We start from the raw sequence: 453852 nt of genomic DNA, 5'->3' as shown, positions 1-453852 counted from the left end.
ATCTATTTTCGCTATGGTTAATAGTTTTCTACATTACCCACAATGCCATTCAACTACCTGCTCATAGTGCTGCCAGTATCATTAAGCCCTCACATCATCTCTACCTGAAGAGAGTGATGCAGCAGCGCTTTAGTGCTTTAATCTGTCGAGCTCTCTCACCTCCTTATCTGTACACGCCACTCAAACATGCTACTTTCAGGCTAATACTGTCATCAATGCCATCTCGTAGATCACTAACTAGCCGAGCCGAGTCTCCGCCGTTACTTAGTGTGTACTGTGTCTTAGAGCTGCATTGCATTCTGGAACTTTGAGTCCAGCATTTGCACTAATGTCTCCACTACTTCTACACTGGATTTCCCATTATTATGACATTGGATGTCACTGGAAAATGGTGAGTGACAGAAAAGATCTTGCTTTTTTCTTTTCAGCCCTTAATTTTGGAGAATGTTTTTGCAATGCCCTCCATGACATCACCACAGTACGCAATCATTAACGTCTCACAGGAATAATGAAAATACAGCACCAACCACAAAAATTCAACACATCACAAATATTTCAGTATAAACATATTTAATGTGCTTCAGGGTGGAGCTGTCCTTTAATAGTAAAAAAAAAAAAATATCAGCATGAAAGTTTCCCTTTATGGATGTTTTCTAATAACTTATATGTTATATATCTTATATGTGGCGTGTACTTATATGTTTTATAATAACTTATCTTTGTCTTTTTAACTATCTGCAAGCTCTTTTGTATTTTTTGGATCTCTCAGTTGTAATTTCAATTGTGTCTGTTATGAATCTGGCATATACTTCCTTCTTCAAATCAGCTCTGGTGATCAAGACTGTGAGACAAATCTTTGAAAAAAATTTTTTTTGCTCTATTTTTCAGCTGATTTTGCCATATGTCTTGGGCTCTTCTCTTGTGGCCAGGTACACACATTTTATTAGTAAGTTGGAGGTACATTTTCCCCTTATAAGTCATGGGGGTTGCAAACTTTTGCACTCAACCGTATACATGCTACTAAAATGAAAAACTTTGCTACTTCCAGCTTGCTGTTGGATGTTGTTATGACCGACATTGGTACCTTTGTGCTGCTATCTGAAGGAGGAAAGACTGCAGTCCTCTCTGACCTTGGCCAATCAAACAGCTTAGTGATGCTCCTAAACGGGCCTGATCCCAGGAGAGGCCAGCGAGATGAAAGGCAGTGTGCATAAAGGCAGAGATTAAACCCGATCTGATGGGTCGAGCGCAGCAGCTCCCTTTGGTAACTCCTGCGCATAGAGGCGGTTTGACAGGGGCACCAGGCAAAGCAAAAGCCCCAGGGCACCTCGTTTAAAGACAGCCATGCCGAGATGTGCCGAGGCGTTGCTTTTTTTAATGTAAATCTTTAACTTTTCAGCCTCCTGATCAATGGTGTATAACAATGACTTACTGTGAAGCGCAGTCGCAGGCCAACATCAAAAATGAAGCAGACCTTTCATTTTGCATCACACAGACGAGGTGCAGGTTATAAATGATACATTATGAAGAACATGTCCTTCCTATGCAGCTTTATCTCTTCAAAAGCTTTTCCCTACACCCTTACTCAGAGCTAGTCTTAAATTCAACTTGTCTGAGCTGTATGAGAAAGCTACGTAAAGTAGCACCAGCAGATAATAAATATAAAATTATAGCACTAAATTGATAGTAAAACGTGTTTCTAAATGCACAGGGAGATCAATTTCCAGTCCATAGCATTGCAGAGATTAGCATCATTACATCATTAACTCAAGTATTATAGAGTAAAAATAAAATAAAATAAAATAAAATAAAATCATGTATTTAACCCCAGAAGACTGTAAGCCAGTTAAAACACAGTATGTGCAAATTTTAAATTATTCAATTTCAAGACCAAATCAATATAAAGCAGTTTCCAGCCAAAACTCTACATTCAAGCTCCAAATGTTTAGTCAGCAGCAGCAGTGTCTGAGAGAGAGGAGACAGATTAGCATCCCTGGCCCAATTCATCATCTACCTTAATTATTAAAGGTTTCAAAGGTAACAGTGTGACAGTGATCTGTAAATTATGTGAGCCAAAACCTGTGGAGATATATGCTACAGCATATAGGTAAGCATATAGGTTAAAAAAAAAGCATATAGGTTAGCATATTTAAGCATATAGGTTCAATAGAAAGTCACATGTAAAGTAGTTCATGACTTATTTTACTCTTACTGGAGTGATTTTCTTGATTACTGTTTACTTTTTGTTAAGTGAATTATTATTACAGCAGCAGTACTTTTTTACTTACATCACTATGTTTTGTACTCATTCCACCACTGCTAATATGATAGTATGATATTGTTATGTCACCATTATGTACATTTTTCTGAGAGTATAACAGTAAGTCATTCCTTCTGCTGAACAATTATTATTATTATTATTATTATTATTATTACTACTACTGCTACTACTACTACTAATAATAATAATGATAAAATTTATATAGCTCCTCTCAAACCCAGTAGCACTTTTTATAAAAAATGAATAAATGAATGAATGAATGAAAAAAACACTGATATACACACACCTTACTTTATCATATAATTAACCAAAAATCCTACCAAAGTAATTTTGAAACACAGGGAAACAGGTATTATTAACATTGAATAAAATTTGTTTGTTTGTTTGTTTGTTTGTTTTTGAGAACAGCATTGCTCAGACTTTTTTATTTTAGATTTTTTTCAGTGTGTATACGCTTTATGTGTTTTTTGTTTGTTTTTGAGAACAGCAATGCTCAGATTTTTTTTATTTTAGATTTTTTTTGTCAGTGTGTATAAGCTTTATTTGTTTGTTTTTTGTTTGTCTGTTTGCTTGTTTATTTGTTTGTTTTTGAGAATGGCATTGCTTAGAATTGATTTATTGTAATTTTTTTAAATTGTAAATTTATTTATTGAAATTTTAGTTATTTATTTGTTAATTAGTTAGTTTGTTTGTTTTTGAAACAGCTTTGTTTATGGAAAATGGATTCTACATCACATGTATGGTTGAGTGCAAAAGTTTGCGCACCCAAGACAAAATGAGGGGGAGAAAAGACCAAAAAAATTCCAAAACGACCAAAAGGTTTTCCAGACGATCCTTCATTAGCACAAGTAACAAAAATGTTCAAGCAGTGTATGTTAAGTTATCAGTAGTGAAAACAACAACCTCTGATATAACGTTGTTTAATTATACACAAGACACTGATTGTATATTGAAATCAATTAATTTTTAGAAAATGTCAAATTTTTTTCCTCCTTTTTTTTTTTTGAAAATGCTTTGGTATGTTCCTGCAACATTAGTTAAACTAAATATTATGACACATTGCCAAAAAAGCGTGATTTTGCAGTATATCCCAGACTGAAGTGTATATAAGAAGAAAGAAAACATGTCTTCATACAGTTTCAGGGCTGAGATGTGTTCCTAGCCTACATTTAGATTGTTCTGCTATCATACAGGTTAATTCCAGATTATTTCCATTGCCCCATGATCGATGTGTGTGTAATTGCCACTTGTGAAATAAAACATAAATTTCACTGTTGGCATAAAACACATTTCATCTGCTTTTGAAGTACCAGCTCATCTGTTTGAAGGTTTCAGGCAGTGAAGTGTAAAAGTGCACTAGGGGGCACTGCAATAACTACTTTGCCCAAGATGATCTGCTACTTTTGGCTGGACTGGTATGATTGATGGATTCAGAACAACACATATATCAATTTTCTCAATTAAAAAGGTAAGCCAGGAGCAAACATTACACTCATACTGTTTGCCAACGTATTGTTGTTACACTCGCCTGCCTATGTGAGGATGGTTTACTAATATGTTTCGTGAGGTGGGGGAAGTATAAAGGAATAAATGATGCAGAAATCACAAGAATAGACTCACACATGGACATAGATTCAGGTCCAAAACGCCTACACTCTCACATTCATCTCCTGGAGTTTAAAGCCACTTTTCAGGGACTGTGTGGGTGGCAGTCTCAGATCACAACGTGCTCCTCTCCAAAGCCATGTTTAGGAGGCCCACCAAGTTCATTCGCACTTTCTTTTCTAGCCGCCTGTACGGCATTAATTCTTCCTAACTGCAGAAACTATACACGCTGCTATATTTCTGAAAAATGGATATGGCTTGAAAGATATTCAAATCCATTTTGCATCAAAAGGAATGAGCAATGCTTGCTCCTCATCTGAATGCTCTCTCTGGTGCAAAGCCTTCACTCTCTTTTACTTATGCATTTACGATGAGACAGGAGGCGCAACGCAGTCATAGTAATGAGCAGAGGAGAGATTTCACACTGAAGCTGAAGCAGCATTTTAAGGCTTCTGATGGACTCGTGTGCAAATGAACATCCTGTACAACCTGGGCCTGGTGCACTGAACAAAATAAACAGGCCTTGTGTTTTGACAGTCTTATAGCACAGTGCTGTTGAATACTTGATTCTGATTGGTCAGAAGGTGTTGGTCAGTTTACTATAACAGCAGCTCGGACAGTAGTCCCGGCTATAATTCAAACCACAGGTTTATATTGATGCACTTGTTCTTATGTGTTATCAGTTCCATAGTAACAACTTACACAGGGACTTGTGTGGCACAGGCTCTACATAAACCTAGACATGGTGAAGTTTTCTGTGAGGAGATGTTTAGCATTTTTGGAAGGAGTCTCCAGTATCGGTGCTCTGTAACAGTCTGAGCTAAAGTGGTAACTTTAGGGTTTCAGACACAGGAAAGTCTTTTTTGTCTTATTAATTGCAAGAGAGAGAGAGAATAAAGAGAATGGTGAGGAAAAAACTGTTTCTAGCTGTTAGAAGATACTGTGAGTGGTAACAGGAATTGTTACACTAAATTGTTTCATGGACGTTCCACAACATTAAATGTAACTATAAATGTATTAAACATATGATGTCATTCTTTATTTAAAAAAAAAAATTACCAAATTTCTGGGGTATAAGAGGAATAAAACATCTTAGCGTGTGCTGTTATAGAAAAATAATCAACGTTGTATGAGATCAGCCCTTCATTTATTATTTTCCTGTAACAGTACACTCTGTCATGTTTCATTCCACTCAAAATTGTTAACACAGCGCTGAATTCTTCTGTATTATACTGAGCTCAGTTTCACCTGTAATGAAATAGGTTTGATGACAGTACTTGAATTAATAAAGTACACTTTTAGCTAAGATGAGCTACCTAGTTATGTTAGCTAATGTTAATCAACAAAATCCTAAATGGTATAATATACTATATATATACTATACATATAAAACATTATATATACTGTATAATATATATATAATAACAGTTTGATTGCCAATAAATAAATCACTCTTACACAAATTGAGCCTCAGATACTACGATCTCACTCATATTCAGTGAGAAATGCAGGCTAGTTTACTAGTGAACAGTGAACTAGCCAGCTAGCTGAAATGGCTGGAGGAGAGTGGGAATATTGAACATTCACGAATTCTGTCATTTCTACTGAGGGTAAAAATGTCCCGAGGTCATTTCTTAAAAAAAAATGTTTAACAACTTATTAATTTACATATATTATCTTAGTGTAGTGTTTTAAGTCGTACACATTGGAGTACATCACTTTTTTCGTACCTGAGGCAAACTTAAAAACTATGGAAAGCGTTACATCATCATCTCTACATCCTCATAACGTATTCCTCGTATTAAAACTTGCTTGCAAACTTATATGCTGCACTTGTAGGCAAAAACATTGCAGCAAAGGCCACCGTAGCAGCATGTGGTTAACGTATATGCACAGTGGCAGGTTGAAGGCAGTGATGTCACTTCAGTCTCCTCTGATTGACTTCCTGCATGGAAAAAGTGCTGATTCGTCAAATCCCACCGGCCTGATTGCTTTAATGGTCTGCTCTCACTCAGTCCCTGATTCTGAATCCCAAACGGCTCCCTTCTGCCTATATAAGTGCACTAGATAGGGTATGAAATAATGGCTTCTCCACCAGAGGCAGTGCACCTTATGTGCAATATGGAGCCATTTGGGATTCAGTTAGGGCTTTTTTGGGATACAGATTAGTGTATAAAAGAAAGTGACTGCCACTCTCTTCTACTCTTAGCACACTGAAAATTAAATTCAACAGAACTCTGTGATTTGATTTCAAGGGAAGAAAGGCATATGGTAAAATATTGCCTGGCACCGAGAGGTTATCTCCTAGCTGTTTTTTTCCCCCAAACATTAATTTATTGCTTTTCTTTTCCAAGTCTGCCAGGCCAAGGTTTGGTCTATGGTCTTTTTTTTTTTTTTTTTTTTTTTTTTTAATAATATGCACTTTTCTACATGGGTGACCATGCATCTTTCTAGGAACCTTTATGAAATAGTTAATGCATAGCTGTAAATCTGTCAATGAACTTTATTTGTAGGAGAGTTGAATTAAGGTCAGTCTATAAAATATATCTCCAAAGCTGTATGTTAAGTTCTAGGCACATTAGAAGGGCACAAAGGACAATACGGAAGTCAACATGATTGCATATACAGATCAGACATACCATTAAAACCACCTGCCTAATATTATGTAGGTCCCCCTTGTGCTGCCAAAACAGCTCTGATTTATCGAGGCATGGACTCCACAAGACCTCTGAAGGTGTGCTGTGGTATCTGGCATCAAGAACTTAGCAGCAGATCCTTTAAGATCTGTAAGTTGAGAGGTGGGGCCTCCATGGATTGGTCTTGTTTGTCCAGCACATCCCACAGATGTTCGATTGGATTGAGATCTGAGGAATTTGGAGGCCAAGTCAACACCTTGAACTATTTGTCATGTTCCTCAAACCATTCCTGAACAATTTTTGCAGTCTGGCAGGGTGCATTATCCTGCTGAAAGATGCCGCTGCCATAAGAGAATACCGTTGCCATGAAGGGGTGTACTTGGTCTGCAACAATGTTTAGGTAGGTGGTTCGTGTCAAAGTAACATACAAATGAATGCCAGGACCCAAAGCTTCCCAGCAGAACATTGCCCAGAGCAACACACTGCCTCCGCCAGCATGCCTTCTTCCAATAGTGCATCCTGGTGCCATCTCTTCTCCATACAAGCAACAGACTTGGTCTGTTGGTCTGGACCCATGGTCCAGTTCTGATGCTCAATTGCCCATTGTAGGTGCTTTCGGCAGTGGACAGGGGTCAGCATGGGCACTCTGACCGGTCTGTGGCTATGCAGCCCCATACACAGCAAGCCATTGGCTGTTTGTTCTGACACCTTTCTATCATAGCCAACATTAACGTTTTCAGCAATTTGTGCTACAGTACCTCTTTTGTGAGATCAGACCAGACGGGCTAGTCTTTGCTCCCCACATGCATCAGTGAGCCTTGGGTGCCCATGACCCTATCACCAGTTCACCAGTTGTCCTTCCTTGGACCACTTTTGGTAGGTACTAACCACTGCATCCTGGGAGATGCTTTGACCGAGTTGTCTAGCCATCACAATTTGACCCTTGTCAAAGTCGCTCAGATCCTTACACTTGCCCATTTTTCCTGCTTCCAACACATCAACTCACTTGGTGCCTAATATATCCCACCCTTTGACAGGTGCCACTGTAATGAGAGAATCAATGTTATTCACTTCACCTGTCAGCGGTTTTAATGTTTTGGCTGATCGATGTATATTTAAAAGGTTAACAGAATGGAATGAAAAAATGGAAGTAAACTATCTACAAATTCAGTTTATGCCCAAAGGCACTATTCTGCATTCAAAGCAGCGTTCCACACCAAAAAGCAAAGCTAATATGCTCCCATGTTTTAAGCCCTTGTATTTGGGTCTACATTCTGTAACCAACCAGGAGGCTGAGTAGGAAAACCTTGAGTTTCCATTACCCAGGTGCGGAGACAGGAGTATAGAAAATAACAAGCCAGGTTTAAATGGAGGGCAGGAAGTCTCTCAGTTTCTCACGGCACAGATAGCTGGCCTGCTGCAGTCGCCATTGATTGGCTGATAAAGCACAAATTGATCAGTGCACGCTCATTAGCATCCTATTAGCCATGACCTATACCTACCAAGACACAAAACGTTCCACCTCAAATGGATTAACAAATGCAACAATTCAACCTGAGACAGAAAATCTGTGAGCACTCATGCGAAGCCAGAAATCGATTGAATCTGATCATTTACCCCCAGGGGACAAGCAACACACTGTCATATTGTGACCTTCATTTTTCATATTCCATTTTTTTCACTTAGAAATTTAGTTACAGTAAGGACCGAGGTCTTGTGTCTGGTGTCCTCTGTAGAAATGGTTTATACCATATACAGTACTGTGCAAAAGTCTTAGGCACCCTATTTTTTTTTTAGTACAAACTTGGTTATAGATTTTTATTTTATGACTTCTACATTATTGATTCAAACATTTTAGATTTCCGAACATTAGTTTTCCAGCGCAAAATTAAATGTTACAGAAAAATGTTTGTATGTCAGTAAAGAAAGCAGCAGATTACATAAGAGACACTTTTCAGACAAAAAACATAATGAAGGCTGCTGGGTGACAGTCAAAGTCTCCAGAAGAACTGTGGCTGCTTCTGCAAGATGCTCAGTAACACTTACAGCTCATTTCCTTATAAAACTGCACACACTGTACCTGAGACTACTATTTTTTTTTTAAAGCGAAGGATCGTCATGCCAAATATTAACTTTGTTTCATTTAGTACTGTTTACTGCTCTTTATAGAATTTTCTAAATGTAGAAACATTTAATTTCATTATTTTTGAAGGCATCACCCCAACACTCTAAGACACTGGTAGCTCTTTTATCCCATGTATTACACATATTACTCCCAGAGAAGAATGAGATAAATTAAACTAAAACTCATTCTAAGCACTAGCTTTTCCAAAATCACTAAATTCACGTAAGCGATATATGCAGTCGCTTAGGGCCCCTGAGCCACTGGGGGCCCCATAAGAATGCAGTATTTAAAAAATAACAAACAAACAAACAAACAAATAAATGAATAATTTTGGGCCATAGTAATATTGGTAACAGAATCAGATTACCCTGAGTTATAATTTTTATTCATTTATAGTTACATTTAAAGTTGTGGAGCATCTGCAAGATAAGTTATTTATCACTTATATCACCTGGCACTAATTTCAGAGCTGCTGCTTTAGAAATTTAATCAGAGCTTTAATCACATTCAAATATAGGGTAGGGAGTAAGTAGAATAATTACCCCCCAAAAGTTTGGAAACAGCCCTGTTTGTACCTTTGTGCTTTATACAAGTTTAACACTTTATTCATGCTGATTTGTTGATGCATGGTATCTGTAGAGATGCTTAGAGCTTAAAAAAAAAAAAAAAAAGCATTGCATAATCGAAGGCTTGCACTAAATAAGACTGCATAATGTACGTTTTAAGACATTTGTTGCATTTTAATCATTTGACATTTTCAGCACACTTTTTGCCCACTAATATCATGCTTTCTGAAAGAGTGATGACATCGAGGCAGCTTGATATGTTTGACCTGATATTGTAGGTCACAGCCCACACAGCTTTCTTCAAAATAATGTTCAAGGACATTTTCTCCTTGTTTGTCCCACTTCTAATCTTGTTTGACACTAGATAAATGATCTGCCTGTGCATTTCAACCTCTGGCTGACTCTTTTGTTTGGAAGATAATCTGGATTGTATTCTGTTGCTTCACCCAAATTAAGTCTTGATGGGTTGAAGACCTTGCTCACCCCATGTGTGCTCCTGCATGTGTCCTGAATTTTCTGTGTCCCATAGTGCTATAAATTGATTGATGATATAACTCATATGCCTGGTACACTTTTTTTAATAGAAAGGGATTAGAAAGTAATCTTATTTGAATGTGTCTAATACAAACAAATCATCTGAAGAACAAAGAACCAGAGCTGATATTCACTGTTGTAATGAATTCTAATATGCTGTGGTTCAACAGGTTAGTCACTCTTAGCCTGTTTTATTGTCTGTGATAATCCTCTTAAATAACACTGACCTTCCATGATTAATTTTACAATCATGAACTTATCTCTAAGATAGTCACGTTCCTCTTTAATTGAGAATGCCACTGTTTGTAATAAAATATTTATAGGTATAGGGTGTGTGGAGGGAGGTGATGGTGTATCAGTGTAATAATCTTAGGAGTTCTTGGAAGCCAAGAAATCAATCATGTAATATGATTATTGAAATAAATATTTCTTTCAAAACTCCCTTGAACCTTTCCAAATTTTGTAGCGTCCCAACGTGGACCTAAAATGGACTCAGTAGTTGATTGGCAGAACATATCAACATATTGCAAAATATTTTTTTTATTGTGACACAAAGCATAATTATGCAGAAAAGCAGACATTATTTTATGGTTGCATAAGTATTCATTTACCATGGGTCAGTATTAATAGATCCAAGTACTGGCTTTGGTCACAATTACAGCTGTCTTCTGGGATGTCTCTATCAGCTTTGCACTTTTGGATCCTGATATTTATGCCCGTTCTTCTTAGTAAAATTGCTTCTGTCAGATAGAGACCTTGAACAGCAATTTTCAAGTTTGTCACAGATTCTCAATTCTCAAAAGGTCTTGGGACTGACTTGGCCAATTTTAACACATTCAGGTTCTTGATTATGAACCACTCGTTTGGAGCATTGGCAGTGGGCTTAGAATTGTTGTCATGTTGGAAGGTGAACTTCCATCCCATTCACAAGTTCCTTCTAGGATTGATCTGTTTGGATTTCTTCTAGGATTTCATCTATTTCGTCCTACTCATCTTGCCCTCCACCCTGACTAGTTTCCCCATAGCTGCTAATGAAAAGCGTTGCCAAACCATGATACTACCACCACCATGCTTCCCTGTGGTTAATGTGTTCTCAGAATAAAGAGCAGCAGTGTAGTTCCCCAAAATGTAGTGCTTTAAGTTTAATTTTGGTCTCATCAGACCAGAAAACCTTTTTCCACATGTTTGCTGAGTTTCAGACATAAGATTTCATGTGGCTTGTTCTTTTTTTTTTTCTTTTTTTTTCTTTTTAAATAATGGTTTCCTTGTCACTTTACTTATTTTCCATAAAGCACATTATGTGTCAGGGTTATGGTTGTCCTGTAAACATCTTCTCTTATCTGAGCTGTGGATCTTTCCATCTCCTTCATAGTTACCCTTGGCCTCCCAAAGTTAATTAATATTCATTTGCTAGACTTCTCAAGGAAGGGAGAAGCATTTTGCACATAATACATTGGGCTTAACATTGTTTTGCTGGGGATAAGATTGGTAAAAACAAACAAACAAACAAGCAAACGAACAAAAAAAAAAGCATTTCCAAAGCATTTTAGTCCTCTGTATCAGGCATATCCTACATAAAAGATAATGTTTCCAGCAATCCAGCTTTCTAAGACTCTACTAACAGAACAAAGGATGGTTTGGATGGCTTTAAATTTTTGTTGTTATCTTTTATGTCACCATTGAGGGCAGGCGACATGAATAACAACGTACCTTTAGACAATATTAAGTCGAGAGGCTATCACCTTTGACTTATTCTATAGGCTACTATCTAGTGAATTTTTATGAGTAACCTCATAATTGGCAGTTAAGAGACAACAACATGTAATCATGCAGCACACAGTCTATCGGCTCGTTTTGAGTGGTTTTAGGCATACCTTTGTTCAACTGTGTTCAATACAGCTGGTGTGTTTGACAGGTTTCAGTAAAATTTTCAGCCCAACTACATCTCAAAAACCACACAATGACCTGAAACTAGCCCAGAAAATTGGACATCTGTAAACTGAGACACATTCTTCTTCTTTTTCTCATTCTGTATATGAGAGAAATGGTTCTGTTCATCATAGTCACACTGTCTGCACTTACACTTTGTCTTTGTGTAAAATTCTGCAGAATATTTTTACAGTACACAATTTGGCAACCCTGTCATTAACTGTCTTGTCTGCTACACCTTCCCTGAGCATGGGGCAGCGTGATTCATGCCCTACTGGGGCTCTATTAGTGCTTGTTGTAGTTCCTATTTTTGACCACTAGGTGTAATAATAACTCTGTGGAAGTAAATGGGACAGTGCACACTTGTAAACATTTGTTGTGTGGCTGATATATATGATGCCCCACCTGCCCCAAGGAGCTGCCACTAGGGACATTGTTAGAAGACAAGCGCAAATACTGAGTGTGACTTTTCTTTTACTAAACCATGGCTGAAAAGTTCATTTTGAACATATGACAGATAAACTTAAAAATCAGAAACTATAAAAGCCAATCATGTGCCAATATACAAATGAAGGGCACATATCACTGGTTCACCAGGGGAAAGAGGCGGTCATATAAAGGTTTTGAGGTGTTTACCCATTTGTATATTCATAAAGTCTACATTTCTTGATGCCATTTTCTGTTCTCAACATAACATATAATCTATTATTTAATTTTGAGGATATAAAAAAAACAAATTTTAGCTGATTTCAATCCACAAAATAAGTTCTTCATGCCTCCTCTTTAGGTCAAAAGATGGATAGATTTAGAAGCAATGCTCACACTCCTAAATGTTTTACAAATCCGGTTTCTGACTAACAATGTGACTCACACTATTCCGACTCTGTCTGAAGTCTGCACTCAACTTTAGTTCATGAGAAAGTTGTTACCATCTGCGATGAGCTGTTAAAAATTCTGCTTCCTTGTGTCCAAGAGCCTCTGAGAGCCTCTGATGCATAGTGGGTTTTGTCACTAGCTCTAGCGGTTGGTGATTCAACGTGCCAAGAGGATGAGCTCCATAATTTCAGACTGAAGCGCGAATCTCGGCTCCCCGCACAGATCAGATGACACATCGGCGCAAGGCAGTGTCTCCATGCCAGAGACGTTCAAAAATGGAGGGAATCATTTATCCTAATATCATACCATCACTGTTGTCTTTAACAAAATCACCACTACAATATTTCTTTACCACATACGAACCCTGGCAGGACTCTCCATGTTTTGTGTGTGTGAGATCGCACTAGTATACATATGTCCTCTCTGTGTGTGTATTTATGTATTTAGATTTAGTTTAAGCAGGAGCATGGGTCACCCATTGCGGCATTGCCGTTAATGCAGTACTCAGCATGCATGAAGGATAGTGCCCTCTAGGATGCCCTTAGGTGTGCGTTCAGTCAGGAGCAGTGTACGCAGCAGCTAGCGGAGAGGTGCAGGGAACAGATGGAACGTGGATGCGGCCTGCGTCTGAACACGGTGCTGATGTACACACCTCCCACGTACTCCCGGGCCGCTTAGCATGGAGAGCTTCCAGACCAAGGCTGGCACCGAGGAGGATCTTGTCACCATCTGTCTCCCAGGACGACCTCCTAACACAGAGCCGTTGGCCCCCCCTTGCCACCCCGTACATGCTGGTGTAAGAGACTGAGAACCATGTCACTTAGCTACATGAGAGGCAGTAGTGCATGACTATTGGCAGCAAGCACCACCATTAGACAATTCTATTTGTATCCCCTGTGTGCACCACCTGCTGAGTCTACGAAAACAGATGATGGAACGTTTATTGTTGGGACAAGACTTCTTAGCCAGATTCTTGGACTCAATAATAAAATTTTGGATCTTGGTCTAGTTGAGATAAACAGCAGTTGGCTGTAACTATAAATGTGGCTTTATACAGTATGCAACTGAAGGCCAAAATCTGGTGTGTGAATGTGTGCTTTGTAAGATTATTGCCCTGTTTTTTACGGATGCTTGCTTTATGAGTTCCACAAATGGACAGTTAATATCAAACCTATTTTATTTTATTGTGCTATGAGATCTTGCACTTGTAATACCTATTGATGTTGATGCATCACCATGAGGGACGCTTGTAATATGGCAGGTAAACTCTGCAATAACAATACTCAAGACTGAAAGATGAAGACCAGCTTGGAGTTATCACTCTTCGACAAAAAGTTCCACTTAAAATAGTAGTAGTAGTAATAGAAGTGGGAATATACCCTGGATGTGACGCCAATCTGTCACAGGTATTCTTTATAATCTGTCCTTATTTATATTTGTTTATTTACCTAAACTTTAGGGTATCTAGAACCCTCGGGGGAACCCTTAACAGTTCTCTGTTGAAGATTAATGGCAAAACATCACATATTTTAAAAACAAGCATCCTATTACAGTCTTATCTAGCATCCTAATATAAGGTTCTTTGTTTTGTCCCTCTGGGGAAACTCTTAAAAATTCTACACAGAACCATACAACAAGGGCTTTTTTCTTATGAAAAGGTTCCAAATGGAATCCCTTTAGGAAACTAGAATGCTTAGACATTTAAACAACCCTTGAGGAATAGTGGGTATTGTTGCCACCTCACAGCTCCAGGGTCTGTGGTTTGATCCCGAACTCAGGTTACTGTCTGTACAGAGTTTCTGTGGAGTTTCCATGATCTCTCCATGTCCTTATAGGTTTCCTCTGGGTTCTCCATTTTCCCCGCACCTCACGATAACGTCAGTATGTGGATTGACTAAGATAAATGGAGTATTTTTACGAATCCCTGCCTCACACCCAGTGACCCCATATTAGACTCCGGATCCACACAACCCTGACCAGGATAAAGCTCATACTGAATATGCACCATTTTAGATGCCATTTTGTTTCACAAGCTCCTGTCCCATTCATTTCTAATATTTAGGACAAAATAGTTTTATGGATACATGTAAACATCTCAAAAGCCTGTTCTAAAGTCCAGCTGGATTTGACCACTGCCATCAGGTGTGTGTTGTTGGAGGGGTCAGGAATCCAGTTGAAAGAATAAAGCAAGGGAGTGATATCAGTAATGTGAGATCACCTAAGATTGGTGAAATGAGACAAATGGCAATACAAGGTGGGAATAGGGTCTAATGTTGTAGAGCACATAATCATTTTCATTAGCATATCTAAGAACATATTCCATCCATAACCTTATTCTTTTAAGAATCCGAAGGCCAGAGGTATTCAGGTTGAGGCGAGGCAGAAGCCAGACTATTACCACAGAGCAAAAATCGAAGAAGAAGGCTGGGAGACAATGATTATTCAAAATTTTCCATTATTTTGTGAAAAAAAAAAAAATTAAATGTCCATTTCCCTACTTCACTATCAGGACATTAAATCCAGCACAATTCAAACATTCGATTCACTACCAATCTCTTTACAGCATCCCATCTTTCATCTTCAGCAGATTTTGATAGACCAGAGAAAGGACAACGAGAGCGTGAGGCACTGGGACTCGACACCGATCATTAACACGGGTCGGGATCAGTAATTACGCGTTCAGAGGGGAGGCTGTGGAAAGAGCTGGAGAACGGAGGCTAATGAGGCCACAGTTTCAGGGGCGGATGAGCAACGGGCACAGAAAAAAGCATCTCACACACACGCACACACTGGGGGAGGACGAATAAACAACTATAATAAGGCACAAACGTATAACTCACGGCTGAAGAAACCAGTGTAGAAAACAAAGCTAGAAGATCAGTGAAAACAAAAATGCGTGCAAAATAAATTCGTTACTCAAAACAGGGCCAGTCTAAGACTAGATGGAGGAAATGCTGACTTGAGTTGCATGTATAAACCACTGTATTTAATGTGTAAAGAGTAAAACACTTCGGGATGTGCTGTTATAGGCAGTTGGTAATGCATTACATCAACCCGCGGTTGATTGTTTTCTTATAACAGCATGTCCCAAAGTGTTTTACTCCTTTGTACTTTCTACCTTTTATCCACGATTTAATGTAGTGAAACATCCACAAAACAAGTAAGTCCCTGTTATCACTTACTTATAGCAGCTGTAAACATGTCGTTCCTTCACCAGCTTTTTTTCCTCTTTTTTCTGTCTTGAAGTTAATAAGACGAAAATCACAGATTTTCAGGTTACTGAGAAACCGTAAGTGCTCTGTCCCGGAAGACTGACCCTTGGCGGATAACTTGCTGACTGTTACAAAGCACTGGCACTGGAGACTCCTTCCATAAATATTAAATTAACATCTCCTCACAGAAATGTCACCATAACAACAATTGTATGTTTTTGCTAAATAACAAGGTTTTTAAAATTAAGTGAAACATCCACCAGACAAGTCTTTGTGAATCGGTTGTTACTATAGAAAAAATAATGTATTAGAACAAGCACATTTACATAAACGTGATTTAAATCTATATCAGAGCTGCTGCTATAGAAAATTAATAAACTCCTTCTGACCAGTCGGATTTGAGAATTCAACTATGCTGTGGGATAAATAGAGGATAAAGCGCACTAAGTACACAAAGGCAGAGTTTTAAACCAAATTTTCAGAAAGCAAAGACAATGATGCTACTACAAATGTTGCAGTAATTGGTATCTGTTAATCACAGTAAAGCTGCTTAAAATACTAAAGCACTGGAGAGGTGAAGAGATATTACATTCCTGTGCAGAAGCAGGTGCGTGGCTGGTGGCTCTGGGACGTAGGTGAAGCCTCTAGATCTCACCTCCTGCTTCCAGTCACAGCTGCAGGCAGTCTGCGAACAGAGCGACTCCGACGCTGCCGTGTTAAAAGAGTATTTGAGAGGGGCTTCTTCTCCCCCTCCATCTCCACTCTTTAAGTTTGTCAGCGCAAGTCTCCTCATGTCACCTTGCGTAGGATGGGAACTGAAGTCACTTTCAGATAGCTCACAAAGTCACATAGAGCTCTTTTATTCAGGCTCTTGGAGCTGCAGTGCAGGGTACTGTAGTACACACACTGAGAACAACCTCTTATTAGTGGGAGTAACCTACACGCGACCCACATCTACAGCAAAGTTAAAGGAAGTTTGAAAGCCTTATTGTCAATCGTATAACAACTGATGCGCTGCCTTAGGGAACATTAAAGGAAAGTTTCAGTGTTTTTGTCAACCTAATCTCTATGCACTATATCTGTAGTGTATGCGTGTTCACCAAATGAAAATTTTGACACATTTCCCTGTACTGAAACCGACTTCGAATAGAAGCCTAAGGACAGTTTTTGGTGCAGTCGATCAATGTTTTTGCAAAACTGTTACACTTGTATGTTTGCACAAATTCTTCACTCAAATCTATTTGTAAATTAAACTCAAAATCTGCATTATTGAAGTCCCCATGAAATGTCTCAGGAGCCATGATTTGATTCCGTATGTCAATAAACTTCCTTTTGAAACAGTATGTACAGAATAAAATAATCAATGACAGGGTGGCGCGAAACAGCAACACATGTACATCCCGAAGTGTTTTATTCCTTCTATACAACAGCAATTTGCCAATGATAATTTTTAATATAATATATGACATATGAAACTTTTTAACCATTTATTGTTTCATTTAATGTCGTGGAATGTCTACAAGACAAGTTATTTCCTGTTATCACTTACTGTTATAGCAGCAATAAACAGTCATCCTACAATTCAACCTTTCTTTTTTCTCTCTCTTGAAGTTAAGATTAAAAAAAAAAGCTTGTCTTGTTACAGAGAAAACATCCTCCATCCTGAAGACTTTCCCACGAAGGAAACTTACTGACTCACAACGTGCTGAAACTGGAGACTCCTTCAACAAATGTTAAATAAATGTCTCCTAATAGAAAGCTGTAACATATCAATAATTCTTATTATCATGTTTTTTCTTTGTTTTTATGATGGAATATAGATCAGATACTGTTGTTTGTACTAAAATGAACAGTTAAATAAATATATAATGTACATACACTTGAAATCCTGCATTATACAGTGCAATCTTAGAACGTTTCTATTATTTCTGTGGAGGGCAGTAGTCAAATTCAGGTAATTTGACTAATTAATATTTAATTTATTAGGTTACTAGTGTTCAAAAAGTTGCACTAGGAGTGGCAATGATGGTTTTATTGGACCAAGACTAACAACACTGTGTGCACAGATAGTCCACATGTTCACCTCATCATGGTTAAGAATACAGTACATCTGAGAGCCAAGAAGGCAATCAAAAATATTCTCTCTGCACCACGGCCATTAAACTTTGAAAACATGCACACACAACTTGATCTGTGGACCAGACATTCTTCTTCATATCGTAATAGAAAAATCAAATGAAAAACGAATTTTCTATGAAGGCATTATTAGACAAAAGGTTTAAGCTTTATGCTTTTGAAGTTTCCTCTAATGCAGATATGCCGACCCTTATACATTGAAACGAAAACACAGTAAATAATTCAGTTCTTGGCATACAGCAAGATCACATACGTTACAACCAACCAAGATACCATGCCAGCCCGGCTTATTAAACTATCTCCAAGTTCTGTTTGCTGCCTGCACAAATCCTGCTTTACTTTTCCACCTTTAGTTAAATTATGTATGATTTGAGAACTAAGGGTGTAATTTCTAGGTCACAGTAGTGTAAAAATGCACTTAACTCCTGAGATGCAGGCTTGAGGCGCCCTGCATTCATGCGCTGAGACTGTTTGTGTGGACGTTTGTTGTTTCCTCACGCACATTTTAGAGTAACATACAAAGCAACCTGCTATGGGAACGCTTGAGTTTAACACTAAAAATTTCAATACCAGCAAAAATAATGGCACCAACATGTATGGCAAAGATATATTTTTAAATTTTCCTATTAGCAGAACTGCTTTTATAAATAAGGACAAGAATAGAATGGGGAAAAAAAGGTTTTATTACATCAAAACTGGAATACAAAAGGGAAAAAAACACCCAACAAGCAATTCCTGTCCAATCACAAAACATGTTGTGTTCATAGAATAGGCTACATGTGAAGTTATGACCTAGTTGTAGCAGTTGACTGTTTTATTTAAAAAAAAAAAAAAAAAAAAAAAAAGAAGAAGAAAAAACATTCCTGCTTTGAGTGACTCATGAAATATTGAACATTTTCTCTTTATAAACGAGACTACAAAAAAGCTCACAAACAATAACAACAAAAACCGGTGCTGCATGACTTTTGCTTTGGAGTGCTTCACCGAAGCATTTTTTTTTTAAGGTAAAAAAAAGCTAAGCGAAAACTAAGTAGGACACAAGTTTATGGAAGTTTGAAACACTAGATATGAGCACAGGAAGTTAATGTTTACTGGCAATAGCAAGCATCTCAGCTGACTTTTCTCCAGTGAAACCTGGGACTGGACAGCTACTGGGACAAAACTGCAATTAAACAAAAAATAAAAATAAAAAAAAAGTCTTTCACAAAATGTTTAGAATACAGATCTGCCTTTACTATCCAGAGCCTGCATACAAGTGTGTCGTTGGCATACCTATGTACATCTAACCTGTTGGTCATGACCAGCCCTGACTATTGAAGTCTTTCCATTTGGCCCATTAGATGCAACTTGTGGTTTCAAAAGTCTTTCAATACAAGCAGGGTCATAGACACACATGCTTGGTATTTGTTCATCCCTCGTCCAGTGGGTGTCATGACTCCTCTAGAATTTGTAGATTCACTGCCTGCAGGTATCATGGAAGGCCTCGAGGGTACGGAAATCTCTCCAGGTGGGAGGCAAGCCGTCTTGTAGAAACTTACCACAGCGCTGACATGGTGTCTGGAAAAGCTTGATGTAACTCCTGAGCCAGGTCTGCAGGAAAGAGAAATTAAAAGTAAGACAGGTTCCCAATACAAACTCGGAAAAGGAAAGCAATAGATATAATAATTGAGGACAACCTCAAACTTTCTACTAAGTGCTGTTGCTCAGCAAGTGCTTTCTATACACAGGATGATGTATAAAGATTGAGCAAGTTATCTTTCTTTTTCACACCATGTTTACCTCCCAATATTGTCTTTAGTTGCCTTTAAATCCTAGCCACTACTTGCTTCTCTACTATCTCACATGTGAGACACGAGAAGCCAATGCATCATCTCAAACTACTGCTCATGTATTGATATAATGCAGATGAATGCACTTGTAGGACAGTGCTAACAGCCCTCCTCCATATGAGCTAACAAATGCTAACAATTGGATGATGTTGCTCTGATTGACAGGGGAGAGAAAAATGCCACCCTCCCCACCCAAGAGACCGACACCAATTACGCTCTCCCAGACTCCTGGCCATGTATTACCTTGTGGCATTACCTTGATTAAACCTCGTGCTTGTGACTTTAATGTCACTTGCTTATTATAAATGACAAACTATTTGTAGGGCAGTATTTCAGCTCAATATGTGAGAGTTCAAGATAGGAGCCATGTTCCAAGTATCTCACAGGACACCTAGGGCCTGCACATAAGCCCGGAAAGAAAAATTCTTGATTTGCTGAAAAGAAGCTTACACCTGACTGACTGGCCTAATTGCATTGGCATAAGCAGCATGACCATGTTATGGGGCCAGGATTCCTCACAGCAGGCATTGGCACATACATGTACACCGCAATGATCTGAAGCTGGTTCACCTCTATGTCCCAACTCAACTGACCCAGCCCAGGCCAGTGTCTGTTTACTGCCCCCTCTCAAAGCCCACTGACAATTCAAGACCCCCCACTGGCCTCAAACCTGACATCACTGCACAATGAGATTTCCCATCATCCCATACAGTATTGTATATATTTGTTATTATGTCTAGTCAAATAATGACCAATTAAATCAAACTTATAGTGTGCATTTAGTTGAGTCTGTAAAATTATAGGATTAGGAGATGTGGTTCTACAGATACCCACAGGATCATCCAGATGTTTTCAGTCTGAATTCTGCACCTTCTCCCATGTACTACACATTTTTGTTCTCCCAGCTCTAGCTCATTCAGCTCAAGTGGTATTTATCACAACTGTCATGAGCCAAGAGAAGAACTGAGAGGTGTGAGACTGAGAAACAAATTGGTCCTAAACTGCGCTTAGTCATGATCTCTGTTGAAAAGATGCTGAAAACCTTCTCAGAACAGCTGACGTATACTTGAAGTGCCCACATTCCTGACTCAGAAACACGACTTTTTCTTTTTACCACATACAGTTGGACAAAACAGATACAGGAACAGAAGAGCTTTCCACTAATGTGATGGGCGGTGGCAGTAATCAGTTTTGTTCTGCCATTAGTGCTCCAGTCAGAACGCTGTGTACTACTGGCCAGATACAATTATTGGCATCACATTCATTAAAAAAAAAAGGCCATCTCAAGACTCAAGGCATTACAAATAAAAGGAAGGCCTTTGATACACTTAAGTGTGGGAGGGTTCTCCAGCTAATGGGAAAAATACAGAACAGAGAACCCTCGAGAGTGGGGTAACTAACATTTCAGCTGTGTTTCAAACTTTCAGAAATGATACTCTGAGAGATGTTCTTTACATTTATGCATCTAGATAACACACTGCTTATTTCATGTTCTCTTTATGAACACATATGGCATGTTAGACAAGCATTGATTCAACATAGTAGTCCACCAAAAAGAACTCATGATGTGGGATACCAGGAATTGTTGGTCATCAACCTGGGCCTAGACAAAAGGTGACACTCACCGCAGGGGGCCATACATCCATTTCTGGCTTACCAGCTGGCCCTTCCATGTTCTCCCTGGGTCAGTCCTGTGTCCTGTCACAGGTCACGCCTGTGTTTACCCTAATGGCATCTGCCCAACTGGCCAGCTTTGTGCTGTTCCTATTTGTATTGTTGCATGTGGTCCTGTCCTAGTAGACAGGACAATGATTTTGGGTCCTTTCGTGACAAATCCTGGAACTTTAATTGTGAACATCTGGGATGTCCTAGGCTGCCTGGGGTCAGTTATGGAGGACAGGCTACTGTCATGTATCCCATTTCCGGTTTCCAGATAATAGAAGCAAGATAAGCAAAGGATATCCATGAAAGCAATTTTACTCCATGTCCAGGACCACTGATGAACCTACCCTGGGTGTTGTCCTCACTGCCTATTTATGTGCTGTATTTTACCAACTTAAGACAGCTCAAACTTTGGTGTTTTTGTGATGCAACTAGCTGCTCCACTTGTGGAGGTTAATTTTCATTTAATGGTTGACCTCCAGCTAGTCTCCTGTGACACTTTGCTACTATGCTGACTTTATGGATCATTACACCCTATCAGACCACTGGCTTTACAAATGCAACTCACATATGGTTAACAGTGTTTACACTTGTATTATGATGAAACATTTCTATACTGATGGGAGTGGCCTCATTCAATATGACCCTGCTCCAATCCTTGATGACATGAGGGCTCACTGAATGGTTTGGTGACTTTTAAAATGATGTAAATCATACACTATGGCCTTTACAATCACCAGATTTCAACCCAACTGAACACTTATGGAAGATATTGAGATTTTGTATTATCCAACACCATCATCAAAACACTAACTGAATATCTTTTGGAAGAATGCAGTGCAGTCCCAGAGACTTGCAGAATCCATGGTATGTGTGTATTAGTGGCACAAGGTGGCCCAACACCTTACTAAGACACTTTATGTTGTTTTTTTCCCCTCTTTAATTTGTCACCTATCTGTATGATATGTCAAAAGTGAGAAGAGCCTGTGCAGGAGCACAGCAGCATGGCAGGGACAGAAGGGTGGAGTGTAATTAAAAAAACACCAGGAAGAACTCACCATGAAGGAGCGCACCACCACATCTGGCATCTGGGGCAGCTGGTAGTGCAGCAGGGCTGTGGTGGCATGGTCCGTCACCTGGGCAAAACAAACATCAGAAAATGTTATAAGCAAGGGAGTTATGTTTCAGTGCATTAAGCAAAGTCATATAATTGCAGTCAAATTCTCTTTTGTCAGACTGGCTTTCACTTTAACTGGATTTTAGAACTGTGATTGATAATGTTTGTCATTTCAAGTCACTCACTGATGATCACAGTGTGTATTTCTGGGCACAGATTTGTAATTTAAACCCACCCCCCTCTGTAAAGGATCTATAAATATAGATTTGTAATAGCTTATCTGGCTCCAAACATCAAGACAAAGTGTTATGAGTGTGGTTCAACACGAACAGTCATTAATGTATCCTGGCTCTTAATTGAAGTTATACGAAAATATATGACCTTGAGAAGATTTTTTTGATCCTGTCTTACTTGCTCAACATAGTGTACAAGTCATCTCAGCAGATATGATCTCAAAGTGCTCAAAGCAGCACAGATCAAATAAAAGTTGGCAATTTTCATGTTTCATTGTTATGCCTACTACTTAATAACTGTATGCACAGGAGAAGCAGTTTGATTTCAACCATTATAAAAATCAACCATATCACAGAACACCTGAAAAAGGGCATGGAGCCATTTGCTGAAACGTTAAACCCATTTCCAATCTATATCTCAGACACTGAGATTAATGTTATTGTTTCATTTCCCAAAAGCTCCCCATCTCCTTATTACTTTCTCCATCACTAATGTAACTGTCGTGAGGTACTACAAATCTCATTCTTCCAGATCGTCTGCACTCTGTCATCATTCACTGAGTAAAAGCTGGGAGACAAGTCATTCTGAATACCAATTTCACTTATGTTTTCGATGCATGAGACTGTATACCATGCACTCTGAACTATTCAATAAATTATAGGGATGCAGCGAAACTGATACTGGTATTAGCTATCAGTCTGATACCATGCTCATTTACTCATACTCATTTACTTATAAAAAAAATGTTCCAATATCAACATAGCAGACCTCTGTGAAAATATCAAGAGCAGCATATTCATGTTTTATCAGGCTACTTGTATTGTATTCCTACAAGTACAAGTATTTTCTATTGTATTCCTACAATACAAGTAGCCTGATAAAACATCTTATGGCATTTAAACAGTATCTTTAACAGACAGTGTGAGAGTGGCCGTCCCGAGCACTATGAACAACAGGGTCGTTAAAACTCATGAACATGAAACAGCAGAGAAACTCTAGTATGCAAGAGCAGTTCAGTTCTGCGAGCACTGAGCAGTGAGACACAATCCATTCCCCTTGCTTGCCAGTGTCTACACTTTGCTTGTAAGTGCAAGTGCAATTCATGGCAAGCTGCTCTCATTTTTAATAAGCATGCTCGCTGATACAGCTGCGCAAGTTCAGGTCAGCCACTCTCATAATCTCTATTACAGATTTGGTTTAAACGCTATAACATCTTGAACATAACTTAGCATGAGGAGTTCACTGCAAGCAACCAGCATAGACAGAGCTAAATAAAATTTTCTATGATGCCCCTGATTGCTTCATACTAAATACTCTATATGGCCAAAAGGTTGTGGACACCTGACCATCACATCCATATATGGGGTCTTCCCCAGACTGTACCCACAAAGTTAGAAGCACATAATTGTCAAGAATGTCTCTATAGCATTACAATTTCCTTTCATTGGATCTAAGCAGCCCAAACCTGTTGACAATGCTCCTGTGCACAAAGTGAGCTCTGTGAAGACATGATTTGCCAAAGTTGGAGTGGAAGATCTTGGAGTGGAAGGTTGAGGTGGAAGATCTGTCCTGCACAGAGCCCTGACTTCAGCCCCCCTGAACACCTTCGGGATGAACTGGAACACTGACTGCACACCAGGCCTTCCCACCCAAAATCAATGCCTGACCTCACTAATGCTCTTGTAGCTGGATGGATAAATCCCCACAGCCACGCTCCGAAATCTAGTGGAAAGCCTTCGCAGAAGTGTGGAGGTTATTATAATAGTAAAGAGAGACTAAGTCTGGAATGGGATGTTCAAAAAGAACAAATGAGTGTGATGGTCAGGTGTCCACAAACTTTTGGCCATAGTGTATGTTACTCATTTTGGTATCACTATCGGTATGAACAAGTACCAAAAGCATTTACTCATACTCAGTCTGGGAAAAAAATGGTATTGTTGCATCCCTAAATGACAACATAAAAGGTACATGTGGAACTGGATGGAAGCTGGATGGAGCTGAACTAAAGTGAACTAATTTTGTGAGCAAGGAGAGCCTCAAGGCAGAAGTAACAGCAGCGAGGAGAACATTACAGGGGTTCCTGCCCTACCATTTCAAGTGGCTTGAATAATCATGCGCAGTAAGAGAAACAAACAGGCCGCGCCTCGGATCAGCCCATCCAGATGAACCGCAACCGCTTTCTCGGGTAAAACTTCTCCCTGCCTTTCCACTGTAAGCTGCAGTGAGCCATACTGGCTCTCTCTACATCTCTTTCTTGTGCTCTCATTCTCTCATTCCCACTGTAAGCTGCAGTGAGCCATATTGGCTCTCTCTACATCTCTGTCTTGTGCTCTCATTCCCACTGTAAGCTGCAGTTACTCTCTCTCTGTCAATCTCTTACACGATCTCTCACTCTCTGAAAAGATGTAAGCAGAGAGCCAGGCACAGGAGCTCCATCTGGCCAGAGGCTTCCTAGGCTTTAATTCCAGTCTAATGAGATTCAGAGAAAGAGGAACATAAAAGGAAGAAAGCAGCGGACTCAAACCCAGGGTGGGGGTGTACTGAAGGATGCAGGGAAAGTGGTTTGGAGTAAAACAAAAAAAAATCAAAAAATCAAAACCACAAATCCAAATGATGGCTGAGGGATAAAAGAAGGCCTGGGCATTGGTGAGGAAGAAGGAAACGTGACTGCCATCAGGATGAAAGATGGAGATCTAATTAGGACCTACTGTAAGATTCTACTGATGAATGATTCAAGCTTTTCGCACCAGCAATGAAGTCAGACTATGGCAGGAGGAGAGGCCAAGATAGTGTTGCTCTCATAGGCATACACATCGCCTTTCTCTCACTGTGTGCCCATCAGAGCTGACTTTAAAATGCATTACAGCTTGAAATATGGTCCTTCACATGCTTGCTGTAATTAAAGACCACACTCAGGCTGAAGTGGGGATTAGTGCAGCATCCCACCAGCAAAATTGGCTTTTTCCTCTTGTTATATATTACACATAATTAGGCTCTGTGTAGACTCTGTATGCACACTGGTTCACTCACCTTTTGAAATACTTGATAGTTGGACTTTGACCAGATATCCAGCTGAAAAGAAAAAAAAAATTAATTTCCTTGTCTTAATCTGTATTAATCTATCACACAAAGAAACTCACAGGTTTTATTTAAAAATGTAGATGTGGAAGGGAACAGAGGCTGTTAGATTGTTCTCACACACAGATTCTGCACAGTCAGACTTATCAGGCCTTTTCCTCTTGCAGGCTGAAGCAGCTAAATCTGCTCTAAATCTGCTCTCAAACTTCATCTTTTATCCCCAATCACCTGCAGTAGCTCTTTTATGTATGGAAATATGAAAGTATGGAAATATATCACCAGCATGGGTTTCAAATGCACACTGCCAGCCCAGAAGCAGATCCATTCTCAAGAGGGGACGAAGAAACAGGCAGGCTGATTTACTGATTTTACAATTTGAAGAACCCAAGCAAAAGAAAGTTTTACTTGGAGGAGCTATAGGTAAAATACATAAGAGCAAGATATTACCCATACAAAGTGTGGAACAATAAGTCTAGTTATGAGATCAGTAAAAGGTTTGTGACATTATTCAGGCTGTATAGATGGAGTATAACCATAGTGAAACTCGTCAGCAATTTGCAAGCAAGTGTTATGACACTTTGGCAGTTGCCAGCTACCAGGTTCTGGATCAGTACAAGGATGTAGGACGGTTGGTACTGGCAGAGAATGGGGCTGAGATGGTTAGCAAGCCCGCTCCTGTTTCCTGTTGGTGGAGGTGCTGGTGCAGCACTGAAGAACCATCAAACTTAGTTTCTATTTCTCTTTACTTACGCAAGCTGTAGATAGCAGAGATCTTCAAATAGATACATGAATTTTTGTACTTTTGTCCATGTTTCAAGCAAATGACTGGCCACCATGCTATAGACTGCTGTGTGTGAAAAATACAGGAGATCAGCACCTTCTCAAATATTCAAACCAGCCCGTCTGGCACCAATAACCATTCCACAGTCAAAGGAGATCATAGTTTTCCACATTCTGATGTTTGATGTGAATATTAAATGAAGCCCTTCACCTTTTATCTTGCGCTGCTGCCACATGATTGGCTGACTGGATAAGTGTTCCTATTAAAGTGGCCGGTGAGTGTATATAGGTTAGGGTAGGTTTCAAGGGAAGAGTTGATAAGAGTTACTGTCTGTCTCTTATGCCGACCGAGTTTTATGGTGAGGACCAAAAAAAAAACTTTCTCCTCATCAGCCTGTTGTGTTAAGGTCATCAGAACAGGTTCAAAGGCGATAACAAATCAAAATGTTCCCTGAATCTAATATCAAACAGGGTCGGTGTCAGCGTTTATTAGAGAAATCAGATGCCATCTCCCCACTGTCCCCCGACCCACTCAGACACGCTGATGCCCTTTGAAGTAGGAAGAATGCCCGATCGCAAATTACCCAAGAGATGTCAGAGAAAGTCTTTGAAGCCCCACTTTGATAGTGCAGTTTTCCTTCTCCTATCTAACTCACTCACTCATCCACGCACCCTCTTCCTGTCTTTCTGCCTCCCTCACTCCCTCCCTCCTCCAATCTCTCTCTCTCCTCTCCTGTGAGGCTGCCTCATCAACCTCTTCTGGGAGTCTTGCGTCGGGGATTAATGGCCTGTGTGGTAAAACCTGATCCCAGGGCTTAAGGTGGTACGAGGGTGAGGTGCCGGCAGAAGGCAGTCAATAAGCACAGCTGACTCCTGAAGCTTGTGTTCCCTCGGCCCAGGTCACCTCTGAGTCACCTGCAGCTTCAAACAGCGAGCCGGATTACAAGCTCTTCTCCAAAGCTTTCTCAAAGCGTCTGCTTTGTATAGAGACATCTTGTGTAGTTACGTTCAATCTGCACTGTGTGAAGAACTATTCGCCTCAAAGACTGCTTTTTGTGCAAGATAAAAATATTAAGTGAAACCTGGTGAGAGGATAAAGCCTCTGACTACTCTTAATCCAGAAGAGAGACAATATAAAGTGTACGACTCTCAAATAAATAACTGCTCATGGCACACTGTGGATGTTTCTCTGCCTCCACTGTGCTCTACAGTGAATACACTCAGACCAAGTTGTGCTCTGATTCTCTCTTTACAACACTGATTCATTTTCAGTAAACACTTGAGCCTGGTCATGGTGGATCCGGAGCCTATCCCAGGATCACAAGGTACGAGTCGGGAGTACAACCTGGACGGAATGCCAGTCCATCGCAAGACACACACACTCACACACATTCACACACTCATTCACACCTAGGGGCAATTTAGAGCAGGAGCTCTCAAACTTTTTACAGCCTTCCGTTTATTGATCATAACAAAGAGTCAACTTTAAGAACAACAGGCAAATACACTATAGGGCCAAAAGTATGTGGACACCTGACCATCACACCTATACGTGCGTTTTGATCAGACCATTTCAGATTTAGTCAACTCTTTGCTGTCCACTCTTCTGGGAAGGCTTTCCCCTAGATTTTGGAGCGTGGCTATGGGGATTTGGCCATTCAGCCACAAAAGTATCTAGATGGTAGACTATTTAGGCGGATTTTTTATTTCAATGGACACATGCTAACATGGCTAACTGTAAGATAACTGTAGGATGTAGGATCCTAGGATATAGGATATCTAGCTGATTGACTAAGTGAAATGTGTAATTATAGAAATCCAATCACACATCCAATCACAAGACTATCTGAGTGTGGCTGCACCAATATTAAAAAACATTAAAAAAAAACATTAAAAACTAAACATTAAAAATCTGAAACAGTTAAAATTCCAGATGTTATATAATCTAATATACTATAACTAATCTAATATACTAATATACTATAATATTATGATAGTAAAAGTATCTAGTTTGAGTTTATCAAAAAGTGAAAATGATGTAGTTTTGTAAATTTTAAAAATGCATCGAAACTATTGACTTTACAGATCATAAAATTGACAGATCAATAATTGACATAATTTTTAATGTACTAATAAATTTGGCTTTAGCCCTAACCAATACCTGAGCTTGATTTGCTCAATCTATTCTGACACCAAGAAGGAAAAAAAATCCTGATTTGATCATTTCCTTTTGCTGTTTGAGGATTTAAGTGTTCTGTTTCGAAAACAAAACTTAAAAATGAGATGTAACGATTACTAAAATACCTGCAGTGATTCCATGGAATAAAAACAAACACCTCTGCTTTCAGTTTTAGCTTCCAGAAATCCTTAATCTTTCTCTAAAGGCACAGAAAGCCCTAAGGGTTTCCCCATGACTCCTAATGTTCCACGTCTTCTTAAATAAGATGTAATTATATGTCAAATTTAAGCACTGAAACTGAGTACGAAGCATAAAACAAAGACATTTTTCTTTCCATAGATAAGTAGAACACTGCAAATGAGTCAACTGCATTTGTAATGCCTTAACCATGTGAATAAATTAGTTTCTGCACTTTATGCAACACCAAAACAAAGGTATTACTTTTTTCTGACACCTACAATCTTAGGAATCAAGTCTCGGTGGGGTTTAAACAGTCACGCGCCACCAGAAACAAAGAAATAAACAGTTGTTTGTAGAAGTTTGTAGAAGGATAAAGGTGAGCTGCGTATGGCGCCACTGGCAGTGCGAGTAGCCGTCTCCGCCAGCAGAGGTTAATCATTATTGCTCACCACACACACACGATGGCCTAGCAGCCCAGGGCAAAGCAGCATCCTGACAGCGAGTTCACACGCTTCATACTCGCTGCCGTAATTAACGCTGATCAAGGCTGCGCACGGCTTTGATGGCCGCCTCATATTAGTGTCACCTCGACGTGTTCAAACGGCTCGGCTCGCTGAGATTGTAAGAGACGCACATCACCGTGTTCAAAATGAACGAGCCAGTAATGTTGAAAGTGATGTGTGGGGGTAGAAACGATAAATAGTGGACGACGTCTCACATCATTTACGCTCTTTCTATAGCAAAGGGAGAGCTCTGAACACGTCTGAATTATTAAAACGTACCATAGAGACTAGTGTCAATTTAAAAAAAAAAAACCTTCGGATTTCATATTGTTACCTAAGCCACAAGAGCCAGTGCCCTTACAAAAATATCAAAAGACTCCAGTATGTCAGTATGACCTTGCACAAAAAAAACCCAGAGAACATGCAGGAAGTGGGGAACCATAATAAGTAGCTTTAAAAAAAAGTTACAATAAGGTAGAGATTAGCACAGCAGCAGGTGTTGCTTTTGCAAACTGCTTTAAAGGGTGCTATGACATCACAACCTGTGACATCACAACAATCAGAAAAATACTACTGAATTCATAGAACCGTATTCTTCTGCACAGTTTGGCCTTCAACTCTACTACACAGCTTTTAAAGGTTTCTTTCTGTAGCAAGGAAAGGAAGATTTTTTTTTGTGTGAGTTGTAACAAGGGAAGGCAAAAAATATAACATTTTAGAAGGAACTATACACACTACAAGGAGGTGTGTATAGTGTGTCAAACAGGAAATGTCTGTCTTGGTATGAGATCCTTCTTGAATTTGATATTTTAGAATTTTATAGTTTTTATAGTTTTATTTTAATAGTCATACATCAAAAATAGGAGGCTGCATGTTGGTGGTGGTTTGTTATAGAGATAAAAAAAACTTGAATATTATAAAATGAAGGGAAAGATGCTTGATTGTACTATTCCTATTTAAGACTGCAGTGGTTTTGATATCAGCTGATCACTGACGTGGTCTGTGGACATCGTTTTGAGAGCTGAGCCATTAAGTAATGATAATGACAATAATTAGACAGGATTTTACTATTTGAGAAGACACCACACACACACACACACACTGCCACATACCTCAGGGTACCTCATTTAGCTTAGCCAATACACCTAACAGCATGACTTGGGGAGGTGGGAGGAAACCGGAGAACCCAGAGGAAACCCATGTGCACACGTATGAAACTTGCAAAGCCACACATAGAGAAACCCAAGCTCAGATTCGAACCAGAGACCTTTGAGCTGTGGGGTGGCAACGCTACACGCTGTTGCCTCATAAATCCCTGCACTGATGATGTCTTAATTTAACAGCGCTCATGAAAACAGCTTCGCTTGCAGGCAGCCAAGCACCTCTCCACTGGTTCTTGGTTCAAGACCAGCAGTATTTTGGAGCTGGAACTGAGCTGAACTGAAAACTGGCTCTGTTGTTGTGAAAAAGTGTGGAACCTTGCGGGTGGAAAATAAGGGTTATCAATATACTGAATGATATCACTGATTGTGTATCACTGGAGCACCTACAGTGTCCAGAGCCAAGCTAATCTTGCCTCAAGAAAATACAACACATCTAATGTTATGCTGATGCTAATAGCAAGGATACAAATGGATGGTGATTTTAGTCACAAAACATGAGTATTCTGGATGCTCTCTGACTGGAGCAGTGGTTCCACTGTTACCTTGCCGTCCTCGGAATACACGTTCTCGTGGTATCCTCTGACGATGGTGCGGTCGATGAACAGGCTCCTCATCACCACAATGGCTTTAAGCACCTTTCCCAGGGTCACCTGCACACAAACACAAAAACAATAGATCTGTGATCAGCACCGTTTTCATAAAAGATGTGGATGACTCCCAAAAACCTTCACCAAAAACAACTTCCGAAAACGTCCTACAGCAAAGTGTTAAAAAAGCTTCAATCAGTGTCAAAAAGTGTCAATCAGACCTAAAAGATAAGCGAAAGACTTGAAATATACTAGAAATCTATTAGACCTTGCCCTGTATGTGTATGTGAGAGAAAGAAAGATGGGCAGGTTGGAGCTCTGTTCTCATCACAAAGGTGTTTAAACAGAAGCCCAGGTTGCATGAACAAAACAGCGGAGATCTCTCTGAATTATTAACGTGGTTCTCTCAATAGCACCATTCAACGGTGTTTAAGGAAGAGGGGACCTTTCAAATCATGGCCACCCCAACCCCTGACTGAGAGAGGCTGAGAGACAGAAGCGCAGCGGTGGTGAGATGGACCAGAAAGGATTGTGGGTAGAAGGGGGTCAGGGACCTCCTTGAGGAGGTTGAAAAGGAGAAGCACAATGAGGAGCAGTGGGATAAAGTTCAGCTCAAATAATCTGAGGAGTTATAGAGAGAGTGGCTTACACACAAACACATCCACATAAGAAACTGAGCGACACACAATAGTTTCCATAAGGTCCCCAAAAAAGTTGGCCAAAGTTTGTACCCCCATTGGTTTCGCAGTCAAAGGGGGAAAAAGAAGTACCATTTTTTTCTTTTACAGTTTATCAACTTTTATCTACAGACTTCTAGAACTGCACTTGAACAAGTATGGAGCTTGGAAGCTGACAAAAGTATCTGAAAGTGAATTGTGTATATTTGAATTCTATACACATCACATTAAAAATGTTTTTTTTCTATGGTGTATTTAATAAATTTCCATTTTTGCCAAAGTTTTTTCTTTGTTTTGAACTTGCTAGTGGTAAGATCTCTTTAAAACATATAATTTTAAATGATGTATGTTTATAAGTAGAACCATAAATACAAATCTCAACATTTCAAAGCTCAAAATAAGAGATTTTAGGTAAAATTAAGCCGAAGGTGAAGTATCCGGCATTCCAAGCTCCTTAAGCAAGATCCTTAACCCTCAACTGCTCAGCTATATTCCTGGATTATGTCCTCTCGCTTAAATTAAAAGCAGGACCCAGATAACTAAATGTAAACATACTGTACATTTTCAGGAAAATGGTCAAATCTGCAGATTGCTTAGTGTAAAGGCAGCAATTCTCTCAGCTAAAAAAAAAAAAGGCTTGTCCATCCTGTCCATCCCCTTTGGAGTAACCTTAGTATACAATATCAATATTACTGACATTTTATATTTACTCGCCATGCTTACAACTTGTGATTTCTTCACGCCAAACATCGTTTGAAATGTAAAGCACGTGCAGATGCATCCCCAACTGTCTACAAACATCTGGCCAAATTATATCTATCAGTACTATAGATATAATTTCATCAGTATTATTTGTTCCTAGACCAATAGTATTAAGAATATCTCAACTTGTAAGATACAACCTGGCAACCATGATAGAAATACAAATATGTAGTTTACGTTTTCAGAACACAATGTTCTGCTGCCTTTCTTTGAAAAAAATTTAAGATTTAATTGTGCTCTTTCACATTAATTAGGCTTAAAAAAAACAAAAAAAAAAAAAACAATGAACACAGTATGTTACTTACAGGTCAGCTTTACCATCCTGACACTTTTTTCAAGCTGTTTTCTCTGATTATTATTATTATTATTATTATTATTATTTTTATTATTATTATTATTATTATTATTAGGCTTCCTGGCACGATATTAAAGGCCCAACCTAGTAGTCCTTATAACAGCACAATCAGTTAACAGTAGTGTTAATCACCGTGTATGATCGGGTAGTTCATTTTTCAATATATAGATTAAAGTGCATTTACATCTATAATTTTTTTTTTATGTTTTACCCAATCATATTCCTTGCTCCAGTTATTCTCATGCCTTTTGTGGTCCATCGGCAATTTCCCAGAAATGTAGGTTGGATGACGCAACCTCCTCCCTCTGGACTCCCCCTAAATCATACTACAGCAACCCTTGTTTCTCGGCACAAGGGTCTGACTGCACCGAAGCCCTTTGGCTTTGTAATCTGCTACTGTTAAAAACATATTACATTGCTACCTCTGCTGCCACGCTTACACTCTATGGCCAAAAGTTTGTGGACACCTGACCATCATTCCATTCCAGATTTAATCCCCTTTCGCTCTTATAATAACCTCCACTCTTCTGGGAAGGCTTTCCACTAGATTTTGGAGAGTGGCTGTGGGGATTTGTCCTCATTCAGCCACAAGCACATTAGTGAAGTCAGGCACTGATGTAGGGCGAAGAGGTCTGGGGCGCAGTCAGTGTTCCACTTCATCCCAAAGGTGTTCAGTGGGGTTGAGGTCAGGGCTCTGTGCAGGCCATTTGAGTTCTTCCACTCTAACCTTGGCAAACCATGTCTTCATGGAGCTCGCTTTGTGCACAGGAGCATTGTGATGCTGGAACAGGTTTGGGCCTCTTAGTTCCAGTGAAGACAAATTGTAATGCTACAGCATACAAAGACATTCTACATATTTGTGTGCTTCCAACAGTTTGGGGAAGACCTACATATGGGCGTGATGGTCAGGTGTCCACAAACTTTACGCCATGTAGTGCAGAATGTTCGACAAATATCAAACAAAACAACGTGGCATTGCTGACCAGAACCAAATGAAACAAGCTGCCTGTCCTCACAATTACTCTCTCTTTCAGCTTATAACAACAACTTGATAAATACTGACAGTGTTATAGATTTTATGGAAGCAATTCTCAAAAATATCTTTCTAAGAAAGAACAATTAGGGGATTTGATCTTTTTCGTCGTCATTTGTTTTTTGCAGTATGTACAAGGATGTGCAAAGATATTCCCTTTAATTTTTACCAACTGTGTTTTTAAAATGATCGATTAATGATTATGCCACTAGGTAATAAAGGCATTATATCCTCAGGTCTGTCTGTCCATCCAAGATTTTTGTAAGTGCAACATCTTAAGAATGATTACTATCTATGTCTATCCATCTATAAATCTATAAATTAATCTATAATAAATCTAAAAATAAATGTCAGATTTATAAATAGATAGATAGATAGATAGATAGATAGATAGAACTACATCTATATCTATCTATCTATAAATCCTGCAAGCCTTCAACCACTCATTCTTAAGATACTGCGTTAACAAGAATCTCAAACAGATAGATTTATTTGGAGATATCATTGTAATCAGCAGATATACTGATTAGATTCGGAAAATGATTCAAGGTCACAGCAAGGTCAAATGTCTGAAATAGTTTTCTTCAACAGCTTTCTTCCAGTTTCTAGTAAACTTTAAGGGAATTTCAGGCATACAAAAGGGACATAACAAGGCGGACTAGATTTGCTGGCAGTGAAGGCATCCCTGTCAATGACTACTTGTTATTAATTAGACTAAGTTATCAGACTGTGAAGCCTGATAACTTATAACAAACCTCAACACTCCTACTTAACACGTATATTATACATTCATGCCTGATTCTTCACAGTATTCGGTCATCTTAAGAGGGAAGAAGGTAAAAGAAACCATGCAGAAAATCCTGGTACTATATGCTGAGACCTTGTTCCATGTGTCTTCTCTTCTGTAAGGTTTGCTTATTAAATTTGTGGTCGTCAGAACAGCTTGGACTGTGGCCTCTGCTCTTCTCAGGCGGCTGACGGTGGCATTCTAAAGCTTCCATCCATTACCACCTACAGCCTCCGATGGGAGAGATCTGCCCCATGTAAATTGAAGTATTATTTTTCACAGCAGCCATGAAGCCTACAGGGCAGGAAAAAGTGATACCAACACCTACGAGATGTTTCTTATCATTTACTGTGGCCACCATGCAGCAAAGAAAGGTTGGAACTGCTTGCCCAAGATTTGAAAGAACAGATCCACAAGAGTTATTTTAAGACATGCTGTATTTTGTCAAATTCTAAAGCAGGCAGTTCCCCCATCCCCTACACACACACTCCAGACATCGATAGGCTCAAAATGGCCCGGCGAGGGATAGCAAGTCTTCCCTGGACAGCAAGGTTTAAATGACGCATACTGATGTCCATGCACTGACTTAAAATTCAAACTGTCCTGTGTCTGTTACATGTAGGTACATGTGGATATCCCCATTGATCTGTTTTTCAATGCATTCTAAAGAGAATGAAAGTCCCTGAGGGGGCACATCAAATCTCTTCAATCTCCAGAACAAATATGATACATCTGGGTAAGCTTCAGTTGTACCCTTGAGCTCCATTTTGGAAAACAGATCAGATTAAGTGTTGCTTGTACTGACCTGCAATAACCCCTCTGTGGCTGCGAGGGCGTGGTGAGAGGAGGCGGGTTGTAACATGATGATTCTCACCTACGCCTTATTACTGATAGGATGCTTCTATGTGTTTCTCTGTGCTTTCAGTGACTGCCGTAGCCAGAGGGAGCGAGAGTGGCATAGCTGATTGATTTGCTGTTGATTTTTTTATAACCATATGGATTTTTTTAATATATATTTTTTATAAACCTTTTGAAGATTGAAGTTTATTTACGCAAATGATATCTCATCTAATTAAATATGCATACAACTGCAAAAAACAATTTCGATCCTGTTTGTTGGACTATCATTTAATTTTAATCAAGAGTCACCATGCACAAAAAATAACAAAAAATAATTAGAAAAAATATTTTATTTCAGTTTAAAATAACTTAAATTCTAAATCTAACAAAAGCTACATGTAATAACAAAAATCAACATTTGGGGAAATTCCTGTGTAATATCCTTTTAATTAGGCATATGGTTAAACATTTAATTAGGCATATGTTTACATTAACATGTAAAAGTTAATGAGTACATCTAGTTAAAGTTAATGAATCATCTAGAAACATCTAAAAAATGATGTGGAGGAAAATGGTTTAGAAAATACAATGTGGTTTATTGTTTTCACCAGGTTTATAAGGTTTCTATATAAGGCTGACTATATCATATGTATATCATAATGAAGTATATCATAATATCATAATATATCAGGAAACAGGCTTTTCAGGGAAATATGACGATGTGATTGGGAAGTGGGCAGAGCTTAAAGCCTTCGCAATGTTGCATATAATGCAGTGGTCACGTGTTTCTGTTGAGTTTTTTTTTCTAACATCTATACCATGTCTGCTCTTAAACTCAGTTTAAGAGCAGATATGGTATAGATGCAACCTATCCCAAAAAAGTAAATTGCCAATGATTGACGTGACCAAAATTCACACAACATATCAACCTGTAGAGTCTTGCCTTAACAGCGAACTTGGTGTTTGTATACTCTTATTGTAAGGCTAATTGAAGCCATGCTGTGTGCTGTCACTTGGCAGGGGAGACACGGCCAACTTCAGAGAGCATTTTTTTCCCTTTTCCCTCTGATGCTGAATCCTTTTACTTTGTCTTGTTGCTTCACCCGCAAAAGATTCCAGCAAGAAATTGGCTCGTGCAGAACAAATAGCAGCTAAACTACAGCCATCTGTTTGGAGATCTGAGCACTGTGCATGCACATGAACACACAAATTATGGAAACACACATGAATGCTGTGTTGAATCTGCTCAGACACACAAATTTAAGATCATATGCAAGTGCAGACATGGGAATCCCATAAAACGCCTACACACACATATAGAGACTACATTAGATCCATGATAAAGGACTGCAGATTGTTAGTAACATCTGAATTGAGGTTGTAGAGAAACCATCCAAAACACGCCTGCAGGCTTTAAAGTGAAGCCGATCTGCAATTCAATTCTTAATTTAAAAGCCAGTTCAGGATTTAATCCTGTGTGATGAGGCATACTACACAAAATCAACTTCTAAACCAAAATCCCAAATGGAGGCATGCAACCTTGGCAAATAGCATGTTTCTAAAACAACAGGATTTCCTGAATATATTAGACTGGATGTTAGCGTGAGTTGAGGATTGATCAAAGGCCTCTGAGCTTTATGAAGAGTCACGTTTTAAATATCCCTCCCCTTTAAAAGAGGCCACTACAGTCACTGCTTTGGCACAAACACACAGGGAATAACTAATGCCTGAATTTTTGTAGGGGATTACTCAATACACGCCCATTACAAACACCTCCAAAACATAATGATATCAAAAAGGTTTAAATATAGAAATAATCACCCTTACAAAAATAATTATCCAAAAAACTATATTAACGCAATCACCCACAAACATTAATTACGCGGTTTCACCACAATCCCCCAAAAACCTCACTGCAAAAGCTCATAATCACACAGGAGTGACTCAAAAACCTCCTACATAAACACTAAACCCATCACCGATTAGACGTCACTCACTTCAAAACTCAAAATCCCTCCAAAAATGCTATACATATATAATATCTATGTACGTTCTGTACGTGTGAAGCCAATTTTTAATGTCAACAGCTATTCTAGGAATGCTTTTCTTCAGCTCTCCTCCGAAAGGCTGGGCTGAAAGCGAGGCGCTGGCGCGGGGCCTGGCGCGAGCTCAGTGCCGAGGACAATAGAAGTTCGTTAAACTTCGAGGCGTCCTGGAGCGGCTCGCTCACCGAGAGAAAAAGCACACTCCCAGGAGGAACAGAGCGCCACAGTGGCAGATGGTGCTTTTTATTTGGAGCGAGAGTGGGCAGAAAGAGAAGCAATGGAGAGAGCGTGGCAGAGAAAAAAAAACGGCAAGGACGGGAAAAAAGAAAGAAAGCGTTTCTAAGCAACAAGTGAGTGCTGCCGCCAAAATCAGCTGCGAAACAGGAAGCGAGAGGTGCCAAAGTGGGAATGTGGTGAGGCGTCCTGCATTAGCTGACCTCACAGGGCTTCGCAGAAGCTGCAGGCCTGCACGATGTGTTTGTCATGACTAACACCAGTTCCTTTCTGCTATGGATGATGGCATTCAGGATGGAAAGCTTGGAAAGGCTTCCTGTTGAGTGCTGATGTGCCGGGTCTTCTGGGAGTTCGATGCTTTGAGGTGAATCTCAGGAAGCCGGCATCCTGCTAAACCAGCTGGCTCAAACCTCTTCAACCACTCAGCATTAATCGGACTATCTGCACACTCTCACTGCCAACACTGGCATCACCTCCATAGCCACCTCATCAACTTTTATATCAGCGCTCCATCCAGCGCTGAGGTAGACAAAGGTGCTGCTTTGGACTGGCACTAAACAGACAGTGCTTTCTGAAGCTCTGATCATACAGTGACCTCTGTATCCTCGTGGCTCAGCACGATCTGGCTTTCTGAGGACGTTCCAGAAATCTATGTCGATATTCCAGAGCCGGAAGCCGACCATGTGTTCGTGTGCCCTGAGCCATGCCCCTGAGGAGGGCGAAATATTCTTGATGGAGATCAATAGCAGCGCAAGGTCACTTTTAGACACAATTAAAAAGGCAGGGCTCTAAAAGCACCAAAGAGAGACGGTGTGAGAGCGAGCAAAACACAGAGAAGGGCATGACAGAGAGAGCATGAGAAACACCTCCTCTCTCTCACTCATTCACTCTTTACAATACAGTCTGTTCTGCTCTATATAGAGCACTATAGGACTGCAGTGGGGGTGACCCCAGACCAAATACAGAGACCAAATACAGAGAATCACTGTGAGCTGCCATTACATAAACTATCAGAACATCAAGAATATTAAGTAGGGCACAGGTTCACCAAAACTGGGCATTTGATGATTGGAAAAACACTGTCTTTTTCCTGTTTTCAACTGTCCAGCTTCTGTGAACCTGTGCCCACTGTAGCTTCAGATTCCTGTTCTTGGTTCTTGACGTGGTCTTCTGCTCTTTTAGCCTATTTGTCTCAAAGGTTTTAGGATGTGGTGTATTCCGAGATGTTTTTCTGCTCACCAAAGCTCGAAACCAGTCTGGCCTTTCTCCTCTGACCTCTCTCATCAACAAGGCTTCTCCAAGTGGTGTTCATAAGGATGTGGACAGTGACAGTATCAAAGTAAGACCGCTTAACAACGTTTTCACATATGCAAACTCAAACCCTGAAAATACACAAGTGCTAAATCTGATTTTTTTCCAAATTGAATACAATAATAACAACTGTCTATTGGGTTTAGCAGTTGTTGAAGTGCCCAGGGTTGCCAGGTATGTGATAAAAGCATCCCAATGGTTAATAAAACCATCCACAAACCAAAACTCCACACTCTATACACAGCGTTTAAAATCAAACGTCATTGCAAAATGTATTGCAATGTAAGTCCTGTTACATAATACATTTATAAACGAGCAATATTTCTATAAATAGCATTTTCTGTAAATAGTTCTTCAGCCAGGTTTCAAATTCATCATATTACATATTCATTCATTGATTTCAGTAACTGCTTTACCCTGGTCAGGTATCGGTGGATCCGGAGCTTATCCCAGTAACACTGCGTGCAACGCAGGAACACACCCTCAGGAGTGGACAAATACGTAGCCCAGGACAAGCACATTTTGTGTCCGGGATATAACTTTTTTTTGTTTTGTTTTTTAATTCATAGTTGATCTGCGGACAAGACCATGGTTCAGTTCGTTACACGTGGGAACAGTTTTACAAAGGGACCAAGTGGTTGTATCTCTAATAATATTTGGCTCTAATAACATTTAAACAGACTGTAGAACCTACCACTTCACACTGCATTTGTTTGTGGGTTGCTTATTACACAGTCATCTCACAATTAAACATGTCAAGAGAAAATATAGACGCTAGCCAGGGTCATATAAAACTTTCGGCCATATAGTGTATCTTTAAGGTGCGATGTGAGGACAGAACATCTCATAGCCAAAACACTGGCCAACAACTTGCTGACTTTTTGTGAAGCACACAAAAATGATGTGCTACATTAGAAACTTGGTGAGAAGACGATAGTAATCGTAAACTTATTAATTTCCTATAGGCTGCATTAATGTACTCAACTAGCTAGTCACTTTTTAGCCTAGTCAGTTAGGTTTCTGGGCAACCGAAACATGGGACTGGGCATCACACTGGAGGTTTTACTTGCCCAACAGGCTAGCTAATCAATTTATCACTTGTCTACCTCTGACCCTGGACCAGGCCACCACTCCATTACAGGGCACACACACAAACGTTCAGACTTTGTTGTACACAAGGTTTATGGTATATTATAGGTAATAATACAGTAAACTATCCACTCCAGGACTTGGACCACACTACAGAAATAGCACACTAAGTATGACTAACTCAGACAAGGCTAGAGTGATTAATTAAAGAAAATTAACATGCAAGATTTAAGTTTACATCTACAAATTCTCTTACAGTGATCTCTGTTTAACATGCATGCAAGTTTCTGTGAAGCTACATCTCTAACTCCTACTGTGTGAAGCTTTGTAGTGGCTCTGCGTTTGTGCATCTTTTGATGCACGCTGCCAAACGAGTGACAGGATGTAGTCAGTGGCAGCACTTGAAACGGCTTCAGATCGCACTTAAAAACACTCCGCTCATCAGGAGAAAGGAGCTCAAGACATATACGTTCCAAACTCAGCATGCAAGAAACCTAACATATTGGTGGGGGTGGTGAAGCTGATGGTATCAAATGGGTGAGGAAAATGAGGAGAGGGCCTGAGGAGGAGGCATTTGTCACTCTCATTAGCATCCTCTAATTATGGTCGGGCAGACTCGCTTGTAAAGAATCCAGAGCCTGCAGAGGACCGGCTCTTTCCTTTGCCCTCAATCTCACGCCCTAGTTAACGCTGCACCACTGCCATGAATGCACATCTGAGACTCGAGTCTAGTTGAGAAGTAAAGAGGTAAGGAGGATGTTTAAGTTATTGCAGGCAGCATGGTGTAGACACAACATCTTTGCATATTTGTTTTTATGTCATGTCTCTTACCAGGCAGTCCCCTAGGACCCTATTTACATCTGGCCATTTTGTGCCATTTTCATCCTGATAGGATTTTAACCACATGCATTTATACAAACGTGTTTGTACAACCTTACTTATGAATCACTGCTCTTCCACGCATTGACCCCCCTTTTTTAACAACACAAAGGAAGTGTTTGTGAAATCATATCTAAGCTGAAATATCAAGTATCTCTTGGTCCATGTTCTGTGTGGTCACTTTGTCTGTTGTGATTGCTGTGTACATCTCATTAGCCAGCACCTTGGCATCAGCTTCACACACAACACATACAAAAAGGAATCAACAGCCAACAAGCTACAAGCAAATGGACAGCTTCCCAACACATCTCATGCTAAATATATAACGCGCAGTTCTGGAAGTAGCCTGGGAATTGTTGGCAAAATTGTTAGCCTGCCTATGAAATGTATAGGATTATTATTATTATTATAATCCTATAGGAAATGTATAGGATTATAACCATCAGTATTGTGTACAGTCGCAAAAGCCCTTATGGGAGTAAAATATAGAAGTGTACCTATCCACTTTTCCCATTTCCAATACTTCTTTTTCCATTTTCAATATTTTTGCTGCCAAGTTATGAAAAACATAAGAGGTGCAATGGATCTGAGTGGAAAATATCTCAAATATGATCAGATATCGATCCAGCATTTCAAGCCAATACTGGCCCTGATATTCAGTATCAGCTCCCTAGACCCCTAGAAAATAAGATGTTTCTTTTATTTTCCATGCACATTTTTGATTCTGGTTATTGTTTGTAGAGCTGATGGATATCTTAAGGCAGTGCTTATTTTAAACCGGAGAGGCCATGCAGTCTCAGCGGTGGAACATGAGCCCATGTCCTGACTTCAAAGCAGTGCTATGTGAAGGAACAGCAGCAAACACTTGAGAACACTCGAGGAGGAGCTCCCTCTGAACATACTGAAGAAGTCTGCTAAAATTATCCTTCAATTTCATCTTCAAAATGATTACATGTAATGAAGTGTGGCAATGGCCCATGAGCGGATTTTGTATGGTGCCAAAAAAAAGTCTTTGTACAAGCACTGTAACATACACTTTAGGAGAAATGCTGTGAGGAGCAGTGCGGGTTAGGCTTTAGCCTGGGCTAACTGTATTTTGTATTTAGGCTAGTTTTTCGTTTTGTATTTTGTCTAATTCTGCTGTCATGAACATACTGTATCATTTTACGAGCAGCATGGTGGCATACACACTGTTCTAAATTGCCCATAGGTGTGAATGAGTGTGCGAATGTGTGTATCAGTGTCTGCTTATTGCTCCAAATATTCATATTTGTATCTGTATTTGGATTTAAACCTGAAGTGGGTGTGGCCTAAACCCGAAGGTTTTTTTTTTTTTTTTTTTTTAAACAGAGATGTACGTGGAACAAAAACTTATTTTTGTTGTTTGTACCTGCCTGTGAAATTTTGTAACAAATATTTCCCAAAATGTAAACAATTTAGTAGCCTAATTTAAACCACCATGACCCTGACCAGGCAGTTACTAAGGATGAATGAATGAATGAATGAATGAATGAATGAATGCTGTAAATGCATTGTTCATGTTAATGAATGTGGTCTTTCTTTGCCCTACAAGCTTCAAATGGGACCACTCGCTCATGCCCACAAGCTTCATATCTGACGGCTTGCTGCATTACACTATTGCTCCCGCTTGCGTGACTTTTTTGTCCAATTTTAACCTGATGCCATGTGAACCTTTCTGACAAGCTTCTAAAAAAAAAATAAAAATAAAGAACTGGTGTGCCTCCTATTCATATCTGTATTAGTATCCTTTTGCAACACATTATCTATTCATTTCAAATAATGTATTCGTATATGGTTACATCCCTAGTGTGTGTGTGATGCCCTGTGATGGACTGGCATCCCATTCAGGGTGTATCAATGATCCTGGGATAGGTGTCTGATCCATCGCGACATTACTGAAGATGAATGAATGAATAAATAATCATTCATTTTCATACAAGCACTTATTTTGTGTTATTATAGGTAAGCTATAAATATAATCTGGAGAATCTTTAGAAAACAGACATAGCCCACCCATCCTGTCACACTGAGGGGATTTAGCCAACAAGACCAGCAAGTCCACTTCAAATGAGAAAAAGTAGGTCAGAAAAGCACAGGAACTCAAAATTAAACACCAATTTTGGGTAAGCGCGCATTATGTTTTTTAAAACACGCTAATTAGGGAGCACAAAGCGATGCAGATGAGCGAGGAGGGGATGTTCATGTTCAAGCTTTGTAGTGATCTGTGGCATGGCCCCTGCAGTGGGGAAGCTGACACTCGAGCGACCCCCCGTGTGGCCAAGTGTGCCAGCCTGCCAACTGGGCCATCTGGCAGAGTATGTCCTGTAGGCGTGAGCTGCTGAGGTCCCATAGCTGGGGAAGGGGTATTTGTAGTCTTTCTGGCACTTCTGCCAAGATTTCTCACTCTCTTTCTTTCACTCATCTCTTCTTTCTCTTGCCATCTCTGTGCCAAAAACACGATCTTATTGCTAAAAGACAGAGACTGCGCTTTAGGAGATGATCCCAAAGATAAAGCAGATGATAGATGTTGATTTGAGAGTCTTGGCTCACAGTGTTGCTTGATCAGATTAGCTTAAAAAAATGGTGTACAAAAGCAAAGACAATGAGACATTGTAAAACCATGACAGATTTTAAAGCAATGCCTCCAGGTTATGGTGATTCTTTGCTTGTCTTTGGTGTTTGCTGTTACTATTAAATTCAATTTTATCTGTCATAGCAGAAAAAAACACCTTTCTTCAGGAGTCAAAAGGGAGCACTTGTTGAGGCAGATATTGATGACTGTTTTTTTTATCACTCACCTGTTCCAAAACATTTACCAAGGGACAAGAAATAATCATCCCAGAACGTTTTTTTTCTGCCAGGCCATAAATCTCAAATAACAACCTGTCTGACGTGCAAAGGTTTGTGGACACCTGACCATGACACTCATGTTCTTTTTGAACATCCTATTCCAGATTTAGTCCCCCCTTTGCTGTTATAATAATGTCCACTCTTCCGGGAAGGCTAGATTTTGGAGTGTGCCTGAGGGGATTTGCCATTCAGCCACAAGAGCCTTAGTGAGGACAGGCACTGATGTTGGGCAAGGAGGCCTGGGGTGCAGTCAGTATTTCAGGTCATCCCAAAGGTGTTCCATGGGGATGAGGTCAGGGATCTGTGCAGGCCACTTGAGTTCTTCCACTCCAACATTGGCAAACCATGTCTTCATGGAGATCGCCTTTTTGCACGGGGCACTGTCATGCTGGAACATGTTTGGGTCCCTTAGTTCCAGTGAAGGGAAACTGTAATGCTACAGCATGTAAAGCCATTCTATACTATTGTGTGCTTCCAACTTTCTGGCAACAGTTGGAGGAAGAACCACATATGGGTGTGATGGTCAGATGTTCACAAACTTTTGTCCAAATAGTGTAGCTGTCCTGAACACAGTTACATCATGGCGCTTATCTGGACAGTCAAGTTAATAATTGGAGAGAAATTTGGATTTAGGAGGTGGAGGAGCCCTACTTCTTTCATGGGTGTCAACAATATGGGAACATTACTATGGGAATCAATTTCCATTTGATATTTTTGTTGATAGTTAACATTTGGATGATGCTTTTATCCAAGGACACAATACAATTCAAAATTCAAAATTATCAAAATTCAAAAGATTTTTGTTGGAAAACAATATTTTCCAATATTTTTTTCATTATTTAATTCTGTATTTTTTTCCTTTTAGTTTTGTCCATGGCACTATTAGTAGTTAAACTGTCTTATACCACAGCACTGTTGAATTCTCATTCAGATTGGTCAGAAGGTGTTGACTAATATTCTACAACAGCAGCATTGAGAGAGACGAGAAGAGACAAAAGAGGAGCTAGTAAGTGAATGACTGCTATAATGTAAGTGATAACAGGAAGTAACAAGACTGTTTTGCAGATGTTCCACAACATAATATACAGTAACTATAAGTGTTAGAAAGTATGTGTCATAATTTAATAAATGAAAAGAAAAAAAAAAATTAGAAAAATGTTGTGGTGTGAGAAGAAAAAAAAAAACACTTTGGAACATACTGTTATAGGAAAATGATCAATTTTGGGGAGGAAATGGGTCACCCCACCTGGTCGGTGATTATTTTACCACAACAGCCTGCCATGTCATGTTGTATTCTTTACATAAAACACTTATGTAAAGTGTCCTTAAACTTTTGATTGCCAGTGCAAGTCTGCTACTTTAAAAGGTGAAAGTCATTAGCAAAATTTGGATGTCTTGACTGCCTGCGGTTTGAATAAAGTGCACATCACTAGAGGCAGGACCATTTTACTAAGGTGGAAGAACAGATTTCTAACAGAAACTCACCAGAAGCACAGCTGATGTCCCGTTGGGCCGGAAGAGCTCAATAGACATGTCTGGAAACATACGGCCAATCCTAGAGATCACGTCATCCACGTACCTGTCAAGGAAGGCCACAAAGGCAATTCATATTCACATCCACGTTTATAAACCTGCTGAAGATTCAGCGAGTGCTAAAAAAAGGCCATGATTGCTGCCGTTAGCAGGTCGATGCCTTTTTTATTAAGGTAACAATATTGAAAAAGCCGTGCTTTGTTGAATTCAATACTATTGACATGTTTGTGTCAAACTGGTAATGTATTCCTGGGCCCCGCCCTGAGTCATCACATTTATCTACAGCCTGAGACTTTGACTAATTCTCTCTTTACACTTTGGTAACTTACAGTAGAAGACACTGATTAATCTATGTGGGAACGTGAGGATGTTGTTTAACACAGACCTTCTGCATGGGGAATAAATGTCCACTCAGATGCATGAAAGTGTAATTTGTGTAGACATCAGCAAGCACAGATTCTGTAATAAATGAATGCTCTAACGGTGGGTGAAACAAGCAGGAATCACTGTACTAAAACGCTTTTGAATTCTCAACTCTGATTGGTCAGAAAGTATTGATTATTATTATTATTATTATTATTATTATTATTATTATTATTTTTATATCAGCAGCTCAGGGAGTAGTTCTGGCTGCAAGGCATATCGTAGGTTTTTATTAACGCACTCATTCTAATGTGTTATTGTTTTTATAATAACCTGTACGGCGGACGCTCCACATAAACAGATATACATATAAAATGTATATAATTGTTGATATGGTGAGGTTTTCTGTGAGGGAAGGAGTCTCCAGTGTCAGCACTTTGTAAGTCTCAGATTTAAAGCTGTAACTTTACGTTTTCCTACATGGGAAAGTCTTCAGGACAGAGGACTTTGCACTTTATAATTTCTCTGTAACATAACAAGCTATGTTTTTTGTCTGCTGAAGAAACAACTGTTTATGGCTGCTACAACGTATTTTGGAAAAGGGATACAGTTTTTGGGAAACGTAAGAAAGCCAGAAAGAATTGACCTCTCATTTTTCAGTGATATTTATTTTCATCTTTAAGGAAATACAGTATTTGTAGCATTCTGTTGTGGTCATGTTACAACACTTTATTTTGATCGCTTAATAAAACCGTTTAATTCACTACAAACATGCGTCAATGGGATTTTCCCACCACGAAGACAGAGAGAGAGCCTCGCCACAACCACTTAGTAGGAAGTGATAGTAGGAACTAATTTGCTTCACAGTCATTCCACAACATTAAATGTAACTATAAATGGATAAGAAATATGACATCATTTTTTTAACTATTAAAAAATGATTAGTGTTGGCAAACTGAAGAATAAAATGCATGCTGTTATAAGAAAATAAACCAATTTCAGGGTGGTAAATTTTTACCACCACCAATATTTTCCTATAACAACACTATGTTTTATTCCTTACTTAAGATAAGGCTTAGCTGTTTACTCTAAAGAAATTATATCTCCTCTGAATACAAACAACTTTTTCATTTATGCTTGAACATGATGCCAGCAAGCAAAAGTTTAATAACACAGCAGACTTTACCACTGAGAGAAACAAGCAGGAGATCTTGTAATAAAAAAGCCTCAGTTCAGCAGTGGACTGTAATGCAGGGATTTTCGCTCTGAATGCCTGGCTCACCTTCACTGTTTAGAGGAGAATATGCATTATTTGAAACCCCTGCCAGAGACGTTGAGCTCGCTCGTTAGACATCAGAACGCTTGGGGTTGGACAGCCGAAGCCTTGAGCCATCCCTCGAGTCAGCAGGACCGCAACTGAGAACAGTCGCCCTCCTTGTATTGGCGGGTCAATGCTAATAAGGGTTTAATGAAAATCTCCTTTGCCATCAGCTATCAATAGACTTGAGGGACTGGCCTCATGCACGAAAAGGGAAAAAAAAAATTCATTACAGAAGTGCCGGAGAGAGGTTGGCTGGGGTATGAGGATTAGTTGCAGAAGTCATTTGAAAGTTATGGGGACAAAAGTGCATGCTGTCTGTATTCCAGATAAAAATCTAAGTCCTGATGGTATGAGAATATGAGGTAGGAAGTCTCCATGACTGCTCTGTTGTGTTTTCTTGAGTATTCCCTTTATATCAGCATCAAAAGCAGGCATCAAATGGCACAGCTGAGTGCAAAAGTTTGTATCCCCTATGGTTATTTTTTGAAAGCCCTGTTACACCATAGAGGCCAAACGCTCGGAAGTAACTTTTGAAAAATAAACACCGTTTTTTTCAGGCAGCAAGGTGGCACAGGTGCTAGCTTTGCCACCTGATAGCGCCAGGGTCCCTGGTTCAATCCTGAGCTCAGGTTACAGCCTGTGTAGGGTTTCGCATGGTCTTCCTGTGTTCGTGATGGTTTCCACTGGGTTCTCCATGTCCCTCACACCTCCCAAAAACATGCTAGCAGATGGACTCTAAATTATCCCTAGGTGTGAATGTGTGTGTGTGTGTGTGTGTGTGTGTGTGTGTGTGTGTGGTGATTTGCATTTGACTTCTGCCCCATCTAGGGTGCCTCACACCCAGTGTTCCCATGATAGACTCCAGATCCACCACAACGCTGATTTAACTTTTTCTTTTTTTTCCCTAGAGATAACAGATTAATTTGTTTATTACACTCCTAAAAAGTTTCCTCAGAGTTTCCTCAACAAAGTCTGGTGTCACATTTTTACCTTGTAGGGAGCTAGTTTTTATGATTATTTTAAAAGTGTGTAGAGGGTTTTTTGGTGGAGATTCCCTCCACCATTTTCTCCCTAATTTGGTGGACACTTCCACCCACCAGCCAGCTCTCCCCTATCATCCTCTAACAGCTACAACCAGGAAGGGGAAAGGCTAAGATATGCTTCATCCAAGACATCCACAATGTGAAGCCAGACAACCACAATGTTCTCTTGGACATCTTAGAATTGCTGGGACTCAAACTTGCGATCTCCGTACGACAGGGAAAATACTTTTTGGCACGCCACTCCAGAGCCAAAAGAGTGTAGAGTTATTTATTAGTTAGAATTAGTTAGTTATTTGTCTAACATTTGCTATAGATTCTTTTTAACCGGTGGTTCTTTTCTCACCAACTTGGATGACCTTGACCACTTGATTGGTGTGGCCTGAGCATTTTCTATACTACACCTTGTGTTGGTTGTTGACTTAATTCTAAAATTGGATTTTTAATTATATTCTGCTTTGGAAATGTACTGCACATCTGCAACCAGTCTTTCAATATGAGCCGAGCTGTTAATATTCTGCACTACTGGCAGATTATTGGCAATAGCGGAGCTTAAAGGTAATCGAATGGGGTGTGCAATTACATCTCAATTGGCAACGCAGAAGGGAGCCAAGCCAGTTACAAGACAAGACATGCTTTAATATCCCACTGCTTCATCAGTCTCAGGTGTGAAATCTACTCAATCTCCATGCATCTTTGGTTCATTTGAAGCATATTGGAGGAGGGGGTATGTATGTCGCTTGTGAACTGTAGTAGACTGAACCACTCAAAAGCAGCCTCATCTTTTTTTTTGCAAAGCTGTTTTTCTGTTTAGCACCTCATGTCCATCCCTCTCCTTCAGGCTCTGCCATAGGCCTTTTAATTAGCATTATTTTAATTACCTGCTAATTGCCAGCCGATTCTTTGAATCATTACACACACATGCACACACTTAGAGGCCGGGTTCAACTTGAGAGCAAAAGCCACACAGGAACATGATGCATAGAAGATGCAGACTTGTAGCTGCTGCCCCGTGAATAAGCAAATGAAGGACAACAATTAAAACCAGTAACGCAAGCAGAAGCAAATCACGCAAAACAGTCAGCTAAGCTTTGCTAAACTGTGGCTGGATCTGAAATTCCAGCAAGTTATGGCTTGGCTCATATACACAAGATCTTTCCAGTTCACATCCCAGTCCCTGTCTTTATCTGGTGCTGAAGTAACACTTTCAAATGCCCCATACACAATAACTCTGAGTACACTGATGCACAAAAAGTTAATTTTTTGCCACATCAGCAAGTGGCAAAGTGATGGGTGACCATTCATTTTCTTTGTACATGCATGACACGGAGTTGCAATCTCAGCAACAGCAGCGAGAGACATTTAAATTGATATTCTCTCAATTCTATGCAAATTAGATATGACGTTGCAATACTTTAAATCCCAGTCACTGGCTTGAATTCCTCAGACCAATCCTATTGAGTGTGTTTAGTTCCTAGCTGCAATTAGCGCCTATTTACTGTTTGAAGCACAAAACTTGAAGAAAAACTTATAACCACGGTTTCGTTTTATACATCCTGTCACTAAATGTGCATAGAGACATTACTAAGAAGGAAGGAAGCAGCAGATACCGGTGCTGACTCAGTGAGTGTATATAGTTAGCTTGCTTTGCTAATCTGCTAACTAAGTTAATACATAGTCTAGCATGTAACATGTGAATCAAACCAATTTTTTGATTAGTGCATTGTTTAAGGATGGGCAATATGATAATATAATATTCATATTGTGATAAATTGCGTCATAATGCATAATGTCGTGGACATGGCGTATCTGTGACAAACTCTGACTGGATGCAGCTGATCCTATATTAAAATGTTGTACTAAATTTTAAAATTGTAAATTTAAATTTTTCTTTTCCGTCCTTTCAGAGTTAAACCATTTCATCTTGTCGTTGTTAAATAAAAGCATGACACGGGGCGGGGTGTTGTGGGGTTTGACGACAGTAGTGACTGCTACACACCCACAAATGGCAAACTACAAGCGACACAAGCCAATTGCCGCCTACTAGTGTGAAATATGATATTACACTGACACATATACAGTGACCAAAGAGAGACCAGAGAGGTATTTATGTATTCTTATTCACCTTTCTGTGCCAAAAAAAACCAATATGTGTCAAGATCTTGTCATCTCCCTGAAGAACTCTATGATCTAACCATCTGACAACATGTGAAACCTTGGCGTAATTCTCATTGTTGCTAACTCGGTTATGAAGGTTTCATCTTTACAACATCGGGAGGATCTTCCCATTTCTCTCCACAGAGGCAAATCAGGTGCTTGTTCAGTCTCTTGTCATCCCAAGATACGACTACTGCAACTCTTCCCACTGAATGCCATCCAACCCCTATAGCTGATCCAGCATGCAGCTACACGGCTTGTTTTCAATCTCCCCAGGTTCTCCCACATCTCACCCCATTGCTGTATTCGCTCCACTTCCTATAGCTGCCCACATCAACACAAAATGGACCAGCATCCACCTACCTGAAGACAGTAATCAAACCCTGCACAAGCACGACTTGAACCACCATCCCTCAAGACATGCGTCAAGACTTTCTCTTCCCTGCCTGTCTGAACAGCTGAGTCACTGGCTGTCTTTAAAAGAAGACTGAAGACCCACCTCTGCAAAATGCTTAAGCTACCACTAAATCTGCATCATTGATAAAACAACCATCATGACTACCATTGCCAAGTATGTAAGGAATAAAGCACGTTGGGGCATGCTGTTATAGCAAATAATCAACAAGAGCAATAGTCTTATACCACAGCTAACTGCCAGCGATTTTTTTATTTACCAAAGAATGACACGTCATACTTTTTAACCATTTATTTTCTGTTATAATAACCTCCACTCCTCTGGGAACGCTTTCCACTAGATTTTGGAAAATCAGGATTTGCTAACATACTAACTATGAACCTAGCAGTTCAAATCTGAGAAAGATCAGATTGTTTAAAGACAATGGGGAAATTAAATTTATCATCTCAAGGAGTTGTGTATTTTTGGAAGAAATTACCAACTGTTCAGAGGGTTACTTCCCTGTTTGGAGAATCGGCCCAGACCGGCAAAGGTAAAAGATAACTGAAGAAGTTAACTGAAAAAAAAATGAGATAAGATGGGGATATGTGATGGGAAGATGATGATGATGGTGAGGAAGATAGAAGGTAGCATTATGTTAAAGTATGATCATCAATGTATCAAGTATGATCATCACTGTCATCAAACAGGATGTTGATTTCTTTGTCTTTTACTAAATGAATAATAAAAACAAAACGAATAATTCATGAATGTAACCATATATACTCCTATCTTCTGTCTCAACCCTTGTAGCACTCTGAGGTAAAGTATGGTTGCTAAGGTAAGAGTGGATATTCGGGCTCGTGAGCAATTGCTGATTGAATAAAATATTTACTTGAGCACATTAAATTGTTGGTAGTGATTTCTCATTTTGCATGTGAATTTCCACCACATGTGGCTGTGGGGATTTGCTCATTCGGCCTCAAGAGCATTAGTGAAATCAGGCACTGATGTTGGGCGAGGAGGTCTGGGGTGCAGTCGGTGTTCCAGTTCATCCCAAAGGTGCTCAGTGGGGTTGAGGTCAGGGTTCTGTGCAGGCCACTCGCATTCTTCCACTCCAGTCTTCTCAAACCATGTCTACATGGAGCTCGCTTTGTGCACAGAAACGCTATTATGCTAGAACAGGTTTGGGCCTCTTAGTTCCAGTGAAGGGAAATTTTAATACAAAAGCGTACAACGACATTCTATACAACTGTGTGATTCCAACTTTGTGGCAAAAGTTTGGGGAAGAACCACATATGGGTGTGATGGTCAGTGTATTTTTAATCTCTGCTCAGGATATACAGCCCAAGATATTAGTGTGCTTATTGCTAGATGTCAACCTTTGCTAACATATTTTAGACATGACTTTGGGAAATTAGCTAGCTAGCTATATACAGTCAAGTTGAATTTGGCTTAAATTTGTGCCTGCTTCACTTTCAGTTGCTTCAAATGATGAAATCACGAACCTGAAATATGATCATTCAACCATTAGGCTACTGAGGTTTGAACTCAGATAATTAATGTTTCAACCACCTGAGCGGGGATTGTTTTTAAAGGCAACAGACTGCTGTCTGCTAGTAACAACAAGCTAGCGACTTAATATGTGGTAGCCTAACTTATTACTCAAGATACTAGCTAACTAGCTAGTTAGCCACTGATTTTTTTCCATTTTAATTACATCAGCAAGTGGAGGCGAGAACATGTACAAATTGACTAAATCTAATTAAATAGCATTAATGTCTTACACGTCTTACTGGTTATTTGAGACCATTTCTCATCCTTTTTCTTGTTTTTTCTGTTCCAGATAGATACGAATGGTTCATGATCACTGCTTCTTTGTGATATTCTGACATTAGGTACCTAATTTAGTTACATAAATTGCAGTTTCTATTCTTTTCACACCACAATGGGAGGCTCCCGGCGACTGCCTAATACATAAATCTTTTCCCAAATTATAGTAAGGTGTGCTTTTTTTTTTTTTTTTGGATATACATTTAAAAAAAAAAAAAAAAAAAAAAAAATCAAGAGGCCCCCTGGTGATCTGGGGGCCCTTAACTGCGCAAACGGTCCTGAACATAACCTGTCCTTAATACAGAGCTGTGTGAAACACTGAGACTGTGCAGGTTTCAGTGCATGGATTGGAACAAAATCACTGCAGTCAATAAGTTGATATGAAGCTGACGAGTAAGGTGCGCTGATGAGAGCCGGAGAAGACAGAACGAGCCGGAAGGAACAAGGCGTCTCTCTGACCATCAGCCTAAGGCTTTTCTTTTAACCAACATGTAATCTAAATGCAAAGTTAATGAGAACTCTGCGGAGATGGACATCGGGGAGGTTCTGTTAGGCAGTTTAAAAGAATCCACTATGAACAGAGTCCCGAATGTTAATGCTCCAGATGATCTTTTCTGGCCGCCAGGATGATGAAACCTTTTCCATAAAATTACAATCGCATGCGGTGTTTAAATTATACAAAAATCAATAATTAAAAAAAAAGGCTTTGGGCTGATATTCTGGTACCAAAACAGTCGTCTGGTAAAAAACATTCCAGACTTCGCACTTTGTTCTCCTTCATATAACAGGGCAACATATTCCGCACAGTATGATTAATGCTACAAAGTGATCAAATAGCCCTTTCTTGTGCCTGTGCGAGAGGCTGCGATGAATGCTGATGGATGGGGGGTGGCATGTGGAGGGGGGTACTGCCTTCATCTCTCACTCTAATCAGAGATCACCAGCAACTGAAATTTTCATATCGCTCCAGCTGTGGATATTCTGCTGCAATGCAGCACTGAAATTAGACCCCTGTTTCATCACAAGACTGGTAAACAAATTCTTATTAGGTTTCCCTTAAATACATAGAGTAGCTTGTGTCATAACTTGCCTTTGTAGAGCTGATTACACTTAATGGAACGCACAATTTGGATTTGTATTTCCAAATAAACCATTAGGCTAGATCAGCACACTTGTACATATATTGTCTCTAAAGCATTTCACATTATACCGTATTTGGAGTATGTACAGATGGGTAACAAATTAAAGGGAAAAATGGTGGCTTTGTTATGCAGTGGAGGCGTTTATTTTGCTGGCATGGTTTAAGTCTCCTTAGAGGAAAGCGCCAGTGCAAATCAATACAAACTTTTTCTGACTGATCACCTTTGTCCTATGATGAAACATTTCTATCCTGATGGGAGTGGTCTCTTCCAGGATGATGGAAATGGGAAGAACTTAAGTGACAACTCTGCTCTGCTGCGGATTCGACCAACACATGTATGTTCTTAGCACATTCTGCGCCAAGGTCACCAGATACTGCAGTCATTTAAATAAATAAATAAATAAATAAAATTCCTTAATATGTTAACTCGACATGGTGTGCTATAGGAAAATAATCAACAACACGGCGGTGTGATGTAGCCTGACCCTAAGTGAAGTTACTGTTTCCACCTGGAAGTTGATCATTTTCCAAGAGCAGGCACATCTTGAAATGTTGTATTATTCATTAAAGAATTAAAGAACAACATACACTTCTTATCCGTTTATAGCTACATTTAATGTTGCGAATCGTTCTTGAGACATGTTAGTTCTTATTATTACTTATGTTATAGCAGCTATAAACAATCCTTCTCTTACCAACCTCTCTTTTGTTCCTCTCTTTATAAACAAATAAAACAAACAAAAAAAACCCACAGCTTGTCATGTTACTGAGAAACCGTAAAGCCCTCCGTCCTGAAGTAGGAAAAGCTCTGACACTGGAGACTCCTTCCCAAAATGTTAAACATCTCCTCATACAAAAATTTATCATATGAATTTTTTTTTTTTTTTTTTTTTTTTTTTTTTAAATCAGGAGGTTCTACCACACAAGTCTCAGTGTAAGCTGTTACTATAGAAACCCATTAATACAAACATGCGACGTTCCTTTCAGTCAGAACTATTTCTGACCAATCAGAATTGCGTATTCAGCACTGGTCTAACAAAGTTTCAGTGTGATTCCTTGGATATTCTGGCTAATTACTCTTACACAAACCTTGTGCCATTAAATATGCTGAGTGGATTTACTGGTACAAGTAGAATCGTGCATATTTATTTATCCCATTATAAACTATAACTGCTGTCCAAATAGCTGCTGGGAGTCTGTCTGCGTGCGAGGCTTGGCTCCCTCTGTGCCAGATTAGCTGATTAAATGCTGCCCAATTCTGTTCAGAGGATTAATAACTACACAGAAGGAAAACACAGCCGTATATAATCACTCAGTGCTTCCTCGGGACCTGAATTACATGAGCATGCTGGTGTAATAAGATTCAGTCATTCTGTAAGTTTATACTTTATAACACAGCAATTCCATCCTCGGGAGCCACAACGCTGCTGCTGCAACACATCAGAGTTGAATTTTAATTACTAACTGCTGAGGTTTTTTTCTTTTTTTTATGAGATGAACAGGGAAATCACTATTCTGAACTAAATCCAACTAATATTGCCAAGGATTTTTAAGATTTCAAATAACCACTGTTTCATCCCTTTGCTTTGTAAGCACACTTTTACAACAGACACTGTGGAATGGAATGGCAACAAAAACGATTCATACGCTGCTCAAGTCCATTTTAAATATGAAAATGTACACTGTCAACAATATATGGTTTTTTAAGTGTCTCATTTCTGATATTTTGGATGCTCCCCATTAAAAATAATTTTTTCCATGCTCTTTTTGGATTTTTACACTTTCATTAGACAATAAGGAAAAGCAATTCGAGTTTTCTGGATGTTGTTCCATGGTGATGATATTTCCAAAATCCTCATGTTAACAGCAAACACTAACAACAATATTAACAATGGAGGAGCTTCAATGTCTGAGGTACACTTTCCGGTTTTTCCATTGTAATTAATCAGACAATACTACTTAGGATTTGCTGCTGTATGGTTTGTTGTTTGACATGTTCGACATGATACTTCTGTGATGATTGTGGTTGACCAGTTAATGGTCTGCACTAGCAGTGGATGGTATAACAGATGATCAGGGACATTGGTGTATTTGAGATAAGATACAGATTTTGAACACAAACATGAGGAAAAAAACATATAACACCAAATGCACAGAGGGTCCCTGGAGGACTAGTGGTTAGGCCACAGCGCTCTCACCACTGTGGCCCAGGTTCGATTCCCGGCCAGGGAACCGACCCCAGCCACTGGTGTTGCATGCAACAGTGAGCCCTCAGTGCCGGTCCCAAGCCCGGAAAAAATTAGGGAGGGATGCGTCAGGAAAGGCTGAAAACTGTGCCAAATCAAATACGCGGACCGACGATCCGCAGTGGAGACCCCTAACTGAAGCAGCTGAAAGAGAAACACCACCAAATGCACAGAGAACACAATGAAACAAGAAGAAATGACTAAACATAAAAAAAAAAATTAAAAAAATGAAAACGTGAATTTCTATGCCACATTTTTACTGGATGCAAAGTCGCTCATTCTGCCTCTATTTCAGTGAGCAAGGCTTTGAATATCCTGGGTTAGATCTCAGAATTCAGTGCTTTGACAGTTTATTTTTGATGGTCAGTGAAGTTTGATAATAAGTGGATTTTATCCACAGTCTCGTGTGTTCAGTGTTATCTGGATTTCAGTACTCTCTTTGGGGTGCTTTCTTAGTGGTTAAACAAATTCGGCATGTTTCCTCGACATGTCAATCTTGGCTTTAGAAATTTTGCGAACAGCCAAATCTGTTGTGCAAAATCCACAGTTCCACAAAACCGATGTTGAAGTTTTAGGCACCGACTTCTCCGTCTTGTCAGCCCATGCTACCGTGTTGCTAAACAAATTGAGGAGGAAGCGTAATCTAAGGAACTGCCTACTTATAGTTATTTTTGGTCTATTCGTGTGTCTGTCAGAGAAAGCCTGAGCTGGACTACTTACTGGTTCATAAAACATCACGGGATGCCACGTGTAAGCGTTTTTCACACAACTGACAAAACGTGTTTAATATCACCACACATGCGATCTCTCTTTAAAAACAGATTATTGAGATACGGTATTTTAATCATTCATGATCTGAGATATCTCCCACCCCTACAGTGGAGTGCAAAAGTTTGCATCCCTTTATTTATAAAATCATCTGAATTTACAGATTATTTATCAGCACAGGTCACAAAAATAGACGAAAAGCTTGTTTTTAGATATTTCTAATGAAGCAAATAAAATTATAATTCAGAATGATATAAATGTGGACTTTTATTTCACTCACCTCTAAGCACATTTTCATATCTCTTGAATTTTTGTGAATATCTCTGGCTGTGGTTTTTTTTTTTCACTTAATTTTCTTCCGCTCCTTGGATGTACCTTTGTGCTGCTTCTCCCATTTCTGAGCTACCTTTATTCGCTGTTTGTAATTCTATTTCTAAAAACTCTTTTTTGTGATGGCTGTTTTCCTGACTGCTCACAGCAAACTACTTGAAGGGTTGAGTCTGTTTTCATGCCTTGCATAATACTTAAAATAAGTCTTTAGACACCTTAAACAACGGGGTGTGATGTTACAGGAAAATAATCCACACCGGGGTGGTGTGATACAACCCAACGTGAGGTGGAGTTAGGGTTATTACTCCAGTGTGGATTATTTTCCTGTAACACCATGGCCCAAAGTGTGTTATTCATCTTATTCCACAACGATTTTATAGAAAATTAACTTTTATAGAAAATTCATCCAAACAGTCGAGAATTTAACAACGATGTGGTATAATAAGTTAATAACTGCTAACTTTAGACTCAGCTGGTGGAATGTAAAGGCAATGTTGTAACAGGTTTTCATTCAGGTTTCATTAATTAAAGATGTAATTCAGTCTTGTTGATCAGTTTTACAACAGAGGACTTTTCTGTTTTCCATCCAAAAACCAAAGACGTTGCAAAGTTTTGCGCACAATAAGTTTTATATTCTGAAACTTATTGCTCCATCTGTTTATGTAAAAATCTTGAGTGCTTGAAGACCTTACTTGCTCCATGTGTCCTTGTACCTGGTAGTGCAATCTAATCACTAGTGTATAGGACATTCATTTTTATTTAAAAAAAAACAAAACAAAAAGGAGGTACAAAATAAAAACAAAGCATTATAATCACAAATGTGCAATTATCACCCTCACTCAGAGCATTGACATTTCACTTGTAGCTTCAGAAAACTAGCTGGCGATGCAGAATGGAAATGTTTGATAGGGAAAGAAAAAAAAATACATAAGAGCAAACCAGCATGAAGGCTATGCTGCATAATTCATGCGCTACTCCTTTTAGAAATGGCAAATTCATCAGGACAATAGCACCTGACAGAGGAACGCTCGGTCTCCGTTCACCTTCCCGAACTCGCCCTTTCCACGCCTTAAACATCAGCATGCCTCCATCAGAGACCCACGATGCACTGCAGCATGGCAACTACGGCAGGAGTGAATGCACTTCGAGCAGATTTATCATGACAACTTGACTTTATTGTGACCTTTAATGATATGTTCTTGCCAGGCCAGAGAAAATACAGCCGGGGAGAGACGAGCAAGCCGATTCTGACATTTAGAGCGATTCTCTGTTCTGACATTAGGCCCAATCAGAAGTAAGGGGTCAGAGGGCAGATACCTTTAGATTTTACTTGTTTTTTTTTTTTTTAATTATTATTGCATGGAGATTTCCAAGCTTTATTAAGAATGGGATATTATAGTTAGGGTCATAAGCAAGATAAACATGTTAGTGGAGGTCCATGCTGCAGAAATGTGACCCACATGTCCACGACTACAGCACACAGACACCCACAGCAACATCCTAACCAAATGCATCACGTCCATGCAACTGAAACACCCAAACACAGAGCATTATGAAGGTTATTTCCATGAGGCCACTCATTCTTGAGTGCTTCCTTGTTGTGTGGCCTTCACATACAGCTCTGTATATGGTTAAAAAAAACAAAAAAACAAAAAAAAAGCAGCACCTGGCCATGACTGCTCTCTCTTTCCCATTTCTCCATCTTCTCTTCATTTGCTTCCTGCTTTCATCTCCAGCTGGAGAACTATGCTTTCTCTCCTCTCATCCTCCTTGTTCCCACTCTTACGAGCCTCTTATCAAAGCACAACATCTATGACCCCTCCAGCACACACCAGAAACAATGAAGTATTTTTCTCCACTGCCATATGCACATCAGCAACGGAAGCAGCGGTGACTGTGTAGAGCAGAAACCGCCGGTTGTTCACGGTCAGATTATCGACCAATAACTTACCTTTTTCTTATTAAGAAGTGAGATTCATAGTACAAAGGAAATGTTTCACTTTAAAAATGTTCTTTGGTTGACATTGGGGTAAGATTTAATGCATTCCAGAGTTTGCATTTTGCTCAGTCTGAGCATTTCTCTTCACTTGAGCCAAGCGTGAGAATGGGAGAATTTTGAAACTTGTAATGCAAATGCAATATTTATAAGGCATCAAATCCTCATCCACGAAGTTGTCTGTTTATCCTGATTAAGGAATTTCATAACCAGCACTATGGCCACACATCTAAATCAGGTTTGCAGAAGAAGTAGCACAATGAGTGCATGTCAGTCTGCAAAAACTTGTTGAATGTCCCTGTGGCTGAATTCTAGAAAATGAAAAATCAGATTTTGACCAAAATTGGGATTTGCTGCCTTTAACATACTTCGACACCTCAACTAACCGAAAACAAATATATTGTATCAAAATGGCATGGATTTTATTATTTTATTTGTTTAAATTTTAGGCTAATTTCTAATCTTGCCTTGACTGTCTGACTGCAAAGATCATGTTGTGTAATGAGCCAGTTTAATAAATGCGGTGGTAAAAACAGTCAGTCTGCCTCAAGATGTCTCAAACCTGGCTAGCTAAGTGTGATTTCCTCACACAGCGAATGTCACGCTCTGATCAAGTTGTTAGATAGCTCTGTGCCATAGCAAAATGGACATAAGCCTAATCGATTCAGTTGTGATCAGATACCAGCTGTCCAAATGTTCGAGATGCTCATGAGCCACAATCAGAATGGAAACTTTAAATGCAAAAACTTTCCCCTTTTTAACTCCTGGAGGTATCCAGTATAGTTTTCACAAGTATATATAGTTTAAAAAAAAAAAAAAAAAAAAAGATTTCACCATATGAAGGGCTGCCACACATACAGTATATACATGATGTAAATCTGTAAATTACACTATATGGCCAATAGGTTTGTGGACACCTGACTATCACACTCATATGCGGACCTTTTCCCAAACTGTTGCCACACCAAAGTTTGGGTGGTCTGCCACCAAAGGTGCCATATTCTAAGTTGTTTAACACATCTATATATAAACACCAGGAAATGAAAGTTGAAATTCTGATCTATCGTCTCAAATGTCTCCAGTGTACAGCAAAAGCAAAAGCATTGGCCTTTCTGTTCTAATACTTTCGGAAGGGGACTGTAGACACAAATCCAAGATTTCTGTAAATCTGCTTTGTGACAAAGTCAAAGCCTAAAAGCATTATAGAAATAAAATGGAATAACTCAGCATTAGATTTGTTAGTGCTATGCGTAGGCCTAAACGTTTCAGAGAACTTTTATTATGATATTTTTTGGTTTAAATTGAATGTGTCCTTTGTTGAATTGTTGAAGTGTTGTTTTATGTGTTATGTGCCTGAATGTTGCTAGCAGTAACTGGTGTGCTAACCTCTTGCCTAGAACTCACTAGAAAAAGAGATCTCGTTTCAATGTGATTGCTCTGATTAATGAAAAACATAAAAACAAAATTAACCTTTAAAAAAAAAAAAAAAGTCATTTTGGTATTACCAGATTAGCAATATTATGTTAAAGTTGAAGAACATTCAAAGCAGTAAACACTGTTTTCCGTCCTGCGAGCATGCGAGCAACAGTGAGTGTGAAGGTGGCGTAGTTGGGACTCACTGAATGGGCAGTACGAGGGTGCTGGGCTGGACCTTCGGCCTCCTCTTCGCTGATGCCCCAATCTGATTGGCTGAGCGCTTGAGGGACTGCTGGTTTAAGAGGCTGGACGCCAAGCCTGCGTGATACTGTAACTGAAAGAGCCAAAGACAACAGATTCAGTTTTACATTCCTAACCAATGAGATCGTGAACAACCATTTAAATCAAAGAACACGGCTCTGGCACAAAGTGGTAATACTACTACATTTACATTTACATTTACACAATGGCATTTGACAACTCAAAGGTTGGAAGGTCATAGTAGTTAGCAGAAGAAATGTTCAAACGCAAGAACGAATCCCGACGATGCCACAACCATCCAGAGGAGTCAAGAGAACATAATTAAGAGTGTAATAATAAGCTCATGTATGAGGAAGAGGGCAGACAGCGCTTTCCTCTGAGTGTGTTCAGCTGCGCTGGGACAGCATGAGCAGCAGTTTGAAAAGATGCACATGCCAGACTTCAGCCTCTCCGCTTAGTAGCTGTCATGTGATAGGCGAGAAACTAGCTGGTGATGACAAAATTGGGAGGAAATGGGATGTTTGGCTGGATGTACATAATACTATTATACGTAACAGGCATGTGCTAAATCGGTTATATTATTATGGTGGGTGTGTCAAAATATTGGCGAGGTGACATGACGTGTACCTTACACTGAGAGTGTTGCGGGAGAGGAATTTTTGTTTATTTGTTTTTAAAAAGAGCCATGTTATTCTGTTATGCAAAGAAACAAGAAATGATGTACAGCATAATAAAGTAATAGCAAGGTTTTTTTAAATACTATAATGTGATCAGCGAGCAGTGAGAAGTGCTGTCGGCTCAAAGCTCCGGGATTCTCTGGCTCGATCCTGAGCTCGGGTTACTCCTTGTGTGTTTCACGTGTTCTCTCTCTCTCGCGTGAATGTGAGTGTGTGAATGGTTCCTGGTGATGGACTGGCTTCCTATCCAGGGCATATTGCTGTTTTGTGACCAGAATTCCCAGAATAAGCTGCGGATTTACCGTAAACGTGACCGGGATAAAGTGTTTACTGAAGATGAATGAATGAAGAATGTGACAATGCTGTAAATCTCAATACAATGACTTGAAGATTAGTATAATATGGAGTAGTACAAACTATGAGTCTATTACTACCACTACTGGCCCACTTCTTCCCTTTCTGTTTCTTTCTCTACCTCTTTCTATCCCTCTTCCAGACAAGTCTAACAGGTTGATCACAGCGTCTTTGGCTTTGATGTTGCGTCCGCTCTCCGAAGCCCGTCAGCAGCGTTCTTGCTCATGTGACGAAACAGTGTGAAAGCTATCAGCTCTCCAGAACGCACAGGTGTAACGCTGTGTCACTCCGCTGTCAGGAGCGGTGCAGATGGATGTGACAGGACACTGGACGCCAACCATCTGTCAGTCCAGGCTCTCAATCAGATATTGGTGTTGATATCTTGCAGTGGAATGGTAACCAGCCTCTGGATTCTCACCAGGAAAAAAAAAAAAGAGGCAGGGGAAAAAACCCTAAGTACGTTGTGTACATGGTGCAATTGAAACCAAGAACTGGCAAACGTTTACTGATGAAATAAATACTACAAATTGAGCGAAGAAAACACGTAGTCTCATGTTGTGGGGGAAGCGAGTGAGGTTTTGATCAAATCTCCCCTTTAGGGATTCGTCACATTAGAACTCACGTAGACCAACAGCTCATTAATCGCTATTAAAATATTCCTCCTATTGAGATAATTAGCCATGTTCGGAGGCTGTGGAGTGACGTTCTGTGAGGGAGAAGCAGACGGCGCAGCACTCCCCCTCTTTTAATTTGGTGCACCAAAGCAGCTGTGTTAACGGGATATTGTTTTAATTATGTACACCCTGTTTTCACAGCTAATGAGGCCTGTTTGTAAAGACCCAGATCCTGCAAAATTGCATGCGGCAGGTAAGAAGGTAGACAGTGTGCAAAAAGAAATTAAATAAATAAGCATAAATACATATTTCGAAATCAGTGCAAAATGCTGTCATGGTGTGCAATATTTATTGGATGGAAAAAAATATTACATATAATGTAATATAATATTTACATACTATATATATATATATATATATATATATATATATATATATATATATATATATATATATATATAGTATGTAAATATATTACATTATACGTAATATTTTTTTCCATCCAATATATATATATATATACACACACACACACACACACACACACTATATATATATATATATATATATATATATATATATATATATATATATATATATATATACACATATATATACATATACACATATACATACATATACTTCTTTTCCTTCTCTTTGTCTTTAACATTTGTTCAAATTAAAATGAAGATAATTTACATCTCACTGGGAACAGCTTGTCACTAATTAAATATCTATCCTTGTCTCTGTGGAAAGCAAACTGGAAAATGACAGCCCACGACTGGACAGCGGCCAGCCACATCTGTCATTAGCTTGCCTCTGTTGTGTTGTGTTGTCTTTGGCACGTGTTCCAGTCTCCTGCTACGTTGTTACATTCAATTAGAGTCACATCTCTTTCTTCAGAGCTCAGACGCTCTCTTCATACCACAAAGTGTTCAAAGATATAGATTTATCCAGCTGAGCCTGATCCCCATCACAAGCTCAGAAGACGAAACATCTGCCTGAACATGAGCTACAAGATGAAGACTTTGTCTTTCGAAAAAAAAGTGAACGAGTTGGCAGAAATCAGAGACGGTGACAAGGAGAGAAGGAATAGAGAAAAACAGGGAGAGAAGAATGGAAGTGGACGAGGGAGGAGGATGGAGAGATGAGGGATTACAGAAAAGAAAAGGAACAGTGAGTTGGAGGATAAAAAGGTGTGAGTGAGGTGGAGGAAAAAAAAGGATGATAGGAGGAAAACGAGAAAGGAAGATAAAGAGAAAAATGATAGCAAGAGAAAGAAAAAAAATGTGTAAAACAGAGAATCTACACAATCATGACATCAGAGAGAGAGAGAGAGAGAGAGAGAGAGAGAGAGAGAGAGAGAGAGAGAGTGAAAGAGAGTAAGTACACATGTTTTTATGTCTTGCTGGGGACCAATTGTTTCCATAAGGATAGGAATAACACAGTTTTGTCCTTGAGGGGACATTTGACTGTTTTTCCTTCTCTTTCTTTTTTTTTTTAAACAAAAACTACAGCTTTGATTCAAATAAAAACTGAAAGAACCAAAATGTTTCCATTTGTTACTGAGCTTAAGGTTAGGGATATAGTTAGGTGTGGCATAGCATTAATTATCTGCATTAATAATTATGCCAATGGAACATTCTCACAAGAACAGTAGGACAAACGTGTGTGTGTGTGTGTGTGTGTGTGTGTGTGTGTGTGTGTGGTTGAGTGTGTGTCAGGTAGAGAGAGGGGAGAAAGCGAAGGTGAAAGGAGATTGTGTGTAGATCCAGCAGATCAGGTCAGAGGAGTGAGACACCCTGGACACCATGACACACACACACACACACACACACACACAAACGAGACAATGCTTAAAATCAGATTAACATTAGTTTATGAAAGAAAAGAAATATTAATATTGTAAAAATATTAAGCCTTGCATTAAGTGACTATTTTGTTGTTTTTGTACACACGTAAATAGGAAAATTCAGCTCCAATAGATATTAGTTTTTATGATAGCTGGAAATGCTAATATGTTATGTGGTCATATTGAAAAATGTTATAATACATCTAAATCTATATTTCTACATAATATAAAATATAAAATATGAAATAAGGGGGAAACAGGCCGCAGCTGGCCATGAAACAGCTTATCAGTCAGTTTGTCCAATTACTTTTTGAGCCTGTGAAAATGGAGGGACTCTGTAAAAACGGCTGTTTGAACAGTTAATGCAATATTTTTGTAAAACCCCTTGAATTAAAGCTGAAAGTTTACACTTCAATCACATCTTAATTACCAAAACTGTGTCACTGTCCAAATACTTATGGACCTGACTGTATATCTGAAATATATTATGAAATATTATTACTGAAATATATTATGAATTTTAAAAAATATATGTATTTATAACTATAATCATGAACTCCCTATTACTAGCAAACAAAAAAAAAAAAAGTGTACATCACAAATAAAAACAAATAAAAATGCCCCTTCTATAGCTGGCTTGGGTGACCAACCATCAATACTACTAGGAATCTCTGTCTCTCTTTTTTTTTTTTTTTAAACTCTGCCTCTATTTTTATTGGTTGCTACACCTGTAAGTGTTACAATAAGTGTTGAAGATTAGCAATGGAGCTGCTGTGAAACCGTCAACATTATTGAATGAATATAATAATAATAATAATTTTACAAAATTAGGCATATATTAGGCAATGTTTTAAGCTATTATAGGTGGTTTCAGTCCAGTTTTTCAGATCTCTTCTGACATGCCAAATCTACTTATATTTCTGGGGGTCCTATGTGCAGTGGGCTGCTAGAAGGCTTATATAATTCGATTCAATTTTCTGGTTTCCGATTCATACGAGTCATACTCAGGTTGTTCAGGTATTTACTGTAACTAATTTGTAATCTACAAATAAATCTTTAAAAAATTGATCATGCTTGCTATATATATTGGTAATGAGAGAAATTTTATTTGAAAATTTTTAAACTCAACCAATTTTAACACCAGATTGTCTACATAGATATTAAGAATTAGAACCACATGTTCCCATGGCAACAATTCCCAATTTGTATGAAAAGATCAATTCTATGGTCAGGTTGGCACTTGTACCATTTAAGTCGTATGAAATCGAACAAAATGCAACCACATGACACTTGTACAAGTATAACTGTCTAAGAATTTCTTACAGTTTCTGATGCATGTCACTATAAATCTGCCACAAAATGCTTTAAATATCTATATGTCAAATTTGATCATAACTAAAAACGCAAGCTGTATGTTATGTATTATCGTAAAATATAGTCAAGTTAAACTATAATATTTAAACTATATCACTTAGATACAGTTCCTTAGATATTCTCATTTTTAGTAAATGCTCTCGCTGTAGTTTCTCAAGAGAAAAACCCGTATTACTAAAGTATGTTGGTAAATTTAATGCTGACAGGAGCATGCCTTCCACTCACGTTATAAAACCACCTCTGCAGTTTTCTTATACAGTATGCAACTAATTGCACACTCCCCTCATAACCAATATTTGTTTGTTAGGAGCCTGGAGCGCACCTAACGAATACTAACGGCGTGTTGCTACAACTCTCATTGATCTTTTAGTAGTTAACATTCAGCTCACGGAAACGCTACAATAATTGTGCATGAGGGTTTCTTTATGTTGAAAAAAAAAATGAACTGGGGGCAGTGGGGTTGCGGGGGGGGATCTGGCTAGATTTGTACAAATCAGACCTGGCTGGTTTGGAGCGGAACAAGTACAACTAAAGCAGAAACGCGAGACCCGTCTAATTAGTTGAAAGCATGAAAAGGATGAAAATATGACGTCTTTACAAAGCTGCAAACATTAACACAAGCCGAGTTTCATCTCCCACGATGCGAAAAGCACTGTGCCATGTCTCTAGAACTCTTTTGAAAAGCAGATAAGTAAGTTGAGGTTTCAAACAGACTAAAAGCAGTGAACCTTACCGCAAGAGCGGCGCAGAGCAAAGTGTAACGTTTCAAAAGCTGGATCAAAAACTGCACCAGAACAAGAAATAACTTAAGAGTGGGATATAAATACTGTGACTTTCCCTCACAAAGTCACAGCAATAAAATCGGTGGTTTATTTGCTGTAAGTGGTATTTTAGTAGTAATTTAGAATGATTTCTTTAGTAATGCAATAAAAAATGTCAAACCAGTGCTAAAGATGAGAAGATGAAAAGAGTAAAAGACAGAGGAAGATTGACGGGCAGCAGGGAAAAGAACTAGCAGTGGTGTGCTCAGGGGGTTAATTAATTTTTAAATATCAAGCAAGGATCTTGGGGTCCAGGGTGTTTTCACCACCTGATTCTCATAAATCAGGGATATGGGAAACCCAAATGACATCCGGCATATACCACGGCAGAAACTCATTTGGATTTAAACAAGTTTGCAGCAGCCGTGATTGAACAAGGCGACCGAGGTGTGTGACAGTGCAGCAGTGTTTTAATAAGATCCGAACCCAGCGCTGGCCGCTGATGAAATTACGGCGAGAAGGCCCCCCCCTTCTCTAATATCAGCTTAGTTCTTACCATAAACCAGTGGCCAGAATTTAAACACAATATGAATAAAAACAAAACAAGAGATGGCAAACAAATCTGCTTAGACCGTTAACTAAGCTTTGGGAAAATGAAGCAGTAATTAAATGTAAAATGCTGTGCAGGACTCTGGGTGGTCATTAGCTGATCAAGCAGACAATAAACACATGAAAACATTTTCAATTCTCTGTTTCTGGCACACAAAATAACATTTAACAAAAAATAACTAATTATCTTTAACATATGTAGAGTATCTCAAATGTTTTTTGAAAAATGCATTTTACAAAAAATAACTGTAAGGTAGGAGTGTAACACAATGCCACTATTTGTATCTATATCCGTTTAGTGCTCAATAATTTCTTATTCATATCTGCATTTGAATTTAAACTGGAAGTGGGTCCCTGAGGGCTGCTGGAAAAAGAAGCTATTATTCATTCATAAATTATAACAACAAACACAAAATTGCAAAATCTACCTTGATTCAACTTGTGAACAGTTCTACAGTTCCTCAACCTCAGCTACTTCACTCAAGCTCATAACTGGTCTCAAACAGATCCCCTGTAGACCCTTCTGGAAAGCTTTCTACTTCACGTGACTGAGTAAGCTAGGGAACTTTCAAAACATGATTGCGTTTCCCAGATCAACAGCTGAGAACAGTAGCCACCTCGTAAGATTTTATTCTTACTGTTCTTTCAGAAAAGATCAGAAAAGATCTCTGGACACACGATCAGAATCTACCATAAAGGTGGGACGCAGTGCTGCTGTCAGTCAAAACGGGGTCCTTTAAGCAGCACTTCACTATAATGCCTGTCAGAGAATCAGAGAAGATTGTCTTTTAATAACAATAGAGAACATTCATTTAAGAATGATGAAAAACAAGCAAAGAATGTTAATATATTTAAAATTATAATATAATATATAATATATTTAAAATTAAAGTGATTATTTTTTGGAATGTGAACACCTCCCAAAACATGAAAATGAATTTTTTTTTGTTGCATTCTGTGGGATCCTATTCATGATGCACTTTATTCTCAACCAGATGCCCTGTGAAGCTACATCACAATGCCTTGTGCATCTAAAAAAAATAAAAAATTTAAATAATTTCTCTCTCTATCCATTTAGAATTATCTGTGCAATCTGAATAATGTATTCGTATTCAATCAAAGGTTTGGCTTGGTCCCTTGCTCCTTTAATGAGGAATTAACAGGCCAGGGCAAACAGAGCGTGCTCTTCTTTAAACTTTGTCTTTCTTTCTTGGTGAACTAATAAGGGATCCAAGCTTGCAACATTACACCATCAAACATTTTTCTCCAAGCAGCACATTTTCAAAAGGTCACTGTTTTTTTTTTCTTCTTGCTCTCTTTGTGTTACCCCCTCCCAATCCTCCTTCCCTTGCGCCAAACTGATCTTAAGGCTGGCCGACCTATTAGTCCAGCCTGGCACAGCGATCGACGGCTATGTGCTCCATCATTAACTACATAGTTGAAACATGTTGTGATGGGTTTGCTGCTCTCTGATCTGGACGTGGGCGCTGGACTCCACGCTCACCATTTATTTCTTCTGACAGCTACATTCAACACATGATTAAAGCTTACAACTAGCCATATGAGTTGAAATTTTACAGTGGTGGTGGTGGTGGTGGTGGTAGTGGGATGTTTGTGGGGACTATTAGCTTGCAGTCCACTTAGCCTTAAAAATGACAAAAAGCAGCAGTAGTAATTTATATAAATGATTACCTATTACTGGTGGAAAAATCTTTATTTTCTATTTATAATGTCCACTTGTTGGTATAAATGATAAGGATGTAAGACCTGGTGGAAGTTCTTAAGCTGTTAAACATTTTACAATGAACTGATTGTAGACTCTAATTCTCATTAATAACCCTGTTACTTACAGAGGAACTACAATGAACATGCATATTGAATAGACTAACACGCTGATGCTATATAAATGCCTATATGAAATAATGAGCTAAAGTACAACGTTTGAAAAGATGCCTTTCCTCCCATGCTTGAGTAAATTTCCACCTTACTGATTCTGCAAGGTCTTAATGTGCACACTCATTAGATGTGTGCCTGTGCAGGCCAGTTGGCTCTGATATGGAAACATGTACACCGCCTTCGGCAATGTGACCTTGTGAAGGTAAATCAAGACCAGAGGGTTCTGGTGGAAAAGAGCAGCACTCAATAATATTTTAGTTACATTCTGTAACAAACAGAACATGCAGCTGAGCTGTATTTTCGAAGAAAAAGAAAAAAAACCCTGCTAAGCAGTTACCTAAAAACCAAATGTTTAGACCATCTGTTCTGTTTTATGAATATGCAAGAACAGACAGGGGAACATCAAGCAAGCCAGTGTACTATAATTAAGATTCTGATGTACAACACTTGAAATGTCTCATTTAAGACCTAGATAGACTAAGTAGGTTTTCAGAACAATGGTCTTATAGTTAATGGATATCTTAAAGCTTGAAAAGGCATTTTTGGCTAATTTCACAGTATAGTGCTGAAGATAGACAAATACTATTTAAATGATGCGTAGAAAGGAGCTGGGACCATTTAGAGTAGAAAGTATTTGAGCCCACCCAATCCCTGGAAGAAGAGAAAAGAGCTAATGCCACTAAAAGGAAAAAAGGAGCTGAGACCAGAAAGAGGGGAGGGGGGGAAAAAAAAAAAAAAAAAAAAAAAAACAACTCCAGAGGAGGTGAAAGGAGAAGAGTACAGAATAAGGAGAAATGAGCACAGGCTAGAAATAGGAGAAGGGAACTGATGGCACAAACAGGGGAAAGGAGGCGACTTCAGGAAGCTCAGAAAGAAGCCTTGGTCTGGAAGAGACCAAGAGCCAAGACCAGGAAAAGTGAAAGGGAGCTGAGTCCTGGAGGAGGAGAAAGGAGCCGAGTCCCGGGATAGGAGTAAGTAGCTGAGGCATGAAAGAGATGATAGAAGTAGAGCACTGGCAGAGGAGAAAGCCAAGCCCACGAAGAGGGCAAAAGAGCTGAGCTCTGGAAGAAGACAAAGGAGCCAATCACTGTTAGAGAAGAAAGGAGTCTGAGTCCTGAGAGAAAACAAAGGAGCCAAGCCCTGGAACAGGAGAAAGGAGATTAGCACTGGAAGAGTACAAAAGAACAGAGCCCTGGAACAGAAGAAAGGAGCCAAGCCCTGGAATTGGGCAAAAATGCTGAGCTCTGGAAGAAATGTAAGAAACAGGGCCTTGGAAGAGGAGAAAGAGGTTGAGTCCTGGAAGAGGAGCAAGTAGCCAAATCATGGAAAAGGAGAAAGCAGCCAAGTCCTGGGACAGGAGAAAGAAGCTGGGTCCCAAAACAGAAGAAAGAACTCTTCTGTGGAAGAAGAGAAAGGAGTCTAACATGAGGCAAGAATATGAGTCAGGCATAGCAGAAAGAAGCTGAGGTCAGAAAAGGGTAAAAGGAGCTGGGGCCATGAAGGGTAGAAAGGAATCAGAGCCTGGAAGAGGAGAAATGAGCCAAGGTTTGGAAGAGAAAAAAGGAGCCAAGCCCTGAAAAAGGAGAAAAAAGCCAAGCCCTGCAAGATAGTAAAGGATCCAAGTCCTGGAAGATAGTAGAGTAGCTGAGTCCTGGAAGAGGAGAAATGAGCCAAAGCTAAAACAAAAGAAAAAAGGAGTCAAGCCCTGAACGAAGAGAAAAGAAGCTGAGCCCCAGAACAGGAGAAAGTAGCCATGTTCTGGAAAAGAGGGAGAGTCTGGTAATCATTATGAGACATCCCTATGAGATTGTAGCTAACTGCACTCTCCTGGAACTCTAGCTACAGATGATGAATGAACACACAGTCAATGTTGGTCTCCAAATCAGGACCCCTTGGAATACTAGATTTGACCAAACTGAACAACAATTAAGATTTGGCCACTGCATTATATGTACACATTATTTTACAGAGTACAGCTTTGTTGGAAAGATGACTGAGCTGACTGGTCAGGCATTTGTTATGTACATGCCCCTACTGGCAATGACGGAAAAGGTTACCAAGCTAAAACACACACATTCCAAACCAGGAGACTCGCAAATTTTCCCACGCTTGACAGGCTGTTAGAGAAGTAGCCTGGCTTGTCTCATAATTCACCTGAGTGTGGCAGCACCTGCCAAAGCAGCCAGCAGGAGCCTGCTGGCAGTAATGGCTGAGGCTAACTATCTAATGTCATACCTGTGCACAAAAGCAGAGATAAGCAGGCTCTTAACTGGCTCAGTGTTACCCGATGTCTGTGGTCCTCAGTCAGCCGGGAGCTGTGAGCGTTAATCACAGCGTTAGATGCCATTAAGCATCCCTCCCTCCCTCCCAACAGCCCCGCTGTAATTGACAATGATACAGTGGCTTCCCTGTCACGCGCTACAGACGTGCACAAAAACACTGATAAAAAGACAGAGGGAGATTTTTATCGGGAAGGAAGCTATTATTACCATACAGGAAAAGGAAATCTAATCTGTTGGCTGCATTTACTAAGCCCATCTGTTTTTCAAGATGGTGCACGATTTGGAAAACAAAACCCAAATCATAAAGAAAACATTTCAATCAGCTTTTAAATCAAGTAGTTTTTTTTTCTCCTAAGGAATAGAAATAGTGTCATTAACATAAATTTTCGAAGACTATTTCCTAAAACCTAGAAAACATGGTCAGGAGGTAGGTATTATCTTGAGAAACCCATAATCACATTACATTAGAGAAAGTGGAGGAAAATAACATCCCTGTTTAATAAAACAGGGGCCTCAGGTAGGAATAGACCTTGAGAGTTCTCCCACCAAACCAACCTGGCGCAGTGTGATGTTGAGTGGCAGCAGGCAGCTGAGGGCTGAACAAGCTTCTCTTTAATGAAACCCTTACTCGCTTACACACATAACAAATCAATTCATACAGTCAGGCCGTAATTCTTGAAAGATTATTTATCCTTCACTTTAGAAAAATGCAGCCTCGGATTTTGATAGTCATCAGGACAGCTGACAGATTTTCGAGTCCTAAAGGAGTTCCTTTAATATGGTCAAGGTAATTTGGGGTGAAGGAAAGAAAACAGATCTGGCCAAGAAACTCAATCAAAAAATTTCTTTAAAAACCAAGCAGATATAGACCTATTACAGTTCTTACCTCTTGTTTGAGGTTATTCTGTAAATTCCAGAACCTCAATTTTAACTGAACAGGTCTGCCACAAACAGGTGACGTATCCCATCTTGAAGCAAAAAGCTCCTCCTGTGCATTAATCTGGCCCTTATTGGCATGTCAGGAGCATCTCAAATCGATTGTGTTTACATTAGTGTGTGTGTATATGGGGGAATTGTGCTGCTGCAGTAAGAGGCAGTTGAGGGAGCATCGATAATCCTGCAGAGCATCTCTGCTTCATGCCTACGTCCTCCTTGAATGGGTCAAGCAGAGCTGCTCCTAATCCTGCAACTGTGGGGCCTGATCCCAGCTTGGGATGATGTGGAGAGAGGAAAGTGGAGGGGAGAAGCAGGGAGAGGAAGAGTCTTTTACGCTCAGTAATTATTCCAATGCACATACCAAATCCAATGCACAAATGTGCAGCATGAACAGAAGTAGGTTACAGAGCAAGAGCCTCTTCTACATTACAACTCAGTGAAACCAGCATGGCAGATCAAGGCCAACAAATTCCTCTAATGTATACAAGGCCTGCCTCTGCAACTTTTTGGCCTACTGGCAGAGCCTCTGGATGTTCAGAATGCTGCACGGGGTAGTCCATCAAGTGGAGGTAGGACAGTATGAAAAAAGCCAGCAGCACATTTTTAAGTACATCACTGCATTTTAAAGTTCAGATACTATGAGTAGGAAACAGTGTATATGTATTCCGCCATGTTACGTTGAATAGCCTCCCATTCAAAATCAAATGACACATCTAAAAGGGTCAATTTGCTTTGGTGGTTAACAAGCAAGCGAGTGTGGAAGGGAAACATCTAAAGAAGAACTAACTACACTCGTCAGTGCGCAGACTGATCAATGTATTGACAAGTGGCATTGATCCAACACTTTCATCCCAGTCACTCCATATCAGCTCAATGAAAGCATCGCATGCAGAGGAAGAGCATTGAGTTGATCTGGATGCACCATAGATTCACCACACTAGGGCTCCAACTAATTATTTATTATTTAATTAGTTAACTATTTAATATGAGTGGAAATAGGCAGAGGCCTCCTAATCAGATACAAGAGATATATTTGGCAGCTGATTCAACACACATTGTGGATTTTAAAGTATTGAGGTCCGATATTGCGATTATTTTGTGATTTTATTTCTTAAAAGCGGTTTAGTATAATCACTGAAGTTTGTGAGTGCCTCCCAAGCTGTACCATTTACCTTATCATTGCTAAACCACAGGATTTCCAATTACTAGATACAAACCAATAGAAACCCCTAGAAATTCTACCTTGGATGCCCTGCATTTGCATATGTTACAAATGAGCAAACTCTTAAAAAGATCTAGTAAAATTGACTTTTTTTTTTTTTTTTTGGGAAGAATTGTTACCACTCCATTATTCCAACGTGAAACAACTGACTCTCACAGGAACACTGAAGTTTTCTTCAAAGTAAGAGTCCATATTTACTCCCAGTCGTTCTTTCTAACAATGTTTGGTGGATGAGGATATCATTTAGAAGACATTCTTAGAAGGTTTTAAGATGCATGTTCACAGGTGTAGCCACTATGTTTTGAATATTTTCCTACGTAGCAAAATGGTGCTGAATAAGAAATGTGCGGCCCACAGTTATTGAAGAAAAATTAAGCAAAGAAAAATAGTATTTCATATCTCAGAGGTGCCAACATTATTAACAGAGAGCAAAAAATTTAGAGAGTCAAAATTCTAGCACAAAATCACTAACGTATGTCAGTAGACGAGGAAGCGAGGCAAAAGTCCAGCGTGACAGCTACTTAATAATTAACAGCTCCTTCTTTTTTTTTTTTTAACCAATCAGAGTCACATCCACTTGGTTTCTATTGACTGACAAGACTGAAGCTTGTGTTATTTTTCAAAGATCAAGTTGACAGAAAGTGAAAATAACCTCTATCAGAACCAAATGTGTGTCTTTCACATCCAGCATCCTTTCCCCTTCAGTGAATTCGCTTTTTGCACCAAGCAAATTTTATTTGCATTTGGTCAGACTGTTGTTTTAGCTGAAAAAGCAGAAAAGCGATTTCAGGTGTATCCCATATCACTATAGCAAGGGGTCAGAAATCTTAGATGTTACGACTAAACCGTAGACTTCGGCACCTCTGACAACAAAAGACAACTACAAATTTGTAGTTACTTGTTTATCTTTTATAATCTAGCCAGAAAATCACAGTCCAGAGAAGATTTAATTACAAAACACATCTAATGATCAATCAGGCATGTCAAGCGAAGCAGGCTCACTCCACTGAGCATCCAACAGCAACTTGCAAATATCAGTCATCACGAGATCAATCAAGATGCCTGTGTATCCACCTGAGCACATCAAAGAGGAGTGGAATAAAAGGGAAGTGTCCTTTAAGAAAATTTAGTGAATCCTGTTGAGAAGCACTCAGCGCACAAAAGTACTGATCATCAAAGGAGTCGAGGCACTTGGCTGTAATGGATATTGGGAAAACGTTGAGACTGTGTTAAAAAGGTCCGCATCTGTTGAGTCTCGAGTGTGTGCTCTCAGGGGTAGGTGCCATCTGCAGACAATCAAGAGGATTGTCTGAAGGACCTAATATTAATCCAGACACTTAGAATGCTACTTTGGTGGATTTCTGAGCTATTCACTTGGCCTTCTGAGGGTCCAAGTGCACACATTGGAGTAAAAAGTTTTTTTTAATGGCAAGGAGAAACATGGACATATAAAAAAGCAAGAAAAAAAGAGTGCAATGGAAAGCTTGTGTGATTTAGGATTATGAGGTTGAGTATTGTTTATGCATACTAAATGATGAGTCTGCAAAATTCAACTCATCCCAGTGAATATTTCAAAAAGAATAATGAGCAACTCACCTGAAATACTGCTCAGACATCTTCCGTCCATTGATGTTGGATAAATTATTGATAATATTCTATTGATTGAAGACTTAAGCTCCATTAAACACCACTTCAGCATCCTTATGACCGCATTTAAACCATCGAGCTGAAGTGACCAGCTGTGCGTTGTTTTTTAAAAAGTGAAATGCAGTTGGGAAACTTCTTCTCAGCAGTTTGAACAGTAGCAAAGGAGTGAGCTGAGTAAATTTATTACACAAGTAATCTGAATAATGTGGCCTTACTGGCACAACTCTAAAAAGTCTCAAAAGTATAGCACTGGGAAAGTGATGATTCAGCAGTTCAAATGGTCAGTAAATAAGGTGGTTTAGGGAGAAACTCTTCAGAAGGTGTAATATGTTATTCTTTCTATAGTCACAACTCATTCACTGGGACATGCGTGACTGATGTGTTGATAATTTAAAAAAAAAAAAACCATATAATTACTGATGTGAGGTTTTCTGTGAAAAGACTATTTGTTTATTCGGCATTTTTTTTGGAAGGAGTCTCCAATTTGTCCAGTCTCCTTTGTAACAGTCAGAGGTAAAGCTGTAACTTTAGGGTTTGAGCGATGAGAAGGTCAGAGGACTTTGTGCTTTCTCTGTAATAATATTTTTCCCCCCTCATTATCTTCAAGAGTAAGTGAGGGAACAACTGGTTACAGCTGCTATAATGTAAGAGATAACAGGAACTAACTTGTGTTGCAGAATTTCAACAAATGTAACTATAAATGGATAAAACATACAAAGTGCCGTTCTGTAATTAACAAAACATTGTAATCATTGGAATTTGCTGTGGTATAAAAGGACTTTTGGATGTTCTGTGACAGGAAAATAATCCCCTTCAGTGAAGGATAAGTCATGATCTCTTCAGAATGATCTCACCACTCTAAAACGAATAATCTCATCACTCACAAAGGGTTTCAGAAGTTGCACTGAAACCGGGATGCAATGAACACGCCAAAAACACACATATTTCTTAGACCATTCTAAATAAATGAACACAAAAAAGTGAAATATCTATATTTAATTTGATGATGACGTTGGGAAATGGCTCCTCACTGACTAAGTTCCTTATAATCTATATTAGCATTTATCTTTGTCATTATCTGTATCATTTAGCTTTTTCATCTGTTGTTACCAAGAGGAGAGTTTGGTTCCTTTCAAGGTTTCTGCCATAGTGACCTGCTACCCTGCTTGGGCCCAATGGAGCTTTACAAAAATTACTGAACTTTTAATTCAGTTGAGTTGGTTTGTTTTCTAAAACAGATATATATAGAGTGGGTTTAGTGGTCGAATTTGACAGGATCAGTGGAGATCAGTCAGATTGTTTTTTTTAATTATTATTTCTTTGGGATTTTCCCCAATGTTCTCCATAATTTAGTCTTGGCTCTCCCCCATCATACGACAGCCAGGGAGAGCGAAGGCTAACACACGCTTCCTCTGAGGCACATGAAGCCAGCCAACTGCATCTTTTCAAACTGATGCTCATGCAACATCAGGGTGTGGCGTAACACCCTATCCGCCTACTTCTGCATACATGAGCTTACACAATCCCCATGACTGCCTAGTATTCTTGTGATTGATAGGGGAGACAGAGTATGCTAAGAGCATGGCCAATTCTGCTCTCTTGGACTTCGGGCCCATAGGGTGAAGGCTTTTGTGTTGCACCACTCAGGAGCCCAGTCAGACTGGGTATTAAGGTCTTGGCCACAGGTTAGACTTCAGGTTAAATGCCCATGGAGACTTCTACACGATTGACCACAGTGAAATTTCAATGATGTAAAACATGTTTAATACAGCTATATCAACATGTAGGCCACATTCTTTCTCCCTAATACACACAGAACACTCTGGAGCACTTAGCTTACCTTGTTGGACCATTTGTAAGCCTGTAGAAGCTGGCTGTACAGAGGGGTTTTGTCCTGAACCGGGTCTAAGCTCAGAAGGCCGCTGTTGTGTAACGGGTGACTCTCTGACGGCCTGCCGACCAGATTGCTCAGACGCTCCAACTCACTGAAAACACACGCACAATCACAGAAAGCTCTTAATCATAATGCTTTCCTGCATACTGACTATATTCAAAAACATAAATAGGACCAAAGACACTGCATGGTGCCGGAAAAAGTGCAAAACATGAAATGTGACATGTATTTGGGAGACTGCAGAATGTTGACAGATAAGAAGCTTAGTGTCATAAATATATTGTCCAAAACATTTTCTCAATTTCACAAACTGCAAATGCTAAACTGTTAAAAACTACAGCTATGACCCATGATCAATAAAGGCAGACCACTCTGCAGTGGCTTGCATAAGTATTCACACCTGAAATGGATTTAATTGGATTATATGTCATGACCTACACAAAATAACCCGTAGTAATGAAGTGGGGGAACAAATCAAAATAGTAATTTTTTTTAAGAAATAAATAAATAAAATAAATAAAATTTGTGATTGCATAAGTATTCACCCCCATTGTTGTGAGCCCACCTGAGATATGGATCTCTTATTAGTTATTCAGTTTCCTTTAATCTCTTGGTTGCGTCTCTGACACTTCGCCTCTATACCTGGTCAGTAAATGAGCAGAGTTGCAGTTGGGCCGTATTCTTTCCATTTGTTAACAATGGATTTAATGCTGATCCAGACAATATACAAAGTTGGGAATTACTTTTTTTCCTAACAAACCCTTATTAATACTTTTCCAGAACTCTGCCCTGGACCTTTAGCTCCTTGGTTTTCATGATGCCATGTGTTTAGGTATATTCCCTAACACACTCGAGGGTCTTTCAGGAACAGGTCTATCTATAATGAGACCATATGACACTTATGCACATTTCAACTCCATTCAACTTATCATATGACTTCTGACAGCATCAAAACTAATTTATGGGCTTCACAGTGACAGGGATGAATACTTAATGCATTCATAATTCATTTCCACTCCTACAGTTCAGTAGTAAGGACTATTTTGTGTAGATTCATGACAATAATCCCAATTAGATTCATTTCCAGTTCCAATACAAAATGAACAGTTCAAGGGGGTGTGGGTTCAGGGTTGGGGGTGAATACTTATGCACAGCACTGTACATAGATCCACCCAAAAATCACACTTTTCATCTCGGTATGATTTAAAAATAGATCAATCTGGCAACCCATGAGACATTAGACATTAAAATTGTATATTTTCATTGGAAAATGTAGGTTGTTAAGCAGGTTGTTTAAAAATCCAGTAGGGCTGCTGATTCGTACATAAAAATATTCAGAATTAAACTGGAACTGGATGTTTTAGCCAATTATGTGTTTAGTTATTTCTCCAGTTCAGGATTGTGCAGTGATCCTGTCTAATAATACAACACAGTGAAGCATGGAGCTCCTCAAAGACCTACACTGAGGGTTCTGCTTTACTTATAGAGCAACAAGTCACATTTATGGCTATAACAACAACTCAAACATAAATCTTAAAAACATAACTCAAAAATACTTTAAAACAACGTTGTAGGCTGCAATAAAGTTTTTAGACTAGAGCTGTGATGAACTCACGTCAAGTCACGATTCACCGCCTGCAGGTTGTCCTGAAATTCCGTAATAAACACCTTTTCTCGTCCTTCAAGCGTTTCCTTATTCTTCATTCCATCCTTCAGTGAGTCAAACACTCTGGTTACACTCGATCTAAGCGCCTGGATGGCGTTGATCGCTTGAGAAAAAGCTTCTAAATTCACACCGACATTCATAACATCCGCCATGGCTGTTGTTTCCCCAGAAAACCCGTCGCACAAATGACGTCAGCGTTGCGCCGACTAACTTGGGAGTTGTAGTTTTAAAGCGAGTTGCACTTTTTTTTCCCCCTCCTTGTCCATGTAAACATGTGATTTGTTACAATCCGCTCTGCGTACATAGCATTAGTGCATTCAGCATTTTCCTTCAACAATCAGTATCAACAACGACAACAACAACAACAACAACAACAACAACAACAAACTCTGTTATAAAAATCAAATACCTGATTCATGAAATCCCACATTAAGCTTCACACTTCAGCATGTTAGTGTCCACAGCTCCAGGATTCCCAGTCTATTCTGAGCTTGGGTTACAGTCTGTGTGGGGTTTTTGTGCATGGCTCTTTTCTTCCCTTGTCCATGTAGGTTTCCTCCAGGTTCTCTGGTTTCCTCCCACCTCTCAATGTTGTTGTTGTTCTTCTTCTTCTTCTTTCAGCTGCTCCTGTTAGGGATCTCCATAGTGGATCATCGGGCTGCATGTTTGATATGGGATCGTTTTTACACCGGATGCCCTTCCTGACACAACCCTGCCCAATTTTATCCTGGGACCGGCACTGGTAGTGCACTGTCGCGTGCAACTCCAGTGACTTGGGTTGGTTCCCTGGCCGAAAATCGAACCCGGACCACGGCAATGACAGACTAATCACTAGTCCTCCAGGGAGCCTTCCTTCCACCTCTCAATAACATGGTGAATTGCCCCCAGGTGTGAAGCGCTTTATGTTGGTCAGGGAGATCCGAAGCCAACACAGGGCACAGGGTGGGAATACACCCTGGATGGATCACAAGCCCATCACAGAGCACCACGCACACACATTCATACCTAGCACTGGTTATAGTTATTAACTCACCATATCAGCATGTTTTTGATACTAAACAATCTGGAGGAAACACATACAAGGAGAACATGTGAAACACGGCACAGGCCGAGTGAACACGAGCTCAGGATCAAACCAGAGACCCTGGAGCTGTGAGACAGCAACAATACCCACTGCACCACCATGCCAGCAGGAAGTGAATGTACACTTTAAGAAAATGTAGAATCCTCAACAGTTTCTTTGGTTTTCCCTACAGGGAACCCTTAAATGTTCTTTGTAGAACCCTACAACAGATGGTTTCCCTATATGAATGGGTTCCAAGTAGAACTCTTTTTTGGAAGCTAATTATCCAATGAACCCTTAAAGAACCCTTTTGTAAGAAGAACCACTTTGTAAGGGTGTATTGTACCTTTATTAAATGAATTGAGATTATGCAATTGGCCCTTATGGAAAATGTTTATATCCTCATATCTATATGTCACCTTCCTAAATGTTATTCTTTTTACATATGAAAATGTCATATGATATAAAAGAAACAGGTTTTACATCTACTAATTTAAATACACATGAAAACTAACTTTGCTTTTTTCCCCCTGTAAGAGTCTTTATTTAAAATCAATAGGGTACAACTCTGCTGCAAGTCAATAACAGCTCTTAATGGTCTCTTACAGCATTGCAAATGCTCCACTATAATACTGAATAATGTTTTACTTAGTAATTTATCTAGCATGGAAGTGTGCAATTATATTTTTGTTATTATCATGTATTATTAATTTAAAAATGATTGTTAGCCTCATATCTGAGAGTCTGTTGCAGCATGCCCTACATGTGAAAAATGTGTGAAATAATCACAGTTAAAATCATGTGTAAAAATAAATGAATCATATGCAAAAATAAATCATGTGTATCAATCACATGTGAAAAATAATTAATCATATGTAAAGTCACATAGAAATTAATCATATGCAAGAATCATGTGAAAAACAAATCATATGTAAATATCATGTGAAAAAATGAATCATGTGTAAGAATCACATGTGAAAAATCAATGAATCATATGTAAAAAATCATGTGAAAACCATTTTATCATATGTAAAGATCAAGTAAAAATGAATCATATGCAAGAATCATGTGAAAATAAACAAATCATATGTAAATATCATGTGAAAAAATGAATCGTGTGTAAGAATCACATGTGAAAAATCAATGGATCATATGTAAAAAGTCACGTGAAAAAATGAATCATGTTTAAGAATCACATGTGAAAATAAATGAATCACGTGAGAATAAACAAATCACATGCAAACATCATGTGAAAACATGAATCATGTGTAAGAATCACATGTGCAAATAATAAATCATATATAAAAATCACATGGAAAATGAATCATGTGTAAGAATCTCATGTGCAAACAATAAATCATAAATAGAATCACATGGAAAATGAATCATGTGTAAGAATCACATGTGCAAACAATAAATCATAAATAGAATCACATGGAAAATGAATCATGTGTAAGAATCACATGTGAAAACAATAAATCATAAATAGAATCACATGGAAAATGAATCATGTGTAAGAATCACATGTGCAAACAATAAATCATAAATAGAATCACATGGAAAATGAATCATGTGTAAGAATCACATGTGCAAATAATAAATCATATATAAAAATCACATGGAAAATGAATCATGTGTAAGAATCTCATGTGCAAACAATAAATCATAAATAGAATCACATGGAAAATGAATCATGTGTAAGAATCACATGTGCAAACAATAAATCATAAATAGAATCACATGGAAAATGAATCATGTGTAAGAATCTCATGTTCAAACAATAAATCATATATAAAAATCACATGGAAAATGAATCATGTGTAAGAATCACATGTGCAAACAATAAATCATAAATAGAATCACATGGAAAATGAATCATGTGTAAGAATCACATGTGCAAATAATAAATCATGTATAAAGATCACATGGAAAATGAATCATGTGTAAGAATCACATGTGCAAACAATAAATCATAAATAGAATCACATGGAAAATGAATCGTGTAAGAATCACATGTGCAAACAATAAATCATAAATAGAATCACATGGAAAATGAATCATGTGTAAGAATCACATGTAAAAACACATGAATCAAATGAAACAGTTATGAAAATAAAAACACATGCACTAGTTGTGGGGGGGAAAAAAAGGGTTTCAATACCCAAATGTGTAAATCTCCCATGTGATTATTCCTATGTGAAGCTCATGAGATGTTTCTCTCAGGGTGTGCATGCTTACTGTACATATAAAAATAGAGAAATCTTTGACAGAGAGGGCTGTGTTCTCTTCTTTCAGCTGTTTTCAGAGCACTGATGTGAGGTTTGTCTGTGGCCCTTTAAGCAGGGCGGGATGCCTGATCTTCCACTGGGACGCTTCCAGGCTTCCAGCCGGCAGATAAACTTTGAGTACTGAGCCAGGAAGGCTAGACTGTAAGGTAGAGAACACACGGAAGTGGACTTACTTTCTAAGCCCTCCAAAAAAAAAAAAAAAAAAAAAAAAAAGAGAAAGAAAGGCATGTGAAACTTCGAACCAGCCTTCAGAGGAAGAGCGTTTGATTAGATTGCAGGATTGAGCAGCATAAGATGCAGTGAGAGAGAGAAAGGGGGCAGAAGAAGAAGAAGAAGAAGAAGAAGAAGAGGAGGAGTAGGAGGAGGATGAGGAGGATGGAGAGATCAGAAGCGGGTGGGATGCTCCTGCGTAACGCGAGCGCTGTCCGTCCTTGAGCGCGCATGCAGGACGGAAACTAACCCGAAACACTACAGCTGAACAATATTTAACACACACACACACGCACACGCACACATATACACATATATTACATGGAAGAGGATTTGTGCTGCAGATTTGCGCAGAGAATTGCACAGCGTCGTGTTGAAGTGCTCCTGGGAAAGGATTACGCATTATCTGAAGTTCATCCCGATGGAAGAAAAGGAGATGTCTTGGTTTCAGTATGAGCTGAAATCGTGGTACAGAGCACGCATGTCCGGACAGATCTTCTTACAAGGTAAGTTTGGGGATTTGAGGTTACAAAGTGCGGGCTGAAGTGCTGCAGCTTTTTATTACCTTCTCCAACTTTTTTTTTTTTTTCTTCCCTAAAGCCGCCTCCATACACCGCGTCCCTTTTACGCACGGTTAAAAGGTGCGTTTTATTTCAGCTAGACCTTCATCAAAATCTAGTGGGACTCTTTGTAAAGTTTCAGCACGGGTAATCGCTTTGACAGCTTATTGCATATCAGTGAAGATCATCTAAAAAAAAAAAAAAAAAAAAAAAAAAAAAAAAAGGCATACAGCTGTTCAACTTGCACACTCAGAAATGCAAAGGAAAGGGAAGGTACCAAAGTGCACTTTTCCTTGTCGATGAGTTGGCCATCAAAGATGCATGTTTTGTATCTTTAGTATGTATTTTTGAACTGGAACTGTAAATATTGTCAATTATTCATTCATTCATTCATTCATCTTCAGTAAGATCAGAGTTGTGTTGGATTCAGAGTCTATCCCGGGAAGACTGGGCACGAGCTGGGAATAATGGTTGTACAGGGCAACATCAATAACTTGCACCTTTTAAAATAATTCAAGATCCATAATTGGACCACTGATGTTGCTAATTAAAGGTGCCTCAAATGTACCTTCTCAGGTAAAAGATCCATACTGAAGGTACAAAAGATGTACCACTGATGGTACCATGCCAGCGACAAGGAAAAGTAGAGTCTGGTACCTTTATTTCTGAGAGTGAAAGATATTTAGCTAAATTATGAAACACTTTAGTCATGCCGCATGTCATCCAGGCTGTTAAACCTTCTGTTTCTTAAACACTGTTACATTATAGTAAAAACGCCCGATTATATTAAACAAGTTTTCCCCTCATTGCTTACCTTTTTGCATATTGTATAGGCTTTTAATTATGATTTTGCATTTTGTCACTTTTTTCATCAAGGGATCACATCTAGTGTCCCTTTACCCTGAGCACCCAGTAAATCACTTTGCTCCTGTTTAACCATGGGTCACAGATGAATATGACCTGAAGACCCCTTTAATACAGCTTAATGCATTTAAAATGTACTTAAATAGTGTGGAATGTGAAAATGATGCACTATAGTGATATAGTAGGCTAGGTAGTATATGTTATTAAGTGCAGTTTGAGACACAGACAGTGTGCTCCCTCGGAGCGGCGTGAACTTTGTGCACTTTGGAGTGGTTTGGGATTTGGAACGTTCTCAGAAACAAAAATGGTGTTAAACTGTACCTTTTTGTCCTTGTTGTTGGGGTAGCTTTATTTTTTGTGCCTTTGTACCTTTATATTATGTAATTGCACCTTTTAGAATCATCCTTTAAAGTTAATGCATGCACCTAGATTAAAATATACATACTAAAGAGACAAAAGGTGTAGCATAAAGGAATGATATAGTTTCATACATTTTTTTTTCGGAGCGTGTAGACTGTATCTAATTTTGCTGTTCTTTTTTTAAAAATCATTTCCCAGAAAGAAAATGGAAATGAAGCAGATCAAGCGCTGCTCGGAAATCTGACAGACATCAACATCGGAAATTTTACAGTGTGTGCATCAAAAACCATATGGACTGTGAAGATGATTCCTGATTCCTGGCAATATTCCCATTAGTAGGCTACAGCAAACCTTTCAAAGTAAATGGACCTGCCTCACATCCAGTTTCCATCAATGGGACACCTTGTTCAGAGACGAGAAAATTGATGAGAGATGAGATCCTGAGTTAGGAAAGCACGGAACATTTTTTAATGACATTAAATATTTCATATTTATTCTGGCCTCTGAATAAAGCATGAATAAAGAAAACCATATGGACTTTAAACAGGTGAAGAGATGTCTTCACCAGCTGTCGGATTTCTGAGGCAAATTTTGAGGTTTATAAATTCAGAAGTAAACTTTTTAGAAGTGACTTTTAGACCCTGAACCAGAAGGGAGTCCACACCCATTCCCTCCCCACCCAGGTTTCTTAAATGATAGACCTTGCTTAGAAAGGAGAAAATTGAATACGCAGTGGATGATTGACTGGCTAATGAACTATGAAAGCGTCCTGGTGTCGATGCTGACAGGCTCCACCCCTTTCACCCGCTCGCCCCGCCCCGAAATCCCGGTCCTGGTTCATCCTAGCACGGCACATCATGCTCCTCCCGGTCTGCCTGTTCTTGCACTGTGTGCTCATCACTCTGGGCCAGTATGACATCTGTAAGTCGCTGGTGAGCACGGATGATGGGCCCACGTGGGAGCATTATGCGTGTCAGCCCCGACCTGCTGCCATGAAGGACTTCATGCAGATCCGAGTAGAGCCGCCAGACATCACGTGCGGAGACCCACCTGAGCGCTTCTGCACCCTGGTATACATACACACACACACACACATGGACGCACACACAAACACATGCTTGTCATGGTCGTGGAGGGAATAGTGGCTAAGAGCAAATGACCTGAACTAAAAAAATGAGGGGTTCACAGAGGCCACTGCACAATGTGAGAATAGGGATGTGGTGATATTTTCAAAAACATCATATCGCAATACTTTCATGCTACACTATTCATGTATCACAATATTTAGCCTACCTTTGCTAACAAAACTAGCACCAAAACCCCATCAGTGGCACATTTAATGCAAACCCTTCAGGTATATAATTATTTGATATTTATGGAGTGTGTGAATGTGTGTGTATATTGTCTTGTGATGGCCTGTCATCCCATCCAGGGTGTATTTCCATATTCCCAGATTTATAGCAACACTGACCAGGATAAAGGTTACTGATAAATAAGAGTAGATTTTAATAAGCAATCATCTGCATATCACGGTGAATAATAATAGTTATAAATGTACAAACGATACCTGCGATACTCTCAGAAAAGTATATAGTGATAAAATTGATCATGATACTGATATGATTTGATCATATTACCCAGCCCTGTGTGACCTGCAGTCTTGAATGAACACATTCAGTGCTGAACTCAGGCCTACGCTTGTTTTACATCTTTACATAAATGCTGTAGGTATTTGCATAAAATAGAATTACTGATAAACCTGAAAAAAAAGAAGAAGCGATTTTCTGGTTAAAAAGTGCTTGCATTAAACAAACAAACAAAAAAAGGAATATAATCCATTGATTTTGGATGCACACACAGGAGGATCGTCGACTGATATAATTATTAATGCGTAACCCTAAACGTAACCCTAACCTTAACCTCAGTAACCAAAAGGAAACCTTTTGACTGTTTTTTTTTAAACAAACGCTGTGTTTAAAAAAAAAAAAAGAAAAGAAAAAAAAAAAAAACAGTTTTCCTCATGTGGACCAGCGAAATGTCCCCACAAGGTCAAAACTGTCAGATATTCCTATCTTTGGTGCACCACAGAAAAAAAATCATGACCACACACACAAACACACACACACACACACACACACGCACACACAGAGATCAGTACATTCACATGACACCCACTGCCCTAAGTATATTCTATGAAAATAATTCAACCTGCCTGAAAAATTCAAGTGTATTTAAGGAATGTAAATGAAGCGCTGGTTTGCACACAGGAGATGTGAAAAAAAGTGTGCTTGAAAAGTCCTTGAATACTCTGGAACTTCATTTTGAAGCATTTGTATGATTCTGTTTCACTAAAATCATAGAAAAAAGGGTTGCTTAAAGATTCTTTGGATAAAACCCTCTGTTGTGGGGTTAGGGACAAACTGGAGAACCCTGAAGGCTGTTAAATGGAATATAGAGTATGGAATAGCGCATGCACAGACACACACACACACACACACACACACACACACACATGCACGCAAACCACATACTATCGTAATGACGTTAATGTTTTCACTGATGAGAACAGGGTCCATACGGATGTTCAAACTAAATACCAGGACATTGCAAGGACCTTTTAGACACGTGGATATGCAAAATCATGTGTTTTACTCAATCAACCCTGTTTAATGCCCTATATTTAATGTGTAGAGTTAGAATTCCCTCATGGGCTGTAATTGTGCTGTCTTATTGAAGGTGATTATGAGAATGTAGCAATGGCAGGTATCTGCTACAGCCATCATCAGTGTCCTGTAATCTCTTTTCCTTCCTGAGAAATGGATTATAAATCACGAATGCGCTTAATGGAAAAGCCGTGTTCACTGCAGCACCATGTGTGATATTGTGACAGCTTTGGTGCTGTGCCATGTATATGCACTGAAAGGGAATTATACACAAGAGGCTGTTTATTAGGGAGGCACAATACGGACGAAAAAATCATCTATGCCTTGCAATATATTAAGTAGGGAATAAAACTGGACGGGGTGGTGTACTGTTAAAGGCAATGGGGTAGTGATGGGGTAGTGCGATGTGCGTCTGACGTGAGGTGGTGTTAGTGTTAACATCCCAAAGTTGATTATCTTCAAATAACATCATGTTCTGAAGTGTTTTATTCCACTTATACCATGGCAATTTACCAACGATATACATTTTTAATTTACTTCTGAATGAAACAACATGCTTTTTTATCAGTTTATAGTTACATTTAATGTTGCGGAATGGCCTTGAGACAAGTTAGTTCCTGTAATCACGTACATTATAGCAGATATAAACAGTCGTCCCCTACCAGCATCTCTTTTGAAGTTAATAAGACGAAAAAACTCAGCTTTTCATGTTACCAAAAAAACACAAATTCCTCTGTCCTGAAAATTTCCGGTGGCAGAAAACCTGCAGACTGTTTCAAAGCACAAACACTGGAAACTCCTTCCATAAATGAGACCGAAACCTTCACCATTATCAATGATTATACATTTTTCTTTGTTAATTAAAAACACACATTTTTCTGTTTATTATTATCCTTAGATTACGGAGGTCATCTTCCATACAAGTCCCTGTGAATTAATTGTCACTATAGAATTATTGTCAGAGCTGCCGTTATAGAAAAGTAATCAGCACCTAAGACATAAGTGGAAATGTGAGACTGCTCACAGAATTCAATAAAACATGGTTCATTAGAGCTCTATGCATTTTGCAGGCTTCTGTAATTATCAGTATTGCAAAGGCTATGATCTGAGCTATCGATTAACAAACAATACATTATACATCCTTGCTCACTGTATGCATAATTATGAATACTGGTACGCTAGGCACATATTGTGAAATTATCTTCTAGTTTGTGTTTACAGATATTTTTTGAAATTCTGTATTTATGAGCTACTTTGTGGACCTCCCTGCTTTATTAATGCCACTAAACCACCAGCTTTTGGTAACATGTCCTGAGGCAAAAAAATGTGAAGTGTAAAGTCTCCGTTGCGCCCGGGGCGTTTTGCGGGACTTGAATAACTTACTAAACATAATTCCTGAGGCTAGGATTTACTCAGACAGAACACCTACACTGGATAGCTATTATTTATATTTATACACTGACTTACTGTGATATACTACATAGAAGCCCTGCGAATGGGGGTGGGACATCGCTGTGGGGTTAACATGCTCACTGTGTTCGTGTAACAGCTTCACATACCATGCACATTCAGAAAAAAAAAGCATACTAAACTGTATCTTTCCTTGTTACTCTTGTGGTAACCTGAAGAATATATATATATATATATATATATATATATATATATATATATATATATATATATATATGTACCTTTCGTGTTTCTCTATTACAAGGTAGTGTGAATGTACTGTCGTGTACCTTTAAATATTTAAATATGATTGGAGAGTAATACTTTCAAAGTAAACAACATGCACCCTTCCTGGTAATAGATACACACTGAAGGTACAAAAGGCGTACCCTTGAGGACTGACTAGTAAAGGTACAGTGTAGTATCTGTTTTTTCTGTGAGTGTATGATTTGAGTGCAGAACTCACGCAACGTCAGCGTTTACTGTTGGTAGTTTGTTGATGTCTGCGTCTGAACTAGTGCAGGTTGGTAAAAGACAGCCACGCTGGTTAATCCCCCTCAGTGACTCTACCGACTGATGGTTTGGGCACTCAGCCAGGGGTTTGATTACACAATAATCGGATGGAGGATTTGTCCAGCTGGGCTGCTACTACGTGGTGAGCTGCAGACAGAGCGCTTTCGGAGACGGGGTGCTAATTCACATGTTTAGCACATAGGGATAAAAGGAAGAAGTGCATTGGGGTTGGTCTGGGCAGCGTTCACTAGGCGACGTCATTCTCTCGCCGGGTACCATGTGGCACGTGGGCTGGGAAGCACTGACTAACTGGACTGTTACAGGCCACTGAAACTGATTTTTTTTTTTAAAGCATGTGCATTTGATTTTTTCCAGGAAAAAATAAAAAGTATCTCTAGAGACTCTTTGAAGAAGAACTTTGGACTTTTGGATATGAAAGTGTGCTGGTGAGGTCTCAGTGTTAAAAAGTCACAGTGCTACTGCATTCATGCTTCAGTTCACTGGACAGCAGTGACATACCAGAACATTCAGAAGATGGGAATTATATTCTATGTGTCTAGACTCATCTCCAATTCCAAACCATCTCCAAACCAAGTTATTACCTTAAAGGAAAAAATCCACCCTGAATGACTTGCATATATTAATCTTTATAATTAGTATGTGATTTTCCAAGATGTATTTTCACACTTTCATGGAAATGTTGGTCTGTTTTCACTTCGGTTAATGGGTTCCTACATTACCCACAATGCACATTTGACTCCCCGCTGATAGTGATGCCAGTGGGATCTAGCTCTCGCTTCATCTCTACCTAAAGACAGCATTGCAGCAGTGCTTTACTATTTTGGTCTACTCAGATATATCTTACCTCCTCATCTATACACTCTGCTCAAACAGATCGGCTTCCGAAATTTCAAATTTTTATGCAAATACATCAATGACATCATGCTTGTCAGCTTGTAGATCTCTACCAAGCTGAGCCGAGCCTCTGCTGTATCTCAGTGCAACAACGTGCAACTAAACTGTATAGTTGCAAAGCATTCCTGAACCTAGAGTCCAGTGTGTACTGTCTCCACTAAGTCTACGTTGGATTTCTCATTATTATGACAGTGAATGTCGCTGAAAAATGGTAAGTCGCTGAAAAAAAAGAAGCTCTTGCTTGTTTGTTTTTGGAGCTAACGGCAAAACCTGTCTGTTATCACTTTTGTTAGAGATGAAAACTGAAAATGAAATTTTTTCTCTTATTAAACTCCATTGTAACTGAGCTAGCAATGTCCTCATGACATCAGAGCAGCAGACAACAGTTAAAAGGAATGATGAAAATACGGCAACCAACAAAATATTTCAATATACCCACATTTAATGGAATTAAATGTAATGTAATGTAATTCAGTTTTACTTTAAGGTTTGAAAATGTTCATGAATGTAGACTTTTTTTGGTAGTTTGCAAGTTTGGTAGCTTCCTTTCACCCTGATCACGCTATCAAATTTCCACATTAATCGAGATTTTGATGCCATTCACTCAGTCAATCTATAGACACTTAGTCATCACGCATACTAATACACCATGTTAACTCGAGATGGCTTTGTGAGCTAAATACACAGGAGAGGGCTTTTAAGAGAGGGGAGGAGACATGTGTGTGTGTGTGTGTGTTTGTGTGTGCGTCAGCACTTTTCAGCCCGAATCAATAAAAGCTGACTGATCATCAGACCACTCTGTGTTCAGACATTTGGGGGCCAAGCACTTTTAAACAGCACAGACCTTCTGGCACTTCTGTACCTTTCCCACTTTATGCAATATCCATGAATTATTATTTTACACACTGTATATTATAGAGTGCTGTCGCAATTTAGTCTCGGGCAAGGACTGAGGATGATGGTAATTACAGCAAAACCTTTGATATGAGAAAAATCTAAAAAGACTTGAAAGACATAAAATACTGTAGTCAGTAATTGATGAATATTGACAGAAGGCTCTAATTTTGATACCTCATGTAGTTTTAATAATTGTGCTGAAGTTATGAGAAGCGAGAATCTTGTGCGCATACTTAATCAGACACTCGACAAGTCAGGCTCACTCAAGGACGCCCGCTAGGGCACAGCTTTCACCTGCTGCTTGACTAGTAACGCAAGCCATATATCGGATATAGTATGGCTGCTACTCCATTAAGCCGCTATTAAAGTGTGTACACTTGACGTGCTTCCCTCTCCCTCCTCCTCACTGAAAGCAAGTTAATTGATCAGCAGAAGCCCTCCAGATTCAGTAACTTCGCTTTCTTTGGAGAAGCTTTCCGGCTCATTAAAGATTTAGAGGAAATTTCAGTCACTCAGCGCCCACAGGAGATGCCGTTGCATTTTTACTCAGCGCCTTTGCTCTTTCCTGAACGTGATGTTAGCTCCTGCTGGAAGCTTGCTCTGTATGTACGGCTAATGAGAGAGAGAGAGAGAGAGAGAGAGAGAGAGAGCGAGATGTGAGAGGAATGTGAAGGCAGGATCTCAGCTTAGCTAAGCAGAAAGATGAATCCTGACCCTTTGCTGCATACAGATCTGATCATCTGAGCACATGCAGAAAGCGTTCGTGTGTGCGCATCTGTTTTTGAAGTGATTCCCAAACTTCCACTGTTCGAGCTTCTTACTGGAATAAAGCTATGTTTTTTTTTCGGTAGCAGTGCCATCTGAGATGTAATCCTGCCCCATATTGAAGTTGCTTATTTCAAATGCGCTAACAGAACAAACTAAAAATAGCGACGGGAGAGGATCTACAGAGCAATGCATAAGGGAAACATTTGGTCCAGATTTTATGAGATTTCAGTCAAGAACAAACACACTGGCGCTCACTTAAACAGAGAAGTGTGATATGTTTTAAGAGAACCTTTGTAGTGGAACATCTCAGGTCCGGTTCAGCTTGGTGTGTAATTTTGTGTTTTTTTTTCCCATGAATTTTGCATGAGGCCGGACTGCTTCTTTGCTATCCCATGGTCCCGCAGGAGAACAGGCCCATCCTGTTCTGTTTGTGTCAGTGCGCTATAATCCCCAGCTGCCTGTTTTTTGTGCCTCCTCAGGTCTTCTGGGATTCTTCAAATTACTGCCGATTCATATGCTAATCCGTTGTCCAGTCAGGGGAAGGACCTGGTCGCTTTGTTTTTTCTCATTACTGGGGGATTTTTCAGTCTGGATGAATGAATTATTAAAGCGGTTGACATTACCATAACAGCTCTAACTATTTATATAGCAGAAGTCTGACTATACAGACAAATATTGAAATTTCTATGTTTACAATTGTAAATGACCTTTAGTTTGGTTTATACATTGTTCATATGAAATTTGTCACATAATGGTCACATGACCAGAGCCATTTGTATCTTCTTGCACCTTATAAAGATTTCCTAGTCAGATTTATATAAAAGGAAATAGGTAAAACATTATAATACAGATACACTCACCATATGTGATACATGCAGTATAATATTTAAAGAATCTGTTCATGATATATTAAGTATGTTTTTTCCCCACATTTTTATCATGCTCACAGGAGCAACATGTCAGTGTTCACTGTGATAATATAGTGCTTCCTCCATAATGTATATATTTTGTTGTCACAGTTATTTTTGCACTGCTTTTTTCTTGCTAATGTGAAATTACATTAAACTTAATTTCTGATTTTAAATATGCAACCTTTGGCTGTAGATTCCCACTATTTACAATTGTGACCAAAAAGAAAACATATATTTTCACCAACTTGTCCAGAAGATTTTTAAAAGAGGCATGTTGTAATTGTCATGGGGATATCCAAAGAGTTAAAGCGCACTCATACACTGAAGCTGGGACAGTACAGACAGTACAGTACACTACAGTATTGCTCTCACTTTATTTATATACGTATACTACTGGTTCAATTCTGGACACACTTGCCTGTAGAAGGTCTTCCTTTTTCCTATTTTCTGTTATTTTAGGATAATAGTGAAGATAGTAACACTATGGAATTAGGCAGTGACCAAGAAAAGATTTAAACAAATCAAAACTATATTATTTTAAAAATTTGTAACAATATTCCTGATGAAGCTTTGCACACTCTTGGCTTCATGATGAAGCTTCACCCAGGAGGTTTTTCTTAAATTTGCCAAATAGACTGAGCTCCTCATTGCTTCTGCTAGATGAAAACTGCTTGTTTAGGGAAACAGTTTACCTTTATATAAAACTACTTGTTTACATACTCTTAAAAGCTACTTATTAATAAATGCGCTATGATCCAGAAATAAATGTATACATCGTCATTAACTCTACTATTTACATGTTTTTCAAAATGTCTATAAGGCAACATATATATATACATATATATATATTGTATGTGTGCATATGTGTGTGTGTGTGTGTGTGTATATATATATATATAGAGTATAACATATCTAAACTTTTGGTATTGTAACTCTTCAGAGGCTGAGTTTGTGACATTATGTACATCCTGTATAATTTTCAGCCACAGGCATGATTTTGAAATATGTATTACTGCAATTGAATTGCATTTATACATTTCATTAACATTCCTATGTTTTACACTTTATATATTTCATGGTTTCAGTCATGACATACACAAAGTGTAAAATATACGAAGTGTAAAATCTGCACAAAATGTGGCTTTGTCTTTCCTTCTAGATCTTTCAGTAGTAGAGGAATTTACAGGCAAAGTTAGTGATTACCCTTCAGTCTGTAAAGCTTTTTATTAAATGCACATTTATTTTTAATTAAACGATTCAATGACTCGTTTTTACAGCCCACATATGTTGTTTTCTGCAATTTAGAGCAAACCTGGTAGTCTTTATTATATGAATTTGAATGCATTTACTGGTTTTTATGCTTTGGAGAAACACTATATCATTGCCACCATGAGTCATGAAGTGTACATTAAGCAGCTTAACACCTGCATCCAGGGTTCTACAGAATTCCCTGAATTCCCCTGACCACAGGAACTGCTGAAACAGCATCCTGGTTGCCACTGCACCAGCGCTGTGGTTACTAGCAGGGATGGTTGCGTTGCATACTAGTGTATTTGGAAGTGTCTGTTGCTGCTCTAATTCATTCCAGTCCATTTCAGTTTTATTTATATAGTGTTTTAACTATACACATCGTATACCTACACAGTCACAAAGCAGCTTTACAGAAATCCGGCTGTAGATTATGTCACTTTCACATTTGTGTTTTTCCCAGACTTGGGGGCCATGGGAGTTGTCCTCCTCTTCATGACACCGGATAGTGTGATTATAAATCATTATTCTTCTACAGCTGTATACTATAAAGTCAAACAGTACTAAGCATGTTGATGATATGTGAATAAGAGTCCTGGGATGAGCACAGGACAGTCTTTATGATTACAGCAGTTGAGACTGCTGTGAATTCTCCAGACAGTGAAGTTTTAACTCTCATTAAATAATTAATTACATAAATAAATGTATCCCATTGTTGACTAGAATGAGCATTATCGTTAATATCCAGTTTTTGGTGCTTATTGATGATGGGAGGCTCGTGGTGTGTTTCTCAGGTGGGTATAATTAGATCGCTGTATCGCTCTGACGTTGCATGCTGGGAGATGCTGCCTGACTGCTGGCCCTGAGGGAGGTGGCGTTACTGTAATTAACTCACATGGCAGGAGAAAAGAGGTCTACCTCACCAGGTAGAGGAGTAACGTTACGCAGCCAGCAAATACACTGCCAACGTCCCAGTCTTTCAGACTGCATGCTGATTACACTTTATAGATCATGTCTAAGAGTTGTAAAACTTAAAGACTGCTGTAAAAGTCGACTTAGACGTGACGTACAGATGTACTAGGGTGTGTATGAGCGAATACCCAGAAAATTAAATTCATTATGAAAATACTATTGACAGTAATATTAGGTGATATTGCCTAATCACATTGCTGTAAATCTTCCTCTGTCGCTTGATGTATTCCATTTTTAACAGATTTATGATTCTGAAACTGTATAACATGCTGAAGGGTTCACTGAAGTTCAGGAATTCCCTCTAGAAGGTGTGTGTAGCTAATGAATCTGCTAATAATTAGGCTAATTTTATCAGAGCATATGTGACAAAAGTGACATATTGCCAAGAGACACCTAGATATAAACAGTGTAGCAGATGCTGGACATGTTACACAACTCAGAGGGTGTGGAGGATTTGGCAAATGCAATCTACTGTAGTTAAAATTGCAAATTAATTTGGTCAGATATTAGTGGTAAATAGAGCAGCTTTCCTGCCATGGGAGTTTATGGGTATCAACTTGTTTATGGTAAAGTCTTTTGGTGCATTTGTCTTATTCTGCTCAGAATTTGGATTTATTGTAACCGAAATCTCTACACTCTTAAAAATAAAGGGGCCCAAAAAGCTTCTTTAGAGCAATGCCATAGAAGAATCACTTTCGATTCCCAGAAGAGCCATTTTGATTTCCTGAAAAACCTTCCTTCTTTATTTTATTTTTTTTTGTTAGAGTCACACTGAATGGAATAATTATTTTCCACCACAAAGATCCTTCTACATAATGGCAACATTTATAGTGGATTTTTTTTTATTTCCTGTGGCACCAACAAAATGGTTAAACTTCCATCAATCCAAAGATTCTTTGGAAAACAAACAAACAAACAAACAAAAACAAAAAGGTTCTTCTATGGCATCACTCTAAAGACACCAATTTAGGCACTTTTATTTTTATGTGTAGATTAACATGACTGTCATGGTTTTAAAACAGTGGTTCAGGGGAAAAATAATTTACACAGTGTCCCAATCCAATTTGCTATCGAGTAATAGAAGCTTACATTTCTATTCATCATCCTAAATGGTTTTTCAGTTTGCCCCTTTGGGCGAACCCTTAAAATTCCCCTGTAGCACCCTACAACAGAGGGATCTAGAAGCAACCTTTCAGCAAAGATTCCAAGTAGAACCCATTTAAAACTTTATTAACACACTAAAGGTGCTACTAAGAAATGCTATGTTTCAGAGACGTCTATTCAACAAATGGATTCAGGCTGTCATGGGAATAATTCAGGATTTTGAAAAACCATTTTGAGGTGCAAAGAAAAAAAAAACTTTGAAAAGGTTTTAATATATAACCTTTAAGAGCTTGTCTCTGTGGGGGAACCCTTAAAGCTTCTATGTAGAAACTTACAATAGAGCTCTTAACTATTCAAAGAATCCTTAATAAACGTTTTTCCTAATAGCAAAAAGATTTCTTTAACTACAAATAGTTCTTCTTAGAACTATTTAGCTCTCTTGGAACCTTTGAGGAATGGCCACCAATTAGCATTAGACAAACTACATGGCAAAATGATCACACACTTGCATTGTACATGCTGAGCAGAAGGTCATCTAGACTTCCATATGTTGTTTTTTGAGACTATAAATATTAACACAGGTACATCCCACAGCTCCAGGGTTCCCAGGGTGTGATCTTGAACTTGGGTTACTGTCTGTACGGAGTTTTGCATGTACTCCTCATATCTGTGTGGGTTCCCTCTGGGTCTTCATCCCACTTCCCAAAAGCTTGATTGGCTTTGTGTGTGTGTGATGTACTGGCGGCACGACCAGGCTGTACTCCCACCTCTGTATTCCGACCTCTCCCCCAGTGTTCCTGGGATAGGGCCTGGATTCACCAGGATAAATTGGTTACTGATGATGAATGCATGAACATTTCTCCAGTCATTTCTTCATCAGACAGTCACCAGTCATTGCTAAAAAACACTATGCAGAGGATTCAGTGAAAATCTGATAATAAGAAAAACAAGAAGGAAAGGCTCAGTGTAATTAGAGCTATATTACTGAGGTGTGACCTTGTATCCGGCTGTGTACTTAATGCAAGTCACCGGCATATGATTTAAATAGCATTGTAGGCTGCAAGGTGAGCATCGGTTGTGAGGTGAATTTCAGCTTATCGGCTAAACTGGCTGAAATAAAATTGGACTAAATGAACTGAAATAAAGTTAACCCTAACTTTCATTTACACGTCAAATGGGAATATAAACTGTTAAGCTATTAGAAGTGTATGTAAAACATAAAGCATGAATAGATGGACCATTAATGTCCAGGCTGGAAGTCAGACTAGCTTCATGTACAACGCATTGATTGTTGCTTATTAAGTCTATGTTATCTAGTTCTGTGTTTTGACATCCGTAGCCGCAGACTCTGTGTGTGTGTGTGTGTGTTTGTATGTGTGTGTATGTATAGACCACCAGAGTGCAAATGAATGTATTGTCAAACACTCTACTTTGCACCTTGTTAGCAGTGACAGGATTCCTGTCAGGCTGGTGGCTGTGGGGGTTTAGCACAAGAGCCACCTGGAGTAGCAGCTGGCCTGGATTTAGCATACTGGGTAAAGGATTGAGAAGCAAAGGTAACCTAAGGTTTGCTGTGCTAAGATTAGATTTATGACTTGGTCAGGATTAAGCTTTAACGGTGTCTTGGAAGTATTGCCCATTATGTAAAAGCATACTGCATTGCTTTTATAAGCAATATTACTGATCTGGCATTTAAATCTTTCAGTATTGTCTAAAATTAAATACAACAGCGAGTTAAGAGTGTACAGTATATTTCTGTGTTTCTGTCATTAATACATGAATACAGTCTTGATTATGATTGGTCAGAAGCTCTGACAGCAGCTCTGCCAGGAGGTCCAGCTGTAACTTAAATCACAGGTTCATATTAATGCGCTTGTTTTATTGTTTCTATAGTAACAACTCATTCACAATGACCTGTTTGTTAGATGCTCTGCATAATTTAAGCCTTACAATAAGAGAATTGAAAAAAAAAAACTTGTTGCTATTTAACAAAGAAAAATGGATACGTTGCTCTGGTGAAGCTTCCTGTAAAAAGACATTAAATATTTATGAAAGAAGACTTTAGTCAGTGTCAGCACATTAATGTAACCATTAAGTTTTCTGCCATGAGAAAACTCTTCACTTTGTGTTTTTTTCAGTACCATGACAAGCTGAATTTTTGTTTTATTCTTAGTTTCAAGAGAGGGGAAAACAGAGAAGCTGGTGAGGGGACCATCTGTATATAGCTATTATAATGACAGTGATAACAGGAACTAACTTGTTTCATGGATGTGCCGCAACCTTAAATGTATTTTATAATTTATATTTATATTTTATTTATTTGATATGGATAGTGCTCATTAATCAACAGTCAGATACTGTAAATAAGCCAGTGTTTGCCCAACAGGCTAATTTTCATGTTATCCCTTGCCAGGTTTTAAGGTGGCAGCCTAAGATTAAAATCTAATAAATTATCACAATTAACAAACATGTATCAATACAATAAAAGTAGACAATTGAAACATATCCTTGATTAAGTAATGATACAGCAAAAAAAAAGATTTAAAAATACATCAAAACACTACTAAAGATGATAATGGGAGTGTCAGAGAAAAGATGGTTTATTTACACATGATTACAAGTTTGAATTGCTTTTAGCCATATCTTTATTTTATTTTTAAATATTAGATAATTTGTACTCTCTCTTAACTCAAGTGGTAGAGTATTTCAATAATGAATGTCTCTAACTGAAAAGACTGATTGTCCAAATGTAGTACATCTAAACTGTACAAATGTAACTATAAATGGATAAAACGTATGATATGTTGTTCATTAATACACTAAAAAACAGCAAATTGGTATGGTATAAGAGGAATAAAATATTTCAGGACATGCTGTTATTGGAAAATAATCAACCTTGGTAACAGTAACTCGGTCCGCATCACAGCACCACATCATTGATTATTTTCCTATAACAGCACACCACATTGTATTTTATCCTTTATTATCTTTCAGTTTAAAAACTGAAATGTCCTAATGTTTAACCACAACATGTCCTAATGTTTAACCACAACATACACTATGTTATGTCTATATTAGGTCATTTTAGATGTTACTGTTAACTCCATAGATCTCTAGTACAAATGTATTAAGGGGTCGGGGTGACCACATGGCTGTCCCTCGGCTAATCCCTTCTGTTTCTATGTCACTAGAACACTGGAGCAAATGTGTCCAGGCTTCACAACTGTATGAATGACAGGGACTTTAAAAATGGGACAGTGTTAATCTAGTGTTAAGCAGTATAAGCCAACGATCCACTAAATGTCATGAAAGACAGGCATGTTCTTAAAGCAGGGTGGCATATTTAGGAGAACGTTTACAGTATGTTCACAATCATTCCAGGTATGCTCAGTTGACCAAAAAATAAACTATCCAGTTTATTTTCATCTAAACTATTTGCAGTATGACTATAAGTATATAACTAAACCTATTTAATAAATAGCCAAAAAAAAAAACTTTGGCACATTTGAGGACCCTCCTGATGGTAGGTTTTATGCTTTTCTTTCGTATTTACAGAAGTGAGACAAAAGACAAAAGTGAGATTTCAGTACCTGAATCTTGTTTACAATTGCCAAATTCTCAGCAAACCTGAAAAGATAAAATGACAATCAAAAGCATTGTAGATTACTAACATTAATACTAACATTAGAGATATTAGCTGGCAAGTGGCTAAGAGGTTCCATGTTAGCTTCTGATGTTAATTTGTTTAGTCCAAAGCCATGGAGCTTGTTTAGTAGAACGTGACTACCTGACCTGAAATGTCACCCTACCCTTATCAGTTTTATATAGAAAGTCTGTGTTTAAAATAGAAAACAGTGGCTTTTCCACTGTTACATATATGGCCCAAACACCATAAACAAATCTAATATAATCAGAATCAGCCTTCCATCAGGACCATTAAAACATCACATTTTTGAGTTCCTTAGTTGTAAATTTGTACAACGCAATCTTACTGGTGTCTTCTTGCATTATTTGGATCACAGTGTTGATCGATGTTGTCTTTGTGTTCCTGGTTTAGGAAAATCCGTACCTGTGTAGCGATGAATGTGACGCATCCACTCCGGACCTGGCCCACCCGCCACAGCTGATGCAGGACCGTGAGCGCACTGGCCTCATCACCTACTGGCAAACAGTCACATGGAGCCGCTTCCCAGAGCCGCTGCTGGCCAACATCACGCTGTCATGGAACAAGAGCCTGGAGGTGACGGACGACATCGAGATCACCTTCGAGTATGGCCGACCCACCATCATGGTGCTAGAGAAGTCGATGGACAAAGGGCGAACCTGGCAGCCATACCAGTTCTACGCTGACGACTGCATGGAAGCGTTTGGTATGCCACCCAAGAGGGTGGAGACTCTTTCAGCAACCAACGTGACTCGGGTCATCTGCACTGAACAGTACTCACGCTGGGTGGGCTCCAAGAATGAGAAGATTGTGCGCTTTGAGGTTCGGGACCGCTTTGCCATTTTTGCAGGGCCCAGGTTGCTCAACATGGACAGTTTGTACACACGTATGGAGAGCTTGAAAGGTTTGAGAGATTTCTTCACGTTCACTGACTTGAAGCTACGGCTGCTGAGACCTGCGCTTGGAGGAACGTACGTGCAGAGGGACAACCTGCTCAAGTACTTCTACGCCATCTCTAATATTGAGGTCCTTGCCAGGTAAGATCTCATGTCATCGTATGTTCGGCACAATCATTGTTTTTCCGTTTTCCTCCATTTGGTAAGCTGCTAATTCTCACCCACCAGCCAGCTCTCCCCTATCATATAAAAACTACCAACTGGTAAGTGTGCAGGCTAACACGTGTTTCTTCCAAGACACATGAAGCCATCCACATGTGTACTGTGTAACATACTTGCAGGAGAGTGCTATCTGCCCTCTTCCACATACATAACCTCACAGGCACACATGATTGGCTAGTGTCACTGTGATGACACAGGGGAGAGACAGTGTGAAATCCCTCCCACCCAGAAAGCACAGCCAATTTTGCTGCCTTGGCTCCCGGCCATGGATGGCTGTGGCACTGTCAGGATTTGAGCTCTTGATATCCTAGGATAGGGCAAACGCTTTTCTATTTGGCCTCAAGGAGCCACAGATTTACAAATTTAGCCCTCAGAAATCTTGGGGGTTGGGTTCACCACTGTTATTGACATCGATATAATTAGACTTAATGGAATACTCCAGTGTTTTTAGCACGTGCAGTTGTGCATGTAGCTGAATTTTGATTCATATCTCTTTACTGAAGAAAGAACATAAAACCTGTTTATGTGAAACTCACTTAAAAAGGGCAGTTGCTGGGGCAGTCAATAACCATTTTTTTTTTTTTTTTTTTTTTTGTAGAACACTTTTCCTAATTTCTCAATCAAATGTCTTTATAAGTCAAGCTCTAAATATGCGTAATTCCTTCTTTCAGAGATGGGACTACTTTTTAGAGGGAAGAATTTGTGGTGTAGATTTGCTTCGATTTCTGCCTGGTCGTGCATAGACACCACAATTTTTACATGTTTTATTGTTACAATGTTTGAAAGATGAAAGTATATAAGTACACCTCTCTCATGTTTGCCTTATCCTAATCCCTTCAAAATATAAAGGTTGTAGTATGGAATTTGTGTCAAATAGTCACTTTAAAAAAAAAAAAAAAATGCTTAGTAACAGAATTCAACAACTGCCCTTAGACCGCCATTATAAGGGAACTTTAAGTCAACTTTAAGTCGTTCTTTTCTCAATACAGGAAAAATGTGTCAAAATCGATTTCTGTGATAACTGCACTTACACTACTGATGCCATGAATGGATTTAATATTAATTTAATATTATGTCTATAGCCACTGATTAAGACTTTTTGGAAAATTTAAAGTGTGTGCTCAGAAGGGAAACACATCTATTATAGTCGAACCTGCTTTGTCCTCGATATAGCTGTTGGAAAACATATACATGATAAAAATATTCGGGATGAGGGCGTCGATGCACAGCACAAACCTCCGGTAATACAAGCCTTCAATCAATAGTTATTCTAGTATGTCAAACAGGAAATTGTTTTAACGGCGACAGCGAGAGGGCTGGCTTAAAGCAGACAAATGGACCTCACTGAAGCCTGACTGATGCTGCTTCAGTTCCATAATGACCAAGTCAGGCATTGAAAATGCTAAGCTAATACGCCGCTGGAAAATTGTTCCTGGATATTTTATTCATCCGAGAATATTGGGAAGCGTTTTAGCAGCGCTGAATAATGAAAATGTCTTGGCCTCCCTGATGGGCCGGACGGTGAGCACAGCTCTAAATAGACTGCACGGAGCACCGTGGGGTGGCGGAGCGGGGAGCGGGGAGCGGGGAGCGGGGAGCGGGAGGGGGGCACAGGGACGTTTCTGACATGCCGCTTGAATCAGCAGAGGCCCAGCCATACTTTCTCTGTCATGCTTCATTTCCGCTTGTCATCGAGTGTGTAGTTATAATCGCTGGTAATTACGTTAAATGGGGTATAACAACAAGGGCTAAGCATCCCTAATTGAGTAAGATGTAGTGCTACTTGTTAAAAGGGATTCAGGCTTGCTGGTAATTTTTACCGCTGTGGTTTGTGTCTTGTTTCCAAGATTAGATTATGTGTTCCCTGATAAGAAAGCTTGTCTAGTTAGCCAGACTAGCCTTGGTGGTGTGCTTCTATAAATATAAAAACCAGAGGCTGGCTTAAAAAAAAAAGAGTGGTTTCTGTGTTTTTTTTTTCCTGCTGCTTTTGATGACATTTATGAGTGCTGTTGTAGAGCTGCCTCTTTCAGAAGTGAAGCGTAACTTTCACAAAGCATCATGCAGTACAGTGCCGCATATGTCAAGCGGCATAATGAGGCACTGTCACTCTCCGCGCGTGTGTGTGTGTGTGTGTGTAGCTCGCTCTTCACATCTCCATTTTTGCTTCAGTATTGCAGAAGAGAGCAGACTTGTGTTTCATCCCCCCGCTCTCCTGCACGCTGCCGCGCCGCAGTCTGACATGTGATCCAGGCATAAGAGACTCAGTTCACAAACAGGAGTCCCACTGGATCAGGCCCGATTTGGAAATGCTGGAATAGCACAGGGAGCTCTTCCTCAGGCAGGCAGATATCCCTGAGACGTTGTGTGAACCTGATTAAACCTGGTATGTGAGGAAATTAATTAGGGAAGCATTATTCCCAAGGATTGTGTCGATTTATGCAAAGACTTCAGCTCATTAGCTAGTTGCTTTACCATGGGAGGATCTACACATCTCAATGTCTCTTTTTCTACACGTCCCACGTCTCCCTTTCTCACTCTGTCTTTCACTCTGCTGCTGCGTAAACCCCATCTTGAGCTTTGTGGTGCAGCTGTAGTCTGTCTAATGCTACACATCAGAATCAGCAGTGGGAATACGCTGCTGGTGTTGGGAGGAGTGCACAGCAGCCAGTAATGCTATCTTGTCAATATGCTGAGAACTCAAAAGGCTGAGAACTCAAAAGGGTAGAGGTTAAACGGAAGCTGTCGGGGTACTGGGTTCAGCAGTCTTTGCGCTTGAGCTGGCTAGCAAACAGAGGACAGGTGGATAAGTTGAGGAGGGTTGCTGGGAACATTACTGGTATGTAGGTTTGAACCTTTTAGGTACAAGGTGACTCACCTTTTAAGCATAAAACTTCATTTTTATAATGGCAGAGTAAAGCATTACAGGGGTACTTCATTGTTTTTCCAGTTGTGCAGTTTCCACAATCAAGAATTTCGACACATTTCTCTGTACTGAGAAAAGAACTTCAAACTGTGTGGTCCGACAGTTCTTCAGATGCCCATTGACAACTTTAGTTTCTACATGCAATTAGTTCCCATTTACTGTTTGACACAGAAAAACGGAAGAAAAACTTCATATACGATCACTCATCAAATATGTATAAAGACACTGTGAAGAAAAATAAAGCTTTCGAAAGGAATTAGCAGAGCTTGTTGCTGCTGATACTGCTGCTGCTGGTGAAAATACAAAACTAGCACATGTATGTAAACCATTTTCACCCAGAAGCATCAAAATTAGCAGCCTGTATTACAAGTACACATTAGTAAGTAAAATTACAAGGGACATGAGAACGTAGTGTGAACGCAGGGTTAGACTTCCATTATGAGTGAACAAGTTGTATGTTCTTATGTACGGTATGTAAGCTAACTTGTTGAAATGATCAGAGATGTGCTACAAATGTACAAAAACACAACTCAGAAGCATTCAGTGCCAGGTAAACTCAGGTTGGAAATTTCAAATGATTTGCTGCAAACACGCTGGACTATAAATAGCTGAAACAGAGCTGTTGTCAGTTAAGCAGTGATCCTATATCGGAGGTCTGATGTAGACAGCAGCCGTGCAGTCTGCGTTAAGACAGATGAATCAGCTGGAAGCGCCCGTTCTGTCTGCGAGCTGGACAGAACCATTATCCTCTCTGACCCCCTCAGTCACTTCCTCCTTCAGAATGATTTTGGAAATGTCAGACTGTCAGCACAGCAGCCCGCGGATCAGGAGTTAGTCTGAGGCTTCTGACGGAAGCCGCACCACCGTGCCTGTCTTGAGTTTCGGTTTTAATTTGCCCTGTGTGTATGGGAGCGATCTGGGCCTGCGCCTGTGATGAGCTCCTGGCAGAGGAAGCAGCGCTGAGATTGGTATGTGTTGGTAAATACGTTCGTGAACAAAGTGACAGAAAAGGCCACTCTCAACTCGTCAACTTTTGAATGGCCCAGTGTGGGTGTTGGAGAAACTTCTTTTTTGAAGAACATCAAGCCAGTGTAAACCACGCATAAACCTGCCTGCACTAAATTCGTTCAATTCTTGCAACGTGGGCTGCTTATCGATTTGCTCTAATTCTACTGTATGTGTGTGGGTATTATTTATCTCACACCTCTGCTGCCACGTGGGGAATTTCCTTTGTCATCTCCTGCACAAATCATGTGTGAATTCAAATCTACCTGCACACCACAATATTATATTTAAATGAGAGAATTTCTCCACTAATCAGTGCACCAAGCTCTCTGTCTCCCCGTCTCTTTTTCACATTAACCTCCTTCCCATCTGTCTCTTGCTCTACTCTCTGGCAAGACAGGCCCATGCGAGATGCTTAACGGCAGACGCTAAGCTCTCTCAGTAGAGGTAAGTGGATTAGCTGATGACTGAGTGAGCACTGAGAAGAACCCAGTGCGGATGAGTGGGGGAAAAAGCTGTTCTACTGCACTGCTCCACTGTTCAGAATCTTCCGAGCAGGACCGGTTAGCTCAGATCAGCTCATTCTGCCCAAACCACCATGTTGTTTAAGATGTAAAAGCTGGAGCAGATCCTAGATTTAGTATACTTACTTTAGGGAGGTTGGTAGGTGTATTCTTTGGGTCGGCGTTCTTAAAATATCTCAGGCACAATCCAGGATCAGCGATTGTGACTAAGAACAACCTACGATCAATAGAGAAACACTTTGATACAAGATTAGTGTCTCAAAAACCTTTCATATTGTAAAATTTTTACACTTTATACTATATATAATTATGAAAACTACAAACCTTCCTCTTTTACACATATCTCAAATGCAAGTAAAGTAAAGTTATAGCATTTTAAAATGGGGTTACTAACAAAAGTGAAAATGGAGAAAATTGCTTTTAAAGATTTCATTCTGACTACAGTGCAGGAGCATCACAGACATTTTGACAGCCGGTTTCTGATGACAAACTGAATTAATTATCCTTGTAATCTGTTTTGCTGCAGTACATAACTATGCAGGAACTTGAGCAAAGCCTGACATTCACTGTATGAGGAAATCACACTTAGCTAGCAACATTGTAGATGGAGTGTTTTTACTACGTGTTAAACTGGCTCCTTACCCAAGATGATTGTTGTGAGATAGCCAAGGCATGACTAAAAAGTAAAAATAAAATAAAATGAAATAAAATAAAATAAAATAAAATAAAATAAAATAAAATAAAATAAAATAAAATAAAAAATTCCATGTCATTTTGTTGAAATATATTCATGGTTCCTTAAAATTTAGACTACAATCTGATATTTTCTGCTGAAAGAATTTTTTTTCTACCAATTTCTATGTTGATGTCAAAGGAACATTAATGGCAATCAGTTGTTCTAAAAGGTGGCTGTTAGCTTTCATTCATAGCTAGTCAAGTTATCATGACTGGTCAAGCCATTCCTTTAAATAAAAGTATCCTATTTTTTCATAGTTTTCCATTTTGCTGGTATCAGGTATTGTCTTGAAGTCAAGTGATCTCATATTTAATCCATATTGCACATCCCAATTTTGTCTAACCTCTAGTGTGTGCACACAGTGTAATTAAACAGCAAATGAGCTATTAGCACACACTGCGCTACCAGACATGGCATGAATGGCTTGATTCAACTGAAGACAAAGCAATCAGAACACTTCCTGCACCACTTTCCAGTGCTCTCAGAATGCACCCTAAGTGTGTCACATGTCATTACGGGTGAATCCAAGGGCTGTTGCTGCTCCTTTTTTTCCTCTTGGGTGTCTTGGTGATGTGGAGAGCAGGCATGCGTGAAGGAGACCCAGCACACACGCACACACAGCTGGGTTAGCAGATCAGAAATCCTCCTCCACCTCAGACTCTCTCCGGAGCCTTTCACAATCTGAGAGAGCGGGGGCTCCATCATCAGCCTGTCCTCCGAGAACTGTTACGCCAACACCTAAAGTTTTCATCCAAAGAGTGACAGAATGGATAGAGATCAGAAGCTTCCAGTCCCAATCCTCAGAGTGCGGTGCAGTACACATGATATTGGGTTTAATTAATTAGTTGGCACCTCACTTGGTTATTAAGCATTTTGGAGTTGAATCAAATGCAATGGAAAAATACAAAACCAATCATTAAACTAGTGCTGATCAAATGCATGCCTTGATTTACAGGGATGTTAGAGTCATTCATTCAGTCATTCTTCAGTAATAAATCCAGGATTTATCCTGGTCAGGACTGTGGCAGATCCAGACTCTATCCTGGGGACACTGGTCTTTAGGCGGGAATACCCCCTGGATGGGATGCCAGTCCATAGCTGGGCACCATGTACACTCATTCACACACTTAATCATATCTAGGGGCAATTTACAGCCACCAATCACACCTTTAAGAGCTCGATTTGGAATGAACCATACCTAACATCTCCATAATATTCCATCATTTGAAGAACTATAGTGCAGCTTATGAAGCCATTACACTAATGTCAGTATGTGGCCATTCATTTTGCACAAGGAAGGAACAAACCAGATATTCTGCAAATGCAAATGCTCAGTATATAATTAACTGTTGCCACCCATTAGTGTTCTGTGCCATCTCATATCTAAAAAGCTAGACATGCCACTGATACAACACACCTAATGTAAACATTCACTCACTTTCAGTAACCACTCTATCAGGGTCGCAGTGGATGTGGAGTCTATAACGGGAACACTGGGCATGAGGTGGGAATACACCCAGGATGGGACCCCAGTTCATTGCAGGGCACTATGCACACACACATTCACAGGTAGGGGCAATTTAAAGTTGCCAGTCCTGCTACGAGCATGTTTTTGGGAACCTGGAGGAAACCCACACAGGGAGAACATATGAAACTCCACACAGACAGTAACCCAAGCTCAGGGTGGAACTGAGAGCCCTGGAGCTGTTCAGTTCCACCAGGCCTGGCAATGAGAGCAGTCCGAAATGTGCTTTTAAAAGTATGCTATTTATCTCTTATACCACAAATAATTGATTTCTTTATGCTTTTTTTTTAAGTGCTGCCACTTTTTTGGCTCTTAGCATTCCGTAACCAAGGCTCATGTTGAAACATTCTGAATGTGCTTATTTTTGAAGCCTTTCATTGAAGCAGTGTTGGTTACAGAGGGTCACTGGCTACAAAAGTAGCAGAGCTTGAATGCTAGGGCATAGAAATCAATCATCCATGCTTACCATCTCACAGAGTGAGAAGAACCACTCATTTTATTTGAAATATTGAATTAACTGACTGAAAAAACATTTTCTGAGCACGACTGTCAGAGGTGACCTATTTACGTCTTTAGCCAAGCAGCATGCTGAAATGTTGCGGGGGATACAATTTTGCCACCTTTGCATGTGCAGCTGTGAATTTTTGTAAGACTTGTGTGTATTTTTTTTTTTTTTTTTTTTGCTTTTGTCTGCAGTTGCTTGAGCATGATGTAATACTTGGCCTAGTTTAAGGAGGAGCTTGGTGCTGTTGGTACAGTAGTATGGTGGCGAGTAGAAAGGGGAATGTATTATGGATGGAAGGGTCTAGGACTGAACAGCACTTAACGCAACCTCTGGGGAATGGTGCGAGTGTGCTGCTAAAAAGCCCTGCACCATCAGAGCTGACCATCAAACGTTAGTCCTTGGCCTCGGTTACTCTTCCGCTAAGGTTACATAGCGGACAGCTCTCAATGCGGCTTCGGCGAGAGCGCTCTCAACACATTCATTACACTGGCATATGATGAGATACATAATTCAATAAAGTCGAGCAAGTGTGGAGACAAGTGTTCTTGGTTATTGCCGGTGTAAAGGAGTTGCTGGCAATCTCTGAAATGGCCTTTCTCTTGGCTGCTCAGATATATCTGTTCCCCCGGCCCAAAAGCCACAGAACACTTATATACACATACAATTAGATTGATCTGTACACATAAACTGTATGCACATGGGCATGCATGCCTGCAAAGTGCAAACACACACACACACACACACATCTCTGAATCTATAAACATATGTAAGAACATGCACAAAACACATGAACTACACAGAATTAACATACTGCGCTCAAACCATGATACTTCATATATGTGTTTTACAGTTTGATATTCCAATGTGTGTGGTGTTCTGGGAAAATATATCTGGGAAAATATTATATTGCATCAAAAAAACCTTACTTTATAACTACAGTAACAATGTCATGACTTCATTTCAATAAAACTTGATGCAATATCATCAGTGTAACAGCAAAATGGAGCTAGAAGCAATAAAGCAGCAGGGGATTGTTTCAACTGGCTTTTCCTTTTTTTTTCATCTTGCATTATTTTCCCCCCTAACTTTTGAACAAAACAGCAAACCCAGTGTAAAGCTATACAGGAGCCTGACCTGTTAGCTTCTGGTTAGCTACCTAACATGCTGCTGGGGGTGGCCCCATATGGACTGCCTGAAGAACTGTTTGGATTGCTGGGGATGGTGCCACCTGGGGGCTGTGGAGATGGCTTGGGGATCACATATGGGGAGCTGTACTGTAATGGCTTGGGACTGCGATTGCTGTAGTGGCTTTGGGGCTGCAGTTGCCACGAGCAGCTTCGTACTCAGGACTCCATCAGTGGACAGTGGATAGATTTTAACCAGCCGGACCTCTTGCAAATACTGTGATGAATTTATTGGTTGCACAATTGCACTATTTGTCCATATAGTACACAATAGAAGGGATTTATTTATAATTGCACTATCCGTTGCACCCAGATGAGGATGGGTTCCCTTTTGAGCCTGGTTCCTCTCAAGGTTTCTTCCTCATATCATCTCGGGGAGTTTTTCCTTGCCACCGTCGCCACTGGCTTGCTCATTAGGGATAAATTCACAGTGATAAATTTAAATATTTACAATATATTTTTGTGAATCCATTTATTTCTGTAAAGCTGCTTTGTGACAATGTCCATTGTTAAAAGCGCTATACAAATAAAATTGAATTGAATTGAATTGAATTAACATATAAATCAGAAATACAAATTACAACCAGATTTCCATTGAAATATAGACTGTAATCACAGGCAGCAGCTAACATGTGAGGTATGGTTAATGTGGTTAGCAAATTGCTAGCATCTGTCAACACAAAACATTCTAATACTTACCAACCAAAGTTAGCTAGCTACTCATAAAGCTAAAGAAATGAAATAATTGCTTGAATAAACACATTTTATTAGATTCTTTTGTTAGTATTTTTGACTCTATCAATGGATTAAAACACAATGGGGTGCTGTTATAGGAAAATAATGAATGATGTGGTGGTGTGCTATTGTTAATTATGTTCCAAGAACAGCACATCCAGAAGTGTGGAAGTGTTCAATTACATTTAACGACATATCATGCTTTTTTTTTTATTCATGTATAGTTACCTCTTAATGTTGTGTTACATCCGTGAAACAAGTTAATTCCTGTTATGACTTACATAAGAGCAGCTTTTCTCACCAGCCTGTTTTTTCTCTGTTGAAGATAATAAGACAAAAAATGCAGCTTGTGGTTAGCACGTTGACACATTTGCCTCGCACCTCCGGGGTTGGGGGTTCAAAACCCGCCTCCGCCCTGTGTGTGCAGAGTTTGCTCGCTCTCCCCGTGCTTTGGGGGTTTCCTCCCCAGTCCAAAGACATGCGCTGTAGGCTGATTGGCATCCTAATGTAGGCTGCTTGGCCCTAATTGTCCATAGTGTGTGAATGTGTGTGTGATTGTCCCCTGCAATGGGTTGGCACCCCATCCCGGGTGTATCCTGCCTTGTACCCCGAGTTTCCTGGGATAGTCTCCAGGCTTCCTGCGACCCTGTGTAGGATAAGTGGCATGGATGGATGGATGGATGGATGGATGCAGCTTGTCATGTTACGTAGAAATTAGAAAGCACAAAGCCCATGAAGAGTTCATGAAGATTTTTTAGTGCTGGAAAACTTGAAGGTGCAGCTTGAAGTTGTTCTTTCTTTCTTTCTTAGATTTAGATGGATTTCATATTTGAGGATATGAGTATTTCTGAAACAATTAAATATATTGGAAACGTTTTACATTAATGATCACATGCATTTCTAGAAACGCTAATTTACCACCCACAATATAAAGCAAGCATATGGAAAATAAAAAATAAATCACTAATGGGTTGCTAATGTTGCAGGTAACTGCTGGATTCACTGTTTATATCATGTATCATGCATGCCACACTAGAAATGGATCTACAGTACATTTTACACTATTTGTTTTACACCAAAATATTTCATCACTTTCAAAGTCAAGATAACCTCAAATCCAGCCTAAATGACAGATGTAAAGTATACTTGCTTAGAAACAGCCAAAACTGTCTAAGCTAGAACAATCTCTTGGATCTGTGCCTGCACTTTTGTTTTACATTATACATTCTTAGTCTGTGAAAATGGGCAGTGAACCATCTTCATATTAGGTGAAAGTTGGACTGGATCCATGGATGAAAATGAGGTTCAATCTTGCAAGATTCAGGATGGTTTTATTTCCAGCTTAGTTTTCTTACTCTCAAATATCCTCAGCTCTCTCTATATCCTGAGAATAAAGTGTAATAGACTAATGATGTCCTCATCATTAGTATAATAGAATTAACCCGTGCTATTAACCCAAAACCCTGCTATCACCCCAAATGATTAATGAGAAACTGATGTCCTTGTAAAACCCTGCTGCCTGTCTACACTCTGAACTCAGATAATGCAATTAGCACTTGAGGGAGTCATAATTGCGAGTACAGTGATACTGTGGAGTCTCCACATCTTAAGAACGATGAAATGGGAGATGCTGATCCTCCATTATGTTATGATTCAGCACCCAGCTGGAATCCGATCTGAATTTTACAGCCTAAGATAGCACACGTTGCAGTGCTTTTCAAAGTTTCCGAGGGTGCAATCCAATCCCACAGACGATATCATAATCCCTCCTTAATTGTGCGACATCTCTTGTTCTGCACTGCTTGACATTGTGTGAATTTGAGCCACCGCTCCCTCTTGAAAAACGGTCAGTAATGATGTAATGGTCATTATGAAAAGAGATGAGACTGTTGTCCAACAAGCGCAGTACTGTGATTAAAAAAGGAAAAAAAAACAGAAAGAACAAAGCACAGCGTAAAGTAATGCCATGTTGCATGTAATTCAAGTCTTTAATCATTCCTGCTTTCTATACTGCACCTCAGTTACAGTTCACAAGGATGATATCAGTTTTAATTATGTTGTACGTGCAAACAACAAAATGCTTGCACAGGTTTCTTTAAGGCACATGCAAGGAAAAAGGGGAAAACAGCCTGGAGGGCTTTGCTGTGATTTGTGCCAACGTTTTCAAAAGGTTATCAAGCAGACAGGAATCACAAGTAGGAGGAAACGCAGGAATAACTCAGAACTGTCCTCCCACATCTTTCTCTGAGCAAGGGGATCTTTGAAATTTGATTAAGGGACATTCGCCTCCCTGAAATCCGGCACCGCAGGGGTAAATATCTCCGCTGCCCGGATCTGCGCCCCGGGGGCTGGAATAAAAGCGGGTGTCCTGGGAAGGCAAACAGAATTTTTCATCAGAACGCCGTCCCTCATCAAACTTTCATCTGCCCATTCTTTATGGTGTACTATTTCCTGCGCAAACGCCACCTCGGTAGGAGATTCCTGCTCAGCCGTTTCGTGCCCGTCCTCCTGCACAAAAGCATATGGTGCATTAAATGCCGCCGTGCTCTGCCCACTCGCAAAACCAGCCTAAACACCACGACTGAGACGTGCAGGGTGGATGCATCAGACTGAGGAGGACTGCGTGGCTCCTCCATCCGGCTCCGTGCTTAGGAGGTGTGAATCACACATACTGGCCAGGGATATTGTAAATAGGACAAGAAAATAAAAAAAAAATGGTGACATTTACTTAACCCTGAAACAAGTCTTGAAGTCTTTTATAATGTACATATATATGAGGTTATCCACATACAAAAAAAGATCAGTGACTGATAGCTTTGTGTACTTCCTACCCAGATAGGACTTTTTTTTTTTTTTAATTATTATTATTTTGTTTTATAGACAGTGATAATATCAAGACAAATCTACTGATTAGTGACAAATTAAAGGAAAAACAGCTAATGGTAACTGCAGGTAACAAATGAAATAACACCATTAAACATCATTAATTATCCACTGCCTCTGCATTGAGTGTTGTGTGTGTATGTGTGTGGGGGCTTGTTTTTCTGTTGTGGTGGGGACCAAGTCTCCCCATAAGGATAGGAATTTTTTCTTTCTTTCTTTCTTTCTTTCTTTCTTTCTTAAACAAAACCTACGAGGGTGAGTCAAATGAATAACGTAAAAGTGTGACATAATTTAAAATTGAATAAAAATTGCTTTTTTAAAAATTGAATTATTTGCTGGCACACTTGCATTGAATAAAATGGAAATTATGTACACTTTTGTGACACCTACTTGCAATAAACACTGCAAAAAAAAATTGATATATCTATATCAATACATATATATATATATATATATATATATATATATATATATATATATATATATATATATATATATATATATATATATATTATATTTATATATGTATATGTGTGCGTGTGTGTGTCTAAGAGATTAAGGTTTTGGTGTAGCATAGTATTAATTAGCTGCATTAATAATTATGTCAGTGGAAGGTCCTCACAAAGAAACATGTGTGTAAAAGAAATGTGTGTATGTGTGTGTGTGTGTATGTATGTGTGCAGATCCTGATATGTAGAGAATAGTGTCCTGCAGGTTCCTGCTGAGGACAGTAGCGCAGCAGGTGATAGAGACACGTTTAGGCAATAATTGGCAGAACCCCACTGTGATGCTTCAATAGGGGGCTGAAATGAATTATGGAGGGCCTTTATCCCATCGCCTTTTCACTCTCCACTAAGTACAGCTCATGTGCTGAGGAAAATTAAGATGCCACTTCCTACCTTTTCTTTCTTTCTTTCTTTCTTTCTTTCTTTCTTTCTTTCTTTTCAAAGAGAGTCTTTACTACTTTGGAGATGTGGCATAGGTATTTCCTTGTCTATGTATGATATAACATACAGTTTGAAGCCTTTCTTTCTTTCTTTCTTTCTTTTGGGATTTCTTGCAGACACTGACTGTAAAATACAGCAACTGGAGTGAAAGAAATAGACATGCAGGAGCAGTAGGAGAGTTTTTCTCTTTCCACTCTCTGTACTGCGTAGTGGTCCAGATTAGTTACCGATGCGCTTGTTGCCGTATCCCACACCTGGTCCTGGCCATCCTCAACTTGCTCTCCACTGTTCTCCAGAGGTCAGGCTTCAGCAGTGGTATGCTGGAGCGATGTGTTGCTAATGCAGTCATTGATAGAACTCGGGCTACTAGCTTTGGGTTCTTGTTATGTCTTTTTTAGTAAATCCAGGAGGCTTGTGGTACTTGCTCCTGCTCTATTTTTAAATTTCCTGTGTAACTAGCTATAAATATTAACACCAAAGCTTCAGTAATGTTAGTAAAAATTTGTAGTAAATTGTAAATCATCCCGCAACTGCTGACAGATCTGTTCTTCTTCTTGTTGGAGTAGAGAATATCACACCAATGACTCTTTCAGAGTTTATGCACTTCTTTTATTTCTCCTGTATTTTTCTTTAAAGTTTTAAAAGTAGAAATACAGTATATTCTGTATAAGAAAAGAATAGTCAATGACTTATTACTCCCCACAACCCTAATATTTTGTTGCATTCAGGAGCTCAGATTTCTTTCTTGTATTTCAAACCAAAACATCCTCCCTCAAGTATTTTTCTTTCTTTCTTTCTTTTTCAATACGAGATTGTCGCTAGTCCGATATCTCAAGAACGAGTGGATGAATGTTTGTAGGATTAATATGGTATTATCAATATAACCAGCAGATGAACTGATTAGATTTTGGGATTGATCCACACAAGGTCAAGGTTACAGCAAGGTCAAATGTCTGAAATAGTTTTTCTTCTATAGCTTCCTTCCTGTTTGTCATACAGAGATGTTAAGTATACGTTCATGATTCTTGGCTAGCTAAAATTTTTGCCACCAGTCCATCCATGTGTCTGCCCTAGTGCCCATCCCCCGCTGACGCCATTGGCATCGAGTTCTACTTCTTTTCTTTCCTTTTTCTCTTTCTTCTATTTTTAATCATTTCTTCCTTACTATCTTCATTTCTTTCTTTCTTTTGTTTCCTTTTCTCTCACTGTTTCTTTCCCTCTGACCACCTCTGAGCCACTAATGCTCCATATGTGAAGCCACAGCAGGTGATGCTTTACATTTACTTTCCGCCCTGTTGGCACTGCGATTGCTGTAGATGTCCTCTCCATTCCTGCATCCTGTCTGAATAATTTACCGGGGCCACCGGTGCCAAAGCTTTCAAGGTTCCAGTCAACTCTGAGGGAAGCGCTCTGCAGCCTCAGTGCAGGAAAGGCCTCCAGTTTCACGGTGACCGCCCACTTTCTCTCTCTCACTCTCTGTCTCTTTCTCTCTTTCTCACGTCTATAGAACCTTTCAACTTTTCAGATACTGCTGTAGGAGGTGGAGGGGAAAGGCTACTGAGGCAAGTCTCTTGTGTGCTCCCCTGTTAGCATTGGCTTTTGTGTGAGAAGCTCTTTTTTTACTTCCATGTGTGCAGCAGGAAAAAAAGATTCGGCACCGAGCTCCTTGTGAGTGCCTTTTCACACGCTGCTTGAAAATTCAAGGGACATTTTTTAAGCAGCTGCGATTCAAAACGCCATGATAATGGACAAATATGAAAAAAGTGGCTCTTTCTTACTGGGAGTAGGTCTTTTTGGCGGAGCACCGCTGGAGAACAGACATCATTAGCTGAGTACAGAGCTTTCATTGCTCAAGCGATGGATTAAGAGTAGGGAAAAAATAGAATTCGAAGCCAATTATACTTCTCGGTCTGAGTAATACCCCGGGCACTACCGTTCCTTACAAATCAATATTCTCTTCCTTACCACATGTAAACTCAATAAAATCCTATTGTCAGGGAGCTGTCATGTTCAATTTGCTCCTTGTAGTCTGAAGACACACTTACACACACTGTATTTCACATGCAAAAGTAGTACTATTGAAACCAGGAACTTTGTGCTCATTAACAAGATACACTGATATCCATCTCTCTTACAGTCAACTGGTGCTGATTTAAAATCCCCAGGTATCATAAGCATTAATGGATGTGGAATCTCAGCCTGTTTCCGCCCTTGGTTCTCTTAAGCCGCAGCCATTTGGAAGTAATAAGTAAGACGTGCTGCGGTAATCATGACGGATCTCTGTGTGCCCAGGGTGACTCTTGGGGCACCATTTGTTCCCATCCTACCTCTGCACGTTTTGCTATGCGGAAGTGCCTCATGATCAGCCTGGCAGCACTTCTGTTCAAATGAGAATAAATGGCACATTTGGACGGCGAAGGCTCGCAAAGGGAGAGGAATAGGGGGCCAATAAATATGGGTCCCATTAGCAGCAGTCTCCAGCTGCTTCAGATGAGCCCAGTGTTTCAGCAGTGGCCTTTTATCTGCCTTTCCACATTCGTTTATTCACTTCGGCTGTTTATTCGTCTGAACATTCTGTTCGCTTCATTTGCGCCCATCTCCAACTTTACGTCTTGAAAGGAGTTCAGCTCTTTTGTTAGGAGCCATAAAAGCATAAATGAATGCACTTCCTGTTGTGTTGTTTGCCGAGACCCCAGCTGTGCTGTGTTTAAATACTGCAGCTAACACGTACACACACTCCCACATAGATGTGTCAGTTCAATTCAAGCCTTCATTACCAACAGCAGAGCTTAACCAGGGGTTATGACTACAAAAGCTCTTAGATTAAATGCTAATATTCAGATGGTTTATTTGTTTCTTGAGAAATAATATATAGTGGATATAAAAAAAATCTACACACCTCTGTTACAATTGCACGTTTTTATGAAATAAAATGTAAAATCATGTCAGATATTTTTCCACCTTTAATGTAATATAGTAATCAACAAAATTCAAGTGAAATAAAAAAGCTGCAGGAATATCTGACAAGTACTGGTCACTCCCTGCTTGTGACAACAATCTCTCGTATTGATCACATGTCTGGGTTATGGGTTAGGGTGGCTAGACGGAAGCCCTTTCTCATGAAAAAAAAAAATCCAATCTTGCCTAAATTACTCCAAACCATGTATCAAAATGTGTTATGGCCTGATGAGACCAAAGGTAGAACTTGTGGGGAAAAATTTTAAGATGTTTGGCGAAAAAACAAGACAGCTTATCACTCAAAGAAAACCATACCCACAGTGAAACATGGTGTTGGCAGCATCATGCTCCTGATTTGCCAGATTTTTCTTTAGTAGAAGCAATGAGGTTTTTCAGTAGTGTCTAGCAACACTTTTTAACACCAGCATCTGTATTTAAACCTGAAAAAAAAAAATCAGGGATAGAAAATGCAGGCTTTGTTTTTTTTGAAGGATAAGCTGACCAAGTAGTCACCTGCTATGATTACAGCTGCTTTTCATAATTTTAGACATAAAAATTAAAAACAATCTCTGATTAAGGTGCTGTCTCTTCTGATATCCTATGTGCAAAAAGAAGAGTGCACTTTAAAGAGATGATACAATTAATTAAATAAAAATGTCTTATTTATATATTTAATATCGACCTCAAATGGCATTCAAATGATTTTTTGGATGTATTTGTAGCCCAAAACACTCGCACTGGACTGCTCGTCCCTTGAACCAATATCATGCAAGAAAAATGAGCTTAAGTTCATGTTCAGAGCCTCCATATTCAGAACATCAAATTCAGAACATCAAATTCAGAACATCCATATTCCTCCACTTTCAGATAGACCAGAAAGACTGGACTGTAATTAGGTTTTAAAAACATGACCAAACTCTTGTTAAAAACTGTCTCATGGGCTCTATAAATGTGGCTTCTGTTGCCTTGATTGATGAGTAAACCATGCTTGGTTAATTCAAATAAATTGAATTGAATTATCCAGTGCTACCTGCCACGTTTTAAGTGGTGAGACATACGTTATAGACTGACTGTGAATTAATTACACTGGTTACAGATTAAAGAGCCAAATGAACATGAGCTTGGTGAGGTGAGTTAGTAAGAGCGCCCTGTAGCCTGCCTGTGGATTGAGAAATGAGTAGAATAGGCCCCATAGTGCTGGATCAATGCTTCATTTTCCCTATAGTCCATATGTATCAAAGAGAACTGATGCTGGATCAGCTTCCTGTGGATCAATGTAATTGAGTTCAGTATGATCTGAACTCGAACGAAAAAAAAGAGACTGGATATAGCATGCTTCTCAAGATATTTGCTCTACCCCCTGTTGGGTTTGACTCTGGTCTAAGCAAGATGTGTGGAACTTACTCTCCTGATCCTCCAGTCACAGATGGTTAGAGAGGGGTTCGAGCTCTTGGTTCTGGCACCGGGTTCGTTCATGAGTTCTTTTCCTGTGGCAGTCAGTGGGGTGTCCACACTGTGGCCTCGATATAGCTGCCCTGGATCTCTGAGCACACCATGTTTATGCAGAACTTGTTAAACCTCAGTTCACACTCCAGAATCAGGAGCTGCAGCCGTGGCAACCCTTTTAGGCTCCCTGCTGTGTGTGTGTGTATGTGTGTGTGTAAAAGTATATCCATGCACAATGCCCTCTCACACCTAGTTAGAGCAGGACAGTGCAGGATAGTGTAAAGCTCTACAAGCAACAGAACATCCTCAGCCTTACTGCCCTTTACAGTGAAGCAAATGATGTATTCTGTCCTTGGTTTTTAATCAAGCGCCTATAGTGTCCACTTCGCACTTTTTTTATGAGGTGTCAATAACTTCGAATATTCATGACGCCGACGGTGCATAACAATCTCGTCACTGGTACGCATTCTGCATGTGCTTTCGCACCCACTAGCCAAGCAAATTTACAAAATGCCAGCAGGCATTTATTCAACTGTCAGAGCAGACAGATTTCTTTTTTCCAGGGCTTTTTCCCTCCTGTCTAAACAGTGATTGAATCATTTACAGCGTGGTCCCTTCCCGGGATGGAGGTGGGGTTAGGTGACACAAGACGCATCAAGAATATTTGCAGCTTTTTAGGAACAGAATGTTTTCGTGGACTGTCCATGCGTCAGTGGATGTGCATTTTTGGTGCTTCTTATAGCAATCGCTGCCTCGGATTTATCACATTTTTCAGTGCGGATGACTCATCGAATATATACATATGAATCATTTCTTGATTTCATATCTGTCTGTTGTTTAGAAATTCAGTAAACCAACTTGCACCTAATACATACATGTTGTCTTTAAAACTGGAAATACTTTCACTAAAGGTGAAGAATGCCTACACAAAAAAAGTTCATTCAAGCAACTAAAGGTTTATCCAAGACTCCTGCAGGTATGCTAGAAGTAACAAGTGTCACTTAAAGCTTATTTTTAGTATACTAGCATGTCTAAGTATACTTGAACAGATCTACACTAGTCCCGAATACACTATTATCATATGTTAATGTATTAGTAATAATATGGTTATAAAACATATTTCTGAGTATATCTTTTCAGATCTACATATACTGGGACCAACAATTATGCACAGGATGCCCAGTAAAAAGGAAAAATCCATTACTGGTCTATTTTTGGTTTGTCTTGATTTGGACTCTAAATATATATATATATATATATATATATATATATATATATATTTGGGTCCATATTAAGGTTTAAATCTTTTATATATTATCATTATAATCATCCTTTTTGTATAATTGAAAAGATGTCTTTCACTCTAGCCATTATTCCACTAATGTCACCAAAGACACCCATGTCTTTTAAATACCTTTGCTAGTAATAGTATCTTTAAAATATCCTTTAGAGTAAACACATATACCTTAGAGTAATACATATACTTACAATTAGGCTTTTTGTCCAAATCGCTTTCTCCCCATAGCAAGAGAACTAGAACATGGATAATACAAAAAAATAAATAAATAGTAAACATGAATTCCACTTTAAGGGTATTTTCAGACATGACATGCAGTTATAGATAAATAGTCAAACTTGGGGTGCTGTGATTCAACCCAGATGTAAAACACAGTTAATTTTATCACTACAAAGGAAATTATTTTCCCATAACTGCATGCCATTGGGTGTTTTATTCCACTGATACCCTTTTTTTTTTGGGTAAAGAACTTCACATTGTAATTTTTATCAGTTTGTAGTTAATGTGGAATATCAGTGAAAGACTTACAACCGCTATAAACATTGGACCCGCTTGGATCAACTTATCAACCTTATCAATTCTCTTTTTAAGACTTTCCTTAAGTCTTAAGGAAACCTAAAAAAAGAAGTCATTTTACTAGTACAAAACACTGACACTGGAGACTCCTTCCATACATGATAGACAAACATTCTTCTCACATTAATCATGACCATTTACATTTATTATATTTTTCTTTGTTAAAAATAATAGTCTTTAAAAAATCTGTTTAGTGTTAGGCTACATTAAATGCTGATGCACGTCCTTCAGACAAATTCCTGTTATTTTCTACTGTTTATAACAATATAAATGATAATGTATAAGAGTAAGTGCATTAATAAATACCATTTACCTTGCAGCTGGAATTACTGCCAGAGCTGCTGTTACACAAGACTGATCAACACCTTCTGACCAATCAGATTCAGGAATTCAACAGCACTGTAGTATAAGTGTACTTTTCTTTTAGGTTTTACAGACAGAATATGCAGATATGTCTAGTGAAAGATGTCATCAGATCCCAAAGAGCTCGGAATTTTAATATCTTTTCTGCTTAATAGAATTGTGGCAGCCCCCCACTGTAGATTAGGTCAGAAATTGGTAAGGGCCCGCAGCTTTCTGTAATTGATTAATGCCTTGCTGAAGTCGGGAACCGTCCGGTCACTCTCGGTTGTCCCAGAAGACGCGGTTGTGTGAAACGGTGGGAGCTGCCACTGATTAATTTGTCGTGATAGAGACTTGATGGGCATGAGCTCTTGGAAAAATCCCTGAATGAAAGACACTGTGATTGACATCAAGTTTTAATTATGGCTCCGGGGTCTCTGGAGGGTGGCGTTGGTTTGGCTCTAGAGGCCTTTGAGAAAAAAAAAAAAAAGACAGACTTAATTAAAGTAAATGAAGTGGAATAAAATCCCATTCTGTCAATTATCCAGCGTTATCTGCCATGTTGTGAGTGTCTGGACATGAGAAGATGCAGTAAGGATGGGATACAGATGGAACGTGGACACCAGCCCCATGAGAGGGTTCTGTAGCTGTTAAGTCATCAGTAAAGTCTGAGTAAAAGTTAATTTACATAAAAAGAAAGTTACAGATTGAATTGAGTCATCTTTGCTAAATACATGACAAATATATTTCATTCCTGGATAGCCGTGCTGTTTCCCGAGAGCATACCAAATTGGGGATGAATATAAATACATTATTCGGAACGACCAGATAATTAAGAAATATCGCACAAGCAACAGTGCGGTTATGCTGAATATCGGCCGCAGGCACGCAGGGCCCACAGGGCGAGTTCTGTAGCTAATCACAGCCGTGCTGATATTTAGTGTAACCGCATGATTGCAAGTGCGATATTGCTTTTATATAGCAGTTCTATAAACACGAAATTAATATAAAGTAAGTGACATTTCGGACACAATATGGCCAAATGTTCTGTTTATATTTGCTCCGCTAGCAGAAATAGATCTCGCTACAGAAGCTACACTCACTTTACAGTTCGTCGGCATGCTGGCAAGCCAGCTCACATTGATTTCTACATTCCTGTTAAAGGAGCTTCCAGTAAAATTGGCATCCCTTCTTCCTTTTCATCTGACGAACTTTCATATTTTAAGTTAAAAGTTTTATTCCTGAAAATATATGTCTGTTGATGATGTTGCTAACGCTACTGTAGTAAGCGTTTTGAACTAGGAAGTAGAATTTTACTTGGTGAACACAGATGAGTGGAGTGATATACACAGTGAACGTCCCAGTGCGGTTATAGGAAATATAAGCACTCTTGGAACGCCGCTTGACCAGTCAAAGTAGTGCAACTAACTGTTGTATAATCTGTTCTAAACAGATACAAATGCAGATACAAACAGGAGGTGCAGTGTTTTTCATTTATTTATTTTTATTTTTGGAAAGCTTGCCAGAAAGGTTTAGAGGGCATCTGGTAGAGATGTTCATCAGCCTGGGATTCTGTAGGACATAACGAATAATTCACGTGATTGGGAGGTTTTTAGTTTCAAGTGAATGAACAGTCACATATGAAGCTTCCGGGACAAAGAAAAAACATAACCTGAACCTGAATGACGCATTTACATCAATACACTGACGGCGTTAATTCACTCATTCTTTGCAATTGCCTGGTCAGGAGCATGCTGGTTTAAATTAGGCGGCTAATTTGTTTATAATTTGGGAAATAGAGCCAACTAAATTTATTATAAAATGTAACAGGTAGGTACAAACAAAAATAATAACTGCACGTGGGATTACAGAAATATTTCTCAATTTAAAAAAAACCTTCAGGGATTAGCCATGCCTATGTAAGGTTTAAATCCGAATACAGATATTTGGAGCAATAAAATAGATACAGAAATGGAGTTAAGATGATCTTAACTGGTACAGAACGTGTTCAATGTGATCCTCGCTGTACCATTTAACCATGATCTCTGGTCTGTGAGCTGTGCCCTGTGAACTTAGATTAACATTCATTCTAGTTAATGTCATTTTAATTTTGATTAAACCCAAAAGCACAAGCGCCTAAGTGCACACCAAGTGAGGGTTTCACTTAACAAGCAAAGGAGGCAAAAGTTATCCAATTATTCAGGAATGATGTACTTTCCAGCGGCATCACCTTTTTCATTTCACTTTATAGATGGCAAATGTGAGCTATAATCTTATTATACAGCAATATACCATCTAGGTAAGGTTTAGTTACCGGGTGTTGTCATGGAAAAAATATAGGTCAGCTTTATAAATATTTCATGCAAATGGTTAGTTGCTCATACCATCTTTCATGCAAATGGACAGTGGAGTTGCTCCCTCCAGTGGGAAGAAAAGCATCAGGATTCACTCATTTATTTGATTACGTAGACTGTAATTCTGAAAGTCATCATTTCCATACAAACACACTTTACTCTCTGCACCTATTTAATCTCAACTATGAGAGGGTGTATGCGTGAGCACTGGTCATAAGCTGGGGGTCCAGATGCTTAGTTTTGTGCCACTTTGCAGTTTTTTTCCCCTATAACACTGAGCAAGTACAATAAGATGAAAAAAGAAGAAAAAAAATCCTACTTGACAGCAGATGCCACCTCAGTAACTCCCATTTATTTTAATTAGGTCTGAAATCATCTCTCTTTCCTGCACTGTCTCTCTGTCTCTCTTATTTTCCTGTGTATTTCCCCCTGCAGCATAGCAGTTGCATGCCATTTACTTCAGTATTTGTCTTCAGATTTTTGGTTCTTGCTGCAGTGAGCTTTCACATAAGAACAAAGCCAGATCAAGTCTCTTCTAACTGATGTGCTGTGTGGAGATTTTTCTTCTCCGACTTGTGCAGCTTACTCGCATCTGTCTTGCTTTTGGTCATTTAGTCTAAAACCTGGTTTACACATAGGCTATGGTGTTATGTCAGGTATAACATTGCAGACCTTAAACCAGTACTTTCGATCTCATCTTATCTCAATCTACTGCATCTGGAGTGAATTACTACAGACAATAATTTTGGTATATTGTTCTGCACTTGGAAAAGAACAGGAAGCCTTTTGACCTAAAACACATTTATAAGGGAAGCCTAAAGGCATCAGCATACTTAATGTAGAGATGCATTTTTACTAAAAGAAAAGGAAAATAAAGTAAGAGGCAGGTAGTACGTGAGACCAATTTCAAACCATTTGTTAGGCTTTGTAATCCCTTGTCAAAGAGTCATAAAGGTGTTGGTATCTTTGACACTCCTCAAATTCATCCATCTTGGAATGAAAAAGCTTGGGCACGCCTCTTTTGTAACAACCAATCATAGGCTTGGTCGCGGAGAAGCTGCCTTGTGCATACGCAATTACATCATATTGTTCATGGAAACCAGCCAAACATCATCATCTACAAGAGGTATGCTGAGGACTTTAGGGTTTTAATTTTGCCAGTAATTGTTTATGCATCTATTTGTGTGTTTTGTTTGCCGGAAGTGGGGGTGCTAAGGGTGCTGCAGCATCCCCGACTTTCAGGATTAACTGCAACTGCTAAAATACTACTACTACTACTACTAATAATAATATACAGTAGTAAATAGTACATGTACATATACAGTATATATATATATATATATATATATATATATATATATATATATATATATATATATATATATAGTAGTAAATAATAAATGTACAATATATGGCCAAAAGTATGTGGACACCTGAACATCACACCCATATGTGGGTCTTCCCCAAACTGTAGCCACAAAGTTGGACTGTCAAGAATGTCTTTGGATGCTGCAGTATTAAGATTTCCATTCACTGGATCTAATGGGCCCCAAACATGTTCCAGCATGACAATGCCCCCGTGTCTATGAAAACATGGTTTGCCATGTTTGCCAAAACAAGTGGCCTGGACACCTTTGGGATAAATTGGAACATCAGCTGTGTGCCAGGCCTTCTTGTCCAATATCAGTGCCCAACTTCACTAATGCTCTTATGCCTGCATGGGCAGATCGCCACAGCAACGTATCCAAATGCTAGTGAAAAGGCTTCCCAGAAGAGTGGGGGCTGTTATAGCAGCAAAGGAGGGATCAAGTCCATATTAATGCCCATGGTTTTGGAAAGGGATGTTCAACAGTCACATCTGGTTATGATGGTAACGTGTCCACATACTTTTGGCCATATAGTGTATGTTGCTTAAAATTAAAGCACCTCCAAGGTGAAACGCCTTCCTGCGTCCCTGTCTATGACTAAAGACATTAATTGACTGACCCAACAACTACCCTTAGACCTTCTATGAAAGTGAGAATCTGTTCTGTTATTTAGGGAAGTGTGGTAATCACACATAGTTGGCAAACAGTGATGAGGTAATCTGCCATGTTAAAACACAAGCCTTTTTAGCATAGCATGCTTTAAAATAACACATTAGTACCCAATAACCACTGTTTCTGACTCTCTTCACTGCTTTAGCTTCGGGGCGTCTCATGATAAACTAGGGATTCGGAGTGGTTTCACCCCTGTGGATTATTCATTTTCATGCATAACCGCTACACCTCCTGGAGCTCCCTGCCCGAACTTTCACAACCATATCCGATTCAGCTAATTAGCACGAAGCTTCATCCACACAGGCGAGCTAATGAGATCTCTCAGGGGGCAGGAGTGAATACCCAGGGCAGGGTTTCCTCAGTAGGGTAGTCCTTGCCCTTGGCTGTACAGCAGGAATGCTGTGGCCAGAGAGTTAATTGGCTTGCCTCTTTCTTTTGCTCTAAGTGTGTGTGTGTGTGTCTGTGTGTGTGTGTGTGTGTGTGTATGCGCATGCAGGTGTAAGTGTAACCTTCACGCAGGACAGTGCACGTTCCGCGACGGCAGCCTCCAGTGTGACTGCGAGCACAACACCACGGGGCAGGACTGCGCTCGCTGCGAACGAGGCTTCAAGGCAAAGTCGTGGAAGCCTGGCTCGTACCTGCCCACTCCCAATGGATCACCCAACACCTGTAAGCACTGTGTGTCATGTCTTACAAACACACACACACACACACACACACACACACACGAGAAAGAGGTGACAGTGAAAGAATATGGAATATAACTAGCACACCTGCATGAGAGCACAAGCTGTATCAGCTATAATGTAGGAGCTGGTCATGTCACTGTAAAATTAGGCAGGCAGGAAGAAAACAAAAGACGTACACACACACGCACACACACACACACACAAGCACGCACACATGCACACGCTCTCAATCTCACTTCACAGTGCAATCAGTGAGGGCAGTGATTCAACGCTGGCTTGTCGTTTTCACTCTGAGGAAATTGCTGGCACATCTTAGCGTCAGATGTAGAGATAAAGATGCGACTTTGTTTCTAAAAAATAAAAGTAAATCTGTCATTTGTTCTCGCTCCCTTGTTACACGGCCTTACTGTTTCTCTTCAAGTGCTGTTCTCTCTCTCCCTCTTGCCCATTTCCTCTCTCTGTAACTCTCTCTGATGCTCTCTTGCACCTTTGATGTCTTGTCAGCTGTTCATTTTTTTTCTCTGATCAGTATAATTAGATGTCTACAGCCCATATCTTTCATTTTCTTATATGAATTGCATAAGAACTTTAATAAAGGTTAGCTTGGTTTAGTAAAGCTTAACTTGCTTGTCTTTCATATGAGCAAAATAGCATGTCTTGTCCCTTTTGCGTGTTTGCTTTCTTGAATAAGTTTTACCAGAAATTATGACTTGGTTTTATGGCTTTATATTAGATTATCGTCACACATTTGCACATCAAATATCAATAGCATACATTTATCTTATATACAGACATACAGTCATGTCTACACTCTTTTATTTCAGGTTCATAATGTTTTTTTTTTATGTCCCGCAAATAAAGCTACATGATTGTCAATAAAATAGGTAGTGTCTTTTGCTATCTGAGTATGACATGGCTACCAAGTAAAGAATAAAGCACAACAGGGTGTGCTGTTACAGGAAAAAAAAATTACGAGGTTGTGTGATGCTTATTTACCTATAACAGCAATTCCTGAAAAAGTATTGTTCTTAAAAAAAAATAATAATAATAAATAATTGTCAAATTGGCACAATATAAGTGGAATAAAACACATATTCCTCTTATAGCACAGCAGTTTGCCGATTATTTATTATTTGTTATTTTTTAACGAACAACTCTTTATTAAAATTATCTGTTTATACAGATTTATATCTAATTAGATTTATACTGAGTTAGTTTCTGTTATCATTTACATTCCAGCGCTCTCTTATAGCCACCAAAGACGCAAAAGCACAACGTCCTCCGTTCTGAAGACTTTCCCATGGTGGAAATCTTAAGGTTACAGCTTTACCTCTGACTGTTACAAAGTGCTGACACTGGAGACTCCTTCCATAAATGTTAAATAAACTCTCCTTACAGAAAGCTTCATCATATCAACAGTTATAGTTATAGTTTTTCTTTATTAAATAACAACAACACTTTAAATCCATTTATTTATTATTATTATTATTATTATTAGATTATTTGGGCGTCCTATGTACAGGTCCCTTTAAATGAGCTGTTACTATAGAAACAATAATGTTGTGATTTGAATTATAGCTGGAACTACCATCAGAGCTGCTGTTATAGAAAATTAACACCTTCTGATCAGAGTCAAGTGTTCAGAAGCACAATTAACAGATTCAATAAATATAAAATATAAATATTAATACAGATAAATATAAATACAGATAAATATTGCGTGATATCATTTAAGCATCACGTAAAATCACTCTCAACATGTCCACTAACTGCACACACAATTAATAAGATTACACATGCAAATTAGTACTCCTTATATGGGATCTTACTGAATTAGGGCTACAGCATAAAAAGGACAAAAAATCAAACAAAACGCAGTCTGTTTTATTTTAGAGCATACACAAGTGTCTGGTTGTTATATCAGGATGCGAAAAGCAGGTCAGACCTGTGTTGTCAGTTTTTAACGGATTGCTGTGAGTGCAGATATTGCTGCACAAGCAAATTTTCGAGTTCAGTGGGAAACCCTGTGGGCTTTGAGAGGGCGTTGGATTACACTGGAGCACTTTTCACTCTTAATAATGGTGAACAAATCTTTGCTAATAGCATCAGCAAATCGTGAAAGCGTTATTCTCAGTTGTTATATCTGACTACATTATGTTCGCAATAAGAGAATTTTACTTAGTACTCATAAAACCTTTGCTCTTGTCTTGCAGGTGAGGCGGCAGGTACTCTCGGCAGTAAGTAAAATGCTGATCTGGCTTTTGATCCATCGTGCTTGTGTTTGCTTTCTTCTAGTGTTTCTGTATGATTATTTCCTGTTTCATTTTCATCTCTACCATTAAGTGGAATTCACCTAGTGTACATTTTCCCACAGTTTCTTTGTCTTACATAGTAGAAGTCTAGGATTACTGAGGGAATGTGTAATATATCTGGTAGAAAGGCTTCTCAAGGGGAATAAATGGACTCTAGCACTTTCATCACTTTTCATTCATTCAATTTAATTTGGATTTTAAGCTAATTTGGGTTTAGTTTTAGAATTTTGACAAAAATAAATAAAAGTTGGTTGTTACTGACTTTAGTCTTCTAATCTAGTTGACAAAAGGGTCCCTGGAGGACTAGTGGTTAGGCCACGGCGCTATCACTGCTGTAGCCCGGGTTCGATTCCCGGACAGGGAACCAACCCCAGCCACTGGGATTGCACAAGACAGTGCTCTTTCAATGCTGGTTCCAAGGCCGGTTAATGTAGGGGAGGGTTGGGTCAGGAGGGTCATCCCATGTAAAAACTGTGCCAAATCAAATATGCAGACCAATGATTTGCTGTGGTGACCCCTAACGGGAGCAGCCGAAAGAAAAACACCTGCAACATCAATCTAGTTGACAAAAAAACTACAGCAAATTAATTGGCATAATTATTATGTGGCAAATTAAGTAAATTTATAAATAAATAAATAACCTATAACGGAACAGTTTTAATAAATGAACTTAATGTTTTTCTATTTTTCCCTTCAAATTTCCCCAGTGGTTTCTTTTTACATGTCCAAAACACAAATTTAATCATTTTGTAAGATTTAATTCCTTCTTAAATGAAACATCTGACTGTTTTACAAATGTAAATTACCATTATGGACTTAGCTAAAGCCTTTCTCTTTCTTTAACATGAGTTAGCTAACATGCAACAGCTGCTTCATAAGGAATTGGGTGCATTTAATAACATTAATCTAGTAAGAACAAGAACATTAATTCTGCTGCGTAGGCTTGATGAAAGTAAAGATGTGTCACTGCTCGTGACATTTTCATCTCGTTATGTTTTCTTTAAGGAACTTGTCATTAACAGTAACAGCTGGTTATGATATGGAAGGGAGGCTGAAATCTAATGTCTATCAATATCTCGCCAATGAAAATATTAGGGCGATTATATCATGAGGTCTCATTGAAGAACAATGTGGGTCAAACTGTTTTACACACACACTCACACACACACACACACACACACACTGTAAATGTACATGGTAAACTGGAAAAAAAACCCTTCTCCACTAAACTTTCGCTTCTGTCTTTTATGTAATTTGTACTTTGATTGGATGATATATGCTATCTTCATTTAGTTCCTCCTCCAAAGGCATTTTGAGGGAAAATGAAGATGATAAAGTGAATAATCCACCTCGTTTACGTTCATTGCTCCTGTGACTTTATTTCACGTGCATCTTCTCCGTCACTGCTGATAACGTGTTACTGATGTGTCAGAGAAGCAGGCTGAAAAATATTAGCCCAAATGGTGATCAAAGCTAGGGGCGTGTTACTCTGTGCAAGCAGCTGACATGATGGTCAGTGATATGCTGCATGAATCTACAGTCTGGGCTAGAAAGATTCAGCACCCATCTCACTTCTTCATGCCATTCTGTGTAGTTTTCTTTGGTAGTGCTTTTGTTTTGGTTCCACAAAAGTCCAAAGGCTATTGTTCACAGTAAATAATGTCATGTGAACCCCAAAACTTCATCAGCCACTTTATTAAGAATGTCTGTACACCTGCACATTCAAGCTATTATCCAGCCAATCACGTGGCAGCAGTGCAATGACTAAAATTATACAGATATAGGTCAAGAGCTTCAGTTAAAGTTCACATCAAACTTCAGAATGGGGGAAAATGTGGTCTCTGTGACTCCGACCGTGGAATGGTTGTTGGTGCCAGACGGGCTGGTTTGAGTATTTCAGAAACTGTTAATCTCATGAAATTTTCATGCACAACAGACTGGTGCGAAAAACATCTAGTAAGCAGCAGTTCTGCGGGCGAAAAACACCTTGTTCATGAGAGAGGTCAGAGAGAGAGAGAAAATGGCGAGGCTAGTTCTAGCTGACAAGAAGGCTACAGTAACTTAAATAACCACTTCTTACAACCATGATGAGCAGAAAAGCATCTCAGAACACATCAAACCTTGAGGTGGATGGGCTATAACAGCAGGAGATCACATTGGGATCCAGTCCTGTCAGCCAAGAACAGGAATCTGAGGCTACATTGGGTGCAGGCTCACCAAATCTGGACAGTTGAAGACTGGTCTTTTTATTTGTCCTGTATCTGCTTGATTTTATACATTGTGCTGCCGCCACATGATTGGCTGATTTACCAATCATATGTTTTGATGATTTACAAATTCTGGGATACATGTGTTCCTATTAAAGTTGCTGGTGAGTGTATGTATTTTAATCTTTGAAATTCTGCAGCAGTATTTAATTTTTGTTAATGACTTATAAAGGTTTATGTGTGTTGTTGCCTGTTAGGACATTGAAAATTTACAGAAGGGGTGGCACAATTGTGTTTAATCAAGAGCGTTATAATGGTATGTGCCAACCCTGCTGTCACTATCACCATGATTACACAGGCAGCTAAAACCCACAGTAGTTCAGGATAGGCCATGTCGCTCTCTGTTCAGCTTATAAAAATCTCGGGCCTGGGAATCACAGCTCCTATTCAACACTGCGAGCCACCTCTGAAACCGCAGTCACAGGTTAGAGATGAATGCTGCTCGGACTGTTATTAGACATGTGCTTGCTGACATCACGTGTAGTTTTCTGTGGATAGTGTTATAAAGCAGAGGTGTAGAGGTGTAGAAGCTGTAGAAGCAGTCTGTACTGTGTAGGCATGTATGTTGTAGGTGTGAGTGTGAGAGTGGGAGACAGAGAGAGAGAGAGAGAGAGAGAGAGAGAGAGACAAGGGACCTTTTATTTGTCCGTTTCAGTGGCTCAGCTACTGCACTGGTATATACGACAGAAGTGCATCAAAATGTGAGTGTGAGCAGTTTCTCTTGCTGACCCCTGACCTCTGACAGATGAGAGAAGCTCAGCAGTGGAAGCACTTTATTACAGCTGTGTGTACTGCTGTGGCCTCCCACAATCCCCTGAGCCACCGAGCTTCAACCACTTACGGTTACTGCAGCAGTGCATTAGCAAGACACACATGCTGCACTTTACTCAAGGTGATAAAACAAAAAGAATCAAACACTGAAAGTCAGCAAAAAAAAAATAACATCAATCTGAGAGAAGAGACTTTGAGAGTAGTTTAATGGTTTAGCATTGGTGTATTGATAATTGGGTTAGGGGTCATTTTTCCAGTTATCTCCATTCATGCTCAGAAATGAATGCACCAGAATTCTTTGGTGCAATAATTTGTAATCCACTTTGGTCCAATTTTGCACTAATGCTACTGTCCAATGCTAATGCTACAGTACCCCTTTTAAAATGATATCCTCCTGACCTTTTAGTTGAAGCCTTAGAAGTTTTTACAACCAGGTTTTATGACTGTAGATGATTTATGTCATCCCAACTACTAACTAAATAACCATCGCTGTTACTCTGTAACTCTGCTCATCAAATATACTGTAATTCTGTGGTCTGAATACTGCTGTGTGGAATTTTGGTATTAACTTCTCACTGCACACTCGACCCTGAATACAACTTGTGCACAAACTTAAGAATAAGTTTGATTGGGAATAAGAAGATTTGATTTACATTTACAAGTGCGCCTATGCCTGTCGTCACGAGAATACTGTATATCTGACACAAACACACATGAACCTATGCCATGTTCTCATGAATTATTTTTGTGCTTGAGCTATTACAGTCAGGGCTTTAAGAAATAGGATAGCAAATGCAGCATCATGAAAGTGATGTTTGCAGCATTCTGAGTGTGTGTGTTGTGTGTGCGTGTGTGTGTGTATGTGTAGCACACTTGTTTTAGCTTCCCGTTTTTCAATGCCACAATGATTTTCCACATGAGGCATCTTGACTGGATGCATGCAAGAAGGCCACTGCATGCTTAAAGTTTCATGATGGCTCCAAATATTTTTAAACCCCAAGGTGAGAGCGGTTCTTTTTCATTTTGTCTTGCGTGAACTATTGAACAATGGCACGTCACTCACCTCATTTGTCCTTATAAATTATGGAACAGTCCGATGCCGATTCTATACTAGAGAGGTGACCGGATCAAGATAAGACCAATCAGAGCTGAGTTTCTTAGATCAGGTTAGCTTCTAGTGCAAGAGAGCGGTTCAAAGAGCTTGCTGTAGGGAATCGACTCAGTCTTGTAGAGTTTTTGATTTGCTTTCAGACAGAACTATAACAGGACCGATCAGATTTCATACATTATTTCACCCTCCAGAATGCTGGATATCAAAGATACAAAAGTGAGGGTTTAGTCAGTCCACCAGTATTCAAACTAGAAGTGATTCTTAGATTCTTGATACGCTTTTTAAACAATTCTGCAGTTGAATACAATTCACAAATCTCCATAAGCTGATTTTTAAAATTATTTATATTTTCGTATTTGGCCGCAAGCTTAGGCTAGTGAAACGTACGTTAGATGTATGTATGTTAGCAACTATCTAAACTAGGTAGTTAGCAGATTTGTTGATGGAAAACTCTGACTTGTGTCACCGCTTTGCAAGCAACTATGTGGGCACATTTTGGATTAAATGAATTAGAAGGACAAATAGAACTAGACCTGTGGTGTGTGAGCTGTGTCCTACAGAGTTTGGAAAGTATTCTGGTAAAACAATGACTGTTCAAAGTCCAGAGTTGGAGGAACAGTTTTCTGATGTTTCTTGCTCAACAGAGAACCCTCAAGTGACAAATAATTTGGAAGGGCAAAGCTAATTACCGGGCAAATTGAAAGCTTCATCACAAAAGAAACTTTTTTGCTATTTTTGAAACTTGGGTTTTCACTCAGCATTGCACATTGTGGAGCCAAGGTACAACATCTTTTCAACATTATACTGTAAAAAAAAAAAAGTGCGTATAGATGTAATCATGTATAGAAATCACACTGAATCATTTGTGATCTAAAGTTTCATCATTGATTCATTCATTCGTCTGTAGTAAACGCTTTATCCTGGTTAGGGTCACAGTGGATCCAGAGCCTATCCCAGTAACACAAGGCTTAAAATGGGAATACACCCTGGATGGGATGGCAGTCCATTGTAGGACAGCATGCACACACTCATTCATACCTGGGAGGTGGAAAGAAACCTGAGAACCTGATGGAAACCAACACAGACATTGGTAGAACATGAGAAATTCCACACAGTAACCTGAGCTCAAGGTCAAACTAAAGACTTTGGAGATATGAGGTGGCAGCGCTACCCACTGCATCAACCTAACTTCAAACTGCAGTGTGTTGGGCTTCTTCAAAGTCATGTTTCGTCTAATGTAAACACAACACCTGGAAGTCAGCCCTCCCATTTCATTGCACTAACACCTCAAACAGTGATGGTATTTCTCTGATTTATTCTGTCATGTTTGACAGACAGTCTGACTCTCAGCTCCACTGAATCACTTTTACGAATCTAGATATCACTGCAGAACTCAATATGGACTGCCAAATGCCAGTCTACAGACAAAAGTATTAGAGGACATAAGTTTTTGAATCAATGATTTCCAGTGAGACATCCATCATTTTCTAGTTTTTATGGAAGTTTAAGCAACGCAGTATAGAGTATAATCTCATCCATCATTCATACCTCTGGATTGTGGATTGAGGCTCTCCAAGGTGAGCTGTGACACACACATACTCAATCCTTACTCCTAAAGGAAAGAGAGAGAGAGAGAGAGAGAGAGAGAGAGAGAGAGACAGGATGAGGAAGATTTGGAGTTGGGATGATGAATGTTTATTAATCTTGTGGGCCTCTTATCAGACCCAGAATAACTCATACATCTACTGAGCAAGGGCGCTGGTGGCGCCCTGAGATCTTGTCTTTGGGAATTAGAGAAGTGTGATCCCCCTGTGCAGAAATACTGCTTGTATTTCTACAAAAGCAACATTTAGTGATATGGGATCAACATCAAATTTGAGTTAGAAATTGAGGAATGGCTTCAATATACAGTACTTTATATTTGAGATGAGAAATGGTCGATGCATGAAAAAAACCAGTAGTGGTTCATGTAGTTCATCAGGTATTCAATATAATATGAGTAGCTTAACTCAAGCAAAGAAAGATTTTTATTCAAGGGAAGCAATGTCTGTATTTTGACAGATTTAATAGTAAACATATTGTAAGTACCCATCTAAAGGCTTGTGTTCATCACCACAAGCTTTTCATCTATAATTCCAGGAACATTTTTAGTTCCTGCTCTAAAGTGGGTACTTTTATGTAAACCAGGAATCACTTGGCTGGAGCTTATAAAAACCTGCTTTTAGCTAAAACAAATTTCAATTATATTTTATTTGTATAGCACTTTTAACAATAGACATTGTTATAAAGCAGCTTCACAGAATTCAGGTATATGTATATCTAGATCCCTAAAGAGCAAATGTGACAGTGGCAAGAAAAACTCCCTGGGAAGACATGAGGAAGAGGCTTTGAGAGGACACAGAAGGGAACCCTGTCCTCTTCAGGGTGACAGTGGAATTATAAATCGCTACAGTATACAGGTGAAGAAGAGTAAAGGCAAACAGTACTCAGTGTGTTGAAGGGATGTTCAGAAAGAATAGACTAAGTAAGTAAGTAAGTAAGTACATAAGTAAATAAGTAAATAAATAAATAAATAAGAGTCCTGGGATGAGCACAAGACAGTCTTTATGATTCACAGTGATAAATTCAAATATTTACAATATATTTTTGTGAATCCATTTATTTCTGTAAAGCTGCTTTGTGACAATGTCCATTGTTAAAAGCGCTATACAAATAAAATTTAATTGAATTGAATTACAGCATCAGTTTTTAGATACAAATCTACAGTATCCATGTGTGATTATCCAATTAAGCAAGGGTGAGTCTTGGGGATCAACTGTTTTTTATGCTGAACCGTCCATTGTGCTCTGTGAATCTGTGAATCCTTTCGGTCATGACCGATATTCACACTTCTCACTTATTAGCTATTTTTACATTGCTCAAGCTGTTTGTTTTCTGCCATGACTGCGGACTGTGCAACTGAATGGTAGACTGAAAAGATTCAAATTTCAACTCAACATCATAAAAAATCAGGCATACCTGCAGACACACACACACACACATTCTCTCATTCACACAGTCAGAGTGTGCGAATGCCTTGTTCAGAGTGTTTTGTTTGTTGTGGTGGGAAACACGGAGAGGCCGGAAGAGCTGCGGATGGCAGAGCCTATCTTTTTTGTCACTATTCTAGCATAGTGGCAGATGGTGGTGGTTGTTAGGACGAGGGGGGAGCTGAAGTGTGCCAGTACTCACGTTACACACTCCTGCTGGCCATATGCTTGCCCTCCTGATGCTCCGCAGGCAAATCTCCGCTCTACAGAACACCAAGGCCAGGACAGGACTTGCAATGTATTCTCTCTTTTTCTATTTCTCTCTCTTTCACACACACACACACACACACACGCATCATGCCAGCATCCCTGCACTCAAGTATGGATTTATATACAGTATATATAGACTAAAGATGTAACCGAATACAAATACATCATGCAATAATGTCTTGTAAACAGATACAACTACAAATATGAATGTGAGGTGCACTATTAACATTATTTTTAGAAAGCTCATATGGCATCTGGTTGAAACTAAAGGTGTGCAGCAGGACTGGGATTCGCACAGGATACAGCACAAAAGACAGGTGAGCTGAAGGTTTTGTCAGCGAGCAGTTAGATATGAATCTTGCGGGACAATGAAAGATTACATTTGTTAAGGTAAACGTGAGCAATGCATTTACAATATTCATTCATTCTTAGTAACTGCCTGGACAGGGTTGCAGTGGCTTATATTTCTACGACTGCTACTAGTCTCTTTATATTTTGAGAAATAGAATCAACTAAATTCATTAGAAAATGTTACAGGTAGGTACGAACAAATATAATCACTGTTCAAGCAGAATAAAAAAACCCACAATGTTAGTATTTCTAATTCCAAAAACAGAAAAAACCCTTTAGCTTTAAATTCAAATACAGATACAGGTATGAATATTTGGAGCTCTAAACAGAGGCAGATACACATAGTGGCATTGCATTACACCCCTAATACAGACCTAAAGACTCAACTTATGCATGCATGTAGACAGAAACACAGACACACACTAATAGCATAATGACTGCTGTGAGTTGAAAGTTAATTTGATTAGTAGTGTTTAAAAGGCGGATGCACATGGTGAAAGCCTTTACTTTAGTTCTATAGCAGCTGACTGAAAGGCATAAGCTATCATAAGCTCTTCTTTCTTCCTTCCTTCCTTCCTTTCTTCCGTCCGTCCATTTGCACTTTTCCTCCATGAAGTACTAGCAAATACTGTGAATAAAGGCTTTGGACATGTTGTCTAATTTATTTGCTAATAAACATTTGCTAATTTCTTTTTAAATACTTTACACAACTGGTTGCCATTTGAACAGATGCACAATAGAACATTGCTTCTCAGTATAAAAAGCTTCTCTGTAATTAATCTAGTAGATCACTACATGAGCAAATCTTTTCTTACACAGCACAGCATTTGGTAAACAAAGCAACGGCATAATGAGAGGGCTTTGCTATTAGCTAACAGCACATGCGGTAATTTATGGGAGTTAGATGAGTGGGCGGGTTTGTAATGCACAATTGGCAGTCTGTGGCTTGAGCCATGGTTTAATTATGAAGCCCTGGGGTGGGGCGCGGCTTTAATAAAACATCAGTATGCCTGGGCACAGGAAGTGGCGGGAGGCGATGGGCACACTGCGGGTTGCGCTTTTCGAATCCCAATGTACTGCTTAACAACGGTACTCCCTTGAACGCAAGGGAGACACCAGGATTCGTTAGAGTCCTAAACCAGCTTTGGTTTGTGTATAACATGATCTCATCCCTACCCATGTAGACTCAAAATATTGTCTTTGTCCTTAGTGCCCTTTGTCTATCATGAATAGCTGAGGTCAGGCTAAAATGCCCCTGATGGGAAAATGGTCTTGCTATTTGATCTACGTGTTTAAAATCTCACAACCTTCTTTGCTGACTAGACATCAAACCCTCCAGAGACACGCTGACTGCTGCTCCCGTCCCTGCAGTCAGCTCTTCAGTCCCGGACCTGCTGTCCAACAATCCAGGTGGGAGCTGCAGAGACCGCATTAGCATCCTGAGTTGCTCCGCTAGATGGATTAGTGTTGATTTAATGTGGCCTATTGAATAAAAATAGCTTCAGGCTGGTGCTTTCAATTAAAGGAGCTTTCTTTAGGGTGACATTTTCAATAATAGTAACTTTCCGATGGTGTTTTTAATATACTAGCTCTGCTTATAGAAGTAGTGCTTTAGGCAGTTTTGAGTTAGTATTTTGCATTAGCTTAGTTTCTGTGATGACAGATGTTTATTGCTCCTGTCCTGCAAGACACTCATAATTGAATTCTGAAGTTTGTTGTGTTTGTTTCTTTCTTTCTTTCTTCATGTGTTTTTCTTGCATAAACTGAAATGTGCCAGTGCACACTGTCTTTATGTGGTCTAGCTAAGCAACAAAACAGCTATGATGACTGTTAGGTAATTCTTGATTATGGAAATACTGTATATTATTTTTTAAGTGGAAAAAAAACAATAGCAGAATGAATATGGACAGTATCACTAAACTACAATAAACCAAAGCTTCCCTGCACATTTGATTGATAACCTAAGGATACACAACATACTGAAAATGTGCACTGTATAATTATTTACTGCAAATCACTGGCAGTAAGAACCTGTAAAATGTCAAACTGTAACAAGCAGTATGCTACTGTAAGTGAACAGTAGCTTTCTGGCTTTTGCATACATAAAAATTCTTAAAATTATTTATTCTTAACAAACAAACAAACAAATAAATAAAATTCATAAAAAATGATATATAATTGTGCGCTTTGATTTTAAGCGACAAGGCTTGTACTACCATTTTAATTTAATGTTAATTTTTTTAATGGAAAATAGCATTCCAATAAATAATAATGACCATTTCGCCGTAAGCGTTACTGACACTTTGGACCTGAATCCGAAACTTGCTCATTTACGCATTTCTTTAATTGCAGCTACTCATTTCCTTTCCTCATTTCTCTTCCTCGCATCTAAGCTCCTCCTTCTGATGAAGCAAGGATGCATATGAGGATGCAAGGAAAGGAAACGAGGACAGGAGAAATTGAGGGCAAATGTATTTACAAAATGAGATGTCCTTGCTCACCGAAGCATCACTTTAGAGTGACTTAAATTATTTTTGCCTTCTATTTATACTGTAGGCTTACATCATGCACTACAATAAAAACTTCCGCCTAGGAAGCACCTGTGTATCCTTGATCTAGATGCCTGCCTGTTTCTTTATACTTCTGAGTGCATTCTAAGAATTGGTACGTCCTTAAAGATGTTGTGCTTCAATTCATTTTCACATCATGGGCTGAAGGACATAGACTGAGAAATCACTGAGGCATTGATTAGAGTTTTGTAATGCACTTTTTTAGATTTGATGCTGAAATTTAACTATTCAGGCAAGTGAGAGGACACACAGTGGTCCTGAGACCTATCATTAGCTCAAAAGATTTTCAGGTAGGAGCCAATTAGCAGAATTAGCTAATACCATTTTTAGCTAACTAAATACCTAACAGCAATTCAAGGTAAAAACAGAAACTCACCAGTTTATCAGCTGAGCTTGCTAACTCTGGAAAATATTACTTAATATGAGCATTTTGTAGGCAAACCTACACTGAAGCCAGTACTGATGAGTCAAAGAAAGCTAGCTAGCTAAATCATTATAAATTATTAAAGGTTAACTTTTGAAGTAAACATCTGATTACAAATTTCTAGATTTTAGTCATATATACAGTAGCTAATTAGATTCAACAACTAACTTACTGCCAGGTGCAAAGAGGGTCATGAGAGCATTGCTAAACTGTTTCTGACTGAAAAGAAAGCTAGCTAGCTCTGTAAAATATCAGTTATTAAAAATACTTTGTGGGAGAATGACTCAAAACTGTTATTACGCAAGAAGCTAGCTAGCTAAGTTAGCTAAATGATTTGGAGGTTCAAATTATAAAGACTAAACTTAGTAGTAGATACCTAATTAGGTTCAACAGCTAAATTACTGAAAACACTTTAAAGGTGCAAGGAGAGTCATCGTTGCTTAACTGCTTCTGACTGAAATGCCATGCTAGCTGTAGCTAAACAACTGTAGTTTTCTAGTAATTTCCCTCAAAGCATAGTGTTAGGCAGTAAAGTAAGGAAATAAAAATTGCAGTGAGGTTTCTATAGTGAAGTTCTAGTACAGATTCTCTTGCCATATTTAAGCAATGCTCTGTCACTGTCCTTCTTAAATAATGCCCACAGCAATTACCCAGCCCACTAAGCCACTTTCCTCTCCAAGTGCACCCACACTGACACCAATGCCCTCAGATCCTGACCTGACACTTAAGAGGTGCCACCTAAAATCTCCACACTTTCTTTCTGCAAGAACAAAGACATCAGGCACTATATAGTGTAAGTGTGAGAGCACTCCAGCAACATCTAGGTCATCTCAACTTTAGGACATACCTTAAGACCACTGTTTTTGTTTTTTTTTTTTTGTTTTTTTTTTTTTTTTAAAACCTTGTTGAACTTATAGGAAGCAGGTCTGCGAGCAGTTATTTGGGTTAGAGATTCTTCATGAGCTTGTGTTAATAATTGAAGAGCGTAATATTCAACAGAGGTGATGTTTATAGTCGTACCTTCACGCTGACATCTTGTCCTCCAGAGCATGTGAGTGTGCATACATTAGAACTGTTCCTTCAGAAGCTTCACCTTCACATCTGCATGCAGTCTGCTCATAGAACGTGACTGGAAATATTGTACTTTATGATAGTGCATGGTGCTAGAAAAAAATATTATATATATAATACTTACCTGAACTCATGGATAATATGAGTCAAATCTTCAGGCCCCAGACCATTTGGGACAACAAAGGACTAGAATATTGTGTTATGTTTTCTTTTCTTCTCCAGGCTTTAGAAGGAAGCAGAAACTGCTTAACTCTAATTCCACAGATGATTGATGGTGGTAATAGTTTGCCATATTCTCTCCTGAGGTGGCATGAGGCGTTGGGATTAAACCTGATTACCGCTGTGCTAAACAGGTCATTAACGTATATGGGCCAAGATGCCAAGCTTACAGCGCCATAGTGCTGAGCTTCTTTCACTTCATTTCCCGTAACTCATGAGGCCAGGTTGTCTCACAGCCTGTGGAAACACCTCAGACACGTTACTTAAGTACTAGTCTGTAATGATTATGATGGAATCGCATGGGATAAGCAATGTCTGTATAAATCACAGAGATATTAGAGGCTTCAAGATGTATGCCTGCTCATCACACAAAAAATTCCATGTGCACTACATACAAACTGGTTGATATGATCTTTATTATAACTGCTTTTTGTAAGGTGCATGACTATACAAGTTGCTTTTGAACATTAGTGGGTCACAAGATGATAACATGTATGTAGGCTGTGCCTATGCTAGAAACTCAATAACCTACCTAAATCCCCCAGAAGCGCTGCTTCTCTGACAAGCCCTTTTAAATGTCGTTTAGATTTTATTGTTCTGCATTTTAGATGCAGCTGATACTTGGTTTCATTTTAGATTTGGCAGGAGATGATACAAATGAGCACATCTTGGAGTGTTTTTATGCAGAAGAAAAGTGTACATGATATTATATTCCACAGGATATAATGGAATCTTTACCAGCGTGTCAATTTGGATGGGATATTCGGTATACCTGTATACAGTATTACCTGGGGTTATCTCTACTGGCCACTTTATATAAGGTCAAATACGGCATAATTGTTCCAGCCACACGCACAGACAGTCTGTGAAAAATTGTCACTGACATGGCAGATCTGGATGGGACTAAAATGTCAGAGATACTCCTGTGAAAATTAGATTATCTCATCTCCCCACATAAAACTAATCCTATCCAAATAGGGCTTTAGTCACACTGCAGTTCCAATCAAGTCTCAGATACTCTTTGTGCATTACGTAAGTAGGCACAAGTAGTACAAGTAGAATTGAATATTTTGAAGCATCTCTATACCATCTGGTGTTGTTTTTTTCCCATGCATTTAGTTAGTTATGGGAAGTCATCAGCATATGAATCATACACTGTGGATATTTATTGAATGCAATGATAAACAAGATAACCACTAAAAATAGTCAGTTAATTACCTTAAAGCAAGCTCCTCTGTTGCTTATACCGCACCCCTGTGACCCTGCAGGTGTAGAAAAGAAAAGAATGTTGACTCCAACGAAGTGCCATAATATTTATTTGGCCTGTCCTAAAACCAGTTCACCATCATGCTTTGCCACTGGATCAGCCATTTTTTCTCTTACACCCAGGTGTTTATCAGCATCCACCTGTGTGTTTCACAGCCATCGTACTGCTTCAGAACACAATCAGCCACCGTGGGCGATAAATCATTAAATACTCTATTATTGTGAAACACAATGACTTCTAAGAGCTTGCTGTGTGGCAGGTGGGGCTCAGCTGAAAGGCCAAAGCTAAATCGTTTCAGATCTATTTTTGAATAGCGATTGAATGAACTGCTGCTAAATATTTCATAAGAGAAAAGAGGCCAGGTCATGGTGAGGGACACCAAAAAAAAAGGGCCAATTTATTGAACCCATGGAGTGAGATAGATACATGAAACCATAACAGGAAGGAGCGGTAAGACCTGTCCTTGAGTAGGATGGGGTTGTGTGTGCATGGAGGGAAGGGGTAGGGGGGTTGGTGTAGTGATGCTATCAGGGCACGTGTATCCCATTTCTGCTGAAGTAGAAATGGCAAAGGTTGAACCAGTGCAATTTCATCCATTACGTCGAATATATACACCCTAAAGGCAGCACTGTCGGACCATGGGTTTCTATAGTGACAGTAGCTAGGCAGAAATATTAGCTCTTTGACTATCTGTGGTTTGTACAATGTTACAGCTACCTCAGCATCGGATGTGGTCACTGCAGTATCTGACACGGCTGTCAATGCGACAGATGATGTCACAGCAACAACTGCAGTGTTGAACCGAGAAACGACTACCTCACGAAATCAAGCAAGTGACCCAAGCTCTCGGTTGCTCAGTACACTTGCTGCTGGAGTATCTCATGGAGTTTCTCAGATAACAACCGCAGTCACACCAACAGATGCAGCTTCGTCAACACCAAATGCAGTCATCCAACTGTCCTTTATTGCAGCTACAGTCACTGATGTCCAAACACCGACTGTGGAAGCAGATCCAATTGTTTCTGATCGTGGTGCAGCTCTGGTGGTAACAGATGGAACTGTTCCAGCAACTGATACAGTAACGGCAGTTATAAATAAAGTTTCTCCTTCAACTCGCGCAGTGTCCTTGATGACAGAAGCTGTTGCTCGAGCAAATGATGTGCTCACTCCAGCAGATGATGTGATTGCCTCAGCAATGGATGCTGCTGTTCCCACAACTATTTCTGCCTCTCTGGCAACTGATGAAGTTGCACAAACAACGAATGAGATGAATGGCACAATTATTCCAGCAACTGGTGGGATTGCCCTTGTAACTGAAATTGTCTCTTTATCGACAGATGCAATAACATTGGCTCGTGATGATGTCATTCAGGGACCTAGTGCCGCCTCAACAACCAAAGCAGTGGCCCCTGCTAAAAATACGCCTTCACCTGCTCCTCGTACAGTACCTCCAATAGGTTTGCCTGTAATTCCTGCACCGGAATCTGCTGAGACTGTTCCTCTTGATGCTTCTTCCCCAAAGGCATCTTCACCTGATGGTCTCACTTTGGAAGCCCTTGCACCTGAACCTAAAGCTCCTGAAGTTGCTGTACCTGAAGCTTCTCCTCCTGATATGACTCTACCTGAAGCTTCTGCACCTGAATCTCCTCCTGAAGTTGCTGCACCTGAAGGGCCTCCTCAAATTCCTGTATCTAAATCTAATTCTCGTGAACCTGCTCCTCCCCCTGAAGCTCTTCCTCCGGATGCACCTTCTCTGGAGGCCTCTGCGCCTGAATCTCCTCCACTTGATTCTGTAGGTCCCACATCTAAAGCTGTTTCCCTTCCTGATGCACTTCTTCCTGATGCACTTCTTCCTAAGGCTAAACAAGGGAAGAGTGATATGCCACCTATTGATGAAAAAGAGAAGTCAGAAACTGCTAAAACAGGAAACCAAGGCAAAGAGAAAAAGAAGCCAGGTACATTCCCTTATTGCAATTACACTGACCCCAGATACTCTTAGAATGTTTGTGGCTAAAGCTCAAAATAAATGTAAAGCATTTTGGCAGAACATCTTGTACAGTATCTTTAGGCATATTGTATTTTTGTCAACCTAGTTGGTATGCATACCCATTCAGTACTGAATAAAATAAAGTGAAATACATGAAATTTGATGTGTTGTCTGTGCTGTGGTGATCTTTCTGGTGCAAACAGTATCTGCAAATACTAAGGAGGACACTGAGACTCACAAAGTGGGAAAGAGCAAGCATTCCAAAGAGGAAAAGAAAGAGATGGAAAAAAATAAGGAAAAAGATTATGAGAGGAAAGAGCATGGGAAAAAAGGTATCCAAAAACAGACAGTGTATCATCTGTGGCAGTGTGTGTACTACGTGTCTACGGCTATAGATTTGTAATTAGAAATGTCGTACTCTTAAGTTACACAAGCTAACTGTGTTACACAGATATTCCACTCATTTTAGAGCTAATTTTCGGCAATAATTGAAGAGTTAAAAAAAAGAAAAAAAAAGCAGTAGCCAGATGTCTAAATTTAAGGAGCTGAATGATATTAGGTACTAATTCTGCATACCTTGAAACAATGCTAGCTAGTCAGCTAGTGTTATGCTATCAGTCACTTTATGTGATTAACACTGCAATATAGTAAAGAAAAACCTGACTAGTTAAAAAATTATGAAACCATGGAATGTTTCCTACTAATCATTATTTAGTTCACATATAAAAGAAAAATAAAGCTTTTTCTAGTTATTTATTCCAAATTAAGCATAAGTATGGATAAAGCATCTGTACAAACTATAGAAACTGCAAATAAACTGCACATGTGCTGGAATATCTGTGATTCTTAGAAGTAGATTTAGTAAAGCTAAAGCATTGGGTAAGATTAGACATAACTAGATCTGTATATAGAAATCCTACACCATGATTTTCTGTGTAGCTTGTGTTTGGAGCACCAATATTGTTTTGGATTTCACCCTCTTAGTGCATTTGTGCCAACAATATTTATCTTTATAGTTTTAGTCGATTCCCTGAAGGGAGTCAATTTAATGGTACTTGATTTCATTCCAAAGTCATTCAAAGGCTTTTGATACCTGGTGGGCCAAGAACTCAGTTGACGAGGATAGCATATGTCAGATTTGAAGGTAAGACAATATCTCAAGATAAAGAGAATCGAATCCTTGCTTTGTTTGACAACATCTTTGAGACATTTGGTGATAAAGTCCGGTGCCTTCAAGTTAATGGGACACAGTGATATTGGAAACTGTGGAAAAAAGTGCCTTTCTTTATTAAATTCTTCATCTTCACAATTTTTTCTTTTCATTTCTGTACTGCATGCTCTGGTTTGTCTGATAAGGTGAGCTGACTTAGATGTATTGGATGTATTGGTGTCTTGTGTAAGATAACGCAAGGATTTCCCTGCAGCTGTATGAAAAGTGTTTTCCGTGCGAAAGCGCTTTAGCCTGCCTGTCTTGCTAAAGATCGTGAAACATTGTTTGGTCCCTTTGCCGATCTACGGAGTAATTGAGCATTTATATTTCATTACTTGCTGTTGCCATCACCCCACAGCTGGGTGGACTGCGCCACAGCAGGTCCTCATGTCGCCAGCATCTTTAAAACATCATATCAATTATTCATAGTCCCTGAGCACCAAAACACTAAAAAAGTGGAAATCTTGGCTTAGTAAATCACCAAACTTTCCACTAAAAAGAGCTGTAAATTGGCTTTTGAAATTTATTTAAAAATGCATTTGCATGCCTTGATGTGCACTTTTGAAATAAAACTGATTACTGATTAAAATTATTACAAACAGTTTTGTGTAGCTGTAGCAGTATAATAATGTCACACTGTTGAATACGCAAATAAGTTTTTTTTTCTTTCTCACTATAATAGGACCCCAGTGATAACCATGATCTCCTACTACACTGCCCGCTGTCTTTTCCTCCATATCACTCTCCTTTCCTTGTACTAACACCTCTCTCCTCTCTACTCTACCAGACTGTGAGTGCTACGGTCACTCAAACCGCTGCAGCTATATTGACTTTATCAACATTGTAACTTGTGTAAGCTGCAAACACAACACTAGAGGGCAGAACTGCCAGCACTGTCGCCTTGGATACTTCAGGAACGCTTCAGCCGAGCTGGATGATGAGAATGTTTGTATAGGTCAGTGCTTGACCACTTAAAGTTTATTTTTTTTATTTAAAATCCTCTTATTATTTGTTTAACTGCAGTGAAACCGAGGAATGTAAATCTGTACTCACTGATGGGTCTTTGGAAGTTCAAGAGGTTAATCTCTAAAGTCTGTTGTCCAAGTGTGAGCTGAAATATTAAATTAACCAGCTGTTAGAGAAATGTCTGGAGAGTACCTCCTTTCCCTCTTTCACTTAAACCAGAGTAATCAGGGGAGAAAATGGTTCTGCATCAGTGACTTACCAAATTACTACCATTCCTTTTCCATCTTCCTTAGTCTTCCTTTTGGCTGTCCACATTATTTCAGTGAAGCCAATTTAAAACTAATTTTAACTTACGATTAAATAAGGAACAAAACACAACACCACATGCTGTTATTGGAAAATAATCAATAATCACGGTAGTGTCAGTGTCAAAGCGAAGTTAATGTTTAGCACCATGAAGTTGATTATTTTTCAATAAATGCACATCCTGAAGTGTTTTTTCCTTTCATGCCACTGCAATGTGCCAATGATTACAACTGTTTATTTGGTAAAGAACGACATACCCTACAATTAATTAATTGCTTATAGTTGTGTTTAATGTTGTGGAACGTCCACAAAGCAAGTTAGTTCCTGTTATCATTTATGTTATAGCACCTATAAGCAGTCCTTTCTTCACCTTTTCTCCCCCTCTTTCTCTCCCATAAAGCCTCTCTCTGGAAGATTTTCCCTGCCGTGGAAACTTTTACCTCAGCTTTACCTGAAAGCACTAACAGTGACTGAAATTTTCTTTCATAAATGTCTTTTTACAGATAGCCTCAGCAGAGCTGTTAAATAACAATCTATTTATTATTGGCTTTAGATTATGTGGGATGTCTGCCGTACAAGTCCCTGTGAATGAGTTTTTACTATATAAATGATAAAATTACAATGAGCGTATTGATATAAACCTGTGATTTGAATTGCAGCTGTTATAGAAAATTAATCAACACCTTCTGACCAATCAGATTCAATAATTCAAGAGTGCTGTGCTATAAATTGCAGAGCCATCCAGTAAAAATAAAAAAATCCAGTACGGAGTATAAATCTAACTTCCTAGTCATATTTCTGTGATCAGTTAAGTGAAATTGTGAAAATTACTATGTTTTATGAATGACTGATATTCTTAATGCTGGCCATGATGTTGGTGATGTTGGTCCTGGGTACAGAAGTGCTGCTCTAGCTTATTGTTCAACTGTCAGAGATATTGAATGGCACAATGACAGACTGACCTCTGCTGGAGAGAATAAACCCACATACTAACAATCCAATAAAATGGACAGGCCTTTATACACATTACAGCTCCTGTACACAAGACAGTTTGTTCACTGGCACTCTGTCACTGCCAGACTAACAAGCCTCGCCTAGGAATCAGAGCACAAAGGCTAAACAAACCTAAATCTTTTTAAAAACCCAAGACTAAAACAAAAAGATGTCACCTTGATAGATGAAATAGTTGTACAAAATACAGCAGCATGCTCTGAGATAATGCTGTGTGAATCTGGAGACTTTGTACATCCATCAGCATATTGCTTCAGGGTGTTGTGCTAAATCCAGCTTTCTCATCCTGCACATTAGTTAAAACTAAGTAGGGCTTCTTGTGCACCTGTTTAAATTCATCTGCTGATCAAGAGGGAATAAAGTCAGGTGTTCCAGGGCATGCATGTAGGCTAAAGAACAATAAGACACCACTAAAACTAACATGTAAGCTGCACGTGCAATCTTTAAACAGATCTACATAACAGTTACAGCTGACAGACTTCCATATTCATTCTAACAATTTTTGCTAAACTCACCAATATGGAAGTTGATTATGTTTAACCTCTTAAGGTCACAGTTTATTTTTCAGTTATTCAGTAACAACTTGGAATTATTTAATAACTTCAGTAGAACTAATAGAAAAAATGTGTAGTTATGAGAGCGAGGAATTTAATGTAATGTAAAAATGGAATTTCAAATGGTTCTGTTAGTTTAAGGGGTTTAATTAACAAAGAAAGACAAAATTTGTGATTAAGATTAACCCATTAATCTCCCAGGATGCATCAGTGGGTTCAGACTTACATTCAACACTCATAACTGTGAAGCTTTTCCCATTCACTGTAGATAAAGAACAATTTGTACTAGTTGAATAATATGTTTTAATTGAAAAACTGGAGGTATAAAAGGATAAAATATGATAAATTGTGCAGCGCTATTGAGGACAAACTCGTTTTAAATTGAATTGAGCTAACGTTGGCTTACTCTTCCATAGAGTGTAACTGCAATCAGCTGGGCTCCTTACATGCTCGCTGCAATGAAACAGGTTTCTGTCAGTGTCGAGAAGGCACCACAGGCCAGAAGTGTGAAGACTGCCTGCCTGGATACAACTGGAAACAAGGCTGTGTCCGTAAGTCAGAGCGACTTGCATAATGATTTAAAATAAGCAATGGTTTAGTGGGCATTTAGGAAGGTAGGAAGCTGAAGATGAATTTAGTTGGGATGAGTAACTTGTCTTGTCCTAAAAACACAATTTTTCCAAAAAGCTTATCTGATGGTAGGATAAGAATCCATTTCTGTGCATGTAATGGGCTAAAATTGGACATGTAAAACCTAACAACTTCTCTGTCATTAATCGCCTCTTTCCTCCTTCCTCCTTCCTCCTTCTTTAGAAAACGTCTGCGATGACGAGCTTCTGCTCTGTCTGAATGGTGGGACTTGTTTTCAGAACCAGAAGTGCATTTGTCCGCCTGACTTCAAGGGTGTCCTGTGTGAGCAGGCGCGCTGCGATGGTGAGAAAGGCTGCAATGGCAGTCCTGCCTGCTACCTCAGCCTCCTGACTGTGCTGCTCTGCTTCCTCGTCAACAGCGTGCTCAAAGCCAGTGCCTAGTGCTCTAGTGCTCGCCTCGGTCCTAAACCTCGGCCCTAAGCCTCAGTCCCGCTCTGTCAGCCTGCCTCGGACTGAACCATGCGGACAGAGGAGGGGTCGCTGCAGCCCCTGCAGCCCTGAGCGGGCCTCACGGTGCTGAGATCTTCTGGGCCGGAGTATGTTTTTAGGGCAGTGTGCAGTCCCAGGTTATAGTCGCCTTCACACAGATGAGAAGCTGCTTGCTCATCTCCTTGCATCCCTGAACGCCTGAGCAGAGAGAAGTATGAACTATGAAACAAAACGAAATAAGAAAGAGAAAATCACTCTAAAGAAAAGTGTATATATATATATGTATATATATATAGAAGATGCGTATAGAATTATTGTTTTTTTCTTTGTTTGTCACTCTTGTAGTTGTGAGTTGTCACTAAGCTCACTGAGATTCAGGCACTGCACTTATCTGGGGTTTCTGAACAGCGGCGTTTATTATACAAGCCTTCTCAGGCCAAGGTTATTTACACTTCTTCTGAAAATTTCTTTATAAAATATTTTTCGCATTTCCTTTGGTGTCTGTTTTCATGCAGTTGACCTGAATAGACATGATGAAAAGGTGTTAAGTGTCTGTGCTGCTAAAGGAGAGAATATCGGTGTAGTTTGTGTTCGAGATTATGTTTATGTATGGAATCCAGAAGGAGGTAAGTATTAATATATATAATATGCCCAAATTTGAAAATCTTTATCTATCTACCTGAAAGAGAAAGTTTAAATTATTGTAAATGAATTAAATGTTCATTTATTATTTTTTTGTAGAAATTATTTTTGTTCCGAGTAAATGTTATAAAGATATAACAAAGCCTTTTATTGCAGTTCAAACTGAAATAATCACATCAGTACATTTATTTCATATCATGATACTTCTGATGCTTTGGAATGTTCCTCCACTTATACCGTTCTAGCATATAAAGGAAAATAAAAGCTAAATGGATCAACAAGGTACCCAGCTTTAGCTCCATTTAAGCCTCACACATGGATGCCAGCATGCATAGATCATGTACACTTGGTCCTGATAAACTTTCAAGGGCCTCATTCAGTCCAGCCGTCATTGTTTGATTGGTGACATCACTGCTGTAACCAAAGCTCAAAAGCCAAAAAACATAACCAACTACATTAGATTATCTGACAAATTAATAACAGACAACAGCACAATGATAACATACAGTAAATGATGTGCTGTGAGAAAAGCGATGACACTGTTGGTTGGTCGGTTGAGTAAAGGCCCTCATTCTGTTGCCATGTTTTTAACATGACATTATAAACAGGAAGTGTGATACAGTTTTCATCCCAGTCAATGTCGGTCTAGATCACTGTGGTAACAAAGTGGATTAGAGTATTACAATGTGTTAGTGGCACGTGCACCAAGTTCGGCTGCTGTAAATGAAGGTAAACAGACGTTGTTGTATTTTCACACCTTTACAGGCTTTGCTTTTGGGCTTTCCTGATCATGATGGAACAACTAGCTGACTGAAAGTGTACTGTCAGCATTCCAAAGAATAAAATCTTGACAATCAGAAAGCACACATCAAGTGGTGAATGTCCTTTATTTTAAACCCTGACACATTACAAACAGATGATCCACCTATATGTCATTTAAGTGGCAGTGTGATGCTTTTTATGTGTTTATAGTAACATTTAATGTTGTGAAACGTACATTTCAAGTTATGTTATACCAGTCTCTCATTTTTCTCTCTTTCTTGAAGTTAATAATTTTGTTAAAAAATGTAGTTTGTCATATTACAGAGAAACTGCAAGACACAAATACTTTACTTACTCTCACAAAGCGCTGACACTGGAGACTCTGTCCATAAATGGTAAATAAGCATCTCCTTACAGAAATCTTCACAATATCAATGATTTATGATTAATGATTATTCAATCTTTGTTAAATAATTTGTTTATTATTAGAATTAGATTATGTGGTGCATCCAGCATACAAGTCCCTGTCATTTAGCTGTTACTATGGAATCAATAACTTATCAGAAAGAATGCCTTATATACCATTATAAATATAAACCTGTGATTTGCCTTACAGCCTGCACTCTTGTCAGAGCTGCTTTTATAGGGGAAAAAAAAATCAACAGCTTCTGACCAATCAGATTTGAAATTCAACAGTGTTGTGATATAAAATAATTTAATCTACACTGTATGGCTGAAAGAATGTGAACACCTGACCCTCACACCTACAGTATATGAGCTTGTTGGACATCCCATTCCAAAACCATGGCCAGTAAGACCAAAAAAGACCAGTTTTTCATTGACCTTAGTGCTGTTTGTAAAAAAGCTAAGAATTTTCAGTCCTGTCTCTCCTCTATTAGCAATGCTGGCATAGCCCTGGTTTGGGCTACATCATATATCACTGATATACAGTAATTACAATTGGAAACCATTTATTTTCAGTCCCTGTTACTCAAGGAGTGCCTCAGGGATCAACTCTTGGTCCTCTTCTTGTTGTAACATACATGTATTCACACACCTATAGTCAGTTTTTTCCCTAGCATGATCTCAGCTTTGACTACGCTGATAATATATGTATATGCTAGCAATAAAACTCACCACTGGTTTGTTACTCTACACCAGGACAGCATGTAATTTCTCTTTTAAAGAACTGGAGGAATGATCATTTTCTCAAATGAAATACTTGAGAAGAGACACAGAAAAGGAGTGACTGTTTTTTTTTTTATTTTAAACTTACAATATTTTGGAATAAATATCCTTTCTGTATACACTAGCATTAAATAACTGCCATGCTTAACTTTGTGTTGCTCTTGACCACTACCTTAGGCCAACAAATGGCCCTTTGAAGTAGACCAGTGGCAGTGCCATGTATATTTTAACTTAAAAAAAAGTTTAAATTCTTTTTTTATATTATTTTTAAAAATTTGCAAATTTCGATAACATGGTTACATAGAGTGTGCTCATCTGTAGTCATCACCCACAACCTCCAAAACTCTAAAAGTAGCTGCTGAAGTTACTCCATTAGTGTCCATAAGCGTTTTTTTTTTTTCCACGTGATTTGTTATAGTTTCTTCTTGGTTTTCTGTGAAGCGACCTTGAGTTTCAGAAAGGTGCTTCGCAAACATATTATTAAATGCTGAAAGCTGCATTAGAAGTGTTGATTAATGTTAGATTCCTGGCTTTGCTTTGCAATGAACAATTACTGGGGTATGATGACCACAGACTCAGACATGCTGAGCATGATAAAATGCATAAAGCCACCTGCACAGAGAGAAAGTGACACTTTTTAGTCAGCACTGCTAATCCCAGGTGAAGGGTTCTGCTGGTCCTAAAAAAAGAGAGCAGCATCATAATATGCAACAGAGAACTGAACTGTATGCTATAATAGAAACAGAATATACATAAATTATATTGCATGAAAGACAAGATAAAGGCTTACAACTGCATTTGATCTAGCACGCTAAATGGTTCTTGGGAGGGTTGTGGGAGAACCTGTAGGTCCTCACAAAAGATGGTGCTCGTTTTTTCCTTCTTCTTCTTTGTTTTTTTAATTATTATTATTATTTTTTTTTTTAGAATTCTTTCCAGGTGGAACCTTTAACCAGACAAAGTGGGGGTTTTCTAAGGGTGTGTACAGCAATTCTGATTACACGCGTTTAACAGATGTGATGTGAGATAACTGATTGTTTTTCAGTAACATTCAACAATAACCCCCAAGGTTTACTGACTATAATATTTTAATATATTGAAATTGAATCTTTGGTTTTGGTTTCTTTTCTATGAAAATTTATATTACAGTGTTATAAGACTGTGATTTTAGAATTAGCAATGTGGGCCTACTGATCCGATAGCAGGTATCATGGTGGGCACAGGCCTGAAAACTCTACATATCACATTGGATTCGACATATTTTCTGAATATTCTGAATATTCCCATGTTCTTCTTCCTGTGTCTGTATGGGTTTCCCGCGGGTTCTCTGGTTTCCCATAGAACTGGTCTCCCAAAAACCTGCCAGTATGTGGACTGGCTACTCTAAATTTCCACTAGGTGTGAATGAGTGTGTGCATCATGTCCTGCGATTGACTGGCTTCCCACTCAGGGTGTATTCCTGCCTCATGCTCAGTGCTCCTGGGATTGCTTCCAGATCCTCTGTGACCCTGACCAGGATAAAGCACTTACTGAAGCAGAATGAGTGAATTTTCTGATCAGACCAATGAATTTTATGCCATGTTATATTGATGGGCACACATTTTAGAACTCGTTCATCTTGTTCACATTGCTTTAAAGCTTGCAGAGAGTCTACTCAGTTAAAAAAAAAAAAAAAGACTGGCACCAGGTATGGGCCGGTACCCAAAGCTCTGACATCAGTACTGTACAGAAAATTGGAAATGTCTGATCAGTACACAGTTACCACAAATCAGTACATAATTACCACTAATAATATCAAACAGATTATTACAACACGTTTATATACAGTTCAAAAACATAACCATAAAGAAAACATTCCCTGTACATCCATGGACATACTTCTGTAGTGTTTTTGAGTGGTAATTTATTATTTTCAGGGAAAACGTTCAAGTAGTTGTACCACTTTAAGAAATGGCATGACGTCATAAGCCTGCGACCAAACTCGAAGAGGTTAACCGGCTTAATGTATCTGCTGTTGGACGCACGTTGAATTTAAGCGAAGAGATAGCGAACTGGTTAAAATGAGTTTATAGATAAGATTAAAACAGTAATAATAATAATAATAATAATAATAATAATAATAATAATAACAACTCTTAAGGCACTTTATTGTAGTAAACAGGCTGCAGGTTGTAAAGGTGAACGATGCAGCGCCTGTTTTGTTCGCGGTGGGTCATTTCCGGAGTGTCCTTGGCAGTCGGCGCCGGTGTCGGTGTCGGTGTCGCTCTGAGCAGCGCTTCAAACCGCCTTCGCCCTGAAGATGGCCTCCTCCAGAGAATCCCCGTCATCCCGATGCCAAGCGTGAACGCAGCGTCTGAAATAATCCCGTATCAGCATGGTCAGTTAACCCCGAGCAAGTCCACGGCGGCGGTTAAATACGGCTTCCCGTCTCTGTCGCACATCAGATCGCGGGAGTCTTATGTCACCTGTTACGATCCGCGGAGCAGGACGCCGGCCTGGGTGATCGAGCAGCTCAGCGCGGACACTCTGAGCGGAACATCCGACCGGAAGCTGTGCGACTTTAAGGAGGATGATTCGGTGCATGTGTACCACCGAGCGACGAACAGCGACTACAAGGGGAGTGGCTTTGACAGGGGACATCTGGCCGCCGCTGCGAATCATAAATGGAGCCAGAAGGCCATGGATGACACTTTCTACCTCAGCAACGTGGCACCGCAGGTCCTGCCTCATCCACTCACTGACTAGCGCAATGGTGACCAGCTCTGACCCTGGACTACCCCATGTCCTGCACAGTTTAGTGTTGTCCCTGCTCCCAGCACACCTAACATTATCATTATAACTAATCAGCTAATTAACAGCTCTTCCTAAGTGGAGGTGGGTGTGTTAGAGCAGGGAAAACTTTAAAATGTGAAGGACAGAGGTACTCCAGGAGCAGGGTTGAGAACCTGTGGACTAGAGCAATGCTGACCAGCTCTGATCCTGGAGTGTCCCCTGTCCTGCTCAGTGTAGTGTTTTTCCTGCTCTCTCTCTCTCTCTCTCTCTCTCTCTCTCACACACACACTTCTGCTCAGAGGGTTGATAATAAGCTGATTAGTTGAATCTAATGAATATTGTAGAATGAATATAGTTGACGGTGTTTTGAGAAAACACTAAGGGCGTGTTTACACTTGGCCCAAACATTTGAGTCTTCACCCAGTACAGATTCAAGTCTCGTGTGGAGGAGGAGCTTATAACTGCAGGTTTTTTATTTCAGATAGAAGAATTGGGAATCGATTGCACAATTCTATATGTCACTTTTGTGCACGCAGATTTTCAAAAAAATTTCATCCATTTCCTTTTATAAATTTACCTTCGGTACCAGCACTCAGGTTGTAAAGAGCACTTTTGGATCCAAACAGTGAGCCTTTCTCCTACTAGATTTTTTTTTTTTTTAGCCTTGCATGCTGACATGAGACATGCTTTTGTTGCGGTGCTCTCAGTGCAAACACCTGCACAGCAAAGGTGAGCTAATTACAGTGCTCTAATCCTATAAAGGTCTGGTTTTATATGTCAGTAAGACCTTCTGTCCTCCTCTCTGATCATAACAACCCTTTCCATACCATCACAAATCACATTACTCAGCGAGCAGTATTGAGAACAAAGAGCTCCCACTCCTGATACAGACTGCACCATGGTTCAGTGGTTGCGATCCACAGATCACCCTTTTCAAGAAAACCAGGGTTCTCAAGTCCACTCCCAGGCTTCAAAACAGCTTTCACACACCAATCGTACTGAATTTTCAGAGCAAATGGCACAGAGTTTGGGGAAAAAAAGACACGCAAGTGTGAAAATGACCTATAACCTGCAGGACAGGAGGTACTCCAGGACCATAGCTGCGAGTCTGCATTATTATAAGCCCACTTTTCAATGTTCACATTGTTGTTTTGTGCACTGTGATTACACTGTACATTCTCAGAAACAACAAATATGTGTTTCTGTGGATCTGTTAATGAATTATCGCATTCTCCTGACCCGAAAAATGGACAGAATTTTGGTTTTTTTAAAAAAATAATGCTGTACAATTTGTTAACCATATCGCATCAAAGATTCTCTCGCTTGGCTTCTGGAAATTCACTGTAGTGTTGTTACCTTTGAAAAGCAGTTTATATGTATACTGTTAAAGACATTTTGGAAAAACAGGTTTGAGTTCCAATTTGGATTCAGCGCCTCACAACATGAGATTTTTTTTAACACTATTTTTGTTTAAAATATGAGCTCAAGACTGAAAGGAAATGTAGGAGATGTAGGATGTAATATACAGGGTGTCCCAAAAGTCTCCATACATAGGGGAAATGAACACTTTTTAGCAAAATGTCTTCCAAAATTTTTCATACTTATATAGTTTATATTATATATATATTATATATATATTCTTTTTCAGATAGCCTTTAAGAACGCCTTTGACAAAAGAAGAATGTATTGAAATCATTCTCATGGCTGGATTGGGAAGTTGTCACAAGATTGCGTTGGACTTTAACAGGAAACATGGCAAGCACATCACACACGCCACTGTTGTCAGTCTTATTAACAAATTAAAATGACTGGAAGTGTTGCAGACCAACTGAGGAGTGGAGATCCACTAACATCAACTGATGAAGGCACAACGGACATGGTGCTGGCATACATCGTCCCCTGTGTATGGAGACTTTTGAGACACCCTGTATTGTAGTGTCAGGAATACAAACAATTCAGTAATATTAAAACCTATTTTTATTACAAACATTTATTTTAATTCCTGATTCTGAACGTTTAATCAACTAGATTTTTGCTCACACGACACTTTGTCCATATTGTTCAGTCTTTGTTTATGCACTTGTATTGTGATGGATTTCGCAATAGCAATTTGCTTTAGAGTTGAAAATAAAAGCTTAAGGGCTAGATGTTATATATTCCAGATTTTGATATTTGTCTGATCTTTCCACAGAATCCTCACCTAAACCAGAATGCGTGGAACAATTTGGAGAAGTACTGCCGCTCTCTCACTAAACACTACGAGAACGTGTACGTGTGCTCAGGGCCGCTTTATCTGCCCAGGTATGCGACAGTTACTGCCACTAACCTCAAGCCATCATCACTGCTTGTAGTTTAATTATAGGAAAATGCAAATGTGCCAACATTTTAGGAGATGGACTGAGACTTATAATATTTGGAAAGATAGGAAGTCAGGGTAATCACGTCTAGTATGCTTCACACTACTAGTAATTGACTCATGCTCAGATATGAGTGACGACTAAAATGATGCACTCAAAATCCATGTTTATAATTGTTTAGAAAGTTTATAAAAGTTTAGAATTGACTGATTTAAACTGAACTTATAGATACACATAAAAGAATAGAGCTTCCTCACGGTAAAAAAAAAAAAAGAAAAGAAGCAAAACTATTGAATAAGAAGCATACTGGATTTTGTCTGCATGCTTTCTTACTTATTTTTTTAATATACATATTTATTTTGCAACATAGTTTTTTAAGTATATATTATTTTGCAGACATATTTACTTTTAGCATACCTATTTATTTTGCACACTTGTTTAAGTATGCATACTTATTTTGCATTCTCATCGTAAGTGTGTATACTATCTATTTATATAAATGTATAATTATTATATGCATTTTAAGTGTATGTAATTATTTAGCCTATATTTTTAGTATGCATCCTCGTTTTGTATACTTATATTTTGTGTATGTATGGGTATTTTGTATCATTATTTTAAGGGAGCTACACATTTAAGATGCTCCACAAGCATACATATACTTGTACACTTGGATGCTATGACTTTTAGAATTTTGCACATTTTACAAACTTCTATCCGCTTGTTTTGAACATTGACACAATGAGAGCAAGATATAGTGACACGATTGAATAAACTTATCAAAAGTTACTTCTCAGGTGTTAAAGGGCTTTAAAAATGACAAACTGCTCCTTTAAATGAATACTTCTTCCTCATGTGTTCATGCTTCTATTAATAAACGTGAGAAAATAGATGCAGGTTGTGCAGCATTGTGGCATTAATCCAGACTTTGTGCTTTTCTCAGGCAGGAGCCTGATGGGAAGATGTATGTAAAGTATCAGGTGATCGGGAAGAACCATGTGGCAGTTCCCACGCATTTCTTTAAGGTTGTGATTCTGGAGAAGAAGCGTGGCGAGGTGGAACTGCGATCCTACGTGATGCCCAACACACCCGTCGATGAGAAGATCCCACTCGAGCGCTTCCTGGTGCCCATTGACAGCATCGAGAGAGCATCAGGTCTGCTGTTCGTCCCCAACATCCTAAAGAGGACCAGCAGCCTGCAGGCCATTACTGCCAGGGTGTGATCATCTCTCCACACACACACACACACACACACACACACACACACAACACACAACGCTGAATGTATGGTCTGAAAGAAATATAAGGTACATTTACTTGAACAATTGAGAATTATGAATATTCATTGTTTAAGATTTAAGTTCAGGGAAAAAAATCCTGTTGCTACAAAATTCGTGATTAGTCACTGATAGCTACTGAAAAAAGCTTAAGCTACTGTACGAGATTTTTAAGCATAAACATCAAAGATTAATATATTTTATTCTAAAATTGTCAATTGTCAATTGTATTGAATGTTCTAATAAAATTTTTTTTAACAACTTGTGTATGTTAGTTCTCTAACAGTTTTAAACTTAACTGCACTGAGACTTTGTTGTTTTTTTTTTTTTTTTTTTATTAATTGTTTCTACAGCACTAGTCTGAATCTGTATTTTTGTGTAGTGTATCTTAATCCTGTTTCAGACTCAGGGGTTATTATACATTTTAAGGTACAGTTAAGCTGAAGAGCAGAAGTACCATGGATACATGACACGATTTAAAGAAAAAAATTTTATACCCTTCTGCAAAAATTAATATCTTAGCAAGTAAAAACATGAATATAGGCAACTAATAGTTCTCTTTATTTGACAAGTATAAATATGTTATGAATATAAATATAAGATTATGAAGCCTATTTCTAGACATTTGAACTCATTTCAAATTTGAAGTGTTTATTTCTGGAAAGAAACAAAATTATCTGCCAATAGAGTAAGAGATTTTTAAGCTTGTAATTGGTAAATAAGTCTATAAATGGGTTTAATTTCTTATATTTATGTCATGATAATCTCATGATGAGAAATATTAGAGAACCTATCTTTCGTTCAAGTTACCTTCACTTGCGCAGATATTATTTTTGTAGTGAATGCTTCATACCCAAGGAGTGGTGAAACAAGCTCCATTAACCAGTCATAACTGAAAGGACATTTTTTGTGTTATTACCTTGTATAAAATGATTATCTTTTCTTTCAGAATTAAATAAGCAGCGTTTTAACAGATTGAAGAAAAACTTGATTGAAGCATTGTGCCTGAGCTTTTGGACAGTTTTACTGACCAGTTTATGAAAATGCTGATAATGATGATGGAATAAAGTTTCATGCTGCTTTATAGAGAAAAATAAAAAAAATTGTAAGTAAAAAAAATGTTTTGCTTCAGTTTGTGTTTTAAAATACGTGTTCATTACGTCTATAATGTATCTGCAGAAAATGACGAAGAAATTTCTGTTATTTTGATGCATAAAAACTTTTGATAAACAATAAATCCTGAAAACTGGGCAGTTACTGTTCAACTAGAACAGAAACAGAAATATTGAAAATTATTTTAAATTTTGTTTACATGACTGATAACTGCATATAAAAACACATACAAGAAAATTCATATTTATTTTTTGCTGCATGTTTATTTTAAAGAATACATGCTTTATTTAAAGAAGTGTCTTGCTGTTGATGCTTTCTTTGAGTAGAGAACATACTTCATTCATTCAGTCATCTTCAGGTAACCTCTTTATCGTGATTGTTTGGTGTTTGGTATGTTGCTTTTACATATAATATCAACACAAATCATTTCCTCACCTCCTTAAGGCCAGGTTGACCTCTGAAACTAAGGAGACAAAACCTCCTCAAAACTCAGGAGAAAGTAGCATACTGGATGCTGCATGCCTGCTTATTTTGCACATTTCTGTGCATTCCAATATATATGAGAATAGCAAGATAATAATTTAATTAAAAATTAAAAACTAAAAACAAAAGTATGCATACTCAAAAAAAAAGTATGCATACTCAAAGAAATAGTATGCACACTCAAAAATTAAGTATGCATACATATTTTTTGAGTATGCATACTTATTTATTTTAGGTATGTATACTTTTTTGACTACTTTCACTTCCTCACGTCCTTCTGCCCAGGTTGACCTTTGTCACTAACGTGGATCAAAACTAAGGAGAAAGTAGCATGGTGGATTCTGCATGCCTGCTTATTTTGTATATTTTTGTGCATTATTTTATATGCATATGATAATAGCAAGATAATAATTTAATGAAAACATGTATGTATGCATACCTAAAAAATAAGTATGCATACTTAAAAAATTAGTATGCATAGTATGCATACTTAAAAAACTAGTATGCATACTCAAAAATTAAGTATGCATACTTATTTTTTGAGTATGCATACTCAAAAAATAAGTATGCATACTAAAAAAATAAGTATTTATTATTATTATTTTGGGTATGTATACTTTTGGACTATGCATATTTTAATTGAATTAATATCTTGCCATTTGTGCTTCCTTTGAGGAGAGAGCTTTATTGTGTAAACTTTCATTCAGTCATCTTTAGCATCCTCTTTGTATTGATCACAGTGTTGTTGAATCTGACAAGCGTGGAAGCAGCAAGTGTGTTTGTGTGTACTGATTGCACAATTTTGTGTATATTTATTTTCCGAGTATACATATCTACATTCTTGTCTTTTAACCATGCACTCTAATTCTATATGCTTATTTTTAGAATGCATATTTATTTCTTTGTCGTTTTGTGTATTAAATTTATATGGCACCTTAGAAACACCCATGTCACAAACAAACAAATACCAGATAAGTAACAAAAAATATATATTTTCAAAATAAAAAAAGATAATGAAACTGATTTGATCTCAAACTTTCATGCAGACTTCATTTTTAGTAGGCATACATTTTTTAACACTTTCTGACTATGCATAGTTTTTTTTTAGCATGTTTTTTGTTTTTGTGTTTATTTGTTCTTTCTTTCATTAATACTATTTTTTGGTTTGTTTGTTTGTGGTACTAACACCCAAATTCGCTTAAAAATGTATATGATACAACGCAACAAAAATACTTATAATACATTGATAAATAAAAGAAAAAGAAATCGAAAACTGCTGACAAACCATGAATCCTGACAACTGTAAAAATTGCTGTTCTAATAGACAGTAACATAAATACTGAAATTAGTTTTCATCGCTTTTACATGATTGAGGTCTATGTATAATAGCAAAAATCACTTCCTCACGTCCTTCTGCCCAGGCTGACCTTTGTCACGAACGTGGATCAAAACTAAGGAGAAAGTAGCATGGTGGATTCTGCATGCCTGCTTATTTTGTATATTTTTGTGCATTATTTTATATGAATATGAGAATAGCAAGATAATAATTTAATGAAAACTTTAAAACAACAAAAAAATGTATGCATACTTAAAAAATGAGTATGGATACTCAAAAAATTAGTATGCATAGTATGCATACTTAAAAAACTAGTATGCATACTCAAAAATTAAGTATGCATACTTATTTTTTGAGTATGCATGCTTATTTATTTTGGGTATGTATACTTTTGGACTATGCATATTTTAATTGAATTAATATCTTGCCATTTGTGCTTCCTTTGAGGAGAGAGCTTTATTGTGTAAACTTTCATTCAGTCATCTTTAGCATCCTCTTTGTATTGATCACAGTGTTGTTGAATCTGACAAGTGTGGAAGCAGCAAGTGTGTTTGTGTGTACTGATTGCACAATTTTGTGTATATTTATTTTCCGTGTATACATATCTACATTCTTGTCTTTTAACCATGCATATTTCCCACACTTCTTTTGTGTGTGCACACTTACTGTGTAGTATGCATAATTATTTTGCATTCCTTGTCTATTAAGTTGATTAATTATTCTGCACACAATTTTTATGCTGCATTTTGTTTCAAATGAACTCTAATTCTATATTTTGGCATTTTGTGTGTTAAATATATATGGGACCTTACAAACACCCATGTCACTTTACAATGTATGTAACAAAATATATATTTTTAAAATAAAAAAGATGATGAAACTGTTTTGATATCATACTTTCATGCAGCCTTAATTTTAGTAGGCATACTTTTTTTCACACTTTCTCACTACGCATACTTGTTTTAGCATATTTTTTTGTTTTGGGGTTTATTTGTTATTTCAATCATAATATGATTTTTTTGGTTTGTTTGTATTAGTAACACCCAGATTATCTTAACAATGTATAAAGAACAAAGCAATAAAAAATAAAAAGATAAATAATAAAATAAAATCTACAATTGCTGTCAAACCATAAATCCTGAAACTGGAGAAATTACTGTTTTATTAGAACACTAAGAGAAATATTGAAATTTAAAAAGGAAAAAAGACACTGAAATTGCTTGGAGTGCATACTTTAATGCGCACCTTTTTTAGTATGCATATTCTTACATTCTTGTAATGGTCCCTGGACGACTAGTGGTTAGGTCACAGCGCTCATACCGCTGCGGCCTGGCTTCAATTCTGCATTTTAGTTGTGCATTGCAATGAAAAAAATGACACTGGCAGAACTTTGAAATAGCTAAATAAACTTTAATAATTCTAGTGGCAATTGTACATTAATTGCACTGAACATTCTCTTTAACACAAATGACTCTTCATATACTAGTATGTTTATTTTTTCTCGATGTATTTACATGGAGCAAATTTTACTCTTAAACATACATATAAAAGGCTTTGTGAGATGTTAGAAAAAAAAACCACAAAGTTGAGCTTTTTTGCATGCCAGAAACGAGAAAATAGATGAAGAAAGTTGTTATGGCTGCTTTACCTTGTAAATGAAGACACCGTGCACAAGGTGGCAGAACAGGATCATTGAAATACGTTATGCTGCGTGTGTGTGTGTGTGTGTGTGCGTGTGTGTTTGTAGCACTATTGCCTTCAACAGGGAATTAGGACAGAGGAAGCTTATGTGCAATGTTTTTTTTTTATATATATTATATTATAATATTTTATATATAACACAATTTCTAATCTCTGTAAACAAAATATCTGAGTATCAAGCTTAGTAGTTAAGGGATGGAGGGGTGTTTAATGTAAGAGAAGGGGCACATTAAGACCACTTATCAGAACAGTGAAATTCCTGCAATACTGAGAATCCAGTGTCTGTGATCTCAGCTACTTGACATCCATCATATCATTCACACCTCAATAAACAGGAATGCTCTAAAACGTTTGGGGCCACTCGAACCAAACGCACATAGAAATAAATAGAATACATGACCTTGGCGATAAATTAAATCATAAATTAAACACAAATTCATAACTACAAGTCAGGTGGGTAATTTTAAGGAATCCATAAAAACTGTGGGAGTTCAAGAAACCACAATTTGTGATTTTTTTTATTTATTTCCCCATAATTTTGTTCATTCTCTCCCTAAAACAGTCATATAAATACCACTACGAAACCGTCAGAAATCCTAGTTCCCTTGGCTAAAAACTCGACGCAGTAAAATTGGTATTTTTCTGCAGAAGAGACAGAGCACTCCTCAGCAGGGTGGAGAGCCTGCAGATTTAATGTCATGCTGCGTTCAAATAAACTGTGAGAACAGGTGCTATTAAGACTGGAAGAACACAAGCTGGACCTGAGGGGGGCCGAATAATATGTACGGCCTTCTTCATTTCCTCTCTCGCCTTCAATGCTACACGTTTATTTGTGTGTCCATGGATAGTCTCTATTACAATATGTTGTGTTTTTTTTGTTTGTTTTTTAGGGTTTTTTTGGTTAAGGAGCATATCCCTACTGCTAGAAAGTGCATAATGGTTAAACACTGATGCATTAAATCAAGGGGAAATGATTTCTGTTTTCTCCCTACACAAGAACAACATTGCTAAGCGTATTTTTATGTCTACCCACGCCACAGCACAGCCACAGCTCGAGAGTAACGTTATGAGTGAGGAATGCGTGCGCAAAGTTTCTCAGAGCTCTGCTGTTTCTAGAAGCGGCACCTGAATTTACAGCCGAAGCCTGACACGTTTAACGCAAAACTGAGGAATTTAACACAGGAATAGGAACAGGAATATACACTGTACAAAATATCCCTCTGCTCTGCTAAAAAAAAAAAAAGTCATAGTGTATGTTTTATGTACATCAACAATACAAACCAACTCAAATTAAACTATGTACAAAAATTGGCAAAAAAACCCCCCAAAAAACAAGGAATTAAAGATCTCTCCTTAGCAACACAAACAAACAAAAAAAACAACAAGATGTTTTTGTGCTACTGCTAGCTCTGGTAGCTTTGAGACATGCAAAAAAAGGTCGTAGGTAAGAAAAGAAAACACATGAACATGTACAAATGTATCAAAAAGGAACCATTTGGCCTACCAGAAATCATATAAATCAAAAACACTTAAATAAAGTGCTTCAACAAATAATAATAATAATAATAATAATAATAATAATAATAATATACATTTGTATTATTAGCGTGCTGCAAACTTTCAAATTAAAAGCACACTTTCACAACCAAGTTCAGTCTTCAGGCATCCAGTTTGTCGTCTTTGCTTGTCTTGTTCATATAAAAACACACGAGTCAGCGAAGCATACAACAGACGTTATGTCTACTAAGAAAGCTCTGATCTGATCACTAGGTTTCATACACCTGGTTTTCTGGTTATTTTGTACTACTAACAAATGTAAGACTGATTAAACTTGTCCATCATTCATTCTGAAATCTAAAGCCAAAAATGTTACATTTCCCACAACAAGTTCTGCCATCAGATTTAAGAGCGAGTGTTTTAGTTGAAGTCCAGAGAGTCCAGATTGTTTTCCACTGTGTGTGTGTGTGTGTGTGTGTGTTGTTTATTCATTTATTTTACCCGTAGCCCTTGTACCCAACAGGGTGTTGTGTCGTTGCTAGCAGTTGCTGCTGTTGCGGAACTCGCCGTTCTCGGTGATCTGCAGTTTGCTGGGGTTGGTGGGCGAGATGCCGTTGCGTGTCTGCATGCTGTAGCGTTCCTTCAGCTGAGACAGAGCACTCATCAACCGAGCATTAGCCGCATCCAGAGATGCTATCCGCTTCTCCTACAGACAGAGAAAGAGAAAGAAAGATTGAAGAAGTAAACAAGTGGAGAAAGTCTAGAGCTTCACATTTAATATTAATGAATAAGGCAAACACCAAATGAGACAGAATACAATCTAAGATTATCAGCTAGAAAGAGATGATCAACCTAATATCTGGGCTGATATCTGCCTGAAACTCTGGATTGGATTTGTCAGATTTTCTAATACAGTGTATTAATGTATATTTCACCACAAGACACAAAATTGCGTATTCCAGCTTCTTGGTAACATGAAAGCGTGTGTTTTTTGTCTTATTAAAAAAGAAGAAAAAAAAAGACAGAGGCTAGTGAGGGAACAACTGGTTATAGCTGCTATAAGGTTAAATGACAATAGGAACTAACTTGTCTCTGAGACGTTCCCCAACATTAAAGATAACTATGGATAAAAAGTATGATATGTCATTCATTAATAAATGAAAAATAGTAATCACTGGCAATTTGCTGTGGGTATAAGAGGAATAAATCATATTGGGACATTCTGTTATGGGAAAATAATCAGCTTTAGAGTACAGTAACTTTGCTTTGAATCATGCTGCATCACAACACCCTGTTGTTGATTATTTTCCTGTAACATTACACCCCACCATAGTTTATTCCTACATACTGTATATTATATACTGTATAGGCTATAACAGGTTGCAGCTCTCTAAACTAACTAAAAAAAAATACAGGTGGTTGAGAAAAAAAAACCCTTTTTTTTGGTTGATATTCAGAGCTTTGATATCAGTATTTTTGTCAAAAAAGGCTAAAATGGAATAGTCCCAAATAATAATCACAAAGATCGTGGGTCACTGATCATCTCACCAGGTAACAGCACTTTCTTGAGCTGAGCTGCTAGAGATCAGACTTTTCTAAGATCATTATTATGCATATGTTCTGAAATGAACTGTATTTTTATATGGGTGGAAAATAATAGGTCCAGGTGTAGCAAAAGATGCTCCCGTAGCTGATATTAGCTACAATAAATAAGCAATAATCATAACTGATACTAAGCATGTACAAGCAGAATTTGCAATGCAACTGAAGAAATATGTTAAATCCATTAAATGGTGAAAATACAGTAAATCCTGCATACTTCTGTGCCTACGCCTTGCTTTGTCATCTTTTCCTAAGGCATTAAGGGAGCTGCTTCTCCTTGAAGTGATTTTCTTATGAGCACCAGGGGGTGCTGCTGTCATACACAAGTGATTTCTTATCAGCCATAAAATGCTTGGGCTCGCTGCATTCCACTGAACACAGAGCTCAGGGAGAAAGAAAACTTTCCGTCTGGGATCTGTATAGCCCAATCGGGAATTTCCAGGCGAAGAGTTTTCCAAACTAAACACACTTGACATCACAGTCAAAATGGTGGCGGCTGTGTGGTGAACACTAAGCAGTACTCATTTTGGATCAGTTTTTACTTTATAAAATGATTTGCAGTTTTCTGTAATTATAACGTTTCAGCTTTTAACAGAATTTGGATGATTTGGGCATAACAATAATAGACAGAAGTATTATTTTCCCATGCAGTAAGTAGCTTTACATGAACATTACTAAAGATGGTTAAAGGTGGTGTGTTAACAAATGAATTTCTAGGGCACTTTGTCGATCAAGATGCACTGATATATACATGATTTAAGGAAAATGAAAATACTTGCGATATTCCTTGTAGTGCTGCAGTAATTAGATCTTATGATGCTGACAAATGCAGTAATTAGATCTTATGATGCTTGTCAAATTCCATACACAAGGGACGTGAATCTCCCTCTTTCAGATGATATGATACACATTTCGATACGTATTATATGATATAATATACTTAAACAAGTAACAATTTAAATCAGTTCAGTATTATTTGGTCCAGTGCCATTACGAGTCGATTCAGGCCCAATCCAATATGATTCAGGGTAGTTAAATTTAAGTTCTACACTGTGTCGTACTGTAATCCCACCACTCCATCTATTATCATTCAATTTAGCTATATGATTAGATACAGACCTGATCCAAAATGATTCAGTTTAGCAATTTATGTTTTACACCACTTTAATCCCACCAACCTGTCTGTAGGTGATGAGAACATTTGAATTTTGGAGAAATTTTAAATTTTATGTATTAAGAATTGAGAAAATTTAGAATTTTGGGGGTCGTCTCTTGCCTTCAAGAGCTGAAAGAAATTCAAAGTTTTGCTTTCTCTCTCTCTCTCTCTCTCTCTCTCTCACACACACACACAAATGTTTTGATAGCAGTATCATTTTCCTTTTCAATTTGAACCGGATGTTGGCTTGTAAATGCAGCAGTATCATAGACTGCAGGACTGATTTTCCGATTCAAATCTTCTTTAATCCCCTATCATACACCTTACTAGGCTGTAGACATTCATTTGGAGTAAAAATAACTGCCTTCCAAATCCACTGAACACAAACTCTATCCAAGTAGCATCTAAAATCCAGTGTGTGGAACTGCACACTGAGGCTGTTTGGTGTTTGGTGCTCACCTGGGCTTCAATGATCTTCTGTTTGGAGTCAACAATGGCCTGCATATCTGCATGGTCTTTTTTCAGCTCCTCCTCGACCGACATTAACCTGCAATTCAAAAGCCCCAGAGAAGAAGGTGTTAAAAAAAAGGGTCCGAAAGACATCCAACATCCAGTTATCTGATCAAACTTTAATAGGCTGATCCTCGGACATGCTGGTTACATTTATAATGACATAAGTCGACATGAATAAAAAATCCACATATTAAACCCATTCAAGGCCCTGAGCAAACTCAAGGATGTAACTACAATAATGAGATCTTTGGAGAAATTTGAAACTTGTGTTTAAATTATTAAAAAAGGGACAAAAAAGTGGACACAGACCTAGAAGCTGAAACAAATCACATGATCATGAGAGCTCTGTGTTCCTCTGTGTTCACCTGGTGATGATGCTTTTCATCTGCAGTTCTTTGTCTTCCTGCTGCCTGCGTAGTCGCTCCTCAGCATCCTCCAGCCGAGCCTGGTACTCCAGCAGCATCTTCTGCGTTTGCTCATCCTGAGCCTGTAGACGCGACTCGTACTCCTCGAGCTTCTTCAAGGCCAGCCGGAGACGCTCTTGTAGCATGCTGATCTCCTGCTGATACTGGAGGAAATGGGGGGAAAGAGAAAGGGAATTACACTTTTTTTGTATTTGAGGTTGTACGGTTGCTGGGCGTAACAATTGTCACTGTTGGAAAAGTTAAACCAATACTAGTGTTGCATACAAAACAAAAAAAATGCACAGTGGCAATTTTTTTAAAAATGTAACAAAGGGTTCAGATCTTATTTTGAGTCTAGATGTTGCTTTATTTCAGACAGTGGCACTTGGAAGAATACCTATTCCCAATATCAGTTGTACACATATGCACTGTTTAATATGTCAGGTTTCCTAATCTTTTTAGTAAACAGACTTGACAGCAATTGCTCAGGGAGGCTCTCAGCTGTAAAATTTGATAAAAGAGGCTGATGGAGAGCAAAGAAAAGAGCAGTGAGGGACAAACATCATGTGAAGCATTCTGTAAGGTGACTTTATTTAATATTTATGGAAGGAGTCTCTAGTGTCGGTGTTGGTTTTCTGTCACCGGAAAGTCTTCAGGACAGAATTTTGTGCTTTGTGGTTTCTGTGTAACATGACAGTCTTAAAGAGAGCCTGGTGAGGGAATGGCTGTTTATATCTGCTATGAGGTGATAAAGAGGAGCTTCGTGCACTTTCTTAAACAAAAAATGTAACTATAAACAGATCAAATGTATGACGGTATTCTTTATTTAATAAAAAATTGGCAAATTTCTGTAGTAAACAAAGCAATAAAACAATTTGGGATGTGCTGTTATAGAAAAAAAAATCAATTTCCGGGTGGTAACAGTTACTCCGTGTCATTCTATCCTTGATAATAGCAGCAAGTCCTGTCATGTTATACTTTATTACAAGTGCAAAAAAGTGTGCTATGTCATTATTTCAACTTGGTTGAGATAGTCTTGTTATTTTGACATATTATGTTAAGTTAATATTATAAAAATATAATATTATACGTTAATATTTAACACCCCACCATCAATAAATAATACTATTTTACTGAATATCAGCTTATAAGTCTTATTCCGTAATCAGTTTCACAGATAAGTAAGCTAGATGTTGCTTTAGTGGAATTCAGTTGACATATAGCTCTGGCTAATATGCCATTCTAACACTTACAAAGACAGAATTCTGTAATGGTCATAGCACTCACTACTTCTGACCGTTTGAGAAACACTTTATGTATACATACATATATATATATATATATATATATATATATATATATATATATATATATATATATATATATATATACTCACTCAGCCACAGGACTGAAAGATTAAGCTGAGGAGAGAGAGTGAGTGAGCAGTGAGTACAAAAAAGAACATAAACTAAAGCCCGTATCCATCACCCTTCTGAACAAGGCCAAGTTATAGGACAGGGCCAAACGAAAATAACCAGGCATGAAGAAAATAACCCATCAGCCTTCTCGTACTGTCTTCTTGCTTCAAGGTCACTCATTTCTACAGCTACTTGTTAAAAATTCATTGTAGACCTTTGGAAAAACACACTGTACATGGTAAGAGTTACACTGTAGAGTTCATAAACATGTGTAGTGTACATACTAAACCTGATCTGCTTTAGTGATCAGGAAATGTAGGTTATATATAGGGATGGGATAGGAACAATAGTAATAAAAAATCCAAGATTCTTTATAAATCTAAATGTAATATAATTTTGTATTATAAATTTGTATTATCCTCAGTCCTTCATTTACAATTTAAGACCCTGAAATTAGCTCGGCCCTTTCCAGAACAGAGCTAATAATATCAGCATCAGGAGACAACTGGACCCTGCAAGTGATGAGTGTTCACACACCAAAATAACCCTTACTGTAAGTCATTAGCACCTCCAGGTACCTACAGTACCTTCTGCGTTCTTAATCCCCTACTCTACATTCACACTAGCAGGTGATGAAGCGACAGATGGCTATTCATTATCTTTGTATGTGACACAGAGCTGTGATTTCAGCGACAGTGAAAAGAGACCAGGATAGAGACTTTATAAATAAAAATAAAGCTTGGAAGGAAGTAGCAGAGATTGCTGATGCCTCAGGTGAGTATATGTAGCTAGTTACAGTTAGCTTGCTTTGTTAAAACCTAGCACATAACAGGTAAATCAACAAAAAAATTCATACTGATTAGTGCACTGGGATTTGCGTAGAACATGAACAATTTAATTTGTGTAGAACATGTATAGCTACTACCATTTCTAGAACTAAAACTAAAAACAGTGCTGGACAGCACATGCCCTAAAAACAACAACACTAAAGACTTGTCACTTGCAGGTGTGAACATATGGTTAAACTTAATTCCTGTCAGTGTGTCCAGTATTTCAGTCCTTACCCTTGCAACTTCATACAATACATTCCTATTAATTTTACCTCGGTTACTAGATAGTCTGTTTTAAGATAAATAACTGAACAATAAAGATGGAATATAGAGGTTTAGCCATCATGGTAAATTATGTGCGTAAGTGTAGTGGGTGTTACCTTTTCAGCCTGGCTGAGCTCATCCTTGTTGAGTAGGTCTTCCCTGTGTTTGGAATCTGGGTCAATTCCCTCCTGCTCCAGATACTGTGCGTTCATATTTAGCAACCATGCAGCAGTGCGGTCTAGAGCACTGGGATTCACTGGAGACGGGGCCTGTTTAAATTCCAGATAAAATACACCCAATACACACATTTAGATGGGAGACCAGTACAATTATTCCAAACTGTGAAAAATTTCTAACCAAGAAAGGTTTTTCAGTGAAGACTATTATTATACTACCAAGTTTCTACTCTCCATTATTAATATGCTTTGTGCTCCTCTTTGGTCTCCTCTTTGGTCTCTCACAGGACACAGCAAGATAAACTCTACAAGGTAAACTAAAATTTATCATCCTAATTGCATTGTCTCTGGGCTGCTTGTTTTATTAACATTTCGTTTGTTTGCTCATTTTAACAATTTGGCTCCGTTTCCAAGCACGTACCTGCACAACGTACATTCACTTTTAAAAAGGCATTAGATGTTGTCTTAAAAGTTTTCAAGGTGACAAGAGCACTCGGGCCGGCTGGGGGATGCTTGATCAATTTTTAATGAAGATTCATTCTGTCAGACTTGAGACGAAGAGTTTGGCCAATCTGTGCAGTCATTTAATCAAGTGTGCTCAGTGTCTCTGCTCAGGCTATTAATTCAGCCTGTCTGCTTCATTCCCACCCTCTCGTCCAGCTGTGAGTTAAATGCCACACTTTTAACTCGACTAAAGAGTTTAACTTGCGTGATTACACCAATAAGCAAAAAAAAAAAAAAAAAAAATCTCATCATGACCAAAGTGAAAGCTGGTAAACACTCTAATTACAGATATTCATATTAGAGTGCTAGATATATGATGGCATCATTCAGTACAGATGCCAAGATGTGATGTGTCTTCCTACAAAATTCAAAAATGTTGTGGAAATACATTTCATATGTATCAATGTTTTAATTAATTACTTCAAATGTTACAAGAAAAAATTGACATTATCTGAGCTTATATTGTCTATAGCTTGAACCATTAGCTATGCTGAGTTAGCTAGTCAGTTTTCTTTGCAAATATTAGCTGGCTAAGTTAGTTTGATTGTAGCTACACATTATATTTGTAAATATTTGTGTAGCCTCAGTCTATTACTATCTGTAGTACAGGAATGAGGCTGGCTGTGTTCACCTGTTTGTGCAGTGTGCGTTGTTTGGTCTCAGGACTGTCTCCTTTAGAGGATGAGGACTGCTGCCTCAGCCTGGCTCCGTTGCTGGGCCAATCGGGAGATGATGATGACATCATGCTGCCGCTGGAGGGCCGTGGATAGGGTGTAGTGTTGAGCATGCTGGGAGGAGTACGTCCTCGAGTGACTGCGGGCGGAGGAGGCTGATCAATCCGCCTCTGTGGGCCAGCACTGTTCTGTCTTGGGACATTGGATTGGTGTTGGGTCTCGGTGAGGGACATCTGTCTTCGTGTAAACTCACCAGAGCGTCTTGCAAAGTCATCATTGTTACTTGCCCCTGCTCCTCCACTTCCAGATCCTGTGCCCATGCTGGCTTGTGTGATGAATGTGGGCTTGATCCCTAGTGTGGCCACATCCTCAGGATTGCCCTGGGAGCCAGTAGAGCTTTGGCATTCTGAACCCGAATCAGCAGTGCCACGTGGAGACACTGGCATAGCAGCCGCCATCTGGTACACGGGGTTCTGGAAGCAAAGAGGAGCTAGCAGCTGTGGCCGACCAGGTGCACTCTCTATGCCTGGTGTAGTGGGTGTTTGTGCACTCTTCCTCAGGGTAGGCCCTCCAGCTGTGCCACCTTTCAGAGTACGGGCAACCCATGCCCCGGTGCCCTGGGTGTCGTTGGTAGGGTCACTGGACACTGTATTGGCACTACTCTCAACACTTCTGCTGTCCTGTAGGTCCACCATGGACAGGCTCTTGCTGCCATTGGAGATCTGCATGTCTGGCTCATTGGCCTCTGAGTAGCTGGAGCTGCGAGCTGGAGATGCCTGGACTCCCGAGGCCCTAGTCACGAAGAACAGATCCTTGTTCTCAGGGGTCGGAGATGGCAGCCGGGTGAAATCCACCATCCTGCAAATGAATAAAGTTACAGCTCAGTTTATGACCTGCCTGACTGCATTCATTAGCATGGCTGATATATATACTAATGACAGTGTAGACAAGTGTTACCAATCTGAGTCCTGGAGCACACCTTCCCTGCACATTTTAGAGTTTACCACCCACGCTGATTCAGGAAGGGACTTTTATTAATTGCATCAGGAGAATTGGAGCAGGGAGAAGAGCAAACTTTGCAGGATAGGGTTACTTCAGGACTGGGATTGAGAAGGGGATTGTTCTCATGCAAATTCAGATAGGCTAGTACTATGTATCACTATAAACAAACTGAAGCACTAGAATACTGTAGGTATTCAATAAACTAAGAGTCTGCGTGGTAAAAGGTTCATGAGAAACATTAAACTCAAAACTCAGACGTACAAGGAAGAAGATCCTACTGGTACTACATACCTGCACTTTTACAATTATCAACAAGTATACTGGAATTATTTCAGTTTATCTGCTAACAAGGTGCTATATGTATCTCTCATTTCAGCTAGTTCCTCTTGACCACCAACAGAGTTGAGAAAATGTGAAAACTGGAGAATGTGCACACTAATCACTTTACAAAACAATGCACCATCAGCAGCTTTAATGAAGCCCTATAATGTTTTGAAAAGAGCTCTGCTTGGGGGCTGCTGAGATAATAAAGATCTTTTATAGCATCAAATAAAGTTATAATGAAATAATTAAAGGTTTAATTCCATAGTACCACTTCACACTGAGTGTGGCTTAATTTCTATAAAGAGGCTTTTAAAAATGTAATTTCCTTTATTTCACACTCTGTAGTACACACTTCATCTACATCCTATAACATCTTGATTAAAAACCTTATTTTTGCCCAATTACTGTTAACAGAATCAAATTACTTTTATAATGAAGTCATGTCCGCTGCAAAGTTTGTCCACTTTTGTGTATTTATTGTGCTGTACGTAGTGTACTGGACTTACCTGTGACTGTTACATATAAAACAGAGCAGTTTTACAGCCTTGAACTCCATATATATATATATATATATATATAAATATATATATATATATATATATATATATATATATATATATATATATATATATATATATATGTATATATATATATATATATATATATATATATATATATATATATATATATAAACTGAGCACTGTATAAGGAGACTCAAAGTTGAATGACAGTGCAGTGTGACCACCTTTACAGAGCTTTATGAGAACTCGTACTACAGCAATAACACATGTGCAATGGACAGTTTATAATTATCAACAAGTGCCTAAAGCTTTACACAAATTACATTCTAGCAGAACTGTTCCTGAGTTCCAGCTCCAATACTGACATACTCATGAAGTTTTGTACTAGCTGTAGCTCTGTAGTGGTGATAACTCATGTTTTGTTTGTTTTTGTTTAAACTATATTTTTTCAATACTACACATGTACATGTCTGGCATGATTCCTATAGTATACATAATATTAAAAAATTACATTTATATTACATACATATTATATATATTACAGTTGGGTGCAAAAGTTTGCATGCCCATGGTTTTTAAATTGAAAACTGGAAAATGTGCTCCAAGACCTAATATGATGAAGACATCAGATGTATGACATCCGGAAAATGAGTGTGTGAGGTGGGTGGTCTACAGGGGTCCAAAAATTACAACTAAGAGAACTTGAAACTTCAGAGGACTTTGAGGATACAAAAGAGGTTTAAGTTAAAAAGAAAAGGGTGGGTTTAAAAATTATTAGAGACCATTTCTATCACCTTCAGAAATTTTAAACTGGCATTTGCTTTTTTCCACTATGAATATCATACACAGTTCGACCACTTATTGTTATTTAACGGAGGAAAATCTGTGAAACTCAACACACTAGAGGTCTTGTTACCTCCCTAATGTGTACTAAGGGTGTGCAAACTTTTACACCCAGCTCTATGTTCTAATTTTTTAAATATTTTTCTGTAAATATGAAACCAAAAGGTCACTTTAGTCCCTGTGACATTTCCTCCATCTCGTATTGACACACTTATCCACACCCCTGCCACTAGGCGGATCTTCAAGTGTCATGGATTGAAAGTGACTTTAGATAAATCATTTTTATATTGATAATAATTGAATATTATAAAATAACATTTTTTTTTTTTTTAAATAAACTGCTTTTACTGATTCCAAATAGACAGTGTGTGTCCATGTGGATATGGACACACACTGTCTGTTTGGAATCAGTAAAAACAGTACATTCATTGCAAAGTAGCTAGTGTACAGAACATGAATGTTAAATTGGGAGCTGTACAGGATGTCTCTTCTTACCCGCTGAGCTCCGTGTCCATGACTAGCTTGTGCAGACTGGTTGAGACACTGCAGCCGGGCATGCTGGGAGAACCCACACGCTCTGTAGGGGAGGACAGTGGCGCTCCGGTGGGGTTAGTCAGCGCCACATTTACATCTCTCAGGATCCGTACCAAAGGCCCCAGTTTAGTTGCCGTGCTCTGAAAACATAAGATGCCATTGAACACAGCATGTTACTGATAAAACAACAGGCTAAAGCACAACAGGATTAATTAAGATTAAGTGTTTTAATAAACTTCTTTATGTGGTGTGATATGCTTTCTACCACCTAGAATATTGAAAGAAGCTGTGTTTCTCTGTTCCTTTTAATTACTGGAAGTTGTTGAGATAAATAGTCTGTAAGGCTTAACTTAGGAAGAGAAAAGGCGTCAATAATTTAACAAAAAATAAAGTAATGCAGACAAGTCACTTGTGGATGCAGCTTAAATAAAAAAAATATACTATAACTAATGATTGTGGTCTATAGAATTTTAAAAGAGATTTCTAAATTTACACACACACCTGGTCGAGCTGAGCGACAGCCTCAGACAGTAGCGAGTGGAGTGTGGAGAGCTCTCGGCCCAGGTCAATGTAGCCCTCGAAGCCTGCTGTATTAGAAATGGTCTCTGGGTTGGAGATCTCCAGCAGGAAGCGTTGCATGTTGGTCCACTCATGCTCCAGGAACTGGTTCATGAAGGACATGTACTCCTCCTTACTGCCAAACCTAACACAACAGAAACAACCCATGCTGAGAATCCCTCTGTTCTGCACAGTTTCATGTGTCAGACCTGATTCAGCTCACCAGCTATTAATCAATAACTAGGAAAAATGTCCAAATAATGATCAATTTTAGCAGCACGTTGCTCGTGAACAGGCTGGCTAGCATATGCTGCCATCATCGCATAATTATCTGTACCATAAGAAGTGAGACTGACACATATTTACAAGACATCAATCATGAATAAACGACGGATTTTGGCTTGAATTCAGTCAGTGTATTTTTGAGAACAGACTGTCCACTGTACTAAATGGCTGCAAATCTCCACTAATAAAATCTGCAAAAATGTTGCATAGATTCTGAGCCTGAGGAGAATTGTGAGTTTTTCCTGTACGTTCAGGGCTTCACTGACTGATGCCTAAAAGTGGCTGCTGCTTTTTCTAAACCAGCATTTCCACCATGTCTGCTTAAGCATGCTGTGTTACCAGAAAATAAGTATCTCAGAATAAGTATCTCAGTCTTACAAAATCTCTCAAAACTCTCCTGTTTTATTATTATTATTATTATTATTATTATTATTATTATTGTCTTATTCACTTCAGGAGAGAGAAAAAAGAGGCTGGTGAGGGAACAACTGTTTATAGCTGCTGTAATGTAATGGTTAACAGCAACTAACTTGTCTTGCAGATGTTACACAACATTAGAAACTAACTAAATTGGATAAAAATTTGTGAGCGTCTTTCTTTATAAATAAAAAATTGGCAGTGTTGGCAAACTGCTCCAGTTACGGAGGAATAAAAAACTTTTGGATTTTTAATTAATTTTTATTATTGTTATTAATAAAATTTTCCTAGAACAGCACTTTCTGTTATGTTTTATTCCTTACTTAACACTAAAACTACTACTACTACCTGTGAATAATAATAATAATAATAATAATAATAATAATAATAATAATTTTCTGTGCTGTTGTCATTAACCTAAAAACCCAATATGTGTTAAAAAAAAATCACACATATACATAAATAATATGCACGTACCACAGATGTGATATATGTAAATACTACTATAAGGTTATGGTTTAAGAAGATTGTAAACATTGGAAAACAAAGTTCTTGAGATAAAAGCTGTATATGAGATGCGTTTGTGTAATAAACAAAGGATGGATGTATCTCAGCTTTCGTCTCCATTTGTTTCCATAAATCAACCGGCTCAGACTAATGAAGTTCTTAGTGAGCTGAATGATGAATGTTCAAGCAGGATAGTTCTAAACCCGTCCACCTCCCCTGCACTGGCACTCACTTGGTGAAGTTGGCGAGGTTCTGCGTGACCTTGGCAATGAGGGTGAGCGTGCGTGCCGTGCGGTCGTCAGGATATTCCTGCATGAGGTCAAAGAGTGATGGGGACATGATGGCGGGACACAGAAATCGCAGGAAGAGCGAGGCACTGATCAGCCGCTCACTGATGTCTGGCCGGCCGCGATTACTGCACTCCTGCCTCCAGGACGCAAACACCTCCTTCAGCTCGCGTGGGAACACACTGCAGCGATGAGAAGAAGGGCAGAAGTTTGCAAAATTGTACTATACCTATTGTACTGGGTTAAAAAAAGGACCTTTACTTTACAACTAATCTAAAGTTAAAAATGAAAGATATCAACCTTAAACATAAATTCAACAAAACTTGACAGTGTGTTATGCTGCCCTGTGACGCAGCGTGAGCAGCAGCTCAAAAGACGTGTTGGCTGGTTTCATATGACTCGGAGGAAGCATGTGTTAGACTTTACGCTTCCCTGTTGGTAGCTGTCGTATAATAGGGGAGAGCCAGCTAGTGGCTTGGCATTGGCAGGTGACCAAACTGGGGGAAAAAAACGCTAAAAAATCACCATGTGCAGGAATTTCCCAGGTTGCCACACATTTGTGAAACGTAACACACTGAATGTCTTGTTGCAATAAATTCCTTTTCTCTTTATTTGGTCTAAACTTTGGCATTTGACTATATAAAGTTGTACATGAAGTGGAGCACTTAGAAAAAAAAACAGGGAAGAGGGATCAAACTAGACACTCGCTTCAATTTGTAATCAGAAAAATGTGCCAACTAACGGTTCAACAACAACAAGAAGAAACCTGTACAATGTGAAGACCTGCTTTTCTCTCTCAGACTGTATTGAATCAGTAATGAATCAGTATTACAGTGTGTATTTAACATAGTCTTAACAGCACTCCATGAGACGTTCTCTCTAAACACTTTGATTCCCCTCGTATGGTCTTGCTTCGATTTTCATATCAGCATTATAACAACCCAGTCCTCCCACTGAGGCATCTAATCAAGCCTAATCTACTGTCTAGTGCAGTTTGAGAAAAGATTTAAAAAAAAATGAAAGTCTGTAGTGAAGAGTTGTGGCCCAGTTAAGAATTGATCGCTTATCTGAGGCAGAACTGGGATTCAAATTAAGATTCTCCTCAAAGGCAGAGGAAATTGAACTTGGGCGAGCTGTCGAACGCAGGACCAATTTCTTTACTCAGCATGATTTCTGCTATAACTGGGATTATAGTCGTTTCCCACGCAGTCTGGGGAAGAGGTTTCGCTTCACTCTTGGCACTTGCCGGAGTCTTTGTACACTGTGGGTGTTGCTGGGAATGCTAAGCAAGCATGGTAGATCAGACACACTCAGACACATACACATCTGAAACCAATAAAACAATGCTCTGTGAAGCACTTTACCCATGCTGCTGTGACCAATATGCAGCAAAACATCCTTTATCTTATAAGCTTCGAAGCTTCCACTTCTTTATATGTTAGGTACAATCCTGCTGCTTTAGTAAACTTTGTGCTTTAGTGAACAGGCATGTGGATGAAAATATTTGGTTTTAGGAACACGGATTGAGAAGCAGGTTGTTATCACCTGAACGTGGACAACAGCAAACCTTCAGTATTGTATTTTTAAGCTAAGGTGGACACATGGACAGAAACAGAAGACAAGATCGGCCATGCAGGATTTACGATAAGTCAGTTACGCTCAGTCTCTGAAGGATTTGATATTATGTAAGGTTATCTAGTTATTGTTAGGATTTGATTTCTAAGGATGCTTCCACACCGATGCATTTTTCATTTGCTTGATATTTAGTTTGGTTTGATTTAATGTTGCACATAATTAAATGAACCAAAACAACAAAAAACAACAAAAAGACTGATTAAGGGCCGTGAGACACTTTCATTCAGAAATCAGGTCAGAAATACGGTGATGGAAAAGGTAAACAAAATTTTACCAAGTGTGCACAGAAATCACAAAAATCACCCGAATACAGGGAACACAGAGCTAGTACTAAAAAAAATTGATAATTATGTAAATAACAATTTTTGTGTGATGGATCAAGGATTTTTTTTTCATCAGTCCAAATCACATTTGTTCATCAGAACATATCACATTCCTGCAGAACTACAGCTCTGTCCTGTGGTTCAGTTTGTGATTTGTGGCTCAGTTTATCAGCTTGAATCTACAAAATAAATAAATAAATAAATAAAACACTTCCTGCAGTTGGATCGATTCAGAGTCGAAAAATATTTTCTCACTGCAAACAAACCACACTCACTTAGAAGTTCACTTGGAAGCGGCCCGAGACCTCCTCGCTCAGACGCACTTGGACCAGTTGTTTTGGCCTGATTTGGCGTGAACGCTATGTTCTCACCTATCTAACGAACCACACCGAGGGTGAAAATGCACCAGGGCTTGATTCAATCAGACTAAACACTGCATACGTGAAAGAATCCTAAGTGATAGTTTCTTAAATGAACTGTTTTACAAACATGAATCATCTAATTTAGTGACTCAGTTTTAATTTGTGAAAAATACTTTTAGTTTTTAAGTCTAATCTTCTTGCAGAAGGCGAAGTTTGAATTTGAGCTTTCATTACCTCAGGTCTTTTTATGTACACTCTTATCTGAGGAGTCATTTCTGTCTTCCAGAGTTTATGCTCTTTTTCCTCTGAAGAATGTTAGCAAAAATACATTCTACATTTTCAATATTCAGCTTCTTATCAGTAACTTTGTGTACCATTATTCTCTTCTGTATTACCTAGTGAGGCGAGTAACAAAAACAAACAAAATAATCAACTGCCTGCCACAATTATCTCAACCAAATTTACTTTACTTTCAAAATTTACTTCCTCCTCCAAGGTCATTAGGTCATTTCTGGAAATTACTGCATCACCACTGTAAAGGTCACACTTACACTAGCTTTTTATTAGTGAAGTTTGATGAACACACCATGAATGTTTTGCGTTGACCTCTGAAGGTTACATTTACATTTTTAATTTTGCTGCTTCAACATTTTTTAATTCTCTTACACAGAGAAGTCGTGATTAGACAGTGACTATTTACAAAATTCATGACCGGACTACTGGATTAGAGGGACAGATTTCATTACGCCACTCTGTGTTCTTTCTGTGTGTTTACTGTTGGTGGTGCAGGTGTACAGGCAGGACTATGGAGCATTACCAGTAGGAGTTGATGATCTTGCAGAAAGCGAGCTCACAGCACATCTTCAGATTGCCCTGGTGCTCGGCCAGGTCGCTGGAGGAGCACTTTGATGGATCCACTTCGCAGTTTTCATCTGACTCGTACAGCGCTTTGATAAACTCTCCTGACACACACACACACACACACACACACACACACACACACAGCAAGTGTAAGGCTATTGAGCAGAGAATGGAAAAATGTAGGGACCTGTGCATGTTTTTTTATAGCATATTTTCTCAATACAATATATAAGCCATATGCCAAGATTTATGCTAATTTAAAAATATGGAAGCAATAGAATTCTTAATAATGAAATTTAAACACCATTGAATTCATTACTTTGAAAACTACATATTTATTTGTTTGTATTAACCTCATGGAAATGAACTCCTTAAAATATTTCAGTGCTCAGAGGATTACATTTTAAAATTGACGTTTTCAAAAAAAAATCAATCATCTATACAATAAAATTTTTTTTTCTAATTCAGATTAATTTCTCAGATAGTTAACTAGTCAAATTTTTAATAATTCACTTTGAACAAATATGGTAATTTCCATGTGGAGTACAGTATATTGCAGCACAGTAGGCAGCAGCAATGCTCGAAGTAAATGTGAGACCGTAGACGCAGGATCTTCCCACCAGATTTACTGTATGAAAAACATTTCTCCCCTCTTTTAATATAGCAGAGAACAAAGTAAACCCTATTGTGTTGCAATATGCTGCAGTGTGTATGTGTGTGTGAGACTGGAGGGCTTCTGTGTCCAATTACTTTTATCTGCAAGTTACTTGGATGTTATTTTTAAAGCAAATCTAAAAATGTGAACTAATAGAGAGACTGAAACTGATTATATGCCTACTTCATTTTGAATTTCAAACGTTCAGTCATAAGCATGAAATTTACTTTCAGATTTTTAGCCCTTTCGCAAATCATAGCGAAAATCACCATCAATTTCAGTCACACTATTAATTCAAAATTCAAAATTCAATTTCAGATGGTATGATACAAATTTTCAATAATAACATTCAAATTCAGATTTTTGCATTTAAAATCAAATGTCAAATTGCATGATTCTAACTAATCTGTCTATCCTTTGTTCAATCCATATCCATTTGGAAATTAAACAAATAGAAATGCCAAAAATTAATTATTTGTCTATTTTATTTCCGCAAAACAAACATGGATTGTTTCATATGAAACCAGCATTCAAATTCTGAAATTCTTAGCATTTTCTCATTTTTCATTTCCCATTTTCTTAGCAGTAAAATAGAAAATACAAAAAACGAAAATCTTTCTTTCGTCACTTTGATGACCTGCCAATTCCCACCCACCAGCCAGCTCTTCCGTATCATACAACAGCTACCAACCAGGGAGAGTGAAGACTACTGTGTACTTTCTCCATAACACACTCTGAGGAAAGTGCTATCTACCCTCTCCCTCATCAATGGAACCATATACAGATATCATAGTTAAATGTTTGATGATGGAATGACATACACTGATATATCTGCCAGTCTGACTCAAATTGGTGTAGAGGAATGCTTGGCCATGAGTGTCCACAGGTTTTGCCAAGACCACAACTTGAAAAGGAACAGACAAGTGGCAGTAGCCAGGTAAATTAATGAGGTAAATTTGTTGAGCCCACAATATCATAATAGTGTTTAAGGTAGCCTAAGTTTTTTTTTTCCATATATAATTTGACTACCGTGTATGCCTATTAAGAATAATGATATTGTGGGCTCATCAAATTTTCCCCATTTATCAACCTGATCACTGCTGTACTTCCTTCAGGGTCGAAACAGATGTCAAACACACCTAAAATTCAGTATATAGACCAAAATTCTAAAATGTCATACTCAAAGTCTAGATTGTGTAATAAAATAGAAAAAAATGCTATATGTTGGAAATTTATAGCCAAGATACCAACTGGGTAAATTCAGAAAACAAGTTGTTTTTCATTTTCTGTTTTTGATTTTTTATTTCCAAATGGATATGGATTAAATGGATGATACACAGATTCTAATTCCTTACAAAACAGTCTCTCATTTCAGGATCAATTGCCTTTTTTTGTATTTTACTCTATTTTTTTTTCCCAAAGTGAATTTTGCAAACTGAATGTGACTATATTAATCTGACCACTGCAATGAGCAACCTGAATACGTAAACTGAATTATTGAAAATTATTGAATTTGTGAATGCTGAAAAATACTACGTGAATGTAGATTTTTGTAAAATGTCAACTGTTCAATGTGAATCCTACTTTGAATTTCAAGGAGGTTAATTCAAAACAAATAAGTACAGATGTGTGGTTTTCCAAGTAATATTTTTCAGTGCTATGAAATCAATGGTGTTTTCATGACTAAAAATTCAAACAGTAACATTCAAATCTCTGTCTCTTTTTTGCTTCCATAAAAACAAATTCTGTTTTCCAAGTTGTGGATGTCATGAAAATGAAAAGCTGCCTGAACAGAAAAAACACCAAGCCCTTAAGAGAGAAAGGGTCAAAGCTCAGAACTCTTCTCTTCTCTTCTCTTTGACGATCATGCCATTGACCAGTAAGCCTTCAAGGAATTACTGATCTCTTAAATAATTAAATAATGCTCTGAACACAGGCACTTACAAATGAAAAAAAAAACAAAACAAAACAAAAAAAAGAACGAATTATTGATTTTTATGTACTCTAGATTGTACAATTGTATCACTAGAGAAATAGCCAAAAGACCTTACACTAGATTGAAGGTCACAGTGAACATGGTGCTTTCTTTAAACAGAAAATTGTTTCATCATTAACGCTTTGAAGAAATGAACAGACTTTTTAAAGAAAAAGCTCAAATCTTACCTAAAGCGTCCTGCAGGTACTTCTGGCCCACCAGTTTGAGATATTCCTCAATGGCTTTGGTGGCCAGCGTGTTCTCCCGAAAGATCAGGTGCTCGTTGTCGCCACACCGATCTACCTCTGACATCATCAGATCGGTCAGGAAGTCCTACGTCATATATAAAGAAGAACAACAAAATGGCACAATGACATAAGAACACAATGACATTTATGATAAAATGTCACAATTTACAATTTTAAAATGGAATTATGCTATTCCAACATGAATGGACTACGCATTGGCTGGCCACCACTGAGGCTGTTTTTAGCGTTTATGGAATTATACTGAATTACTAAATACAGCAACTCCATTGACATCTATTGGATAAATAAAAGACAATTTCCACTGCATCAGTTTAAAATCACACATCCTTTACAACAGCGCTGTTTGGTTAGAAGGTGTTGATTAATTTTTTTTAACAGCAACTCTGACAGTAGTTCTGGCTGCAAGGCAAATCTTAGGCTCATATTAATGCACTTGTTCTAATATGTTTCTATAGTAACCACTTACACAGGGGATTGTAAGATGGATGCTCCAAATAAACAGATTATAAAAATGTGTAATTGTTGATATGGTGATGTTTTCTGTGAAAAGTTGAATGTTTCATTCTTGGAAGGAGTCTCCAGTGTCAGTCTTTATAACAGTCAGAGGTAAAGCTGTATCTTTAGGTTTTCAGGCAGGATGGAGGGCGTTGCAGTTTACTGGTAACATGCTAAACGTCAAGATAGGCTAGTGAGAGAATGGCTGCTGTTCATTAATGTATTTAAAAAATCATTTGCAAATTGTTGTGGTATAAGAATAAAAACACTTTAGGATGTGCGGTTATAGGAAAATCATCAACTTTGCAGTATTGATGGCCTTCCCATTGTTGAATATATTAGGTTTTTTTCTTTTGTTTTTTTTAACCAGTGAAAAAAAGGTCAAATACTTGTTATATACGTTAAGGCATATTGTGCCTAACATATTTGTTAACTCATACTTAACACTTTCAGAATGTCATGACAAAACTTTGACGTCTTTCTTTTAGATCTTTTAGACTATTTTTCTGATGATTTTTGCCTTATGTGTCTTTGTCTTATTTAAAGATAGACTCACATTTCATTTTTTATTAGTTCTTGTAGATAAATTGTATAACAGATTAATGTGTGTTCCCTACTTCACTCAGAAACCATGGGGTGTGAAAACTTTTACACGCAAACATAACATACTGAACTTTTAAGGTCGAGTGGTTAGAAAATTGATTTTGAACAAGCTAACGGTTAGCTAACGCACAATCTCTGTTAATACAATGTGATGATGCTATAATTTAATGGAAACTATGCAAACCACAAAAGCACAGAGCACATCACACATTCTGTAATCAGTCAGCAGCTTTATATACTGGGGTACAGGACAGTCTTTGCTGGAAGGAGATGTACTGCAATTTTAATATCCAGTCTGATCAGACGGTTCTCTTATCCTGTTCTCTCCTTCTTTTTGTGTTTCATTCCATTGTTCTCTTTCTTTGTTTAAGTAAGTTCACAGAACCCAGAAAAGTCAGAGAACTGGCCCTGACCTCTCTGGACTGGTTGAAAATCAGTTTAAAAAAAAAAAGTCTTTGCATTGTATTGACTGTTTCAAGAAGTGGAAAGAAGTGAATGATTTATATGGTGTCAGAATGGTTAAAAAATAAAATAAAGTTATCCACTTGGTGGCAAACTATTGACTGTACACTACTTTACAAAGAGAAAAATAAATATAACATCCCGTGACAATCCCAGACTGAAAGGAAAGCACTGACATGTTATGTCCACCCTGTCATGTGCACACACAGCTATATTTTCTCGATTCCTGAGATCAGATGTGTCTATACTGTAATCATAATACTCAGTGGATAACATGTTTCCTGTGAGCCCTCCAACCTCGGCTGGACTCAAAGCACCAGGGATTCAACATGGCCACCTAGGCTTATTCTGGTGAGCTCAGCTCGGCTCTGGCTTCCTGGAGGTTCTAAACCGAAGCCCTGCTACTAATCTGCTAAGCTCTCAGTGCTCCAGCTACATCCCGTCCTCCCAGACTTTACTCAGCATCATGAGCATTCAGAGGACTTGAGCACACTGAGCAAAGGCCACATCAAGGAAGGCGCATCAATGCACAGTGCAAACACAGGAGGATGGGTTTTATTGGATGAAAGAGCTGAGTGGAAGAGAACAGCTCAGATGACTCAGGAAAGCAGAGTTGTGTATGCACTAAGCACTAAGGTTCAGACGAACTAAAGCTTTCTGGCAATGTAATTTTTGTTAATGTTTATTCATGTAAGGAATAAAACCTTTGGGGACATGCTGTTATAGGAAAATAATTAACGCCGGGGTGATGTGATGTGGCCCCATGTGAAGCGGAGTTACACTTACGACCCCAAAGTTGATTATTTTCCTATGACAACACCTACAGCATTTTATTCCTCTTATATCACAGCAGTTTGCCAATGATTACATTTTTATTTATTAAAGTACATGTCACTTTTTATGTTTAAAGTTACATGTAATATCTGCTATGTTATAGCAGCTAGAAACAGTCATTTCCTTAATAAGTTAATAAGACAGAAAAAATGCAGCTGAGAAAATACAAAATGCAATATTCTCAGTCCGTTCTCGTGCTGGAAAACTTGAAACAGCTTTATCTCTGACTGTCACAAAGTGATGACACTGGAGACTCCTTCCATAAATGTTAAATAAATGTTTTCCTATAGAAAACTTCACCATAGCAAAGATGATACTTTTGTTTCTCAAATAACAACACAATTTTTAATTATTAATAGTCTTAGATTATGTGGAGCATCCCTCATACATGTCCCTACGTGTTTGCTGTTACTATAGAAAAGATAGCGTATTAGAATGTGCACATTAATATAAACCTTTGATTTTACTTGCATTTGGAAATAACACTAAAACTAATGTGAGTTGCCTTTAAGAGAAAAGAGGCAAACTTATGTATCTCTGCTTTGACTGGGGGTGGGGCTAATTTCTGGGCCAGAAAAATGCAAACAGAAGACCGAAATAAAGAAATAAAGAGTCTAGTTTTGCATGGCAATATATGATTATTATAGGTCTTCTAACAGTTTTGAAACACTTTAAACTGCACTTTTAAGGGCCAAAGCTTTTAATGTAAACACCCAGCTGTAAAACATCTGGCGCAGTAATGATGTGCCAGAGGATAAACAAGGGGACCAAAACAACAAACAGAGAAGCAGCAGTCTATAAGTCAACCAATCTATCAAGTTCCTATCCTCTATAATTTATGTTTCATTTTTTATTGTGTTCAAACCACTGAAACAAAGCAACTAAAAACTTTGTCTGGAATTTGTCTGTTGTGGTTTGAGGTGGCATTTCATCAAAACGCCAGAGCTACACTGATGACTGGTTCCCTTTAAAGTATCTAGAAGTTGTTAAAGTGCCAGTGAGAGTGTGTTTCTGTGTGTGTGTGTGTGTGTGTGTATATATATATATATATATATATATATATATATATATATATATATATATATATATATGTATGTGTTGTGGGGGGTGGGGTGTCTACTTAAAAAAGAGCCCCAGGCTCTCAACTAATGACCCCAGCCTCCCTAAAGGGGCCAGCAGAAAAATTACTTTCTGCACACGCACACGCACACACACAGTTGCATATGCGCACCCACACACCATCACTCTTGTGCGAATCCCAGTGAGACCCCTTGGGCAGTGGCTGCATGAATAAGAGCTCATTAGCAGGGGGGCAGAGGCTCTGAATCCCCACCTCAGTCGCACTGTGCACACACTCCATCAGACCTCCACAGGGAACCGATTCAATGACCAGCCCTGCTCCGCTATGATCAATACTCACTCCACAAACACAATAGTTCTTTAATCCTGTGTCAGAGTTGCTTCTGTTGTAATTGGTTTTAGATTCATGGTATCGATGTACTGAGATATGATTTCTTGTGCTTGTGCAAATGTAGCCATTATGCGGGGGAAAAGTTATATTATGTGGAAAAATGTCTAAGGCCAAAAGCATAATGTCCACATTTCTAAAACAGCAGCTACCTCAAATTTAAGGATAGAAATCCACATTGACCACATAGGACATCGCTCATGCAATTCAGCTTCATACTTCCCCTCATTCATGACTGCGCACTGACCTCCCGACAAAACCAGGAAGCCAAAGGCATGCGAGGCGACCCTGATTGACCTTGTTTACGGTAACCATGTCACGGCTTAATGAAAGACAATACAGACACTGACCAGCTCCGGCCTCCGCTAATGAAAGACAATACACTCCCAATATACTCCCTGACTAATGCCCTGTGTAATGACAGAGCATACCATAACTGACAGATTTAGTCCAGCGCTAATTACAGGCTAAGACCGACACTGACCACTTTGACCAGCTCAGAAATTATACATTATAGGTTCTGTGGCCAGTAAAAGTCCTTCGTTGTGCATGGTGAAGACAAGAACAGAATTTAAGTTAAACAATGCTCCACATGACATTTTTACAACATGCAAAACCTCATCCAAAGGTATGAGATGTATTATCATCTTTCATAACCTATAACTAAATTTATCAACGACGCAATTTGGATGTTGGTAGTGAACACATGATTGAATACGTTTTTATGATCCAACATGTATTGCTAATGTTTGGCTACTGTTTTTTATGCCAACAACTAAGTTAATTAAACTGTTACTGCTAACATGAACTGTATTGTTAGTAGATTTTATTATTTATTTAATTCTTGCTTCTGTTTACAATAGAACACATGGTTTGTCTTGGACGTAGTTGGTCGAGCAGCCACTGTTGCGAATGGTAGTCCTACTGCTAATACCACTTAGCTTTGGCTATCTGTTTGTCTATTTTTGCTGTTTGTCTGTTTGTTTAATGAAAACACTTAAAATAAGTAATAATAATTAAAAAAAATTTATTATAAAAAATTTTACAACGCAGTCCAGTGAAAATGCCAGGCAGTAGTTCTAAAGATTGTTTTAAAGCTATTTTAATGTTAATAATAATGATAAGAAGATGGCCCTGTTGGCCTATTATGGGCAAAGAAAAAAGTGTGGTGAATTTCATATCCTCGTTCAAGAGTTTAAATGGAATCTGTTGCAGAAAACTGCTGGAAATGTTTTACAAATAACTTTAGACCCAATATTTAACTGAAGATCAAGTGAGCAATACCCATTTTTATAGTTTCTAACATATCCAGAAAATTCCAAGGTACAAATTTACAAGAGTTTTGTTTGTCAATCATGTAATCTTTCCTCAAAGATTTTAAATAATGACTAAGGCGAGTGCCAGCTAGCATCTCTCAATAACAGATAATTCCTGTTTGAACAGATTTTATGGACAGATTTCACATACTTATACATTATGGCAAAAGTCTGTGGACACCGAACCATTACACTGGGGGTGGGGTTGAGGTCAGGGCTCTGTGCAGGCCACTCTATTTCTTCCATTCCAACCTTGGCACACCATGTCTTCATGGACCATTGTCATGCTGAAACAGGTTTTGGGCCCTCCAATGAAGGGAAATCGTACAGCAGACAAAGACTTTCCTAACAATTCTGTGTTTCCGACTTTGTTGCAACAGTTTGGGGAAGAACCACATATGGGTGTAATGGTCAGATGTCCACAAACCTTTGGCCAAATACTGTACTTTCAAACCACTGCTATAGACTTCCAGTAGAAGATATAGAAGATCCAGTGACACCATAAAATGGCAATGATAAACTTTAATTTAAATGAATATTTCGCTCACTTTGTTGTTTAAACTTAAATTAAGTTATTATCATGATGATCAATGGATTCTTAATGTAATTTTTCAGTTTTTATGTCTGCGTACACATGCCTAATGCAACGTTCAAATTTAATGCTATATTCATGTCAGAGAACTGAGGAACATAAAGTGGTACTGTTAAGATTCTGATATTCTCAATTATAGCATACAGTATCTTATTGTGTAATTTGCCCTATGGGAAATTATGTCATAAATGCTTAGTATGTCATCCTATGCTTAGATATCATCCTATCACACAGCTCTTATTACTGGGCCATAGTAGGGATAGTTGTACCACATGCCAGTTCCTTCAAATCTACTTCAGGGGTAATGTTTCAAATTTCTGAGAGTGACACAAAAGCCACTCTGTTTTTGCGAAGCGGAATCGATGAAGTGAAATGAGTGATACAGAGTGAGGCTGAGAGCTTTTGTACGTGTTGTCACCTCATTCAGAACTGATTTATGAAGACAATCAGAGCCAAAACACGCTGTGCGCTTGAGTTAATGAAGACAATAAGAGCGTTCATGCCTCCAACGATTCCACGAGAAGCGTCAGGGCCCGTCTCCATTGTTCTCATCTATTGACTCTGTTGTCAGATGGTAGACTTGGAATAAAGATCACAAAATGGCAGATTCTGCTGAGGTGTCCAGTTTTAAAAGCTGTTAAACCCATCAGTTGATGTCTACCTTGCAGCTTTATTAAGCCATGGACTTCTTCCAGCATCTTTTCAATTTAGATGATTTAATGCAATCTCCAAAATAACAATAGATTATGTTGGAAAAAAAACAAGGAGCACTGCAACAGAGAGTAGGCACACTGGAAAATATTTAAATGAGGAAACAAGCATAATAATCTAATAAATCTAGCAAATAAATCTAAACTATGACAAACAAGGGCTCCTTGAGAGTTCTTTGTATAGGTAAGGGTTCACTTGAAGGAGTTCTACTTGAGCCCCTCTCTGCTTTTCTGAGAGACCCTATGTTCATTCATTCATTTCATCTAACCACTCTATCCTGATCAGGGTTGCGATGGATCCAGAGTTTATCCTGGGAACACTGAAAACAAGGCAGGAATATGCCCTGGATGGCACAGACCTATTGTAGGGTTCTAGACCAAGGGTTCTAGAAATGACTTTTGAAACAAATGAATCTTGCCATGTGCCATAAAGGGTTCCTCAAGGTTCTTTTTTTTTGATAGTTATGGGGATCTTATGGGGATCTTACCCTTTGAAACCCCCCTTCTAGGTTTCAAACATTGTAGGATTCCACACAGGGCTCCCCCAGACTATCGGGACTAGCTGAAGCAATGCTAGATAGGATGTATCTTTCAGTTCTTCATGAGAGATATGGTGAGATTTAATCAAATAGTAGACCCAATTTTTCTTACCTTAGCCTTGCCTGTGCTCTGGAGAATATGCACGAGTGCACAGGCCATCTCCTCCTTGCTCTTGACGCTGATTGCTGGCTCAAGCACTGAACAGAGCAGCATGTAGTTGTTGGTGATGTACTCAGCAAACTCTTTGTACAGCTCCATGGGGAGGATGCTCATGCTCTGGTAGCGGCATTTCATGCGCACCATGGGCCCCGGGGCTTTGCCCTTGCTGGGGTTGGGAGTGCTCACCGTGTACCACTTCTCCACAAACTGCCGTCCTGTCACCACAGCCACGGGAATGTTCACCAGGCCCACATAGTTGTTCTTGTCCTTCTTCTTCTTCTTGTCCGTCTCTTTGTAAAGGTGCACGGTGATGCTCTTCACTGATGGCAGGTTGTTGAATTCAAAGTGTTCACCCCAGAAAACATTGTCCGTTTTGAGCTTGCAGGTAGTCCGAGCGTAAAGCGTGTCATCGAGACATAGTTCACAGAAGTACTTTTTCTTGGCTGGCAAGTCCTTGGCTTCAATAATCCAACATTTTAGCATGTTCTCCACCCGACGACTGTTGTCCTGAATGAAAATATATAAGTAAAAAACAACACAATCAATAAGTCTCAATAAATCAAAGTTTGGCCAACATAAGAAAGAGAATATATTAAAATAAAATAAAAAAGACCTTTATTCCAGAAATGCTGCAACACCTTTGAAGTCTTATGCTTTACCTTGTTGGGATGCACGGCCCTCCTGAGGTTCTCCATCCATTTCTCTCTCTCTGCTGCTGACCGACAAGAGAAGCATTTACTTCCTGTTGATGTAGTTACCTGTAATTACACAGTGGATACAATGCTAATATGGAAGGCGTAAAGAGCAGAGAAAATAGGTAAATGGACATTAGGCTCAGGTAATCCACCAGTTTTCATTGTGCGCTCACCTCTCATCCACTGAAGAGGTTCCCTCAAGTGGGGAGTAATAACAATTGGCCAAAGAATAGAGAGATCAAATATCCCAAACACAGAAAGCACTCCTATTAAATGCACTTCTCTAATGCAATCACAGGATGAAGGTGAGGAGTAACTCAAATCATGAAATCATCATCAGGTCCACTGCTATCGATTGGGAAAAATGGTTATGCTGCACCTTATTTTTTTGACCATTTTCTACTTTCAACAATGGTGCTTGGGCCCCTGGTAATGGATTTTCATTACGTTAACAGGATTGCAGGCCTTCTTCACATACTAATGCTTACAAAGCAAAATCTCTTACTAGAATAGCATGTATAATAGCACAAACCTTTTCAAAGTATTTCATTTCCTCCACACAAAACTGCAAATGGATAATAAAAGATGCTGCTGATCAAGGACAAAGTGGTCAACAAGGCTGTTTTATCCACTGCATGCTTTCATTGATCTGCCTTATTAACCGCTCTATCATGTACTTTAAAGGCAGGGGTATTCAACTAATATTTATGAAAGTCCAGTTATATAAAATTACACACAAGTCATTTGCATAATCTGAATGGCACACCCAGAAAATCAACTTCAGCAGATGCATAACCTGTCTCTGAACACACATAACTTTCCCAGCATAAATATTGACATGACTTTTGGAATTTTGTCACTGACTTAATCTTCTGGACTTTGCTAATTCTCAATATAATATTAAAATATAAGTCTATAATACATATACTACTGCTGTATTAAGTATTCTTGTTTCATGAAAATCAGCGTAGATGGTCATTATATGAATATTTTTAGACAGACTACAATACATTGTGATAGTGTTGTACCATTATATGGGTATGGCTTAAACTATGCAAGAGCACCTAATAGAGCACCTAATAGGGCTGTGATCAGTCATCAGGTTTTTAGATCTGGGTATTAGTCTTTGCTAACAGGAGATAATAAGTGTAATGTCCACATAGCCTGATTAGACTGTCTCTTCTCTTCCCATTACCCCTGTAATAACTTGTTCTACAGTTGTGATTAATAATTGTACTGATTAATCATATATGGAAGAAGAAATACTCTATATATCCATTGTAATTCACTTACATTTTACTCACTGTTTGAGTCAAAAAAAAAAAACCCTGCTATCAATCTTTCCCTCGCTTCCTCTCTGGTATGAGGCATCCAGCTGCCAGCTGGCCACAGTGTAACTGAGACCATGTCAGCCTGCTGGGCCATGCTCAGCTCCAGTGGGTAGTGATCAGAACAAAAACAAGGGGGATTCGGACAAAAGGTTGGGGCTGTGCACTGAGCTGAGAGGCAGAGAGATGCTGTCAGATATTCTCTTTGTTCTCTCCATCTAAGCCTCTTTTCTAAAGGAATACGCAACATCTCTCAAATGAAATTCTATCTACAGCATTTGTAGCATGTGTGTGATTACCATAAACAAGAATTTCAACATGTTTTCCTCTCTTGAGGAAAGAATGAAAAACCTGGATACTTGTAACTTACTTGTAATAGATGTCTAAGGGCAGTTGTTGGGGCAGTCGGTAAATAATTTTCTAGAACCCTGTATAATTAGTCTTTTCAGAGATAGGAGTAAAGAAATAGTCATTATACATTTCTAACATGTGGTTCTGATGGCTCATGGATACCACATCGCTCCAGTGATTAAACTACGGAAAACAACTTTGGTAAGACTGCTATTCTTAGAGTAGAAATGTTGTAGTTTTAAATTAGCATTGGCATAGATGCATATATGAAATGTTTCCTGACAGAATCAAACAACTGCCCTTACATTACTATTACAAGTGAGTTTTGAGAAAATTGTTTCCTTGTTCTTTAGTTAGTACAGGAAAACATGTTAAAATTGTTGTTTGTGGTAACTGCATGTACACTATGGATTTAGTAGATTATTTAAAAAAAAAACAAAAAAAATGATGGTATTTTGTTTGGTATTTTGTTAAGACATTAAGAGGACACTAATATGAAATGTCGTTCTCCGAGAAGGTGTACATGAGATACTCCACACTACTTAAAGAGCACATCAGCCTCCCAGCTTTCTTCCAGACCATTTGTTTATGGCACAGTGAACAGACTCACAGATAGCATGCATGCAAATGCCACTCACTGATATACCTGTGATGACTTCTTTCATCGCTCACATATTTCCTCGTGCTATTGCAAACCAGAGCACATGCAAATGATTTACCAGTCGATTCTACTTTCCCTACAACACACTGGAACCTTCAATACATGATACTTGGTATGTGACTTACCATCAAAACCATGTTGATGGTACAGACCTAAGCAGCTGAGTGCAACCCCACATTACGATACACATTAGATAAAATGCTTAATAAAACCGAGATGAAAGATCAGAGCTCAGTGGACTGACCTCGAAGCAGAAGTCCTGTCCCAGGATGCTGCTGTGAACCGGTTTGATGAGCACTTCCTCCTCCATACTGAGATCCAGAGCTTCCACTGCACTGCTGGGACTGAGCAACGACTCGTGAGACCTTGACTCTTTCAGTCTCGGCATCAGATGGGATCTGACAAGGAGAGATGGGAAGATTAAGCCAGAGTCTTCAGAATTTGTGTTCTTTTGTATTTGGTATTGAGAAACACTGATGCTAATGAAAGCGTTTGAGTGTAGAGTGGTGCTGGTATTACAACTAGGAAGAATCATTGGTTTGATCACAGCTGAAAACTCATATTTAATCAGTCATGGTGATGAGCTAAGGACTTTACAGAGATGGTGAATGCTATGGGAAGTGTAAAAGCACCAGCTAAATGATGCATTTTCACTGCACTTAGACACCAAGTTAACAATTTATCAAGTAAACCTGCCATATACACTCACCATCCACTTTGTTAGGAACACCTGTACACCTGCACATTCGCGCAGTTATCTAATCAGCCAATCATGTGGCAGCAGCACAGTGCATAAAATGATGCAGAAACAGGTCAAGAGCTTCAGGTAATGTTCACATCAAACATCAGAATGGGGAAAAATGTGAACTCTGTGACTTTAACCATGGCATAGTTGTTGGAATGAAGAAGGGATGGTTTGAGCAGTTCAGAAACTGCTGAGGAATTTTCTCTTGGGAATTTCATACACAACAGTCTTTTGCTTTTTGCACCATTCTGTGTAAACTCTAGGGACTGTTGTGTGTCAATATCCCATCTGGTACCAACACTGATGCCACAATTAAAGTCACAGAGATCACACCTTTTCTTCATTCTGATGTTTGATGTGACCATTACCTGAAGCTCTTGAACTGGATCTGCATGATTATTTGCATTGTGCTGCTGCCACATGATTGGCTGATTAGATAACTGCATGAATGTGCAGGTGTACAGGTGTTCCTAATTTAGTGGACGGTGAGTCTAAGTGCATTTTGTAGAGTGGGTCTACGATTACTGACTGTGGTGCACAGTTCCATCTTCTCCTCCATTCACCAATGGAAATGGACCACAACTGGACCATCAGTGACCAGATATTACTGAGACAGTGGATCATTTTCAGTACACCAGTGATGCTGACTTGATAGTGACCCAAATAAAATGTGGTCAGTGAATCTATGTTGGGCCTTTTCCATTGACAAATGGAGTAATGGAGCTAAGAAACAACCACCACTGGGCAACAGTCAGTAACAGAATACCTACAAAGTGTACGTAAATGGTCAGTGTGTCTAAAAAATAATTATAACTCAATGTAGGCTTCATTCCTTTCAATCATTTAACCATTTGTTCCTGAAAACTGAGGTTTAGAACACATCATTTTTATTTACAAGACATTTTCAGAAAACTGTCACGAGCTTTTACATAACAATTCTGTTTTACTGGGTTGTGGAGGCAAACCACAGTTGGTCTTTCCATGTATGGAGTAAAAACACTCCTGGGATACACAGGAAACTTGAAGATAATTGCTTTTACAGAGAAAATGAGATTTCACACCACAGAAGTATATGAGAAGAGTACATTTAATTTCATATATCTGTACTTCCTTGCTGGTGCAACAGAACTAACCAAAACACATGCTTGTTAGACTTACCTAGATTTCCTATAGTAATCTATGACGTGTCCACCGATCTCCAGGCCAGCCCTGTTGCTGAATACAGAGAGGCTGTTCAATACCTCATGTCCCAATCAATGTGGAGAGTAAACCATGGCAATTAAGCACCTGCTGAGAGCTGGCTTTGTGCACACTTACTCCATCCTAGCTATGAATTAAAGATATCTGATGTGAGGAAACAGGCCTCAGGTAGAGTTAGTGCTGACATCCGTGAGGACGAGTGCAAGCTCATTTTCCTGCTTCTCACACAAAATAACGTGGAATCAGGGTAAAAATCTAAAATTCTATCTAAAAATCTAAAGCCTTCAGATGGCAATAAAAATGATATAGACAAATCTCTAATTAGAAAGGCCAGCAAACTGAAATTAATGTGTGATCAGATTATGAGCCATCAAATTGTCTGCAGATTAAAGCTTTCCAACGAACAGCATCAAAAATGTGAAACTAAATCAAATGTGCTCATATGCAACTTAATACGCCAATTTCATGCTCTTGCTACATCATCAAAACAGTTCAGATGGCTATAGAAAGCTTGAAAACCCATGCCAACTTCAACCTCAGCACTGATCGAAGGCAATAAAACCACTTTCTATCAAACCCTCCAGACAGACTGCAACATTATACCGCTGATGGCCTGAGCACAACTCATCATCGTTTCATAGTAATACATAACGCTGACTCGATATAACCCCATTTCCCATCACTTTGGTGCAATTGAGAGAGTGACAAACAACTCATGACATACAGCTGATATTAAAAAATAACGACTTTCTCCAGTGATCTTGCCAAGCCCCTTGGGAAATCACACACAATCTCAGACAGTCATTTGTCCTCCAAAGCAGGAATACCTGCTGACTCTGAGGAAATGCACAACGCTAATGTAAAACAGCCTCACAGCGGTTATCAGTATAGGGAGTACTGATCAGAAAAAACAAAGGTCTCCATCAATCAGTCGTACGTGAGCACTCAAAATTGCTATGGCTCCAACATCAAACATTTACAGCATTTAGCAGACGCTTTTATCCAGAGCAATTTACAGAACTGCACTGTAGTCTCATGCACTAGTACAAATAGTCTGGGTCTAAGAATGCTATAAGACTAAAACCCTGACAGTTAGAGGTTAGTGCCAGACAGTACAGCAAAGTACAATTTAAAACATTTTTTTAACCTTTTGAAAATAAGCTGTGTAAATATAGTGTTTAATTAATTGTTTAGTGAAGAGGCGAGTCAGCTGAGTCAGCTGTTTGGACAGCCAAGGAAAATTCATTCCACCACCAAACATTAAAAAGAAGCAATCTGACCTGCAGGAGAGTTGTGAATATGACACACACTTCAGCACGCTGAGATCATGGCACATCAAGGCCAGGACCGACCGAGATAACTTAATCCTGCTAAACCCTCCCTTCCTGCTGCGATACACTCATCTAGGAGGAGAGCTTTGACTTATTGGTTATGACTCACAGCTATTCAGCTGTAGGTTCAGTTGTGATTTACTGTACAGATTACATTCACTATAGTGGCCTGTAAGTGCAAAATACACACCAAGAGCACAATAGCAAATGAGAAAACGCAACAAGAAAACCAAAAGAACAGCAAAGCCAAAAACGAGACAGCAAAATCAAAAACACAACAGTAAGTTCATGAACACACAAAAAAAGACAGCAAAAGCAAAAATACAACAAAAACTAAAACATGACAGAAAAAAACATAAATACAACAGCAAAACCAAAAACAGAACAGCAAATTCACAAACACAAGAGCAAAACCAAAAACATGACAGAACAAAAAACAAAAACACAACATCAAATTCACAAACACAAGAGCAAAACCAAAAACACGATAGAACAAAAAACAAAAACACGACAGCAAAACCAAAAACACAACAGCAAATCAGAAAATGCAACAGTGAAACCAAAAACATAACTTCAAATGTAAAAGGTAGGTCCTTACTGAACATCACATACTCTTTGCTGATTACACAGCTGGAGGTTTTATTTACATTTTTGCATTTTCCGATTTGCTGTAGTGTTTTTGGTACTTTTTGTTTTGTTTTTTTTTCGGGTTCGCTTTTGTGATTTTGTGTTTGTTGCCGTTTTTTTTTGGTTTCATTGTTGCGTTTTCCGATTTGCTGTTATGTTTATATACTTTGCTGTCATCTTTTTATTTTGCTGTTGTGTTTACAACAAGAGGAAATCTGAGCCTTGATGATTCTACCGATGTTTTGAATCAGGTTTATTGCTTATCAAGTTGCATTCACATAATGTTACTTTAGATACTCTGTAAATGTCGTACAGCATTAAAATGAGTATGTGAACTCTGCCTAAAGGAAGCCGGGTTATTCAGAAGAATGAATTATTCCTCACTATAAAACCATAAGTAACTCTGCATTAAAGAGACTGAAAAAAGTCTTTATATGTAATTCTTTATATGTCCAATCAGCATCGAGCATATGATGCTCAATAAGGACCTACCCTTTTCATTATGAGTTAATGTAGATGTGTTTTGCTGTTGTGTTTCTGAATTTGTGATTGTGTTTTTGGTTTTGTTGTTGCATTTTTGGTTTGTTAATGTGTTTTGTACTCATGGGCCACCATAGTCCACAGCAATGCAGCTGTAGACAGAACAACAAGGAAAGGACATCTGAACCTGACTGAAAGACATCCACACTGTGTGAGGTGCCTCCTATAAAAGTGAGCTCGACATGAGTCATCAAGCATTTTACTATCCAAATTAATGGCATCATTAAAGGTCTACACATTGATGGCATCACTATAGCTGCAAAGAAGCAGGAAGGATTTTTGTTACTGCAAAATACAAATAATAATCACATGCACAAAAAGTGAATTTACACAGAGTTAGTGCTGTAGCTATTTTTGTAAATCTGATCACACTGTTAATGATTTATTTATGGGCTATAGTTTATATTTCAACCTACATGTTTCCTCACATCCTTATTAAAAGACTATGGTTTGCATCAACAGAAAAATGGTATACCATAACAATCAAATTTCTGCTACTCTGTTAACTAGAGCCACATGTTTTGCAGAAACTGCAGCCATATACAGAGATAAACAGAGCATGATGAAACGCCACATTTCCAGTACTCACTGCTTAACGTAGCGATAGGCCATGATCCCACTGAAACACAATCCTACAACTGAAGGATCGGTTCAATAAGTTAGCGGAATGATCCTTGATTTCCTCCTTCAGTGTTATGTGATGATGAGGTTCGATAGCAGATCTCAAACACTGGCTAGAGCAGTCAGGTTGCACTGCACTGCCTCTGAGCACCCAAGGGAACAGTCCCGTGTGCCTTGAACACACCCTTCGAGCATTTTTTCCCCCCAAGCATTTCTATTTTCAAAACATGGCATTTTGGTTGAGAGTGAAAACTGCTAAGTGCACCAGTCATTTCTGGTTCAGATTCCTGCCTCTGTGTGTGAGGTGAGGAAAAAGAAAGAGGATTTGTATAAACTGGGGCACGTGGGTTCAAATTGAATGGACCTAACATCAGGGTTTAGTTAATCTTTAGGACTCTACAACATCAAACAATAGGAAATATCCATTGCAGAATTAAAAAAAAAAACACTGGCAAAATCTGGAACTGTACTAAAGAACAAAAGTGACATAGTGATAGCAGGGGCTGGATGTTAGAGAGAGAGCGGCGAGACATGGACCTGTGTGGCGTCTAATTAAACTCACATGACTGAGCGTGTGTCCTAGGCTCTCTGTCTAACAGGGCACTGTGCACTCCACATCCAAATGGTTCCCACACTCACTGACAGGAAGTGAGCGCCTCCCTCGAGACTGCTGCTTAAAATCGGAAATGACTGCCATGCAAAGCCTGCATGTCAGGAAATCAGCAGCGCAGGCAAAAGAAGGAGCATTCAACAAGGAGAGACGGCTTGGTAGTGAAAAAGTAAAATGTAGGTCTAATTCATTGCTTAAAGATATTAGAAAAAATAGGATCTGAATGCATAAATAATTAGGTTTGTGCATGAATTCTCAATCAAATCAAATCAATGGAAGCACCACATTTTGAATTTTTCTCACTTAGAGGTGAGCCAAACATCACAATAATAAAGACGTAATTATTCTGAAGCCAGTGAGGCCATGCAGCTGAGTTTATTACTCTCCCAGACAGCTTACGTAATCCTGCAAGCTACTGACAGGGTCAGCCCTTAAACTGACAAGCCTCTTTCTCAAAGCAGCTCATTTGGGTAATGCTGTGGCAGAATGCTGGGCTTTAAAAAGACCAGAAGCAGAGTAGTTCAATATTTAAAAAGCCAAAATGGTGCTCTTCAGTGCAAAACATTTCTATTATTTATATGTCAATCACTTAGCTAAGATATAAATGTCACAAATCAACGATCATCGTGACCAAAATATGAACGCATCTAAAATCAGCACAGCTCAACACAAAACATGCACAGCTGGACTCACAAACATAAACATAAGAAAGTTTCATTTCTCATCATCTATTAGAAAAGAACTCTCTATTAAAAAAAAAATAGCACTACTCAAACAGAAGCAACACCAAAAGCACAGCTCTGTCAACAGGGAGCCCATTAAAATGCACTGCCATATCTCTACTAACCTCGGCCAAGTGTTTGATGAAGCAAGACCTCACTCTGAGTTTTGGAGTTCATATGCTTCCAGGCCATTTGTTTATGAGGCCAAAATGGCCAAAATGTGATGTAAAAGAAAACACATCAGATCTGTGAGGAAGCAAATTCAGCATTCAGCACGCAGTAAAAAGAAATCTCAAAACTGTGATCTGCAATTTTTTAACTCTCACTCACTACGACTCTTTTCCACCCAATTTATTCCTCTTGGCACAACAGTGAAGGACATAAAGGCCAGATAGGCTTACCATCCCGCATGCCAGTCCAAAGCCAGTCCTCATCCCAAACCCGCCAGTAACAAGCTGAATCAGACGGATCACCTGAACCTGATTCGCTATACAAATGCAAACACACAGCAACATATTTTACAGCCAGTCCATGTCAACTAAACCTGCAGTAAACTACTGACCATGCTATATCTTTTTAATAAGCACAAGAGACAAAAAACTCACAATAAAATCAGAGAAATGAGTGAGCTGAAATCAGCAGCTATGCAGAACAGCTATTTTATCAAGTTTTTATTTAAAGGAGCCATTACTTATTTTAGAAATGAGTTGCAATTACAAAGTAAACACAGACGAGCCATTTTCCTCCCTCCCCAGAGGACCCCATCCCTTATGGTGAAACCTCATATGCCTCCTGAGTAACTGTTTAGCAAAAAAGGATCAAAGCCAATCTGCTTTGACTGGGGGGCGGAGCTTATTTCCAGGCCAGAAAATCCAAACAGAAGGCTGAAATAAAGAAACTAGCCAGATCAACTGCATGGAAATATTGCAAAATTACAGTTTTCCATTTTTTTTTAACCCCCAGTTATATGATTATTAAAGGTCTAGAGAGAATTTTAAAAATGGAAAATGCAGCTTTATTTGAACTGTAACTTGTGTAATCTATAATCAGCAATCACATTAAAATAGAAAAATCACACAAAATGTCTTCATGCATATTTTTTTGCAGCATCTTTTGTCTATCTATCTATCTATCTATCAATCTATCTATTCATTCATTCATTCATTCATTCAGCTAGCTAGCTAGTGTCACAATGAACTGAATAACCATTTCAAACTGCAAAGAACCTACCACACAGTACCGCATTTCTGATGGGGGATATATTGTCCAGTTCATTGTGACACCAACAAAACAAGAGTTATAGAACCATCAATCAAAAGGTCTCTCTTGAGAACCAAAATTGTTTTTCTATAGCATTCCCTTTTGAAAGAGTATTTTAATGAATAGTTACACACCTAAGTATTTTTACATTAGGTGATTAACAATTTTCTAAAATCCTTGTTATAGGTTTCTACATATAACCTTTAAGGGTTTTCCCAGAGGTACACATTAAAGAAGGTGCTTTAAGGAGCTTGATTGAACATTTTTTCCCCCTACGAGTGTATCTGTCCACAAATGATTTCATGTTTAGATGTTGCTTTTCAATCATTACTGTCGACAAATCAAAACCAAAAACATCAACATGTTCATAATCATCCATTTCATTTCTAACTGCAGAAAAATATTCACAATCAAAATGTTTTTGGCATCAAATCAGTGCGAAGAGTCTTTATCTTCACGCAGTGCTCCTGCCTGGAGCGCTACAAAGCTGTCCTGCTAACATTTACATTAAGCTTCTGCTTTCAGACAATCACACATGGAAGCACATGCATTTACACACACACACACACACACACACACACACACAGACACACAAAAGCAACACTTTTACCTCTGGAAACCCAGAACACTACAGGCATATTCTACATCTCTTCCAGCACTTATATTCCAGCTCCTATATCTCGAACATGCGCTGCTGACACCACCCAGTTCCAGAGGGGTGTCGTAAAGTAAAGCTATGCTTCAACACCACCCCTCCCAATTAACCCTCAGCACAGTGCAGAGATATTACAGATGGCACATCCTCCTCTCATCTGCATCGCTCTCGCAGCATGCGCTTCCATCTCTGCTCACACACAAAGGAGAGTGTGCGGATGCTCCGCACCGTCAATAGCCTCCCGATTCATTCCTCGTGCCTGGCCTTCAGTCAACCAGCAGCCTCCTATTGTTCCTCATTCTCTTCCTAACATTGACAGAAATATTGCTTGTCCTCCTTTCTCTCTGATTCTCTGCTCTACATTCTGAACAATCCATCCTGATCTAAACACTCACCTGGCATTCTGTACGGATCCTCGTGTGGAGCTGAGGAGGAGAATGAGGATGAGGTAGTGGTGGTGGTGATGATGGTGAGGAGAACACGTGCAGGCGGCTTTCTCTCTGTCTCTCTCTCTCCCTCCCTCTCTCTCTCTCTCTCTCTCACACACACACACACACACACTCACTCACACAGACTCACACACACATACATACCCCTCCTTCTCTGTGCTCAGTCCAGCCTCCTTATTTATCCCCCACTCTCACAGAGCGAGCGAGAGCGAGAGAGAGAAAGAGAGAGAGAGAGAGAGAGAGAGAGAGAGAGAGCAAGCGGGTCCTAGTCTGATCCGCCCCTCTCCTTTAAGTGGGCCACAACTTCCTCGCTTCCTGTATCACATTGTAAGCTGCGCCAAGCAGGAGATCTCTCACTATCACCCTCTCTTTCTGTCACTCCCTCTTCCTATCACCAGCTATCTTCTCTTTTCTCTCTCCACTGTTCCTGTTTGTTCCTGTATGCTGAGGAACGTTGAGCACAGTGTGAGCTGGCCCTGCCCCCTAGCCTGCTGTATATGGGTGTGTGAGTGTGTGTGGTCTTTGTCCTGTGCTCCTTTGTCATACAATGGTCTCTTCCCTGCACTGGGACCAGCCCCTTCTTCCTGCAGCAGAGTTATAAAACACCCAGAAGGAACATCCCTTAGAAAATAAGCTAAAAACTTCTGATGGTGCATTAAGTCTAGGACTGCCAAGTTGTAAGTTAAAATCCTCCCTCGACGTGGGAAAATGAGGTGGCATAACATTTCAAATTAAAGAAAATCACTAATATCTAGTACGGTTTTGATAAAGCCAATCAATTATGAGATTACCTAACAAGCTTAGCACACAGTACTCCTGATATGCAGTGTTAACACGGGCAATTATGAAATTGCCGTAATAACCAGGATCTAAAGAGCCCATGAGAGCAACATTACATACAAAAGATGCACAGAAATGTTTTTTTTTTTTTGCAAACTAATTTCTACTAGTCTTTCTATATATGGCTTTTGTGTGATTCCCTCTGACAATGGATGGATGGATGGATGGATGGATGAATGGATGAATGAATGAGTTTTGCAACTGAGAAAAGAATAAAAAAATAAAAGTACAGTCAAATTAGTGCCCTTCATAAAAATGAGCAAATATGGTTGTACGAACATTACACATAATAATTTAAATTGTCCACTCAAACAATAGAAGGAACTATTTATCTTTTTTCTAACAAAAAAAAAAAATTAATTTTTAAAAATATTAGTATTTTCTCTGAAAAATATACAATCCCTTCTGAAGGTTTTGGAACGGCAAGGCCAATTATTTTGTATTTATTATACACTGAGTTTGAGATCAAAAGTAAGATATGAATATGAGATGAATATGAGACAATATATAAGAACTTCAGCTTTCATTTCCTCATATTTACATCTAAATGTGTTAAACAACTTAGAACATGGCATCTTTTGTTTGAATCCACCCATTTTTCAAGTGATCAAAAATAATGGAACATGTGACTTACAGCTGTTTCTTGTTGCTCAGATGTGCCCAGTTAGTTTGATTGTTTAAACAATTAATAAATTGGTTTGAGCCTTGGGTTTCACTTATGAAGACTGCATTTGTTGTTAAAAAACGATAAACCAACATGAAGACCAGAGAGCTGTCTATGACAGAAAATGTCTTCAGTGTATAGCAAGCACATTCATTTCGATGAAAAAAAAAAGAATTTTCAATATTAAAGAGAGAGATGGTTAATGAATTCATCCTTTTACAGATGGAACTAGGACTTTATGATTATGTACTACCAACATCAGTTTCTGCTTAATCAGGAGAAGCATAAATACCCAAAATGTCTTTTTACTGTATTACTCCCTTTTTGCATGTTGGATAAAACTACCCTAGTACAACTTTCATAAGACATTATCTCATGTCTTTCTCATCCAAAGACCTGTATTATTAGACTGCAACTGTTGTAATTTGAAATTTGTGGTATATAAACATGTATTTTACATGTATTTATTGACAGAAAAGCCCTTAGGCTTCAGTTTTTCAGGGTTATTTTTAGACTTCAACATGGGGAAATTATGGTTTGGTATAGATGCTCATATGCTATGATTGACTAAAATATAAAAAGGAAAATTAAACTAGTAGTAAGTAATAACGTGCTTCAGGCTTGCAAAACAACATAAATGCTGAAGAAAATCAGTCACTGATTCTTACAGGCACAACTTATAAGCCTTAATTTACAATATATACAATTAAATGGTGTTAGAGTAGTGCAATGTCATATATAGAAGGTCAGTTTTGATTTCAGGTCATCTTTAAGGTCATGATACATACTGTGCTCAGATTTCTGTCGCTAGAGAATACAAAAGGACAAAAAAGAGAATATGTGAAAAAGGAAAAAATGCCTCACAGCTGTGCACTGAAACCTATATAGTATTTTAGCCTTTAGCAATTTATCAATACACAGTACTTTAGAGTTACTTACCATCCACTTCAATGGATGTTCAGATCAAACAGCAGAATGGGGGAAAAAAAATTGATCTCAGTGACTTCGACTGTGGCGTGGATGTTGGTGCCAGATGGGGTGGTTTGAGTATTTCAGAAAAGGCAGATCTCCTGGGATTTTCACACACAACAGTCTGTAGAGCTTATAAAGAATGGTGCAAAAAAACAAAAAACATCCAGAGAGCAGCAGTTCTCCAGGAAGTTCACCACAACCGTGGTGAGAAGAAAAGCATCTCAAAATATACAACACACTGAATCTTGACGTGGATGGGCTACAACAGCAGAAGACCACATCAGGTTGCATTCCTGTCAGCCAAGAACAGGATTCTAATGTTATAATGGGCACAGGTTCACCAGTACTGGGCTGCTGAAGGTTGGAAAAAGACCACGATTTTATGCATCATGCTGCTGCCACATGATTGGCTGATTGAGTAGGTGTATAAGTAATAAAGTGAGGGTATATGCTGTAATTATTGCAAAACAGTATCGCATCATATCTGTTTAATATCATGCCACTAAGATAAATAAATGCGATTTAATGAACCACATCTTTCAAAGAGCTCTGCACTGCTACACAAACAAAGTCCTGACACAAGATACTAAAAAGCCTCTGGTGCAAAATGTCACAGTCTTGAACATCTCTACACTTTCAATTACACTCGATATTCTGTGCTCAAAGGGAGAAATCTGTCCTTATACCGAGAGCCACAAAACTGCTCTCATTTCAGTGCTATAAAGCTTTTGAGGCAGTTTGAATAAAACAAAAGTCTGTTTCTTGTCCTTCAGGGCTTGGACGTCAAGGTCAAATTTTTTGTCATACGTTGCCAAGACACAGCTGATGTGGCAGGCCATGTTCAGCTTACAGAGAGAGTGAAAGAGAGAGAGACAGACAGAGAGAGAGAGAGGTTAGCAACAGACTAGAGCAGAATTCAATTGCACAACCAATTCACGTCCATTCTGTGTGGAATATTTCAGATGCTGTTCGCTTCTGAAGGCTTTCCAGAGCTGAATTCATTAAGGAGCTGAATAATGCAGAGGTATGCCTAATAATCCCAGGGATGGATGTGCCATGTGGGAGAGGAATTTCCATATTAGCCCATTTTGCCTCTTTGCAAAGTTCATTCTTTAATATAATGTACAGAAATTAAGTGAATGCATGATTTGCGCTCCGCTAACGAATTAACAGTGTGCTCTTCCATCATGTGGCAACCGGAGCAGGGGGCAGGGAGAAGATTCATACTGACAAGCTCCCCTGAAGCGAGCCTGTGATCCATTTTCCAGCCCCATTCTCAAACCCCGGCTGTGTGTATGTGTATGTATATGCATGTAAGACCAATTAATTGTTATTCAGACGGCTAACCTAATGTCTCACACCAACCAAGGGAAAATGATGAAGCTGGTTTAAATTGTTAAGATTGAGTCACAAGGTTAAGATTTCCACAAAGAAATAGCACAATACACTCAGCATCCACTTAGGAACACCTGTATACCAATCAGTCAATCATGTGCCAGCAGAGCAATGCATAGAATTGTGCAGATGCAGGTCAAGAGCTTCAGTTAATGTTCACGTCAAACATCAGAATATGAAGAAAATCTGATCTCAGTTACGTTGACATGGTTGTTGGTGTCAGATGGGCTGCTGTGAGTATTTCAGAAATGGCTGATCTCCTGGAATTTTCACACACAGCAGTCTTTTAAACAGAATGGTGCGAAAAACAAAAAACATCCAGTGAGCGAGTGAAACAAGTGAAGAGCCTTGTTGATGAGAAAGGTTAGAGGAGAATGGCCAGACCAGTTCGAGCTGACAGGAAGGCTACAGTAACTCAAATAACCACTCTTTGAAACTGTGCTGACCAGAAAAGCATCTCAGAACATGGAACTTGAGGCGGATGAGCTACAACAGCAGAGGACCACATCAGATTTCACTCCTGTCAGGCAAGAACAGGAATCTGAGGCCACAGGGGGCACAGGCTCAGCGAAACTAGACAGTAGTTCTACAGTAGTTTTACAGTATTACATTTTACTCAAAGTGGTCAAAATAACTCACCTCAAAAGGAAGCTTTCTTCCAAATGGAGCATTAAAAATCTAAAAGGTAACTACTCAAATCTAAAAAAGGTGTTACTTACATCCATGTTTAATCTCATCATTTAACTTACATTTCACTATTTTTCATGTTTCCTCTATTGGTTTTTTCTTTTTCTTTTTTAGCTTTTTTCAAAGCTAATCTTTGAGAGCCTTGGCCCTTAGCTGTAGGATGACCTCCTACCTCCTACCGTTAAGTCACTGTTCCTGTTCCTTCTCTTCCATTAGAGGCAATTACACACTTGCGAACAGAACACACATGGCACCCTGAGTAGCGCTGTCCCCCTCAACGCCTTCTGCCTCGCAGGCTGCATTAATAAGACTCACTGCACTGACCCATTTCTCCAGACATCTAAGGCCGTACCATTACCGAAGGAAGAACAAAAATGCACAGAAATAAATGTCTGAATTATGCAAGAGGTTAAAAACGACACCACCATAGGTTTCATTTGCAGAGTGGCAGTAGAGTGGACAGGAGGAGTAAATGTGAGCTTCTATTACCCCATTCCACTTAGCTGAGAAAAATGAACATAGGAATTTGCATGCTTAACACTGAGTTAAACGAAGAACTGGATAGCAGAAGCATATTTTATTCATTCCTTGTCTCTAAGCATTTTTTCAATAGAGGGTTGTGGTGGATCCTAAAGATTTAACAGTAAATACATCCTGAATAACATCCAATCTATCGCAGGTGATTTCTCTCCCATACTTTGTATGGATATAACTGAATGGATATAACAAATAGATTATACAGAAGAAACAGATAATGTGTTTTAAACAAATATAAATACATATAGGAATAAGCGGAGCATGTCTTTTTTTCATAGAAAACTTTCTTGAAAGATTCACAGGGCATCTGGTTGAGACTAGAAGTATGCATCAGGACTGGGATCCTGATGGATGCAACAAAAGAGTGCACAAATGAGATGTTTTTACTTTTATGTGGGTGTGAGCGAGCAGTCAGAAAGATGCATTTACAGCATGCTTAGTAACTGCCTGGTCAGGACTGTGGTGGGTCAGCTACTAGTTTGTGTATATTTCAGGAAATAGGACCAACTGCATTTGTTAGAAATTATCGTACATAGGTACAAACACAAATAATAACTGCGTGAGCACACAGTCCCCCAGACATCTCTAGTTGAGACCACTTATAGTCTCGAGTGATGTAGCTGAGGTGGAGGAACTGTCAGAGCCAATAGGCATAAACAAACAAACAAAAAATTCTTCCAGTTTATATCATGCCCACTTTGGGTTTAAATCTAGATACAGATACTGATATTTGGAGTACTAAATACAGGTAGTAAATTGCAAATACCGATAGCGTCATTGTATTACACCCCTAATACCTTGATATAATATAAGAGCATCCGGTCAACCGACATGGCTTGTTTTATAAGAAGTGGGAAGAAAGCGGAGACCTCAGCGGAAATCCACACAGACCCACACAAAAGCTCTATGTAGACACTGTAGACTATGTAGACATGGTCTCAGGATCGAATCCCAGACTTGTCATGTACAAATACTACCTGCTGCGATTCCATTCTGCCAAAAAGTGAAGGAGCAGGATTAAATATGTTATGTTGCTTTGTTACTATGGCAACTCTAGGCAGGTAAAGTAGGTCACTGTTGTGGCTGGAAAATGACGGCTCTCAGAAGTGGAGCCATTCAGTCAGCAATCTCACCTCCATAGGATGCAAGTGGTTGACATAGATTACTTAGACTTTAAATAGCACAGTGTGCTCAAACTTATATATATAAAAAACAATGCTAAGCATGTTTTTTTTTTCCTTTTGGGGACACACTATGTTTGCTAATTATGAAGTTGCCACACTGTCAATTTTAATCACCATTAATACATGTTCTTAATGTTTATATTTTATTTGTTACCCCTCCCTCCAAAAAACCCCAACAACAGTAACAACAACCTTGTTTCTTATAAATGTACCACCGAATTAAATCTGTGCACCACATGGTAATAGTATGGATCTTTCATAAATCACCCAAAGGTATTAAATATATTGATTCAAAGCTGGCTAGAGGAAGCATGACATTGTGGCAACAACTTTCTGTTTAGCAAACAAGTTATATTGTAAACATGTTATACTGATATTTATGTGCTATCTGAGAATAAGACAGGAAGACAAGAATACATAAGACTGCAATGAAGGCTGTTAATAAATCAGAGGCATCATGGTCAGTACGTGACAACATGACCGTGGAAACAATTGGTTGTGGAAAATATTAGCACAATAGCCTGAGAGGATCAGAATTAATTGAAATGATAAGCACAAAAACAAAAGGTCAAGAGTGTCATCTCATTAGCAATGGTTATGTAATGAGTTCTGCTTGTACGGATGAGTCCACGACTGCGGTGCCATTTAGCCTTTGTAACTCTTAATAATGTTTTCTAATTTTTCAAAGTTGAATCTAAGAGCACATGCATTTAATCATTCAAAAATGTCACCTAATTTCCAAAGTTTCTTGCCGAAGATGGCTGCATTTTGCTCTTACGTGAGTAGCAGGGTTGAGTTATTTTAAACATAGAATGTTTTAGCAAATACACAAAATGTGTTTAACTAGCATCCAGGCTATAATGTGGACATTATGGATGTCATAACAATTTACTTAAAATGAAAAATTTACTGTAATCTATAATTTGGGAATCAGTTTTATATCCTCACAGTTATCTGTTCAGTCAATATCACAATATTATAATTTTGTCACTTCCTGTTGAACGTGTGACTCAAGTAACAGTGTTGACTGAATATTGTGGGCCACTAAAATATATGTTACATGTTAAATAACCTATAATGGATGACTCATGGAAAAGAACAGCATGAGATGTTAAATGGATTCACACATTAATGCCAAAATAATAAGATTTCTTGAAGTATTTAATGATTATATTTCAAAGTAAAGTGTAGTATACTGAGTGGACAGGCAAAAATACTCTTTTCTGTTTTGTCTTTTTTACTGATGTTTTTATGTATATGAAATATGCAAATAGGTTGTTTAAAATGTTTTATACATTTATTGTACATACAGTACAGAGTGTTTGTAAATGTAATATCAGTGAGACACAAACGAAATCACCCACGTACACTGGTGTGAGTAACACTGGGATTCATGCTCTCATGTTCTCATTCTTGTTAATAAACTATTTGGCCAAAAGTATGTGGACACCTGACCATCACACCCATATGTGCTTTTTGAACATCTTGTTCCAGATTTAGTCAACGTTTTGCTGTTATAATAACCTCCACTCTTCTGGGAAGGCTTTCCACTAGATTTTGGAGCATGGCTGTAAGGATTTGTGCATTCAGCCACAAGAGCATCAGTGAGGTCAGGCACTAATGTCGTGTGAGAAGACCTGGTGTGCAGTCGACGCTCCAGTGTTTCTCAGAAGTGTTCAGTGGAATTGAGATTAGGCGTAGGCCACTCGAGTTCTTCCACACCAACCTTGGCAAACTATGTCTTCATGGAGCTCGCTTTGTGCACAGAGGCACTGTCATGCTGGAACAGGTTTGGGCCATTTAGTTCCAGTGAAGGGAAACTGTAATGCTACAGCACACAAAGACATTCTATACAATTGTGTGTTTCCAACTTTGTGGCAACAGTTTGAGGAAGGCTCACATATGGGTGTGATGTTCAGGTGTCAACAACCTTTTGGCCATATAGTCTATGTTTATATAATTATATCAAATGATTATTGCCAATTTCCAATTTAAAGAAAACACTGTAAAACCACCACAGATCAGAGAAGTATAATTTTAGACAATTGCTGTAAAATGCTTGGTTTAGTCAGAATATTGATTTAGTTGCTGAGTAGTGATAAACATGTTACCTGGCTAAACAATGTCAAGAGAGGGACTAACTACATTCATGTAAGTTTCTCAAGTGAGAGCAGATAAATGACATTGTAGAAATGTCTATCTGAATACAAAACAAGTTACACTGCTCAGGCATAACTTGTGTATGCCAATGTTTACGTGCTATCTGGCTTTAAGCTAGGAAGATAAAAATATTCAACACTGGAATGCATTTGCTGAGTTTAAAACTGATTTACACTTAAAATGAAATGGGTTCAGCGTGAGACAAAGAGATGTGCTCAGCAACATTAGTATTCCTTTGGGCCGTCGTCAGCTCGTCCATCCAAAATAGCAGCGACGAATATGGCGGAATGTTAAGCAACCTGGTGGACTATTTTGATTCAGGGGCAATTTGTCTGACTCATGCTGCCAGAAATAGACTCAATTGACGTAAAATGTTGCAAAAAGTTAGGAGTCATGACAGAAAGTGATGGAGAGTTCCAGCATATGTCAGGGACTTGTGAAAGGTTTCCAGTTGGGAGTTAGGGGGAGTACTCTCACAAGGCCCACAAAAACAACCTGATGTCTGCTGGAACACTGAAAGCTGACGTTACGATGCAGTCTGATGCCCTTTGGCTGACAAGAGGAATGCTAGAATTCTCACGACTCGCATTCCATTTCTCTTCACACTTTTCCTCAATTCCAAAACTGTGGACTGAATCGGGTCTGCACAAGGTCATGCTAGAAAGAGCCATTATGGAGCCTAAACAGCCTTCTCTTCTTATCGCAACTGTACAAAGCTGATGGCGCTTTTTAAATGCAAATCACAAAAGCACCTATTCCGGTTCAATCGAAACCTCGCCACCATGGGCTGATCGGAAAGATCCGTGAATAAGCCATCCTGTCAGAGCAACGGATGGGAAAAGTATAGGCTATTGAAGAGAGTTATTTGCTGTAAAAAGGATGCAATTCAAATGCAATGCTTTTGGGGTCTGGCTCTAACAGATCTCATCCTCCCTGCTCTAGAGCTGTCACTGTGCCTCTTTCACGATGGATTAAGACCACAGGCAGGCCAACCAATGTGCCGACTTTGCTCACAACAATGCAAACTTGCAAGGGTATCAGGATACAATGAAACTCTCTGGCAGCAGTTTGGTCTCTATAACGCCATCGTTTTGTAGTGCTGTGCAGAAATTCAATTATCACCACCACCTCCTATCTGATTCAATAATGAAGCACCTTCTCTAAAATATTCAACAGCAGCCCTAGTGTGTTGAAGTCAGGGCCAATGAAATTGGAATTCAGCAAAGTGCTCCACCGGAACGTGTCTTAACAGGAAGGTGAGGATGTCCTTTGGTTTGGCCTTACAACTACCAGGCCTCAGAAGGAGATGGGTCCACAAATCACAAATCACCTTCTTATAGCCTGTGATATAGCTGGCACAAACACCAGCACATCTCAACAAATCTAATTACTCCTCATCATCCCAGGGATGGTTTATAATCCACCATGGCCAGCCGACAAATGAAGATGAGATGCATGGCTGTCAATAAATAAGAGGCGTCGGGGTCAGAATGTGACAACATGACTGTGGAAACAATGGGCTGTGGAAGATATTAGGGCAATAGCCTGAGAGAATCAGAATTAATTGAAACAATAAGCGCAACACCGAAAGGTCAACAATGTGGTCTCGTTAGCAATGGTTTTGTAATGAGTTACACTGGTGTAGGTGTCACTGATATGTTTATTCATTAATGTTTGCGTTTGAAGTGATCAATCCTATTGATCTTTCCCAGCTTGAAGAAAACGTGGTACTACCAGAGATCATATGAATGATTCCTGCTTTGAGAGAATTGCTGCAACAACATTCTTTTTTGTAATTACCAATTTGTATTAAAATTAATGATTAGTTTTATGATTTCCCCTCTGAAATGTCACTGAGCTGAGAAATAATGGTATGCATACATTTATTAGCTTGGCTTATTCGAAAATTGGCACTGTTCTCCAAGGTTGAGCCAGAGGTCCTGCAAATATTCACACAATTATGGCTTATAGCATTATTTAGAGCTAGATTTTTTTTTTGGATGAACACTCTAGTGTGGCTAGACAGGTGAAACTGAAAAACAGCTCTAGACACCTCAGGACATACAGAGCTGGCTAACTGAGTTTGCTTTGGAAGAATACTGATCACTGAATGACAGTGTTCTCGTGAAATGGACGTGAAGTCCCTCACAGCAAAATGACTGTAATTTCAGATAAATCCAATTCTATAAAAAATATCACAGAGCTGAGAAGACAATTATTATGCATCAAGCCATATGTTTCCAAAGTATATGACAACAATGGCATCAATTTAAGAAAAGCCAAGGTGCAGCAAAGTCAGAGATCAACTCTGCCATCATGTGATATTTTGAGTATGAGCTGTGTTCTATCCTCACATCACACATAAAAGATATTATTTTATCTGTCCTCACATCACACATAAAAGATATTATTTGTCTTTAACCATGAGGTGACTGTGTATAGAAAGCAGGACAGTTGTGTAACAGCTTTACTCTGGACTTTATTTTGCTCGGTTTCTTCAGTGTTTCCACTTTCCAGCATGTTCCTGATTCCGAAAACTCTGTCATCTGTGCACGCTAATTAATCCGCCTAGCGAAAACCATTCTACTGTCAGCCAGATCGCAACTCAGCTGAAAGATAGAAAGTAGTGCAACCGGATGGTTGGATTCATAACAAGTAACTCGCACTATAGTTATAGTATTTTGATCGCTTTTGGTTGTTGTGTAAGTCAGTCAAGCAGTTCACCACAACGTCACTCTGATTTCAGAAGAAAATACATCAGCGGAAATATGGAATCAAATCTTCTGAAGAATTTAAGATTAGGGTTGGGTCTGGTTAGCGTTTGTACCTATGAAATCAAATGAAATCCAGCCATTACCCTCAGAGCACACTCCAGTCACCCAGTGTTGGATGTCTCATTTCCTGGAAATGCTTAGTGCACAAGCTTCCTCAATGTCATGATGGAGGTGGAGCAGCTGGGGGGGTTGGAGCCATGACATTTTCGACGCCCATCATTTTGCTCCAGTGCACAATGAATTAATCATCCTATTTAGCTAAAACACTGAGAAATGTGTCACTTGTTCTGTGGTATTGCTTGGCCAGGTTTGCTATAATTGCTGTTATAAAAATGCAGAAAGGAAACATTTCATTTTTGGTAATGTGCATTATACCGAATAACAGCCGGAAATGGGAAGCAGAATAGTCAGAGATTCAGCACTGTAACAGTGCTGAGCAAAAGAAAGAGAGTGAGAAAGATAGACAGATAGAATGAAGCGAGGACACACATGCGCGCTGTAGGGTTTCTTTAGGAGGAATGGATTTAATGAGGCCGAGCCACCACGGGCAGAGAGCCACAGTTTTCACCATCACCCAGTGAACATCATTCATTCACAGTCTCTCAGTCCAGCCATATGCCCCCCACCATACACACACACACACACACACACACACACACAACTGATATCAACTTCACTTAAAACTCCCTGTCCATGAAAGCTCCAGACAGATTTCCAGAAGGTAATAATTTTAAAGAAAACACCATCTAAAAGTTAACTGTAGTAAATCTATAACTCACTCAGACACAGATGTATCTTCAGTAATCAAGGATTTGCTGAGTTTAACGAACGGATGTAAGGTCTAGTAATAAATGCCAGCTCACACTGTTTATTATGAACTGACACAGACTTATATGGCAATAAACAATCAACTAACAGTCTCTCATTTGCTTTACAGTTTCACACATACACACCTACACACTTCACGCTGAGACGAAATAAGCCACACAACCAGAAAAGCAAAACAAAGCCATACAGACAGTAACTGAGACAGGCCTCTTGGGTGTTGTGGGATTATAGGGGGAGCAGTGTGTGGCCCTGGGCGAGCATGTCTCTTGGTATTAGCGAGGCCACGTGTTTCACTGGCCTCCATGACTCTCGGGTCTGCCATTAATTGGGCCATACAGCAGCATGAGGTGACCTGGAAACCTCACTGTGTCCGTCTGGGCCTTTTGTTTCTCGCTGTTGGAATTGAAAGCATATTTCTGTATGTTTTTAAACTTTGTTGTGGTTGTGACATTTAATTTCGGGTAACGGAGAGTAGCTAGTCCACCTACTGGCATGTATTTAGGAGTTGGGAAGAAAACCGGAGAACTCTGAGTAAACCCACTCAAACATGGGGAGAACATGTAATACTCCAAGACTGTAACTCAAGTATCCCACAGGAACGAACCTGGGACCCCAGAGTTGTGAGGCACCAATTTCTTTCTTGAAATTATGAGTGAAAGAAACGTAGTGGTCTGGGAAAACGCATGGATGTTGTGGTGTTTTAATTCTGGCAAACACCTAAAAATATGAAAAATCATGTTTTGACCAAAATTCCATTTCTCTGTCACTCAACTGTAAGAAACTATAAATATATGTCACAAAAATGGGGGAATATTTGTATTTACTTTGTATTAACCTTGCGTAGGCTATCTTATGGTAAGAAGCCAGTTTAAGAAATGCAGTGGTAAAAACAGTCAGTTTGCCTAAAAATGTCTAAAATCCTGCTAGCTATGTGTGATTTCCTGATTAAAGCGTGACACTGAATGTCATGCTTTAATCAAGTTGTTGTATAGTTCCAGTATGTTCTTTAGCAAAATGGATATAAGCCTCATACATTCAGTTTGGAATCAGATACCAGCTTTGAAAATGTCAGTGATTCCTCTGTGCTGCAATTGGAATAAAATCTGTAAATACAGTTTTCTCCCATTGCACTTTTAGAGGTAATCAGATTACATGCTTGTGGTTGAGACGTATGCAAAAGAGCAACAGTTCAGGAAATCCTGTAGTAGTAGAAATAGTAGAAAATGTCACCATGTGAAGACAGGAAGTTATATTTCAAATGTGGCTAACCCTTTGAGAACACTCACACTGACATTACAAGTGTGTGATTTATTCAGATATCCTGAGCACAAAAAAGTGGAGACAGATCACGAATGAATTATTTCCCCGATAATGACTGATGATTGACAGAATTCTGTGACAGGAAGGCCTGGCTTGATAAAATGAAATTATTCAAGCAAACACTAGTTAGGTATGTAGCATCAACTGTAATCTCTTAAAACAAAACTATATGTTAGGAACTACTTGGAATACAGGCAAATTCAACTTTTATTTCTTTATATTAGATTGTTTTTAAACAAATGTAAGATTACTAAGCCTATTTACAGCTTATTGTCCATTCTATTGGCGAATAAGTTTGCTTATTTCAAGCATTTATTTCTAGAAAGATGCTAAATTATCTGCCAACAGAATAAGAAAAATCTTGAAATTAGTAAGAAAGAAGCTTAATGGTCTAATATTTGTTATATAAGTATCTCATAATGAAAAATATATTAGATAATCCTTGCTTTATTTCACAATATCTTCACTTGCTAAGATATATTTTTTTCAGTGGATAATAGCAACGGTTTGTGATTGGTTATTTGCAATGTAGGTCAAATTGTTCTGTCTATTTAACAACTTAATTTACACTTCCAAACCATGTTTACTGAGAAAAAGTACTATTTTCATGTGAATATCTTGAAGCCTGGCTTGTGAGATTGTGGTAAAGATATGTGACATAAAAGTGGCCAGCTTTGTTATAGCTATAAACAGTCATTCCTTCACCAGTCTCTTGCTTTTTCCTCTCGTTTGAAGTTAAAAAGACAAAGAGATAATAAAAATACAACTTGCCCTGTTACTGAGAAACTGCAAAAAAAAAAAAAGTTTTCTGACCTCTCATTTTGAAAGCTAAAGTTGCAGTTTTACCACTGATTTTACAAAGCACTGGCACTGGAGACTCCTTCCAAAACTGCTAAATAAATTCACCACACAGACACAAACTTCACCATATCAAGAGATTTGCACTCAATAACTATTGACCCTTGTACCCAGAACTACAGAGCTGTTACAGAAAAGTAATCAACAAATTCTGACCAATCAGAATCAAGCATTCGACAGCGCTGTGGTATAAATAAATGTTATAACCACCAGCTTTCAACGTCATTGCTGACGCATCAAAGAACTAAGGATTATCTCTAAAAAAATATATAAATATCCCAAACCCCACAGTGCTGCATTCTGTATCTCCTGGGGAGGAGGCTGAGTGGCAGTGGGAGATGGAGCGTGCTTTGGCTTATAGAAAAGAAAAACTCTAAGATGATATGTGCCACCCTACTGTGGAAGGAGATCTCCAGAAATAGCACGCCTCATCTCGAATCCAAATCGCCGCAGGTCCCTCATCTTAAACATGCAGTTCTGGGGAGGACAGCTGGATCACCGCTGTTAGGATATGGAGGGAAAATCAATAGCTCAAGCTTAATATTCCATTCAGCGCCTGACAAGCATTCATACCTCCTGAGGCCAAGTGTATTTTTTTGCTTTTAAGACTCTAGTTCTAATGTTTTTTGTCTAAAGGCGACGTCAGTCAGGAGATTTCATTTGCTCCAGCAAAAATCAGTCGAGCGGCAAACAGCTTCTCAAGCACTAAAAGGTCTGCGGCTGTTCATCCTGAGCTGCACAGGAGATCGACCTGCTGGTTGGAGCTTCTTGTTTCTACAGCCACTTTCTTTTTAACAATAAGGTCAAATAGCTAGCATACCTTCCCAAAAAGATTAGCAAATCTAAATATAAAAATTCATGCTGCATTCCACGTAAAACCTTCTTTTATATATTTGCTTATATGAAGGTTGTTTAAGTGTGACGCAAATAACGCAAAGAGGAAAATACAAATTTTCTCTCCCATTTATGTGATGGAAAACTTAAAATAAAATCACACTGGGGAAGCAGAAAGCCTGCAAAACAAACCCTTTCATTTGTAAATTATTTATAAATATATCCAGATTATTTAGATGCCTTTTATCACTTAAAATTTCACATCATATGAATTGTGGCTTTTTCTAAATATTTTAAAAAGTAAATGGACTCTCTATGTATTGGAAATATTACACCTGGAAAAATATTGTGTTCATTAACACGTTTGATTGATTTGTTACAAAATTACAAAGTATAATAATATTCTTGACAAAATGTACAGATTTTAGGACTGTTATATGATGCAGCTGATTTCAGATTTCTTCAATGGAAAACTGGTTTATGACAGTGTAACGAAAATGACATCATTCTAAGCAGTAAGGCTGTTGAAACTCCTGTCGAAAGTGCTAGCCCGAAACTACAGTGTGGTTTTTGTTTGGTGTTAATAGATCGTGTAGGACAATGCTTGTCAATTCATTTATTGGAATATCTCAGCCATTTTTTGTCGTATAAACAAACAAAATATTAAATGATTTTAAACATAATTTTCGAAATCTGATTTTCTGTTTCGTTTGTGTTTTTGGTTTGAGTTGGTGTAGTAATTTTAAATAAAAACAGTATTATTAGGTCATATTGGCTAGGTTGTGTTGAAGAAAAAAAAAGATATTGGACCAGACACTTGTATCTTAAACATCATTAAAGGGTTTATATACAGTGTATGCAAAAACAAAAGCACACAAAAATGTCCAAAAAGTGCCCCAGACCAGCAAGGGTTAAAAAAAGTTACAGCGTTCATTACAGTCAAGTGATTTACATCCTATATTTTATTTAAAACATCATAAACACGGACCCGATGTGTGAAAAGGTTAAACTGGCTCACTAAACAGTCTGTCAGTTAATGGTGTCAGAGATTCTGGTGGTGTCATGCCCCTTCACACAAAAGGGTCACGGTGTCAATACTGAGATCCTCAGCTTACGCAAGGAGAGTTAACACACACACAGACAAACACACACACACACCCACCCACACACACGAACACAGCTCAGTCCAAACACAGCATGTTAGCCAGGAATATCTGGCAACAGATACAGACACACACAGGCATGACATGTCATACAGATTACCCTGTGTGCGAGACACACACACACACACACACACACACACGTTTCCAACTGTCTTACTCCCAGTCCAGGTGTAATGAGGGATGAAATCTCAGGACACATCGACGTTCTCTCCTCCATACAGCCAAACTGAGACCTCTGTTCTCCCTCTGTTCCCCTGAAAGCTGACACACTTCCTCCCCGACAGTGACAAGCCTTCTGCCATTACTTTTCATATAAAAACAGATGAGATCTAACAAATCTCTATAAGAGACGTACCTCTCAGCATCTCCCACTGTGTCTCCAGCGAGTGTTCAGTGTGTGAAATGAAAAGGCAGGAGTGTCTGTCTGTCTGTCTCTCTCTCTCTCTCTCTCTCTCTCACAACTACACACACGCGCACACACACACAATCACACACACCCCATAGAAACAAGACAGCCATCACTGGGAAAAAAAATGGTTATACTCCAGGAATTGTAGTTAACGGAGAAGAAATTGTCGAACTGTTCTAATTTTTTGTGTGCACTTTTGTTTAAAGCTCATGAGAAGTCAAGATTTTTTTAAATTCTGTGGTTATTTTTTACAGGTGCAGCTGTGGTTTTGTTTCGAGCAAAATCTGTGTTTTTCTCCTTCCTTCCTTCCTTCCTTCCTTCCTTGAGACATAATGACCTTCTACCTGCTCTTTTTAGTCAACATCTTGTCCAGACGGATTAAGAGAAAATATTTGCACCCGTCAGGAAATGATTCTGTACGAATACAACTTTAGTGGAATAACACTATTTCAAAATGTCAAAACTGTTGTATGCTAGCTAGCTTGGTGTGGTGAATATTAGAATATTACTACAAAAGAACCTTTTTGAAATATCAGAAGACCCACACTATTAGTGGGCCTCTATTAAGATCGCTAATGAGGAACTACGTACAGTATATTTCAGTATATTACATATATTTGTAGTTGTTTGGTATTTACAATCAGCATATAGATCTGTTATTTATTTAAACACCCTTCAGTTTGTTGTCACATTGTAGCATTATCGCAATTGCACTCTAAGGCCCTGTCTAGATGTGTACAGATATTTTTGAAAACTTTGCCTTTACTCTGTTTCCAAAAAAATTCCGTCCACACAAACAGCATTTTTAAAATATTTCCATCGACACGAAAATGATTTAAAAATTATTACATGAGCACACCATCCCAGTGACAGTATGTCATAAAGTGTTATGTCAAATATCTCAAGAAGAGCGTTAAGAATTTTGAGTGCTAGAGATGGCGAAATGTGAAAAAACTCAACATGGAAAAAAAAAAGACAAACCTGAAAAACAAACAAACATTCATGTGTGTGGAACTGCTTTTTATGGTTATACTTGCACACAAAGTGTTTGTCCATCCAAAATCTTTGTTCACAGTGCGGTTTGACATTTGCAGAGGATTTAGAAGCAGTACAGTCCGAATCATATTCTAGCGCCTCCGTGAAATAAAGTGGAATTAGATTGCAAACAGGTTATCAAATAAGAAATTACAGACCACAATGTGTACAAGTAACAATGTGGTCAGCAGCCATGATAAACCCATTCCTAGCACATTCATAAAACACACACTGGGCGCTAATTTCTGTCTACGTGAAAGCACTGAAAATAGAGTTTTAAAGATGTTTCCACCTTGGAGGGAGTTTTTTTGAAAGTTTAATATATTTAATATCTTCATAATATTTTCAATATAAAAATACCTGTATATGTGTGGACGGGATGAGACTTTTAGAGTTTGCACGCAGACATCTTGGATTAAGAGAAGATATTAGCACCTGTCAGGAAACGATGGATGATCTCCAAAAAAATGTATGTCACTTTGTCTATATACCATTTGTACTGGAAGCTCATTAGATGGAGTAAGTAAATAAACAAAGATCGCAGATTACACTGATCATTAAAATGCCCAAATACAGTTGGTATAAAGCATCACTTTACATTCTCACACACACAAACACTCACAACAGTTTCAATATACGAATATTAGAGGAAACGATGGGCATTAAAATTAATTAATACTTGTAACAGTCTTGATTCTGTACCATAAATGCCAAAAGTCTGATATGTGAATATGGAATGAACAACAACAACAACAAAAACGTATTTTAACCTGTCTGCGCAAAAGCTCGCCCTTAACTCAGCTTACAAATCTAGACATCCTTTATAGAGAACGCAATACAAGAACCCAGCACATGAGTGAAATAAAAAACAAACCACTACTATAAATTATAGTGAAAAAACATCTGTGTCAAACTTTCAGAACACCTACACAGTGTATAGAGCTGGATTTGATGTATGAGGTGGAAAAGTGTGAAGTGATGCATGTGGCTCTGTTGCACTGAATGAGTGTGACCTGCTTCAAGCTTTCAGAACAGCCGTGTGTTTGATGATCTGCTTCCAAACACTTGTGCACAGTAGACTGGTGATTACTTAATGCTCCATTGCACTGGACTCATCTATGCTTTTGAAACTGGATACACTGAATCACTTTAATAGGCTCCTTGGATGCAGTTGACACACCAGAAGTGTACTAGTCTGTATTCAATTTGTAGCATTAATTCTAAGTCAACTTTGGCTCTTTGAGTCAATAATAATGACTAACAGCGCTGTCAAAAGGAGTATGGGAATATATTTGCTATAACATGATGTTGGATTTTTTTTTTCCCAGCTAACCATTTTGCGTTAGCAGAACGTTTTCTGAACGTTATGGTCCCACAAACTTTTGGTTGTCAGAATATTTAATATTTTATATCTATGTTGCAGAATGGAGGACTGGTTACGCTAAATTGCCCCTAGGTGTGAATGAGTGTGTGAATAACATGAAGTAAACCATTACTACACTCAGGGGTGGACAAATCAGTAGCACTGGAGCCCTGAGACAAGCAGATTTCATGTCTGTGCCATTTTTTTATTTGTAGTTGCCCAGTGGAGAGCTCATAGCAAAAAAACCTTTGTTGATCTCTTGTCACGATCACAAAGTGCTACATTAGATTATCTAACAGGGGTTGAATAAAGACTATTACTGCATTCAACTAAAGGTTGTAACTTATAAATTCTGATCTCTGACTAGGAAAATTCAAAGAAAACTTAGAATTCCTACTCAGGAACTAAGTATGGTCTCCTCAACCCCAAGTTCAGGAAGTGACGTCAAATCAACATGGCTACTCACAGCGTAAAAAAAAACAAAACACTTTTTACCTTTAAACAAGTTATGCTGTATGTACAAGTATTTAATTTAGATCAATTAACATACAGACATTTTAGTTTGTTAAATCTATAACACTGACTATACAGTTCATTGTTTTTTTTAACAAAAGATGACCATGGAGGTGTCCATGTTTCTGCCCCATTTTGTAGCATGAATGCATGGTGGTTGAAAATTACGTATTTCTGAGTTCCAACTTCCCACTTCCAAGGTAAGCCAAATGCAGCATTACTACACAGTTGTCCAATTCATGTATTTGTTTGTTATGTTTATTTTGTGTTAATGCACTTAACTAGCTAACTACCTGGCCATACGCTATCACACTACATTAGTGTTACAGTATGTTAGGTACTATTTTTTAGCCTAGTCAGTTAGCTTTCCAGGCAACAAAAACATGGAACTGGGAAGCACACTGGAGCTTTTACTTGCCTGGTGGGCTTGATAATTAATTAATCATTTGTCCACCCTTTTTTGTGAGAACATGAATTACGTAATTTTAAAGCCCGAGCTTCTTAGAAGCCTTCAAACACTTCACTAAACGTCATCAGAATATTCTTTGTTAGTTGGATTAGCATTGTTTTTGAATAGAAGTCCAAAAAAGTGGTATGGTCATGACTGGAAGTAATTTACACTCTCCGAAAACCAGGACATGACTACAATATCAGAAATATCCAGGCCTAATTCAGCGTCTTATCGACTCGACCACATGCTATAAAACCTGTACGACGAGAAATCCTGTGTGTGACAACTCTCCTCCAAAGCTCTTGGGTACAGTTGAGAAGGGATAGACATATTTCACAGGCTATCTCACACAAATTAGACTGCAGCTGGACCATTCATCCTCAGAGTGATCCAATTCCCTTCTCTCTCTCTCTCTCTCTCACACACACACACACACCGAGCTCAATTCATCTGCGAGAGATGACTCAAAGGGTTTATTACTATAATAAGTTGCTCTAAAGATTGCTAACAGCAGTAATAAAGATGCTCAATGTTTTGGGCCTAATGTGGAGGATTATATTGACAGGAAAAAAGAAAAAAAAAAGATCTGCATCGTCACCACAAGCGGAAGAAACTTTTTAATAAATGTGAATAACTGAATGTCAGCTTTTTATTACTAACACTTTTTATTAAGGTTTTGAATAACAGAAATAGAAGTACTCTAAAGGCAGCTCAATCATTTTAATTTTTAATGTTCTGATCTTTTCCAGGCAATTCAATGTTTCAGAATTTCTGAATGACTTGAAAAAAAAATCCACATTAAGTTAAGGAAATGCATGAACATGCTTAATTGCTTCGTCCTAACAAAAAGCTGACTTCCTTATGCAGCCATTAAATACAGTGCTGCTCTGAATGAACACATACACGCCAGCATTCGTGTGTGTGTGTGTGTGTGTGGTCTACCTGTCATTGTCGGCGTTCTTGAAGGCCGGGAGGATGTTCCTGAAGCTGCTGTTGCGGTCGAGCTTGGGTTGGCTCTTGGTGCGTTTGATGGAGCCTTTCAACCTTCGGCTCAGGAAGCCCTGGACAGGAAGCGGCAGAGACACGCAAACACTCAGCTCATGCGTTCTTTAACAAAAAAAAACACAACACACTGGCAACCAATCCGGCACATCTGTAAATAAATCTTTTTTTTCTTTCCTCTTTTTCTCTCCTTCAAAATCTTTCCTCTCATCTGTGGCGTCTGGCAGAGAGGTGGGTTGCCGTGCAGACTGAGCTACACACACACATGCGCGCACACACACCACACTCACATCTGCTCATGCTGCTGATGTGAGACGCCCCTCAAAGTCGCTGTTACCATGGAAACTGTGGGTTGGCATGGAAGGACAGAGATGTGCAGGAAAAAAAAATACCGGTGCACTGGTTGGTGAAAAGAGAACTGAAGTACAGATTCACGAACGCAATACATATTAATAAATATTAGATTATTCATAAAAGACACCAAAAGTATTTAGACATGAATTCAGAGGACAAGAACCAGACAGAAATGGAACACAGGACTGCACATTTCATTAAGGACCAGAGACGCAATTACTGACTGGGATAATTACTGTGTGTGTGTATAGAATCAGAGGGAATGAATAGATGATTGGCTTTAACAAACCCTCTAAATGAGTGTTGTTATAGAATCACTGCTTTGTGAGCAAACAGAGAAAAACAAAGACACTGTAAAGGAAAAAAAGCTGTGATTCAGCCTTAGGCACGAATGCTGTAGCTAATCACAGCCGTGCCAAGATTCAGTATAACCACACGATTGCAAATGCAATATTGCTTTTATACAACACTTTTATAAATAAGAAACTAATACTGAGAAAGTGACATTTCGGACACAGTATGTCCAAATAATATGGTTATTTTTGCTCCCAAAGAAATAGATCATGAAGAATCCTCATTCATTGATAGCCCATCAGCTAGCTGGCTAGCCAGCTCACACTGATTTGTACATTTCTGTTAAAGGTGATTCCAGTGAAACTGGCGTCCCTTCTTCCTTTTCATCTTCATCTGACGAGCTTTCATATTCGAAGTCAGAAGTTATATTCGTGAAAGATAGATCGTTTGCCATATCTATTGATGAGGTTGCTAACTCTACTGTAGTAACGGTTTCAGTGGAACTGTTGCTAGAACTGGAATTTTTCATGGAGAACACAGACAGACGTCACAGTGCAGTTAAACTAAATATTAGCACTCTTGGAAAACCGCTCGTCCAATCAAATTAGTGGAATGCTATATAATAATTCATATTATTTACTAACAGATCGAGTTATCACAGACACTTCAATTTAGCTTTTTTCCTTTCTTTTTTCTTTTTTTTCCAGCACTGTAGAAATCTTTAGTACTATTATAACCATATAGTGTAACAGTGACAACAGCTTGTAGGTCTGTATGGAAACTCAATCCCAGAATGCCTTTTTGCACACCAGTTACAGGTTTCAGATTAGTGTCACGACTACCAATTAAAACATTAATTTTTTTAAATTTAAGGTTATTTCCCATATTTAGCCATTTTTGCAGACAGATTAAGAGAAAACAAAATATCATGCAGAAAAATGAGAACAGGCTAGTTTTGAAATTCACATGAAGATTTCTCAAGCTGCTGAAAACAGATGTGTTTCTGAAGTAAACATGAACAGAGGTTTAGTTTTGAAGTTCATGCAAAAGTCGTATGTAAATCTAGGTACTCACTGTGATGAAGGAATGGGTTGCATTATCTACTTGTTTGTTTGTTTGTCGTTTGTTTGATTGTAATCTCTTACATCTGTTTCTTAACATGAACACACCACCAATATATGTTGACTTCTGATGTAATTTATTCAAGAAACACTGTTTTCAGTGTTTTAATTCATATTTTTATTTCTCCTACTTCCTATTTTTCTGTTTTTTTTATGCCTATTTATTCCATTATATTCCTTTTTTAGTGGCGTATTTCTGGAAAAGTCTTGTACTTTGTCATGTTTTATCTTTATTTACAGCATTTTGTTGCACCTTAAACTCAAGGAAATGCTAGCTAAACGAAGTCATATTTTTTCAGATATCATATAATATCACACCACGACGTCTCAAAAGGTCTGATGACAGCTTCTGAACATTGTGAGCTCCAGGGGTTCATGAATATGAACTCTTAATCACTTGAAATTTTGTCAGAAATGTCAAACCCTCTACTTCTAGCCTTATTTCCAAACTTTGCCACTTTGAGAATGCATGTTATTACCTTGTCAGCAACAGGGTAATACTTTGGTGTAACCTCTCCTCAGAGTGGTTTGAATACCATGACATTTGCTGCGTAACCTCCAGGCGGAAATATTAATCATGCAGACAGTCGGATGTTTGATGATGATTCATTTCTGTAATGAATATCTTCCGGTGGTGAGCTAGAAAAAGTTACAGGACAGTGCTGGATCAATGTAACTTCTTATATCGCTTTCTTAACTTACTGCTAAATCAATACATGATGACCTGAGATATGATAAGAAACCTTATGGATGAAAATAAAGCAAAACTGGTCATGTGTCGTAGAACAAACATTCTACCACGTTGCTGTGAAGAATCCTAAAGCAATTTCGTAAATATTCAGTAAATTCAGCAAAAATGTTTGGAATGTGTTAAGTAACAACAACAAAAAAAAGATATTTCAGTTATGCCACCACCCCCCTGCCTGTCAAAAGCTCAGCCTCCAGCTCGCTACATACTTTCAGCTCAGTTGTGTCTATGTGCCAAATTCTTCTCATGCTTACCTGCTGAGCCTGCCTTTTTCTTCCATTCTCCTTTCTTTCTCTCCTCAGTTTCTCTTCTCTCCTCTTCCTGTAATCTTTACACCAGTCTTAAACTAGATGGATGCCCTGTCCCAAAACAGTACTGTTGTAGTCTTCGGGTTCAAAAGAGAGCTCGGAAGCTCCCACTATACGCCCTTACTGCTTTAACGTGCACTCAGAAGCAAAACCTAAAAACCCTTATTGGCATTATTTAGCCGAGTGCAAAGAGTGGATGAAACAAAAATACAGCCAACAACAGAGAATATAATATAATATACTATAATATAATATAATATAATATAATATAATATAATATAATATATACATACATACATGTGTATACAACCAAATTTGTACTACAAAAAAGGGTGCCTAAGTACTGTACAGTAGAGTGTGTATATATATATACAATGACAATTTCTAGGTTGCTATTTAAATGTAAGCAAATTGACCTGGTTAACTGCTTTTACAAAAGGTCAGATTTCTGTGAGTCTTATCCCTTATTCCTTCTACTGAAGCACATGTTCAGACGACATGCTGATGGATTTGATCTAACACAGGTCATCAGGGTTTACACAAACTTGTGGAGTCTGTGCCAGCTTGAGGGCACACTGTCATTAAAGCAAATGTGCAAAAATACTAAGAAATTCTGAAATTCACGTAAATATTTCTAGGATTCTACTTTTCACTCAAGCTGTTGTTGATCGTATCATTTGTAATGCGAACCTTTGTATTAAATTGAAAAAGAATGCCAAACAGAAGCATTTTCACTAGTGGTCTCAGACTTTTGGACCCCGCTGTATATATATATAGCCCTCTTTTTTCTGGGTTGTATTACTTATTTGCACATACCACAATATCATGATTTTTTTTTTTTTTTTTGTATGAAAGAATCCATGATCTAATGATGTGATTGTTTCATCTTGTCTCACACAAGCATCTGTGTTCATAGGAAAAGAAGCTGCTAGAATCTTGATTATTCCATTTTAATTTCTAACTGTCCATAAGTACTAGTTTTATCATGGAGAGTTTTATCATACTGAAACAGAATTCCATTATTTGTTAGCTATATTAGCTATATTAGCTACCATACAAAAATGTCAGACACGAAACACATCTTGGCAGTATTATATTTGAGTAAGTGGATAATTGTGTAAATACATTTTGGCCTTAAAGGAACCACTCCTTTAAGACCAATAATTAAGCTCCTACATTACATGATATCACAAGGTGAATTCATTTTACATCAGCACAGTTAAAAGAAACACTTCCAAATCTCTCTTCACCATTTCTCCAGTCACCTGGGATGGCTGTCAGGGAAGAAGTAGTGATAAGAATTCCCAGTCAATTGGGATGGCTACCTGCTGCCACTTATTCCGTGTTATTTCATAGCTGTCCAGATGTAAGAGTTTTATCACAGAGGGGATGTGAATTTATTTTATAGTGTCATCCTGAAAACCTAATCCCAGCTCAAGACAGATTTAAGGGTCTTTTGTCATTTAACTTGTCACTGAGCAGAATTTAGGTTGTGATAAAACAAAACAACCTAAGAAAAAAAAAACCTAAGTGTGGTAGTGAACTAAGTTCACTGAACTTATATCAAACATTATATTACTGGATACAAGTATCATTCTGACATTCATTCATTTTTATCAGTGTGATATCATGCTGTTTCTGTTTTGGTGAAGAGACTAATGAAATGACCAATTCATTATGGAATATTGAATGAGAAATATTTTAAGTTTTATAGTTCACTGCAATGCACCTGTACAAGTGTCGGAATAAATAATGACTAAGTTCTTACCTCTCCGCCAGTATCGCTAAAAAGCCACTGCATTATGCTGAAAACAATAGCAGGGAACATCCTGGTCCTGGATTGTGTCCAAAATATACACTTTTACACCCTCGCACCCAAGATCCCTCCACCATATTGATACAATGAAAGCTCAAAAAACACCACCAAAGTGCAGAACTCCATTTGGGACAAGGCCAGAGCTACATGTTGTCCAATGCTCACTCATGCACTTCAAGCATGCACTTAATTTCAAATAGTAAAGGCACTAAGAGCAAACAGTGTTCTGCCTCTTGGTTCTGCTCATGTACTTTGATCTATGAGGCTTTTAAGGCTGTTCCAATCCTTTAGACGAGCCACAGAGAGTTGCTTTGGTCTGATGAAGGTTGCACTGTCTATAGGCATGTACCACTGCAAATATACAACACTAAAAGGTTGCCTTGTTTGTTAATGAAGTCATTTCTTTAATCAAATCAGCTGGTGGTGTGCAAGGCTGTATCAAAATTCCCAAAGATCCTGGAGGATCTCAGTCGACTTAGCTGAGTAGCACAGGAGTTGCCACAAGCCAAGAGCACTCTTACGTCTATATGTTCCAGGACCTTTTCTCTTTTGTGGTTTGCAGTCTGAAGTATTGTTCATCTTTATAATATATTACAATAAGTTATACTGTGTCCTAAACCACATTAGCAAATAGAGACAATAAATAATTTTTGGATGGAGCTTGTTATTGAGATTTCAGGAGATAGATATCTGTTACTTGTTAGCTAGACTTGTTAGCTAGCATGTCCAAAAAAGGGGGTGGGGGGTGGGGACAACACTATGTTGACTGTATTGTATTTGTATAAATATATAATTGTGTATGTGAATACATGTACATTTTTGCTGAACCAATTCTTTAAGGCTAACATTTACATTACATGACAAGATGAATTTGAGTTGTAGTTTTTAGTTCCACTTCTAATGAATTTTACATGAGCATTCAAAGATGAACCTTATGCTGAATCTCCAAATATCTCCTTAAACGTCAACCAATTTAATATTTTTTTATTTATTTAATGGGGTGGTGGGGTAAGGGGGGAATGGCCGACGGCTCCGGGAAGAAGCGCTAAGAATCGCCCTAAACCAATTATAGCGACTACCTGCTACTGAAAAAAGAATTCCATATCGAATATCACTTAGAGCAGATTGTAATCTACAGCACGCCTTTGCTAAAAGCCTATATCAGACAGAGCAACCGAGGAAACAATCCATCTAACAACATTATCCACAGCCGGAAGCCAGGCTGTCTGGTCTGGTTCAGTTTGGGACTCATCTATTTGTGTGTGTGTGATTGAGAGGGTGATAGACAGTGCATGAAAGCAGTTCAGAAACTTTAGGGGTGAAAGGGGAGCCCTAACCTTCATTTCCTAGCATCCGTAGTACATCTCAGCATGTTTGAAGAATTAAGTTTCTCCTGGATCAGAATCACCATGTGGTCCCTCACACCGCGGGTGTTCCAACAAGTTCCAGTTCCTGTTACATTAAACACGGCCCTCAACACCAGGAGTCATGTGTGCAGACAGAATCAGCAGGGCTTCCCAAAAGCCCCACAGGAACCCAGTAGACATATCCACACATCCCTCATCAGCATGCACTTGGCATATTCATGCCGGCATGCTTACGTAGAGTACACACCAGCCGATTGGCTCGGCGTCTGCTAATGGATCCTGCCATTAGTTTGGCTGTGTAATTAGGAGCAGCATGGGGTTGAATAGGCTGCTTGTTTACCTGAACCTCTGCAGGGTAAATAGCACAGACGTGGCAGGGCAGACTGTGAATACAGGAAGAGAGTAAACACAATGACTGTGAAAATGCCTTGAGCGCTTTAATCCCTCTGAAAGACTCCAGAGAAACGCATTCAGCTTTTGGAATGTAAAAAAGAAAGACGTCTAGGGAAATCAAAGAGCAGCATGCTTTATTCTGCTTAATAACTCAAAAAAAAAGGCCTCAAAAAGTGTATCGACATTCATACAGAAATGAGTTCGGCTCACTATTGTGGCACCAAACAGTAGACACAAATACCAATGACAAAACAAACTGCAACAAATCTATCTGCACTGTCATCATGGTAACCAGTGCCAACCGTGATGCAGGACGCTCTCTCCAAAAGCAATCTTACGCAACACACAATTAGATATCCGGCTTTCTCTCCGTCCTGATGGGTGCGACTGAGAGAAGGCCATAAAGACAGGATGTGCTGCTGACAGCAAGACAAAGCAGGCAGCAGAGGCGGGCAACCAGCTGTGGTCATGACACACACACTCACATACACATACACACACTCATACTCTCTGTCTCTCTCTCTCTCTCTCTCTCTCAGCCCATCAATTTTTTAAAAAAGTTCCACTCAAATGTTAATTACCTGAAATTATAAGTATTCAAATGTATCTGAATATTAATGAGCTGATCATTTTATTCTGCCGCAGACAGAGCAAACAGCAGTAGTGCTACACTATATGCTCATATCACATAAACAATGCTGTCACTTTCTTAATTCTTTAATGATTTGCTCAGCTATTAAGTAGAGCACCTTTTTAATAAATGTGTTGTGCCATCTCAAGTACTGGAAGTACATACAGTATCTTATACTTATATATATTTTGTTCTTATCATGATATTATGATAATATAAATATATTAAATAAATACAAATATACAGAGAAACTGTTGTGCTGCTGCACCACCATAGCAAAAACAACAAACACAAACAAATTTAATAAAAATAAAATCAAATCAAATTTCATTGCTTCTACAGAGACTGTTCTACAACATGTTTTGGTATTTTCATTTTAAGTCATTTTAATAAATGGTTTATTTATTGAGTTTAACATAAAGTCATATACAGAGTGTGCATAAGTCCAGTGTCAGAAGGTTAATGTATATTTTTTACATTTTTACAGAGCATCAAGTATCTGAGCAAGGAATCCAAATCCAATATAATCCAAATAATTCTACTCACAAGAACTTGTGTATTGAAAAAAAAAATGGTGGACATATTGAACAAGTTCTGTATATCACAGATAATTATTTTTTAATTTTCTCCCATGATGCTGAGACCCCGTGTTGCACATGAAATGCGTTTTGTAAGAAAAAAAAGGTCTTTTATTTCCGTTTCTACCATAACGATGTTAAATTTCTTGAATCTGGCTGGTTCATGTAATATAACAACATGCCTCTCACAGTAATGCTGGTAAATCATAGGTTCATATTAACGTGCTTGTTTGTATATGTTATCTTTTCTATTCTAACAGCAATTCAGGAACTCATATGTCAGACACACATGATTTAGGCCTAATAATGAGCTTTTTTGGTTTGTTTAACAAAAATAAACAGATAATCATTGCTACTGAAATGTTTTCTCTAAGGAGAATTTTATTAAACATTGATGTAGATGTCAGTGATAGTGCTTTGTAACAGTCAGAGGTGTTCTTCAATAAAGCTGTTCATTTAAAGAGCCTCTCCAGTGGCATTTCATTGTTCACTGATGCGTTACTTTAATAATTAATCATTTAAACCCAATGTATAGAAAGTGCATCTTGCACCCAAGCTTATTTTGTTGAGCTAATGCAATTTATTTGATAGTATACAGTGGGAATGTATGTTTAAAATAAAACAAAAAACAAAAACTACAGAAACAAAAAATAATAGAAAACGCATGCATCAGCTTTGCAAGAAATTTTGCATGAAGACACATAAATCAGACACATTTGTAGGTTTTCACTACTGCTGTAGAAATGAGATTTAAAAATCCCTCCTGTTTTGTTTTTTTTTTTTTTTTACAGTTTCTCATTAACAGCCTATTGGTAAACCTAACACCTCTACCTGGTCTCTAAAACTATGCATTATTTGTAGACTTCTTTGACACAATGCATGAATTAGCTTGTTATATTAGCAGATAATTTTGCTTCTTTCTACAAATAAATGCAGAAAAAAATGTCAATAGAACAAGATCAATTCAAGCTTGAAAGAAGTACATTAGTACAAATAGGCTTAATCTTATTTTGTTCCCTAATAATCTCACAATAAAAATAAATGTATATCAAAGATATTTTCACTTGCTAAAATATAATTTGTTTTGAAGCAAGAAATAGACAAACACTAAAGCCAAAAGGGCTCATAAGAAATACGACCTCAGTTACCATGATATCAGGCAACAATGTAATAAGCATACCATTATAAAATGATATAATACCACGATGTAATCCAATGAAACCCCACTTGCAGTGATTTACATCATGCTAACCAAGGGATGCTTTTGCCTCCTGTTAGCCATTTTATCACACAAATTTAATTTCAATTGCACTATCCCTTTAAGGCTGTCAGTGAGCCAAATGATTTCTGCCCCTCAGGCTGCCCACAGGGTTGTCGAGGCCAGCTGGGGCTGGGTTACAGCCTGAAAGCCGGCAGTCCCGGGGTCAGAGCAGAGGTGACTCAGCGGACGGAGGTGCAAGCTCTACACAGCAGGGGGGATGTAAATTGAAGGCAGTATAAAACCGTCTGTTTTCCAGCTTTGTGCATTTTATGACACCTGCATTATCCTGACGCACCACTTCTGCAGGGATGCAGGGATTAACCTTGCAGCTCACTCGTGTGAACCCAGGTGTGGTATTAGCCTCTGGGTTACATACACTGCCCTCGGGGTCACTAATCATCATGACCAAGGACAAAATCAATGGCACAATAAATGTGGCAATTCTGTACAGGGTGCTGCAGGACAGAGTTTGTGATTTTTTGTTTTATATGAGAACAAGTTAAAAGAATGCAAAATGGGGAACGGTATAAGAGAAATGCAAAATGACCATGAAAATGCAAATTTTTTTTTAAAACAGTAGTTCTAGACTTACTGTGACTCTCAGGGCCGCAGAGGAGGCCTCCTCAATCGTGGATGAAGCTTTGTCCATGGTGGTGGTGCCAGGCATGCTGCGCCGACGGCCCACCCGCTCAGAGGGCGACTCTGAAATGAGAGAAAAATACTTTAAATCGTAACCTTCCCTTTTTTATGCATTATTTGGTCACATACATTTAGTGACAGGGCACACTGCTCTGTGGCATTAATTATGCTATCAGCAAACATCTTACAATAATAGAGAGTTAAAAGAGCCTTTTTAATGTAATTTAGAGCCTTGTAATTTCGATCTACTTGCCACCTAACTAAATTGCTCGCCTCCATCATTGGCAAGCAAATGGAATTAGAAACCTTAAGAAACCATTAACAAATAAGTGGCAATAAATACAAATAATAACCAACAAATACAATAAAAGCTTATGAAAAATCAATGGAAGGTTTTTACATTTTCTGACACTCCAGATCTGTCTAGTTGACAGGCATGACATTTTCTCTATTTTCATACAGCAGGCAGCATTCTTATTTTTTTCTCCTACGCTAAAAAGATACTGAATAAAAATCAATAGTACTTTAGAGCAAGCCAAGATTGTCAGTTTGATCCATTTGGGCAGTGGTTTCTCAGTGGTAGTGATCAGAAGGTCATGAGTTCAGGTTCCACTACATCTAAGCTGCCACCACTGGGTCTTTGAACTAGGCCCAGAACCATCTATGCTCCAGAAGCACTCTATCATGGCTGACCATGTGCTGTGACCCAAGCTTACTAACAAGCTAGGATATACAAAGCAATTAATTTCCATGTACTTGTGTATGAGATAATAAATGCTATCTTTCTTTCCTCTTTTCTTATGCTCAATTCCATAAGCTCAAGTTGCCTAGCAACAGTGTTCTCATCACATTAACCACTTGAACTGTAAAATTCAGAAAATTGTTAGATGTGTTAATCTGAGTGCTTTGCTCATCAAAGCCACTTGGTCTCCGCAGGTTGAAACTCAAAAACCTCCTCATAGTTACACAACTGTTACACAACAGGACTGTGCTACACTATGCCTGGTCAAAATCTCCAATTATGCAATTTTTGTCCCTCGTGTCCATCCATTCTGGTCAGTGACTCTACAGATAGGGATGGAGGGAACGGGCAGGAAGATAGAGGGAACAATTATTTATACAGAAAAAACAATTGAGAATGTGTGCAGCCATCCTGAACGACAGGATCTATGAAATTCATCCTTTCATATCTTTCTGCAGATTTTCAAAGGCGCCTTGGATCGCTCTGCCCTACTGACTTTCTCGCTGCGAAAGATAAGATGCTAACAAGATCAGGGACTTCAGTTTGCTGGCTTTCACTCTCTACTTCTCTTGCTGGGAGGATTATTTGAATAACAAGTCTCTGGAACAGAAGAGGTGAATCACCAAGAAAAGGAAATGTGAAAGGGAACTCTGTGTGTACATTAAAAAAAAACTGCCACTCAACAAGCTCTTTCAGGATTTGTTTCGGGTTTCAGGAGTTTTGAAATCGGACAGGTACTGTAGAGTGGAAATTTGTCCAAACTGTGTCTACAGACTGTAAACACGCATGAGCTTGTATGCTTTTTCTCCCCAGAAGCAGTATTTAAAGGGTATTTATACCACAGCACAGTTGAATTCTCAAGTCTGAATGGACAGAATGTGCTGATTGACTTTCTATAAGAGCCGCAAGGTAATTGACAGGTTTATATTAATTTATTTGGTGTAATACTTTATTGTTTCCATAGTAACAGTTAACACTATGGCTTGTATAGTGGATGCTCCACATAAACTGATTAAAAAAGTCTCTAACTGTTGATATGGTGAAATTTTCTGTGAGATGTTTCAATGCTTTTTAACAAGTTAAAGATCAAGCTGTAACTTTTTCCGACAGTCTTCAGGACAGAGGTCTTTTTGTCTTACTAACTTCAAGAGAAAGAAAGAAAAGAGATGCTGGTGAAGGAACAACTATTTTATTGCTTTTGTGACGTAAGTGATAACAGGAACTGACTTGTTTCATGGGCATTCTATAATAATAAATGTAACTATAAATGGATAAAAAAGAACCACATGTTTCTTATTAATAAATAACAGTGGTTAGCACTGGCAAGATGCTAACACATCCTTCATATCTTTATTTGAGATATCAAATCTCCTAGTAAAGTATTCTAGATTTTTCTGCCTCTCCAACTCACTGCCAGTTTTCACTGACACCTCCTACCAGTCATTAATATTCATAAAACAGACCGATGTTAGTTCATATTCATTAGCCTGCTAATAATTTTCACCACGAGGAGAGAAGCATTTTGTTTGTCAATACAAGCAGATATTTAAAATCAGGCTTTTGCAACCTGTTGTTTTTCAGACCTATGCAGAAGATTAATTTTTTTATGTCACGCAACCACAAGATAAATCACCGAAAAACAAACTAGACATTACAGAACATTTTATGCTTGGTGAACAAGTGAGCTATACTAAATAGTATGTGAAAATTAGTGCATCAATAACTGTGAATATTGTAGGAGCCGACTAGTTAGAACAATTGTATGCCGTTTGGGATGCAGCCTTTTTCTAGGTGGTGCTGTATGTTGATTGGCCACCAGGAGCCAATCACAGTGAATTATTGAAATAGGATTTTATCGTATTAAAAATTCGATGAAAATAGTGCAGGGGTGGCCTAGTGCTTCAATGGGTAGCACTGCTGCCTCCATGGTTGATCCTGAGCTTGGGTTACTGTTTGTGTGTGGAGTTTTGTACATTCTCCCCCTGTGTGAATGTGTTTCCTTTGCATTCTCTGGTTTCCTCCCACCTCCAAAGAACATTCTTGTTGGTAGATCAGGTATGCTAAATTAAATGAGGGCATGGATGTGTGTGTGTGTGTGTGTGTGTGTGTGCATGGAGAACTGAAATGTACAGGCATCCCATCCGGGGTGATCCTGGGACAGACTCTGGATCTACCACAACCCTGCCCAGGATAAAGCAGTTACTTGAATGAATGAATGAATGAATGAATATAGTGCACCACCAGGTATTACTTTACAGTGCATCATAGAATAGCTTTGTAATTAGAATGACACATATGCAGTTTGAGATGCAGCCTGATTGTCAGTTGCTTTCTATTTTGACTTTTTTGTGTTTTGTTAACACTGAAGTAGGTACAGATTTCATATTTTCCCAGTGTTCCTGCAACTTTATATAGTCTATAAGATCAAACAATACAGCCATTATAGACATTATAAGGCTATAGATTATTGTACGAGTAACATGGCGAGGGTGTTCTGTCATGGTACTCAGTGTGGACGTATGTTTCTTGCAGCGTTCCTGCAGCTCTTCCTCTCAGTACATGAACAGATTGGAATGCATGGGAGGAAGATGCCAAGCAACAACTCTTGTTTATCATCTTAATTAGCCCGGCTGGTATCGTAACATCTTAATCCATATGCTCAGTGTGGTGTCATGACCATTCTGGCACCCTGTGGGCCTGAATGCAATCAAATGATAACAAAACGCTCGTTTGCACAAACATGACATTACACAACAAGCAAAGAACACTTGCAAACATTTCGCTGATAACGTGTAGCGACGCCGCAAACAGCCAAGTGCTTTAATTAAATTTCAGAATATGGCATGTGCAGGAAAAAAAGTCCAGCATGTAAACACCATGTCCAAAATTTCACGGGAATCTCGCAGTGCTACAGATGTTTACTACAAGCTTCCATGTGATTAGCGTGACACCGATATTAGCATGCACGTCTGTAATTGGTTCCACCATTCTTTTGTCATTAAGCCTCTCAGTCGAGACAGATAAAGTTCTGTGCAAATGAGAATCATTAAAGGGCAATTAGAAGCTGGATAAGGCCATCGAGCACTTGCAAGCTTCCTCGTGTAATGAGCAGAGACAACAGTGCTTCAATGCTTTTTCAGGTAAAGCGATTCTTCTCAGCTTCTCCTCACACCAGCCTGTCAATGCAGCCTGAACTCTTGACCACTCAGGTCATGTTTACACACATCAAACACGCTGACAACACAGGAATAGTTGAATCTGTGTGTTAGGAGTGGATTTTTTTTTTTTTTTTTTTTTGCTGCTTCGGAGCATACTTGTTTTTGTGGATAAGCAAATAATAAATTGCAGTAAAGACTCTACTTGAGGACCTTTCATAAGGACATATGGGTCCTTTTGACTAGAGTTAAATGTGAAATTGATATGCTTGATTCATATTCTAATTGATCCAAATCCAAAAAGAAAGCATCTGATGACATGTGTAAGGGGACACATACATACAAACACAAATAAAGCTAGTGCTAAATATTAACCCTTGTATTTTATTTGTTGTAATACAGACACCAGAGTCACTTCTCTTTTATTTGTTTTACATGTAAAGATTTTTCCTTATTTGTATAAAAATTGATTAGAGCCATGATTTTTACATTGGTGACATATTTCGTAAGTCCTTTATGTACAATTATGCTTAAATAAAAATACATAAATAATGACTGTGGCTATAGGAATCATGAAATATTTAACAATTTAGTGCAGAAAAAAAAAACTTATGGTCATTTGTGGTTTTAATCATCTATCTCAGACTCCAGAGGTTACCTCGATATTTATGGTGGGAAAGTTACTCGTACTCAGAGATGGGTTAAGCACCTGCCTAAGTCGATTTCCTGGGTGTGCCATTCAGATCATGCAAATTGCTGGTGTGTAGTTCACGTCTCTGAGGTTAACAGATTTTTTTCTTGAGATGAAGTGTCTGAGACAGGGCTTTTATTAATATATTTATTAATATATTTTATTAAATATTAATAATATGGATTCAACCCTCATTATTTGACAGACTTAAATAGCACTTCATATAATACATCCTATTACCTTGCATTTTATTTTTTCAAATGAAAAAGTGTTCCAGCACTTAACTAATGTCTGGATTCCTCTAGAATTTTTATTCATTCAATTCTACGTTTTGCACTTTTAACATTTTAATTTGACTCACCCTCATACAGTATATTGTGTACACAAAGCAATGAAGCCACAAGATATTAAATCGAGGTCATGGAATTGTAATGAGTGTGCGGAATATAAGATATTTTATTGTGCTTCAATTCACTATTTTAAGTTCTTGTATTAATAAAATAATGCAAAAAGTTTAGTTAATTTGATGTGCCCATAGATTGAAGGATAAGCTGACTGAGCACTCCATCTACTATGCTTACAGTTCACTTTAAATTAATTCATAATTTTATACATAAGAATTTGCTCCTTGAGATAAGCAATGACTCAGATTAAGATGCAGTCTCCTCCAAAGGGAAACATTTTCTGACCAGAATCACCAGAAAATGAATTTACTTGCTAGGAAGAAACTGCATTTGTCTTCAATTGTTCACATCTTTTCATTTCCAGGTAGCCTCTCAGAAGATTTCTCGGAACGACTCGCAATCACAGCGTGTGAGAACAGACGACCGAATAATACCACACACGTTAATCACACCAGGTTCAGGCAGCTTCGCAAGTCATCCATCAGAGAACAGCAGCACAAATGCCTGCTGCTAGAACCCCATTAATCTCCTCTGATCAAGACACATGACCCAGGAGAAGTAGGAGAGAGACATATAGGAGAAGTGTGATGTAGGACACGCTGGATCTGAGCAAGGGTCACGTCTTTCGGAGAAATTGCAGTGGGAAAATGTCACATGTGCTTATTTGGCTGCCCAACAAGGCCATAACTCACACTTGGCTCATTTGTTCTTAATCTAAATGCACATGGCCTTCTTTAAGTCCAAAGACAATGACAGCATGCCTCTGTTTCTTCACTTTATGTATGATTTTATAGATTTCAGTTATGGACCGAGTTGTCATTTCTATAGTAACGATGTACACAGGAATTTGTACAGCAGATGCTCCACATCAGTTTAATAACCTGATTAAAAATGTGCTGTTATTTAACAAGGAAAATGTATTATGGAAGGAGTCTCCAGTGTCAGCTGGAGAAAAGGTCAGAGGTGTCCAGAGAGCTGAATTTTCACTTGTTCAGGACTGAGCTAAATTTGAGTGGGTTTTAATTGTCATTTCTCTATATACCTTGTATACATTGGAACAAAATGTCATTTCTCCAGGACCATGGTGCAACACATAACAGTACACAAGACTACATAAAGTGCAAATACACAACAGTGTGAGACAGATAAATAAATACATAGGATAATAAATACACAGAACAGATCAATAAATACACAGAACATGGGCTGTAAACTGTAAATATTGGTAGGGTAGCAGCAATACGTTTAATGTTCCCAAAGCCGGAATAGCCATGTTTATCCATTTGGAACTGACAGGACGGTTCTGCTAGCCATGTTCTCCAGCATCAGGACTTCAGGCTGTCCATCAAACTGACGACACAACTCAAAGCTCCTCACTCAGCAACATTCTTTCTCAAAACGCAGCAATTATGAAGCTCAAGTCAAATGCAGTGACTGCAGAAAGTGTGGAGAATGAGTAAGAGGAAGAAGGAAGAGAAGACCAGATGGATGCTGTAGTGATGTGAGTACAGCTCAGTGAAAGCAGCACATTGTTTTGAGGGATGATGCTTAAGTAGGATGAACGTTGCGTTGTGGACAGGCACAGCTGTTGCAGCGTACAGCAGATAAACAAGGCAAATACATTTGTCTTGCGGGAGTCATTGCTGCAAAGATGGTGAGAAAAGAGGCTAGAAGAAGGAGGATAGCAGTCCTCAGTCCTATTGTATTCTGGTAGAAGGAAAACAAGCTTTATTTTTTTTTAAAATATTTCACACCTATATTTAAAACCACCCAAAAAGCTAGGAGTAAGATGGTAGTTAGAAGAAACAGTATTTTCAAGAAAATGCTTAAAGAAAATGATGCCAGTCTGGATTTAGGGACCAGCAGTAGACCTTCACATGTAGATTTGATAAAGGCATGAGTTTTGGACAGGAGTAAATATATACACTACTGTCAGAGCTGCTGTTATAAAAGATTAATCGACACCTTCTGACCAATCAGAATTGAGAATACAACAGCACTGGTATAACAGGTGGTGATAACAGGTATGCCTGCGAACAATAACTGCTCCATTTGGTGATTTAAAAAGCCCTTTAGCAGTGTTTGTCTTCACATACAGGAACTTTATGTGATACAGTATCATTAGGCAAGCAATTTTACAAACAAACAAGCGTAGTGAGAGTAAGCTCCCTGCAGCTGGAATTAGGAGTACAGCAGAGAGAGCAGATGGGGAACACAGCATTGAAAAGTCAATTACTCCGGCTGGATCTGCTGTCTTCTCAGTCGATCTCATACAGCACGATTCACATACAGCACGAACCACATAGCACTGCATCTACTTAATATCAGAGAAAAGTCTTCCTTCTCTCATCAGTCATCAGCCCCATTCTTCTACCGCATACACACATGCTTTTCATCTCCGAACGTCTTCTTCGGGTCAAAGATGTGCAGGAACTTTTGGTGAAGTTTAATAACTGTCTTGACTCCGAGCCTCCAGTGTGAGTGCGGTATGAAGCACTGAAATGGGGGTCATTTGGCAGTTCATAAATGTCACTTTACATTTGAAATTCAAAGGACTGAACTTTAATAAATCTTTGAGATGTGCAGACAAGTCTGTGCTTTTAGTCTGAGAGAGCGGAGTCGATTGAAAAGACGAGAAATTGCACTAAAGTGGCTTTCATCACGTTATTTATTCGCATTTTGGAAAGAACGCAGGGGTAATTTTACAACATTAGTTTGGCTTTTGGCAAGAGTATGTGACAAGTGATATAATTGTTTTTTCAGAAGACAGCGCATCTTCTTTTCTTTAATTGGCTTAAGCTTTTTAGGTTAGAACTTTGCAAGGGATAAAGTTCAACTAGGTGAAGCAAAAAGTAAATTCCTTTTTCACATCTGGTGTCTTTCTCTATTCAAATCAACTGATGTTTTTGGCAGGCCAATTTTATTAGCATTTGGACACTTCACTGCATTACGAAAAATTTAACGATCCCTGAACTTAAAAATGTGATTATTAAATGTTATTTAATGGTTAAACCTTCTTGCTATTTCCATAAAAATTAGATTCACAGAGTGCCACATTTCAGGTCAGTTTGTGAAGTAAACTGTTGCACAAATCACTTAAAACAAAGCTCAGATACTTATATTCTACAAACTAGCATTTAGCAAGAGATTATGCTAATTAATGTAATCTTAACATTTTAATAGTTTTATATAGGGTTAGGGGGGCTTTACAAAAAGATAAACAGCAATTTTTCAACATTTTATTTTTTTAAAATGACAAGTGCAGTGTACTTTAAATGAACACCAAGGCAAATTTTTATCATTATTCAGTATTGTATGTGTTAAACTGTTCCCTCATATTTTATGACACACCGACACATGAACACACACTCAGACACAATGGCTGAGGAAAGCTCTAATTAGTGTAGTTGTTGAAAAAAATGTATCCCCAGAGGCGATAAGATGGGGGAAGGAACATTCTTAGGAGCTGTGTTTAAGTCTCAACAGATGTACTGAGAGAGAAGAGAGATACTCAAAAAATGAAAAAGCAGATTTTGGGAAAAATAAACTAGCCAAAATATGAAACAAATAAATAAATTATGGTCTCTGAGGTAACATGGTGGTTATTTTTTATAAATAAGATGTGGCCAAGAATTAATAGATTGAATCCACAAGTCAACGAATTAGCAAATTAACGAGTTAATGAATTCTTATGTTGTGGCTATGAGGTGCCAATACTGAAGCCAAGACATGTTATATCAAAATTCATATGTTGTAGGAACATCATATTCAGTACATGGTATCCATCCTGTGCCCACTGTAGCCTCAGATTCCTGTTCTTGGCTCACAGGATGGAAACCTGTTGTAACCCATCTGCCTCAAGGTTTGATGTGTTGTGCATTCTGAGATGTTTTTCTGCTTACCACGGTTGTAAAGATCAGTTTTAAAGAATAGTTCCAAGGCATTTCTGCCAACAGAACTGCTGCTCACTGGATGTTTTTTATTTTTTGTGTAAACTCTAGAGACTGTTGTGTGTCAAAGTCCCAACAGATCAGCAGTTTTGCTTTGAGAATCCGCTTAAGGTGACAGGCTAAACTTACAACCATGTTGAAACACCAACATGGCCCTAGTGTGTCTATGCATCATTCTAAGATGTTCACAATGGTCTAATTATGGTTCATTTCTCTGTCGCATTCATTTTTTAAATAGAATAGCTGCCATTAAATAGATTTTGAGAAACTTAACTAATGGACTTAATATATTAATTTCTGGCCAAGATAAACTTTAACTGTGGGTTCAATATATTAACACATTGTTGGCACACCTTATTAAAAAACACACACCATGTCACCTCAGCAGCTGTGTAAAAATAATAATCAAAAAAAAAAAAAAAAAAAAGAATGACATTCTTTTGACCCACAACACTTATCATCTAAATGACCTTTTTACATAGCAGAGGGCAAACAAATGAGGTCATAGGAAATTCTCCCACTGTTCTAACATCACTGAAACCCAAACATCACAGGAAGCCTTTAGAAATCTTCTTTCACCACTTTAGAATCCTCCTGCACGTAGAAACCTCACGTATCTTACAGCACAGCATCCTACTGCAAAGCCACTGAATCTGGCTTCCATGGATGAAAAGCCTTCCCACTGATTAGAAGCCTTGCTTAAGGGGCAAGCTTTATGAGAAAGGTAGGGCCAAAAGAAATTCCTGCGAACTTTTATGGCTTTGTAGTTTCATTTACAGCTCAACGCAACACAAAGAGCCAAAGTGTGAGGTGGGACTGCATCCCTTTCAGAGGTTACATCCTTCACTGGAAAACTACATAAGGAACAACAGGTCTTATTCACATAGTATATCATTTTGTAGGTATGGTATGGGTAGAATGTCTGGATTTGGTAAATCAGTCCTAACACACGTTCCCACTGTTAAGATGATCTAACAAAGTGTTTTGTATAAGTCAGTGTGACTGGACTAGAATGTAGGGCTTTGGAGAATCAAGTCTTAACACTCTTGAAGAAGAAATAATGACGTGTAAAGTTGAATCACCTTGCCAAACATCTAGTTGACATTTAAAAGTTACCTGGATGGCTGTGAACATTCCTAGACAATACTATGCCCTGGAAACACAACCCTCAAAGATTGAAATGCCTGCACTGTGGTGTGTGCATGGTGTGTGAGTTTTAGCCCTTACAGTTCCTCAACCTCAGCTACATCTCTCCAGTTCATAACTGGTTTCAATTAGATATGGCCATGGGACTGTTTTTCAGTCTCACTCATGTAGTTATTTATTTTTTATTTTTGTTTGTACTTGCATTTTTTTTTTAACAAATTCAGTTGGTTCAATTTCCCAAAATATAAGCAAACTAGTACCCTAATTTATCCAGGAAGTAGCTAAGAACCTTCTCACATTCATGTTAATGAACATGGTCATTACTTAAGCCTCATAGCTGACCACTCCTCCAGTCTGCATGACTTTTGGTTGACTGTGGGATGAAAGTCCCGAGACACACCTGTAGTCTCAACCAGATTATGTGAACCTTTCGGGCAAGAAGGTTCTGTTCATCTCTGTATTTGTAACCATTAACACCATATTATCTGTTCAATTCTAATAATGTATTCTGTCACACCCCTAATTTACAGCTTCTGACAGACATCCTTATCCATAGCGACTTACAGAAGTGCTTTATAGTGTCATCAAAAAATAACCTCACGCTAATACAAACAGGTCAGGGTCTAAGAACACTATCAAGCTAAAACCCTATTAGAGAGGTGTTATTATGCGTTAGAGTACAGCAACAAAGGCAGTACAAATCAAGGGTTTTTGCTTCTGTGAAGATGTGGATCTTCTGTCTTCATTTGAACACAGCCAGTGGCTCAGGTGTTCGGACAGCCAAGGGAAGTTCATTCCACCATTCTGATGCCAGCACAGATAAATATCTTCTTGTATCTGTATGGTACATGGATTGTATATGAACACTCTAAGAAATAAGAGTTCTTTTTTGAAATCAGATGGGGAAATCTGCCGTGGTAGGGTTCTACCAAAAACCTCTAAGGTTTCCCAAGTGAGACAAAAGAACCTTTTTCTGTTAGTATGAATCTGCATGAATGCAAATCTATACAATAATGTAATCCAGTATGTTATCTTGGCATACTTTTACCATATATCACCAATCCTACCATAAACAAGGCTGTCCGTGAACACTGTACTCTCTAAGCAGTGGAGTTAATCTTCTTGATAAGTCAAAGTCAGATTCAAAATTTATATGCATACTTGTTGTCCAGGATATGCAAACTATAGTATCTATAGTTTTTTACATCTAAATCTAACAAGTGACAAGCTACAAAACACTCAAGAATAAATCAAGAACATTTTCAAACTAAGGATTAATAACATTTAAGAAGATCCAAGCTGAATCAAATTGTATTGTAATTGCAAGTGAATGTGAGACCGAGTTGGTTCTGAAGACCCAAATCCCAAAATATAAGATTCCATGGAACCCAGCTGCCGATCTCTGACAGATGTGGGATGAAAAACTCAGTCTTTGTGAAGAATTTGGGAAAATGTGATAAATCCTGAAAGGGATTTTTGCTAGACTTTCTATAAATCAACAGACCATCCTAGCACTGGTACTCAAACAGTGGTACTGTCTAGAAAGAACTAAGAAATCCATGCTGAAGAAATACTCTTGAACATAAAAAGTGCAATGGGTATTTTAAGACTAATGTAGCTTAGAGGCCAGTGATTAAGAATAGAACTTCTAGAAGTATGAACAAAGTCAACTCAAAAAAGTCAAGAACATTTCAAGCTACACCTGAATAAGACTCAAGAAGTTCATCTATGCTGTAGAAGTCATAAGCATTCTTGCATGAGGAAAGGGACATGGTTTTGACTTTTTTTTTTAGTTTCATACCTAAGAAAGTGGTAAGAAAAGGTACCCCATCCCATCACTACTCTTAACCTACATCACTTCACAAAATTGTGTAAGTTGCTGCAAATTTGCAGTCACAAACCACGTTGGTTCCAAACGACCCAATAACCAAGACACAGAATCCATGGTCCAACCAACCTAGCTGCCAAACACTGACCGCTGACTACTGACATGCAACTGAGAGAGAGTTAGAACCAACATGGCATCACATACACACTCCATTTTCAGAAAAAATAAAGTCTGGGAGTTGTTTTTGTTAGTAAAAGTCTTGAACTATCTATTGACAATATAGTCCATGACGCCTTGAACATTAATTGTCTATTGTCCTTCCTGCAACTAGTCTCAATCTTCCAGAAGTATAAATACAGTACACCTTGTGCTGCTATGCTGTATTGTTATTCCTGTGCACAACAGAACAGTGTACATTAGCACACAGTAGGAGCAGGAAGGATGACTGAAGTGTTATTTACCCTTGTTGGCTGCTCGGCTCCTGCTGCGTGAGCGGCCCTGCCTCCAGTGCCTGGTGCGAGCCAGCAGCCCGTAGTAGTGACACCTCCTTCCCAGTGCTCTCCTCACCACCGCAGACATGGCCTTCCCAATCTCACACACTCACATACACACTGTCACCCTCTTTCAACTGGAGCAGTCTGGTCTCAGTTCTCCCCTCTCCAGTCTTCAGCAGATCAGAGATTTTAAAAAACTGCCACTTTTTGAGCTCCTTGTGGCACTTTACCTCAGATTCCCTGCAAGTCAGAACTGCTCCTGGCTCACAGAGAGAACCAAGGAGTGATAGAAGGGAAGATGAGAGGAACGCTTACTCCTCCCACTGCAAGCAGAGGCCCGAGGGAGAGGTATTTGGTGCACTACTGACAACTCCAGGAAGGTCATAAATCACTCTGTGAACCTGTGTGTAATGCAAAGTCACACACTACTACACACACTAACTAACATGTGATTGGTAACAAGCTCAAGTCACTCCCAAGTCAAGGCTCCCAATATGTCTAATCCATGCTTTCGTTTATCTCTTCCTCTTCCCTTTCAAGGACATTGTGAAAGGTCAGTAAAAACGCTCAGTGTGTGTACTGGCAAATACAATAGGGCTGAAAAAATACACAGGACTCATGCAGGCACTCACTTCCTCTGTGAACTCAGCTAGTGGGGGGGGGGTTCTGTCTACAATTCATTTAGCTGTTTTCATGATCACAACTTTTGGCACCCTCAAGTAATTAAACATAATCGACTGCGATGAAGTAAGCAGTGAGGTAAGCGAAAGTTAGACAATTGGCTAACATTTGATATTTACTGATTTTAAATTGCAAGCTCCCTGTTCATATATTTTAGCTGTCCAAACAATCACAGTGTGTTCTTTACAAACAAAGCACTAGACAAGATTAAATAGACCCACAACAGCCATGGCTGCATATTTATTTATCACTCAATTAATAAGACATGCGAAAGATGTATACACATATAACACTACACATTTACAATGTACAATGTCAAAGCATAGCCTGTGTTGTGTTTACTGAGAATTATAATTGTTCCTAATTGGTCTGAATCATTGATAAATGTTTTTAATACTCAACAAAATAATCATACGCAGTTAAAATCTTCAGTTAGCGGAACGTTTTCTGATTAACATTATTGTATTTTGTACCACATATTTCAGTTTACTTTTGCATCCAGAGACCCAGAGTAAAAGAATTTCCAAGGACCACCTTATCATCACAGAACAGATTTAATTTTCTGTATACTAGAGAAAATACGATACCACATTAAATCATGTATCTTCATAAAAATTTATTCAAGCCATCAAGGAACAATAAGCCAAACCTTATTATTCCTGAGCTCTCCACTCAACCAGATTTATTTCTTAAAATTGCAGCAAGATTGAAGTTAACATTATTTTTTTATACCCATTTCTTAGAGTTTGAGTTTGCTTACAAGTTTGAGTTTGTAGGACACCACAGATTATTTCCTATATAACCTAATGTTAATGATCGTAATGACTGTAAACACAGAAGATATTAGATCTTAACTGCACAGCTTTAGCATCAGTCTGCTTTATTGAGCTGTGTCATTAACGTTAATTAGTGTGTTCCCCTTTTAAATCACTCGTATCAAACCCACCATGAGCTCAGTCACAGCAGGGAAAGAGCAGAGAAATGCCTGCTGTGTTGCTGTGGTATGTACAAAGCACAGAAGAACACACAGAGCGAATATATACATATATATATATATATATATAATGTTTTACTGTGCTGTGAAATGACATCTGAACTCAGGCGCTAAAGGCATCTCTGCACTGTTTTACATACACATGCAAGTACACAGACATTTACTAATGATACTGGAATGTTCTACTGGAATGTGTGTGTGGCGCACACACAAACACACACAAACACCACTCTGAGAATGACTGCTGAACACACTGATGGACAAGTGACAATTCAGAAACAGCTTGTTACAAGCCCGATTAAAGCAAAAGCAGGCTGTTTAAGAATGGAGGATAATCATAAAAGAGATGAACATAACATCTGCAGTGCTAAAGGATACAGCAAATTTCAGTGTAAAAGTGAAAATGTGTATGTTGTAGTAGGCAAATTAGTAGCAGAAACACAACATTTTCTGCTAATTAAATAAGCAAGCCAGTGCACTTTAAACATTAGAATAATTATAAGAACTTTTTTTAAAATACTGTTTTGGGCAATTAAAAAAAAAAAAAGCATGCTGGAGCAAGCACCTTCAAATAATAAACACAAGGCCTGTTCTGGAATGTGGGAGGCATGTAATAATATTACTCCTTCAAATGATAGAGCTTCTTGTAGTGTCTCTTTTTTGTCTCACTAAGTTGGTGTATTAAATTACTGGAGGGTGGCATGATGCCAAAGTGGGTAGAGTTGCAGCCTCAGAGCTCCAGGGTCCCCGAGTCGATTCTAACCTCGGGTTACTTGTCTGTGTGGAGTCCTGTATGTTTCCCTCATGTCCACACGGGTTTCCTCCAGGGTCTCCTCTTTCTTCCCACCTCCCAAGAACATGCTACTCTAAATTGCCCATAGGTGTGAAGGTGTGTGTGGTGGCCTGTGATGGACTGACAAAAATCTCATTCCGAGAGTATCCTGCCTCACACCGAGTATTCCTGGTGTTACCTATTTGATTGGTTCCTCAAGGGTTCCTCAGATAGTTAATGTAAGTTACTAAAAGAGTCCCACTTCAAACCCTCTCTGAAAGGGAAACCCTCTGTTGTATGGTTTCCTCCCTCAGAGAAATAAATTGCAGAACTCTTAAATGTGCTAAAGGGAAGTGTGTTGTCTAAATTCAAGGCCATACTGCCTAGCACATATCTTCATGTCACGAATCAGAAAAAGATCACACAGAGACAAAACAAGCTGTGAAGCACTGCTGCAAGTTCAGTCTCGCAAAAATATAGCACATGGCATAACAAGCAACACACTGCTCAAGAGCACGATGGAGCCGGCATTGGCAAACCTCTACCTTTGCAAGAACAGGCATGATGAACAAACCCCACTGTTCTGATTCCGGCACAAGATCTACCAGGACAGCTCTGATTTCCCTGCTGAGAAACATCATGCTAACAATTAAAGAATTCCATTGGCTTTTACTGGTTTGTAATGGCTACTAAATGTATTCTGTGTTCTCTATATAGCATTAATATCACAGTGTAAAGGTTCCTGATGGTTTAACAAATGACCTCTTTCTGATTTCATGGTGACCTCGTGGTAATTGACTGTAGTTTACTGTTGGTTTTTACAGCAGCAAAGTTGAGTTCTGAAATCTGATTTGAAGGTTAGAAGGTGTTGATTAATTTTACAACAGCAGATCATACAGTAGTGCCGGCCGTAATTCAGAGAGGCAATGCGCTTATAGGAAAATAATCAACTTCAGGTAATCAGCATCACACCACTGCGTCACTGATTATTTTCCTATAACCTCAAGCCCCTCAAGTAACCTCAAGTGTTTTATTCCTTACAAGTGAACCTTCTGTGATATTCATATCTGTAATAATGCTCTGTTTTGCACAGGCTACAAGGAAAAGAAATCACCTGCTGATGAAAACCTATTAGATTTCATAAGACACCATAACAATATTTTTTTTCCAGAAGGGTTCTCATATGGTAGTGTTATAACGGAATGTAGATGCATTTGGCCATCATGCAGAACAGATCTTTTGAGAACTGCTCTGCATTACTAGCTCACTGCTCAGCTGCTAAAATTTTACACCCGGATCAGTTTACTTGAAGCTAGACCGAGTGCAAGGATTACAGGGAATAATTAAACAGCTTAACTGGCAGTGTGTGTGTGTGTGAGAGAGGGAGCTGGGGGGGAGGGGGACTGGCGTGGGAATTGATGGATGGAGGCTGTGGGGTTGTGTTAGTGAAGTAATGCTCAGGTGGCAGTAGATTTTCTGGGAGAAAAAGAGTGGCAGTGTGGCATGCTGTGCCTTTCTAACTCTGGCTGAGTAATTCTCCAACTCAGGAGAAGTGGCAAAAGTTCCCGTAATTCATGCCTTCAGATTCCTGACCCCTGCATGACCCCTCAGACAGACAAACAGAAAGAGAGAGTGAGAGAGAAAGGTTAGGAGACAGACAAAGGCAAAGAGAAGAAAAGAAAGAAGAGGAAGACAGAGAAAGGGATGTACAGACAAAAAAACAGATGGAGAAGCAGAGACGGAGATGCAGAGACGGCAAAGAAAGAGATCAAGAACAGGACACGGAGGCAAGGATGAAAAACACAGAGAAACAGGCACTGAGAGAAGGAGAGAGAGATGACAAGGAGGAGAGAGAGGGACAAACAAAAAGACAGAAAGAGAGCTAAAGAAGGAAGAAGGAAAATAGAGGCATATGTACAGACAAAAAAGAAACTCCATTTTGCCATTTTATTCATAAAACACTACAAATGACGAACAGCGGAAATTGGTTTTCGAAAGTAATGAGCTGATTTGCATATTTACTGCACAAGGTTTCAGACTAGCCAAATACAAATGGTTAAAACCTTATCAGAATATAATCCAGATACAAGATGCATGAAACGAGCATGCATGCCATCCACCTCAAGGTTCGATGTTCTGTGCATGCCGAGATGCTTTTCTGCTCACCACGTATGTAAAGAGTGATTATATGAGTTACTTCAAGTAACAGCTCGAACTAATCTGGCCATTTTCTTCAGATCTCTCATATCAGCAAGGTGTTTCCACCCACAGAACTGTCGCTCACTCAATGTTTTTGTTTTTCACACTAAGCTGTGTAAAGTCTAGAGACTGTTGTGTGTGAAATCACTGAGATCACATTTTTCCCCATTCTGATGTGAACATTAACTGAAGCTCTTGACCTGTATCTGCGTGATGTTTTTTGCATTGTGCTGCTGCCACATGATTGGCTGATTAGATAACTGCATGAATGTGCAGGTGTACAGGTGTTCCTAATAAAGTGGACAGTGAATGTATTGATTTATTTTGTTTTATACAGACAAAATGCACATTGTTTTACATTGCTTATGATTCAGAAACAAAGCCTTTCCGGTCCTAATTTTTCCTTCCTTCAAATTTTGTTCAAAATATTGAATCGAATCATGCAGCCAATATCGTGAAATGAATCTAATCGTGATGGGAGTGCATCGTTACATCGTTTCTTATAGGTTTGTTACAGGAGCTCGATTGCTTAATTCCTATGCTGACATCTTTTGATTTGTTCACTTCAATAGGTAAATTCAGCAAAAAAGCCAACGCATTTTTAAGCAAACATTTTATTACGTTTTTATTTTCGAGCTTGTACTATGCACATAGTTGATGCAAACTTGGATAGTGATGAATATGTTTTTGCTAGATTCGTTTGAAATATGAGACAAGAGGGGAAAAAAAAAAAAAAAAAAAAGAAGCAAACACTGCACTTTCTTTCTGCTCACGTGCAAAGGCTCAGTTCCAGGATTTATCTCAGCATCCCAAATGTAGCTAAAGGAGAGAATCAGTGGAGGACTAAAAAGCCTGCCGCCTTTACAATGATGAAAGTGTCCACTCAACTAGCATCCTGCTTTGCATGTGGACATTAATACAAAGGTTTGGCATTGTAGTATTCAGCACATCTGCTGAATCTGCTCAATACAAGCATATGTTAACAGGATGGAGTACCACACTAAAGCAGCAGAAAAGATAAACAGCATGGAGATTTAAAGGCACCACATGCAGAGATAAAGTGATTAAATGCCTCAGATAGCTTCCATCTGAGTCTGGACTCACCTGCGTTTCTATTTAATCATTAATAATGTATCAGGGAAATGGATACAAGTTGCAATTGCTCTGGAACAGATCTAGTATCAGTATGAACGGTCAATAACAGGATTATCATCCAGTTCTGCTTTAAGGATGCGATCTGCTCACCCAAAAACACCTAAAAGCTATAGGGTTAATTCAAATACGCAACATCACTATTTCTGCTTTATCATAGTTTAGGAGAAAGAAGCTTCTGTTCATCCAAGATTTTATGTCTTTTCACACAGTCTTCCATTTTTCATAGCTGTTTGGCTGAACCTGGCAACACTGATAGGTATTACTGCATATGAACAGCAAAGAATTATGTTTGAAAATTACAGAGGGACTGGCTATAAAGGGAGACTCTATTTTTAAATATCTCTGTTAACACTGTTAACAGTCTGGTAAGACCTAAAACAAATGACCTGTACCATAACCATTGCCTGGGTAGCATGGGTAATGGAGCAGCTAAATTTAATCAGCACAGAATCATCACTTGAGCCAAGCAACCAGTATTTTGAGAAAAAAAAGAGCTGCACACCAAATTGCATTACTGTACGTACTGTATTTATGTGTATGTGAATGTACGTGAGATATAGTGGTGTACTCGACAGAACAACAGTATGCTAGCTAAACTGTGTATCAGACGTGTACAATTATGTTTGAAAATGACCAAAGGGCTGGACATAATGGGAGAAGAAAAGGGGGCATACAACAGAACCCTGTGGGACAGCATACTACACTTTTTTATACTCTGAAAAATTTCCATTAACAACAGTAAACTGGAAACAGTGTGTTAAGGTGTAAACAAGGGAACTGTACTATAACTTAAGGTTTAATTGTTTACCCTTCTTGCCTGGGTGCCAGCGTACCAGAAGTACAAAGTATGGACATATGTGTGGAACAGAGGCAATCGTCAAGGAATCATTACTTGAGTCAGACAACTGCCATTAGTGTGTGAAAATACGTAATTCATATAGTGGTGTACTCTACTGAACGTGGTTTGGGATCTGGATTGGGCTAAGTGGGTGGAGCTTAAAGCTTTCACCAAATAGTCGCTAAATTTCAGATAATGCAGTGGTCACAAGAGGACAAAAATTGTGAAATAAGCACTGCTGCGTTTTGACATTTAAGAGATATGTAAGTGTAAGAGAAGACATGTTAGAGATGGGATGTATCCAAAAATCTGAAAGTGATTGACATGGCCAAAATAGTTTCTACCTGTAATGTCTTGCCTTAAGGTCCTTAAGAAACAGAAAAGCAAGCTGTATTAAAACGTTTCCATTCCTCTTTTCTCAATAGTACTCCTCAGTTCCATTATTCAATGTTAACATGAAAGAAAATTTCATTTCTAACATTCATAGATCAGGACTATAGTACAAACAATACAAGAACACCGAAACTGTCTGGATGCTCGTAAGAGGTAGCAAAACAACCACTTTTGTGAAGGAAGCAAAGCAATAAGGAGCCACACCTCTTCCCCGGAGACATCAATCTCATCACCGCTTGCTTAATGTGCTGCATGTTTGGAGACGGTTACACAACCCCGTGTACACAACTGACTATTACAGGAAATTCACATGAAGTGATTAAGAGGACCTAAAAATGTACCATGCACTTGAATGGAATGGAACTGCATTGGCCTTCTCTAGTCAAGTAGGATGACCTTGATTTCCACATCTGTTATGTGAACAGATTTTCAGCCAGGAGTGTAGGTAGACATAGGAAATGTTGCATGGTGACAAAGAAAAAGAAAACTCTACTGTGGTCGTGATATTTGTTGGCTAAACTGTGTGGCAAGGCTATGACCAGAAGCGAGAACAACATAAAAATATGACACACTTTCTTTAATTAGAGCTGAATGATTTATTGAATGGATATTTTTTGCCAACTCCTGTGGAGCGTGAACAGTTTAGCACCTGCGTAAGTGCTAGGCGTAGGAGGTTGTCTTGGATTTAAAATGAGCAACATTGCAATATTTATCAATGAGCTGAAACTTGTTTAATACCTGCAGGAAAATTCTGCACACAGGCCACAGTCAACCTCTGTCCACCTGAGAGTTTGATTTAGGATTTATAAAGCTCCATATCTTCCTAACTCATATATATTGTGGCAAGCATCACCTCAGGAGCTGCAGAGATCCAGCTCAGAGCTGTTGTCTTGCCTGGGAGGACAATAAGTCCACGATGGTAAATATGAGTGTTGACTTGTGGGAGCTGCAGTGCTGGGTTGTAAATCTGACCAGGGGAAGCGCAGCAAGCAAATATTCCTGACTTCACATTTCTGCTGTAAGGATACGCACCAACTGTAGTGTTGAATATGGAAGGGGTCAGGAACAGGACAATATAAAATGCATATCTTCACTTTCTACAGAGCTTTTTAATCATCCATCTTAGTGCCTTCTTGATTTGACTAGCAGCTTTGTAATAGAATAAAAGGAATTCTACCCTTCAAAAAGGCTCCTTATTAATATTTACAAGTTATTATAGCTAATAGTAGCCTAATTTTAGTGAAACTCATCATTGAAAATAATGTCACATTAACTCTGTCACCTAGTTATGGCTTGGGAGTGTTAAAGGAGTTAAAGGTTTACAATCAGTGACCCCTTCTGTCTGAAAGAGGAACTGCGCATCATAATACAGTCGACCATGCAGCCCGCATTACGCTCACTGACGCAATACAGGAAAATGCAATATACAGTTCATTTAAAGTTTGCATCATCATGCTTCCTTGGTTAAAAAAAGGGGGAAAAATGTACCTTTATTTTATAATTAATCTCAAAAAGTTTAACAAAAACATCCTCCAAAGAATGGAGGGAAAAGGTGGATAAATATATAGTAAGTTAGAAAATATTTAGAAAACAAGAAGCAAACTTATGAACTGATATTGTTTTGATTCTTTCACTGTTCGTATTTTAATACTGACCTTCATCCTGTTTTTAATACTTTGATGAGAAAAGAACATCAGTGGAATCTAGCATGCTTTAAATGTTTAATGCTTTGTTGATTAAAATAAATCTCTACATTATTTTGGCCTAAAAGGACACATTTGTTTTCACTTAACTGAGAATTAAGACAGGACCATGAAACCTTTTTTTTAATCATTTTCTACCTTGAATCTAAGAAGCTATGCATTTAACCATTCAAGAAACGTGTCTCCGACAAGGTTTCTTTGCTGACAATGGCTGCAGGTTTTTTTTACACTATAGAATTAGCAAATACACAAAATGTGATTAACTAACATCCCTGCTAATGGCATGAGAACACTGACTTTATTACTTACTTAAAATATTATTTTTTAAATTAATAATTTACTTTTAATCTATTATTTGGGATGTACTTTCAAAGTGACCCCATCAGTCAATATCAAAATATCACTGAAAATAAAGAAAAGAATATAGAAAGCTTACTTTTCTTTGTCCCATAATCTTTGAGAAATCTGAATGATGCAACTTCCTGTTGTAACTTCGTTACAGTGATGAGTTGGTTTGGGAACTAAAAAGTACATTTTTCATAACGTATAATGGATATCCCGTGAAGGACACTTAACCTGTGTTTAAAATGTCTTTTACCTTTACTTTACATACATATTCATGAATATCAGTGAGACACAAACAGCACAGCATGATGTCCTGAAGTCACACTTCAGGAAAATGTGGAATGGAAACATACTCAATCAGGGATGATCTTTTGGTATGAATGCTATGTGTGCTATTCCTCACCTCGCTGCAATAAAATCAGAAAAATTCCAATTACATTACTGATAGTGTTTCTAACGCTGATCCAAAAGCTCTACAAACGAGTAAAGCCAGACTGCCTACAAAGGATGCTGACATGTCTGAAAATATCTCCTGAGAGTTGAAGCATGAAGTCCAACATAAACAATATGAACAGTATCATCTCAGATCTATTTTGCCAACTGTATGGTTTTACTTCCTGTACTACTGTAATACAACCCCATACAAAGGATCACAGACTGCAAGTGCAAGATAAGTCTCTCTCTTTGCTACATCACTGTTTATTATGAGTAGCTCAGCATTGCCTGATGCAACAGTTGAGTAATTATAATCAGGTATTATATCTTTTACTCATGTTTGTACAGGATAACTAGTCACGATTTTGTAATAAATATATATCTATGATGTTTATGGTGTAATTTCTTAACTCGGGTTCAATACGTTGTCTTTCCTCAGCACTGAAACATGATACAAATTATTTTTAGTGCTACACAAATGATTAAAAGAGACCTACCAAAATCTCTACCCTTATAAAACAAGCAAGAATGTATTAATAAAAATGAACTATCAAAACACCTCCATCCAGAACACTATTCTGTTAGCTAACGGGTAGTAAACTAGCTCACATTTGTTAATTATAAATGAGTAATATTCCTGTAACTGAGTCGAATTGTGGTTTAACAGTAGCAAACCTAGCAAAATATAGATAACGATTTTTATATCAGCTAAGATAGCTAAGTTCATTAGCTAACTTAGCACAGGTTCTTCAGCTAAAGGTTTTTGGGTAGCATGTTATCATTTACACAGCATACTGGATCATTTTAAGCTTGATTTGTAACCTTACATGGTTCATACGAAATGCTAACCAAATTTTTTACAAACATATTTAAAAAGTCTGAAATCTATGTGACAGGAATTTTGAACACTTACTGGCCAGTTAGCAAACTGAGGTTGGGCCAATGCCAGCCATTCTGTTGATCCACCATTAGATGTCAATGTTAGCTCAATGTACTTTTGTATGTTGGGCCAGTGTTGGGTTACCAGGGCAATCAGACATTCAATCACTTTTAAATCCACTTTGCCAGTGTTGGCCCAATGTTGGGAGGGTTGTTATGAAAAGCCCATTTTTGCCAAAATAGCCACCTGAAATAGATATTGAGCCAACATCAGTTTTCTACTTGGGTGACTGCTAGTAATGTGTTCACGTCAGCTCTGGTGTTTGCCCTGTGTTTGTACAAAAATGTACAATAATCAGAAATTAGATATAGGTATAGTTTGTTGACACCTGACCATCACACCCATGTGGGTCTTCCTCAAACTGTTGCCACAGTGTTTGAAGCAGACATTTGTCTAGGATGTCTTACTTGTCCTGTCTGATATGTAAATTATTAGAGGATGACCTGCTACCCAGAAACCTGTTTAGCCACAGAACCTGTATGTTAAGCTAGCTAGCCATCTTCACTAACATTGGTGATATACAGATTTTTACAATGTAACACCGCTGCATTCAAGCTACACATTATATTTCTTTTGCCTACGTTTATCTCACCTACCTCAACATTTGCCAGTGATATGAAACCTGTCCTGTTGGAATGAAAGTGAAATTATTAGAGTAAAGGAAGCTGTTAAATAGTTCTGTTCACAGATGATTGACAGCTCGGTATCTACAATATATATGTTAAGCGCTCATGGCTGTTTAAAGAATGCACCAAGTCACTCGTGTCATATTCTTGGGGAAAAAAAAGGTTCCATCAACCACCCTTCTGAGGAACCCTTAAGAGCTTATATGTAGAACCCTACAACAGAAGGTTTCCCTTTTATATCATTTATAGCATTCATAGTAGAACCGACGAACACGGAACTATCCAAAGAACCATCAGGACGTTGTGAGTTGAAATCCTAACAATGCTGTAGAGTTAATTCCTGCAGAGAAAATCTTCATATCACAGGAGGAGGAATAAATTTGGACTTCTGTTACTGAAGATGAAGTACAATGCACACACACCCAAAATACATCAAACTCACTCTGAAACTACTTCTCTTAATAAATGATGTGCTTATGTTTTGCAATCCTTCTTTATAAAATCCAAGGAAATACAAGAAGCTACATTGAATTACGCTTATGCTGAAACAGAGAGCCATATTCTGCCTAATCCTACACATGAAAATAGCTGAGCACAGAGAATACAGCTTGATTGATTTTGGTTTTACGTAAAGCACAAGCAAACAATGTAAAGCGGGAACACACAGAGAATACTGAGCAGGTAATGAATCTAATGGACATACATAAACATTTCGTGAAGTGTGTACATTACAACAGATCACACAGATAAAATTAACTAAATAGTAATGCCCAAGTTCTTAAAATTTAGAACTCATTAAATTTTTTTTTAACTAAAAGTGCAATACATTACTGGAACTATAACAGAAAAGATTTTCCCCAATGTAAAGTGAATTAATTCCCATCATAAAACATGAATGGAAAACATAGCGGGTAGAAAGTACATAAGTAAGTGACTTTGTTACTATATTGAAGTATCGTTTGCATTTTAATCTCAACATACAAATGCTCATTGCTTATCTCACAAAATGTCTGCCTATAATTTTATCAATTACAATTCTCTGCCTTTTGACCCTACCTATTTAGAAAGAAATAAAACATGGTAGGAAATAGAGTAATTATAGGAAAATAATCAAAAACAAGATTGAATTATAATTATGATTAAACATGAATTATTTTCCTATGACAGCACATTCCAAAGTGTTTTATTTCTCTTATACCACTGCAATTTGCCAATACTAATAAATGTATTAAATGAATGACATATTGTACTTTTAATCAATTTATAGCTACATTTAATGTATATATAGCAGCTATATATATATATATATATATATACATATACATTATAGCAGCTCTAAACAGTTGCTCCCTCACTTTCTCTTGAAGCTAATAAGACAAAGAAAAGGCAGCTTGTTCCCATGGTGGAAAACTTCACCTCTGGCTGTTACAAAGCACTGCCACTGGAGACTCCTTACAAAAAATGTTTACGAAATGTCTCCTCATAGAAAACGTTACTATATCAACTATTCTAAAGTTTTTTACTTACATTTCAACTCACTATTTTTTCAATCACTACATCTTTACATTTTAGCATCAGACAGCTTCAATGGGTCGATCTAAATCCCTAACAAATCACTAACAGATGTGATGGAAAGAATGAGAACTAACCCCATCACTATAATCTATCTGCTGCTACGTACACTTTGTAGTGATACAGGGAGATTGTTTTGTGAAAGCTAGATTTTAGCATTCAGCTAGATTGAGTTATTATCATGCTAGCTAACAGTTGAGAGAAAGTTAACAGTTAAAAAAGTTGTTGTTAGTCAGCCTTATCTAATGTTTTCCCACATTTCTTGTTTCTTTAGTGAATGAAGCATGAATTTACTATCATTAACAAGAATCAGTGTGTGATTTAAAGCAGACGTCATTTTCTTTAGTGAAACTTTCTCGTACTTTCTGAAGAATTTGAAGTACCACCAGAATTATTTAGTTGAATAGATGCACTTCTACTTTCAGCAAAGCATCTGGATATTTTTACAACCTCTGTTGCAAAGCAGTGAACAGGACACAAGTTTTAACACATCGTGACTTGAAGAAAAGTGCACAAGCAGTCCAAGCCTTAATCCCTCAGACAGTATTTCTGTCAGCCCTCTACGCATAACCTGCCTAGTCTAAACCAGCAGCTACCTGCAGCCGAGGAAGAACTTCTCACTGACTGCCCTCTTGCAAAATCAATCCCGGCAGTTTTCAGGCCATGCTGCCATTCCTGAGGCTGCCCACCTCCACCCAGACAAGCAGCACTGGAGCCAAACCCTGTTATTATTTCATCACACCAACACAAACAGGCAGCTGAAATCACTTTGCAAAACACGACTCAGCAGTGGATGTGTCAGCGGCAGCCCTTTACCTCTTATTACTGCATCAGACTGACACACACACGCTTCTCTTCTTAGCAAAATGGATCAGGAACAAAAACAGGACCCGTATGGGGAAAAAAGTGCGCCAGCATCAAAGAGACATGAAAGAAAATAAACATGTTAGTCTGAGTTGCATAATGATGCACAAACAATTTGGGCTACAGCTCATGTCAGATATCTTGTCTGAAAAATAAAACGAAAATATCATTCCCTTTTCTTTCTTCTTGTTCATTTGCATTTTTTTTTTTTTTTTCATTTTAAAATTCTGATTATTACATTAAACTTCACCTTGCTACACAACACAGGAACTTTAGTAACAGCATTAGTAAATATAATTAGAAATAAATATTTAATATTAAATATTTAATGTTTAATTATAATAAATATTGAAATATTTAAAATATATTAATAATCATAATTATTTTTAAAATATATTTTCATGCTATTTTTCACAATCCAATACACTAGCATACTAGCTCAAAAAAAAAAAAAAAAAAAAAGGCGATGGGTTCAGAAATGGAACTGGAAAATTCTACCCAGTTTTTAAAGGTCTGGCATTTGGGAGCACTTTGGCACTTCGGCCAGTGGTAGAGCGAAATGTTACAGTGTGCCGAATCCGCCAGTACTGCTGCTAATACATGTGCCCATACACACATACACAGCCAAAAGTTCATATCTGATTGTAAAGAGTGCAGAAAATCTAGGGCTATAGAGAGCTACATGACTTTGACAGCACAACTAACAGAAGAAAGCTCCATTCTTCAGACACGTGACCCCTCCACCCACCCAACACCCGGAGAGTCACATGATTGAAAGCTTAGCCATGTTTATTTTATTACATTCTAATGAACAGCTTTTGTTTTATTATATGCTGCATGAAGTGTCAACAAACACTGCTGTCATTATTACATTTCAATTACTTTCAGTGTACTTTTATAATGTTGTATGTGTTATTCAATTAAAAATGGAAACCTAAGGCACATATTCATGCATTGCTTATTTTTGCTATATTGAAAATGTGTTGTATTGAGATACCACTGAATTTTGAACCCTAGTAACTATGGTTAATCAACTTGTGGATTATTAAAGTACCACAGTAAAATCCCAGTAAACTATAGTTAACTTTCATAAGGGTACAACAGCTTATAATATCAATAAAGTCCAATTCAATTTATAACACCAGCAATGTTCCAACAACCATGTGCCAAGCAGTCACCAAGATTTGATCAATAACACATATCCATAACCGCCAAGCGGCTGCCATACCAGCAAAAAATCAAAACTTAATTTTCATGTCATATCAATTTCCTGCAGTCATGGCTAAGCATTTCTTCACTGGGACTCAGTACTGCAATTGCTGTAATAAATACCAGAACCATATTCACTGTTCAGGCCAATATAAATTCAGCAGGAATCACACACCCAGGACTAACACAGGCTCGATTTCATGTACGTATCGCTTGTTCATTTTCTTTATTACAATTTCAATCCAGTCTCAGACTCAGTACAGTTCAGTAATTACAACAACTATAAAAGTATCATTATTTTTGTTGAACCACATTCTCTTATGATATATATATATATATATATATATATATATATATATATATATATATATATATATATATATATATATATACCTACATTGCTATTAAGTGAAATTGTAACTGCCAAGCCTTTGTATAGTCCTATCTCCATCTTTATATAAATAATAGGCACATCCTACAGTTAGGTAATTAGGCCTAATCAGCAGTCATCAATTTCTCTGTAGTTCACTGCCTGTTCCAGAACATTATACACAGAGGGCTTAAATGAGAGGGTGCTAAAAGTAATAAATAAAAAGCAGTACTGCTGTTACTCACAGCTTAATATGAACAGCCTTTTCATCCCTACATCTTTATGTTGTCACATAGTGTATTTCTCATGGAAACCTTGTCCATGTTATTAATATCCTAATTTAAAAAAAACTGTAAGTGACAGTGAAATAAATTTCAAGCAATAAACCAGCAGTTACCAACAACAATGATTTTGTATAATGTGCAGTGTGAGGCATGTGAACGTGAAGTAATTTCAGTGTGTGCTTTATTTAGGAAAAAACAAGAATCATAACTAAAGTCAAAACACATGCAGTCAGAGTAATCATAATCATCAGTGGTAACACATACTACGAAACACTATACAGGCATTGGACAACAAAGAAAACAAGGCTTGGACTTGACAGACAAACTAATCCAAACTAAACACAGAACAGGTGAACACAATCAGGCAACAAACCAATGACAGGACATTTCGCAATGCAGAGATTCAGCAATCAAGTTTGTATTATTTCTAAAAAAATAATAATAATAAATTGTACGAATTGTGTGCATAGTAGAAATTTGTCTGTTAGAAAATAAACCTGTAAAGATGTCACTGTTTTCTAAAAGGGCCTTGAATCAACCCAGGGTACAGACTTCAGTATTTGGATCAAGTGTGAAAACGCCCTAAAATGTATGAAGTGGCTTTGCAGGAAGATGGAGTTACATGTGGCGTGGCATTTTGGCAGGGCAAGAGCGTGCACACACACACACACACACACACACACACACACACGCACACACAAAAAAGCTCAGTTGCTTTGCTTTCTCAGTTAGAAAGGACAACATTCCTCCTTCCTTTCTGTACGATGCTTATTTATTGCAGTTCAATGGGCCACCGAACTGCTATCAAAGTGTCATGGATGAAATGTGCCAAACAACACCTGCTCCCTCTAGCAGCTTCCTGAGGCATGCCAGGAGCTGCATTAAGCCGTCTGCACTGAACCATGCACGAAGTCTTGCCAAGCCACGCAAAACAACAACCCTATGTGAGTCAAGATCGAAGGCATTTCCTCTAACTAAAATGCCTCCTATGATTGGATGTCACTAAACAGCAGGGGCATCTGATGTAAATGGGGTAGCAGGGCTAAGCCTTGCTGTTTTTCAACGATAAAAAGACATTTCAATTTTGGAATCAGATTATTTGTGGATTATTTCGAACTTTTGCAGAACCAAGTGCAACAGCAATAAGAAAAACACACAGAATGATATGAAGAAGTGAGGCTGAGGCTGATTTATTTCTAGCCCAGACTGTACATTCATACAGCCTATCAGTGACAATCGTGCCAGGTACACATTACAAAGAATGACACACCCCCTATTGATAGATTTTTCCTCATCTATTATCATGACCAGCCATCACAGTTTCACAGATACAGACTATTTCAGACTAGCACGGCGATAACGCCTAAAAACTGCCTGAAGACTGAGAACCCACTAGCTGGTGTGTGCCATGCAAAAGGCCACTGTAGCCAGAACACAAATCTCGGGGCCAGAACAAGTCTGTATTTAACTTTTCTGAAGGAGTGTTTGCTGAGTGCTGCTTCTATTTTCTGTCCTTTATTCAGCTGTCATGTGAGGTTGCCTGGAGAAAGGATCAATAAAAGCACTATGTTAGCTGCCTCGTCACTGCATATCTGCAAGCCGAGACAGGAAAACACTTTGCACTCAAAAGAAAAATATAGTGAAAAAAGGAGAGTGAACATGACATTACAGGCTCTTTATCAAACCACTAATTTAGCCAAAAAAAAAAAATCATCTCTCATTTCTCACACAAATTTCTAGGCAAATTTCTACACCTCATTTATTTAAAAAAGATTCTTAACAGTGTGACGTGATGCATGATTCATCCAATACTGCTCACAGATTTCAGCCAGAAGGATTTACACACAATTAATTTTCCTTGGCTGGATAAAAAAAAGGAAAAAAGCAGCCAAAGTACATTTAGCCTGCTGCGCCTGGGAATACCTGCAACCAGAAATGATGGATGAGAGAGAAAGAAAGAGCGTGAGAAAGAACAAAAGCCAAAGGGGGAAAAAAGAAAAACAGCTGCCAAACAGGACCAATTTAATCACCAGCCAGTGCAAAACAACTAAATCAAAAAAGTGCTAATTACTGATACAGCTAACAGGCACAGCTCTGAAGCTTGGAGACTCTCTCCCAAGTTTCACCACAAAACTTGGGGTTTTGTTATAGGAACAAAACGACTCCAGAGCATTTCTGCGGCTTGTTTCAAAGACTGGAATTTCAACTCCTTAAAATGGATTATGACTTCACCGCACGTTGGCGCTCCACAATTACGGTCATCCACACACAGACAGAAACTTTTAATTGGAAAAGAACACAAACATACATGCCATTTCACCATTTGTATGCATGACCACCACCTTCTTTCTTCCAAAAACAATATAAATATAGGATAAATATACAAGCAGACCTTTTTCACCCCCAATATGAATGGAGTAGCAGCTCACCTGAGTTTTCAGCAGTAGATCCTCACCACGGATGCCCTGCAGGATCGCAGAAACAGGTTTAAAACCCTGTCTGATCTGCAGGGGGGAGGAATTACAAGCAGGCCGTAAAGGTAGATCTCCTTGACAGAAGCATAATGTCAGGCTAAGAAACACTGCCAGGCTCAGAAATGCCAACAAACACAACCAGCCTGCTTCTTCAACACACTGCCGGCTGTGTCCTACCTCACAGTCAGAGTGTACCACAAAAATCCCCAAAGTGTGCCCTCTGCTCAGGGCTGCAGGCCGGCCCTCCCTCTCGACACATGAAAGGACTGAAAGAAAAGCAGAGAGGGGGACAGTGGCAAATTTTTCCCTCTTTCATGACCAACTAGGAGACCTGGTTACAGCTCTCTCTCTCTTTTGTTTTGGGGACAAGCCACTTTGGCGGCCTGAATTCCTCAGGAATGTTAGCCAATCATAGTGCTGGCTCTGGGGAGTGTGGTGAGCGGAGGCCCAGCCTGCTCTCCCACTCTTTAATCAGCCAACAATGTGGAAGAACCTCCATAACCACACACACCACAACAGCCACACTGCTTAAACGCCACAGTGTACGGTTTAAACAGCCATCAGGCAGCATCGGACCTGCGACTCCACATTCTTATCTCTGAGCATTACGTCCACAGATCAAAACGAATAAATACCGAAAAAAAATTATTTAATTATATGACCTTATTGTAACATTAAATCTGAAGTACTTTCAATAATACTTGCTCTATCCATACTCGAACTGTTTTAGGTTTGGCTCTGTTAAGTTGTGCTGTTGACCGTTCTAATTATGTTACGTTTTTAAACTCTATAAACCACGTCCTTTCAGCTGGATATGTTGGCTCAAACCATGTTTTAAGAGCAGGCAGCTGTTAAGTAAGGAATAAAACACGACGTGATGTACTGTTATAGAAAAATAATCCACATAAGTGGATTTTATTTTCCTATAACAGCATGCCCCAAAGTGCTTTATTCTTCTTATAATCACAGAGCTTTGTCAACAATTACAATTTATAAATTGCTCTACCAGAGCATGGTTGAATTATTGAATCTGAGTGTGGAATAATTTTATATAACAGCATGGCTCAGACAGTTGTTCTGCCAGGTTAATATTAACATGCTCGTTCTAATACGTTATTGTATCTAGTAACAGCTCATACACAGGTGCCTGTATGGCAGATGCTTCACATAATCTAAGACTAATAATAAATGGATTAAAAATGTGTTGTTTAACAAAGAAAAATGTATAGTTGTTGTGGTGAAGCTTTCTTTTAGTAGACATTCATGGTAGGAATCTTGATAAAGAATGACACATCATGTGTTTTAACTATGTTTAGCTGCAATTAATGTTATGCAGCGCCCACAAAACGTTAATTCCTGTTATCACTTACTTTACCTTAGGAGAAAGGGAGTCACTATGTCAGTTGATAAGGAGTCAATGTGTCAGTTACTAAGGAGTCACTATGTCAGTTACTATGTCAGTTGATAAGGAGTCACTATGTCAGTATGTGCTATATTCCATACAGAACTCTGCAACAGTGTTTTTATATGAGTAGTTCCAAGCAGCACCACTTTAGGAGTTTTAAGAATGCTCACCTATCTAATGACAACTTGAAGAACTATTTTGTTTCTAAGAATGCAGCCACTCTGCCCAGTGTTAATATTTAAATAGGCTTTACACTATGGACATCTATAGCTACACTATTTATGGCTGTTTTCACACTTGTGCTGATGAAGTTGGTGCTGAGAGTTTGGCATGTTTAGTCGAACATAGAAGCTGTTTTTGAATCTGGGTTTAATTCAGGAAACTGATCTCTGGTCCACTTGGTCTGGGATTCCCTCCAAGTCAATTTTGGTGCAGAATAAATCATGTGTGAAAGTGATTCGTTCCCAGGTCTAGGCATCGAATAACGAGATTGTTTTTGCATGTCAGTTTGCTTCCTGTTTCAAGTTTTACAAGTGCCACTGTAGCTTCTATAACTGAATAATTTCTAAGAATTATTGTTGTTTATAAGTGAACTAGAGCTGGGTAATATGACAAAATATTGATACTGTGATATAATAATATCATGGTACACTTTTCAAGCATTGTACGTTGCTTTTATAACTGCTTTGCTATTGGGTGTGAAAAGTAACTTTCTGGACAACAAAACCCCTTTGTACCAATTGATTCTTTCCTTTTTTTCATGAAATACGTTGTTTTATAAATGCTGGAGAACCTATAGTGGCCTTTGTTAGTGCTTTGTTAGCAAAACTTGAGTCAAATTATATATCATGATATACAGTATGTTGTGTGTACCATAAAATAAAAATAAACAGCTTCCATTGACTAGTGTCATTAATTATTTCAATAATGAATTCATTACACAAACATTAACAAGAAAGATTAAGAATAAAATTTGTGACTGTAAGGAATTTAAAAATAAACCAGCAGTGATGACGCTCTCCACACAAGCCTGCAATGGATTTTGGGTATGGACTTGAGTATTTAAGCCAAGCGTACAAATTTCCTTTAATGTACTACCTCAGCTACAGCAGTACCATTTCAACAGGCTGCTACTATAACATTAACATAACGGTTTAAATGGGTTAATAGCTACATCAGTTCTGTTTTTAATGGACCTGAACCACTACATCATGCATACAAGCAGTGTAGAATATTTATAACAAGTTTCTAACAACTTCATCAGTCATCTGATTGTAAAATACACAGCGATATGACCAACTTTCTGTCATAACAGATCATTTCATCCTTCAAAACCAGACACCACAAGTAACTGCTAGCATGTCTTCTGGAAGCATAAACAGGTGACATCTGTTTCAGATCAGTGAGAATTAAAACCATACATCAGTCTAACGCAGCGCATAACAACAGCATGCACAACAGCAAAAACAAAGTTCCCACGGTGCTAAAAGCCCTGAGCACCAAACATCCTAGCAACATTTAGGAGGCTTCAGTGACTCAAGGTTAGGACTGAAAAGCCTGACAGTACAACAGATCACAGACATACGATCTACCTCAACCATTAAAAACATTATACTACAGCGCTGCTGAATTCTCAAATCTGATTGGTCAGAGAGTGTGGAATTAATTTTCTATAATATCTGCACTGACAGTAGTTTCAGCTGCAAGGTGAATCACAGGGTTATATTAATGCACTCGTTCTAACATTTCTATATTTAACTCACACAGGGATTTGTATGGCATAACCTAAGACTAATAATACATTAATAATATTGTTGATATAAATCTTTCTCTAACATGTTTGTTTGACATTTATGGAAGGCGTCTCCAGTGTCAGCTCTCAAGTTTTCCACCACAAGAAAGTCTTCAGACAGATGACTTTGATCTTTCCGGTTTCCAGATAACAAGGTGCGTCTATTATTATTATTATTATTATTATTATTATTATTATTAACATGTTGAAAGAAAAAAAAGAAAGGCTGATAAAGAAACAACTGTTTGTAGCTGCTTTAACATGTTAACAACAAAATAACAACAAAATTGTTTTGTGGATGTTCCACAACATTAAATGTACCTATAAATGAATCGTTCGACATGTTCTTTAACAAATTAAAATGATAATCATCGGCAAATTGCTGTGGTATGAGAAGAAACCACTTCTGGACAACGTGTTACAGTAACGGTAACTCTGATTCATGTCAGGTCACATCACACCACACCAGAGTTGATTATTTTCCTAAAACACTGTCCCCAAGTATTTTATTCCTTACCTAAAGCCAGATGAGATGAGATCACACGCTAAAACACCACAGATATAAGTGTTACTGAATAAAAGCCATGATATGCTTTGTCTCTAAAGGTTACCTACGTGCTAAGAGTGTGGAGAGAGCGAGTGATAGTCAGCGCTTTTTCCACACCACTCTTTTGTCTTTCGAGGTCATGAAGACGTTGATGAAGCGATCACACACTCATCCAGCCGTGAAACGAGACCAGCTGTACTGCACACTAGCCTAAACATCCTGCTCCAAGTCCTCCAGAACAGAGAGAGGACGGCGCTCTGGGATTTGGACAGCTGCTGTGATTCACACAAAGATACTCGTGTGCAGTGTATGAGGTCAGCAAAGTGGCAGCACTATGACACACAGCTGGAGAAAAAAACGCCAGCTAAAGAAGGAATTTCAGTTTTAAATGTCACGGGCTGAGAGGGATGATGTGACCTTTAACCCTGATGTTCTGTTCATGACTCAATGTCCTACTGACCCAGGCGCTATTTTGAGACTTTCAGGATAAACGTAAACGTTTTAAATACATATGTATTGAATCCTTATCTCAATTATTAACCTTTAAAATATTCAGTAGTTTTGTTTCCTATTTACAAAGATTGGCATTTATTAGTGCTTTTCGTGTCACCTGGTTCCTCTCTGGTCAAAATGACTTAACTGAGTACAAAAGTTTGCACCCCCCTCCCTTTGTTTGCTGGATGTAAGAAATGAAAATGAACCTCAATTTCACAGTTTATCTACAAAACAAAATTCATTCCATGTTCATTTAGAAGTATTACTGAAAGACTGTTACATCATGGCATAAATATTGCAACAGTTGTCAGTAATTATCTTTATTACCAAGCTCAAAAGTTTGTACAAGTTTGTGACTTGCTGTAGTTAACTAATTTGAATGTGTCATAAAGGTGTCAGCTACAAATATTGCTCAAACTGTCAAGCAGTTTGCTGTGAGAAATGAATTATCTTTTACAGAGCTAGAGAAAGGAATGAAAATATATTAATGTGTTTAGGGGCACCATAATGAAATGAACGTGTCATGAATTCCACCTCACAGTGCAGCTCTAAGCTCAGCAAACGCTGTTTGAGCTTGTTCTTTGTCAACTATGTGCTTTAGTTTGTTTTGCCATGCATCTTTGTTTGGGTCTTGGTCCATCCCTGTCCTGTCATTGGTTTGTTGCCCAAATGTGTGCACCTATTCTGTGTTTAGCCCTTAATCAATTTATTTATACCCTGCTGTTTCTGTGTTTCACTGTAAAGTCTTATAATACATTCAAGTTGTTAAGTCAGAGCCTTATGTTTTTTATAGGTCTGTTTTATCTTTTTTTTTTTTTTTTGACTCGTGTCATTTTTTCAGATTTTGTTAGGGATTATCCCATTGTGACGTTGGCTACCTGTTCTTTCATGAGCACCTGCACTTGCGTCGTGCCTCTCACTCCAAAGAGTTGAAGAGAAATATCTCAAAGATTTGCAAAAACTGAACACATTTGTTTCACATTCAGAAATATTGTTTTACTTGTTTCTTTATTAATCCACATTTTTGCACTTTGATAATGAAGTGTACAAAATTACATGAAATCAATTTACATTTCAAAGTAACGGTGTGCAAACTTTTGCACAACGATTTTTCATAAAAATTAAATCAGTTTCAGAAATTGTAATTCTTGATGCAGACAGAATATAAAGATGGAACATGAAGGAAGATATGACAGTGGCTTTAAAGATGGAGAAGTACTACAGATGCACACAGGAAATGTGGCCATGTGATCATCACTTAATCCTTCGAGGGAAGATCATTTATCCGCTGGATGAAGAACAGGCTGTCGCTTTCTAGGAATCAATATTATCAATGACTTTTCGAAAGAGAGTAAGAGACAAAAGTGCACAATAAAGTGCACAGTAACAACATTATGGATAAAGTGTGAAATAATGCTTACACTCACACACACTCGCAAACACTTAGACACGCACGCACACACACACACAACCGGGTCAGGATGTGGAAGCTTTTTTAATATGTATTTGACACCAAGCATTTTCAGCGTATATAAATTTTAACCCCATGAACAACCACTATTACACCTGAATTCTCAAATCTGATTGCTCAGAAGGTATTGATTAATTTTCTAAGTTTTCTAGTTCTAATATATAATCATTTCTATAGTAACAGCTCATTTACAGACACTCAACATGAACAGATTTAAAACAAAAACATGTAATTATTGATATGTTGACATTTTCTGTAAGCATTTTGGGAAAATGCAAGGTAAAGCTGTAACTAAGTTTTATAACATGGGAGTCTTCAGAGGACTTTCTGGTTGCTTGGTAACATGACAAGCTGTGTTTTTTTTTGTCTTATTAACTTCAAGAAAGAGAAAACAACAGAGGTTTGTGAAGGAAGGACTGCTTTTAGCTGCTAGAACCTGACTGATAAAAGGAACCAACATTAAATGTAAGTATAATGGATAAAAAAAAGTATGACATGTTCTTTAATAAATAAAGAAATTGGCATCATTGGAAAATTGCTGTGGTATAAGAGGAATATAACACTGTGACATGCTGTTATTGGAAGGTAATCATCTTAAAACAGTCATATTTTATTCCTTACATCAACCAGTTCCACATCTTACAGCTTCATAAGCACTTGTCTTAGACAGCTGAAGGACTTTTGTTCAAAATGTCTACCACTACGTATCTACATCTACCTGAGCAACATTGTTGAATTTATCCATCGCTGATTTGAAAGGTTTTTAATAGACTCTAAGAACATAATGTGTCTTTCAGGATGTGTCCAAATCTCTCAGAAGAAAGTTGTATATCTGTTTACTTGACAGATTGAATGTACTGTGCGAGTCCCACATAAAAACAATACCAAGGAAGGAAGTCCAGTGTTATCGAAACCATGCCCTTCCTCTATTCATTTCTCACTCAATCGATCTTGCTTTTTTTCTTTGTGCATTCACGAGTACCAAGGTAGGAGAACATTTTTTTCCTCGCCTAATACTATTTATCTACTCAAAAATCTCCATACTTTCTACTACTGCATAGTATTTATTAGTTTAAAAATTGTATAAAATGTATTTAAGTTTTTTTTTCCCTGTGTACAAGACCTGTTGATGTTAAATTCTATAATATTTAAACATTACCATAAATCAGAAAGAATGTAGTTTTTAGTGTGAAACATTTAAACTGAGTTTTACAGTAGGGAGATAACCACGCCTACAACTAAACAGCTAAATAACTACCATCTAACCTACGCATTTCCTACCTAATTTCATGGGTATTTTTTTCCCCATCTATCCATAGTCAGTGGGGTTAAATAACATGTTACAGTGTAAGGAGAAGACTTACCACTTTGCTGCTTTGTTTATTACTCTATATTTTATCTTAAGCTCTAGCCTTAAAACATATTGACAGACTTAAATATAACTTTGTACAAGGTTTTAAAGAAACTGCAAAATGCTCTTAAATTGAAACCATACCTCTTGCTCCACATTTCCTACCTGACCAACTCACTCTTATAAAACTGTGACAATAAATTTAATTACATTTAATTGCCCAGACTGAACAACTCAAGCTCTCCAAAAAAAAAAAAAAAAAAAAAAAAGCAAGCCAACCTTGGCTTTCAGCTTTCACTTCACCATGAACAGTTCCCCATCCATCCACTGCTGCTGAAATATGACAAACTGGTCAAGCAAAAATGGCTCAAACGCCAGCCGAGCAATTTAACAGGACCATTTTACAAAGTGCCTCGTGACGCTCTTTCATTAGAGGCATTGCAACGATTCACACAAAAGCCTTTCACCAATTTGTTAAGGCATCTGCATAGTACGCACAATGTAATACAGTGTAAAACGCCTCTGCTTTCCGCATAGAAGAGCAGCTGGCATTTTCTACCCTGATCAAACCAAGTACCATTAAGTGCCACAAGAGGAGTAGGACAGACAAGATGAGCAAAGTGTGGGCTGATATTACACCACCATTACGCTCATCTCCATGTCATCAGGATTATAGATGCTTCTGAAGCCTCCGTCTGGGATTATAATCTCCCACATGAAGATTCAGCAAAAACAAAATGCTTTCAATACCTCATTGCCAAATGTTCACCTTCTCACTCGCTATCAGACAGACAAAACCAAGAGATGTCTCATGCAATGCTGCGTTTTCTGGATTTGTTCAGTGCAAGGCTAAGCCAGAGCAGAATTAAATGGCTACACATCTCTGGAGTACATTAACTTAGTTATTTAATGAAACAAAGCATTTTAGAATTGATTTAAAAGGCATGCATGTCCTCTGGTTCTGTTTGAAGTACACCAGTACCATAATATAAACCATTACAAAGAATCTAAATCATTTTATTTAATAATTTTTTTAATACGAAAAACATGACCTAGGAACATGTCTACAACTTTATCGTAATTAAGAAAATGCTCTGACTAGCTGGCTAGTGAAGAGTTAGTAAACTGGTTTCAGATTGTTACAGATCATGAAAAATAGTCATATTCTAAGTGATTATTAATATACCTTACAGCACAGCATACTGGTCAGAATGTGTTTATTAATCTTCTATAACAGCACTTCTGATAATAGTATGTTTATATTCATAAGTTGTTGTTTCTAGAGTAACAACTCATTCACAGGAGCCTGTATATCAGACGATACACAGATTTATTTATAAAAAAAAAAAATAATAATAATAAAAAAAAAAAAGTAATTAATTGTTGATATGGTGAAGTCTTCTGTGAGGAAATGTTTAGTTATCATTTTCGGAAGGAGTCTCCAGTATCAGCGCTTTGTAACAGAGGTAAAGCTGTAACTTTCCAACACAAGAAAGTCTTCAGTACAGAGGGCTTTGAAGGTTCAGCATTTTTTTCTATGCTTCCTATTTTCTATATGGTTTCTACTAACAACAAGAGAAAGAAAATGATAGTAAGACTGCTAACATAAGCCATAACAGGAACTGACTTGTTTTGAGGATGTTCCACAACATTCAATCTAACAAACAGATAATAAAAAGTATAATGAGTCATTCTTTAAAAAACACTGTAATGGCAAATTGCTATGGAATAAGTGAAATAAAACACTTCGTGCACATGCTGTTATTGGAAAGTATTCAACTTCAGGATGGTAAGAGTAACACCACTTTGTGTCAGGTCACAGCACACCTCCCTGTCATTGATTATTTTCCTATAACTGCACAGCCAGTTGTGTTTTATTCCTTACATAGCACTATCATTTTTTAATCCTATTCCCTAACCTTACCTAGCTAGCTAGATTAGTTTACAGGCTCCGTGACAAAGTGTCGAGGTACGACCAAGCTTCCTGAATTCGTTTCAGATGGAAATACTGAGAACGTCTGTTTTATTGAAAAGTGCTTTTAACACACACACATACACACACAATCTTAGTCAGGAAATAAATTAAAAAATAAATAAATACTGTTAATTAATAATCCATGTTCAGGGATCTTTTAACACTGTACTCTCTTAACGTGCTATTAGACACAAAATAGCTGAAAACTACTGAAAAAGAGGCTAAAGCCACTATTTTACAAGAACATTTGTCTAATGAGACAGAGAAAAGCAGAGAGAACATGCTGAACAGCTTTGAACAGTCAGAACATATAAAGAGGAATTGTTGGAATATCAACTGAGGAGCTTCAGTAAGTGTTTGGATGGTTTTAGAGTTGGTCAGTGGTGGTCTGTCCTCATGACTGTCACCAGCCTGACCTTTCCTGCGTCACTGGGCAACACAAAAGAGCTCAATGATTCACTCCGTCGTATTAAAAGAAAGGACGTCAGGCTTCTACTGCGTGACCAAACACAGAAAAGTGTCTTTCATCTCTGAATGCTGCATCATACAGATCTCAGAAAGAGAAAGAAGTTCAACTTAATCATGGCCAATATATCGATATCAACATATTGAATGATTTGGGCCTTATTTAATCAATCTTATAGTAAAGTTTTGTCTCGCTGTCTTTGTATACCAAATCAAACTAAAAAATCCTGCTATATTTACAAAGGTTTCATCTTTCATCCATAAATCATCCATAAACTACCAAGTGTGTTCATGGCACAGCTGATTTACATTTAGTGACGCCTACAAAACTCCATAAAAGGCAACGCTCACAGAGTTGTAAACAACAAAATAGCACTTCCTAGAGAGACGCATGCACTAAATCTTCCAATGATGCAGCTCAGCCACCGCAGCGAGTCAGCTACCACAGACACACACTCAGTAACACCTTTTACACAGTGCCATTTCTTTTGTCCCAATCAAATAGATAAACTTATTTGTCTTCATTTATGGATTTGCTCTAAAAGATTGATAAACAAGACCCATTGTGAGTACATTTACAGCACTAACTCAGTTGTTAACATTAAATTTATTGTTTCATTTTTACTAGCAGTAAACCACTTTGAAGTGCCAACATAATTTCAATTTTTTTTATGTGCCAATGTTGAAACATTTGTCCTGAAACTTTCCTCATAAATACTGTTAAAAATGTATTAGCATGTACAGAATATTAGCATAATTTAATAGTGGTCTGCTGGAAAGACAATTTTTAATTTTTCATGTTTTTTTTTTTTAATATGTATCAAGTGTCATGAAAATGTCTTTAATACCCTGACATGATACTTTTTCCATATGCCTACCACCCATTCTTATGTATCTCCTCACAAACACAGAAAAAGCTGGCAAGTTGTGAGGAAAGGTTTTTTTGGGGAACATGTAGTGCACAGTTAGAATGTAACCCGCTCTTACAGTAATGAGAATGAGGAAAATGTGGTTTTTCCAACCTTTCCATCATGTCCTGAATCTTTCTGACACATCAGTAAAGCTCAACAAGGACCAGGATGTAATTACATACATTCCATGCAGCCAACTAATGTTACTATGTTCAAGACAAAAGAAACTCACATGAGAAGAACAAGCCTTAGCTGCGCCAGTGATCTCTTTTACAGACCTGAAAGCCACCTACACACACACACACACACACACACACACACACACACACACACACACACTCCACCGCACTTCGTCGCCTGCTTCTGAACAGTTCACTGGCCTTGTTAAAAGTGATTCCACATTTCTCCTCTTACCATGGTGGGTGTCCAGCACAGCCGCGTCTTCCAACTCCATAACTTCAAAGCAGTGTGAAATCAAAATCAGACATAGTGCTGGAGCAGTTCAGTGATCCGAGAAGCCTGTTTATCCACACAGGTCGCGTGCTGCCTCTGTGCTGCGCTGGCTGAGCTGCTGTGTCTGACAGTTAGAGTGGAGTGGATTGGGACGAGGCCGGCCTTCGCTGCTTCTCAGGGGCCTCTCTTTTCTAAACCTCGCTCCAGCACTCTTAAAGAAACAGTGCTTGGCTTTCTCTCTATCTCTGTCTACCTCCCTCCTTCTCTGTCCCTGCCTCCTGTTTTCTTCCCCCTCAATTTCCCTCCCTCCCTTCCTCCCTCCCGATCGCTCACCATCATCCTCTCTTACTTTTGCGCTGTCTCTCTATCAGACTGTTGCCTCAACATCCGCTCAGAATCTGTGCCTGACCTGTGTGCACATCAAATCATTACCGAGCGCCAGCAAATGGCTTTCATAAAATAAAATCTCTAAAGAGCTCCAATGTCTGAGAGCATTAGAGCCCGGCTCAGAGAGATCGTTAAAAAAGGGCAGATCAGTTTCCCATTTTGTGTGCTTCACCCCAACCTCTTAAACCGAACCTCAAGCATTAATATTCAGCCAGAACTAACCAAAATTACAAGCAAGACTCAATCCTTAACCAAAGGACTTCGTCTGAAAGCAGGTGGAGAGGTCGTTGTAGATTTTGCCATTACAAAAATTCAAGTTAATGCATTTGACTTTTTTGACAGGAAAACTTTTTTTTTTTTTTTTTTTTTAATGAGGTAGTGTGTGCATCATTAAAAGTACATTAAAGCATTAAAGATGCCATTTGTGATACTTAAAAGTGTTATTAGACCAGTAAAATAACATAATTTCAAAGATATCTAAGAAAAACTATGAGTTGCAATATTCTCATTCATTGAATCAGGCTAGTTTCTTTATTTCAGGCTTCGGTTTACTTTTTTTTCTGGCCCAGAAATTAGTTCCACTAATCAAGAGAAGGATTGGACAGTTATTAGTCCGCGGAAAGGCAAAGGTAGCTTGCTCGTTTTTATTGCGATTGTAATTTGCCTTGCAGGTTGCAAAGGGCTCTAAAAACTACATATCGCTGCTTTAAAATGGATAATTAGAGTCAGTTACTTAAAAGACAAATAGTAAAACATACGCAATCATGCCTTTACACTAAATGTAATCAGTTTTTGGCATATGAAGTTTGCTTCTTGACATCCTTTTGTTTGTTTTTATAGATTATTTCATTGACATGAATATATCAAACATCAATCAAACAATCTGTGAAACTACTATAAGTGGTGAAGTCATGTATTACATTCCAAAAACTATTCAGAGACAAAATGAATCGGATTTTTTCAGCAGAGTTTGAAACAACCACAGTAAGGCTGGATAACATTAATTTAATTTATTTAATCTATTTAATCTATTTATAGATTGGATCATCAATCCCTTTCATTCACAATCGCTCCTCAGAAAACTAATTGGACGCACGCACAGACTGATTCATTTTGAGATTCAATTTGAAGTCTATTCCTACGCAGTGCCAGAAGAACACAGCACACAGATCATAAATTGTTCACAGAGGACTCGTTTTAAAAATGAAGTGTTTCTGTAGAGTCAGAGAAACACTGCAGGCAGGGCAGATTTTTAAACAAAGGCATCCTGTGACAGCAGTGTGATTATTCCACCCACTGCAGTTTAGTGCTCTGTGGCCTGCTGGAGGTTAAAGTGGACAGAGAGAAAGCACCAGTGCATTCATTCTGTCTAGAACCTCTATACACACTCTATTGTGTGTCTCAGTGTACAACCATGCTAACATCTATCAGCCTTCTATATCATTTGTGTCCCCTGCCTTGCTCAAATCAAATATTTTACAAGATGGTTGTAAATGTTATGGAAAAAGCACATACATTTCACATATGTTCGTGAGTAAAACATGTCATTCACACATCATCATCTGGAGATCGCAAGTTTGAATTCCAGCGATGCCACAGCCATCAGTGGCCGGAAGTCAAGAGAGCAAAATTCGCTGTGCTGTCTTTGTGGGACAGACTGTCGATCCCCTGTCAATCACAGTGACACTAGCCAATCATGTGCATCTGTGAGCTCACGTATGCGGAAGAGGGCAGAAAGCACTTTCCTCCGAGCATGTTACGCTGCCCTGTGACGCAGCATGAGCAGCAGTTAGAAAGGATGTGCTTGGCTGGCTTCATGTGTCTCAGCAGAAGCACATGTTAGCTGTCATCCTCCCTGGTTGGTAGCTGTCGTTTTATATATCTCATGAAACAATGTGGAAAAATAAAAACTTTGACAATTGAAAATGTATGAAACATAACATGTAGTTCTTAAAAAAAAATGTGCAAGTTTCACATGTGATGTTCATGTGATGTTCATGTGACTTTTCAGTATTTCCATTCAAAGCCCTTCTGTCCATTCATGTGAAAAGTTGCGTACAACAGATGGATGAAAACCTCATTAGTGCTTCAGATAAAACCAAATAATAATATAAAAACCAATCAAAGCTCATAAAATACATCAAAACTATAACACTACTGCTACTGTCCATACCAGTACCTGGAAGTACCAATCCGAAATGAATACCAGTACAGTCCCTGGTTAACCACCTGAAACCTAGAAACTGTAGCTGGCCATACTAATTTTTACACATTTTTTTTTAAACACATTTGTATTTGGTGTGTATATTTCAACAAAATGTAATTCATGGTGCTGTGATGAAATCTGTGAAATACAGTGCAGAATAAATAACATGCAATCACTTTGCTGTTAAACACTGGCCAACAAATCGCTGACTTTCTGTTCAGGACGCAAACACTAGCTAACTAACTAGCTAACCAGCTTGCCACACTTTATTATATTATGTTAGCTACCATCAGTTAGGTTTCCGGGCAACCAAAGCATGGGACTGGGCAAACACACTGGAGTTTCCACTTGTGAGATGGGAAACTCAGTATATTTGTAAACCCTAGTTACACATGATTGTGGTGTTTGAGGTACGTGTCGATTACGTCTAAATCTCTTTGGATTGCAAGAAAAGTACTACATATATTCAGTGTTTGATTCATGCACTCACTGCTGTGTGGGGTCTGGGTGCTCTTATCCTTATAGAGCTGTCGTTGCTCTGGAGCACTGATGTTGTGTCTCAGGAGCCACATAGTGCACGACTCGACTCGTCGCTCTCCCAAGGGTAACCAACTGATCTGTGGACAGTTTAAGTGGTCAGATTAGGTATGGCAGAGAAACAGCACTTCCTAACAGTTTATTCCGTTTCTTACGGAGAATCTAATCTCTTGGTTTGCTGATCTGCTATCTTGAGATCTGCTGCCCCCTAGAGTACAAAAGCATCACACGTTCTGTACGCACTACAGGGGCATCAGCAACCAGACCAGTGTTTAAGGTTCAAGCATATCTGGCTCTAATCATCAGCTAAAGCTTTCAAGAGCTCAAAGAAGCAAAGTTTGACATCTTATATGACTAAATTATCTTGACTGACTAAATAATTCATCTAGAGTTATTCTGGTTTTTCATTGCAGTTCCAAAAATTTCTTAGAATTTTTATGGGATTGTGGTCTGATGGTTTCCCATAATCAGGTCAGTCAAGGTGTCCCAGAGTTCCATCATGCTCATCGAACACAACCCTGACCAGAATAAAATACTTACTGAAGATGAATGAATGAAGAGTTCACTCATACCAAACGAAGCACATGATAATCATGCTCCCTGTCAGTCACCTCAGAACTAGTCCACAGGAGTTCATCATATTACAAATGTTCCTAGACTGAGTCTTCTACAATCATGGAAGCACCCACCTCTGCTTTGTCAAACAGCACCAGCTCACACTTAGTCAACAGGCAAAGCTTCACCTTCCAGCTAACTGGCTCCATCAGTGGCTGCCCACAAGACATCCAGTGCACTGATGAGCTAGTCATATCTGCAGATCAAAATGTGCATCTGATTATAACGCCGCTTCACTACATTGAATGATAATGGCACTTATGGTCATGTAAAGCAAATCTTGTCAATAGTCTTGTTTTCATCACTAGAACAAAGCCTCATTTGCAGATTAAGTGTGATCCTATTATTCCTCAGACTAATTAGAAGTATCAAACCTGGTTCCAGACAGATAAAACAGGTGTGTACGATTCAAATAATGTCGAACTGATTATGTGAAAAGCAACTTAAAAAGTAATTTGTTACTGGAAAAGCTATATTATTTCACAACAGCTAAGTTATTGCCATACTACTAAAAATGTAGTTATGCTAGTAGCTGCACTACTTGTGGCTGGATATTCCCCAACACTGGTGGCCATTTACGTTCCAACTAGGCTATGATAGAACTTATGTTCAGCTAGTGAAACCATCGGTAGATATTCAAAACTTAACGTTTAAAAGTACCAGGTGCTGTATCAAAATTATTAGATAGGCTTTATATATATATAGCCAAATATACTTTGTAGGCAAATCACAAGCAGATATTCTATAGCTAACAGAGCCAAGGTTGATTCAGACTTCAATTCACAACATGATTAAAGCTTTAAATAAAACAGACTTCCCCCTACTGAGATGTCAAGCAAAAAGGAAAAAAAAAAAAAAAAAGATGAGTGCAGACCTACCAATCACTTTCATCCAGCCCTGGTAGTGACAGCGGGTCATCACCCTATCCATTGTGGTGCGTCTTCTTCATCTTGCTGACACTTTTTTTTTTACAAAGAACTTTGGTTATTGTACTGCCTTAGTAGGTCAGAGCCTACGGAGTCAGCGGCAGAACAGCAGGAGCGATCTCTCTCCATGCCAACTCAAACAGACACCTAGCCTGCAGCCATAAAAACATGTGAAATACCGAGATTTACTGGCTGTCAGGAGGAAGACTGAGTCTTGTCTACAGGACTAGCTTGGATTACAAAGTGCACAGCAGTTACAGGGTCCTAACACCATTCAGCACCCTGATTAGATTAATGGATTACAGGAGAGTAGCTTTGGCTTTCTGTTTCCTCTTTTCAGTCTTCCATTGATATTTTGATACACTTACTCAATTCTGCATAGAACCACTGATTTTATAGGGCCACTGATCTGTCCTTAGGAGATCGATGGTTCCAAGGAGAGTTGAAGAATTTAATCAAAGGTTCAGACTTGGATTAGGATTATTAAGCATTTTGGAATACAGCCCAGACCAGAAATAGCCCAAACACAATGTCTTTTTATAGACATCTGTATACAGCTCTAGGTAAACAAATATAAAGATAAATTCAACACAGAATGTGTGGACTCAAACCACACCAGCCCATGAAGTCAAAACACCTTGGAATAGGAGTATGGAGCAATTTGGGATACAGAATAAACACTGAAAATACCTGGATTAAGAGTATGGAGCAATTTAAGAGACAGTCTATGACACTGAAACTGACTTGGATTAGGAGTATGGAACAATTTGGGATACAGTCTATAACGCTTGGATTATGAGTATGGAATATTTTGGGATACAATCCCTGAAGCTGAACCAACATGGATTAGGGGTATGGCGCCAAAGTCGGTGGCTATTACCTGTTGATGACAGAGTTCCAAATTCACCAAATTACATTTCTCCATTAATCTAATCAGGGTGCTGAATGGTGTTAGGACCCTGTAACTGCTGTGCACTTTGTAATCCAAGCTAGTCCTGTAGACAAGACTCAGTCTTCCTCCTGACAGCCAGTAAATCTCGGTATTTGGTGAATATTTCACAGTGTTTGAAGGATTTTTTTTTTTTAACTACCACCATCAACTCCTGGTGCCATCTAGTGTCCACTACATTTATTACATGACTTTTTCTAAGATTTACCAAATTAAATCAGTAATTCACAGTAGATTGGATAGAAAAGGAAAGAGAAAGGAAATGGAAGTGAAAGGAAAGGAACTGTGAGGAAAAAGACAGGAAATAATAAAGGGGTCAAAAAGAAAGGCAAAGAAAAGAAAAGAAGAGGAAAAAGAAAGAAATGGAAAGAAAATAAAAATAAAAGGAAAAATCAACACATCATACATTCTGACAAAATGCTTTTTATTGTTTAAAACTGGAGTGAATGGTTCATGAGTGACACACCAATAATTACATATTGCAAAACCTATGTTAAATATCTAACATATGATGAACATAAGCAGAAAGGTTCCTTACGCACAGCTTAAAGCATGTTACATCACAACACTGTTATTTATAGGAAACACTGAACTGTTCTCTCACTAGCTTTACTTACAGCCGCGTCAGGATGTTGTGGAAGTAGATCAGATTTGGGAAGCTTGCGGGCTGATGCTATTCACAGTTCACTCTCAGTGGAAAGCAGACCAATTCAACTGCTACTCCAGCGATCCCAAACAAAACAGGCAGCATGAAATACAGCTTTAAACGGAGCTTTTGTGGATGTGTTTGGCAGCTATATAGCCACAGCAGCTCTTTACTGGAACTTTAACACAAGATCAAAAAAAAAAAAAAAAAAAAAAAAAAAAAAAGGTGTGACTTGAACACAAGATAAAGAATAATTAAAAAAACAAAACAAAAAAAAAAAAAACAAACAAAACAAAAAAACCTTCAGAACCAGCAGCTGAACTACCAAGCATTAGTTCAATGTGATGAGCTATGACGTTAAAGTTTTGGATTATGACTTGTATTATGGTTGAACTATGTCACTGAATTTGTGTAAATTTGCATAAATGTTTGTACTTGGGGAATTATTTCCATAAAATGTTTTATATAATCAATAAGATGCACAAAGTAAGTGCTTTGTATAAAAGTTTTTTTTTTTCTCTTCTGATCAATTATAAAATATATGACAAATCAGTTAAGCAATAACAGTTGCATAGCTGAGAAAACGTGTTAATAGTGCAATACAATAAAGGGGGCTAAACATTTGTCCAATTATATACAGGTAAATAATAAAGTATATTTCTTTTTTTTAACACTGTAAAAAAAGACTAATAATGTCAAATAAACTCGCAATACTAATATGATACACTCGATTTTAAACTAGCTTAACATTTCCAGTCAAGTGAAACGTGGGCAGATTAAAGATTAGGGCTCGGATACACATTTATATTGAAGCAATCTACTGTATAAGGAAGAAAGTCTTTGGAAGTGATATGACATACCAGGATACATTTTTAAAGTTCAAAATGTGTACATAAGTATATAAGTGTACAACGGCCAAAGTTTCCTACTGCAAACAGATATGTACACTGACTAGACTTTAAGGGTTTAGTCTTGGACAGGTTTAGTCTTTAGAGGTAACAGCACTAAAAATTTAGTGCGTTTGCTGTTCACACACACATTATCAGCTAAATCAGACATTTAGTCCATCATTGTAGCTGAAGTTTTCTGTTTAAAAATGGCTAGATAAGTCACATGCTCACATTACATTTTTTTGATCAGTGTGATTTATGAACAATAAAAATAATGATGGGAAAATTTATTTAACAGAAAACCATCCAGGTCTTCAACAGTTAAAAACAGTATGAAATCTGTAAACATTTTATTTGTAATATTGAACTTTAATATTGACCTGCATAAATAAGTGCTGCACAGGTGAAAATGGAATTAATGTACTGTACATTCTCCCATCATTACTGAATGGCAATTTGATTGAAAACAAAAGGGTGATCCCTGGCTTTTTCACAGTACTCTACATAGTGGACAACATGGCTGATTGCAAATTATTCACATTCGCATAGCAGATGAAAATTTACTGACAGATGGCGGAAGAGCGTGTGTCCCCCAGACGCACACACATACTTCTTGTAAACACTCCCTGTTTTCATGTAGGGTGTGTGTACATGGCAACGGAACCTGTGCTCCATTCTGAAGAGATGAGCCCGATGCATGGCAAGTCCATTCACGGGAACCATTTGTCTGTTCTTGCCAAACTGCAGTGATAAAGTGGCAAAGCGTTCTTCAAAACGGTCATTCTTGAATGGAACAACCAATGGCACTTTTGACCCCTAGACAGGGATCCTTCAGAGTTTTCACTGTGAAGGGTGTAGCCATCAGAGGGAGTAGGGTGTAGTCATGTTCAGAAGAGACCACATTCTTAAGTTAGTTTCATTTACAGAAGGATCATGCACCATGCCTCCTTGTGTTATTAAAACCAAAAAAAATCATCATGCATTAACCCAGTTGATAGAAATGATAATTTTGTGTGGGCAGGGTTAGATATTTTTAATGCCATCAACCACGAGAAGGCAAACTGCTGTCATGTTGTCCACTATTTGAACTGATGATGGTTTAACACCCTTGAGGGTCAACATTTAAAAAATGTTTTGTGTCATGGCTATAAAATATTACATCTTTATATCTCACTGACCTTAAATGGAAATTAAACCAGTCTACAAGTGCGACGACTGAAACTAGAAAGGGGGGAAAAACAAACAAACAAACGAAAAAAAAAAACACAAGTATTAAGTACTACAATGTTAATGGGCTGAATCAGACAAGTGAGTTTTGTGCTGTTTATAGTGCCCTGTCAACAGGACACTGTGACCAAAAAAATTTAAAAATTAAAAAAAAAAAAAATAGAAAACACTTCATTACCCAACATGGGGTAAGTGCACAACCTATAGGTGTACCCATATATATTTCTAAGATCCTTTAGAAAACTACAATTGCACTAGAAAACTAGAATTCTGGAACTCAGTTGTTTAGATGTTTTTGTAATGTAAAAAGGAGAAAGAAGGGAAAAAAAAAAAAAAAAAAAAAAAGTGAGAACTACTTTAAGCGATGTGACATTCTCTAACTGTGTTTGCTCAAGTGTTCTTCAACCCCAACCCTGGAAGGTCACAGTACTCCAGAAGAGTCATCCATGACATCACTTTAACCATGATCTTAATGACAGGATGATGTTGGACAATTTGACCAGTTAGGCATCTGTGCCTAATTCATCTGTTCATTTTTTGAATCTTGAACTCTGCACCACTGTGACTCCCCAGGCCTGGAAGTGAAGAACCCCATCTTGAACCTCATCTCCATTCTCATGCCCTCAGGTAGGTGACTCTTAGTAAGGCGTGGTGCCCTCCCATTCCACCAGGTACTGCACCTTGCCCTCTGGCGTGACCCTGCGTGCCAGAACCTGGTACTTTTCACCGCACGTGAGCCGCCCTGCTGCGCCGAAGTAACTGGTAATAGAGGACTTGAGGTGTGAGAGGGACGTGTCATCTTCGCTCAGGCTTTCAAAAGTGTGGCTGTCGATGGCACTGCCAATTACATCCCCGGACTCGACCACTGGCGTACCCACTGGACTCAGCTCGCTCTCCATTGCCTCCCGCTTACTGGCCAGAGCACTGTAGTTGGATGAAGGAAGCTTCCTTTTCCGGCTGCCCACGTTCTTCCTGTACACGTGGAAGCGCGAACTGATTAGTGCCAAGATAAATTATGAGCAAAAAAAAAAAAGAAAAGAAAAAAAAAAAAAAAAAAGAAGCCTCCTTTCGCATTATTTTGAATGGGAAAAACTAATAAGAACGTCTACTACTAAAACTACTACTATTAATAATAATAATATTAATTAAAAATATGCATTCAATTCTTTCAACTCTACTAATACCTTCTTTCCTCAAATATGTTGGATTTTTTGGGTCGCTTCACTTTCTTCTTCACGGCTTGCACCGATTTTATAAACATTTTACAGGATTTGCATGATATTTATCATGATGGAAATACAAAACACAGCTCCTGAGTTGTGAAAAGAGTTTGCCCTGTCACTGAGAGATAACTAGTTTGACTCCTGATGATGCAAATCCAAGGAAGCAAAACTGGCTATGCTCTTTGGGTGGAAGGGATGGCATTCTCACTTTCCCCTGTCAATCACAGAGACATTAGCTAACCATGGGGGTGTCTGTAAGCTCTTGTATACGAAAGAGGGCAGAGAGTGCTTTTCTCAGAGTGTGTTACACTGCCCTGTGATGTAGCATGAGCAGCAACTTGGAAACATGCGCTTGGCTGGCTTCATACGTCTCAGAGAAAGCAAATGTCAGCCTTCACCCTCCCTGGCTGGTAGCTCTTATATGATAGGGGAAAGCTGGCTGGGAGGTGGGAATTGGCCAATGACCAAATCTGAAAGAAAATTGGGCAAAAGCAAAATTAAAATACCTGCTCTAACGGTACACTAGCAATAGGGAGCGATAGTCCAGTCAACTAACATGACTGTTTCTTATTATTTTGTGGCTTTCAATTTCCATAAGCATGGTCCAACAAACAAGCGTCACTGTAGTCAGACTCCACAGTTATATTAGGCAAAGAACAAACTGTAAAGAATATTTTCAGAAATAAATAATAAAAAAAAAAAGTTCTAAATTTGTATAATTAATTGTTTTAGAAATTAGACTATTTATTCAGCGGGAACAATTTGTGGGAATGCATTATCAATGTTCAATGCGGCTCGAAGTAAACACAGTAAGTGCATCAGCTTCTGCCTAATGGTGCTTGTACAAACTAAGCATACGTAACAATTACCTCTTACTTCATTACGGCTAGAAAGTTAGACAAAAGTACATAGGAAAAGTACATCGGATTCCTTGAACAGAACTTAAGTGGACAAACGCTGGAGCATTCCTTTAACATGCTCAGCATTAGGACTGAATGTTCATACAAGACCGATTTCAGCCTGCTACAAAAACCTCAACTAGTTGTACTACTATCATCTGCCACTAGATGTGTGTCTTGTTCAGTGAAAGGCATTTCGTTTCTGTTCTTGTAGCCAGTGCCTGGCTCTGTGGGTGCGTTTCGCCATTTAAAGGTCACGGTACAGAAGGATGTCCCGCTATTTTTTTTTTTCTGCTCTACTTAATCTTTCTGGGAGTTTACTATTCTGCATAATATGGTTGCAGGCTGAGATAACAGCGTAGAGGGTTACACACAGCAAGGCTTTAAACCCTCACAATGTGGCACTCCATTTGAGGATGATTAGAGCTGCTAAAACAGGAACTAGAGGATGCAGTCGGAGTAGATGAAAGCAGGCGCATGGGAAGCAGTTACTCGTAAGTGGTGTGTTTGATCTATCCCACAGTGAGCACCCACAGCAGGGGACATCCTCGGGATTCCAGAGCCGGCATCGACCCGCGTGTTTTCAGGCACACACATCCTCTCTTAACACGCTGCGCACCGAGTGACTGCTAATGAGCAGAATACGTTAAAAAAAAAACAAAAAAACAACAACAACAACATAGAGAGGAGATCTTTCACATATCTTGGTGGGGGGGAGACATTCTATTCTTTCTCTTTCACACAAACAAGGATATTGTTTTTTGTTTAATGCCAAATTGAATGTAGTGGAGCTGACTTGGACAGATAAAGTAACAAACCATTTACTGACTACAACGTGAACTGACCCAGGGGACGCTGAGCGTCACAGCTGGGGATTAGATGTTCTTGAGATGCCCAGAATCAAGTGCAGCACTGAAGAAGGGGGAAAAACCCCCACAAAACCCACGCTAACAACTTCCATCACAGAATATCTATACCATCTCAAAACATCACATTTCAAAACTCTAACTGGAAATAAATCACAACAGCACAAGAATCAACAACAGTGAGGACAGAGCACAAATGACTTGATCTGTGCATTTGTGATATGGTGATAAGCTTTCTATAAGGAGATGTTTATTTAGCATTTTGTCAGCGCTGTGTTACGGTCAGAAGTAAAGCTTTAAAAGATTTTTAACACACGGAGGTCTTCGGAATGGAGGGTTTTTTGATCTTGCAGCCACATGACAAGCTGCATTAGTTGTCTTCAAACTGAGGCTGATGAGGGATCGACATTTACAGCTGCTTTAAGATACATGATAAGAATTAATTTGTTTTACGTGCAGTCAACAACTTTAAACAGCGTGATGTGATGCTCTTTAATAAATACAAAAGGCATTGTGTCGGGAAAATCCTGAGGAATAAGAGGAATAAAACACTTTGGAATCTGCTAAATAATCAAATTAGATGTCTTAGCTGTAACTCGGCTTCGAGTCAGGCTGCATTGTAGATTATTTCCCTATAACAGTACGCCCTGTCTTGTTCTATTCCTTGATTGACCTGATTGAGCAAAATGCTCTTACAGCCTTGAAATGCAAAACACTTTTAATAATAATAAATACATTTCATTTATGAGTGCTTTTTAAGATACTCAAAGATACTTAAAATAAGTATAAATATATACTTATAAATATATATATATATATATATATATTACAGTAACTGGCTCACTACTCACTAGAGCACATTTTGCCACTGGCTAGAACCTGAATTCTCCTCACAAACTGCCTGGAAATCTCCAGTCCAGAGGCATGTTGATCTGTAAAGGGCTGTCACAGTAAATAATCCATAATGTGTCATCATATTTCTCCTCAAGCTGCCAGGGGTGGTTAATCCAGTGCTCAGTGAGCTGATGGACAGCTGTTGCTTGTCTCTGGCTCTAGAGCGGCGCTGAGCATGCGGGGAGGGCCACAGCAGTGAAGGTGGCGGGAGTTAGGATCTTTTCTGGCCTACCTTTTCTCATCACATTGCAGGCATGGGGCTGGAAATCATGGCCAGAGAGCAGCAGTGATAAAAATGCAAGTTCCACTGAAATCTGCCTGGCTTTGTTAACAGGCTGCTTCAAAACCAGAAAGAATATAATGGTAGAGGCAGAAAACATACAACACAAGATTTCCGTATGGTCTACAAATCCCCATTTCTTACAAGAATGCAGCAAAACTTCTTTTCTGTGCTTTCGCCAGTCTGCACACTCAATTCCACTGAAACCTCATGTTTTATCAAGTTTAGGCAGCTTTAACATTATGAGTCAAAGCTGAGCAATACCACAGTCATTTTCTTCACACAGTCAGGCAGCAGGAGGGTTGACTCATACGCAGGACTGACGGAGAACTAACCTCCGCACAGCTCATGCAGGATAGTGCAACCAAAAATGTAAGAAAATTTGTGTTTAAAAATGTTGAACCATATATAGTAGTTCAAGCTACTACAAGCTACAAGTTCAAGCTTAAGTAGCAGCCCCATTTGTTTAAATTTAAAACGTCAATTTTTTAAAGAAGGGTTCTAATAATTTTGGAAAATAAATACAAATATGTGCACTGTTGTTTGTCTCTCCTAGATCTCCTGAAACCTAAATGAACCTCTTTTTTTTTTTGTACAAATTAAACTATTTGATATTTCTCCTGGTTCTGGTCTACAACTTGATCTCTCTCCCTGTAGCTGAGTAGAATACGCTGTTCATAAAATGTGAAACGGGTTTTTACTAGGCTTCACTACATACACACACGTTTATGCCATGAAAGCAGTCATTTTGACATTTATATTAACACCTGGCTTTATGAGTTCTTTTACTCATTCTCAATATTCCCACAGAGAGAATGAAAGAGATTGGCTGTTAAGCTTTTACACAGCCTCTTGTTTTCTGTTGGAGTTCATCAGGCCGCTTTCCTGTGTCACAATTATCACTTTATAGTCCACAAAACTGCAAAATCTGTGGCTGGATCTGCAGCTGGTGCAGTGGACACAATGAAAAGTAATCACCACCCAATTCTCCATGGGCCTGTAATTTTTCTTCCTTTTAAAAAAAAAAAAAAAAAAAAAAGAATGAGGATATTTTCCCACTTGGCCACTCTTCTTGGCTCATTATCACAGTAAAATAAAACTGTGGATTGATTACACAACTGTACACATAATTTCTGATTTGGGCACCATTTTTGCAAAATGGGAGCCAGCAGCTACATTATGTATTTCTTATTAAAGTGCATTAACTAAAACAATTTCAGATGACACCTCCAGGGTCACTGGCTTGATCCTGAGCTCAAGTTACTGCCTGTGTGGAGTTTCACATGTTCTCCCTATGTTCATGTGGGTTCCATATGGGTTCTCTCCCAAATACATATTGGTAGGATAATCGGCTATGCTAAATTGTCCCTATGTGTGAACGTGTGTGTGTGTGTGTGCGTGCGTGTGTGGTGGCGTGCGATAAATTTGCCATCCCATCTAGGGTGCATGTCAGCCTTCGACCCACTGCTAGCCTGATCAGGATAAAGGGGCTACTGAATAAGTGAATGAAGAATGAACATATCTTCCCACACTACTGCCACATTTGAAACAGGAAATAATTTGGCAAGTTGATCACAAATGGAGCAGAAGACTGGTTTCACACACCAGAGCTCTTGAAGCAAACCCCAGACCACTGCTTTGAGAAAAGCTTCACCCTCCAGCAAACATACCAAACTCTCGATCCAAAAATACTTGGGCTCAGAAAAGGATGAAAAAGCCAAGTCTACAAGATCTTTTAATTTTTGGAAGGAAACTGAAGAACTAATCACTTTGAGATAAACTACTGTGTATTAGGGCTGCAACAACTAATCAATAAAATCTGACAATAAAATAGTCCACAAATGTGAATTACACAGTGTTGGGCAGTAGTGAATCTATGTGAATCTCCTAGCTTAAGCAGCTAATCTTCTTTTGACAAATGCTACAATGATTTAATTTCTTAACATGCACAATATAGATTTTTAATATATGATGCACGTCACTGAGTCGCTATCCTTCATTCGATTCATATCGAAGGTACTGAGAGTCAATCCCAGAGAGTCGATTCTCTAACTCCAGGCACTGAAACCTAAGTCAAACCCAAAGCTTTTGATTCCACACACAGAAAATAATTCACATGTCACATGTTAACATTTTTTGTAGTGCAGTGAAAAGCTTCTGTAGAGGAAATTAGTGTGTGTTGCTGCTTAACCATGGTACCTCCACCTATCCCAATAGTATTTTCGTACTTGTTCTGATATTTATGTTAATTTCATGCAAGTGTCAGTAAACACCAAGTGCCATTTTGTATTTTATGTTTATATCATTATTTATTTAGAATGTATTATTTAATAAAATTAATTTTAAAAAAAGAGTGCATTGTGCATTGCATTTGACGGAAATAATGAAAATAAATATTTTTAAATAAATATCTTTGATATTTGGTATATTTTCAAAATAATCCAATAAATCAATTAAGAAAAATGATTGATAGATTTACTCAATTAATTATTTAGATGATCAAAATAACTGCAAAATTAATTGCTATGCATATATTCCCCTTTAATGAATTAAGCGGCCTCTGAAAGTGTGTGACATGTGCTGTACCTGAAGTCGTAGGAAACGCTGGTAGTGGCAGAGCCTGAAGTGCTTGCTGCATCTGTTGAGTCCTGATCCAGACTAAATGTCCGTCCTGAACTAGTACTGTGGAAAGACAGAGAGGAAAAAATGACGCAAAAAGTTTAGTCAGTCATTTCCTTGTCCTCCCTCTCTCTCAGAGACAATTGAGGGCCCAAAGCCAACACAATCATCTCATCACACCGGCTGGCTGCATCCAGCTGAGCTCTTGGTATATAATAGAAACCAGGATTCAAAAGAACCCCACTTGGTTTGGGAGCCGAACCAAACATGGCCTTTTCTGAATGGCCGGACTCTATTTTACACTCTTTTTCTAGACGTCAACAAGCTCTCACAAATTCCCTTACTTGTGCTTGAATGTGTGTATGTGCACCGATTGTCCCTGCACTGTTTACTGCACTCTTATTATTCAAGCCTGCTAGGGAGATGATAACCTTTACAGAGAAGTGTAATTAAATCGCTTCATTCTCCTTCTTGCTAAAAATGATTTCAGCTAAAGGAGGGGAAAAATAAAACCGACAAAACCTTTTAGACTACTCTAAAGGGGAGTGCATGCAAATTAAAGTGATTGTTCAGAAGTCAATAATTGGCTGTTTAATTCAATTGGAAGAAAAGAGAAAGGTTAAGCATGCCACATGCTCAGACACACACACCCACATAAAGAGAGAGAGAGAAAAGAAGGAAAAGTCAAAGGAGCAGAGCTGGCGCTCGATTATTATTAAAAGATTCAATTATTAGAAAGCGTATGGACAAAGAGAGGCGATGTTCCACTTCTTAGCCACTGCAGCACAGATAAGACCATCGCCAGCGGGAGGATAAAAAGATGAACCTGAATGCTACAGCTATAGCATACAAATAAAGCACACAGTGCTATAATACACAGTCAAGTGCAAAAGTTTGCATACCCTTAAAACACAATGAAGACGACAGGAAATTTAAAGTTCTCATCATAACATAACTAAAATGTAATATAAATATTCTAAAATAACTTGGATGCCCACAAACTACCTCCAAACTCTGGTGCATCATCTGAACATCATTTTGATCCTCTCAGTTATATATTGTGCCTCAGGTCTGGGACTGCTGTCTTGCTGCTGATACATTTTTAACTTTTTGAAACTATGTGAGCAAGTCTTAAAATAGAGCTAGAGTTTCACTTCCTTTCGACTCTCAGAAAAATAGAAGGTCTTGCTAATGACAGGCTAATATGACTACTATTTAAAATATAAATACTATTAATACCACAGCAATTTGCCATTGATTACAAATTCTTATTCATTAAAGAACACCACATCATTATTATCCATTTAGAGTTTCATTTAATGTTGTGGAACAACCATTCAACAATTTAGTTTCTGTTACCACTTATAACAGCTATAAACATTCGTTCCCTTAACAGCTTCTTTTACAAATAAGTCAAAAAAAAAAAAATCAGCTTGTCATGTTACTAAGAAAACGGAAAGCCTTCTGTCTTGAAGACTTTCCCATGTCTGAAAACCTAAGATTATACCTTTACCGCTGACTGTTTTACCTGTGACTGTTAGAAAGTGCTGACACTGGAGACTCCTTCCAAAATGCTAAATAACATCTCCTCAGCAATTACACAGATTTTCCAATCCATTTATGTGGAGTGTCTGCCATATACAGTAAGTCCCTGTGCAAGTTGTTACAATAATGTATTTGCACATTAATATAAACCTGTGATTTGCCTTGCAGAAGGAACGACTATCAGAGCTGCTGTTATAGAACATTAATCAACACATTCTGATCAATCTGAATCAAGGGCTGTGTTATAATACATACTGTATATACACTGTATATTCTGATCATGAGGGCAATCTTAAGCTGTTTAATTATGATGGGGAATTTCCTCAGTCCTTCAGGTTTGTCTCACCTTTTCAAGCTCTGCAACTCGTCGAGCGTAAAGTCGAAGATGTTAGCCATGTGGTGATTGGAGCTCCAGGTGGACATCATCTCATTCTGCAGGGAGAGCATCATTAAACAACAACACGATGTCCATTATCCTGCTCTGAATTGCTGACGCTCAGGTAGAATTACTCTTACTACAATGGGCGGCTGTGCTATTACTGCAACTCTGATGCGCTCTTTCAAGCTCAGTGTTTCAGGACATTTGGGATGCCATTAACCGTTCTACGCTATTAGCGTGGCGTGTCAGGAGGTTGTTGTTAAAGAAAAACAGGCCTAGGGACCGGAACTCAGAGGGATTTGTCATTAAAAGCTTTAGTAGCGAAGTGTAATCACTTTAGGAGTAGACAGACAGAAAAGAGAGTCTATGCGTGTGTGTGTGTGAGAGAGAGAGAGCAAGAGAGAGACATGAAATGTAAAGTCTGTGTGAAACGAGTGCGATGAGAGGAGCAGAAAATAAGATCACAAAGGAGCAAGGGATGTCAGAATGCGAGCGATAGTGTAATGAGGAGGCAGCAAATATGAAATTGAACTTGAGTCGAGTGAGGTTTAAAAAGTCAATGCTGTCATGCACAATAGACCTGAATGAAATAATGTACAGAAGAAAACAGAGCAGTGAAACTGCAAGCCAGGACTGCAGCAGACAAATCATTTTCGTGCTCAGTCCCACGGCACAGTTTGATACAGACAGAAATCCAGTTCAGAATGGTGCAGTAAAGGGGCAAGGTTAAGAACTCTTTATCTTGAGCAATGACACACTGCTGTAAGGTGGTTAGAAGCGGAGCTTACGTTGGGAATAGCATCCTCCAGCAGCCACTTAGACCTCTTCTTCCTCCGCTTCTCTGCAGGAGCACAACTAGCGAGGAGACGCAAAAGCAAAAACAACTTCACTTAATCATCAGTGTTCAGAGGTGCCAACATTGCTAACAACAAAATCCTTGTAGGCTGAAAGCAAGAGCAGAATTTTATCACTAAAAACCCTAGCCTGTGTCAGTGGAAGGGATGGCTCCATGCTAACAGCAAAAGCTTGTTGTTGAACTCATATTTACCTGCAAAATGTTTGGATTTATTAGCAACCAGCTGAGACTGTTACAAACTGTTACAAAATTTATACAAATGCATGTCCGCTCTGCAGCCGCATCCATGTCAGATGTTGCACATGTACAAAGTATATACAGTAAGTATATAATATAATAACTATACAAACTTTTACAAAAAAAAGGGGGGAAAAGGTCTTTTACATTTTTTTAAGGGCATGAAATGAAAGAAAAAAACATTCAATTCAATATATTAAAAAAAAAGAAATCATGAAGAAAGTCCTATATGGTACATACTGAAGGAAAATCTTAAAATTGCGATGCACCACACATTTTACTCATTTATACTCGCCCTTTAGTTTTTTAAACAGCAGAGATTCACAAATTTACAAGTCAAAATTCCTATAGATAAAGTAAAATTAAACACAAATGTGTCTGTATCCTTCCCTCCAGTGAATTAGCTTTTCCACCTAGTGAATTTTAATTTGTGTTTAGTCTGGCCACTGCTTTAGCTAAAAAAATAAATAAATAAATTAAAAAAAAAAAAAAAAAAATTTCAGAAAAAGCATAGTTTTCAGGTGTCTACCATACACCAACAGCAGAAAAAGTAATTAAATAAAATAATTGCAAATACTACATCTATACCATAGAGTTCGACACCTTTGCAGTATTTAACACTAACAATAGTTACTATTGTTTCAACAGACCTGATGGATGAGATTCTAAATATGAATTATTTAGGACATTAGATAGGTAGTATGCTAAAAGAATGCATCAGAATTTTGCAGTCTAATCTCTGTGTTCTGCATCAGTAATGTTTGTGTGATTAGCAATTAGATTTCTGACATTTCCCAGTACTGTGAAAGCGGGAAAAAATTTAAAAAGGCTAAGGGCAGCTGTTTATGCAGTGTATCACCAGTATATATATATATATATATATATATATATATATTTTTTTTTTTTTTTTTTTAATAAATGAAGCTCTACATTTGTGTTATTTATGATTTCTGAGATTGATTACTTTTTTATTGCTCCATTGTTGGAAAGTTGGATAAATCTACATACCCTACATTTAGCTAAGACTTTCTCTCATCCTTTACTTTATTGTTTGAGTGTAACAGTTTTGAATTTGTTATGTAGTTGTGGATTTTAAACATTAACTTCCATTAGCCACATTTAAGGCAACACTGCTATTCAATTTTTTCAATGCATTTTTTAAACAATAGGCAAAAAAAATCTTCAAACAAGAAGTGACATGTATGGCACAAAACATTAAACCTTTATCTGCTGCAGTGTGTGTGTGTGTGGATGCACAGTATGCTAGGCAGGATAAAGTTCAACAAATAACACTTTATACTTTCTATAGCTGATGCAGGCAGTCAAATACCACATACAACTACCTTATGAGCAAGGAGTTATTCATGTTTAACTACCTAAATTAACTGCCTTCATACCACACCACCACACAGTGAGACAAATACTTGAATTATTGATTCTGATTGGACAGAAGGGGTTGATTTATTTTCTATAACAGCAGCTCTGACACTAGTTCTGGCTGCAAGGCAAATCCCAGGTTTATATTAATGTACTAGTCCTTGTACATTATCCATTCTATAGTAACTGCTAATTCAGATGGACATGTATGGCAGATCCACAAATGTACCAGTTTTCTTTGAGATGTTTAGGTAACATTTTTTTTGGAAGGAGTCTCCAGTGTCCATGCTTTGTAACAGTCAGAGGCAAAACTCTACCTTCAAGTTTTCTGACATGGGGAAAGTCTTCAGAACAGAGGACTTTGGGTCTTTAATAAATAAAAAAAAAAAAAAAAAAAAAAAAGGTTAACATTGGCAAATTGCTGTTGTATAAACACTTCAGGATGCGCTGTTATTGGAAAATAATCCATTTCAGTGAGCAAAGCACTCATAACCTGCAGGTAGCCACACACATCCTCACTGATGGATTAGATTTTGTGCACTCTCATAACCCTTGTGCTTACTATTTCCTAATAGTCAGCAACCCAGAATTTTTAAGAAATCTAATATTTGAAAATATGGACTCATCTAAATATAGCAAAAGGTCAAAATTATTGTTTGTGTTAAATTCACTATAGATGCAGTGGAAATTATTCTGAAAAGCTTTTACAAACCTATTGCTGTATCTAAAATTACCCCACTGAACATAATTCCAAACAAACATAATAAGGAAGACATTTAGTCAAATGAGACATTTCTTTTTAACAAAGCATAAATGTCTAACTGAGAGGGAAAAACATGAGAATTTAAATGGTTTTCCAGTGAAGTGGTTTGTCTGCTAGGAGAAGAACATCAACCAGCAGGGGATACCTGCCATAATTACCTCCCTGCATGGAACTTTAATCCCAATCAACACTTCAAAGCCATGCTAATAAGTAAAACAATTTTCATATATTCTCAATCGAGATGAAAATGATGAGCTTCATGTAGGTGCTTGGGTAAACACACACAGTATCGTTTTAGTTTTAAAGCGCTGCAGTCTGCAATATTGTACACAGGTGCATGTTTACAAGAGCTGAGCTTAATATTCTAGACCTAAGCTGTTATATTTCAGAGCTGAGACTAGCTGTGGCTAAAATGCAAAATAAGGTACATATTGAGTTTCTTTTTTGCTTCATAAGAAGAGCTTTTACTTCAAACATGTAGTGCAAACACAGCGCATTCTATCTAAAATGATGTGTTTGTAGGTTGTCTATCTGAGTGAGTGTTAACCAATAGATGCCGGAAAAAAACCAAACAAGTGTAGCACACGTTTGTGAGAGAAACACTTTATGTACATAGAAGGCACCACTCCAGAATTGTATCAAGTGCACTCCATTAAGAAATCGTATGCACTGAAGAATAAAGTGAAATGCAGTGTGTTTCCATGTAGGCCTTCTCACAATGTTACTCATCATAATACACTATATATATTACACTATATATATATATATATATATATATATATATATATATATATATATATATATACACACACACACACACACACACACACACACACACACACACTCGCACACCTACATATACACACACACCTATTAACATTGTATCATTGTAATGTCTTCAGTTATCATAATTTTTTCATCATATCACCTACCCCTACCACTCACCCGTTGCGCATCACTCCTTTCTTGCAGCCTCTGCGTCCTTCGCTTTTCGGGGTCTTCTCTGGAAAGAGCTTGGAGGGGGGGTTGGGGGGAACTCTCGTCCTCAGCCGAAAGATACATTTCCTCTTCTTGATCTCCTTTCCGCAGAGAAACCTAAACAAATGTTTCTACATTATAGCCCAATTGCATTTTCATTCCATTCTTGAACTCAATCTGAAAGTGAAAAGATACAGTGTTATATAGTGTACAAATAAAAAGCATAATAGAAATTTGCAGTCTGTATTGTAGGAAATGGTTTGTTGTAGATAAGTAATCACCAAAGAATCTCAGATCCTGTCTCAGGTGATTTGATCACAAGTGGAGAGCTGAGATGGATAACTGCTTACTCTTGTGTTTTTAAATGTGTGCTGAATTTGTCCAGCCATCACTGCTTATCAGATTTCATGACAGTAGTAATGAATCTGAAACATTAACATCCATGATAAATGCGGAATTTTACCTCAAATTTTCTTTGCATAGCAAAACATCTTGCAGCTTCCATGATATGTAATACATGATTTTATATATATATATATATATATATATATATATATATATATATATATATATATATATATATATATATATATAAATATAAGTGGTAGCTCAGATCGGAAGGTTGAGAGTTCAAATCCTAGCATCACCAAGCTGCCACTGCTGGGCCCTTGAGCAAGGCCCTTAACCCTCAACTGCTCAGTTGTATAAATGATACTCTGGATAAGGGCGTCTACCAAATGCCATAAATGTGAATGTCAATGCATAATAGCACTACTTTTTTATGTTTGTTCTGTTATATGATCATTAATTTTCAAACATAGAGAGTTTTAATTAGTTAAATCCTTCGATAACAACCAAGACATTTCTTATGTAGCTTCTTTCTCTGGAAGAAACACTCCTTCTCATACTTAAGCAGTTATTAGATTTCAAGTGGAGGTATTCAGCTTTAACTAAGAACTTCATTTTGGCAAGACCTACTACTTTTTCTTTCTATATTCTAAGATGTTTATTGTTAAAGTAGAATAGTTCTAATTTAGATTTTTGTAAGAAATAAAACAAGTTGGAGCATGCTGGAAAATAATCAACCACCCCAAAGTTTTTCGATACTTATAGCTTTATTGTTCTGAAGTGTTTTTTTGCAAACTCTAACAAGTTTTCATTTAATAAAGAGTGACACATTAGTACTTTCTATCCCTTATATTTAATATTGTGGAACGTCCATGAAAGAACTTCCTGTCATCGCTTGCGTTATAACACCTAAACAGCCACTTCCTCACCAGCCTCTCATGTCATGTTACTGAGAAACTGCGAAGCAAAGTTCGCCATCCTTAAACTTTAAATGACTTTTATGACTTGGGAAAGTTCCATCTTTATCTTTGACTATTACAAACTGTTGAAACTAGAGGCTCCTTACATTAATGTTAAATAACTTCTTACACAATTTTAAAATCCGTTTATGTGGAGTGTCTGCCATTCATGTCTTTGTGAATAAGATGTTACTTTAAAAAAGATAATGTGTTAGAACAAGCATATTAATATAAACCTTCGATTTGCGTCGCAGACAGAACTACTGTCAGAGCTACTGCTACACAACATGAACACTTTCTGAGCAATCAGAAGTGAGATTTAATCAGTGCTGTGGTATTTGGAGTTTTAAATGTGTATTAAAAGAATTTAACAGCTGTCAGACAATCTGACTCTTTTCTCAGTACAGGGCAAAGGAAGTGTAGTTCTTACTGGCGTTACCCGCACATACGTTAACATATATGGTGCATAGAAATTAAACTGAAAACCGCTGGAGTATTTTTTTTAAAGGGTCTCAAACAGCTCCACAGCTCACTAGGTTGTGAATCACTATATTGTGTACATGGGTTCAGGCACTAGTAAGGACCCTGGCTCAGTACACATTGGGACACTGATGGCTCTATTTCCAGCAACATGACTATGCACCCGCATTGTAAAACGACACCACTGGCATTTAACAACAGGCAGGACCAATATCTTTCTGACATTATATGTCATATAAATTTATTAGCTTAATCGCACACGTTTCTGTCACGGTACTTCAAGTAGGATAGTGGATTTGTTAAATCATTAAACACTCAAAAGTCGTTAGACTCAAACAAACCTTATGTAGCACGTCAAATAAAGTTAAAAATCGCTAACATAAGTAATCATTTGAGAGCTACAACAATGATAACAACCTACTTACACTTGTAGATGAAGTTGAAGAGTTTTTTTTTTTTTTTTTTTTTTAAGCTGAGAGGCTTCAGAAAACTTGACGTCATTTCCAGTAAGGGAACACAGTGAGCATCGATGGTCCCTCGTTTTTGCGGTGCACTGGGGGATGTTTTTAGGGAGCGCACTGGAAGGATTGTGCGATTGAGACAGCCCTTAAAATGGCCGATGGCCTGATCAGTGCCTTGACTACTGAACTAGGGAGCTGACTGAGATGCATCCCAATAATGCATTAGAAACAATCAAAAAATATCACCACCTGTCTAGACAACCACTGACAAAGACAGAAAAACGTGTCTTACTTGCTTTTGTAGTTGTTAAGTGCATCAAGGATGAGCTGGCCTCTCTCTGAGGGAGGGGTGTTCGCAAGCTGGTGAAACAGGTAAAAGAGTAAAAGTGAGAAACAGACCTTGTGCCGTGGTGCTACATGACACATTTCCTTCGCTTTGCACCTTGAGCTGTCACTTCTAAATACAGATGAATGAGTGTGGCAAATTTAACACTGATGTATTGTCAAGTTGTACATCACAACAAAGCAGGTTGTCATTACACACATAAAGTATGATAGCTGATTGTCATTGTCTGCACTCAAAAGACCCTATCTGTGGACGCGTGCCAAAACGACAACCAATTACACAGTCATTCAGGAAGAGTTTTGCATCTGTTAAGAAAGCGCTCTCTGGCTGTGTGACCTTGCCCAGCTGGAAATGATCCCAGTTGTTGCTGATGAAGCTGAGGATCTCCTCCAGTTCAAAGTACTTTTTCTTACTCTGTACTCCCAGGTTGTACAGGGCCAGATGGACCACATCCACCCTGACGAAGAAGATGACAGTGAATTAAAACTAAAACATCTGAGAGGTTGTCAGCAGATGTTTAGTTGCAATTTAACCTTAGTTAAAGAAAAACTCCACCCTGAACCACATAACTACATTTATACAGAAATATCTGCAAGGTGTTTAGAGATTGCGGTGCTGATTTGTTGGTTGGTGCTATATTTGTGATATTTCTGTGTGAAGTTAGCAGCTGTCTGGTGCGCTGAAGTAACAAGGGGACACTAACGCATTTACAATGCATTTACATGAGAGAAAAATTTAAATAATCTCAAACATAAGTGATAAAGATAAGGTTTCTGTTATCGCCTAAAAACAGAAAAGCATGAGCTTCCTTTCTCACTCACCATTTCTAGTGATCCTCAGAAATGTCATTTAAATGAGAAATCAAAACACAGAGATAGTGGAGATGTTGGTGAGTGTACAGATGAGGAGGTGAGAGAGCTGGACAGACTAAAGAATGTCTTTAGGTAGAAATGAAGTGCAGGCTAATTACACTGCACCACTATAAGCAGACAAATTTGTCTTAAACTTAAACTGTCTTTTAAAAAAAAAAAAAAAAGTCAACCCAGAATTTTATTTTAAAATAAATCTTGACGATCACATGTTGATTATAAAGACTGCATGTCATTCAGGGTGGATTTTTCCTTTAACCAGCCAACAGTTAAAAATCTACAACTTTCCAAACAGCTCACAGTAAATCTACATAATTGTTTACATGCTGGATAGAATCCAAAACCTCTCTGATCAGGAGATTAAAGCCATTTAAAAATTAGATTTTCTCGTCAGGATGAAACTTAAAATTATGGACATTGTGGACTTTAAAGGCCAGAAAAACAGCAGTAAAGCCAAGCAAATTATTTTATAAGGATTTCTAAATATATCTCCTGCTCAGACCAATTCTGCTGATCATTTTCCTTAATCATTTCTTAAAGGGCATTAGCTGGATAATGCAAGAGGAAAATCTTAATGTGACTTGCATTAGGAAGCCTGTAATGTAATGGCCTGATGGTGATCTGTTCTAACTAGTAAAATGATCGAGATGCATGTGGCATGTTTGGAAAACAAAACACAGAGGTCTTAAGTCATTCATCTATTAATGTCTCAGAAACAAACATATGACAAAGTAAAGGGAAAAAACAGTGTGTCAAATATGCTGTGGGTGCATTTAGTTATTCTGCTGGCATGGTTTGGCTCCATTTGTCGCATTACAGGGAAGCATCACGGCCAAACAGTCCTTCTGACTGATCACCTTTATCCTATGATGAAACCTGTCTATTGTGTTGGGAATGGTCTCTTCCAGGATGATCCCACCCACCTTCATACAGCATGAGGGCTCACTGAATGATTTAATGAGGATGAAAATTATGTAATTCATATACTATGGCCTTTACAGTAGCCAGATCTCACCCAACTGAATCCCCATTTTGGATTTGGAGTGATAGGTTTAGCAGCGCTGTCCATCATCAGAACTTGAAACTGAGGGAATATCTTTTGGAAGAACGGTGTTCATCACTCCAGTACATGTTCAGAGACTTGCAGAATTGATAAAAACGCATACTGAAGGTGTTCTGGTGGCTTGTGGTGGCACACCACCATTTGAACAAACTTTGTTGTTTTTTTCACTTTAATTTGTCAAATACAGGGGACGCTGGAGTCATCACCAGTATTTCCAGTATTGTCTACACCTCTCTGTGTTTAACACTTGGGTTCTATACTTGTGACGTGAATCTGGGAGCATTCTATAGTGGAAAAAAGAAGAACGGCATTTACCAGCGCAGAGCCAGGCGTTTGATGTACTCCACTCCCTTATTGCACACGGCACAAATAAACAAGTAAAACCTGTGAAAAGAAAAGAAAAGCAGCGGAAATGGACAGGGAGTACTTTAGAAATGGCCAGCCTCTGAAAGGAGATGAATAGTGTTTTATACACAAGACAGCAATTTTAACACAATGATCTCCAACTATTCCCTAATGCATGTCATTTCCTTTGTGCGCTCCGCACAGACATACTGTTATAATGCACTTATCATAGGATGCTGTCCATAAAACATTTCATTATCTCAGTCTTTTTTTTAAAACAACATATCTATTTTTTTCTATAAAAAAAGGTTAATTTAAAAGCGTCCATTTTAAAGCCTTTTTGGATTAGAGTCGTTTTACATGCGGAGGTGGAGTAATATAGTAATTATCAGAGGATTTTAGTCCTGTCTAAATCAGTTACTTCAGTAATTTTACAGACTGTGCATGCATCTGGAAAAATGACACTGTATTTCACCTCAGATAAAATTACCAGTAGAAGTAACCCCAGGTAATACATATATCATTTGTACTGACATGTCAGTTAAGATTCCATTCCATTTTGCTGCAAAAGATGTTCTGTGCTCTTTCTTCAGTATAAAGACACTCCAGGATGCTGTCTTTTTGTGTGACAGGCATGTGTACATGTGAACACACTCCTATCTGTGATTTATACAGAGATCCCTTATACTGTGTGAATCATACATCATTACAGATGTCCTCTAGCAACATTATTTAGCCGACATACAGTATGCCAGAAAATCTTCTCAGCCTCCTAGTAGTTCAAGCATGCTTCCAACACAGGACCTTGCTTCACTAATCACAGTGGTAAGGTTATTTTAGCTTCATCAGGGCTTCTTGCTCCACGGTTCTACAAGTCATCTTTTTAAAAAGCAGAACTTGTGATCATGTGATATAGATACGCACCTATCGCCGAACATCATGGACTCTTGCAGACACTGTGTGCACGCTTCGTGAAACCACTGCTCACAACGGAAACACTGCAACATTTTCAGGTACCATCTAAGAGGAGATGGAAGGAAAAGATAATGGAACCTAATGCTCTGTGCTCTTATCAGGCAGACAACCCAGAGAAAATCTAATAAATCAATTACGAGCTGCTCAACTACAAGCTGAGCCAAATCAAACAGTGTGGAATGTGCACGATGTGTTAATACACTCAATATAGTGTGGGGAAATCAGAAGTAAGAACACAGGAGGGAGCATACTGATCCACTACACTGTTCAAGGTCAGAGATTTCAGCTAAGAGTCAGAGAGGAAGTGAAAGAAAGAGAGACAAAACCAGAGAGAGAGAGAGAGAGAGAGAGAGAGAGAGAGAGAGAGAGAGAGAGAGAATGAAAGTGACAGGAGGTGATGAACAAAGGTAGAAACAGCGCCCTCACTCTCCAGGTCCCCCGCAGTAGCAGTAGCACTGCTGGTGGTTGGTGCGGTGCAGAGAGTCCCACTCCAGTTCTTCAGCGTTGTAGGTGAGAACTTGCTTCATGGCCTGCAGTGCTTTGGCTATGGGGCCCTTCTTTAGTGCGCCCCCTTTCTGCCAGATACACACACAAGAACAAGCTAGAACATCAATGCCAAGACCTGAACTATTCTCACTACTCCAGCAGATTACTCTCTTCCACATCTATAGTGCATGTGGAATTACCACCGTCAGGAAGCAGTTTACTCAAAACTCACTTAGTCTAAAGATCACCGGCCATCCAACAAACATTTGTGGATATTAAACTAGATGAAACGCATATTTTGCCTTGCAGCTCCCTGGTTTGATCCTGAGCTTTGATTTATCTGTGTGAAGTCTCGTATGTTCTCCCCTTGCCCGTGTGGGTTTCCTCTGGGTTCTCCTACCTCCTAAAAACATGCAGTAGTTGAACTGGCTATACTAGGCTTGAAAATGAGTTCATGGTGCCCTGAGCAAGACTGGTATGCCATTCAAGGTGCATTATTCCTGCACTGCACACAGGATAAGACCTTCCTGCTCTACATAAGGCTCTGGATCCACTGTGACCCTGACCAAGATGAAACAGTTACTATAGATCAGTGAATTGAATGTATTTTGTAAAGCATTTTCAAAAATTCTCCACAGGTAAATATTGCAAATGAATCTCTATAATTTGCATGCTAATAATTTGCATCCTGTGTGCAGTGCAGGAATAATACACCCTTAATGGCATACCAGTCTTTCTCAGGTCACCATGAACCCATTTTCAAGCCTAGTATAGCCAATTCAACTATATAAATATATATATAAATAAATATTCATCTTTATAGTCATTTTCATTGCTGGAACTTCCCAGAGAGAAGGGTTTGTGATTATGCATTAAGAAAAAGGGCTGGGCAATCTGTCCTAACAAAATACTAATTTTTACAATATATTATGGCCCTGAACTACTAAAGGTTTGCTTGTATAAATATGCACGCATACGTTAACACCCACAAAAATGTGCAAGCGCTCATGAAGCGGTCAGGCGGATGCAAGTGCAGGGTTTCTTGTTCTGTTAAAATCAATGAGGCAGACAAACAAATGGGCTAGGTAATACTCAGAAACTAAGCTAAACGTCAAGCAACTGGCATACAGCCATAAATCTGAATTACAGTAAGCAGGTAATGGTCAAAACACAGATAGTGAGATTGCAGGTGACTGTGAGAAGGGATACGCTCTTGAGTGGAGATCGTGTGATGAAGTTGTGGGTTGAGAATCATGGGAGTTTGTAGTATGCAACATTGGGAGTTCCAGACACAGATGTGACACAAGCTGATTTACTGACAGGGTCTACGGAGGACTGTGTCTTTCATATGAACAAAATAACACATTCTCCAAGTGGTTTAATGAATATGGGGTGTTTTACTGGGTTTCATATTAAAAGTTCACCGTACATTTGCAAATCTCAAGCCAACAGCACTTAAAATGAGACTTTCCACGTTTGCCTTATTATCATGGTGCACACTCATTTATTCAGTTATTTGTATTATGGACACTTTTTCCACATGTCTCACAGCTTTTAGTGAGCATTACACTTGAGCTCACAGTACTACTCAAGAAGGCGGTTAGTAGGCACAGAGTGTACGTGCTCTGTGTGTTGGTCTTTGTTTTATGTATTATGTACTTTGTTCAGTGTATTGTTTATTGTTCACTGTTGAGCTGTACCTAACCAAATTACCACCAACACTGCTGCGTAGCAATCTTCTATCTTGTATCTCTTTAGGGAATCTCTGAGTAACTGCTACTATACACATATACACATCCTGCATATTTCCCCCTTCAGTGAATTAGCTTTTCCACCGGGTGAATTTTAACCGTGTTCAGTCTGACTACTGCTTTACCTGAAAAAGCACAAAAGCTTAGTTGGCTGTTGCATTGCTGTAGCAAAAGGTCAAAAATCGTAAATGCTACAGCTAAACAGTAGACATTGGCACCTCTGAGAAGTCAATAAGTGCCCTTATGTTTCCTTTATGTGTTTTTCTTGTCTGTGGTAATCACCCATACACTACAGATGTAGTCAATAGAGAGCATTCGTTTAATGCTGTTACTATAAGGTTATGAGGTTGTTATAAAGTCTGGATCGATCATAAGGAAAGCAACAAAATGAGACTGAAAGACAGGGCACACACTCACTCTCACTGCTAAGGCAAAAATGCACTTTCTGCAGAACCAAGGCGAGAGGTCAGCTGAGCTCTCCACTTGCGGCATGTGGCACAGCTGGTGGTAGCCTGTCAGAAGAGGATGAGCGGGAGAAAGAAAAACAGAGAAGACATTTGAGGGCAATTGACAGGCTGCTGGTCTCAGAGGCACTTCGAAGCAGTAAATATGAAGAGTCTGAACGAATCCCTATGCAGAGAGAGTGCAGGGAGAGCCAACTCCCTTGTGAGCAATTACACGCAGCACAGTCTTCCCCTCTGCCTCATCACCCAGGCTCAAAATACTCCTCTGTTTGCTTTGAAGACTGCACAGATTTTTACCCAGTCTGATGATGCCACAGCTCTGTCCCAGTTTACTGGTTGTTTTCCTACATCTTTGAAACTACAGAGGTTAACAGCAAACATTGCGTTAAAATTTCTCGACACATGAGACTAATACCTTGTAAACAGTACAAACCAGCATCACTATAAAGCCACGTTGCCCATCATAAATGAATCACTGGATCATTCAGTCAACAAACAAATGTGGTTGGCTCAGTTGTATAAATAAGTAACTCACTGACTCCCCTAATCTCTCACTCATAGATAGCCAGCTAGTTATACTGCCTCAGGTGATGCCTCAGCATTGGCATTTTTTCAGCTTTGGCTAGGAAGATTCGTTGCAGGTTTGTTTGCTAGACAGTTTTATTTTCCTGTACCGTTTAACTTTACTGAGCTAGCCTTATTTGGGAATTTTCTCTAAGGGTGCTTTCACATCTATTCATCAGTTTGCTGAGTCTGAATCAAAGTGAAATTGATACTTTTGGCTCGTTTGCAGTTTGGTTTGATTTGGTTTCATATTGCGTGCAATTAATCAAACCAGACAGAAAAAACGTTGACTGAGGAGCATGAAATCACAAAAATCGCCCAAATGTGGAAAACACAGAAGTGACGCTAAATAAATTAATATCTAATTATATAACTAACTAGTTTTAAACATTTTGTGAATTGAATTTCTCTTGTTGTATGTTGGTCCAAGTATCCAGAACGCGCCACATTTCTGCGGGTCTACGGTTCTGTCCTTTGGCTCAGTTACGGAGTCATGTGTCAGTTTAGCAGCTCACATCTACAAAAAAGTCACAACACAAAATACACAGCATGTTTGATTCACTTTCTGTAGGAGAGTCGATTCAGTCATATACAGTAGTTTTCTCAGTGCTATCAACCTGCACTTGGAAGTGGACCGAGATTATCTCACAGAGATATCCTTTTTGGTCCGCATCTGAGTGCGACTGCTATGTTCTCACCTGGCCAAGAGGGAAAGCACACCAGGGTTTGATTCAAACAAACTAAACCCTGCATATGTGAAAGCACCCTAACACTTGCTAGCTAGCTCTTTTTAATTTAGGAATATTCTCTGATGTTGACTAGTTTTTGTTTTTTTTTTTTAAACTTCATCTTCAGATTCCCTTGTAACACTGTACTGTCATGTCACACATGCTTTCATCCCGACATGTAGCTCTTGGAGCATCTGCTTGGTTGATATTTGCATAGATGAAATTCTGTTCCACAGACTAACCTCATGTAAATGTGGGCTGAGAAAAAAAAACTACTCTCCATTTTCGGTGCCGAGAAGTGACTCACCAATTCCACATTTTCCGCAGATAAGGATTTTATTCTCAGACACCATTGTCATCTCGGAGCACACAGAGCATTTGGGCTCTTCTCCCGGAACGCCAGCTGAGTTTCACACACACAAGGAAAAAAAACAAAAAAAACATTGCAGCATAATTACACATTCACATCATGTATATCACAGTCAGTGCACGCACACACACACACACCAACCAAACACAACAATAATTCACCTGCACTCTGAGATCATCCAGGTTACATTTACCCGCTGAAATTCACAAAACGCTAATTAGTGTGAGTGCCCTGAATTACATTAAAGTGACAGAAATCTACATGCTTCTTCACAGCTCCATGGAAACAGGAGACATGACTACAGTACTGCAGCAGAGTGTTGGTAGGGAAGAAATCATGGACGCTGCCTACCGTGTTGTATGTCCTTCCAAAGCACCCAGAACTTGGAGTTGTCTTCAAACGTGACGAAGCAGCTCTGTTTTGAAGAGCTAACCTACACACACACAAAAACACACCATGTAATGACTAGCTCTTAATTGCTATACAATAGGTGTACGTACACTGTGCACATTCTATAACTCATGGGTACCATTACATGATCCTGAGAAGAGGACAAGGCAAATGCTGGATTTCTGTTAAATCAGGGGTTAACTACCCACGCAAGCAAGGGTCAGATCTAGATAATCATGGTCTTCATAAGCCTCTGAATATTACTGGACATTTTGGACAATGCATATAAATGTTTAGAGTCAAGTGAGAAGGGCTGCACAATAATACCTAAAATAATCATCACATAACATTTAACCCATTCAGAAACAAAATCACTTGCAATCATTTCTCTCTAACAGAAAAAACGCTTTTTCAAATTGTAAATCATAAGCCTATATTTTAACCGAAGCAAGTTACTCCTTAGTCACACTAGTGAATGGAGTACCCTTAATTCACAATTTTATGCCACAGCACGTTTATGGCGGATGGACACTTCACATAATCATTGGAATGGTGATGTTTTCTATAAGGAGATGTTTATTTAGCATTTTGGAGAGGAGTCTCCAAAGTCAGCGCTTTGTAGTCCAGAGGTAAAGCTATTCCTTTATGTTCAGACACAGGAACTACCTACATTTCTTTTTTGACTTCTTAAATTTAACAGAAAGCCACAACAGGAACTAACTTCACAGTTCATGGGCGTTTGACTACAAAAATTTGCTATAAATAGATAAACACTACAAGGCATCATTCCTCATTAAAAAAAAAAAAAGTTAGCTTTGGCAAACTGCTGTGGTAGAAATGGATCGTGTTGTTATTGGAAAATAATCAACTTTGGTTGGTAACAGAAATTCTGTTTCATGTTGGGCTGGAACACACGACCCCGTCGTTGATTATTTTCCTGCGGCAGCATTCCTGGTCATATTTCATTCCACAGATATAAATAAATGACATTTGCTTATGCTTGTGTTGCATATTGAAATAGTCTTTACGTGGGAAGCAGAGACTGGAAGATCTTCAGAGCACACTCTGAATGGTCAGACAAATCCCTGCGAGTTTTAGCTCATCATACATTAATTCATCTTAAATTGTTCAGAAATTAACAGGAATTATTGTTCAGTAACTAGAGTAAAACTAATAGCAAAATGTATGTCATTTTAAAGCAAAAGGAAAGTAAGTGTAGACCAGCAGATGGATGGAAAGCTTGTGAAACAATAAACTAACAGTCGGACTTGTAACCCGTAGGTCATGGGTTCGAGTCTCAGGTCCGGCAGGGATTGTAGGTGGATAAGCTCACCAATATCACAGGGGATTATATTTAAATAATTAAGAAATTTGTGCTCACAATTGAAATAATAATTACATACACACAAGTTGGTCTGTAGCATAATTATCTTGTCTACTAGCAGCAAGCTGAGTTGGATTTGTGTTGTAATCATAAAGACAGTTTTGCTCTCCTTTAAGCTTAAATTTGATGAAACCCCACAGATGAGTGATGTCTTTAACATTATAAACACAGTTCAGTTGCACTCACTGCAAGGGAGCTGTAATACTGAAACACACGCTGCTACACACACTGCTGCACACATGGCTACGCTCCAGTGCTTCCATTCACACTGACTCACCCTTTGGATCTTGCCCAAGTAATACAGGCCATCAGACCAGCGGCAGAGTACGTACTGGCCCACAGTCAGCTTGCTCTCCAGGTCACTGCAGTTTTTGTCGTGCTTGGGCAGCAGCCGCTTGGCCTCCAGCTCCTCCTCACCTACAGCCAGGTAGCCATCCCGGCACGCTCCCTCCAACATCCTTAACGCACTCACCTAGATTTCCTAGGGAAAAGCAGAAAAACACCAGGATACAGCCATGAAATATAAGAATGGTTGCATGTGTCAGGGTCTGACAAATAAGAACATAAAATTTAAAAATTCTCTTATAATTTTAATTCGCCTTCTCCCAGTTATACAAAGAGCACACGCTAAATGCTCAGACATCTCCAGATCTGATATTAGTTTTGACACATTCTGCGGTTTCTGTAGTGTCAGATTCTCAAAGTATGTGACTGATTGATGTGATAATATAAAGTTGGGCATCTGATCTGATCTTCATCGTAAGAATCATACTGCACAACACTTTATTTTCGACTACACTGTATGGATGAAAATCCTTGCACGTTAAAGGTAGGCTCAGTAATTATTATTATTTTTTTTTTTTTTACACATCAAAATTTTTCCAATATTTGGTGTAGCACTTATCACATTCAGGCAGCTATCAATACAATTTCTGCTCACTGGGAAAGAAAAAAAAAAAAAGCCTTTGGTCTTTGTGGAGCCCTAGAATCTGTAAACATGTTAAAAATAATAATAAATGAGCCAACAACATCCAACCAATCAGGATGAAGTGGCATCTCAACTTGCTTGTAAATACAGAAAGCTCACCTACCACTCTAGCATTCAGTCTACACGTCTGTTTTGAAGGCTGTAATCTTTGGAGAAGCTGTATTTGTTTGAATTACACCGTTAATCAAATTAGCAGCAGGTCTGACAGTTTAACTCCAGGTGGTGTCCTGGCAAATGTGTGAATATTAGTCGTATTACCAAAATCTCATATTTTGTTTAATTTTATATGCTTTCATATTCAGAAGCTTCTAAGTGATTTTCTAAAATTGAAAAAAGTGAGTCCAGGCTTTTGGTTTGAAATGAGCAGGTGCTGCATGAACAGCAGGATGCATTTCGTCGGTCATGTTTGCTTTCGCCTGTCAGCAGACTACAAACGTGAGTCCCATCAGCATCATCTGTACAGGCAGGTATAATATGAGTGTTATTACAGCTGCATAGCAAAAAATGCATGCAATTTAATAACAGTGCATTAACTTGTGTTAAATTTGGGCTGGACTTTTGAGTACACCGGTACCGTTTCATGTAAACGTGTTCAGATAAGAACAATCTGTAGCATACACACAATATAACGAGAGCGCTGTAACAGTATTATCCAAGATAATCAACCATGATATTGGAAACAACAGGATGGTTTCAGTGATCATGTCATTAAATATCAAAATACTCAGGTATTCAGTATCTCTAAATATCTATAGTGTGAGAAACAAGATGCTCATGTCATTTTTATTGATATCTGTATCCTGGCAAAGATGTTATGGACCATTTGGCTGTTAGAGTCTTTATTTTTTCCTACATTGATCATGTCACGATTAACAGGACAATGAGTGTTTAGCATTGATTGAACTGCACTGATCTTGTATTTTAGATTAATGATAGAGATCCTTGAAAATTAAAACATGAAAAGGTGTGTGTGAGTGAGAGAGAGCTGAGAGTAGAAAGATCAGTTCTAATAAGTTTTTAAGTTTAATGTGGATGGATGGTTTAAATTTGTGTTGTGAGTTTAACAAATCACTTTTCCCTGTGCTGTGGAACTGAGGGAGCAGGCAGATCGTGCAGACATGCAGTACCGTGCAATAGTCTTCTGCACCCTAATATTTTTCATACAAATTTTGTTATAGATGTTCATTTGTTGACTTCTGCATTACCGAGTGAGTAAAAGACTATTTTAGATTCTCAAATATTACTTTTCAAACAAAAAAAAAATTAAACAGTACATAAAATGTTTGTATGTCAGTAAAAACAGATATATTATGCAATACACCACTTTTCAGACAAAAAAACCCATAGTGCTGGCTCTCAGATTTACCACCAAAAACAGAGGTGAGTGCGAAGTCTACAGAATAACTGTGGCACGTTCTCCAAGAAGCTCAGAAAAACTACCAGCCAGTTTCCCAAAAGTGCATAAAATGTACCTGAGAAGTAAACGTAAAAGAGTAAATGTACTTGAAAGAGTAAATGTACTTTGATGTTTTTTTAAAGCAAAAAAGTTGTCACACCAAATATCTACTTTGTTAGGTTTACTACTACTTACCTTATAGTAAGATTTACACTCTTTATAGGAGATTTTTATGTAGAAAATGTTTAATTTCATTTTTAAGGCATCTTTGTTTTATAGCATTTCTATATGCCTAAGAATTTTGCACAGTACTGTACAAAGTGAGAAGAAAAATCTCTCACAGCAGTCTGACAGGAGTGAAGAGCTGGAAAATGGAATGAACCTGAACCCAGTCAGTTGTGTCCTGGGGTCCACTTGACGTTACAGCCCCAAACACAACATTTCACAATGTTTTGGGTCAGTCTCTTGCATTCATGTTTACCACTCCCTAAAACAAGCTTCTAAAGCCGACTTATTTTTCAGTTATTTATCTATAAAAAGTAAAAAATAAAATTACAGCCGGGAGATATGATGATATAATATTGATATTGTGATAAATTATGACACGATTTTCTGAAATGTTGCGGATATTGTGTGCGTCTGTGTGTAGGTATATAATATACATACATACATACATACATACATACATATTAAATTTTTAAAAACAAACTGATTGGAAGCAGTTAATTTGATGCAGAAATTTTGAACTTCTTTTAGTGGTTTTTTTAATTATTAAAATTGTATTTAAATATAAAAAAAATGTATTTTGCTAGACATTTAAATTAAAAAAAAAAAAAAGACTTTTTTTTTTTTTTTTTAAATATAAATACACCACCACTCTTCCTGTGGCAGTTTGTGAGCAAACATACATAGTTACACACACAATGTATTTTAGAAATGGCTTCCAGAATCACAATATGATATTTCTGTCATATCACCCACCTGTAAATAAAACACTTCAAGCCATGCTGTTATAGGAAAATGATCAACAACAGGGTTGTGGTGCAGTCTGATGTGAAATAGAGTTACTGTCATCACCGCAAATTTGATGACTTTTATCCATGAAACAAGTTAGCTCCGGTTGTAGGAACTTTGCTGGCAAGATCACTCCTGAAGTATGACCTTCTCTATGCAATTCATAACCCATACCAAGAACAAAGGGTTAGACCAATACTTCTTGTTTATATAAACTCCACATTCTGCCTTCCTGGGATGGTCATAAATGCCTTTTGAAACCCACGTGAGGTTAGCTGCAAGAGCAACAACCAGGATGGCCACAACACACCCAAGAGCAAAGCCGTTAAAGACTGTCTCTGCAGGAAGACAATGAGACAGAAAGTCATCCAAACCTCTGTTTGGATGCCGTTCGATCAGCAAAAACACTTTTCTTTCAAACACATCAAATCTGAGAATTACTCAGGGCATTCATAACCTCATTTTTCATATACTGCATTGTTCATAAACTGTACTGAACACAACAACCAGGTCATGTTTGGTTTCATATGCATTGTAAAACCATGCTTAGAACTTTGGAGTTGGTTTCATAAATGTAGATTCATAATCTAGGCATTTTATGAACATGCAAAAACTAGTGCAGTTTTTTGGGGGGTGTGAGCTGGGATTCCACGCCAGGACTTTCCTTTGAAAAACAACCGCTCGGCATCACTGAATAAGGAGAGGCAGGAACCCTGATCTGCCTCATGACACCTCAATATAAACTCACAAAGATGGCGGCGCGGTAGCATGCAGTGGCCACTCCGGATACAAAATGGTGCTATTTTTGTCTTTAGCCCGTCTTTTAATGGCACATGGACATCGGAGCTACCGGTGCTCGTGTATACCACCGCCAGACACTTCTAAGTTTCAGAAACAACACTACAGCTATTCTGCATGATGATCTGCTGGAGAAGCTACGCGATCTCTGCTTGCTGCAGGGACCAGGCCTCCAGCCCTCAGCGTCACCTGATGCCGGTGGCCGGGACGTCGCAAGCGGTGCGCGAAAAAGCAGAAGCGCGGCAAGAAGGCGGAGGTCCGTGCTAGGCTAAAAACAAACCCTAGCCAGCTGGCTCTCCCGTCCATCCTCCCTGGGCAAATAAATTGGATTACATCCGACTCCAGCAATCTACGCGGTGTGAGTTTAGAGACTGCTGCGTCTTTGTTTTCATGGAGATGTGGGTCAGCGACAGAGTTCCGGACGCCGCCATTCAGCTAGACGGGCTAGCCTCGTTTCGTGTCAACAGAAACACAGCTCTGTGCAGTAAGGCTCACGGCGGTGGTTCGCGTGTTTACATCAACACAGAATGGTGCAAGAACTCTGTGCTAGTTTCTAGTTATTGCTGGTGAAGTTTGTGACAGTTAGATGCAGACCATTTTATTTACCACGGGAATTCACCACCGTCCTTATAATCAGAGTGTACATTCCCCCAGTACTAATGCTAAAGACGTGCTCTGTGAACTGTATGGGACTATTAGTGAGCTGCAGAATTCACACCCTGACGGACTGTTGCCGGAGATTTCAACCATGCAAATCTCAAGTCGGTGCTCCCTAAATTCCATCAGCATGTGGACTTTGCAACGAAAGGGAAGAACGCGCTGGATCTTGTTTACACAAACATCCCCAGCAAGTACCGGGCAGAGCCCCGCCCCCACCTCGGCTACTCAGACCACATCTCTGTTATGCTAATCCCAGCATACAGACCGCTCGTCAGACGCTCCAAACCGGTTCTGAAGCAGGTGAAAACCTGGCCAGCAGGAGCCACCTCTGCTCTTCAGGACTGTTTTGAACACACTGACTGGCACATGTTCAGGGAAGTGGCAACTGATGGCGACTTCACCAACTTGGAGGAATATGCGACATCAGTGACCAGCTATATCAGCAAGTGCATTGATGACGTCACTGTCTCCAAGACCATCACCACACGCTCCACCACACTGAGGACCCAAGACTCCGCCTTCAGAGCAGGACACAAGGTGACCCTAAGAACAGCGAAGGGCCAAACTGTCCCGGGCCATCAGAGAGGCAAAGCACATGCACGCACAGAGAATCCACAACCACTTCAAGGCCAGCAGAGACACGCGGCGCATGTGGCAGGGCATCCAGGCCATCACCAACTACAGGACAACATCACCTACCTGTGACAGTGATGCCTCCCTCCCAGATGCGCTGAACAACTTCTAGCCTCGGTTCGAGGCACAGAATGGCGTGACGGCGAGGAAAACCACCCCTCCTCCCAATGACCAGGTGCTGTGTCTAACCACGGCCGATGTGAGGAAGACCTTACACAGAGTCAACCCGCGGAAGGCTGCTGGACCAGACAACATTCCTGGCAGAGTGCTCAGAGGATGTGCAGACCAGCTGGCAGATGTTTTCACAGACATCTTCAACACCTCCCTGAGCAGCACCGTTGCTCCGACGTGCTTCAAGGCCACCACCATCACCCCCGTGCCAAAGAAGTCTTCAGTGTCCTGCCCCAATGACTACCGTCCCGTTGCACTTACACCCATCGTCATGAAGTGCTTCGAGAGGCTCATGAGGCACATCAAGACCCTGCTGCCTCCCTCACTGGACTCCCTGCAATTCACTTACCGCCCCAACCACTCAACAGATGACGCCATCACCACCACCCTCCACCTGGTCCTCACCCACCCGGACAATGAAGACACATATGCTCGAATGCTGTTCATAGACTTCAGTTCAGCATTCAACACAATCATTCCTCAGCACCTGATTGGAAAGCAGAACCTGCTGGGCCTGAACACCTCCCTATGTAACTGGATCCTGGACTTCCTGACTGGGAGACCTCAGTCAGTCCGGATCGGGAACAGCATCTCCACCACCACCACCACACTGAGCACTGGGGCCCCACAGGGCTGTGTGCTCAGTCCATTGCTGTTCCCTTTGCTCTCTCACGACTGTGTAGCAATGCACAGCTCGAATCACATCATCAGGTTCACCGATGACACGACCGTGGTGGGTCTCATCAGCAAGAGTGACGAGTCAGCATACAGAGAGGAGGTGCAGCGGCTAACGGACTGGTGCAGAGCCAACAACCTGTCTCTAAATGTGGACAAAACTAAAGAGATGGGTGTTGACGGCTCCTCCGTGGAGATCGTCAGGAGCGCCAAATTTCTTGGTGTTCACCGGGCGGAGAACCTCACCTGGTCGCTCAACACCAGTTCCATAACTAAGAAAGCCCAGCAGCACCAGTACTTTCCGAGAAGACTGAGGAAAGCACATCTCCCACCCTCCATCCTCACCATCTTCTACAGAGGGACTATCAAGAGCATCCTGTGCAGCTGCATCACTGCCTGGTTTGGGAACTGCACCGTCTCGGATCGCAAGACCCTTCATCGGATAGTGAGGACAGCTGAAAAGATCATCGGGGTCTCTCTTCCCTCCATCACGGACATTTACACCTCACGCTGCATCCGCAAAGCCACAAGCATTGTGGATGACCCCACACACCCCTCTCACACACTCTTCACCCTCCTGCCGTCTGGTAAACAGTACCGAAGCATTCGGGCCCTCACGATCAGACTGTGCAATAGTTTCTTCCCCCATGCCATCAGACTCAACACTCAGAAACTGGACTGAAGGAACACACACATACATATATGGTCAATTTCAGTACAACTTCTACAACCATCATCAGATTCACCTAATGATGCAAATCAAACACCGTTCAGATACTAGGCAAATTATTACCATTTCTTATCTTGGTGATGCAACCATCATCGAACCGTGTCTCATCCTGAAATTATTTCGTCTATTGGACTGGTGCCACGTTTAATAATTATTATTACAGAAAATAATCATAATGTCTAATATTTAAATTAATAGTAATAATTCACCCACTGTACCTACCCTACACTGTTATGACGCGTTATTACAGCTATAAACGGTCGTTTCCTCAACAGCCTCTCTTTTTCTCTCTCTCCTGAAGTTAATAAGACAAAAAAATGCAGCTTGTCATGTTACTGAGAAACTGCAAAGCCCTCCGGTTCTGATGACTTTCCCGTATCGGAAAGCTTTACGCAGACACTAGAGACTCCTTCCAAAAATGTTATATAAACACAAAAAAAGGTTATTACATCAACAGATACACACGTGTGGAGCATTCACTATACGATTCCCTGTGAATGAGCCGTTACTGTAGAAAGGATAATGTATTCGAACGAGCGCGTTAATGCAAATCTGTGATATGAATTACAGTTGGAACTACTGTCTGAGCTGCTGTTATAGAAAACTAATCACCTTCTGACCAATCAGAATCAAGAAATCAACAGTGCTGTGGTACAATGGATATTTACCTTCTGACCAATCAGAATCAAGAAATCAACAGTGCTGTGGTACAATGGATATTTACCTTCTGACCAATCAGAATCAAGAAATCAACAGTGCTGTGGTACAATGGATATTTACCTTCTGACCAATCAGAATCAAGAAATCAACAGTGCCGTGGTATAATGGATATTACTCAGTAACTGCAGTAAAACTAATATGAAAAGTCTGTAGTTACTAACACGAGTGGGAGTTTAAAGGGTTAAAAGTGAGAGTATCGTTCTGCTGAAAATGGCTTCACATGTCGTGATATATTTTTGCCAGCTACTACTTTCTACCAGAACCAGGTTAACATCAAGCCCAAGAATCGTGATTTGTAACTGAATTGATTTTCAGCTCACCCCTCCTGTTTAACCAGCACACCTCCCTTCTATTTAATTGTCAGGGCCGCACACGAAAAGGGCAACGAAACACTGTTTTACAGACAACGCCACAAAAACGTGCATGCCACAAACGGTTCTTTTAAGCAGTTCCATATACTTTGCACATAAAAAATAGACAGAAAGTACCATTCTGCGTTTCAGGGACAGTTTGATGAGTCAAACTCAAACTCCAGCAGTGAGTGAGACAGAGAGGAGCATGGTTTCAATAAGGAAGTCAACTACAGACCTGCTGAAACGGGCCCGGCTTTTGTAACAGCAACATGAACGGCCGAGGGTCGTCAAGACCGGCCCTAGCAAAGTGTTTCAGCAGACTGAACCTAAAAAAAATCATGTAGCAGAGACGTTTAACATATGGAAAATATAAAACCACCCTAGACGTAGTTCAACGACTCTCAGCTTGCTGTAGCTTACCTGAGCACATCCATCGCATTTATATAAATTATTTAGCATGGGAAGAATGCTAAAACTTTATTAATTCCCTTACCATCTCTGGTTTTTAAAAAGCTTTTTAAAAAAATCATCATGAAAACTGCATGATAAGATGAGTTTGGGTCTGATCAGAGATGCATCTCTTCTGACTGGAGTCATCTGTCTTCAGTAAGCGCTTTATCCTGGTCAGGGACGGTGTTGATCTGGAGCCTATCCCAGGAACACTGGGTGTGATGCGGGATCACATCCTGGTTGCACAGAGAAGACAACCCATCTACCGGCATGTTTTTGGGAGGTTGGAGGCAACCGGAGATCCCGGAAGAAACCCATACGGACAAGGGGGGGGGAGCATGTAAACTGACTGTAACAGTCAGAGATCAGGATTGAACCAGGGAACCTGGAGATGTAAGGTGGCACGGTGCAGTTTTTAACCCCTTCAGCCACCAGGACTTGCTGGCATGTCCTCGATCTTCTAAGAATTTCATTGCAGTTTACTAAAAAATATTCATAGCAGCAATGATGAGCAGGATGAACTGCTGAACAGTAAGGGGGTTAAGGGGTTAATGTTGTTATGGAAAAGAGCACTTGGGATGGTACTGGTCTGTAGGGACAAACCCATTATAATGTTACTTCATGCTTAACAGAATGCATTTTAATGAATTATAAAATAAAATAAATAAAAAAAAAAAAAGATAATTTGTGGAGTGTTTGTTTACCTCTCAATACAGTGACAATTCCCCTTAGAGTGTAGTTTACTTCAGTAAACATGTGGCAAAGCATCAAAAGTTAAATATAAATAGCTAGTTATTAGTTCTCTCAGAACTAGGAATTGAAGTTTGCAGTATTAGCATTTATGCTAATTAGATGAAAAATGGAGGTTGGACGCTGGAGCTAGCTCTGAAGCTAATAACATTTCCCTCCCTGATTCAAGCTTCAAATGCAGCACAGAACTAACTTTAGCTCGCATGACAAACTTTTTTTTTTTAATGCAATTCGAAGGCAAACTCTAAAATGTCTCCTTTTTCACGCGTTTTAAAAGTAAAACGCTGCGAATAATGTTACGTAAGTTAAGTTTTGTAAGCAATAATATTAAAAAAGCAAGCACGAGCGCTGCACTGTAACGCATTTGCATCTAGGCTTCCAGTAGCGTTCACTTTGAACTGAGTTACAGTTAGCTTCGCCTAGCTGATGGCATGCCAACAAAAAAAAAATCAAGTAAATCCGATTTCTTTCATTACCGTCTTGATTCCTCTCCTCTCCCAGGGGGGATAAAATATTCCCTCGCAAAAAATGTCGGCGCTGCACTCGCGGTGCGATATTTCCATTCGCTAACATAAAAGTTTCTCCAGCTTCAGCTGGACGCGCAAACAGACTCTGTGCGAGTCGCCATTTTTTCACCTTTTCCCGCGAATCGTTTACGTTTTGCTTATGTAATTAACATCGCCCCCTCCGTCATCGCCACGCCGGAAGTACCGCTTCTCACTGCTTCTCTCCGGCTGCGTTCCAAACCGCGTAGTAGAGCACTACATAGTATAGAAAAGTAGGACGCCACAGCTAACGGTACTGTTGTTGCCATAGTGCTACAGGTGGCGTTATTTAGTAACGTTGAACACGGATTGGGATGCAGCCTGAATCTATATCAACTGCGCACCAGTAAACTGAATACAATAAAGAAATAAGGTTTCATAAGTAAGTAAACAAGACTATAGTGAAATATATATATATATATATATATATATATATATATATATATATATATATATATATATATATATATATATATATATATAATTTAAATTATAGATTTTTAAATTAACATTTTAAAGTAATATTCATTCATGAGTTATAATAGGATAAACATTAGTTCAGTATGTTATATGAGTTTATAAGTCAGATAAATATTAGTTTAATATATGAGTTTATAAGTTAGATAAATATCAGTTCAATGTGTTATTACGCATCTACTAAACTGAACCGATGATTAATTATGTATAACACATGTCCACAATAATAATAATAATAATAATAATAATTATTATTATTATTATTAATAACAAAGTTGTTGTTGTTATTATTATTATTATTATTATCATTATTATTATTATTATTATTGTCTGGCCTGTCCTGGGAATGGGATACTGTAAATGCCTGGTATATTAATCATCAATGTGTAATTTGTGTACTTGCAGCAAGCAAACCAACCAAACTGTCATCACAAGAAATGTAAATTTTGAGTTCTACTCCAAAATTTACCCATTACCCTCTTAAATTTCACAGAGCTGTGGACAGTCCCACAATTCCACACCTCAGCCCCTTTCTAACAATGTAATATTAGTAATATTGTACCAGTAATATTAGCACGATCATTTTACATTGTTTTCATGTAGTCGGATGGGATTTAGTTTCTTCCGACTGACATAAATTCATGACTGTTATTTCTGCTATTACCATAGGCTTACTACTGTAAACAGCTGGTATATTAGTCATCAGCCACTGATGTGTAATTTGTGTATTGGCAGAAAATACCTTTCCCTAAATTTTGGGGCAAACACAGAAACTGGCTTTTTAAATATGCCAGCATAGGCATATTTAAACCACATGTAATGTCTGGTTACTCTCAAAAGTGGTTTTATTCCTTTAGTTTAAGTTTTATAACCTAATTCTAATCTAATTAAAACCTAAGTATAGGTTTTAAAACCTATACTCATGGTGCGCTCTTACTGCTGAGTTTGTTGTGCTGGCTCCATTACTAGATGTGATCTTGGCAGGAAGACACCAAGACAAGTTTAAAAAATAATCTAAATAAAAGCATTTCCACATCATTTTGGTCAAATAAGTAGAAATGTTATGGGCAGAAAATCATTTTTGGTTAAAAGTCTGTTTTTTGTTTGTTTCTTTCTTTCCAAAATTCCGACAGCTTTTTCAGAAAGTCACACACATATACGTCACAATGCTGCCAAGCTACCATCATACGCTAATGGTAACTAACCCCAAAAGACTGTTAATCCAAACTAAATGAAGCACCGTTGGGGAAAATAGAACACATATTCTGTGCCTACACCAGCTATTTCCTCATTGCAAATAAAATCTAAAATCAAATAAATTATTTGTCCACAAATAGCTCTCTGTCTCCAGGGTTTTCCATCACCATTTTTTTGTCCAGACTTCCTGCTACACCTGAGCTGACGCACAGGATTATGGGATATACAAGCATTCGATCTGGATGTGATTCTAATGTCTTCATGCCTCACAAATGTAAAGGAACACAAGAAGTTAAAACATTGTTGAAAAAAAGAATTCATATTCAATTCTGAGTAAAATAACCATCATTTATTTCTTTTTTGTAATTATGCAAATAATATTAAATACAACAAATGTAAAAAAAAAAATCACTAGTAAAACAGAAAGAAAAAAATTGTGAGATCGAAACATGAAATGTGAAATCTAGAGATTATGTCTGGGTATTCCTGAACAAATATAAAAAGGCTCAAATTAATTTAAATCCATTACACCTGCTATATATTAGGTGAAGCAGCAAAAGAATGATTCAGGCCACATTTTGTCACCCAAAGCAAGATTTTCAGCAGTAGCAGCCCACTCAACCTGACCTCAGTCCCTTCTTCCTCAGCTACATCATCATTCAGGATGAAGAGTCCACCACACACTTGATAAAAAGCGTGTCGTCTTTGCAGTATGCATGCTTTGGGGAGCGCAGCCTGGCCAGGGGGCAGAAGAGAGGGCAGCCGCTGGCCACGTTCATCTCAGAGACGGGCCGCTGGAACGACGCGGATGAGAGGTCGGGACGGAACGTGTCGATTACATGCTCTCTTTGGTTCTGGTCAATGAGGAAGAAAGTCACCTGGAAAGGTGAAGAAGGCCGTCATTACATCAGACTGTAGGTAAATATTAAGCTTTTCCAATTGTGTTGTTTCACCTAAAATAATATCAGGCTAAGTAACAGGAGCTCCATATAAATCAAGACTTCAAGGTTCTTCAAGGACTTTTTTTGGCAAACTTGAGTTTAAGGTATAAATATGTTATTTACATGAGATCAAATACAAGAAAGAGGTTTTACACCAGAATGTGTGGCAGTCTGGGAAAATCTGCTATAATGTTGCTGTGGATGAATTATGGCAAGCAGCCAAAAAATCAGATTTTAGTCAAAATAGTGGCTTTCTGTCCACTGAGTCTCTAACCACTGAGTCTCTAACCACATGGTCTGGAGTGTTTTATTCCGCTTATACCACAGAGATTTGCCAACGATTACAATGTTTAATTTGTTAATGAATGACACGTTTTATTAGTCTCAGTTAAGATTTAATCTTGTGGAACGTCTGTGAGACAAGTTAGTAGCTGTTATTACTTACGTTACAGCCACGAGAAACAGTCTTTCCCTCACCAGCCTCTCTCTCTCTCTCTCTCTCTCTCTCTCTCTCTCTCTGTCCACAGCTTGTTATTTTAGCAAGGAAGACTTAACTAAGCTGGGAAACTTTGTAAAACACAGAGACTCCTTCCATAAATGTTAAATAAATATCTCCTAAAAGTTTTTTTTTAATCTATTAATTATTAGCCTTAGATTATGTTGAATATCTGCCGTATAAGTCCCTGTGTATGAGCTGTTACTATAGAAACAATAAAGTATTAGAATGAGCGCATTTATATTAACCTATCGTTCATGTTACAGCCAAAACTACTGTCCAAGTCATGTTATTTTACAAAAATAATGCACACCTTTGGCCAATCGGATTCAAGAATTCAAATGCACTGAGGTATAAATATATTGTATAAATGTTTTTATTTACTTTTTATTCTTGCCTAGGATATCTTCCTGCAATGATCACTTTGGGTAAGGAGCCAGTTTAACAAACGGTAAAAAACGTTGATTGTTTTCCTTTAACAGCACGTCCCGCATCCTTTACACTACAGCAATTTAGCAACAATAACTTTTTTTTTTTTATTAAACAATAACCCATACTTTTTATCTATTTATGCTTACATTTAATGCTGTGGAACACCCATGAAACAAGTTTGCTCCTGTTATTAATTATGTTATAACAGCTATAAGCAGTTATTTCCTTTTTTCACTTTTGGATATAACCAGACTTTAAACTGCTAGAGCTTTACTTATGGTTGAGGCACATGGAAAAGATAAACATATTCCAGGAAACGCTGTAGTTTTCAGAATTACATCTAATAGAAAATGTCCAAAATGTTTCAAATTGTCTTTATTTCAAATTGTTTTGCTCAAACTTTGTTATGCATCATGAAAATGTCTTCTTTCACATGTCACTGATATAAAGTCAGTCTTTATTATACGCTATATCAAACTAGAAAAAAATCCAAAGGTAATAATAATAATAATAGTAATAATAATAATAATAGTAATAATAGTAAAAGAGCCATAACTGCACCCTAATTCAGCACCTCGTAACCACAATATGTCGACATTATGCAGGATTTAAGTACTACATTTAGCTGAAGCAGAAGAGCAGACTTTAAAATGCTAGGACTTTACTTGTGGTTGAGACACATGCAAAAGAGAAACATATTCCAGGAAAGACTGTAGGTTTCAGAACTATATCTAATAGAAAATGTCCAAAATTTCCCCACACATATAGTGATTAAGAGTAAGAAAAAAGCTGAAGCTGCACCTGCATTGAGGGTCAAAACTTTTTGGCTCAAAATATTAAAATCACAGACTTGTCAGTTAGAACTTTATAATTCCAAGGTCTTGAAATATATAGTGATGGAGACATTCTTGACAAGAAGTTTTTTTCCATTTTAATTAAATTTCCATTGGGGTCTGGACTTTTTGGGAGACATCACATCAAAACCATTCGCATTCATGCCAGAACATATTGACCCGTTTCGCTGTGTCAACTGCAGCCATAGCAACAAGGATTTTATTCAAGTCGAAAGACCAGATTCCAGTCAAGAAAATGGGAATAATCCTGTCTGGAGGTCTAGTTACTGTGTCTGATGTTGTATCTGGGTGATACATTATTGTAAGGAGCAGGTTATTGCGTACTGAGTGACACTCATTCATTCTTACCTTGTGTTTGAAAGGCCATGAGAGAAGTGGGTCATACTCTCCTCTCATAATCACGAAGAAAAGAGAGATGTGTGTCCCTTTCCCAGCTCCGTCTCCGTGCATGTACAGCCGCATGCACACTTTAAATCCATACCTCGATGTATAGAAGGCTGAAAAAAAGTCAACAGAGCAATGCATTGTAATAAATAAATTACAGACTCATATATTATATAAGTCAAAACATTAGGGCGTGACACTAATTATAAAAATAAACAAGACATAAGAGACTGTAATATGTTTCTTAAGACAGAACACAACGTATTTATACCTGTTATGTGCACGTTTCATTTTTCTTGGATTTTGTTTGTTTCGTTAGACTTAAGCTCTGATTGCACAAACCAATTCTGTCTGTTATCGCCTCGAAGTTGATTCTTTTCCTATAACAGCAGTGTTTTATTCCTAATGTTAAATACCACATCAATTTTGTAACACTATCAACTTTTCATTCATCAAAGAATGACACGTCATTTTATCCTTTTAAAGTTATGTATAATGTGGTGGACCATCCACAAAACAAGTTAGATCATGTTAACAGCTATAAACTCTGTTATAACTGTTACATAAGTTGGTCTCTCACCAGCATCCTGAAGTTAATAAGACATAAAAATGAAGCTTGTCATGTTACCAAAAAAAAAAAACTGCAAAGACCTCAGTCCTAAGACAGTGTCAGAAAACTTCTCTAAAAAGCTCTGGCACTGGAGACCCCTTCCAAAAGTCATAAATAAACATCTCCTTGCAGAAAACTTTGCCATATCTATGATTATACATTTGTCTTTGTTAAATAACTTGTGTTTTAAAATCTGTTTTCAAAGAACATCTGGCATACAAGTTCCTGTGTTACTAGAGAAATGATAACATATTAGAACAAGGGCATTCATATAAACCTCAGATTTCCCTTGCAGTCAGAACTACTGCCACAGCTGCTGTTATAAAAAATGAATCAACATCTTCTGACCAGAATCTTGAATACTACAGCACTGGGGTATGACAGAAAGTAATACATGGTTTGCCTAAATTCAAATTCTCCTAAAAATTTGATGTAATTAGTCGATTAGGAATTTGTAAAATAATAAAAACAACAATAATAGCAACCACAACAACAACAACAACAACAACAACGATAATAATAATAATAATAATAATAATAATAATAATAATAATAATAATAATGATAACTACATAAATATAAACTGGTCAGTGTAAAGTACTCAAGGGTCATGCGGCTATTAAAGGTGTAATTCAGTTATTTTAGCAGAACTTGAAAGGTGGATAGTCACACTTGTTTCCAGCATAACATACATTTAAGCTTAGTATACATCACTTCTTATTATTTTTTAAATAATACTATTATTTTAAATATTGTTATTTAAATATTGTTCATAAATATTAATATTTATTAAACATATTATTATTCATTAAACATTGTCATTACTATTATATCATTACTATTATTATTTATTATATAACACAATTGTACCACTCTGTTTAACGCACTCTGAACTGCTTTCAGCTGCTATTTCTACCTCCACAATCATATAAATTACAACCAAGTCTACCATCTTCTACTTAAGGTGCAATACTGGACATTAGGATGGTAATTGTGTTGTGTGTTGTGTTGTCTGTGATGTTTGTGTATATTGTAAACTATGTTGAATGTAATGTGTTATGACCAAACACCAAGAAAAAATTCCTAATACATGTAAATATATATGACAAATAAAATGTTTCTGATTCTGATTGACTTTTACCTAGAAGAAGAATTTGAAGAACAAGCAGTTGAATTTATTCAAGAAGTTGAATAAAAATACATCTTGATTCAAACTAGTTTGCAATTTACATCCTTTTTTAAAAACATTTGTTTGGCACACATGTCAAGACACTGATCTATGCTATACAGAATATTTTAAGTTGAACCAATTGGAATGTAATGTTAGGATTTGTTACGTGTACAAGGCACCTGCCAGATCTGATATGTTTTACATCCAGTGCTAACTATTAACATTTAATTCATTTGAGAGAATTTCTCTGGCCTTGAAAGCTTAGCCAGTACACGACACACACTGGACAAAGAAAAACAAAACAAAAAAACCTTTAATACAGTAGTTGCCAAATCAGTGAAGCATGGAATGCTTAATTTAATTGACATATAAATGGAAAAATTAAGTACTTTCCAGTAATTCTTCTTCAAAATCAGAAACATTTCAAATCTTATCTCAGGCATTTGTATGAAACACTTTGGACTGATAACAAGTTAAGACAGGAATGCTGTTCCCTTATTGAGTAGAAGTACTGCAAACTATGCAAACTCCTTCATTCATTCAACCTTAGTAAGTGCTTTATCCTAGTCAGGGTCACAGTGGATCCTCAGCATAGCCCAGGATCATAGGTACGAGGTGGGAATACACCCTGGATGGGACACTTGTGCATCACATGGCTTGTCAGGCCCGGATTGGCTAATCGGAAGCACCGGGAGGATTCCTGGTGGGACGGTCTGTTTTTTGACCGCGAGGGCCGGTGTTGTCATGCCACTGGGTTGAAATACGAATGTTGTTCTAAACTGCCTGCACGCACAGCAGCCCCACTCTTTTTATTTATTTATTATTTTACCACAGCCCCACTTCTTTTTTTTTTATTATTTTACCGCAGCCCCAGTCTTTTTATTTATTATTGTCTCGCAGCGCCACTCGCATACTAGTGCAGCCTGCAGGTTAATGATGACGTAATTATCTTTCGACTCCCCCGACAGCGGCACCTTGCTCAAAAAAAAACAAAAGACATGCAAATTATTGGTGATATGCGAGCAAAAAAATAAGAGCTATAAATGGATAATAAAAAGCGCAAAGGTGGCGCTGAAAAGGCTAGAATAAAAAAAAGAAATGTACTAAGCTGAGTACATATTTCCTTAAAACCATTGAGAGTACAAATGAAGACGATGAGTCGGACGGTAAGCTAACGTTAAGCTAGTGCAAAACAACGTTGTCTGCAAACCACCATTCATGTTTATGTATCAAACTTTTTCTTGTAGCTCTTCAGCAGCAGCAGCAGCAGCTTCTAGTCCAGTTTGCCGCTAACAGTGAAGAGCCAAGCTCAGTAACGTTACCAAGCACCAGTCATGAGCCCAACACAGCAGAAAGGGCAGGTAGGATTGTCATTGAGTGAATATAAGAATTAGAAGAATTAATATTAATGAAGAGCATGGTGTACACCTGCTCAATGAAAAATGTCCCGAGATAATTAATGATACCAGCTGATTCAGGAGCACTACATTAATGAAACTGACTTGAATAGATCAGAAAGCTTTGTAAAAAGGGGAGAATTGTTTTGTGATGAGAAATATGGCCATTTTTAAAATTTCATTTAGTGTCAGAAGCAGAGCCAGGACGCAGTTGTATCATGCAAGAGACTGATGCTCTCACTGTAGAAGACACAGGTAAGCTGACAATATTTGAAGTTGTAACGCAGCTGTTTCCTGACTTATGCAAAGGAAAAAGAGATGATAGTGTCATTAGAAAGTGCAATACATTTTATTTTAATTTTATTTTAAATTTTTATTTTTTATATTTGTATTTATTTGATATTTCAAGGTTTGGATATTTATGAACACTAATTATTACAGAAAATAGATTCGGATACTGTTAAACATTACACTGTGTTGTTGTAAAGAATACTGTTATTAACTGTTCTAATAAATCTTCACTGTGAAGCAACACTTAGGCTACTGTATTAGCACTGAACTGGAAATTATGATATTTTTGAAAAATACAATGAATTACAAGGCTGTAGATAACAGCGCACTATTGCAGATGTATATACTGAAGTTTGAATTACATTATTTTAATATAGTCAGTCGTGAACTAAAGTGGGCCGGTCTAAGTCATGAAACTCCAGAGCTGAAAATGAGTCCCACTCCGGGCCTGGGGCTTGTTGTTACGCTACTATGAGTTATTCAGTAACTACAGTGACAATAAGAGTAAAAGGTGTATAGTTAGGAGAGTGAAGAATGTAAAATAAGTACCTGCTGATGGGAATTCAAGGCACTATATACAGTACGTATACAGGGAGGTCCAAAAGTCTGACAACACTAATGAAAATGCTTCTATTCTGCATTCTTTTCAATTTAATACAATTTTTAAAATGACAAATTATATTATCAGCAGCAAATTGAGTGATAAGTATAAACTTAGAAATGTTCACGTGAATTTCAGAATTTCTTAGTGTTTTGTACGCCCCCTTTTGCATGCAATCTAGCTGTCGTGGACTCCAAAGGTTTGTGTAACTCCTGATAAATTATGTTATATCAAATCCATTGGAGTGTTAAATAATCTATATGGCCAAAAGTATGTAGACACCTGACCATCACAACCATATGTAGGCCTTCTCCAGACTGTTTTCACAAAGTTTGAAGCACACAATTGTATAGAATGTCTCTGTATGCTGTAACATTACAATTTCCCTTCACTGGAACTAAGAGGCCCAAACCTGTTCCAGCATGATGGTGTCCCTGTGCACAGAGTGAGCACAGAGTGAGCTGTGACATGAGCATGAAGACATGGATTGCCAAAGCTGAAGTGGAAGAACTCAAGTGTCCTGTACAGAGCTCTTACCTTAACTCCACTGAGCACCTTTGGGATGAACTGGAAGGGCGACTGCGCCCCAGGCCTCCTCGCACAACATTAGTGCCTGACCTCACTAATGCTCTTGTGGCTGAATGAACAAATCCCCTAGCCATACTTGAAAATCTAGAGGAAGTCTCCCACAAGAGTGGAGGTTATTATAACAGGAAAGGGGGACTAAATCTGGAATGGGATGCACATATGGGATGCACATATGCCCAAAAAGCACATATGGGTGTGACTGTCAGGTGTCTACAAACCTTTAGCCATATAGTGTATGTGCTTCAGTGGAAGAGACCACAGTCATGGGACATGACTTTCAGGATTCCTTTAGTGCACACTACATGAATTTAACCCCAAGTCACCAACTAATTTTGGGGCTCATTGTCTACACCTGCTTGCTCGGGGGTCTTGCAGTGTGTGTCATGCACAGCAGATCCCTGAATCCAGTTAATCATACATATATTTGTGTGGGAAAATGAGGGCAAACTGTAAGCAAATTAATAATGCTTTTTATTACCACATTATTTGTCACGTAACAGGAACAGCAAAAATAAAAATGAACATGACATGAATCCTTGAGCCGCACAGTTTAACAATAGTGACCTTTTTTGCACCGTACCTTTTAGCAATCCTTATTGCCTATATCTCTCCAACAAATATTCCTCCACATTTTCCCATAGTTCTAGTATACATTTTCTTGTTTCCATACAAGGTCACAAAGTCACATATCGGACAACTCTCTCATTTATTTTCACGAGAAAGCAGAATTTAGTAATCAGGTGCGCTTCAGCGGGGATCTTTCCAAAGGTGAAAGATTGTGTAGTGTGTGAGCCTCATCTGCGGGTGATTATGTAACGTGCACTCCCCTACAACACCAAACAACTGAGTCGCAGTGTGAGCAGGTCAGCGATTCTGAGATTTTGAAAGTCAAGAGTGAACTCAGCCTAAACTGCAATCACAAACTGCTAAAACAATAATGATAATATACAGATAGCGCACATGTATGCTGCTTAAAGTTCCAGCACCCCCCAAAATGAAACACCTTCCAGTGTCCCTGGATAAGACTCAAGGAAATTCTGACCTTTTGTACCAAAGAGTTAACATAGTCAATATCATAATTTTGCTTAAATGTAAAAAGTGACCTTGAAACAGTGCAGAATCTTGGAGATATTCTTGTTGTGTATTCTTTGTTTTTAATTTTTCAAAATTCTGAAACCTAATGTTTATTTTTCAGTCTTAAAAGAAAAAAATCCCCGATTCTCATGAATTTTTGGACCCCACTTTTGGAGTTTTTCCCTTGCCACATGTAACAGAATGAAACTCTCACTCCTTGTATATAGCATACAGATCCATCCTGTGCAGCAGGCGGTTGATGTGTGTGTGTGTGTGTGTGTGTATACCTGGTGAGTACTGGCTGCTCCTTTGCCCTGTGGCTGCCTCTCTTAGCTTCTGACTGACATCACAGATCTTCCAGAGAAACGTGCCATCGTAGGACACATCCTGCTGCGCACTGATGCTCTGCTGCAGGGAGGCGATGTGCACGTCTTTCCTGATCATTCTCTGTTGCTGGTCTGCAACCTAAAAACACCACAGCAGACAGGCCCTTACTGTCAAACAGGACATTTCTGTATCCTAATGTAGCTGCTGAAACCACAGCCTTGAGACAGTATACCACTCCACAGAGATATTTTCCTTTTTACAGTATGTGCATTATAAAGCGATGAGCTTTCTCAGATCTGCCAGAATGAACACATTTACCACATTTACCACAAAGCCTAAACTATTCCACTGTGGCGTGATCTTATCACTGAGTATCAGCTCTTTAAATGAGAATCGTGAGTGTAGGGGACATAATCCTGCAAAGCTACACAACTCTGGACTGATAACAAGCTGGCTCATGCAGCGATAATGATATGTCTTTATCACCTGACTGCTCTGAGCTCATGGACGAGACTCACAACCTCACCCGCTGAGGCTATTATAGATGCTCACAGGAGCCCAAATAAAGAATCTCTCCACTTATGTCTACAGGAAATGTAAATCAAACACCCGGTTAACATGTAATGTGTAAATTCACAACGCAAGATGATTGTTATAGCATGTTTTACATGGAATTCCTTTCTAATTCGCTATATCAATAATTCACATTCAGACACAAGTGCATCTTATTTGCTGAACACAGACGAAATGAAAACAAGATGAAAATAATGAACTCGTTTGTATAACAGAAAATGGATTTAGACAGTTCAAGTGACTATTTTCATTATTGATTGAGATGAAACAGCATGCACGGATGATTGCGCACAGGTGCTGGAGCAGCTTTTGTTAACCTCATTAGCATTACCAGTGCAAATGATTTGCAAAGGAGTCAAGTTGTAGATATGTTTCGTGGTTAAAACTAACATAAATTTACTTCCTGGAACTGGGGGCCACGTTTACAAAAAAAATTTCTTACTGACCATTTGTGCTGGTGAGTGTTGCTAATTTAGTTTTTAATATAGTTTTTCTACTAAGAACATGCTTTCAAATAAAATACAGCCAAATCTTTCCTAATGAATAAATGGCAGGCACAATGTAAACCCATGTTTTTACTGTTTTTACTTTCAGTCATAGAACATTAATGTGATGTTTTGCCTTAACATGGTTATCTACCCTACCAAGCAGGTTCCAAAACCTTCTAATCAATAATCCTTGTATAATTACATTTTGTGCATCCCGCTCTCTTTGGGAATTGTACAGTCTGTGATTTTAAACATGTCTCTGAAGGGAAATTAGAACTACAAACAGGGATGCAAAAAGTACTGAGAAATTATACTTAAGTGCAAGTATAATGTCCCAAAATCTTACTCAGTTCAATGTGGAAATATCCAGCCAAAAGTAAAAAAGTTCCTAATGTGAAAAGTACTCAAATATTTAAAAAATAAATGTTTATAACTGATTAAATAGAGTTAATTTCATGTTATAATGTGAAAAGTAACTTTTATTACTTAACTAATTATCTTATTAGAAGGTGATTTTCATTATAAAACAACTATGTTGTTTTGCCAGAAAACATCATTCAGTCTCTGTAGGTTTGCTGGACATATGCATGACTAGTGCTACCTAGTTTGCTAATGAATGAATCAGAAGCAAATAACCAATATTTCCCATTAGATAGAATTTTACTTGCGTAGACAGTTACATTAGTTACTGAAAACGAAGCTGTCTAAACTGAAATTAGCAACTAAAGTTCATGCTATTATTATTGCAGACTAAGATAGATAAATATAGCTAGTAAATATAGCTAGCAAAACTAACCTCAACATGCATTTTCAAATTAGATGAATTCATGCCTTCTAAGGACGTAAAGGAGACACCTCATTTGATACGAGTCTTTGATTACTCCAGGATACTGAAACATTTTACCGAGGTAGGACCAGGAGTCATCATCCACATCATCCACAAGTTCAACACTGCAATCCAGTGGCTTATCCATGTTCACACACACACACACAGATAGCTATAGCACTAACTATTGTGTAGCATGAGAAGGTTTACCGCAGATGACAAATTGGCATGATTTTTGATAGTTTTTTTCTACACTGATAAACTTGATTGGATGCTAAACTGAGCCCATTCTATTGATGTATAGTGTCTGGTCATTGGCTGGATGAGAGAAGTAGAGAGCTTCATGATTTGTAACAAGTACTTTGAAAGTCTAAATAAAAATGTAGGGGGAAAAATGTACAGTTTATTTTCTTGGAAATGTAATTAAGTAAAAATAAAATTATTTAATTCCAATAAATTAAAGAATCAATACACAAAAATAATAGTTAAATATAGTAACAAACTAGAATTATTCAAATATTTTCCACTACTGACTACCTTTTTAACAAATAAATATATAAAATTTTCATGTGGTGAAGCTTTATGTAAGGAGACATTTGTATAACATTTAGGGAAGGAGTCTCCAGTGTCATTTTGTAACAGTCAGAGGTAAAGCTGTAACTTTAAGTTTTCCGCCATGGAAATCTAAGGATGTAATCAAAATAATCAATTTCAGGGTGGTAAGCGTAAATCTGATTCAGACGAGGAAGAAGAATTAATCTCCCAAAAAGGAGCATCCTCCGTAATATAGAAGTCGCTCAGATACAGAATATCAGATGTGAATCAGATGGCTCTCAAGATTGTATGCTGATGTGACTTGTGGCCAAAATGATGTTTCTATTTTCATTTGTATTTATATGTCATTTATATCGTTACCGCAAAAAATACCATGAAATATCGTTATATACAGTAGTTTTAAGTCTATATTGCCCATCCCTAATCAGGCCTCATTAAACTAAACGTGTCTTGGGCCTGTTTAGTGAATCTCAACAGTTTTTTTATTCGTCAGTACTAGTGTTCTAAAAAAATCATCAGACAAAATCTTTTATGCAAATATCAATAAGTTGCAGAGGAGGAATTGGTTACTGCAATATATGTGTAATTTGTGTATGTGTTCTCACTGCACTGCAAACACTGATTATAGAAGAATAGTGACATGACAGCAAAAGGACCACAGTGCACTATCTGCAACGGTACTGATGATAGTAGAATAAGTTAATTGTGCTTGAGGAACGCAGATAAGGTATTTAATTCGAAGCACTTCGGTAAGGGTTATGACATCCTTAATGGACTTTCAGCAAGAGATAACAAGCCACAAATCTTTTAATGGTGTTCCTCATGAGGATTTAATCACATCAGGTTGTAGTTAAAAATAAATTTTAAAAAACCCCAGCAAATTAGTGAAGCCAAAAAAATGTGCAGAAGTGCCAGGCGTAGGATAATACACGAGTAAATGTTAGATTGCAATAAATAGATCTAGATCTAGAAGATGATATCATACCATAGCAGGGGAAACATAGCAAATGAAAATTAGAATTCCTGTTCTTTTTATATTGAAGGCTAAGATTGATCCACTAGTCCATTAAAGTTTCCCTTAGCAAATAATAAAACCCTTGCACTGCCACTGACCTTTTAATATAAGATGAGAAGATTATTATATCATACAGTTTCTCACAATTCCACCCCTAGTTAGTTTTAAACCATTTTAAATCAAAGCATATCAGTGATCATCCTCAGTGACATACCACACTCTCCAAGTGCTCTACCAGCTGCATGCTGTTGTGGGAGTCTCTGTCCAGGGCTGCCACGGTGAGCTGGGTTTTCTCCACCTCACGGTTGAGTGCTGTGATGATGTTCTCCATGATCTGCAGCCTCTGCTGAAGGGCGTGAAGCTGCTGGCCCACTTCCAGCTCAGCCTGGTCATCGTGAAGGCTGAGTGCCATGTCGTTCACTCCTCCATCCCCGTCGGTCTCTAACTCACCAGTCGACTGAACACAGACGGAAGGTGAGCTCTGGCCATGGAGGAGCAGGTCCAAGCCTGGGAAGTGCACACTCCTGTCAGGTGGGGAAGGAACAGAGATCCGAATGCCCCTGAGGACCTCCAGGATGAGCTGGAGGTGGACCGCAGAACTGCTGCTTTCATGTTCTCGCACTTTCTCCACACTTCCCTGAAAGAACAAGAAGGGCAGTCAGTGTTATTAGTCTAAATCAGTATCATCAATGATATAACACTGAACACCTTATTTTTTTTTCCCCATTAAAAGGGCAGACTGTAATTTTTAAAAGCCCACTGCTGACTAAAAGCAGAATTGAAACTGTAATAAAAACATTGTCAAGTCTTCCTCTTCCCAAACAAATAACTCGATCCACTTAAATTATGAAATTATGCTTTGTTATTGGCTTTTATGGAAAGCTACACAGCTTTGCTCTGGCTGTGGGTGGAGCTAAATTTTGGGCCAGAAAAAAATGTAAACAAGAGCCTGAAATAAAACAACCTAGCCAGATCAATTGCATGGAAACATTGTAAATGAGTTTTTCTCTGGTATCGTTGTAATTATACAATTATTACAGGTCTATCAACCCTTTAATCTTTAAATACTTTTTACTTACTGCACCTTTAAATAAACAAAAATACTATTTAACAAGTTTCTCAAATAAATGGTAGAAATTGCTTGTGATACTTAATCTTCTCAAATAATTACCATATTGGTAAAGATATTTTAGACAAATTATTTCAAAAGGGTTACCTTAAATGTGCATCCAACTTCAGAGAAGTGACACGTCTCTTTCCTTTTGGAATTTGCTTGCTTATTATCCTTAAAAAAGATATATATGTTAAGCACACACACAAAGCATAGAAAATTATAGGTTTATTCTTATGTCCAAGCCCTTTCATGACGTACCATACAATGTTATCACCCAAAATACAAGATTAATATTTTATCTTCGAAAGTCTTATGTTTTTTTGTTATTTTACCTTCTGACGTTTCTCTGCTTTCGTAGCCTTCTTGTCACTGGGACACACATGCTTCTGTAATAATAAATAGGCTTAAATGGACCTATTATTTCACAAGTTTCAAAATGCTCCCCAAAAATACACCACCATTCTTTTGCATTCCATTAACAGTACATTAGTAGTGACCCACAGAGGATTAAAGCTCTTTTATAATCTTGTTCATTCTCATAATAATAATCTGCTCAAATTTTATATATATATATATATATATATATATGTATGTATGTATATAAGATCTTTTTGCCACATATGGCCCTTCTGTGTTTGAAGACGCTTTGAAAAGTTTTAGTCATTAAAAGTCTGAAGTCCTCTTTAAGCGTGGATTAAATCAGAGTCAGGGTTCTGAGATTTAAACCTTTTATTATATATTTCCTCTTTTGCTTCTCTAATCCATGTCCCTGAGCTCTGGGATCAGTTTGCATGGCACCAGAAGAAATATGGCTCCAGAGATTCTACGGCTTAGAGGAACCCACAAGGGTTTCACGAAGGGCAAACTACCCTCAAACTTTGTCTGGCTACTGCAGAGATGAGGTCTGTATGAGGTCAGGCAATATCTGAGCTCCAAAAACTCTCATATGTACCAAAGATACTGATTTTAGGTCAAATCTGTATTTCTTGTTATTCTACAGGGTGTTCCAAAGTCTCCATACATAGGAGAAATGAACGCTTTTTAGCAAAATTTCTTCCAAAATTTCTCATACTGTTTATATTGTATATATTTTTTTCAGATAGCCTTTAATAATGCCTTTAATAAGAAGAACATAATGAAATCATTCTCATGGCTGGATCAGGAAGCTGTCGCAAGGTTGCGGCTGACTTTATCAGGAAACATGGCAAGCAACTCACACACGACACTGCTGCCAAACTTATCAGCAAATTCAAAAAGTCTGGAAGTGCTGCGAACCAACCAAGATGTGGATGTCCATGAACATCCACTGACGAAGGTACAATTGACATGGTGCTGGCATACATAGTCCCCTATGTATGGAGACTTTTGAGACACCCTGTATATGTATACATGTATAAAGTGGGATGAAATATGCTTTTGGGATTTGCTGTAAAATGTCCTGGGCTGAGGGAAGTCGTGGCCTAATGGTTAGAGGCTCGGCCTTGTAACCCGAAGGTGAACCTGAAGGTTGTGGGTTCAAGTCTCTGGTCCGGCAGGGATTGTAGGTGGGGGGAGTGAATGACCAGCGCTCTCTCCCACCCTCAATACCACAACTGAGGTGAGACCCTTGAGCAAGGCACCGAAACCCCAACTGCTCCCCGGGTGCCGCAGCAAAAGGCTGCCCACTGCTCCGTGTGTGTGTTCACTACTGTGTGTGTGCACTTGGATGGGTTAAATGCAGAGCACAAATTCCTAGTATGGGTCACCATACTTGGCCACAAGTCACTACACTTAAGAATTAGCTTTTAGTGTACTACACAGTAATATCAATAATTTTGGTGGTTAAAGCCAAAAAAGTTGCAATAAGGCAAAGGGAAAAAGCTTTAATGCTTTAATAACCTAATTAACCTTCATTTTGGAACAGGAAAGCAATGAAATGGCAAATTTTAATCCAAAAACTAGCATAATCGCCATAACTAGCATAGCTAATAGCTAGCATTAGTGCCATGAATAGCATAGCTAATTTTATTTTCTGTATAAGTCACAGTCCTTTTTTTTAGTAACACCACAAAAGATAACTGGCTGCATCTTTGGAAATTCAAAATTCAATATTTTCCAGACTACTTTTTACAAAATTTTGGTTAGAGCTAAAAAAGATGCAATACGCCAGTGGAGAAAAACTTTATGGAGAAAAACTAGCATAATTGCCATAACTAGCATAGCTAATAACTAGCATTAATGCCATAACTAGCATAGCTATTACTATTTTCTGTACATAAATCGCAGCTAGCTAAAGAGGTTTTAAAGAATAAGAAAATTGTAAATTGCATTTAACACAAATAAAGTAGACTGATGTTTATTTCTAATACATGAATGAAATCATATCTAGAACTGTTTTCCACAGTTAGCCACAACCCTAAACTGCATTTTTTGTTGTGAGTGTTTTGCTACTTTTTTTTTTTTGAAAAATAGTTAATTATGCTATCCTATTCTCACAGAGAAATGTAGCTAGCTATGCTAGAAGCCACATGACAAAAATAGACAAACTACAAACATGTCTATGATCAATTCTCCTAATTACACATCATATTTAAAAGATGTTTCTTGACACTTTGTTGTTGTTGTCTTTAATACGTTACACACAGCTTACAAAAATGTGCTCTGTCTCTGGGTCATCAAAATGGCACTGCATAAAAAAGCCAAGCAAATAAAAAAAGTCTCCAGCTCCACTGCACTGGCTTAGAATCAACCTTGAAAGAGAAATGTTGTGAGACATCAGCTCTTTTTCTGATGCCTCGTCTAGTGTAATAAAATTCAAGAGGTACAGCCATGGCATCTCCTCGACTCTCTCTGACATGATGGTACTACTAAAAATTGAACACTCGCTGAGTTAAAGCTGCCATGTTGGAATCAGTGATGAGGAACCTGGACTAAGGCACTCACTTATTTACATTCATTTCACACAATTCAGAAAATACCAATTACCAGTCCAGGATTTCTTTCTTTTTTCCCCTCTCAAATCAATGTCAGAGAGACAGAGAGAGAGAGAGAGAGAGAGAGAGAGAGAGCTGGCATATTAACATCCAGTAACCTTGAGCAAATTGAGCACAGGAAAAATCTATATGAACAAGCTAACAAGCCACTCTGTCTACTATTGTAGGCTAATTAATCTGGTGTAATGTAATTAAATATTAAGACAAGTCCACAAAAACTTAGAGTAACTCCTGATATATTTCATGTATTAAGTAAGTTATCATACTAGATGTTCTTTTTTTAACTTTATAAAGGAAATCCACAGATATTGTTGTTTTCGATTTGCTCTTTCTGTAGACTAAAACTAATGCACATATGCACATTTAAAGATTACGATTAATATTGCGATACTGATCAAAAGTGTGTAGTTCAACCACATCCTTCTCTAAAGCTCTCAATACATTTAAAGCAACTTGGTTTCTACATTTCACATATTAGTTATATCATATGGCATAGGGGGTGGCAATTTTACATTAGTTTTACATTTTACTTCTTGCTGTCTTGTTTCAAGGTTTCCTTTGTTTCAGTGTCTAGTTTCATTTTCCCTGTTTGCCCTACTCTACTCATTATGTTCTCTGTTTTAGACCTTTGCCTTTATTTCGACCTTGGATTATTTGATTTAACTATGCTGACCATCTGTGCTTTGACCCCTGCTTCTTGACCTGGATTCATAGAAAACTACAATACATGCTCTTGCTCTCCTGCAAAATACAGCATACATGACAATGCAGGGATTCTACACAGCACTACATACAGTATAAATAATGCAACCTTGGTAAGACAAACTGTAGCTCCTGGAGAAGGTACAAATGCAGAATTATATTTGTGCTGCTAGGAGTCAGATTTTAACTGGATTGGAACTGCAAATTGTTTGGAATTAGAAAAAGAGGAAATCATTTATTGTTATGTATACATGTACAAGTACAGTGCAGCACAATCCTTTTCTTTGTGTATCCCAGCTGGTTAGTTAGCTGAAGCTAGAACGCAGGGTCATGATATGGTGCTCCTGAAGCAGAACAGGTCAGTGACCTTATGAACCACAGTAGCAGCTTGGTGGTGCTGGAGATTGAACTCATGACCTTCTGATCAGTAGCCCTTGCTTTTGGCAAACTCAGCCCTGACCATTTTAAAATGTAATTAAAGCAAATACAACATTTAGTGCAAATTTCTTATTTCTTGCATATTTCAGATTCACCAAATTCAGATTCAGCATGGGGAACTTGGTAATTTCCTGGCTGCTGTTTGGCTCAGTGTTTGCATTTTCTCAAAGATCTCGGACGTAGCACTATAGAAATATAAATTAGTTGAACCTAAATTCAATTAATTGAACTTGAAATAGTGATACTACCAAAGATGAATTTAGATTTTACACATCTGGGCTCAGTTTCCCAAAAGTATTGTAAAGTTAGGATTAATGTGGAGGTGTGGATCAAGACTGGGATCCCATTAGACCCAATAAAAAAGTTATGGAAGCGAGTGGTTTTTACTTTTATGAGGGGGGATTGAGCAGTTAGATATGAAGCTCGCTGGACAAATAAAGACCATGTTGATTAACATGGGCGTGTACTGCAAGGCGGCAGGTTGCTCGTGTGTGGCTCATTTACTGCATTAATTCATTCATCTTCATTAAATTGCTAAATTAGTAACCAGGCACACCTCTAGATTAAAGTTGTCACCATAGAGATGGCATTTGTGCTACAATGATTTTAGGACACTCAGTCCTGATTGGTTTAAAGTTGACTTTCAAGTTCAGTTATAAAGCCATGCATGCAATTTCAAGTTTAGTTCAAATGTACAATTTCTTTTTATAAAAAACTTTTTATAGTTACAAATCTGAATGCTAGCAGCACAAATATCACTCCACACCAACTACACAGTTCCGCCAAACTTCAAAAAAAAAAAAAAGATTAGCATTAGGAAAAACAACATTAGAATTTGTTCACTCTTCATCTACCCATTCATAACCTGTAATATAATGGATGTAACAATGTGACTTCTGATGCACCAGAACTAATTTAAGGGTTTCCCAGCAATAGGAGTAAATACTTACGCAATCATATTTTTATTCGTAAATAATTTTCCAAACTATGTTATTTTTTTCCCCAGCCACTTCAATATTATGGGCCATTTTCTGTACATTCATGACATACAATCCCAATCGTATGAAAGGCCATTTCAGTTCCATCCTGTGACATTATAAAATGTGGAAAAGTTCAAGGAGGGGTAAATATTTATGCAAGTCACTGTAGATGGATGGGACATTCTTACCTGGAGCTCTGAAGGGGTCAGAGGGGAGGAACATGTAGGACATGTGCTCTTATTATTGGGACAGCCTTTCTCCAGGTGAGTGGCCAATGTCCTCCTCAAAACCATCAAGCCACAGCCAACATTGCAGGGGATTAAGGCGTACTCACACTGACTCTGATGCTCCTAGAAGATGTTCAAAGGCTACAATCAGGATATTTCAGGAATAGTGTTTTTTTAACATCTGGCAACAATTCAAGTTTCCATTTTCCAAAAGGGCTCAGCGTCCATTTTTGCAACTGCAGTTTTGATAGTTAATAATGCTCATAATCTATGTGGTATTTTTAGCAGGATAAGGTTAATAGCCACATTTTTCTTCAGTCATCACATAGACTAATGTTTGTAGAAATAGTGACCATGTCTCCACAAAATGAGTAAACATGCTTTCGCCAATGTTCCAGTAAAAAAAGTCAAGCTATATTTTTTTAATGTTAAAAGAGCTCTTTAGGACTCAATCACATTTTAATAAGCTCTTTTAGCTAAAAAGAGAGAAAAGGACCTTTTCAGTCAGACATCAGCAAGGTCAAAGGAAAAAAACATCAGAAAAAAGATCTAAAAGACGGTGAGAGATGACTGAAGTATGTGAAGCTTGTCCACTTACACCAAGAAAGTCTTTAGAAGCAACACGAGAAGGCCGCAAGGATAAAAGAACACAACCCGTCTTTGCTCTCTGTCTGGCAGATTTATTGAGATTTAAAAAACTAAAAAGTTGCTGTGCCGCTTTGGATAAGTGCTAGTGGTTAGATTGTGGAATGAGGTGACCACAAAATCCAGCTCTTATATCCAAACTACATTCTAGTGGTATCCTGTAGTAGTAATGTAGGCCAGCAGACCATAAAAAAGCTTAGCTAAAAGGTTAGTGTGTCTCTACGGCCCTGAATGGCCAATTACATCAGATCAGAAACTCTGCAGATCTCATTTCCAGGTTGGTTCCAAATGTAAAAGTGCAGATCTCATTTCTCATTTTGGCCTAAAGGTATGTGTTATGGGACGAGCTAATTACGGCCATTTTTACGACCTTTTTAGCGCTGCTGGATTTGCCATTTCGAGCTATTAAGCACGTACATAGAAATGAAGATAGGCACACCTTCCTAATTTACACATGGCTGGTGAAATATAAAAGCATGTCTTGTGGGTGTCTTTCAGTCAGCAAAGAAACAAGCAGATCCAAATTCGTATATTTTGCCTTGACATTTGATATTAGGATTTTTACTTTACACTTAGTTTTCAAAATTGACTAAGTATGAGTTGCTTCTATCTAGGCGTATTCAACACACAATATTATACTGCCATGATATCCAGTAACGTTTACTAGAAATTATGTGCTCTCAGGGCTCTCCTTGCTTTAAATGAAGTTAAATGGACAGTGTTTGGAGTGTATTAATTTGAAATAAAATCTATCAGTGTATATTTGACTTAGCTAACATTGGACAAATATATATTTAACATCAGCTAACTATATTTATTGGGGATGCCACTGAAATATTTCAGCTGAAAATGGTCAAACGGCACTTAAAAGAGAAAAAAGGACAATATTTTTGACCTAAAAAACTTAGTTAAATAGGCCTACAACTAAGTGCCAAATCTAACACTTAACAAAAACGTTAATGTAATAATCACTAGAAAGTGATTAAATATGCTGTGTATTCTTTTTTCATTTTTCTTCCTGCACCGGAAGCGTTGAGCAGCAACGGTGAAAAATGTCAGCCATGTGGACATTAGACAACCAATTTGTAAAAAGATTAAAGCATAAATGTACTGTTATTCCTGCAAATTTCTTTGGTATCACCTAAAAGTCCACCATCTGGGTCCAATCCAGGTGAGTTGCCGCTGCCAGCAAGCAGTTCCAGACCACACAACTGATAATATTATTACGCCCTTCTGTACTCTCCTTAACCCTGAAATGGTAGAAATGCTTGTTTTCCTGTCTCTTTTTAGTTTATCACTTTCGGTTTATCACAATATTTAAAAATGGAAAATCGTGACCAGGGAATTTTCACACAAGCCTACATTTATTACATTTCCCAATATCACACAAGCCTACATTTATTACACTGTGTATCAGTGTAATACTGGCTTTTAAGGTTCAGAAAGTTCTGGGTATAACAGTATTTATGTGTGGTATAAACTCAAAGTACTGGTGAATTATTTTGTGTAACTAAAGTACTGTATCATTATATAACAGTTAGTTCCGGTCCACTAATTTGATTGGACAAGCGGCGTTTAAGTATCTGTACTTATGTTTATTTTCACCTAATACTTTTGACTTTTACTCACTACACTTCTCTATAATCATATACTTGTAAGGTGACTTTTTAGCATCAGGCAGCTCCAAGGAGTTGATCTAAATTCCTAACATTTCTAAACGTTAACAGATGTGACAGCAAGAATTAAACCTAGTACCCTTTAGTGTATCTATCTGCTGCTGCATACATTGCATTTATCAAGGCAGTCCTTACTGTGACAACTCACTACTAGTTGAATAACTAAGTCAACTAGTATCATACTATTCTGACATTACTGATTATTATCCTATAACAGCAAGCCCCATCATGTTTTATTTCTCCTATTCTTCCTTTTATTCTTCCTATTAACCCCCCCCAAAAAAATTCCTTAGAGTTTGTACCACATGATAACCATCATAAAGTCAGCTATTTGTCTTAAATGATATTATTCAGCAACCACCATGAATTATTCAGTGAATGCTATGAAACTAATAGAAGCATAGGGAACTGTTAAATAAAGTGTTAATAAACAATCAATGTTTATTTTTTTATTGAAAAGATCCTAGTCATTTGGGAACTTCATTTGGTTCTGATCCCTATACAAAAGTGTAAACTACAGACAGTACAGCAGAGACAGTGCATGCTGACTACCATTCTAGCAAGTGAGGCTACAGTGCAGAGAAAAAAAAAACTGAGGCCAGAAAGTGATAGGTGGCAAAGCAGGGACTGTACGAGGTCTTTTGATCTGAATCATTATTTCAAAACAATATGACTTGGCAAATAAAATAGTTGAAAAATGGTTTCTTCTGACATTGAAATTGAATTAATATGCGTCCAAACAACCCTTTCGTTTTGACTGTGCACTCTCTGTAGCTGTCATTGCCTCGTATTTTCAGAACGTGCAAACACAGGGTCAGTCATTTCTATCAGCCTTCACAAATCGCAATAACAGCTTCATTGCAATAATTCCCACTCAGTATTTTGTGCCTTGACAGAGAAAGTTTCATGAATGCATAAGAAATGAGTCAAAAAAAAAAAACAGTAGTGAGAAGCTCTCCGATCCTGAGACAGGGTTTCCCAAACAGGGGTTCATGAACCCCTAGAGGTTCACGATGGAATTGCAGGTGGTTCATGAGAGTGTGATAAGGAGAAGTGGGAAATGGTAGCTCAGTGGTTAAGTCATTGTGCTTCTAATTCTAAGGCTGTGAGTTCAAATCCCAGCACTGCCAAGCTACCACAGCTGACCCCCTGAGCATGGCCCTTAACACTCAATAGCGCAGTTGTATGAATGAGATAATTGTAAGTCACTCTGGATAAGGGTGTCTGCCAAATGCCATAAATGTGATTAAAAAGTCAAGTGAATAATATACATTTCTACAAGAAAAAAACTAAATGAATTAAAACCATGACGTTATAACCATTATACAAATTATATCACTTTACTGTAACCTTGTAAGTAAAAACTTATAGAAGTTGATTGAATTACTCATGGGGCATGTGATAATAGTTCTTAGCACGTGAGAATTAAAAATAAATGACTAGCTACTAGTTAGCTAGCTAATTCATTCTTTGTGGCTAAAAACATCAGGAAATGAAAATTACAAGCACAAGTCAGACAACCAAATCTTCAGTGCTGTGAGGAATACAGTGAGGAATAACGTGGGACAATGCCAAAAGCCTTTGCAAGTGTGTGATGGAGTATCTTTCTAATGAAAGTATGAAGCCAGCTTTCTTAAAAAGAAATTTGGAAACAAAACAGGAAAAACTGGCCATAAAACCAGCTGAATATTTCAAGGCAATGTTGTGTAACTTAAAACAGCAGCAGAAGTTTTCTACAAGCAAAAGGTTTACTTAATGTTGGCCTGCTTAAAATTTCAGGCAAATCATTTGGGTTGAAGGGGTTCAGAGAATAAAAATGTTTGGGAACCCCGGTAGGCAATTTATTTAATTTATTGCCTGATGAGGGTTTCAATAGACACAAAACATTAAATCTGGCCTTTTATACATAATGAATCATTTTGGTAAATCATCCTAGTGTCAGGTTTGAGGCTAAAGCATGAACTCACAAGAGGATCTGATAGGAAACTTTGCCGGGAAAAAGCCCTATAACTTGTAAAAATTCACACACACACACACAGCCACACACACACACACACACACACACAATGAGGAATTATTTAGAGAATCACAAAACAGCAACCCTGATACTAAAAATGAATATTTGGATTTTGAGTGCCAGACCTAACATCTTAAAAAGCTATTGTTTGAAAAAATGTAGTCAAAACCCCCTTTTATTCACAGCCGCAACAAAATGTCAACCGGTACAAAACAAGACATAAACAAGGCTCATACAGTTTTTCTAAAGGAAATTTTGCAGCATTTTCAATGTAGATAAAAATCTGTTTTTTTTTTCTAGTATGGGGCAGAGCAACATTTAAGCTCAATAAATGTCAAGCAGCCTCTGCAAAATATCTACATTGTGTCATTTCAGCTCTGAAGAGTGTTATAAGTGTGTGGAGACTCTCTGACACATTTAAATACAAAGATGTCATTTTCCCTCCTGCACATGCTTTTGTCACTTCCATTTAACCCAGCTATACATTATGTTAATTAGTCTATTTTAGCTGATCTGGCAACCATGCAGATCTGGCAAGCAGGTACTGATTTGATTATACCTGTCATCTGCCAATATTCTTTATGTCCACTGCTAAGATTAGTTTAAAGTGGCTAACTGCTAACATCACAGCCACCTCCATCTCAACGGGATTTACCCACGCTGAGCACACAATATACACACTAAATAGCTGTGAGATTATTAAACTGCAACATTATTAAAATACAAAACATTACTGAGACTACTTATAAGGTTAAAATCAGGTGTGTGATTTATTTAAGGAATAAAATACTTGGGGGTGTGCTGGTACAGGAAAACAATCAACAACAGGATGGTGTGATTTTGCCTGAAGTGAAGCAGAGGTACTGAAGTTGATTATTTTCATATAACAGCACATCCCAAAGTATTATATTCCTCTTACACCACAGCAAACAAACATATACTTTTTTATCCATTTAGAGTTACATTTAATGTTGTGAAATGACCACAAAACAAGTTAGCAGCTAAATAACGGTCATTCCTTCACCAGCATCTCTTTTTTCATTAACTTTTCTTTAACAGCATGTTACTGTGCTCTGTCCTGAAGACTTTCACATGATAGAACTTACTGACTTACTGAACTTACTGACTGTTACATAGCACTGAAACTGGAGACTCCTTCCATACATGTTCAGTATTAACATATTAATGATTCTACATGTATGTTTGTTAAAAAACAACACATTTTTAATCCTTTTATTTTCACCTACTGATTCAATCTGATTCAAAAATTCAACAGTGCTGTGGTATAGTCAAAATTAAGCATACCTCAAACTCTAGAACTTGCAGTTTTACTTCCTAGCATCTGTGTGATCCCTGTATAAAGGTCAGCTGCATTGTGTTTTATCGTAACGAAGTGACTCTGCTGATATCTTTAATCATCTGCCTTTCAAAATTATGCACCCAGGTTGTATGTCACTCTGTGGTTTTTTTTTTTTATGCACACACAGGAAAGTACCTCAAAGTCCTTCAGGGTGCTCTTCCACATACAGCCGTGGTTAGTGCAATGCACTCTCAGCGCTAGAATCTCTTTATTGATCGCTGCGTCGTTGAAGAACTGCAGTCACAAAAAAGGGGGAAATTATGACAATTTTCCTGAAACACTTCTGTGACTCATACCAATTTTTCTGTAAATCAAAACTGGGTTGCCTGTGAGCATACATCTTTTCTTTAACTGGAATGCAGCCCAACATACTTGATCTAAAATCACATATCACAAAATTAATGTTACACAACTACCTTACTCAAAGCCACTCACTGGAGTAGCTCAGGACTACAGAACAGAGAATGACTGGAAATATCCAAATAGAGAGGAAGAAAATCAAAGAGCAGGTTGTCATGATGTAGGTCAGGGGTTCCCAAACTAGGGGTCATGACCTCATGATTTATAAGTTCATGAGAGAAACTCACAATCTTGTCTTTTGTTTTATTCATTTATTTTTACAAATGAATATTATGGATTATGCTCAAATCATGAAGACATATATTGTGTGCTACTACTATGAAATTATTAGTTACTGTGAGTCACATTCAAACAAGCCACATTTAAATGAAGAGTGTAGGTGCTATTTAATAAAAATGTGAAAATTTCTCCACCCATTGACTCTGACTCAGAAGAATAACATACGTCAAGAAAAAAAAAAAAAAACAACAAAAATATGCCAAAATATTACAGTAGTCCTAAATTATGTCCGATTGGGTGATTTGTCCAAAAGGTTTGGGGGCAAAAAAGGGTGCAGATTAAATCAAGTTGACTGAAAGTCACATGATTAATGCTGACAGAATGGTGGTAGAAGATTTATTAGAAAACAGATTATGTTGATAAAGTGGTGAGACTTCTCATACATAACCAGGTATGACGATTTTCACCACCTCCACTTAAAGCCACAGTAAAATTCTGCGGGTCAGTGTAATATGACATTTGACATCAATGATGAACATTATAATACATTAATCCTCAGTACACTCACTATACAGTTAACAACCAATTTATTAAGTAAGACCTACCACATAGTTGCACTTTTACTGACTGTCATTTTGCACATCTGTCACTATGCACATCTGTCAGCATCCCTCTACACCGTGATCAGTGGAAAGAACCACCACCGCATGGATATTATTAGGGTAGTGGATTAGCAGTGACACTGATGTGGTAGTGTGTATGATGCTGGTAGGAGTGTATTATATGCAGTTGCTATGTGCACCTCCCCTTACACACTATAACTCTGTATGTGTTCATTTTGTAACCCTTCTCAACCCAGCAGTGACACAGAGTGAAATCCCAGCAATCATACCAGTTCGCAACCAGAACTCGCAAGATGCCGCTATCATGTTAGAGTCACTGCTGTGCTGAGAATGATCCAAATAATATGTCAGTGGTGGTCATGTGGTGGTCTCTTCCCACTGGTGGATGAAGTAGATGGTGTCTAATGGGCTGTAGTCAGTAATAAAACACCACAAAGTGACCGATATGTAGTTTTACACAATCAAATGACCAAAGGGTTTAAATACACCATATCCAGCTGATCATTTACTGTTTCAAATTTATGTGACTGCCACCGATTTCTGCCTGACTTTGTTCGTACATAAACGCACACAGATATGTAGGGTATATTTTGCTAGTTTTACGCTCTAAGAAATAATTAATAAACTAAGCCACTGACTGGAAACCATTTGCCGACAAGTACAGCTACCCATAATTAAGAGGTGTAATGATGAAGATGAAGCAGCTACTGAAGATGAATGAATCAATGAATCAATGATACAATGACTCTCCGAATGAAAATGATCTAGTACATACCTGGTCAAGAGTCAGTAAGCCATGGTTGCTTTGCTGGTTAGGGTCTTCTTTACACTTTGTGCACACAAGATTTTTGTTGTTTCTGTAATTTAAAAAAAAGAAAATAAAGAACGGCATATAAGTAACATAGGAAAAGAAGTATGGAATCAATCAATCAACAAACAAACAAATAAACAGAAAAACAAAAAGTGAACAAACAGAAACAAAAATCAAACAGACAAAAGAAAGAAAGAAAGAAAGAAAGAAAGAAAGAAAAAACTAGCTTAAAAAACATTAAAACAAAGCATGAATGCACAAATATGTCTAAATAAATACCCTCAGAAAAAAAAGGTTATTTTTATATTCTCTGGACGTTTACCGGTTCTTTCTAATGACATTCTACTTGGAAACTTTTTCAGTCATTTTCTGTGTAACACCTTTAAAGGTTCCCCAAAGTAATGGTACTTTTTTGGCGCAGTCCCTGCATACATCCCGTAAATTTTAATTTTCATGCCCACTGATTTTTTTTTTTTGTTACTCATGTAGCACAAAGCACTTTCATATTTCATGTAAGTTATATATTATTGTCAAGGTCACTTCTGAAGTTGCTTTTTTCAGTTAATTAGACTCTCTAACAACTATCAAAAATTTATTCATGAGTATAAAATCTGTTTTATAGCCAAACAGTCCACACAGTGTACGTGACGTGCAGGTCGCTTTTCCATGACGGATTAGTGAATGTGGAAATAACAGCGGATCCCTCATGGATAAATCACATACATATCACCTGATCCTAACTTTCTTTAAAAAATGCATCAGTAGGCTCAGGTACATTTTGTACAGTTTTACAAGGAAGTAAGTTTTTTTTTCTGAGCATCTTGGAGAATCTACCACAGTTCTTTTGGAGTTCTTGTCGCACTTGCATCTGAGTTTTCAGGCAATCCCTGATAGACAGCTTTCATTTTTTCCAACGTAATGTCTGAAAATCTAAATTTTTTTTTGAAAGAATAACTGTCAAATATTAAATTAGTATTAAGAAAATCTAGAATGCCTAGCGTAGTACACTAGGGGTCCAGAAAAACAGGATGTTTCGGACATGTAGTACATATAGTGGATGTACAGTAGATGCATTCTGACTATCCTTTTTTTTTTTGACACCCCCGCCCCCCCCCCCCCCCCCCCCTTCCCGAGATCTTTTCAGACTTTATTTAAATTGATAGATATTTGATCATCTATGGCCTCATAAGGAGGGGGAGATAGTAAATAAATTTACATTTGTGAATGGAATCTGATATGCATTTAAAGGTTAAAATGGGTGAGTGGTGGGTAAAGGGGGCAACAGATATCTGAATCTTGAATCTTGAATATGGATAGGTTTCACCCGCAGAAGCTTGGTGGTCCTAAACGTCCTGTTTCTGTGAAACTTTCAATTCACTTCAACTTTATTTGTATAGCGCTTTTAACAATGGTCATTACCACCAAGCAGCTTTACAGAAATATATAAATTCTGGATATAAATTTTACATTTATAAATGTATCCCTAATGAGCAAGCCAGATGCGACGGTGGCAAGGAAAAACTCCCTGAGACTACATGAGGAAGAAACCTAGAGAGGAACTGGATTCAAAAGGGAACCCATCCTCATCTGGGTGAAGTGAAGTGACTTGCGGCCAAGTATGGTGACCCATACTCGGAATTTGTGCTCTGCATTTAACCCATCCAAGTGCACACACACAGTAGTGAACACACACCCGGAGCAGTGGGCAGCCTTTTTTTTTTTTTGCTGCGGCACCCGGGGAGCAGTTTGGGGGTTCAGTGCCTTGCTCAAGGGTCTCACCTCAGTCGTGGTATTGAGGGTGGGAGAGAGCGCTGGTCATTCACTCCCCCCACCTACAATCCCTGCCGGACCTGAGACTCGAACCCACGACCTTCAGGTTCACCTTCGGGTTACAAGTCTGACTCTCTATCCATTAGATTATTAATAAATCCCTTCTTTGTGTATTATAACTTTGTATACCAGGCTTAATTTTTTACTCCATCTACTATTAATACTGAAGCACACTGCAGTTATTTTCAAAGTACACTTCAGAATGAATCAGAACAGAATAATTAAGGAGCCTGAATCTTTTTTTTAAAGGGTAAAAAGGAAAAGAGGTCCTAAATGAATAAAAAACGATAAAGATTTTTTTTTTCGTATATGTGCTTATGTTCAGAGCTGGTGCTCGGTAAGGCATGCACACAGGCCCTGATGGTGATGAGCGCGCGCTTACCTGATGAGCCAGTGGACGCACGCGAGGCAGTAGCGGTGGCCGCACGCGCTCTGGTGCGCTCCGTTGAGCACGCAGTCGCAGTGGCTGCACAGGTACTTCGGCGCCGGAACTTCATCACAGATGCTCTGCGGGAAACCGGACGGGTACTCGTTCTCTCCTGGAGAGCTGGACACGAGAGGAGCCAAAGCCATTCCGTTGAGCCTCAAGCTCAAGCAACATAAATGGGAGTTCTTTACTAAGCACCGTGCTTTCTAATTTCTGCGGGAAATATCTTACGTCATCTAGGTTTTTTTCCGGGTACATTTTTGTGTGGGGTTCCCCCCGGAAATAACAAGCTCTTTACTTGCAGGGACTCAGTTCAGCACAGTAGCACAATAACACATTCAGCAGGTTATTTTTCTCAATTTTACTTGCGTATTAAAAAAAAAAAACATATTAAAAGAAATATATGATTAAAAAAAAATCTCCCTCTTTCTCTCTCTCTCTTTCTCTCTCTCGTGCTTCATCTCCGTCACATCCGTTCCTGCTTGCACGCGGAAAGTCCCCACAGTAAACAAACTCTGTGACACTCAGACGCTTGGGTACAAGCCATATACATCAGTTACAGTTATTTAAAATCTATTTAGCGTAGCCTATGTATTATAAGCCTAACAACAACAACAATAATAATAATAATAATAATAATAATAATAATAATAATAATAATAATAATAATGATGATGATGATGACAGTACAGACATTACTGGTATTGTTATGATACTATTATTCATTTATCTTCTGGTCCGGTGGATCCGGAGCCTATCCTGAGAACACTGAGCACATATGGCAGGAGAATTCACCCCAGATGGGACACATGGTACCATGCACACACTCACGCATTCATACATAGGGACAATCTAGCTTAGCCAATGCACCTACCTGCATGTTCTTGGACAGTTGGAATAAACCAGAGAACCCAGAGGAAACCCATATGAACACAGAGGGTAAATGCATAGAAACGCCAGACAACAAACCCAGTCAAATCCAGGACTCTGTCATTGTTGTTGTTCAATTATTTATTCTGATGTTAATTTTTAAGGAAAAGTTTACTTTGTTATGGTTCCTTGATTCTGTGTAAATTTTCCTGGTTTGAGTAGCCCATGCAGACCATACAATACCCAGTCTTTGCCTGCTTACAGCCCATGTTATGTACCCATGTTTCTGTTCCATCCATTTAACCCATGTGGGCCCACCCTGTTTGCTTACATGGGCCCTAAATGTGGGCCCCATCCAGCACAAGTGGAAACCGTGGACAATACCTTGTGGGTCCCAGCTTCAAGCCCATTTGGGACCCATGTGGGTCCTACATGGATATGCTGACTTGGTTCATCAGTTACACAGAAATATAATCTTTATACAATCTTTTTAGATACTCCTCTTTTTAGATACTAATGCCTGCAGTGTATAGCACACATGAAACAGAGGTCAAATAAATCAATCAAAATGCCTCATGCAGAAATTAATCAAAGAGAATAATCTACCCTTCAATCGACTGAACTACTTCAGGATCTACTGCGGAACAGACCGTTTTCTCAAGTGTATCTAACACTGGGTTCAATTATACGGTCTTTTTTTTAGTGACTGCACTATCTAAATACCATTCCCTTCAAACAAGAATTGAAAAGACAAAGTGTCATGGAATATCTTCCGGAGGGACACTAGCTCATCATGTTAACTCTAAGATCTGCCTGAGGCCCATCACGACATTTTCACATCAGTCCGTGGTACATGGTTGCTCTCAGAATGACCCCATAACCAAAGTGAAGGAAATGCCGACTGCTGGACAAACTGGGCCATTAACACAAAGTGGTCAGAGGTCAGGATGTCTTTTTCTCTGTTTCAGATGAGCTGTAGTTTTCTTCCTGTTAGCTAAATGCTTTTATACCATACTGTGAACATTGATGAACAGATGGTCTTTGAAACCCTATTAAGAAATTAACATAAATAATTGATCAGTTTGAGCTTCATAAAGGGGTTGAGACAAATGAGACAACTTCTGTCTGTTTGATTTCTCTCTTTTACTACATGAATGCTTTACACTGAGGTTTCCTTAACTAACATAAGTTACTGTATTAGTTAACAAACATTAACAAACCATGAAATTTAGCATTTCCTGAAGTCTAGGTAGAGGAGTGAGGAGCAAAAATGCTAACCACTAAACTACCATGCATCCCCAAAGAGTAGACAGTCAGCAAAATGTTCAAAACACGGATCAGGCAAACAGGCAGTGCATGGCTCTGAACTTATACAGCATAAGATTGGCAAGACTTCGCAATGATTAACTGAAAAGCATGTACATATATATATATAGACCTTATTTGATTTATTATTTAAAAAACGATACAAGTGTTACTTGTGGTGTATTACTGTAAATAATATATGTTAAAGAAAACTTGGTGTAAATTATTACCCATAATATAAGTGATGTGTTCAGTGTTTAAGCATTTGTTTAAGAGGGGTGTCCTAAGAGCTCAAATGTCTCAATATTACATGATTGACCAGTGCTAAATGTGATATATCCGCTCCCTTATAAGGTCATCTATTACCTCCATGGTCATTTTTAAAGCACTGCAGTCTGTCTGCAAGGCACCACTTTAAATTCAGCAGTGATCAGTTCATGCTGAACGCTCAGGTCATTTTGGTCAAATGTCCTCCTGCTGGGAAAAGGCCTGTATTTGGAGCACTGCTGAGAGAAATGTGTCTCCTCTACACCGTGTGCAAATGAATTTCATACAAGTGTGTCCTTGTGTGTGTGTGTGTGTGTGTGTGTATTTCCTCTAAATCTGATTGTCTGCCTGTCCACAGTCTCCTCTCTACCCATCTTTTCCTCCAGGACGCTCTGAAGCGACTCTGATGCGAGCAGATTATTTTGAGACAGACTCCACAGCGAGAAGCTCTCCAAGGGACACTCGCCATCCCAGACACAGCTGCATTGTTCCAGGGCTTTCTGGCATCTGTGAGACGTTTCAGAGCTGCCCACCTCCTCATCGCATGAGCGCCTGACTGCATTTCCCACTGGCACAAATAGATGAACAGATTTGTGCCTCATAAACAAGGCTTTGGTTCCACTCAGCTTGTCTCTGAATTACATTTAATCAACTCCTGATTTCAAATATCTCCTAACAGAGCCAAGCATTGGCCCTGTTCTTATTCTTGTATGATAATTGTGTTGATGATGGCAGTAATAACAGTGGAGGGCATCATTAGTTTTATTTGTGTCATTATTACGAGTGCAAACGACTCCCAACAACCTGTGACTGACTAACAATTTCAATTCACCACTAACACAAAGATTTGGCTGAGTGGCAATGCGATTTGGTGCTTAATTTTCCGTTAACTACATGTAGAGTGGTGCAAAGTATTTAATCTCACATTGCTTCCATGCCATTTTCAACTTACATTAGAAATAATGTTGATGGTGGTGTATAACGAGCTGCAAAACATTCAGCCTCACAACTCTACGTAACCATTTATGTCCACTCAGGAACACAGGCTATACCTACAGTACACCACGCTTTTTCATATTTCAGGATAAAAACTTACCCACTGTTCATAAGCACCAGATAATATGCAGTTCAGTGATCTGTCCTCTAGCATTTTGGTCATGAAAATATAAAGCTACTCATTCAATATAAGATGTCACTTTTTGCACATGAATTAATTTCATCCTCGGCTACACAGAAATCTATAACATGTGTGTGTGTCCATGCAATGCATTACAATCAGCTGTTTATTCATTGCATGCACATCTGCTTCTATAACCCCAGGCCATATTCTGGCTACACCCCAAAGCTCTGAGGGGACAACAAGACATCACATAAGTCATTTCACATAAATAAGCACAGCACATACTGGAGAATCAGCCATCTCCGGGCTTATGAATAATAAATAAACAGCCCTTTCTCTAGAGATAGAGGGAGAAAGGGAATGAATAAGGGAAGAAATAAAGGCAGAAACATTCTACTCTTTAATAAAGATGTTATCTAATGTGATGACTTAATGAATTATAACACAAGGAACATGTAGGCGGTTCGAGATACAGTGTCCATACATTAGGTCTACCACATCTCACTGCTTCCCATTCAGTTAAAATGACAGATATGTAAGGAATATACCACGATGGGGTGAGTTATTGGAAAATATAAAAACAACAGTGGTGTGAAGTCCTGCAGTGTTTTATTCCTGTTATACCACAGCAATTTGCCAATGTTGTTTTTTTTTTTTTTTTTTTTTTTTTACAAATTAATGAACAACATATGACAGTTTTTATCTGTTTATAGTTAGGTTTAATAAAGTTAGTTCCTGTTAGCACTTACAATATGGTAGCGCTAAACAGTCATTCCCTCACTGGTGTCCCTTTTGTTTTCTCTCTCTTAGTAAAAAGACAAAAGTAAAAATATTTTACAGAGCATACAAACTATAGGGTCTTAACATTTGAAGCTTTATTGTTTATTTATATCACAAGGTAAATATTAGAATGAATAGAAAATAGTTTCTGCATGAATTAGGACCAAGGAATTTATTAAGTACACAATAAAACACAACAGGACATGACATGAAGAAGTGTATTATTCCTCTTATACAACAACAATTTGCATACGATTACATTTTTTAAACTAATTAAAGAATGATTCATCATACTTTTATCCATTTATAATTACATTTAATGCTCTGGAACATCCTCACCAGCCTGTCTTTTTTCTCTCTTGAAGTTAATAATATATATTAAAAAAATTGCAGCTTGTTATGTTACTGAGCAATAGAAAAACGTAAGGCTGTCTTATGTAAAGACGTTTTGCGGAAAACTGTTACAAAACTCTGACACTGTAGACTCCTTCCATAAATGTTTAATAAACGTCCCCTTACAAATAACTCAATGATTTGTTAAATAAATAACACATTTTTAAATCCATTTTTTTTATTAGCCTTACATTTTGTGGTGCATCTGCTAGTCCCTGTGACTTAGCTGTTACTATAGAAAAGATAATATATTAGATAGAACTAGTGCATTAATACTATATAAACCTTGCAGGCAGCACTACTGTCAGAGGTGCTGTTACAGAAAATTAATTAACACCTTCTGACCAATCAGATTCGAGTTGATTTTTGTTGAGGTTGAGTCAATGTGTATCAGTGTAAGGAAACCTCTTACCCCCTTATGGCTTAGCTCTACCTGCATGTGCATCACTGGATTTATGCCATACAAAATGTTTATTTTATTTAGATGCGGAAGACATCAGCTCTCAGGACACCCAATGGCAAAATCCACTGCCTAATCTTTTTGGCAGTGTGTGTGAATGCAGTGAGCAGGTGTGCTGTGGGGGATTTGATACACTCTACCTATAACATATTCAGGTTATGAAACTACAGCGTGAAAAACCATGATAAAGCTTTTCAAAGTGAAATGAGTGAAGCTACACTGTGTCAACAAACAGTATGAAGGCAGGACACACACACACACACACACACACACTTATGCTGCGTTCTTGGGCCTTGTAAGTGGTAATTTGCAGGTTGTAATAACGTCATTTCCCACCTCGGCACGTTTGACATGCAAAGTGGAAAACAAAACACGGACGCCTTTCACCTCCACAAAAGTTTTGTTTGCTCTGTCAGAGCATGGAAAGCTCATAAAAAGCTACTTTAACTGCACTTTTACAGTTACAGGCCTGCGTGGCTATTGTTAATGTTCTACTATATTGAACTTCCATGCAACATTTTGGGTTGAAATTGCAGTACAGCAACAACAGCAGACAACAGCGTGTAGCATTAGCAACAAGCCAGCCGATAACAGTGATTAGTACGGTCAGTGTAATAGATATGACCAAAGACCATGTCTTTATATGAACTGAGCTAAAGCCAATACTGCTATAAACTAATTTAAAAGCAGAAAAGGGATGCTTTTCACTGTTCACAATGTGCGTGGCCATGTTCATTTGATGTGGCTCCGTAAACAGGGAAGGAACTGGTAGTTGAGAAGAATACACCAAGTTAAAGAGTTGAAATTTCAAGTTGAGGGGGTGTTTTTGGTGGTTTTTAGCTGTTGTACATGGGGAATTACAAGTTACAACTTTGCCTTGAATGCAGCATTAATCTACCCTAGCCTTGTGTTTCTGAAATCACTCTCTTCTATAGTAATGAGTGCTGCAGGGCTTCAATTCCTTGAGATGGTCCTGCTGATAGTGAAGTAATGAATTCAGCCTGGACATAAAACCTCCTTCATTTAAACTGTTCCAAACTCTGAAATAAAACACTCAGGTAGTTTGACACACACTTAATATACTGTATGTAGTAGGTACCATCTCATCTCATGAATGCACTGTAATGCAGTCCTATTAGGATAATGTGCTACTCCTCACACTGCTAATATTCTTCTGAACCTCTGCTACAGGTGAAGCTCTTGTGAACCACTGATTATTATCATGTATGAAAACACACAAAGCTCAGAAAAGCATGATACATACATTTATTAATGCAGCCAAAAAAGTCAATGCAGCTGTCGGTGCAGAGATTCTTGGCACTATCTGCTTTCAGAAATAATTGCCTATTTACAAAACCAGTGAAGTGTTTCAGCACAAATAGAGTATAAAATGCGAGTCTGATGAGGCCATGTCAGCCCTGTCAATGCTGCATGGAACCTCTCAACTCCCACTGCTCGCCTCCTGAACTCCTCCACACCTCCCTCTCGTCTCTCCTTATGAGATTTCCATCATTCTGCCAGAAAACCCTAATAGGCTACACACAATGCTCTTTAGCTCCCTCTGCTTTCACTGGAGGCCTCTTGTGAATACTGGGGAGTTGTGTTACTGTGTTACAATATTAGATAGAAGGAAACCTGGTTTTAGTCATCCATGACTGTTGGATTGGATTGGATTGGATCTCTTGCTCAAAAAGTGTAGCTGTATGAAATAAACAGTATCCTGTAGTTGCATGACATATGTGAATACTTCTTCAGTAAAGAGGAATGATCCAAGTGGAATGCTGTCAATGCTCCATTCAGTCCACATTTCTGATTTATTCCAGTTCTAAACACAGACCCAGATCATTATGTTAGGAAGTGAGACAAAACTAAATCGTGGACTGACTGAAGCAGTGATGTATCCAGGAATTAATTTCAGAGGGGGGTGTAGAGATATGCAAAACAAAATCAGCACAACATTTTGTACAATTAAATTGATAAGTGTGATGCGCTCATGCTTTTGTGAACGTGTGAATGTCAGACAGTAGTAGAAGTGCTGACAATGTTCAGAATTTGCCATTTAATAATTAATGCCATTTAATTTACATTTATGGCATTTGGCAGACACCCTTATCCAGAGCAACTTACAGAAGTGCTTTGAAATCTCTATCAATAAATACATCCTGATAGTGGTTCACTAGTTCACTAGGTCACTAGTACTAGCAGTCTGTTGGGGATGTAAATTTGTGGTAAAATTGAATGCAAGATATACAGTCAAACAATCTTGTCATATTACTAACATTAATAAACATCAGAAATAAAAAGCTTTTATGACAGTTCTGTTTACTAAATAATTAAAATCCCCAAGCTCACAGTGTAACTAATTGGCTAGTTGCTTTCAAGCAAAAATGGGAATAATGCATGATCCTGATTGGTTAATCCTGCCAATTAGATTAAATGTGTTTAAACAAACATAAGAGATATGTTCGTTTGACATCTGGGGTTGTTAAATATGGAGAAATTGTAATGATGATTTCATTGACCTTATATAAAAATCATTATAACACAATCACAGCAATTTATGCCATTTGAACAGTGTAAAAACATTTAAGAGGGGGTTCAAATTCAAAATCAGAAAATGTCTTTATCAGTGTATAGAAATCTAGTGGTGGAACTATGGTTCTCTCCGTATACTGCAGAACGTATTTGCAGCTTCCTACATTCAGAGAGAAAGAACTGGGATCCACGTGTGTGATGTTTACAGAAAGGATAATCCAAGGAGTCAATGAAATGGACAGGCAATGGCTCGTACGCAGCAGGGATGTTATGCTGGGTTGGCAGCTTCAAAGTGTGTGTCAAGAAGGTAGAGGACTTTCAGGTGAAGCTCTGTTTCGATGCTTGTGTTGTTTTCCTGTAATGACATCGTGATGACTTGAAGCCTTGTTTAGTAATTGAGTCGAGAATGGGTCCAGTTTTGTTTCAAGTATTGTTTCAACTAGTCAATACTCAGACCATGTACAAGCATATTCAATACCATAACCACATTCACTGCCTATTTTAAAGAAACATTGTTACTCTAGATTTATTGCAAATAAATTTACTTGATTACATAAATAACCTACAACTAACAATTTAGATGTGACTAAGAGCATCATAAGCTCATAGATTACTAATTCAGTTCAAGTTTATTTGTATAGCTCTTTAACCAATAGATACTGTCACAAAGCAGCATTACAAAAATCTTGATGTATATTTAGATCCCTAATGAGTATACCAACGGTAACAGTGGCAAGGGAAAACTCCCTGAGACAGCATGAGGGAGAAATATTGAGAGGAACCAGACTCAAAAGTGACTCTTCTGCGTGAAACTGATATTGGGATTATAAATCATTACAGTATACAGGTGTAGAAGAGTAATGTTAAACAGTACTAAGTGTACATTGAAACAATGTTAACAATGAGATTATTGTGAACAAGAGCCCTGGGATAAGGTCAGGAGAGTCTGTACGATTTCGAGATGTCTCGTTACAATAAAAACGTAATAAAAAGAATTTTTTATTTGACATGCCTCACACTTTGGGTCAAGTCCAAATATAGATACAAAAATGACCACTAAACAGATACAAATCTAGATAAAGATAGTGTGATATCAAGATAGGTGATATCAAGAAAGAAGAAAGGGGATAGAAAAGCAATAAGGACTGGCAAGACTTCGCAACTACTGAGAAAGCATATGTACCAGTAAAGTGAAGAGAAGCAGAAGTGAAGGAGGGAACTCGACCAGTACTCAGGAGACGGCGACCTCTGCTAGCAAGGAGGTGTAATGTTTGGAGTTGCTGTGGCATAAATATTGAATGAGGTCATGCAGATCAAAAAAAAAAAAAATCTGAGGTGAATCTCTGATCGTTACAACGAATCAGTTTTTTCTTTGTTTAAGGTTCTGTCTAACTGTAGATCAGTATAAAGGAGTAGATCAACTTATCAGCAAGGTTAAAACCCATAATTAATATCAGTGTCCCTTCATTCTTTACTCCAAGTCCTATAAGACATTGGATTACATTTGATTATGTCACATTATGTCTGACTGTTAAACCTCTACTGTGATTACTTACTGATAATTTTTCTTTGACTGGCTTTTATTCCAAATTGCCTTTCATTTGGTGTCACGAAAGATCTGAAATGGTAATTGGTTTAATTCTAGAGGCTTTCACAAGTGTATCATTGTCTCTCTGAAACATTTAATGGCTTGTTAATGATCATTTACTTCTTTGAGAACAACTTCTCCAGAGTGTGTGAGAATTTAGAAGTACTGCTTCAGTAATCATAAAGACTGTCCCTTACTCATACTGAAGATCTTTTCAACACAATTAGCACTTTTTGACTTTACAGCATACAGCTGCAGGAGAGTAATGATTTATAATTTCATTATCCAGTGCCACCAAGAAGAGGTTCGGCTCTTGAGTCTGGTTCCTCTCAAAGTTTCTTCCTCATGTCATCTCAGGGAGTTTTTCTGTGATGCTGTCAACTATAGTTGCTAATTAGGGATCTAAATCTACATCTGGATTTCTGAAAAGCTGCTTTTTGGCTGTCTGTTTCTGTATAATACTGATCTATAACTGTTAGGTATCCATGATGTTCTGTATTCCTCTTTTTCTTTGTCTTTCACTATCCTCCTGCTTCCTTCTCTCTCTCTCTCTCTCTCTCTCTCTCTCTCATTTTCTCTGCTTGTATCTGCCCATCTCTTCTCTTGTATGCAAAGATGTGACAATAGCTGTGGTTAGAGCAGGTGTGTATTTCACAGGTTTGCAGGCACATCTGTCTCTTTTTTGTGACATTCTCACTTGAAGCAGGGCTCTGATTCTCCTGGGTGACAGTCGAGCCAACAGGCTGTAAATTTGCCACCATGCTGTTCGCTCCTGAGCAGGGAAATATTTCCCCATGGATAGTTCTGGACAATGCGGGAAAATTAATATGAGACCCAAACCAATATTTGACTTCCTGCAACCGGATGCAATACATCATACTTTATCTGCTTTTCTGTCTAACAGAAATCAATTCCAACAAATATTTCCCCAGATACATCACAATTTCCAGCATTAATGCATTTCCATGCAGTCGGTGCTTGTACAATGTGGTCTAATCATGTTTATGCCCTGAACAAAGTGAATTAATTAATGTATGGATATATGTTATCCTTGCAGACCTACATTACAGCCCTTTTGTTTTTTCATTTTTGAAAGTAACATCAAGAATTATATAACACTGTATTCAACATAACCTCATGTAATGTGATACTTTCTTCAATAAACACCTAATAGGACATTGTAAACTCTAATTGGCTGTAGCGACACCAAACCCAAGAGATTCTAAAAACATGTGTAAATGTTTCGGTGATATGTCAAAAAGATGGATTAAATATGATCTATATTCAGTACAGGACAATGAACCAATAATTTTTAGTAGCAAAACTATAGACAACCCTGCACAATAATGACCCTTCTTTATCAATTTTATGATGTATGAACGGATCTATATCTAATTCATGAAACTATAACGTGACATTGAAGCAAGTGGTGATTTGAACTCAAATGATGAATCAGCTTCAGGTGAATGGACGCATGCTCCCGCCTACTAGTCCCTTATTTCCATGTCATATACATATGATGCACCACAATATACAGTACATACATCTAATTTACATGAAACAAGCCCTAATTTATGCAGATTGTTATAGGGAAAGCATTCAGGCAGGCCATCAAGATCCAAGGAAGATTAGAGGAAAGAAGTAAATAGAAGAGGGGGAAAGTTTCATGCTCTTTTTAAATAAAGCCGCTGAAGGTCAAAATCAGGTAGAAAAGATAACTGCTTTCCAACATTACCTCACCATTTTGTTAATTTTAGAACTCAAACAGGTCAGGCTGAAGTAAAATGTATTTAAAATTTTATTTACAAATATACACTTACTATCCACCTGTACACCTGAATATTCATGCAATTATCCAATCAGCCAATCATGTGGCAGCAGTGCAATGCATAAAATCATGCAGATACAGGTCAAGAGCTTCAGTTAATGTTCACATCAAACATCAGTATGGGGAAAAAAATTTATCTCAGTGACTTTGAGCGTGGCATGGTTGTTGGTGCCAAACAGGGGGATTTTAATGCACAGCAGAGTTTACCCAAAATGGTGCAAAAAAACAAAAAACATTTAGTGAGCAGCAGTTCTGTGGGCAGAAATTCCTTGTTAATGAAAGAGGTCGGAGGAGAATGGCCAGATACTTTTGAGCTGACAAGAAGGCTGTCTTGAATAATCACTCTTTACAACCGTGGCTAGCAGAAAAGTATCTCAGAAAGCACAACACATCGAACCTTGAGGCAGATGGGCTACAACAACAGAAGACCACATTGTTTTCTACTCCTGTTGCCAAGAAAGGAATCTGAGACTATAGTGGGCACAGGGTAGTTAAGCGAAACAGGACAGTTGAAGATAAAGACCAGGTGACAGTTTTCCATGTGTGTGCACTGTCCTGTAATGTACTCGTGTCCCATCTGGCGTGTATTCCCTCCTCACACCCAGTATTTCCTTGTTAGGCTCTGGATCCACCTCTGGTGTCCCTGTCTAGGATAAAGTAGTTACTGAAGATGAATGATAATATATATAAAATAGCATTTTGCTTGCACAGCTGATGAAAGACTTTTTTTCTGAGAAGTTCTATTTCTCTCGAAACTTTGTTCACTAAAGGGTAACAAAGTAATGTGCTTTGTGCTCCTGGATACAAATTCTCTGACAAACACTTTATCATATTCAACAGAAATGTAATTTTAAATGATTTTCTTTCACCTTGACCTGTCTGAGCTGTCTAATTCAATGTAATGAAATCTCACTACTGCTTCTTACTCAGCTTTTCATTTGTTTTATTTCTAATCATTCTCTGTGGTTATTACCCTTCAGACTTAAACTTGCTGCAGATTCCGTGTGTGTGTGTGTGTGTGTGTGTGTGGAGTTGGAGACGATGGAGGATACTGCTCTGGGGGAAGATGACGGGTAATTGGGAATCAAACTGTCTAGATGAAAGAAGCTGCAATATGAAAGAATGTAGAACATCAACATGATTTAAATCTATGACATGTCAGTCTAAATAATGAGAGAAGCAGGAATATTTTGTTTGTGTACATATGTGAGGAAAGGAAAGACTGTGAGGTCTAACACATGTCTGACAAACAGCTTATTGATGGACTAATTGCTCTATTTGGTGTGAGTTTGAGTGACTATTTAGTCAGTTTTCTTTTTAATAACTCATCACCACTAAAAACAGTCTCAGCTGCATCTCCATCTCCAGCACACCGTAAAAACAGATGTTGGTGTTTTTCCTTTACACAGTTGAGGTTAGAAAATCTGTTCTTTTAGTAAGAAAGCAACACAAATACCAGTAGAACCTTCAGTTCAAAGCTGTCAGTGATGCTTGTCTTATTATCATTCCTGGAGGGGCTATTTTTTGGTGCGTTCACTTTTTTTGTACTTTTTGCTCTTCTCCAGGAATAGCAGAAGGATTGCTTTTGGCAAAGTGTCTCACACTGTGGATGATAATTTTGGCTCAGCTGCCTCTCAGTGTGTGAAGCTTCATAAATGAATAAAAGTGAATGGCTTCACCTTGCTCAATCAGCACCAAACTTCTCCTAAAGAGATTCCTTATTAGATGAAGCAGCACTGAATACAGCCAACCACTGATGTGTAAAATGCAAACTGGTCAATGATGGAAAAACACATTAGAAACACTGATATATTTTGAAATTTTTTTTTTATCTCAAAAGTTGCTTGTTACTGGCATTTTGACATTTTTTTTTTTTTTTTTTAAATCACTGGGTGCAAGGTGGGAAAACACCCTGGATTGGATGTCAGTCTATTGCATGGCACTGTGCACACACGCAGTCACACACTCATACACATCTAGGGTCAAATCTAGGGTAAAGGTCTCAAACTTGAAATAAAGTCAGGACACTTGTAGTTCTGTATAGTGCCATACATAAAGCTAGGGCTAAACCATTGATAAAATGTAGGTCTGTTTGGATTTTTAAGTCTTTGTGCTGTTTTCCAGTACATAGAATGGCATGGCATCAAATCTATTGCTGGACATTTTTCTGTATTTGAAGGAATCATCAAATCCAAGATAATGCAAAAACAAACAAAATATATTGTATGATGCAAAACATTTGTGCTGCGTACCCATAATGCAAAAAAATAAATCAAATAAACCTGCGATATCCTTCTCATAAAACCAAAATCTGATATAATATGATACAAAATGAGGTATCTTAATATGATACATTTTCTTAGGTTTCCATACATTTTCCTTTAACCCCTATAGTCTCTCCTGATTCGAGATAAATAGGAAGTGTCGGAGGGAGTGTGGGCTTGATTAAGTTTAAATGTTTATTCCACCACATATAATTTAAGCTGTATTTTATTATGTATAGCCTACTCTATTATGCATTCTGTTGAATGTATTGTTCAATATACAGAATTATCAAATCAAGATCATTGTATTGAATGATACTTATATAAAAACTACAACATAGTTGATATTAATTCAACAGTGTTAGTTCAACACTAAGCTAAATAAAATCAAATCAAGAGAATTTTGCTGGGAGCTGTCGACAGCAAGGTAATCAATCTGCACCTATAAAACACTCATTAGAGTAATGTATTAGTGCTGTCTGGAGCTACAGCTGCTTTGCTGGGAAAGTCACTGGGTTGCCAGATTGGAAAGCTCGTATCTCTCTCGAATTGGCTGTTATTCACAATTCACTGATTTGAATTTGTTTATGACATGAACAATTTTCATTCGTTTTATTCACCACCCAGTGAGCCACACATCCACAAATAAGCCTGTGGAAATTTAACTGCTACTTTAAATGCAGAAAGGTCTTGTCAGAAATATTGCCAATGTGATGAACCTCACCACAACAGCGTATTTACAACTTGGAAACTCATTTTCGTATGAGTATTACTTAAGTGGTAATTTTGCATGGCAATATAACTTGTTGTCATTGATGATACAAAAATAAATGAAACCAAAAGAGGTTTTCTCACTCCATCCATTTTTTTTTTCTTACAACGTCCATTTTTTTCTGACCAAAACTACTTGAATCGTAATCACATCCTCTGATCTCATATGCACTAACTTCCTAGGAGGACCTGAAGGTAGCACCAGACCATGTTTGAAAAAATAAAATAAAAACTAAACAAATCTTGGAGACCAAGATTTGAAAATTACATGTTAAATATTATTAACAAAGATGAATGTGCAAGAGGTGGTTTTTCCGTCAAGGAGTGCATGGTAGCTTAGTGGTTAGCAAGTTTGCCTCGCACCTCTGGGGTTGGTGGTTTGAGTCCTGCCTCTGCCCTGTGTGCGTGGAGTTTGCATGTTCTCCCCTTGCTTCGGAGGTTTCCTCTGGGTGCTCTGGTTTCCTCCCCGAGTCCAAAGACATGTGTTGTAGGCTGATTGGGATCTCTGAAATGTCTGTAGTGTGTGTGCAGTTGTGCCCTGTGATGGGTTGGCACCCTGTCCAGGGTGTCCCCTGCCTTGTGCCCTGAGTCCCCAGGGGTAGGCTCCAGGAACCCTGCAACCCTGTGTAAGACAAGTAGTACAGAAAATGGGTGGATTTTTCCTTTAACCCTTAGCTTCTCATTTGTATCCTGTGTCATTTATTCAGCCAAATGAATAAACTGTAATGAAAATGTGCACTTATACCTAAATACAATGGATTTGATAACGTAAATGTTTGTATTTTGGATCATAAATCGGAGTCAGAGGCATGTTTCGTGCTTTTGTTTGGCAACTGGGTTGATTTTTCACCTGCAGACCTGGCAACCATGACTCCAATCTGGCAACCCTGTGCTGCTTCTCGTTTGTAAAGCGGCGCTTTAGCTTAGCAGAGACACACTACAGAGACGCTGAGTGAGATGTGAGACACACACATTTTTAATGACTACACATACTCTCTCATGGACGCTGCAGGATTAATACGAACTCCAACACTGCTGTGGATACACATTTATCCCAGAATACCGACATTTCTCTCTCTTTTTTAACCTATTTATTTTTCTCATCTCGTTAACGGACAGAGGAAGTTTCCTCACAGGAAGATTGGCGTGAGGAGAAGCGGCTCGCGCATCACTCGCAAACACAGCTGTGGTTGTTGTTTTCTTTTCTTTTCCCTCTCCGACATTTTCGAGCACATTTCTTGTCAAAGAACACATTTGGGACATTTTTCTTCTGATTTTTATGAGTAAGAAGTCATTTTAAGTGTGTTTTTCTTTTTCAAATGTGTGTCAGACCTGCAGCAGGTTCAGTAGCTCTGAGGTGGACGTGTGTGTGTGTGTGTACTGCTGAAGTAGTTCACATCTCCTACAGAGAAACTAAAACTGTGTGTTAATGGAGGGATTAAACAAAGCAGGATATATTTACAGTCCGTGAGGACAAATCTCGGATTTTTACAGGTTGTTGTCGGAGAATATTGGTGAAGGAGCTCTGCGAAAATCATGAACAGCGTGACGGAGCTTGAAGACGGACCTCAGCACAAGGCTCAGGTAGACAGCGCGAAATGAGACACAGCCATTTTACACACTCTCTCATTTAAACAGCATCATATCCCTCCATATCCCTGTAACACCGACCTCGGATAATTAGCTTAGTTGTCTGAAATATTCTTGCTTACACCTCATATGTATGGATTATCAGGGATGTTACAAACTTCCAGCATAGCCATGAGTGTGTTTTCCATTCTCCAATTATTATTATTATCAATATCAATGTGAAAAAGTGTGAAATGATTAAAAAAAAAAAATCATAAAAAAGAAGGCTTTACACAGGTTGCATATGAGTGCTGGATGCTCTGCTCTCTGCATTCACAGCACATCATGAAATTCTCTGTCCCCTATTTCTCTAGCCACTCTCAGAAATAAGGGTACTACACTGTACCTTTCCTTGTCTCTGGGGTGGTACCCTTATCATTTGTACCTTTAATGTGTATCTCTTACATGGGTTTTAAAAAAGGACTGTAATTACCTTTTAGAGCAGGGGTGTCAAGCATATGACCCATAGGCCAGGACCAGCCAGCTAGAGGTCCTAATCCGGTCCAGCGAATGAATTTCGAATCCGTTTTCAAAATGAAAAACTGTAACTGAATTCGAAAAAGAGAGCTAGTCTTTGTTCTTTCACTTCAATATTACAAAATACACAAAAGGGACTATTTTGTGAATTTTCATGACATACAATCTCAATTAAGTCCAGAATACCTTCTCAGATTATAAAGGTAGCACACTATACTGTTCCTTGTCACTGGGGTAGTACCATCACACGTACATGTTTTGTTTTGTAAAATTTCAAGGCGGTAAATACTTATGCAAGGCACTGTATGAGTCTATCTATCTATCTATCTATCTATCTATGTTCCTCTCTTTCTCTCTCTCTCTATCTGTCTATCTATCTGTCTAACTATCTATCTATCTACACCTCTCTCTCTCTCTCTCTCTCTATATATATATATATATATATATATATATATATATCTGTTTAACTAACTAACTATCTATCTACGTCTCTCTCTCTCTCTCTCTCTCTCTCTCTCAATCTATCTATCTGTTGAAGGTGATATATGTTTAGTCTGTTTGTTCATTCAGAATGCAACTTTCAGATAGATATCGATAATTGAACAATAGAGCTGTGCCCTATCGTATCGTTCCATGATATGCTGGTACAGTTCCTCCCCATGATAAGAATTTGTCATCCTGCGAAATCGATGATAGATGATGACAAGTTTATGCCCGGCAACGTGGGCATCTCACACATAGAACTAGAACAAGCATGACGGAAGGCGGAGTTCAAATACTAGACGAGGAAGAAGGAATCAATCCCCAAAAAAGGAGCATCCTCCGTAATATAGAAGTGGCTTGGATACAGAAGATCAGTTGTGAATCAGACGGCTGTCGAGACTATGCTGGTGTGACTTGTGGCCAAAAAGATAGTGTCGAATGTTATATTTTCATATCGTCATTTATATTGTTACTGCAAAATAATACCATGAAATATAGTGATATAGATTTAAGTAATATCGTAATATCACCCGTCCCTGATGAACACGGGACATTAGACTAAGTGTAACGTAGCTTATTACCTAAAATGAGTTTGAGGGAACTTGAGGGTACCACCCCAGTGACAAGAAATAATACAGTTTAGTACTCTTTTTTTGAGAGTCCACCATGACAAACATTCACCCCGAGAAGGAAGTGAGGGATGATGTTTCATTGCCAAGTGTGAAAGATTTGCAAGGACATCTGATTAATTCACTCAAGAATGATGGAACTTCAAACTGCATAAAAGACAAACTCCCCCAGTACTGTTTTAACATCTGCTGAGCCTGTATCCAGCTGGTTGCAAATGTAAACAGCTAAAGTACTTCCAGGCAGGTCTTGACCACATTACAGTTCCATATCACTTCGCCAAGTTAACAGAAATAATGAAAAACTTAGCCTACTGTCCACCACAGCACACAGATCTAACAACAAACAAAATGACAGACAATTTCAATTTTCCAGAAATGACTTTTAATATTTATGGAGAGCATGAAAATTTCAACAACTGGGTGACAGCTGTATTGGACAGTCCAAATGAAAAAAGCGAACATCAGAGGCAGGCGGCAACAGCAAACGACATAAAACAATCAGCGATGAACAGCTAGACAGGCTTGAGGGTGAAAAACATGAAGAAAACACCAAAAAAACAACAGCTTGGGCAGTAAATGTGTTTAACGATTGGCTTAAAGCCAAAAATACTTCTGTGGAAGAAGTATAGAGAGAGAGGGGACAAACACTTTAAATACCCAGCTGCGAGCTTTCTATGTCACTGTCAGAATCGCAGCTCTTGTGCTCTCTCTTTCTTTTTGCTTGCTTTCTCTCTCTCGCTCACTCTCTCTCTGCAATAACTGCATATCAATGGCTCAAGCCTCCGTTAGTAGTTCTAAAATGACGTTTTGGAATTAGCGACAAAGGCTTGAGATGGGATGCATAAAGAAATGAGTTCTACACACAAGAGCGTTTTAAGGACAATAACCTGACAAATATCGTGAAATAAAACAGCTGAACAATGTCTTGAGGTGTAGTAACTGTGTTATAAGTGGAATAATTGACTTAATAATTGACTTTGGTCTGTTGAATTATTAGAAAGATAACGCACACCTGAAGTGTAATGGCATTCCCCCTCGGGGGTGCATTATTTTTCTAATAATTCAACAGACCGGAGTCGATTATTCCTTACATATACTGTGAGAGTTAATTCAAATGTGAACTGTGGGTGTTAAGTCAGTGGCGAATATGTTATTCAACACTGCATTAAATCAGCAATGCAAATGTGAATTCAACACTGTAGGATGTAATCGAGCAAGGTGCAAACTGTGTGCAAACGATATGCCTTTTCGTTTATAAAACATAGTTATTTAAAAAAAAATTGTAACAGGTGGGAACCAAAGTGTTAACAGATATTTAAAACCATGCATTAACTTACATTAATTACTTGTGCAAACAATATAAAATGATAATAAAATCAACAGTAATATATTTCCACTATTTTATACTTTAGAATGTTTTTATAATTTTATTATAATTATATTATATTATAATAATATAATAAAATCACAAAAAACAGTTTTTACTTTGTGTAACTGTTTTTCTTAACATTGTTTTAAAAATCTGTGCAGTATGGCTAGTTAATGAATAGCCAATTACATATTTACATTGAGGCATTTACAATAAGGCGTTTACGTCTGTGACAGTATATACATTTGCACCTCCTGGGAGAATGATATAAATGAACAGTCTTAATAACCTCAGTAATAGACTCATTAAAGATATTTCCACCAAATATCATTGTTTTGTCTCTATCTGATCCTCCTGATATATTCTTTGTCAGGTACTGCAGATGTGCATGGTTCTGGTCATGTAATGAAATTAAGACAACCTATTATTTAATTTGTAGCTTGAGTAACTATTATTGCTGTTGAATACTCGATTCTGATTGGTCAGACGGTGTTGATTAATTTTGTATAACAGCAACTGTTACAGTGAGGGAAATCACAGATTTCTATGATGCACCTGTTTTGATACTTTATCATTTCTACTGTATAGTAACAGACTTGTATGTTGAATGCTCTACATGAATGGATTGAATCAGAAACATGAGGAGATTCTCATTTTTGGAAGGAGTCTCTAGTCTCAGCAGGAGTAACTGTAGTGGAGTAGTGTCAGAAGTAAAGTTGTTCCTGTACATTTTCCAACACGGGAAAGTCTTTAGGACGTAGAGGGCTTTGCACTTTGTGGTTTATCGGGAACAAGACAAGCTACAGTGTTTGTCTTATTAAAAAGAGAGGATGCTGAGTGAACAACTGTTAGCTGAATATAAAATAAGTGATTACAGGAACTACCTTGTTTAGAGGACGTTGCAAAACATCAAAAAGGATTAGAAAGTATTACTTCTTTCTTTAATAAATAAAACTTGAAGAGAACGAAAAAAGGAATAAAACACATTGGGACATGCTGTTATAGGAAAATAGTAAACTTCAGGGTGGTAACAATACCTCCACTATGTGTGAGTCTGGATCACACTACCCTGATGTTGATTATTTTCCTATAACAGCATGCCCTAAGTGTTTTATTCCTTACATATCACAAAGCCTTTTAAACAAAATTTCACACACAATTGTAAGTAGTGAGATTACATGGGTTAATTCAACATAATGGATATTTTTGTGGCAAAATACACACACAGACACACACACACTAGATCAGAGGATGAGGCTGTTTTCAGATAATAAAGTGCAGCTTAGATAAGAGAATTTTAAAACTTTCCTGTTTCTGCATTGATGCTTGTTTGTCTCTTAATAGCAGTTTAATTAAAAATCATTCTACTGTTATTTACTGTTTCACACTCGCTGTAATCTGCTGTGCAGATCTGGTGGATTTTCATCACTCTGCATTGTATGAGGCATAATTTTGCATTACTGTCACATCCTTATAAGCTACTGTATGTCATTACACCACTGTGTGTCATGTCGGTATCGATGGTCAGCGGCTTTTTTAAAACTGCTGTCATTAACTCACCTGTCTTACTTCTTCCAAGTGCTTTTGTCATGTGACACACACACACACGCACACACAGAGCTTTGCACCTGCTCATCTCACATTCTGCTCTTGTTTTACACAGCATACGTTATTTCAGGGCTTGCTAATTAATCAGTGTGAATTCATCTGGTTGCCTGGTGTTTATTAATAAAATCCTGCTCTTCAGGAGAGTAAGGGGCATTTGCGGGATGAACAAACTCAGCTATGGCTCAGTGTTTGAGTAATGCATTCTGCAATCCTGTCTTCTGCACATAGTGTCATGATTTTCCAGTTGTATGTGATGGGAAGAAACAGCTGACTCCTGGTCAGTGAGATATGTACCTGTTAAAAAGGGGTAAAAATAGGGGCGTTCCAGAGACACGAGCAGGTGGCCTTTTATAGAAAGGATCTTCCTCACTGCAGGAAGGTTTTTACTTGCTGTGGCTTGTTAAAAGTAAGTTAAACTATTATAAGTGTAAGGATGAAACGTTAGACCTAAACCCATCTTCTGTTTGATTCACATGCTTTCCATTCCAATACAATCAGATGATAAATTGGTAAAATTTTCAGGTCTGGAGACGTGTCACCTGAAACACCTCCACTCCTGAGTGACATGTTTCCTCCAGAGTGTTAGAAAGGATTCTATTATTTTCAAAATTTTACTGTTTTGCTTAAAATGTACTGGCAATTAGTCTTCAAATACTGACCTTCTGGTTTTGTGAAATACAGAGTGACTCTCAGATATGGAGGACACAAGTGAACTCAGATAAGATAAATAATAAATGCATAAATATATTGTGCAAAGTGGTAATAAACAAACAGTATAAATGAAATGTCACCAAATGTAAAATGAATTTCTATTTTGTTATATTTTGTTTGCACCTTTATTTGTCTGTTTGTTTGTTTGGATTTTTATGATATTTATTTTCATCCATCCATCCATTATGCAGTAGCTGGCAATATTCAAAGTAAAACTGGAGCACTTTTTTGCCCATTAAAAACAACTCAAGAGCTCTGATTGGTCCGAGACACTCATCTCTAATGGCTGCGGTCTCGGACAATCAATGTTCAAGCATTGCTGCAATCAGTGCAATGCAATTCATAAAAAACCTTCAATTTATTTTCTGGGGTCAGTTATACCTTTCACTAACATATATTTAGTTTGCAACGGTAAGCATTTTTCTGGTTAATTCTTGCTGGTTAATTCTTTCTGTGTTGCAAGCATTTTTCTGGTTAATTTTTGCTGTGATGCAGTGTACTTCCAGAGCAACCATCAATGATAAATACAGAAACAGAGCCTGCTAAAGCCCTCACTCCACTCTGCATTTGATGAAAGTTTATTTCCTGTTGTATGTAGTCTCTTAATGTAAGTAAGAAATTCATAAAATTCATCCTGCATTTTATTGTTTGTACTTATTTTTTTATCATTGCTTATTTGCAGCTTTAGACAATAGAGTGAAATTTGCATTCAGAAATATTCTAGTTCATCAAAAAAAAAAAAACAAAAAAAAAAACTCCATATTCACAGCTTTGGCAGGAGACTTTTGAGACATTGGAGACAATTGCCATCTGCTTTCTGCACATCAGATCTCTCTACTGCAAGCATTTTAGTAAGTTCAATCTCCAGATTGGCAGACAAAAGAAACACTGAAGGTTTTTTTTTTTAATCAAGTACATATTTACATTGAATTCCCAGCACAAATGACTGAAAGCACTTCATAAGCTGTATTCAGGCAGACTTCAAGAGAATCACCAAATCCAATTAAAGACTTTTCACAGCATGAGTCCCCCACTGTGCAATAATAATAATAAGCGTGTTTGCTTGGCTGGGTATCATGAAGCATGGGCGCTGTTTCCTGGTATGTTCTGAAATGTCTGCTAGGTCCTACAGGAGCATGGATACTTATGCACTTTGGCCATAAACTCACCCTGAAATGGTCTTGGCATGCAGTTCCAATAATGACACGAATGAATGGTTCATGATAGACCCTGCCATTTTGTTCTGCTCTCCACAAGCACAGCAGCTCAAATGTATAATGGATCTGGTGAGCCTCAGAACAGGAATGTCAGAAAGTGAGTCACAGATGAGCTAAGAGAAAATGCTCTCATACTACTTTCTTACAATATGTGTTGTATTAAGCAGGAGGAGCTGTGGCAACTTGCTTCAGTCGGTTATGTAGATGAATCAAATCACCAACGGAAAGACTGAGGCTTGCCAACATATTTCTTGGCTCAGCTCCTATCAGTATTAGGCATACCATCTGCTTTTATGCGAATTTAGAGTTTGTGCGTGAGAAAACCTTCATGAAATCATCAGAAAATTAAAAACGAATTTTGTTACCCTTTTTTTTGAGGTGTAAAAAAATGTGATGTCCAAAACTGCAGAACACCATACTAGATAATATGTCAGAATATTACTGTGTCAAAATGGTCAAAATCACATATTTTGACCTGTTTTCAGAATCTTCACACTTGGTTGTTTCATGCTTATTGAGTTTCAGGATTATATCTGGATGGAGGTTAAACACATAAAAATCAAAGTACAAATGCAAGACATATTTAAACATGTTCGCTCAAACCACTTCAAGACACATTTTACCAAGTGTAAAGGCATTTGGACTAAGATCCTGTGCGACCCAAGAGAAAAGTCATGGGAGTGGCAGTTTGTACAATTACATTTGTGTGGGAGTGGACAGTCAGGGTATTAATCTTGTGGAAAGACCACATTCATTAACATTGGAGCATATCTTGTTTTTGTCCCTGGAATATTTGCACTTATTGATGGAAGCAAAAATTCTTTTGTCAGGTTTTTAGAAATTCACTGTGAAACTTTTGCCAGGAAGAATATTTAGTGCCTGCAGGATTTTCTGGCCCCACTATGGCTAAGACTGATGTGTCTCAGCTCAACCCTAAACAAGGCCTGTGTGTATAATTAAGTCTTTGGGTTTTGGTTTTAGCTGACGGATTGTGGATGAGCGTGAAATCTCAGAGTCTCCAGCTTATGGATGGCTTTTGCTTCACTGTTGCTGTGCATGTTAAATATCCATTATAGCAGTGTGAAGGAATAAAGGAGAGACAAATCTGACTCATGCTGAACAAAGACAGTACTGAATGAATGCAGGGCATGAGCAGCTCTTTTCTTCTTAGAAGGTAGTTTGTTGGTCCAACAAACCTTTAAGAAGTTGCGAAGACCACAAGGTTCCACCTGTTTGAAATGTATATAAAAAAGAGATACTCTGTGGTTCTTCGAATGGTTAAGGGTTCTAACTTCTAAAGTGATGCTGTCCTTGAGTCCTGGTTTTCATTTCCAAACCAGCAGCATTTAGTGCTTTTTTGTCCTATTGTATCTCTTTTGTGATAGAAGGCTGTGAAATGGCTGTGGGAACACAGGTTTATTTGTTTATAGATTGTACAGAGCAAAAATAAATTTAATTCTAAAGTATCTGGCGTATGGCTTTAATATCCTACAGCTCCACTCTGGTCCTCTCCTCACATCCTGTACATCCTTGCACATCCTTGGCAAACCTACCCCACATAATGATGGAAAGGTGCACCAAAACAAGAAGTATTATGGTACCTGTAGATTTAGTCTTTCTACAGTCCAGGGTCCGAAGCCTGTTTGTGTTTAACCCACTCACTGGGGTTAAACAGAAAACAGGCTTCGGACCCTGGACTGTAGAAAGACTAAACCAAAGAGGCAGAGCTGCCCTGAACAGTCCTTCCAAACCAGTGCCTTGCCCTAACTCATAAAAGTCAATAGATGGCAAGTGATGATTTCTGGGGCAACATACAGTGCTGTGGCAACGAATAGCTCTAGATTTCACTGTAGCCATGGTTGGCAAGTTGGCACACTCCAAGGCACCAGGAGGTACTGAAGTTTCAGGCAGCAAGTAACTATACTCATGGGACGAGGGATCAGGTGGAACATCAGCAGTAGGCATTATAGTGATTACCAAGTCCTATTGGCAAGTTCTTTGCCTTGCTGGGGATTCCTACCTTAGTCCGATCTCCCATCCAATGTAAACCTAAACCAGGGACTGGAGAGATGCACCATGGCACTGTAGAGGATCTATCCACAAGCCCAGTGAACGCAAGTTTTTGTATTTGTGTTCATTTACCTGGTACTTAATGTGCTATCTTATGAGGCATGACTATTAGAGCAACGGCCCATTTGTGCAATTACCATTTCATCCCACTGTCAGGCTCAGAATATGAGAAGCATTGGAAAGGGTAATAATATCACAAGCTTTGTTCCTGTAGTCTAGTGGCTTGATAAAATTGATTATTGAACTCATCTACATAAGGCTTAGGGGAACAATTATATAAAACTATGACACATCTTCTCCTCCTATTAAACTACCCAAATCTAGAGCTTTCTCCAGTCGTAATGTGCCCTGTCCTCTTGGTTTAGGTTATGTGACCTCTTCATCCTCTGTTTGTGTTTACATTTTATGCCAAATGTCTTACATGTCAATAAAGGTTCCTGGTGGGCTTTAAAGGCAGAATAGCATTAGCAGTACTGCCATAGCAATGGGGGTAATTTCCCTGGTGGCAAAATGCAGAGGAAGTACAAAAGGCTAACATTCAAGGATTGTAGGAAAATCTCACAGGGGATGAAAGTAGAGCATAGATTGAGATACTAATAGGGGAAGGGAAATAGGTTGGTCACAGACAGCCTGTCTTGTACTTTAGAATACTTTTTGTAGTCTGTCAGGTGCCATTTGGGACCATAGACACCAAGATGGAAAACAGGTAGGGACAAACCTATTAATGCCTGCATTCTACAGTTGTAACAAGTTGTTGTCAAATCATTGTGGTAGGTGTTTCAAAACAAACACTATTAAGGGATTCTGATGGTAGACTACTTGATGATTTACCATGGCCTCTCTCTTGACATGGTGAAATGATTGTGCTGCAGTTCGGTACTTTATAACTGTAATATTCCATGAAAGACAAAAGTGAATGATTTTGGCTAATGGACTTCTACCAGTGGGATTTCTACTACTTCTACTACTGAGATTTGATATTCTGATCAGGAGTTCAATGTATGTGAATTTAAGCCATTGTCTAATAGATATGGCTTATAGGTTTAAAATATGCATGCAACAAAACATGACAGGGTGTGCTGTTATAGGATATAATCAACAACTAACCTGAAATTGATTATTTTTCCTGTAACAACACATAATAAAAGTGATTTATTATTCCTATACCACAGCAATTTGCAAACGATAACAATTAGAATGACATATCATGCTTTTGTTATCCATTTATAGTTACAATGTTCACAAAACAATCCTATTATTACTTATAGCATATCTGAACAGTCATTCCCCTTACCAGCTTCTCTAAAGTTGATAAGACAAAAAAAAAATACATCTTGTCATGTTAATCAAGAAACCACAAAGTGCCAACTCCTCTGTCCTGAAGACTTTCTTGTATTGGAAAACCTAAAGTTACAGCATTAACTTTACTTCTGATTGTTACAAAGTGGTGACGCTGGAGACTTCTTCCAAAAATAAAATAAGCATCTCCCCACAGAAAATTTCACATCAATAATTAGACACATTTATAAAATGTGTTTATGTGGCTAGTCCACCATACAGGTCCCTGAGTTAGTTGTTAATGTAGAAATGGCAAGTATTAGAACAAGAGCATTAATATAATCCTTGCAGCCAGCACTACTATCAGAGCTGCTGTTATAGAAAATTAATTAACAGCTTCTGAACATTCAGAATCGAGTATTCAACAGCACTGTGGTATAAAGAATATTGCTTTATTGACTAATGGAAGGTAACTTGTTTCCAGCAAAATGCAACTAAACATTCTAAATAAAATAGAATAAGTGATTCAGCATTGTATTATTAGTATTATTGGGTGGAAAAATAGAAATAGCTCAGCAGGGTGGTACAGCTCCTTGATAAAGCTCATTAAATGAAGCAGCTACTTACATTAATTTCAGCAGAGAAGTTAAATAATTTTTTAATGGATTATTGCAATTGTATTTTGTGTAATGGATTAGTTCAACAGCAAATGTTATTATGTTATCTCTGTGTGTGTGTGTGTGTGTGTACCTGGAAGCCTCTTAATGTGACTCTGGAGAAGAGCAGTGAGTGTAAATAAAATGGATGACCCCGATAACTCAACACACTCTCTGATGTCCCAGATGATAAAATTCTTCCATTTGCTTTTTCTTTAAACTGCTGTCTGGCTGAGCGTTTATTCTTCAGACCTTAAACACTTCAGTGTGATCCCTTGGTATTGCACTGTGGAAATTCAGTGGAACAGTGAGTGGGTGCTGCTGTGCCATGCGCCCTGCTCTGGGACTCGTAAACAAGTTTATGAGGCTTCTTATTGAGGAAGAGCCGCCTCCTTACTTCTAAAATTTGGAAATGCATCTCAGTTTTATTGTAAAATGAGGTGAGGCTCTGAGGTATTTGGATGATTTGAGACTTTTGGTATTTTATCCATTACACTTGGACTTCATGTGGTTGTTTTCTTTAAACTGAACTTCGAAAGCAGTAGAAGGGAACATGCATTCACCATATGTACAAGGTAATAGATACACAAGCTAGTATTTTTCTGGACTGTTATTTTCCAGGTCCTCCAGTTTCCTTCCACTGTAATTGTAATGACCAAAAACATGTTGGAATGTGGATTGACAGTCTAAATTGTGTGTGTGTGTGTATGTGCATGTGATGCTATCCAGGGTGCCTTATGCCAGTCTAACTGAGATATGAAAAACACTTAACTGCACCAGTAGGCATCAGTACCTCTGGTTCTTTATGTATCATACACTGCCCTTGTGGCACAAGTCTCCTGTGTGATTCTATTATGATTCACTTGCAAGGTTCTAATAACAAAAAGTCAAGCTGCTTGTAACATAAAGCTAAGGGTTTGATTCCAAGGGAAAGTATGTATCTGTGGACTATTTGGCAGTGTCACATGTACCAAAACAGAATGTACAGATAAAGTTTTGTGTGCCACTGAAACAGACAAAATTAATAGAAGAAGTAAAATACTGGATACAAACACTGTACACTGAATATGTTCACATTGAAATGATTATGTGCTTTGTGCTCATTTGTTGGTCGGTGTTGTATGTTAGTTATTGCTGTGAGAATTTCCTGGTTGTTTAGCATGCCATGGGGGACTTTGCTAGCCCGGTTACAAAGGTATTTAATAGGAGACAAAACTTTTCTCTTTTCTCACTCACCATTTTTGGACAGTAAACATTGGACTTCCAAAATGCAATGCAGCTACACAACGCAGTTGTGTTGAGTTACAGCAGAGACTAGTTTCAGCTAGTTAGCAATCTAAGAGATGATGAGTATGATGATAAAGGGGGTATTAGCATTAACGTTGAAGCTTTGGAAACTGATCTGTTTAAGCAGAGTGTCCAGAGAACTGGACAGACAAAAAAAAAAACTAACGTGCTGCTGTATCGTTACGCTGAAACACCTTGTTGATGAGAGAGATCAGAGGAAAATGACCAGATTGGTCTGAGCTGACAGGAAGTCTATAGTAACTTAAATAAGAACTCTTTACAACCATGGTGACCAGAAAAGCATCTCAGAACACACAACACATCAAACCTTGAGGGGGTGGGCTACAATAGCAGAAGACCACAGCAAATTCCACTACTGTCAGCCAAGAACAATCACACCCCGCACTGCACCATGCTCCCTCCGATCCTCTAGCACTGCTTGACTGGTCCCACCATCTCTCAGTGTACAAGGAAGGCTTGCATCAAGACTCTTCTCTGTTCTACCACCTAGTTGGTGAAATGAACTTCCCCAACATGTCCGAACAGCAATCATTGGCAGTCTTCAAACATCATCTAAAGACCTACCGCTTCCTGAAGTACTTAAATTAACACTTTAATAAAAAAAAAACTAATTGTGTTGTCTGTGTGCTTTTCTTACTATACTAGCTCCCCAACAGAGTTTTCGACTGATGGTATTCTTAGTCCATGACCTGACTGAAGTGAAGTGAACCAGTAACAGGATGTAATTATTGATAGAAAGAGTGATTACATGAATTACTATATCCTGCCTGGCAGCTCGGACCAATCTGAGCAGATGTATGACAGTGAGTGCAAGCTGGCTCTGAATTTCATTACAAAATAAATCTGGGACACCATTATAAGTCATTCGGCATGCATTTTTCCTGTTAAGGTCATATGTGTACATAGTATGTAGTTTAGGTATATTTGTTAGGGCATCTACTAATCTTTGCCCAAAGCTTTTTTCTTTCCCTCCAAAAATGAACTGTCACTTATATTTTAAAGATGGGTCATAAAAGTGCTTATAACATCATGCCTTTTGGTTTTGGTCGAGGATTGTCTGGCCTTGTCCCATACTTCTACCGGATACAGTTCTCTGCTTAACGAATCAGCGCTTGCTTGCTGCACTGCACCACAGATGAACCTGCATTGTTCACCTTGACACCTTGAGCCTTTGTGAGCTATGCTCTCCTCTGTGTCCTAACGGTAATATGTTTTTGTAGAAGTATAAATCAGCCTCCATTGGTTAAAGCTCTGTGCTAATGATTGGAAGCTTATGAGGTCAATTCCCAGGACTGCTCGAGAACCACTATCAGGCCATAAAGTACTCAGCCATAAACCTTGATAGTATCTGTTTGGAATAAAAGCAGTTGAATGAATAAATGCAAATGTGTTCAGACACAGGTGTATGTGTATGAATCTCTCATTTTCCTCAGCCTCTCTTCTGGTGCATGAGACATTGCAGATAAAAATGGTGCATTGTATGTGTCTGTCTTTGATATGTGTGTAACCATGTGTGTTTGCAAGTTAATCTTTTGTCCTCTTATGTTTCTGAGTGAGACAGAGCAGATTGGGGCTATGTGCTTTCTACTGGTGCATTGGGAGTACAGAAAGAGAGAAAGTAAAAGCGAGAGAAAGAACAAGCGATAGGAGAGTTATGCACCCCCTTCAACGCTTTCCACAGCTTAGGTGCCTGGCCGAAAGACAAATCGTTGCCTGGTCACGTCCTTGGATTCCACTGCTGAGAAAACCTGCTGAAAGTGGACAGTATAGCTGTAGCTTGAAACTCCATAGAGTTATAGATGGTCTCACATTCATACACACATACGAACACACACAGAGATGTAGAGAGAGAGAGAGAGAGAGAGATGCACTATAATTCTGTTCATTAGAGCGCTACTACTGCACCATAGATTGTCAAAGTGCTTTACAATATTAGTGTTTATAATTAATTTATAAACAGATTTTATAATGCATTATGAACCCTGACATTATGAAGACATTTATTTATTCTTTATTGTAAGGAGCAAAACTGGCCAGGGTGGAGTGGTGTGGAGTTACTGTGTCCACCTCAAAGTTGATTATTTTTCTATAACAGCAAGTGTTTTGTTCCTCTTATGCCATAGCCATATGTCGATGAAAAGAGCGACACATACTTTTTATTCATTTATGGTTACATTTACATCATACATCAACGATTTTACATTTTCTTTGTTAAATAATAACAACTGTATTAGGCTCGTACTGTAGGCTTAGGTTATGTGGCGCATCTGCCATACAAATCCCTGTGAATGAGCTGTTACTATAGAAACAATAATGGACTAGAACAAACGCATTAATACAAACCTGTGATTTGGTTTGCAGTCTGAACTGCTGCCAAAGCCTTACTGACCAATCAGAATCAAGAATTCAGCAGTGCTGTGGTATAAAAGGTGTTATGCATGTAACTGCTTTTGAGCAATTACACAGACTTATATGTAGCCTTCATATTATACAGGGATTAGAAAGTATTATGTACACTATATAACAAGGCATAAATGCATTTATAATGTATTATGAGTACAGGAACCACTCATATGAAAGAGCTAAATGTTAAACCTGTTACACACACACACACACGTAAACACAACATGACCCAAAGTCATACAGAGCTGAAAGAGGTTAGCAGTGCTGCTCAGTTTAAAAATGTAATGATGAGTACTTTGCAGGTAGACGCCAGCCATAAATGACTGTTATTTCCAGGACAGTTTCTGCTGAAGCACTCATTTTCCCACCTTACCACAAGCAACCTTTTCTGAGATGCTGGGAAAGTACTTGGTGTCCTCAATGCCACATCTCAGTAAATACCGTCACATGGACCTTTCTGCCAGTACACGCACAAGCAATTCAAGGTTCTCAGTGAGAAAGCTTCCTTGTTGACCACTCTGTGAAGGCGACAAATAGCTATAATAGAGATATAAATAGAGATAAAAGCTCTCAGAAGAAATTATGAACGTTTGGTTGAATTGCTTCTGTCAGGGACGTAACTTCACCACCCTAGAGCGTGCTGCCAATTATACACAAATAAGAGGTGAATTTAGATGATTAATCCATGCTATGTTATACTGTACATTGTATCATATCACAACTAATTTATTTATTAGTTTTGTTTTAAATAGTATGCATTTATTAATCATTTTCCCCATTACAGATCTCCAATTATGAATCAGTACAGGTGAATAAAGGTAATATATTGTGAATAAACCATGTACAAGTGTCTGTTTTGGACTGAAACCTTAATTAATCCCCAATATGTGTCCCTTAAAATAAGGTGTTACCTTTCACCAAGTGCCAGTGGCAGCTAAAGCTAAGTCCATACATTCACAATCCTAAAACCACTGTAACAATCACGGTACACAACATTCATATAGTTTATAGTATAGCACACTTTATGTCAGAGGTGTCCAGTCTAATCCTCAAAGGGTTGGTGTGGCAGCAGGTTTTTGTTCCAAACAAACAGGAGCCACACATGATAGTCACTTGAAGGTCAAGATTAACTAAAGGAAAACCTTCATCCATGCCAACCTTTTGCGGATTAGTTTGGAAACCCCTGCTTCACATAATCAAAATCTCTTCGTTTTCACAAAACCACATATGAAAATTGACTTTCTATTCATTTTAAATGGCCAGTTTGGGGCTTGTGAAGTAAGCCTATCATTCAAGTTGTTCTCTATTTGGACAGAAAAAAAAGACAGAATAATATAAGTAAATGACATTTTTAAAGAAAATGTGGAATGTTTTGCAGAAAGAGTTCGATTTAAAGTTATGCTTTAAAACTTTTAAAACACTTGTGTGTTTAAAAAAAAAATATTTCTCCTATATTGAATACGTTGCTTGAAATGGTGGCTCTACAAAAAGCCATTCGACTACCAAAATGTTACAGAAGCACCTACGTTTTTATTCTCATGAAAAAAAATCCAGAATCTGTGATGTCCCTTGCATCTGATTTGCATAGTGGAACTTTATAGACGCTTACATTTTATGAAGTAATAACTCTGTCTTGTATTCACTCACATTTTCCTAACTCATATTTTTCCAGTGAGATTTTTCAGCTTCTAGTTTTGAAAAGAAAGCAACAAAACTGCTGCAGGAGAAGTGTACAAAAAAAGGTAAAACTAAACTGCAGTTACTGTACACATTGCTAGTCACTGTACAAATCTTTTGTACCTTGAGTACATGTATCTTTCACCTTGGCAAGGCAATGTAATGTACATTAAGGTTACAGAAGTAATTGAGTATTCAAGATTAAGGACCATGATTGTACTTTGTGAATAGGAATGTTACCACTCGTTGAGTCCCAATAGTACAATTTAATACCTTATTTTCTGAGAGTGTGTGTGTCTTTGTTTCTGCATCTACTTCCTAACAGTATTTTCTGCTGATAATTTTAAATATTTTTGAAAACAGTGGGTCAGAACACGTCTGAACTGCTTACACTCACGCATTAGTGATGAGAATGAGCATTGGTTAGACTCTGATGTGGGGATATAGTAAAAGATCTCATATTTTTTTAAATTTCATTTTGTGGATTGATTGATTGAATTGGCTAGTGGCTAGTCATATTATTCTTTTACTAGAAAGAATGAAAAGATATCTGTCTTACTGATCAGGACTCCAAGGCTTTGTGAAGATATGACCATCATAAATGGTGGAGAATGTTTTTATGGGATTCTCATTCTACCTTTAATTGATCTTTTTCCAGTGATGCTTTTGCACTCTGGGTATTGGTGTGATGAGTAAAAAAAAAAGCCATGCTGTGTTAACCATTCAGGTTAAGGACTCATGGGAGAGGAAAAACTGGAGCAGCTTGCTTTTGACTGCCTGAAGTAGAAATCTCTCTGTGCTCCGTTTATTGTGCATTTATCATCTCAAACCAGCTAATGAAGCTGTACTCTCCAAGGCAGCACAAATTTTCTTGATATTTGGAGTGTGTGTAGCAGTTTTGGCTGTATGCTGTGGCTCTTGCATCTTTGTAGTGCACCGAGGTCCAGATGTGGACCCAACAGTGTATTTCAGGGGACTGAACTGAGTACTTGAAAAAATATTGTAGCCAAATCAATGATACATTAGGTCAGAAAGGGGGAAGTTTTCATGGATTTTTTCATATTATTTACCTTCTAGTCTGATTAGCGAAGTGATGACATGGCTTGTTTAAAAAAAGCTGACAATGAATGTTTAAAGATGAATGGACTTGTTTATTATCACCGGTCAAAAGTAGTAACATGAAGTTTGAAATACCTGTCAAAAGTAGTAACATGAAGCTACCTGTAGCTTATTTATAGACATAAACAAATTGTTAATGGTTAAAAGTTAATCAGTAACTGTTAGTTGCTTACCTGGACCATAAGCAAGAAATTTTATGTAACTGGGCTGTTACAGATATAGTTAAATACCACATATAGTTAAATACCACCATTTTAATGTAATCCCTAAGAGAGCCAGAAAGCTTTTTTTTTTTTTTTTTTTTTTATCCACACCAAAACATATCAGCTGGGAGTTTACTTCTTTGGAGATTTGCTCCTTGTACAGCAAATCCAGTTCTAAATGTCTTGCTCAAATAGAGAGAGAATTTTAAACATTTCTAAGCACAGTGCCATTCTGCTTGCCAGATCCTGTTGGCACTCATTGGTCTCAAATCGGTGAGCAGTATAGTACGTGTTTGTCACGATGCAAGTGCGGATTTTATTTAAATAAAGTGCAGCCAGATAACCAAAACTCTGAAAACAAGAACGAGAACTAGAACAGAATACTAGGCAAAAACATCCGGGCAATAAACAAGACTCTGGAACACAGTCGGAGCGATGACCACTGCAAAGCTGTTCGGGGGGGAGCGAAGACCAAGGCGGAGCCAGAGGAGGGAGCAATGTTCTCCACGAAGCCAGAGGGAGGACTGACGTTCGCCGCTGAGCCAGAGCAGGGAGTGACATTCTCCACAGAGCCAGAGGGGGGATCGATGTCCTCTGCGAAGCAAGGGGGGAGCGACGCACATTGCAAAGCAAGGGGTAGGAGCGATGTCCTCAGCGGAGCAGGAAGGCAGAGCGACATCCTCAGTGGCACAAGGAGGCAGAGCGATGTCCTCAGTGTAGGAAGGTGGAGCAATGTCCAAAGTGGAGCCAAGTGGCATAGTGATGTCCGAGGTGGAGCAGGGAGGAGTGAAGCACATGGCGAGGCTGAGAGCTGTAGTGCCATCCTCTGTGGGGCAGAGGAGCATGGGACAGCCCTCAGCGGAACAGGGAGGCAGAGCAACACCCACAAGGAGCAGGAAGGCAGAGCGACGTCCTCAGTGGAGCAAGGAGGAAGAGCGACGTCCGAAGCGGGGCAGGGAGAGTGGAAATGGTTTTTGTTGGGTCGGCGGCCACCTCCTCAAAAAATTTCTTGAGGGGGCGCATGGCGGTGAGCCACTCCCAAGCTTCACAATTAGATGCTAAAACACAGGAACTTATATAATGGTGCTAATCAGGGTCAAACGAGGCACATGTGCGAGTGATTGAAAATATGTGACGTGCTTATGTGACGTGCTGGGGCTGATGGGTAATGTAGTTCAGTCTCGATGTCGGCATAACCATGACAGTGTTATGACAGCCTAAGAGGCTATACATTTGCAGAGCTTTTCAGAGAGCTTTTAATTCCTGCACTTTTACACTCTTAAACCATGTAAATTGCTACACCAAGGATAAGAAGACAAGATAAGTTGTTGCATATGTGCATCGGGCAGAACCATGGCAGATTGGCAGTTCTGGAATTTGAACTCCCATTCCGATCAACTTCCAATCAATAGCCCAAATCCTTAACCACTGAGCCACCACTTCTCACACACAATGTTTTCAACTGGAGATGATTGTTGCAAAACACTGATCTTGTGTGAATTATCTATCTTGCTGAAGGTTTAATCTGTGGCCAGGTTTTAATCTTCAGGCAGAGGTAACAAAGTTTTAGGCTAAAATAGCTTGATACATATCAACCAGTCTCTGGAGACTCTGGACCAAGAAAATAAAATAAAAATCTGTATATTTGGTTTGTACTTCAATCCAGCTGTTGGATCATTTGATCTCCCACACATCCACTTGCCTTGTCCGCAAGATTCAACCCATTAACCAGATTCAGGAACATGTGTGCTAAAAGTGCAAAAAATCCATCAGTGCTTTGCTTCTTGAGCCGAGATTCATGGTTATCTAATCCTAAAGGCTGTAGCACGTATCCTGTTGAATGAGTCGTAGGCGAAACTGAGCTCCCTGTCTGGCCTGTAATATAATGAGGAAGCCACAGTGAGGTCTGCAGCTTGTGTAGTTGGCAGGTGGATCGGTGTTTTGATTTTATTTCTGGCCTCCTCTCAGTTATATGAGAAGCCGAGGGATTCAGCGCTGGTCCAGCCATCACACAGATCAGCTGGAGCCTTTATCTATATAAAAATGAAACATGTTGGACATATTGCAGTGGATTATCTGTTTTTCTTTGGAAGATGTAACTAACAGATTGCAATGTGTGAGTGATGCAATGTATTGAAACCTATATAGAGTTACAGTTCTAGACATGACATTCATGAAAGGTCATTTTTAATATCCTGTTACTCAGAACAAGTGCACTATCGTTCCTAATGAACCATGGTCCATTTTTACACTGAGTTTGTTTGCTGAAATCTGTACCAGGTGTTTTTTGTGACTTTGTGACATCTTTTCATTTGGTATGGTTGGTTTCACATTGCAACGGTTTTCATGCACACCAAATTGTTTGTATGTGTGGGTGTTATTTTATCGGTCAGTAACTTGGCAGTCCTTTGGTGGACGCTTCCTATTGGCTCTGACAAAGGTTTTTTTTTTTTTTTTACCTCTTCAGTTCAGCCAATTTAATATTTATTAAAGAAAAGTCAGAATACTATAGTTGTTAACCACCAGTTATTAGTATGCCAGTATAATTCATGGTTATAGTCAGTAAAACAATAAAAAAAAATATATTATCCTTCCAATTTTCCTGGTGGGTGGTGCTGTTGTAGTAGGCAGCGAAGGTTACTGAATTACTCTTTGTCCGATAATCATATTGTCAGTCATATTGGGTCATATGCAGAACAGTCGCTAAGTATTGAGTACTGGTGTTGTGTTCATCACCAAACAAGTTAGGTTTGAAAACACCACTGGCTCATAAGACAAGCTCATTCAATGAACCATTATTGTGTATGTCACTATTTAGACAATTCACTATTAGACCAATGGCACTGGCTATTCGGGACACTGAAACACACACCAATCGAATGGAAGAACCATTCTGAATCTGACCCCACGAATCTTAGCTTCATTAATGTGGAGCAAAACCTGCAATGTCTTCATTCATGGAGGTAGCCATTTGAATGGAATATCAGGACCACACATTTTTATTACACAATATTGATTGGATCATTAAAAAAGAAAAGGCACATGACTATAGAACTGATCACTTAAAAGAAAGCTGCTCCTCTTTATCTGTCCATCCATCTCCCCAATAAGCCTTTTCTCTCCAGAGCACATGCAATTTATTCAAGCTTACAAGCAATAGGGAGGTAAGACTGACTGAAGTCGTCTTTTTTGTGACTCTTTTGAACCAGAGTAATCACTGAGTGCTCTCCCGCTTTGTATATTCTACTCTGGTTTTGACCTCAGCGCTATTGGTGTCACCCTGCCATGGGTGCAGTGCTACTGAAAGATGAGCTGAAGAGGAGAATGCTGCTATGCTTTTATTTTAGATACCCTTGGCTCTATTCTCATGTCCTTTGCCTTACCAGTGCCGCTTCACTGACGACACATAAAAGCTCTTCTCAAAATATTGTCCATGCCTGGTTGAGCATGGCCTCATGATCTTGAGCCGCTATTGTCTGGGGCCAGATGAGCAGGGTGATGGTGGAAGTGCGTGTGTGTACGTGTGTGGGAATGTCTACAGTCACTGGCTCCCTGATTGGTATTCCGATTGGTGTTTGCTAGTAAAATGTTTAAAAAGCTCTGTGCTGTCCTGGTCCCCTAGAGGCGCTCTTTGAAAGGTCCTCACTTTCACAGAGGAAGACAAGACTGATGCTTTATACACATGCTGTGAAGCGTAGCATAGCATACCATCTCAGTGAGTCAGAATTTGCCCGCCAAAGCTCTCCCACGTTGGACTTCTGGGACCTGTGAGCACAAATCATGTGCTAATCTAGGATTAGATTTCTTGTGGGTTATGGAGTTCCTGAATGCACAAATTGATGCTATATATGCATTATAGGCATAGGTATGTCTTCCTTTCCAATGCTGCATAAATGCAAGATATTTTGATATTTTAAATATGTGATGGTTCATGAACCTAGTGGATTTTCGGATCATAGGCCTGTCATTATTTACAATGAAACCCTGTCCCAAGCTTCCTTTTATCCATATCTTTCTGGAGTTTTGGGAGTTGAGCAGAAGACCTGGAGAGCATTATTAAACACAGCATTATAACTTTTAGTTTAGTTAATTCTACAGTACTACTGGAGATCATGGCAACACTCATCAATACAGTCTCAAGTAAGAAATGTGTGGTCATCCAAACGGTGAAGCTTCCAAATGGTATAGACTATATAGCAAACTAGCTTTCCATACATTGTTACATTATATTAGCTACCACTTATTATCATTTTTATACAGGCAACCAAAACAAGGGACCGACCAGCACACTGGAGCATTTATTTTCCTGGTAGGATAGCTAATATATTTATGATTTTTCCACCCCTGGTAATAATGCATTGGTTGGAAAATATAGAACAATAAGGGTTATCTTGTCTTATCTTGAAAAGTTTAAAATACTTCTATTGATTTTCTACAAGGGTTCTGCATGTCTTTGTAGGAAGCATGTCATAGCTTGCATTCGTCCCCACACCTTGGTGCAAGCCTTTCTTGTATTGCAGCCAAATGTGATGCTCTCGTTAGGTGTGCAGAGGGCCAGAGGCAAGGTTTTCTAATCCCAGCAGACATCAGACATTATTGCTTTATTCTGCAGAGACTGCTCTCTTCTGCAGCCTAATGATGACTGTAGATTGGCATCTTCTGTGCATATTTATTATCTTTCAAAAAATATGACAGAGACTGCAGAAGATTCAGTGGAGTGTGAGGAAACGGGTCCTGCAGGCTTGTTGTGGTTAGTTTCTCTCCATGGGTGTATTGTAAACAGTCAGCACACAGCAGGGTAATAGGAATTCAGCTCGCGACCCCTAAAGTATAATGATTTCCACCATGGGGGCGGAAGAAAAAATAATTATCATAAATTTCCCCGGCATTCAGTAGAGAGTTCTGCAAGCAGCTGTTTTTTTTCAGTACATACATATAGACATAGTGCATATTAAAGTACATAGATCTCAGGGGGAAAACATCCAAATTGTAGCATGCACATGTGTGTTGTCTGCAGTGTGTGCTGGCTGTTGATTTACCGACTCATAAAGATGCAGTGGAGTAATAAACACCCACTTATTACTGTGCTTGTTCCTAATTTTCCTAACATGTGCTGTTGGCTTGGAGTGTCAAGTGAATTACTAAGTGCCAACTGTAAACAGTGAGTGAACATGACGTCTTTAAAACATAAAACAGATAAACACGGTCTCTGGTGGGGAAGCTCCAGTCTTCCATTCTAAATACTTTCATTTTGCATCCTTTTGTCTCTTTCTCTTTCCATTTGTCTAACACTTGTTTTTCACCTGTACCTTTTCCCTCTGTCCTTTGTCTTTCTCTCACAGAGGACGAGCTGTAGTTACCTCCTGTGCACCATTCTCCTCTTTGTTGCTGTGCTACTAGCCGTTACAGTAACAGGCACAATCCTCTTAATGAACCACTCCCAGGCACCCTCAGGCCCCGATGCTCCACCCCTCATCACTACCAATCAAGACGAAGGCAATGCCCTGGTGACGGTGGAGAGAGGAGATGGCTCCCGCATTAACATCTTCATTGACCCCAACTGCCCTGACTACAACAGCAACTTCCTGCGACTGGAGGGGTTACAGACGTCACTGCTGCACTCGCTCAGCCACCATGACACAGACCTGAAGTCAGTGAAGGGACAGGAGCGCGCACTGCTTGTCCAGTTGGCTGAGGAAATTGCCAAGCTGTCAGCCCATGGTAGCCAGCTGAAGGCAGAGTACAGTGCGCTGAGGCAGGGCCAGAGCAGCATCAGCCAGGAGATCAACATGCTGCAGACTGAGCAGGCCAGGCTCATCCAGGTGAGACACTCACTCTGTTAAACCTGTGGAATAAGAGTTGATATAATGGGGGAAATGGACCAGGCCCACAGCTTGAGCTAATGCTAATTTTTTCATTTATATTCAACATTTTATGAGCAGTGGTAGCTCGGCAGCTAAGATTTAATTCCGTAGCAGTTAAGATTTTGTTGTGAATTAATATTCCTAATATCTATTGTTGGAGATGCATAACACTACAAAATTACCAGAGTATAAACCATAATCTGAAAATAAATCAAAATCCAACAGCACAAATCCAAACACCAGTAACACTGAAACATTATGACACCACAAAAATCAAATCTGAAATGACAATGGAAATTAAAGAATGTGGAAATTTTGGCAGTAGCACTGTAGAGTAAAAATACAAAGGCAAGTGATGTATTTGGCTTGACTTGCTGTTCAACTCTGGCGTGTCAAGCTGTAGTGTTAAAAAAGGGTTTGAGAGTTTGTTTAAGTTTATTGTACAGTCTGTGTTAATTAGTATGTGTGTTTTTTTTTCTTGCTCTTCTAAATAAATGTAGTGGTTTATACTGTACTTGAGGATTGAAATTTGTATTTTGTTGCATTTTGAAGACATACCTTTGGATATTCAGCCAGATGTTTATTTTCTCATTGTCCCTTCACTGTTTTTAACAAGTTTTGAAAATGCACTGTGTAAGTGCTAATAATGTTGCACCTCCTCTGCCAAGCAAATTTGCTTTTCTGCAAGGTCTGGGTCCTGTATGTTTTGTTAAAGAAAAAAAAGTCCAAGAAACACCTACTATCACAGAAAGACATTTTACCTGACATGGCAGATGGCCAAGCACAGAGATTTTCCAGTAGCCCAATGGCAAAGATGTGAGATTATCTTGTTTACTCACCCATATCTGCTTCAAACAAAAGTCTTTAATAACTTTTAAAAACAAGATTCCCTGAACCATTTTTCAGTCTAAATCTTGCTACAAATAGCTCAGTTAGTCCCAGTGTCCTAAAGTGTCTTCTAGCTGGAAAGCTTCACAGGGACATACAAATGGGAGTGCAGAGAGTCAAACTGATCTCAGCCTTCAAGATTCTAAATCTTGTGGCCAGAAAAGGGTGCAAAATATATCAGATGTTCTGTGGGACTAGTTAAGGTGTACACTGGCTTCTCTGTAAGCTGTGCTAACCCATAAACCCCGTCTTAGTCCAGATGCAGGTAGGGTTATGTGAATCACAATCTATTAAGAGTATTCAGTAATGAATGACTTGCAGACTTTTTTTTTCCTCCAGCTCTTACACACAAGAACAGCTCATCAGTTAAATTACAATCCTTTCAAAGCTTTGAATTAATGTGTGTTAAAGCACTGTTCAGTTCTATAGTCCTTCAGGAATGTAGACTGACCTGAAGGTAGTTCTGTCTGGTGGTGCTCTTTCAAACCTAGTGATTTTAGTGGGCAGGGTGATGATTTAGAGAAGCACCTGTGTAACCTGAAATAGTGTTGTTTGAGTGCTGACCAGCAGACTGAGAGACAGATGGGACCAACTGTCTCACCACTTAGATCAGCATTTCATGAATTCAGACAGCGAACTAGGATCATATTTTCATTAAATTTCCTCGGACAGGCAATAAACACAAGCCTCTATCAGCAGGAATGAACCATCTCCTATAAATCTCTGTGGTGTGCCTGGTTATAATTTGTCATATTCACTTAGGCAAGTTTTGAAATGGTTTTTGAAATCTTTGCTTGAAGGACACCTGGCTTTTTTTTTTTTTTTCTTAAATAAATTCGAAGACTACACAAACACATGCTGATAATTTTAGAATTTTGATAAAACTTTTCCTGTCACCTCCTGACGAGAATTCAGACAATGTAAATGTACATTTACATTTTTGTGAGCGCAGTTCTGGGCAGGTTCTGTTTTGTGCATAATAGCCAGACCCCCTGCTAATGACTCTTGGGTAGGAGTTGTTGAAAAGTATGAAGGAGATGGGGAGGTGGTGGGTGCAGAAACATTGTCATTAGTGGAGAAAGAGAAAGATGGGAATTTAGCAGACGTTAACTAGGAAGAAGGTGTAGATTCAGATTCAGTTTTATCTAAAGCAACTTACAATTGAGCTGATAAGTTGATGGTTAAGGGGCTTCCTCGGCCCCTTAACCTGAAATCAGAGCACTTTCCTGATATTATGCATCTTTGACCTTTCTTTGTAAGCTGAGAGATCTTCTTGTTCGGAATGAGGGAAACTGCTGATGTGCTGAGTGCGTTTGCCATCTGGTTGTCTGTAAAGCCAGGAAAAAAAGGCTTTTTTTTTGTGGATCTCTGGCAACGACCCTATAGAACGTTTTGTCCATTTGGTGGCCATCTTGGCAACACTCCTTGCTAGGTCTTTTCATACACGACCAGGCTCTTACTGTATCTACTTGAGCGGGGAGAGATCTATAAACTAGGAACTGATCAACAAGATGGAGTTTCAAACGTGGATTTTGAACATTGGCTGTTAAACTCTGACAGGAAAGGTCTAGGTATTCTGTGGTATCTGGCTCATTTTTTCGGGTTGTTTTTTCAGGCCAGGAATTTTCATTTTGGCGTATCACTAGGATTTACCAACAAGGTGATTGCCTTTTTTTTTGTTTTTTAAATAAATAAATAAATAAATAACGTACTGCATGATACAGCATCATTTATATTTCAAGCAGTGGCCAGTTTCTACTTCGATACTGTCTGTCTGTGGCGGTCATCTGACTTAGTGCAATCTCTGGCTCTATAGAGATACCGGAAGACTCTGGCCTCATTTAACATTTCTTCCCCTTACTCCCTGGAAACATAAAGCAGAGGAAGTGCAGAAAGCCCCATTACATTCACTAACTTTAATAACACTGCTCCAGTTTCACTATGTGTCATATATGAAACTTAAGAAAGGCTGTGGTATGGAGTGATTAGAACACTTAACCTTAACGTTAGTGGAAAAGTTTCACCTAACCCTCAGAAGAAAAATACCCTGATGGTGAATGTTCCATTAAAATATATGAGTTCATTTTAATATCTACTTTTTTATGATTCCCTACTTACAACATATATTATTATTTTACTGTTACATAATAATCTTGGATTAATTAATACAATTATTATGACTAAAGTGTTTAATTAAAAAATTTTACTCTCCCACACATGGGATGTTGTTTTCCATAAAACAATATTACACTTTTTCTTCTCTGATAATGCATATTCTAGCAATTGTAATGTAGGTCAAATTAGTGTTAATGAATATTTGCTAACCTGGCAATTTGCCATTTAAACAGTATCTTTAATAGAAAGAGTGAGCATGGCCTGCCTGAACACGTGGAACAGTGTCACACCAATGTAAGTATTTACTTTATATATTTGTCACACTAAATATTTTGTTAGGTAACTAACATGAAACCATAGGCCACCATTTTAAATTATATGCGTTTATGCTGTATAGTTGTTCGTTTCCCTGTGAAAAGTCAGGTGGTGAATGTAAATGCTCCCCGTAGATAATTTCTCAGCATACACAGGAGAATTAATTAGTGCCAGAGGTTCCAATTAATCAACATATCTTTAAAATGAGAGCAAAATACAAATATACATGGAGCTACAGGCAATTTTTGGACATTTGCAAATAGGATTCAGATGCTTTGTGATTGATAGATTTGAAATTCACTTTAAATGGTGGCATATCATTAAACATAATAAACCATTACAAATCATTAGAAATTTCAATGCATATATCAACACATTTTCTTTAATGGTTAAGAATTTTGTTTATTTATCTTTGCATAAGAATGTAATAACTGCAAACTAATTCTGTGTTTGAGAAACAAATGCATTAAACTGATTCATCGCCGTCATTTTGAGGATTTTACTTTGAGATCTAGGTCTCTTTCTAGTGGAAAGCGGAATGGTTGAGAGTGACCAATCATGACTGTCGGAACGTGTCTTACTCCTGCCTCCAAAGTCACAAACTTGACTCGTGAGCAGAGTGTAACTTCTTTGAGCGAGGGAAAGGAAACATGCACTTATTAGTGTTCTGGCAAACAGACAAAAAAATAGCAAAAAATAATGAAGTAACAAAAAATAATGAAAAACCCATAAACAGAGGGATGTGGAAATGTTTTTATTCACTTCCGAAACTTGCATAAAGATTAAATGTTGCAAAGAGAATTTTGTGTAAAGGAGTCGGTTTCACAAGCACAGTGGTCAAAATCCGTCTGCCTAAAGATGTCTAAAATGTCGCTAGCTAAGTTTCCTCACAGTGAATATCAGGCTTTGGTCAAGTTGTTGGATAGCAACGTGCCATAGCAAAATCAACAAAAGCCTAATCGATTCAATTTATAATCAGATAACGGCTGTCAAAATATCTCTGTTTCTCCTGCATCAAAGTCAAAATTAAATCTTTAAATGCAATTTTCTTCCTTCTGGAGGTAATCAGACATTAAAAAACTATAGCTTTACTCATGATCGTGATATGTATTTTTCAAAAGTATGTTGTTTTCAGAACTATATATAGTTCTAATAGTCCACTTCTAATGAATATTTATAATAAGCCATTTAGGTCTGAACATAAAATTAGAGTTAAATTAAAGAAAGAAGTCTACACGTTCTTCTAGTTTCAGGTGATCTTGGCCCTGCTCAATATGTGTTAAAAGCTCAGCTTTAGCAAAGGGCAGACTTTCAAGTCAAGAAGGTGGCTACTGGAGTATTTAACATATTCTATAGTTAATTATCAGAGCAGCCTGTGAAATCGAGTGCTGTGGGTAATTGCCTGGTGAGTCAGACCTTTTCTGTCCTTCTGCTGCCTAGTGAGAGACCTGTTTCACCAAGACAACACACTTTTACCCTTTCCCTTGAAGGAGTGAAAAGAAAAACATTTTTTTCATCTGTCTGACTGCTGAAATTAATCCACCCTGACACTTTCCCTGATCTCCTGGCAAAGCTGCATCACTTGCTGGACTAAAATTAGTGGTACATAGTCATAAATATATATATATAAATATTATATAAATATATATATATATATATATATATATATATATGTGTGTGTGTGTGTGTGTGTGTGTGTGTGTTGCCAATTGCTATTGAACTGGAATGTTAATTCTGGAGGCAAAATAGCAGAATTTTGCGTTCTGACAATACCAGTGCAGGCGACATTGGCCTCAGGCAGTCTCGCTGATCAACTCAAGGAATGTTCTGACAACACTGAGACTAATTTTGAAGATTGCAAGACTATTTTCAATCTCCTCATCCAAACTTATATAAACCGCTTATATATTTAGACCATGTGAAACCTGGCAGTGGATTTTCAGAGACACTAGAAAACTCAGATTTTATAATGGCATGCTTCAGAGAAAGAATAATATAGCGAAGGTCTTCAAGCCCTCATTTAGCATAGCCCTGAGTGTTTTAATACAATAAAGCTGAACTGTGCAAAGCCACAATACTGTGGGTTGCAACAAACAACTCTTAGAAACCAATTTAAATAGCAGCAATGTGATGATGCAATGGATGGTCTAGAAGGAGTCTTTTATATTCAGGGGAAAATGCATATAATTGTGTGTGTGTAAATGTGTTTAATTGTCATACTGAAGTAAAACTTCACACTAACATACTCCCTCATTTTGCATGTTGGAAGAGTGGAAAAAATTATTTTATGCCTGTGCAGAACAAGAAGAATCAAAATCAAAGCACAAAATGACGTCCAAAATGACAATCCCTATGTTGACAATTTCCTGTTAAAAATAGTGCTTCTTAAAAAAAAGTCTAAAACCTAATATACTGTATAAATCTCTTCTTTCTGCTTGTGATTGCTTGGCACTGGATTGCTATTTTCTATTCAATTTCCTCTGATGCTGTTGTGTTCATTAATCTTTCTTCTCCAGCAAGTGAAGTCTTTTTTTTTTTAAGTGAGAGTTTTGTTCCACACTCAGATGCCCACTGTGTTAGGAAGCAAGAATAAAGCAGCTTTGAATGTGTCTATGATTAATGAATGCAACTCAGCCACCATTTTTAAATAATGTTCACGAAGTAGTAGTGACCATCACTGAACGTTTACAAAGTCCAATTACAGAGCAGATATCAAAGCAAGCTTTATCTGCCAACAGCGGGCCGGCACAGGACCGAGACCTTAATTACAATGAAATTAGTCTAAATCTGGCTTTAGTCTTTAACACAGGATTTAAAGATTCAAACCAATAAGTGCACATATCAGATGCCACAGGATGAGCTGGTTATACATTTTTATTGGATGGATTGAAAATCCCCTTTTCATTATGGAAAACTCCCATGGGATTCCCACTGGAATCCAAGGGTTATGAGTGGGATTTGATGGATCACCATTGGAGCTCCATGCAAACTCATGGTATGTTCTGGTCTGGGGTATATATTTGGCAGTCCATGAAAATTTATGCTACTCCCACTTAGGCTACCATGGAAAAACTCAGAATGTTTGTGGGACCCACCTAAACGCACAGTGGTTTCACAGTGGTTCTAAAGCCTATCCCGGGAACACTGGGTGCAAAGTGGGAGAATTCACGCCTGTCCATTGCAGCGCACCACACACACACACACACACACACAGATTGACAGACTCATTCACACCAAGGGTTAATTTAGAGTAGCTGCATATTTTTGGACAACAGGAGGAAACCCACACATGTGGAGAGAGCATGCGAATCTCCACACAGACAGGAACCCAAGCTCAGGATCAAACTGAGGACCTTAGAGCTGTGAGGTGGCAGAGCTACTTGCTGCACCGCCGTGCCACCCCAATTACCAATTAATCACTGAAATTACATTATATAAAGTCCTTATGAGTAGTCACATTGCATGTACTGAATAAGGTAGTAGAATGTAATCGCCAACTCATAAAAATTCTATCTGGAAATTAGACCATTCCAATGGATAAACCATAACAGTCCAAAAGAATTGGAATATGGTTTAATTATTGTGAAATAACAATAATAAGAAGAATATGCACAATGAAGGCCTAGTAAAATCCCATGTTTAAAAGTTGCCAATTTATTAAGGATTTCCAGTTGAATAGCCATTAGACATTTTAATGGGAATTCTTTAATACATGCCCCACCCACCAATTTATCTAGTATTATATATTATTAAGACAAAACATTTGGTTAGGGATGTAAACCATATGATTACATAATTCGGATTGAACACAATGAGTATTTCAGAATGTGTTCTACACAGATACAAATACAAATAGAAAGTGCACTATTGTTTTTTTTTTTTTTTTAAGAATGTGGTAGAAAGGTGATCCCACTGACAACGAAAAACAGAAAAAAATGTTGCACGACGGATTTACTTTCATGTGGGCCTGAGTGAGTTGTCAGAAATTAAGGTTAAATAAAGACCACATTCATGAACACGGCAGCGGCGGTCCTTAGGAACTGGTCTGAGTGGTGGTGGTGGTTTAGGCTAGTAATTTGTTTATATATTGTAAAAAACTAAATTTGTTAAAATAAAAACAGGATTAAAAACATTTCCACGCACATCTTTCAAATGATAGGTTGAGGAAACATCAGTGCTGGCATTTCTACATCTGGGCTTTTCCTTGTGTTTTCTGCTGTTTCCAGCAGACGTAGTAGGGTTCATATTTAATTTAAAAAAAAAAAAAAAACACCTCTTCTGGTTGAGGCCACACCCACTTTAGGTTTATATCCAAATACAGAAGCAGATGCAAACATTTGGAGCACTAAACAAACACAGATACATTGCATTACATCCCTAAGAGGAAGAGTTCCATTGTAGATTTGCATTAAATGCCAAACCGTCATGTATGTACAAACAAAACAGTTTCTCTCTTCTTGGAAAAGATGATACTGTACTATACTGTTAGGTAGTGTATGTAGGATGACACATTCAGGCTGTGGAGGCAAAGCATCAACCAGTGAGAGCACATAGCCTCTCCCCTTGTGGTTGTCATGTATTATTCATAGTTTTTTTTAATTCCTAGTAGTGAGCCATCCTACTCAGGAATGTCAGGTAAGCGTGGTTGCTGTGGTAATGCACAAGATGAGTATGTGTGTGAGATGAATCAGTTCTGGTTTCTTCACAAGGTGACCGGTGTATGTGTTGCCATTATTGTCATGGGTACTCCACCACACACACACACACACACACACACACACAAAGACAGCACCCTGGAGAGTTTGGTGCTTTTCACGTGTCAGGGCATTCAGAAACAATCATTGGTAATTGATTTTCACTTGTCCTGCTGCAGATCTGACTCACATTCCCTGCTGTCTAAAACAGTAGAACCTCCATTACATATTAGAGTCAGCATTGAATCTAGCACTCAAATGTCAAGAAATCTCTGTCTCTCTCTCTCGTGCTTCAGCTGTTGTCCGAGAGCCAAAGTAACATGATGAAGGTCGTGAACACGGTGAGTGACGTGTTCGACTCCATGCAGAAGGAACCTGGCAGCATGAAGGTGTTCCTGAAGGCAGACTTGCAGAGGGCTCCAGTACGCAGCGGTGTCCGGCCCAGGGGCTGCTCCAGCGGAGAGGGTAAAGACTCATGTCATTAGTGTACCATCCTACAGTACCCAGCCATCTGGCTGTAATGATCCCTTGCTTTTTGTAGACTTTCCTTCTGCTAACTCCTCAAAATTCACTTCTTGCAAGATGGTGTTTGGTGGAGTCTGATGATGATGATGATGCTGATGCTTTTTTTTTGCAGGCCGACCAAGAGACTGCAGTGATATTTATGCTAGTGGACAGCATGAAGACGGGATCTACTCCATCTTTCCCATACACTTCCCCTCAGGCTTCCAGGTTTACTGTGACATGAGCACTGAGGGAGGTGGCTGGACGGTGAGTCCTGGTTGTCTGATTATCAATCCCTAAACACACTTGATCAGCACATGACGATATTTATAATGAGGTTTTGCTGAAGGAATGACTTTAAGCTGTGCAGCTGAGGTGTATCCAAAGCCAAATCACAATCCAAAACCAGGAAGTGGACCAAAAATGTCTTTGTGTTGGTGCACATTTTCTATACCTTAAAAGGCATCTTAAGGCCTTACGAGCTAAATGCTATAGATCAGTGCTGTTTAGTGCCATGTTACATAAAATTTCTTGTTATAATAGTCTGGAGTATTTTTCATAGGCTGCATTGATCGGTTCTACTACTATATTTTTTGAGTTATTGGCAGTTTGGTCCAGTGAAATACTGTGGGGTCCAAAAGTCTGAGACCACTAAAGAAAATGCTTCTTTTTGGTATTCTGTTTCAATTTAACTGAAAAGTTTTCACTACAAATCAGCGACAACATGAGTGAAAAATAAAATCTTAGAAAAATTTACATGAATTTCAGAATTTCTTAGTATTTGGTATGTCCCCTTTTTGCTTTAATGACTGTGCACTCGAGCTGACAGACTTCACAAATTTGTGTAAATCTGTTGATCTGTGTTAGATAAAATCCACCAGTGTGTCATCTAAACATGTGCTTCAATGTAAGGAATAAGACTACGGAAAATCTGACCTTTTGTACAAAGGAGTTAAGATGGTCAATATCACAAATTTGCTTAAATTTAAAGTCACTTAGAAATTGTGCAACATCTTAAATACTGAATAGTCAGGATACTGCACATTTTCTTTGTTTTAGAATTTTCTAAATTCTAAAACTTTCTGTTTATTTCCAGTTTTAAATAAAAAAAAATCCCAGATTTTCAATGTGGTCTCAGACTTTTGGACCCCATTGTAGATATACATATGTGGCCTAAAGTTTGTAGACACCGAACCATCACTCCCATAAGTGGTTCTTGTTCAAACTCTTGCCACAATGTTGGAGGCACACAATTTCATAGGATGCTGTAGCATTACCCTTCACTGGAACTAAGGGGCCCAAAGTGAGCTCCATGAAGACATGATTTACCAAGGCTGGAGTGGTAGAACTCAAGTGTCCTACACAGCTCTGACCTCAACCCCACTGAACACTTTTGGAATGAACTGGAATGCCAACTGCACCCCAGGCCTCCTCGCCCGACATCAGTGCCTGATCTCACTAATGCTCTTGTGGCTGAATGAGCACAAATTCCCACAGCCACGCTCAAAAATCTAGTGGAAAGCCTTCTCAGAAGAGTTGAGGTTATTATAACAGCAAAGGGGAAATAAATCTGGACTGGGATGTTCAAAAAGCACATTTGAGTATAATGGTCAAGTGTCCATAAACTCCCTGGATCCAAGCCATATAGTGTAGATAACAGAGAAGAGTCCCAGGTGGAAAAAAATAAACAATGATTCACAAGTGTAATTACGCCTGAAGTTAATCATTGGTTATAGCAGCAGTCGACCTGATGGCATGCATCCTTCATGGATGACTTCCTCTTGGTGGGCAATCACAGAAGCTGGTGTGTGTGTGTGTGTGTGTGTGTGTGTGTGCTGTTTACAAAATTCAAACATTTTGTAAAACCAGTAATCCACTGTGCTTATATAACTTGTCTCTATCTCGCATGGAAAGAGTGTAGGCTGATGACCTAAAACCCATTGAAAGGGAGTTAAATGGAGAGATGTATCCATAGTTAATTTTTAGAATATTCCACCCACGAAAGATATCAACCACACTTAGCTTGATTATGAGAACAGTACTGTTGCAGATATTTTCTGATTTCATGCTTTACCATTTCTATTTGGTCATTATTCTGAGGTGGTAATCTGTTGAAAGATCCATGTTAACCCCAGATTCTCACGAAAGGCTGCTTTCGAAAGACCCAAAATATCTGTTGGAACAGGCACTAGCCAAGGGTTTAACATGCCAGCAGGACCGTTTTGTGGAGCCTTAGACAGAACGAGCATAGAAAGTACATGACAATATGCAGTCACTTGGTGTCTCTGACATACTCCAAGTTCTGGTGGTCTGTGAAAATTAAGAATAGGTACATAGGAAATGTTCCCTTACATTTAAGTCGTTTTAATGTGAATCATTATGTCAGGAAATTCCTATGCTGAACCTCTGGTATGAGTGAATTCATCATACACCAATAACAAAGCAGCTTTAGGTGTGTTGGAGAAGTACCATTTTTTTTTAGGAAGCTCTCATAGTAGCACTGGCTTGTCATAATTTGTGTTGTGTAATTGTGCTTTGGCTACAAATTGTTGGGAGTTGGGAATAAGAATGGGAGATATGACAATATAATATTGTGACAAATTATGTCACAATATAATTCTGTCTTTTATCAAGTTTTTTTACATTATTTAAATAATTTATTTTATTTCTAAACACAACATTTAACAAGGTTTTTTTTATAGGTAATGGAACAAGTTTGAGTACTGTAAACAACAATAAGGCACATTATAGTACAAGATAATCTGAGGTAAGGATACATCGAGACAGGACATTTTTTAAAAATAACATTTACAATGTTGTAAAGTATTACATTTATTTATAGATCCCCCCATTTTCAGTGTTAATTTATTTTTGTAGATATTAAATTGTGTGAACAAACTAATTTTTAAATGCTTATTTTTAAATGCTAATTTTTAAATGCTTATTTTTAAATGCGGTGCTACTCTAGCAATTTCTTAGCAAAGCTATACTATATAACATCTATCATAGAAACATCTTCAAATATTGTGATATGAATTGTGAGTTTTTTCTGTTTTTTTCTGAGCTAGCTAACTTCATAGCTTTCTACCTTGTAAGGAACCGACTTTAGAACAGTTTCCTTAGCTAGCTAGCTAAGCGCCTATCCAATTTCGCAATGTACCAAACTTTGAATAAATACCAGCAAAATGATTCAGGACCTTGTAAGTGAAAGGCACAGTCTGCTCCTCGCTGCTATGATACAACGAGTTCACACCTATTTTTAGGTCTCCTACTGGACATGTTTTGAATTGTTGGTATTGTTTTAAATGGTATTTTTGAGGATGAGTATGCCATTTAAAAATTTCTTGTTTGGTAGTATTGTTGTTTGATTAGTATTTGAATTAGGGATGCGTTAATGCTATTATTTTTAGACAGAGTATGAGTACATAATTTTTGGTACTTGTTGATAGCGATACCAATACTGATACCAAAATGAGTAACCTACTTAGTAGTAAGCAAGCGGCGATGCCATGGAACATTTTATTTAGCTCTGTTTATGTTGGTTGCTCCTGAGTGCTGATAACTCAGCACGAGGAGTTCTTTGTTATGTTTTAGATATTATAGTGTTAAAACTGTATCTTTAATAGACAGAGCAAGGGTGGCTGACCTGAGTGCACAGAGCAATATCAGCGAGCATGGTCATTAAAAATGAGTGCAAGGTGCCATGAATTGCACCTTGAGTCTCCAGCAAATTGTAGAGTGAGGGAAAAGGACGTGCACTTGTGTCAGTGCTCGCAGAACTGAAGTGCTCCCATGCTATAGTTTCTATATGTGTTTGCCTCACTGCTCCATGCTTGTGAATACCTTTCTGTGCACACAATTCACGGTACCTTGCGCTCATTCTTAATGACCACGCTCTCTGATACTACTGTGCATGCTCAGGTCGCCAAGTTTGTGCTGTCTATTAAAGATACTGTTTAAAGACTTTGTATCACAGAAAGATGCTGTAGTTTCTCCTTTGAAGTCTGCTTTGCTTTGATTGCCATCATTAATTGTGAAATACAGATCGCTGTCATTTCATGTCGTCGGTTTATTAGTGTGACAATCAGTATCCTGTGGTATTGGATGTTGGTATCTGAGTGAGTACGTAAATGAGTAAACGTATCGGATGATATATGTTATGAGGATCAGATCACTGCATCTTTATTTTGAATCCATTACCCTAGTAGGCAGTGTTTATTTCTAATCTTGACTCTTTTTCTAACTAATCAGTGTTTCTTTTATTCAGGATAAGGTGTTTAATTTCAGGATATTTGTTTAATTTCTGTTAAAGTGATTGGCTAATGGATGAAGAAAAGATAAAATCATTTCAACATTTCAGTAGTGCAGACAGACTATACAAAGAGTTATGCCATGACATCATCATGCGACAAGAGCTTCTGAATGATTAAAAACACATATTTTCTCTATTTTCCCTGTCTGTCATGTCTGAGACAGGATGGAGCTCTTATTTTAGTCAAATATTCTTTGTTCTGGGAAAGTGTTAGCCTTGTTTTCCCTCCCAAGCACATCAACATCAGTCGGATCCTGAAGAGGAAGAATGGATCTGTTATGAGGAATTAATAGTTGCAATGCCTCTATTCATCATCTCTGGCCTCCAGCGTTTTTGCTGATGAGGGTGAGCTGTAGAGGAGCAGATTGAGTGCAGACAACAGAATAGAGAGAGGATGGAGAAGGATGTGAGGGAAGGAGAGAGGTGGTGAAGATTGAAGATTGGTGTGGAGAAAGATGGAGTGGGAATTCCTAGTTCTCTGATGTACACACCCTTCGGGTCACAGCTCTGTTTATCAAACATATACAAATGAAACACCTTCAGACTGCTTTTTTCCTCCACATACCTTCTCTTGATAATTCATTTCCATTTCATTTTGCCACAAGGAACAGAGAAAGATGGCTAGAGTAAACCGAGAGAGCCTAAAATTCATTAAAAAACAGGACATCTCTGTAACAAACAGTGGTTAATTGGAGCAGATACTTTTGCTGCCAAAATCAGATGTATAAACATCTGTGGAACAGCTGTGGCTGTCAGGCATGTCTGCAATAATGGCCCTGTTCTACCTCAGTATGTGCACAGGTGCTGTCCCTAAAAACTACGGCGGCAAAACTTCCACAAATCAACAAGCACTAGAGAGACTTGGAGAAAAAAAAGTCAAAGTGGTTCTTTATAATATTTGTAAACACCCCACTCTCACACTCTCTGTTCTATGGACAATAAAAGACTATAAACACCCTAGATGCACAGCACCTACTGCTTGCTAAGATGCACAGCACCTACTGCCTGCTAAGCACCTACTGCCTGCTAAGCTGCTGCTGCTTTAAACTACTAAAGCACATATCATTCAGTAAGGCCAGAAAATGTAATGCCACATACACTCCTGTCAAGTTAGTGTTTTCACTGGTTCCCTGGTGGACTAGTGTCTATCCTAAGGCGCTCTCTTTGCTGTGGTCTGGGTTTGATTCCTGGTCAGGGAACTGACCCCACCCACTGGAGGGTTGCACGAGCCAATGCACTGTCAGTGCCAGTCCCAAGCCTGGAAATGAGGAAGGTTGCATCAGGAAGGGCATCCGGTGTAAATCTTGTGCCAGAATCAAAATACGTGGATGGGTGATCTGCTGTGGTGACCCCGAATAGGAGCAGCCGAAAGAGGGAAAAATAAATTAGTGTTTTCAAACTGAAGCTTCACTTCACCACATGTGACTAGTGCAATGAGAGATTTTGTTTTGACCTTAGAATAAATACATGCATGGAACCTTTTTTCAAAGAATTTGGGTCTATTAATACCACCACTACAAATACACATCAAATCTGAAGGCGACCTGGAACATTTCCTGACGTCATGTCAAATAACTTTTGCACCATTAATATGCAAAGTCTAAATGTCAAACCATAGCAGAGTTGGACTATGTTGCTAAAAATAACATCCTAGATATCTGAGTGAATGTACATTTCTTCAATCAACCAACCAGTCATTCCAGAACAGTGTAAAACAGAGCACATGTAGAAAAAAATAGGTCTTAGCAAATTTAAACTTATAATCAAATAGGATTGCTAGTAGAATCCCCCGCAGTGGGGTTGAGGTCAGGGCTCTGTCTTCCACCCCAACCTTGACAAACCCTAGTTGTGTCCTAAATAACATACTATACACTAACACTATGCAGTGGTACTCTACCATCTAGTGTATGAATTGTATAAGGGTAGTATCATCTCAAATGGAACTCTAATAGTTTTTTCTAACCGGAAGTATAAGCTGTTTCCCCATCTATGGCAAATGATGTCAAAAGCATGTAATACGACGCTGCTAGCTTTAGCAGAATACCCGGAGTCAATGAAAATGAATTTCTTCATTTTGCTGTTTATGTCAGTATTACCTTTTATGCCCAACATGACCTTTTTGATTCTGAGCAAATTTGAGCCAGCATCAGAATCTGATAGCCCCGCCCCTCTTCTGCTACGTTAGTGAAGCTGCAATCATTGAGTGCATGAAATGTCCAACATTCTACACTTCGTTTTTTCGGTTGAATAAGTGCATCATCCGGGTGCTTGAAGCACACTTCTTCTTGTTGGAATTTTCGGTGTGAACACACTGCTCACACTATTTATACTACAAAATGGCATAGGATAGTGCATAAGTATGCGATTTGGGACGCACCTCATGTCTTCATGGAGCTCGCTTTGTGCACAGGGGTATTGTCATGCTGGAACAGGTTTGGCCTCTTAGTTCCAGTAAAGGAAAATTGAAATACGAAGACATTCTAGATAATTGTATGTTTCCAACTTTGTTTAGGGAAGGGCCACATATGGGTGTGATGGTCAGGTGTTCACATATTTTTGGCCATGTAGTGTAGCAAACATGTCTGAAAGACAACAGTTAGCTTTTAATGCTTAACCATTAGTGATTAGTTTATGGCTATAAATAGGACAATTTGAAGTGGTTAGATTTTATTTCACACTGGTGCTTTATTTGACCATTTTTGACTATTTCTACAGACTCAGAACAGATAAGATCTCTGTTCTGAACTTGAAGCAGAGAATAAACATATCTTTCTGTCCATTCATCTTTAAACATTCTGTTTTTATCATCCACTGTTTTTTTAAACAAGCTATGTAGTCACTATTCAGACAAGAAAGGTCTGTGAAAGTCTGTGAAAACATTTTCCTTTCTTGATAATGTCTCTATACACATTTAATAAGAGGTTGTATATGACTGTTGTTGTTGTTGTTTTTTAATGAAACAGTAAATGGGAATTAATGGTCAGAGGAATTATTTGAGCCACTTGTTTGGATTTTACCACATCATACCTAATTTGCAAAGATTTGAGAAAACCTCACTTTAAATGTTGGGTGTTGCTCTGTCATTTACCGCTGTCACTGATATCATGGCTACATGTTGCGCAGCCTACGCAGAAAATCAATGGTCACCTGTCATTTTGTTTCATTGTGAATGTATAATTATGAAAACACTGACAGGTAGCTACTTAGTACTACATAATGAGCACAGTGTGTCTGCACATATTTGGATTTAAATTCGATATCCAAATAACTCTTGGGCTCAAATGTAGCTGCTGTAGAGCTGCAAAGCTTCATCATGTGAGCTTCATCTTCAAGGCTATTCCCTCTTTTATCATGCAAAGAGTGTGATGCTCCTGACTCAGTTTGGACCTCTGTCACTGTCTGCAGGCTGTGAATGAAATGATCTGCTCTCAGCTTTGTAAAGCTAGAGATCAGCAAGAGCAAAGTGGTGTCAACTTTCACACAGATCTGGAGCAAAAGTTCAAAAGCCTTTTTTTTTTTTTTTTTTTTGCATGAGCTCTGTTTGCATAGGATGTGAAGGGTGTTGCAAAGGATTTTTTTTTTCACTTTGAGTTCAGTTATTTCAACTGTGTGAGGATCCAAGCTTCAGGAGATTCTTTCACACGGTGACACGCTGCGTTTGCGTCAGGTTGGTGCTTCCGCTGAGCCGTGCTAATAGTCTCCTGCTGAACTGTGGGATATGGCGCTGACAGTTGGAGCTTCAAAGCTCATTTAACAATGAGGGTCACATAGCGTTTCCCTTTCAGTTGCCTTCTGGCATTTTCTAACTTCTGATTACTTTATGCTTCAATTCATTGGTTTGTTTTAAAGGGTTGCTGTTTTTTTTTTTTTTTTTTTTTTTGAAAGAACATAAAAATGTGTACAAGTGAAATGCTCTCAGGCCAAATAAAGTGTTAAGCAATAATTAAAATCTTCGTAACACTTTACATTACAGTTTCAGGTTCCATTAAATATTTCTAGGTCAAAGTGGAATTGCTTTTCAGCTTCAGTTCTGAATTTTATCAATTTATTGTGGACTTAATCAAGTGTCTTGTGTGTTTGGAGGAAGTCCATGGCAGTGGAATGAATTACATCAATCTTGCTTCAGTCTGAATCTGTATCTGGAATGTTTTATCTTTTGATAGAGGCAGGAGATGTAAAACTCCATGAAAGAAGACTTTCTTGTGTCCTCACTTGCCGTCCCCAGGTCCAACCTCCTCTTCAGTGATTGCTGTATTTTTCTGCACTCAAAACTCTGAGATGCAGCTCAGCGGAAGGGTGAAAAAAGGGTCCATTTTTATGCAGGAATGTTAAAAGGTGATGAGAGATAAAAGGAACATTAATACTAGAGAGGCTTACCACTCCTTTTCTTTTTCCATCTCTGTGGTTTGAATTTTGCATGACCACTAAAGGTCTGAAGCTCTAAGGATTTGTGGAATTGCTCTATTTATATTCTCAGAGCTGGAACAGCAAGCCTGTAGTTTAGGGTTAGTTTAAAATGACTGAGCTCTGCATACTTAATCAGACAGCCTTGCCACTGATCGCTCAGAAAATAGTAATATATATATATATATTTTTTTTTTTGCAATTATAGCCTGGATGCTACTTTCAGATAGCTTCAAAAATTATAATCATCCTTATATTTCAAACCGCACAGTTGCCTGAACGACAGAATTTATTTCATTCACAAGACAATATTGTATTATTGATGTTATGACTTTTATTTGGTAAAAGGAAGAGAAATGCTTTATTTATATCAGACGGCTGTATGACTGGAGGGAAGGTGCCTCTACTGAAATATTCACCATAAAGGGAATTGCACAAATGCTTGGTCAGAAATATGACAGCATTCACTTTGTGTCGAGTTTCTTGAGTAAAAGTGGCAAACAAATTCTCAGAGTTCCCTAGAGTTTGAAAGCTCCCTGGGTTTCTTTTCAAACTCACTGGGAGTTGGCGCTTTATATGTTTGCGAATAAAGTCTGCGTAGGATTCACAATAAATTTACTTTCCAATAAAGCACACATTTTTTTCTTTTTCATCTACTCAGTAAAGCAGCAGGCCTTGAGGACATTAGTACTGTCCAACTTCATTATCCAACACCAGCTCCCGCTGTCACCTTTTAGCAGCTCCATTAATCCCAAGGCATTAAGGATTGACAGACCTTGAGCTATTTACATAAACCCAAAAGGATGGACTATAACAACATGTAGAGCTCTTGTGCTCTATATATTACTCCTGAGGCTTTTTCTCAGACAGGAAGACAGGATCTTCCAACTACGTTTTTGAGGAAGTGTATTATTCACTTATGAAAAAATTTAATTTATTGCACATATGTATAATGATGTCCTTCATATCTCTAACATTTGAATAATCCAAAAAAACATGACCTGCTGACAGATGATTAACCCTGCATTATAATTATATGTGAAGATGTCTCAAAAGTGCCTAAGCATCTATCAACAGCCAGTGTTGCAGTCAAGACCATGTCAATCAATAACAAGGCAAGTAAGAGCCAGACCAACCAGACCAAGACTTTAAAGATTTAGAGTATGGCTGTTTTCACACCTAGCTTGTTTGCCAATGTCTGTACCATAGATTGCTATTTTATGACTTTTCTTTTCCATGTGATTCAGTTGGTTTCACACTGCAACAATTTTCAAAGGGCCTAAATGGTTGAGAATTTAGTGGTGTATGCTTTGATGGATATTTCATGTCATGAATTGCTGTACCTCTGTAGTAGATAATAATAATAATAATAATAATAATAATAATAGCACCTTTCATATGTCAGTTAAAAGAAGCAACAAAAGCATTTAATAAAAGAAAAGTTTAAATAAAATCTTAAATCAATAAATATGCATGATTAATAAATAGTTCATTAAAAAACTAAATTATACTAATTTTTATAGTGAAAATACAGAAGAGGAGAGGGAAAGGTGACTCCTTACAGGCTGGAATTTATAAACAAAACAAGTATGTACCGACTCCTTGCACAAAGCCTAGCACCCCTGGCCTTAAACGGGCTGCCTCCTTAAATAAGCGCACACCCCTGGCCTTAAACGGGCTGCCTCCTTAAATAAGCGCACACCCCTGGCCTTAAACGGGCTGCCTCCTTAAATAAGCGCACACCCCTGGCCTTAAACGGGCTGCCTCTTTAAATAAGCGCACACCTCTGGCCTTCAACATTAGAGTTCATTTTACTAGGGAAAAATATAATACTCAACAAGGTCATGGTCAAGTGTCATGGTCATGGTCATGGTCAAACACTTATGGACAGATATTCAGTCAGTCACTCAGTTTGGAACATGCATTTCTAAAAATCCAATCCTTCTCCCACCAAATAGTTAAAAAAACGAGTGCAGAGCTGTTGTATTTGTCGTACTGCATCACTATGTGAATATCATTTCAATGTCTTGAATACATTCATAAAGGAAATAGTTGTCTTTATATTAGTTTGAATGATGAGCAAGGCCGTGTTAACCTTCATATTGACAGGGTATAGCTGTGTAAGCTAGGACACACTCACTATGTCTTAAAGACAAAACATGGCCACCTCTGCAGATATGTACTAATAAAGACGACAGAAAGGTCTTTTAAAAAAGTGCCTCAGGAGTCCAGGCGTGAGTACGAGCCCAGCTGCTATATGACTGTTCTTACTCAGTTTGTCTTCTGAGTGCCCTCGGTGCCCATTTATGTGACAAATGTAGGTGCAGAGTGTTAAGTGTCGTGTGAAAAAACGGCAGCAAGACACGGATGGTATCTGTAGCTGTTCACCTCAGATGCTATCTGGATAATCCTTGATAACCTTGACTGGATTACTGTGATTTGCTGGTAGAGGAGCTGCGAAAGTCCATTGTCACGATTCAATCTGAATCACATTAGCAGGGTGTTTAATTGCTAATGGGTTGCAGATGGTCCCAATGATTTCGACTGGCCGCTTTTCCCTCTTCAATCTAATAGCACAGACTGCATATTACATAATTAACAAGTATTTACAGATTGAACTGAGGGTATATTAATCCCTCTGTTCTTTGCCATGTTCTTCTTGGAATCTTAAAGCTGTAAAGCCCTCCAACTGACATTTATAATTAGAAATCATGCAGAGTGATGGACAGCAAATTAAATCGGAGTCATAATGGTGATGATAACTGTTAGGTTTTTTTTTTTTTAGTTTCTCTGTGTAGTTTTGCTGCAGTGATTAAAGGAGTGATGGAGAGCGCAGTGTAAAGTGGAAGCTCTTTTGTCGCGCATGGAGTTATTGGACGTACCGGATAAGCACACTCCATAATGTGAAGGGAAATGAGCTGGCATGAGTTTTCTCACGTCAGTGGCATGCATCATTTCAGAATGTGCTATCTCCAGTTTCCTGTGCTGGATTAAGAGCCTGAGATGATTAGGTGTGCGGTGACTCAACGGCCTGTGTAAGCCTGGTTCTTTGAAGTGTGTGTGTGTGTGTGTGTGTGTGTCTTAATAGCTATGCACCTTTTTCCATGGTACATTCACAACACAACAACTGCCCCAAAGGTAGGCAAACTCTAGATGCTATACCAGAATAGGCACAGCGATGACGGTAAAAGTGATTTCTCTATTATTTTGGCATCTTTTAAAAATGCCATCTCTGTGTGTGCATATGCTTCGTTACATTCTGTTTAACTATGTGCTACCAATCAGCAACAGACATTACTTTCTTGCCCTGTTGAATGGGTAGCAAAATCTACACACATAGTACTTTTGATACCATTACATTTGGACCTCACTAAGATTTGGGCTACACATGCATACTGAGGATTTAATATCGATTTTCCGCACATCTCTACTCCAATTACTGACTTAAGTGCTATTCAGAAGAATTTCTAGATCATTTTGGTCAAAAGCATTTATGTATGTTTTAAATTAAATTAGAAGTGTCAAAGCCTGTTGTAGGTAGAAAAGTCCAATTTTTATGTTTGCCAGCCACATTGACATCCGATGGGCTTTCCCAGGCTACCACACATATAGGCCTAAATTATATTCTTTAGATTAAAATGTCTTTCAGATAAATTTTCAACAGCAGTTATTTCAACATATTTATTCTTTCATTCATCTTCAGTAAACACTTTATCCTGGTCAGGGTTGTGGTGCAGCCAGAGCTATCCTGGGAGCACTGGGTATAAGGTGGGGATACACGGTGGATGAGACATACATGCATTCACACCTAGGGGCAACTTAGCCTCACCAATCCACCTACTGGCATGTTTTTAGAAGCTGGGAGGAAACCGGAGAACCTGGAAAAAACCCATACAAGAACTCACAAAAACCCATTCAAAAAGCACAGAGCTCAGCCTGAGCTCAGGATAGAACCGGGAATCCTAGAACTCAGAGGCAGCAATGCAGCTTGCTGCACTGCTGTGCCGCCCTGTTTCGACATATTAAAAACAGTTTTAAAAAATGACTGTAATTACTCTTTCAGCTGAACAAAACATTTTGTGCTGTTTGTAATTCTGTAATTCAGCTTTGGTCAGTTCTTCTATTCAAAAGTATAACAGCACAGAACACTTGATTTCTTGTTCTCGCCCCCTCTCTCTCTTCCTCTTTTCCATTATCCTGTTGCTCCATTATTCGATTACTCATGTTCACAGTCAGAATTAAATGCCCAAATGGATGCTGTCATGCTGTCATGCTGCACTCGCATTCTGGACTGCTGTTCATTCCTACCATGCCATTGATTAGTGCCATTATAAAGTATTTTATTTTAATGTGTTTTATAAGACAGCGTAATTTTTGGAATAGCAGAGTATAAAACAGTTTGTCCTTTCGACTTAATCTTGTGCTGGTATAGTACATTTGTGTGTTGAAAAGTCTCTGACACTGCAAAAACACAGTAATTGGACTGAAGAATGCCACCTGTTGAGATTTAAAGGATTGTATAGAATTAGATGGGAACGGATTTTGTCTCCTCCTTGGTAATTTGGAACATTGCATTTTGTGGTTAGAAGCAAGAAAAGTGAAAGTGTCTTCCTTTGTCTCTCCACTGTGTCATCGGTACAAACAACTGAGGGTCAGAGATCGTCAGAGGAGGTTCTGTGAACTCTATGTGTCTCCCCAACAAGTTAAAGGTTCTGTTTTCATGGTCGAATGCTGTCATTGATGGACGTGTGTAATTTGGATGGTGTAAGGAACTACAGAGAGGCTTTAAAGAAAACACAGCAATGGAAAGAAAACACAGCAATGCATTCAGTCTGCTACATTCCTGTGTAGAATTGCTAGATTTTGGGGCTGTGCTCATTTAATAGAGTGGATCGATCACTGCAGTCACTGAGCGTATGTTTCTTGCTGTCTTACAGGAGGCCTGCAGTAGTTCAGGAGACAATAGCTGCACTATTGAGTCAGATAGGACCCAGCTGTGTGGCTGTGGGCACACTTACTTCTTCACTGCTCTCTTCTCAAGGTACTTCTGGATCCCATACAGTGGAGGCGGAGCTGAGTTGATTGACACGTTGACAGGACGAGTGTGTCCTGCCCTTGGTGCTCACTGGCTATGGTGTTTGTCAGTTTGTCAGTGCCTTCCTGGCTATAGGAGCAGCCTGCTGGGGAAAACAACAGAAGCACATTATTTTGTTTCTCTGTCATTTCTGAGACAAGGCTTGTTTTTTTTCTTCTTTTGTAACACCCCAAAGAAATGAAGATCTCGGCTGCAGCCTCACACTCTCATAAATGCATTTGTGCTACTTGTCGTGAATCATCATTTAAAAAAAACTTTTAAACCTGGCACAAACTTTTGAAGGCAACACTTTACAATAAGACTACATTAATAAACATTACTTAATACAGTAGTAAACATTACTGTTAAGTCTATTAACCATTAACTAATGCTAGTATCAATGCTAGTAATGATAACTAACATATTATATTTGATATTATACCCCAGTGCTGTTGAATTATTGAATAGGTGTTGATTAATTTTCTACAATAGCAGCTCTGTTGGCTACAAGGCAAAGTTTATATTATTGCATTCATTCTAATACATTTGTTTCTACAGTAACAGCAAATTCACGGAGACTCATCTGGCGGAAACTCCGTATAAGATTTATACACGTTAATTAAAAGATGAAAAACTAATTAAATTAATAAATTAACATTAATAATAAATTTGTTATTATTTAACAAAGAAAAACCTATAATCATTATAATCATTAATATGGTGATGCTTTCTGTAACTATAAATGGATAAAAAGTATGATGTGTCCTTCTTTAATAAATATAAATCATACTTATTGGCAAATTGTTGTGGTATGTGAGAAAAACACTTTGAGTTGGCAAGAGTAACTCCGCTTTGCATTGTGCCACATCAAACTCTCCATTGTGTGTTATTCTTTACATATTACACATTTTATACATATTGCACACTTTAAAATACTAATAAGAGTATTTTCATACACATACACATCATACATCAGTATAGTAGTAAGCATTACTAAATGCTTAATGTATTAACTAATTACAGTAATGATAACTAACATTATTTCCATATAAATTAAGCAAATCCTTAAGACCTTATCAGTGTTTACTTTACAATACGTATTACTTAAACATCTTAAAAGTCTTAATTTATACTTAACTTATACTTAATGTATTTATTAGCAAATATTTTATAACATGCATTATAAAACCAGATAGTTTTGGTTCTAAAAGCTGATTGGCTGAGCCTCAGTATACACGTAAGTCATTGTTCTGTCCATAACTTTTGTCTGGTTTGTTGCTTAGCAACCAAACTTTAGTGTTAGTAGATGACAATGTGTGGTAATTTTTTGTGAACATTATTAATAATGAATGAAATTATTTATGGAACTTTGGATTTTATCGTATTGCTTTTGTCACTTTTTTACATATCATGCCTAAGATCACACTTTCCTGTGATGAAGTCATTGTAATGCATGACTGCTCATCGCTTATTGCTTTAATTAATACTACCTTAACAGAGAGAATGAACAGAAAAAAGGAACAGTGTGAATAAACAGGACAAACATTAGAATTGATAGAACTGAGAGGAGGAGACACACACAGAGCTGGTGATGGCTATGAGGTATTTAAACACACTTACACATATTTACTGTGCTGTATCCATACACTCAGACCAAACTTCCTGCAAACATTATTCTGTAATTCAACAAGGTCGTCCCTCTATGTTAAAGCATTTAGACAAAAGTGGGCCGGTGTACATGGCAAAGCACTGTAATCTTCTGCTGAAGCTCATCTGAGATAAAGGACTAGTGTCAGCTATTGTGTGCTCTGCTGCCAGTGGACATTCATTATAGGGAGAGAAATTGCTTTGTGGACACACTATGTGAAGGCTGAAGTAGATTCTTGGTGGATATGAAGCAAAAATGAGGGAGGAAACATCACACACCCACTCCTACTCCATCTAATGCCATTATAGCAGGTGTTTTTTCCTGTTTACCCACCATATGAGATGATACAGTCAGCAGGTTTGCTGTGGAGATAATACCCAAAGCTACACCTTTCATTCACATTCATTAGCTCTAACCCATGAGTGCTCTGTCTCACGCCAGGCAATGCTTTCTGTTTTTAATTTAACATCTTATCGCTTTTTAAATTAAAGCCAGTCCATGCTGCCCTGGTAGGAATATTCTTATCTTATGAAATATTTATTAAAACACAATAATTTTGCTGTATTTTAATAGGTTTGAACTCGAGGTGCAATGAAGATTTAGAGCTCTGGCTTCTGAAAGGTGACTCAGTAAGTAGTTACAGAGATTACGGTGAATAATTAAAATCTCTTTGGTTCCTTTGTGGATTGGAGGAGGATTGAGAGGGAGGATTTATTCTGAGTCAAGCCACAGCTATTCATTTTAAATGCAGCCCCAAGCACCTGCATGGATTGCTCACATGTTGTCTCAAGAGAAGTGCTGTGCTTTCCAAGATGCTTGAAAGGTGCACCTCCCAGGCCTCACTGTGGGATCTGGGTTCTACACTATACATCCACACAAACATGCCTTCAGTAACAGCTAAACCACCCTAACAAGCTTGTGCTGAAGCACAGACAGTTTCTTTCAGTAGGAGGCTGTCGATTGCTGAAAAACACACCCACGGAGACAATATTATGATTTCTAATTCAGGCCAGTGGATGTGTTGACATCATTGTGGATTCAATTTATATAATTCCCTGATGCATTTGGGTGTATAGATGTGTGAGCACATGAGCGAGCACTGTCCTTGACTCATTTCCATTACTAGCCAGGCTTTTTCCTTTGCTGGCATTTTCAGCACTCATTGATCCACTGCTTGCTTGATTAATCTTCTATAAGGGCATCTGCAGTCAATTAGTGCCTGAATTACACTTTAAATTCTGTCCAGGTCTTACCTTCATACCGGTTTACTTATGAAGTCCTAAAACATTTTTTCGCAACTCATGAAAGGACAAAATGTAGGATGTCATGTCATTTAATACACTATATGGCCAAAAGTTTGACCATTTGACCAACACACTCATTTGTGCTTTTTGAACCCCCCCATTCCAGATTTAGGCCCTTTTTTGCTCTTATAATAATCTCCACTCTTCTGAGAAGGCTTTCCACTAGATTTTGGGGCATGGCTTTGAGTATTTCCCATTCATCCCCAAGAGCATCAGTGACATCAGGCATTGATGGTGGATGAGAAGACCTGGGGTGCAGCTGGCGTTCCAGTTAATCCCAAAGGTGTTCAGGGCTCTGTGCAGGACACTCGATTTCTTCCACTGCAACCCTGGCCAACCATATCTTCATGGACCTCTTGCACAGTTCCAGTGGAGGGAAATTGTAATGCTACAGCATACATCAATAGACATCTTATACAGTTGTGTGCTTCCAACTTTGTGGCAACATATGGGTGTGATAATCAGGTGTCCACAGACTTTTGGCCATATAGTGTATCTATTTGAAATAGGGGTATTTTATTGACTATTAAGCCTAGGTATCAAAAAATAAGCATAGATTTCTAAGCGTTTGCTCTTGGCAAAAACAGAGTTTATACTTGTTCAGACAGAGGGGCTCGGGTGTGACAATGGATTGGTTTCATAAAGAAACCAATGGCTGGTGCTTTGGTCTCCTCACTGTACAAATGTTTATATGCAGTTAGAAAAGGTACCTGGATTGTTATTGCACACAAATAGTTTCACTCAAGTCAAATACTGTATGAAAAAACATCAACTATCCAACTGTATAAAATCAATTTGAATCAGTGTCTCATTGTGAGGGACGTTAAAATCTGCCGTAAATGGAAAGTGCTATATGTTGCTGTCGACAAGCAAACTCTTGTTGCTTAACATACACTGATTATTGCCTCAGTGTTTATTATCATATATATTAAAATGTACATAGCTCTTTGTGGGATGCCAGCTTCATTCTTCAGATCTTCAAGCGGTAATTTTTTATCTTTATTTTCATATTTATGTCCTCCAGGTGTTCCAGCGCAGAGAAGACGGCTCTGTAAACTTCTACAGGGACTGGGCCGCGTATCAAGAGGGATTTGGCAAGATTACAGGAGAACACTGGCTTGGTAAGTCTAGCTTTCAGGAATTATTTCAATTTCCCATCTTTTTTTATTTTCATAAAAAGTATTCTTATCATGATGGGAATTCAATAAACAATATCATCATATATGAGCAAACCAGAGCTTCTACAGATGAAGTGATCATTTTAGCAGACAAACGCAAAAGCTTGTGGAGTGGATGTTTTGCTTTCCCACTGAGCAGTTAACAATATGTTGAAGTTGGTAATTGCTCCAAATTCAGATAAACATTCGGCTGTTAGAAGTAAACCGTTTCTGAAAAGATAGTTTTGGGAAATATTATCTATAATTCACCTCACAAGGAAGGCAAGAAAGCTGTTTTTTAGACATTTTTTAGAATTTTTTTTTTAAAAATTAGAAGTTTTTTAAAAAGTAATAATATTTCTTAGGTACTGAAATGACATGATGTTTAAAAAGCCTGTATGATTCATTCATTCATTCAGCTGGCCATAATCTTCACTGTTCATGCTAGTCAGCTAGCAAAATATGATCAAACCTGACAGGATTTCTAAAATAATGTTGATGTATTCATATCTATAATCTTTCTTGCTAATACAAACAAGCTAGCTAACAAGCCTTAATGCTAGCTTAGTCACTGACAGGGATAATTTTTTCATTTTAGCAACCATGCTAATTACCAAGCAGGCATACTCTAGTTAGTTAAGCTAATGCCAACTATGCAAACAATGGTAGCTTATAAAATAGGATTTTGCTGTTTTAACTTACAGAAATTACTTTCTAGTTTAAAAAGTGGATACCAACCTTCAGTTTATTAGGAAATCCTGCTAGTTTGCCAGTGGAACTGGAGCTTTATTCTTGGTAAAAGTGTGTCAGGGGAAAAATGGCTTATTTCAATCCACCTGAGGTAAAGGTGTAGGAGAGGGGGAGGGGTGGTTTGTATGTGCGTTGTCTTCAGAGGTGTTGTGGTATTTTCTCTGTGTTTTGTTCTCCTGTCCACATAAGAACAGCATTTTGGGTCACTAAAATGCCCTCAAGGGTGGAGAAACATTAAAATTCCACTTTCACTGATTTCATGTTAATGGAAAATACATGTTTTTGAAAAGGCTGATGTCAACCTACACATGCCTGTCACGGTTTTTAATGAGTTATAATATTCTGGGATTCTGTTTTTCATGACTGCTGACCAGGTCATTCCTTTGTGGTCTGTAATTTCTTATTTGATGATATGTTTGCAGTGTAATTTTGCTTTGTTTTATTGTTACCATTGCATGGAGATGATCCGCGCTCCAGCAGTGCAAACTATACCAAACAGAGATTTTGTATGAGATTTGGATCTTATTGACTATGTATTAAAGTATAACCTTAAGCATTAGTTCCATCTCACATAAATTCTTGTATTTGTCAGTTTTTCATTTTAGAACTTTGGGCCACATTCGTGTTTATCACACTTTGTCTTCTCTACCACTCAATACACATGCTTTTAATGTTATTCTTGAGGTTTATACCACCTCCTGGGTTGACGTGCTAATATGAGCATTTTCAAATCATCGTTTTTTCATTTTCAAGTGGACAGAGAATGTTTTTTTTTTTTTTTAACCATGAGGTAAAAACTATGTTTTTATAAATACCCATACACATATAGACAAAGTCTAAGCCTGAGCTAGTCATTAAACCAGCCTTATTGCCCAGCATAGTGCTAATAACCCAGTTGAAAAAAAATAGCCCAGCATTTTTTTAGCAATAGCAACAGCATTTACAGTTTTGTACAGTCAAAATGACCTCCACTTTTCCCAAAACCAGAAAACTCATGTCCACAAGGTAATTCAATTAATGTTTAATTGGTAGGATGCCTTTTCTTGATTACTGGCATATGGCAGCTGAGAGATTTGTGAAGCACTGCCAAGATTTGAGACTGTTTTTGGGATGTAGATGTACGGAAGACAGGAAGAGTTACTGGGTCAGCTTGAGCAGGAACAGACTGAGACTGTAATGAGGAGAAATAAAATACAGAGGAGAGATTGTTATCAGGAAGAGTTCCTCTTGCAAGACCATTCTGCCACAACTGCCATTAATGTGAAGGAGGTCCTGAATTAATGACATATTTCTTTCAAAACTGCTGACTTGCGCAATAATGTCCAATAGGGAGAGAGACTGTAATGCCTTTTATGTATTTCTTTCTTGCAGAGGCTTAGCAAAGGGGGGGGGTTGAGTGGAGTTGGTTAACATAACACATACTGTATACAGATGATTATATACATGTAAAATGACATTGTTTTGCATAGTAATTGCCCTATAATAATGCTCATAAAAAGTCATCATTATGATTCTTCCCTATTTAACCTCTCCAGATGTCAAAAGAATACCTCTGTTAGTTTGTATGTTTGAGGTGATGAGGGTTTATGCCAGAGAAGAAAGAGATGAGTAGATCTGGTTTTAAATAATGTCATTTCCTCTATTACTTGCATGTTAATTTTAATCAGTGAAACTGTCATAAAGGTACTTTATTTCCTGCACCTATTAACCTTATTATTATAGCACGATTGGCTGACAATAGATTGGCTGACAGTAGAACTTTTTTGATAAAATTAATCACAATTTCTGAATACAATACCGCTTATACTACTGTCTGGCATCCACCCAAAATGCATGAGCATGTCAAACTTATCAATTTAATTGTACAGATCACAGAGTGATTTTATTCAGAATTTTTCCTTATCACCCCTGAAATTAATTTTCAGCTACAGCATAGCTTATTAGGGTTTACTGGCAAAACATTTTCAGCAAAACATTTGGAGGGAAGAATTCTTTTACATTGTATCAGGACAGAGTTGATGATGGATTCAGGGGGTGGAGTTCATATAGATTCTCTTGAAGAGAGATGCAACAAAAATAGTGACCACCGACAAGTAGACTAATATAATACACGATGTGTCTAGTGGCTATAGTGTATGACTGTTTCCTATAGAAAAAAACGTATAAGTGGTCTTTATTCTGCCAGGTATGTACATACAGTATGTGTATAAATGGGGGTGTCTTCCTGTGTACATATGATGGACCGTTTCTATTAGGCATTTCCAGCATAAACAAGATAAATGGCTTTTTTATTTATTTACTGCAAGATTTCTTTTACTTTATCAGCATCAGAAGATAGAGAAGATTTGTCAAAGTGATTCACATTGACTCTTATAACACAGCACTATTGATTTCACAATACCGCCTGGTCAGAAGATATTGATTAACTTTATATTACAGCTGACAGTAGTGCCTACTGTAACTCATATCACAAATTGTTGTGTTAATGCACTCATTATATTATTATGTTATAATTTCTAAAAAAAAAAACAACTTATACATGGACTTGTAATGTGGACTCTCCAAATAATTTAAGTCTAATAATAAACAATTTTTACAAAGGTGTTTTATTTAACAAAGAAAAATGTATAATCTTTGATATGGTGAAGTTTTCTGTAAAGAGTTGTTTGATTAACATTTATGGAACAAGTTTCCAGTGTCAGTGAGTTTTTCACCAGAAGAAAGTCTTCAGGACAGAGAGCTATGCACTTTTTTTTTTCTCATTAACATGACAAGCTGCAAGTTTTATCTTATTAATTACAAGAAAGAGAGAAAAAAGAGAGGCTGGTGAGGGAATGATAGTTTGTAGCTGCAATAACGTAAGTTATAACAGGAACTAATATATTTCGTGGAAAACATTCACTGTAACTATAAACTGTTGAAACAACATGTCAGGGCCTCTCCCTCGGCATTGTAGTCATTGGCAAATTTCTGTGATAGAAAATAAAACACTTAGGGATGTACTGTTACTGGAAAATAAACACCTTTGGGGTGGTAACAGTAACTCCACTTCGTGTCAGTCCACATCACATCATTCAGTTGTCGATTATTTTCCTATAACAGCATGCATCCTCATATTTCATTCTTAAACACCTCTAGCTGACAACACCATTTTAGAGAAAAAAAACTATCATCTTATTTATTTTGCTGTTCAGGGCAAGAGTGTGTGTCACTGTCCACGTGTGTGTGCATGTCCAGTAATGTGGAATGACAGGCCTGTCACTCACTGAATGTGATCTCCCTGAGATTGATGATCTTTATGAGAAGAGGAATGACATTTCCCATGGCAAATTATTCTGGCTCCTGCACTATAAAGAGGCCTGGCCTGTAGCACTGACCTGAAGTCTGGGCCTGGAACCCATGTTGTTGTGTTTGTTTGGATGCCGAGGGAGAGGCCCTTTTTCTGTGGACTGAAGAACTTAGTGGTTCTGTCTGATAACGGAGCTCCGGGATACCACTGCTGTCGATGAAGATTAGCCTGAAACTCTCAAGCATTTACTAATCAATAAGACATGAGGAACCTGAGCACAATTAACCTACGGGTCCAGAGAGATGAGCTGGAGGGAGAAAAAAAAAACATAAACAGTACACAGGCATCAGGGTGAGGGAGGGAGGGAGGGAGGGAGAGTGGGAGAGTACAGGCCAAAGGGCCTTCAGCAAAGACAGAGAAGGAGAAAGAGAAAGACACATACATCCCATCTCTGACAAAATAAAACAAGGAACTTTTTATAACACTGCAGAAACTTGCCAGTGCTTAGGGTGAATATTCAAATTGTTGTAGCAGCTCATTAGCAATGAGGCAATTCATTATAATAGAGATATAAATATTAATGTATTTTTATGTCATCAAAGGAGCAGGCTTGAATTGCCATGCTATAATTTCCCTTTGTTGTGCATCATCACATCTACTCATAAATAAATTTTGCCTTTTATCAGTAATTTTGAAGTGAATCACTGTATTTTAGTATAAATTCTCACTCCCACTCCCAAATAGAGTGCTCGCACAAAATTCAAGTGCTCATCAACAGCTCATTTTTCTCGCTTATATATCCACACAAGTACCACACACACACACACACACACATATATTTTAATGAAACTAGGCATATGAGGGGAATTTAAAAGTCCAGCCTTCGTTATGATACAGAGTTATGATAAAAGAGCTAAAAATTGGCCAAACACTCTATGGCCAAAGGTTTGTGGACACCTGACCATCACATCCATGTAGTTCTTCCCTAAACTGTTGCCACAAAGTTAGAAGCACACAAGTGTATAGAATGTTTTTGTATGTTGTAACATCACAATTTTGCTTCACTGGAACTAAGTGACTCAGACCTGTTCCAGCATCACAATGCTCCTGTGCACAAAGCATGAAGACATGTTTTGCAAGGTTGGTGTGGAAGAACTCAAGTGTCCTACACAGAGCTCTGACCTCAACCCCACTGAACACCTTGGGGATGAACTGGAATGCTGACTGCACCCTAGGCCTCCTTGGCCAACATCAGTGCCTGACCTCATTAATGCTCTTGTAGCTGAATGAGCACAAATCCCTACAGCAATGCTCTAAAATCTAGTGGAAAGCCTCGTCAGAAGAATGGAGGTTATTATAACAGCAGAAAGGGGCTACATCTGGAATGGGATGTTCAAAAAGCACATATGAGTTTTATAGTCAGGTGTCTACAAACTTTTGGCCATATAGTGTATAAGTGATTTTTTTGATCATTTTTCTTAATTATCTTGTTTATTAACAGTTTAATAATACTGAACAAGAACTATATACGCAAAAAAGTAAAAGTTTAATTTGGCTTAAAAATGTACTTGCATCACTCAGTTGGTTCTAACTCCAACGATGCCCTCAAAATATTTCTTATAGTACCTGAAATATGACCACTAGTCCATTAAAAGTTAAAAGTTTGAACTCAGGAAAATCATTTCTTCACTGGTTGTGATCATCTGAGTTGCTATAGTCCTGAAAATAACGGGAGGTGATTTAAGTTTCAGCCACCATTTGTCTTTAATGTAAACAAGCTACTGTGGTCATAGCTAGTAAGAATGTTGCTAGCAACTTAACATGTGTTAGCCTAACACTTCTTACTTTAGATACTAGCTAGCTAGCTAATTGGACAAAATCCAATTAATTAGCATTAATTTGTTACCTGTGTTTTGGATCTGTTTCTCATCTTCTGTTTCTTTTCTTTTTGTATTTTTCTGCACCTGATGATGTGAATGCTTCATTATTGCTGCTTCTTCATGATCTTCTGACTTTAGTTACTTTAGTCACTCTATTTAGTCATGTAAATTGCAGTTTCTATTGTTTTCACACCACAAGGGGGCCACCTGCAACTGTTTGCTACATAATCCTTTTTCGCCAAATGATAGTAAAGTGTGATTTTTTTTTTTTTGCATATCTATTTTAAAACTCATGAGGGCCCCTGGTGGTCTTGGGAGGCTCTAAGTGACTGTTTAAAAGGTTTATAACAAAAAAAAAACCCATCTCCGAAAGACCTATTGTAGTCTTCTTAACCTTTGAGGGATCTACTAGAGCGACAGGCTGAAGAAAAGTTCTAGAGCTGATTTTAGGGGTTTTTTTTTCTACAGTTGTATTTGGAACCTTTTTTGACATTTTTTCTTGTTAATGGTTTTTCACTTCTTAAAAGGGTTCTACTAAGAACCTTTAATGAGAGGGAACCCGAGATTATACATAGACAAACTTTAGGGTGGTAAATGAAAATACTTTCAAGTGTTTATGCTGAAAAAAAAAAAACATTAGAATGCTAGAACATTCTTTTAAACCTGTATCTCCTGAAGTATTTTTGGAAAGAAGCTCTTAATGGTGTTTACCTGATACCGGGTACAGCACTCCTGAAATCCAGCCCAGTCCTGAGTCATCAAAACTAGAGCACCTTAAATCCACAATCTCACAGAAACAGTCTTTGCTTGTCTGATAAATCCAGTGATGGTGTCAGAGGTCAGAACACTGAGTCATCACCTCTGTGGAGCTTTGAATGAGAGAACGGAGCTTTAGTGTATTACCTTCTGAAATGGTTCTAAGGTTAAACTCTCTGATGCTGGAGAGAAAAGTCTTATTGAGGAAGCTGGTGTCAGAGCTGTTGACCACATTGACCACTCTCAGTATTTTGAGCTGAAATTGAGTATTCATGTCTTATTGTTCATTATACCGCAACACATTTGAAATCTCTATTCTGATTTGGCAGAAGGTGTTGATTAATTTTCTGTAACAGCAGCTCAGTCTTCCAGCTGCAAGACAAATCACAGGTTTACATTAATGAACTTGTTCTAATACATTATCGTTTCTACTGTAACTACTAATTTACAGGGACTTGTAATGCAGAAGCTCAACGTAATCTAATAATAAATGGCTGAATTTGTAATACTATAATAATCAGTTTTAATCTCACTCTCCCAGGGGGAATTAACTTACAACATTCAGGAGCAGGAATTCATTATGAATCGGCTTGAAACCCCAATTGAGGTCTATAGATTTGTGAGTGTTCCTAGTGCAAGACTTCACACTAGACATGACAGAAACTGTAATGACACAGGAAGTAAGGCTGTTCATATGTAGGTAAAATCAAGCCTTTTAAAGTAGGCTATATGACTTCTACTACCAAGAGCCTCAAAATTCTTTTCCAATTACATTTGGCTATTTCTTTCATTTCAGTGTTCACCTGCCTCCTCTTTACCTTTCATTTCTTTTCAAAGCAGCATGCTAAGGACACATGGAGTGGAGCTTGATTGCATTGTGTGAGGTGTGGGATTTTGAGAACAGATGACGACTGTAAAGGTGGGAGGACTCTGTGGACAATACTAGAAAGTGTGATTATTTGAGTTAGGTTTTTCAGTAACCACTTTATCTTTGTCAGGGTTGTGGTGCCTGTCCGGAGCCACCCTTGGTTCGGTTTTGTTTCTCCAAACCTGTTTTACCTACAGCACTGACCTCATTTTGGATTTTTTGAGAAATTTCTGTCATTACTACCCATTTTTGCTCTTGGTCCTAATGAAGCTGCTTCACTGCCTTTCCAGCACATTTATTACTGCTGACTCCAGTAGCATTGCGATCCTTCATCCTTTACAGTCTCATTCACCTTCTCCCGTTGTCTTTATGTCTTAATATAATGCTTTTGTCCCTTATTTCTCCCTTCACACCCTGTAGTCCTGCTGATTTCACTGAGCTTAGCCATGCTTCATGAAGCCTCCCTGAATGAAAGCGTGCATTTTAAAAAGCGGGTTAAAAAGATGGCGTCCCCTCTGGGGTGTTCCTCTTCTGCCTGCTGATTCATTATGCTACAGAGAGCTTCGGTTAAGACACTCAGCATCTTAATAGCATTGAAATGAGCTGCGGTGCCACAGGAGGCCGTGATGGCCCACGTTCTGACTCTGCTACTGGCTGTGTGATATATTTCTCTGGTAATACTATATTGGTTTCTTACATAAGCGTTGCACTCCAAATCGGCTGTGTTGTGTTGGTTTGGATCTTGGATCTTGGGACGTGGCAGATTGGGGCACAGCGGTACGGCTTGAGACCCTGTCTCACCACAAAACTGTCAGTGATCTCTCGTGCCAGAGCTTACTCTCCCTCTGCTCTCATGCTTATTTGGTTTTGCTCCCTCGTTCCCTCCTGTGTCTGCGCTGTGCTCCCAAAATCCAATTGAGTTTTTCTGTATGGGACTCATTCTGCTGACAGGCGTGTTTACTGCTCTTTTTCCTCGTCCTTCCCTCTTTTTCCCCTCCAGCTATTTTACTCTCTCCTCTTCTCCCTCAGCCCCCTGTGTATGTGTGTAAGCTCATTTTTTGAAGCTTCACGTTATGGCACTTTACTATTGTTTACTTTCAGAAAATGCAGCAGCCAGCAATTGAATGACCTCCTTAATATTTCACACTCAATTGTACGAGGCACAATGTGTGACATTTTTGCCACAATGTGTTAATACACATACTGAATATTTTCAGCATCTAATATACAGATCTTTCTATTGTTTCAGAGAAGGGTGGAAAAAGCCAGTGAATATTTCTAGTGCAATATTTCTTTGCTTGTCGATTGTAAACAAGTATTATTTATATATGTACTTTATTTACGTACTTACATTCAGTACTCACTTACTGACTGACTTTTCATTTTGTGTCCAAAATCTCAGTGTTTTACACAGAACATTAAAAATTAGGCAAATAATAAAGCCACAATCATAAGCAATATGTATATAATTAAAAACTCAAATTTACATTTTCCCGGAAAGTCCTGTTATAGGATTTGTCTAACAAACCACAAATACAATTCATTTGGTGGAATTTATATTTTCAACCCATGTAGTGCATCAGGATATATCTACAGCAGTAGAGCAATTTCCCAGCAATTGTTGTAGTCTTACCCAAGCAACTGATGCATCAATCCTCCCAGAATTTTCACTCTGGATTGCGTTCACACTTAAACCCTTTTCAGATAATTGGCAGTACTTTCCAGGAATAAATCTGTCCAGGAGACTTTATTGTTCTCTACATGCTTTGGCCTCAGACAGTTGGATTCCAGAGCACACCTATAGAGGGAATCAAACACAAGACACACTGCATCATAAATGCTCAACCGTTACATACAACGAACAGTGTGAAGTAACGTCCCTAAGTTTGCCTCGGGGAATGTTTGCGCTTTCATGTTCTCGTTTCCTTTTTCACAGACTGTACTGTGCTCCCTTTTCTGGCTGGTGTATTGTTTAACAACGAGTGTGTGGCTGATTTGTGCCCTACAGACATCCTGCCTAGGGCAATACACACCTGCACACCTGGATGATATAGTGCAGCTTGGAAGAGCCTAATAGAAAGGAGCTTTTATTCTGATAAAATATCCTGAACACTAAAACTGATAAATAATTTCAGCACATTATGGATAATCAGTATATGCCAGTAATATATTAATAATGCCTCTTTTTAGTGTTTTAAGTCACATTAATATTAAGATATTAAGTCACATTATAAGGTCAGAAAGATCAATTATTTGCATTCAGTTAAAGCTCACTTTTATTGTAAGTCTAAATACTGACCTTTCTCCAATGGATAACACTAGGAGGCTCCGTTTCCTTTAATGGTCTCCAGTATGAATGCTATACCAAAAAAAAAAGACATTACATGACATTAAGGACAGTGGTAGGTCATGAGTTTAAATCACAGCACCACCAAGCTGCCACTGCAGGGCCCTTGAAAAAGGCCCTTAACCTTCAACTGCTCAGTTGGATAAATGAGATAAATGTAAAATGTACCTTACTTTTCTGTAAGTCGCTCTGAATAAGGGCGTCTACCAAATGCCATAAATGTACATTGCAAATGTTCTTATTTTTGGTCTGTTTACCCAGCTTTTTCATGTCCAACCCATAGAAGTTTCTGAAACCTAGGCATAACAGTTAATAAAAAAGAATTTTACTAATTTCACCTGTTATGGCCTGCAAAAGCATCTGATTGGTGTATAAACTTATTAATAAAAAGGATGATTAGTGGGGCTGTAGGCAGTCCTTGACTTGGACTTATGGGCATTTGTACTTGGACGTGTCTTCATCTTGACTTAGCTTTGCTTGACATAAAACTCGTCTTGACTCTATTTCAGATTGGTTGTTGTTTTGAAAGCTGTGGACCTGCTGTTTAAGGTAAAACTACCTTCCATCTTGAAAATCAAACAGCGAATTTATAAAGCTACAAAACCTCAGTGGAGTGCTAGTTTAAAATACGAACAAAAATGTAGAAAAACATTCTTTTTTACTGCTAACTGTGAAGCTATGTGCAGATTTGTCATCAAGATACAATTTAAAGTAACTCTCTATACCTAAATTACCTAAATTATTAAACACTGTGTAAGACGTGAACTTTCATGGCATCGGCACTGTCACAGACTTTTTAAGGGTTAAATGGAACCTTTCTGCCGAAGGCTCCATGGTGCTTACCAGCACATATTTTAAAAAAGTGTCAACTCCTACAATATTTTGTGCTGATAAAGAGAGGTGAAAATTAAGTGAAAGCTTACACTACCTAGTAAACACTGTTCACACTTTGATTAAATATCTTGCCTTAGTGAGAGTCTTATGCACCTATTTTTAATTGGGTCCACATTCAGAGTGTGTTACTGTGAGACATGAGCTCTGTTTAAAAGGTAACAGGTTGCTCTCCATTTCAGTATTTAAAGATGCCTTGATGGGGAAGAAGGAAGGCAAAATGCTGGAAGTTGCATTGATCCTCTTGGGTGATTCCATGATCGGGGTACCATCTGTGTCGCACTGGTATTATGTTTAAAAATATGTATGTAAAGTAAAAGTAAATGCATTTTAAGCAGTGGTAAAGTGTCCTTCACAACAACATACATGCATATTTCAGATAAATAACAAAATAAAATCTACAGAAAATCCACAGCACATAGAAAACAGCATTTTTAAAAATGTTCAATTCAATTTTATTGGTATAGCACTTTTAACAATGGACATTGTCACAAAGCAGCTTTACAGAAATAAATACATTCAAATTAAATTAAATCAAAATTGAAAATGTGTGAATTTATCCCTACTGAGAAAGCCAGAGGCGATGGTGGCAAGGAAAAATAAATCCCTTCTATAAATGTGTACTACATTATTGGCTTGTTTCAGACCACTATACCCACACTTTACTATGAAATAAAATTAAAATTAAAATTAAATAAAATATTGCAAAATCACAATAATGTGTGAATCCAATTAACATCTTATACATGAAAAATTTACATTTCTGTTTCCCAAAACATTCACTTGACACAGTTACCTGAATACATTCACCCCTATGAAATATTTGGAATAATTCTTTCTGTTTTGCTTTGTTTTGTTTTGTTACCAGTGATACTCTGACCTTGACTAACTAGGTCATAATCAAGGTACAACCATGTTAACAAAATTAACCAAATTCTTTCTTTTTTAAATTCCAGTTTTAAATAAATCAGTAGAATGTCCTTAATGTCCTCATGCCACCTTTTGTGCATTTGCAAATTCTACGCTGTTACTCATTTAAGAGCAAAATGCAGCTATGATCAGCAAAGAAACCTTGTAAAAAAAAATTGAGTTCATTTTTTGAATGGTTAAATGCATGTTTTCTTAGATTCAGTGTTGAAAAATTATATTTAAAAAAAGAAGCTTAATTTATAAGAGTTAAAGAGCTAAATGGCACCCCAGCCGTGGAATCAGCTTGATATTGTAGTGAACCAGCGGATTTTAATGAACAGAGAGATGATGCTAAATACAGATAAATATCTAAATAACTGAATCATAAACACAAACTGGCCAAAGAGACCTAGTAAACAAACAAAAGCCTAAGCTAGTCTAGGCCAAGCTATGCTAAGAACAAGGCCAAAGATATGACATGGCAAGAGTTAAAAAAAATAACCTAAAGGCTAGGTAGCAAAAAAGCTAAGTTATCAGAATAACAGGAAGACAGATGCTACCTTCAAGTCCTCCTCAGAATTTCAAGTCTGTGAGTTTGGAGGATGTGAATATGACATACTGTGCGTTCAAGTGGTTTTGGTTGGGGAAAAGTTGACGGCGTGAGAAAACTTCATTTGGCTTTATTTTCCTTATTTATTTTGTACTCAGTTTCTGGGTTCTTCTGGCTAGCTTTATATGTAGGTGATTCTTCATTAACATCAGTGCAAAGCTGTGCAGAAAATGCATACAAACCAAATCTATACTGTACAGACATGTAGCATGAAAAATTACCACTTAAATCTTACCATCTGCTGTAGGCATCATAGTTAGATTGGTGGCCTCCATAAAATGTGAGTTCCGGAGTTGTAATTACAACGTTGCTGTGGAGTTCAAGTGCACTCGCATCATAATTACAGTATTTCTAACAGAACTTGAGGGCAACAGGAATAAACATAAATAAACATAAATAAAGTGAATGTGCAGTACGGTGCAAGTTAATACCAAAGCAGTGGTGAAAAGCAAGCACGTAGAAATGTGCAAAGCTTCACAAACAGAGACGCCAGTAGCTGTGAAATAACCTGGTCAGAAGTGCTGGATCTGGAGCCTATCCTGGGAACATTGGCCATGAGACGGGAATTCAGCCTGGATGTCCAGGGAATACAAGGAACACCAGTCCATCACAGGCTGTAATATATTATGTGCTTCATATTCTTGACCTATTTTACCCCCTTTCCAATATCTGTCCAGTAGCTATTCAATCCACCTTCTGTAAACTGTTTTAGTTATTAATTTTCAAGTTATTAATAAGAAAAAAAAGTTAAAAATGCACAGAAATGCCATCTTTGTCTTGCTGAGTTAAACTTTTTTGCTGACCCTCAGCTCACTTCCACAACAAAACTTCAGCAGATTCAGACACCTTTGCATCTCTGGAGGCAAATGGGATTGAGACTTTCACTCTGTCTAGATAGCTATTCCATCTAGCTTTTGTTTTGATCCCTGATTTCTGTCTCTGCACACAGAGAGAGAGAGTTCGGTACACGATATGAGCTTGGAGCTTTTTATTTTCCTTTGTTTAAATTCATAGTCTTTGAGTCTTTTTTTCCTGGTTTCCCACGGATGGATTTATCCTCAGTCCTGAACAGGTGAAACAGTGACAGGACGGCCGCTTGTGTCAGGCTCACTCGCCAGAAAGCCACTGGAGCAGAGACATCTTTTTTGTTTTCTTCAGCCTGGAAAAATAAGACCGATAGCCGACCTAATTAAAACATCCGCCTCCTGTTTTGCATATAGTTGAGCACACGGCAGCAAACAATTTGCAATGCATGAGTTGAACACTTTAAATTCTTGAAAAAAGGGGGAAAATATGGTGAAATAAGGAGCTAGAAGTGGCTGAGATATGGAGCATGTGTGTGTGTGTGTGTGTGTGTGTGTGTGTGCGTGCGCGTGTTGATGTACAAGTGTGTTATGGGAAAAAACGATTTATTTTGGAAAGAGCTGTCACTCAGTTATCAGGTGTTCAGAAACCCAATATCAAAGGAGGTGAGCGCTGGGTGTGTGTTTAGATGTGTCACTGCTATAGGAGGTGTGTGCAAAGTTGACGTGTGAGTGATAGCAGGTAGTAGCTGTGTATGTGTTTAGTAGCTGTGTGTGTATTTATATACTAAGACTTCTTCTCTTTCCTCCTCTCTTGTGTAACACATTGAAAGGAATATCTATGCACATGAGACCTGTTTCCCAAAAGCTCTCCCATGAGTACCAGACCATCTCCTGCCACGCTGACGGAGGACTGTGATTAAAAATTAATGACCCAGTTTCATTGCATGGAGAGAAAAGGAGAGTAGAGCGGAATGTCATGATGCTCTGCTGCAAAACTTCTACATGCTTCTTATTAAACAAGCACAGCTTTATTTATTAACACTCACATAATGTACAGCATATCAGCAGAATTCAGAGGAGTGCGGAACAAAGGCCAGCTAGCTTACAGGACTTACATAATTAATTCGTTTTTATATTATATATGCTAAACTGCTTATTTATTAAAGAGCTTTGATAATGCAAAATAATCGAAAATCTTTACACACGCAAAAATCATTATGGCATATCCAATGGTTTGGGGGTTAGAGTAAATTGTCTCCCACTGCTTACAGTTTAGCTGTAGCATTTACCTGCCTGTTTTTGACCTTGCTGTGTTTATAGACAATAAAACTTCTCCACTTTTTTAGCTAAAGCAACAGAGAATTGGCAAATATCACCAGTTCACTGAAGGGGAAAGGACGCAGGACATAGTAGTTACTTATACTTTGTGTCAGTTTTATCTAACCTGTGAATTCATACATCTTACATAAGACTTGTGAGCTAATAAAAAACAAGTAGGTGGGACTGAGATCGCTTTGACAGTAAAAAAAAAAAAAAAAAAAAAAAAAAAAAATGGAGGACATGCTAATTATTCAGTAGTGTTTACATCAATCTTCTGTCTTGCTATTTTTCTTACTGTTGCTTAGCACATATGTGAGAAAAACGAGTCTTTCCCATACAGCTGGGTGATATGACAATATAATATAGACATTGTGATAAATTGTGCCACAGCACTACAGTTTTTACTGAGATCTCATGATTTTTAAAAATTAATTTTTAAAAAATAATTACAAACTTACATTACAATTTTGTACTTAATCTGTAAAATTGTAAAATGTTAATGTTCTCTCTTTTTAGTTTTAAATATTTTGCATTTTTTTATAAATCCATCCATTAAAAAATCCATTTATTTTTGTAGACATTGAATATAGTATCTAATGTTTTTTTTTTATGCAATGGTACTGCATTGCTGAGAAATTGTTAGCAAACCTATATAGCTTATCATCTCATCATATCATTTATCATAGGAATGTCTTCAAGAATTGTGATATGATATTTTTGATATATTGCCCATCCCTACTCCCCACATGTGCAAGGGTTTTTGTGGTAAAAATCTGTTTTTCTCTAGCAATATTGCCACCTCTGTGGATGCTGAACCCAGAGTATCACTTTTAAATAAAGTATTTCCTTTACTTTTAGTTTACTTTAGTTTACTTACTGTTACTTTTGGTTATTAAATTAGGCAAAAGTCACATTTTAAAAATCACAACTTCAGAATCAGTTCTTAAATTTAGCTTCCATATAGTTTCCATCTGAACTTTTTTTGTTCTCGCACACGGAAGAACAGCGGGAAATAACCAGCCTGTCCGTCACCTCTTTAGTGTGGCAGAATGCGCAGCTTCTTCTTTCTAGTGGCTGACAAGGGTAAACTGAGGTAAACTGAGTAGATGTGAGAATATAAGACACTGTCAGCTGGGAGCTACTGCATACAGTAGGCTTAGCCTGGATTAAAAAACAAAACCACTAATGCTGCAGGCTCATTGTTTGTTAGCTATATCTAGCATAGCTTAGTCCAGGTTTTAATCTTACACAGGTTCATAAACATTCAAACAGTCAGTGTGTAGGATTTATTTCTGTATTGGAAAAAACATTGCCTTTTTTAATCCAGTTTCAGACTGTGGCCAGTGTAGCCTCAGATACCTTTCTTGGTTTGGAAGCCAATGTAAAGAGTGCTTATTTGAGTTACTGTAGACTTCCTGTCAGCTCAGACCATTCTGGTCATTCTCCTCTGATCTCTCTCATCAAGGCGTTTCAGCCTGCAGACCCTCCACACACAGGATGGTTTTTGTTTTTCTCACCATTCTGTGTAAACTGTTATGTGTGTCTGCTGTTGTAGCTCATCTTCCACAAGCTTCTACATGTTGTGCATTCTGCGATGCTTTTCTGCTAATCACGGTTGTAAAGAGTGGTTATTTGAATTAACATAGCCTTTCTGTCAGCGCCAACATGTCTGTCCATTCTCTTTTGACCTTACTCATCAACAAGGTGTTTCCGCCCACAGAGATGCCACTCACTGAATGTTTTTTTGTTTGATTCTGTGTAAACTCTAGAGTCTGCTGTGCATGAAAAAGCCAGGAGATCAGCAGTTTTAAATACTCAAACCAGCCAATCTTACACCAGCAACCATGCCACAAGTCACTGAGATCAGATTTTCCCCATTCTGATGTTTGATGGGAACATAAACTGAAGTTCTTGACCTGTTTCTGCATGATTTGATGCGTTATGCTGCTGCCACATGACTGCCTGATTGGATAATTGCAGGAATGAGTGTGTGTTTGTGTGTGTATGTGTAGATGTGCTAAAAGTTATGTGTTATCTGTCTAGCTGCTTCGATGCTGTATTAATTCATATTTATTGCAGCCTGTAACTTGCTATGTGAACTTTCAGATATAAGCCAGCCAGAACAAGGAGAATGTTTCTGTCAATGTCACTGATACCATCAAATGATACCAGCAAACATAAATATATATATATATATAATATATGAGTATTTCAGAAACTGCTGATCTCCTGGGAATTTCATGCACAACAGTCTCTAGAGTTTACACAGAATGGTGCGACAAACGAAAAAAAACATCCTGTGTGCAGAGGGTTTGCAAAATTAATTTATGGTTATGCCAATGCCAGCACAACCACAACGTGCTTCGAAATTTTTAGACGCAAGTGTGACTTGCATGTGACAAGCTTTTCAAACAACCTGCATTCAGACTGCAGTCAAGCCAGCCAATGTAGAAACCGGAGTGCGTATATATATATAATGGTTTACAGTAACTACACTTTGGATGTTTTTCAAATCTGAAAAAAGGGTACCGCTCCTCGGTTTTAGTTATACAGCTTGAGTTGTGTTTGCGTGCTGTATAATGGCGGTCGCAGCGCTATGGATCTACTGTGAATTCTGGATGGTGTGAAAATGTTGCACAGTAGTGTAGGCCTACTGTGGGCCGTTTCACTGTTATTTTTTTCCAAGTTCATGTGGGCCAAATGAAACGAGGCTGCAGGCTGGATTTGGCCCACAAGGCTTGCATTTGCCTCGTGATTTTGACTAAAGTTGCTTGCCAGATTTCATATATCATTAGAGTGACTGTAAAATGTGGGTGAGATTAGTTTCACTTTTCAATAACCTAGAGTCATCAAACAGCTTGCAAAAGAGATTGCAAAGTATTATTCTTCTTATTGTAGAGTATTTACTGCTTTCTTCATAGCTAATTGTGACATTTCATATTGTATAAGTACACAAGGCTAAACTCAAGGTCATCTCAATAAAAAAAAGATTAAACTAGTTTTATTAAATCATGATAGGGCTGGAACTCAGTGGAGTTTTTAGTTCATAAACTTGTCAAAACTGAGAATATTAAAGGCTAAAAGGTTGGTGTTTGATTTTGCTGAGTATTATATGGACTCAGTGAATAAGGAAAAGAAAGCAGCATGTCTAGAGAAAGAATCTGTGCTTAGAGGCATCAGAAAATAAATCAGGGTCTGCAGAGAGGACACTGAAAGATATGAGTTTCCACAAATGTGCTATACAGCTCAGAACCTCTAAAGAACATGCTTAAACACCTGGTTGAAACTTGGTATGTGATAATGTTTGGTAAGGCTTAGTATTTTTGAAGCATGTGGCTAAGTTATGCCTTCAGATAGTTGTTCATCCTGACACTCATTTCTCTGACTAAATCTGTACTTAATAGGTACGGAATAATGCATTTGAGGCCACGCTACTATAGGAAAATAATGACTGATGGGGTGGTGTGATGTGTTCCAACACGAAGCAGAGTTACTGTAACCACCCTGAAGTTGATTATTTTCTGATAACAGCACATCCTGAAGTGTTTTATTCCTCTTACACCACATCAGCTCACCAACATTGTGCTTTTTATCTAATAGTTACAGTTAATGTTGTGGAACAGACTCAAAACAAGCTGGCTCCTATTATCACTTATATTACAGCAGCTATAAACATATATTCCTTTACCAGCCTCTCTTTTTTTCTCTCTCTTAATAGTTAATAGGACTAAAAAAAAAATCACAGCTTCTCATGTTACCAAGAAAGCACAAACGTGTCTGTCCCAAAGACTTTGGCAGTAAACTTAATGACTGTTACAAAGTGCTGAGAGTGGAGACTCCATAATGCTATATAAATGTCTCCTAATACAAAGCTTCACCCTATCAACATTAATTCTTGTCTTTTTAGCTGTAGATTATAGATTATGTCTACCATGTATGACCCTTTGAATGAGCTGTTACTATAGAAACAATAACGTATTAGAATTTGAATTACAGCTGTTGTAGAAAAAGAATCCATACCTTCTGACCAATCAGATAAGTGCTGTGGTATAATTCAGATTTAGCTACAGTGAGGCACATGAATAGTTTTTGACATGTGAGGAAAGTTTTAAAACTTTCCAGAAATAGCATTTGAAATGGCAACACTTGCAGTTTAGCAGTAAATGGCTCAAGATTGTAAACACGAGATAATTGCTCTCCATGTTATGTACAACTGAATTAGTAAGTGACGTATGACCAGACAGTAATTATTGCTTTGCATATTCACAGTTCCAATGACATCTAAGTTTCAAAAGTAATAGAATATAAGTATTTATAAAGAAACTTGTGTCTGCCCTATAAACCAGGCCATTATACCAGCTGATGATTCAGATATATCAGTCATTTCTGCCTTCGACTGGCATTGAAGTTAATCTCTGGGGTGAAGCAGCCATCCACCTTGAACAAACCATCCATTTACTCAGTGCAGAAGCCATTAGGGTGGGGTTTATGCTTGATGAGTCCCATAGATATGCTCGCCTGCAGGTCACGCCCTACCACGTGTATCCTCTTCATGATAAGATTTGATATAGCCATCTTATTATTCTGACACAGTTTCAGATTTCTCTCGCTCTCACAGGACTCAGAGACATAAAAAAAATTCATCACTGCCTCGCTGTCTTCACCCATTTGGAACCTCATTTTATTAACCCCATTTCCAGTGCCGTTTCTTTTTGAGTTTGAGTTAATTTGAAATCGATCTGGCATCTCCTCTGGTGTGAATCGCCCGGCGAGAAATGTGCTGCGAGACGGTGTGAAAGTATTAACTTCAGAGAGAGATTCAGAAATCCCTTCTCCCCTAAAGGCAGTCTTGTTATTAATTCTGCAATTTTATGCTAATAATTACCGGGCTCTTTCGGGCATTTCTCTAGCATCCCCTGTGCGCAATATGTTGTTTTTGGAGTGAGAAGCTCTGCAGTTAGCAAATCCTGGACTCCTGCAGATGGAGTGCACTCATCTGTGAAGCCAGAGTAAGGAATATTAGGTTTAAAAACTTGCTGCAGTTGGAGAGGTATTGATCTCGAGAGCTGACTCGAGTTCTTTGGAGTGCTGCCTTGCGTTCTTCGTGAATACTGAATACTCAGAAGCTCTGAGTGACTGAATAAGTCACTCAGAGCTCTGAAGAGAACCAAGAAGGCCATCTGGTGCTTTCTATGGGTCATCAACTGCGTTATGATGAAATGACAAGGTCCAGTTTGACAAAAGTGAGAAAGTTTGAAAACTGCTAGTATGCAGCAGTAGGTTCTGGGAAAACATAGTCAGGGGGTCTGTGAGATAATATTTTGTTACAGTGGTGGAAACCACAACCCACGGTTGTTAAAGTTTTTTTTACTATCAGGTTCTTATAAGCCTGTTCAAATGGTCATTTTCAAAAACCAAATATGTTCAACTTAGATCTGATGTGTCCAGTTCCTGGAAAGTTCAGGAATAAAAAGCTCTATGGCTTGAGAAAACAGCCAAAAGACTGTTGTACACATAATAAATATGTAGATAAATATTTAGATAGTTGGATTATGTTCATAAAAGAACTCTGCACTGGATTTATTTTACAGTTAAAGGAATCTCTGGCTGCATTTGCGAAGCCAATTTTACATAATATGGTTTGTTTTTTCTGGACTACGTATTGGAACGTTCTGATGATCGTAAGGTCACATTTTTAAATTCTAGCTACTGAACAAGTAACAACGTGCCATCATCTATAGGCAATTTATTATTATTTCATTTATATGCTCTTATTCACCCCTTATACAGTATGTGTCTCACCAGCACCAAGGTCTACTTTTCCTCTCTAGATCAGGGATCAGGTGCAACCATGACAACTAAGCAGGATGAATATGCATTTTGTGTAGGTTTTCCAAGAATCAAGAGACCAGATAAGATCTAATAAATGACATTTATATAATATCACCAGTCATACTGAGGAGGAAAAACAAAGTTGTGAAAACAGACAAGGAACATACAAGGACCATGCAAGTATAGTCATTTTCAAAAGTTACAAAATGATTAACAAAATGAAAAATGAAACACATTATAAACGTACAGGGGGAAAAAATCAGACTACCAATTTCAGGAACACCAAGTACGATTAAAACTAGTAAAGGGCTTAAACTAGCTAAGGGATTAAACTAGCTAAGGGCTAAAAATTCAGAAGGACTGTTCGATATTTGTCAAACACGCACCTCTTGAAATTGATTCAAATGAGAACGATTTGTTGACAGACAACACGTACCATTGCGGAAAAAAATATGCTTGTTCAAGAAGGTGTACTTTTGACATGTTTGACATTCTTATAAGGGACTAACAGTTCCAAATATATATTCAGGTGCTTTGCCATATAAAATCTGGTAATTTGGGCTGTATATGGCTGATCCTACCAAATGCTAAACTTTACTATGAAACTTCATTAATCTATGTACTTAGCCTTTGCAGCAAGACAAGTTGCTGCCAACTAAAGCTGAGACAAAACTTCTGTATAAAACCATACAGGCTGGTTAACATGCAAGGGTAATGATATACAATGGAAAGCCCTAATCTAGTAGAAGATGATGGTCTAGGTGATAGAGAGTCCAGACGTAAACCCATCCTATCTTAATTAAGCTTGTCTAAAGACAATCTGCCTCATTTATCAAGCTAGATATGAATGAATTTATCCGTAAATTGTTTGCAGGAGCATTTACACAAGAAACGTGTTACTTATTAAAATCCAATTAGTTTTTGGGGAAAAAAAAGTTCATTTCCTACAAGAGCTCCTGAGTTTGTGTAAATTTACATATAAGTAGATTCCCTAATGTTAACCTCGATTGATTGGCTTCAATTTTATAGACAGATTACGCTGTCAAGTTTAAATTGCTTATTTGTTTTAATTATACACACAAATTTAGTAAACGGTTTGTGAAAATCAGTCATTTCACATTAATGGCTTGAAAGAAAACAATCCAAAAGAAATCCATAAATAAGACAAACAAGACTAGCTATTTAATTTGGACAAAAGAAATGGCACCCTACAAATGGATGTAGAGTTAGTGTGTGTCTATGGTAGCTGACTCGCTGCAGTGGAGGAGCTGCGTTATTGGAAGATTTAACACACATGGTGCTTAGGAGGCACTTTTTTGCCATTTAGTTAGTTAGTTATTTTGTTGTTTTCAGGTCTTGTCTTTTATGGAGTTTTATGGGTGTCAAAATGTAAATCAGCTGTGCTGTGAACACGCTTGGTAATTTACAAGTGATTGACATTTATCAACATATACATGTGAGTATGAAGAAAATCAGCATTCCTTTGTAAATATGATGGGAATTTTTAATTTGGTTCAGCCTATGAATTTATTTAAACACAACTTTACTAAAAGATTTATAAATGAAGCCTGCTGATTCCAGAACCGCATAACTGTTTTTTAAGAGTACCCTTACTTTGACATTCTCTTGTGACATCTGACATGACCGCACTCTTGTTTTTCAGGTCTGAAGCGGATTCATGCTCTGACCATTCAGGCTAATTATGAGTTGAGGATTGACCTGGAGGACTTTGAGAACAGCACTTCCTTCGCACAGTATGGATCCTTTGGCGTGGGATTGTTCTCCGTTGACCCAGATGAGGACGGCTACCCGTTGAGCATAGCGGACTACTCAGGAACCGCTGGTAGGTTCTTTCTTTGTCCTGTGAGCTTTAGTATTCAACAGGTGTGGTGAGGACTCTGCATCCTAGCCTGAATCTTTTAGATTCATGGGGAAGGAGGAACCCTTTCACAGATGCATTATACTGAAATGTTTTATGGATTGTAAAATTCTGTCTATTGTAAGGACACATGCTGTACAAAAGAGCTGCACACTATCCAGCCTTTTTCCTCTGGTGAAAAAAAAATTGGCAGACCTTTGTTTGGTATGCTGTAATAGTAAGGAAATAACTGCAGTAAAAAGTTGATTTTCTTTTCTTCAAAATTTGAGGGACAGGACAAGCAAAAATTGACATTTGGGCCAAAATGGAGTTCAGAAAAATTTGTTTTAAGATTCTCTGAGATTTTTGTTCAGCAATTTGCATATCTAGCATCTCCTAATGTGCTAAATTTGACTATTGACTATATTTTCTCTCTGCTACCGTAAATTGTCACAATTTCAAGTTGGAAACAAATCAAGTTGACATTTTCCATTTGATTTATCAATAATAAGACATGGAATTTTAAATCTAAGTAGAAACAAGCTCTACCTGTACTGTCCTCAGTCCTCTAACTAACATTAATTGGGTTTCTACTTCGACCTGTTCTGGGTTCCTCGCTTCCGTCTCCGTAGCCTAACTCACTGATCTGACCTTGAGAGCACTGAAAAGAGCAGTGATAATGAAGCATCACAACACATAAAGTAAATGGTATTTCAAGAAAGCAGACAGTTCATTATTATGGGAGTCATAAACAAACACTCTATTAACATAAATCAGGGAGAGAAGGCTGCTTACACTCTGCTCTAATTAACCAGGATGCCTTCAGGTTTCTGATTCAAAACATCCATAATGCAGCAATTTCCATTCTTATTATTTAAAAGCTAGGTCTTATCAGCCTTCTCATTGTCTCTGATTGTGTTTTTCTTTTTATAAACATAGTTTTCGTTTGCCAAAGCAATCTTGTGCTGGAATTTGTCATTTACTTGTTGTAATGAAAGAGCAACAAACAAGCCAGTTAATAATCCTCATATTTATCTGTTTTTTGAAGACAAAAAATATTGTTGGCCTCTTATGTCACCCCTATCTGTATATATCTCCATTAACCATCAATTCTATCTCTATTATAACTAGGTGTGTATTATAAAATAACCATCTTACAGCATGAGGGATTTCTTTGCTTAACAGCAGGATCTAAAGTACTTCAAAGCTTCAGTTCAGTTCAGGAAGGGCTCCAAGCAGAAAAAAAACCCCAAAAAAACACACATTTGTGAACTGTACTGGCAGATACGCCATGAAATCTAAGCCTAGTAATAAACTGAATAAAAAGGTGTTGTTATTTGACACAGAAAAATGTATGAAGGATTTTTAGCATTTTTGGAAGGAGTCTCCATTGTCAGCACTTTGGCAGAGCTAAAGCCTTTTTCTGCCAGATGGACGTCCTTGTGCTTACCAATTTCTTGGTAACATAACAAACTTGTTTCGTGAACATTCCTCAACAATAAATGTAACTATAAACCATAAGACTCTAAACTATAAGACCTTTTATTTTAGAAGTATTGAAAACTGTAATCATTACCTAATTGCTGTTCTATTTAAGCAATATTAAATGAGAAAGAGTGGAGTTATACTGAATATCAACATGGCTGTGATTCGGCTGTAGGCATGAGCCCACAGGCTGAATGCCTTAGCTAATCACAGCTGTGCTGATATTCAGTATAACAGCACGATTACGAGTACAATATTGCTTTTATACAACAGTTCTATAAACAAAGTGACATTTAGGACACAGTGTGGCCAAATTTTCTGTTTATTTTTGCTCCACTAGCAGAAACAGATCCCGAAGAAGCCACACTCACTTTACAGCATTTCAGCTAGCTGGCTAGCTAGCTCACATTGATTTGTACATTTCTGTTAAAGGTGCTTTTGGTAAAATTGGTGTCCCTTCTTCCTTTTCATCTTCATCTGACGAGCTTTCATATTTTAGGTTAAAAATTATATTTCTGAAAAATATTATTTGCCATGTCCACTGATGATGTTGCTAACACTACTGTAGTGACTGTTTCGAACTAGGAAGTAGAATTTCATGTGGCGAACACAGACGAGCAGAGAGATACACACAGGGGAACATCCCAGCGGAAATATCAGCACTCTTGGAACGCTGCTCGACCAATCAAATTAGTGAACCAGAACTAACTGTTAAAAGAGGAATAAAACACAGCATAACTTCCATCCATTGTTGATTATTTTCCTATAACAGCACACTCTATTGTGTTTTATTCCTTATATATAGTTTTATATTAATATTCTTAATAAGAATGAATAGATTTGATCATACATTAAATTTGAAGTATGTAAAGGCCATTGCACACAGCCTGTGTAATTGACAGACAAAACATTCTTGCAACGAAATTTTTTAAACAAGCATATGCTACTCTGTGGCAATGTACACGCCGAGTCTGAAAATGTCATTCTGCAATGGTGCAGTTCCAAGTTTCAAATTTCTGAGTTTTGTCAAATGCATGAAAACCAGGATAATCAACCAAAAAAACAAAAACAGGTTATAATAACATAGCTTAATTAACATGGCTGCTGATAGGATTATTGTGTTTGTATCAGAAACTTGAGGAGCTTTCCAATCCAAATTTGTTGGCCTCTTATCTCGTCTATTATGGAGTTCAAGCTTTTGAATGAGCTAATAGAATTGGCAGTATTTTTGGTGCTTCAAAACTTGGTGAATCCAATTACAGTTTTTTTTCTTTCTCTGACTTTCTAAGATTAAAACAACTGCAAACTCATTTTCTGAACTACTGCTTGCCATCTTCAAAAATCCGTAAGGTAAAATTATTACACTTCTTCTGTGAAAAAGATGAATTTTTTGCAGACACCATTGCGCATCAAATAGTATGTGTTTTTTGGTACCTTTCAAATGAATAAAATGCATCCGATTTGGTGTGCGGTGGCCTTAAGTCTGGAGGGTGTCTACACCATTACCCGCTACGTTGTGCGAGTGAAACAGGTTCATAGGCTCGGGAAAAAAAAAAAACACAGAAACCCATGAAATGCAATTTTTCTGAAAGGCAGATTGAGGTTACGTTTGGGGTGAAAAAGTTCTGTATCCTCGACAACCTAAATAATAGTGTGTCCAACAAATGGAAGTCCGCTCCACAGAGTCCAGACATCACCAAAATGAGAAAGCAAAGTTTGGACAGGAGGTTTAAGTTTTGGGGCGAGTAGAAGGCAGCTTAATGTTTAGTGGAGTTAGTTTCCCATAATCCTCCTTGGCTTAGTGTTTAGAAGGAAACACTAGTGCATGTGTGATTATGTGGTGGGTAATCAGGTATTAACTGATATCTAATACAATACGAAGTGGCAGAAGTTTAGTCAAAGGACCTCTAATGAAGACATACTTGGATCAAACACTAGCATCTACCATTAATAACAACCATTTGAGTACTTCACTTGACTAAACCTTAAACACTTTTGAATTCACACAGGTGTTACAGAGCCCATGTGATGGTTTTAAAGCCTTTGAACAATGTTTGTCCTAGTAACAGTTTGAATGTGAATAAAATTTGTTTGGCAGAAAAGATCATTCCAGGAGGAGAAAGGACACAGGCTGTAAAATTTATGCATTTCCTTTTAATAGCAGCTATGTCTACTTCCTGCCAACTTTATCTAGGTGAACTTTGTTCTTTGAATTCACAAGCTTCAGTCTTTTGAACAAACAGACACCAAGAGAGCAGGATTGTGGGCTATAATCAGTAAAAGCACAGGACTGAAAGTGCTGTTTACTGTTTGTGCTGTTAACATGGAAAAAATGACATCTTAGCAAGTGAAAATATCTTGAATATAGTCAAATTTATCTAGTATTTCCTATTATAAGATTATCATAAACCAAATAAAAGATTATTAAACCTACTTCTAGCTTTTTTTTTGTTTTTACTAGTTTAAGCTTGAAATAGCCTTGTTCTATTGGCAGATAATTTTGCTCATTTTAAACATTTATTTCTAGAAAGAAGCAAAAATATCTGCCAGTAAAACAATAAAATGTAAAGCTTAAAATGAGCAAAAATGTCTTTAAATAGCTTTAATAATCTTATATTTGGTTTACTGTAATCTTATAATAGATAAATTTGACTATATTTAAGATATTTTCACTTGGTAAGATGTCAGTTTTTGCAGTGTGACATGCGCTAGGGTTTTTGTGGTGAAATTCACATTTTTCTGCCCGCCTGCCATGATTTTCTTGTTAGCAATGCCGACACTTCTGTAGTAAAAGCATGCATAATCCTCCTCTAATGTATTCATCGCGAGCCTTTTTATGAATGTGTATGTGTAATGGGTATTTGAATTTTATTCATCCATTCAGGTGCTTCAGCTTTGAAGCCTGTTCTAAGTATCAGCACAAAGTCCTTTACGGTAACATGGTGCATCACCAACAAATGTGTCAGAAAAGATGATTGAGTGTATGAGTAGAATATTCTAGTATGAAATTATACACATTTCAAAGATTTGTTATGCTTTGAAATGCACTGCTGCGTGTGAATATCCACCCGTAGTCATAACAGTGTTTTGCGGAGAATTCCACCCAAATTGTAACCACTTCATTCTCCCAAACATGGAGCAGGGTAATTCCTGGTTTTAGTTCTAGCCAACACTTGCTTTCAAAAACAGCTTGTATACTGTTTGGACTGGATAAGATTTCTGGACATACATAATGTTGCTGCAGGACATCTGTAATGATCATGCATTATTGTGATTCACACAGAATAAGCAATCTTGATATAAATCCTAGAAGCAGGAGTGTCGTCAAAATGTACATATGCTCGTCACACAAAAAAGTTGTACATACACCTTGTTTTAATACAAACTGAATGTTTTGTCCTTTATTATAACCACTGATTGTAGAGCTTGTGGCTGTGCATGTTACGCTTGATCATTAGAAGGTCACTTGACCATTACATATGTAGACTATATCTGTGCTAGGAACTCTATAACTCAACTAAAACACCCCAGAAGCGTTGCTTCACTGATAAGTACCTTTTACACTGCAAAAAATGACATCAAGTGAAAATATCTTGAATATAGTCATAATTGATTTAGTATTTCCTATTATAAGATTATGATAAACCAAATATAAGATTATTAAACCTATTTCTAGACTTAAAAATTTTTTTTTTACTAATTTCACGCTTGAAATAGTCTTGATCTATTGGCATATAATTTTGCTCATTTTAAGCGTTTATTGCTAGAAAGAAGCAAAATGAAAAACTCAAAATGAGTAAAAATGTCTCGAAATAGGTTTAATATTTTATCTTTGGTTTGTTGTATAAGATGGACAAATTTAGCTATATTCAAGATATTTTCACTTGGTGAGATATCAGTTTTTGTAGTGTGAACCCAGTCTATATTTTATTGTTCTGTGTTTTAAACTTGATTTCAATGGGAGCCATAGAAAAGAAGAAAAACCTCTTTTCCCCACAGGATATAATGAAATTTTTTACTAAAATGTGAATTCAAATGGGATATATTTTGCCTGTGGTTATTTCTACTGGTCATTTTATAGAAGTAAGGCATAATATTTCCAGATGAGTGTGTGGATAGTCTGTAAAAATGACTCACTTGACAAATATGGATGGGACAAAAATCTCAAAGATACTCTGGTAATAATTACGTTACCCCACTTCCCTATGTGAATCTAATCCAATCTGACAAGGGTTTAAGATTAACTGCTTTGATTAATAGCAGGTTCACAAAAGATATGATCTTACATTAGTCTTGGTTCTGAGTTTTGAGGAGTTAAACCTGAAAATGAGCACCATCTATCTGTGAACTTAGGTTAATTATAGGACATATTTCAAACATTGAATAGACGTCAGATGTCAATGGAAACCCTTCAACACTCTAACTTTCACTTGTTTTTCACTCACTGGTGCCATCATTCTGGTCATTCATCACCTCACTAAACACACTGATGAGTTCTTGAGGCACATGAGAGGGATTTATGGCATGTAACTCTTCTTTATGATATGACATAACTATATCGCTACGATCTCCTTTGCTGCAGTAAAAGAGCCAGCATGAGCCACAGTGCTGCAGTAAAGCCTGATTTTATCAGCACAGTCTGAGAGCTGCGATTAGTTTAGAATAGATGAGGCTGAACACTCACAGCCACATTACATTCTTGAGACTTGCAGTCCATCACGTTGCTTAAAAAGGGCACATTAGGCGAGCAGCTCGCTTCGTTGCTCTTTTTTTTTTCCTCTCCTGTCCTGCATCGTTGTGTTGATTCATCTTTTGAACTCCTGTTCTACTCTATTGTAACATTCCTAGGTAGGAATTACTAAAGCCTACAGCCAAAGCTTGTGACTTAGATTCATTTATACCTGCATTTGTTAAACTTATGAGCTAATTAATAATATTTTAGTGGGTTATGTACAGCAAAAATGTACGGCCCAATGAGAATAAGGTGTCTGGTGTGATAAATTACACTCAGTGTAGTTTTTACTGTTTAATCAGTCTCAGTTATTCAAAGTAATTGAACTGCATGATGGGAAGTAATGAGACATAGCGATTCAGTGATTTTTCTATGCTTCCCACATTATTTCTACCTTTTTTTTCCCCTTGGACAACACTACAGTCAAGTCCAAAATTACTGGCATCCTTGCTCTTAGGAAAAGCTTCCAGCATGTTATTATGGAGGTGGTGTCTCACAGCTGATAACAGTACTACAGTTCTGAAACTTTGGGTTCTTCTTTGCCTCAAAGGCCATCTATGTAATATAAGACAAGGAAAACATGAGGAAACACCATTTTAAATGATAATTTAATTTATTGAAGGAAGGAGGTTATGCAACACCAGTAATTACCCCTAAACCTAATAACTTGTTTTGCCAACTTTAGCAGCAATAACTACCACACGTTTGATGACTGGAGCTCAGTCTTTCCCATCACTATGGAAGAATTCTGGCCCACTCTTCTCTGAGGAATTACTTTAATTCAGCCACATTAAAGGATGAACTACCCATTTAAGGTCCTGCCAGAGCATGTCAATGCGGTTCAATTCAGTACATTGACTAGGCCACGCCAAAACCTCAATTTTGTTTCCTGTGAGCTATTCAGAGGTAGAGATGCTCTTCTGCTTCAGATCGTTGTCTTGCAGCATAACCCAGTTGCACTTGAGCTTCAGATCACGGACTGATGACAGGACATTTTCTGGTAGAGAGCAGAATTCATGGTTTGATGAGCCTTGTTTTGAGAGAGGAGCCTTTGTGTTCCTCTTGGTTAGCAGTGGTTTTCACCTTCCAACTCTCCTATGAATACTATTTTTGCCCAGCCTCTTGCTGATAGTAGAATCTGACATGACGTGAAGCTGAACATGATCTGAGGTGAGCGAGGCTTGCAGTTTCTTAGTTGTTGGTTTGGGTTTTTGGTGACTTCCTGGATGAGTTGTCAGTGCACTTTTGGAATTTTTGTAGGCCATCTACTTCTGGAAGGATCCAAGTTTTGTCCATTTTTTCCTTTGATGGAGTCCCAGAGCCTTAGAAATGGAAATGGAAACCCTTTCCAGACCAATATACCAATAACTTTCTTTATAAATTCTACCAGAATCTCTTTTGAATGCAGCATAGTGGGCTGCTTGTTAAGACCTTTCAGCCTACTTCACATTGCTGGAAAGGTTTATTTAAGTGATGTTTAGATTCAACAGGGCTGACATTAATCAAGCCCAGGTGTGTTAGTAAAATTTAACCTAATTATCAATTATATTTGGTTAATTGATTGATTGAGTAACTAAGGGGCCAGTCACAAAGGGCCAGTTGGTGGATAACATTTTTTCCTTCCATAAATAAATGATCATTTAAAATCTTGGCTGTCTTTGTCTTTTATTAAATTTAATTTGTAAGATCTGACACAATTAAGTGTGACAAATGTGCAAAAATAGAAGAAATCAGGTAGGGGCAAATACTTTTTCATGACACTGTACATGATTAAGATGATAAATGCATCAAGGAAACTGAACATGGGTAATGAAAGTTCCTGGATAGCAATAAAAAAAAAAAAAAAGAAATTATTGCTTTTAGTGTGTATCCTTCAGTGTTTTTTTTTTTTTAGGAAACATACTATTACTAAAAATGTTTTTCTTAAGGAAAGCATAATATCTTAATTCAGTTTAAGTGAAGAAAACTAATTTTAGATAATCTTTACGTCAAGTCAAGAGGGTTTTATTGTCATTTCTCATAACTCATATACATTGGAATGAAATGTCTTTATATCAGGGCCATGGTACAATCCATAACAACATAGAGTAGAATGGTACACAGAACTACATAAGGTGCAAATTCACGACAATGTGAGACATGTGACAAAGTGAACAATAAATACACTGGACAATAAAAAAGGCACTAAATACACAGGACAATGCACACTATTTAGACAGGACAGCAGAACTGGATGGAAGAACCAGAGCAAACAATTGTCTTTGTAGGCTCTACGCCAGTGGTAATCAAACTGTGGGCTGCGAGTAAGGGGTGAGATGGAAAATGCAAAATAATAATAATAATAATAACTTTCAGACCTGCCAATGTTTATGAATTCAGCGTAAGAGCTTTGCATTTTAACATCAGAGTATGAATAAGCCAAAAGATCCATTGTCTTTTTTTTTTTTCATAATAAAAACGGCAGAAGAGCCAATTGACATATGAATCTGGAATGATTTAAGCGTTTTGAACTCTCTGATATTCATTGACACTCTTTGGAAGCCCAAAGTCCATCTCATATTCATAATGTTTAGTCCAGTGTTCATGGTGCAAGTTCTCAAAAAACTGAGAAGCGAGGGAAAAGTGGGGAAAAGTTTGAATACGCCTGTTGTACACTATCATGCAGCTGGGTAGAAAAAGACACCAGTTGCAAAAAAGTATCCCACTGTGGCATATTAAAGTGCAGGTGTGAAGTGATACTGAGGTGGGTGTTGGGAAGGTGGTACTGGGGTGGGTGTTGGGGAGGATTTGATTAGACCAGGTGGGTGCTGGGAGGCAGCAGTGTGTTGAGTTCTCTGACTGCCTCAGGAAAGAAACTGTTGCCAAGGTGGTCATTAAAATCAATTCAGATTTATTGTTGTTAAAACAGTGCAGCATAACGAAATGCTATCTCACTGCTCTCTCTGGTGAGATATACATTGTAAACACAACACAACATTATAAAGAATAGTTCAGGACAGGACAAACAAGACTGTGATAAACATTGCAAGTCAATACACACTACAGTACTAGACTGTAAGGCAGTACACAGTGGGATACTAGTATGGGGCTATATACAGTTTATATATCCCTTGCAGAATCTGCAAAATGTTAATAATCTAAAAAAATAAGAGGGATCATAAAAATTGCATTTTGTTTTTTATTTAGTACTGCCCTGAATAAGCTATTTCACATAACAGATGTTTACATAGTCCACAAGACAAAATAATACTGAATTTATCCAAATGTACCAGTTCAAAAGTTTACATACGCTTGATTCTTAATACTGTGTGTTGTTACCTAGATGATGATAATAACAATTATACCAACCATCCTGTCCAAAAGTTTACATCCCCCTGGCTCTTAATGTAGTGTGTTGCCTTTTTGAGCCTCAGTGAATGTTTGCACCCTTTGTAATAGTTTTGTATGAGTCCCTCAGTTGTCCTCAGTGTGAAAAGATGGATCTCAAAATCATATAGCCGCTGTTGGAAAGGGGTCAAAGATGCAGAAGATGTTGGAAAAGCAAAGAATGTGCAGGACCTGGAGTATGTTTCTGAAGAACAGTGGTCAGTTTTACTGCTCAGGACAAACAAGAGGATCATGAGCAACTATGACAAAACATAAATGGTCGTTGATCATCCAGGTAACAACACACAGTATTAAGAATCATGTACGTATGTAAACTTTTGAACTCAAACAAAATGCAATTTTTATGATCCCTCTTATTTTCTTTTAAATTATTAACATTTTGCAGATTCTGCAAGGCGTATGTAAACTTATGACCTCAACTGGAATTGCTCTATTATTGTAATTCTCTTGAAAGGTGCCAATAATTCTGAAATTGACTCTGAGTCACTGTTTCATGGAGTAATCCTGCCTGTCTCTGTTGCTTTAGGTGACTCATTGCTCAAACACAACAGCATGAAGTTCACTACAAAGGACAAGGACAACGATCACTCGGAGAACAACTGTGCCTCCTTCTACCACGGAGCCTGGTGGTACCGGAACTGCCACATGTCCAACCTGAATGGACAGTACCTGCGTGGCCAGCACTCGTCCTACGCCGACGGCATCGAGTGGTACTCCTGGACTGGTTTGCAGTACTCCCTAAAATTCACGGAGATGAAAATCAGGCCTACATGTGAGCAAAACGAATGAGTGAAGCACAAGAGGATCTTCAGCATGTAGGTGTTAGAGACACTAGCTACAGAAATGAGCGAGGACTGTATGATGATGTATTCTCCTCCTGTTTTGTGTGGTTCTGTTTCCAAACCCTTTTTCCATCGTCCACCATTCCAGTCATAGTGTAGTGTTAGTGATGAAACGCACTCTAGCTGGTTACTTCTCTTCTGAATATTATGAAACCATGAAGTCAGTTATGTCTTAAGGTTATTGTTGATGAAATGTAAAAAAAAAAAAAGGCTTCCTGTGTAATTTAGTAAGGATTTGTCTGGACTTTTGTTTTAAAAAGCAAATGATTACCCCTGTTCTCGGAAAGATTTAAGCTGTTTTATGTACAGAAGATGGTTTTTATCGTTTTATTCTGGCATCAAGCTTTGTTAAGTCCTGAAAGCTGAGTATTTCAGCCACTTGAGCCTGCAGGAAAGCAGAGAAAAAAAACTACTCTTCTAGCACTTCAATGGCACCATGCAGCAAAATGCACAATTACCGAGAGGCTATTATAAATGGAGCAGAGATACCGAATCCCTGTTCGTAAAGAGCTTGTCATATCATGTTGTTCAGTAATTAATCACAATGAGCCAGAGGGACAAGGAGTGGGAGGAATTATTGCATTAATGGAAACCTTATTATAATAACAAGCTCGCTTCTGATTGGAAGTGCACTCCATATACATGGAGTACTCTGGAGTAGATTACAGCGATTAGTCCTTGCTGATGATCATGTGCAGTTTAGTAAAGGAATGTCTTAATTACATCTACATCTTTTATATATATTACCTTCCATTTGCCAGGTCACTGAAAAGCAATTAATTTTGTTCTGGGATTGTAAATCTAGAGCTCAAGCCTTCTATATACACTCTATGGCCAGAAGTTTGTGGACACCGGACCATCTCACCTATATGTGGTTCTTCCCCAAACTATTGCCACAAAGTTGGAATCACTTGTATAGAATGTCTTTGCATGAACTAAGAGGCTCAAACATGTTCCAGCATGACAATGCCCTGTGCACAAAGCGAGCTCCATGAAGACATGATTTGACAAGGTTGGAGTGGAAGAACTGAAGTGTCCTACACAGAGCCCTGACCTCAGTGCCACTGAACACCTTCGGGATGAACTGGAATGCTGACTGCACCCCAGACCTTCTTGTGCAGCATCAGTGCCTGATGTCACTAATGGTCTTGTGGGTAAATGGACTAATCCCCACAGTCACGCTTTGCAATCTAAGTTCAGAGGTTTTTATAAAAGCAAAGGGGGACTAAATCTGGAATGGGATGTTCAACTAGCACATATGGGTGTGATGGTCAGGTGTCCACAAACTATTGGCCATATATTGTAGAATTCAGTATTTCAGTACAATGTTGTAATTCTGTTCAAACACAAGCACAATTGAAAAATTACAGATATAGGGTATGGCATTATCTGTAACTGTATCTGTTCAGTGCTCCAAATATCTGTATTTGGATTTAAAGCAGAAGTGGGAGTGGCCTCAACTGGATTATTTATTTATTTATTTATTTTCAAATTAAATATGAATCACTATGTTGCCAGAAACAGTGGAAAAACCAAAGGATAAAACAGAGGCAGAAATACCAGCACTATCAGCATTCTGTGTGAATTCTGGCTCTGACAGTTCCTCAACCTCAGCTACATCACTCCAGTTCGTAATCAGTCTTAACTAGAGACAGTATTTTTTTTCCAATTCCGCTCACGCAGTTATTATTTTTGTTTGGACCTGCTTGTGATGTTTTCTAACAAATATACTTGGTTCTATTTCCCAAAATGCAAACATGATATTAGCCTAATTTAAACCACAATGGCAGTGACCAGACAGTTATGAAGCGTGTTAATGAACAGGGTCTTTCTTTGTCCTGCAAGCTTCATATTTGACTGCTCACTTGAGACTGCATGAAAGTAAAAACCTTTTTTGTTGTGTCAGCCCCGATGCACACATCTAGTCTCAATCAAATAACCCAAGCTTCTAAACAAATAAAAATTATAATAGTGTGCTGCTTATTCATAGTTGTATTTGTACCTGTTCATTTCTATCCATTATACATTCCCAAATAAGCTATTCATCATGTTCGATTACATCTCTCAGATATTTCTTATAATGAAAACAATTTTACATTCATTTATAAGTCACTATTAATATAACATTGCACAGTCATTTAGCCTCCAGTCATTTAAATGCTAAATAACTGGAGGATCAATCATTTATCATTTATTCATGTTATCAGTTTTTCAGTGTTCATAACGCTGAATTCATATGCAAACATTCTTGATCCAAATAAACCCATTCTTAATTTTTTTTACTGAATTAATTATGTCACAGTGCAAGATGCATAGTGTTACAATCTTCGCCTACTTGGTTGATTTTGTTTTGCTCTATAAATTGATTTTTATCTGAGACGTGAGCTGTTTGCATTTTACTAAACCTAGTGTTTCCACACTAATGACACATTTCATTTTATAAAAAATATGATTTTGTTTACAAGAACCCCTGCAATTTGTAATGTTTCTACAAACACTGAAATATGAGTGGGCGGTTTGACAAAAATATCATATTGCAATACATGAAGATGTTTCTACAATAAATGAGATTCATAATGATATACAGTATATATACTACCAAACTGCCTGCAAAACAGCACAACTGTGAAAAACTGAATTCAATGATACTTTTATTTAATATTTACAAAAAAAATCATTTAACACTGAAAATATTTTTTAACTCTCTACTTACATTTAATGAAATCATATAAAATGACATTACATGTTTAATGAGTTAAATATTTAACTTAAAATCAGCTGCTCCCAGAGTATAGTATTTATTAAAAAAGTTATAAAAAGATACTATGACATCTGTAATGTCTCAGAACAATGTCAACAATTGTCATATTGTCCAGTCCTACACTGAAAGGCAGAGAAGAAATTATTTCAATCAAATGTGAATATACACTGGGAAAAAAATGTTAGTGGCCCATCCAAAGTAATGCATTTTAGGTCAAGATTCTGTAGTTTTACTATTAAAATGAAGTTTCAGTCTTAAAAAGAAAGGTCCCTGCTGAAATCATATATGTTTTGATTTAAATATCTGTGATGTATTTCGTGATTCTGGGGCTGATTTGTTGGTTAGTACTGTATTTTCATTATTCCTATGAGAAGTTGGCGGTTGTCTATGGCTCTGATGTCACACAGGAACATTTCTAACAGTTACAGTGGCACTTAATAAGAGAAAAAAAAATTCAATTTTAATCTCAAACATAAGGGATAGCAGTCAGGTTTCGCAGGAGCAAGAGCTTCTTTTCTTACTCACTATTTCCATCATCATTCAATGTCATTTTGACGAGATTTCCAGTGTAGAAGTGAGGGAGACAGCACACATTGGACTCAAAGTTCCAGAATGCAGTGACGCGGTTGCACTGAGTTACAGCAAAGACTCAGCTCTGCTAGTTAGAGATCTATGAAATGGCATTGATGGTGGGATTAGAATGAAAATTGATGCTTTGGAAGCTGATCTGTTTGAGCAGAGTGTACACATGACAATGTGAGAGAGCTGGACAGACTAAAAGAAATAAAGCTCTGCTGCATCATTATCTTTAGGTAGAAATGAAGCAAGAGATCAATTTCACTGGTGCTACTATGAGCAGGTAGTCAAACAACATTGTGGATAATGTAGGAAACCATTCACCAAAAGTGAAAATAGACCAACATGTCAGTTAAATAAATTTAAAAAAATTAAATTTTCTTAATTAAATCTTGGAGTCCACTGAATATTATGTTAAAAATTAATATGCAAGTCATTTAAGGTGGATTTTTCACATTTTTGTGATTTTTATTTTTCATATCACTAATACTGTACGTCTAGTAGTCAAAATCATTTATTACAGATGCCAGAGTTTCATCAATGGAACAGATTCCAACTTTTACAAAGGAAATTTAATTACCTGGACAGTTTCTCTGTGCGTCTCTAAATGAGAGAATAAATTTTCACAGGCCACCCCATGTTAGTTCCTCACAGGGCATTTGACTGCTAAAGATGAGAAGAGTTTGAAGAAGTAAAATAGAAAAGTAATTAAATATATGAGGGATACCGGTTAAGTAGGAGGAATGCAGAAAATTAGATTATCACTCTAGTCATTTGACGTAGTCACGTCTCGTATCCTATCTTACCTTTTCGGGTCTGGTCTGTAGTAAACCTAGGTTCTTTTCATTCCTCATTTGAATCTATTAAAGTAAATGTGTTTTAATGTTCTGAATGACATGGAATAAACCTTCAGAAATTTCTATTTCCATTTAATGTCTCTGGTATTTTTCTATGGAAGTGTGTGGTAATTATTCCTCGTGGTCAGCTAGCACATAGCAGCCAAAGGTCAGCTCATTAGTAAGTAAGTGTTTACATCGGCCAGATATAGATCATTAAGCAAAGCCGCTTTCGTAGACATTCCGGACATGCCGCATTGTCGTACAAATTAATTGGTAGGTTCTGTTTGGCAGTCACGCAGAACAATACAGCAAAGCAGACTTCATTTTGCTGAAGAACTGGCAAGCAATGCAGACACGTCTTCCAGGTGAGGACTATATGAAATGCCACAGGAGCTGACAAAAAAGATGACAGAAAAAGAGGAATGGGGGATTTTTTTTTCCTTTTTTCGATCTGTTCTGCTTCAGTTTAAGGACAGAACGAGTACTGATGGGGCTCATTAAAATTGAAGTCACTATGACTGCCTGGTACCAAATGACGTGCTGTATCTCAGCGTGACAGAGAGGCGCTTGGAGCCTCCTGCGTGAGCAGAATGAGGTGTAAAATAGGCCACGCTTCACCTTATTTGACATTTTTACATTGCAATTATAAAAGAGTAATGTTCACTTATTCTCAGCACAAGGTAAAGGGCAGACATTTGCATGACATCTTGTCCCATTACATCACATCGAATATTATTTTAAATTAAAAATTACTTCAGCTGACAGGAAGTTTTACTACAGTGCACTATAGTGTAGCTTCAGTTTCTCAAAATAGTTACAGTCAGTGGTACAGTTATGTTCATTCTCATGTGAGATTTTTTTAAGTAAGTAAGGAGTAAAATATGACAGGGTGTGCCATTACAGGAAAATAATCAACAACGGCGTGGTGTGATGCAACCTAACATGAAGCAGAGTTGCTCTTTTCTTTTATTACTGAATGACACATCATACAATTTTAACTGTTTATAGTTACATATAATGTTGTTAAATGTCCACAAAACAAGTTAGTTTCTGTTACTTACATTATAGCAGCTATAAACCATCATTCACACAACCACAGGATTTCTTTTTTTCTTCTCTTGAAGTTAATAAGACAACAAAACACAGCTTATGGTGTTACCCAGAAACTGGAAAGTGAAAACACCCCTTTCCTGAAGACTTTCCCCACTGTGGAAAACTTACTGCCTGTTACAAATCACCGACACAGGAGACTCCCTCCCTAAATGTTAAATAAAAATGTCCCTGCCGAAGACTTCACCATATCAATGTTTATGTGTTTTTCTATAACAATGTTTTTTTTTTTTTTTCTGTTCGTTTTTAGCCATGGATTATGTGGAGCATCTACCATACAAGTGCCTCTGAATTAGCGGTTACTATAGAAACAGCATTGTATTAGAACAAGTGCATTAATATACACTTGTTATTTACTTCAAACTATTATAAGAAAGATGCTAATGTCTATGATGTGTTTCAGAAACAGTGGTTCACATCTGTTCCACATGATTTGTGGAAACTTTCCCCTTCTTAGTTAAAAAATAATAATAATAATAAGAGGAATTGGCCTAATGTTTAATTTGCATTAAACATTAAAATCTTTAGCTACTGATGGCGATATGGGTTAATGGTTTAATTAAATAAAGCAATTTAATTAAAATGATTTTTTAAATTAAAATGACAGTTTTATATCTCACTTTTCCACCCTGCGTGTGAGATAAACACATCTCAGTTAATGTTTTCATTCTCTCATTCAGTTCAATATGCCAGAGGATTTTTTTCTTTTTTCTTTTTGCTTCTCGCTCTTGTCTATCTCTTCAAGGTCATTTTTAGTTGTGCCTGCCATGTTCTCTCTGAGAAGGCCGAGTGTAGGAGGCGAGTTCTCACATGTCCTCAATGGCAAGGTCTGCCTTTGAGTGCTGCCGGACCATTCAGCAAATCATAAGCTTGTCCATTAGCTTCCTCTTGCTTGTATCCTATATGTCTTAGCCTCGTGATTATGCTCTGCAAGCTAGACTTACAAGACAGGCAACCACAACAGGATGGGATTTGCAGTGTTTATCCAGCCTGAGACCTTTCATATCTCCTGTCCATGACCGATCGATAATCTGCGGTGTGGTCAGGGTTTCAAATCACCGCTTCACTGTATGCATCCATTAATGGCTTTGCATGTCTATGTGGTGATGTAGGAGGACTTAAAGCTCTCTCTTTACTGCACACTTTTGGTCTAATGGCAAGAGTCTTTTCGATGGAGTAGTCACTGTTGTGCTGGTGATTCAATGAAAACAGACAGGTGTAGCCAAGTTATCTATTAAGACTGTAATTGATTCATGGCGAAGAATTACCTCATGGCGGTAAATAGTTTGGTTCAGTAATTGGTACCCTAAACTTGATTTTAAATCTCAGACCCCATTCTTTTAGTAAAAGAATTAATTGAACTGTTAGAATATGTGCTAACAAGACTGTCACAATCCATTTCCATTCAATCACTGTGACTTATTTATGTTATATGCAACCTATGAGCAAGGGTTAAATTGGAATTTAGGGAGTAAGCAAGCTCAACTTTTTTTTTTCTATAAAACAGTACAATTCAATTTGTGTGTTATTATACGGTGCTCTTGACAATGATATCAAAGAAATGGGATTTAAAGATGTTTTCAATATGTTTGTTCTTTGAGTTTGGGTTACTGTCTGTGCAGTTTTAAATGTTCTCCCCATGGTCATATGAGTTTCCTCCAGGTTCCCTGGTTTCCTCAAATCTCCCAAAAACATGCCAGTAAGGACTGATTATGCCAAATTGCCCCTAGTGTGAATGAGTGTGTGAATGCGTGGATGATGCCAGTGTACTGGCAGCCCATCTAGACTGTATTTAACTAACTATATTTGGATAACCAGACCTTTAATTAGTACTCTTTGTTTGTCAGTTTCTGCATCAAAATAATATTAAAAAAAAACACAGTATCTTCTGATTCTTTTCTGGCAAAGATGTATGATATGGTAAATTAAGCCCCTGAGTAAGACTGTAACAAACATATAAGTGTTCGACATAGAAACACATTTGCAAGACAAATGCATAATTAAGTGAAAATCTCCATGCTAAAAAAAAAAGGCCATGCCTTTAGCTTTTGAATAGTAGAGAATCGGCTACCTTTTATTAATAAACAAAAAAAGTAAGGGAATCTTGCTCTTGCGACTGCATCAAATAAAACAAATTAAATAATTTTTAAATATGTGATGTGGAAAATCTTTTCAATTTTTTACTCTGAAAAAGTGAAAAGGGTTGAAAATTCTCTATAAGTGCATGTAGATGAAAGTGAGGCTAGCCAATCAGATTTCAATCTGCAAGATGTAGAAGTTTGTGGTAGCTACATGGGCTATGGTCTGTGGGCGAAGCCTCCAGGGCCAAGGCTATGTGTAGTCTGGATGAAATCTATTTATTTAATATAGTTCATGTGATATTTCTGTAAGAGTATGCGTACTAAAAATGTATGCAAGATATGGCTAAAGGTTTGTGGACATCTGACCATCACATTCATTTGTGGGTCTTCGCCAAACTGTTGCCACAAAGTTTGAAGCACATAATTGTTAGAATGTCTTTGTTTTTTCAGCATTACAATTTTTTCTTCACTGGAACTAAAAGGTCCAAACATGTTCCAGCATGACAATGCCCCTGTGCACAAAGCAAACTCCATGACGACATGGTTTGCCAAGATTGGAGTTGAAGATCTCGAGTGTCCTGCACAGAGCCCTGACCTCAACCCTACTGAACATCTTTGGGATGAACTGAAATGCTGACTGGTGGTGGGGGGGGCGTTTTTCAAGTGTCCACAAACTTCAGGCCATACAGTGTGTATACATACGTGCTTTTTAAAATGTGTGAGAAATAATTTTACTTTTTAAAAAGATAAGTATGCAAGCACAAGCTCAGTAATTTTGATAATGTGAGTAAGGGTCATATTTGATTTTATCGTTCCCATGCTCTCTGTCAGGCATATTCATGTTCCTGTGTTCAAATATGCAAAGTCTGATCTGTTCCTTCTAACCACCAATTAGGTTAACTACTGTTATTTAAATGTAAAAAGGTTTATGTAAGCCTCTGCAGTATGATGACTGTTCATTTAATTGCAGAATTCATAAGTGTGAACACAACCACAGGTGGGGATACTATAAGAGTGAATTAATTCAATTAATTATTTCATTCATTTAATTAAATGTAATTTTGTTTGTATAGTAGACGAATCGACTTTGCTGAAATCCGGATGCAGATTTAGATCCCTAATGAGCAGGCCAGAGGCCACTATGGTAAGAAAAAAACTCCCTGAGACAACATGAGGAAGAAACCTAGAGAGGAGCCAGACTCAAAGGGGAACCCATCCTGTTCTGGGTGACACCAGAGAGCGGGATTATAAATTATTGCTCCTCTACACCTGTATACTGTAAAGCAAAACAGTACTAAGTGTGTGCTGAAAGTCTGTAGTATCCAGGTGAGATTGTCCACTGAGGAAATAGACTTGGGTATGAACTCTTTTTGGGAAACTCAAAACTTTGGGTATCCATTTTGGACCATCCACAGCAGGTATTTAGAACTGTGACTCCTGGCACCATGAAACCTACCCTTAAATGTTGGCTGGGGAAATGTGAGGAATGTTTAAGTGATTGTTTTGCACACATATGTGGAGCCTAACCAAGTTATTTAAGGTCTTTTCCTGTATTTATCCTTGACTCTGGAAACATCAGCTGACATCCTCTGTTCTCACTGCAGCACAGTCTCTTAAATATCCTTTTATTCTGTTTTCTGAAAATCACTTTGCCAAGAAGAAAGTTAATGCATAAACATAGGCCATAGTTTTAGACTAATTCTGCACATCTGTAGTACATCTTCAGCCAGGGTTGAAGAAATCTTTGAGCTTTAGCAAAAAACAAAAAACCAAACACAAAAAATCCAAATCAAAGCAGGATTTGTGTGTTTTTTTTTTTAAACAAAATAGTGGCAACTTGACCACTGCCCTGAGGGATCAGCTACAACTGGGGATTTGTTTATGTGTTTAGTAAATCACTTTTGAATAATTCATGCTCATGCATGCTGGGATGATTTGACTCATCTCTCTGGCTCGCTCATACTGATTTACTGAATGCAGCCATATTAAAAGCACTCGCTCAAGTGCCTTGTTCAATATTCAAGGTGCATACCATGAAAAAAAAAAAAAAAACGGTGCAGATTTGCATCTCAAAAAAGTAAAACAGCCCTTGTCTGTGTAGCGAAAACTTAATCTAATATAATATAGTAATATAATATAGCATGGGACTTGGTGCTTGAGTGTTATGCACTGTGTCCACTACAGAAGGGAAATGCCATAGGTGTCAACTAAAGTCAGGTTCATTTGCCAAGACTGCCTTGCAACTGTACATGTTCATCAAATATAAAGTGCATTACTATTTGCAGAAAAACATGTTACTTTATTGTATAAATAGTTTTCTGCAGAGGTTGTTTACAACTTTTAACTTCAAAAATCAAAATATGTATTTTGGCCAGGGGTGCTCAAACTAGTGCATACAACTATAATGTAGGAATGATTTGGTGTAGAGACTTACTTTAAATTGAAG

General features: G+C 38.2%; 7 protein-coding genes across 19 annotated transcripts; 3 read left to right on the top strand and 4 right to left on the bottom strand.

Annotated features, from left to right (window-relative positions):
- Positions 1-18562: 18562 nt before the first annotated feature.
- Positions 18563-78888, bottom strand: med27 (mediator complex subunit 27). The gene is made up of 8 exons (XM_026928532.3): positions 78628-78888; positions 76959-77103; positions 60837-60967; positions 45581-45674; positions 31168-31275; positions 25773-25814; positions 22450-22527; positions 18563-19490 (listed from the first exon to the last, which is right to left on the bottom strand). Exons 1-8 carry the CDS (start codon positions 78828-78830, stop codon positions 19356-19358), a joined length of 936 nt encoding a protein of 311 aa, XP_026784333.1. The 5' UTR covers positions 78831-78888; the 3' UTR covers positions 18563-19355.
- A 3249-nt stretch (positions 78889-82137) lies between these two features.
- Positions 82138-149469, top strand: ntng2a (netrin g2a). The gene is made up of 8 exons (XM_026928569.3): positions 82138-82745; positions 84222-85093; positions 99521-100164; positions 124721-124893; positions 127127-127150; positions 144560-144727; positions 147026-147160; positions 147423-149469. The coding sequence occupies exons 2-8, from the start codon at positions 84881-84883 to the stop codon at positions 147638-147640; spliced, it is 1575 nt and encodes a 524-aa protein (XP_026784370.1). The 5' UTR covers positions 82138-82745; positions 84222-84880; the 3' UTR covers positions 147641-149469.
- Positions 149470-152248: 2779 nt separating this feature from the next.
- endog (endonuclease G) lies at positions 152249-157805 on the top strand. Its single transcript, XM_026927926.3, has 3 exons — positions 152249-152998; positions 155244-155353; positions 156353-157805. Exons 1-3 carry the CDS (start codon positions 152465-152467, stop codon positions 156630-156632), a joined length of 924 nt encoding a protein of 307 aa, XP_026783727.3. The 5' UTR covers positions 152249-152464; the 3' UTR covers positions 156633-157805.
- A 3202-nt stretch (positions 157806-161007) lies between these two features.
- On the bottom strand, positions 161008-272552 carry dab2ipa (DAB2 interacting protein a). Of its 8 annotated transcripts, none has more exons than XM_026928085.3 (16): positions 272279-272552; positions 231142-231251; positions 221619-221737; positions 192174-192327; positions 189554-189652; positions 188847-189401; positions 181635-181779; positions 178773-178917; positions 175581-175817; positions 174083-174284; positions 173543-173721; positions 170315-171215; positions 169120-169272; positions 166453-166655; positions 166034-166121; positions 161008-163522 (listed from the first exon to the last, which is right to left on the bottom strand). In XM_026928085.3, exons 1-16 carry the CDS (start codon positions 272316-272318, stop codon positions 163355-163357), a joined length of 3498 nt encoding a protein of 1165 aa, XP_026783886.3. In that variant the 5' UTR covers positions 272319-272552; the 3' UTR covers positions 161008-163354. The 8 variants fall into 8 exon arrangements, with proteins under 8 accessions (XP_026783886.3, XP_053091847.1, XP_034162429.2 ...); XM_053235872.1 differs by lacking the exon at positions 272279-272552 and adding an exon at positions 265265-266381; XM_034306538.2 differs by lacking the exon at positions 272279-272552 and adding an exon at positions 261408-262595.
- Positions 266519-315583, bottom strand: phf19 (PHD finger protein 19). 3 transcript variants are annotated; one of them, XR_008302137.1, is made up of 18 exons: positions 315414-315583; positions 305877-306080; positions 304177-304258; positions 303763-303858; positions 302117-302211; positions 299889-300037; positions 299412-299507; positions 298458-298526; positions 296547-296667; positions 296157-296224; positions 293584-293733; positions 290194-290260; positions 289373-289458; positions 287449-287544; positions 276941-277140; positions 276137-276258; positions 275401-275527; positions 266519-267005 (listed from the first exon to the last, which is right to left on the bottom strand). XR_008302137.1 is itself a non-coding variant. In XM_026928091.3 (15 exons), the coding sequence occupies exons 2-15, from the start codon at positions 306054-306056 to the stop codon at positions 281339-281341; spliced, it is 1689 nt and encodes a 562-aa protein (XP_026783892.3). In that variant the 5' UTR covers positions 306057-306080; positions 315414-315583; the 3' UTR covers positions 278341-281338. The 3 variants fall into 3 exon arrangements, 2 of the variants coding, with proteins under 2 accessions (XP_026783892.3, XP_034162431.2); XM_026928091.3 differs by lacking the exons at positions 266519-267005; positions 275401-275527; positions 276137-276258; positions 276941-277140 and adding an exon at positions 278341-281672; XM_034306540.2 differs by lacking the exons at positions 266519-267005; positions 275401-275527; positions 276137-276258; ... (1 more) ...; positions 289373-289458; positions 290194-290260 and adding an exon at positions 278341-281672.
- A 1933-nt stretch (positions 315584-317516) lies between these two features.
- Positions 317517-346631, bottom strand: traf1 (TNF receptor-associated factor 1). Of its 2 annotated transcripts, XM_026927965.3 has the most exons (10): positions 346136-346631; positions 343888-343969; positions 342046-342144; positions 336174-336335; positions 331226-331279; positions 330996-331064; positions 329994-330416; positions 326283-326460; positions 320228-320376; positions 317517-318034 (listed from the first exon to the last, which is right to left on the bottom strand). In XM_026927965.3, the coding sequence occupies exons 1-10, from the start codon at positions 346324-346326 to the stop codon at positions 317816-317818; spliced, it is 1626 nt and encodes a 541-aa protein (XP_026783766.3). In that variant the 5' UTR covers positions 346327-346631; the 3' UTR covers positions 317517-317815. The 2 variants fall into 2 exon arrangements, with proteins under 2 accessions (XP_026783766.3, XP_026783767.3); XM_026927966.3 differs by lacking the exon at positions 342046-342144.
- Positions 346632-361283: 14652 nt separating this feature from the next.
- Positions 361284-444966, top strand: LOC113535166 (fibrinogen C domain-containing protein 1). Of its 3 annotated transcripts, XM_026928359.3 has the most exons (8): positions 361284-361644; positions 361856-361945; positions 384541-385020; positions 393371-393539; positions 393712-393845; positions 411345-411441; positions 433399-433578; positions 443724-444966. In XM_026928359.3, exons 2-8 carry the CDS (start codon positions 361898-361900, stop codon positions 443984-443986), a joined length of 1371 nt encoding a protein of 456 aa, XP_026784160.1. In that variant the 5' UTR covers positions 361284-361644; positions 361856-361897; the 3' UTR covers positions 443987-444966. The 3 variants fall into 3 exon arrangements, with proteins under 3 accessions (XP_026784160.1, XP_053091805.1, XP_053091804.1); XM_053235830.1 differs by having other exon boundaries at positions 361284-361945; XM_053235829.1 differs by lacking the exons at positions 361284-361644; positions 361856-361945 and adding an exon at positions 380529-381314.
- Positions 444967-453852: the final 8886 nt, after the last annotated feature.

Source organism: Pangasianodon hypophthalmus, chromosome 8 (genome assembly GCF_027358585.1).
Source record: "Pangasianodon hypophthalmus isolate fPanHyp1 chromosome 8, fPanHyp1.pri, whole genome shotgun sequence".
NCBI classification, from domain to species: Eukaryota; Metazoa; Chordata; class Actinopteri; order Siluriformes; family Pangasiidae; genus Pangasianodon; species Pangasianodon hypophthalmus.
This window is presented reverse-complemented; position numbering and strand designations above follow the sequence as displayed.

Bases quoted from the DNA above. Each gene is read 5' to 3' on its own strand.
- med27 (XM_026928532.3), bottom strand. From the start codon at position 78,830: ATGGCGGATGTTATGAATGTCGGTGTGAATTTAGAAGCTTTTTCTCAA. The intron at 45,675-60,836 runs GTGAGTCCCAAC...CTTCCTTGACAG, and splicing joins ACCCTCGTACTGCCCATTCA to GTACGTGGATGACGTGATCT. The intron at 25,815-31,167 runs GTAACAGTGGAA...TTTTCTTTTCAG, and splicing joins TGTATTCCGAGGACGGCAAG to CTGGATATCTGGTCAAAGTC.
- ntng2a (XM_026928569.3), top strand. From the start codon at position 84,881: ATGCTCCTCCCGGTCTGCCTGTTCTTGCACTGTGTGCTCATCACTCTG. The intron at 124,894-127,126 runs GTAAGCACTGTG...CTTGTCTTGCAG, and splicing joins CAATGGATCACCCAACACCT to GTGAGGCGGCAGGTACTCTC. The intron at 147,161-147,422 runs GTAAGTCAGAGC...CTCCTTCTTTAG, and splicing joins CTGGAAACAAGGCTGTGTCC to AAAACGTCTGCGATGACGAG.
- endog (XM_026927926.3), top strand. From the start codon at position 152,465: ATGCAGCGCCTGTTTTGTTCGCGGTGGGTCATTTCCGGAGTGTCCTTG. The intron at 152,999-155,243 runs GTCCTGCCTCAT...ATCTTTCCACAG, and splicing joins TCAGCAACGTGGCACCGCAG to AATCCTCACCTAAACCAGAA. The intron at 155,354-156,352 runs GTATGCGACAGT...TGCTTTTCTCAG, and splicing joins GGGCCGCTTTATCTGCCCAG to GCAGGAGCCTGATGGGAAGA.
- dab2ipa (XM_026928084.3), bottom strand. From the start codon at position 243,683: ATGTCTGCGGTGGTGAGGAGAGCACTGGGAAGGAGGTGTCACTACTAC. The intron at 169,273-170,314 runs GTGAACACAGCC...GAATTTAAACAG, and splicing joins AACGCACACTGCACAAACAG to GCCCCGTCTCCAGTGAATCC. The intron at 166,656-169,119 runs GTAACACCCACT...CATTTCCTCCAG, and splicing joins AGCTCAGCCAGGCTGAAAAG to TATCAGCAGGAGATCAGCAT.
- phf19 (XM_026928091.3), bottom strand. From the start codon at position 306,056: ATGTTGGAGGGAGCGTGCCGGGATGGCTACCTGGCTGTAGGTGAGGAG. The intron at 303,859-304,176 runs GTAGGCAGCGTC...TGTGAAACTCAG, and splicing joins TTGGAAGGACATACAACACG to CTGGCGTTCCGGGAGAAGAG. The intron at 296,225-296,546 runs GTCACACAGCCA...CTGTTTCACCAG, and splicing joins ATCATTTCCAGCTGGGCAAG to CTTGCGAACACCCCTCCCTC.
- traf1 (XM_026927965.3), bottom strand. From the start codon at position 346,326: ATGGCTTTGGCTCCTCTCGTGTCCAGCTCTCCAGGAGAGAACGAGTAC. The intron at 342,145-343,887 runs GTATGTACTAGA...TTGTGACTGCAG, and splicing joins GCTTACTGACTCTTGACCAG to TTCTTCAACGACGCAGCGAT. The intron at 330,417-330,995 runs GTAACCCTTTTG...TTGTTCTTTCAG, and splicing joins AAGTTGGATGCACATTTAAG to GGAAGTGTGGAGAAAGTGCG.
- LOC113535166 (XM_053235829.1), top strand. From the start codon at position 381,249: ATGTTGGACATATTGCAGTGGATTATCTGTTTTTCTTTGGAAGATGTA. The intron at 393,846-411,344 runs GTGAGTCCTGGT...TATGTCCTCCAG, and splicing joins CTGAGGGAGGTGGCTGGACG to GTGTTCCAGCGCAGAGAAGA. The intron at 411,442-433,398 runs GTAAGTCTAGCT...CTTGTTTTTCAG, and splicing joins TACAGGAGAACACTGGCTTG to GTCTGAAGCGGATTCATGCT.